Source organism: Ranitomeya variabilis, chromosome 2 (genome assembly GCF_051348905.1).
Source record: "Ranitomeya variabilis isolate aRanVar5 chromosome 2, aRanVar5.hap1, whole genome shotgun sequence".
In the NCBI taxonomy this organism is placed as follows: domain Eukaryota; kingdom Metazoa; phylum Chordata; class Amphibia; order Anura; family Dendrobatidae; genus Ranitomeya; species Ranitomeya variabilis.
The window spans coordinates 688,739,369-689,173,264 of NC_135233.1; the positions used below are offsets into that span (position 1 = coordinate 688,739,369).

The 433,896-nt window shown below is 44.3% G+C and overlaps 1 protein-coding gene across 2 annotated transcripts; it reads right to left on the reverse strand.

The window, feature by feature from the left end:
• Nucleotides 1-4,037: 4,037 nt before the first annotated feature.
• TMEM200A (transmembrane protein 200A) lies at nt 4,038-263,717 on the reverse strand. Of its 2 annotated transcripts, XR_013222479.1 has the most exons (3): nt 263,535-263,717; nt 262,718-263,045; nt 4,038-7,543 (listed from the first exon to the last, which is right to left on the reverse strand). XR_013222479.1 is itself a non-coding variant. In XM_077292829.1 (2 exons), exon 2 carries the CDS (start codon nt 7,525-7,527, stop codon nt 6,070-6,072), a length of 1,458 nt encoding a protein of 485 aa, XP_077148944.1. In that variant the 5' UTR covers nt 7,528-7,543; nt 262,718-262,857; the 3' UTR covers nt 4,044-6,069. The 2 variants fall into 2 exon arrangements, 1 of the variants encoding a protein (XP_077148944.1); XM_077292829.1 differs by lacking the exon at nt 263,535-263,717 and having other exon boundaries at nt 4,044-7,543; nt 262,718-262,857.
• Nucleotides 263,718-433,896: the final 170,179 nt, after the last annotated feature.

A 433,896-nucleotide genomic window follows, 5' to 3' on the forward strand; every position in this document is an offset into this window, starting at 1 on the left:
CTTGTCAGCACAAGGCATGGCACTTCAAAGCATCAGCAGTGTCAGTCTGCACCATGCATGACATGAGCTCACATTAGGTTTCACTCTCCTCCATCTGAATGTTTGCTTTGAAGTGCCAGCTGGCAAGCCCTGTGATATACTTTATAATGATCAGCACATTGCAGCACTTGTAAGCTGAATCGACAGAACTTTAAAGCAGCATCGAAACAGAGAAGAGAGCAAAATCTGATCTTAGCATGCGTGTTCAGACTGCTTTCATTCACCGACACGTAGCCCCACCCCCACCAGTGACATGCCCTGCTTTGTTTGTCCGATTCCAGTCCCAAGATCAGAAGTAGCAGATCCAGTATCAAAACACAATGATATAATTAGTAGAGGAAAACTCCTTATTGGTGTTGATTGTCCAAGAAGTGGGCAGAAGAGATAAATGAATGGATTTTAAAGAAATTAAATTTGCTTAGCGTTTTCCAAAAATGTATTGATTCTAGTGAATTTGAACCTTGAGTGATTTGCATTGCACAAATACAGAAAAATGGCAACTAGCTGAATTCTGAGGACCAGAAAGGTGATAAAAATCAATAAACTGCAATAAATTATTATATTTACTGTTCATTAGCCCTTCACATATCACTCTTGCTGCCACCACTCTTTTTTTATTCTTTTCCCTTCAGAACATTGAGCGGAGGAAGACATTGCTATTATATAATATGCGTCAGATGTGACCATGTGGAGCACAGCGCACATGCATTATGCTCCATGTGACAGCCTATCCAACAACGGCAGCAGTAGCTGTAAAAACTGGAGGCAAAAGAAGGAATAAGACGAGCACATGAAGAGGACTAGGTGAGGTGTGAGGGTGAAAGAGGTATGGAGCGGTATGAGGAGAGGTGTAATAGTATGAGTTTATTATTTTTATTTAACCTCTTGTAGAACGACTTAGTTTGCGCAAATCACATTTCCCCCCTGAATTGAGAAAATCTGTTCTAATGAAATTTAGAAATTTCGGAAGATTCAATAAACTTTGTGGGGCAGTCATTTCAGATTTTTTTTAGCCTGTTCTTGAGAGTTATGATTAGTTTAAAACTTGAAATAAACCTTCTATATTTCCATTCATCAATGCAACTCTTGAATGTGGCCTTTAAAAACGCTATGCTCTTCTTTTTGAGGGTTGATTTGGCGGCTCACTTATTTTTATTTTTTTTCATTGATGATGGCCAAATGACGGCCTTCTACACTTGCATTGACAAATCTTTGGACTACATGTTAAGAGGTTTCTTAAACAGTCACACAATGCAAACTCAACGCTGGAAATCAACCCAATTTTATATACTTACCTTGTCATGAAATAATGAGTTAGGCCACACGGGACATTGAAATATATAAGTCAACTGTCCAATTTCTTTTTTGCTTACAAAAATGTGGGACTATGTGAAGATGATCTGTAATTCTTACTTGGGTTACACAATATTTCTGATAAACCTCTGGAATAAAAGCTTAAATCCACAGTTCAATAACAAATGTTTTGAGGAGTTGGTGTACAGAAGCTAAATTATATAAGTTTGGCACAGTCCAAATATTTCGGAAACTCATTAAATCTGTGAAAATATCCACTGATGTATTGTATGATGATTGAATCCTTATATACAGTATACTTAGAGAAAAATCACAATCTAGATGTAACCCATTTATAAATCATCACAAAGATTGTATTGTATGTATGTTTGACAATCAGGACCATTTTAAATGGATAAAACAATATGAAACATTAAAGTGCATAAAAATTAAGAAAAACATCAGGACCAATAATGAATAAACTGTCCAATAGCTATATACTCTGGCTATTGAGGTCTTTACTGATCAAGTGAAATAAAGTTGTTTTCTTATATTTTAAAGTTATAGTTAATCATAGTGAAAATGGATAGTTGAAACATAGAAGACTAGTTAAGCTAGGTTAACTTGCACATAATTACATTACCACACAACTCATATAATAAACTACTCAGTGAACACTATACAGTTAGTTCTAGTGTTCAAATGTTTTGGGGTTGAATATAGTTTGGAGGGAAAACATGAAGATTTCTAAGCATGCTTTAACAAAATTTTACTATTTAAACATCTATCCTTTTTTACGTAATTCTCAAACCCTGTTGTCACTAATATTGCACTGGCTGTCTCTCATTACACCATAGTCTCATTTATTGTTATTTGTGAAAAAAGTATTGAATGGTGCATGGCTCATCACTTACAACTAGGATGCCTTCACGAGAATCTTACACCAAGCAGAACTCTTGGCATTGAGGTATTATTTGGGGTCTTGGTAACATAAGCTGCAGCTGGTAATCTATGTATACAGCATATGCAAGCATTTACATATTGAATAGTACGTAAAGGCAATGAATACATTGATTTCTGTATATTCAGCATATGGATATCTAATTCTACATGGACAGTGGACACACATTTAAATAACGGATCATAAGTCAACTAGTTCCACAGCCAAGATGTATTTTTGGTGACCATATTTGTACATAAAGTGCGTTACCAAGGGTCAAAAGTACCAATATCAACATCTATAAGTGCACAAATTGTCTTGGTTGCTGGGGGGCCCTATAAATCTACCTAACAAACAACTGCATCTCCAAGAAAAAGCTAATGATGGATGAAACCTATGGCATCAAATATTTAGTGTTGTTGGATTCCCCTGACTTGACCATTTGGTAATGCCTCTAAATTTGAGCTTAATGTGGAGCTTTTGGAGATAATATTCAGAAGATATTTCTTCAGCACCAAGGTTTTTCTTCTCATATTAAAGATTAGACTTAGTTAAACTTTTTTAGTAGAGGTATTTATTGTTAGGCCATCCAAATAACATTTATGCATTTTTCGTTGATAGAGTCTTTTTATATTTTGCTTACACCATTTTCATGGAAGGTTTTTTTTCCTGTTTTTAAATTTTGAGAGATCAGATTTTACCAAAACTTTCAGGTTTTTTTTATATGCTTTTATATTTTAACTTTTAGATATCAAAAAATTGATATCTTAACTTATAAAGAGAAAAAGGAAGGCAGCACGCCATAGACTTTTAAAGTGAAAAAATGTGGATTTTATTCAGACCCACAAGCCCTTGGCTTGAAGAAGAAGGCTCAGTGTGAGCCGAAACGTCGCTATTAGTGTTGAGCGATACCTTCCGATACTGGAAAGTATCGGTATCGGATAGTATCGGCTGATACCTGAAAAATATCGGATATTGCCGATACCGATACCCAATACCTATACAAGTCAATGGGACACAAGTATCGGAAGCTATCCTGGATGGTTCCCAGGGTCTGAAGGAGAGGAAATTCTCCTTCAGGCGCTGGGATCCATATTCATGTGTAAAATAAAGAATAAAAATAAAAAATAGGGATATACTCACCCTCTGACGCGCCCTGGTTGTAACCGCTGCAACCGGCAGCCTCCGTTCCTAAGAATGAGGAGTTTAGGACCTTCGATGACGTCGAAGCTTGTGATTGGTCGCGTGACCGCTCATGTGACCGCTCACGCGACCAATCACAAGCCGCGATGTCATCGCAGGTCCTAAACTCCTCATTCTTAGGAATGGAGGCTGACGCTTACATCGGTACGGTTCAGGGGCCGCCGGAGTGGTGAGTATATCCATATTTTTTATTTTAATTCTTTATTTTTTACATGAATATGGATCCCAGGGCCTGAAGGAGAGTCTCCTCTCCTCCAGACCCTGGGAACCATACACTGGGAACTTCCGATTCCGATTTCCGATATCACAAAAATATTGGAACTCGGTATCGGAATTCCGATACAGCAAATATTGGCCGATACCCGATACTTGCGGTATCAGAATGCTCAACACTAGTCGCTATACCATGTGGGTCTTAATAAAATTCATATTTTTTCACTGTAAAAGACTATGGAGTGCTGCGTTCCTTTTTCTCTTTATCTGGATTGAGGCAAGCATTGGATGCTTTGTTGACGAGGCCTGTGCACCCGCTTATTGATATTGTGCTTTTCCATTTTTTTTTCATATCTTAAATTATAGCTATATCTTAAGTTGAAAGTATTTTAATTGGTCTATCTTTTATATTGGGATATTAGGAAAGAAGATAATGCTATGGATTAGATTTTCATAGTTGATCAGAGTGTACCTGACAATCATGATTTATTATATGATCATTATATTTTGTACACTACACTAATACAAATAAGAATAATTCCTGACAACATGATTTGAAATTTACTTTTCTTTGCAAATGCAGATAGTCAGTCACCAAATATAAACTTTTATAAAAGGGGCATATTAAATTAGAAAATGCTTTTAAAATTCTTCTTTCATGTTTGATGTAAGCTGCTGTGGATAGTCATGATTGCCAGGAATTTTTTAAATCATTATGTATATATTTTTTATGATAAAATGTCTTAAATATGTAAATATAATAATGCCATGTAAAATGGATTTTAAATAAATATATTTGATATTTGACAATACTTTAGTCTTTGTTTTGTCCAGTAGATCAATTTTAGATATTTCTTTCTTGCACTTTATCGAAAGCTAAACACTCTTTACATAGAACAATATCAGCAGCATATGTCAATATATGTTTAAAATACAAAAATGAGATAAATCATCATGAAATTACAATTATCATGTATTATTTCATATCAGGTAAACTTCATGATATCATACTTTTAAATTTGGTTAAAAAAAGGCAAAAAAAACCAGAAATCTTTAAAAATGAGTCCTCTTTTCTAAAGTATCACCAAAAGACTGAATTTTGCAATTTTTACATTTGGATACATGAACCTGAATACATAGCAGCCATAGAAAGTACTAACACATTTTAGACAGTATTCAATAAATTGTATAATTATTTACTGTGTGCCTTTGGTAAGACATTTGTCCATGTACAGTAAGATAAGATGATATTTATAAGATTCCATGGGAACATTTCTTTGGCTTACCCAAACTACTTGAACTTACTCACTTTATTGATTTATATGGTAAAAGATATTTGTAGAAAAAATATATACATCTACGCCAATAGAAAGGCTTGAATGTATGAATAATGATAAAAAAGAACACTTCATATAAATGGATATATACATATAAAAGGATTTGGTAATATTCACAAGCATACTGAACAAAGGGCCAGGGTTTATTGTAGGAATTTCTATTGACCTCATTCCCATATTTATTGTTATTCTGGCAAATAATCAATGGCAAATATCTTAAAAAACTTTCTGTAGATATCTATGTGCCCCAATAGAAAGATCATTATTGACTACTTGGGGAAAAGTTAAAGTGCAAACTTTTTAATGCATGCATCTAAGGCCCATGAAATGTTATTGGGGCTCATAACTGAGGCCTCAATGGGGTGTATTATTTTAGCAAGTAGTTTCTTTTTCGGCTACTGTCAGTGGCTTCCATTTGTAAAAATGAGAAGAAATGTAGGTTCTCAGCATTAGAAAAGGTGTATGAAGTGTTATGTATTAAAATTTTGTTTGACTTCATGCACCCATTTTCTATGCCAAAGTTTTGTAAACATTCTACGTGGGACTTAACCATATAATGTGACAGAGTAATAATTTATGGACTTTCAAAGTGTACCTCCAATTCAATTAATATACCCAATCTTTCATTGGGCATGAGGAATCACAGGATGTGCACTGGTAGACCAAACAGTCTTGATCATGAGTTATCTTAATCAGTATTATCTGGGCACTAAACTCTCAGGACGTTGTATGGTTGCCTCAGCACTTGCAACACCCAACACACACCTTGCGACTCTTCATACCTAATGTTCTATCAGGCAGAAGATTTTACTTCAGAGGGCACTGTATTATATTTCTATTCCCAGAGATTTAATAGCAGAGATTTATTCATACAAATAAATGGTAACATAAGACAACTAAAAGTAATAATAATGATGTCTAGATACTTCAAAGAAAAATGTTGTCCTCAATCTGACAACAACAAAAAAAGTTAAAATATCTTAACGTCTGTAAAAAGTTTCCCAAATTCCATTTTATACAGGAGAAAAAAAGAGCAGTTAAAATTCAAAACCTGGTTTCTGATGTACCTCTTTTAAGATTATTACTCAAGAACTCATCATGTTCAAAACTCAAATTATTGTGTGATCTTGAAATCATAAGAAGTTTCTCCTTGTTGGTGTAGTCCTTTTTTGTTGGTGGTCCTTGGGGTACAATTAACCTATCCATAGGGTCCTCTTTATTCTCAAGTTTCATGTATCCCTTGCTGTTACTACGATCAAGTCTAGGCCAACTTGGGTGTTTTCTTTGTTCTGCTTGAACATTCAGTGTAGAATGACCCCTATCTAAGTCTAAAGATTTGGAATGTGACGATAAAATATGTAAAGATGTGTTAGATCCAAATTGCTTTCTAGCTGCTCCTGGAGATAAAAGTTTTACATTATTAGTTGTTTGAGCTAAAGAATCACACCTTATTGGTTCCATAATAGAGAAACTTCGTGATAAAGGAGAATTAGTGGATTTATAGGGCCGATTTCCATCATCTGGCAGTGGAATAGCCAATGAATCCAATGATACATTTCTAGGTCTGCCACTATTGATTTCTAAGTCTTCAGTTATATTGTTAATATCTGGTTCATCAATGACACAGTTGTTCAATTTTATAACAGGCAGTGTAAAAGCATTAATTGATGATGACACTATAGATTTTGTTTCACATTTTTTGGAGCTAAGGCTTTTGTCTTCTCCGAATCTGTTGGAGTGGCCATGAAGACCAAACACAGAACCTGAGCGTTCCATAAGTAATGGAGGCAGAAGATTTGTAAAGCTTTTACTTTCTCTTGGGCTGCTATCTTCATCCTCAATAGAACTGCAACTTCTGTAGCTTCCAGGAAAGGATGCAATTGTGTTGGCAGCCAGTTTGGATGCACATGGGTTTTCAGAATGACGGTACTCTGTTTCTCCATACAAGCCCGAGTAAGCCCCATTGAGATGCTTTTGTTCTTTAATCCTCATGCTATGAATATCTATGACAGTTGAATATATATCTCTCATATGAATTACTTTAGTCTCTTTGTCTCGATTTTCATGTAGGATAGCATTTGCACAAATAAATATAAATATACCAATACCCATAGTAAAGGGGCCCAGCATTTTCATTTTCTCAGAATGCAGATGCTGTTCAAAAAATCTTACCATCATCCCAGTTTCCTTAAGTATTTGTGTTTTATTAACTTCTAATGTGAGCTCTGGTGTTAAAAATGTCTCCTTTTGAGGCCAGTAGCCAAGCACAGCCATTGCTATTCCTGCTACAGATATTAAGACCCCCAGCATAAGAAAAAAACCAGATGGAGAGTACAGACGAATTTTCCCTCTCACAATTACTACATCAGCTCTTGGGCGACGTCTTACAGGCTTCTTCTCTGGCGGTGGCGAAGTAGGCCGAGACAAAAGATGCTGTGATCTGGCTGAATCTTGCCTCTTTAAGGCTGCCAGTCCTGTTATAACTCCTCCAGTTGCTATCATAGTTCCGTTTTAGGTGCTGAAGAGAGATAGAGATAAAGCAAAGTTTACAAAAGGTGACAATATAGACAGTACACTACCTAATAGATAATCACATAAACAGTTTTTTTCATGCTTGTTAGAAATCATTGTAAACATAGCTTCTTTTATTGATAGCAGATAAAGGGTTGCTCGATGCAGATAACATTTTTGAGGAAAAAATCTCTACAGTTCTTAATGCAGATCCTTTTAGTCAAAGCTAGAAATGTAAGGGACAAGAAGCTGAAGATTTCACTTTATATATGTCTTTGCATCACAGCTTTCCATTACTTTTAAATCCACTTCTTGTTTTGTCTCAAATCACTGTGTGAAAAATAGACACAAAAGACTGCAATTTTCCAAACAAAATACTGTGAGAAACACACTATAGGGGAGTGAAGGAACTGATAGCGATGCTGAGGGCATGCTGTGTTAAGGAAGCAAGGAAAGAAAGGTATGGTGCCCAATACAGCATGTTGCAATCTGTTGAACTTGAATTGTACAGTAAACATTTGGTTGTTGAAGCAAACTGAGTGTCCCTTGATCTACTTACAGCAACTCCTGAAGATGGCGGCCTGGAGATGGTGAAGGTTTGTAGCCTACAAGTGAGTGTGGTCCACCCTTTACATGATAAAATATTGGGACTGGGACATAATTTGCATGTAAAGTGACAGGGTGCTATGGAGCTGCAGCTCGGTACAATGACAACCCATCATCGCCCCACGATCACGTGACAGGGGTGCCGAAGGGAAAGATTTGTGACACGCTTCCGGCTGGTGCGTGTTAGAGCCCACTGTTAGTAATTGACAGCAGGATTCAACAGGTTAACAGAAGCTTGTGGATAAATCATCGATCAAGCCCAGGGAAAGATGTGGGCTCAGCATAAGAGCTTGCGTCAAAGGCAAGGACACGACCTTTAATACAAATATAAATCATGAAGAGGGTTAAAGCTTTTAGCATAAACCATTTCTGTTCATTTCTTGACTCACAAAAGTTTTGAAGTAGCTTAGTAACTAACAAGCAACATCAAATCCATTGGCCAGCTGTAAAGCATATTTTTTTGTCTACAATCTTATAGCATGGACCTCACAGACTATCAAGGCAGCCTTAGTATGGCTCCATACAAAACAGATCCATGATATAGACATATGCATTATGCACCATACCAGGAGGATATTCACCCAGCTGTTTACTATGTAGCAAATACTCAAATCACCGATACGACAAAAAACAGTGAGTTTATTTAATAATTGAACATTTTGGCATTGTGACTCATACTTAGAAAAATGAAAATAAATTATTTTAATTAACTGAATGTATTTTTCTAGATTGAACAGCGGAAATGAATTATGGACCATTAAACATCTATCATGGCATCTTGATGTCTACTACCTGGCTGGCTATTCAATGTGTATTTAAACTTCCCCACTCTTGTCCAAAAATTATGTCAAGGGAAAGAAAAATTATCAATATTAAATTTCAGCGGCTATTTCTTTATATCCAAGATTGAGCAGCACTGAAGGCTCTGACCAAGGTTTGCTGATACAAGTGAAAGCAACTGCCTGGCTGAGGACTGCCTGGTAAGAATTTGCAGTATTATGTGATGCGTGATCAACGTTCCTTTTCATTTGCAATTTGGAATGACCCAACAGGAACCTTAACTAACAACTCCTAAACCTTTACTTTCATTATGCATTAAAATAGTGGGGTATAGCTAAACATTAAACATTCTGTCACTATATTGCCTAAGTGATTTTAATGTAATGTACAGGCGAGTGCCAAATATACTTGTTTCTAGCTATAGTCCCATCCCCTGATGACACCGCATCTGCAGTGAAACATGTTATGGGAATATGTGCTCTAGGAAAAACTGTCCTGTTTGCCCTACAATGTTGACACCCCAGGGTGTCTACATTATATTAGAATTTTTTAGGCAATATAAGGACAGAACGTTTCATGTTTTGTTTTACCTCACTATTTTAATCCATAATAAAAGTTAAGGTTTAGGACTTATTAGTGAAGGTTCCTGTTGGGTCATCCAAAATTGTAAATAATTGTTATATTTAACCGTCCTAAGCCCTTACAAGATCTCCACAATTTGCAAATCAACACAGTTATTTCTCATTTTCTCAGCAGCTCAAATTCAAAACGCAAATGATCGCAGACACCCCCTGCATTCTTGAGAATGGGTTTCAGGAACTCTGAGAACGGGGTTTGCTGAACTGTATTAAATGTAGCACATGCTTGACCTCTCCATTCATTGGCAATGTCACTGTTGGAAATAGTCAAGGACAGCTCTTGTCTTTCTTGCATAGTCCTATAGACAATTATTGAAGTAGAGACTTAACTGCAGCAATTAAGTGTAGTGCAATGAATTATGCCAGAATTTAATATGATGTATACGGAATGCAACTGGCCATCTACCACCTCCACTCTCTAATCAGCATGTCTGTTTATCTATTCTTCCCACAAGTATGTTTGCTACTACTACCCAACTTCCTTAACCTGTGATATTCCTTACTTCAACTGCTTGCACATACCTGGTATGTTTGCCACTGCTACCCAACTTTCCCAACCTATCCTGTATCCTGTACTTCTACTGCTTGTACTTACTTGTAATGTTTTGGAACTGATCACTGCAGTACCCCTCATCACTTTTATTTACTACCAGCTGTTTTAATCTACCTGTGATATATTCTGCACCTGTCTCAGCTTTAATCATTTGATAAAGATGAGCACAGACCCCTCCCCTCTGTTTCACACCTGAATACATTTGTAAGCAAACATACTGGCAAATTAAAGTCTGCATAGACTTTGTCTTCCCTGCATCTTCCAAGTGCAGAATTGAAGTTTACTACATTGATTAGACCAGAACTAAACCAGAAGGGAACTGAAGGTAACTGGATACACAGACAAGTAAACAATGTCTGTCTGATTTCACTCTTACCCCATAGTCCTTCACTTCCTACTAACACCCCCAATCACGACACGTAGTAATGAACTGATCATCTCTCACTTCATCCTCCCCATACATCTCACCACCTCCTCAGTACTGTTTCTCAACATACAATTCTATATCTCCAAACAAGGACAGTCACCACATGCCCTCTCCTGCTCCCACCTACATTTTCTCTGCTCCTCCTCACTGCTGGCGCTATCTCTCCGAATCCTGGTCCTTCTCACCACATCCCCACAGTCACTTCTACCTTCCATCTACAATCTATCACAAATTTCTGCAACCTTCCCAACCTTATACCCATTCAACCAGCCCTCGCTTCCCCATTCTTTCTAACAGGAGCTCTATTAAATGCTCGCTCTGTCTGCAACAAACTTTCACATATTCATGATCTTTTCATTACTAACATACTCTCCTTCCTTGGCATCACAGAAACCTGGCTCACCCCCACCACAGTCTCACCAGCTGCACTGTCCTATGGTGGATTCCATCTTTCTCACACACACTTCCTCAGCAAGAAGCATAATAGACAAGATGCTTTTCTCCTGTACGATAAATGCTCCTTCATCCCAATTTCACAGCCACCCTCCGTTAATCTTTCGTTTGAGGTGCACTTTGTGTGCAACTACTCCCCCTCCAACCTTCAACTGGCTGTCATTTACTGCCCCCCTCCTCACCCTGCCCAGGGCCATCCACCAACTTTTTTTACTACTTCACCCCCTGGCTACTTTATGCTAAAATCCCCACTATCAACATGGGTGACTTCAACAACCCTATTGACACTTCCCACTCAACTGTCTCTAAGCTTCTACTCTTCACTTCTTTATTCTGCCTGGCTTAATGGTCTGCAGCAACAACTCATAAAGATAGCCACACCCTGGACATCATCTCCACTCACCTCTGTTCGTTATCTAACTCATAATGATCTGGAGAATCTTAATGGCAGGTCAATTTTAGCATTTAGCGAACATGGTGAAATACCGTATTTTTCGGACTATAAGACGCACCGGACTATAAGGCGCACCCAGGTTTTAGAGGTGGAAAATAGGGAAAAAAATATTTGAAGCAAAAAAATTTGGTAAAATATTTAATAACATACTATTATATGTGGTGTTATTATATATAATAGTATGTTATTATGTTGGAAGCTGCGGGACCAATGTGGTCTCTGTGAAGTACTATATGAAGATGCTGGAGGGTGAGTATAAGAATGGGGGCACAGGGCTTATATTGAAAGCACCACTCCAGCACTGCAAAATAACACTGGAGTGCTGCTTTAAAATCCCATGGGAGAACTATAACTCCCAGCATGTCCTGCAGATCCTATGACATGCTGGGAGTTATAGTTCACTAAAGGAGTGGCAGAGTGCTTTATTATTTATCTTAATTGTGGCAGCCAGCCTGTAGTGAGGTAAAGCATCCCATGACTGCACACACAGAGCCCTCCCTCTTGTTGCCTTTCCACAGCACAGGTAATGGAAGCCAGCAGATTCTAGTGTTGGAGTCTGAAGGACCTGTGATGATGTCAAGAAGAGGGAGGGCTCTGTGCTGCCATGGGATGCTCCAGCCCGCCCACTTTTGACATCATCACAGGTCCTCCTTGTGCACACTGCACAGCACTCAGCGTCCAGCCCAGGAAGGTACCAGCGATCTCCTCTCCCCCGGACCCTGCTGCTGCTGCCTCCTCCTCCCCCGGACACACGGATCTCCCCAGCTGCTGCAGCAATCAGCGCTGAGTAATCCATGTGTGTCGCTGCTTAAGTGCAGTATTCAGTTGCTGCTCCCGGCTCACCGCTCAGCTGATAGGTGGGCGGGGAGTAGCTAGGGAATATCCACTGCACTTAATCATCCGGACCACATGGTTTCCCTAGCGCTGATTCCCTGGCAGTGGGGACATTTTTCTGCCTCCTGAAGTGGGATAACAGTGCGATCCCACTCGCTGCTGCCCCCCTCCCCACATGCTACATCCCTACCATAAGACGCACCCACACTTTCCTCCCAAATTTGGAGGAAAAAAGTGCGTCTTATGGTCAGAAAAATACGGTAAACCCCAACAACAACTGTGGAATTGCACTTTTCTGCAATTTCACCACACTTGAATTTTTTTCCCCATTTTCCAGTACGTGATATGTTGAAACCAATGGTGTCGTTAAACAGTACAACTTGTCCCTCAAAAAACAAGCCCTCACATGGCCATTTTGACCAAAAAGTAAAAAAAAATTAGTGATCAGGTTAATTCTTTTTTTTTTATATTGTTATGGCTTTATGAAGAAGGGTAGCAAAAAACGAGAACACATTAAGAGGTTAATGGGCTTTTCCTCAAATTTCAATTTATATTCTATGTAAGGTCGGGGATAACTTGCTTATCTCTGGGAACCCTACGATCTTTATCTCGATCCCACTGTTCTGCCACTAATCTGTGAGGGATCTCAGTGGTGAAAAAAAATCTAAACTTTGGTAAAAAAAAAAAAATTGGCATCATTTTTCAACACCTGTAGCATCTCACTTTTTTGTTATTTGTGGCTGGGTTAGGGCTTATTTTTTTAGCTCCAAGCTGGAGACCTCTGGTTGCCATGCCAACCCATCGGTGACCCATGATCATGTGACGGGTCACCAATGGGAGGGATTTCTGGAGCACTTGCCGGAAGTGTGAGTTATATGCTGCTGTCAAGAGATTGACAGCGGCATTTAATGGGTTAACAGCTGGGGTGGATCATGATTCCACCCGTGGCTGTTAAAGCCACATGTTAGCTGGTCAAAATAGCTGACATCGGCTGGGAAAGATATGGGCTCATTGCCAGAGCCCACATCAAAGGGAAGGAGTCCAACCTGGGCATATTATTATGCACAATGTTGGAAAGGGATGAAAGGGGTTCTCAAGTTTGCATGAAAGTGCACTGTTAGGATTCTCCAGTGCTGACAGTGAGACTCAGGAGTTATGAGATGCACATGGCCTCACTCAATTCATCTATTGAGTGAGACCACAAACATCTTGTCAGAATGTGGCTGGCAGTATGCATATCACATACATACAGTCACATGAGAACCCGCTCTCAATGCCAGTGTAAGGAGATGATCATATTGTCCACGTTCCCCTTTGAAGAACAAATATAATTTGATGTCATGGAATGTGAATTGTGTGATGCATTAATGATATTACTAATGTGTGTTGTTTGACAGTAGGGACAGTTAGAGTTAATGTGTGGGACTAGCTTAGAATTGGAGGAGCTAAGCTGAAGGGAAAGAGATAATTTCCTTTCAGAATGGCAGAAAAGGCCCAGTGGACATAAAGAAAAGACCTAAGGTCTAGTGTGAGCTGTGCCACATGACATAGGTGTCCCCAATAAGAGCAAGGAGACAGAGATAGAGAATAGCGAGACTCAGAGGAGAAAAGTAGAAGAGAAGTGACTGAATGAATAGAGATTGGTCATAGGTCAGGACGCATGGCAGTACTGCCTAGAATTTATAACTCAGAGAGGTAACAGGCCGAAATGGGACAGAGTATGTAAGATGAAGTGAGCGCTATGGATGGGAGTTTCATTGCAGAGATAAGAACTGGCCATACTGGCAAAATAGCTCCCCTAACTGAAAAAGGATGTGGAATTTCGGATTGAGCATAGGACTCTTATAAACTGGAATGTACTACTGAGCTGTGTGGTGGTGAAGTGAAGAGGAACAATAAACAACAAATAAAGATAACAACAATAAACAATAAAGATAGAGAATAAGAGAGTAAAGCGGGAGGAAATGAAACTGTGGAAAATGTTCTGTATTGTGACGGAAACATTCAGTAAGTTGTGTACCCGCAATCTGCAGTATATATTCCCTATCAAATTCCTGATAAGTTAAAAGTTAGGGTTGGGGTCCACACACAACCAGGACCCCAACCTTCATGTAACATGCCAGAGAGTAAGAGAAAAGTACCTCACACATGGCTATCTCCCCAGACCATGTTACACCAGAACCGGAGAATCCTGTGTGGACTGTGAACGATGTGAAGATTCACAATTCTACAGTTACTTTCATGCCAAACCTGAATAACCCCTTTAATTACCCTACCTGATGTTCTGATTTATTCACAAGGCCAAACATTTAACCGACACCCTTTAAACCAGAGTATGAGCTATAAATTCAGATTTTGAGGCTAAATACAATGACACATAGTATATATTTATATTCATGTATGCATACCTATGGAATGATGGATGGTGTCAGAATTGATCAGAATGTCTATTCATACAGTGTGCTCAGCACAGTGAGAAGCATGAGGCAAAGCCTTAAACCTGCCAATGTCATTCTTCCAGACTGCCTTTGTTGCTTCACATTCAGCTATACCCAGACAGAAGTTATAAGATATTTTCCTTTATCAATTGTCATTAAGGAATGTGTAAACAACTCATAGTTTTGTTTGGTGAAGCTTAAGAGCATGCTCCATGTCGAGATTGTCACAACCTTCAGTTGCTGGTGCTGGGGACCACACAATAGCAGCTTTCACTTTTTTTACGCTTTAATGTTAGCTATTCCTCAACCCCCGTTGTTATAAGTAAAAGCTCAACAACCAACATTGTCATTCTAGCTACCTGTCTATTCACTTTATTTTACATGTCAGGTAGCAATGAAATATTGATGCTTTATCATCACATGCCAGGAAAAGTGAAAATAAGAAATAAGGTTTGTGATGATTTTCTATCATTGTACTTTTTATGTTCATTTTTCTACTGTGCACATTTAAAATTCCAAATTTGTTAGCCAAGCTATATTTAAGGCACGTTATGTTTCATGCACACAAAAAGCCATGTGCAAATGCAGCGTCACCAAGTCAGGGTCGAATACCAAAAGGTGTATGGGTATTAGGCAGCTGTTCAGTTTGTGATATCTAGATTTTGGATATCTATATGTTGCAGACATGCCAACTGACAGCAGTAAAGTATTCTGGCTGCCTCAGCATTGTATGTTGGACTTGCAGAGAAATTCTCTAGAGTCTATAGATCTTCAAGAATTCTTTAAAGGGAACCTGTCACCCCCAAAATCGAAGGTGAGCTAAGCCCACCAGCATCAGGGGCCACCGATGTATCCTAAAAGATGAGAAAAAGAGGTTAGATTATACTCACCCGGGGGCGGTTCCGGTCTCGGTCCGGTCCGATGGGTGTTGCGATCCGGTCTGGGGCCTCCTATCTTCTTACGATGACATCCTCTTCTTGTATTCATGCTGCGGCTCCGGCGCAGGCGTACTTTGTCTGCCCTGTTGAGGGCAGAACAAAGTACTGCACAGCACAGGCGCCGGGCCTCTCTGACCTTTCCTGGCACCTGTATGTATACAGTATATATAATGTGTGTGTATTGGTGGTAAAAGTTGTGTAATGTGTATATTTGTTTGTGTAATATGAATACATGCGTATGTTTGAGTATGTAATGTGAGCATGTGTAATGGGTATATAGAAAGTTGTATTGGTCGAGAAAAAAACTAGAGTAAAAATATAAAAAAGTTATATCCAACTAAACTAAACCATGGTAAAAAGGCAAAATAATGACTTTTCAGACAGGGCCAAAGTACCCAAGAGCTGGTTTATGCTTTATATCATGTAAATGAAAGCCATTTCAAAAAGATTTTGATCATGGTGACTAGTGTTGAGCGATACTTCCAATACTCAAAGGTATCGGTATCGGATGGTATCGGCCGATATCCAAAAAATATCAGATATCGCCGATACCGATACCCGATACCAATGCAAGTCAATGGGACACAAGTATCGGAAGGTATCTGTTATGATCCGGTGACCTTGGAGCCGCATGAAAACTTTCTCTGGAGTCGGTGGAACCTGTACTGACCGCAAATCCTGAACTAGCACCGCAACTAAAAGTAGCCGTGGGGTGTGCCTAACAAACCCTAGACACCTCGACACAGCCGGAGGACTAAATACCCCTATAGATGGAAATAGGAATGCTATCTTGCCTCAGAGCAGACCCCCAAAGGATAGGCAGCCCCCCACGAATAATGACTGTGAGTAGGAGAAGAATAGACACACGCAGGTAGAAAACAGGATTTAGCAAAAGAGGCCATTCTAGCTAAATAGGAAAGGATAGGACAGATTACTAGGCAGTCAGTATTAAAACCCTTCCAAAAATATCCACAACAGATAATACAAAAAGTTCCACAATCTAACTAAAGACATGGAATGTATATCTGCCACTCCAGAGAATCCAGCAAGACTGAGAAAATGCTGACACAATCTAAGCTGGACAAGAAAACACAAAGAATAGCACTGAATTGTGAAGCACACAGCATGTGTGCCACAGGAAAAAAAAAACAGACACTTATCTTTGCTGATTTGGCAGAATGACAGGAGGAACCAGGCAGAGGTCCAACACCTCCCAACAACAATTGACAACTGGCAAGGACTAATGAATCCTGCACACCTAAATACCCCAGTCAGAACTGCAATCAGCAGACACACCTGACCAGGACTGCAACCCAGGGACAACTGCATTACCACCTACTACCACCGGAGGGAACCCAAAAGCAGAATTCACAACAGGTATCCTGGATGGTTCCCAGGGTCTGAAAGAGAAGAAAATCTCCTTCAGGCCCTGGGATCCATAGTCATGTAAAAAAATAAAGAATTAAAATAAAAAATATGGATATACTCACCCGTCCGGCGGCCCCTGGACCTTACCGATGTAACCGGCAGCCTCCGTTCCTAAGAATGAGGAGTTTAGGACCTTCGATGACATCGCGGCTTGTGATTGGTCACGTGACCGCTCATGTGACCGCTCACGCGACCAATCACAAGCCGCGACGTCATCGCAGGTCCTAAACTCCTCATTCTCAGGAACGGAGGCTGCCAGTTACATCGGTAAGGTCCAGGGGCCGCCGGACGGGTGAGTATATCCATATTTTTTATTTTAATTCTTTATTTTTTACATGAATATGGATCCCAGGGCCTGAAGGAGAGTCTCCTCTCCTCCAGACCCTGGGAACCATACACTGGGAACTTCCGATTCCGATTTCCGATATCACAAAAATATCAGAACTCGGTATCGGAATTCCGATACAGCAAATATCGGCCGATACCCGATACTTGCGGTATCGGAATGCTCAACACTAATGGTGACACATTGATGGTAAAAACAGAAACAATGACCATACACTGGTGAAAAACACTGAAGACATCAATATTATTTTTCAAGTATGGGTTTAAACACAGACGTTTAAAAACAGGCCGGGAAAATCCTTTATCTCACAAAAAGATTCAGTTGCGATCCTGCGATGTAAAGTCTGTATCTCTTTTGCATTTTCCCTGCCCAGGAGCTGTGGTAGGTTCAGACCATGTCCCTGTACGGTCAGACACAGCCATTACACAGTATACAGCAGGGGCACATTTATAAGATTATCTCAGCACAGGAACATTTTATTTAAACACATCCACTTGTGGAAGTTACTATTATTCCAAAACTTATTTATTAAAATTAACTTTTGTTCGTGGGAAAACCCCTTTAAGGATTATAGTTCAATAAGATTACCTTTTTTGATCTTTCATTATACTGATTTAGCCCCTACTCTATTAGGAAATCTCTTAACTCTTTACTTCAGTTGCCTCTTAATCAACTACATTTCTATAATCATACATCCAACAAGCCTGAAAATCTAATAAACGACAACATATTTTTAAATTTAAATGCTGGGCCATTTAGAAAATTATTCAAATTAAAAAAAAGTAAAAGTTATAAGTGAATTTGTATCAATATTTTGTTTTACATTTTTTTATTCAAAGACTTTTACTCTCACATTTAAGATTTACATTCTAATACATCAGTGAGTGATAATACAGAATATTTGGTCATCTGGGACTTATAAGGTCTCATTGCCAGATTAAATTAATTTTGCTATATATTTGTGGAAATAATGCAAGAAAGAAAACTTAATAAACTTAATCCTATTTTGATTTCTACACAAAATATTTACAGATTACTATTTCCTTTGCCAATGCAACATAATGTGCATTTCCAATAACACCTACACAGATTATTTAAGCAGATGTGTTGGTAGCGAGTATGGAAGATTATTTATAAAATACAAGTAGTCATGACTATTTTATTGTATTTTCTATTCTCTAAATGCTAGAGATATACATTATAGCTTTTAATAAAGGGTGCTATTTTCATCTAAATCTTTGAACTGATTGCTAGATTCCTCGTGTTCTGTACTGCATTTCTTCAAAACTAGTATAACAAAGGAACTTGGGATTTCATAAGTCTCAGAATTAATTTAATTATAAAAACAAAAAAATTAGAGCTGGCTTTTGACCTAGACGTCGACTTTATTAAGACAAGGATCTGCAGAAATAAATCATAATCTAAATAGTTACTGTATTATTTTCACCTTTGCAGATAAGAAGAATTATTCAGGAGAGTTCCAAACCTGCAGACCAACACATTAATTTGTTTGTGGATGATGTCTAAAGGCCTGTTTGCACATAACAATTACAGCAAGTAATAAGACAATTTATTAGAAGCTTCAGAGGCATTTTCATCAAAGCAAATATACTAGATATACTGTTTTTTTTTTTTATCAAAAGCAATCCTAGTGTCAAATATATGCACTATCGAACCCAGACAAGTGCGAGAATGTTGTGGGTTGGATTGCAGACAAAGGCTCCAGTATGTTGACAAGCAGCACCACCAAGTCGTCCACATGGTAAAGTCTCAGTAGCCAAGAGGCTGGGCCTCTGAATCTTCAACTTGGTCCTTCTTCTTCTGCCCATCAAGAGTTGCAAGAGACAAATGACCGCAATGCTGTTCACTCCAAGAAATGTTTTACATTCCCTTGTAATTATTCAGGCCTGTCAATGTGCACCAGTAAAGAGGGTCATGAGGAGGTGGAGTGCACTGATGCAGAAACATTTGAGCACCCACGGGCAGGAGAAATCCACATTGGGGAAGGTCAATTCATGTCTGAAGAGGTAGAGGATAATCATGATACACAGTTGCCATCAGGTCAGCCTAAAATTGCAACTCATAAGGAGGATCAGATTGATGAATTGGAAGACTGATCCAACCTGGCACAGTGACACACCTAGGGAGCACAGCAGTCCAGAGAGGGATGGAACTGTAGCATGAAAACGGGCAAGAAAAGTAGTGGTTTGACTAGAGGGAGAAATCAGTCAACTGTTCCACAGAGCCCCCCTACTCTGCTAGATAACAGGCCAAGGGTGCGTTGTTCCCTGTATGGCAGTATTCTGGAAGTCCTTCAGACAAAACAACTGTAATTTGCAGCATCTGCCATACCAAGCTGAGTAGAGGCAAGAAGGCTGCAAACCTGAGCACCACTGGCATGTAGACACAAAAGGACATGGCAGCCAAGCACCTCAGTAGGTGGACAGAATGCCTGGGTACCAAGCCTGTGTCTGAGGGTGAAACCACTGTCCCTTTCCCTGTGTTACGGCCTTCCCAATCTGATGGCCAGGAAGCAGGCGCTCATACCTCCTGCCCATAACCTGCAGTTGCACAGATGCAACACTGAGCAACCATGCCCAGTGCAGTGTTCAGTTGTCCCTGCCCCAAAGTTTCACAGGAAGCAGAAATATCCACCCACCCCCAGGCCCAAAGGCTAAACAGTAAACACCCACATTCCCAGTCACCACTATTTTTCCAGTGTGCCGTCCCCGAGTTACATAAGCACGTGTTACACAATATCAGCTGTGCTCTGGCCAACGCAGTCACAGGGAAAGTCCACCTAACCACAGACATGTGGACAAGTTCTTGTGGACAGGTATGCTACTTTAACCTGATGGCATACTGGGTGAACCTGGTGGAGTCTGGGGTAGAGTCAAAGGCTGGGACATCACACATCTTACCCACACCAAGAATAGCGGGTGCAACTTCCATCAGGGTTTCAGTCTTCTCCTATTCCAGTTCCTATCTTTCCTCCTCATCCTCAGCGGAAATAGCCACCCCATCACTCCCCAGCTTGTAGGTCTGCTGCACTACCTTGGCGAAATGGCAGCACGCTATGCTGAAGCTCATTTGTTTAGGTGATAAAGCTCACAATGCAACAGAGCTGTTGAAAGGGATAAAAGACCTGACTGATCAGTGGCTCTCCCCATTGAACCTCCAACCAGGTCTAGTTGTGTGCGATATTTGGCGAAACGTGGTGGCGGCTTTCAAGCTCGGCAAGCTGGTACACATTCCATGCATGGCTCACGTGCTAAACTTGGTTGTACAGCATTTTTTAAAAACATACCCTGACTTGCCAGACCTACTTTCCACCGTGTCAGCGCCCATTTCCGAAAGTCATCTCAGGCTTTCACTGGCCTGGTTTCACTGCAGCAATGCTTTCATTTGGCTTGTCACCAACTGATTTGTGACCTGTCCACATGCTGGAATTCGACCTTTCATATGTTGGCAAGGCTTAGTGAGCAAAAGAGGACATTATCTGAATTCTAGCTTCTCAATGCCTGCCAGAGTAATACTCAGCCCCCACACATCACGACTGCCGAGTGGGTGTGGATCGCTTACACATGTGAGGTTCTTCAAAACTTTGAGTACAGCACCAAGATGGTGAACGCTGATTATGCTATTATAAGCGTAACCATCCCACTGCTCTATTAAAAAGTTTGCTGCAGAATATCAAAGAGAAGAATAACAACTTATAAGACTAAACACCATGGTAACTCATAATATGACAAAAATCTGTACCATAGGTGAAAAAGGACCAACAAGACCTATCATCAAGATAAGCACATGACACAAGAGGGAAACGATGAAAAATGGTCACACACAATAAATAGAAATGCTATAACCTTTATTAATACCAAACCACAATATTAAAACCAGGTGAGCGGAGGGAAGGTAGTAAAGCACAGAAAGCACTGTTTTGAAGTTAACAGGAAGGGCGCCACCAGAGATAACAGTCCTACAGGCTTATACATTATCAGAGTAAACAAATAAGCAAAAATAGGAAACAAATAGTAAAAAACTAAATAAACCAAAATAATAACTTGATCCTACTGCAGTCAGGGATACCAAGCCAAGTACCAACTGTTTCACATATAAGATAGGTGAGTGCAAGAACCGCTATAATGCTATCCTAATTGAAATCCCATACCTATCAAACCCCCTGATGAAGGTGTGATCGCCGAAACGCGCGTTGGGGTGGAAGCGCGCCTCCAGTACTACAGTCCTCTGTGCGGTGGGTACCTTGCTTTACTAATATCTACTGTGTCGGTTTGATAGGTATGGGATTTCAATTAGGATAGCATTATAGCGGTTCTTGCACTCACCTATCTTATATGTGAAACAGTTGGTACTTGGCTTGGTATCCCTGACTGCAGTAGGATCAAGTTATTATTTTGGTTTATTTAGTTTTTTACTATTTGTTTCCTATTTTTGCTTATTTGTTTACTCTGATAATGTATAAGCCTGTAGGACTGTTATCTCTGGTGGCGCCCTTCCTGTTAACTTCAAAACAGTGCTTTCTGTGCTTTACTACCTTCCCTCCGCTCACCTGGTTTTAATATTGTGGTTTGGTATTAATAAAGGTTATAGCATTTCTATTTATTGTGTGTGACCATTTTTCATCGTTTCCCTCTTGTGTCATGAGAATATCAAAGAGGAAGCTTTGAATGCTGAACAGGTGGCTATGAAGCAAGATTTTACAGTGGCTGATACCACACAGCCCAGCCTTACACAATATTCTCTGGCCACATTGGGTGACGATGAGGAACAGGAGGAGGAAGAGGAAGAACTGGAGTTCTTGGTTTGCACTACAGAGGGGACTCCCAATCCCTGCTTCATGCCCGTCCAGCATGGATGGCCTGAATAGGAGGAGGAGGCAATGCATCATGAGGAGGAGAGGATGGTTAATGTTCATCCTGGTGGGGACACTAAATGTTTGACTCTTTGTAGTCTGCCACACATGGCACAGTTCATATCCAGATGTCATTTCAAGACCCTCGCGTGAAAGACTTTTTGTCCACCATTGAAATGCTGGCTGTCCACCTTTCTTGACCCATGGTACAAGGAGAAATTTCCTTCTATCATGTCAGAAACAGACGTGCCATTTTCAGAGCATGCATGCCATAGGGCCATTGTGGAAGACTTGCTGAAAAGATTACCCTCAGACTACGCTACTGGCAGAGGTACCAGCTCTTTTCACAAACAAGGATTACAGGAGAGGGACACATACACCAGGTGCAACTCAGGGGAGGAATGGCCACTCACTGGGCCATTTTCAAGAAACCGTCCCATCAGCAAGGGATATCTGTTGGTGTAACCATGATGAGGAGGGAGAAGTTGACCAAGATGTTGAAGGAGTACTTAAGTGACCATAACAGTGTCCTTTCTGATTCTTCATTGACCTTTTAACTATTGGTAGCCCAAGCTGCTCACTTGGCCCGACCTCTCCTTGTACGCCTTGAAGGTGCTGCCATGCCTTGATATAAGTGTGTTGTCTGAGTGATTTTTAAGTTCAGCAGTCATAATGGATAGTTGCACATGCCTGTCAATGAAAAATGCAGATAAACTGACTCTTCTAAAATATAACAAGGCCTGGATTTCCTCTGACTTTATAAGCCCTACGGATGACAGCAACCTAATGTAAATGCAGCCCAAATGTTATTTTTTGGAAGTTGTCTTAACCCCTTCACCCCCAAGGGTGGTTTGCACGTTAATGACCGGGCCAATTTTTACAATTCTGACCACTGTCCCTTTATGAGGTTATAACTCTGGAACGCTTCAACGGATCTTGGCGATTCTGACATTGTTTTCTCGTGACATATTGTACTTCATGATAGTGGTAAAATTTCTTTGATATTACCTGCGTTTATTTGCAGAAAAAATGGAAATTTGGCGAAAATTTTGAAAATTTTGCAATTTTCCAACTTTGAATTTTTATGCCCTTAAATCACAGAGATATGTCATGCAAAATACTTAATAAGTAACATTTCCCACATGCCTACTTTACATCAGCACAATTTTGGAACCAACATTTTTTTTTGTTAGGGAGTTATAAGGGTTAAAAGTTGACCAGCAATTTCTCATTTTTACAACACCATTTTTTTTAGGGACCACATCTCATTTGAAGTCATTTTGAGGGGTCTATATGATAGAAAATACCCATGTGTGACACCATTCTAAAAACTGCACCACTCAAGGTGCTCAAAACCATATTCAAGAAGTTTATTAACCCTTCTGGTGCTTCACAGGAATTTTTGGAATGTTTAAATAAAAATGAACATTTAACTTTTTTTCACAAAAAATTTACTTCAGCTCCAATTTGTTTTATTTTACCAAGGGTAACAGGAGAAAATGGACCCCAAAATTTGTTGTACAATTTGTCCTGAGTACGCCGATACCCCATATGTGGGGGTAAACCACTGTTTGGGCGCATGACAGAGCTCGGAAGCGAAGGAGCGCCATTTGACTTTTCAATGCAAAATTGACTGGAATTGAGATGGGACGCCATGTTGCGTTTGGGGAGCCCCTGATGTGCCTAAACATTGAAACCCCCCACAAGTGATACCATTTTGGAAAGTAGACCCCATAAGGAACTTATCTAGAGGTGTGGTGAGCACTTTGACCCACCAAGTACTTCACAGAAGTTTATAATGCAGAACCGTAAAAATAAAAAATCATATTTTTCACAAAAATTATTTTTCGCCCCCAATTTTTTATTTTCCCAAGGGTAAGAGAAGAAATTGGACCCCAAAAGTTGTTGTACAATTTGTCCTGAGTACGCTGATACCCCATATGTGGCGATAAACCACTGTTTGGGCGCATGGGAGAGCTCGGAAGGGAAGTAGCACCGTTTGACTTTTCAATGCAAAATTGACTGGAATTGAGATGGGACGCCATGTTGCGTTTGGGGAGCCCCTGATGTGCCTAAACATTGAAACCCCCCACAAGTGACACCATTTTGGAAAGTAGACCCCCTAAGGAACTTATCTAGAGGTGTGGTGAGCACTTTGACCCACCAAGTACTTCACAGAAGTTTATAATGCAGAACCGTAAAAATAAAAAATCATATTTTTTCACAAAAATTATTTTTCGCCCCCAATTTTTTATTTTCCCAAGGGTAAGAGAAGAAATTGGACCCCAACAGTTGTTGCACAATTTGTCCTGAGTACGCTGATACCCCATATGTGGCGATAAACCACTGTTTGGGCGCATGGGAGAGCTCGGAAGGGAAGTAGCACCGTTTGACTTTTCAATGCAAAATTGACAGGAATTGAGATGGGACGCCATGTTGCGTTTGGAGAGCCACTGATGTGCCTAAACATTGAAACCCCCCACAAGTGACACCATTTTGGAAAGTAGACCCCCTAAGGAACTTATCTAGATGTGTTTTGAGCGCTTTGACCCACCAAGGGCTTCACAGAAGTTAATAATGCAGAGCCGTAAAAATAAAACAAAAATTTTTTCCCACAAAAATTATTTTTTTAGCCCCCAGTTTTGTATTTTCCCGAGGGTAGCAGGAGAAATTGGACCCCAAAATCTGTTGTCCAAGTTGTCCTGAATGCGATGATATACCATATGTGGGGAGAACCACTGTTTGGGCGCATGGGAGGGCTCGGAAAGGAAGGAGCGCCATTTGGAATGCAGACTTAGATGGAATGGTCTGCAGGCGTCACATTGCGTTTGCAGAGCCCCTAATGTACCTAAACAGTAGAAACCCCCCACAAGTGACACCATGTTGGAAAGTAGACCCCCTAAGGAACTTATCTAGATGTGTGATGAGCGCTTTGACCCACCAAGGGCTTCACAGAAGTTTATAATGCAGAGCCGTAAAAATAAAACAAAAATTTTTTCCCACAAAAATTATTTTTCAGCCCCCAGTTTTGTATTTTCCCGAGGGTAACTGGAGAAATTGGACCCCAAAAGTTGTTGTCCAATTTGTCCTGAGTGCGCTGATACCCCATATGTGGGGGGAAACCACCGTTTGGACGCATGGAAGGGCTCGGAAGTGAAGGAGCGCCATTTGGAATGCAGACTTAGATGGAATGGTCTGCAGGCGTCACATTGCGTTTGCAGAGCCCCTAATGTACCTAAACAGTAGAAACCCCCCACAAGTGACACCATGTTGGAAAGTAGACCCCCTAAGGAACTTATCTAGATGTGTGGTGAGCGCTTTGACCCACCAAGGGCTTCACAGAAGTTTATAATGCAGAGCCGTAAAAATAAAACAAAAATTTTTTCCCACAAAAATTATTTTTCAGCCCCCAGTTTTGTATTTTCCCGAGGGTAACAGGAGAAATTGGACCCTAAAAGTTGTTGTCCAATTTGTCCTGAGTGCGCTGATACCCCATATGTGGGGGGAACCACCGTTTGGATGCATGGGAGGGCTCGGAAGGGAAGGAGCGCCATTTGGAATGCAGACTTAGATGGAATGGTCTGCAGGCGTCACATTGCGTTTGCAGAGCCCCTAATGTACCTAAACAGTAGAAGCCCCGCACAAGTGACCCCATTTTGGAAACTAGACCCCCCAAGGAACTTATCTAGATGTGTTGTAAGAACTTTGAACCCCCAAGTGTTTCACTACAGTTTATAACGCAGAGCCGTGAAAATAAAAAATCCTATTTTTTTCCCACAAAAATTATTTTTTAGCCCCCAGTTTTGTATTTTCCTAGGGGTAACAGGAGAAATTGGACCCCAAAGGTTGTTGTTCTATTTGTCCTGAGTACGCTGATACCCCATATGTTGGGGTAAACCCCTGTTTGGGCACACGGGAGAGCTCGGAAGGGAAGGAGCACTGTTTTACTTTTTCAACGCAGAATTGGCTGGAATTGAGATCGGACGCCATGTCGCGTTTGGAGAGCCCCTGATGTGCCGAAACAGTGGAAACCCCCCAATTATAACTGAAACCCTAATCCAAACACACCCCTAACCCTAATCCCAACAGTAACCCTAACCACACCTCTAACCCTGACACACCCCTAACCCTAATCCCAACCCTATTCCCAACCATAAATGTAATCTAAACCCTAACCGTAACTTTAGCCCCAACCCTAACCCTAACTTTAGCCCCAACCCTAACTGTAGCCTTAACCCTAGCCCCAACCCTAGCCCTAACCCTAGCCCTAATGGGAAAATGGAAATAAATACTTTTTTTTTATTTTTCCCTAACTAAGGGGGTGATGAAGGGGGGTTTGATTTACTTTTATAGCGGGTTTTTTAGCGGATTTTTATGATTGGCAGCCGTCACACACTGAAAGACGCTTTTTATTGCAAAAAATATTTTTTGCGTTACCACATTTTGAGAGCTATAAATTTTCCATATTTTGGTCCACAGAGTCATGTGAGGTCTTGTTTTTTGCGGGACGAGTTGACGTTTTTATTGGTAACATTTTTGGGCACGTCACATTTTTTGATCGCTTTTTATTCCGATTTTTGTGAGGCAGAATGACCAAAAACCAGCTATTCATGAATTTCTTTTGGGGGAGGCGTTTATACCGTTCCGCGTTTGGTAAAATTGATAAAGCAGTTTTATTCTTCGGGTCAGTACGATTACAGCGATATCTCATTTATATTATTTTTTTTATGTTTTGGCGCTTTTATACGATAAAAACTATTTTATGGAAAAAATAATTATTTTTGCATCGCTTTATTCTCAGGACTATAACTTTTTTATTTTTCTGCTGATGATGCTGTATTGTGGCTCGTTATTTGCGGGACAAGATGACGCTTTCAGCGGTACCATGGTTATTTATATCTGTCTTTTTGATCGCGTGTTATTCCACTTTTTGTTCGGCGGTATGATAATAAAGCGTTGTTTTTTGCCTCGTTTTTTTTTTTTTCTTACGGTGTTTACTGAAGGGGTTAACGAGTGGGCCAGTTTTATAGGTCGGGTCGTTACGGACGCGGCGATACTAAATATGTGTACTTTTATTGTTTTGTTTTTTTTATATTTAGGTAAAGAAATGTATTTATGGGAATAATATTTTTTTTTTTTTCATTATTTTGGAATATTTTTTTTTACACATTTGGAAATTTTTTTTTTTACTTTTTTACTTTGCCCCAGGGGGGGACAATACAGATCGGTGATCTGCCAGTTTGCATAGCACTCTGACAGCTCACCGATCTGATTGAAGTGCAGGCTGCTTCACAGTGCCTGCTCTGAGCAGGCTTCTGTGAAGCCACCTCCCTCCCTGCAGGACCCGGATCCGCGGCCATCTTGGATCCGGGTCTGGAGCAGGCAGGGAGGGAGGTAAGACCCTCGCAGCAACGCGATCACATCGCGTTGCTGCGGGGGGCTCAGGGAAGCCCGCAGGGAGCCCTCTCCCTGCGCGATGCTTCCCTGCATCGCCGGCACATCGCGATCATGTTTGATCGCGGTGTGCCGGGGGTTAATGTGCCGGGGGCGGTCCGTGACCGCTCCTGGCACATAGTGCCGGATGTCAGCTGCGATATGCAGCTGACACCCGGCCGCGATCGGCCGCGCTCCCCCCGTGAGCGCGGCCGATCGGCTATGACTATCCCGTCAAGGGTCAGATAGGCCCAGGTCACCTCGACGGGATAGTACGTCAAAGGTCACAGAGGGGTTAAAGTCCATGCCTTACCATCCAAACCCATTTTGTTCAGGAAATCACATCCTACTCCTCCTGCTTCTGCAACAAGTTCTTAGCGGTCATATATGTATACCCCACATGGGTAATGTTTTAACTTTTTGGAAACCTTAGTACATTGTGCAATTGTGAAACTTGTACTCCCTATTTCTAGCAATGATAACTACTCTCAATCGCTATGTATTCTATTATTATAATTTTTTTATTGTGTTGCCCTTCTCATGGTCTCTTTAAGCGTGTATCTGGGAGCTGGATGTTGATTTTTGGGTCTGCACTTGGACATTGTGGAACATCAATGTATTAATATGCTTCACACACACTTCTTCCGGTTTCAGCCCTACACAGAATAATAATAATATGAGTAATAAAACATGCTCTATATATATGCTGCTAGTTAAAAAATGTCACCCACACATCCCTTTATAAAGGAAAATTCAACATAATACCTCTGTTAACATAGGCCATATACTGATCATGTACGCAGCACCCCATAGGTGGGCGGAATACCTGAGTAAAAAGTCTGTGTCTTAGGGTGAAACCACTGGCCCTTCCCCTGTGTTACATCCTTGCCAATCTGCTGTCCAGGAACGAGGCGCTGATGCCTCTTGCCCACAACCTGCAGTTGCACAGACACAACAGTCAGCAACCACGTCCAGTTTGTTGTCCCAGCGCAGCTTTCAGTTGTCCCTTGTCAGCATATACTGTATGTCTGTTCCCAAATTGTTAGTTAGATAGAGCATACATACAGTGGGGGAAATAAGTATTTGATCCCTTGCTGAATATGTAAGTTTGTCCACTGACAAAGACAGGAACAGTCTGTAATTTTAAGGGTAGGTTAATTTTAACATTGAGAGATAGAATATCAAAAATAAAATCCAGAAAATCACATTGTATAAGGTACATAAATTTATTTGCATTTTGCAGTGAGAAATAAGTATTTGATTCCCTACCAATCATTAGGAATTCTGGCTCCTACAGACCAGTTAGATGCTCCTAGTCAACTTGTTACCTGCATTAAAGACAGCTGTCTTACATAGTCACCTTTATAAAAGACTCCTGTCTACAGACTCAATTAATCAGTCAGACTCTAACCTCTACAACATGTGCAAGACCAAAGAGCTTTATAAGGATGTCAGGGACAAGATCATAGACCTACACAAAGCTGGAATGGACTACAAAACTATAAGTAAGACGCTAGGTGAGAAGGAGACAACTGTTGGTGCAATAGTATCAAAATGGAAGAAATACAAAATGACTGTCAATTAACATCGATTTGGGGCACCATGCAAAATCTCACCTCATGGGGTATCCTTGTTCATGAGGAAAGTGAGAGATCAGCCTAAAATTACACGGGGGGAACTTGTTGATCTCAAGCCAGCTGGGACCAAAGTCACCAAGAAAACCATTGGTAACACATTACTCCGTGAAGGTTTAATGTCCTGCAGTGCCTGTAAGGTCCCCTTGCTCAAGAAGGCACAAGTGCAGGCCCATCTGAAATTTGCCAATGAACACCTGGATGATTCTGTGAGTTATTTGCAGAAGGTACTGTGGTCAGATGAGACAAAAATTTAGGTCTTTGGCATTAACTCAACTCGCCTTGTTTAGATGAAGAGAAATGCTGCCTATCACCCGAGGAACACCATCCCCACTGTCAAGCATGTTTCTCTGCTAAGGGCACAGTACTACTTTACCGCATCAATGGGAGAATGGATGGAGCCATGTACCATAAAATCCTGAGTGATAACCTCTTTTGTTCCCCCAGAACATTAAAAATGGGTCATGGCTGGGTCTCCAACAGGACAATGACCCAAAACATACAGCCAAGAAAACAAAGGAGTGGCTCAAAAAGAAGAACATTAAGGTCATGGAGTGGCTTAGCCAGTCTCCAGACCTTAATCCCATAGAAAGCTTATGGAAGGAGTTGAAGCTCCGAGTTGCCAAGCGACAGCCTCAAAATCTTTAGAGATGATCTGCAAAGAGGAGCGGACCAAAATTCCTCCTGACGTGCGCAAAACCTCATGATCGACTATAAAAAATGTCTGACTGCTGTGCTTGCCAACAAGGGTTTTGCCACTAAGTATTAAGTCTTGTTTGCCAGAGGGATGAAATACTTATTTCTCACTGCAAAATGCAAAATAAATTATATAATTTATACAGGGCCACCTGAGAGCCCTTCCCAAACTCAGGTTTCATGGCACCTGCTGGCCCTCTGCAAATGTCAAATGAGGGCCGCATAATGACATGGTGGTGGACGTGGTAGTGGCGGGCAAAGCCCAAAATTAAAATAGGCATGTTTTAGCTGGCATTGTAAAGTGATGGGGTATATGTACAGTATTATACTATCTAGCTTTGTAATGAGGGAGGGACTTCCCAAATATAGGAGTGAAATTCCTCACAAATGTTAAAAAAAAAAAACAAATCCAAAACACTCCGTTTGAACATATGTGAAAGGGGAGGTATAATGTTTGCTATTTTTTATTTTTATTTTGCGTTATATACCTGTAATTATGAAGGAAAAAATGTTTCTTAGCATCTTTCCCTTTAAAAAAAAATTAGGTTTGGTAGGTCTTCCTATAAATCCGTAAAACCGGCGCAATAGTTTGACAACATTATTCCCAGATACCATATGTGAGTCAGAAAGGCATGCTGGCTTCTTCTCCATGCTGTTCCCATTTAGTTTTATCTCGTTCCCGTCCATATCAGCTTTTTTCTCATGCCCCCAGATCTGTTTGTTGGTTCAGCAGAAAAATATTCACCGTTCCCATTGATTTGCATTGGATTCGTTGTTCGGCATGAATACACGGATATCAGAAATTATTCGGACCAATTTTCCCGAATCCGAATATTTCACTATTCACTCATCACTAGTCATCAACATTCAATATTACCTGACTTTTGTTTACAAATGTGCCTATGCTTTTTTATAATAACAAACTAGGTACTTTGCTAAATGACTGATCATATGCTGCCCTTATGTGAACAAGTTGCATTAAAGATAACCGTCATTTAAAATTTCAAGCAGTACACATGAAAATAAGTAACTGTAATATATCTTATCAGATAAATCTGTTTCTTTCTCTAGATTCTCAATTCTCAGGTAAAATCAGACTTTCCCATTACTGAGATAGGAGATGGCAGTTGGTTTTTATAAGATTCTATGTATAAGGAAGGGGAGAAGGGAGGAGATCAGCTTAAAAAAAATCAGGTAAAACATATACAGAAACTACCAGGTAGTCCCGTGATTGAGTCACCTTACTCTTAAATATATTGGTTCATATATTCCTTTTCTTGACATTTTACATGCATACATTTATGCATCACTTGGTATGATCATATGGGCATAAAAAGAAAGGTAATGCCAGCTTCACCATTGAAATTTATGAGGATCCTCTGTGCACGGACCCACTGTCACGTGAGACCTAGGCAGGAAAGAGCTAATAACCCGGGCCCCTGCGATTTCCCTCAGACTAGGGAAACCCTGACTGACCCTCTCCCAGAGTTTACACTGATGGTGTGCATGTCTGGGCCTCCACCCTCGCCCTATCTCCTGTTTCAACCCTAGGCTGAAACCACAACCCACCACCCAGTGAAGAGTCCACACTGCAATTCCCACAGTTAGCACAGATAAGGATAACGGAAAAATAAGCACCAAGCCGCAGTCACTCAGGAATACACTATAAATGCAAAGGGCAAAACAAATACAAATATAGGAAGGAGCAAATAAGACAAAGGGAAATACACCACCAGCAACGATACTCCAACTACTAACTCACCACTCCAGACTGAGATAACATGCACAAGACAGAAGCTATAATCGGTGACGCCCAATGTTCAGGAGAACTATTTAAAGGCAGTGGGCCTGGCCCAGCTTCCAATCCGAGCACCAGGTAATTTAACCCTGGACCAGCTAAATAAAATCTAGCCAACGCCAATGAGCGCATAGTGGTCAAAAGCGGAATTACCGCTGTCTGTCGAACGACCTGGTCTGAACAGCGTCCGACATGACAGTACCCCGCCTTCTACGAGGGACCCCAGGGCCCTCACGGCTTATAGGAACCGGCTTGTCCGGATGGCAGCGGTGAAAAAACCTGACCAGCCGATCCGCATGAACGTCCGAGGCTGGTACCCAGGACCTCTCCTCAGGCCCATAACCACGCCAGTGTACCAAGTACTGTAAAGTGCGGCGCACTACCCAAGAGTCAACCACCTTGGAGACTTCAAATTCCAAATTAACATCCACCAAGACTGGAGGTGGCATAGGTGCCGCGTCCACGGAACCCACCACCTTCTTTAAAAGAGACCTGTGGAACACGTTGTGTATCTTATACACCGTAGGAAGCTCCAACTGGTACGCTACTGGGTTAATGACGGCGGTGACCTTAAATGGACCAATAAACTGTGGACCCAATTTAAGGGATGGTATCTTGAGTCTTATGTTTTTTGTGGATAACCACACCCAGTCATCCACACTCAGGTCCGGACCTGGCACACGAATACTGTCAGCCACACGTTTGTACCTAGCACCCACACTCAACAGGCGCTGTTTAACTCTCCTCCAGACTGATGACAATTGTGCTCCTAACTGGTCTTCTTCCGGAACGCCGGAAGAGCCCCTCTGACTCAAAGTACAAAATTGAGGATGTAGCCCGTAAACACAAAAAAAGGAGACTCCCCAGAACACTCCTGGCGGTGATTATTGATGGCAAACTCAGCCAAAGGAAGGAACGTCGACCACTCCTCCTGGTTATCTGAAACAAAGCAGCGTAAGTACTGTTCCAAATTTTGATTCATACGCTCGGTCTGACCATTTGACTGAGGGCGAAACGCCGAAGAATGAGACAACTTGATCCCCAGCCGTGAACAAAATGCTTTCCAAAACTTTGCCACAAACTGAGACCCCCTATCAGAAACGATGTTAGACGGAACCCCATGAAGTCTGACCACTTCTGTTATGACCCCAATGGCAGAGGGTCTCAGGAATAAATACCAAGTCTGCAAACACAAAAAAACAGCTCATAGGGCAGTGGTAACTGGGCTGACCATATATCTAATCCTAGCACCACAAATAGAAGCAGCCGGGGAACGTGCCTACGTTGGTTCTAGACGTCTCGCGCCAGCCGGAGAACTAACTAACCCTAGAAGGGAAAAGAAAGACCTTTCTTGCCTCCAGAGAAAAGACCCCAAAAGTTGGATACAAGCCCCCAACAAATAATAACGGTGAGGTAAGAGGAAAAGACAAACATAAGCATGAGCTAGGAATTTAGCAAAGAGAGGCCCACTAGCTAATAGCAGAATATAGTAAGATGACTTATATGGTCAGCAAAAACCCTATTAAAATATCCACGCTGGATATTCAAGTACCCCTGAACCGACTAACGGCCGGGGGGAGAACACCAGCCCCCTAGAGCTTCCAGCAAGGTCAGAAATCACATTTAGTACAAGCTGGACAAAAATAGGAGCAAAGCAAATAACTGAAAAAACAAAGAAGCAGGACTTAGCTTAATTTTGCAAGAGCCAGGACAGCAGACAGGAGCAACAGAAGGATCTGATTACAACGATGCCAGGCACTGGACTAAGGATCCAGGAAGTTAATATAGCGACACCCCTGGACTAACGACCCAGGTGAGTTCCAAACTGAAGAAAGACAATCCCAGAGTCATACCACTAGTGACCACAAGAGGGAGCCAAAAAGTCAATTCACAACACACTTCCTGCACAAATACCTGAGCCAGAGTCTTAGCGTTAGGCAACGAAGGCAAAGACACAAAGTGCGACATTTTTGAGAACCGATCAACAATCACAAAGATGACCGTGTTCCCAGCTGAGGAGGGCAAGTCAGTGATAAAATCCATGGAGATTTCCATCCATGGCTTACTAGGTACCTCGAGAGGAAGTAGTGTGCCAACAGGACGGGAGCGTGGCGTCTTAGTCCTAGCGCACGTGGTGCAAGCTGACACGTATGAGACTACATCCTGTCGGATCTTGGGCCACCAAAACCAACATGACACCAACTCCAAGGCACCCCTAACCCCTGGATGGCCAGCCAGGACAGCATAATGATGCTCCGCCAAAACCTTTAAGCGGAGATGAAGCGGTACAAATGTTTTGTTAACGGGAAGCTCAAATGGTACCTCCTCCTGGGCCTCGGCAATCTCAGCCTCAACCTCGGTAGTGAGAGCCGAAACCACAACACCCTTTTGGAGGATCGGTACTAGATCTTCCCGAGGCTCTCCCCCCAGGAAACACCTGGACAAAGCATCCGCCTTGGTGTTTTTAGAACCAGGTCTGTAAGTGACCACAAAGTTGAACCACGTGAAAAACAGTGCCCAGCGAGCCTGCCTGGGTGACAGACGCTTGGTAGACTCCAAATAAAGCAAATTCTTATGGTCGGTAATAACAGTAACCTGATGAACCGACCCCTCCAAGAAGTGTCGCCATTCCTCAAAGGCCAATTTGATTGCCAACAACTCTCTGTTGCTGATATCGTAGTTACGTTCGGCGGGCGACAGTTTCTTGGAAAAATAGACGCACGGACGCAAACCGCTCAAGGAGGAGCCTTGTGACAACACCGCCCCCATACCAACCTCAGACGCATCAACTTCTACAACAAAAGGTTTCGATACATCTGGTTGCACCAGAATGGGAGCCGAAACAAACCTGTTTTTAAGAGATTCAAATGCGCACACAGCAGCCTCAGGCCAAACGGAGAAATCAGTACCCTTTTTAGTCATGTCAGTTAGCGGTTTAGCAATGACAGAAAAATCCTTGATAAACTTCCTATAGTAGTTAGAAAACCCAAGGAACCGCTGAAGTGCTTTTAGGTTATCAGACCGTTCCCAATGCAACACCGCTTGCACCTTGGCGGCGTCCATTTTAAAACCAGAAGCAGACACAATATAGCCCAAGAAAGGCAACTCCTGTACCAAAAATACACATTTCTCCAATTTTGCATACAGCTTATTCTCTCTGAGGAGCTGTAACACCTGCCTGACATGATCTAAATGAGTATCACGGTCGCAAGAATATATGAGGATGTCATCTAGGTACACAATAACGAATTTCCCCAAAACATGCTAGAACATATCATTTATGAAATGTTGAAACACTGCAGGTGCGTTTGTCAACCCAAAAGGCATCACCAAATTTTCAAAATGACCCTCAGGGGTATTAAAAGCCGTCTTCCACTCATCACCTTGACGGACTCTTATGAGGTTGTACGCCCCCCTGAGGTCAAGCTTGGTAAACCACTTAGCACCTGCCACCTGGTTGAACAAATCCAGTATCAAGGGCATGGGGTATGGATCACGAACCGTAATCTGGTTCAACTCCCTGAAATCCAGACACGGCCGTAGTCCACCGTCTTTCTTCTTAACGAAGAAGAACCCTGCTGCCACTGGTGAGGACGAAGGCCTGATGTGCCCTTTGCTCAAACTTTCAGCAATGTAATCCTTTAGCGCTTGTCTCTCCGGACCGGAGATGTTAAACATCCTTGCTTTAGGCAACTTGGCCCCTGGTTTAAACGTGATAGAACAGTCATAGGAGCGATGTGGTGGCAACTCTGAACAACCCTTCTCAGAGAACACATCCACAAAATCCAAAAGTGACTCAGGAACGCTTGGAGTCACAGCAGAAACACATGTGGCCAAGCAATTCTCCTGACAGAAATCACTCCACTGAATTATGTCCTGAGTTTTCCAGTCAATAAACGGGTTGTGTGTAGACAACCATGGGAAACCCAGAACCAATTGTGCCGGAAGACTCTTGAGCACCTTACATGTAACCTGCTCGAAATGAAGAACCCCAATGTGGAGTTTAACCTCAGCCACAAACTCAGTTATCTCCCCCTGTGGTAGAGGAGCAGAATTGATGGTGACCACACGGATAGGATGAGGCAGTTTTTCGATCCTAAAACCAGCAATGCGCGCAAACTCCTCATCAATGAGATTTGTGGCAGAACCACTATCCACAAAAACAGTGATTGGCAGTGGTGTTGAGCATTCTGATACCGCAAGTATCGGGTATTGGCCGATACTTGCGGTATCGGAATTCCGATACCGAGTTCTGATATTTTTGTGGTATCGGAAATCGGAATCGGAAGTTCCCAGTGTATGGTTCCCAGGGTCTGGAGGAGAGGAGACTCTCCTTCAGGCCCTGGGATCCATATTCATGTAAAAAATAAAGAATTAAAATAAAAAATAAGGATATATTCACCCGTCCGGTGGCCCCTGGACCTTACCGATTGTAACCGGCAGCCTCCGTTCCTAAGAATGAGGAGTTTAGGACCCTCGATGATGTCGCGGCTTGTGATTGGTCGCGTGCCGCTCATGTGACCGCTCACACGACCAATCACAAGCCGCGATGTCATCGCAGGTCCTAAACTCCTCTGAGCTTAAAAGTTTTTCCGCCGTTACATCTTTCTTTGACAGCAGAGGACAGATATTAATAAAATGACCAGTTTTACCGCAGAAAAAACAGGCTCCCTGCTTCCTGAGTACAGGAGCTCGATTCTTAACATGTGATACCCCTGCGATTTGCATAGGTTCCGTGGGCTCACCTGCAGCAACCTCACGTGAACCTAAACCTTCACCCACAGGCGGCGTCTTATGATCCCCCTGACGCAAACGGCGATCAATGCGGACAACAAGACTCATAGCGGAATCTAGTGAAGCAGGAGTCTCGTACATCAGTAGGGCTTTTTTAACCCTATTAGAAACTCCATGAATAAAGTGACTCCACAGCGCAAACTCATTCCACTGTGTGTCGACCGCCCAGTGGCAAAATTCAGAACAGTAATCCTCTGCAACACGCTCCCCCTGGCGAATAGTGCGTATCTTAGATTCTGCTAGAGCCATTCTGTCAGGCTCATCGTAAATGTTTCCAAGAGAGGAAAAAAAACTCTCCACAGAGTCAAATGCAGCAGAATCAGATGGCAACGAAAACGCCCATGCTTGGAGATCCCCGCTTAATAATGACAACACCAGGCCCACACGCTGAGCCTCATTACCGGAGGAGAAAGGGCGCATACGGAAATACAGTTTGCAAGCTTCACGAAAAGAAACAAATTTACTGCGTTCCCCAGCAAATTTTTCAGGCAAAGGAAACTTAGGCTCAGCAACTTTACCTGTAACTCCGGCTTGCACATTAGACACTGCTAGTCCCTGTTGCTGCACTGCCCCCCTTAACTCAGTGACCTGTAGGATCAGCGCCTCCAACTGGCGGGTTATGGAAATCATGGGATCCATGGAAATAGTGCTGGCCGATTATAATGTCACGGGAGACCTAGGCAGGAAAGAGCTAATAACCCGGGCCCCTGCGATTTCCCTCAGACTAGGGAAACCCTGACTGACCCTCTCCCAGAGTTTACACTGATGGTGTGCATGTCTGGGCCTCCACCCTCGCCCTATCTCCTGTTTCAACCCTAGGCTGAAACCACAACCCACCACCCAGTGAAGAGTCCACACTCCAATTCCCACAGTTAGCACAGACAAGGATAACGGAAAAATAAGCACCACGCCGCAGTCACTCAGGAATACATTATAAATGCAAAGGGCAAAACAAATACAAATATAGGAAGGAGCAAATAAGACAAAGGGAAATACACCACCAGCAACGATACTCCAACTACTAGCTCACCACTCCAGACCGAGATAACATGCACAAGACAGAAGCTATAATCAGCGACGCCCAATGTTCAGGAGAACTATTTAAAGGCAGTGGGCATGGCCCAGCTTCCAATCCGAGCACCAATTAATTTAACCTTGGACCAGCTAAATAAAATCTAGCCGATGCCAATGAGCGCTTAGTGGTCAAAAGCGGAATTACCGCTGTCTGTCGAACGACCTGGTCTGAACAGCGTCCGACATGACACCCATGAGCTGACCACTCGTGTTTCAAATGTAGAAAAAAGTGAAAGGAGTTCCAGCTTCTGGTAAAATATCAAATGTTGCCTTTATTCCATCAAAGTTTAAAAAATCAAAGACAGGATGGTCAACAATCAATGGCTGTTCTTTGTCAAGTATAATTTGGAGACAATATGGCATTTTTCTATTAGCACTGCAAGGTACTGTCATTCATTCATCTACATAATTTGCACTGTTCCTGGCTGTATTATTTGGACACCTTTTACAGTATAGTGCTATTATTTTGACTGTATGCCTACAGTGTGCATAATATGTTAGCAATATTTGGGAGGTATATGGCAACATTATATTAGATATTGAATACAATATCATTTATTTTATTTTCTTACAATCAACCCATTAAAGCAAGCCCATTCACAATTGCATAATAAAACCTTCGAACATGGTGACTATTCAAAGTCATTTTTTTAAATATTTATTATCAGAGAAAGTGTAAGGAATACATATATTGTTCAGGCTATAGTTAAATACACTGAGAAAAGAGACTTGCTCAATAAAATAAACTCTAAAAAGTGACATTAACATGTACAATGTGTATTTTAGTAAAACTATAAAATAGCACAGCAGGGCTTCTGACACAGAAAGCAGAATAATGATTTCCTGTAACACCTACACTCTATATTTCCAGCCTCTAATGAGAATTTCTGCCTTTTGGGAATGCCTGGAAACAAAAAATGTTCTCATTTCATGCTTTTGTGTGATCAATGTATTCAAAATAATAAACCTATTAGTGTGTATTTTCCTATTGCTTGTAGTCACATATGTGCTGCCACCCACACACAAAGAACACTGCTAAATTACCTTTATCATTCTCCTTACCACACATGTGCCCCCCGTCACCCTTTTATATAAAGACTGTATTTTTCGACAAAGAAGCTCTCAAAGTTGAGAAGGAGAAAACCTAAACTGAAGTAACAATTGACACATTACAGAATGTATGTAACATACCCTTTATCATTGATAGTCTAACAAATAATGATTAAAAGCCATGTGAGATAAAATGCTCTTTTCTCCTCTCCAAGTCAGTATGACAGGTGTTGCTAGGTAACTCCGGTTCATTTCCCGTCATACCGGAGCACAAAAGCTTCTTTTCTCAGTCTTCTCCCTCATATATAAATATCAATGCAAGCTCAAGCTATAGTTCCCACTATAATTCACAAAGCCACAGAGAGAAAAGTGAAGAACCAGAGTCATAGAAAAAAATATATTTCCAGTGGTGATAGTAAAATTTAGGTTACTTTATTTCGCTTCATTTTACTTTTTCATATCCTAAGGTCATGGCAGATTGGTCTTTATTGAGAGCCTTAACTATAGAGCAATAAACTGTATTATTAGAGCTGGATATTTTCATTTTAAATATAATGGTTTCCAGAACAAATATAGAATTCTATGATTTAGTTCAGATTTTTTTTAGGTAGACAGTCACCTATTAGATTGATACAATTACCCTTGTAAATGAGAATTTCTATGTTTGTTAGGGTATGTGTCCACGTTCAGGATTGCATCAGGATTTGGTCAGGATATTTCATCAGTATTTGTAAGCCAAAACCAGGAGTGGAACAGTTAGAGGAAAAGTATAATAGAAACATATGCACCACTTCTGTATTTATCACCCACTCCTGGTTTTGGCTTACAAATACTGACTTAAAATCCTGACCAAATCCTGATGCAATCCTGAACGTGGACACATACCCTTAGTCTGTTTCTTTGGTGAATATAAAAGTGTGCATTTGAAATGTAATTTACAGAAAAAGTCTAAAAGGCAAATGACATATATCAAGGAGCAATAAATGATACAGAGAGGGAGCTACTAAAAGGGCCGCCATACAGAAAGTGGGCTACTAAGGGGGCCATGATACACTGTGGGTACTACTAAGGGAGCAATCATACAGAAAGGAGGATACTATAAGGGGTCATTATACAGCATAGAGATTACTAAGGGCGCTATCATACAAAGTGGGGGGCTACTAAAGTGACCATCAAAAATATGGGGCAATCAAGGGGACCTTGACACAGCATGATGACTAATATGGGTTCCATCATACAGAATTTGGGCTACTAAAGCAGTCATGATGCAGGGTGGAGGGCTCTAATGGGGCTATCATACAGAATTGAGGCTACTAAGGGAGCCATAATATAGCATGGGATTACTAAGGGGGCAATCATACAGTATGGGGGCTCCTAAGGGGCCATCATATAATTTGGGCTGCTAAGAGGGTCATAATTCAGAGTGGGGGCTAACTAAGGGAACTATCACCTATTAGACTGATACATTTACCCTTGTAAATGAGAATGTCTATGTTTGCTAGTCTGAGTCTTTGGTCTATATAAAAGGGTGCCTTTGAGATGTTATTTATATAAAGTCTAAAAGTTATCATTTTAATTAATCTAATTTATCGAAGTCTAAATGCCAAATTACAGATATCAAGAAGCAATAAATCATACAGAGTGGGAGCTAATAAAGGGGCCTTCATATAGTGTGAGATCTACTGTGGGGCCATCATACATACTGAAGGCTATTAGGGGAGCTACCATACAAATTGAGGGGCTATAATACAGTGTGAAGCTTGGTGGTAAAAATGTAAATTATTTTTTCTTCATTGCCCAATGGAATAAAAGTTGGTGGCACACCTGTGGTGTCAATATAATCCCTAGATGAATTCATTGAAAGGTTTATTGGCAAAATTGGGTCACTTATGGGGGTTCTGCTGTTCTGGTACATCAGGGGCTCTGTCAATGTAACATGGCAGCTTCAAACAAGTGCAGCAAAATCTGCACTGTAATAAGGTGCTACTTCCATTCTGAGCTTTGTACTGTGCCTCAAAAGTAGTTTTCGACCACATATGGGGTATCGGTGAACTTAAGAGAAATTGCACAACAAACTTTTGGGTCTATTTTCTCCTTTTGGCTTTGTGAAAATACACACGGCTTAACGTTATAAACTTCTGTGAAGCACCTGGAGGTCTAAGGTGCTCAATACACATCTACGTAAGGTCCGAAAGGGGTCAGTTTCCAAACTGGTGTCACTTGTTGGGTGTTTCCACTTTTTAGGAACATCAGGGGCTCTTCAAACACAACATGGCAACCACTAAATATTTCAGCATATTTCACATTCAAAAAGTCAAATGGTGCTCCATCCCTTCCGAGCAATGCCGCGTGCCCAAACAGTAGATTTCCTCCACATATGGGGTATCAGCATGCTCAGGAGAAATTGCACAACATAATGTATGGTCCATTTTCTCGTGTTACTCTTGCAAAAGTAAAAAAAAAATTAGGACTAATGAAAATTTTACAGAAAAATTGATGAATCCATCAGAAATGTAGTAAAATCAGTAAATGTATTTCTTCATTTTTTTAAAAAGGAAAGGGTTGTATCCTATGGTACACCACTTGTAAATAAGTTATAACTTCTTACAGCATTATGCACACATAGCAGCATTCTTCCTACACGTTTCGACTAACGTCTTAATCATGGTGTACCATAGGATACAACCCTTCCGTGCAGGAACAGGTGTGGAATAGCCGATATTCAGGTGAGCTGACTATCTTTTGTTTTTTTAATGAAAATTTTGGTGAAAGAAGAGTAAATGTTTATTTTTTGCGTTCCACATGCCAAAAATTGCTGTGAAGCACCTGAAGGGTTAATAAACTTTTCGAATGTGGTTTTGAGTACCTTGAGGGGTGCAGTTTTTAGAATGGTGTCATTTTGGGGTATTTTCTGGCATATAGGCCGCTCAAAGTAACTTCAAGTGTGAGGTAGTCCCTAAAAAAATAGTTTTGCAAATTTTGCTGTAAAAATTATGTTTCCAAAATTGTGCTGATGTAAAGTAGACATGTGGAAAATGTTATTTATTAACTATTTTGTGCAATATGACTCTCTAATTTAAGTACATAAATATTAAAAGTTTGAAAATTGTGACATTTTCAAAATTTTTGCCAAATTCCCATTTTTTTCTCAAATAAACGCCATATCAAAGAAATTTTACCACTAACAGAAAGTACAATATGTCACAACAAGAACAAAATCTCAGAATCACCAGAATCCGTTGAAGTGTTCCAGAGTTATGACCTCATAAATTGACAGTGATCAGAATTGTAAAAATTGGCCTGGTCAGGAAGGTGAAACCAGGCTTCAGGGCGATGGAGTTAAATATTAGAGAAAGATAACACAAGTAAACACAAAATGCAATTTTTAAATGAACGTCTTTATTATTGAGGGAAAAAGAAATCCAAACTTTTATGGCCCTGTGTGAAAAATTGATTTTCACCCCCATTAAAACACAAATTAACTGCGGTTTATCACATATTTTGGAAGCTGGCTTCAAATTTCCTAGCCACACTCACATCTGATTACTGCTGCACATGTTCACAATCAAGAGATCAATTAAATAGGACCTTCCTGACAAAGTGAAGTAGACCAAAATAGTCTCAAATGCTAGACATCATGCATGATCCAATAATGCATGATTTAAATCATTTTAAAAAAACACATGGGTACCCCTCTATTCTTGACAATTAGTGTGAGGCAGTGAGGGGGATCTTTTATGAGGGTCGTTATGTATCCCCCAAGATGCATATACAAGCGTATTGAGGTCACTAGAGTACATTGCAGTCACAGGCATGGCTGTGGTTACAGTGCAGAAAAAAAGTAAGTGTGGACCTGGTCAAATTATTTGGCCGAGGCAATTTTTAGGAAAAACCCATTAATGGCTTTTATTTTTGGAGTGAACTACAGGATGGTAGTGGGGCAGTTCAATTCCTCCAGCCGGGTCTTACAAGTGGCCCATGGCCACAGATTCCATGTTCAAAAACCTGCAGCAAAGGTTTGGGTGTGTCAGTGTTGGCTTGCAAGCTGCAGGCCAGGTGAAAGAAAGGAAGGAAAGCGAACACCTTGCGCCCCCTCAGCATGACACAATGGTTAAGTCACCCATGGCAACCAGTCTCGGACCCAGACTGTCTTGACACCTCGGCTGCGATCCGGAAGATACCGTTTTGCCTTTTAATTTGTGAGTTTTTGGACATTAAAAGACATTTTGCTTTAAACTTTGCTGGGTCACTGCCTCATTACTGCACAATGTGAACACCGCCACGCTACAACTTGGTGCGAGAATGCGCATGTGTGAACTGGGGCATACGCCAACGCCCGCTGCATGTCAGTTATTAGGTCTGCAATGCTATAGCCAAAGCCTGGTGATAAGATGGAGGAAATATTAAGACAGTTAGGCCTCTCTCAAGTGCAACAGCATTAGTTGAAGGAGTTTCAGCAGCAGCAGATACAGCAACAGCAGCAGACCAACAGTTTGATTCTGCAACAGACTGTGGCTCTGCGAGAGATGTCCTCCCCAGCGAACAAAGTACATTCGGAGGCCCTTTATAAAGTACGGTCAGCCTTGAGGAAGTTGAGCCCTGAGGATGATTTGGAGGCACTCCTCACCATGTTCGAGCTCACTTGCCGATGTCCCAGTGGGCTGAAGTGGTGGCCCCCTTCCTGATGGGAGATGCCCAGAAGGCCTACTTGGACCTCAGTAGGAATGATGTATGTGACTATGAAAAGCTGAGAGGTGAGATCCTTGCTTGACTCGGGGTTAATACTTATGTGCGGGCTCAGCGGGTGTTCCAGTGATCCTCTGCACAGTCTCACCCAGCCAGGTCTCAGGAATATGACTTGCTGCATCTGGTAAAAAAGTCTTCAACCTGAGACCTTTTCCCCTTTCCAGATACTGGAGAGGGTGGTGGTTGACCAATTGGTGAGGGCTGTTCCAGCAGCCATACAGCGCTGGGTGGGGCAAGGGGACCAGGGCGCTATGGACCAGGTGTTTGGACTGATTGAGTGGTATATGGCCACTCAGGACTCTGCTCCACTTCAGCTATCACATCGGGGCCTGCCAGCTAAGGAGCCTGGGAAAAGTTCACAACCCCTTGCTGGAGATGGACAGCCCCAAGTCCATACTGAGAGGGTTTCCCGGGGTGATACCAGGTTCCCCTAAAACGGTCTCCAAGACTAACAGTGCTTTCACTATCAGGTGCTGCCGATGCCATGGGCCTGGACATATTGCTGCCAACTGCCCCTGATGACTGAACCTATGGACTGCAGGTTTACACGTAGGGTCTCAATGTATGCCCAGCCAGTCTGCACCACAATTCCAGGCACTGCAGGCAGCAAACACCAACTGTGCCAGGTACTCATCAATGGGTACCAAATGGAGGCTCTCTTTGACACAGGGAGCCTAGTGACTTTGGTCCATGGGTCACTAGTTGCCAGGGACAACCCCAATGGTCAGAAAGTGGGGGTTGTATGTATACATGAAGACCTCTGAGAATATCTGACAGCAGAGGTTGTTTTTTCCACTCCATGTGGAGATATGAAACATGTGGTAGGAGTGGTGAAGACCCTTCCTTATGTGACTGTATTGGAAAGAGACTTGCCCTTGTTTTGGTCACTGTGGGAGAACCGAGTTAACCCTCCCAGGGTAAATGTAATTTTGGGTGTGAAATACAAAGACCCCGAGTCAGGAATACCTGCCGTAGGGGTGGTCAAACTGGGAACAGAGTGTAAACCCGATAGGTTTCCCCTAGAGGTATTGGCAGGAGAGGTTGAGGAGACTCCTTCGATCCCAGATGGAAATGTCCCCTGGTACATTTGGGACAGCTCAGCTCCAGGTTTTCACCCTGGCCTGGGCATGAGAAAAGGTGGTGGAAATAGATGGGGTCGCTCAGCACCCAGGTGCAGAAAAGTTTTTTCCCCTCATGGCTGTCAACCAACAATTGTTGTATAGGAATAGGTTTGATAAAATCCGAGATGAAGTAGTAGAACAGCTGGTGGTGCCCTAGTCGTACCGTCGGCGGGCCGTGCTAGAGAGGATGCTTAATGGTGAAGAAAACCCAAGAACGTATACTGCAGCCATTCTTTTGGCCCGGGATTTATGTTGAGGTGCAGAGGTATTCTGAGTCATGTCCCGAATGCCAACTTACCACACCCACTGCGAAGTTCTGGAGTCCACTGGTGCCTCTATCATTATAGAAATACTCTTTCACCAGATAGCAATGGATCTGATGGGGCCTATAATGAAATCTGCCCGTGGCCATCAACATATTCTGGTCACAGTGGACTATGCCACGCAGCACCCAGAGGCAATACCACTTCGCTACACGTCAGCAAAACTAATCTCCCGCGAGCTGTTTGTAATGTTTTGTCACCTTGGGCTACCAAAATATATCCTTACAGATCAGGGGAACCCTTTTATGTCCAAGGTGACTGGGGAGCTATGTAAGCTGCTCCAGATTAAACAGCTACGCAGGTCAGTGTACCACCCACAAACTGATGGGTTGATGGAAAGGTTAAATAAGACCCTTTAAGTCCATACACAAAAAGGTTGTCTCCAAGGACGGGAGAGATTTGGTCATATTATGGCCCTATCTGATGTACGCTATCCACAAGGTACCACAGGCTTCTCCCTTTTGAGCTATTTCATGGCAGGCATCTGAGAGGATTGCTGGACATAGCTAAGGAGATGAGGGAGCAGGAGCCAACTCCGCATTGGAGTTTAATCGAGCATGTGGCAAGCATGAAGGATTGGATTACGGCAGTCAGGCACATAGTCAGGACCTTTAAAGAAATGGACCGGGCATTGGCCCTTCTGCCCACCACAGAGAGTAAACTCATGGCCAAGTGGCAAGGGCCATATGAGATACGGGGGAAGGTGGAAGAAGTAAATTATAGAATATACCATCCCAGAATGAGAAAATTGCAACAACTGTACCATGTGAACCTGCTAAAAGCCTGGAAGGACCGGGAATGTTTGGTCATGGAGGCGACTACGGTCATACCATCAGAGAACTCTCTGTCACCGGCCAGAGATGCAGCCGAGGGTGACATTAAGATCAATGATGCCCTCACAAAACAGCAGTGATGGGAGGCTTGGGTTTTGGTACAACGGAATAGCAACCAGTCAACCCCCACATGTACTTATGCTGGCTAACAGATGTAAATCATTCAGCTGCGGCAATAAAAACTAAATCTCCGAGCACTAAAAAATACTCGGAGGACCCCCGAGCATGCTCGAGAAATCTCGAGTAACAAGTATATTCGCTCATCACTAATAATAAAATTAAGATGTTTAAGGAAAAAAACAGTCAATACTCACCTACAGCATGGCTCACCTCTTCTGCTTATTGTCCTCCATGTGGTCCTCGGTACATCTTCATACCACTGATGAGCACTGAAACCTAGGTATGTTCACACTAGGCTGGGCCCAGGATGTCACTGTGCATGCATTCATAAGGTGACATGCTTGTGCAGACCCAATCATGGCCTAGTTCTGGTGGAGAATGCACATTGTATGGTCAAGACATATGTCATGTCATGACATCACAACATCGACGTGAAATTACAGTAAGCATGTACAGTGGCTTGCAAAATTATTCATCCTATCGTCATTATTCTGGTTTTGCTACCCCACAAACTTGAATCTCATTTTTTTTTAGGGTTTGCATTAGTTCATATAAAAAACATGCCTTCAACTCTAAATATTTTTTTTTTTGTGAAGCAAGCAACAAATAGGACAAAACACCTAAAAAACTCTGGGTTTTGACTAGGCCACTCCAAACCATTTGAGCGTTGCTTTAGCAACATGCTTTGGGTTATTGTCTTGTTGGCTGGTGAACCTTTGTCCAGTCTCAAATCACTGACAGACGGAAACAGGTTTTGTTCAAGAATATCCCTGTATTTTTCAGCATCCATCTTCCCCTCAACTCAGACCATTTTTTCCCTTTCTGCTGCCGAAATACATCCCAATAGCATGATGCTGCCACCACAATGCTTCAGTGTGAGCATGTTGTTCTTGGGGTGATGAGCTGTGTTGGTTTGGACCCAGATATGGCATTTACCTTGGTAGCCAAAAAGTTCAATTTTGGTCTCATGCGACCACAGCACCTTCCTATATACTTTTGGTGAGCCTCTCGCATGTTTTTTGGCAAACGCAAAATGAGCCTTACAATCTTTGTGTGTAAGTAAAAGCTTTTTTTTTCTATTCTCCCATAAAGGTTACCTCTATGTACTGTACAACTTATTGTAATCGTATGGACAGATACTCCAGTTCCTGGTTGGGAACTCTGCAGCTCCTTCAGGGTTACCTTTTGTCTCTGTGCTGCCTCTCTGATTAATGCAGTCCTTGTCCAGGATGAGAATTTTAGTGGGCGGCCCTCTCTTGGCAGGTTTGTTGTGATGCCTTGTTCTTTCCAATTGATGATAATGGATTTGATGGTGCTCTAGGGGATCATCAGTGATTGGGTTATTTTTTAATATCCCAACCCAGACTTGTACTTCTCAACAACTTTGTCCCTGACTTATTTGAAGATTTGCTTGGCCTTCATGGCGTTGTTTGGTTAGTTTGTCTCTTTCTTAAACTGATCCTGCCAGCAGGATTTTGCTCAGTAAACTAGAGACACTGTCAGTTTGACGCCGCTATACTGATTAAAATGATACATTGGTTTATGAAATCCATCTTGTGTGACACTTAGATTGCAAACAGGTGGACTTATGAAGGTATTTACTTGCTACAGACATTTTTAGGGGCTTCGTTGTAAAAGGGGTCAATACATGCGCACATGAAAATTTTTCGTTATTTGATCCCATAATTTTAATTTATACCTATATTTTTTCACTTTACTTTACCAACAGAGATTATTTATTGCTAATTAGTGTTGAGCGATACCGTCCGATACTTGAAAGTATCGGTATCGGATAGTATCGGCCGATACCGGCAAAGTATCGGATCTAATCCGATACCGATACCCGATACCAATACAAGTCAATGGGACTCAAGTATGGGACGGTATCCCTGATGGTTCCCAGGGTCTGAAGGAGAGGAAACTCTCCTTCAGGCCCTGGGATCCATATTAATGTGTAAAAGAAAGAATTAAAATAAAAAATATTGCTATACTCACCTCTCCGACGCAGCCTGGACCTCACCGAGGGAACCGGCAGCGTTCTTTGCTTAAAATGCGCGCGTTTACTTCCTTCCGTGACGTCACGGCTTGTGATTGGTCGCGTGCCGCCCATGTGGCCGCGACGCGACCAATCACAGCAAGCCGTGACGTAATTTTCAGGTCCTGAATGCCTAATTCTAGGCATTCAGGATTTTAAAATTACGTTCCGGCTTGTGATTGGTCGCGTCGCGGTCACATGGGCGACGCGACCAATCACAAGCCGTGACGTCACGGGAGGCAGGAAACGCGCGCATTTTAAAATTACTTCACGGCTTGTGATTGGTTGCGTGCCGCCCATGTGACCGTGACGCGACCAATCACAGCAAGCCGTGACGTAATTTCAGGTCCTGAATGCCTAATTCTGCATTCAGGACCTGAAAATTACGTCACGGCTTGCTGTGATTGGTCGCGTCGCGGCCACATGGGCGGCACGCGATTAATCACAAGCCGTGACGTCACGGAAGGAAGTAAACGCGCGCATTTTAAGCAAAGAACGCTGCCGGTTCCCTCGGTGAGGTCCAGGCTGCGTCGGAGAGGTGAGTATAGCAATATTTTTTATTTTAATTCTTTCTTTTACACATTAATGTTGTTTCGATACCGATACCCGACACCACAAAAGTATCGGATCTCGGTATCGGAATTCCGATACCCGCAAGTATCGGCCGATACCCGATACTTGCGGTATCGGAATGCTCAACACTATTGCTAATGCATCACACATAAATCGGATTACAAAAATAGTTTAGTTAAACACAGGTTGTAATGCAACAAAAGCCAAAGGGGGAGTGAATCCTTTTGCAAGCCACTGTGCAAAGACGTACTGAGACTTTTAATAGCCAGTAACTGAGCATGCAGAGCGAAAAACAAAACATCAGTATTCTGGAAAATACAGATTTTTGCCAAATCCAAATAGAATTAAATTCCACTCTAATAAATTCACCCAACTCTAATTGCCATTATTAACCTAGGAAACTCTTTTTGATCATGTAGATACGGATGCCACACAGATGTCACATCGATGGCATATGGACGTAAAGATTGGACACACGGATGGCACACTGATCTAATACAGATGATAATGCAGATGAAAAATCATCTGAATTTTCTTTATCAAAATCAGACAATTTTTCATACGCTAGTCTGATCCTAGTATTAATGAGAGCATTCTTTTAAAGGCAGCCAAAGGAGGACCCAGCTGGAAACAAGTTAATCGAGAAGATTCTCAACTGGGAAATTGTAAAAATGAAAATATCCTTGACCATATTTGCCCTTATTACAAAAAAAAGAAATGTAAGTGTTTTCTTGGGATCACTTCTTCCATGAGTCATTTTAGATTTTCTGCATGACCAGGTGCCTTTCTTGCTTTCGCTTATTTCTTCTTCTCAGAATTGAAAAAGCTGTGAACCCAGAAGATGAATAAGGAAAGCAGCTAGCTAACATATTCTCAGCAGGAACTCTTCTATTGATCAAAAATGAATACATCAACATTTCTACATTCTTCAAATCAATACCACATTATCAATTGGTGATACTGAGGGCTCTATGTACCAAAGCCCCTCAGACAGAAAAGTGTTCCTGTTGCTCATAGCAACCAAAGTACATCTTTCATTCTTCCCGTCCAGCTAAAATTAAAGATGAACTCTCATTGGTTGCGGTGGACAACAAGAAAATTGTATTATCTGAAAAGCGTTTCATATATTGCCCATGTGCAAATGTACTCATTGTGCCAAAAAATAATTGCAGTGCTTAATGGACTAATCAAGTTACTGTATGTCTGGTCAATCAATATGAAGCATCATGCACATGCCACTAACGATTGCAATAAATCAAATACAATGCACAATATATATGAATACACAATCATGTACAAGTGCACAGACTGAAAGAGGAGTCTTTAAATGCATTTCATGTGACGTCATGTAGTACCTCATTAAAGGAATCCTGTCAGCTGATAAATGCTGCCTGACCTATGATCTCAGCCAGGTATGTTTGAAATGCTGCATCGCTTCAGAGAAAAACTAAGAAAAGCTGCCAGTGACTAAGCAGCATGGAGACTACTTGGACAGGCATATTCTCCTTGCCTGCTTTCGTGGTGTGATAGGTCTGTCCCTCTGCACATACTGTATAGCTGTGTGAAAAAGTGTTTGCCCACTTCCTGATTTCCTATTCTTTTGCATGTTTGTCACACCTAAATATTTCAGATCACCAAACAAATTTAAATATTAGACAAAGATAACACAGGTAACCACAAAATTCAGTTTTTAAATGAAGGTCTTTATTATTAATCCCTTTCTGCCATTGGACTTACTATTCCGTCCATGTAAGGTGGGCCCGACTTCCCAAGGACGGAATAGTACGTCCAGCGCGATCGGCCGCACTAAAGGGGGGAGCGCGGCCGATCGTGGCCGGGTGTCATCTGACTATTGCAGCTGACATCCGTCACTATGTGCCAGGAGTGGTCACAGACCGCCCCCGGCACATTAACCCCTGGCACACTGCGATCAAACATGATTGCAGTGTTCTGCCGGTACAGGGAAGCATAGCGCAGGGAGGGGGCTCCCTGCGTGCTTCCCTGAGACGATCGGTACAAGGCGATGTACTCACCTTGTACCGAGCGTCTCCTCCCTGCAGGCCCCGGATCCAAAATGGCCGCGGGGCTGCATCCGGGCTCAGAGCAGGCGCTGAGAAGTCTCCCTGCTGTACATGTCAAGTCGCTGATCTGACACAGTGCACAGCAAAGTGTCAGATCAGCGATCTGTCTCTTTACTGTGATGTCTTCCCCCCTGGGGCAAAGTAAAAAAGTTAAAAAAAATAAAAAAAATTACATGTGTGAAAAAAAAAATAAAAAAATCCTAAATAAATAATAATAATAATAAAAAATATTGTTCCAATACATATATTTCTTTATCTAAATAAATTTAAAAAAACAATAAAAGTACACATATTTAGTATCACCGCGTCCATAACGACCCGACCTATAAAACTGTCCCACTAGTTAACCCCTTCAGTGAACACCGTTAAAAAAAAAAAAACAACGCTGTATTATTATACTGCAGAACAAAAAGTGGAATAACACGCGATCAAAAAGACGGATATAAATAACCATGGTACCACTGAAAACAACATCTTGTCCCGCAAAAAATGAGCCACCATACAGTGTCATCATCGAAAAAATAAAAAAGTTATAGTCCTCAGAATAAAGCGATGCAAAATAATTATTTTTTCTATAAAATAGTTTTTATCGTATAAAAGTGCCAAAAAAATGATTTAAATGAGGTATCACTGTAATCGTACTGACCCGAAGACTAAAACTGCTTTATCCATTTTACCAAATGCGGAACGGTATAAACGTTCCCCCCCCAAAGAAATTCATAAATAGCTGGTCTTTGGTCATTCTGCCTCACAAAATTCGGAATAAAAAGCGATCAAAAAATGTTACGTGCCCAAAAATGTTACCAATAAAAACGTCAACTCGTCCTGCAAAAAACAAGACCTCACATGACTCTGTTGACCAACATATGGAAAAATTATAGCTCTCAAAATGTGGTAACATAAAAAATATTTTGCAATAAAAAGCGTCTTTTACTGTGTGACGGCTGCCAATCATAAAAATCTGCTAAAAAACCTGCAATAAAAGAAAATCAACCCCCCCTCCATCACCCCCTTAGTTAGGGAAAAATTAAAAAAAATTAAAATTTATTTATTTCCATTTTCCCATTAGGGTTAGGGCTAGGGTTAGGGCTAGGGTTAGGGTTAGGGTTGGGGCTAGGGTTAGGGCTACAATTAGGGTTGGGGCTAAAGTTAGGGTTGGGGCTAAAGTTAGGGTTGGGGCTAAAGTTAGGGTTAGGGTTTGGATTACATTTACGGTTGGGAATAAGGTTGGGATTAGGGTTAGGGGTGTGTCAGGGTTAGGAGAGTGGTTAGGCTTACCGTTGAGATAAGGGTTAGCGGTGTGTTTGGATTAGGGTTTCAGTTATAATTGGGTGATTTCCACTGTTTAGGCACATCAGGGGCTCTCCAAATGTGATATGGCATCCGATCTCAATTCCAGCCAATTCTGCGTTGAAAAAGTAAAACAGTGCTCCTTCCCTTCCGAGCTCTCCCGTGTGCCCAAACAGGGGTTTACCCCAACATATGGGGTATCAGCGTACTCAGGACACATTGGACAACAACTTTTGGGGTCCAATTTCTCCTGTTACCCTTGGGAAAATACAAAACTGGGGGCTAAAAAATAATTTTTGTGGGAATTTTTTTTTTTATTATTTTCACGGCTCTGCGTTATAAACTGTAGTGAAACACCTGGGGGTTCAAAGTTCTCACAACACATCTAGAAAAGTTCCTTGGCGGTCTAGTTTCCAATATCAGGTCACTTGTGGGGGGTTTCTACTGTTTAGTTACATCAGGGGCTCTGCAAATGCAATGAAATGCCTGCAGACCAATCCATCTAAGTCTGCATTTCAAATGGCGCTCCTTCCCTTCCGAGCTCTGCCATGCGCACAAACGGTGGTTCCCCCCAAATATTGTGTATCAGCGTACTCAGGACAAATTGGACAACAACGTTTGGGGTTCAATTTTAACTGTTACCCTTGGAAAAATACAAAACTGGGGGCTAAAACATAATTTTTGTGCGAATTTTTTTTTTTTTTTTACGGCTCTACATTATAAACTTCTGTGAAGCACTTGGTGGGTCAAAGTGCTCACCACAGATCTAGATAAGTTCCTTTGGGGGTCTGCTTTCCAAAACGGTGTCACTTGTGGGGGGTTTCAATGTTTAGGCACATCAGTGGCTCTCCAAACGCAACATGGCGTCCCATCTCAATTCCTGTCAATTTTGCATTGAAAAGTCAAATGGCGCTCCTTCCCTTCCGAGCTCTCCCTTGCGCCCAAACTGTGACTTACCCCTTCATATGGGGTATCGGCGTACTCAGGACAAATTGTGTAACAACTTTTGGGGTCCATTTTCTCCTGTTACCCTTGGTAAAATAAAACAAATTGGAGCTGAAGAAAATTTTTTGTGAAAAAAAGTTAAATGTTCATTTTTTTTTAAACATTCCAAAAATTCTAGTGAAACATCTGAAGGGTTAATAAACTTCTTGAATGTGGTTTTGAGCACCTTGAGGGGTGGAATTTTTAGAATGGTGTCACACTTGGCTATTTTTTTTATCATATAGACCCCTCAAAATGACTTCAAATGTGATGTGGTCCCTAAAAAAAATGGTGTTGTAAAAATGAGAAATTGCTGGTCAACTTTTAACCTTTATAACTCCCTAACAAAAAAAAAAATTGGTTCCAAAATTGTGCTGTTGTAAAGTAGACTTGTGGCAAATGTTACTTTTTAAGTATTTTGTGTGACATATCTCTGTGATTTAAGGGCATAAATATTCAAATTTGGAAAATTGTGAAATTTTCAAAATTTTTGCCAAATTTCCATTTTTTTCACAAATAAACGCAGGTAATATCAAAGAAATTTTACAACTATCTTGAAGCCCAATATATCACGAGAAAACAGTGTCAGAATCACTGGGATCCGTTGAAGCATTCCAGAGTTATAACCTCATAAAGGGACAGTGGTCAGAATTGTAAAAATTGGCCCGGTCATTAACGTGCAAACCACCCTTGGGGGTAAAGGGGTTAAGGGAAAAAGAAATCCAAATCTACAGGACCCTTTGTAACAAAGTGATTGTCCCCTAAACTTAATAACCGGTTGGGTCACCCTTAGCAACAATTGCAATCAAGTGTTTGCGATAATTGGCAATGAGTCTTTTGCAACACTGTGGAGGAATTTTGGCCCACTCATATTTGCGCAATTGTTGTAATTTAGCCATATTAGAGGGTTTCCGAGCATGAACCACCTTTTTAAGGTCCTACCACAGCATCTCAATCGTATTATGATCAGGACTTTGACTAGACTAAATTTGGTTTTCTTAAGCCATTCAGAGATAGACTTGCTGAGGTGTTCTGGATAATTGTCCTGCTTAACCCCTTTTCCCCCAAGGATGGTTTGCATGTTAATGACCAGGCCAATTTTTTGCAATTCTGACCACTGTCCCTTTATGAGGCTATAACTCTGGAATGCTTCCATGGATCCCAGTGATTCTGACACTGTTTTCTCATGACATATTGTACATCATGATAATGGTATCATTTCTTTGATATAACTTGCATCTATTTGTGAAAAAACCTGAAATTTGGTGAAAATTTTGAAAATGTAACAATTTTAAAATTTGAATTTTCATGCCCTTAAATCACACTGATATGTCACACAAAATACTTAATAAGTAACATTTCCCACATGTCTACTTTGCATCAGCACAATTTTGGAACTAATTTTTTTTGTTAGGGAGTTATAAGGGTTGCAATTTGACCAGCAATTTTTCATTTTTACAACACCATTTTTTTTAAAGACCATATCACATTTGAAGCCATTTTGAGGGGTTTATATGATAGAAAATAACCAAGTGTTACACCATTCTAAAAACTGCACCCCTCAAGGTGCTCAAAACCATATTCAAGAAGTTTATTAACCCTTCAGGTGCTTCACAGGAATTTTTGGAATGTTTTTAAAAAAAATGAACATTTCACTTTTTTTCACAAAAAAATTATTGCAGATCCAATTTGTTTTATTTTACCAAGGATAACAGGAGAAACTGAACCCCAAAAGTTATTGTGCAATTTGTCCTGAGTATGCCGATACCCCATGTGGGAGGAACCACTGTTTGGGAGCATGGCAGAGCTCGGAAGGGAAGGAGCATCGTTTGACTTTTCAATGCAAAATTGGCTGGAATTGAGATCGGACGCAATGTCGCGTTTGGAGATCCCCTGATTTGCCTAAACAGTGGAAACCCCCACAAGTGACCCCATTTTGGAAACTAAACCACACAAGGAACTTATCTAGATGTGTGGTGAGCACTTTGAACCCCAATTGTTTCACTAAAGTTTATAATGTAGAGCCGAGAAAATAAAAAAAAAATGATTTTTTTCCACAAAAATGTTCTTTTACCTGCAATTTTTTATTTTCCCAAGGGTATCCAAAGAAATTGGACCCCAAAAATTGTTGTGCAATATGTCCTGAGTAGGCTGATACCCCACATAGGGGGAACCACCGTTTGGGTGCATGGCAGAGCTCATAAGGGAAGGAGTGCTGTTTTGGAATGCAGACTTTGATGGAATGGTCTGCGGGCATCATCTTGCGTTTGCAGAGCCCCTGATGTGCCTAGTAGAATTCCCCCATAAGTGACACCATTTTGGAAACTAGACCCTCCAAGAAACTTATCTAGATGTGTTGTGAGAACTTTGAACACCCAAGTGTGTCACTAAGGTTTCTAACGCAGAGCCGTGAAAAAAAAAATCATTTTTTCCCCACAAAAGTGATTTTTTAGCCCCCAAATATTGCTGTGCAATTTGTCCTGAGTACTCCGATACCCCATATGTGGGGGTAAACCACTGTTTAGGCGCACAGCAGTGCTCGGAATGGAAGGAGCATCGTTTGACTTTTTCAACGCAGAATTGGCTGGAATTGAGATCGTACTTCATGTCACGTTTGGAGAGCCCCTGATGTGCCTAAACAGTGGAAACCCCCCAATTCTAACTCTAAGCCTAACCCCAATGCACCCCTAACCCTATTCCCAACCCTAACCATAACCCTAACCACACCTCTAACCCGAACACACCCCTAACCCTAATCCCAACCCTAACCACAACCCTAAGCCCAACACACCCCTAAACCCAAAACACACCCCTAACCATAACCCTAACCACACCCCTAAACCTGACACACCCCTACACCCCACTTTTGCACACACCTTATCTCTAACTTTAGCCCCAACCCTAACCCTAACTTTAGCCCCAACTCTAACCCTAACTTTAGCCCCAACCCTGACCCTAACTCTAATGGGAAAATGGCAATAAATACTTTTTTAATTTTATTATTTTTCCCTAACTAAGGGGGTGATAAAGGGGGGTTTGATTTACTATTCTTAGCAGGTTTTCATGTTTGGCAGCAGGCATTGAGAAGCCACCTCCCTGCAAGACCTGGAAGGACCCCGCGGCCATCTTGGATTTGGGGGTCTGCAGGCAGGGAGAACCTCAGAACAATTCGATCACATTGTGTTGTTCTGAGGGTCTGAGGGAAGCACGCAGGGAGCCCCCTCCGTGCGCGATGCTTCCATATGCCACCGTAATGCTGCGATCTTGTTTGATTGCGGTGTTCCGGGGGTTAAAGTGCCAGGAGCGGTCCGTGACTACTCCCGGCCACGATCAGCCACGCTCCCTCGGGAGCACAGCTGATCGCATTGGACATACTATGCTGTCCAGGGAATTAAGTCCTATGTCACATGGATGGAATAGTACGTCCAATGCCAGAAAGGGGTTAATAACTAAAGTGCACTTCAGCTTGAGCTCACGAACAGATGGCAGAACATTCTCCTTCATGATTTTTTGGCAGACAGCAGAATTCATGGTTCCATTTACCACAGCAAGTATTCCAGGTCCTGAAGCAGCAAAACCATCCCAGACCATCACACTACTAGCACCATGTATTTTACTGTTTACTGGTATGACTTTCCTTCTCTGAAATGCTGTGTTACTGCTATACCAGATGTAATGGGGCATATACCTTTCAATAAGCTAAACTTTAGTTTCGATAGCCAACAGAATATTCTCCTCAAAGTCTTGGGGATCATCAAGATCTTTTCTGGCAAAACTGAGACAAGCCTTTTATGTTATTATTGCTCAGCAGTGGTTTTCGTCTTGGAACTCTGCCATGCCAGAAATTTTTCCCAGTCTCTTTCTTATGGTGGAGTCATGACCACTTACCTTAACTGAGGCAAGTGAGGCCTTCAGTTCTTTGGATGTTATTTTTGGGTCTTTTGTGACCCCTTGGATGAGTCCTTGCTGTGCTCTTGGGGTAATTTTGGTCGGCTGGCCACTCCTGGGAAGGATCAACATTGTTCCATATTTTCACCATATGTAGGTAATGGCACTTACTATGGTTCGCTGTAGTCCTAAAGCTATAGAAATGGCTTTATAACCTTTTCCAGACTGATAGATCTCAATTTTTTTGTTTCTCATTTGCTCCAGAATTTATTTGGATTGTGGCATGATGTTTAGTTTTTGAGGATCTTTTGGTCTACTTCACTTTTTTCAGGCAGGTTCTCTTTAAGTGATTTCTTGATTGAGAACAAGTGTGGCAGTAATCTAGCCTTGGTGTGGCTAGGGAATTTGAATCCAACTTCCCAAAGATGAGATAAACCACAGTTAATTTATGTTTTAAGTAGGGTGCAATCACTTTTCCACACATGGCTTTGTAGGTTTGGATTTATTTTTCCCTTAATAATAAAGACCTTCATTTAAAAGCTTCATGTTGTGTTTACTTGTGTTAGCTTTGTCTAGTATTTACATTTGTTTGGTGCTCTGAAACATTTAAGAATAAAAATTACAATAAAGAATGGGAAATCTGGAAGGGGCAAACACTTTTTTCACACAACTGTAAGTATGGAGAGACCGATCACCCAAGGGGAGTGGGTGGGGAGAACTCATTGGGGATCCATCTGTCTGATTAATCTCCTCTGTGTCTCGGTCCTCGGCCAGCTTTTAAAGCATGTTTTTCTCTGAAATGCTGTAAAACATTGATGGCTGAAATTGTATAACCAGTGTCTAATAAATGCTACCAATGGATTGGCTAGCATGTTTCAGCTCTCAGGTTCCCTTGTATCAGTACTTTCTCCTAGAAGCAACAAAACAATTCTGTATTTATACATCAACAGTTAAAAGGTACATAATCAAATACACTTCTCCTAAGATAATAGTGGCAATGTAACCATAAAAATCAGACACTATATGGTTGATCCTCTGGGATTCATTTTCTTTTGCGCACATAATTTTTACTTGGATAACATTGTATAGTGTGCTGTCAGAGTCCTGTCCAACATGTTTGTATAATCACCGAAATGGACTAGGACTAAAATCAATAATATTTTTATTATATAGCACCAACATATTCCACAGAACTTTTCTGAGTGACTCCAAATAAGACCTCCTGATATTTCCTATACGGGAAAAACCAGTAGCTGTGCTATCCGTGTCCGTGAGTAACATGTGTGTGACATCTGTGTGCCACATCAGTGTGACATGTACCAGCTCCTGGGAAAAACAGTACAGCTTGCACTGTTCCCAGGCGCCAAATGCTGAATGCAGCTCTCATCATTGTCGCCTGGTCTCCCTGCAATCAGAGCAGCCAGGCTAAAAATTATGGGAAATGGAGTACGCACCCATTGTCTGTGTATCATGTGTATTAAATAAATAAATTTGTTAGGTCACCCTTAATTTTCCTAACCAACTGAGGGAAAGTAGACAGCTGGGTGTTGGTGTTAATATTCTGGGAAGGGGTCAATAGCCATAAAGGTTCTCAGCTATCCAGTGTATTAATAACAGATCACAGCTGTTTGCTTAGCCTTTACTGGTTAGTAAAGGGTACCAGCCAAAAAAAATTATGTGGGGTCCCAGCTTTTATTATTAATCAGTAAACACTTAGCAAACAGCTGTGAGCTGTTATTAATACACTGGGAACCTTTATGGCTATTGACCCCTTCCCATAATATTAACATCAGTTCACAGCTGTCAGCTTTCCCTCAGCTGGTTAAAAAAATGATGGGGGGACCCCACGGCATTAAAAAATATATATATATTCATTTAATATGTACTATACACAGACAGTGGGCGCTGACTCCAACTCTCATCATTGTTGCTTGGTCTGCCTGATCGCAGGGATGCCAGGCAACTATGATGAGAGCTGGATTCAGCCCCCGGCATCTGGGAACATTGCTAATTGTACTGCCTTTTCTTAGGTGCCAGTATGTATCACAGTGATGACACATGGATGTCATCTGGATTTTATCAGTGTGCATGTTTGCAGGAAGTATTGCAGACCATGCAGCTGGCAAAAAACGGACATGTCAACGTTTTTTGCACATGGACACGGTCCGTGGAAAAAAAACTGGCATGTAAGTAGACCCATTAATTTCAACTGACGTTTGAAAAAAGCCAAGGTTGTGTACATAATACGTGGCTATTCAGTGTCATATTTGAAAAGGACCTGTTATAAGATGTAAAGTAGACAGTTTTTACTCTTATTTTGTTCCTCCTGCTCCCCAGAGTATTTTTTTTAATTTGCCATATCATTCCAGAGATGGACTTTTATTTTTTTTTAACTAATTTTCATCGTCTTTATCAAGAAGGAGGTGCCCAGAGGATTCTCTGGGAATGTGTCTCTTGACTGAGATGCCTTATTACCCTGTAAGCCACAACCCTTTCATTCATATCTCTAAAACTATGTGGCAAATTAAAAGAAAAAACTGAATATTCAGAGGAATAAAAAAAGAACAAAAACTTTCAATGTTTGACCTGGAGATAAGTATTATTTAAATGTTTGCAATATACAAGGTGTACAAAGGCTTCTCCTTGTGGAGAGTGACATACCAGCTCTGGCTTGTCAAGGTAACGAGGCCTATTCGCCATGCAGTGCTGCTCTGGGAAATTGTATATGCAAATTGCCTCTTCAGAGGGAAAGAGGACTTGAACTCTATATAGCACCACGTGTTGGAAGTAGCGATCCTACAAGTCACAATCAACCCTCTAACGAGTCTTTCAATATGAAAGGATAAAAGCCAAATCAGAATCACAATTTGAAATTCGATCCCAATTTGTTAAAGGGTTGATAGTGACTTGTAGGATCGCTACTTCCAACAGGTGGTGCAATATAATGTTCAAGTCCTCTTTCTCTTAGAAGAGGAAATTTGCATGCAATATACAAGACTTTTTCTATTCAAGACCTTAAGAATAAAAAAAAAGCCAAATATGTCGGTTGAGAAACTATCAACTCTTTTCCATGGATATCCCATAGATTCGTAAAATCCTTCTAACTACTTGAAAACAAAGTCAAAGTTCTTAACACTAATGTGGATTACGTTGGTCACAATTGTGGTCATTTCTCCTATCAGAAGTTCAAAAGTTCTGAAAATCTTCAGGAACCGCTACATCCTTTCGTCACCTTTGAACTTTTGACAGGAGACACAGCTACGGATGTAAATAGAGATAAAAAAAATGCATTTTGTGTAAATTATGCAATAAATTAAAAACATTCAAAACTGGTCAAATATGTTTTCATTACCCCTATAAGAACTGTAGGTTTGATAATGTAGCTTAAGACTTGATGGTCAAAATACTAGCTCAGATAATCTCCAGTATATCCCATTGTTAATATTTCTAATGTCTGCAATTTGTTCTGTGTATTAATTTTATTCTCTCTTGCAGAGAAGGCAGTATTACGTCGCTCCATTTATTAATTTTAATTATAATCTACTCCATGTGTAATCGGCTGAGGACACAATTTTCACTCTGTGAGTTATTCAAAGAGGAATGTGTTAAAAGTGAGATAAAATGTAAATACCTATATTCAGCAAACAGCTGGCATTGACCTACATTCCTTGTATCAGTCGAATGCTAAGCATTAGAGCTTTAGGGGATTGTAGAAATACCAGCCTTCATCATTGGATTAAGTCACACCTCCCACTTGGAGAATGAAGCACTGAGACTGAGATTTAAGGCTATATTCATGTACTTTTTAATTGTACAGTATCTGGTTTGTGATGTTAACTGCCATGTAAGAAGTAAATGAAGGCAGTGACATTTTCATCTGACAAGATAGAAATATGTATTGTAAGAAAAAAAATGCAGCATAGACCCATCGATCCCTAAGCATTAGTGATGAGCGAACATACTCATTACTCGAGATTTCCCGAGCACGCTTGGAGGTCTTCCGAGTATTTTTTAGTGCTCGGAGATTTAGTTTTCTTTGCCCCAGCTGAATGATTTACATCTGTTAGCCAGCATAAGTACATGTGGGGGTTGCCTGGTTGCTATCCTGATGGTTCCCAGGGTCTGAAGGAGAGGAAACTCTCCTTCAGGCCCTGGGATCCATATTAATGTGTAAAATAAAGAATTAAAATAAAAAATATTGATATACTCACCTCTCCGACGCAGCCTTGACCTTACCGCTGTGAACCGGCAGCCTTCTTTGCTTAAAATGAGCGCGTTCAGTACCTTCCATGACGTCACGGCTTCTGATTGGTCGCGTGCCGCTCATGTGACCGCCACGCGACCAATCAGAAGCCGTGACGTCATCCCTCAGGTCCTAAATTCCTAGAAGGGAATTTAGGACCTGAGGGATGACGTCGCGGCTTATGATTGGTCGCGTGGCGGTCACATGAGCGGCACGCGACCAATCAGAAGCCGTGACGTCATAAAAGGTGCTGAACGCGCTCATTTTAAGCAAAGAAGGCTGCCGGTTACTACCAGGGCGCGTCCGAGGGTGAGTATATCCCTATTTTTTATTTTAATTCTTTATTTTTTACATGGATATGGATCCCAGGGCCTGAAGGAGAGTTTCCTCTCCTTCAGACCCTGGGAACCATACACTGGGAACTTCCGATTCCTATTCCCGATACCACAAAAGTATCGGATCTCGATATCGGAATTCCGATACAGCAAATATCGGCCGATACCCGATACTTGTGGTATCGGAATGCTCAACACTAGTCGTGAGTACGCAGATACCCCATATGTGGGGGTAAATCACTGTTTGGGCGCATGGGAGAGCTCGGAAGGGAAAGAGCGCCGTTTGACTTTTCAATGCAAAATTGACAGAAATTGAGATGGGACACCATGTTGCTTTTGGAGAGTCACTGATGTGCCTAAACATTGAAACCCCCCACAAGTGACACCAATTTGGAAAGTAGACCCCCTAAGGAACTCATCTAGATGTGTTGTGAGAACTTTGAACCCCCAAGTGTTTCACTACAGTTTATAACGCAGAGCAGTGAAAATAAAAAATCTTTTTTTTTCACAAAAATTATTTTTTAGTTAATTTATTAGTTTTGCATTTTCCCAAGGGTAACAGGAGAAATTGGACCACAAAAGTTATTGTCCAATGTGTCCTGAGTACGCTGATACCCCATATGTTGGGGTAAACACCTGTTTGGACGCACGGTAGAGTTCAGAAGGGAAGGAGCACTGTTTAACTTTTTCAACGCAGAATTGGCTGGAATTGAGAGCGGATGCCATGTCACGTTTGGAGAGCCCCTGATCTGCATAAACAGTGGAAACCCCCAATTATAACTGAAACCCTAATCCAAACACACCCCTAACCCTAATCCCTACAGTAACTCTAACCACACCCCTAACCCTGACACACCCCTAACCCTAATCCCAACCCTATTCCCAACTGTAAATGTAATCCAAACCCTAACCCAAACTTTAGCCCCAACCCTAACCCTAGCCCTAACCCTAACCCTAGCCCTAACCCTAGCCCTAACCCTAGCCCTAAACCTAACCCTATCCCTAGCACTAATGCTAGCCCTAACCCTAACCCTTGCCCTAACCTAGCCCTAACCCTAGCCCTAACCCTAGCCCTAACTCTAACCCTAGCCCTAACCCTAGCCCTAACCCTAATGGGAAAATGGAAATATTTTTTTTATTTTTTTTATTTTTATCTAACTAAGGAGGTGATGAAGGGGGGTTTGATTTACTATTTATAGCGGGTTTTCTAATGGATTTTTATGAATGGCAGCCGTTACACACTAAGAGATGCTTTTTATTGCAAAAAATATTTTTTGCGTTACCAAATTTTGAGAGCTATAATTTTTCCATATTTTGGTCCACAGAGTCATGTGAAGTCTTGTTTTTTTGCGGGACGAGTTGACGTTTTTATTGGTAACATTTTCAGGCACGTGACATTTTTTGATCGATTTTTATTCTAATTTTTGTGAGGCAGAATGACCAAAAACCAGCTATTCATGAATTTATTTGGGGGGGGGTCGTTTATACCATTCCGCGTTTGGTAAAATGGATAAAGCAGTTTTATTCTTCGGGTCAGTACGATTACAGCGATACCTCATTTAGATTTTTTTATGTTTTGGCGCTTTTATATGATAAAAACTATTTTATAGAAAAAATAATTATTTTTGCATCACTTTATTCTGGGGACTATAACTTTTTTATAATTTCACTGATGATGCTGTATGGTGGCTCATTTTTTCGGGACAAGATGACGTTTTCAATGGTACCATGGTTATTTATATCTGTCTTTTTGATCGCGTGCTATTCCACTTTTTGTTCGGCGGTATGATAAAAAAGCGTTGTTTTTTGCCTCTTTTTTATGGTGTTCACTGAAGGGGTTAACTAGTGGGACAGTTTTATAGGTTGGGTCGTTACAGACGCGGCGATACTAAATATGTGTACTTTTATTTTATTTTTTTATTTAGATAAAGAAATGTATTTATGGGAACAATATATATATATATATATATTTTTTTTTATGAATTTTTTACATTTTTTTTTACACATCTGAATATTTTTTTTTACACGATAACAATGCCCCGGGGGAGAGGGGGGGCATCATGTTAAAGTGTAAGATCGCTGATCTGACACTTTGCAGATCACTGTGTCAGATCAGCTATCTGACTTATAGTGCTGCAGGCTTACCAGCGCCTGCACTGAGCAGGCGCTTGGTAAGACACCTCCCTGCAGGACCTGGATGCAGCCCCACGGCCATTTTGGATCCGGGGCCTGTAGGGAGAAGAAGGTAGGAGACCCTCGGAGCAATGCAATCACATTGCGTTGCTCCGGGGGTCTCAGGGAAGCCCGCAGGGAGCCCCCTCCCTGTGCGATGCTTCCTTATACCGCCGGAACACTGCAATCATGTTTGATCGCAGTGTGCCGGGGGTTAATGTGCCGGGGGCGGTCCGTGACACATAGTGCTGGATGTCAGATGCGATAGGCAGCTGACACCTGGCCGCGATCAGCCGCGCTCCCCCTGTGAGCACGGCCGATCGCTATGATGTACTATCCTATCGGTGGTCATACGGGCCCACCCCACCTCGACGGGATAGTACGTCTAATGTCAGAAAGGTGTTAAAGGGATTCTGTCACTAAAATGTTGCTAACCCATCTGAGAGTAGCATGATCTGGGGACAGATACACTGATTCCAGTAATGCATCACTTACCAGGGAGCTTTTTGTAGATTTCACTGCTTTATATGCTGCAGATCTACAAGCTCTATTTATCTCCAGCCACACTACCAATTAACAGATTTCTGTGTACAGTGTACAGAGACAGAAAGCTGCCAATAAATGATGTGAACAGTGATATACAAAACAAATGAATATGGAGAACTATGTGACAGCAGGTTTACTAGTACACTAGTAATAATTTCCTGCTGAGTTTAACAAAAGTACAGCAAACACATAGTAAGTCACAAATTACTTCCCCTACATCATGCTGTCATCAAATTTCTTTGCAAGAACCTGGTAACATATTCTCTATAATGCACTATAAAGCAGAAACAAGTCAGTACAATATCTTTCAACCAACCCCCCAAAAAGAAATAAAAATGTGAAATGAATGTCAGGCAGTGTGCTTGTTTGCCACAAGTGTCTTTGCTTTAGCAATTATTTTTCAGAAGGAGGGAATAATTGTTTTTTTTCACAATACAAAAAAATTCTATAAATTGTGACTTTCTACTCACAAAGGGTGCATGTCATAACTAAGTAATTTTCTTTTTGCATATGTGTCAGAGTACATGCACAGCACACAGGGTCATTATCTGGCAAATTCTGCCATGAACCATCCTTCAAAAGTGCTAAAAAATGGCAAAAGGAATGAACATTCACATAACATTGCTAAAACAACATGATATGCATATGTTCATTTATAAACATCAGGCTTTGAAATCCGTGAAGCAGCTAAAGACGTGTGTGGTCAAATCTTCTGGCAGCTTCTGCTTGGAACCCATCACTTTCTTAAATATGGAATAAAAAAATGTCAGCGGTAAAACAAGCTCAAATGATGTCCAAAAGCAGGGTAGAAAAGATGCTTTGAGGAAAACACCATTCCAAAGGCATAGCTCAGGGAGAGGGAGGCAAAGATCTGAGTGGACCCCTAACCGGTAACCCTGATTACAACTCAGGTGGGGCACTCTAGTCATGGGTATAGGGGCACCTCAGCAGATGGCCGCATTGTAACTTAAAAACTGGACAAGACTCCAAAGAGGGGACCAGAAAGAAAAAGAGAATTAGAAGAGGGGGAGGTAAAATATTACTCATGTAAAGAAGAAAGTTTTCCCACTGGTACAACTTCTCTTTATTTTTCTCTTTATTTTATTTTCTGTCTTTGGGGGAAGCCTTGTTGTTTAGACTGAGTACACGTTCAGGGGCCTACACCTATTTGTTAACATTTATACGCACATACTGGCTGTTTGTATTTTCTTCTACTTGGCTTTTTATCATATACAAGTATATTCATCCTCAACTTTGTGGGACATATTTTTTAAATAAAAACTTATATAATTGGGGTTTCATGCTTGCCACCCTGGATTTACAATATGAGATTATAGGACCCTCACCCTGGCTACAGGACTATGTCACCTGGTGTGTGTGTGTGTGTGCGTGTGTGTATACGACTGCCAAACCGTCCAGGCATTTACCGATCCTCAAAATAGTAGCAAAAAAATGAAGGTAGCAAGCCATTTAGACAAAATGAAAAAATAACAATTCGGTTCTCCTGTTTAAAGATTCTCTGTAGAACCGAAACTTCGAGGAGCCCCAATGGGCTATTAAAACACTATGTTTTTCATTATGTCAATGGTGTGCTGCCTTCATTTTTTTGCTACTACATGTGTATACATATCTATATATATAATTGTCTAAGGGTTTTTCTGTCTGTCTGTCTGTCTGTCTGTCTATCTGTCCTGGAAATCCCGTGTCTCTGATTCAATCAGCGACGGGCACAGCATGGCGATGATGATGTCATAAAGGTCGCCTCGACCAATCAGCGACAGGCACAGTCTGCCGCGAATTCGCCTCGACCAATCAGCGACGGGCACAGTATCGACGTAGATGTCATAATGGTTGCCATGGCAACGATGATGTCATAAAGGTTGCCTCGACCAATCAGCGACGGGCACAGTCTGCTGCGAATTCTGGAATCATCATTGTCCATATACTACGGGGACATGCATATTCTAGAATACCCGATGCGTTAGAATCGGGCCACAGTCTAGTATATATATAATTGTCTAAGGGTTTTTCTGTCTGTCTGTCTGTCTGTCTGTCCTGGAAATCCAGCGTCTCTGATTCAATCAGCGACGGGCACAGCATGGCGACAATGATGTCATAAAGGTTGCCTCGACCAATCAGCGACGGACACAGTCTGCCGCGAATTCGCCTCGACCAATCAGCGACAGGCACAGTATCGACGTAGATGTCATAATGGTTGCCATGGCGATGATGATGTCATAAAGGTTGCCTCGACCAATCAGCGACGGGCACAGTCTGCCGCGAATTCGCCTCGACCAATCAGCGACGGGCACAGTATCGACGTAGATGTCATAATGGTTGCCATGGCGACGATGATGTCATAAAGGTTGCCTCGACCAATCAGCGACGGGCACAGTCTGCCGCGAATTCTGGAATCATCATTGTCCATATACTACGGGGACATGCATATTCTAGAATACCCGATGCATTAGAATCGGGCCACAGTCTAGTATATATATATAGATATATATATACAGTATATATATTATATACTGTGTATGTATATACTATATATATATACATACACAGTATATACATGAAGAGGTAAAGATACATATTGTAATCTGTGCTGTCCTGTAGCCAGCGTAACGTCTATCAGTGCAGTGCATGATACTGACTACTCTGTCATGAGGCATGATGAGATTTATGGCAGCTGCATTGAAGTTTTTTACAGATCGGGTGATGCTCGGGCAATTTGAATGGACAGATACACCGATCTGTTTAAAAGTTCAAGCAGCTGCCATAAATCTTGTTAAACCCGGTCCCGTACCTTTGTGGGGTCCCCGGCGGGACTCCCGCTCTGTGCCGGCCATGCGCCATCCTGCTGCAGCTTCCTCCCTTCCTTCTGCTTCCTGGCGTGTGGCCAGCAGGTCCTTGGGTAGAGTGCTTAAGTCAAGCGCGTGCTCCCAGGTCTCTTAAAGAGACAGCTCACATTTTTCAAAAAGTACGTCTGACCAATGGTGTGTTAGTGATTACTATTTCTAGCCCCTCTGCCATAGAGAGAGTGCCGGAGCATCATGTATCCTCTGTTGATAGCTTCTGGTTTCAGCTAGTGTGTGCTTAGCTTCTGCAGTGTTTGCCAGTACTCCGCTTACAATGCTTGTCTCCGCAGACTATCATCCGCCTGCTACCCGGCTATCCTGGACGACGTCTGTTCTGTCTATGCCTGTTCTGTCATGTCCTGCCAATCAGCCATCCGTACTTCTGGACAACAACAGTACCACCGGTGTCAGCTCCTACCTGAATGCCCAGAATCCACCGGTCAGCTCCACGGCATCTGATATCTCTGTTTTCCATTTGTCCAGCTGAGACAGCTGCCACGTGTCTGGGGTCTAATTGGAGGTAGCAGAGAGACTACCTCAGCACAGGTCGTTTGACTTTCCGATTGACCTACTCCCCAAAATGTCTCCTCCTCGAGGGCGAATCTATCCTCTTTCTCAAGCAAAGACCCAGGCCATGTCTGACTACATCCAGGAGAACCTGGCCAGAGGATTTATCCAGAAGTCATCTTCGCCGGCAGGGGCAGGATTCTTCTTCGTGAAGAAAAAAGACAGATCTCTACAGCCCTGTATCGATTACAGGGGGCTGAACCAGATCACAGTAAAGAACAGAAACCTGTTACCTCTTATTGCAGAATTCTTTGATCATCTCAGAGGGGCCAAGATCTTCACTAAACTGGATCTCAGAGGGGCCGACAACCTGATTCGCATACGTAAAGGAGATGAGTGGAAAATAGCTTTTAACACCCAGGATGGACACTATGAATACCTGGTAATGCCGTTTGGCCTAAGGAATGCACCCACAGTTTTCCAGGAATTCATAAATTACATTTTCAGAGATCTGCTTTATTCTTGTGTTATTGTTTACCTGGATGATATCCTGATCTTCTCAGCAAACTTAGCCTCACATCGGAGGCAAGTATATCAAGCATTTCAAAGACTTAGAGAGAACAGACTTTATGCCAAATTTGAAAAATGCCTCTTTGAACAATCCTCTCTGCCTTTCCTCAGTTATATAGTTTGGTCCACAGGGTTGAAGATGTATCCGGAGAAGGTGTCCGCCGTCCTTAAGTGGACTCGCCCATCCGGGCTGAAAGCCATTCAATGGTTCCTGGGATTCGCCAACTACTCCATGGGAGATCGAGAATCGTTGGCAATAAAGTTGGCTCTGCAAGAGTGGCGACACCTCCTCGAGTGAGGAGTCCATCAGGTTGTCATCTTCACAGATCATAAAAACCTTGCTTATCTCTCATCCCTTGGCATCACAGACTTGGCCCTATCCTGGATCTTGTCATACCTAACTGACTGGACATCCAGCGTCTCCCACTCACACACCACCTCCTCACCTCACCCCCTATCTGTCGGAGTCCCGCAAGGTTCAGTTCTTGGGCCCCTGCTCTTCTCCATCTACACTTTTGGCCTGGGACAGCTCATAAAATATCACGGCTTTCTGTATCAATTCTATGCTGACGACACACAGATTTACATTTCTGGACCAGATATCACCACCCTACTAACCAGAATCCCTCAATGTCTGTCTGCTATTTCATCCTTCTCCACTAGATTTCTAAAACTTAACATGGACAAAACAGAACTCATCGTATTTCCCCCATTTCCCGCGACCCCCCCAACGAACCTATCCATTACAGTAAATGGCTGCTCACTCTCCCCAGTCCCACAAGCTCGCTGTCTTGGGGTTATCCTTGACACTGGTCTCCTTCAAACCACATATCCAAGCCCTTTCCACTTCCTGCTGCCTTCAACTCAAAAATATTTCATGGATCCGTATATTCCTAAACCAAGAATCTGCAAAAACGCTAGTCCATGCCCTCAACATCTCCCGCCTCGACTACTGTAACTTACTGCTCTGTGGCCTCCCCCTAACACACTCGCACTCCTACAATCTATTCTAAACTCTGCTGCCCTACAAATTCACCTGTTCCCCCGCTATTCCCCGGCCTCTCCCCTCTGTCAATCCCTTCACTGGCTCCCCATTACCCAGAGACTCCAGTACAAAAGCCTAACCATGACATACAAAGCCATCCACAACCTGTCTCCTCCATACATCTGTGAACTCGTCTCCCGGTACTTTCCTGCATGCAACCTCCGATCCTCACAAGATCTCCTTCTCTACTCCTCTCTTATCTCCTCTTCACACAATCGCATACAAGATTTCTCTCGCGCATCACCCCTACTCTGGAACGCTCTACCACAACACATCAGACTCTCGCCTACCATCAAAACCTTCAAAAAGAACCTGAAGACCCACCTCTTCCGACAAGCCTACAACCTGTAGTAACCACCGATCGACCAAACCGCTGCATGACCAGCTCTACCCTCACCTCCTGTATCCTGACCCATCCCTTTTAGATTGTGAGCCATCGTGGGCAGGGTCCTCTCTCCTCCTGTATCAGTTGCGACTTGTATTGTTCAAGATTATTGTACTTGTTTTTATTATGTATACTCCTCCTCACATGTAAAGTGCCATGGAATAAATGGCGCTAAAATAATAAATAATAATATTAATCTGCTTAGAGGCTGATTCCCTATCAGTTCCGCTGGGCCTTGTTTTTTGCCCAATTTAATTTTGTCCTTCATTTTCATCCAGCTGACAATGTTAAAGCCGGCGCACTCTCTAGAAAGCTCCTGCCTCCTGATTCTGAGGAAGAACCACAGCACATAATCGAGCCATCCAGGTTGGTGCCCATAGCCTCAGTTAATCTTGCTCTGATTCCCTCGAGGAAGACTCTCGTGCCCACTTCGGACCGGAGTTGTGTCCTCCGGTGAGGTCACTCTTCCAAATTGGCTGGTCACGCGGGTCAGAAAAAGACTCTGCAACCCATTTCTCGTTACTACTGGTGGCCCCCATGGGCAAAGATATCCTGGAATATGTCGCAGCCTGTCCTTCATGTGCCCACAACAAGATTGCTAAACATCTGCCCTCTGTGCAGCTATTACCTCTTTCTATTCCTTCTGCTCCCTGGCAGCACATCGCGATGGACTTCATTACAGACCTTCCCATCTCTTCCGGCTATTTCGTCATCTGGGTAGTGGTGGATCGCTTCTCAAAGATGGCCCACTTCATTCTGTTACCCGGTCTTCCGGATGCCCCTGAGCTCACTGACCATTTCATACAGCACATCTTCCCTCTTCATGAGTTTCCTCTCCACATTGTGTCTAACAGGGGCGTCCAGTTCACCTCCAAGTTGTGGAGAGGGGTTTGTAAATTAGTGAAAGCAGAACTGGACTTTTATTCTGCATAACACCCTCAATCCAATGGACAAGTAGAGAGGACCAATCAAATATTGACAGGATTCCTGTTGCACTTCGTCTATGCGCATCATGATGACTGGGTCAAATTGCTGCCTTGGGCAGAATTCTCATATAACAATCAAGTAAGTGAATCCTCAGGAAGGTCTCCCTTTCAGATTGTGCTTGAACTCCAACCCGGGATCCCTCTTCCCATCTCTGGGTCTTCTGGCATTCCTGTAGCTGACACCTTTACATTGGAATTCTTGAAAGTGTGGAGCAACACCAGGGTCACTTTGGAAAAATCCTCTCAACATATGAAGAGGCATACGGACAAAATACGCCTGGATGCTCCAATATTTCGGCCCGACGATAAGGTGTGGGTCTCCTCCAGGTATGTCCATCTGAAGCTGCCCTCCTACAAACTGGGTCCCCGCTTTATTTGTCCTTTTAAAGTCTTCAAACAGATCAATTCAGTCTCATATAAATTGAAATTGCCTGCTTCTTTATGTGTGTCTAACTCTTTCCATGTTTCCCTCCTTAAAACCAGTAGTTTTGAGCTCCTTCTTTAAAGACCCAGGTTCTACCCCTGATCACATCAGTGAGGATGATGTCTTTGGGGTAGAAAGTATCTTGGCCACTAAGAAAGTAAGGGGTAAGACCTATTATTTGGTGGATTGGAGGGGCTTTGGTCCCAAGGAGAGGTCATGAGAGACTAAAGAGAATATTAAGGCCCCTCTTCTATTGAAAAGATTCTATGCAACTTGAAAAAGAGGGGGTGTAAAGAGGGGGATACTGTTACACCCGGTCCTGTAACTTTGGGGGTCCCCGGCAGGACTCCCACTCTGTGCCTACCCCGCGCCATCCTGCTGCAGCCCCTGCTTCCTCCCTTCCTCCTGCTTCCTGGCGCGTGGCAAGCAGGTCCTCGGGTAGAGTGCTTAACATCCAGTCCAATGCCACAATGATTAAAGGTAAGCTTAGAGAAAAAAGGGCACAAAATTTCAGATAAAGAACGTATCGCTAACCATTACGCATTGGCATGGGGGTGGACCAGTTATGCTTTGGGGTTGTGTTGCAGCCAATGGCATGGAGAACATTTCACGGATAGATAGAAGAATGGATTTAATTACATTTTTACAAATTATTGATGTAAACATAACACCATCTTTAAAAAAAGTTGAAGAGAGGATTTCTTCTACAAATTGATTATAATCCTAACGATACATCAAAAAATAGACTACCTCAAAAGCCGCAAACTGAAGGTTTTACAATGGTCCTCACAGTCCCCTGATCTGAACATCTTTCAAAATCTCTGGCTAGACCTCAAAATAGCAGTGCAGGCAAGATGACCCAGGAATCTCACCAAACTGGAAAAATTTTCCAAGGAAGAATGAATTAAAATCCCTCAAACAAGAACTGAAAGACTCTTGGCTGGCTACAGAAAGCGCTTACAAGCTGTGATCCTTTCAAAATGGGTTGCTACTAGGTACAAACCATGCAGGGTGCCAAAACTTTTGCATCAGCCCATTTTCTTTTTTGTAATTTTTAAAGACAAAAATGTTTTTTTTTGCGCCTAAAATACAAAGGAAATGTATAATCTTTGCCACTATATGTACCTGATTAAATTTTTGGCATGACACCACTCATCAAATATACAGCTCTGGCAAAAATTAACAGACCACTGCAAAATGTTCAGTTTGTCTAATTTTTTCTCTTTATAGGTATATTTTTGAGCAAAATGCAAATTGCTATTTTATTCTATAACCTTCTGACATGTCTCCGAATTTTCAATCAATAAATTTTGTATTTTTTTTCTGACAAAGAAAAATGGTCAAAAATAAAAAAAACAAAACAAAATACTTTCAGACCTCAAATAATGCAAAGAAAACAAGTTCATAATCATTTAGAAGCAACAATACTAATGTTTTAACTCAGGAAAAGTTTAGAAATCAATATTTTGTGGAATAACCATGATTTTTAATCACAGCTTTCATGCGTCTTGGCATGCTTTCCACCAGTCTTTCACACTGCTTCTGGCGCAAATATTTAAGCAAGTTCTTCTTTGTTTTATGGCTTGTGACTATCCATCATCCTCTTGATTAAATTCCAGAGGTTTTCAATGGGGTTCAGGTCTGGAGATTGGGCTGCCCATGATGGGGTTTTGATGCGGTGGTCTCTTAATTTTAGCCAGGGTTGTAATTTGCTAAATTCATATATTTTCATGTCTTTTCTAATACTTTGATGCACTGTAAACATACGCAGCGAATATTCTTACTTGAAGAGCATCCATTCCATTTTCTTTGCTTGACAATAGATCAATTATCCTGTTTTATTATATACTGCAATCCAACAAGTACCTAAGCAATAAATAATAATGTACAGGTAACTTGTCATTACATTTGATTGACATGAACAATAGGCTTACTGGTGATTGTTTAGCACTTGAGATTAGAGAGTTCTTGTTGCACCCACTGCTGAAGTCATATCCAATCAATACTGCTAAGTAAATATATGAAAAAATATGGCAAGCAGACAGTGCACTGAATCAGCAATTCTGATGGTTTATTCATTTTATAGTTAATAATAATGCTTTAATGGTCTTCTGGCACAAATGTCATGTAAAATAGACTGACATGTTTGTCATTCCCTGTATGGTTTATAGATTTTGTAAAAAAAAAAAAAAAATAAAGATATTGCTGCTATGACTCAGTCTTCAATTACAACGTTTACAATAATTACCACGCAAAACGTTAAACTATTCAGACACATGTACATGTGATTGCTATGTTTTATCAAATTATGAAAAGGCTTCTGTAGATGTAACCTTGAACTGAAATGAAAAGATGCTTTGTTATCACATTTCTAAATCTGTATCTCTGATGATCGGCTCTTTTTATGCAGCGTTTACACAAAGTGAAAAGTGAAAAATCGCTCAACCGTTGCCGTCAGTTAAATGTGTGTCGAAACATTACCGCACTGTTTTCTTAGACAAAAAATGGTAAAAATGTCACTATAAGAAAGTATGGATTTAAAAGTAAACTAAAAAAATAATCATTGTTACAACTATGGACAGGTTAATCAAGGCTCACATTTTGTGTGCTAGTCTTGATGAAGGGAGTGCTGATGTAAGATGACTCAAATTAATTAAGAGGTGTGTGGTGCGTAATGAATTTGGCATATCTTTCAGCTGAATGTGCCAGTGTAAGAATGCACACGTTAGGGACTGCGGTACATTTCTAACAGAATTTACGTTGCTTTTATAGTATAAAGTATGATGAATTTGTTAGCTACACTCGGCCATGTTTCTTTTCCGCTAAACCTCGAATATTTTTTAAAAATTTGGCAGAGCTGGCCAGGGCAGGTGCTATGGAGTAACAGTGGCAAAAGTTGTGCTAGGGAGTAACAGTGGCTCACATGTTGCTCCCTGTGTATGAATGGGTTTGCTCCAGATCCTTCGGTTTCCTCAAACTCTCCAAAAAAGTCATACAGATCGTGGATCTAGATTCTTAGCCTCAATGGGGACAGCGATGATGACATCTGTAAAGCGCTGTGGAATTAATGGCGCTATACAGGTGAGTATAATAAATAAACATTTATTGTAATTGAGAGGCACAGTCATTTTTTTCTTTCTTTATTCTATTTTTCTATTTTTATTTTACAAATTTGCTTGAGCTGAGGAAACATTTTGCACCGTATCAAACTGTTTTAAGTGAAAATTCTGGCGAAAACTGTTTGATGAATTGGCCCAAAAGTTTAATAGCTACAAGGTACAGTAACAGAAAAAAGAAAAATTGGAGGCAGCACACCAAAAGAGTTTAAAAAAGTTGATTATTTATTTTTAAGCCCTTTGTGGCGATATTTCGGTTACAATATATGTAAAATTTAATCCCTATGTATTTTTACTGAAATGTTGCCATAATGGGCTCATAAATCAACTTCAGTATGCTACCTCTAGCTTTTGTTTTTTATCTGGATGGTTTGGTGTATACCAGGGAGGCTCTGCACCCTCATATCTTAAAGGAGATGCTCTTTATTTCTAAGCACAAAGTACAGTCAGCATGCCGCAAAAAGCACAGAAAAGCTATAGCAAAGAGAAAATAAAACCCCTTTCAGGTGCTGCTAATATCCACGGACAGGAGATACTAGTGATCCAAAGTCAATTCCCTAGTGCTTCATTAGCTATCATCATAACACATGCGGAGACCCTATCCCTTATTCGATTGTCATCACTAGAGTTGAGCGACTTTCATTTTTTTAAGATCGAGTCGGGTTTTGTGAAACCCGATTTTGACCAGAGTCGAGTCGAGTGCAGTCGGCCGATTATCGCTAAAAGTCGGGGATCGACCGAAACACGAAACCCAATGCAAGTCAATGGGGAAGCATAGTCGGCAGTGAGTGGAGGCCAGGAAAACACCTACAGTGCCCATTTTAATGCCAAAAACATCCATTCTTGTTTCTGAAGCTTGTCAATCTTAATTAACTTTATAATAATAGTTGGGCATAGGGAATTGGGGGTCATTTGGCAAAAGTTGTGGGGGGAGTAGGGCCGGCTCAAGTTTTTCGTGGGCCCAGGAAATGCGGACTACGTCACGGCGGTGTTGCAGGGAAAGGTAAGTATTTCAACGTTGCAAGTGCTGTGATCCTGAGCAAGCAGGGGGAGCCCACTCGTTCGCATTGGCACTGGCACAGGGCCCCTCAAAGTACAGCGATGTGTGTTTGCATGGCGGGGGCGCCTCCCACCAGCAGCGACACTTTTGCGTACTCTGAGGGGCCCTGTGCCAGTGACGTCGCCAACGAGTATGCCCCCCCACCTGATGAAGGAACCTGCACTTTCATCTGCACCTTCCTCTCTGTCCCTGTGTAAGGTGGTATAACATGCGGGAAGGGGAACTGTTATGACCCCAATGGCGAGGGTCTCAGAGGAACGTGGAAGTCTGCAGAATACAAAAATCCAGCTCATAGGGCAGTGGTAACTGGGTTGACCATATATCTACTCCTAACGCCAACACTAGAAGTAGCCGGGGATCATTCCTACGTTGATTCTAGATGACACGCGCCAGCCGGAGAATCTAGCTACCCCTAGTAGAGGAAAACAAAGACCTTTCTTGCCTCCAGAGAAGGGGACCCCAAAGCTGGATAGAAGCCCCCCACAAATAATGACGGTGAGGTAAGAGGAAATGACAAACACAGAAATGAACCAGGTTTAGCACAGAGAGGCCCGCTTACTGATAGCAGAATAAAGAAAGGTAACTTATATGGTCAACAAAAACCCTATCAAAATCCACACTGGAAATTCAAGAACCCCCGAACCGTCTAACGGTCCGGGGGGAGAACACCAGCCCCCTAGAGCTTCCAGCAAAGGTCAGGATATAGATTAGGAACAAGCTGGACAAAAATACAAAACAAAACAAATAGCAAAAAGCAAAAGGCAGACTTAGCTGAAATAACTGGAACCAGGATCAGTAGACAAGAGCACAGCAGACTAGCTCTGATAACTACGTTGCCAGGCATTGAACTGAAGGTCCAGGGAGCTTATATAGCAACACCCCTAACTAACGACCCAGGTGCGGATAAAAGGAATGACAGAAAAACCAGAGTCAAAAAACTAGTAACCACTAGAGGGAGCAAAAAGCAAATTCACAACAGTACCCCCCCCTTAGTGAGGGGTCACCGAACCCTCACCACGACCACCAGGGCGATCAGGATGAGCGGCATGAAAGGCACGAACTAAATCGGCCGCATGAACATCAGAGGCGACCACCCAGGAATTATCCTCCTGACCATAGCCCTTCCACTTGACCAGGTACTGAAGCCTCCGCCTGGAGAGGCGAGAATCCAAGATCTTCTCCACCACGTACTCCAACTCGCCCTCAACCAACACCGGAGCAGGAGGCTCAGCAGAAGGAACTACAGGCACAATGTACCGCCGCAACAAGGACCTATGAAATACATTGTGAATAGCAAACGACACAGGAAGATCCAGACGAAAAGATACAGGATTAAGGATTTCCAATATCTTGTAAGGCCCAATAAAACGAGGTTTAAATTTGGGAGAGGAGACCTTCATAGGAACAAAGTGGGAAGAAAGCCATACCAAATCCCCAACGCGTAGTCGGGGACCCACACCGCGGCGGCGGTTGGCAAAGCGCTGAGCCTTCTCCTGTGACAACTTCAAGTTGTCCACCACATGATTCCAGATCTGTCGCAACCTATCCACCACAGAATCCACCCCAGGACAGTCAGAAGGCTCCACATGACCCGAAGAAAAGCGAGGATGGAAACCGGAGTTGCAGAAAAAAGGCGAAACCAAGGTGGCGGAACTAGCCCGATTATTAAGGGCAAACTCAGCCAACGGCAAGAATGTCACCCAATCGTCCTGATCAGCAGAGACAAAACACCTCAAATAAGCCTCCAAAGTCTGATTGGTTCGCTCCGTCTGTCCATTAGTCTGAGGATGGAAAGCAGACGAAAACGACAAATCAATGCCCATCCTACTACAAAAGGATCGCCAGAACCTGGAAACGAACTGGGATCCTCCGTCTGACACAATATTCTCAGGGATGCCGTGCAAACGAACCACGTTCTGGAAAAACACAGGAACCAGATCGGAAGAGGAAGGCAGCTTAGGCAAAGGAACCAAATGGACCATCTTGGAGAAGCGATCACATATCACCCAGATAACGGACATGCCCTGAGATAGCGGAAGATCAGAAATGAAATCCATGGAGATATGTGTCCAAGGTCTCTTCGGGACAGGCAAGGGCAAGAGCAAACCGCTGGCACGAGAACAGCAAGGCTTAGCTCGAGCACAAGTCCCACAGGACTGCACAAATGACCGCACATCCCTTGACAAGGAAGGCCACCAAAAGGACCTGGCCACCAGATCTCTGGTGCCAAAAATTCCCGGGTGACCTGCCAACACCGAGGAATGAACCTCGGAAATGACTCTGCTGGTCCACTTATCCGGAACAAACAGTCTGTCAGGTGGACAAGACTCAGGCCTATCAGCCTGAAATCTCTGCAACACACGTCGCAGATCCGGAGAAATAGCTGACAAGATAACTCCATCTTTAAGAATACCAACAGGATCAGCGACTCCAGGAGCATCAGGCACAAAGCTCCTAGAAAGAGCATCGGCCTTCACATTCTTTGAACCTGGTAAATACGAGACAACAAAATCAAAGCGGGAGAAAAACAATGACCAGCGGGCCTGTCTCGGATTAAGGCGTTTAGCAGACTCGAGATACATCAGATTTTTGTGATCAGTCAAGACCACCACACGATGCTTAGCACCCTCGAGCCAATGACGCCACTCCTCAAATGCCCATTTCATGGCCAACAACTCCCGATTGCCCACATCATAATTTCGCTCGGCAGGCGAAAACTTCCTAGAGAAAAAGGCACAAGGTTTCATAACAGAGCAACCAGGGCCTCTCTGCGACAAAACGGCCCCTGCCCCAATCTCCGAAGCATCCACCTCAACCTGAAAGGGAAGTGAGACGTCAGGCTGGCACAAAACAGGCGCCGAGGTAAACCGGCGTTTCAACTCCTGGAAAGCCTCCACGGCAGCAGGAGCCCAGTTAGCTACATCGGAGCCCTTCTTGGTCATATCCGTCAAAGGTTTCACAATGCTAGAAAAATTAGCGATAAAACGACGGTAGAAGTTAGCGAAGCCCAAGAACTTCTGAAGACTCTTAACTGACGAGGGCTGAGTCCAATCAAGAATAGCTCGGACCTTGACTGGGTCCATCTCCACAGCAGAAGGGGAAAAAATGAACCCCAAAAAGGGAACCTTCTGTACACCAAAGAGACACTTTGAGCCCTTGACAAACAAAGAATTTTCACGCAAAATTTTAAAGACCAACCTGACCTGCTCCACATGCGAATCCCAATTATCAGAAAAAACCAAAATATCATCCAGATAAACAATCAAAAATTTATCCAGATACTTCCGGAAAATGTCATGCATAAAGGACTGAAAAACTGAAGGCGCATTGGAGAGCCCAAAAGGCATCACCAAGTACTCAAAATGACCTTCGGGCGTATTGAATGCGGTTTTCCATTCATCACCTTGCTTAATGCGCACAAGGTTGTACGCACCACGAAGGTCTATCTTGGTGAACCACTTGGCACCCTTAATCCGGGCAAACAAGTCAGACAACAGCGGTAAAGGATACTGAAATTTGACAGTGATCTTATTTAAAAGCCGATAATCAATACAAGGTCTCAAAGATCCGTCCTTTTTTGCCACAAAAAAGAATCCCGCACCAAGAGGGGAGGAAGACGGACGAATATGTCCTTTCTCCAGAGACTCCTTGATATATGAACGCATAGCGGTATGTTCAGGTACCGACAGATTAAACAGTCTTCCCTTAGGAAATTTACTGCCTGGGATCAAATCTATAGCACAGTCACAGTCCCTATGAGGAGGCAGTGCACTGGACTCAGACTCACTGAAGACATCCTGATAATCAGACAAATACTCCGGAACTTCCGAAGGCGTAGAAGAAGCAATAGACACAGGCAGGGAATCCCCATGAATACCACGACAGCCCCAACTTGAGACTGACATAGCCTTCCAGTCCAGGACTGGATTATGGGTCTGTAACCATGGCAGCCCTAAAACAACCAAATCATGCATTTTATGTAAAACCAGGAAACGTATCACCTCGCGGTGTTCAGGAGTCATGCACATGGTAACCTGTGTCCAATACTGCGGTTTATTTGCTGCCAATGGTGTAGCATCAATACCCCTAAGAGGAATAGGATTTTCTAATGGTTCAAGAGTAAAACCACAGCGCTTAGCAAATGAGAGATCCATGAGACTCAGGGCAGCACCTGAATCTACAAATGCCATGACAGGATAAGATGACAGTGAGCAAATCAAAGTTACAGACAGAATAAATTTAGGTTGCAAATTACCAACGGTGACAGGACTAACAACCTTAGCTATACGTTTAGAGCATGCTGAGATAACATGTGTAGAATCACCACAGTAGTAGCACAAGCCATTCCGGCGTCTATGAATTTTCCGCTCATTTCTAGTCAGGATTCTATCACATTGCATTAAATCAGGTGTCTGTTCAGACAACACCATGAGGGAATTTGCGGTTTTTCTATCACATTGCACCGAATTAGGTGTCTGTTCAGACAACTCCATGAGGGAATTTGCGGTTTTGCGCTCCCGCAACCGCCGGTCAATTTGAATAGCCAGTGCCATAGTATCATTCAGACCTGTGGGAATGGGAAAACCCACCATAACATTCTTAATGGCTTCAGAAAGGCCATTTCTAAAATTAGCGGCCAGTGCACACTCGTTTCAATGTGTCAGCACGGACCATTTCCGAAATTTTTGGCAATACACTTCAGCCTCGTCCTGCCCCTGAGACATAGCCAGCAAGGCCTTTTCTGCCTGAATCTCAAGATTGGGTTCCTCATAAAGTAAACCGAGCGCCAGAAAAAACGCATCAAGATCAGCCAATGCCGGATCTCCTGGCGCCAGCGAAAAAGCCCAATCCTGAGGGTCGCCCCGTAAGAACGAAATAACAATTTTTACTTGCTGAGCAGAATCTCCAGATGAACAGGGTCTCAGGGACAAAAACAATTTACAATTATTCACGAAATTCCTAAACTTAAACCTGTCTCCGGAAAACAGTTCAGGAATCGGTATTTTAGGTTCTGACCTAGGATTTCTGATAACATAGTCTTGTATGCCCTGCACACGAGTAGCCAGCTGGTCCACACTTGTAATCAAGGTCTGGACATTCATGTCTGCAGCAAGCATAGCCACTCTGAGGTAAAGGGGAAGAAGAAAAAAAAAACTCAGAATCTTCTTTCTTATAATCCCTCTTCTGCAATGCATTAAACATTTAATACTGGCCTGGCAAACTGTTATGACCCCAATGGCGAGGGTCTCAGAGGAACGTGGAAGTCTGCAGAATACAAAAATCCAGCTCATAGGGCAGTGGTAACTGGGTTGACCATATATCTACTCCTAACGCCAACACTAGAAGTAGCCGGGGATCATTCCTACGTTGATTCTAGATGACACGCGCCAGCCGGAGAATCTAGCTACCCCTAGTAGAGGAAAACAAAGACCTTTCTTGCCTCCAGAGAAGGGGACCCCAAAGCTGGATAGAAGCCCCCCACAAATAATGACGGTGAGGTAAGAGGAAATGACAAACACAGAAATGAACCAGGTTTAGCACAGAGAGGCCCGCTTACTGATAGCAGAATAAAGAAAGGTAACTTATATGGTCAACAAAAACCCTATCAAAATCCACACTGGAAATTCAAGAACCCCCGAACCGTCTAACGGTCCGGGGGGAGAACACCAGCCCCCTAGAGCTTCCAGCAAAGGTCAGGATATAGATTAGGAACAAGCTGGACAAAAATACAAAACAAAACAAATAGCAAAAAGCAAAAGGCAGACTTAGCTGAAATAACTGGAACCAGGATCAGTAGACAAGAGCACAGCAGACTAGCTCTGATAACTACGTTGCCAGGCATTGAACTGAAGGTCCAGGGAGCTTATATAGCAACACCCCTAACTAACGACCCAGGTGCGGATAAAAGGAATGACAGAAAAACCAGAGTCAAAAAACTAGTAACCACTAGAGGGAGCAAAAAGCAAATTCACAACAGGGAACCTTACTTTCAGCAGGGTCAGATTCTGGCTGTGTAGAGTATAAGGGGAATGTAGTGGTCTAGGTCAATGTACCAGCAGACTCATCTAGCAGTGGCTGGGCAATGGGCAGGATGAGGAGGAAACAGATATAGGGCCAAAGAATAAAGTAGGCTAAATGCAGTTCAAAATTGGTAACAGGACTAAACAGGCGGCATTGCTTTGTTCAGTGGAGTAGCAAACCCAAGAGCAGCAGACACTGTTTCAAGGGCATAACCACACTAGTAGGCCAAATGCAGTTTAATATCTGATAGTATAGGGCGAAAGCCAGAATGTGGAAGCTCAGCTTTGTTCAGTTGAGGACAACACCAGGCAGGGGCAGACAGACACCTTTAGTAGGCCGGAACAGCCAATTGCATTTTTAAAAATGGTAATTTGGAACTGAAGGTTGAAGCTCAGCTTTATTCAGTTGAGGACAACACCAGGCAGGGGCAGACAGACACCTTTAGTAGGCCGGAACAGCCAATGGCATTTTTAAAAATGGTAATTTGGAACTGAAGGTTGAAGCTCAGCTTTATTCAGTTGAGGACAACACCAGGCAGGGGCAGACAGACACCGTTAGTAGGCCAGAACAGCCAATGGCATTTTTAGAAATGGTAATTTGGAACAGAAGGTTGAAGCTCAGCTTTATTCAGTTGAGGACAACACCAGGCAGGGGCAGACAGACACCTTTAGTAGGCCGGAACAGCCAATTTTAAAAAAAAACAGCAGTTAGTAAGAGGCAGAAGGTAGAAGCTCAGCTTTATTCAGTTGAGGACAACACCAGGCAGGGGCAGACAGACACCTTTAGTAGGCCGGAACAGCCAATTGCATTTTTAAAAATGGTAATTTGGAACAGAAGGTTGAAGCTCAGCTTTATTCAGTTGAGGACAACACCAGGCAGGGGCAGACAGACACCTTTAGTAGGCCGGAACAGCCAATGGCATTTTTAAAAATGGTAATTTGGAACTGAAGGTTGAAGCTCAGCTTTATTCAGTTGAGGACAACACCAGGCAGGGGCAGACAGACACCTTTAGTAGGCCGGAACAGCCAATTTTTTAAAAAAACAGCAGTTAGTAAGAGGCAGAAGGTAGAAGCTCAGCTTTATTCAGTTGAGGACAACCCCAGGCAGGGGCAGACAGACACCTTTAGTAGGCCGGAACAGCCAATTGCATTTTTAAAAATGGTAATTTGGAACAGAAGGTTGAAGCTCAGCTTTATTCAGTTGAGGACAACACCAGGCAGGGGCAGACAGACACCTTTAGTAGGCCGGAACAGCCAATGGCATTTTTAAAAATGGTAATTTGGAACTGAAGGTTGAAGCTCAGCTTTATTCAGTTGAGGACAACACCAGGCAGGGGCAGACAGACACCGTTAGTAGGCCGGAACAGCCAATGGCATTTTTAGAAATGGTAATTTGGAACAGAAGGTTGAAGCTCAGCTTTATTCAGTTGAGGACAACACCAGGCAGGGGCAGACAGACACCTTTAGTAGGCCGGAACAGCCAATTTTTTAAAAAAACAGCAGTTAGTAAGAGGCAGAAGGTAGAAGCTCAGCTTTATTCAGTTGAGGACAACACCAGGCAGGGGCAGACAGACACCTTTAGTAGGCCGGAACAGCCAATTGCATTTTTAAAAATGGTAATTTGGAACAGAAGGTTGAAGCTCAGCTTTATTCAGTTGAGGACAACACCAGGCAGGGGCAGACAGACACCTTTAGTAGGCCGGAACAGCCAATTGCATTTTTAAAAATGGTAATTTGGAACAGAAGGTTGAAGCTCAGCTTTATTCAGTTGAGGACAACACCAGGCAGGGGCAGACAGACACCTTTAGTAGGCCGGAACAGCCAATGGCATTTTTAAAAATGGTAATTTGGAACTGAAGGTTGAAGCTCAGCTTTATTCAGTTGAGGACAACACCAGGCAGGGGCAGACAGACACCGTTAGTAGGCCGGAACAGCCAATGGCATTTTTAGAAATGGTAATTTGGAACAGAAGGTTGAAGCTCAGCTTTATTCAGTTGAGGACAGCACCAGGCAGGGGCAGACAGACACCTTTAGTAGGCCGGAACAGCCAATTTTTTAAAAAAACAGCACTTAGTAAGAGGCAGAAGGTAGAAGCTCAGCTTTATTCAGTTGAGGACAACACCAGGCAGGGGCAGACAGACACCTTTAGTAGGCCGGAACAGCCAATTGCATTTTTAAAAATGGTAATTTGGAACAGAAGGTTGAAGCTCAGCTTTATTCAGTTGAGGACAACACCAGGCAGGGGCAGACAGACACCTTTAGTAGGCCGGAACAGCCAATGGCATTTTTAAAAATGGTAATTTGGAACTGAAGGTTGAAGCTCAGCTTTATTCAGTTGAGGACAACACCAGGCAGGGGCAGACAGACACCTTTAGTAGGCCGGAACAGCCAATTTTTTTAAAAAAACAGCAGTTAGTAAGAGGCAGAAGGTAGAAGCTCAGCTTTATTCAGTTGAGGACAACACCAGGCAGGGGCAGACAGACACCTTTAGTAGGCCGGAACAGCCAATTTTTTAAAAAAACAGCAGTTAGTAAGAGGCAGAAGGTAGAAGCTCAGCTTTATTCAGTTGAGGACAACACCAGGCAGGGGCAGACAGACACCTTTAGTAGGCCGGAACAGCCAATTGCATTTTTAAAAATGGTAATTTGGAACAGAAGGTTGAAGCTCAGCTTTATTCAGTTGAGGACAACACCAGGCAGGGGCAGACAGACACCTTTAGTAGGCCGGAACAGCCAATGGCATTTTTAAAAATGGTAATTTGGAACTGAAGGTTGAAGCTCAGCTTTATTCAGTTGAGGACAACACCAGGCAGGGGCAGACAGACACCGTTAGTAGGCCGGAACAGCCAATGGCATTTTTAGAAATGGTAATTTGGAACAGAAGGTTGAAGCTCAGCTTTATTCAGTTGAGGACAACACCAGGCAGGGGCAGACAGACACCTTTAGTAGGCCGGAACAGCCAATTTTTTAAAAAAACAGCAGTTAGTAAGAGGCAGAAGGTAGAAGCTCAGCTTTATTCAGTTGAGGACAACACCAGGCAGGGGCAGACAGACACCTTTAGTAGGCCGGAACAGCCAATTGCATTTTTAAAAATGGTAATTTGGAACAGAAGGTTGAAGCTCAGCTTTATTCAGTTGAGGACAACACCAGGCAGGGGCAGACAGACACCTTTAGTAGGCCGGAACAGCCAATGGCATTTTTAAAAATGGTAATTTGGAACTGAAGGTTGAAGCTCAGCTTTATTCAGTTGAGGACAACACCAGGCAGGGGCAGACAGACACCTTTAGTAGGCCGGAACAGCCAATTTTTTAAAAAAACAGCAGTTAGTAAGAGGCAGAAGGTAGAAGCTCAGCTTTATTCAGTTGAGGACAACACCAGGCAGGGGCAGACAGACACCTTTAGTAGGCCGGAACAGCCAATTGCATTTTTAAAAATGGTAATTTGGAACAGAAGGTTGAAGCTCAGCTTTATTCAGTTGAGGACAACACCAGGCAGGGGCAGACAGACACCTTTAGTAGGCCGGAACAGCCAATTGCATTTTTAAAAATGGTAATTTGGAACAGAAGGTTGAAGCTCAGCTTTATTCAGTTGAGGACAACACCAGGCAGGGGCAGACAGACACCTTTAGTAGGCCGGAACAGCCAATTGCATTTTTAAAAATGGTAATTTGGAACAGAAGGTTGAAGCTCAGCTTTATTCAGTTGAGGACAACACCAGGCAGGGGCAGACAGACACCTTTAGTAGGCCGGAACAGCCAATGGCATTTTTAAAAATGGTAATTTGGAACTGAAGGTTGAAGCTCAGCTTTATTCAGTTGAGGACAACACCAGGCAGGGGCAGACAGACACCGTTAGTAGGCCGGAACAGCCAATGGCATTTTTAGAAATGGTAATTTGGAACAGAAGGTTGAAGCTCAGCTTTATTCAGTTGAGGACAACACCAGGCAGGGGCAGACAGACACCTTTAGTAGGCCGGAACAGCCAATTTTTTAAAAAAACAGCAGTTAGTAAGAGGCAGAAGGTAGAAGCTCAGCTTTATTCAGTTGAGGACAACACCAGGCAGGGGCAGACAGACACCTTTAGTAGGCCGGAACAGCCAATTGCATTTTTAAAAATGGTAATTTGGAACAGAAGGTTGAAGCTCAGCTTTATTCAGTTGAGGACAACACCAGGCAGGGGCAGACAGACACCTTTAGTAGGCCGGAACAGCCAATGGCATTTTTAAAAATGGTAATTTGGAACTGAAGGTTGAAGCTCAGCTTTATTCAGTTGAGGACAACACCAGGCAGGGGCAGACAGACACCTTTAGTAGGCCGGAACAGCCAATTTTTTAAAAAAACAGCAGTTAGTAAGAGGCAGAAGGTAGAAGCTCAGCTTTATTCAGTTGAGGACAACACCAGGCAGGGGCAGACAGACACCTTTAGTAGGCCGGAACAGCCAATTGCATTTTTAAAAATGGTAATTTGGAACAGAAGGTTGAAGCTCAGCTTTATTCAGTTGAGGACAACACCAGGCAGGGGCAGACAGACACCTTTAGTAGGCTGGAACAGCCAATGGCATTTTTAAAAATGGTAATTTGGAACTGAAGGTTGAAGCTCAGCTTTATTCAGTTGAGGACAACACCAGGCAGGGGCAGACAGACACCGTTAGTAGGCCGGAACAGCCAATGGCATTTTTAGAAATGGTAATTTGGAACAGAAGGTTGAAGCTGAGCTTTATTCAGTTGAGGACAACACCAGGCAGGGGCAGACAGACACCTTTAGTAGGCCGGAACAGCCAATTTTTTAAAAAAACAGCAGTTAGTAAGAGGCAGAAGGTAGAAGCTCAGCTTTATTCAGTTGAGGACAACACCAGGCAGGGGCAGACAGACACCTTTAGTAGGCCGGAACAGCCAATTGCATTTTTAAAAATGGTAATTTGGAACAGAAGGTTGAAGCTCAGCTTTATTCAGTTGAGGACAACACCAGGCAGGGGCAGACAGACACCTTTAGTAGGCCGGAACAGCCAATGGCATTTTTAAAAATGGTAATTTGGAACTGAAGGTTGAAGCTCAGCTTTATTCAGTTGAGGACAACACCAGGCAGGGGCAGACAGACACCTTTAGTAGGCCGGAACAGCCAATTTTTTAAAAAAACAGCAGTTAGTAATAGGCAGAAGGTAGAAGCTCAGCTTTATTCAGTTGAGGACAACACCAGGCAGGGGCAGACAGACACCTTTAGTAGGCCGGAACAGCCAATTGCATTTTTAAAAATGGTAATTTGGAACAGAAGGTTGAAGCTCAGCTTTATTCAGTTGAGGACAACACCAGGCAGGGGCAGACAGACACCTTTAGTAGGCCGGAACAGCCAATTGCATTTTTAAAAAAGGTAATTTGGAACTGAAGGTTGAAGCTCAGCTTTATTCAGTTGAGGACAACACCAGGCAGGGGCAGACATTCACCTTTAGTAGGCCGGAACAGCCAATTGCATTTTTAAAAATGGTAATTTTGAACTGAAGGTTGAAGCTCAGCTTTATTCAGTTGAGGACAACACCAGGCAGGGGCAGACATTCACCTTTAGTAGGCCGGAACAGCCAATTGCATTTTTAAAAATGGTAATTTGGAACAGAAGGTTGAAGCTCAGCTTTATTCAGTTGAGGACAACACCAGGCAGGGGCAGACAGACACCTTTAGTAGGCCGGAACAGCCAATGGCATTTTTAAAAATGGTAATTTGGAACTGAAGGTTGAAGCTCAGCTTTATTCAGTTGAGGACAACACCAGGCAGGGGCAGACAGACACCTTTAGTAGGCCGGAACAGCCAATGGCATTTTTAAAAATGGTAATTTGGAACTGAAGGTTGAAGCTCAGCTTTATTCAGTTGAGGACAACACCAGGCAGGGGCAGACAGACACCTTTAGTAGGCCGGAACAGCCAATTTTAAAAAAAAACAGCAGTTAGTAAGAGGCAGAAGGTAGAAGCTCAGCTTTATTCAGTTGAGGACAACACCAGGCAGGGGCAGACAGACACCTTTAGTAGGCCGGAACAGCCAATTGCATTTTTAAAAATGGTAATTTGGAACAGAAGGTTGAAGCTCAGCTTTATTCAGTTGAGGACAACACCAGGCAGGGGCAGACAGACACCTTTAGTAGGCCGGAACAGCCAATTGCATTTTTAAAAATGGTAATTTGGAACTGAAGGTTGAAGCTCAGCTTTATTCAGTTGAGGACAACACCAGGCAGGGGCAGACAGACACCTTTAGTAGGCCGGAACAGCCAATTGTGTTGTGAAATTGGATTTTCGGCTCCCCCGGTGGCCACTGGTGGAATTGAACTGGTGTGCATCATCCCCTCTGTTCACCTGTTCCCATCAGGATGTGGGATTCGCTATTTAGCCTTGCTCCTCTGTCACTTCCATGCCGGTCAACATTGTAATCAGAAGCCTTTCTGTGCATGTTCCTGCTGCTAGACAACTTCCAGCTAAGTTGGACTTTAGTCCTTGTTTGTTTTTGCATTTTGTTCCAGTTCACAGCTGTAGTTTCGTTTCTGTGTCTGGAAAGCTCTTGTGATCTGAAATTGCCACTCTGATGTTATGAGTAGTGTTGAGCGATACTTTCCGATATCGGAAAGTATCGGTATCGGAAAGTATCGGCCGATACCGTCAAAATATCGGATCCAATCCGATACCGATACCCGATCCCAATGCAAGTCAATGGGACGAAAATATCGGAATTAAAATAAACCCTTTATAAACTTGTAGGTTCATTCTACATGAAGGAAAACAACTAAGAATAATGTAGGATGTATTGGGGGACGTGGCGGAGATATTAAAGGGACAGAGGTTTAGCCCAATGTAATAGAATAGCAGGATTTTTAATTTTTTTTTATGAAGTTCGGCGTTAGAAAGAATTTGACTATGTTTTTTTTTTTTTTTTTATGTCAGATATTGATGTTTCACTACTTCCACGCCCTTCACCTTCTTTTTTACTTCTCCCACGCTTTCTTCTTAATTATCCTCATCATCAGCTTCTTTGACATCAACTTCTTCACCTTATTCATCTTCTTCTTCATCTTCTACCTATTATTTTTTGGGTTACATTGTTCATATTCTTTTTATTTTACTATTATCTTCATCATATTCAACTTCTTCATCATATTCTTATTTGTGACAGGCATTCCCGTAGTTGTTATCTATAAAAGTTTGAAGATTACACCTTCCGTTCTGCCTGTCACAAACCAGTTACATTTGTCCGCGTTCAGTTTGGCCTGCAGCATCAGGCTTTATCCAGGGGCACCACGAGGAGGAACGGACTCACCCCCATACACTGCTTAGTCTTCTTCTGCTTATAATTTACATAATATTTTTTTGCTCTGATATTTTGTGTTATGCTTAATGTCCTTCTGCTCTTTGTTCTGCAGCCTCTTGTTCTTCTGCTTCTCGGTCTTCCAGGTCGTCGTCGTCTCCAGGGTCGTCGTCTCCGGGGTCGTCGTCATCGGGGTGGTCTCCGGGGTCGTCGTCATCGGGGTGGTCTTCAGGGTCATCGTCTCCAGGGTCGTCGTCATCACGGTGGTTGTCGTCTCTGGTGTCGTCGTCATCTTAGGGGTGTTCTTCCGGGTCATCGTGTTTAGTCTCTTGAACTTGGAAATGTAGCAGAAGGTACAAGAAGGCTGAGAAAATGCCGAGAACCAGCTGATGGAACTGGAACTCGGATGGCTACCCGAAGGTCCAAGAGCCAATGGAACTACCGAGGACCAGCTGACGTTACTGGAACCCGGTTACTAAGCAGGAGGTACCCGTGCCTGAAAGCACTACCAAGGACCACCTGACGTTGGTGGAACTCGGATACCCAGAGGGAGGCACCTAAGCCAAAGGCTCTGCCCGGAACCAGCTGACGGTACTGGAACCAGGATGGGGAGCAGAAGGTACAAGAGCAAAAGACACTGCCGAGAACCAGCTGACGGTGCTGGAACCCGGATGGGTAGCCGAAGGTCCAAGAGCCAATGGAACTACCGAGGACCAGCTGACGTTACTGGAACCCGGTTACTAAGCAGGAGGTACCCGTGCCTGAAAGCACTACCAAGGACCACCTGACGTTGGTGGAACTCGGATACCCAGAGGGAGGCACCTAAGCCAAAGGCTCTGCCCGGAACCAGCTGACGGTACTGGAACCAGGATGGGGAGCAGAAGGTACAAGAGCAAGTGTCTGCGTGGCTTTTGCAGGACACGTTGCCGGCTGCACAGCAGGGGAACAGCTGGCGGTGCTGGACCCCACTGACACATTGGCGAGGTGTTTGGCTCTGTGCAGCCAGCACTTCCGGACAGCAACGAGCGGTGTTGTAGCCCGGGCTCTGCAGGGGGAGCAGAGTGTAGGCCGAAGCCTACTTGAACCAATTTCAAAGGTAACCTTTAACCCCCCCTCAGGGGTTAGAAAGTAGAAGAGCCACAGCTTATGCAGCAGTAGTGCTGCACAAGTCAAAGGTTGCTCTTTTAATTTCGCTCCTTGCACACGCTGAATGAAACACGTATAACATTTAGCCCTTTATACAGTCAAACTGTGTAATGGAGGCGAGAGTTCCCTTTGTAATGAGACGCAGCACAGGTGTCAAGAATCCCACCTTGGTGCTGGGTGCAGCCTCCCGAGCGTTGTTATTTGCTGTACAGGAGTCTGCGCTGTCGTGTTATCCCCTGGCCTAGCGCCGTTAGCGCTGCCCATGTTCTGGCATCATGTAATGTCGGCCGGTGCGGTTCGCGATGACCATGAATCCCAGCCCCGCAGTGTCTTAACATTGTTAAAACACTGCGGGGCTGGGATTCAGGGCCTGGCGCAGCACATATGTTCGCCTCTCACACTCGGGTCCTTACACCCGCTTCAGACTGTGCGGCGTCATCTGATCCCTTATCGCATGCCACGGCCATGAAGCCGCACAGTCCGAAGAAGGCGGAAGGAGAGGAGGGACAGGCGAACTGATGCACTGATCCTGCCCATCAATCACACCCTCGCAGTCCCAATAATTAAGACACCGAGGGGCGTTGTGTGGGTCAGGGCGGCCGCAGAGGCGCAGCCAGCCAAACAATGATGCCAGAAGACGGGCAGCGCTACCAAGGGGGTTGCAGCGTGTCATTACAAAGGAAAGTCACACCACCGGGACGGTTAAATGGTCACACAGAGGACACATTGCAGACGTGTTTTCAGTTCCACATGTGCGAGGAGAATACGTTTCTGAGCCACCTTGCACACATGCAGCATTACCGCTGTACAAGGTGGCTGGATAACGTAAAAACGCCTGGGGGAGGGGGGACAGGTTCCCTTCAATTTCAGTTCTTGTGTCTGCGTGGCTTTTGCAGGACACGTTGCCGGCTGCACAGCAGGGGAACAGCTGGCGGTGCTGGACCCCACTGACACATTGGCTGGTGTTTTTCTCTGTGCAGCTAGCACATCTGGGCAAAAACTGGCGGTGTGTTAGAGCCCAGGGACAGCAGGAGGAGGAGCAGGAGGAGGAGGAGCAGGGGGAGGGGAGTGTAGGCCGAAGCCTGCACAGGCGGCAGCTTTGGGTGTGTTGTGTCTGCGTGGCTTTTGCAGGACACGTTGCCGGCTACACAGCAGGGGAACAGCTGGCGGTGCTGGACCCCACTGACACATTGGCGAGGTGTTTGGCTCTGTGCAGCCAGCACTTCCGGACAGCAACTAGCGTTGTTGGAGCCCGGGCTCTGCAGGTGGAGCAGAGTGTAGGCCGAAGCCTAATTGAACCGATTTCAAAAGTCACCTTTAACCCCCCCTCAGGGGTTACAAAGTAGAAGAGCCACAGCTTATGCAGCAGCAGTGCTGCGCAAGTCAAAGGTTGCTCTTGTAATTTTTCTCCTTGCACACGCTGAATGGAACACGTATAACATTTAGCCCTTTATACAGTCAAACTGTGTAATGGAGGCGAGAGTTCCCTTTGTAATGAGACGCAGCACAGGTGTCAAGAATCCCACCTTGGTGCTGGGTGCAGCCTCCCGAGCGTTGTTATTTGCTGTACAGGAGTCTGCGCTGTCGTGTTATCCCCTGGCCTAGCGCCGTTAGCGCTGCCCATCTTCTGGCATCATGTAATGTCGGCCGGTGCGGTTCGCGATGACCATGAATCCCAGCCCCGCAGTGTCTTAACATTGTTAAAACACTGCGGGGCTGGGATTCAGGGCCTGGCGCAGCACATATGTTCGCCTCTCACACTCGGGTCCTTACACCCGCTTCAGACTGTGCGGCGTCATCTGATCCCTTATCGCATGCCACGGCCATGAAGCCGCACAGTCCGAAGAAGGCGGAAGGAGAGGAGGGACAGGCGAACTGATGCACTGATCCTGCCCATCAATCACACCCTCGCAGTCCCAATAATTAAGACACCGAGGGGCGTTGTGTGGGTCAGGGCGGCCGCAGAGGCGCAGCCAGCCAAACAATGATGCCAGAAGACGGGCAGCGCTACCAAGGGGGTTGCAGCGTGTCATTACAAAGGAAAGTCACACCACCGGGACGGTTAAATGGTCACACAGAGGACACATTTTAGACGTGTTTTCAGTTCCACATGTGCGAGGAGAATACGTTTCTGAGCCACCTTGCACACATGCAGCATTACCGCTGTACAAGGTGGCTGGATAACGTAAAAACGCCTGGGGGAGGGGGGACAGGTTCCCTTCAATTTCAGTTCTTGTGTCTGCGTGGCTTTTGCAGGACACGTTGCCGGCTGCACAGCAGGGGAACAGCTGGCGGTGCTGGACCCCACTGACACATTGGCTGGTGTTTTTCTCTGTGCAGCTAGCACATCTGGGCCCCAACTGGCGGTGTGTTAGAGCCCAGGGACAGCAGGAGGAGGAGCAGGAGGAGGAGGAGCAGGGGGAGGGGAGTGTAGGCCGAAGCCTGCACTGGCGGCAGCTTTGGGTGTGTTGTGTCTGCGTGGCTTTTGCAGGACACGTTGCCGGCTGCACAGCAGGGGAACAGCTGGCGGTGCTGGACCCCACTGACACATTGGCGAGGTGTTTGGCTCTGTGCAGCCAGCACTTCCGGACAGCAACGAGCGGTGTTGTAGCCCGGGCTCTGCAGGGGGAGCAGAGTGTAGGCCGAAGCCTACTTGAACCAATTTCAAAGGTAACCTTTAACCCCCCCTCAGGGGTTAGAAAGTAGAAGAGCCACAGCTTATGCAGCAGTAGTGCTGCACAAGTCAAAGGTTGCTCTTTTAATTTCGCTCCTTGCACACGCTGAATGAAACACGTATAACATTTAGCCCTTTATACAGTCAAACTGTGTAATGGAGGCGAGAGTTCCCTTTGTAATGAGACGCAGCACAGGTGTCAAGAATCCCACCTTGGTGCTGGGTGCAGCCTCCCGAGCGTTGTTATTTGCTGTACAGGAGTCTGCGCTGTCGTGTTATCCCCTGGCCTAGCGCCGTTAGCGCTGCCCATCTTCTGGCATCATGTAATGTCGGCCGGTGCGGTTCGCGATGACCATGAATCCCAGCCCCGCAGTGTCTTAACATTGTTAAAACACTGCGGGGCTGGGATTCAGGGCCTGGCGCAGCACATATGTTCGCCTCTCACACTCGGGTCCTTACACCCGCTTCAGACTGTGCGGCGTCATCTGATCCCTTATCGCATGCCACGGCCATGAAGCCGCACAGTCCGAAGAAGGCGGAAGGAGAGGAGGGACAGGCGAACTGATGCACTGATCCTGCCCATCAATCACACCCTCGCAGTCCCAATAAATAAGACAACGAGGGGCGTTGTGTGGGTCAGGGCGGCCGCAGAGGCGCAGGCAGCCAAACAATGATGCCAGAAGACGGGCAGCGCTACCAAGGGGGTTGCAGCGTGTCATTACAAAGGAAAGTCACACCACCGGGACGGTTAAATGGTCACACAGAGGACACATTGCAGACGTGTTTTCAGTTCCACATGTGCGAGGAGAATACGTTTCTGAGCCACCTTGCACACATGCAGCATTACCGCTGTACAAGGTGGCTGGATAACGTAAAAACGCCTGGGGGAGGGGGGACAGGTTCCCTTCAATTTCAGTTCTTGTGTCTGCGTGGCTTTTGCAGGACACGTTGCCGGCTGCACAGCAGGGGAACAGCTGGCGGTGCTGGACCCCACTGACACATTGGCTGGTGTTTTTCTCTGTGCAGCTAGCACATCTGGGCCCCAACTGGCGGTGTGTTAGAGCCCAGGGACAGCAGGAGGAGGAGCAGGAGGAGGAGGAGCAGGGGGAGGGGAGTGTAGGCCGAAGCCTGCACTGGCGGCAGCTTTGGGTGTGTTGTGTCTGCGTGGCTTTTGCAGGACACGTTGCCGGCTACACAGCAGGGGAACAGCTGGCGGTGCTGGACCCCCCTGACACATTGGCGAGGTGTTTGGCTCTGTGCAGCCAGCACTTCCGGACAGCAACTAGCGTTGTTGGAGCCCGGGCTCTGCAGGTGGAGCAGAGTGTAGGCCGAAGCCTAATTGAACCGATTTCAAAAGTCACCTTTAACCCCCCCTCAGGGGTTAGAAAGTAGAAGAGCCACAGCTTATGCAGCAGTAGTGCTGCACAAGTCAAAGGTTGCTCTTTTAATTTCGCTCCTTGCACACGCTGAATGAAACACGTATAACATTTAGCCCTTTATACAGTCAAACTGTGTAATGGAGGCGAGAGTTCCCTTTGTAATGAGACGCAGCACAGGTGTCAAGAATCCCACCTTGGTGCTGGGTGCAGCCTCCCGAGCGTTGTTATTTGCTGTACAGGAGTCTGCGCTGTCGTGTTATCCCCTGGCCTAGCGCCGTTAGCGCTGCCCATCTTCTGGCATCATGTAATGTCGGCCGGTGCGGTTCGCGATGACCATGAATCCCAGCCCCGCAGTGTCTTAACATTGTTAAAACACTGCGGGGCTGGGATTCAGGGCCTGGCGCAGCACATATGTTCGCCTCTCACACTCGGGTCCTTACACCCGCTTCAGACTGTGCGGCGTCATCTGATCCCTTATCGCATGCCACGGCCATGAAGCCGCACAGTCCGAAGAAGGCGGAAGGAGAGGAGGGACAGGCGAACTGATGCACTGATCCTGCCCATCAATCACACCCTCGCAGTCCCAATAAATAAGACACCGAGGGGCGTTGTGTGGGTCAGGGCGGCCGCAGAAGCGCAGCCAGCCAAACAATGATGCCAGAAGACGGGCAGCGTTACCAAGGAGCTTGTTGCGTGTGTCAATACAAAGTCAAATCACACCTGAGGGACGTTTTAATGGTCACAGAGGACACATTTTAGACGTGTTCACTTCAACATGGGCAAGGAGAATAAGTTTCTGAGCCACCTTGCACACATGCAGCATTACTGCTGTTCAAGGTAGCTGTAAAACATAGAAACACCTGGGGGAGGGGGGACAGGTTCCCTTCAATTTCAGTTCTTGTGTCTGCGTGGCGGTCGCAGGACACGTTGCCGGCTACACAGCAGGGGAACAGCTGGCGGTGCTGGACCCCACTGACACATTGGCTGGTGTTTTTCTCTGTGCAGCTAGCACATCTGGGCAAAAACTGGCGGTGTTAGAGCCCAGGGTCAGCAGGAGGAGCAGGGGGAGCGGAGTGTAGGCCGAAGCCTGCACTCGAGCAAGTTGAAAGGAAACCTTTAACCCCCCCCCCCCCCCAGGCGTTTGTAGCTGAAAGAGCCATTGTGTACAGCACTAATGCTGGAAAAGGTAAACTTAGCTCTTTTAATTATGGTCCTTGTACATGCGGAACCTAACATTTATGAAATGTGTCCCCACACAGCGTTAAACCGTCCGGTAGGTGGAACTTTCCTTTGTCGTGTGACGCAGCACAGCCATCATTTTTACCCCCTTGTCGCCGTTCGCCCCCTCCTCAGCGTTGTTTGAATCTGTCCCGGAGCCTGCGCTGTTAGGTTAGCCCATGGCTATGCACACATGTTGCGCTGCCCGTCTTCTGACCTCATTTGGTGTCAGGCTGGCTGCGCCTGTGCGGGTGCGTTGGCCGAGATCCCGCCTCGCAGTGTCGTCTCATGTAATCCCACCGCGGGCCTGTGATCCGTGCCCGTGCGCAGTGCATATCCTCTCCTCTCACTCCCCTCCCTACGGCTTTTTCAGACTGTGCGGTGTCACGGCCGTGGCATGCTATTAGGGACCAGCTGACATCGCACAGTCTGAAGAAGCCGTAGGGAGGGGAGTGAGAGGAGAGGATATGCACTGCGCACAGGCACGGATCACAGGCCCGCGGTGGGATTACATTAGACGACACTGCGAGGCGGGATCTCGGCCAGCGCACCCGCACAGGCGCAGCCAGCCTGACACCAAATGAGGTCAGAAGACGGGCAGCGCAACATGTGTGCATGGCCAAGGGCTAACCTAACAGCGCAGGCTCCGGGACAGATTCAAACAACGCTGAGGAGGGGGCGCACGGCGCCAAGGGGGTAAAAATGATGGCTGTGCTGCGTCACACGACAAAGGAAAGTTCCACCTACCGGACGGTGTAACGCTGTGTGGGGACACATTTCATAAGTGTTTGGTTCAGCATGTGCAAGGAGCATCACGAAAAGAGGCACTTTTTCCCTTTGCATCATCATTACTGCTGCACAAGGTGGCTCCTTCAGTAACAAACGCCTGGGGGGGGGGGGGGGGGTCAGGTTCCCTTACATTTAACTTGTTGTGTCTGCGTGGCGGTCGCAGTACACGTTGCCGTATACACAGCAGGGGAACAGCTGGCGGTGCTGAACCCCACTAACACATTGGCGAGGTGTTTGGCTCTGTGCGTACAGCACTTCTGGACGGCAACTAGCGGTGTTGGAGCCCAGGGACACGTGGAGGAGGAGGAGGTTGGAGGAGGTAGGAGGAGGTAGGAGGGATTGCCACACACACAGCAGGGGAACAGCTGACGTTACTGAACCCCAATAACAGAGGAGGGACTGTTGACTGTGCGTACAGCACTTCTGGACGGCAACTGGCGGTGTTGGAGCCCAGGGACAGGTGGAGGAGGAGGAGGTTGGAGGAGGTAGGAGGGATTGCCACACACACAGCAGGGGAACAGCTGACGTTACTGAACCCCAATAACAGAGGAGCGACTGTTGACTGTGCGTACAGCACTTCTGGACGGCAACTGGCGGTGTTGGAGCCCAGGGACAGGTGGAGGAGGAGGAGGTTGGAGGAGGTAGGAGGAGGTAGGAGGGATTGCCACACACACAGCAGGGGAACAGCTGACGTTACTGAACCCCAATAACAGAGGAGGGACTGTTGACTGTGCGTACAGCACTTCTGGACGGCAACTGGCGGTGTTGGAGCCCAGGGACAGGTGGAGGAGGAGGAGGTAGGAGGAGGTAGGAGGGATTGCCACACACACAGCAGGGGAACAGCTGACGTTACTGAACCCCAATAACAGAGGAGGGACTGTTGACTGTGCGTACAGCACTTCTGGACGGCAACTGGCGGTGTTGGAGCCCAGGGACAGGTGGAGGAGGAGGAGGTTGGAGGAGGTAGGAGGGATTGCCACACACACAGCAGGGGAACAGCTGACGTTACTGAACCCCAATAACAGAGGAGCGACTGTTGACTGTGCGTACAGCACTTCTGGACGGCAACTGGCGGTGTTGGAGCCCAGGGACAGGTGGAGGAGGAGGAGGTTGGAGGAGGTAGGAGGAGGTAGGAGGGATTGCCACACACACAGCAGGGGAACAGCTGACGTTACTGAACCCCAATAACAGAGGAGGGACTGTTGACTGTGCGTACAGCACTTCTGGACGGCAACTGGCGGTGTTGGAGCCCAGGGACAGGTGGAGGAGGAGGAGGTTGGAGGAGGTAGGAGGGATTGCCACACACACAGCAGGGGAACAGCTGACGTTACTGAACCCCAATAACAGAGGAGCGACTGTTGACTGTGCGTACAGCACTTCTGGACGGCAACTGGCGGTGTTGGAGCCCAGGGACAGGTGGAGGAGGAGGAGGTTGGAGGAGGTAGGAGGAGGTAGGAGGGATTGCCACACACACAGCAGGGGAACAGCTGACGTTACTGAACCCCAATAACAGAGGAGGGACTGTTGACTGTGCGTACAGCACTTCTGGACGGCAACTGGCGGTGTTGGAGCCCAGGGACAGGTGGAGGAGGAGGAGGTAGGAGGAGGTAGGAGGGATTGCCACACACACAGCAGGGGAACAGCTGACGTTACTGAACCCCAATAACAGAGGAGGGACTGTTGACTGTGCGTACAGCACTTCTGGACGGCAACTGGCGGTGTTGGAGCCCAGGGACAGGTGGAGGAGGAGGAGGTTGGAGGAGGTAGGAGGGATTGCCACACACACAGCAGGGGAACAGCTGACGTTACTGAACCCCAATAACAGAGGAGGGACTGTTGACTGTGCGTACAGCACTTCTGGACGGCAACTGGCGGTGTTGGAGCCCAGGGACAGGTGGAGGAGGAGGAGGTTGGAGGAGGTAGGAGGGATTGCCACACACACAGCAGGGGAACAGCTGACGTTACTGAACCCCAATAACAGAGGAGGGACTGTTGACTGTGCGTACAGCACTTCTGGACGGCAACTGGCGGTGTTGGAGCCCAGGGACAGGTGGAGGAGGAGGAGGTTGGAGGAGGTAGGAGGAGGTAGGAGGGATTGCCACACACACAGCAGGGGAACAGCTGACGTTACTGAACCCCAATAACAGAGGAGGGACTGTTGACTGTGCGTACAGCACTTCTGGACGGCAACTGGCGGTGTTGGAGCCCAGGGACAGGTGGAGGAGGAGGAGGTTGGAGGAGGTAGGAGGAGGTAGGAGGGATTGCCACACACACAGCAGGGGAACAGCTGACGTTACTGAACCCCAATAACAGAGGAGGGACTGTTGACTGTGCGTACAGCACTTCTGGACGGCAACTGGCGGTGTTGGAGCCCAGGGACAGGTGGAGGAGGAGGAGGTTGGAGGAGGTAGGAGGAGGTAGGAGGGATTGCCACACACACAGCAGGGGAACAGCTGACGTTACTGAACCCCAATAACAGAGGAGGGACTGTTGACTGTGCGTACAGCACTTCTGGACGGCAACTGGCGGTGTTGGAGCCCAGGGACAGGTGGAGGAGGAGGAGGTTGGAGGAGGTAGGAGGAGGTAGGAGGGATTGCCACACACACAGCAGGGGAACAGCTGACGTTACTGAACCCCAATAACAGAGGAGCGACTGTTGGGACTGTGCGTACAGCACTACCAGGCAACAACTAGCGGTGTTGGAGCCCAGGGACAGGTGGAAAAGCAGAGGAACACAATGTAGGCCGAAAATAGAACAAATAACGCAGCACTCACCGGCACCGTGGTCAGCAGTCTTCTTTATTGCAACATGAGAAAATGTACAGCTTCACGGCACGGGGGAGTCTCCAAGGTGAGGAGTGTGAGAGGCGGCACTCCTCACCTTGGAGACTCCCCCGTGCCGTGAAGCTGTACATTTTCTCATGTTGCAATAAAGAAGACTGCTGACCACGGTGCCGGTGAGTGCTGCGTTATTTGTTCTATTTTCCTGCTATTGAAGACTGTTTTATCTTAACGCTAGCACCTCCAGGATTTACGTCTGGGGTTAAACCGTCATACACCCTTTGTATCCTCTGTCGGGAGTTGTGCCATTTTTTTCTTTTTTTTCTTTCTTTTCGGATTTACAATGTAGGCCGAAGCCTGAGAAAGTCGAAAGGGAACCTTTAACCCCCCCCCAAGGCGTTTGTAGCTGAAAGAGCCAGCTTGTGCAGCACAAAAGATGCAAAAGGAAAAGGTGGCTCTTTTCATCATGCTCCTTGCAAACACAGAACTAAACACTTATAAAATGTGTCCCCTGCAACCGTAAAACCGTCCCGGAGGTGGGACTTTCCTTCGTAATGTGACGCAGCCCAGCCGTCATTCCTACCCCCCCGGCGCCGCGCACCGGCTCCTCAGCGTTGTTTTATTCCGTCCAGGAGCCTGCGCTGTTATGTTATCCCGTGGCCAGGCACACTTAGCGCTGCCCGTCTTCTGGCATCATTTGGTGTCTGGATGGCTGTGCCTGTGCGGCCGCGCTGGCAGAGAGCCCGCCTCGCAGTGTCTTCTGATTTAATCCCACTGGGGGCCTGGGATCCATGGACATGCGCAGTGCATATCTGAACCTCCACCTCTCACTCATCTCCCTATGGCTTCTTCAGACTGTGCGGTGTCACGGCCGTGGCATGCTGTTAGGGACCAGCTGACACCGAACAGTCTGAAGAAGCCATAGGGAAATGAGTGAGAGGTGGAGGTTCAGATATGCACTGCGCATGTCCATGGATCCCAGGCCCCCAGTGGGATTAAATCAGAAGACACTGCGAGGCGGGCTCTCTGCCAGCGCGGCCGCACAGGCACAGCCATCCAGACACCAAATGATGCCAGAAGACGGGCAGCGCTAAGTGTGCCTGGCCACGGGATAACATAACAGCGCAGGCTCCTGGACGGAATAAAACAACGCTGAGGAGCCGGTGCGCGGCGCCGGGGGGGTAGGAATGACGGCTGGGCTGCGTCACATTACGAAGGAAAGTCCCACCTCCGGGACGGTTTTACGGTATCAGTGGACACATTTTATAAGTGTTAAGTTCTGCGTGTGCAAGGAGCTAAACAAAAATAGCTACCTTTTCCTTGGGCAGCATTACTGCTGCACAAGGTGGCTCTTTCAGTAACAAACGCCTTGGGGGGGGGGGGACAGATTCCCTTACATTTCAGTTGTTGTGTCAGCGTGGCGGTCGCATGACACATTGCCGGCTACACAGCTGGGGATCAGCTGACGTTACTGAAACCCAATAACACTGGGTCGTATGTTTTGACTGTGCAGACGGCACGTCTGAGCCTCAACTGGCGGTGTTGGAGCCCAGGAATTTAAGTTCAGGTGGTAGAAAGATGAACACAACAGGAGACCTGGATAACGTATACAGTGACCTAATTATTCAATCAGGAGGAGGAGTGGCAAATTCCGGCGAGATCCAGGCCTTGTTCATTTTCAGGAAAGTAAGCCGGTCAACGTTATCGGAGGATAGTCGCATGCGACGGTCAGTTAGTACACCACCTGCAGCACTAAAGACACGTTCCGATAATACACTGGCCGCAGGGCAAGACAGCACCTCCAATGCATACTGGCTTAGCTCTGGCCATGTATCCAGCTTTGAGACCCAAAACTTGAAAGGGGAAGAGCCGTCTGGGAGTACAGCAAGAGGGCAAGACATGTAGTCTGTCACCATCTGACGGAACCGTTGCCTCCTGCTGACTGGAGCCGTCTGTGATGGTGTAGACTTTTGTGGCGGGCACAGAAAACTGTGCCACAGTTCGGCCATACTGGTCTTGCCTTGGGCAGAGGCACTGCTTCTGCTCCCTCTTTGTGCAGAGCCTCCACCACGGCCTGGACGCACTGAGCTGCTTTGGAATGCACTAGCAGCACTTCTCTCAGTTGGAATGGAGAAGATGATGGAATTGACCAGTGTGTCTTGGTACTCCCGCATTTTTCGCTCCCGGTTCAACGGTGTGATGAGGCTTTCTACGTTGTCCCGGTAGCGAGGATCGAGGAGGGTGAACACCCAATAATCAGACATGTTGAGAATGTGGGCGATGCGGCGGTCGTTTCTCAGGCACTGCAGCATGTAATCCACCATGTGCTGCAGACTGCCAACTGCCCAAGAAACGCTGTCCCCTGCTGGAGGCGTGATCTCTGCCCGCTCGTCATCACCCCACCCTCGCTGTACACACTGAGTACTGGACAATTGTGTAACTCCCTCCTCTGGACGGATGTCTTCCTCCTCCATTGACTCCTCCTCATCCTCCTCACAAACGGTCCCCTGCCTACGCGTTTGTGAGGAACCACGTAGCGCTGACTGTCCAGAAGATGATGGAAATGGTGAATCCTCATCCTCCACCTCTTCCACAACATCATCCCTTAGCGCTTGCAGTGATTTTTCAAGCAGGCAGATAAGGGGGACAGTCATGCTGACTAGTGCATCATCTGCACTCGCCATCCGCGTGGAATAATCAAAGGGACGCAAAACCTGGCAGACGTCATTCATAGTGGCCCACTCTGTGGTTGTGAAGTCTGTACGGCGCTGACTGCGACTTTTTTGCGCCTGAAGCAGCTGGTACTCCATTACAGCTTGCTGCTGCTCACACAACCGCTCCAACATATGTAACGTGGAATTCCACCTGGTAGGTAGGTCACATATGATGCGATGTTCCGGCAGGCGGTGTCGGCGCTGCAGAGCCGCAATGCGCGCTTTTGCCGTGCTGGAACGCCGCAAGTGAGCACACTCTAGGCGGACCTTGTGCAGCAGTGCATCAAGATCCGGATAGTCCCTCAAAAAGCTCTGCACGACCAAATTGAGCACATGTGCCAGACATGGGATGTGAGTGAGGTTGTCGAGGCCCAGAGCTGCCACCAGATTTCGGCCATTATCACACACTACCATGCCTGGCTGGAGATTCGCTGGCACAAACCACACATCGCTCTCCTGCTTGATGGCATTCCAGAGCTCCTGCGCTGTGTGGCTACGATTCCCCAAGAAAATTAATTTCAAGACGGCCTGTTGACGTTTGGCCACGGCTGTGCTCATGTCGGTCGTAACAGGTACACGTTCATCACGGGTCCATGTGGAGGTGGACTGTGACGGCTCCTGCAGCGATGATTCTGAGGAACTGGTGTAAGAGGAGGAGTCAATGCGTACAGAATGGATTCCTGCAATCCTTGGAGTGGGCAGGACACGTCCTGCGCCACTCGCACGGTCTGTACCCGGCTCAACGACATTAACCCAATGGGCAGTGAGGGAAAGGTATCGCCCCTGTCCATGTTGACTGGTCCACGCATCGGTGGTGAGGTGGACCTTGCTACTGACGGCGTTCAGTAGCGCGTGTTTTATGTGTCCCTCCACATGCTTCTGCAGGGCAGGGACGGCTTGCCTGCTGAAGTAAAAGCGGCTGGGCACATTGTACTGTGGGACTGCCAATGACATCAAGTCACGGAAGCTGTCAGTCTCCACCAGCCTGAATGACAGCATTTCCAGTGACAGAAGTTTGGCAATGCCTGCAGTCAGAGCCTGTGCTCGTGGGTGGTTTGACGAGAAAGGCCGCCTTTTCTCCCATGCCTGTACTACCGATGGCTGTAGACTGGGCTGGGAGTGTGTGGATGACTGGGAAAGTGGCGCTGCGGGTGGAATTACAGCGGGTCTCTGGACAACAGGGGCAGAGGTTCTTCCACGGCGATCCTGGGAGGACGCCGAACCAGCTGCGTGTGAGGTAGAGGAAGAGGCAACACGAGCTGAAGAGGTGGTAGCTGCCGCTGTTGGTTGGCCTACCTCTTCAGTGTGTTTTTCTAACTCCGCCGGGTGCCTGTTGCGCACATGTTTCCACATGTTGGAGGTATTGAGGTTGCTGACATTTTTCCCTCTTTTGACTTTTTGATGACACACGTTGCATCTGACATAGCAAATGTCATCTGCAACTGTGTCAAAAAAGGACCAGGCACTGCAAGTCTTGGGAGCGCCCTTTTTGGCTTTTGGAAGAGACATGCTCCTAACGGGTGCCAAAGCGGAGGCTGCAGGATCCGCAGTCTTCCCCCTCCCTCTCCCTCTTTGGGCCGTACGGGGAATCTCTTCCTCAGAGCTGCTCCCACCACCTTCCTGTCCCTCACGCCAAGATGGGTCGAGGACCTCATCATCTACACTACCCTCTGCCCCCAACTGCTCCTCCTGGGTAGTCTCAGCAGCAGAGCACGCACCAGTAAGTGGCACCTGAGTGTCATCATCAGCTGATGCGGCCTGCGATGTGGTGACCGGAGCCACTGGCCCACCCGCCTCTTCAGAGGAAGACAGAAAAAGCTGTTGGGCATCACTGCACCCTGCCTCTTCTTCCATTTCTCCAATGCTGCTTGGCTGGCCCCCTGTTTCCAAGCCAAGAGATTCAGAGAACAGAAGTAGAGACGGCTCCTGTCCTGGGCTCTCTGTCTGCCTGGGCAATTTGGCAGGTGGTGAAGAGACAGATGGCTGCTCTCCAGTGCTCTGTGTCTGAGAGGATGTGGCACTAATGGAAGTTGATGCATTAGCTGCCATCCATCCGACAACAGCTTCAATTTGTTCTTCACGCAGCAGCGGTGTACGGCGCTCGGACACAAAGCTTCGCATGAACGACTGTTGCCTGGTGAAAGTGGGTGCTGATGAGTCACCGGTGCCCGCAGCAGGCACAGAATCCCCACGTCCCCTCCCTGCTCCGCGCCCACGCCCACGCCCACGTGCCTTACTCACTGCCTTCTTCATCTTGGTTGACTGATAAAGATAAGCAGAAAAGTACTAACGGATTTGTGTGCTTATTCCTGAGCAACTCCTCCTAACAGGTATAAGAAGCACTAATTATCTAAAGTGTGGACTAGACTTTAATATGAGCTAATGTGGCCTACAGAAATGTAAAGTGGTGTAACTGGTGTGTTTGGTGAACTTTATTATTTATTTATTTTTTGGGGGCTGAACTGACAACAGATAGAGCTGCAATCACACGGAGACCGTGCAGACAGACGTAAACGGCGCTACAAGGCCCAAAAACCCTCCTCTACTTTATCCTATGTAGTGTTTTTCCACAAATTAGCTGGAGACGGGTGGAAAGACACTAATAGGATTTTTTTGAATAAATTAGCAGCAGACTACACTATTTGGAAAAAAAAGAAAATTGATTTGGCGGTATGACGCAGTGAAAAACCCTGAGCTGGAGACAACCAGGCTATAGCTGCTCACAGATTACAGGGCGAGCTGCAGTCACACGGAGACCGTGCAGACAGCCGTAAACGGCGCTGCAAGGCCCAAAAACCCTCCTCTACTTTATCCTATGTAGTGTTTTTCCACAAATTAGCTGGAGACGGGTGGAAAGACACTAATAGGATTTTTTTAAATTAATTAGCAGCAGACTACACTACTTTGAAAAAAAAGAAAATTGATTTGGCAGTATGACGCAGTGAAAAACCCTGAGCTGGAGACAACCAGGCTATAGCTGCTCACAGATTACAGGGCGAGCTGCAGTCACACGGAGACCGTGCAGACAGCCGTAAACGGCGCTGCAAGGCCCAAAAACCCTCCTCTACTTTATCCTATGTAGTGTTTTTCCACAAATTAGCTGGAGACGGGTGGAAAGACACTAATAGGATTTTTTTAAATTAATTAGCAGCAGACTACACTACTTTGAAAAAAAAGAAAATTGATTTGGCGGTATGACGCAGTGAAAAACCCTGAGCTGGAGACAACCAGGCTACAGCTGCTCACAGATTACAGGGCGAGCTGCAGTCACACGGAGACCGTGCAGACAGCCGTAAACGGCGCTGCAAGGCCCAAAAACCCTCCTCTACTTTATCCTATGTAGTGTTTTTCCACAAATTAGCTGTAGACGGGTGGAAAGACACTAATAGGATTTTTTAAAATTAATTAGCAGCAGACTACACTACTTTGAAAAAAAAGAAAATTGATTTGGCGGTATGACGCAGTGAAAAACCCTGAGCTGGAGACAACCAGGCTACGGCTGCTCACAGACTACAGGGCGAGCTGCAGTCACACGGAGACCGTGCAGACAGCCGTAAACGGCGCTGCAAGGCCCAAAAACCCTCCTCTACTTTATCCTATGTAGTGTTTTTCCACAAATTAGCTGGAGACGGGTGGAAAGACACTAATAGGATTTTTTTGAATAAATTAGCAGCAGACTACACTACTTGGGAAAAAAAAAAAAAAAGGAACAGTATGAGGCAATGAACCACCCTCCCTGAACTGAATACAACCAACTATGGATGGCCTATGTGGCTGCACTCAGACTGGAGACTGGGCTGCACTCACACACACACACACACAGACCCTGCAGATCGCTGTGAAAACAGCGCTACAAGGCAAAAGCAAGGTGAATAGTAGGTGAACACAGCGGTTGCTAAATTAGCCTTTGGAAAGCACAAAGAAGCAAATCGCTATCTCTAAACTGTCCCTCAGTCAGCAAACAGCGTCCTGTCACTAACTGAATTCACAGCAGAGTGATCGCAAAATGGTGCCAGCGACTTTTAAACTGCATCATGACATCATTACACCAGCCAATCACAGCCTTGCCAGTAGTTTCATGCCCTCCATGCTAAACAGGATGTGCCCACACTTGGAATCAATCTCATTGGCTGAATTTCTGCTTTTTGAATCTTAGAACTTCCGATTCCGGTATCCGATACGCGGCAAGTATCGGAATCCCGGTATCGGAATTCCGATACCGCAAGTATCGGCCGATACCCGATACTTGCGGTATCGGAATGCTCAACACTAGTTATGAGTTAATACTAGAGTCTTAAAGTAATTTCAGGATGGTATTTTGATAGGGTTTTCAGCTGACCATGAAAGTGTCCTTTCTGTCTTCCTGCTATCTAGTAAGCGGACCTCAATTTTGCTAAACCTATTTTCATACTACGTTTGTTATTTCATCTAAAATCACCGCCAATATATGTGGGGGCCTCTGTCTGCCTTTCGGGGAAATTTCTCTAGAGGTGAGCCAGGACTATATTTTCCTCTGCCAGGATTCGTTAGTCCTCCGGCCGGCGCTGGGCGTCTAGGGATAAAACGCAGGCTACGCTACCCGGCTACTGTTAGTTGTGCGGCAGGTTTAGTTCATGGTCAGTTTAGTTTCCATCCTTCCAAGAGCTAGTTCTTATGTTCGCTGGGCTATGTTCTCTTGCCATTGAGAACCATAACAGTTTGACCGGCCTCAAAAGGGTTAAATTAATTGACAGAGAAAGGAGAGAAAAGAGAAGTCTGTTGAAGATTTTTTTTTTCTTCTCTTCAGTTCTGAGTGTGCTTGTAATTGAATCTCTTGCAAGTCTGCCTATATTGCAGCCTTCCTCTCTCTCTCTCCTTCTAATCCTGGAATGGCTCTGTGTTCACCTGTTTAAAATGGATTTTCAGAGTTTAGCTGCAGGTTTGAATAATCTCACCACGAAAGTTCAAAATTTACAAGATTTTGTTGTTCAGGTTCCTATATCTGAACCTAGAATTCCTTTGCCTGAATTTTTCTCGGGGAATAGATCTTGCTTTCAAAATTTCAAAAATAATTGCAAGTTGTTTTTGTCCCTGAAATCTCGCTCTGCTGGAGATTCTGCTCAGCAGGTCAGGATTGTGATTTCCTTGCTCCGGGGCGACCCTCAGGATTGGGCTTTTGCATTGGCTCCAGGGGATCCTGCGTTGCTCAATGTGGATGCGTTTTTTCTGGCCTTGGGGTTGCTTTATGAGGAACCCCAGTTAGAACTTCAGGCGGAAAAGGCCTTGATGTCCCTATCTCAGGGGCAAGACGAAGCTGAAATATACTGCCAGAAATTTCGTAAATGGGCTGTGCTTACTCAGTGGAATGAGTGCGCCCTGGCGGCGAATTTCAGAGAGGGTCTCTCTGACGCCATTAAGGATGTTATGGTGGGGTTCCCTGTGCCTGCGGGTCTGAATGAGTCCATGACAATGGCTATCCAGATCGATAGGCGTCTGCGGGAGCGCAAACCTGTGCACCATTTGGCGGTGTCTACTGAGAAGACGCCAGAGAATATGCAATGTGATAGAATTCTGTCCAGAAGTGAACGGCAGAATTTTAGACGGAAAAATGGGTTGTGCTTCTATTGCGGTGATTCAACTCATGTTATATCAGCATGCTCTAAGCGTACTAAGAAGCTTGATAAGTCTGTTTCAATTGGCACTTTACAGTCTAAGTTTATTCTATCTGTGACCCTGATTTGTTCTTTATCATCTATTACCGCGGATGCCTATGTCGACTCTGGCGCCGCTTTGAGTCTTATGGATTGGTCCTTTGCCAAACGCTGTGGGTATGATTTGGAGCCTCTTGAAACTCCTATACCCCTGAAGGGGATTGACTCCACCCCATTGGCTAGCAATAAACCACAATACTGGACACAAGTAACTATGCGGATTAATCCGGATCATCAGGAGATTATTCGCTTTCTTGTGCTGTATAACCTACATGATGTGTTGGTGCTTGGATTGCCATGGCTGCAATCTCATAACCCAGTCCTTGACTGGAAAGCTATGTCTGTGTTAAGCTGGGGATGTAAGGGGACGCATGGGGACGTACCTTTGGTTTCCATTTCATCATCTATTCCCTCTGAGATTCCTGAATTCTTGACTGAATATCGTGACGTTTTTGAAGAACCTAAGCTTGGTTCATTACCTCCGCACCGGGAGTGCGATTGTGCTATAGATTTGATTCCGGGTAGTAAATACCCTAAGGGTCGTTTATTTAATCTGTCTGTGCCTGAACATGCTGCTATGCGAGAATATATAAAGGAGTCCTTGGAAAAGGGACATATTCGTCCTTCGTCATCTCCCTTAGGAGCCGGTTTCTTCTTTGTGGCTAAGAAAGATGGCTCTTTGAGACCGTGTATTGATTATCGGCTTTTAAATAAAATCACGGTTAAATATCAATATCCGTTGCCACTGCTGACTGATTTGTTTGCTCGCATAAAGGGGGCCAAGTGGTTCTCTAAGATAGATCCACATTGCAAGCACATGCAGCAGATCTGTGCTATTTTCCACTGTGTTGTATAGTTAGTATTAGGAACAGACTGTGGGATTAGGGTGAAATAGAGAGGGTTTCATCCACTATCAAAATATACAAATCAGCTATTTTTAGTGGGAGATATTAGGTAGTACCAGCATATACAAAACCATTTTTTGGAGCTACATAATATTCCTGTATAGCAGCCTATATTTTTTCTGCCATGTGTGTGGCAGACTACAAAGAATCAAATGTTCAGGGTCCTCACCAGGAAAAACATTAACCATCCTCTCCTCCACATGAGGCATAGCCTCCACCTACTCCTCCTCCTCTTTAGGCCATCCATGCAGGACAGGCATGAAATTGGGATTGGAATTCCTCTCTCTAGTGCAGACCAAAAACTCCTGTTCCTCCTCATCCACCACCTCCTCCTTCTGTTCCTAGTCATCACCCAATGTGGTCTGAGAATACAATGTGAGGCTGGGTTGTGTGGTATCAGCCACTGTAGAATCTTGCTCCATAGCCACCTACTCGACATTAAAAGCTTCCTCTTTGAGATTCCGCATCAAACATTTTAACCCCTTCATGACCCAGCCTATTTTGGCCTTAATGACCTTGCCGTTTTTTGCAATTCTGACCAGTGTCCCTTTATGATGTAATAACTCGGGAACACTTCAACAGATCCTAGCGATTCTGAGATTGTTTTTTCGTGACATATTGGGCTTCATGCTAGTGGTAAATTTAGGTCGATAATTTCTGCGTTTATTTGTGAAAAAAATTGAAATTTGGCGAAAATTTTGAAAATTTTGCAATTTTCACATTTTGAATTTTTATTCTGTTTAACCAGAGAGTTATGTGACACAAAATAGTTAATAAATAACATTTCCCACATGTCTACTTTACATCAGCACAATTTTGGAAACAACATTTTTTTTTGCTAGGAAGTTATAAGGGTTAAAATTTGACCAGTGATTTCTCATTTTTACAACAAAATTTACAAAACCATTTTTTTTAGGGACCACCTCACATTTGAAGTCAATTTGAGGGTTCTATATGGCTGAAAATACCCACAAGTGACACCATTCTAAAAACTGCACCCCTCAAGGTGCTCAAAACCACATTCAAGAAGTTTATTAACCCTTCAGGTGTTTCACAGCAGCAGAAGCAACATGGAAGGAAAAAATGAACATTTAACTTTTTAGTCACAAAAATGATATTTTAGCAACAATTTTTTTATTTTCCCAAGGGTAAAAGGAGAAACTGGACCACGAAAATTGTTGTCCAATTTGTTCTGAGTACGCTGATACCTCATATGTGGGGGTAAACCACTGTTTGGGCGCACGGCAGAACTCGGAAGGGAAGGAGCGCCATTTGACTTTTTGAATGAAAAATTGGCTCCAATCTTTAGCGGACACCATGTCGCGTTTGGAGAGCCCCCGTGTGCCTAAACATTGGAGCTCCCCCACAAGTGACCCCATTTTGGAAACTAGACGCCCCAAGGAACTTATCTAGATGCATAGTGAGCACTTTAAACCCCCAGGTGCTTCACAAATTGATCCGTAAAAATGAAAAAGTACTTTTTTTTCACAAAAAAATTATTTTAGCCTCAATTTTTTAATTTTCACATGGGCAACAGGATAAAATGGATCCTAAAATTTGTTGGGCAATTTCTCCTGAGTACACTGATACCTCACATGTGGGGGTAAACCACTGTTTGGGCACAAGGTAAGGCTCGGAAGGGAAGGAGCGCCATTTGACTTTTTGAATGAAAAATTATCTCCATCGTTAGCGGACACCATGTCGCGTTTGGAGAGCCCCTGTGTGCCTAAACATTGGAGCTTCCCCACAAATGACCCCATTTTGGAAAGGAGACCCCCCAAGGATCTTATCTAGATGCATAGTGAGCACTTTGAACCCTCAGGTGCTTCACAAATTGATCCGTAAAAATGAAAAAGTACTTTTTTTTCACAAAAAAATTATTTTAGCCTCAATTTTTTAATTTTCACATGGGCGACAGGATAAAATGGATCCTAAAATTTGTTGGGCAATTTCTCCTGAGTACGCCGATACCTCATATGTGGGGGTAAACCACTGTTTGGGTGCACGGCAGGGCTTGGAAGGGAAGGCGCGCCATTTGACTTTTTGAATGGAAAATTAGCTCCAATCGTTAGCGGACACCATGTCGCGTTTGGAGAGCCCCTGTGTGCCTAAACATTGGAGCTTCCCCATAAGTGCCCCCATTTTGGAAACTAGACCTCCCAAGGAACTAATCTAGATGTGTGGTGAGCACTTTGAACCCCCAAGTGCTTCACAGAAGTTTTTAGAGCCATGAAAATAAAAAAAAAAAATTATTTTCTCAAAAAATTTTTTTTAGCCCTGAATTTTTTATTTTCCAAAGGGTATCAGGGGAAATTTGACCCCAATAGTTGTTGTCCAGTTTCTCCTGAGTACGCTGATACCCCATATGTGGGGGTAAACCACTGTTTGGGCACACATCGGGGTTCGGAAGGGAAGTAGTGACGTTTTGAAATGCAGACTTTGATGGAATGCTCTGCGGGCGTCACATTGCGTTTGCAGAGCCCCTAATGTGCCTAAACAGTAGAAACCCCCCACAAGTGACCCCATTTTGGAAACTAGACCCCAAAAGGAACTTATCTAGATGTGTGGTGAGCACTTTGAACCCCTAAGTGCTTCACAGAAGTTTATAACGCAGAGCCGTGAAAATAATAAATACGTTTTCTTTCCTCAAAAAAAATTTTTTTAGTCCTGATTTTTTTATTTTCCCAAGGGTAACAGGAGAAATTTGACCCCAAGAGTTGTTGTCCAGTTTCTCCTGAGTATGCTGATACCCCATATGTGGGGGTAAACCACTGTTTGGGCACACGTCGGGGTTCGGAAGGGAAGTAGTGACGTTTTGAAATGCAGACTTTGATGGAATGCTCTGCGGGCGTCACATTGCATTTGCAGAGCCCCTGATGTGCCTAAACAGTAGAAACCCCCCACAAGTGACCCCATTTTGGAAACTAGACCCCCAAAGGAACTTATCTAGATGTGTGGTGAGCACTTTGAACCCCTAAGTGCTTCACAGAAGTTTATAACGCAGAGCCGTGAAAATAAAAAAGCATTTTTCTTTCCTCAAAAATAATTTTTTAGCCCGCAATTTTTTATTTTCCCAAGGGTTACAGGAGAAATTGGACCCCAAAAGTTGTTGATCAGTTTCTCCTGAGTACGCTGATACCCCATATGTGGGGGTAAACCACTGTTTGGGCACACGTCGGGGCTCGGAAGGGAGAGAGCACCATTTTACTTTTTCAACGCAAGATTGGCTGGAATCAATGGTGGCGCCGTGTTGCGTTTGGAGACCCCCTGATGTGCCTAAAAAGTGGAAACCCCTCAATTCTAACTCCAACACTAACCCCAACACACCCCTAACTCTAATCCCAACCCTAACCACAACCCTAACCCCAACACACCCCTAACCCTATTCTTACCCCTAATTCCAACCCTAACCCTAAGGCTATGTGCTCACGTTGCGGATTTGTGTGGATTTTTCCGCAGTTTTTGAAAAATCTGCAGGTAAAATGCACTGCGCTTTACCTGCTGATTTACCGCGGATTTCCAGTGTTTTTTGTGTGGCGCCCATGAAGAAGACGGCCGGACACCGGGAGGGACATCGGTGCTAGGTAAGTATGGGGGGGTGGGATTGGAACACGGGGGGGGGATCGGAGGACCTGGGGAGCGGACAGGAGGACCGGGGGAGCCGACAGGAGGGAGGAGGGGAGCGGAACGGAGATCGGGGCAAAAAGGATGACTGGGGAGGTGATCGGTGGGGTGGGGTGGGGGCAGATCAGGGTCTCCAGCCACGGCAGATGCTATTGCAGCATCGGCCATGGCTGGATTGTAATATTTCACCATTTTCATAGGTGAAATATTACAAATCGCTCTGATTGGCAGTTTCACTTTCAACAGCCAATCAGAGCGATCGTAGCCACGGGGGGATGAAGCCACCCCCCCTGGGCTGAAGTACCACTCCCCCTGTCTCTGCAGATCGGGTAAAATGGGAGTTAACCCCTTCACCCGATCTGCAGGGACGCGATCATTCTGTGACACAGCATATGCGTCACAGGTCGGATTGGCACCGACTTTCATGACGCATACGCTGTGTCACAGGTCGGGAAGGGGTTAATAGACAGAGCAGCGAGATGGTTATGCTGATAATAGTGTCATTAGCGTTCACTATCTTGGTTCAGTACTCAAAGTTTTGAAGAAGAGTGGCATCTGGGAATTGAGTACTATGGGGCTGCCACCACCAAGAGGTCACGTAAAGACTCAGTTCGCACAAGTCAAAACGGCAACATTTCCAGGGCTAGCAATCTGGCAATGTGGGTGTTTAGCATTTTGGCCTGTGGGTGGATGGATATTTCTTCTTTCTGTTAAACATTTGGGGCAGGGAGAACTGAATGCTGCGCTGGGACAACGAACAGGATGTGGTTGCTGAATGTTGTCTCTGTGCAACTGCAGGTTGTGGGCATGAGGCATCAGCGCCTGCTTCATGGACAGCTGATTGGGAAGTCTGTCACACAGGGGAAGGGGCAGTGGTTTTACCTTCAGACACAGGTTTGGTACCCAGGCATTCTGCCCACCTTCTGGGGTGCTTGGCTGCCATGTGCTTTTGCATGCTGGTGATGATCAAGTTGGCAGTGTTCTTGCCTCTTCTTAGCTTGGTTTTGCAGATGTTGAAAATTAGTTGTTTTGTCTGAAGGAATTTCTGAAAAAAACTGCCATACGGGGAACAATGCACACTTGGCCTGTTATCTAGCTGAGTAGGGTGCTCTGTCGAACAGTTGACTGAGTTCTCCCTCTCGTCAAACCTCTACCTCTTCTTGCCTGTTTTTGTGCTATGGATCCATCCCTCTCTGCACTGGTGTGCATGCTGGGCATGCCACCATGCAAAGGTTGGATCAGTAGCCTCATCATCAATCACGTCATCTTCCAGTTGCGATTTTAGGCTGACCAGATGGTAACTGTGCGTCATGATTATCCTCCACCTCTTCAGATATTAATTGACCTTCCCCGACGTGGCTTTTTCCTGGCCATGGGTGCTCAAATGTTTGAGCATCATTGCACTCCACCTCCTCATGACCCTCTTTAATGATGCACTTTCAGAGGCCTGACAAATTACAAGGGAACATAAACAGTTCCTGGTGGCCAGCGTTGGGGTCATATGTCTCCTTGAACTCTTGATGATGGGAGAAAGGAGGACCAGGTTGAGGATTCAGAGGCCCAGCCTCTTGGCTACTGAGACTGGACAATGTGGAAGACTTCATGGTGCTGCTTGTCAACACACTGGAGCCTTTGTCTGCCATCCAAACAACAACATTCTTGAACTTGTCTGGGTTCATCAGTCGTGTAGCGCACTGACCAAATTTGTACAGGAAGCTAGACCGAGATCCAGTCATCTTCTGATCTGTAACATGGCCTTGGTGGGCACCATCACATCAACATCCCTTAACATCACCCTTTCTCTGACTGCTTTATACTTATGAAAAAATAATTTTCTGGCTTTATTTTTCACAAGTACCGTCACAGAGTTGTTATGTTCAAATTCAATATCTAGCAATGTGTGGCAATTTTTTTTAAGATATCAGCTTTATTACACACAGCAACAGCAGACTCACAAAAATTAGAGGTAAATAGTCACGTTTGTGTATCTCAGCAGCTTTGCACCAGTCACACAACTGCTAGATAAAGATACGCTATTTATTAAACCAACAGAAAATTATGTTTTTTTTTATATACCTCTTGTAATGATTGCAGAGTGTATTGTGATGTCCCCTTCACGGCGTCTTTCAGCTAATCTCATAGAGCACCCTTGGGTAATTTTTAGAAAATTTTGTACATTGTGCAATGGTCGAATTTCTACTCTCAATTTCTACCTCTTGTAATAACTGCTAAATGTATTGTGAGGTCCCCATCACGGCCTCTTCCAACGTGTATGATTCAGACCCCTTGGAATAATTTTTGGAAACCTTTGCACATTGTGCATAGGTCAAATTTCTTCTCTCAATCTCTATATATTCTATTATTACAATTTTATTATTGTGTTGCCTTCTCACGGTCTCTTTAAGTGTGCATATGGTAGCCTAATGTTGATTTTTGAGGCTGCACTTGGACATTTTGGAACATGAATGCATTAATAGGCTGCAAACAATTCTTCAGGTTTCAGCCTTACACAGAATAATAGGAGTAATGAAACATGCTCTATATATATGCTGCTAGTACGAAAATCTTACCCACATATCCCTTTATAAAGGGAAATTTGACATAATACCTCTGTAAGCACATGCCATATATTGCTCATATACTGAGCACCCCTCTTTGAACTGGCATTGTAAAGGGATGGGGAATATGCATTCCACTATCTAGCTAACAATTTGGAATGAGGGAGGGACCTCCCAAATGTAGGGGTGAGAGCCCTCACAAATGTTAAAGGAAAAACTAAAGCCAAAACGCTCCGTGTGAACATATGCTAAAGGGGAGGTATAATTTTTGTTATTATTTTATTTTTATTTTGCATTATATACATGCAATTATGAGGGAAATAATGTTTCTTAGCATTTTTCCCTTTAAAAAAAATGTTGGTTTGGTTTGATAGGTCTTTTTAAAAATCTGTAAAACCGGTGCAATAGTCTGACAACATTATTCCCAGATACCATATGTGAGTCAGAAAGGCATGCAGGCATCTTCTCCATGCTGCTCCCATTTAGTTTTAGCCCTTTCCCTTCCATTTCCGCTTTTTTCTCATGCCCTTAGACCTGTTTGTTGGTTCCAGCAGAAAAATATTTGGCTTTCTCATAGACTTGCATTGGATTCGTTATTCGGTACGAATACCCAGATATTTGAAATTATATGTGCCGATTTTCCCGAATTCGAATATTTTACTATTCGCTCATCATTAATAATGACTCATCTATTGCCTGTACATAGTATTCTATTTTAATGCTGTACTACTGTTGAGAACCCTACCCCGCACATGACAAATATAAAAAATATGAAACTGCAGCAAAAAAAGATATAATTTTGTAAAAGCTTCTTAAAAAAGTCATTGCTATTTTACTTTCCAAACAACAAAACAGCTGCTCATCCCAAAATAGGGAAAACGGTTTGCTAAAAGCCATTGCTATTTCACAGTGGCCATAATGCCATTACGCAATGTGCAAGAAATGTTACAACTTTTGCAACAAAAATGTTATTGCTGAAAAAAAATGTTTGAAGATGAAACCAAACCAAAAGTTTGTTTTGGCTAATTTTTGTGGCCCTTTCTGTGGTGAAAAATAAATGAAATTGTCTAAAATGTGCTAAATATGCTTTTTGGGATCTGGAGTGGTATTTCCTACTGCTTCTTCAATGATCATACTGTTCGGACCCTGGTTCTTCCACATTACTTATTTACTTTATGAACAAATACCAAAAATGTTGCTACTCCACAAAAAGGGATTAATTATTAATCAAAGACGTTGAATTTATTCATCTGAGACCTCAGTGTGTCATGTATATCTTTTTAGTTAAAGGGCAATTGTAGGCTTTGCAATACTGTCACTTCGCGGGCCTTCCTAAAACATGATATATACATAGGTATATTGAAAATTTTGTATCACTATAAAGGTGCAAATGCAAATTAGCTCCCCTATAGAAGGAAGAACGCTATTTCTCTAATATCCTCAATTGGATGTAGCTTCCCAGTAAGTCAAAGTCTGATCCTATAACAAATCCCTCCCAATACAGATAAGGAAACTCCAAATAATGTTAACAAACCTTTAGATTGTTAGGAATTGTAGTGGTGGAAAATTATTTTAATAAACTGGTGATCATTTATATTACTTACTAATTTGAAAGAACATGTGTTGCATAATAAGCCTGCTCACTTTTACAGTGCTGTCAGCCTTTTTGTCTAAACACATATGTCCCTGAACTGTTTCTAAAGGGAATCCTACAAGAAATCAAGCTGTGCACCTAGCTGAAGCATATCATCACATTTCAATTATTAATTACAGCATACAGGAAAGAAATAAATCTTGGTACCGAAGATTCTCGAAATCTCGAAAGCTTGCAATTTGTTACCATCTTTTCAGTTAGCCATTAAAAGGTATCAACCACTGAGGACTCTCAATTCTAAATATTTTTCTAATTACAGCATAACATTTTGTAGTCAGATTATCCAAGGCTCTATTCGTATATGTTACATTTTTAGAATTTTGAAAGGATCAATTGCAGAAAACGCATATCTTTTATGACCTAATAAGATCTATTGGGCTCTACTGTGGCTCAGTCAAGAAGACTGCTATCTTGAAGTTCTAAGGCGCCAGATTATACTCTGTCCAAGCATGACATCTGCATAAATGTGTGTTTTCGATGTGTAGTTGGGTCTTCATTGGGTATTCAAGGTTTCTCCAACAAAATTTATTGATAGGAAAATTCATTTCTTTTGAAATAGACCCTAGTCTGTATACTTGTGCATTGGACTGTGAGCCTTATTGAGGGCTGTACAGTACAGTGAAGTGGAATATGCTGAGCAGAAAAAGCTGGAAAAATAAAGAATAATAAATCAATATGACAGGTTAAGTATAACCTATTGGTTCCACTATCTAAATTTAATACTATGATAAATTTGTTCTGATTTAGTCATATTTCCATTACTAGTATTTGCCATTTTTTAAGTGGAACCAACATTTTACATATTACTACTTCTAGACTGCATATACATTTAAAATGTTCGGGGGTTCTGCATATTACTCTGCAATGATGTTCAAAAACATCATTGCACTGTAAGAAGTTTCACAATGTCCTGTAGGTGAAGGAGTTCGCAAATCTCTTTAATGACCTTATAGGGACATAATGTGTGAAATAAATATATAGCAGGTGAAAGAAATATTGAACAAGTCACCAATTTTCTTAGTAAATAAATCTCTAAAGGTGCTATTGACATAATTTTCTCACCAGATGTCAGTAAATACCCATCCCTTTCACACACAGAAAGAAATCAACCCATAGCTGTCCATAAATTAAGTTATTTGTAATAATGAGAAATAACATGGGCAAAAATATTGAACAAATGAAGAGAGAGATGAGCCGAAAGCCATGGAAAGTCATGACACTAGCTGAAATCTATCAGTAATTATCCTGCCACTTGGTGAAAAATAATATCAGCTGGTTCAACCGATAGACTAAAAAAGATGTCTCATTACCAAGATGCCACAAAAGAAACATAACCATTGAGCTGTCTCAAGAACTTTGCAACCTTATTGATCCAAAACATACCAATGGCACTGATTGCAGAAGAATTTCTAAACTACTGAAGGTTCCAGTGAGCACTGTTCAGAGCCATAATTCAGAAGTGGGATTAATATTATTTCACCAAAAAATGGCCATGACTAGGTGCTCCAAGCAGGATTTCAGGCATAGGAGTGAAAAAAAATTATCAAAAGAGTTGTCCAATAGCCAAGGACCTCTTGTGGAGCGCCACAGAAAGACCTGGAATCCGTAAGTACAATTGTTTCAAAGAAAACTGTAAGTAATGCACTCAACCTCTATGGCCTAAATGCACGTTCACCATGCAAGACTTCATTGGTGAACAAAAAGCATGTTCAATTGCTTTTCAAGTTGACTCAACAACGTTTAGACAAACCTGTGAAATACTGGGGGAATATAGTCTAGTCAGATGAGACCGTAATTGAACTATTTGGATGCCTTAATACACACCATGTTTGGAGACCAAAAGGAAATGCATATAACCCCCAAAAACCCATATCAACAGTCAAGTTTGGAGGTGGGAACATCCTGGTTTGGGACTGTTTTCAGCATACAACACTGGCAAACGTCATATATTTGAAGGAAAGCTGAATGGACAAATGTACTTAATAAAAATCTGTTGCCATCTACCAGGATGATGAGGGTGGTCATTTCAGCAAGATAATAACACCTTTAGAAATATGTTTACTTAGAAAATTGGTGACATGTTCAATACTTATTTCACCCACTGTATATGACTAAATCAATAAATAATAAAATAAACATGAAAAATAATTTTTAAATAAGCCACTACCAATCAAAATCGCTGTGCTAGCCCTGTCCCCATAAAAACAACAAAACATGTGTCTAATATTAAAAAATAATTATTATGCAGCTGGGAACAAAAGTAAAAATGTATTTTAGTGGTCCTTTTCAGTCATAAAAATGATTTATAATATGTGAAAAACACACATATTTCTATTTTTGGAAGAAAAAACAGTAAATGAAAATTACAAAAAAAAATTAGGTGCAGAAGAGGAAGATATGGGAGCTGTCGAAGTGACTCTCAAATTTTGACCAAATGAGGCTGAGTCCAATTGATAAACAGAGGTTGGTGCCCATTCCGCTGATGAGGACAGCTGTAACAAAGAGGAAGGAGGAATGAAGGCGGTACTCCAACCTGGTGAATCAAATATCAATAAACTTTATTTAAGGAATGTCAGTCATAATTAAACATGAAAAAACAGCTGACGCGCTCCAGGCACATTAACTGTGCCCTGAGTCATAGGATACATACAACAGAATAGGTCTTGTGGGACAGAGGTTATAATAATACTTATATTCAATGTTATTAACATGTCAGAGTTCTTCCACAAACAGCACCCCCCTGTCCCCATGATGTGTATGTGGTACTCCACCTCAGCCCTGTTCAAGTCAATATAGCTGAAAAGCAGCAGGTATAACCCAAAAACACTTCAATATGCAGGAAAGCAGAGATTTTTTTCTAATTTTGTACAATCCCTACATGCAGCAAAGGGCTGCCAGCTATATCGGGAATCATGTGGTGTTCTCATCTTGTACATATTTGGCATGGGAATTGAGAAAAATGTATAGCAGGTGCAGAGCTGACAAATGAGACCATGACGTATGCTGCTGTCAACCAAGAGAAGAAACAGTACCTCATTCTCCAGACTGACGTGACTTCCATTGTTGAGATCCGCATATACTATCCATTGTCTAATATACGGTGAGCATGGCATAAATGTACAGGATCAGAATACCCCATGAAGGGGAAGTTCAATTGTAATGGATTGTGGAAGGATGTGCAGAATCCACACCACATATTCGGAGGTGTTAAATAGTACAACACCTGTGTGGGGAGGTCATTTTATTGCAGAAAAAAAATGTGAAGAAAAATGAAATTAATTTTATTTGTTTTAAAAATGGCCTTCTGTTCTCATTCACGCTCTGGGTAAAAAAATCAGTCAGATGGGGGCACCAAAGGGCAGTTTTGCACGGGGCACCATTCCAGCTAAGGCCAATCCTGGAAAAGACTAAGATATACGTTTGCCGATTCTCTTTCGCAGGCCACCATACTCATTGAATAGGAATCTGTGTCAAATAATTTTCTTGCTCCTGTGTATAATATCCAAGTTTAATATACAGGTGCTTCTCACAAAATTAGAATATCATCAAAAAGTTAATTTATTTCAGTTCTTCAATACAAAAAGAGAAACTCATATATTATATAGTGTTATTACAAACAGAGTGATCTATTTCAACTGTTTATTTCTGTTAATGTTGATGATTATGGCATAAAGCCAATGAAAACCCAAAAGTCATTATCTGAGAAAAATAGAAAAATTTGCAAAAAACACCTGCAAAGGATTCCTAAGAGTTTAAAAAAGACAGCTAACTTGACAAAGGTCCAGAGGGCAGTCATTGACACACTCCACAAGGAGGTCAAAATGTCATTGATAAAGAAGCTGGCTGTTCACAGAGTACTGTATCAAAGCATAGTAATGGAAAGTTGAGTGGAAGGAAAAAGTGTGGTAGAAAAAGATGCACAAGCAACCGGGATAACCGCAGCTTTGAAAGGATTGTTAAGAAAAGGCCATTCAAAAATTTGGGGGCGATTCACAAGGAGTGGACTGCTGCTGGAGTCATTGCTTCAAGAGCCACCACACACAGAGGTATCCAGGACATGGGCTACAAGTGTCGCATTCCTTGTGTAAAGCCACTTGTGACCAATAGACTCAACAGACAACACCAGAAGCGCCTTACCTCGACTTAAGAGGAAAAGAACTGGACTGTTGCTCAGTGGTCCAAGGTGTTTTTTTCAGATGAAAGTAAATTTTGCATTTCATGTGGAAATCAAGGTCTCAGAGTCTGGTTTGGGGAGCCATGATATCTGCTGGTGTAGGTCCACTGTGTTTTATCAAGACCAAAATCAGCGCAGCCGTCTACCAGGAAATTTTAGAGCCCTTGAAGCTTCCCTCTGCCGACAAGCTTTTTGGAGATGAAAATGTTATTCTCCAGCAGATCTTGGCACCTGTCACACTGCCAAAAGTTCCAATACCTGGTTTAAAAACAACAGTATCACTGTGATTGATTGGCCAGCAAAATCACCTGAAGTTAACCCCATAGAGAATCTATGGGGTATTTTCAAGAGGAAGATGAGAGACACCAGACCCATCAATGCAGACGAGCTGAATTCTACTATGAAAGCAACCTGGGCTTCCATAACACCTCAGCAGTGCCACAGGCTGATCACCTCAATGCCATGGTGCATTGATGCAGTAATTGATGCAAAAGGAGCCCTGACCAAGTATTGAGTGCATTCACTGAACATACATTTCAGTAGGCCAACATTTCGGATTTTAAAATCATTTTTCAAGCTGGTGCTACAAAGTATTGTAATTTACTGAGATAATGACTTTTGGGTTTTCATTGACTGTAAGCTATAATCATCAACATTAACAGAAATATACACTTGAAATCACTCAGTTTATGATGACTCTGTATAATATATAATTTTCACTTTTTTATTGAAGAACTGAAACAATTTATTATTACTATTATTATCGTAGTGTCGTAGTGCCATTTATTCCACGGTGCTTAACATGTGAAAAGGGGTATACATAATAAAAAACAGTAAAGTAATCTTAAACAATACAAGTCACGACTGGTACAGGAGGAGAGAGGATCCTGCCTTCGAGGGCTCACAATCTATAAGGGATAGGTGAGGATACAGTAGGCGAGGGTAGAGCTGGTCGTGCAGTGGCTTGGTCGATCGGTGGTCACTGCAGGTTGTAGGCTTCTCAGAAGAGGTAGGTCTTCAGGTTATTTTTGAAGGTTTTGATGGTAGGTGAGAGTCTGATGTTGTGGTAGAGAGTTCCAGAGTAGGGGTGATGTGCAGGAGAAATCTTGCATGCGATTGTGGGAAGAAGATATAAGAGGGGAGTAGAGAAGGAGATCTTGTGAGGATCGGAGGTTTCTTGTAGGTAAGTACCGGGAGATGAGGTCATAGATGTATGGAGGACACAGGTTGTGGTTGGCTTTGTATGCCATTTAACTTTTTGATATTTTAATTATGTGAGAAACACCTTATATACAAATTTTATATATATTTAGAACATGTTTAAATATGACTATAAGAGATTTCAAAATCATTGCATTCTTGTTTACTATTATATTTTACACAGTATTTAAACTTTTGGGGAATTGGGGTTATAGTTTTTGACAGGTGAAAACTGAAAAGACTTACTGTTGTTGATTATGAATAGAAACAAATAAAAGTTTAGAGAACATGGGCACAACACTGAAACAGATGACAGAGTTCTACAGTCAAAATGAAATCAATAGTCGCTGCATAAATCATTTCCTTCAGTACTCACCTGTCATAATGCAGAAATGAGAAAGTCACATACTAAAGAAAATCCAGTGTACTCAAATCACAGTAGTAACCTGTCACAAGGAAGGATATATTCAGATACATTTTTGATTGAAACACCTCTATAGTAGCTAAAAAGCTCATCTACTGAAATATTGTAAAACGCGGTAGTGATTAAGTAGAGGTCAATCACAATAATAGAGTAGAGGAGGGAAAAAAATATTCTCAGTTCAGGGATCAGTACTATCAAGTATATAAAAGTCAATACAAGACCCTTAACGGACAATCAGGAACATGATATACAGTGCCTTGCGAAAGTATTCGCCCCCCTGGAACCTTTCAACCTTTTCCCACATATCATGCTTCAAACATAAAGATATCAAATGTAAATTTTTGGTGAAGAATCAACAACAAGTGGAACACAATTGTGGAGTTGATCGAAATTTATTGGTTATTTTAAATTTTTGTGAAAATTCAAAAACTGAAAAGTGGGACATGCAATATTATTCGGCCCCTTTAACTTAATACTTTGCGCCACCTTTTGCTGCGATTACAGCTGCAAGTCACTTCGCGTATGTCTCTATCAGTTTTGTACATTGAGAGACTGAAATTCTTGCCCATTCTTCCTTGGCAAACAGCTCAAGCTCAGTGAGATTTGATGGAGATCGCTTGTGAACAGCAGTTTTCAGCTCTTTCCACAGATTCTCGATTGGATTGAGGTCTGGACTTTGACTTGGCCATTCTAACACCTGGAGACATTTATTTGTGAACCATTCATTGTAGATTTTGCTTTATGTCTGGGATCATTGTCTTGTTGGAAGACAAATCTCCGTCCCAGTCTCAGGTCTTTTGCAGACTCCCATATAAAACACAATATTTTAATAGATACTTGTTAAAAAACACCTTTCCCAGTGCATATAATATAGAACATAAGTTATAATCAAAACCTGTCAAATCCCTATGCTTGCCTGCTATCCCTACCTAACAGTGGAGGTTGGCACCCTAGGGTACGCTTATTTGGCGCCCCCACTCAGCGGCGGCTGTCCCAGACTAGCCCTAATGAGTCCTATAAATACTATAGGTGGGAAAACAAGAAGAAAAAAAGAGATGAAGGGATAGTACTTATCAATTAAAGAACAACACAGGTTATTGTTTAACCCCTTCACCCCCAAGGGTGGTTTGCACGTTATGGACCGGGCCAATTTTTACAATTCTGACCACTGTCCATTTATGAGGTTATAACTCTGGAACGCTTCAACGGATCCTGGTGAATCTGACAATGTTTTCTCGTGACATATTGTACTTCATGATAGTGGTAAAATTTCTTTGATATTACCTGGGTTTATTTGTGAAAAAAACGGAAATTTGGCGAAAATTTTGAAAATTTTGCAATTTTCCAACTTTGAATTTTTATGCAATTAAATCACAGTGATATGTCACACAAAATACTTAATAAGCAACATTTCCCACATGTCTACTTTACATCAGCACAATTTTGGAACCAAATTTTTTTTTTGTTAGGGAGTTATAAGGGTTAAAATTTGACCAGCAATTTTCACAACACCATTTTTTTTTAGGGACCACATCTCATTTGAAGTCATTTTGAGGGGTCTATATGATAGAAAATACCAAAGTGTGACACCATTCTAAAAATTGCACCCCTCAAGGTGCTCAAAACCACATTCAAGAAGTTTATTAACCCTTAAGGTGTTTCACAGGAATTTTTGGAATGTTTAAATAAAAATGAGCATTTAACTTTTTTTTCACACAAAATTTACTTCAGCTCCAATTTGTTTTATTTTACCAAGGGTAACAGGAGAAAATGGACCCCAAAAGATGTTGTACAATTTGTCCTGAGTACGTCGATACCCCATATGTGGGGGTAAACCACTGTTTGGGCGCATGACAGAGCTCAGAAGCAAAGGAGCGCCATTTGACTTTTCAATGCAAAATTGACTGGAATTGAGATGGGACGCTGTTGTGAATTTGCTTTTTGCTCCCTCTAGTGGTTACTAGTTTTTTGACTCTGGTTTTTCTGTCATTCCTTTTATCCGCACCTGGGTCGTTAGTTAGGGGTGTTGCTATATAAGCTCCCTGGACCTTCAGTTCAATGCCTGGCAACGTAGTTATCAGAGCTAGTCTGCTGTGCTCTTGTCTACTGATCCTGGTTCCAGTTATATCAGCTAAGTCTGCCTTTTGCTTTTTGCTATTTGTTTTGGTTTTGTATTTTTGTCCAGCTTGTTCCAAATCTATATCCTGACCTTTGCTGGAAGCTCTAGGGGGCTGGTGTTCTCCCCCCGGACCGTTAGACGGTTCGGGGGTTCTTGAATTTCCAGTGTGGATTTTGATAGGGTTTTTGTTGACCATATAAGTTACCTTTCTTTATTCTGCTATCAGTAAGCGGGCCTCTCTGTGCTAAACCTGGTTCATTTCTGTGTTTGTCATTTCCTCTTACCTCACCGTCATTATTTGTGGGGGGCTTCTATCCAGCTTTGGGGTCCCCTTCTCTGGAGGCAAGAAAGGTCTTTGTTTTCCTCTACTAGGGGTAGCTAGATTCTCCGGCTGGCGCGTGTCATCTAGAATCAACGTAGGAATGATCCCCGGCTACTTCTAGTGTTGGCGTTAGGAGTAGATATATGGTCAACCCAGTTACCACTGCCCTATGAGCTGGATTTTTGTATTCTGCAGACTTCCACGTTCCTCTGAGACCCTCGCCATTGGGGTCATAACAGTACGCCATGTTGCGTTTGGAGAGCCCCTGATATGCCTAAACATTGAAACCCCCCACAAGTGACACCATTTTGGAAAGTAGACCCCCTAAGGAGCTTATCTAGAGGTGTGTTGAGCACTTTGACTCACCAAGTGCATCACAGAAGTTTATAATGCAGAACCGTAAAAATAAAAAATCATATTTTTTCACAAAAATGATCTTTTTGCCCCCAATTTTTTATTTTCCCAAGGGTAAGAGAAGAAATTGGACCCCAAAAGTTGTTGTACAATTTGTCCTGAGTACGCTGATACCCCATATGTGGGGGTAAACCACTGTTTGGGCGCATGGGAGAGCTCGGAAGGGAAGGAGCGCCGTTTGACTTTTCACTGCAAAATTTACAGGAATTGAGAATGGACGCCAAGTTGCGTTTGGAGAGCCACTGATGTGCCTAAACATTGAAACCCCCCCACAAGTGACACCATTTTGGAAAGTAGACCCCTAAGGAACTTATCTAGAGGTGCAGTGAGCACTTTGACCCACCAACTGCTTCACAGAAGTTTATAATGCAGAGCCGTAAAAATAAAACAAACATTTTTTTCCCACAAAAACTATTTTTTAGCCCCCAGTTTTGTATTTTCCTGAGGGTAACAGGAGAAATTGGACCCCAAAAGTTGTTGTCCAATTTGTCCTGAGTAGGCTGATACCCCATATGTGGGGGGGAACCACTGTTTGGGAGCATGGGAGGGCTCGGAAGGGATGGAGCGCCATTTTGAATGCAGACTTAGATGGAATGGTCTGCAGGCATCACATTGCGTTTGCAGAGCCCTAATGTACCTAAGCAGTAAAAAAAACCACAAGTGGCACCATTGTGGAAAGTAGACCCCATAAGCAACTCATCTAGATGTGTTGTGAGAGTTTTGAACCCTCAAGTGTTTCACTACAGTTTAAAACGCATAGCCGTGAAAATAATAATAAAAAAGTTTCCCCCCAAAATTATTTTTTAGCCCCCAGTTTTGTATTTTCCCAAGGGTAACAGGAGAAATTGGACCCCAAAAGTTGTTGTCCAATTTGTCTTGAGTGTTATGACCCCAATGGCGAGGGTCTCAGAGGAACAAGTAAGTCTGCGAAGTACAAAAATCCAGCTCATAGGGCAGTGGTAACTGGGTTGACCATATTTCTACTCCTAACGCCAACACTAGAAGTAGCCGGGGAACATGCCTACGTTGGTCGCTAGATGTCTCGCGCCAGCCGGAGGACTAACTACCCCTAGAAGAGGAAAACAAAGACCTCTCTTGCCTCCAGAGAATAGACCCCAAAAGTTGGATACAAGCCCCCCACAAATAATAACGGTGAGGTAAGAGGAAATGACAAACACAGAGATGAACTAGGTTTAGCAAAGAGAGGCCCACTTACTAATAGCAGAATGTAGTAAGATAACTTATATGGTCAACAAAAACCCTATCAAAAATCCACACTGGAAATTCAAGAACCCCCGAACCGTCTAACGGCCCGGGGGGAGAACTCCAGCCTCCCTAGAGCTTCCAGCAAGGTTATGATACAGATTATGTACAAGCTGGACAAAAATGCAAACAAAAACAAATAGCAAAAAGCAAGAAAGCAGACTTAGCTTAATCTAGCAGGAACCAGGATCAGTAGACAAGAGCACAACAGCTCGGATTACAACGTTGCCAGGCATTGAACTGAAGGTCCAGGGAGCTTATATAGCAACACCCCTGACCTATCGACCCAGGTGAGCATACAAGGGATGGCAGACATTCCCAGAGTCAAATCACTAGTAACCACTAGAGGGAGCCAAAAAGGTAAATTCACAACAGTACCCCCCCCTTAGTGAGGGGTCACCGAACCCTCACCAAGACCACCAGGGCGATCAGGATGAGCGGTGTGAAAGGCACGAACCAAATCGGCCGCATGCACATCAGAGGCGACCACCCAGGAATTATCCTCCTGACCATAGCCCTTCCACTTGACCAAGTACTGAAGCCTCCGCCTGGAGAGACGAGAATCCAAGATCTTCTGCACCACGTACTCCAACTCGCCCTCAACCAACACCGGAGCAGGAGGCTCAGCAGAAGGGACCACAGGCACAATGTACCGCCGCAACAAGGACCTATGAAATACGTTGTGAATGGCAACCGACACCGGAAGATCCAGGCGAAAGGATACAGGATTAAGGATTTCCAATATCTTGTAAGGACCAATGAAGCGAGGCTTAAATTTGGGAGAGGAGACCTTCATAGGAACAAATCGAGAAGACAGCCATACCAAATCCCCAACGCGAAGTCGGGGACCCACACCGCGGCGGCGGTTGGCAAAACGCTGAGCCTTCTCCTGTGACAACTTCAAGTTGTCCACCACATGACTCCAGATCCGCTGCAACCTATCCACCACAGAATCCACCCCAGGACAGTCAGAAGGCTCCACATGTCCCGAGGAAAAACGAGGATGGAAACCAGAGTTGCAGAAAAATGGCGAAACCAAGGTGGCGGAACTAGCCCGATTATTAAGGGCAAATTCAGCCAACGGCAAGAAGGTCACCCAATCATCCTGATCAGAAGAGACAAAACACCTCAAATAAGCCTCCAGAGTCTGATTAGTTCGCTCCGTTTGTCCGTTAGTCTGGGGATGAAAAGCGGACGAAAACGACAAATCAATGCCCATCCTACCACAAAAGGATCGCCAGAACCTAGAAACAAACTGGGATCCTCTGTCCGACACAATATTCTCAGGAATGCCGTGCAAACGAACCACGTTCTGGAAGAACACAGGAACCAGATCAGAAGAGGAGGGCAGCTTAGGCAAAGGAACCAAATGGATCATCTTGGAGAAACGATCACATATCACCCAGATGACAGACATGCCCTGAGACACCGGAAGATCAGAAATGAAATCCATAGAGATGTGTGTCCAAGGTCTCTTCGGGACAGGCAAGGGCAAGAGCAACCCGCTGGCACGAGAACAGCAAGGCTTAGCTCGAGCACAAGTTCCACAGGACTGCACAAATGACCGCACATCCCTTGACAAGGAAGGCCACCAAAAGGACCTGGCCACCAGATCTCTGGTGCCAAAAATTCCCGGGTGCCCTGCCAACACTGAGGAATGAACCTCGGAAATGACTCTGCTGGTCCATTTAGCAGGCACAAACAATCTGTCAGATGGACAAGAGTCAGGCCTACCAGCCTGAAATCTCTGCAACACACGTCGCAGATCCGGAGAAATAGCTGACAAGATAACTCCTTCCTTAAGAATACCCACAGGTTCAGCGACTCCAGGAGCATCAGGCACAAAGCTCCTAGACAGAGCATCGGCCTTCACATTCTTAGAACCTGGTAAATACGAGACCACAAAGTCAAAACGGGAGAAAAACAATGACCAGCGGGCCTGTCTAGGATTCAGGCATTTAGCAGACTCGAGATACATCAGATTTTTGTGATCAGTCAAGACCACCACACGATGCTTAGCACCCTCGAGCCAATGATGCCACTCCTCAAATGCCCACTTCATGGCCAACAACTCCCGATTGCCCACATCATAATTTCGCTCTGCCGGCGAAAACTTCCTGGAGAAAAAGGCACAAGGTCTCATAGTAGAGCAACCAGGGCCTCTCTGCGACAAAACGGCCCCTGCCCCAATCTCCGAAGCATCCACCTCCACCTGAAAGGGAAGTGAGGTGTCAGGTTGGCACAAAACAGGCGCCGAAGTAAACGGGCGTTTCAACTCCTGGAAAGCCTCCACGGCAGCAGGAGCCCAGTTAGCTACATCAGAGCCTTTCTTGGTCATATCCGTCAATGGTTTAACAACGCTAGAAAAATTAGCGATAAAACGACGGTAGAAGTTAGCAAAACCCAAGAACTTCTGAAGACTCTTAACTGACGAGGGTTGAGTCCAATCATGAATAGCTCGGACCTTGACTGGGTCCATCTCCACAGCAGAAGGGGAAAAAATGAACCTCAAAAAGGGAACCCTCTGTACACCAAAGAGACACTTTGAGCCTTTAACAAACAAAGAATTTTCACGCAAAATCTTAAAAACCATCCTGACCTGCTCCACATGCGAGTCCCAATCATCAGAAAAAAACAGAATATCATCCAGATAAACAATCAAAAATTTATCCAGATACTTCCGGAAAATGTCATGCATGAAGGACTGAAAAACTGAAGGTGCATTAGAGAGCCCAAATGGCATCACCAAGTACTCAAAATGACCTTCGGGCGTATTGAATGCGGTTTTCCATTCATCGCCTTGCTTAATGCGCACAAGGTTGTACGCACCACGAAGGTCTATCTTGGTGAACCACTTGGCACCTTTAATCCGGGCAAACAAGTCTGACAACAGCGGCAAAGGATACTGAAATTTGACAGTGATCTTGTTTAAAAGCCGATAGTCAATACAAGGCCTCAAAGATCCGTCCTTTTTGGCCACAAAAAAGAATCCCGCACCAAGAGGGGAAGAAGAAGGACGGATATGCCCCTTCTCAAGAGACTCCTTGATATATGAACGCATCGCGGTATGTTCAGGTACCGACAAATTAAACAGTCTCCCCTTAGGAAACTTACTGCCAGGAATCAAATCTATTGCACAGTCACATTCCCTATGAGGAGGCAGTGCACTGGACTTAGACTCGCTGAAGACATCCTGATAATCAGACAAATACGCCGGAACTTCCGAAGGCGTAGAAGAAGCAATAGACAAGGGCAGGGAATCTCCATGAATTCCATGGCAGCCCCAACTTGACACCGACATTGCCTTCCAGTCCAAGACTGGATTATGGGTCTGTAACCATGGCAAACCCAAAACAACCAAATCATGCATCTTATGCAGAACAAGAAAACGTATCACCTCCCGATGTTCGGGAGTCATGCACATGGTAACCTGTGTCCAAAACTGCGGTTTATTTTTTGCCAAAGGCGTAGCATCAATACCCCTAAGAGGGATAGGATTTTCCAATGGCTCCAGAACAAAACCGCAGCGCTTGGCAAATGACAGATCCATCAGACTCAGGGCAGCACCTGAGTCTACAAACGCCATGACAGGATACGATGACAGTGAGCAAATCAAAGTTACAGATAGAATAAATTTAGGTTGCAAATTACCAATGGCGACAGGACTAACAACCCTAGTAAGACGTTTAGAGCATGCTGAGATAACATGTGTAGAATCACCACAGTAGTAACACAAGCCATTCTGGCGTCTATGAATTTTCCGCTCATTTCTAGTCAGGATTCTATCACATTGCATTAAATCAGGTGCCTGTTCAGACAACACCATGAGGGAATTTGCGGTTTTGCGTTCCCGCAACCGCCGGTCGATTTGAATTGCCAGGGCCATGGAATCATTCAGACCTGTGGGAATGGGAAAACCCACCATCACATTCTTAATGGCTTCAGAAAGGCCATTTCTGAAATTTGCAGCCAATGCACACTCGTTCCACTGGGTCAGCACGGACCATTTCCGAAATTTTTGGCAATACACTTCAGCCTCGTCCTGGCCCTGAGACATAGCCAGCAAAGCTTTTTCTGCCTGAATCTCAAGATTGGGTTCCTCATAAAGCAAACCGAGCGCCAGAAAAAACGCATCAATATCAGCCAATGCCGGATCTCCTGGCGCCAGCGAGAAGGCCCAATCCTGAGGGTCGCCCCGTAAAAAAGAAATAACAATTTTCACTTGCTGAGCGGAGTCTCCAGATGAACAGGGTCTCAGGGACAAAAACAATTTACAATTATTCCTGAAATTTCTAAATTTAAATCGGTCTCCGGAAAACAGTTCAGGAATCGGTATCTTAGGTTCTGACATAGGATTTCTGATAACATAATCTTGTATGCCCTGCACACGAGCAGTAAGCTGGTCCACACCTGTAATCAAGGTCTGGACATTCATGTCTGCAGCAAACACAAGCCACTCAGAGGTAAAGGGGAAAATAAAAAAAAATGAGAAAGAGAAAAAAAACCTCAGAATTTTCTTTCTTATAATCCCGCTTCTGCAATGCATTTAACATTTAATACTGGCCTGGCAAACTGTTATGACCCCAATGGCGAGGGTCTCAGAGGAACAAGTAAGTCTGCGAAGTACAAAAATCCAGCTCATAGGGCAGTGGTAACTGGGTTGACCATATTTCTACTCCTAACGCCAACACTAGAAGTAGCCGGGGAACATGCCTACGTTGGTCGCTAGATGTCTCGCGCCAGCTGGAGGACTAACTATCCCTAGAAGAGGAAAACAAAGACCTCTCTTGCCTCCAGAGAATAGACCCCAAAAGTTGGATACAAGCCCCCCACAAATAATAACGGTGAGGTAAGAGGAAATGACAAACACAGAGATGAACTAGGTTTAGCAAAGAGAGGCCCACTTACTAATAGCAGAATGTAGTAAGATAACTTATATGGTCAACAAAAACCCTATCAAAAATCCACACTGGAAATTCAAGAACCCCCGAACCGTCTAATGGCCCGGGGGGAGAACTCCAGCCTCCCTAGAGCTTCCAGCAAGGTTAGGATACAGATTATGTACAAGCTGGACAAAAATGCAAACAAAAACAAATAGCAAAAAGCAAGAAAGCAGACTTAGCTTAATCTAGCAGGAACCAGGATCAGTAGACAAGAGCACAACAGATAGCTCGGATTACAACGTTGCCAGGCATTGAACTGAAGGTCCAGGGAGCTTATATAGCAACACCCCTGACCTAACGACCCAGGTGAGCATACAAGGGATGGCAGACATTCCCAGAGTCAAATCACTAGTAACCACTAGAGGGAGCCAAAAAGGTAAATTCACAACACTTGAGTACGCTGATACCCCATATGTGGAGGGGAACCACCGTTTGGGCGCATGGGAGGGCTCGGAAGGGAAGGAGCGCCCTTTGGAATGCAGACTTAGATGGAATGGTTTGCAGGCGTCACATTGCGTTTGCAGAGGCCCTAATGTACCTAAACAGTAGAAACCCCCCAGAAGTGACACCATTTTGGAAAGTAGACCCCCTAAGGAACTCATCTAGGTGTGTTGTGAGAGCTTTGAACCCTCAATTGTTTCACTACAGTTTATAACGCAGAGCCATGCAAATAAAAAATATTTTTTTTTCCACAAAAATTATTTTTTAGCCCCCAGTTTTGTATTTTCCCAAGGGTAACAGGAGAAATTGGACCCCAAAGGTTGTTCTCCAATGTGTTCCGAGTACGCTGATACCCCATATGTTGGGGTAAACCCCTGTTTGGGCACACGGGAGAGCTCGGAAGGGTAGGAGCACTGTTTTACTTTTTCAACGCAGAATTGGCTGAAATTGAGATCGGATGCCATGTCGCGTTTGGAGAGCCCCTGATGTGCCTAAACAGTGGAAACCCCCCAATTATAACTGAAACCCTAATCCAAACACACCCCTAACCCTAATCCCAATGGTTACCCTAACCACACCTCTAACCCAGACACACCCCTAACCCTAATCCCAACCCTATTCCCAACCGTAGATGTAATCCAAACCCTAACCCTAACTTTAGCCCCAACCCTAACCCTAACTTTAGCCCCAACCCTAACTGTAGCCTTAACCCTAACCCTAGCCCTAACCCTAGCCCCAACACTAACCCTAGCCCCAACCTAACCCTAGCCCCAACCCTAGCCTCAACCCTAACCCTAGCCCCAACCCTATCCCTAACCCTAGCCATAACCCTAGCCCCAACCCTAACTCTAACCCTAACCCTAACCCTAGCCCTAACCCTAACCCTAGCCGTAACCCTAGCCCTAACCCTAATGGTAAAATGGAAATAAATACATTTTTTTATTTTTTTTATTTTTCCCTAACTAAGGGGGTGATGAAGGGGGGTTTGATTTACTTTTATAGCGGGTTTTTTAGCGGATTTTTATGATTGGCAGCTGTCACACACTGAAAGAAGCTTTTTATTGCAAAAAATATTTTTGGCGTTACCACATTTTGAGAGCTATAATTTTTCCATATTTGAGTCCACAGAGTCATGTGAGGTCTGTTTTTTGCGGAACGAGTTGACGTTTTTATTGGTATCATGCTTGGGCACGGGAGATTTTTTGATCGCTTTTTCTTCCGATTTTTGTGAGGCAGAATGACCAAAAACCAGCTATTCATGAATTTCTTTTGGGGGAGGTGTTTATACTGTTCCGCATTTGGTAAAATTGATAAAGCAGTTTTATTCTTCGGGTCAGTACGATTACAGCGATACCTCATTTCTATCATTTTTTTATGTTTTGGCGCTTTTATACGATAAAAACTATTTTATAGAAAAAATAATTATTTTGGCATCGCTTTATTCTGAGGACTATAACTTTTTTAGTTTTTCGCTGATGATGCTATATGGTGGCTCGTTTTTTGCGGGACAAGATGACGTTTGCAGCGGTACCATGGTTATTTATATCTGTCTTTTTGATCGCGTGTTATTCTACTTTTTGTTTGGCGGTATGAGAATAAAGCGTTGTTTTAGCCTCAGTTTTTTTTTATTTTTTTTACGGTGTTCACTGAAGGGGTTAACTAGTGATATAGTTTTATAGGTGGGGTCGTTACGGACGCGGCGATACTAAATATGTGTACTTTTATTGTTTGATTTTTTTTTTATTTAGATAAAGGAATGTATTTATGGGAATAATATATTTTTTTTTTATTTATTTAGGAATTTTTTTTTCTTTTTTTTTACACATGTGGAAATTTTTTTTTTACTTTTTTACTTTGTCCCAGGGGGGGACATTACAGATCGGTGATCTGACAGTGTGCACAGCACTCTGTCAGATCACCGATCTCACTTACAGCCGTGCAGGCTTACAAGCACCTGCACGGCACCCGGAAGTAATCCCTGCAGGACCCAGACGCTCCTGGCACATAGTGCCGGATGTCAGCTGCGATAGGCAGCTGACACCCGGCCGCGATCAGCCGCGCTCCCCCCGTGAGCGTGGCCGATCGTGCTGGACGTACTATTCCGTCCTTGGGAATTAGGGCCCACCCCACATGGACGGAAGAGTACATCCAATGGCAGAAAGGGGTTAAAAAAGGACAACCTCATACCTGTTAGGTAGGGATTAGTGATGAGCGAATATTCTCGTTACTCAAGATTTCCCGAGCACGCTCGGGTGTCCAAGTATTTTTTAGTGCTCGGAGATTTTTCATTGCCGCAGCTGAATGATTTACATCTCTTAGCCAGCTTGATTACATGTGGGGATTCCCTAGCAACCAGTCAACCCGCACATGTACTTATGCTGGCTAACAGATGTAAATCATTCAGCTGTGGTGATGAAAACTAAATCTCCGAGCATTAAAAAATACTCGGCGGACACCTGAGCGTGCTCGGGAAATTTCGAGTAACGAGTATACTCGCTCATCTCTAGTAGGGATAGCAGGCAAGCATAGGGATTTGACAGGTTATGATTATAACTTATGTTCTATATTATCTGCACTGGGAAAGGTGTTTTTAACAAGTGTCTAATAAAATATTGTGTTTTTATATGGGAATATATGTTTCACATTTTAAGGTTTTTTCCCTGGTCCTTAAGACCTTTTATTTTTGGCTTTTGCAGACTCCAACAGGTTTTCTTCAAGAATGGTCCTGTATTTGACTCCATCCATCTTCCCATCAATTTTAACCATCTTCCTTGTCCCTGTGGAAAAAAAGCAGGTCCAAATCATGATGCTGCCACCACCATGTTTCACAATGGGGATGGTGTGTTCAGGGTGATGAGCTGTGTTGCCTTTACACTAAACATATCGTTTGGCATTGTTGCCAAAAAGTTCGATTTTGGTGTCATTTGACCAGAGCTGCTTCTTCCACATGTTTGACGTGTCTCCCAGATGGCTTGTTGCAAACTTTAAAAGACACTTTTTAAGGATATCTTTGAAAAATGGCTTTCTTCTTGTCACTCTTCCATAAAGGCCAGATTTGTGCAGTGTACGACTGATTGTTGTCCTATAAACAGACTGTCACACCTCAGCTGTAGATCTCTGCAGTTCACTGAGAGTGATCATGGGCCTCTTGGCTGCATCGCTGATCAGTCTTCTCCTTGTTTGAGATGAAAGTTTACTGTAGAGGGACAGCCGGGTCTTGGCAGATTTGCAGTGGTATGATGCTCCTTCCATTTCAATGTGATCTCTTACACAGTGCACCTTGGGATGTTAAAAGTTTTGAAAATCATTTTGTATCCAAATCTGGTTTTAAACTTCTCCACAACAGTATCACAGACCTGCCTGTTGTGTTCCTTGGTCTCCATGATGCTCTCTGTGCTTCAAACAGAACCCTGAGACTATCACAGAGCACATGCATTTATACGTAGATGTGATTACACACAGGTGGATTATATTTATCACCATTAGGCATTTAGGACAACATTGGATCATTCAGAGATCCACAATGAATTTCTGGAGTGAGTTTGCTGCACTGAAAGTAAAGGGGCCGAATAATATTGCACACCCCACTTTTCAGTTTTTGAATTTCCACAAAAATTTAAAATAACCAATACATTTTCTTCAACTTCACAATTGTGTTCCACTTGTTGTTGATTATTCACCAAAATTTTACATTTGGTATCTTTATGTTTGAAGCATGATGTGTGGGAAAAGGTTGAAAAGTTCCAGGAGCCGGAATACTTTTGCAAGGCACTGTATATATCTAATATATAAAGCTGAATGTGTGTGTGTGTGTATGTATGTATGTCCGGGATTGGCATCTGAACCGTCGCAGCTACAGCCACAAAATTTTGCACAGTCACACGTCTGGACCCCGAGAGCGTCATAGGCTATGTTGTGAGGTGAAATTTTAACCCCGCGCTTTCCAATTCACCAAACAATTTTGCCCCTATCGACATAATGGGGAAAAAGTGAAAGGAAAAGTGTTGGAGGCGTCGCAGCTACAGGCACAAAATTTTGCACAGTCACACGTCTGGACCCTGAGAGCATCAAAGCTATGTTGTGAGGTGAAATTTTAACCCCGCGCTTTCCAATTCACCAAACAATTTTGCCCCTATCTACATAATGGGGAAAAAATGAAAGGAAAAGTGTTGGAGGCAAATTAACAGCTGCCAGATGTGAACAAGGGGGACTTAAAGAATGACAGCGATGGCGCCAAAGAGTATATACTGTACAGTTGCTAAGGTGGGGCCCCAACATGGGATAATCACCACACCACCACGGGGATATGAACACACACACAAAATGCGCCACATACTACCACGTGCTCGAACACATATACCACCCTCAGCGCACATTTCACCACACATACACCAACCTCGCCACATAAAAGTAGAAACACAAAAGTCGCCGCTCAAAACTCGCCACGCGCAAAACTCTCCACATGCAAAACTCGCCACACGTGCAAAACTCACCTCATGGAAAACTCGCCACACGCAAAACTTGCACACGCAGAAAAATTGCCACACGCAGAAAAATTGCCACATGCACAAAAGTTGCAACACATGCAAAAGTTGCCTCACACAAAACTTGCACATACTCAAAAGGCACCACACATAAAACTCGCCACGCGCAAAACTCGCCATGCGCAAAACTTGCTGCACACAACGCTAACCTGTCACATGCAACTCGACACACAAAAAGTTGCTACACGCATGTCGCCACACAAAACTCATCTCACAAAAGTCCCTACATGCATGTCGCCACACGCAACTCAACACACACAACTTGACACACGAAACTCGCCCTAAAACACACACAAGTCTGGTATTATCCTTCAAAAATAAAAATCTGATTAATAAGCAGACAAACTACAAGAGCAACAAATGTACCATATAGGAATCCGGCAGCTGTCAGTCACATGACCAGTCTATTATGTGTATGTGTGAGCTAATATATACTGCCAGGGGGTGGGCTTACTGTTGGCTGGGGATTTATCAGGCTGCCATTTTAGCTTACAAATACTGAGGTAAAAATACTGACCAAATAACGTGTGAACGAGGTCTAATACAGGAGGAGATGACATACAGATATATACTATATACAGGAGGAGATGACACACAGGTATATACTATTTACAGGGGAGATGACACACAGGTATATACTATATACAGGAGGAGATGACACACAGATATATACTATATACAGGAGAGATGACACACAGGTATATACTATATAGAGGAGGAGATGACATACAGGTACATACTACATACAGGACGAGATGACATACAGGTATATACTATATACAGGAGGAGATGACACACAGGTATATACTATATACAGGAGCAGATTACCTACAGGTATATAGTATATACAGGAGGAGATGACATACAGGTATATGCTATGTATAGGAGGAGATGACATACAGGTATATACTATATACAGGAGGAGATGACACACAGATATATACTATATATAGGCGAGATGACACACAGGTATATACTATATACAGGAGATTACATACAGGTATATCTAATATATAAAGCTGAATGTGTGTATGTATGTATGTGTGTATGTCCGGGATTGGCATCTGCACCGTCGCAGCTACAGCCACAAAATTTTGCACAGTCACACGTCTGGACCCCGAGAGCGTCATAGGCTATGTTGTGAGGTGAAATTTTAACCCCGCGCGTTCCAATTCACCAAACAATTTTGCCCCTATCTACATAATGGGGAAAAAGTGAAGGGAAAAGTGTTGGAGGAAAATTGACAGCTGCCAGATGTGAACAATGAGGACTTAAAGAATGAGAGCGATGGCGCCAAAGGGTATATACCGTACAGTTGCTAAGGTGGGGCCCCGACATGGGATACTCACCACACACGGGGATATGAACACAAACACAAAATCCGCCACACACTACCACGTGCTTGAACACATATACGACCCTCAGCACACATTTCACCACACACACACCAACCTCGCCACATAAAAGTCGAAACACAAAAGTCACCACTCAAAACTCGCAACGCGCAAAACTCGCTACATGCAAAACTCGCCATATGCAAAACTAGGCTCACGCAAAACTCGCCACACGTGCAAAACTCACCTCATGGAAAACTCACCTCATGCAAAACTTGCACACACAGAAAAATTGCCACATGTACAAAAGTTGCACCACATGCAAAAGTTGCCTCACACAAAACTTGCACATACTCAAAACGCACCACACATAAAACTCGCCACGCGCAAAACTCGCCATGCACAAATCTTGCTGCACACAACTTGCTACACTAACCTGTCACATGCAACTCGACACACAAAATGTTGCTACACGCATGTCGCTACACAAAACTCATCTCACAAAAGTCGCTACATGCATGTCGCCACACGCAACTCAACACACACAACTTGACACATGAAACTCGCCCTAAAACACACACAAGTCTGGTATTATCCTTCAAAAATAAAAATCTGATTAATAAGCAGACAAACTACAAGAGCAACAAATGTACCATATAGGAAATACGGCAGCTGTCAGTCACATGACCAGTCTATTATGTGTATGTGTGAGCTAATATATACTGCCAGGGGGTGGGCTTCCTGTTGGCTGGGGATTTATCAGGCTGCCAATAGCAACCAATCACAGCTCAGCTTCTATTTTGCTACAGTTAATTAACCTGAGCTCTGATTGGTTAATATAGGCAACAAAGACATTCTCAGTATAACAAAGCTAATATATGTTGTGAAATGCTTCTATTAGCTTAGTTTTTGCCTTTTAATAATTACATTTCTATCTATTTGTTTTGTGGTTTTTGTGTGCAGAATACATTTTTGTTAACACATTCTATTTTGCTAACAGCAGTCATTAACCCGGGCGAAGCCGGGTAGTACAGCTAGTATATATATATATATGTATAGTAGCAAAGTCACTGGCAAAGTCCTGGAGGGGAGATCCATTTCACTCAGGCTATTAGCTTCAGTGAATTTTGGTTTGGGGTTTAAATAGTCAGCGTCCTGGGGCATTCAGTGTTCAGTGTGTCTGGAGAGGCTAATTCCAGAGAAGTCTTGGTGTTTGTGCTAACCTGAACCGTGTGTTTTGCCAAACCCTGCTACCACAAGGATTGTGCTTTTTGTTACCACTTTGTTTGTGTTACTATTTTTGCCCAAAGGGCCGTGTTTATTTTTACTTCACCATGGTTTATGCTGTACATGTAATAATCCAGTGAAGATCTTAAAGAGACAGTGTTCCCGTGTCTACCTCCGTGTACAGCTGATTGAGCCGATCTACCACAATATACATACCATGTATTCATACAGTATAATAACATACTGGTGTTTTGTTTTTGAGGGGGGCATATACCATATATGTATATATTCTGTATATGTACTTACTTATGCTATGCATTTGAGCTGGTCATACTGTATATTTTTGTTGACTCTAGCTGGTCCACTGTGACCCAGACATCTGAACAAGCTAGTAAAGGATGGGAAGTCCCATATCCAAAAATTGACCTGCAGTCCAAAGCAAACTTTTTGTGCAAATGAAGAAAATCCAGGTCCACGAACCATGAATATTTTATTCACGCAAAGTGCTCAAAAAACATACAGAGTCAGCAGCACATCTTACATGATATGCGGCATCAGTGTGTTTCAAGTGACTATACACTCTAAACACATCAAAATCCTCAATAAACTACCTTAAAAGCTGCAATCTGAAAGATTTACAACGGCCCTCACAGTCCCTGCGCATCATTGAAAATTTGTAGCTAGACCTCAAAATAGCAGTGCATGCATGATGCCCTCCCTCTCTCTTTCATCTGTAGAATGTAAGCTCTTATAGTCAGAGGAGTCCTCTCTTTCTTTCTCCTGTTGTATGTAAGCTCTTATGGTCAGTGGGGTCCTCTCTCTCACCTCAAAAGTGTAAACTCTTATGGTCAACATGGTTTCCTCTCTAGATCTCCTCCACCACATGTGTATTTTCACAGCAATTACAAGTTTTAAAGTATTGAGCTTTGCGCAAATTGATTTGGTCGCTAATAGTGTTGAGCGATACCGTCCGATACTTGAAAGTATCGGTATCGGAAAGTATCGGCCGATACCGGCAAAGTATCGGATCCAATCCGATACCGATACCCGATACCAATACAAGTCAATGGGACTCAAGTATCGGACGGTATCCCTGATGGTTCCCAGGGTCTGAAGGAGAGGAGACTCTCCTTCAGGCCCTGGGATCCATATTAATGTGTAAAAGAAAGAATTAAAATAAAAAATATTGCTATACTCACCTCTCCGACGCAGCCTGGACCTCACGGAGGGAACCGGCAGCGTTCTTTGCTTAAAATTCGCGCGTTTACTTCCTTCCGTGAAGTCCCGGCTTGTGATTGGTCGCGTGCCGCCCATGTGGCCGCGACGCGACCAATCACAGCAAGCCGTGACGTAATTACAGGTCCTTCAGGATTTTAAAATTATGTTCTGGCTTGTGATTGGTCGCGTCGCGGTCACATGGGCGACGCGACCAATCACAAGCCGTGACGTCATGGGAGGCAGGACACGCGCGCATTTTAAAATGCGCGCGTGTCCTGCCTCCCGTGACGTCACGGCTTGTGATTGGTGGATTTTGTGCAGATTTACTGCGGATTTTGTGTGGATTTCAGGCCTTTTTACCCCTGCGGATTTCTATAATGGAATGGGTACAAAAACGCTGCAGATCCGCACAAATAAGTGACATGTTACTTCTTTTAATCCGCAGCGTTTTCCGTGCGGAATTTTCTGCACCATTAGCACAGCATTTTTTTTCCATTGATTTACATTGTACTGTAAATAACTTGAGGATCTGCACCACAAAAAACGCTGCAGATCCGCAGTAAATCCGCAATGTGTGCACACAGCCTTACTAGTTGTATACTCCAAAAATCTGGTCTTTATGGAAAAGTGGCAAGAAGAAAGCCATTTTTGAAAGCAAACCACAAGAAGTCCTGTTTGCAGTTTTCAAAAAGTCATTTAGGGGACACAGCTAAAATGTGGAAGAAAGTACTCTTGTCAGATGAGACCCAAGTAGAATTTTTTGAGCAAAATGCAAAAAGCTATGTGTGGTATAAAACTATCATGTATGGAGCAAAACATAGGCTAATCTTGGAGGAAAACCTGTTAGAGGCTGTAAAAGACTTGAGACTGAGGTGCAGGTTAACATCTTCCAGTGGGACAACAATCCTAAACATACTGCAACAACTAAAATGCAATTATTAAGATCAAAGCAAATTCATGCGTGTGAATGGCTAAGTCACAGTCCAGACCTAAATCCTATTGACAATCTATTGCAAGACGTAAAGATTGATGTTCACAGATGTACTGCATCCAATCTCACTGTTGAGCTAGAGCTTGTCTGCAAAGAAGTATGGCCAACAATTTCTGCCTGTAAATGTGCAAAGCTGGTAGAGACATACCCCAAAAGAATTGCTCCAGTAATTAATTTTCAGACTTATATTTTAAAACTAATTATAAAATCATGTATGACTTCCTTTACACTTCATAAATACTTTCTACTTTGTGTTGGTATATCACATAAAATCCCAATAAAATACATTTAAGTTTGTGGGAATGACGTGAAAAAATGTGGAAAAATTCAGAAGGTTTGAATACTTTTTCAAGGCACTGTACATCTACATATTCATCAAACTATGGTCATAACACTAAATATTTGTAATAGATTTTCTCATAGATTGTTTGCTAAGTTACATTTTAAAATCGCTATATTGATTTTTAGGTCAATGTGCATCACCTCATCACTCTAACTATTCCCTGTTATCTTTTCCTAAACTGTTCTCACAATCTGGTCCCGTTTATGACCTGTTTCCATATCCTCCATTGACTCAATAGCAAGTTGTATCTGCTCTTATACAGATCCTGGCTGGCAACTGGTTCATGCAGCGCTAGTTTAATGTCCTTCTTATTTATTATATTGATGGCTGGATCTTACACGACATACACTTGATTTTTACGTTTAGTGTTACCCCTATTTCCTCATAGAGTGTAAGCTTGCGAGCAGCAGGGCCCACACTTCTCTTGGTATGTGTTGAATTATGTGTTACTTTGTAATGTCTTTATTGTCTGTACATGTCCCCTCTGAATTGGAAAGTGTTGTGGAATATGTCGGAACTCTAGATAAAAAAAAATATTATTATTAATATCAGAGCTTGGCGTCACGTAGATGCCAAATTTTAGAAATGACAAAAGTTTTTAAAGTCAGTCGACTATCCTAAAAAGAAATGTCTCAGGTGTTTAGCAATAACGTATGGTGGTATAGTGCATAGTCAGACGGTACTTTAAATATGAGAATGGTGATTTTATACAGTGTTCTAAGTGAAAGGAGCACATTCTCGTTGGCTCTGTTAATAGATTTTGAAGAATTTATAGATTTGAGCAATATCTCAGCTGGCCTTTGGTCTGCAAGGCTACATAATTAAATAGAGTGCATTCGGGAGGTTTTAGGAATAGAATGACAATATCTGTGTATCTACAATATGGTACCCATCTCATGTTCTAATGTAGAAACAAACAAGGACTACATCTTAGATGTCACCGTGTCTTCCACCATATGTCATTTCTGAAGCAGTAATACATTTGCTAAAATAGAAGAAAGGAATAGTGAGTCATTCCCATCTACTAACTAATGAAAAACAACAATGACAAGAGAACATTCTGTTTTATTTGACATTACAGAAGGTTTTAACTCCTATTTGGCCATGTTTAAATGAAAATCATTATGAGTTTGAAATAAAATATTTAAAGGTGATGTCTGCTTAAAGGGAACCTGTCAGCAGGATTGTGCACAGTAACCTACAAACAGTGTCAGGTTGGCGCCGTTAAACTGATTAAAATGATTCCTTGGTTGATGAAATTCATCTTGTGGTTGTTGTGTAATCTTTATTTTCAGCTTTCAGTTAATGATAACTTTGGGGCGGCCTGTGGGGGCGGGGTTCATGTGGTGCCCTGATTAGCTATTCATCTGTTTGGGCTTCTGACAAGTCACTGACCCGCCCCCTAGTTTACATAATGAACATATGTACATACTGCAAAAAAAAATAATCCTGCTGCAAGCAGGCGACAGCCGTGACACCTACGCTGCAGCATAATCACATGTGCTTGATGTTTTCCTGAGAGGTATAAGGAAAAAAAAGCATTTTAAAATGGCACCTGCGCAGTTGCAGTTATTGGTGTATATAGAGATGATTTGATAGCTGCTACTGAGCAGGCGGTGCCATCTTTCTACAGAAAAGAAAAAGTTCCTCTTCCAAGATGGCGCTGCCGACGCCTGCGCAATAGCAGCTCTCGGCCATCTCCACCGGCGACACCATCTTGGAGAAGGAATTTTTTCTCTAGAAAGATGGCGCTGCAGCGCTTGCGCAGTAGCAGCTATCTGTTCACCGTTATCTGCTACTGCCTAGGCAAGGCTGGTGTCATTGTTAAACGGATTATTATTTTTTTAGGAATATCAGGTGAACAGAACATACCGTATATACTCGAGTATAAGCCGACCCGAGTATAAGCCGACCCCCCTAATTTTGCCACAAAAAACTGGGAAAACTTATTGACTCGAGTATAAGCCTAGGGTGGAAAATGCAGCAGGTACCGGTGAATTTCAAAATGAAAAATAGATACTCCATACCGTTCATTATGGCCCCATAGATGCTCCACATAAAGCTGTGCCACATATAATGCTCTGCACCGTTCATTATGGCCCCATAGATGCTCCACATAAAGCTGTGCCATATATACAATGCTCTGCACCATTGCCCCATAGATGCTCCACATAAAGCTGTGCCATATATACAATGCTCTGCACCGTTGCCCCATAGCTGTGCCATATAGTGCTCTGCACCGTTGCCCCATAGCTGTGCCATATAGTGCTCTGCACCGTTGCCCCATAGCTGTGCCATATATATAATGCTCTGCCCCGTTGCCCCATAGCTGTGCCATATAGTGCTCTGCACCGTTGCCCCATAGCTGTGCCATATAGTGCTCTGCACCGTTGCCCCATAGCTGTGCCATATATATAATGCTCTGCACCGTTATTGCCCCATAGCTTTGCCATATAGTGCTCTGCACCATTGCCCCATAGCTGTGCCATATAATGCTCTGCACTGTCCATTATTGCCCCATAGCTGTGCCATATATATAGTGCTCTGCACCGTTGCCCCATAGCTGTGCCATATAGTGCTCTGCACCGTTGCCCCATAGCTGTGCCATATAGTGCTCTGCACCGTCCATTATTGCCCCATAGCTGTGCCATATAATGCTCTGCAACGTTGCCCCATAGCTGTGCCATATAGTGCTCTGCACCGTCCATTATTGCCCCATAGCTGTGCCATATAATGCTCTGCACCGTTGCCCCATAGCTGTGCCATATAGTGCTCTGCACCGTCCATTATTGCCCCATAGCTGTGCTGCTGCTGCAATAAAAATAATAAAACACATACTCACTTCTCTTGCTTGCAGCTCCTCGGCGCCATCTTCCCGGCGTCTCTCCGCACTGACTGATCAGGCAGAGGGCGGCGCGCACACTATATGCGTCATCGCGCCCTCTGACCTGCACAGTCAGTGCGGAGAGACGCCGGGAAGACAGAGCGGCGCCCGGCGGGTGGAACGAGGACAGGTGAATATGACATACTTACCTGCTCCCGGCGTCCCACTCCTTCCCCCAGACAGCTGTTCTTTGGTGCCGCAGCCTCTTCCTCTATCAGCGGTCACCGGCACCGTCATTAGAGAAATGAATTATGCGGCTCCGCCCCTATGGGAGGTGGAGCAGCCTATTCATTTCTCTAATGAGCGGTCCCACGTGACCGCTGAACAGGGGAAGAGCTGCAGCACCTGGAGACCGTGGGACGGGCAGGGGGAGCGACAGGAACGCCGGGACTAGGTGAGTATATGACAGTCCTCACCCGCCGACCCCACCACCGATCATGACTCGAGTATAAGCCGAGAGAGGCACTTTCAGCCCAAAAATTTGGGCTGAAAATCTCGGCTTATACTCGAGTATATACGGTAAACCAATTATAAACACAGTACACATGTCGCTGGCAGTAGGGTTTTTTCCCCCAAGATATATATATATATATATATTATATTCATTATGTAAAGCAAAGGGGCAGATCACTGAGGGGTGAGAGACCTGTCAGCAGGGCCCTAGGCAAAAGTTTAAAGTGGGGCCCCAAATGCTAACATTGTAAAATCACACAAACATTTAGGTTACATTACATGAGCAGGATGCGGATACAGTTGGTGTAGGGGCCTGGAGCCAGTGCTCACACTGTGGCCCCCAGATTTAGGGGCATTAACACTGCAGATAGCACAGTGATAACTCTCTGAGTACAGAAAATGTAGTGGATGTCACCTGCAGTCCTATGTAACACCACAGATAGCCATAGCGTTTCAGAGTAAGACTATGTTCACATGCAGCATTTTTTTCAATAGCCAAAACCTTTTCTATTGGCAGTAAAAATGAAATCACCTGTTTTTGAGCTTGTTTTGTGGTGTTCTTCACACTTTTTTCAGCTTTTTTTGGAGTGAGGATGCTTGCTTTGTCTGCAGTATGCTTAAGGCCATGTTCACATGTTGAGTGTTTGGTCAGTATTTCACATCAGTATGTGTAAGCCAAAACCAGGAGGGTGAGAAATCCAGAAGTGGTGACTAGGGTTGAGCGAAACGGATCGTTCATTTTCAAAAGTCGCCGACTTTTGGCAAAGTCGGGTTTCGTGAAACCCGACCCGACTCCAGCGTGGGATCGGCCACGTGGTCGGCGATCTTGGCGCCAAAGTCGCGTTTTATATGACGCCTTCCCCGCCATTTTTTCAGCCAATTAAGGAGTGTGGGCAGCGTGATGACATAGGTTCCGGCCTGGTTTCTGCGGCGTCATAGAGTCATATTACCGTTTGGGCTGCAGTGATTTCCGCAGTCAAACACAGCATATGCTTTGCACGGAGGGGAAAAGAGAGAGAGAGAGAAAGAGAGAGAGAGAGAGAGAGAGAGAGAGAGATATTGTAAATGTAAAAAATAATCCACATTGACTTGCATTGGGTTTCGTGTTCCGGTCCGGAACCCGACTTTACAGTAGAATCGGCCGATTTCACGCGATCCGACTTTCGAGAAGGTCGGGTTTCACAAAACCCAACTTGATCCTAAAAAAGCAAAAGTCGCTCAACCCTAGTGGTGACGGGTTTCTCATTGTTCCACTGCTGAAAAATGCCGCTGCAATATCTGCAGCTTTTTTATTCTTTCATTGCTTTCTACGGGTGAAAACACACTGAAAGAAGTGACATGCTGCAGATTTAAAAAGCACTACAGTTCTGAAATTCAGTCAGAAAAAAAACAAGCGCCTGCAGGAGATTTCGGAAAACTATGTTTTACAGGCACTTTGAAGAGCAGCTTTTCGCCATGTTCATATGCAGAATTTTTGCAGCTTTTTCTTCTGCAAATAAGAAGTTTACAGCATTTTACAGCACAAGCAAAAACTGAGATTTTCAGAAATCTCCTGCACACCCTTTTATTTTCCTCTGACTGAATTTCACTACTGCAGCCTTTTTTAAATCTGCAGCATGTCACTTCTTTCAGCAATTTTTTTCACCGTAGAAAGCAATGAAAAAGTTTAAAAAATGCTACAAATGTTGCAACGTTGTTTTTCGCTGCGTTTTTGGTGAATAAAACTAACTTTATTAAACATGTACTGTAGACAAAATGCATACTGTAAAAAACAAACAGCAAAAGCTCTAAGGGTGTGTGCACACAATCAGTAAAACACTGCGGGTCGGCTGCTGTGTACTTGTGCAGCGTCCAACCCCCAGCGGCCAGATGTTACAGTATAGTGGATGGGATTTCAAGAATTTCCATCTCTACTATGCATGCACTGACGCCTGCACCTCACCCACAGAGACGGACATGCAGCGCATCTCTCCAGACCGCAGCATGTCAATTTATCTTGCATAGATGCGAGTCTCTGCAAGAGAAATCTCACCCGTGCAATTTATAGGACGCGGTGATTCCACACGGTTCAATGAACACATGCGGAGTCACCTGCGTTCAAAAGCCGGCAGCACTTTGGACGCAGCACATGTCCGCTGCATCCAAATTTCCCTCTGCACATACCCTAAAAAATGTTTTTTTTAAATCAGTGTTTTACTGCCAAGAGAGCAGGCTTTGGCTGCAAAAAATGCACCAAAAACGCTGATTCATATGCACACCTGTACTATATGTGTATGGTTTACCCTTATTATTTCATGTGGGAATTCATTTATTTCTATATAATAAATACCCTGATTCAGCAGACAATATTCCTGTCTTGTGTCATCCGGACAGTAGTGACAGGAGGTCGCACTGTCAGATTACAAGCAGTGATTTAGTGACTGTCGTCAGAGCCCATGCTGATCCCTGCTGTATGAGACTGTGAAACCTGATCCTATAGCAATCATCACAGAGCTCCGGGACCACAGCCAAGGGGGGTTGGGAGAGACACTCCGGAACTACAGAGCAATGCACAGCATTATTAACTGCTGTACACCCTTTGGGCACATCATGAAGGGGCTGAAAAAGCAGGGGGCCACCTTTGTAGGTGGGGGCCACAGACGTCTGCCTGGTCTGCCTGTCCCAAACGCCGGCCCTGCCTATCAGAATCCATACTGATAAATACTTAATCAGAGCACAACATGAAGACCCCCACAGGCCGCCACTGGAGCACGAGAATATCGTTAGCTCAAAACTGAAAATAAAGATTAAACAACAACCACAAGAGGGATTTCATCAACCAAGGTATCATTGTAATTAATCAGTATAACGGCACCGACCTGACAGTGCCTGTAGGTTATTGTGAACAATCCTGCTGACAGGATCCCATTAATCTTTCATTCCAGAAATGTGTTGGGATATGATTTTGTTGCACTAATACATAAACATTGCATGTTTTTCTTTGTTTTCCTATTGCAGGTTCTTCTTCACTTTTCAGTGTAGCCTTCCTCCTGTATGCAAAAGGCAGTTGATGGAAGGACAAATAACCAGATCTGTCCATCATGCTACCACAATTAAAAAAACAACATTACCATGTGCAGTATTTTTTAATTAGAAAAGGCTGATGGACAGGTCTGTAAAACATGTATTAGTAAGTGGAACAAAATCATGCTCCCAACATACTTGTGAAAATACAGATAAAATAGACAGCACCTTTTCATCTGAGTTAATATGTGGTCTTTTTTGTCACAGTACTTAAAAAAAAAACTAGTATTTTACTGTTATAAATAATGAATTAAATTTATTAGCAAAACAGATGTCAATTTTACTACATTGTTTTTCTTTCTCTTATTTCTACATTCAAGAGATTAAAATAGTTCTCCTTAAACAGGAGCTAAGCTTATAGATGAGCTTGCAGAACCTTCATTTGCTGATATACTGATAACTGATGCAGCATATATCACTTGTAGTTGATTCTGATATTACAACACGATAGTATGATTTGTACCACTGATGTATAGAATGTTTTTCTTTATACTCCATAAAAATCATAATAACTTTTGGAATTAAAAAAATATATATAAACCAGAGTTAGATGAAAGTTAACCATAGCTAGATCAAAGTTAATAAATAGGATGTTTGCCCATCCTTTATTGGCAATAAGAGATGAGTGGATTGATCTCATAGGATCAAGTTTGAGTTTTGAGTCAATAATGTTCAGGGAGCGCCGATGGGTGGAGCAAAGATGCGCAGCCGGTTTGCGCAAGATAAATGCCGCTGTCAGAGATTAACAGCAGTATTTAAAGGGAAGGTGCCATAAAAAAAATTTTTTTTACAGCAATTGTAAAAATGTAAAGAATTAATGTTTAAATTTTCTTAAAAAATATTTTCATTTGTTTATAATTTAGTAAAATATGAAAAATAATTTGAAAAGTTTTGGAATTTCCACTTTTAAACACTTGGGGGAGCAGCTGCTGAAATTTCAGAAAAACCTAGTGTACAACTAGCTCACATTACTGCACTGCAGTAATTATGGGCGGAGTCTGCTGACGTGTGTGATGTCACTCCCCTCCTGAGTGTTTGCTAAGGGATAAGAGGATGATATTCAGGAACCCAGTGAGCAGCCATTTTGTTGGTGACTGCAGAGTAAGGCTGCCGTCACACTAGCAGTATTTGGTCAGTATTTTACCTCAGTATTTGTAAGCCAATACCAGGAGTGGAACAATTAGAGAAGTATAATAGAAACATATGCACCACTTCTGCATTTATCACCCACTCCTGGTTTTGGCTTACAGATACTGAGGTAAAATACTGACCAAATAATGAATGTGTGACGGCAGCCTTATACTGACAAGTAGACAGTCACCGAGGAAGGCAGACAGCAAGGATTCTGGGAGATATGTGGTGGAGGGAGCAGGGTGACAGCAGCACAGAGTATTTCAGGAGAGCAGTGTGTTGGTCTATGGAGGGGCCCCCTGTTCAGTGCGCGGAGCAGCCAGGGATTGTATGTACATAGAGCGCTGTCTTTTATACACATGGATGGACCGTCTGCTCCACAGAAATCCAGGAAACATTTCTGTGGATTGATGGCCTGTTCTGATCCAGACTTTGCATGCAGACCCCATTCCCCTCCTCAGATCCTGTCTTCTCCATCCTGTCCTGGCGATGTGTGAAAGCGAGACGACAGGCGCAGTCCGGGGTGATGCTGGGAAGGAAATGTAGCCTTATAGTAACGATAAAAATGAGACCCCTCTCTTCAGCAGCCTGACCAGCCCTGACTGCACCTAACTGAGGGTCATGCTGCCCCCTCTATTACCCCAGACCCACGTGCAGGTGCTCAGCCAGAACCACCATAGAATGGGTCCGCTTTCTGAAGATAATACTGCCATAGAGTTCTCACAATACCGCCATAGTGTTCTCACATAATGCCACCATATAGATCACACATAATACCGCCATATACATCACGCACAATACTATCAAATAGATCACACAATACTGTCATACAGTTCTCACATACCACCATATAGATCACAAATAATACCGCCATATAATTCTCACCTAGTACTTCCACATAGATCACACATAATCCCACAATATAGTTCTCATATACCACCGTCATATAGTTTTTACATCATTCCACAACACTGATCAAACATAATATTGCCATATAGATCTCATATAATACCGTCACATAGATCACACAATACTTGGCGGCATAATGTGTGATATTATATATATATATTATAATATCCTGGCATAATGTGTGGTCTTTATGGGAGTATTATGTGATATATATATATATATATATATATATATATATATATATATATATATATATATATATATAGCGGCATTATACGTGATCCATATGGTATTGTGCTGTTCTGGGGAGGTGAGAGACGTATGGTGGAAGGAGCAGGGTGACAGGAGCACAGTATTTCAGGAGAGCAGTGTACTGGTCTGTGGGTGGGAGGGTGTGCTCACACTCACGCGCTCCCAACTGTACTTGCAGCCTTTACTGGCTATTAAAATGGGGGACACCCCCCAAAAAAAGACGTGGGGCCCCTATAATTAATAACCATCAAATATTATGCAGACAGCTGCGGGCTGACATTAATAGCCTAGGAAGGGGCCATGGATACTGTCCCCCCCCCCAGGCTAAAAACATCAGCTCTCAGCCGCCTTTTACATGCGCCTTTTCTGGCGCTTTGCCTGGCAATTTCCACTTGCCCTGTAGCGGTAGCAAGTGGGGTTCATATTTGTGGGGTTAATGTCACCTTCATATTGTCCGGTGACATCAAGCCCACGGCTTAGTAATGGAGAGGCGTCTATAAGGCACTCATCCATTACTAATCCTATAGTTGTATTGTAAATAAAGACTCGGCCAGAATAAAGTCCTTTATTAATCTTTTTTAAACCATACCGAACGCATAATCCTCGACTCCCTCATCTCCCACAACAAAAATAATAAACCACATTGAGGAAAGACACGCGGGGGGGGAGAGGAGTGCATAGGAGAGGATTAGATACTGACTGCTGAGCCGTGTATCTAATCCTGTCCTGTGTGATACCGACGGCTGAGCCGTGTATCTAATCCTGTCCTGTGTGATACCGACTGCTGAGCCGTGTATCTAATCCTGTCCTGTGTGATACCGACTGCTGAGCCGTGTATCTAATCCTGTCCTGTGTGATACTGACTGCTGAGGACACAGTACACGGGACAGGATTAGCTACCCAGGACAGAGGTAGCAGTGGTAGGTGTATACAGAGGCAGGCAGTGGTATACAGAGGCAGGCAGTGGTATACAGAGGCAGGCAGTGGTATACAGAGGCAGGCAGTGGTATACAGAGGCAGGCAGGTAGCAGTGGTATACAGAGGCAGGCAGGTAGCAGTGGTATACAGAGGCAGGCAGTGGTATACAGAGGCAGGCAGTGGTATACAGAGGCAGGCAGTGGTATACAGAGGCAGGTAGCAGTGGTATACAGAGGCAGGTAGCAGTGGTATACAGAGGCAGGTAGCAGTGGTATACAGAGGCAGGTAGCAGTGGTATACAGAGGCAGGTAGCAGTGGTATACAGAGGCAGGTAGCAGTGGTATACAGAGGCAGGCAGTGGTATACAGAGGCAGGCAATGGTATACAGAGGCAGGCAGGTAGCAGTGGTATACAGAGGCAGGCAGTGGTATACAGAGGCAGGCAGTGGTATACAGAGGCAGGCAGTGGTATACAGAGGCAGGCAGGCAGTGGTATACAGAGGCAGGCAGGCAGTGGTATACAGAGGCAGGCAGTGGTATACAGAGGCAGGCAGTGGTATACAGAGGCAGGCAGTGGTATACAGAGGCAGGCAGTGGTATACAGAGGCAGGCAGGTAGCAGTGGTATACAGAGGCAGGCAGGTAGCAGTGGTATACAGAGGCAGGCAGGTAGCAGTGGTATACAGAGGCAGGCAGGTAGCAGTGGTATACAGAGGCAGGCAGGTAGCAGTGGTATACAGAGGCAGGCAGGTAGCAGTGGTATACAGAGGCAGGCAGGTAGCAGTGGTATACAGAGGCAGGCAGTGCTAGGTGCTATATAGGGGCTGGTAGCAGTGGTAGATGCATAAGAAAATAAAAACGCTGTACTTACCTTCTTTCCTCTACCAGGAAGTGCTGAGTCATGTTCAGGGCAGAGCAGTGTGACGATCTCCCTGCTGTGCTCTGAACAGGTCGGCAGTGATTGCAGCCTGTAATGTAATACTAAGTACAGGCTGCAATCACAGCTCCTCGCTGCAGATACTTACCCTGGACCCTCGGCAGCAGCTTCTCCCAGCAGCAGCTTCTGCCATCGCACGCACTGAGCTGTGTGTGCGATGGCAGAGGGAAATAAACAAAATGGCCGCGATCTCCTCTCACAGCTGTGACGTGGCAGCTCAGTGGGCATGGCCAAGTAACAGCTGAGAGGCAGGAGATGCGGTCGGAGTCCGACTGTTGGCTCCTATGTACATGGCTGCCGTAAGTGAGGTGTGCAAGTGTCGTGCCCAGACACTTACACCCACACTAATGAAAATGGCGGCCTCCAGTGGTGAATGTAAAAGTGAATAAATAAAAAAGTATGAAAGAGGTACATTTACTTTTGTATTAAAAATAATTGATTGTATAATCAATAATTATTAATACAAAAACTAAAATCACGGCACCCTCCCTTTAAGTCGTTAGCAGCAGGTGGATTGCATTTCCACCCACGTCTGTTATGGTCACATGGCATCTAACCAGATAAGCTGCCATGTGACGGAAAAAGTACGGGCTCAGAACTAGAGCCCGCACCAAGAGGGGGAGGTGACCTATGACGGATATATATGTCACAGGTCGTTAATGGGTTAATCAACAACCACAAGATGGATTTCTTCACACCAGCGTAACAGCGCCACCATGACAATGACTGTTTATATAGCAAAATCCTAATGACAGGTTCACTTTAAAGAATATCTGTCATCAGATTATTTAATACAAAACTGCATACATTAATGTAATATTAATCTCCGCCCACGTTGCCTGACTGACGTCTCCTCAGTGTCACTCTTCCCTGCTGCAGCAGATATTTAACACTGCTCAGTTAAATCTGCAGATATCAGACAGGCTGTGAAATTAAATCCACAAGTGCTTTCCATCTGTAGCTGGAATCTGTAAATGCTTTTTAATATCTAGATCATGCAGAACTTCTGACCTGTATTTTCAATGTAAGTACAGCAGTCTTGTTAAACCTAAAATAACTACTTCTTAAAACTCCAGTTTGTATTATGAAATCTGATGATAGATCCAATTGTAGGAAACACAGCAGTAAAAATAAATAGTGTATTTCAAAACTTTCCCAAATTCTGCACCTCCCTACATACATCTGGTACCCCACAACTTCTATAGCTACAATAAATTAAAGCACAGTGTTCTTTCTTCAATATACTAACCTTATGCAAATGCAGAGATTAGTTCTGTCTCTGACTTTAGTACTTTGAAATACCTACAATGACTTTCTCATGTGTAATTACCAAGCAATCGCTCAAGTGGAATAGCCACCACCACTGCAGAGAGGAATTCATTAACAGCTCCTGTAAAAGGGTCAGACCCCTTTATAATACAGTGTGAATGAGAGCTATGTTACACAGCTGCAAGTGCATCTTTAGCCTGTCGGCAAAGATTGTTACAGGATGATATTGCAGCCAAATGAATAATTTATACAAAATGATGGGTTTACAGAACTAGAAAAAGTAGCAATTCTTCGCCTTCAAAGAAGTGGACATCCTCCTGCGGATATGATGGCCAGGCTGGTGCATTCTGTTCTGACCACCACGTAGATATCATATGTCCAGAAGAAATACATATAAAAAAGAAAAGATTGTCCTCTGAGGTTAATGGTTCAATGGAGAGATATCTGCAGGTTTGGAGTCCTTGGATTTTGTATATGGACTTTCAGGATTTTCAATCCCTCTTTTCTAAGCCATAAGGAAGATAGATTGAACAATGCAGGTTAGACGGACGTCATTATAGGGGTGTAAGTTGCCCCCTTTTATATCAGACTTCATGGTTCCTCCCCCTCGTCTCATTCTTTCCTTTCGTGTTTATACCATTATTACTTGGAGTGACCTAGCTCCTCTTGTTTGGGTCGCTCTTTTTCAGCAGATACTTCATATGTATCGCCATTCCTACATCCGCCATGGATTTATTTTTCTTTTCAGATTTTGTTGGACTTAATTGAAAATGACTTTTGGCCTGAAAGTTCTATTATTTCTGGACTTGTTGGCTACAGGTCTTGATATACAGTTGTAAATGAGATTTCTTTTAGTACTCAGTAATTGTTATGTTGCTGAATCCTTTGTTACTTGATTGTTCTGAAATTCTTTTAATTAAAAACAAGATTAAACATTAAAAAGAAAAGGTAGTTCAACTACTGCAACTAACATTTTTCAGCAACTTGTTCCGCGAAATATTAAAATAAATTATTAATCCTGTCTACTACCTCCCGGCTTGTAACATTTCACTGTATAATGTCCTAATGTACCAGAACTATATTTAATTTATACAAAAATAGTTTAAAAGCAGAACATTGGCCTGGATATGCTTAGCATGATTTTCCCTGGATTATCTTTTGACATTTTCAATATTGAAATATTTCTGGCAATAAAACACATTACGGTCTGCATTATCTTAAACTATATCTGTCTGGTTTTACCACATAGCAGAGCTACAGTTTACTGCAAACATTAGGAGCAGAACATCAGAACATGAGAGTTAACTTTACCATATGCACATGACAGAAGGAGTTAGTATATGCAAAAGGCAGTGACCTCACTTGGACTCATCCAGCTGCTTCCTGAGACAGCTCATCATACTTTGCTCATTATCAGCCATGGAGAAAGTTTTAAGCATTGTGATTTTATTAAATCATCTGAAAATAATTAAATTCATATTTTATAACTCTTAAAAGCAACATGTATCTTCTATAAAATTATGGAAGTCATTACTTAAGGATCCTGGTTTTCAGTACAGAGTAGCTGGCAAAGGTCCTAGAGACAGCTTACCAGTAGTGGGAAAATCAGCCTTCACATTTTCTAAAAATCTCATTCAGTAATGATTGAGAGGAAGATACATTAATACAGCATTACAGTGTTCCAAATTTTCTTACTTTTATATTTACAACATGCTCTACTACAGATATACTCCAACTCTCTAAAGTGTCACAGACAAGTTTGGACATTGTGACATTCTGCTCACTTTCTGAATCAAAAGATTTATATTCTAATCTTGATCCAAGAAGTATTGTTTCTCCTTGTGGAGAGTGGAGTGACATGTTAAGCATGTCGAGGTGAGGAGACTTAAAGCTGCAATGTTCCTCTGGGAATTATTCAAATTGTCTCTTCAGAGAGGAAGAGGACTAGAACTCTAGTGCCATCTATTGGAAGTAGCAATCCTAACAGTCAATGTCGACCCTTTATTGAGCCTTGTCACATGACTAGTGTTGAGCGATACCGTCCGATACTTGAAAGTATCGGTATCGGAAAGTATCGGCCGATACCAGCAAAGTATCGGATCTAATCCGATACCGATACCCGATACCAATACAAGTCAATGGGACTCAAGTATCGGACGGTATCCCTGATGGTTCCCAGGGTCTGAAGGAGAGGAAACTCTCCTTCAGGCCCTGGGATCCATATTAATGTGTAAAATAAAGAATTAAAATAAAAAATATTGCTATACTCACTTCTCCGACGCAGTCTGGACCTCACCGAGGGAACCGGCAGCGTTCTTTGCTTAAAATGCGTGCGTTTACTTCCTTCCGTGACGTCACGGCTTGTGATTGGTCGCGTGCCGCCCATGTGGCCGCGACGCGACCAATCACAGCAAGCCGTGACGTAATTTTCAGGTCCTCAATGCCTAATTCTAGGCATTCAGGATTTTAAAATAACGTTCCGGCTTGTGATTGGTCGCGTCGCGGTCACATGGGCGACGTGACCAATCACAAGCCGTGACGTCACGGGAGGCAGGAAACGCGCGCATTTTAAAATTACGTCACGGCTTGTGATTGGTTGCGTGCAGCCCATGTGACCGCGACGCGACCAATCACAGCAAGCCATGACGTAATTTTCAGGTCCTGAATGCAGAATTAGGCCTCCCGTGACGTCACGGCTTGTGATTGGTCGCGTCACCCATGTGACCGCGACGCGACCAATCACAAGCCGGAACGTAATTTTAATTAGAATTAGGCATTGAGGACCTGAAAATTACGTCACGGCTTGCTGTGATTGGTCGCGTCGCGGCCACATGGGCGGCACGCGACCAATCACAAGCCGTGACGTCACGGAAGGAAGTAAATGCGCGCATTTTAAGCAAAGAACGCTGCCGGTTCCCTCGGTGAGGTCCAGGCTGCGTCGGAGAGGTGAGTATAGCAATATTTTTTATTTTAATTCTTTATTTTACACATTAATGTTGTTTCGATACCGATACCCGATACCACAAAAGTATCGGATCTCGGTATCGGAATTCCGATACCCGCAAGTATCGGCCGATACCCGATACTTGCGGTATCGGAATGCTCAACACTACACATGACTTAGGATAAGAGCCCAACTAGATCTCAATTTGCAGTCAAGTGAGGGATCTGATTTGCCTAGCAATACTATGAGCAGCTTTCAATAAAAATTTGCTTGGTCTTCCAGAACTTATCTTGATCTCCACTGTTCCTGCCATTTCTTAATTACATTTCGAACAAAGGAAAGGGCAACTTGAAAATGCTTTACTACCTTCTCATAGCCTTCTCCTGATTTGTTGGCCTCCACCATTTTCATTTTCAGAGTGCTAGGCAGCTAGTTACAAGAACCCATGGCTGCTGTTTACGGCACAAGGTTAGAGAAAGTTGTTTTTTATAAAGCTAGGAAAGTTGTACTGCCTGGCTTTACTTAACGATGATAGTGAACAAGTCATAACCCTAATAGGCTGACTAAGGTCTGAAACCTTGGTCAAAGTTATCTGAACACACAAATTTCCAAGGGGAGCAAACTTTTCCATCGGCCCATTTTCCTTTTGTAATTTTAAAAATGTAAAAGATAAAAATATATATTTTTTTGCCTAAAATACAAAGGAAATGTGTCATCTTTAACTTCAACTTGCTTAACTGTTCACAATAACAGATTTTGAAGGAGGGGTGCCCAACCTTTTGCATGCCACTGTAAAAGGCATCAAGGCATGGACATTGAACTGAGCAAAAGGACACAATCAGAGCATGCAATAGGGAAGGAGCAATAGCATGCAATAGGGAAGGAGTTACATTTTATACAATATAATTGTAGTCAACTAAATCAATTGACACATACAAAATTTGCTGTCTAAATATTAACTCTTTATTACTTTCTTATCAGTGATCTTCATAACATGCATTAATATGTTTGTAATCAATATAAAAAGTACTGTGATGCAGCGGTAGGACCATACACAGTGAAACGGCAGTGACCCAAACAAGTTCAAACAAAATGTTCCTTTATTGTGTTACTTCACACAGTCTATACATTATACGGCTTCTTCATACAGACCGTTAGTAATACATGGCTATATGATGCAGTCAATAAACAGGCCGAACTTCCATCTGTCCAGATTCCCTGGGTGACCACACGCCGGTATCAAGTCTCTGTACTCACTCAGTGCATTGCACTCTTTATCCTCCGGATTACAGCTGGGTAAACACAAGACAGCCCAAGACACAGGGAGTCAGTCTCTTTGGTTCCTTCTGCCTCTGTGCTGCTCCACACAGAGAGAGTTATGCAGACAACTGCACTGTCTGCTTCCAAGCGCAACACTGACACACCTCCCCCTCTACTCCAGGGCTTTTAATCAGTCACTGCTTCACTATTCTAATTACAGCCACACCTGTGTCTGCAGTACTCTCTCATGACCTCACTACACTTTCATGCACATTCTGGAGAGCACATACAGCGCCCCCTAGCTGTAACAGGGGTCACTGCCTCACAGTACATAATCAATTCACACACTATACAGAGGATCAAAAATGTTTCTAATGATTGAAGAAAATAATTTGCAAGAGTAATTAAAAAATGGACTTCCATACCCATGTCTATATATACATAAGGACATAAACTTGTAGATTGTGAGCCCTCACGGGCAGGGTCCTCTCTCCTGTACCAGCTGTGACTTGTATTGTTCAAGATTATTGTACTTGTTTTCATTATGTATTCCCCTCCTCACATGTAAAGCGCCATGGAATAAATGGCACTATAATAATAAATAATAATAATAATAATAAAGTCAAAAATAGTTTACAAACAATAATGTCTATGGATATATCTGGACAGTTAGGCCCAGAAATTTTTGGACAGTAAAACAAGTTGTGGCATTTTAGCTGTTTACCAAAACAAATTTAAGATACAGTTTGTAACGGGGTCTACCGTGCTGGAGTACCTCTTTCAGTACCACCCCGTGTTTCAGGAGGTCCACTCTGCTTTGGCTGGAGTCTGAATGAAGGACGCTGGCTGGAATTGCTTGGTTAAATGGACGCATATAAAAGATTACTGCTTCTCCACGTATTTCCAGTGTGACAACGCTTTACTCACAGGACACAGAATATATCACACAGACACAGAGGGCAGGCCAATTGAAAAATGGCAGGCCAGACATACATTACAATAGCCGGAGGTGGCCGGAGCCTGCCGATATTTACTGTGGGAATTACAAAGGTGGGGGAGGTCAGAAGGGGGATATCTTGTCCCCTCTGCCCAGGGGCGCAGCCTGTGGGCTGATGCATTAGGGACATGCATCTCACATGGAACCTATTATACATACATATAACTGCACAACATATTCTGGGTACTGGGGGGTTCTGTAACACGGCTCCCCTTTTCAGCAACGCGATCGGCATACACAGTCTGATCCTTAACAGATCGGTTTGGGGATGACCGAAGTTTATGGGGTTGGTACAAGTTCTGTTTGTCGACTTAGTCCATCGGCGTTACCGTTTTGTTTGCCGGGTTTGTAGTGGATGGTGAAGTCCAGAGGTTGTAGGGCTAAACTCCACCGCAGTAATCTGGCGTTGTCTCTGGAGACCCGATTAAGCCAGACTAGGGGATTATGGTCCATTTGGAGGGAAAACTGTCGTCCATACAAATATGGTTGCAACTTTTTGAGTGCCCATACTACCACCAGGCACTCCTTCTCGATGGCCGCATAGCTTACTTCACGGGGCAGTAGTTTCTGACTCAGGTAAGCTACCCAGTGTTCTTGGCCATCCGGCCCGACTTGGCTCAGTACTGCCCCCAATCCAAACACAGAAGCATCTGTGTGAACAAGGAAACGTTTAGTTGGATCGGGTGCGGCCAATACAGGGGTATTGGTGAGGGCGTCCTTTAGCTGGCGGAAGGCTTCCTCACACTCTGGGGTCCAGGTTACCTGGCGGGGTTGGTTCAGATCAGTGAGGGGCTTAGCTACACTGCTGTAATTGGGAATGAATTTCCTGTAATACCCTGCTGTCCCTAGAAACCCCATGACCTGGGTTTTAGTGTGTGGGGTGGGCCATTTGGCTATGGCCTCAATCTTGGCTGGTTCGGGTCACTTTTCCCACTTCCCACCCAATGCCCTAAATACTGAACCTCTGCTTTGCCCACGTGACACTTGTTTGGGTTCAGGGTGATTCCGGCCTTGTGGATCCTGTCCAATACTGTCTCTAGGTGGTTTAGATGCTCTTCCCATGTCACACTGTAGATGGCGATGTCATCCAGGTAGGCACAAGCATAGTCCTGGAGATCATCCAGAAGCTGGTCAGCCAACCTCTGGAAGGTCGCCGGGGCATTCTTCATCCTGAATGGCATAACTCGAAACTGGAATAAGCCGAGCGGGGTGACAAATGCCGACTTCGGAATAGCATCAGGACTAAGGGAAATCTGCCAGTAGCCTTTGCATAGATCGATGGTGGTCAAATACTTTGCCCCGCCAGCCGGTCTAACAACTCATCCACACGCGGCATGGGATACGCATCCGTCACCGTTTTCTTATTGAGCTTACGATAGTCTACACAAAACCGTGTAGTCCCATCCTTCTTGGGCACTAACACTATGGGGGATGCCCAGGGACTATCTGACTCTTCAATGACCCCTAAACGCAACATCTCTTGTATCTCTTGTCGCATCCCTTCTTGTACAGACTCAGGGACGCAGAAGGGGGGTTGTCGCAGGGGGGTCTGTTCCTGGGTCTCAACCTTGTGTTGTGCCAGGCGAGTGTACCCTGGTCTCCCTGAAAACATCCTCTGTCACTGCCTCAACAACGCCTCCGCCTGCTGTCTATCCCGGGGACCTAGGTCTTCACCCAAGTGTACCTGGTCCCATGTTTTGGACTGAGTCCTTTCCCCTAAGACATCAGACAAGGGAAGTCTGGCTAAATCCTCTGCTTCAGGTGCACAGATGGCCACTACCTCTTCAGGGCGCTCCCGGTAGGGCTTCAGCATATGGGGTCGTCACAATCAGCGACATTATAGGTAGTGTCGGCTATTTTCCCCACTACCTGGTAGGGCCTCTGCCATGCAGCTTGGAAACTTGTTCTGCCTAGTGGGCTCTAACACCAGGACCTTCTGTCCTATTTCCAAGGTGCGTTCTCTGGCCCTATGATCGTACCATACGCACTGGCGCCGCTGGGCCACCTGCATGTTCCCACATACAGCCTGGGTCAGCTCCTGTAGGCGGTCCCAGAATTCCAGCACATAGGGTACAATATGTACCCCTTCTATGATGCCCTCCCCTTTCCAGTGTTCTAGCACTAAGTCTAGGGGTCCCCTTACCTGCCTCCCGTATACCAGCTCGAATGGGGAGAACCCTGTGGATTCTTGGGGCACCTCCCAATAGCCAAACTGGAGGTGTGGTAAGGATTTCTCCCAGTCCCTGTAGGTCCTGGTAAAAGTCCCAATGAGTTGTTTTAACGTCCCGTTAAAGTGTTCACACAAGCCATTGGTTTGCGGGTGGTACGGGGTGCTTTTAATGGACTTTACACCGCACAGCTTCCACAGTTTGCATGGAAGCAGGGACTCCTCTACCGGATCACAGAGCAGCACCACACAGGGACGAGCCCCACTATAAAACGACAGCTGGTAGTTCCCAAGAAGTATAGGCATGGGCTTAAGGTGCAGACTCAACTCTCAACTTTAAGTTGAGGGTATTCACATCCTAATTGAAGTAAGGGTTTAAGAATTACAGCTCTTTAATATGTACAGTAGCTGACTATTTTTAAAGGCACCAAAAGTAATTAGGCAATTATATCAAAACATCTTTGATGGGCTGTATGGGCTATTTACTCATTAATCCATCATTGTTTAAGCAGGTAAAAGGTCTGGAGCCTATTCCTGTCGTGGCAATTGCATTTGGAAGCTGTTGATGGGAACCCACAACATGTGGTCAAAGGAGCTCTCAATGGAAGAGAAATAGACCATTAGGACTAAAAAACAAGAAGAAATCCACCAGACAGAAAACAGAAATGTAATTAGAGGACAAATCAACACTTGGGCACAATCTGCAAAAAAAGTGCATTGATGACCCTGGGAAGTCAGAAAGGCTGGACCCACAGAAGACAAGAGTGGTGGATAATTGCAGAAATCTTTCCATAGTGAAGAAAAAATTCTTCACCGCATCCACCCAAGTGAATGAAGTAGATGTTTTAGTAACAAAGTCTATCATATAGGGAAGACTTCATGAGCGCAAATACAGAGGGTTGACTACAATGTGCAGACCATTAGTCAGCTTTAAAACTATAAAAGCAGATTAGACTCTGCCAAAAAACATCTAACAATGCCATTCCAGTTGTGGAAAAGCATGGTTGAGGCAATGTAATGGCATTAGCATGCATGGCTTCCAATAGCACTGAGTCACTAGTTTTTATTGATTATTTGACTGAAATCAGAAGCAGTTGGAAGAATTCTGAAGTGTAGAGGGCTATACTTTCTGCTTAGATTCAATAAAGTTGCAGCATGGTTGATTGGAAAGCGCTTCATAGTCCATTGAGCCAAAACATACTGCAAAAGCAACCCAGTAGTTTTTTAAGGCAAAGACAAGGAATATTCTGCAATGGCCGAGTCAATCACCAGATCTCAACCCCATTGAGCATGCATTTCACATGCTTAAGACAAAACGTAAGGCAGAAAGACCCACAAAGAAGCAACTGAAGTCAGATGCAAAGGCCTGGCGAAGTACCACAAAGGAGGAAACCCATCATCTGGTGATTTCCATGGCTGACTTCAGGCAGTCATTGCCTGCAAAGAATTATCTACAAAGAAATAAAAAAATGAGCATTTTATTTATGGTAAAGTTTATTTGCCCCATTACTTTTGAGCCCCGGAAAAGAGGAGGCTTTGTAAAAAAATAGTTGCAATTTCTAATCATTATACAGGATATTTTTGTTCAACTCCTTTAACTAAACTTGAAAGTCTACACTTCAACTACATCTGTTATTTAATTTTAAATAAAAAATATTGCCATGCAGAGCCCAAATCACAAAGATTCAGTCACTGCTCAGATATTTCTGAACCTAACTGTATTCTAAGAAAATTATGTTGAAATAATGTATCACGTGGCTTTTTCAAATATGCATGTTTCTCCATTATAAGAATTTTAAGACACACATACTTGGAACCTGGACCAATTTCCTTGTCTGGCACCATTTTCCTAACAAATGTGGCATTGTTTTGTTAATATAGAGCAGTGGAACAACAATAAAAAGTTTTTTTCTTTTACAAAGTATGTTGAGTCAACTAAAAACAAATGTGCTACTTATAAATTAAGTGGGATAAGTTTAGACTGCAAAGGAGAGCTGCTAGGAGGAATTCGAGACTAGTTATTCTGAGTAACAAGAGAAAGACAGCTGCTGTTAGGACAAATACAGCAGAAAAAGAGACAGAGATTATAGGGTAGTTTACAATGACAAATCGTTCACAGATCATGGCTGGAACATTATGTTCAAGTTAAACGTGAGGGCTTCAGACTCTTGTAACTGTATTAATGTAAGAATCTTTGATAAGAAAATGCAGGTTTGTGAATTTTTTAAAATTACACATTTGTGGACAGAATCTCCCCCAAAAATAAAGTTTTCTTTCAAATAATGCAAATGTCATTCATAATCTCCTTTCCCACCTAGCAGACATTTACTAACACTATGGCTGTACAGTATTGTCCCAGTTTAGTGACAAAAACTGAACCCATTTCATGAACAGCTAGTGTAATCAGTAAAATATAGTTGAGACCATGCTGAAGCAGCCATAATCACAGTTAACTCTAATCTAAGCTGTGTAATCCCTTAAATGCTGGGGACAAACTGAGTGGTGTCTGAGTGATTGGACAGAAAGAGGGAATTCCCATTATCAAACTCCCCGCTCCCTTGTGAGGTAATGATGGGGTGCCAATGGGCAGCTATAGCAGTTCACATATAGTGTCCAGTTCTCATGATCATCTTAATTTTCCAGTTCTAGTAATTCAGCTCCACCTACATAGTCTATGTGCCCACGATCATGATATAGCAGGGTTTTTGGCGTAGCATATTTTTGCTGCATCCAAAATGCTGTTTTAATCACACAGAGGTAAATCCGCATCTGTTCATTGAACTATGCAGATTTACTGCATCTAATGAATGGCTATAGGTGAGACTAAAGGCCCCGTCTCACTAAGCGATTTACCAACGATCACGACCAGCGATACGACCTGGCCGTGATCGTTGGTAAGTCGCTGTGTGGTCGCTGGGGAGCTGTCACACAGACCGCTCTCCAGCGACCAACGATCAGGGGAACGACTTCGGCATCGTTGAAACTGTCTTCAACGATGCCGAAGTCCCCCTGCAGCACCCGGGTAACCAGGGTAAACATCGGGTTACTAAGCGCAGGGCCGCGCTTAGTAACCCGATGTTTACCCTGGTTACCAAAAAAAACAAACAGTACATACTCGCCTTTCGGTGTCCAGGTCCCTTGCCGTCTGCTTCCTGCTCTGACTGAGCCGCCGTACAGTGAGAGCAGAGCGCAGCGGTGACGTCACTGCTGTGCTCTCACTTCTCACTGTACGGTCGGCAGTCAGTCAGAGCAGGAAGCAGACGGCAAGGGACCTGACGGACATCAGAAGGCGAGTATGTACTGTTTGTTTTTTTTTACGTTTACGCTGGTAACCAGGGTAAACATCGGGTTACTAAGTGCGGCCCTGCGCTTAGTAACCCGATGTTTACCCTGGTTACCAGTGAAGACATCGCTGGATCGGTGTCACACACACCGATTCAGCGATGTCAGCGGGGCCTCAACGACCAAAAAAAGGTCCAGGCCATTCCGACACGACCAGCGATCTCACAGCAGGGGCCTGATCGCTGGTACGTGTCACACATAGCGAGATCGCTACTGAGGTCGCTGTTGCGTCACAAAACTTGTGACTCAGCAGCGATCTCGCTAGCGATCTCGCTATGTGAGACGGGGCCTTAAGCAGCGGGTGCTAGATAATTGACATGCTGTACAATGCAGAAGATTGCATCAGCCACTGAAGGCTGCGTAACTGCACAGGCTTCCTTAAAATGACTTTCAGCTATTGCATCACATGGTGTAGTGCAGCCAATCACAAGAGATTATCATAGCCTTTATAAAAGCCTAGGAAGGGAATGAGGCAGTCATTTTAATGAGTAGAACAGTATTTCAGAGCTCAGCAATATAGATATAAAGAGAAAACTCTGAAATATCGGCATCTAGTGCCCTGATGTATGTGTTGGCTTTTTAGAAACTTACATTCTACATACCTAATATTTCTCAGCATGTTTGGATAGAGGTTGAATTTTGCTACAAAAAAATTATATATATATACATTTATACAGTTGCTCTCATAAGTTTACATACTCCAGCATAATTTTTGCTTTCTTGGCCTTTTTTTAGAGAATACGAATGATAACACCAAGACTTTTTCTCCACTCATGGTTAGTGGTTTGTTGTGAATTCTGCTCTTGGGCTCCCTCCGGTGGTTGTTGGTGGTAGTGCAGTTGTCTTGGGGTTGTAATCCGGGCAGGTGTGTCTGCTGATTGCAGATCTATTAGGTATTTAGGTGTGCAGGATCCATGAGTCCATGCCAGTTGTCCATTGTACTTGGAGGGATTGCATCTCTCTCTGGCTCCTCATGCCCTGCTGCCAATTCATCTAAGATAAGTGTCAGGTTTTTTTTTTGTCTCTGTGCACACATGCAGTATGCTTTGCAATTCAGTGCAATTCATTGTGTTTCTGTCCAGCTTAGACTTTGTTTGGATTTTTCAGTCATGCTGGATTCTCAGGAGATGCAGATTTACTTTCTATGTCTTTAGTTAGATGTAGAACATTTGTATTATCTGCTGTGGATATTTTTAGGATTTTAATACTGACCGCTTAGAATTCTGTCCTATCCTTTTCTATTTAGCTAGAAGTGCATCTTTTGCTAAATCCTGTTTTTCTGCCTGCGTGTGTTTTTCCTCTTATACTCACAGTCAATATTTGTGGGGGGCTGCCTATCCTTTGGGGTTCTGCTCTAAGGCAAGATAGAATTCCCATTTCTATCTATAGGGGTATTTAGTCCTCCGGCTGTGTCGAGGTGTCTAGGACGTGTTAGGTACATCCCACTGCTACTTCTAGTTGCGGTGTTAGTTTAGGGTTTGCGGTCAGTACAGGTACCACCTACTCCTGAGAAAGTCTCTCATGCGGCTCCAAGGTCACCGGATCATAACAGTACAACTGGCCAACAATGAGTTAAATGCATTTTAGAAGAAAGGAAGAGCCATTTTTTTTCTGTAGCCTGCTTTGTCTTTTCTTCCCTCTTTTCCTCTGGGTGACTGAGGAGTCTTGTGCTAGCATGGATGTTCAGGGATTAGTTTCTCTTATAGACCAGCTTGCTGCTAAGGTACAGGGTATTTCGGATTATATTGTTCAGACTCCACTTTTAGAACCTAGGATTCCTACTCCTGATTTGTTTTTTGGGGACAGGTCCAAATTTTTGAGTTTTAAAAACAATTGTAAACTGTTTTTTGCTCTGAAGCCTCGTTCCTCTGGTGATCCTATTCAGCAGGTTAAAATTGTCATCTCCCTGCTGCGTGGCGACTCTCAAGATTGGGCATTTTCCCTGGAATCTGGGAATCCAGCCTTGCTTAATGTAGATGCCTTTTTTCAGGCTCTAGGATTATTATATGATGAACCAAATTCTGTGGATCAAGCGGGGAAGACCTTGTTGGCCCTGTCTCAGGGTCAAGAAGCGGCAGAATTGTATTGTCAGAAATTTAGAAAATGGTCTGTGCTGACTAAATGGAATGGGGATGCTTTGGCGGCAATTTTAAGAAAGGGTCTTTCTGAATCTGTTAAAGATGTGATGGTGGGGTTTCCCACGCCTGTTGGTCTGAGTGATTCTATGTCTCTGGCCATTCAGATTGATCGGCGCTTGCGGGAGCGCAGAACTGTGCGCGCTGTGGCGTTGTCCTCAGAGCAGATGCCTGAGCCTATGCAGTGTGATAGGATTCTGTCTAGAACGGAACAACAAGGATTCAGACATCAGAATAGGTTGTGTTTTTATTGTGGCAATGCTTCTCATGTCATTTCAGTCTGCCCAAAGCGTACAAAGAGAATCGCTAGTTTAGTTACCATCGGAACTGTACAACCTAAATTTCTGTTATCTGTGACCTTGATCTGCTCATTTTCGTCATTTTCTGTCATGGCGTTTGTGGATTCAGACGCCGCTTTGAACTTAATGGACTTTGAATTTGCCAGGCATTGTGGTTTCCCCTTGCAGTCTTTGCAGAACCCTATTCCTTTAAGGGGCATTGATGCTACACCTTTGGCTAAAAATAAACCCCTGTTTTGGACACAGGTGACCATGTGCATGGCGCCAGCCCATCAGGATGATTGTCATTTTCTGGTATTGCATAATTTGCAAGATGCTATTGTGCCGGGTTTTCCATGGTTGCAGATACATAATCCTGTGTTGGATTGGAAGTCTATGTCTGTGACTAGTTGGGGTTGTCAGAGGGTTCATAATGACGTTCCTGTGATGTCAATCTCCTCTTCCTCCTCTTCTGAAGTTCCACAGTTTTTGTCTGATTTTCAGGATGTATTCGATGAGCTCAAGTCCAGTTCCCTTCCACCGCATAGGGACTGTGATTGTGCTATTGACTTGATTCCTGGCTGTAAGTTTCCTAAGGGCCGACTTTTCAATCTGTCTGTGCCGGGACATACCGCCATGTGGAGTTATGTTAAGGAGTATTTGGAGAAAGGGCATATTCGGCCATCTTCTTCACCGTTGGGAGCGGGATTTTTTTTTGTTGCTAAGAAGGATGGCTCCTTGAGACCCTGTATTGATTATTGCCTCTTGAATAAGATCACGGTCAAGTTTCAATACCCTTTACCTTTGCTTTCCGATTTGTTTGCCAGGATTAAGGGGGCTAGTTGGTTTACTAAAATTGACCTTCGGGGGGCATATAATCTTGTTCGTATTAAGCAGGGTGACGAATGGAAAACTGCGTTTAATACGCCCGAAGGCCATTTTGAATACCTTGTGATGCCATTCGGGCTCTCTAATGCTCCATCTGTTTTTCAGTCCTTCATGCATGATATCTTCCGGAATTATCTTGATAAATTCATAATTGTATATTTGGATGACATCTTAATTTTTTCCGATGATTGGGAGTCTCATGTGAAACAGGTCAGGATGGTATTTCAGATCCTTCGTGATAATACTTTGTTTGTGAAGGGGTCTAAGTGTCTCTTTGGAGTGCAGAAGGTTTCTTTTTTGGGCTTTATTTTTTCTCCCTCATCTATAGAGATGGATCCAGTTAAGGTTCAGGCCATTCATGATTGGATTCAACCCACATCTGTGAAGAGCCTTCAGAAATTTTTGGGCTTTGCTAATTTTTATCGCCGTTTCATTGCTAACTTCTCCAGTGTGGTTAAACCCCTGACCGATTTGACGAAGAAAGGCGCTGATGTAACGAATTGGTCCCCTGTGGCTGTCTCTGCCTTTCAGGAGCTTAAACGCTGATTTACTTCTGCCCCGGTGTTGCGTCAGCCAGATGTTTCTCTTCCGTTTCAGGTTGAGGTTGACGCTTCTGAGATTGGGGCAGGGGCCGTTTTGTCTCAGAGGAATTCTGATGGTTCCTTGATGAAACCGTGTGCCTTCTTTTCCCGTAAGTTTTCACCTGCTGAACGCAATTATAATGTCGGCAATCAGGAGTTGTTGGCTATGAAGTGGGCGTTTGAGGAATGGCGACATTGGCTTGAGGGAGCCAAGCACCGTATTGTTGTCTTGACCGATCATAAAAATCTGATTTACCTCGAATCTGCCAAGCGGCTGAATCCTAGACAGGCTCGATGGTCCCTGTTTTTCTCCCGATTTGATTTTGTGGTCTCGTATCTTCCGGGTTCTAAGAATGTTAAGGCTGATGCCCTCTCTAGGAGTTTTTTGCCGGATTCTCCTGAGGTATTGGAGTCGGTCGGCATTCTGAAGGAAGGGGTGGTCCTTTCTGCCATTTCCCCTGATTTGCGACAGGTTCTGCGGGAATTTCAGGCTGACAAACCTGACCGCTGTCCTGTGGGGAAACTGTTTGTTCCTGATAGATGGACTAGTAGAGTGATTTCTGATATTCACTGTTCTGTGTTGGCTGGTCATCCTGGTATTTTTGGTACCAGAGATTTGGTTGGTAGGTCCTTTTGGTGGCCTTCTTTGTCGCGTGATGTGCATTCTTTTGTGCAGTCCTGTGGGACTTGTGCGCGGGCCAAGCCTTGTTGTTCCCGTGCTAGTGGGTTGCTTTTGCCTTTGCCGGTCCCTGAGAGGCCCTGGACGCATATTTCTATGGATTTTATTTCAGATCTTCCGGTTTCCCAGAGGATGTCGGTTATCTGGGTGGTTTGTGACCGGTTTTCTAAGATGGTTCATTTGGTGCCTTTGCCTAAATTGCCTTCCTCTTCTGATTTGGTTCCGTTGTTTTTTCAGCATGTGGTTCGTTTGCATGGTATTCCGGAGAACATTGTGTCCGACAGAGGTTCCCAGTTTGTTTCTAGGTTTTGGCGGGCCTTTTGTGCTAGGCTGGGCATTGATTTGTCTTTTTCTTCCGCATTTCATCCTCAGACAAATGGCCAGACCGAGCGAACTAATCAGACTTTGGAGACTTATTTGAGATGCTTTGTGTCTGCTGATCAGAATGATTGGGTGGCTTTCTTGCCATTGGCCGAGTTTGCCCTTAATAATCGGGCTAGTTCGGCTACCTTGGTTTCGCCCTTCTTTTGTAATTTTGGTTTTCATCCTCGTTTTTCTTCGGGGCAAGTTGAACCTTCTGATTGTCCTGGTGTGGATTCTGTGGTTGACAGGTTGCAGCAGATTTGGGCTCATGTGGTGGACAATTTGGTGTTGTCTCAGGAAGAGGCTCAGCGTTTTGCTAACCGTCGTCTGTGTGTTGGTTCCCGGCTTCGGGTTGGGGATTTGGTCTGGTTGTCTTCCCGTCATGTTCCTATGAAGGTTTCTTCCCCTAAGTTTAAGCCTCGGTTTATTGGTCCTTATAGGATTTCTGAGATTATCAATCCGGTGTCTTTTCGTTTGGCCCTTCCGGCCTCTTTTGCCATCCATAATGTTTTCCATAGATCTTTATTGCGGAAATATGTGGTGCCCGTTGTTCCCTCGGTTGATCCTCCTGCTCCTGTGTTGGTTGATGGGGAGTTGGAGTATGTGGTTGAGAAGATTTTGGATTCTCGCTTTTTGAGGCGGAGGCTTCAGTACCTTGTCAAATGGAAGGGTTATAGCCAGGAGGATAATTCTTGGGTCTTTGCCTCTGATGTCCATGCTGCTGATTTGGTCCATGCCTTTCATCTGGCTCGTCCTGATCGGCCTAGGGGCTCTGGTGAGGGTTCGGTGACCCCTCTTCAAGGGGGGGGTACTGTTGTGAATTCTGCTCTTGGGCTCCCTCCGGTGGTTGTTGGTGGTAGTGCAGTTGTCTTGGGGTTGTAATCCGGGCAGGTGTTTCTGCTGATTGCAGATTAGGTATTTAGGTGTGCAGGATCCATGTGTCCATGCCAGTTGTCCATTGTACTTGGAGGTATTGCATCTCTCTCTGGCTCCTCATGCCCTGCTGCCAATTCATCTAAGATAAGTGTCTGGTTTTTTTTGTCTCTGTGCACACATGCAGTGTGCTTTGCAATTCAGTGCAATTCATTGTGTTTCTGTCCAGCTTAGACTTTGTTTGGATTTTTCAGTCATGCTGGATTCTCAGGAGATGCAGATTTACTTTCTATGTCTTTAGTTAGATGTAGAATATTTGTATTATCTGCTGTGGATATTTTTAGGATTGTAATACTGACCGCTTAGAATTCTATCCTATCCTTTTCTATTTAGCTAGAAGTGCCTCTTTTGCTAAATCCTGTTTTTCTGCCTGCGTGTGTCTTTCCTCTTATACTCACAGTCAATATTTGTGGGGGGCTGCCTATCCTTTGGGGTTCTGCTCTGAGGCAAGATAGAATTCCCATTTCCATCTATAGGGGTATTTAGTCCTCCGGCTGTGTCGAGGTGTCTAGGACGTGTTAGGTACATCCCACGGCTACTTCTAGTTGCAGTGTTAGTTTAGGGTTTGCGGTCAGTACAGGTACCACCTACTCCTGAGAAAGTCTCTCATGCGGCTCCAAGGTCACCGGAACATAACAGTGGTTGGGTGAATGTTATCATCCTAGTGGCAAGGATCGCAAGTAGGACTAGCTAAGTAACTAAACAGACTACAAACTCTGGGGAAGTGGTAACTGAATTGACCGCAACCTGATCCTATCCGCAAACAACTATAGGTAGCCGTGGAACGTAACCTGAAAATCCTAGACGTCTCTTCACGGCCTGAGAAACTGACTATTCCTAGAGGGAACGAAAGTCCTCACTTGCCTCAGTGAAATGACCTCAAAGATATAGAATAGCCCCCCACAAATATTAACGGTGAGTTAAGGGGAAAGCACAAACGCAGAGATGAAATTAGATTTAGCAAATGAGGCCCGCTAACACTAGAAAGCAGAAAATAGAAAGGGAACTGTGCGGTCAATTAAAAACCCTATTCAAAATATCCACGCAGAGATTGCTCGAGCCCCCGCACCAACTAACGGTGCGGGGGAAGCAACTCTGTACCCCAGAGCAAACCAGCAGCAAGAAATCACATATTAGCAAGCTGGACTAAACTCATCATACACAGAAATCATATTGCAGACTGATGAGCAAAAAATAATTAAACAGAACTTAGCTTCTCCTGAAGAGACTGAAACCGAAGATAATCAGGAGTAATCAGAATAGCACTGAATACATTGACAGCCGGCAACCAGTGGAAGTGAAACAGAGCTAAATAGGAAACTCCCAAGTGAATAACGAGGCAGCTGATCAGCCACAGACCCGCAGGATAACAAACAAAGCCACCAGGGGGAGCCCAAAACAAAAGTCACACAATACCACCTGTGACCACAAGAGGGAGCCTGAAAACAGAGTTCACAACAGTACCCCCCCTTGAGGAGGGGTCACCGAACCCTCATCAAAACCCCAGGGCGATCAGGGTGAGCCACATGGAAGGCACGAACCAAATCGGCTGCATGAACATCAGAGGCGACAACCCAGGAATTATCCTCCTGACCATAGCCCTTCCATTTAACCAAATACTGAAGCCTCCGTCTAGAAATACGAGAATCCAAGATCTTCTCCACCACGTATTCCAATTCTCCTTCAACCAGCACAGGTGCAGGAGGCTCAACCGGAGGACCCACATGCACCACATACCTCCGCAACAACGACCGATGAAACACATTATGAATAGCAAACGATGCTGGGAGGTCCAAACGAAATGACACAGGGTTAAGGACTTCCAAAATCTTATAAGGACCGATAAACCGAGGCTTGAACTTAGGAGAGGAGACCTTCATAGGAACAAAGTGAGAAGATAACCACACCAAGTCCCCAACGCGAAGTCGGGGACCCACACAGCGACGGCGGTTGGCAAAGCGCTGAGCCTTCTCTTGTGACAGCTTCAAATTGTCCACAACATGATTCCAAATCTGATGCAACCTATCCACCACAACATCCACTCCAGGACAGTCAGAAGGCTCCACCTGACCCGAGGAAAAATGAGGATGAAACCCCGAATTACAAAAAAAAGGAGAAACCAAAGTAGCAGAACTAGCCCGATTATTAAGGGCAAACTCGGCCAATGGCAAAAAAGTCACCCAGTCGTCCTGATCAGCAGAAACAAAACATCTCAAATAGGTTTCCAAGGTCTGATTAGTTCGCTCGGTTTGGCCATTCGTCTGAGGATGGAAGGCCGACGAAAAAGACAAATCAATGCCCATCTTAGCGCAAAAGGTCCGCCAAAATCTAGACACTAACTGGGATCCTCTGTCAGAAACAATATTTTCAGGGATCCCATGCAAACGAACCACGTTTTGAAAAAACAGCGGAACCAACTCGGAGGAGGAAGGCAACTTAGGCAAGGGCACCAAATGGACCATCTTAGAAAAACGATCACACACCACCCAGATGACAGACATTCTCTGAGAGACAGGGAGATCCGAAATAAAATCCATGGAAATGTGCGTCCAAGGCCTCTTCGGGACAGGCAAAGGTAACAGCAAACCACTGGCACGAGAACAGCAAGGCGTAGCCCGAGCACAAATTCCACAAGACTGCACAAAGGAACGCACATCCCGCGACAAGGAAGGCCACCAAAAGGACCTGGCCACCAAATCTCTGGTACCAAATATTCCAGGATGGCCCGCCAACACCAAAGAATGAACCTCGGAAATAACTCTGCTGGTCCATCTATCCGGGACAAACAGTCTCTCCGGTGGACAACGGTCAGGTCTATCTGCCTGAAACTCCTGCAGCACTCGTCGCAAATCTGGGGAGATGGCAGACAAAATCACCCCTTCTCTGAGAATACCAGCCGGCTCTGAATCTCCAGGAGAGTCAGGCACAAAACTCCTAGAAAGAGCATCAGCCTTTACATTCTTCGAACCAGGCAGGTACGAGACCACGAAATCAAAACGAGAGAAAAACAACGACCAACGAGCCTGTCTAGGATTCAGCAGCTTGGCCGACTCGAGATAAATCAGATTCTTGTGATCAGTCAAGACCACCACACAATGCTTAGCTCCCTCGAGCCAATGTCGCCACTCCTCAAATGCCCACTTCATAGCCAACAACTCCTGATTACCGACATCATAATTCCGCTCGGCAGGCGAAAACTTTCTTGAAAAGAAAGCACATGGCTTCATCACAGAGCCATCAGCGCTTCTCTGCGACAAAACAGCCCCCGCTCCAATCTCGGAAGCATCAACCTCGACCTGGAAAGGAAGAGAGACATCTGGCTGACATAAGACCGGAGCCGAAGAAAACCGGCGCTTCAGCTCCCGAAAGGCCTCCACAGCCGCAGGAGACCAGTTAGTAACATCAGAACCTTTCTTGGTCAAATCCGTCAAAGGCTTAACAACACCAGAAAAATTAGCGATGAAGCGACGTTAAAAATTAGCAAAACCCAAGAACTTCTGAAGACTCTTAACAGATGTAGGCTGCGTCCAGTCATGAATAGCCTGAACCTTGACTGGGTCCATCTCAATAGTAGAAGGAGAAAAAATGAAACCCAAAAAAGAAACCTTCTGGACTCCAAAAAGACATTTTGAGCCCTTCACAAATAAAGCATTGGCACGCAGGACCTGAAACACCATCCTGACCTGCTTAACATGGGACTCCCAATCATCAGAAAAAAAACAGAATATCATCCAGATACACAATCATAAATTTATCCAGATATTCGCGGAAGATGTCGTGCATAAAAGACTGAAAGACAGAAGGAGCGTTAGAAAGTCCAAAAGGCATCACCAAGTACTCAAAATGGCCTTCGGGCGTATTAAATGCAGTTTTCCATTCATCACCCTGTTTAATACGCACAAGGTTATACGCACCACGAAGATCTATCTTGGTGAACCAACTAGACACCTTAATGCGAGCAAACAGATCAGATAACAATGGCAAAGGATACTGAAATTTGACCGTGATCTTATTTAGAAGGCGATAATCAATACAAGGTCTCAGAGAACCATCCTTCTTAGCCACAAAAAAGAACCCCGCACCAAGAGGGGAGGAGGAGGGGTGAATAAGTCCTTTCTCCAAAGACTCCTTTATATAACTCCGCATGGCAGCATGCTCCGGCACTGACAAATTGAAAAGTCGTCCCTTAGGAAACTTACTACCAGGAATCAAATTTATAGCACAATCACAATCCCTATGAGGAGGTAGAGAACTGAGTTTGGGCTCATCAAATACATCCTGGTAGTCTGACAAAAACGCAGGGATCTCAGAAGGAGTGGATGAAGCAATTGACACCACAGGAGCGTCGCCATGAATTCCCTGACAACCTCAACTTGACACAGACATTGCTTTCCAATCCAGGACTGGATTATGAGTCTGCAACCATGGCAGACCCAACACGACAACATCATGCAAATTATGCAGTACAAGAAAGCGAATCACCTCCTGATGAACAGGAGTCATGCACATGGTCACTTGTGTCCAGTACTGAGGTTTATTCGTAGCCACTGGCGTAGCATCAATTCCCCTTAGTGGAATAGGGAATTTCAAAGGCTCCAAAACAAAACCACAGCGCCTGGCAAATGACAAGTCCATCAGACTCAGGGCAGCACCTGAATCTACAAAAGCCATAACCGGGTAAGATGACAGGGAACAAATCAGGGTAACAGACAAAATGAACTTAGGCTGTAAAGTACCAATGGTGACAGATTTATCAACCTTTTTTTTGCGCTTAGAGCATGCTGAGATAACATGAGCTGAGTCACCACAGTAAAAGCACAACCCATTTTGCCGTCTATAATTTTGCCGTTCACTTCTGGTCAGAATTCTATCACATTGCATAGACTCAGGTGTCTGTTCAGAAGACACCGCCAAATGGTGTGCAGGTTTGCGCTCCCACAAACGCCGATCAACCTGAATGGCCAAAGTCATTGACTCATTCAGACCTGCAGGCATAGGGAACCCCACCATGACATTCTTAATGGCCTCAGAAAGACCTTTTCTGAAATTTGCAGCCAGGGCACACTCATTCCACTGAGTAAGCACCGACCATTTCCGAAATTTCTGGCAGTACACCTCTGCTTCATCTTGCCCCTGAGAGAGGGCCAACAACGCTTTTTCAGCCTGGTTCTCAAGATTAGGTTCCTCATAGAGCAATCCAAGGGCCAAAAAAAACGCATCAACACTGAGCAATGCAGGATCCCCTGGCGCCAATGCGAAGGCCCAATCTTGAGGGTCACCACGCAAGAAAGAAATTATAATTTTAACTTGCTGAACGGAATCACCAGAGGAACGAGGTTTCAAAGAAAGAAACAATTTACAATTGCTCTTAAAATTCAGGAACCTAGATCTATCTCCAGAAAACAACTCCGGAATAGGTATTCTAGGCTCTGACATAGGACTGTGAACAACAAAATCCTGAATACTTTGTACCCTTGCAGCAAGATGATCTACACTGGAGGCCAAACTCTGAATATCCATATCAGCAGCTGAGTTCAGAGCCACACCAAGATTAAGAGGAGGAGAGAAGCTAGACACACAGCAGCTAGACACACGGCAAAAAAAAAAAAATTCCTCAAGGCTTCTTTTCTCCTGCTTCTGCCATGCAATTAACACTTTACTGGCCGGCTGTACTGTTATGATCCTAGTGGCAAGGATCGCAAGTAGGACTAGCTAAGTAACTAAACAGACTACAAACTCTGGGGAAGTGGTAACTGAATTGACCGCAACCTGATCCTATCCGCAAACAACTATAGGTAGCCGTGGAACGTAACCTGAAAATCCTAGACGTCTCTTCACGGCCTGAGAAACTGACTATTCCTAGAGGGAACGAAAGTCCTCACTTGCCTCAGTGAAATGACCCCAAAGATATAGAATAGCCCCCCACAAATATTAACGGTGAGTTAAGGGGAAAACACAAACGCAGAGATGAAATTAGATTTAGCAAATGAGGCCCGCTAACACTAGAAAGCAGAAAATAGAAAGGGAACTGTGCGGTCAATTAAAAACCCTATTCAAAATATCCACGCAGAGATTGCTCGAGCCCCCGCACCAACTAACGGTGCGGGGGAAGCAACTCTGTACCCCAGAGCAAACCAGCAGCAAGAAATCACATATTAGCAAGCTGGACTAAACTCATCATACACAGAAATCATATTGCAGACTGATGAGCAAAAAATAATTAAACAGAACTTAGCTTCTCCTGAAGAGACTGAAACCGAAGATAATCAGGAGTAATCAGAATAGCACTGAATACATTGACAGCCGGCAACAAGTGGAAGTGAAACAGAGCTAAATAGGAAACTCCCAAGTGAATAACGAGGCAGCTGATCAGCCACAGACCCGCAGGATAACAAACAAAGCCACCAGGGGGAGCCCAAAACAAAAGTCACACAATACCACCTGTGACCACAAGAGGGAGCCTGAAAACAGAGTTCACAACAGGTGAAGCCATTTATTGTCAAACTACTGTGTTTTCTCTTTTTAAATCATAATGACAACCAAAAACATCCAAATAACCTTGATCAAACGTTCACATACCCTGGTGATTTTGGCCTGATAACATGCACAGAAGTTGACACCAATTGGTTTAAATGGCTACTAAAGGTAACATCCTCACCTGTGACCTGTTTGCTTGCAATCAGTGTTTGTGCATAAAAGCTGAGAAAGTTTCTGGGATCCAGACAGACTCTTGCATCTTTCATCCAGCCACTGATGTTTCTGGACTGTGAGTTATGGGGAAAGCAAAAGAATTGACAAGGGATCGAAGTTAAAGGTAGTTGAACTGTATATATATGTATGTATGTATGTACAGCGGGGCAAAAAAGTATTTAGTCAGTCAGCAATAGTGCAAGTTCCACCACTTAAAAAGATGAGAGGCGTCTGTAATTTACATCATAGGTAGACCTCAACTATGGGAGACAAACTGAGAAAAAAAAATCCAGAAAATCACATTGTCTGTTTTTTTATCATTTTATTTGCATATTATGGTGGAAAATAAGTATTTGGTCAGAAACAAACAATCAAGATTTCTGGCTCTCACAGACCTGTAACTTCTTCTTTAAGAGTCTCCTCTTTCCTCCACTCATTACCTGTAGTAATGGCACCTGTTTAAACTTGTTATCAAGTCTCCCATAGTTGAGGTCTACCTATGATGTAAATTACAGACGCCTCTCATCTTTTTAAGTGGTGAAACTTGCACTATTGCTGACTGACTAAATACTTTTTTGCCCCACTGTATGTGTGTATGTCCGGGATTGGCATCTGCACCGTCGCAGCTACAGCCACAACATTTTGCACAGTCACACGTCTGGACCCCGAGAGCGTCACAGGCTATGTTGTGAGGCGAAATTTTAACCCCACATGTTCCAATTCACCAAACAATTTAGCCCCTATCTACATAATGGGGAAAAAGTGAAAGGAAAAGTGTTGGAGGCAAATTGACAGCTGCCAGATGTGAACAAGGGGGACTTAAAAAATGAGAGTGATGGCGCCAAAGAGTATATACCGTACAGTTGCTAAGGTGGGTCCCCGACATGGGATACTCACCACACACGGTGATATGAACACACACACAAAATGTGCCACACACTACCACGTGCTTGAACACATATACCACCCTCAGCACACATTTCACCACACATACACCAACCTCACCACTAGTGTTGAGCATTCCGATACCGCAAGTATCGGGTATCGGCCGATATTTGCTGTATCGGAATTCCGATACCGAGATCCGATACTTTTGTGGTATCGGGTATCGGTATCGAAACAACATTAATGTGTAAAAGAAAGAATTAAAATAAAAAAATATTGCTATACTCACCTCTCCGACGCAGCCTGGACCTCACTGAGGGAACCGGCAGCGTTCTTTGCTTAAAATGCGCACGTTTCCTTCCTTCCGTGACGTCACGGCTTGTGATTGGTCGCGTGCCGCCCATGTGGCCGCGACGCGACCAATCACAGCAAGCCGTGACGTAATTTTCAGGTCCTTCTAGGCATTCAGTATTTTAAAATTACGTTCCGGCTTTGTGATTGGTCGCGTCGCGGTCACATGGGCGACGCGACCAATCACAAGCTGTGACGTCACAGGAGGCAGGAAACGCGCGCATTTTTAAAATTACGTCACGGCTTGTGATTGGTCGCGTCGCCCATGTGGCCGCGACGCAACCAATCACAGCAAGCCGTGACGTAATTTCAGGTCCTTCAGGATTTTAAAATTACGTTCTGGCTTATGATTGGTCGCGTCGCAGTCACATGGGCGACGCGACCAATCACAAGCATTGACGTCACGGGAGGCTGGACACGCGCGCATTTTAAAATGCGCGCGTGTCCAGCCTCCCGTGACGTCACGGCTTGTGATTGGTCGCGTGCCGCCCATGTGGCCGCGACGCGACCAATCACAGCAAGCCGTGACGTAATTTTCAGGTCCTTCTAGGCATTCAGTATTTTAAAATTACGTTCCGGCTTTGTGATTGGTCGCGTCGCGGTCACATGGGCGACGCGACCAATCACAAGCTGTGACGTCACAGGAGGCAGGAAACGCGCGCATTTTTAAAATTACGTCACGGCTTGTGATTGGTCGCGTCGCCCATGTGGCCGCGACGCAACCAATCACAGCAAGCCGTGACGTAATTTCAGGTCCTTCAGGATTTTAAAATTACGTTCTGGCTTATGATTGGTCGCGTCGCAGTCACATGGGCGACGCGACCAATCACAAGCATTGACGTCACGGGAGGCTGGACACGCGCGCATTTTAAAATGCGCGCGTGTCCAGCCTCCCGTGACGTCACGGCTTGTGATTGGTCGCGTCGCGTCGCGACCAATCATAAGCCAGAACGTAATTTTAAAATCCTGAAGGACCTAAAATTACGTCACGGCTTGCTGTGATTGGTTAAGTCGCGGCCACATGGGCGACGCGACCAATCACAAGCTGGGACGTCACGAGAGGCAGGACACGCGCGCATTTTAAAATGCGCGCGTGTCCAGCCTCCCATGACGTCACGGCTTGTGATTGGTCGCGTCGCCCATGTGACCGCAACGCGACCAGTCACAAGCCAGAACGTAATTTTAAAATCCTGAAGGACCTGAAATTACGTCATGGCTTGCTGTGATTGGTCGCGTCGCGGCCACATGGGCGGCACGCGACCAATCACAAGCCGGGACTTCACGTAAGGAAGTAAACGCGCGAATTTTAAGCAAAGAATGCTGCCGGTTCCCTCGGTGAGGTGAGTATAGCAATATTTTTTATTTTAATTCTTTCTTTTACACATTAATATGGATCCCAGGGCCTGAAGGAGAGTTTCCTCTCCTTCAGACCCTGGGAACCATCAGGGATACCGTCCGATACTTGAGTCCCATTGACTTGTATTGGTATCGGGTATCGGATTGGATCCGATACTTTGCCGGTATCGGCCGATACTTTCCGATACCGATACTTTCAAGTATCGGACGGTATCGCTCAACACTACTCACCACATAAAAGTCGAAACACAAAAGTCGGCACTCAAAACTCACCATGCACAAAACTCACCACATGCAAAACTATGCTCACGCAAAACTTGCCACACGTGCAAAACTTACCTCATGGAAAACTCGCCACACGCAAAACTGGCACACATAGAAAAATTGTGATATGCACAAAAGTTAAAAACACATGCAAAAGTTGCCTCACACAAAACTTGCACATACTCAAAACGCACCACACATAAAACTCGTCATGCGCAAAACTCGCCATGCGCAAAACTTGCTGCACACAACTTGCTACACGAACCTGTCACATGCAACTGGACACACAAACAGTTGCTACACGCATGTCGCCACACAAAACTTATCTCACAAAAGTCGCTACATGCATGTTGCCACACACAACTCAACACACACAACTTGACTCATGAAACTCGCCCTAAAACACACACAAGTCTGGTATTATCCTTCAAAAATAGAAATCTGATTAATAAGCAAACTACAAGACAAACAAATGTACCATATAGGAAATACGGCAGCTGTCAGTCACATGACCTGTCTATTATGTGTATGTGTGAGCTAATATATACTGCCGGGGGGGGGCTTCCTGTTGGCTGGGGATTTATCAGGCTGCCAATAGCAACCAACCACAGCTTAGCTTCTATTTTGCTACAGTTAATTAATCTGAGCTCTGATTGGTTAATATAGGCAACAAAGGACATTTTCAGTATAACAAAGCTTGTGTGAGGTAATAGCCTGTCAGTTAGGCCGGTTTCACACGTCAGTGGCTCCGGTACGTGTAGTGACAGCTTTCTCACGTACCGGAGACACTGACTCACGTAGCCACATTAAAATCAATGTGTCTCTGCACATGTCAGTGTGTTTTCATGGACCGTGTGTCCTTTTGAAAAACACGGAGACATGTCAGTGTTCGTGGGAGTGCATGGATCACACGGACCCATTAAAGTCAATGGGTCCGTGTGAAACACGTACCGCACACGGATGCTGTCCATGTGCCGTCCGTGTGCCATGCAGGAGACAGTGCTACAGTAAGCGCTGTCCCCCCAGATTGTGGTGTTGAAGTCGGAATTCATTCCTTCCCTTCAGCAGCGTTCGCTGGAGAGAAGAAATGAAAAATGTTTGTTTTTTTATTTTTTGTGTGTTTGAAATAAAGATCCCGGTCACCGCCCGCCTCCCACCCCCTGTGCGCCCTGGAAATCAAATACTCACCCGGCTCCCTCGATGCTTCCTCTCAGCGCCGCAGCTTCTTTCTGTATGAGCGGTCACGTGGTACCGCTCATTACAGTGATGAATATGCGGCTCCACCTCCCATAGGGGAGCCCGCATCAAAGCCGGGACATGTCAGCTGTTTTGTACAGCTGACATGTGCCCGCAATAGTTGCGGGTGAAATCGCGATTCACCTGCCGCTATTAAATAGTTAAATGCCGCTGACAGCGGCATTTAACTGGCGCTTCCGGCCGGGCGGCCGGAAATGAGCGCATCGCCAACCCCCTTCACATGATCGGGGGTCAGCGATGCTTCTGCATTGTAACCATAGAGGTCCTTGAGACCTCTATGGTTACTGATGCTGGCCTGCTGTGAGCGCCACCCTGGGGTCGGCGCTCATAGTACACCTGCATTTCTGCTGCATAGCAGCGATCTGATGATCGCTGCTATGTAGCAGAGCCGATCGCGTTGTGCCAGCTTCTAGCCTCCTATGGAGGCTATTGAAACATGGCAAAAGTAAAAAAAGTTAAAAAAAGTTAAAAAAATAAAAAAAATATAAAAGTTTAAATCACCCCCTTTCGCCCCGTTTAAAATAAATCAATTAAAAAAAAATCAAACCTACACATATTTGGTATCACCGTGTTCAGAATCGCCCGATCTATCAATAAAAAAAGGATTAACCTGATCGCTAAACGGCGTAGCGAGAAAAAAATTTGAAACGCCAGAATTAAGTTTTTTTGTTGCCGCGACATTGCATTAAAATGCAATAATGGGCGATCAAAAAAAGTATCTGCACCAAAATGCTATCATTAAAAACGCCAGCTCGGCACGCAAAAAATAAGCCCTCAACCGACCCAAGATCATGAAAAATGGAGATGCTACAGGTATCGGAATATGGCACAATTTTTTTTTTTTTAGCAAAGTTTGGAATTTTTTTTCACCACTTAGATAAAAGAGAACCTAGACATGTTTAGTGTCTGTGAACTCGTAATGACCTGGAGAATCATAATGACAGGTCAGTTTTAGCATTTAGTGAACCTACTAAAAAGCCAATCAAAAAACAAGTGTGGGATTGCACTTTTTTTTGCAATTTCACCACACTTGGAATTTTTTTCCCGTTTTCTAGTACACGACATGCTAAAACCAATGATGTCGTTCAAAAGTACAACTTGTTTCGCAAAAAATAAGCCCTCACATGGCCATACTGAGAGGAAAAAAAAAGTTATGGCTCTGGGAAGAAGGGGAGCAAAAAATAAACACGGAAAAATGGAAAATCCCAAGGTCATGAAGGGGTTGATAATACAGTGGCAGGGCATGTTAATAAACTCACCACTCAAGTCATCTAGTCTGAGCCATCCTCTTATACATAAATATATAAATTATCCTAACATTTCCCGTATTCTGAAATACTATTTTATATGACATAGCTGACCATGACGTCCATTGTCGGGAAAGGGTTAGTACATCGATTTTGATGAGTAGAGCTGAGTTATTCAATTCAAAGTGAATGAAATTCACTTTGAATTTAAAAAAATAAACAGTTTCATTCACTAGAATCTGAACTTTTTATTTAATTTGGTCAAATCCAGCTGACAAACTCCTTTTAGGTCCAGATTTAAAAAAAATGTATATTCACTTGCCCTTCATATAGCCCGTACACGATTCTCTGCATGACTACTGCAGCTCCTTCTAGTCCATTCTTCCTTCTTTGCAGTGCTCCTCGACATCATGCAATGTCATGAGCACTGTGAAGATGGAATACTGGTCCAAACACAAAGGACAAGGTGGGGAGATGGGTGAATGGGCATGTAATGGCCAGTTCCAGGTGAGTACATAGATACTTCTAAAACACTAGTTTTATTTTTCTCTGGGTTCAGAACATAAGTGTGAACATATTAACTGTCTGATTAACATCAAATTAATTTGATGACACTCAAATTTCCTAACTGAACTTTTGCAAAATTGTGGAATTTGAACATTGTCATACAGTATTTGTTCCTATGTATTGATTACCTATTTTGAGGATAAGTTTTCAATATCAAATCAGTGGGGCACTGACACCTGGCATCCTCATTGATCAGCTGCTATGATGTATGGGCCCCTGAGCTTTGGTCACACTATTTAGTGCAGCAAAACTGCAGGTCAGCTCCTAATATTTGAAGTACATTATTTTCAATATCAATATAGTAGAAAATCCTTTAAAGTTATTCTTTAAAGAAGAACAGACTTTTACTACTTAGATTATGTGCCCACGATCCGGAAGTGGCAGCGCTTTGGAAGCAGTGTATTTTCCCTGGGTCCAAAACGCTGTGTTCTATTGAACGCAGGTAATCCACATGTGTTCAGTGAACCATGCGGATTTACCACATTCAATAGCTTTCTATTGATTAAAATTCTGTTGTGGAGGGAGACTAGCGCCTCCACAAGAGAAATTGACATGTTGCGGTCCTAAAAGAAGAGCCGCATGTCACCATCCACGGGTGATCCGCAGGGCACATATATGCATAGTGGACATGAGATTCTTAGAAATCCCATCCACTATGCTGTAACATCTGGCTGCTGCGGGTTTGGCGCTGCCTAAACAGGCAGAGTCAAAACCCCAGCAATTTTATATCGTGGGCACGTAATCTTAATGTTTTTGCATTGGTTGAGTAGTTTGGAAACTGTATTTTTGTAAAAAGAAAAAGTGTGGCACACAGTTTAGCTGTCTGTATTCATTGTGGAAAAAGTTTGGGTCAAGATCATAGCTGTTAACCAGAGATCATTTAAAATGAGTAGAAAAAATATGATAGTTTTCTAAGCAAAACCTAACTATGCAAATGATTCTAGTACATGGACATAAAATATGAAAACTGAAAAAATGACAGCAAATGCAAGGACCATACATGCTGATACTCATTTGGTAAGCAATAGAAAATAAGTCAACATATAAAGTGTAAGAAACAAATTACGGTATATTTTATATACAAAATGTAATTACTCAAAATATTACAGTGCCTTGCGAAAGTATTCGGCTCCCTGGAACATTTCAACCTTTTCCCACATATCATGCTTCAAACATAAAGATACCAAATGTAAATTTTTGGTGAAGAATCAACAACAAGTGGAACACAATTGTGAAGTTGAATGAAATTTATTGGTTATTTTAAATTTTTGTGGAAAAAAAATTGTGTTCCACTTGTTGTTGATTCTTCACCAAAAATTTACATTTGGTATCTTTATGTTTGAAGCATATGTGGGAAAAAGTTAAAAAGTTCTAGGGAGCCGAATACTTTCGCAAGGCACTGTATAAATTGAATTATAAATGATTTGTGGAAGTAATTATCATTCTACTGATACTTGCACAGGTATATATATTTCCAGGGTGCCAAACTGGCCTTCCTTCCGTTCAAACACAATTTATATTGATGTAAAAAAAGTATTTACCAACGAAAAATAGTAATGAAACCTCATGTTCCGTGAAAGCTTTTTCAGCCCTTTATTTAGTTATCAACTTTGCTGCATGAATACATGATACGTAATAAAGTCCTCATTGTGCTGTGGCAAGTGTCACCAAGAGTGATTACTATTCATTCAATACAAATGGGTATGCAGCTTTTATTTTGCTTACTTTAATTAGTATTTTACAGAAACCAGCCACGTTGGAAATTGGGTGTACAGCAGCAGTGTATCAGACATCCTTGTAAAGGAGCATCCTTTATTTGAAGCTTGATATCAATGAATAATTCACCTGCAGGTATTTGAAAGGAGTCAGGAGGATCTTTGAATAGATATGACTTTATGTATGAGATAAACCACCAGAGGAATAAAATAAACACAAATGCAGCGATGCATAAGATAGCAATGAGGTCTCTGAACAGTAAAATGTGCAAACTAACAAGACACACATGTACTCATGTCATAGAAACGTACGGGTGGCATCCTGTGAACTTTATGATCTCATTTAATTAAACATGTGCTTCTAGAAATCTGGAACAGTTAGCAGTGTGATATCACAGGCAGGAGCGTAAAGACAACAGTTTCAGCGATCGCTACTGTAACAGAGCCTGACGGGTGAGGGGCCCGCCGACGCAACCCCCTTACTTCAGCTGGATGTGAGTCCTCGGATTTACATGCAGCAGACGTGTATTGCATAGTGATGAGCGAATATACTCGTTACTCGAGATTTCCCGAGCACGCTCGGGTGACCTCCGAGTATTTTTTAGTGCTCGGAGATTTAGTTTTCATCACCTCAGATGAATGATTTACATCTCTTAGTCAGCTTGATTACATGTGGGGATTCCCTAGAAACCAGGTAACCCCCACATGTACTTATGCTGGCTAACAGATGTAAATCATTCAGCTGAGGTGATGAAAACTAAATCTCCGAGCACTAAAAAATACTCGGAGGTCACCCGAGCGTGCTCGGGAAATCTCGAGTAACGAGTATATTCGCTCATCACTAGTATTGCAGCATACAGACCCTTCAGGTCAGTGCACCACAATATACGCTGCCAGATAATCAGAAGCCAGAAGATGATGTTGGTGTGCATGTGACCAAGGACGGATGCATAGAAGTGATGTCATGCGCTCCCGTCGCATATGGAAACAATCTGCTGTCTTCAAAATTGGGTACCACGCACCGTGGTAGTGCTGGGTAGGTGAGTGGGAGCGTTTGTTGTTTTTTTTCTCTGGGCTATATACCAGGATGGATGCCATATACCAGAATAAGGCCCAGGATGAGAGCAATAAACCAAGATGAGGGCCACATACCAGGATAGGGACATATACCAGGATGAAGACCATATACCAGGATGGGAGGCATATACCAGGATGAAGGACTTGTAACAGGATGACGGCCATATACCAGAATGGGGACATATACCAGGATGAGGCCCAGTATGAGGGCCATACACCAGGATGGGGCAATAAACCAGGATGAGGTCCAGAATTAAGGCCATATACCAGGATAGGGGTCATATATCAAAGTAGTGGCCATATAGGAGATTGGGGACACATACCAAGATGAGGCTCAGAATGAGGGCCATATATCAGGATGGTTACATATACCAGGATGAGGGCCACATACCAGGATGAGGGCCATATACAAGGATGGGGAGATATACCAGGATAGAGTACGTATACTCGGATTGGGGATGTATACCTGGAAGGGGACATACAGCAGGATAGGGCCCAGGATGAGGGCCCCATGGATGGGGCCCAGACTGAGGGCCATATACCAGGATGAGGCCCAGGAATAAGGACCGTATACCGGGATGAGGGCCATATACTAGGATTGGGACATATACCAGGATGGGGACATATATACCAGGTAGGAAACATGTACCAGGATGAGGACCATAAACCAGGATGAGAGCAATACACAAGGATGGTGACATATATCAGGATGGGGAACATATATCAAGATGAATGCCATATACCAGAATGGGGCCAAGGATGAAGGTTGTATACCAGGATGGGGACAAATATCAGGAATAGGCCCAGGATAAGGGTCATATACTAGGATGGGGACATATACCAGGATGGGACCAAGGATAAGGGCCATATACCAGAATGGGGGTATTTACTAGGATGAGGGCCATATACCAAGATGGGGGACATATACAGCATGGGGACATTTTTCCAGGATGGAGACAAATACGATGATTGGGGCCATATACTATGATAAGGGGCATTTACCAGAATGGGGTGAAATGTACCAGGATGGGGAACATGTGTAAGGATGGAGAACATGCACCAGGATGAGGGGACATGTACCAGGATGGGGGACATATACCAGGTTTGGGGACATGTACCAGGATGGGGACATGTAACAGTATGGTGGCTATATACCAGGATGGGGCCACATACCAGGGTGGGGGCCATATACTAGAATGGGGGGCATATACCAGTATGAGGGCCTTATACTAGGATGGGTGCCATTTACCTGGATGGGGACATATACCAAGATAGGGGCCATATACCAGGATGGAGACATACACCAGGATGGGGAACATATACCAGGATGGGCTGTGCATTATTCTATATGGAGGACTATGGGCTGTGCATTATACTACATGGATGACTATGGGCTGTGCACTATACTGCATGGAGGGCTACAGTAGGCACATTATACTGTAAGGAGGATTATGAAGGGTGCATTATATTATTTGGATGACTATGGAGAGTATATTATACTATATGGAAGACTATGAGGGGTGCATTATACTCTAGGGAGAACTATGCGGGGTGCATTATATTATATGGAGGACTATGAGGGTTGCACTATACTTCTGCTATGATGCCCCATGACTTCTATGTTCACCTCTGGTCAGTAAAATGTTTTTCTTTTTTTCTATACATTAAGGAACAGTGGTAGAACTGGGGATATATACCAGGATAGGGGATATATGCCAGGATGTATACAGTTGGGAAAATAAGTATTTGATACACTGCCAATTTTGCAAGTTTTCCCACCTACAAAGAATAGAGAGGTCTGTAATTTTTATCATAGGTATACTTCAATTATGAGAGACGTGATAAAAAAACAAAGAACGTAGAATCATACTGTATGATTTTTAATCCCTTAGTGACAATTTTGACCTTAACGCCCAAGCCAAATTTTACAATTCTGACCAGTGTCACTTTATGTGGTTATAACTCTGGAACATTTCAACGTATCCTACTGATTCTGAAATAGTTTTTTGTGACATATTGTACTTCACGGTAGTGGTAAAATTTCTTTTATAAGACTATTTTAGGGATCACATCACATTTAAAGTGACTTTGGGGGTCTTTATGAGTGAAAATACCCCAAAGTAACACCATTCTAAAACCTGCACCCCTCAAGGTGCTCAAAACGATATTCAAGAAGTTTATTAACCCTTCAGTTGCATCACAGGAACTGAAGCAATGTGGAAGGAAAAAATGAACATTTTATTTTTTTTCGCAAAATAATTACTTTAGACCCAATTTTTTTTATTTTTAAAAGGGTAACAAAGGAAACTGGACCACAAAATTATTTGTGCAATTTTTCCTGACCACAACGATACCCCACTTGTGGGGGAAAGTTACTGTTTAGGCGCATAGCAGATGTCAAAAGTAAAGGAGCACCATTTGAATTTTTGAATGTAAAATATGCTGGAATAATTAGCGAATGCCGTGTCGTCTTTGGGCAGCCTCTGATGTGCCTAAACAGTAGAAAACACCCCAATAGTGAAAGTGATGTCATGTTGAAAACTACACCCCTCAAGGATTTTATCCAGGGGCATAGTGAGAATTTCGAACCCACAGGTACGACACAGAATTTGATAACATTAGGTGTCATATTGAATACATCGCCATTAGTGTTGAGTGCAAGTGCTCGCTACTCCAGCTTGCATCGGGTGCTCGGGTATGCACCGAGTATCGCTGGTCACATGATCGAGTTCCCATCCCACATGTTTTGTGGCTGTTAGACACCCAAAAATAAACATGCTGGGATCCGCGATATTCTGTGCATGCCCGAGCACTCGATGCAAACTTGACTAGCAAGCACTTGGCGGAGGTATCAAGGGGACTCAGGGACATAGTTTTCTCTCCTCTATCATGTGTATCATGTCAGAAAAGATACAGAAATCATTGTAACAGTAGGCACACTTTTGTTTTTATGATCGCCGTTATTCACTTAATAACGGCAATCATGTGATCGGGGACCAAAAGATCCGGCCCTGGTCATGTTCTCCAGGATCTCAGCTACCCCCAGTAGAGGAGACCCTGGAGAGTTTCCAACTAAAGGGGGTGCTACAGCCTTATTCCCGATTGCTGTTTTGAAACAGCCATAAGGGAATAACACCCCATAGTGGCCGCCGTTTTAATGCTTATCGGTGGTCTTTAAGGGGTTAAACATTTAAATTGCATTTAATTACATGAAATAAGTATTTGATCACCTAATATCCACCAAGAATTCTGGCTCTCGCAAACCTGTTAGTTTTTCTTTAAGAAGCTCTGCTCTTTGCACACAGGGTGCAGAATTGTGCTCAGCAAACTACAGACATTGTCAGGTTGGCAATGTTATACTGATTAAAATAATACCTTGGTTGATGAAATCTGTCTTGTTGTTTAATATTTATTTGTAGGTTTCAATTAATGAGATTCTCGTGCTTCGGGGCGGCCTTTGAGGGGATCTATATGTGTTGCTCTGCTTACATATTCATCCTTATGGCTTATGATAGGTTACTGATTCCTCGGTGACCTACCCCCTATTTTACATACTGCACAAAATATAGTTCTTTTTTTCTCTCTAGCAAAATGGCACCGCCGGCAGTGCCTGTGCAGTTGCATCTATCAGATCATGATAGATGCTACTGCACAGGCGGCGGCCGCCGGTGCCATTTTGATTAAGATTTGTTTTTCCAACAAAACTATATGGCTAAATATAATGAAAGCAAGTATATTATCCATCATATCATGCTACAGCAGAGGCGCCATTCACGCAGCCTGCCAGCACATGTCCAGACCCAATTGAAGTACGCCACTGACCATCTGGATGATTCTGTAGAGGCACTGGAGATGGTCATATGGTCAGATGGAGTGAGTCTTCCAGCATGACAATGGCCCAAAACAGCCAGGGCTACTAAGGAGTGGCTCTATAATAAGCATTTCAAGATCCTGGCCTAGCCAGTCTCCAGACCTGAACTCAATACAACAGTTTTGGAAGTAGCTGAAACTCAATGTTGTCCAGTGACATCCCCGAAACCTCAAAGATCTGGAGAAGATCTGAATGGAGGAGAAGGCCAAAATCACTGCTGCGTGTATTCATACTTGGTCGAGATCTACAGGAAACGCCTGACCTCTGCAATTGCAAACAAAGGTTTCTATACCAAATCTTAAGTTACTATTTATACTCATGTATAAGCCAAATTTTTCAGCACAATTTTTTGTGCTGAAAATTCCCCCCTCGGCTTATACATAAGTCATTGTCCAAGAAGCAGGTGGGGGAGGGGGAGCAGCGGAGCAGCTTGTCACAGGAGGCAGGAGCAAGTGGGAAGAGCCGGGTAAAGCACCAGAATTGGCACATCTAATAGATGCGCCTTTTCTGGGCAGCTGCAGGCTGCTTTTTTTAGGCTGGGGTGGTCAATATCCATGGCCCCTTACCAGCCTGAGAATACCAGCCCCCAGCTGTCTGCTTTAGCAAGGCTGGTTGTCAAAAATGCAGGGACCCCAGCCGTTTTTTTTAATTATTTATTTAAATAATTTTTTAAAAAAGCATTTTTTTGATAACCAACCATGCTGAAGCTGACAGCTGAGGGTTGCAGCCCAACTGTGAGTTTTGCCTGGCTGGTTATCAAAAATACAGGGGGACCCACGCCGTTTTTTAAAAAAAAAATATTTATTTACAGTGCAGGAGCGACAGATAAATGCTCCTATCCACCGCTCCTACTCTCACTGTTGTTAGCGGCTGCAGGTGTCAGATGATGGGAGCAGTAGTCCCATCAACTGACACCAGTGACTGGAGGTAAACTTTATACATCTGATCACAGCTGAGCGCTCACGTTGTCTTTTGACAGCTTGGGAACTGCAGCTCTCTGACCGTCAGTGATGATTTCACCACTGATCAGAAGCAGTGTTTGCCGCGCTGTCATGCACATGACAGCGTGACAAATACCCGGTGTTCGGTTCCCCCATTCGGGTTTGGGTCAAGGTCCAGGTACTGTTCTGGTACCCTAGAACCCGAACTTTTTGTAACTGTTCGGCCGAACCTGCCGGACCCCGAACATCCAGGAGTCCTCTCATCCCTAATCTTGGATATTGCAACCTTTTCATCCACTGTACTATAAGGTATCATTGACAATTTAGTATGGAAAAGGATCCTTTCCAGGAAGTATAAATGTCTGCTGAAGAAAGTATGGTAATCACCTCTATTAAACACAATGTGATGTGTCCTACTTTTTCTTGTATAGGCCATTTTTATGTTACTCCCTCACCACAATAGGAGCAGGCTGCAAGGAGATTTTTTCTAGGTAAGTTATAGAGCTATTTAAAAACAAAGCATAAAGCCAGTAGTGTGTCTTTGTCATAACATTTTATTTTAAATTGTTCATTGTTAAAGCATATCTAAAAAATGGACATGAAACTACAATGATATATGTAAATATCTACAGAAATCTCAAATCAAGGTGAAATATGAACACTGCAAAATGATGGATAAGGTGCAATCAGATAAATTGTTCACAGATGATACTGAATCAATTAATCCCTTAAAGTAAGTATTCTTATCTAGGACATGTTTTGGAATAACTACAGGAAAGATCTATGCTTGCTAGATATGAGCAGATCTTTTGCATCTTGATTTCCCTGCCTTTGCCAAATTTTCACAAAAAAATTGACTAATGGAAAATTAATTTGAGCAAATCTCAACACTGGAAAACTTTTAATTGGTCAGAAAATATATGTGGGGAAAGGAGAGAGAGAGAAAGAACACTGCTGATCATAAGAGCTTACCCTTTACAGGAGAGAGAGAGGACGTTGCTCACCATAAGAGCATACACTCTACAGGAGAGAGCAGACTCCAATGACAAAAAGAGCTTACACTTTAAAGAAGAGAAAGAGAGAAGTCACCGCTGATCATAAAAGATTACACTGAGAAGAGAGAACCCTGCTAACGATAACAGCTACACTTTACAGCAGATAGACTAAGGCCGGGGTCCCACTATAGTCTCACATTCGATGTGTGTGTATGCCAGTGTAGCGCCCCAGAGTCCTGGTCGTTGCAGTAATGTCGCTCTTCCACCAAAGGGAGTGATGTTACGTCTGATGGCACTAAAGGAGTTCACCTGACCAGGTATCACAGTCACACACTACACTTCACACTCCATTCCACCAGGGGGAGCAAAGGTTCTATGTACTAGGCCACTCCTCATACACGGGTAAAACTGGTGGGTTGGAAGGGAAGTGAGGCAGAACGCTACTGGGCTTGACCCAGGGAAGACTTGTCAGGCAGACAGGGGGAGAAGGAGGAACATCTGAGCTGCAGACAGAGGTCCCTGTCAGGGGTGGGATCCTGGCAGAGACAGAGCACGAGATAGAACGTTACGGAGCTGCGCCTGCACTACATTGCGGCAGCATCCTAAGAAAGGACACGAAGCGAAGTATATTGTGGAGAGTGAGCAACGAGATCACAGCACAAGGAGATAACACTGGGATGAGGGTCTTCCCCGAGATTGGCGGCCTCCTTCTGAGGCACGTAGCCGGTGGCCAGAACACCGAGGGAGTAATTGGCTCTACGCATTACTTTGAACTACGGCAGGACAGTTAATTCCAAGTTGGCTGCCCAACCTTAATATCTAATGACGACAACGGAGGCAAATTGTGGGAGAGTGGCGTCTCTAGAGTCCCTATAAAATAGCTCCAGGCCTACCCCATCATACGAGTCATCCTATCCATACCATCTGTGGGACGGAGAGAGAATATCAGAAATATACACGACAGTTGTGACGACTATCCCGTGGTGCTCAGCAGGGAAGTACTACAACACACAGGCGCTAGTAGGAAGGCTACTGATTTCCACCTGCAAAGGGAACTCTGGATGTGCCTTCGGACCGGCCGGATTCAGCCAGCCCTGTTAGCAGTGCTCTGGATTGTGGACACTGAAGTCTACAGTAAAAGGTAAAGAGACTGCAACCTTGTGTCCTCATTATTTACTGCGACTTACACCATCATCATCTACCTTACTGGGAAGCCCTGGCGACATACTTCACCTGTGGGAAGATATACCATCTAGCTGCCATAACATCACCCCAGCAGACCCCTAAGCAGCGTCGGTCATCCTGACCGAATACCACAGGTGGCATCACGAACACCGTACAATCGACAAACTACACCTTTAATTGGGCGCCCCTTAGCAGGGCCACGGACCGGGTCGGGCCACCGTGACATCCCCAGAACCGAGACCGAGGGACCCGGTACCGAGTACCCCACTGCCCTGCGCCTGGGGGCGATCCACCACAAATGTCTGTGATGAGACAACCCCAAGAAGAAGAGAGAAAATACTGAAACTTTCAAACATGAGCATCTATACTGGTATAGTAAAGTGATTTATCGTCATCATATTATACTGTTATTTTTCTATTTATAATGTTGTTCTGTATATAATTAAATTAGATGTTAAAACGATTACATTTTTATATACAGCTACACTGTACAAAAGCACGAGGGTAAATGTTTTCAGAAATACGTGATTAGAGGAAATGCCATTAGAACTGATTTGTCTGCTACGTTATATGGGTTAGTGTCTTGATTAATTGGGTTAATGCACTTTCTATATTAAACTGAAAATGAAATAATCTCTTGCTGTCCTTTGTGTACTGTCACCTTGCTCTTTCCTTCACCTGCTGTCTCACAAAATAGTCAGAATTTTTGGCTCAGTATTTTCTGACCAATATTAGAACAATCCTTTAAAGTCACTTTTTATCCATTAAAAAAAGGCATTTGTATGTTTACAAAGCATGCTTCTGATTTGCAGTGCTGCTGTGATCAATTATATTAAAGAGAACCTTTCACAACTTTGAGTAAAATATTTTTTTTCTTCTGTTTTCAAATACTCCTCCCTGTTTTGGAAATATTAGCTTTTAAAGTTTAGGTTATAATTTATGATATGCTCAACTGGGTGTTACTAAAGATTCTTCTCTGAGGGCGTGTACTTTGTCCCCTGTATGACATTGAACAATCATAAGCAGGCGGCACCATGCAGGAAAAGGCCGAGCTGACAGAGCTGTGAGAGGAGAGCTGCAGATGCAGATATTTTGGTAATGACACTCGGCTCTTCTATCTTCTCCCTACCCCAATATTAACTGCCAGAGACCAGTGATGAGAGAGAGCAGAATGTGCTCCTTTTTTCCCTTGAAAAGTACACGCAAAGTACAGAGTCGGTTGAGCTTATCATAAATTATAACTTTAATTTTGCAAGCTATCGGAGCTGAGAAATAAAAAAAAAAACTGTTTTATTCAGCTCTGAATATGATTTAGTCAGTTGAACATACTCAAACTGGTGAAAGCTCATCTTTAAGATAATTTATAGAGGACTCACCAGATCTCCTAACTTATCTGTTTTAGCAAGAAATTGTGTTCTTTATAAAATAACAATATTAAAACATTATTTCTTAAAGCTTTTCATTGTTTCATTTTTCTGTCATCCATACTAGATTTTCTAAATAAATGGTAATTAGATGTTACTAGTTGGGGTGTGACCCTAGATACTCTGACCAATCAGTGCTGTGAGTATCGGACACATTCCTTTCATGAGAGGAATGGTGATTTCAAATTGATAATTTATTATAAATTTAAGAAAAGCATAAAAGGGGAACAGCACAATTCAGAGTTGTATCAAAATATGCTCCAAAATTATTTCAATGTGAATCTAAGTGTTTACTATTACAGACATGTAAAAAACCTGCCAGTATTATGACTCTGGACAGGATGGTGCAGCCTCCATCCTGGTCAGCTCAGGGTTAATTTTAGTCCGCCTCTCTTTGGTTCGGGGGCGGCTATTTAATGTTGGCAGTTCATGGATTGTGTGTCGGTGATGCTTCTGTATACTCGGCTTGTGGTTGCTGACCGAGGTTTACTCGTCCGTAAACTTTGTGCCTCTGTGCTTGTGTGCCTTCCTGTGTATGACTCGGTTCTGTCCCGACTTCTGCCTTTGCATTCTGCTTTGTACTATTCTGTCTCTCCCAGTAATCAGACCTCATGGCTTGTCCCTGTTTGCTCTTTGTCTTATCCCTAGGTACTTAGCTCCCTGCTGGCTTTGACCCTCAGCTATCCTTGACTATGTTTTTTGTCTGTGCCCTGCACTCTGTGTGTTCTGTGTCTTCCCTGCATTCATGTGTGGTGGCTCCACCCTCTGGTCATGTAACTGCTCAGTGCCAGGTCCTGCTCACTGCATTAGTTTAAGTTCCTTTAGCTTGGCGTGCTTTGTTTCTGCACTCCCTACATTTATTCACGTGTCCCCCAGTCAGTGCCCCCTAGGCAGTGCCAGTGACACCTAGGATGTCACAGCATTATCACCGACCTATAAAATTTTCGGGGGGGTTTTGTGTATTTGTTATGGACCCGCTGCATGCTCTGATGGATCAGGTATCTAACCTGACTAAGATGATGCATAATCTATCAGTTGAGCAAAGGGCGTTGGTTGTCTCTCACCAACAGGTACAGAGGGAGTTGGCAGATACAGTTAATGCTGTTCGGGGTGCCTCTTCCTCATCTGGCAATGGAGAAGGTACCGTGTCTGATTTTTCCTTATCCTCTCTTGAACCCACTATTAAACTTCTGGATATCTTTTCTGGGGATGAGAAAAAACTCTGGGTATTTAAAGAGAAATGTAAACTACTTTTTTCTCTGCGCCCTCAGTCCTCGGGTGATGAGAGTCAAAGGGTAGGGACAGTCATTTCCCTGTGGCGTGAGGGGCCGCAATCCTGAGCTTTTTCCCTATCTCCTTCCTCCCCTGAGCAAATGTCTGTGGATCGGTTCTTCCAGGCCTTGGGTCTTATATACGATGAACCTGGTTGTGTGAGACTGGCAGAGGACACGGTTATGAATCTTACCCAGGGAAAGCGCTCAGCTGAGTGATACTGTTCCGAGTACAGGCGATGGGCATCCGAGGTTTCCTGGAACTACTCGGCACTCAGGGGGCTATTCTGGTGGGGTCTTTCTGAGCATTTAAAGGATGCCTTGGCAATGCACACTCCACCCGACTCTCTGGAAGAGGCCATGACCCAGGCCATCCGAGTGGACCGCAGGCATAGAGAGAGAGTGTTGTTGTGCAACGAGATGCTCCTCTGTTGCCAGTGAAGTCAGAGCCTTCGTTGTCAGTTGAGCACATGGAAGTGGGGGCTGTTTCCATGAAGGAAAAGGAGAGGAGGCGCCGCAGAGAGGAAAAACTCTGCTTCTATTGTGGAGAGCCAGATCATTGGATAAAGGACTGTCCCTCCTTCCCCCCGGATTCCAAGGTCTCAGGAAATAACTAGGTCAGGGTAACTGCCGAGGAGGTTTGTTGTGAATTCCGTTCTCAGGCTCCCTCCTGTGGTCATGAGTGGTATTGTGTGAGTTCTGTTCTTGGGCTCCCTCTGGTGGCCTTTAGTGCTTACTGCGGGTCTGTAGCTGGAATCCAGCTGCCTCGTTTTCTGCTAGTCTGGCTTCTATTTAACTCCACCTGGACCTTCACTTTTTGCCTGCTGTCGTTGTATTCAGTATTGGTTCTGATCTCTCTGGACTTTCCTTGTGACCTGTCTCCTCCTGAGAAGCTAAGTCTTGCTAGTTCATGTTTGCTCACTATTTCCTTGAAAATGTTTCTCTGTATATGATGAGTTCTGTCCAGCTTGCTTATATGTAATATTTTCGCTTGCTGGAAGTTCTGGGGTGCAGAGTTGCGCCCCTCACATTGTGAGTCGGTGTGGGGGTTCTTGTAATCTCTGCGTGGATTATTTTTGATAGCATTTTATACTGACCGCACAGATCCCTTGCTGTCTTCTTACTATTTAGTGTTAGCGGGCCTCATTTGCTAAAAACCTGTTTTCATTTCTACGTTTGTGTTTTCCCCTTAACTCACCGTTATTATTTGTGGGGGGCTGTCTAAAACTTTGGGGTGATTTCTCTGAGGCAAGTGAGGCTTGCTTTCTCTCTAGGGGTAGCTAGTTTCTCAGGCTGTGAAGAGGCGTCTAGGATTTTAGGTAACGCTCCACGGCTGCCTATAGTGTGTATTGATAGAATCAGGGTTGCGGTCAGTATAGCTCCCACATCCCCAGAGCTTGTCCTAAGGATTTCTGTTACTTAGCAGGTCAGTTTGCGATCCTTGCCACCAGGATCATAACAGTACAGCAGGCCATAAAAGAGTTAATGCATCGCAAAAGAGGGATAAGAGAGATCCTGAGTTCATTTTTTTTTCCTCTGCTGTGTGTCTAGCCTCTCTCCTCCCCTTAATCTCTGGGTGGTTCAGAATTCAGCTGCAGACATGGACATTCTGTCCTCTAGTCTGGATCATCTCACTGCAAGGGTACAAGGTATCCAGGATTATGTAGTTCACAGTCCTATGTCAGAGCCTAAAATACCAATTCCTGAGTTATTCTCTGGAGATAGATCTAGGTTTTTGAATTTCAAAAATAATTGTAAATTATTCCTTTCTCTGAGACCTCGTTCCTCTGGTGACCCTGTTCAGCAAGTTAAAATTATTATTTCTTTGTTACGTGGTGACCCTCAAGATTGGGCGTTCTCTCTGCCGCCAGGAGATCCTGCATTGCTAAATGTGGATGCGTTTTTTCTGGCGCTTGGATTGCTTTATGAGGAGCCTAATCTAATAGACCAGGCAGAAAAGGTTTTGCTGGCTCTCTCTCAGGGTCTGGATGAAGCGGAGGTTTACTGTCAGAAGTTTAGGAAATGGTCTGTGCTCACTCAGTGGAATGAGTGTGCCCTGGCAGCAATTTTCAGAAAAGGTCTTTCTGAAGCCGTTAACGATGTTATGGTGGGGTTCCCCACGCCTGCGGGTCTGAATGAGTCTATGTCGTTGGCCATTCAGATTGATCGACGTTTGCGGGAGCGCAAACCTGTGCACCATCTGGCGGTATTTTCTGAGCAGAAGCCTGAGGCTATGCAATGTGACAGGATTCTGACCAGAATTGAACGGCAGAATCACAGACGTCAGAATGGGTTGTGCTTTTACTGTGGTGATTCTACTCATGTTATCTCCGATTGTTCTAAGCGCACAAATAGGTTCACTAAATCTGTCACCATTGGTACTGTACAGCCCAAATTCATTTTGTCTGTTACTTTGATTTGCTCCCTGTCCTCCTACTCAGTTATGGCTTTTGTGGATTCAGGTGCTGCCCTGAACTTGATGGATTTGTCATTTGCCAGGCGCTGTGGTTTTATCTTGGAGCCTTTGCAATTTTCTATTCCACTAAAGGGAATTGATGCTACGCCATTGGCCAAGAATAAGCCTCAGTACTGGACTCAAGTGACTATGTGCATGACTCCTGCACATCAGGAGGTGATTCGTTTTCTTGTGTTACATAATTTGCATGACGTTGTCGTGTTGGTTCTGCCATGGCTGCAGGCTCATAATCCAGTCCTGGATTGGAAAGCAATGTCTGTGTCAAGTTGGGGTTGCCAGGGGATTCATGGCGATGCTCCTTTGGTGTCAATTGCTGCTTCTACTCCTTCTGAAGTCCCTGAATTTCTGTCGGACTACCAGGATATATTTGATGAGCCCAAATCCAGTGCCCTACCTCCTCATAGGGATTGTGATTGTGCTATAAATTTGATTCCTGGTAGTAAGTTCCCTAAGGGACGACTTTTCAATTTATCTGTACCAGAACATACGGAGTTATATAAAGGAGTCTCTGGAGAAGGGGCATATTTGCCCGTCCTCGTCCCCTTTGGGTGCGGGGTTCTTTTTTTGTGGCCAAGAAGGATGGCTCTCTGAGACCTTGTATAGATTATCGCCTTCTAAATAACATCACGGTCAAATTTCAGTATCCTTTGCCATTGCTGTCTGATCTGTTTGCTCGGATTAAGGGGGCTAGTTGGTTCACCAAGATAGATCTTCGAGGAGCGTATAATCTTGTGCGTATAAAACAGGGCGATGAATGGAAAACGGCATTTAATACGCCTGAAGGCCATTTTGAGTACTTGGTGATGCCTTTTGGGCTCTCTAATGCACCTTCTGTGTTTCAGTCCTTCATGCACGACATCTTCCGAGAGTATCTGGATAGATTTATGATTGTGTACCTGGATGATATTTTGGTATTTTCTGACGATTGGGAATCCCATGTGAAGCAGGTCAGGATGGTATTTCAGGTCCTGCGTGCCAATGCCTTATTTGTGAAGGGCTCTAAATGTCTCTTCGGAGTCCAGAAGGTTTCCTTTTTGGGCTTTATTTTTTCTCCTTCCACTACTGATATGGATCCAGTTAAGGTCCAGGCTATTTATGATTGGACTCAACCTACATCAGTGAAGAGTCTTCAGAAGTTCTTGGGCTTTGCTAATTTTTACCGTTGCTTCATCACTAATTTCTCTAGTGTGGTTCTGCATCGCAGAAGCGGGATTAAAAAGAAGTTCTGAGTTTTGTTTTTTTTTGTTGCTGCAGTTTGCCTAGCTTCTTCCATCCCCTTTTTCTCTGAGTGGCTGGAACTCTGCTGCAGATATGAATGTCCAGACTCTGACTTCTAGTGTGGATCAGCTTGCTGCTAGGGTGCAAAGCATTCAGGATTTTGTTATCCATAGCCCTATGTCTGAACCAAAAATACCTATTCCTGAGCCGTTTTTTGGAGATAGATCTAAGTTCCTGAATTTTAGGAATAATTGCAAATTGTTTCTGTCTCTGAAACCTCGTTCCTCTGGTGATTCCGCTCAGCAAGTTAAGATTGTTATTTCCTTCTTGCACGGCGACCCTCAAGATTGGGCCTTCTCTCTGGCGCCAGGAGATCCTGCATTGGTGAATGTTGATGCGTTTTTCCTGGCACTTGGTTTGCTTTATGAGGAGCCTAATCTTGAAAATCAGGCTGAAAAGATGTTGCTGGCTATCTCTCAGGGTCAGGACGAAGCTGAGGTATATTGTCAAAAATTTCGGAAATGGTCCGTGCTTACTCAATGGAATGAGTGTGCACTGGCCGCAAATTTCAGAAATGGTCTTTCTGAAGCCATTAAAGATGTGATGGTGGGGTTTCCTATCCCTACAGGTCTGAATGATTCAATGGCTCTGGCCATTCAAATTGATCGACGTTTGCTGGAGCGCAAATCTGTTAATCCTTTGGTGGTGCTGTCTGAACGGTCACCTGATTCTATGCAATGTGACAGAATTTTGACCAGAGCCGAGCGACAAAATCATAGACGTCAAAATGGGTTGTGTTTCTACTGTGGTGATTCAACACATGTTATCTCAGCATGCTCTAAACGCTTAAAAAAAATTGATAATCCTGTCGCCATTGGTACTTTTCAGCCTAAGTTTATTTTGTCAGTGACTTTAATTTGTTCATTATCTTCTTACTCAGTTATGGCTTTTGTGGATTCTGGTGCTGCTTTAAGTCTGATGGATTTGTCGTTTGCCAAGCGCTGCGGTTTTGTCCTGGAGCCTTTGGAAAATCCTATTCCTCTTAGAGGAATTGATTCTACGCCATTGGCAGAGAATAAACCTCAGTATTGGACGCAAGTGACCATGTGCATGACTCCTGTACACCAGGAGGTGATTCGTTTTCTGGTACTGCATAAAATGCATGATGTTGTCGTTTTGGGTCTGCCATGGTTACAGGCCCATAATCCAGTTTTAGATTGGAAAGCTATGACTGTGTCTAGTTGGGGGTGTCAGGGGATTCATGGCGATTCTCCATTGGTGTCTATTGCTTCTTCTACTCCTTCTGAGATCCCTGAGTTTTTGTCAGACTTTCAGGATGTATTTAATGAGGCCAGGTCCAGTGCCCTTCCTCCTCATAGGGACTGTGATTGTGCTATAGATTTGATTCCTGGTAGTAAGTTTCCTAAGGGACGACTCTTTAATTTATCTGTGCCAGAGCATGCCGCGATGCGGAGTTATATAAAGGAGTCTTTGGAGAAGGGACATATTCGCCCATCCTCTTCTCCTCTTGGTGCAGGATTCTTTTTTGTGGGCAAGAAAGACGGGTCTTTGAGACCTTGTATAGATTATCGTCTTCTGAATAAGATCACGGTTAAATTTCAGTATCCTTTGCCATTGTTGTCTGATTTGTTTGCTCGGATTAAGGGATCCAGTTGGTTCACCAAGATAGATCTTCGTGGTGCGTATAACCTTGTGTGCATAAAGCAGGGAGATGAATGGAAAATGGCATTTAATACGCCCGAGGGTCATTTTGAGTACCTGGTGATGCCTTTTGGATTATCGAATGCCCCTTCTGTGTTTCAGTCCTTCATGCATGACATCTTCCGGAAATATCTGGATAAATTTATGATTATTTATCTGGATGATATTTTGGTTTTTTCTGATGATTGGGAGTCCCATGTGAACCAGGTCAGGATGGTGTTTCAGGTTCTGCAGGAGAATGCTCTATTTGTGAAGGGCTCAAAATGTATCTTTGGGGTACAGAAGGTTTCTTTTTTGGGTTTTATTTTTTCCCCTTCTACTGTGGAGATGGACCCAGTCAAGGTTCGTGCCATTCATGACTGGACTCAGCCCATGTCTGTTAAGAGCCTGCAGACGTTCTTGGGCTTTGCTAATTTTTACCGTCGGTTTATCGCTAATTTTTCCAGCGTGGTTAAACCTTTGACGGATATGACCAAGAAGGGTTCTGATGTTGCTAATTGGTCTCCTGCGGCCGTGGAGGCCTTTCGGGAGCTGAAGCGTCGGTTTACTTCAGCGCCAGTCTTGTGCCAGCCGGATGTCTCTCTTCCCTTCCAGGTTGAAGTTGATGCTTCTGAGATTGGTGCAGGGGCTGTTTTGTCGCAAAAAAGTTCTGATGGCTCCGTGATGAAGCCATGCACCTTCTTTTCAACAAAATTTTCGCCTGCTGAGCGGAACTATGATGTTGGTAATCGGGAGTTGTTGGCTATGAAGTGGGCATTTGAGGAGTGGCGACATTGGCTCGAGGGAGCTAGACATCGTGTGGTGGTCTTGACTGATCATAAAAATCTGATTTACCTCGAGTCTGCCAAGCGCCTGAATCCTAGACAGGCTCGTTGGTCGTTGTTTTTCTCCCGTTTTGACATTGTGGTCTCGTACCTGCCTGGTTCGAAGAACGTGAAGGCTGATGCACTTTCTAGGAGTTTTGTGCCTGACTCTCCGGGAGTCTCGGAGCCGGCTGGTATTCTCAGAGAGGGAGTGATTTTGTCTGCCATTTCCCCAGATTTGCGACGAGTGCTGCAGAAATTTCAGGCTGATAGGCCTGATCGTTGCCCACCAGAGAGACTGTTTGTCCCTGACAGATGGACCAGCAGAGTTATTTCTGAGGTTCATTCTTCAGTGTTGGCGGGACATCCTGGGATTTTCGGTACCAGAGATTTGGTGGCTAGGTCCTTTTGGTGGCCTTCCTTGTCGCGGGATGTGCGTTCTTTTGTGCAGTCCTGTGGGATTTGTGCTCGGGCTAAGCCTTGCTGTTCTCGTGCCAGCGGGTTGCTTTTGCCCTTGCCTATCCCGAAGAGGCCTTGGACGCACATTTCCATGGATTTCATTTCGGATCTTCCGGTATCTCGGAAGATGTCTGTCATCTGGGTGGTGTGCGATCGTTTTTCTAAAATGGTCCATTTGGTGCCCTTGCCTAAGTTGCCTTCCTCCTCTGATTTGGTTCCTTTGTTCTTTCAGAATGTGGTTCGTTTGTGCGGCATCCCTGAGAATATTGTGTCTGACAGAGGATCCCAGTTTGTGTCCAGATTCTGGCGATCCTTTTGTGCTAAGATGGGTATTGATTTGTCTTTTTCGTCGGCTTTTCATCCTCAGACTAATGGCCAGACCGAGCGAACTAATCAGACGTTGGAGACTTATTTGAGATGTTTTGTTTCTGCTGATCAGGACGACTGGGTTACCTTTTTGCCACTGGCCGAGTTTGCCCTTAATAATCGGGCTAGCTCTGCCACTTTGGTTTCACCCTTTTTCTGCAACTCTGGTTTTCATCCTCGTTTCTCCTCGGGCCAGGTTGAACCTTCTGACTGTCCTGGGGTTGATTCTGTGGTGGATAGGTTGCAGCGGATTTGGAACCATGTGGTGGACAATTTGAAATTGTCACAAGACAAGGCCCAGCGTTTTGCCAACCGCCGCCGCGGTGTGGGTCCCCGACTTCGTGTTGGGGATTTGGTTTGGTTGTCTTCTCGGCATGTTCCTTTGAAAGTCTCCTCTCCTAAGTTCAAGCCTCGCTTTATCGGTCCTTATAAGATTTTGGAAATCCTTAACCCGGTGTCTTTTCGCTTGGACCTTCCAGCGTCATTTGCTATTCATAATGTGTTCCATAGGTCCTTGTTGCGGCAGTACGTGGTGCCTATGGTTCCTGCTGTTGAGCCTCCTGCCCCGGTTTTGGTTGAGGGCGAGTTGGAGTACGTGGTGGAGAAGATTCTGGATTCTCGTATCTCTAGACGGAAACTCCAGTATTTAGTTAAGTGGAAAGGCTATGGTCAGGAGGATAATTCCTGGGTTGTCGCCTCTGATGTTCATGCGGCTGATTTGGTTCATGCCTTTCACGCTGCTCATCCTGATCGCCCTGGGGGTCTTGGTGAGGGTTCGGTGACCCCTCCTCAAGGGGGGGTACTGTTGTGAACTGTGTTTCTGGGCTCCCTCTGGTGGTCACTAACGGTATTGTGTTAGGCATGTCTTGTTGCAGGCCTGAGCTCCAGCTGTGTCATTAAGCAGCAGGTGTTCCCTATTTAAGTCTCCTCCGGACTCAGTCTCTTGCCTGGCATCGTTGTATCCAGACCTATATGGTCTCCTCCGGATTCCTTTCAGTCTGTCTCATGCAAGAAAAGCTAAGTCCGTTTTGTATAATTTGGATCGTTTGCATTTTTCAGTGTCTTTGTCCAGCTTGCTTAATATTTGATTTTCTGGCTCACTGGAAGCTCTAGGGGGCTGATATTCTCCCTCCGCACCGTCAGTCGGTGTGGGGGTTCTTGAATGTTCAGCGTGGATGTTTTTGTAGGGTTTTCTGCTGACCGCATAGTCCACTATCTATTTTCTGTCTATCTAGACTAGTGGGCCTCACTTTGCTGAATCTAGTTCATCTCTACGTTTGTGTTTTCCTCTTGCCTCACCGTTATTATTTGTTGGGGGCTTTCTATATCTTTGGGGTTCAATTTCTCTGGAGGCAAGTGAGGTCTTATTTTCCCTCTAGGGGTACCAACGTAGGCACGTTCACCGGCTGCTTCTAGTTGTGTGTGTTAGGATCAGGTATGCGGTTAGCCCAGTTTCCACCTCCCTAGAGCAGTATTTATGTTTTTGCTATCTTGCCGGAATATCAGAGGTCCTCTACCACTGGGATCATAACACGCCTATAGTGTGTTTTGATAGAATCAGGGTTGCGGTCAGTATAGCTCCCACATCCCCAGAGCTTGTCCTAAGGATTTCTGTTACTTAGCAGGTCAGTTTGCGATCCTTGCCACCAGGATCATAACAGAGGTTATCCAGATCCACAGGTACTTTTTTCCTCAGCCTTCAAACTACCGTTAAAGGTGAAAGTAGGTGTGAACAATTGTTTTTTTCCCTCTTCTGCTTTTGTGGATTGCGGGTTTTTAGTGAACTTGATTGACTCGAGGTTGGTGGCCCACTGTGAGATAGTGACAGTCAGGTTGGACAAACCCGTTAACGTGGTGGCTATTGACTCAACCCCATTCACCAAGGATGGGATCTGCTCTCTTACTAAGTAGTTCATCCTTAAGGTGGGGTCTGTTCATTTGGAGCATATAGCCTGTTTTATTCTGAACAACCTTCCTGCTGGTTTGGTTTTGGGGTTTTCTTGGCTGCAAAGTCATAATCCAGTCATTGACTGGGAGACCAGGGAGATTGTTAAATGGGGATCCAACTGTGAAATCAAATGTCAGAATTCTGTGTATTTGTCGTCCATCGGTCTGGAGGGTATTCTGGAGTACCTTAAGGACTTTGAGGACGTGTTCTCCGAAAGTCAAGCAGAGTGGTTACCACCGCACCGCCATTTTGATTGTGCCATTGACCTGATTCCTGGGGCTAAATTGCCCAAATCCCGATTGTTTAACCTTTCTGGTCCCAAGCGGGTCGCCATGAAGGAGTACATATCTGAGACTCTCCACAAGGGGCATATTCGCCCCTCTGTGTCTCCTGTTGCTGCAGGGATTTTTTTTGGAAAAAAAGACGATGATCTCCGCCCATGCCTTGACTTTCGGGAACTAAATAAGATTACTGTAAGAAACACAGCCACACCCACTCTTTCCTGATTTGTGTAACCAATTGTCCGGGGCCAAATGGTTTTCAAAACTTGACTTGCGGAGGGCATATAACCGCATCCGGGTGTGGGAGAGGGATGAGTAGAAGACTGCGCTTCTCACCTCAGAGGGGCTGTTTGAAAATGTAGTTAGCCTTTTGGTTTGACCCTGCAGTTTTCCAAAACTTCATTAATCATGTGTTCTCAGATTTTATTGTGTGGTTTGTGGTGATATACTTGGATGACATTCTTGTTTATTCACTTGACAAGCAGTCACATATTGGTCACAATCGGGCAGTTCTTCAGAGACTCGAGGAGAACAAACTTTTCGCTAAGCTAGAGAAATGCTCCTTTTTTGCCCAGGAACTGCCTTTCTTGGGGTTCATTATCTCTAGTGAGGGGTTTCGTATGGTTCCCAAAAAAGGTGCAGACCATTGTAGAATGGGATCAACCCCGGGACTGGAAGGGAAGGGCCTTCAGTGCTTCTAGGGATTTGCTAATTACTACCGGAGGTTTATTAAAGGGTTCTCTCAGGTGGTCAAGCCCCTCACTTACTTGACACAGAAGGGGGCTGATGTTAAGAACTGGTCTGCCTCAGCGGTAGCAGCATTTCTCACTCTCAAAAGATGCTTTATGACTGCCCTAGTTCTAGTTCAACCTGATCCATCTGAACCCTTTGTGGTGGAGATTGACGCCTCAGAGGTGGGGGTGGTGTCCCAGTGGCCCACCACTTTGACCAATGTGAGACTACGTGCCTTTTTTTCCAGGAAGTTTTCCCTCATGGAGAGAAATTATGTCGTGGGTAGTGTTGAGCATTCCAATACCGCAAGTATCGGGTATCGGCCGATACTTGCGGTATCGGAATTCCGATACCGGGATTCCGATACTTGCCGTGTATCGGATACCGGAATCGGAAGTTCCCAGATTCAAAATGCAGAAATTCAGCCAATGAGAATGATTTCAAGTGTGGGCACATCCTGTTCAGCATGGAGGGCATGAAACTACTGGCATGGCTGTGATTGGCTGCTGAAATTATGTCATGATGCAGTTTAAAAGTCGCTTGCGCCATTTTGCGATCACTCTGCTGTGAATTCAGTTAGTGACAGGACGCTGTTTGCTGACTGAGGGCCAGTTTAGAGATAGCGATTTGCTTCTTTGTGCTTTCCAAAGGCTAATTTAGCAACCGCTGTGTTCACCTACTATTCACCTTGCTTTTGCCTTGTAGCGCTGTTTTCACAGCGATCTGCAAGGTCTGTGTGTGTGTGTGTGTGAGTGCAGCCCACTCTCTAGTCTGAGTGCAGCCACATAGGCCATCCATAGCTGGTTGTATTCAGTTCAGGGAGGGTGGTTCATTGCCTCATACTGTCCTTTTTTTTTTTTTTTCCAAGTAGTGTAGTCTGCTGCTAATTTATTCAAAAAAATCCTATTAGTGTCTTTCCACCCGTCTCCAGCTAATTTGTGGAAAAACACTAGATAGGATAACGTAGAGGAGGGTTTTTGGGCCTTGCAGCGCCGTTTACGGCTGTCTGCACGGTCTCCGTGTGACTGCAGCTCGCCCTGTAGTCTGTGAGCAGCCATAGCCTGGTTGTCTCCAGCTCAGGGTTGTTCACTGCGTCATACCGCCAAATCAATTTTCATTTTGTTTTAAGTAGTGCAGGCTGCTGCACATTTTTTCAAAAAATTCCTATTAGTGTCTTTCCACCCGTCTCCAGCTAATTTGTGGAAAAACACTAGATAGGATAACGTAGAGGAGGGTTTTTGGGCCTTGCAGCGCCGTTTACGGCTGTCTGCACGGTCTCCGTGTGACTGCAGCTCTATCCGTTGTCAGTTCAGCCCCCAAAAAATAAATAAATAATAAAGTTCACCAAACACACCAGTTACACCACTTTACATTTGTGTAGGCCACATTAGCTCATATTAAAGTCTAGTCCACACTTTAGAAAATTAGTGTTTCTTATACCTGTTAGGAGGAGTTGTTCAGGAATAAGCACACAAAGCCGTTAGTACTTTTCTGCTTATCTTTATCAGTCAACCAAGATGAAGAAGGCAGTGAGTAAGGCACGTGGGCGTGGGCGCGGAGCAGGGAGGGGACGTGGGGATTCTGTGCCTGCTGCGGGCACCGGTGACTCATCAGCACCCACTTTCACCAGGCAACAGTCGTTCATGCGCAGCTTTGTGTCAGAGCGCCGTACACCGCTGCTGCGTGAAGAACAAATTGAAGCCGTTGTCGGATGGATGGCAGCTAATGCATCAACTTCAATTAGTGCCACATCCTCTCAGACACAGAGCACTGGAGAGCAGCCATCTGTCTCTTCACCACCTGCCAAATTGCCCAGGCAGACAGAGAGCCCAGGGCAGGAGCCGTCTCTACTTCTGTTCTCTGAATCTCTTGGCTTGGAAACAGGGGGCCAGCCAAGCAGCATTGGAGAAATGGAAGAAGAGGCAGGGTGCAGTGATGCCCAACAGTGTTTTCTCTCTTCCTCTGAAGAGGCGGGTGGGCCAGTGGCTCCGGTCACCACATCGCAGGCCGCATCAGCTGATGATGACACTCAGGTGCCACTTACTGGTGCGTGCTCTGCTGCTGAGACTACCCAGGAGGAGCAGTTGGGGGCAGAGGGTAGTGTAGATGATGAGGTCCTTGACCCATCTTGGCGTGAGGGACAGGAAGGTGGTGGGAGCAGCTCTGAGGAAGAGATTCCCCGTACGGCCCAAAGAGGGAGAGGGAGGGGGAAGACTGCGGATCCTGCAGCCTCCGCTTTGGCACCCATTAGGAGCATGTCTCTTCCAAAAGCCAAAAAGGGCGCTCCCAAGACTTGCAGTGCCTGGTCCTTTTTTGACACAGTTGCAGATGACATTTGCTATGTCAGATGCAAGGTGTGTCATCAAAAAGTCAAAAGAGGTCGAAATGTCAGCAACCTCAATACCTCCAACATGTGGAAACATGTGCGCACCAGGCACCCGGCGGAGTTAGAAAAACACACTGAAGAGCTAGGCCAACCAACAGCGGCAGCTACCACCTCTTCAGCTCGTGTTGCCTCTTCCTCCAGCTCACACGCAGCTGGTTCGGCTTCCTCCCAGGATCGCCGTGGAAGAACCTCTGGCCCTGTTGTCCAGAGACCCGCTGTAATTCCACCCGCAGCACCACTTTCCCAGTCATCCACACACTCCCAGCCCAGTCTACAGCCATCGGTAGTACAGGCATGGGAGAAAAGGCGGCCTTTCTCGTCAAACCACCCACGAGCACAGGCTCTGACTGCAGGCATTGCCAAACTTCTGTCACTGGAAATGCTGTCATTCAGGCTGGTGGAGACTGACAGCTTCCGTGACTTGATGTCATTGGCAGTCCCACAGTACAATGTGCCCAGCCGCTTTTACTTCAGCAGGCAAGCCGTCCCTGCCCTGCACAAGCATGTGGAGGGACACATAAAACACGCGCTACTGAACGCCGTCAGTAGCAAGGTCCACCTCACCACCGATGCGTGGACCAGTCAACATGGACAGGGGCGATACCTTTCCCTCACTGCCCATTGGGTTAATGTCGTTGAGCCGGGTACAGACCGTGCGAGTGGCGCAGGACGTGTCCTGCCCACTCCAAGGATTTCAGGAATCCATTCTGTACGCATTGACTCCTCCTCTTACACCAGTTCCTCAGAATCATCGCTGCAGGAGCCGTCACAGTCCACCTCCACATGGACCCGTGATGAACGTGTACCTGTTACGACCGACATGAGCACAGCCGTGGCCAAACGTCAACAGGCCGTCTTGAAATTAATTTTTTGGGGGAATCGTAGCCACACAGCGCAGGAGCTCTGGAATGCCATCAAGCAGGAGAGCGATGTGTGGTTTGTGCCAGCGAATCTCCAGCCAGTCATGGTAGTGTGTGATAATGGCCGAAATCTGGTGGCAGCTCTGGGCCTCGGCAACCTCACTCACATCCCATGTCTGGCACATGTGCTCAATTTGGTCGTGCAGAGCTTTTTGAGGGACTATCCGGATCTTGATGCACTGCTGCACAAGGTCCGCCTAGAATGTGCTCACTTGCGGCGTTCCAGCACGGCAAAAGCGCGCATTGCGGCTCTGCAGCGTCGACACCGCCTGCCGGAACATCGCATCATATGTGACCTACCTACCAGGTGGAATTCCACGTTACATATGTTGGAGCGGTTGTGTGAGCAGCAGCAAGCTGTAATGGAGTACCAGCTGCTTCAGGCGCAAAGAAGTCGCAGTCAGCGCCGTACAGACTTCACAACCACAGAGTGGGCCACTATGAATGACGTCTGCCAGGTTTTGCGTCCCTTTGATTATTCCACGCGGATGGCGAGTGCAGATGATGCACTAGTCAGCATGACTGTCCCCCTTATCTGCCTTCTTGAAAAATCACTGCAAGCGCTAAGGGATGATGTTGTGGAAGAGGTGGAGGATGAGGATTTACCATTTCCATCATCTTCTGGACAGTCAGCGCCACGTGGTTCCTCACAAACGCGTAGGCAGGGGACAGTTTGTGAGGAGGATGAGGAGGAGTCAATGGAGGAGGAAGACATCCGTCCAGAGGAGGGAGTTACACAATTGTCCAGTACTCAGTGTGTACAGCGAGGGTGGGGTGATGACGAGCGGGCAGAGATCACGCCTCCAGCAGGGGACAGCGTTTCTTGGGCAGTTGGCAGTCTGCAGCACATGGTGGATTACATGCTGCAGTGCCTGAGAAACGACCGCCGCATCGCCCACATTCTCAACATGTCTGATTATTGGGTGTTCACCCTCCTCGATCCTCGCTACTGGGACAACGTAGAAAGCCTCATCACACCGTTGAACCGGGAGCGAAAAATGCGGGAGTACCAAGACACACTGGTCAATTCCATCATCTTCTCCATTCCAACTGAGAGAAGTGCTGCTAGTGCATTCCAAAGCAGCTCAGTGCGTCCAGGCAGTGGTGGAGGCTCTGCACAAAGAGGGAGCAGAAGCAGTGCCTCTGCCCAAGGCAAGACCAGTATGGCCCAACTGTGGCACAGTTTTCTGTGCCCGCCACAAAAGTCTACACCATCACAGACGGCTCCAGTCAGCAGGAGGCAACGGTTCCGTCAGATGGTGACAGACTACATGTCTTGCCCTCTTGCTGTACTCCCAGACGGCTCTTCCCCTTTCAAGTTTTGGGTCTCAAAGCTGGATACATGGCCAGAGCTAAGCCAGTATGCATTGGAGGTGCTGGCTTGCCCTGCGGCCAGTGTATTATCGGAACGTGTCTTTAGTGCTGCAGGTGGTGTACTAACTGACCGTCGCATGCGACTATCCTCCGATAACGTTGACCGGCTTACTTTCCTGAAAATGAACAAGGCCTGGATCTCGCAGGAATTTGCCACTCCTCTTCCTGATTAAATAATTAGGTGACTGTCTACAGTATCCAGGTTTCCTGTTGTGTTCATCTTTCTACCACCTGAACTGTAATTCCTGGGCTCCAACACCGCCAGTTGAGGCTCAGAAGTGTCGTCTGCACAGTCAAAACATACGACCCAGTGTTATTGGGTTTCAGTAACGTCAGCTGATCCCCAGCTGTGTAGCCGGCAATGTGTCCTGCGACCGCCACGCTGACACAACAACTGAAATGTAAGGGAATCTGTCCCCCCCCCCCAAGGCGTTTGTTACTGAAAGAGCCACCTTGTGCAGCAGTAATGCTGCACAAGGAAAAGGTAGCTATTTTTGTTTAGCTCCTTGCACACGCAGAACTTAACACTTATAAAATGTGTCCACTGATACCGTAAAACCGTCCCGGAGGTGGGACTTTCCTTCGTAATATGACGCAGCACAGCCGTCATTCCTACCCCCTTGGCGCCGTGCCCCGGCTCCTCAGCGTTGTTTGATTCCGTCCCGGAGCCTGCGCTGTTATGTTATCCCGTGACCAGGCACACTTAGTGCTGCCCGTCTTCTGGCATCATTTGGTGTCAGGATGGCTGCGCCTGTGCGGCCGTGCTGGCCGAGAGCCCGCCTCGCAGTGTCTTCTGATTTAATCCCACTGGGGGCCTGGGATCCATGGACATGCGCAGCGCATATCTGAACCTCCACCTCTCACTCATCTCCCTATGGCTTCTTCAGACTGTTCGGTGTCAGCTGGTCCCTAATAGCATGCCACGGCCGTGACACCGCACAGTCTTAAGAAGCCGTAGGGAGGGGAGTGAGAGGCGAGGATATGCACTGCGCATGGCCATGGATCCCAGGCCCCCAGTGGGATTAAATCAGAAGACACTGCGAGGCGGGCTCTCGGCCAGCGCGGCCGCACAGGCGCAGACAGCCTGACACCAAATGATGTCAGAAGATGGGCAGCGCTAAGTGTGCCTGGCCACGGGATAACATAACAGCGCAGGCTCCGGGACGGAATCAAACAACGCTGAGGAGCCGGGGCACGGCGCCGGGGGGGTAGGAATGACGGCTGTGCTGCGTCATATTACGAAGGAAAGTCCCACCTCCGGGACGGTTTCACGGTTTCAGGGGACACATTTTATAAGTGTTTAGTTCTGTGTTTGCAAGGAGCATGATGAAAAGAGCCACCTTTTCCTTTTGCATCTTTTGTGCTGCACAAGCTGGCTCTTTCAGCTACAAACGCCTTGGGGGGGGTTAAAGGTTCCCTTTCGACTTTCTCAGGCTTCGGCCTACATTGTGTTCCTCTGCTTTTCCACCTGTCCCTGGGCTCCAACACCGCCAGTTGCCGTCCAGAAGTGCTGTACGCACAGTCCCAACAGTCGCTCCTCTGTTATTGGGGTTCAGTAACGTCAGCTGTTCCCCTGCTGTGTGTGTGGCAATCCCTCCTACCTCCTCCTACCTCCTCCTCCTCCACCTGTCCCTGGGCTCCAACACCGCCAGTTGCCGTCCAGAAGTGCTGTACGCACAGTCAACAGTCCCTCCTCTGTTATTGGGGTTCAGTAACGTCAGCTGTTCCCCAGCTGTGTGTGTGGAAATCCCTCCTACCTCCTCCTACCTCCTCCTCCTCCACCTGTCCCTGGGCTCCAACACCGCCAGTTGCCATCCAGAAGTGCTGTACGCACAGTCAACAGTCCCTCCTCTGTTATTGGGGTTCAGTAACGTCAGCTGTTCCCCTGCTGTGTGTGGGAATCCCTCCTACCTCCTCCTACCTCCTCCTCCTCCACCTGTCCCTGGGCTCCAACACCGCCAGTTGCCGTCCAGAAGTGCTGTACGCACAGTCAACAGTCCCTCCTCTGTTATTGGGGTTCAGTAACGTCAGCTGTTCCCCTGCTGTGTGTGTGGCAATCCCTCCTACCTCCTCCTACCTCCTCCTCCTCCACCTGTCCCTGGGCTCCAACACCGCCAGTTGCCGTCCAGAAGTGCTGTACGCACAGTCAACAGTCCCTCCTTTGTTATTGGGGTTCAGTATCGTCAGCTGTTCCCCAGCTGTGTGTGTGGCAATCCCTCCTACCTCCTCCTACCTCCTCCTCCTCCACCTGTCCCTGGGCTCCAACACCGCCAGTTGCCGTCCAGAAGTGCTGTACGCACAGTCAACAGTCCCTCCTCTGTTATTGGGGTTCAATAACGTCAGCTGTTCCCCTGCTGTGTGTGTGGCAATCCCTCCTACCTCCTCCTACCTCCTCCTCCTCCACCTGTCCCTGGGCTCCAACACCGCCAGTTGCCGTCCAGAAGTGCTGTACGCACAGTCAACAGTCCCTCCTCTGTTATTGGGGTTCAGTAACGTCAGCTGTTCCCCAGCTGTGTGTGTGGCAATCCCTCCTACCTCCTCCTACCTCCTCCTCCTCCACCTGTCCCTGGGCTCCAACACCGCCAGTTGCCGTCCAGAAGTGCTGTACGCACAGAGCCAAACACCTCGCCAATGTGTTAGTGGGGTTCAGAACCGCCAGCTGTTCCCCTGCTGTGTATACGGCAACGTGTACTGCGACCGCCACGCAGGCACAACAAGTTAAATTTAAGGGAACCTGTCCCCCCCCCCCCAGGCGTTTGTTACTGAAGGAGCCACCTTGTGCAGCAGTAATGATGCAAAGGGAAAAAGTGCCTCTTTTCGTGGTGCTCCTTGCACATGCTGAACCTAACACTTATGAAATGTGTCCCCTCACAGCGTTAAACCGTCCGGTAGGTGGAACTTTCCTTTGTCGTGTGACGCAGCACAGCCATCATTTTTACCCCCTTGGCACCGTGCGCCACCTCCTCAGCGTTGTTTGAATCTGTCCCGGAGCCTGCGCTGTTAGGTTAGCCCTAGGCCATGCACACATTTTGCGCTGCCCGTCTTCTGACATCATTTGGTGTCAGGCTGGCTGCGCCTGTGCGGCTGCGCTGGCCGAGATCCCGCCTCGCACTGTCGTCTAATGTAATCCCACCGCGGGCCTGGGATCCGTGGCCATGCGCAGTGCATATCCTCGCCTCTCACTCCCCTCCCTACGGCTTCTTCAGACTGTGCGGTGTCAGCTGATCCCTAATAGCATGCCACGGCCGTGACCAGGGTTGAGCGACTTTCATTTTTTTAAGATCGAGTCTGGTTTTGTGAAACCCGATTTAGTCCAGAGTCGAGTCGAGTGAAGTCGGCCGATTATCGCTCAAAGTCGGGGATCGACCGAAACACGAAACCCAATGCAAGTCAATGGGGAAGCATAGCCGGCAGTGAGTGGAGGCCAGGAAAACACCTACAGTGCACATTTTACTGCCAAAAACATCCATTCTTGTTTTCTGAAGCTTGTCAATCTTAATTAACTTTATAATAATAGTTGGGCACTGGAAATTGGGGGTCATTTGGCAAAAGTTGTGGGGGTAGGGCTGGTTCAAGGTTTTAGTGGGCCCAGGAAACATGGACTACGTCATGGCGGTGGAGCAGGGAGAGGTAAGTATTTCAACGTTGCAAGTGCTGTGATCCTGAGCAAGCAGGGGGGGCCCACTCGTTCGCATTGGCACTGGCACTGGCACAGGGCCCCTCAAAGTACGGCGGTGTGTTTGCATGGCGGGGGCGCCTCCCACCAGCAGCGACACTTTTGCGTACTCTGAGTGGCCCTGTGCCAGTGACGTCGCCAACGAGTATGCCCCCCCACCTGATGAAGGAACCTGCACTTTCATCTGCACCTTCCTCTTTGTCCCTGTGTAAGGTGGTATAATATGCGGGAAGGGGAACCTTACTTTCAGCAGGGTCAGATTCTGGCTGTGTAGAGTACAAGGGGAATGTAGTGGTCTAGGTCAATGTACCAGCAGACTCATCTAGCAGTGGCTGGGCAATGGGCAGGATGATGAGGAAACAGATATAGGGCCAAAGAATAAAGTAGGCTAAATGCAGATCAAAATTGGTAACAGGACTAAACAGGCGGCATTGCTTTGTTCAGTGGAGTAGCAAACCCAAGAGCAGCAGACACTGTTTCAAGGGCCTAACCACACTAGTAGGCCAAATGCAGTTTAATATCTGATAGTATAGGCCGAAAGCCAGAATGTGGAAGCTCAGCTTTGTTCAGTTGAGGACAACACCAGGGAGGGGCAGACACCGTTAGTAGGCCCTAACCACCATTTTGTTTTTTAAAAAACACTTAATGAGAGCCAGAAGGTTGAAGCTCAGCTTTATTCAGTTGAGGGCAACACCAGGGAGGGGCAGACACCGTTAGTAGGCCGGAACCACCATTTTGTTTTTTAAAAAACACTTAATGAGAGCCAGAAGGTTGAAGCTCAGCTTTATTCAGTTGAGGGCAACACCAGGCAGGGGCAGACACCGTTAGTAGGCCGGAACCAGCAATGTGTTTAAAAACAGCAGTTAATCAGAGCCGGAAGGTAGAAGCTCAGCTTTATTCAGTTGAGGGCAACACCAGGGAGGGGCAGAAGCCGTTAGTAGGCCCTAACCACCATTTTGTTTTTTAAAAAACACTTAATGAGAGCCAGAAGGTTGAAGCTCAGCTTTATTCAGTTGAGGGCAACACCAGGCAGGGGCAGACACCGTTAGTAGGCCGGAACCAGCAATGTGTTTAAAAACAGCAGTTAATCAGAGCCGGAAGGTTGAAGCTCAGCTTTATTCAGTTGAGGGCAACACCAGGGAGGGGCAGACACCGTTAGTAGGCCGGAACCAGCAATGTGTTTAAAAACAGCAGTTAATCAGAGCCGGAAGGTAGAAGCTCAGCTTTATTCAGTTGAGGGCAACACCAGGGAGGGGCAGACACCGTTAGTAGGCCGGAACCAGCAATGTGTTTAAAAACAGCAGTTAATCAGAGCCGGAAGGTAGAAGCTCAGCTTTATTCAGTTGAGGGCAACACCAGGGAGGGGCAGACACCGTTAGTAGGCCGGAACCAGCAATGTGTTTAAAAACAGCAGTTAATCAGAGCCGGAAGGTAGAAGCTCAGCTTTATTCAGTTGAGGGCAACACCAGGGAGGGGCAGAAGCCGTTAGTAGGCCCTAACCACCATTTTGTTTTTTAAAAAACACTTAATGAGAGCCAGAAGGTTGAAGCTCAGCTTTATTCAGTTGAGGGCAACACCAGGCAGGGGCAGACACCGTTAGTAGGCCGGAACCAGCAATGTGTTTAAAAACAGCAGTTAATCAGAGCCGGAAGGTAGAAGCAAAGCTTTATTCAGTTGAGGGCAACACCAGGCAGGGGCAGACACCGTTAGTAGGCCGGAACCACCATTTTGTTTTTTAAAAAACACTTAATGAGAGCCAGAAGGTTGAAGCTCAGCTTTATTCAGTTGAGGGCAACACCAGGCAGGGGCAGACACCGTTAGTAGGCCGGAACCAGCAATGTGTTTAAAAACAGCAGTTAATCAGAGCCGGAAGGTAGAAGCTCAGCTTTATTCAGTTGAGGGCAACACCAGGCAGGGGCAGACACCGTTAGTAGGCCGGAACCACCATTTTGTTTTTTAAAAAACACTTAATGAGAGCCAGAAGGTTGAAGCTCAGCTTTATTCAGTTGAGGGCAACACCAGGCAGGGGCAGACACCGTTAGTAGGCCGGAACCAGCAATGTGTTTAAAAACAGCAGTTAATCAGAGCCGGAAGGTAGAAGCTCAGCTTTATTCAGTTGAGGGCAACACCAGGGAGGGGCAGAAGCCGTTAGTAGGCCCTAACCACCATTTTGTTTTTTAAAAAACACTTAATGAGAGCCAGAAGGTTGAAGCTCAGCTTTATTCAGTTGAGGGCAACACCAGGCAGGGGCAGACACCGTTAGTAGGCCGGAACCAGCAATGTGTTTAAAAACAGCAGTTAATCAGAGCCGGAAGGTTGAAGCTCAGCTTTATTCATTTGAGGGCAACACCAGGGAGGGGCAGACACCGTTAGTAGGCCGGAACCAGCAATGTGTTTAAAAACAGCAGTTAATCAGAGCCGGAAGGTAGAAGCTCAGCTTTATTCAGTTGAGGGCAACACCAGGGAGGGGCAGAAGCCGTTAGTAGGCCCTAACCACCATTTTGTTTTTTAAAAAACACTTAATGAGAGCCAGAAGGTTGAAGCTCAGCTTTATTCAGTTGAGGGCAACACCAGGCAGGGGCAGACACCGTTAGTAGGCCGGAACCAGCAATGTGTTTAAAAACAGCAGTTAATCAGAGCCGGAAGGTAGAAGCTCAGCTTTATTCAGTTGAGGGCAACACCAGGGAGGGGCAGAAGCCGTTAGTAGGCCCTAACCACCATTTTGTTTTTTAAAAAACACTTAATGAGAGCCAGAAGGTTGAAGCTCAGCTTTATTCAGTTGAGGGCAACACCAGGCAGGGGCAGACACCGTTAGTAGGCCGGAACCAGCAATGTGTTTAAAAACAGCAGTTAATCAGAGCCGGAAGGTTGAAGCTCAGCTTTATTCAGTTGAGGGCAACACCAGGGAGGGGCAGACACCGTTAGTAGGCCGGAACCAGCAATGTGTTTAAAAACAGCAGTTAATCAGAGCCAGAAGGTAGAAGCTCAGCTTTATTCAGTTGAGGGCAACACCAGGGAGGGGCAGAAGCCGTTAGTAGGCCCTAACCACCATTTTGTTTTTTAAAAAACACTTAGTGAGAGCCAGAAGGTTGAAGCTCAGCTTTATTCAGTTGAGGGCAACACCAGGCAGGGGCAGACACCGTTAGTAGGCCGGAACCAGCAATGTGTTTAAAAACAGCAGTTAATCAGAGCCGGAAGGTAGAAGCTCAGCTTTATTCAGTTGAGGGCAACACCAGGGAGGGGCAGACACCGTTAGTAGGCCAGAACCAGCAATGTGTTTAAAAACAGCAGTTAATCAGAGCCGGAAGGTAGAAGCTCAGCTTTATTCAGTTGAGGGCAACACCAGGGAGGGGCAGACACCGTTAGTAGGCCGGAACCAGCAATGTGTTTAAAAACAGCAGTTAATCAGAGCCAGAAGGTAGAAGCTCAGCTTTATTCAGTTGAGGGCAACACCAGGGAGGGGCAGAAGCCGTTAGTAGGCCCTAACCACCATTTTGTTTTTTAAAAAACACTTAGTGAGAGCCAGAAGGTTGAAGCTCAGCTTTATTCAGTTGAGGGCAACACCAGGCAGGGGCAGACACCGTTAGTAGGCCGGAACCAGCAATGTGTTTAAAAACAGCAGTTAATCAGAGCCGGAAGGTAGAAGCTCAGCTTTATTCAGTTGAGGGCAACACCAGGGAGGGGCAGACACCGTTAGTAGGCCGGAACCAGCAATGTGTTTAAAAACAGCAGTTAATCAGAGCCGGAAGGTAGAAGCTCAGCTTTATTCAGTTGAGGGCAACACCAGGGAGGGGCAGACACCGTTAGTAGGCCGGAACCAGCAATGTGTTTAAAAACAGCAGTTAATCAGAGCCGGAAGGTAGAAGCTCAGCTTTATTCAGTTGAGGGCAACACCAGGGAGGGGCAGACACCGTTAGTAGGCCGGAACCAGCAATGTGTTTAAAAACAGCAGTTAATCAGAACCAGAAGGTTGAAGCTCAGCTTTATTCAGTTGAGGGCAACATCAGGCAGGGGCAGACACCGTTAGTAGGCCGGAACCAGCAATGTGTTTAAAAACAGCAGTTAATCAGAGCCGGAAGGTAGAAGCTCAGCTTTATTCAGTTGAGGGCAACACCAGGGAGGGGCAGACACCGTTAGTAGGCCGGAACCAGCAATGTGTTTAAAAACAGCAGTTAATCAGAGCCAGAAGGTTGAAGCTCAGCTTTATTCAGTTGAGGGCAACACCAGGGAGGGGCAGACACTGTTAGTAGGCCGGAACCAGCAATGTGTTTAAAAACAGCAGTTAATCAGAGCCGGAAGGTAGAAGCTCAGCTTTATTCAGTTGAGGGCAACACCAGGGAGGGGCAGAAGCCGTTAGTAGGCCCTAACCACCATTTTGTTTTTTAAAAAACACTTAATGAGAGCCAGAAGGTTGAAGCTCAGCTTTATTCAGTTGAGGGCAACACCAGGCAGGGGCAGACACCGTTAGTAGGCCGGAACCAGCAATGTGTTTAAAAACAGCAGTTAATCAGAGCCGGAAGGTTGAAGCTCAGCTTTATTCAGTTGAGGGCAACACCAGGCAGGGGCAGACACCGTTAGTAGGCCGGAACCACCATTTTGTTTTTTAAAAAACACTTAATGAGAGCCAGAAGGTTGAAGCTCAGCTTTATTCAGTTGAGGGCAACACCAGGCAGGGGCAGACACCGTTAGTAGGCAGGAACCAGCAATGTGTTTAAAAACAGCAGTTAATCAGAGCCGGAAGGTTGAAGCTCAGCTTTATTCAGTTGAGGGCAACACCAGGCAGGGGCAGACACCGTTAGTAGGCCGGAACCAGCAATGTGTTTAAAAACAGCAGTTAATCAGAGCCGGAAGGTAGAAGCTCAGCTTTATTCAGTTGAGGGCAACACCAGGGAGGGGCAGAAGCCGTTAGTAGGCCCTAACCACCATTTTGTTTTTTAAAAAACACTTAATGAGAGCCAGAAGGTAGAAGCTCAGCTTTATTCAGTTGAGGACAACTTGAATTAGGGACTGCATACAGACTTAGCAGGCTGTCCCCTGTGTGGACCATGCATCCAATACATTAACCCATTGAGCCACAAAGGACACGTAACCTTCCGTGGCCATGCCTACAGGTCCATGTGTCTGTTGTCAGGTGTACCTTTGTCAGTGTAGGCCTATTGGAAGGAGGGACCGCAGACAGGCTTCGAAGGCCTAACACAATAAAATTGGCTGGCTGTAGGCACTTTAAAATTGGTTTGGTTCAAGGGGTACACGGGCAGCAGTGGTCTGGTCAGTGGAGGCCTAGTGGAAGGAGGGACCGCAGACAGGCTTCGAAGGCCTAAAATAACAAACAATAGGCTCATGGCAGTTTTACAGCGGTTACATGGATACACGGGCAGGCAGCTTGGTGGTGAGTGGAGGAGTATTTAAAGTAGGGACCGCAGACAGGCTATCAAAGGCCTAAAATAACAAACAATAGGCTCATGGCAGTTTTACAGCGGTTACATGGATACACGGGCAGGCAGCTTGGTGGTGAGTGGAGGAGTATTTAAAGTAGGGACCGCAGACAGGCTATCAAAGGCCTAAAATAACAAACAATAGGCTCATGGCAGTTTTACAGCGGTTACATGGATACACGGGCAGGCAGCTTGGTGGTGAGTGGAGGAGTATTTAAAGTAGGGACCGCAGACAGGCTATCAAAGGCCTAAAATAACAAACAATAGGCTCATGGCAGTTTTACAGCGGTTACATGGATACACGGGCAGGCAGCTTGGTGGTGAGTGGAGGAGTATTTAAAGTAGGGACCGCAGACAGGCTATCAAAGGCCTAAAATAACAAACAATAGGCTCATGGCAGTTTTACAGCGGTTACATGGATACACGGGCAGGCAGCTTGGTGGTGAGTGGAGGAGTATTTAAAGTAGGGACCGCAGACAGGCTATCAAAGGCCTAAAATAACAAACAATAGGCTCATGGCAGTTTTACAGCGGTTACATGGATACACGGGCAGGCAGCTTGGTGGTGAGTGGAGGAGTATTTAAAGTAGGGACCGCAGACAGGCTATCAAAGGCCTAAAATAACAAACAATAGGCTCATGGCAGTTTTACAGCGGTTACATGGATACACGGGCAGGCAGCTTGGTGGTGAGTGGAGGAGTATTTAAAGTAGGGACCGCAGACAGGCTATCAAAGGCCTAAAATAACAAACAATAGGCTCATGGCAGTTTTACAGCGGTTACATGGATACACGGGCAGGCAGCTTGGTGGTGAGTGGAGGAGTATTTAAAGTAGGGACCGCAGACAGGCTATCAAAGGCCTAAAATAACAAACAATAGGCTCATGGCAGTTTTACAGTGGTTACATGGATACACGGGCAGGCAGCTTGGTGGTGAGTGGAGGAGTATTTAAAGTAGGGACCGCAGACAGGCTATCAAAGGCCTAAAATAACAAACAATAGGCTCATGGCAGTTTTACAGCGGTTACATGGATACACGGGCAGGCAGCTTGGTGGTGAGTGGAGGAGTATTTAAAGTAGGGACCGCAGACAGGCTATCAAAGGCCTAAAATAACAAACAATAGGCTCATGGCAGCTTTACAGCGGTTACATGGATACACAGGCAGCTTGGTGGTGAGTGGAGGAGTAGTGCAAGGAGTGTCTGTCCCAGTACTCCCAAAATATAAATAGATGTTAATGTCTCGCAAAACAACCAAAACAAAAAAAAAGGTGGCATACTTAGGTACAGGGGTGGGCTCATCTACTGAGTTTCTGACATTGTAATTTGGCAGTAACTATTTAATGGTGCCAATATAGGACACAGACACAGACTACTTTAAGTTGCATCATAGATGTCTACAAATTTGTATTGTCAGTGCCAGACATTGAATGATGTCAGCGAATAGACTAAAGATTGGTGGAGCTGTGCGACATAATTTTGCACGTGGTAGAGCACATTTTGAGCTGGGGTAGGGGGGAACTCTCTTGAGGCCGGCGGGACCGCCCCAGGGCCCCTCATGTTACAACGGTGTGTCTGACGTTGGGTGCGCACCACCACCGCCAGAGACACTACATTGTACTATGAGGGACCCAGTAGCAATGCCGTCAACCAAAAGCGAGCACACCCACCTCTTCAGACAAACAGCAGTCTCACGGGTGCTTGCGCCAAGTCGCGATACCACGGCCCCGTGTGGGGAGTTTTGCCATTTAGGGAGGTGTAAACATGTCGTATGCTGTACAATCAGCTGCAGCAAATTAGACATTAGAAAAGTAATTCACAGGCAAGAGCTTTTCATAGGAAAGCTAGGTGTCGGCCGGGCAAGGTGGGGCAAAAGATTTCGAAATCCAGTTGTGGTTCATTTTAATGAATGTTAGATCGTCAACATTTTGGGTAGCCAGACGAGTCCTTTTTTCGGTTAATATTGAACCTGCAGCACTGAATACTCTTTCTGATAGGACACTTGCTGCCGGGCAAGCAAGCTCCTGCAATGCATATTCTGCCAATTCTGGCCAGGTGTCTAATTTGGAGGCCCAGTAATCAAATGGGAATGACGGTTGAGGGAGAACATCGATAAGGGATGAAAAATAGTTAGTAACCATACTGGACAAATGTTGTCTCCTGTCACTTTCAATTGATGCAGCAGTACCTGTCCTGTCTGCGGTCATAGCAAAATCACTCCACAACCTGGTCAGAAAACCCCTCTGTCCAACGCCACTTCTGATGTGTGCACCCCTAACACTCCTAGTCTGCTGCCCCCTGGAGCTCGTGTGAGAACGATCACGTGCGCTGTGTGCTGGGAATGCCTGAAGCAAACGGTCAACAAGAGTTGATTGTTTGGTTGCTAATATTAGTTCCAAGTTCTCATGTGGCATAATATTTTGCAATTTGCCTTTATAGCGTGGATTGTTGTGAATTTGGATTCTGGGCTCCCCCGGTGGCTACTGGTGGAATTGAACTTGTGACATCATCTTCCCTGTTCACCTGTTCTGATTAGATCTGGGTGTCGCTATATAACCTGGCTTCTCTGTTAGATGCTTGCCGGTCAACAATGTTATCAGAAGCCTCTCTGTGCTTGTTCCTGCTCCCAGACATCTACTAGATAAGTTGGACATTCGTCCATGTTTTGTTTTTGTATTTTGGTTCCAGTTCACAGCTGCAGTTTCGTTACTGTGTCTGGAAAGCTCTTGTTGATCAGGAATTGCCACTCTGGTATTATGAGTTAATGCCAGAGTCCTAAAGTAATTTCTGGATGTGTTTTGTTAGGGTTTTCTACTGACCATGAAAGTATGCTTTCTGTCTTCTGCTATCTAGAAAGCGGACCTCAAATTTGCTAAAACTATTTTCCTGCTGCGTTTGTTGTTTCATCTCATATCACCGCCAATATATGTGGGGGGCTTCTGTCTCCTTTTGGGCATTTCTCTAGAGGTGAGTCAGGTCTTATATTTCCCTCTGCTAGCATTATTTAGTTCTCCGGCCGGCGCTGGGCATATAGGGATAAAAAGTAGGACATGCTACCTGGCTACTTCTAGATGATGCGGTAGGTTTAGTTCATGGTCAGTACAGTTACATCTTCCAAGAGCTTGTTCCTATAGAGGCTTATGCTAGTTCTCTGGCCATGGAGATCATGACAGTTTGACCGGCCCACTAAAGGGTTAAAATCCTTGGCTGAGAAAGGAGAGAAATAAGAAGTCTGCTGAGAGTTTTTTTTTTTTTTTTTTTTTTTCCTCTGTGCTCTTAATTGGATCTCTTGCCAGTCTGTCTATGCTGCAGTCTTTCTTTTTTTTCTCTCTCCTTATAATCTTTGAATGGCTTTGTGTTCACCTGTTAATAATGGATCTTCAGAGTGTAACTGCAGGTTTGAATAATCTCACCACGAAAGTACAAAATTTGCAAGATTTTATTATTCATGCTCCGGTATCTGAGCCGAGAATTCCTTTGCCGGAATTCTTCTCAGGGAATAGATCTAGCTTTCAGAATTTTAGAAATAATTGTAAGCTATTTTTGTCCCTGAAATCTCGTTCTGCTGGAGACTCTGCACAGCAGGTTGGGATTGTGATTTCCTTGCTCCGCGGCGACCCTCAAGACTGGGCTTTTGCATTGGCACCAGGGGATCCTGCGTTGCGCAATGTGGATGCGTTTTTTTTGGCCTTGGGCTTGCTGTATGAGGAACCTCATTTGGAACTTCAGGCAGAAAAAACTTTGATGTCCCTATCGCAGGGGCAAGATGAAGCTGAAATTTACTGCCAAAGATTCCGTAAATGGTCTGTGCTTACTCAGTGGAATGAGTGTGCCTTGGCGGCTACTTTCAGAGAGGGTCTCTCTGATGCCATTAAGGATGTTATGGTGGGGTTCCCTGTGCCTGCGGGTCTGAATGAGTCCATGACAATGGCCATTCAGATCGATAGGCGTCTGCGGGAGCGCAAACCTGTGCACCATCTGGCGGTGTCCACTGAGAAGACGCCAGAAAGCATGCAGTGTGATAGAATTCTGTCCAGAAGCGAGCGGCAGAATTTTAGACGGAAAAATGGGTTGTGTTTCTATTGTGGGGATTCTACTCATGTTATATCAGCATGCTCTAAGCGTACTAAAAAGCTTGATAAATCCGTTTCCATTGGCACTTTACAGTCTAAATTTATTTTGTCTGTGACCCTGATTTGCTCTTTGTCATCTATTACTACTGACGCCTATATCGACTCTGGCGCCGCTTTGAGTCTTATGGATTGGTCCTTTGCCAATCGTTGTGGGTATGATTTAGAGCCTTTGGAAACTCTTATTCCTCTGAAGGGGATTGACTCCACCCCATTGGCTAATAATAAACCACAATACTGGACACAAGTAACTATGCGTGTTAATCCGGATCACCAGGAGATTATTCGTTTTCTGGTGCTGTATAATCTACATGATGATTTGGTGCTAGGATTGCCATGGCTGCAGTCTCACAACCCAGTCCTTGACTGGAGAGCTATGTCTGTGTTGAGCTGGGGATGTAAGGGGACTCATGGGGACGTACCTTTGGTGTCCATTTCATCATCTATTCCCTCTGAAATCCCTGAGTTCCTGTCTGATTATCGTGACGTCTTTGAAGAACCCAAGCTGGGTTCACTACCTCCGCACCGTGAGTGCGATTGTGCTATAGATTTAATTCCGGGTAGTAAATACCCAAAGGGTCGTTTATTTAATCTGTCTGTGCCTGAACATACTGCTATGCGAGAATATATAAAGGAGTCCTTGGAAAAGGGACATATTCGTCCATCGTCATCTCCCTTAGGAGCCGGTTTTTTCTTTGTGTCAAAAAAAGACGGCTCTTTGAGACCATGTATTGATTATCGGCTTTTGAATAAAATCACGGTTAAATATCAATACCCATTGCCGTTGCTGACTGATTTGTTTGCTCGCATAAAGGGGGCCAAGTGGTTCTCTAAGATTGATCTCCGTGGGGCGTATAATTTGGTGCGGATCAGGCAGGGGGATGAGTGGAAAACCGCATTTAATACGCCCGAGGGCCACTTTGAGTATTTGGTGATGCCTTTTGGTCTTTCTAATGCCCCTTCAGTCTTCCAGTCCTTTATGCATGATATTTTCCGCGATTTTTTGGATAAATTTATGATAGTGTATCTGGATGATATTCTGATTTTTTCGGATGACTGGGACTCTCATGTCCGGCAAGTTAAGAGGGTTTTTCAGGTTTTGCGGTCTAATTCTCTGTGTGTCAAGGGTTCTAAGTGCGTTTTTGGGGTTCAGAGAATTTCCTTTTTGGGATATATTTTTTCTCCCTCTTCCATTGAGATGGATCCTGTCAAGGTTCAAGCTATTTGTGATTGGACGCAGCCCTCTTCTCTTAAAAGTCTTCAGAAATTTTTGGGCTTTGCCAACTTTTATCGTCGATTTATTTCTGGTTTTTCGGATGTCGTTAAGCCATTGACCGATTTGACTAGACAGGGTGCTGATGTTGCTAATTGGTCCCCTGATGCTGTGGAGGCCTTTCAGGAGCTTAAGCGCCGTTTTTCTTCTGCCCCTGTGTTGCGTCAGCCTGATGTGACTCTTCCTTTTCAGGTTGAGGTCGACGCTTCTGAGATCGGAGCTGGGGCAGTGTTGTCGCAGAAAAGTTTTGACTGCGCCGTGATGAGGCCTTGTGCCTTCTTTTCCCGTAAATTTTCGCCCGCTGAGCGGAATTATGATGTTGGGAATCGGGAGCTTTTGGCCATGAAGTGGGCGTTTGAGGAGTGGCGCCATTGGCTCGAGGGGGCCAGACATCAGGTGGTGGTATTGACTGACCACAAAAATTTGATTTATCTTGAGACCGCCAGGCGCCTGAATCCTAGACAGGCGCGCTGGTCATTATTTTTTTCTCGGTTTAATTTTGTGGTATCGTACCTACCAGGTTCTAAGAATGTTAAGGCGGATGCCCTTTCTAGGAGTTTTGAGCCTGATTCACCTGGCAACTCTGACCCCACAGGTATTCTTAAGGAGGGAGTTATCTTGTCAGCTGTTTCTCCAGACCTGCGGCGGGCCTTGCAGGAGTTTCAGGCGGATAGACCGGATCGTTGTCCGCCTGATAGGCTGTTTGTTCCTGATGATTGGACCAGTAAAGTCATCTCTGAGGTGCATTCTTCTGCGTTGGCAGGTCATCCTGGAATTTTTGGTACCAGGGATTTGGTGGCAAGATCCTTCTGGTGGCCTTCCCTGTCACGAGATGTGCGAGGCTTTGTGCAGTCTTGTGACGTTTGTGCTCGGGCCAAGCCTTGTTGTTCTCGGGCTAGTGGATTATTGTTGCCCTTGCCTATTCCTAAGAGGCCTTGGACACACATCTCGATGGATTTTATTTCAGATCTGCCTGTTTCTCAGAAGATGTCTGTCATCTGGGTGGTGTGTGACCGTTTTTCTAAGATGGTTCATTTGGTTCCCCTGCCCAAATTGCCTTCTTCTTCCGAGTTGGTGCCCCTGTTTTTTCAAAATGTTGTTCGTTTGCATGGTATTCCTGAGAATATCGTTTCTGACAGAGTAACCCAATTTGTGTCTAGATTTTGGCGGGCATTTTGTGCTAGGATGGGCATAGATTTGTCTTTTTCGTCTGCTTTTCACCCTCAGACTAATGGCCAGACCGAGCGGACTAATCAGACCCTGGAGACATATCTGAGGTGTTTTGTGTCTGCTGACCAGGATGATTGGGTTGCTTTTTTGCCATTGGCGGAGTTCGCCCTCAATAATCGGGCCAGCTCTGCCACCTTGGTTTCCCCGTTTTTCTGTAATTCGGGGTTCCATCCTCGATTTTCCTCCGGTCAGATGGAATTCTCGGATTGTCCTGGAGTGGATGCGGTGGTGGAGAGATTGCATCATATCTGGGGGCAGGTGATGGACAATTTAAAGTTGTCCCAGGAGAAGACTCAGCTTTTTGCCAACCGTCACCGTCGTGTTGGTCCTCGGCTTTGTGTTGGAGATTTGGTGTGGTTGTCTTCTCGTTTTGTCCCTATGAGGGTCTCATCTCCTAAGTTTAAGCCTCGGTTCATCGGTCCGTATAAAATATTGGAGATTCTTAACCCTGTTTCCTTCCGTTTGGACCTCCCTGCATCCTTTTCTATTCATAACGTTTTTCATCGGTCGTTATTGCGCAGGTATGAGGCACCGGTTGTGCCTTCCGTTGAGCCTCCTGCTCCGGTGTTGGTTGAGGGTGAGTTGGAGTACGTTGTGGAAAAAATCCTAGACTCCCGTGTTTCCAGACGGAGACTCCAGTATCTGGTCAAGTGGAAGGGATACGGCCAGGAGGATAATTCTTGGGTCACTGCATCTGATGTTCATGCCTCTGATCTGGTTCGTGCCTTTCATAGGGCCCATCCTGATCGCCCTGGTGGTTCTGGTGAGGGTTCGGTGCCCCCTCCTTGAGGGGGGGGTACTGTTGTGAATTTGGATTCTGGGCTCCCCCGGTGGCTACTGGTGGAATTGAACTTGTGACATCATCTTCCCTGTTCACCTGTTCTGATTAGATCTGGGTGTCGCTATATAACCTGGCTTCTCTGTTAGATGCTTGCCGGTCAACAATGTTATCAGAAGCCTCTCTGTGCTTGTTCCTGCTCCCAGACATCTACTAGATAAGTTGGACATTCGTCCATGTTTTGTTTTTGTATTTTGGTTCCAGTTCACAGCTGCAGTTTCGTTACTGTGTCTGGAAAGCTCTTGTTGATCAGGAATTGCCACTCTGGTATTATGAGTTAATGCCAGAGTCCTAAAGTAATTTCTGGATGTGTTTTGTTAGGGTTTTCTACTGACCATGAAAGTATGCTTTCTGTCTTCTGCTATCTAGAAAGCGGACCTCAAATTTGCTAAAACTATTTTCCTGCTGCGTTTGTTGTTTCATCTCATATCACCGCCAATATATGTGGGGGGCTTCTGTCTCCTTTTGGGCATTTCTCTAGAGGTGAGTCAGGTCTTATATTTCCCTCTGCTAGCATTATTTAGTTCTCCGGCCGGCGCTGGGCATATAGGGATAAAAAGTAGGACATGCTACCTGGCTACTTCTAGATGATGCGGTAGGTTTAGTTCATGGTCAGTACAGTTACATCTTCCAAGAGCTTGTTCCTATAGAGGCTTATGCTAGTTCTCTGGCCATGGAGATCATGACAGTGGATCAAGGAGGCAGGCCAACCAGTAATCGTCATCGTTCATCATTTTCGTAATGCGTGTGTCCCTTTTTAGGATACGTAAGGCATAATCCGCCATGTGGGCCAAAGTTCCAGTTGTCAAATCTCCGGTTGTGATTGGTTGAGGGGCAGTTGCAGGCAAATCTACGTCACTTGTGTCCCTCAAAAAACCAGAACCCGGCCGTGACACGCAACCAATTTCCTGTGCCCCCGGGAAAGGTTCGGCATTAAAAATATACTCATCCCCATCATCCTCCTCGTCCTCCACCTCCTCTTCGCCCGCTACCTCGTCCTGTACACTGCCCTGACCAGACAATGGCTGACTGTCATCAAGGCTTTCCTCTTCCTCTGGTGCAGACGCCTGCTCCTTTATGTGCGTCAAACTTTGCATCAGCAGACGCATTAGGGGGATGCTCATGCTTATTACGGCGTTGTCTGCACTAACCAGCCGTGTGCATTCCTCAAAACACTGAAGGACTTGACACATGTCTTGTATCTTAGACCACTGCACACCTGACAACTCCATGTCTGCCATCCTACTGCCTGCCCGTGTATCCTCCCACAAATAAATAACAGCACGCCTCTGTTCGCACAGTCTCTGAAGCATGTGCAGTGTTGAGTTCCACCTTGTTGCAACGTCTATGATTAGGCGATGCTGGGGAAGGTTCAAAGACCGCTGATAGGTCTGCATATGGCTGGCGTGTACAGGCGAACATCGGATATGTGAGCAAAGTGCACGCACTTTGAGGAGCAGGTCGGAGAACCCAGGATAAGTTTTCAATAAGCACTGCACCACCAGGTTTAAGGTGTGAGCCAGGCAAGGAATGTGTTTCAGTTGGGAAAGGGAGATGGCAGCCATGAAATTCCTTCCGTTATCACTCACTACCTTGCCTGCCTCAAGATCTACTGTGCCCAGCCACGACTGCGTTTCTTGTTGCAAGAACTCGGACAGAACTTCCGCGGTGTGTCTGTTGTCGCCCAAACACTTCATAGCCAATACAGCCTGCTGACGCTTGGCAGTAGCTGGCCCATAATGGGACTACTGGTGTGCAACAGTGTCATCTGCCGATGGAGTGGTTGGCAGACTGCGTTCTGTGGAAGAGCTGTAGCTTCTGCAGGAGGACGAGGAGGAGGAGGAGGAGGGGGTGCGAACGCCTACAGCCAACTGTTTCCTAGACCGTGGGCTAGGCACAACTGTCCCTAAATTGATGTCGCCTGTGGACCCTGCATCCACCACATTCACCCAGTGTGCCGTGATGGACACATAACGTCCCTGGCCATGCCTACTGGTCCATGCATCTGTAGTCAGGTGCACCTTTGTACTCACAGATTGCCTGAGTGCATGGACGATGCGCTGTTTAACATGCTGGTGCAGGGCTGGGATGGCTTTTCTGGAAAAAAAGTGTCGACTGGGTAGCTCGTATCGTGGTTCAGCGTACTCCATCAGGGCTTTGAAAGCTTCGCTTTCAACTAACCGGTAGGGCATCATCTCTAACGAGATTAGTCTAGCTATGTGGGCGTTAAAACCCTGTGTACGCAGATGCGAGGATAAGTACTTCCTTTTTCTAACCAGAGTCTCATGTAGGGTGAGCTGGACTGGAGAGCTGGAGATCGCGGAACTTTCGGGTGTGCCGGTGTACATGGCAGACTGAGAGACGGTTGGAGACGGTATTGTTTCCGCCGGTGCCCTAGATGCAATATTTCCTCCTACAAAACTGGTGGTTCCCTGACCCTGACTGCTTTTGGCTGGCAAAGAAACCTGCACAGATACTGCCGGTGGTGCGGAAAATGGTGGCCTTACAGTGACGGAAGGGATGTTGCGTTGCTGACTAGCTTCATTGGCCGAGGGTGCTACAACCTTAAGGGACGTTTGGTAGTTAGTCCAGGCTTGAAAATGCATGGTGGTTAAGTGTCTATGCATGCAACTAGTATTTAGACTTTTCAGATTCTGACCTCTGCTTAAGCTAGTTGAACATTTTTGACAGATGACTTTGCGCTGATCAGTTGGATGTTGTTTAAAAAAATGCCAGACTGCACTCTTCCTAGACTCGGATCCCTTTTCAGGGATTGCAGACTGAGCTTTAACCGGATGGCCACGCTGTCCTCCAACAGGTTTTGGCTTTGACACGCGTTTTGGGCCAGATACGGGCCCGGCAGATGGAACCTGTTGCGATGTTGATGCCTGCTGCGGCCCCTCCTCCACCTCCGCTTCTGAACTACTGCCGCCTGCACCCTGTTCCCCCAATGGCTGCCAATCGGGGTCAATAACTGGGTCATCTATTACCTCCTCTTCGAGCTCGTGTGCAACTTCGTCTGTGTCACTGTGTCGGTCGGTGGTATAGCGTTCGTGGCGGGGCAACATAGTCTCATCAGGGTCTGATTGTGGATCTGTACCCTGAGAGGGCAATGTGGTGGTCTGAGTCAAAGGAGCAGCATAGTACTCTGGCTGTGGCTGTGCATCAGTGCACTCCATGTCAGAATCTACTTGTAATGGGCATGGCCTGTTAAATGTTTCACTTTCTAAGCCAGGGACGGTATGTGTAAAGAGCTCCATGGAGTGACCCGTTGTGTCGCCTGCTGCATCCTTCTCTCTTGTTGTAGTTTCTGCTGAGGAGGACAAGGAAGCGACTTGTCCCTGACCGTGAACATCCACAAGCGACGCGCTGCTTTTACATTTACCAGTTTCGGAAGAGGAGGCAAAAGAGCTAGAGGCTGAGTCTGCAATGTAAGCCAAAACTTGCTGTTGCTGCTCCGCCTTTAAAAGCGGTTTTCCTACTCCCAGAAAAGAGAGCGTTCGAGGCCTTGTGTAGCCTGACGACGAAACTGGCTCCACAGCTCCAGACTTAGGTGGAATATTTTTATCCCCACGACCACCTGATGCTCCACTACCACTACCATCATTACCAGCTGACAATGAACGCCCACGACGACCTCTTGCACCAGACTTCCTCATTGTTTTAAAATCTTAACCAAAGTAACTTTATTTGTTGCTGTCAAACAACTTACACGGTGAGCTATAACTTCAGTATGATTTCAATATCCCTTAACAGGTTGGTGAGACCACAAGGAAAATCAGGCACAATGTTACACACTCTGTTTTCTGTGGCACAAAATCACAGAGATGACACACACGCAGGACTGTCACTCAAGCACTAATGTCAATATTAATCTCCCACCTAATTTATTTATTTTTTTTTCTCAGGGAGACTTTAGAAACCAAATAATATTAAAAAAACCAAAAAAATAAAAAGCCTTTCTATGGCCCACTGAATGAGAGAGAGAGGTGGCACACCCAGGAGTCAAGACTGGCACACAAGCTGAAAGGGCAATATTACTCTCCCACTGTTTTTTTTATGTATTTTTTGTTTTTTAAGGGAGACTTTAGAAACCAAATAATATTAAAAAAAAACAAAAAAATAAATAGCCTTTCTATGGCCCACTGAATGAGAGAGAGAGGTGGCACACCCAGGAGTCAAGACTGGCACACAAGCTGAAAGGGCAATATTACTCTCCCACTGTTTTTTTATGTATTTTTTGTTTTTTTAGGGAGACTTTAGAAACCAAATAATATTAAAAAAAAAACAAAAAAAAAAAAAGGCTTTCTATGGCCCACAATTAGAGAGAGAGAGGTGGCACACCCAGGAGTCAAGACTGGCGCACAAGCTGAAAGGGCAATATTACTCTCCCACTGTTTTTTTAAGTTTTTTTTTTTTTATTTTCAGGGAGACTTTAGAAACCAAATAATATTAAAAAAACCAAAAAAATAAATAGCCTTTCTATGGCCCACTGAATGAGAGAGAGAGGTGGCACACCCAGGAGTCAAGACTGGCGCACAAGCTGAAAGGGCAATATTACTCTCCCACTGTTTTTTTAAGTTTTTTATTTTTTATTTTCAGGGAGACTTTAGAAACCAAATAATATTAAAAAAACCAAAAAAATAAATAGCCTTTCTATGGCCCACTGAATGAGAGAGAGAGGTGGCACACCCAGGAGTCAAGACTGGCGCACAAGCTGAAAGGGCAATATTACTCTCCCACTGTTTTTTTAAGTTTTTTTTTTTTTATTTTCAGGGAGACTTTAGAAACCAAATAATATTAAAAAAACCAAAAAAATAAATAGCCTTTCTATGGCCCACTGAATGAGAGAGAGAGGTGGCACACCCAGGAGTCAAGACTGGCGCACAAGCTGAAAGGGCAATATTACTCTCCCACTGTTTTTTTAAGTTTTTTTTTTTTTATTTTCAGGGAGACTTTAGAAACCAAATAATATTAAAAAAACCAAAAAAATAAATAGCCTTTCTATGGCCCACTGAATGAGAGAGAGAGGTGGCACACCCAGGAGTCAAGACTGGCACACAAGCTGAAAGGGCAATATTACTCTCCCACTGTTTTTTTATGTATTTTTTGTTTTTTTAGGGAGACTTTAGAAACCAAATAATATTAAAAAAAAAACAAAAAAAAAAAGGCTTTCTATGGCCCACAATTAGAGAGAGAGAGGTGGCACACCCAGGAGTCAAGACTGGCGCACAAGCTGAAAGGGCAATATTACTCTCCCACTGTTTTTTTAAGTTTTTTTTTTTTATTTTCAGGGAGACTTTAGAAACCAAATAATATTAAAAAAACCAAAAAAATAAATAGCCTTTCTATGGCCCACTGAATGAGAGAGAGAGGTGGCACACCCAGGAGTCAAGACTGGCACACAAGCTGAAAGGGCAATATTACTCTCCCACTGTTTTTTTATGTATTTTTTGTTTTTTAAGGGAGACTTTAGAAACCAAATAATATTAAAAAAAAAACAAACAAAAAAAGGCTTTCTATGGCCCACAATTAGAGAGAGAGGTGGCACACCCAGGAGTCAAGACTGGCACACAAGCTGAAAGGGCAATATTACTCTCCCACTGTTTTTTTAAGTTTTTTTTTTTTTATTTTCAGGGAGACTTTAGAAACCAAATAATATTAAAAAAACCAAAAAAATAAATAGCCTTTCTATGGCCCACTGAATGAGAGAGAGAGAGGTGGCACACCCAGGAGTCAAGACTGGCACACAAGCTGAAAGGGCAATATTACTCTCCCACTGTTTTTTTAAGTTTTTTTTTTTTTATTTTCAGGGAGACTTTAGAAACCAAATAATATTAAAAAAACCAAAAAAATAAATAGCCTTTCTATGGCCCACTGAATGAGAGAGAGAGGTGGCACACCCAGGAGTCAAGACTGGCGCACAAGCTGAAAGGGCAATATTACTCTCCCACTGTTTTTTTAAGTTTTTTTTTTTTTATTTTCAGGGAGACTTTAGAAACCAAATAATATTAAAAAAAACAAAAAAATAAATAGCCTTTCTATGGCCCACTGAATGAGAGAGAGAGGTGGCACACCCAGGAGTCAAGACTGGCGCACAAGCTGAAAGGGCAATATTACTCTCCCACTGTTTTTTTAAGTTTTTTTTTTTTTATTTTCAGGGAGACTTTAGAAACCAAATAATATTAAAAAAACCAAAAAAATAAATAGCCTTTCTATGGCCCACTGAATGAGAGAGAGAGGTGGCACACCCAGGAGTCAAGACTGGCGCACAAGCTGAAAGGGCAATATTACTCTCCCACTGTTTTTTTAAGTTTTTTTTTTTTTATTTTCAGGGAGACTTTAGAAACCAAATAATATTAAAAAAACCAAAAAAATAAATAGCCTTTCTATGGCCCACTGAATGAGAGAGAGAGGTGGCACACCCAGGAGTCAAGACTGGCACACAAGCTGAAAGGGCAATATTACTCTCCCACTGTTTTTTTATGTATTTTTTGTTTTTTAAGGGAGACTTTAGAAACCAAATAATATTTAAAAAAAAACAAAAAAAAAAAAGGCTTTCTATGGCCCACAATTAGAGAGAGAGAGGTGGCACACCCAGGAGTCAAGACTGGCGCACAAGCTGAAAGGGCAATATTACTCTCCCACTGTTTTTTTAAGTTTTTTATTTTTTATTTTCAGGGAGACATTAGAAACCAAATAATATTAAAAAAAACAAAAAAATAAATAGCCTTTCTATGGCCCACTGAATGAGAGAGAGAGGTGGCACACCCAGGAGTCAAGACTGGCACACAAGCTGAAAGGGCAATATTACTCTCCCACTGTTTTTTTATGTATTTTTTGTTTTTTAAGGGAGACTTTAGAAACCAAATAATATTAAAAAAAAAACAAAAAAAAAAGGCTTTCTATGGCCCACAATTAGAGAGAGAGGTGGCACACCCAGGAGTCAAGACTGGCACACAAGCTGAAAGGGCAATATTACTCTCCCACTGTTTTTTTATTTATTTTTTTTTTTTCAGGGAGACTTTAGAAACCAGATAATAAGAAAAAAAAAAAATAAATAAATAGGCTTTCTATAGCCCACTGAATAAGAGATAGCACACACAGCAGTGGCACACAAGCCCTGACTGAGGCCAATATTTTTCTACCACTGATTGATGTAGTGTTTTTGTGTTGAGGTAGAATTTAGAACACAAATCACGGAAAAAATAAATAGGCTTTCTATGGCCCACTCAGTGAGAGATGGCACACACAGGGATGGCACTGTAGCAGAAATGCCAATCTTAATCTCCCACAAAAAAAAAAAAAAAAAAAAAAAAAAAACAGGGACTGTCCTACAATTACTATCTCCCTGCAGTAATCTAAGCCAGGTATGGCAGGCAGCAATAGGAGTGGACTGATGCACAAATTAAATAAAAAGTGTGGACAAACAAAAAAGATAGCTGTGCAGAAAGGAACAAGAGGATATGTGCTTTGAAAAAAGCAGTTGGTTTCCACAGTGGCGTACACACAGCAATACAGCTATCACGGAGCCTTCTAGGGCAGCCCAATGAGCTACAGCGCTGAGGAAAAAAAAAAAAATAGCTTCCACTGTTCCTGCACACCGAAGGTGGTGTTGGACAGTGGAAATCGCTACAGCACAAGCGGTTTGGTGGTTAGTGGACCCTGCCTAACGCTATCCCTGCTTCTGACGAAGCGGCAGCAACCTCTCCCTAAGCTCAGATCAGCAGCAGTAAGATGGCGGTCGGCGGGAACGCCCCTTTATAGCCCCTGTGACGCCGCAGACAGCAAGCCAATCACTGCAATGCCCTTCTCTAAGATGGTGGGGACCAGGATCTATGTCATCACGCTGCCCACACTCTGCGTTCACCTTCATTGGCTGAGAAATGGCGCTTTTCGCGTCATTGAAACGCGACTTTGGCGCGAAAGTCGCGTACCGCATGGCCGACAAGCACAGGGGTCGGATCGGGTTTCATGAGACGCCGACTTAGCCAAAAGTCGGTGACTTTTGAAAATGATCGACCCGTTTCGCTCAACCCTAGCCGTGACACCGCACAGTCTGAAGAAGCCGTAGGGAGGGGAGTGAGAGGCGAGGATATGCACTGCGCATGGCCATGGATCCCAGACCCGCGGTGGGATTACATTAGACGACACTGCGAGGCGGGATCTCGGCCAGCGCACCCGCACAGGTGCAGCCAGCCTGACACCAAATGATGTCAGAAGACGGGCAGCGCAAAATGTGTGCATGGCCAAGGGCTAACCTAACAGCGCAGACTCCGGGACAGATTCAAACAACGCTGAGGAGGCGGCGCACAGCGCCAAGGGGGTAAAAATGATGGCTGTGCTGCGTCACACGACAAAGGAAAGTTCCACCTACCGGACGGTTTAACGCTGTGAGGGGACACATTTCATAAGTGTTAGGTTCAGCATGTGCAAGGACCATAATTAAAAGAGCTAAGTTTACCTTTTCCAGCATTAGTGCTGTACACAATGGCTCTTTCAGCTACAAACGCCTGGGGGGGGGGGGGTTAAAGGTTTCCTTTCAACTTGCTCCGGTGCAGGCTTCGGCCTACACTCCGCTCCCCCTGCTCCTCCTGCTGACCCTGGGCTCTAACACCGCCAGTTTTGGCCCAGATGTGCTAGCTGCACAGAGAAAAACACCAGCCAATGTGTCAGTGGGGTTCAGCACCGCCAGCTGTTCCCCTGCTGTGTAGCCGGCAACGTGTCCTGCGACCGCCACGCAGACACAAGAACTGAAATTGAAGGGAACCTGTCCCCCCTCCCCCAGGTGTTTCTATGTTTTACAGCCACCTTGTACAGCAGTAAAGCTGCATGTGTGCAAGGTGGCTCAGAAACGTATTCTCCTTGCACTCGTGGAACTGAACACGTCTAAAATGTGTCCTCTGTGACCATTAAAACGTCCCTCAGGTGTGATTTTCCTTTGTATTGACACGCAACAAGCTCCTTGGTAACGCTGCCCGTCTTCTGGCATCATTGTTTGGCTGGGTGCGCCTCTGCGGCCGCCTTGCCCCACACAACGCCCCTCGGTGTCTTATTTATTTTGACTGCGAGGGTGTGATTGACGGGCATGAACGGTGCATCTCTTCGCCTGTCCCTCATCTCCTTCCGCCTTCTTCAGACTGTGCGGCTTCATGGCCGTGGCATGCGATAAGGGATCAGCTGACGCCGCACAGTCTGAAGCGGGTGTAAGGACCCGAGTGTGAGAGGCGAACATATGTGCTGCGCCAGGCCATGAATCCCAGCCCCGCAGTGTTTTAACAATGTTAAGACACTGCGGGGCTGGGATTCATGGTCATCGCGAACCGCACCGGCCGACATTAAATGATGTCAGAAGATGGGCAGCGCTAACAGCGCTAGGCCAGGGGATAACACGACAGCGCAGACTCCTGTACAGCAAATAACAACGCTCAGGAGGCTGCACCCAGCACCAAGGTGGGATTCTTGACATCTGTGCTGCGTCTCATTACAAAGGGAACTCGCGCCTCCAACACAGTTTGACTGTATAAAGGGCTAAATGTTATACGTGTTTCATTCAGCGTGTGCAAGGAGCAAAATTAAAAGAGCAACCTTTGACTTGTGCAGCACTACTGCTGCATAAGCTGTGGCTCTTCTACTTTGTAACCCCTGAGGGGGGGTTAAAGGTTACCTTTGAAATTGGTTCAAGTAGGCTTCGGCCTACACTCTGCTCCCCCTGCAGAGCCCGGGCTCTAACACCGCCAGTTGGGGCCCGGTACTGCTAGCTGCACAGAGAAAAACACCAGCCAATGTGTCAGTGGGGTTCAGCACCGCCAGCTGTTCCCCTGCTGTGCAGCCGGCATCGTGTCCTGCAAAAGCCACGCAGACACAAGAACTGAAATTGAAGGGAACCTGTCCCCCCTCCCCCAGGCGTTTGTACGTTTTTAAGGCCACCTTGTACAGCGGTAATGCTGCATGTGTGCAAGGTGGCTCATAAACGTATTCTCCTCGCACATGTGGAACTGAAAACACGTCTAAAATGTGTCCTCTGTGTGACCATTTAACCGTCCCGGTGGTGTGACTTTCCTTTGTAATGACACGCTGCAACCCCCTTGGTAGCGCTGCCCGTCTTCTGGCATCATTGTTTGGCTGCCTGCGCCTCTGCGGCCGCCCTGACCCACACAACGCCCCTCGGTGTCTTATTTCTTGGGACTGCGAGGGTGTGATTGATGGGCATGAGCAGTGCATCACTTCGCCTGTCCCTCATCTCCTTCCGCCTTCTTCAGACTGTGCGGCTTCATGGCTGTGGCATGCGATAAGGGATCAGCTGACGCCGCACAGTCTGAAGCGGGTGTAAGGACCCGAGTGTGAGAGGTGAACATATGTGCTGCGCCAGGCCATGAATCCCAGCCCCGCAGTGTTTTAACAATGTTAAGACACTGCGGGGCTGGGATTCATGGTCATCGCGAACCGCACCGGCCGACATTAAATGATGTCAGAAGATGGGCAGCGCTAACAGCGCTAGGCCAGGGGATAACACGACAGCGCAGACTCCTGTACAGCAAATAACAACGCTCAGGAGGCTGCACCCAGCACCAAGGTGGGATTCTTGACATCTGTGCTGCGTCTCATTACAAAGGGAACTCGCGCCTCCAACACAGTTTGACTGTATAAAGGGCTAAATGTTATACGTGTTTCATTCAGCGTGTGCAAGGAGCAAAATTAAAAGAGCAACCTTTGACTTGTGCAGCACTACTGCTGCATAAGCTGTGGCTCTTCTACTTTGTAACCCCTGAGGGGGGGTTAAAGGTTACCTTTGAAATTGGTTCAAGTAGGCTTCGGCCTACACTCTGCTCCCCCTGCAGAGCCCGGCTCCAACACCGCCAGTTGGGGCCCGGTACTGCTAGCTGCACAGAGCCAAACACCAGCCAATGTGTCAGTGGGGTTCAGCACCGCCAGCTGTTCCCCTGCTGTGCAGCCGGCAACGTGTCCTGCAACTGCCACGCAGGCACAACAGACCCAAAGCTGCCGCCAGTGCAGGCTTCGGCCTACACTCTGCTCCATCTCCTCCTCCTGCTGACCCCGGGCTCTAACACCGCCAGTTGGGGCCCGGTACTGCTAGCTGCACAGAGAAAAACACCAGCCAATGTGTCAGTGGGGTTCAGCACCGCCAGCTGTTCCCCTGCTGTGCAGCCGGCATCGTGTCCTGCAAAAGCCACGCAGACACTTGCTCTTGTACCTTCTACTCCCCATCCTGGTTCCAGTACCGTCAGCTGGTTCCGGGCAGAGCCTTTGGCTTAGGTGCCTCCCTCTGGGTATCCGAGTTCCACCAACGTCAGGTGGTCCTTGGTAGTGCTTTCAGGCACGGGTACCTCCTGCTTAGTAACCGGGTTCCAGTAACGTCAGCTGGTCCTCGGTAGTTCCATTGGCTCTTGGACCTTCGGCTACCCATCCGGGTTTCAGCACCGTCAGCTGGTTCTCGGCAGTGTCTTTTGCTCTTGTACCTTCTGCTCCCCATCCTGGTTCCAGTACCGTCAGCTGGTTCCGGGCAGAGCCTTTGGCTTAGGTGCCTCCCTCTGGGTATCCGAGTTCCACCAACGTCAGGTGGTCCTTGGTAGTGCTTTCAGGCACGGGTACCTCCTGCTTAGTAACCGGGTTCCAGTAACGTCAGCTGGTCCTCGGTAGTTCCATTGGCTCTTGGACCTTCGGGTAGCCATCCGAGTTCCAGTTCCATCAGCTGGTTCTCGGCATTTTCTCAGCCTTCTTGTACCTTCTGCTACATTTCCAAGTTCAAGAGACTAAACACGATGACCCGGAAGACCACCCCTAAGATGACGACGACACCAGAGACGACAACCACCGTGATGACGACGACCCTGGAGACGATGACCCTGAAGACCACCCCGATGACGACGACCCCGGAGACGACGACCCTGAAGACCACCCCGATGACGACGACCCCGGAGACGACAACCCTGGAGACGACGACGACCTGGAAGACCGAGAAGCAGAAGAACAAGAGGCTGCAGAACAAAGAGCAGAAGAACATTAAGCATAACACTAAATATCAGAGCAAAAAATATTATCTAAATTATAAGCAGAAGAAGACTAAGCAGTGTATGGGGGTGAGTCCGTTCCTCCTCGTGGTGCCCCTGGATAAAGCCTGATGCTGCAGGCCAAACTGAACGCGGACAAATGTAACTGTTTTGTGACAGGCAGAACGGAAGGTGTAATCTTCAAACTTTTATAGATAACAACTACGGGAATGCCTGACACAAATAAGAATATGATGAAGAAGTAGAATATGATGAAGATAATAGTAAAATAAAAAGAATATGAACAATGTAACCCAAAAAATAATAGGTAGAAGATGAAGAAGAAGATGAATAAGGTGAAGAAGTTGATGTCAAAGAAGCTGATGATGAGGATAATGAAGAAGAAAGTGTGGGAGAAGTAAAAAAGAAGGTGAAGGGCGTGGAAGTAGTGAAACATCAATATCTGACAAAATAAAAAAAAAATTAACATAGTCAAAATCTTTCTAACGCCGAACGTCATAAAAAAAAAAAAAAATCCTGCTATTCTATTAGATTGGGCTAAACCTCTGTGCCTTTAATGTCTCCGCCACGTCCCCCAATACAGCCTACATTATTCTTAGTTGTTTTCCTTCATGTAGAATTAACCTACAAGTTTATAAAGGGTTTATTTTAATTCCGATATTTTCGTCCCATTGACTTGCATTGGGATCGGGTATCGGTATCGGATTAGATCCGATATTTTGACGGTATCGGCCGATACTTTCCGATATCGGTACTTTCCGATATCGGAAGGTATCGCTCAACACTAGTCGTGGGTAATCGGGAACTTCTTGTGGTTAAGTTGGCCTTTGGGGAATGGAGGCATTTTTTGGAGGGGGAGGCTCATCCCATTACTATAATTACGGACCACAAGAATCTGGTGCATATTGAGTCTGCTAAAAGGCTGACCCCCAGGCAAGCCAGATGGTCACTTTTTGTTCCAGTTCTCAATTCCCAGAAAAGGAATGTTTACAGAGCACAATGTTACATCAAATTCATCTGCACAATCAATTTTCTGTTCTTATTTTCAGAGGCCCTTTGAAAAATGAAAGCAAACCTCTTCAATTTTTCCTCTGCACAATTTCCAATAGATTTTCTTCTGTATACTGTATTATATTGTAAGATCACGCTACGTATAAATCAATGCTTTTCCCAAAGAGGCTAAAGACTGCACCTCCTGTTTACATAGAAATGTGTGTGTATATGCACATCTATATATATGTATATACACTCTTTAACCTTGAAAATCATTCACCAAGAAGGAAAAGTTGTGGAAATCGAGAAATCACAGAATGGATACACAACATGTTACTGATATCTAAATGATGAAAAAATGAAAACGACATTTTCAAAACATCTCAATGTAATCAGTACGGAGTATTAGTGCCACGAACAGCAATACATGCACTTACATGCCTTGATATGCTATTGATAATGTTATCAGTCGTTACTACAGCAATGTTCTGCCAATCTAAAGGCATGTGGGCACACAGATCATATCATCATGATCCACTGATGACTGCTTTGTAATTGCCAACTAATGACATTCTAGATGTTTTTGATGGGAGACAAATCTGGAGACGATGTGGGCAATGGTAGCACATTGAGGCCACATAGACTGCTCAAAGTAGAATGAGCAATCAATAGTATGACCTGGTCCAGCTCATGTCTAATAAGTGATAGGTAAAGAGATAGATTCACAAATTGTTTTGAAATGATGCCACATGGGCTAATTAAAATTCAACTTTTTTACTTTTGTATTTTTGGAGTGCTGGCTCCTTTTATTACTTATAAAACTACAACTAGATCATTGTTTTGTAGGACTTGCACCCTCCATTTTTTATTTTAGTGCTGTTCTACTATTTTACATATCGATAGATACATGGTATTGTGCAAACGTTTTAATCAGGTGTTGAAAAAATGCTATAAAGAATGCTTTCAAAAATTAAAGTATTAGTCTGTCATCTCTACGACAACTGGTCCCTTGCACCTGCCAGTGCTCATCTCTATGGCAGCCGGTCCTGCTGCACATGCCAGTGCGCATGTCTAAGTCAGCAGGTTCCCCTGTGCCTGCCAGTGCTAATGTCTACATCAGCTGGTCCTGCTACACCTGCCAGTGCTCCTCTCTACGTCAGCCGGTCCCGTAGCATCTGCCATTGCTCATCTCTATTCCAGCCAGTCCAGTTGTACCTGCCAGTGCTTATTTCTACGTCAGCCGGACCCTCTGCACCTGCCAGTTCTCTTCTCTATGTTACCCGATCCAGTTGCACCTGCTGGTTCTCTTCCCTACGTCAACCGTTCCAGTTGCACTTGCAAGTGCTCATCTCTCTGTCAGATGGTTCCATCTGTATCTGTGGGTTCTCCTGTTTTTCGGCACCTGCCTACATTCACTGTATTTTCCTTCTGGTCATCCCAGCTATCCATCCCTAGGGGGTCAGCAGTTGTCTACCCAAGGTCAGTCCTGATGTAGCACCTGGTCCATCTCCTTGGTCTCTCCTCAGATCAGGGTATCGTATGCTGCTGTGTATCTGAGTAGGTGAAGCTCCTAGTTACACCCCTCCAGGCTTTCTTTTGGCCACAACACAGTGGTTCCATCACCCAGACCGTCACAATACATATTAGATTATTTTTTAGATTAACGTGTTTTGGGTTGAGTCATGAATTCATTAATTTATTATTTATTGACCACATGATCTTATTTTCTATTATACTCCTATATGTCTGAACATGTGTTTGATATTTTCTTGGCACACATATATGTATGTTTTTTAACATGATGGAATACACTTTTTAAACATGTCTAATACATATTTTATTTTTATACTAGCGTGGTACCTTTCTTTGTAGGATTTAGAAGAAATTTGGAGCCAACCAGATACCTCCCACATGCAAATGCATGATGGATAATTATTTGCCTTTACTTCTCAGGATTGAGTACATAAAGAAATGGCCTACGTGAGGACCATGGATGCAATGGTTGGCCAAGAAAACTTAATGCAGAATATGATAGAACATGATGCTAGCTTCTCTTGAAAATTGGAAGATGTACAGAATTGCCATCAGCTCAGAACTTGCAACAACTAGTGGAATCTAGAAACGCACATCTAATGTTCAGAGCAGTGTCACCAGAAGTGGCCTTTTTCAGATGATTTACAGGCAAAAACCATACATTTGGCATGGAATCAAAGCCAGGTGCACAAAAATATAGGAGCTGGGGTGTAGAAAAAAGGCAGTAGGTGATCTGGATCGATGAATCAACAGTTTGGTTGTTGAAGATCAGTAAAATAATAAGTGTCTTCAGACAACAGTGAAACATGGTGACGTTCCTTATAAGTTTTGAGCTGCATTTCAACAACTGTATTTGAGGATTTGGTCAGGATAAATGGTGTAATTAATGCTAAGAAACACAGGCAGATACTTTTCCATGCAATTCCATCATGGAGGGGTCTGACTGACTCCAAATTTACTTTGCAGCAGGATAATCACCCCAAACACACAGCCAATATAATTTACAACTAACTTAAACAAAAAGATCAAGGATTCCTGGAAGTGATGATATGGGCCCCACAAAGCTCTGATTGCAACATGTTCAAGTCTGTCTGGCATTACATGAAGAGACAGAAGGATTTGCCCAAGACTACATTCAGACAAGATCTGTGGTTAGTTCTCAAAGATGTTTGGAACAACCTTCCTGCTGAGTTAATTCAAAAACTGTGTGGCTAGAAGAATACTGTGTGCCTAGAAGAACTGATGTTGAAATATTTATTTGATTTAGATTTCCTTTTGTTCATTCACTTTGCACTTTGTTCATTGATAAACAAAAAACTATTAACACTTCTATTTTTGAAAGCATTCTGTTTGCCCTGATACAGCTCTCTTTGCCAATGGCACTCGGTCTTGATGCCATAATGTCATTACCCAATGTGTAGCAGTGTAATTAATTTATCAGCCTAGAACAGAGTCTGATTTTAATAACAGAATTTGGTTTGAGGTCTGAAATTTAGTTGGGGTCTAAATCGTTGACTAATTTTTTTTTTTGCTATAAAGGTTCCAACTATATTTAGTGGTCTGGGGTTTAAAATTATTGCGGAGGGCTAAATATATTTTGCCAATACCTTTTATTAAGGGAATGACTAAAAAGGAATGACCCTGTTAATAGCTTTCCCGGGTTGACATCTTGGCTTACAGCAGCCAATAACATATTAGTTAAGAACGCCTATAATCAAACCCATCATAAAATCAATATAGCAAGTTTTTTAAAAATCGAATAGAACACATCATACATAATAGTAATGTTTTTTTTATATATAACTGATTTTTTTTTTTTCGCCAACACATCCTCTACTTTGATAACAGCAAATAAATTAGAAGGTTGCTAATCTAAGGCTCTATGAATTTAAAGCCAAATATCATTTTATTACATATTAAGACAAATAAATGGAAATTTGAAATATGCAGCAATTAAGAAAAAAATGAATAAATTAAAGTTAAACTGAGATTAAAAGATTTATAAATGTGTTTTATGCAACCACCTGCAAGAGTATGCTGATTATGATCTAAGCGAGATTACATAATAAATCAAAAGACATAAAAAAAAACATTTTAGCGAACAGCTCAAAAAGCAGAAAAATGTGTGTCTAGTAATATTTTTATCCCATTGCAATGCTACTAATAGCATAATACAATTAGCATACAAAAAATGTAACATTTTACTTACAGGGGATTTTCAGAATTTATGCATGTATTTTAGTTTGCCTATTACTTGAAAACCAAATAAATTACAATTGTACTTGGTGTAAAATTTTGATTTTGTATGGTGCAACCTGTGAGCCCCAAATTCTTGTTGTGTTGCAGCTGTGACGACATAAGAATGTGATTGAGGCAGCTAATCATTGCCATATGGTTGACATGAGCATAAACTGAATGTAATCGTGCAAGTATGCATGAAGCGAAGAGCAGTTTAGAAAACCATATCAATAGTAAACTAAGTACTCTGGAATTTCTTCTGGTCCCCTATTTTAGGAATACTAAAACATACTTCATATCCTGAAAACCAATTTTAAAACTTTTAATCATTGAACACTCTACATGGGAGGTTGTGATTATGCCACTTCTTTTGGATTTGACTGGAAGCAGCAGATTCTAAAATATTGGGAAACAACAGTTAGTTGTTCTACTTTCCCATCCAGTTACCCTTCCTATAGCTTTATCAGCTTCACTAAAAGGGATATCCACAAGAATGTATCAATCTACTAATGTAACCATGCAGGTGGCTACAAAACAAACAACACATACTCCATCTAAGTGACTGCAGCAAATTTTGGCTGAGTTGGCAAACAGTGTTGCCAATGTTTCTTTCTGCTCAATTTTAATGTGACTAATGCATCACTGTTGATTGGTCGCAGGGGTCACCTGACCTACTTACTGGAAAAAGCCAGGAAAAATGTGGGGGACACAATACAGAGTACAAAGGAGCTCCACTCATCTGAAATGTGAATATGTGTTATTTGTCATGTTGCCACCACATAAGTACAGGGTGGGCCATTTATATGGTTACACCTAAATAAAATGGGAATGGTTGGTGATATCACCTTCCTGTTTGTGGCACAATAGTATACTGGAGGGGGGAATTTTTCAATATGGGTGGTGACCATGGTGGCTATTTTGAAGTCAGACATTTTGGATCCAACTTTATCTTTTTCAATGGGAAGAGGGTCATGTGATTCACCAAACTTATTGATAATTTCACAAGAAAAACAATGGAGTGCTTGGTTTTAACATAACTTTATTCTTTCATGAGTTATTTACAAGTTTCTCTTTGTTTACAGCCATTGACATGTTGCAGAGGTTAATACGTGAGGAGCGGATAGAAATTGTGTTTATGTCTGTGAACGCAGTACCCAGGTCATTGCAGCAGATTTCAATGCAAGACACCTTATGCAAGAAAACTGTCACCATTCCCATTTCATTTAGGTGTATCCATATAAATGGCCCACCCAAAAAGTTTGCCTCATCACTGAACATACTGTTTTGTGTAAACCGAGGTTCCTTTTCCAATTTTTGTTTTCCCCATTCTGCAAATTCAGCGTGCCGATCTTAGTCACCAACCAGTCCCATTTCATTTAGGTACAGTATAGACCAAAAGTTTGGACACACCTTCTCATTTAAAGATTTTTCTGTATTTTCATGACTATGAAAATTCTAAATACACACTGAAGGCATCAAAACTATGAATTAACACGTGTGGAATTATATACTTAACCAAAAAGTGTGAAATGACTGAAAATATGTCTTATACTACAGGTTCTTCAAAGTAGCCACCTTTTGCTTTGATGACTGCTTTGCACACAATTGGCATTCTCTTGATGAGCTTCAAGAGGTAGTCACCGGAAATGGTCTTCCAACAATCTTGAAGGAGTTCCCAGAGGTGCTTAGCACTTGTTGGCCCTTTTGCCTTCACTCTGCAGTCTAGCTCACCCCAAACCATCTTGATTAGGTTCAGGTCTGGTGACTGTGGAGGCCAGGTCATCTGATGTAGGGATTTATTCAAAATTGAAGGCATACTGAACCAGCATGGCTACCACAGCATCTTGCAGCGGCATGCTATTCCATCCGGTTAGCGTTTAGTTGGACCATCATTTATTTTTCAACAAGACAATGACCCCAAACACACCTCCAGGCTGTCTAAGGGCTATTTGACCAAGGAGAATGATGGGGTGCTACATCAGATGAGCTGGCCTCCACAGTCACCAGACCTGAACCTAATTAAGATGGTTTGGGGTGAGCTGGACTGCAGAGTGAAGGCAAAAGGGCTAACAAGTGCTAGGCACCTCTGGGAACTCCTTCAAGATTGTTGGAAGACCATTTCCGGTGACTACCTCTTGAAGCTCAACAAGAGAATGCCAAGAGTGTGCAAAGCAGTCATCAAAGCAAGAGGTGGCTACTTTGAAGAACCTTGAATATAAGACATATTTTCAGTTGTTTCACACTTTTTTTGTTAAGTATATAATTCCACATGTGTTAATTCATAGTTTTGATGCCTTCAGTGTGAATTTACAATTTTCATAGTCATGAAAATACAGAAAAATCTTTAAATGAGAAGGTGTGTCCAAACTTTTGGTCTGTACTGTATATCCATATAAATGGCCCACACTGTACATTAATAAATTGTAGTGGAGAACCCTTTTAAGACAGTGTAGAATTTTAACAGATATTTTTTCACAGTCCATTACAGAATATTATGCATAAGCCTAAAGTTCAAAAGTAATTTAACTTTTATTTTATAATTAAAGAGCTATTTTCAAGTATCATGTGCAAATTGTGGAGATCTTGTAAAGGCTTGGGAAGGTTAGATATAACAGTTATTTACAATTTGGGATGACCCTACAGAAACCCTCACAAACAAGTCCTAAAACTTAACTTTCATTATGGATAAAAATAGTTAGGTAAAACTAAACATGAAATGTTCTATCCCTATATTGCCTAAACAATTCTAATATAATGTAGAGGTGATTGCCAAACATCACTTAGTGACACTCTGGGGTGTCAACATTATATAGCAAACTGGACAGGTTTTTCTAGACCACATGCCCCCCCCCCCCAATGTGAAACACGTTGGGAGACACATATGCTCTAGGAAAAACTGTTCTGTTTGCCCAAGAATGTTAAGTGATATTTAGCAATCGCCACTACATTATATTAGAATTGTTTAGGCAATATAGGGACAGAACGTTTCATGTCTAGTTTTACCCTATTTTAATCCATAATAAAAGTTAAGTTTTAGGACTTGATAGTAATGGTTCCTGTTGAGGCATCCCAAATTCTCAAGTACTCTCTTGAGCAACTCACAGGTCTGCATTCTCCCTACTTTCTGGTTGCAGGGGCGCAGGCCATCTTCTTTCCGTAACAGTTTTGGTCAGTTTCCTTTTGCTACAGTCATTGTTCTAAAGTGTACACTGTCATGACAATATTTGCATATAGAAATAACAGGTAATTTGAACAAGCACACAGCTCAGGGAAGTGAGAGCAATGATTAGAAGAACTTCTTTGAAAACTGACAATGCTGGGGATTGTGAACAAACAGGACTGATAAAAGTAGCTCAGTCAGGAGCTGAGAGGGATTTAGAAATGAACAAATAACTGCTTTATAGAAATCAATGGGCTGAAAAGAGCTAAATGGGCACTTAATATTTAACCCCTCTCCTGGACTGTAACTACTGCACATACTCAGCTAGGTTTTAGTGGTTGGTCTTCTTGCAGTCAAGCTGTACATTAGCTAAGATAAAAGTTTTAACAAGAGCAAAATGAAAGTAGATAGAAAAAGCAAACGTGCCTATTTTACTGCTGTCTATACACATTTAATCACATGACAGAACCCCTTTAAGGGATTAATTATTTATATTCTGAGATTTAAGATCAAAGGGCTTTTCCAGGATTTTACATTCATGATTTATCTTTATTGGCTAATGCAGTGAAGGAAAAGTGTTCAAGCAAGCGCAGATTATTTTTGTTTTGTAAGAAGGGTCTTTTCCCTGTGATAAAAATAATATATGTTCACCTATGATAAAGAATAGTCCAGCAATTAGGAATATCCAATATCTAAACTACTATATTTGTCTTCTTCAGTTTCCACAGCTTAATATTCCTAAGTAGTGTTGAGCATTCCGATACCGCAAGTATCGGGTATCGGCCGATACTTGCGGGTATCGGAATTCCGATACCGAGATCCGATACTTTTGTGGTATCGGGTATCGGTATCGAAACAACATTAATGTGTAAAAGAAAGAATTAAAATAAAAAATATTGCTATACTCACCTCTCCGACGCAGCCTGCACCTTACCGAGGGAATCGGCAGCGTTCTTTGCTTAAAATTTGCGCTTTTCCTTCCTTCCGTGACGTCATGGCTTCTGATTGGTCGCGTGCCGCCCATGTGGCCGCGACACAACCAATCACAGCAAGCCGTGACGTAATTTTAGGTCCTTCAGTATTTTAAAATTACGTTCCGGCGTTGTGATTGGTCGCGTCGCGGTCACATGGGCGACGCGACCAATCAGAAGCCGTGACGTCACGGAAGGAAGGAAAAGCGCGAATTTTAAGCAAACAACGCTGCCGGTTCCCTCGGTAAGTAGCAGGCTGCGTCGGAGAGGTGAGTATAGCAATATTTTTTATTTTAATTCTTTATTTTACACATTAATATGGTTCCCAGGGCCTGAAGGAGAGTTTCCTCTCCTTCAGACTCTGGGAACCATCAGGGATACCGTCCGATACATGAGTCCCATTGACTTGTACTGGTATCGGGTATCGGTATCGGATTAGATCCGATACTTTGCCGGTATCGGCCGATACTTTCCGATACCGATACTTTCAAGTATCGGACGGTATCGCTCAACACTATTCCTAAGTAATAATCTAGGAAAATCTGCAGTATTATCCACCACTCAATGTCACCATATTTGTATATAAATTCCTGATTGGCAATTGTTTAAGACTAGAGCTTAGTTAATTTAAAAAAGGTATAAATATTTAGATTCAGCTATAATACTTTTTGGCTGTCATTCAAAAAAAACATGTGCCTTCAAAAGTCAGCATCTGCAAAGTGACAAATACTTCCATCTGGCAATGCAAAGTGTGGGCTTTATATTTTTATCTTAGGTTACACAACTAAATATAAATGTAAAATTTGGAAATTGTCTGGATTAGTTATTTATTTAGTCCTACATTGAGATTTATGAAGAAACAGAAGAATGGGTATAACATTTTACAGGAAAGAATAACACAGTTTGAGACTGCTATTCTTTTGTGTTAAAAGACTGTAAAGAACTCGTTCTGGAATTGTTGTGCTTCTATGTTCTTCTAAAATAGCATGATCTCTTTCAGGTGGAGGCCACTGCAAGTGAATATCAATTAGAGTATTTCAAGTCAAGGGTGTTCGCAATGGGGAAGGTGTCGGGGAAGGGATACTGTTCCTTTACAGCACTTTCAATTTTATTCAGAAAGATATGATGGAGAAGTAAGAAAATAGGTGTAAAGTGCAGTTTTCACAAAACTGAGTCCTGCCAAATATTTGTAATTATCGTATTGAACCTTACCCCCTTAGCTATGAAAAAAATCAGTGTATGACCCTGTTCCAAGAAATTCCATAGCAGCAACACTTTTGCTAAAATAAAATGGCATGCAATGAAATATGCCAAAATTTCTTTTTAATAAAAACTATTAATCAAACAGCTAAAAACGATTTCTGTATGCCTTATTAAGATAGTCTCATACCTGTATATTGGTTCCAAATTGCTCAAATATTTCATAGAGCTATTATATGAATGTGTGCAAGCCAATTTTTAGGGAAATATCTAAAGTGTGCCTGTTTTAGAACTTAGAATTTCAGAAATACAGACCTCAAATATTTAACATGTTTCAAGTTAGAAAACTGGGATGGAAGAACTTGATTGTTTCTGTAGTTTAAAATATGTATGGAATCTTTCAAGAAAGTTGTAAATGGGGTGAAGTGAAATGTCATGATCACGTCCTGGACAATACAGCTTTCGAGTTCAAGTTTGAGTGGTCAGTTTCTTTTTTGTTTAATGGTTTTATGAGAAGTGCTGCTGTTATTCTGTTTTGTTAAGAATAGCTGCCATTGGAAAGGTAATTGGACTGATCAGGAAAATAAGGGACAAAGGTTACTTCTAAATCACCTGAATTGGAGCATAAGATAACAGCTGGAATGCATATTTTTTATTATTCTCATTTACCAAAATATTGCAAAGATTTTTACATTTTAATTCTCTCCTTTGAATTATATGCTTTTATAATTGCCCACAGCTTTTCCAGGAAAACACACAAAACATCTGGACCTAACACTCTCTCATCTACATGACCTTTAGATCTGCTTGTAGCAATTTATGAGCAAAAAACACTGTAAAATCTGACATACACAAAGACATTAATGATGCTAAGGAAGAAGAATAAAAGTTCAGCTGCAAACAAACTGTCATGTGTAAAAAGAGGCTAACAATTGGCAACAATGAAGCGGCAGATGACCATGGGGGCATATGAATGGTTAACTGCAGAATGTTAAACTGTATAATGTCATATAAGTCAACTAGGCAATGCATGGTATAGCATATTTTTCAGACTGTAAGAAGCACGTTTATCCAAAAAACCTAAGGGAAATGGCCGCGGGAGGCTGCGCATGCACAGACTGCGATCTCAGCCTAGCCGAGGTCTCAATCTGCGCAAGTACCGCCTCCAGCAGCCATTTCCCTGAAGTTTGTGGGGGAGGGAAATTGCTTCTTATAGTCAGAAAAATATGGCCCATGGCTTCAGGAAAATGGAAAGTAATACACTCCGTTCTGCCTCACCGCCTACACCAGGCCTGCAGCATCACACTCTGGGGAACACCCTTCTCCCAGCCAGGACCTGCAGCACTGCTCCACTTCTGCTGCCGCCAACTTCCTGAGGAAAAAACATGCCTTCTGTGACCCCACTCTACTGCCATCGGCCCCCAGGTAAAATACCTTAAATTTGGACTGTAAGACGGACCCCATCTTATTAAAAAAAAAATCTTTTTTTCCTATTTTCCTCCCAAAATTTTGTGGTGGGTTGTATGGTCTGGTGCGTCCTATAGTCTGAAAAATATGGTATCTTCACTCTTTGTTAAGCTGAATCATAGGTCAAACATTGTAGAATTAGCCAATAGTTTATAAAGAAAAAGAGTTTATCATCCTGTTGAAACTGAAATAATGCCATCAGCCTTTTGATTTCAATAGCTATTGATTTCAATATAGTGGTGCTACAGGTAAACTTAAGATACACTGCTGTGATTCCAACTCACAAATGCATTGTTAAAAGTGGATAATCCCTTTAAATATATAAAAAGTGCTTAACGTAAGCTATATCTTACAAATACACTTCACAGGAGAGCGTTTTTGTGGCAGCACGTGACCAGTGCTTTGTGTGAAGGGGCTACTGACTATTCATTATAATAATGGAATCCGCCCCCTTCTCTGTCTATGCATCGACCGTGACAGAAAAAAGGAAGTACCGTATATACTCGAATATAAGCCGAGATTTACAGCCCATTTCTGGGGGCTGAAAGTCCCCCTCTCGGCTTATACTCGTCATACCCAGGGGTCAGCAAGGGAGGGGGAGCGGGGGCTGTCTAATAATACTCACCTGCTCCTGGCGCGGTCCCTGCAGGTCCCTGTTTCCCCAGCGCCGCAGCTTCTTCCTGTACTGAGCGGTCACATGGTACCACTCATTACAGTAATGAATATGCAGCTCCACCTCCCATAGGGGTGGAGCCACATATTCATTACTGTAATGAGCGGTAACGGTGACCGCTCAATACAGGAAGAAGCTGTGGCGCCGGGGAACCAGGGACCTGCAGGGACCACGCCAGGAGCAGGTGAGTATAATGGGGAGGGGGAGCGCTGTGCGATAGTCATCTTTCCTCATTCTGGTGCCGCTCTGTCTTCAGCGTCTTCTGCCGTGACGCTCAGGTCAAAGGGCGCAGTGACGTGGTTAGTAGTGTTGAGCGATACCATCCGATACTTGAAAGTATCGGTATCGGAAAGTATCGGCCGATACCGGCAAAGTATCGGATCTAATCCGATACCGATACCCGATACCAATACAAGTCAATGGGACACCAAGTATCGGACGGTATCCTGTATGGTTCCCAGGGTCTGAAGGAGAGGAAACTCTCCTTCAGGCCCTGGGATCCATATCAATGTGTAAAAGAAAGAATTAAAATAAAAAATAGGGATATACTCACCCTCCGACGCAGCCTGGACTTTTCCGCCATAACCGGGAGCCGTTGTACCTAAGAATGCGCGCTTGAAGGGCCTTAGATGACGTCACGGCGCTCTGATTGGTCCGTATCGGTCGCGTGACCGCTACGCGACCAATCACAAAGCAGTGACGTCACCTAAGGTCTTTCAAGCGCTTGAAAGACCTTAGGTGACGTCACTGCTTTGTGATTGGTCGCGTAGCGGTCACGCGACCGCTACGGACCAATCAGAGCGCCGTGATGTCATCTAAGGCCCTTCAAGCGCGCATTTTTAGGTACAACGGCTCCCGGTTACGACGGTAAAGTCCAGGCTGCGTCGGAGAGGTGAGTATATCCCTATTTTTTATTTTAATTCTTTCTTTTACACATTGATATTAATCCCGATACCGATTCCCGATACCACAAAAGTATCGGATCTCGGTATCGGAATTCCGATACCCGCAAGTATCGGCCGATACCCGATACTTGCGGTATCGGAATGCTCAACACTAGTGGTTAGTTCGCGCCCTCTGCCTGAACGTCAGTGCAAAAGATGCTGAAGATGGCGAGGCACCGGAACGAGGAAAGGTGAATATAGCAAGTACCAGGGGCCTGAGCGACGAGAGGTGAGTATGTGATTTTTTTTAATCACAGCAACAGCAAATGAGGCAAGTGTCTGTATGGAGCATCTTATGGGGCCATAATTAACGTTTGTGCAGCACTGTATCAGGTAAGTGTCTATATGGAGCATCTTATGGGGCCATAATTAATAATAATAATAATAATAATAATTTTATTTATATAGCGCCAACATATTCCTCAGCGCTTTACAACTTATAGAGGGGACTTGTACAGACAGACATTACAGCATAACAGAAATCACAGTTCAAAACAGATACAAGGAGGAATGAGGGCCCTGCTCGCAAGCTTACAAACTATGAGGAAAAGGGGAGACACGAGAGGTGGATGGTAACAATTGCTTTAGTTATTTGGACCAGCCATAGTGTAAGGCTCGGGTGTTCATGTAAAGCTGCATGAACCAGTTAACAGCCTAAGTATGTAGCAGTACAGACACAGAGTGCTATTAACTGCATAAAGTGTATGAGAACATGATGCGAGGAACCTGATTATGTTTTTTTTAAAATTTTTATTTATTTATTTATTTATTTATTTATTTTTTTTATTTTTTTTTATTAGGCCACACAGGGATAGTTAGGTTAATGCGTTGAGGCGGTAGGCCAGTCTGAACAAATGCGTTTTTAGGGCACGCTTAAAACTGTGGGGATTGGGGATTAATCGTATTAACCTAGGTAGTGCATTCCAAAGAATCGGCGCAGCATGTGTAAAGTCTTGGAGACGGGAATGGGAGGTTCTGATTATTGAGGATGCTAACCTGAGGTCATTAGCGGAGCGCAGGGCACGGGTAGGGTGGTAGACTGAGACCAGAGAGGAGATGTTGGGTGGTGCTGAGCCATGGAGTGCTTTGTGGATGAGGGTAGTAGTTTTGTACTGGATTCTGGAGTGGATGGGTAGCCAGTGTAATGACTGGCACAAGGTAGAGGCATCGGTGTAACGGTTGGTGAGGAATATGATCCTGGCAGCAGCATTCAGGACAGATTGGAGCGGGGAGAGTTTGGTAAGAGGGAGGCCGATTAGTAGAGAGTTACAATAGTCCAGATGAGAATGAATAAGTGAGACAGTAAGAGTTTTTGCAGAGTCGAAAGTAAGAAAAGGGCGAATTCTTTTGTTTGTGCAGCATTATATGGGGCAAGTGTCTATATGGAGCATCTTATGGGGCCATAATTAACATTTTGTGCAGCACTGTATGGGGCAAGTGTCTATATGGAGCATCTTATGGGGCCATAATTAACGTTTGTGCAGCACTGTATGGGGCAAGTATCTATATGGTGTATTTAATGGGGCCATAATTAACGTTTGTGCAGCATTATATGGGGCAAGTGTCTATATGGAACATCTTATGGGGCCATAATTAACGTTTTGTGCAGCACTGTATGGGGCAAGTGTCTATATGGAGCATCTTATGGGGCCATAATTAACGTTTGTGCAGCACTGTATGGGGCAAGTGTCTATATGGAGCATGATATGGGGCCATAATTAACGTTTGTGCAGCATTATATGGGGCAAATGTGTCTATGGAACATCTCATGGGGCCATTATTAACCTTTATGCAGCATTATATGGGGCATATTTTATTATGGAGCATCTTATGGGACCCATCATAAACTTTATGGAGCATTATATGGGGCTCTTGATTCAATATCAATATTCAAAAACAAAATGCAGGTAGATTGGGCACCCCTAGCTGCTGGAAACACAAAACAGGATCTGTGCCTATCCTGGGAAGGAAATATATACTACATTGTCACAAGATGACAGGGTGAAACCGCGCTCAGGGGTGAATACTGCTCGGTGATGGGCGGCAAGTTGCCGCCTGTTGCGGCGTCGGTGGGGAGTTCGGGAGCAGGAGGGAGAGTAGCAGCTTGCGCGATACCTGGGAGCCCCGGCCGAAGGCATCCCCGGTAACCGCAAGGAAAAAGATGGCTGCTAGCGCCGGCTCGCAGGTGCCTACACTAATGAAGAAGGCCGAGCATCCCCGAAACACGCTGGCCAGCCGCCCCCCACCGGCCCCAACTCCCCACCGACGCCGCAACAGGCGATACAGCGGTCGCCGGTTCGGGCATTCCTTTGGGCTCCGCAGTGGAACCACAAGTGCAGCTATACATTTGGTAAGCACCATTCTGTATTACAGTTTTTATGCATACACACACATGCATTCTTGACGTTATTCCTAATAATCATTTAACAGCAGTCGTGCAGGGTATATAGTTGCAGTTGTGGCTGTGGTGACCCCCCGAACCTAGATATCAGCAACTTGCCACCCATCACCACGCAGTATTCACCCCTGAGCGCGGTTTCACCCTGTCATCTTGTGACAATTTAGTAAATATTCAAAAACACTTAACCTACTGATGTCTCAATTCATTTTACTTTTATTGGTATCTATTTTTACTTTTGACATTTACCGGTAGCTGCTGCATTTCCCACCCTAGGCTTATACTCGAGTCATTAAGTTTTCCCAGTTTTTTGTGGCAAAATTAGGGGGGTCGGCTTATACTCGGGTCAGCTTATACTCGAGTATATACGGTAAGTTAAAAGAAGATCTATCAAAGGGTTCCAATTAGCCAGTTTTTGCTACTATTTTATTCCCTCTGCTCCCTTGAGTAATCCAGTTTTACTTAATGGACCATATGGTTTCAGACATATGGAGTGTCCAAAAGGCAAAACCCATAAAAATTAGCACCAAATAAAAATGTCCATATATCTAGAACTGTGTAACGGATTTAGAAAATACAAAAAACTGACTTCTCAAGGGACAAGTTTTACAATAAAACAAGAACAAAAACTGTCCACTTTTGATGTGATGACCGTTCCTCCTTAACTTTTTAAATATGCAATCATCCCCCATGCCTCTTCCTATGCAGCATTGGTCGAGTGCCAACAGATTAAACCATCTTATGTGCTAAGCACAGGAGTAGTGATGAAGCTGCTGAACCCAGGAGCAGAATAAATAGCACAAAGCATCTTACACAATTAATGTATTTTTAAGTTGGTCATATTTTAGATTACAGAAAGTGTTTTTTTGTTGCTTTTTGTGGCTCATATCCTATGCCAATCTGCAAGCGGCATGCAAACGGAGTCATTTTTTGTGGCTTTGATTAAAAAGTAAAAAAGAACATAACAACGGCAAGCTGTCTAACATGAAACACAAGCATAATGAGCATTAATATATTCATCATCAAAAAGGTGGCACACAGAGTCTCTAATATGCTTGCACAAATATCCTGAATCCATTGTCACAATGCCACCACTTTCTGTGTCCTAGAGCAACCTGCACATGACAGCTCAGTCATCCTATGGATAGCAGGGGAGTGTCAGGCAGTCATTGCTGTGAGTGACAGCTCAGCAGGGGTATGTTAGGCTACCAGTGTTGCATTTGGGTTTCCTCCAGGTGTTTTCCTTTCTAGATAATTGCCAGGCTATTTATCTAGCTGGCAATGATTGGTCATTTCCAATTGTAGCTTCAGATTGATGGTGTGATTACTCTGTGCTCTGTATTCTGATCTTTTATTGCCGGACCTTGGATTTGCCTTTTGACTTCCCATTCGTAGAACTCCTTTTGCCTTTGACATATCCTGACCTTGACTACCAGACCCCGGACTTTGCGCTTGACTATCTTTCTGTCTTATTCCTTTGTCATTGACATACTTTCCTAAACATAGACCCCTTGACCGCTCTGCATCACGACTAGTCTATGAGTAGTGACTAGCGTCACAATTAGGCTCTGATTTACACACGAGTTTTCCCTATTCACTACATGATGTTCCTTTAATAAGGTAGTGCAATCATTCCATTGTTAATGGTTTAAAATAAAAGTTTTATTTTAGTTTAGGGTCTTCAGTTAGATGACCTCTAGTTGTCTTTGACAATTTGTGGTTAACAATACTATACTCGTGTGTGAAAGTCATCATATTTCTTCAAAAATAAAAGCAAAAATAAATTGCACAATGCTTTAAAGAGGCACAGTATTAGAAAAAAAAGTTTACTTTTTTAGTATTGCAAGGCATCCATATTTTAGTGAACTGGACCAGGCACATCCTGGGCACTGACTATGATCAAAAGTGGCACTGTTTCAAAGCAAAAGGCAAAACTGCTTTTAAGTCCTGGACAACTTCTTTAATAAAGCCATTCAAACCATAATCATGTTTTTACAAATGCAAAGCATTTCAGATCCAGAGAAATATAATTTCTGAGGGGAAAAATGTGTGTTACATCAAAGATCAAGTGTTTCACTGACTTATCAAGAAGTGTTTAGGTATTGGTACTTCTGAATCCATGCTTCTTGAATAAAAGATAAGAAGTATTCATTCAAAGCACCACTCGATAATCTGGCCTCAAGGCTTGAAAGGAATTGTAGAACTTGACTACAGTTAACAAGCACTTGTGTTTCCGAGTTTTCCTAAATGCTCTGGATATCGGACTTATGGTGAATAGGAGAGGAGGATGCCCCTTGCTCACATACACTGTGCTGCTTTTAGTTATATGGTTCCTATTAAATCACAGATTTACTGGTTAACAAAACTGTTCTTTTCAACCGTCGCCACAAAATTAAATTGATTTAGTGACAAAAATAGCACAGCCCTACTTTCCGAACCATCAAATATCACCTAGATACTGCTGCTATGTACCATGCAGTGGGCTGTCTACCAAATTACACAGCAATCACGTAATTTGTCATTTAAATAAATGAATGACAATTAAATTCAGCTATTTAAAATGAAAATGCTACAGACAGCTGTGTCGAAAACTCTATCTTCAGATGTATAATAGATTTCAATGCTGAGCAGTGCTTTTTATGTACATGAATACTAAATGCTAGCAGAGCACTATTGACTGCCTTTATATATGCATATATGTGGTCCTTAAAGGAGTTTACCATGTATAATTATTTTAGGCTAATGTGCTTCCCCTATGTGAAACTAACCACAGAGCTATTACTCACCTTCCCCCTCTCCAGTTAAATCTTGTCTCTGCTGCCATCTTTGTGGATAAGCTGCAGCGGTGATATCACAACAATAGTGTCTTTGACCACTGCAGCCAAACATTGAGCTTGGAGGCTCATGTCATCTACATCGGCATCATTACTGTACCCAGTGATTAGCTGCACGTCAACAAAGATAGTAATAGCTGCGGAGAGGCACTACTGGAGAGGGGGAACATAACAGCTCAGTTTATTACTTTCATCAAGAGGAAGCCCATCAGCATACAATAATTATACACAGAACGCTCCTTTAACGTTTTGAGTGTGGAGCAACAATCTTCAGTCTCCATTTTGAACCCAAGTTCCAACATTCACTGAGAGCGCCAGTGGTGTCTCTGTGCTGTCCATGGTGCTCACAATTAGCACTGCTTGATCACGTCACCTAGCGTACTAGCTGTTAGCACAGGATAGCACAAAGTGTCTACTGGCCACCGATAACAACATGATTCACCCGGCTCTGCTGCTTACCGGGCTGCTGCATCACATCATCTGTGAAAGGGACCCCGCTCACGCCATACCGCTCACTGCGCCTCCTCATCTCCGCACCTCTGCCGCCGCACCTCTGCCACCACCACCACACCTCTGCGGGTAAGCCTGCATTACGACTATTAGACGCACCCTCCATTTCCCCCCCTTTTTTAGGGGGGAAAAAGTGAGTCTTGTAGTCCGAAAAATACGGTATATAATTCCACATGTGTTAATTCATAGTTTTGATGCCTTCATAGTCATGAAAATACAGAAAAATCTTTAAATGAGAAGGTGTGTCCAAACTTTTGGTCTGTACTGTACATGCATATGCTTGAGGACAGGGTGTGTTTAAATATCCTCTCTCATTGTCGAAATATTCTCATTTAAGCATTCAATTTAAAGGACTTTTTTACACCCACAATTTTTTCAGTGTTTTTTAATACGCCATTAATGTCAAGTGTTTTTCAAAGTCTTTTATTCTAAGTTTTTTTTTATGGCATTATTTATTTTACTATATTTGTAACATTTGTTTCTCAAGTCCTCTGAATCTATATGAAAACCACTAAAAACGCCATACCTGAAGCATGCTATATGTACAAACACCACAATCCCCCAAAACCGCCAAAAGGCTAAAAAATAAAAATTATGAATACAGTACTTAGACCTCTTTAAAAATTTCTTTTTGACTTTAGAGCAGCATTTGGCCACAATGTTTTTGACATAAAAAAGCTGTTAAAATGGCAAAAAAATACTGCAAAAAAGTAGAGAAAATGTATCTGTAAAAATGAAACCTAAAGTAATCTCAAATGTACTGTTCCTAAATTTGAAGTTCTGTAGATCAGTAGGGTACATGTAGACCAGGGGTTTTCTTACCATGGCTTAGCACATGAGGATGAGCCATGCACTGGAAGCTCAACACTGGCAAATAGACACTGTGGCTCTACAGTGAGGAGCGGCAGTCACTATATGCCAATGTACTGTATGATATTTCATTGGGAGCTGCATGTTGAATACATATTTCTACAATACAGCACATTTTTTTTATGTCGGTTACCTACTAAAAGACAATAGGTGCAAAGGTAGAAAATGATCCTGATACATCTCCCTTTTCAATTTCATTCAACTAAAAGTTTGTACTGTATGGATCAGTAATTTGGCTACTGGCATAAGGCCTGTATCCTCTGCATTGTACTGGATTTCCAGGCAATCTCAGCAAAGTTCACATCATTGCTTTCTGGAGGTGGCATAACTGTAAGGCTTGTAGAAGAGCGGAAGAAGTGCAACAGGCCACCCTCATTACTTTCCCCTATAAAGACAGCACTCCGATTCAAGGAAAGTACGAGCTCTCCCCTCAGAGGTTGTCTTGTCTTAAACTACAAGTCTGCAGTTACTCTATGTCTCTATGTGCCAGTGTCGGGAGCAGGCGGTCATGTGACCACAAGTATGCAATTTGCAAACTACCAGCCACATTCAGACTAGACTGTATCTGGCATCATTGAATACACTTGCATTGAGCAAGGCCACGCCAATCTAATCCATATATGACCGCATAAATGCAAATCACATATTTGCAACCATACACTTGCTGCTCCTGGCACCAGCACCGGGGAATTCTTACAGTGTGCAGTGCGCGCAATGTGAGAATTCACATAAAGTGACTGCAGATTGTGTAGCTTAAGGGTATGTGCGCACGTTGCGGATTTTACTGCAGATCTGCAGCGGATTGACCTCTGCGGATTCGCAGCAGTTTTCCATGAGTGTACAGTAACCTATGGAAAACAAAATCCGCAGTGCACATGCACATTCCGCAGCGGTTTACACCTGCTCCATAATAGGAATCCACAGGTGTGAAACCGCAGGTGGAATCCACACAAAATCCGCAAAAAAAAAAGCGGTAAATCTGCGGTAATTCCGCAGGAAATCCACAGTGAGGTTAACCTGCGGATTTACCAAAATCAGTCCGGAACAGTCCACTGAGTTATCCGCAGCGTGTGCACATGCCCTAAGAGTAGCTTAAAACAGGACAAATCCTTTAAGTATAAGACAGAGCACTGATGACGCTCTCTGTCCAATCATACAGGGAACCATTGGGACAAACAGTTCTGTCCCCTCTCTGCACTCTTTAATATAATCAATGAAGGGAGGAAATAGGAAGCTGAAGAAGAAATGTTTAGGTGTTTCGCTGTGGAGTGGGAAGAAGTCTGTGTGGAAGGATAATAGTCTATGTGAAGGGAGCGTGGAAGAGGGACAGTTTCTGAGATGGAGGCATAAAGTTTAGTGTTTCAGAGGGGACTGTGTAGTAGGGGAGGTTATGGGGAAAAAAATTGTTTGTGAAAGAGTTAACAAGCCTGGGGGCAGCAGATTGAGGTGTGAATATAGGAGCAGTATGTGAGAGGGGGCTTTGGAGTGAAGTATGTGGGAGAACCATTGGACGGGCAGGAATGTAAGTTCTAATCTTTGCCTTACTGATGATACAAAGTCAATGCTGGGGTCTGAGTGAGTAACACACTAACACCCAGAATGCCCTTTATCTGCCCTAGATTACAAGGGATGCTGACATTAACCACTTCACTGCCAAAGGTCATTATTGTTACTGTCACTTATTTTGATAAGAAACAAATAGAATATTATGAATACCATGTAAAACAAAAAAATATAAATATAATATATATACATATATACATGACTTGCCCTTCATTGGTACCTGACCGCTCACTATGTATATCCTATTATCAGTACAAAGTCATGTTGTAAAGTGATGAAGATCAAATAACAAAAAATTAACATAATTAACAATTACTGTCCAAAGCGGTAACTTAGGTTGGGTTAGTAACTCGCTTACCTGTATGCTTAGTGGATGGAGAAATGTATCACCTGGGTCTAGTTTAAAGGCCCCGTCTCACTAAGCGATTTACCAACGATCACGACCAGCGATACGACCTGGCCGTGATCGTTGGTAAGTCGCTGTGTGGTCGCTGGGGAGCTGTCACACAGACCGCTCTCTCCAGCGACCAACGATCAGGGGAACGACTTCGGCATCGTTGAAACTGTCTTCAACGATGCCGAAGTCCCCCTGCAGCACCCGGGTAACCAGGGTAAACATCGGGTTACTAAGCGCAGGGCCGCGCTTAGTAACCCGATGTTTACCCTGGTTACCAAAAAAAACAAACACTACATACTCGCCTTTCGGTGTCCAGGTCCCTTGCCGACTGCTTCCTGCTCTGACTGAGCCGCCGTACTGTGAGAGCAGAGCGCAGCGGTGACGTCACTGCTGTGCTCTCACTTCTCACTGTACGGCCGGCAGTCAGTGAGAGCAGGAAGCAGACGGCCAGGGACCTGGACACCGAAAGGCGAGTATGTACTGTTTTTTTTTTTTTACATTTACGCTGGTAACCAGGGTAAACATCGGGTTACTAAGCACGGCCCTGCGCTTAGTAACCCGATGTTTACCCTGGTTACCAGTGAAGACATCGCTGGATCGGTGTCACACACACCGATTCAGCGATGTCAGCGGGGCCTCAACGACCAAAAAAAGGTCCAGGCCATTCCGACACGACCAGCGATCTCACAGCAGGGGCCTGATCGCTGGTACGTGTCACACATAGCGAGATCGCTACTGAGGTCGCTGTTGCGTCACAAAACTAGTGACTCAGCAGCGATCTCGCTAGCGATCTCGCTATGTGAGACGGGGCCTTTAGTCTGGGATTCACTTGATATATATGGCAATTACGTCATAAGAAGGTGCACATTGTATTTTAAATTAACGTTATAATAATGTTAACATAACAGCAAGATAACTCCGGAAATAAAATACTGGGAGGCCGCCAGTCTCCAAACTCTCAGAAGTGATTTCCTGTATGCTCTGAAAGGTCCACCAGAGACAGTGTGGGAAAGTTCCCTCCAAGTGTTACAGGTTAGAGGATGAGATTCAGAAATATGCACAATATTCCTACAAAGTATATGCTATGGATAAGATATATCTATATATAATCTATAATTGGTATAGAACTGTTAGAAGGTGCCAGTGTACCTCCTGTAGGCCATTTCAGTGATTCAAAGATGAGCAGTTTCATCTCCAGTAAATAACCGTGCCATCATCATACATCATTCAGTATCATATAGTAATTCCTGTGTTGCCCGGGGATCCGCTCTTTCTTCTCTTCTCTTATAACAATTGCATTATTGTAATACTGGCAGCATTGAACCTTGATTTTATACAGATAAGTATTCGACACGGCTAAAAATAAGCACAAAATGTCTACGACCTAACTTGTTAGGCTACTTTCACACTAGCATCGGGCTCGGCCCGTCGCAGTACGTCGGGCCGACGTTCCCGACGCTAGCGTTGTCTCCGCCGCACAACGGGGGCAGCGGATGCATTTTTCCAGCGCATCCGCTGCCCCATTGTGAGGTGCGGGGAGGTGGGGGCGGAGTTCCAGCCGCGCATGCGCGGTCGGAAAAAGCGGACCGTCGTGAGCAAAAAATGTTACATATAACGTTTTTTGCTCCCGACGGTCCGCCACTGCACGACGCATCCGTCGCACGACGGGTTCGACGTGTGGCAATCCGTCACAATGCGTCGCTTCATGTTAATCAATGGTGAAAAAACGCATCCTGCAAACACTGTTGCAGGATGCGTTTTTTCGGCAAAACGACACATTGTGACGGAATGCAGTTAACGCTAGTGTGAAAGTAGCCTTAGTGATGCACTTCAAATGTAACTCCTGCCTAAAATATACAAAGGGAAACACCACAGGACACAGTTCTGCTATAAGAATGGTGATTACCCCTCGATTGAGTACCCAATAAATCATATACTGACAGCCTGCCAATGTTCTGTCACTAGGAGATAACCCATACATTAATACATACACACTATCAGCGTAACCTTCCTGCCCCAGATAATGAATTGTTGGCGTCTGTGGTCAGAAACCTGTACTGTACAATTCTCTTAATACACCACCACACACATTTCCAGTGGTCTATACTTAGCACATTATTATTTCATGCCATTATACCTGCTAGAACCACTAATGGGTTTGAAGGCAGTGAATTACTCATTTACATCTGGAATAACAGGCACACAACATATACAGTGCGACTTGTCACACTATGTACAATTACGCTGTTTTATTGTAGTTATGTTTATCCACCTCAGTATTCCTCATATTCCTTTAGATACATAGGTGATGGGTGGATAAATAGATAAATAGACAGATAGATAGATAGATAGATAGATAGATAGATAGATAGATAGATAGATAGATAGATAGATAGATAGATATGGGATAGATAGATAGATAGATATGGATAGATAAATAGATAGTTAGATAAATAGATAGGTAGATATTAGATAAATAGATAGATAAATAGATAGATAGATAGATATTAGATAAATAGATCTATAGATAGATAGATAGATAGATAGATAGATAGATAGATAGATAGATAGATAGATAGACGATAGATAGATAATAGATAGATAGATATGGATAGATAAATAGATAGTTAGATAGATAGGTAGATATTAGATAGATATTAGATAAATAGATAGATAGATAGATAGATAGATAGATAGATAGATAGATAGATAAATAGATAGATATTAGATAAATAGATCTATAGATAGATAGATACGATAGATAGATAGATAGATAGATAGATAGATAGATAGATAGATAGATAGATAGATAGATAGATATGGGGTAGATAGATAGATAGATAGATAGATAGATAGATAGATAGATATGGATAGATAAATAGATAGATAAATAGATGGGTAGATAATAGAAAGATATTAGATAAATAGATAGATAGATAAATAGATAGACAGATATTAGATAAATAGATCTATAGATAGATACGATAGATAGATAGATAGATAGATAGATAGATAGATAGATAGATATGGGGTAGATAGATAGATAGATAGATAGATAGATAGATAGATAGATAGATAGATAGATATGGATAGATAAATAGATAGTTAGATAAATAGATAGGTAGATAATAGATAGATATTAGATAAATAGATAGATAGATATTAGATAAATAGATCTATAGATATATAGATACAGTAGATAGATAGATCTATAGATAGATAGATAGATAGATAGATAGATAGATAGATAGATAGATAGATATGGGGTAGATAGATAGATAGATAGATAGATAGATAGATATGGATAGATAAATAGATAGTTAGATAAATAGATAGGTAGATAATAGATAGATATTAGATAAATAGATCTATAGATATATAGATACAGTAGATAGATAGATAGATAGATAGATAGATAGATAGATAGATAGATAGATACTTAGACAGATACTAAAGATTGAAAGAGAGATCATTTGCAGCCAGGGTAATCCATTGTACATGTGCATAGCAGGCCCCAGTGACAATTCCTACTGGGAATAGGGTGGAAAATACATTGAACTGAGCTGACCTCCTGCTCACGTATTTCTGTATACACCTCTCCATCTCATGACATGCTCAGCTAACTAGCCTTTTTCACTTGTAATTGAATATGTGAGCACATAATAATCCTGACAAGCTGCCTCTTCTGTTTTCTGGAGATATGGTGCAGCATTTAATTAGCTTGTCATCTAATGACAGATGGCCGTGTCCCCTGACCTCCCAGTCTGGGGCATTCGTCTCACCTGAACAGAGTGACAAAGCACCCTTCCCTCAGCTTGTCCTCTCTGGCCTCATGGAGGTGGGAGGCAGGATGGTGACTTCCTCGGCTGAGACCAGACATGTGTTTCCAGCAGGCGTAGAATCCAGCAAGTAGTTGCCAAGGATGAGCCTTCTGACTGTGCTCTCAGCTGGGACGCATCTTTGTGGAACATGCATTCTCCATCATCCAGTAGTCACCTTTACAAGTGCAGATCTTTGAGTTGACAACCATCCAGATGTATCTTCCTCACAAGGGTTAACAAGAGGAGCCTGCTGTGCATATGATCGTCTCCAGAAAAAAGGAGTGTGTTCCTTAGGGACAGAAAACAGGAAATCAGATCTAAATAAAGAGATTCCGACAAGCAATGCCACTTTCTTCTGAGTTCTCTATAAGCTGGATGCTAGAACACATGTATTCAGCCTCAGAGATCACAACTTTGTGTAGAGCAGCATCCAATATTCATACAGAACAGTGACCCCAATTATGTGCAGAATTCATGAAGGCAAACACATGAAGGATGGGAGTGACTAGAGGGATATACTGATACCCCCCATCCTCCATCAATGGAAGTTTTACATAAACAAAGTTGAGTGATTGTGCCCATTTCTGTGAACACATGCCAAGGTGGAGACATGTATCTAGCATGAAGTATGATGTAGGAATGACACATGATCCCAACTATATATTACTATGGAAGCCTACAGAGATGTGCTACCTCATGTAACAAGTGAAACCATGGGTTTGTTCTTTAACTTTACTCTTTAATACCTGGTCCCATTCCCAAAGTGTCCCCAACTCACCTTAGCTGTTGCTGTGGCTCACTCCCCTAAGCATGTGCAGCTCGCAGCTGTCCTTCCTGTCTGCTGCAGGTGGAGATGGAGAGGACCTTCCCATCCATGGGTCCCCCTGTTGTACAGTTTGCAGCTTTCCTCTCCCTGCTGCTCATCCCTGCTACTGATCATTGCTCTGCTATCACTGGGAAGAGTGAGGGGGTGGGGAGGGACCGATAGGAGGAGCAGCAGTAGAGGAGGGGGCAGCTGGCACCCACACCAAGATAAAACAAAGATGTGCTGCTCTATTTCCTAGAAATGGGAAAAGAACCACTATGTGACATATGATGATATATAACTAAGCTTCAGGGACGGTGGTCACTAGTCCATGTAATGAATAGAGGGGCCAGAGAAATGTCATGACATTGACAAGCTGAAGACTTGGCCAGATTCATTAACATGGGCACTTCAAGGGTTAATGTAAATAAATATAGTTCTATTTAAATATTTATCGTTGAATACAAACAACTGTGATACAACTGCTCTTGTTTTTCTAATAGTGTTTGTGTTGTAAGGACACTAGTTACGCTTTCTTTGCCTACAGGGGAATACATACCCCGTAAAGATCCTTAATTAATGCTTTAATGATACCTGTTGCCAAGGTAACCAATATAGATATGGAACCTGTGTGATGCACTTATGTGTGTTGTGGAAATGTACATTACACATCTGCATAGATAACGCAGAGTATGAATGTATCTGATGTGATCGGAGTAAATTCACATCTGGCAGATGTGCCGCAGACGTTTATGAGACTGCAGGGATCTATGGGCTTAATGCACTTTCAGATGCATAAAAGGGAATTTACAGAATGTGGTTTAACCTTCAGGTGATGATATAGGGAATAAAATATGTCCATATTAAGTAATATGATTTTGTGAACTTTTACTGATCAAAGCTGATTGTTTCGGTGATATGTGTAGGACGATATATTGATGACCGATTTTAGGCATAGGTCACCAATATGTAAGTCTTCCGATCTTAAAAAGTGATGGCATTTTAATTATGATTAATGGGACTTCGAGCTCTGGGACTCCCCCGATTCTGAGCATAAAGGGTCCCTGTCACCAGGGTACTTCTGCGTCCTCTCCTAAGCTTTCCCATCACTTCTTGGTGGTGCAGGACATCTGAAAATGATCCATTAAAAAGAATCAAATGTATCCAACTTATTTGTGGTCTTTAATGGTAAACCTGAAGATTCTAATTCTGCGTCAATAATTATGGACAAAATCATTTATGAGAATATGTGTGACATTTAGTAGTCCCTCAGCTGGTTCTAAACCATCTAAACTAAATATTGGATGATTGATGCTTTTCAACCCCAGATTTCTATGTCGCCTTATATTGATGTATGTGCCATATTGTTTGTAAATCAATAACTAATCTAAGAATGTAGTGATGATGTGCTGATTACTGGGAAAGTCTATCTCTGACATTACAGAGCAAGCAGAAAAGCACACTATGTCAAAAAACTTCCTGACATTACATTATACAATATCATGAAATTCACTTGCAAAATGCATTTGAGTTGTAATTAAGTGATGAAATAAATATTATAAGTTAAATTTAGGAATAGCAAAATCATTTACTTATCTATTTGGGACGATAAGTAAAACTAGTTACATATACAGATTTATACAGGCTTATAAAGTGAGATGTGAGCATCTAACAGGTGATGCTGGCTGACACTCTTTTTAGGAAGTTTTGCAAAATTCCACACTGCCATCTGGTGGTTAGTTAATAAAAAAATACGCTTCATTAATTGGTCAATATAAATTTGGATTTACAGGACTAAAGAGGAAAAAAACTGTGCTTGTAGATAACAAGAAGCAACCAGTGAGATCAGTTTATTTAACCTGCTCTAGAAAAATACAATTGTGGTATTATTCGTTGCTATTGTCAACCACTCTGCTTATTGTTCACACTAGTTAGTACATGGTTACATTGGTTGAAAAAATGGAACACAGGTCCATCAAGATTCACCTTTCCCAATAAATTATATGGTATCTATCACTTGATTATTTACAACTAGAGATGAGCGAACTTGATAGGAAAACGTTCGCCAATCTCAAATTCGGCGCGAACGTAGCACATTCAGATTCGTGTTCCGTTTCACAAGCATTTTACTCAAAGTTGTCAAAATTCGGTCACAGCTCAGTAAATCTCTGCGTTTCCACTAATGCTTTTGTTACTACTTTGGATAGGATAGCGGTGCTGTATGATGAGCGGGGGGGGGGGAGTGTTTGATGAGGGGAGGGAGTGTGGAGAGGTTAGAGGAGTGGCACGCTCTTTTTGGTTTTCCCCTTAACTTTATGTGTGTTGATTCTGGCAACCAACAGGGCACAGAAACCATCCACAACGTCGTGACATAAGGTCTTCTGTGATTGGCTGCCAGAATCACATGTCCCTGGCCATTTATAAATGCACATCTTCTTTTGCTGGCATCATTTTCTCAGCGGCACTGTGCAGAGAGGTTGCTCCTGATAGCGCTGCAAGTGAAGTTTTTCAGTTAGCTAGATAGGATCTTGTCCTGTGTGAAATTAATCTTCCAGCTTCTAACTACACTGTGCAAAAACTGTTTGGCAGTCTCCAGGGGCCCAAATAGCTTCTCCAAATCGTTTGTGATAAAACTGTGTTTCAGAGACAAATCAGAAGACCAGATTTACACTTAACAATTTTTAGGCCTAAAATTAAAATTTGGGTGCAGCAAGGAGGCCCAATTAGCTAATCCAGATTATTTGCGATTAAACTGTTTCAGAGACAAATCAGAAGGCCAGGTTTAAATGTGAAAGTCGTTACACCTAATATTGGGGTGCAAGTCAGAAGGCTCAGTTGGCTTCTCCAAATCGTTTGTGATAAAACTGTGTTTTAGTGGCAAATCAAAAGGCTGGATTTCGTCTTAAAAATCATTAGGCCTAATAATGGGGTGCAGCGAGGAGGCCCAATTAGCTAATCCAAATCATTTTGTCACTGAAACACAGTTTTATCACAATCAGATGGCCAGATTTCCACTTAAAATTTGTTAGGCCTAATATTGGTGTGCAGTGAGGAGGCCCAAAGCGCTAATCCAAATCGTTTGTAATAAAACACTATTGCACGGAGAAATCAGGAGGACACATTTACTCTTAAAATTCGTTAGATATAAGAATGTTGCTCAGGCACACTAAATAAATAGTAATTGTTCATTTTGTGACTGGTGACTGACAGCTTTGGGCCTAAGTTTGTGAAACAACAGGTTATAAGAGGGGAAGGGTACATACAACATGAGTAGGAAAAAGCAAGGTCATGGTGGAAAGGGGAATAGGCTTGGTGTTCAACATACATGTGGGTTAGGTGTTAATGTTAAAGAAAGCTCAACTGAACAAACACTGCCTCGTCCTATCCAAAGACCACTGACAATCTGTTACAGGATGGGCTACATCTTCAAACTGTTGGCTATTGAAATGTTGCCTTTCCCCTTGGGGGTAGAGATGGTTTCCAAAAGTTGATGTCCATTGCAGTCCCCTAGTACCAGTTGCCCAGTCACTATTAGAAAGTTGTGCCAGCGCTACACCAGCATGTCACAGACAACATCACCCATTCCCTGCTAAAATCTATGTCTGCCAGGATGCATTTCACCACTGACATCTGGACAAGAAAACATGGGCAGGGGCGTTACATATCGCTGACTGGGAACTGGGTGACTCTGGTGGCAGTGGGGGCAGTTGGTCTAGGGGCTGATCCACAAGTCTTGGAATCCCCAAGGCATGCGGGACAATCCTCTGCATCTAACACTTTCTCCACTGCTTCTGCATCCTCCACCTATGCCTTAAACCTCTTCCTTAATCAGAAATGCTTTCCAACAGTGGAGATAGAAACCCACCCACTTCCGCACTGTGCTGCCAGGGCTTACCGCAATCAGGCAGTACTTAAATTAATATGCCTTGGAAATCGCAGTCACACAGCTCAAGAGATGTGGACAGCTATCCATGCCGAGTTTGAGCAATGGTTGTTTCCACTAAACCTGGAGCCAGGGAAGGCCGTGTGCAATAACAGTGCAAACCTGGTGACGGCCCTACTCTGGGCAATCTCACATATGTGCCTTGCATGGCTCACGACTTCAACCTGGTGGTACAGCAATTTCTCCGCCACTATCCCAGCTTGGATGCGCTGCTGCAGAAGGCCTTCTGGTTAAACAGTTGTTATATAATATTCCAACACAGTGGAATCCCACTCTGCGCATGTTGCAGCAACTGTAGCAGCAGCGATGAGCCCTGGTGCAGTATGTCCTTTTGCATAGCCTGGGCCAACGCAGTATGGCCGTGGTGCAAATTTTGCTTGCAGAGTGGGAACAGATGAAGGACCTCTGCAATCTTCTGCACAGTTTTGAAATAAATGGCTACTAAGATGTTAGCGCTGACGATTCCGTCATCAGCATTACTATTCCAGGCATCTACATGCTGGAGCACACTTTAAATAGCCCGTGTGAGGAGGTGGTGGTCCCACAGGAAGAGGTAAAAGCAAAGAGGATGCGGAAGGGACAACAAAGGTGGATGCCATGTTAGTGTGAATTACAGTGATCAAAGAGGGCTCATGATACCAGACAAACTGTTAGTGAAGTTGCAGGAGCCAAGATCAAATTGAGGAGGATGAGGAGGAAGAGGTGATGGATGGCCAACAGTCAGGAGATAAAGAGGATAATGATCCCTTCTCTGTTGTGCGTGGTTTGCAGGCTGGGACGGAGGAAGCAACCTTGAGTGTGATCCCACCATCAACACTCCATGGACTTTGACCTCATGGAAGTGCCCGAAACATGAGTGCCTTCTTGCTTCACTATCTTCAACATGATGCCCATATTCTTAGGGTTATAGATAGTACTGACTACTGGGTTGGCACTGAGTGGCACTCTGTTTGATCTACGGTACAAGAGACCAGACAGGTCTGCACTTATTTTCACTCAAATACCTGTATTACTATCCTTATATTTTTTTTCTACCAATAGTACTCTATGAAACTGATGTTTGTGCCATTTGAATATGGCTGGGAGATAAAAAAAAATTGGAACTGTTGCATGAGGTATCAGGGTTCCCAGCAAAGAAGGTTTACACCACTCCCCTAACCAATATGTGTTCATTGAAACTTCAATTTAAAGCTATACAGTGGATACAGACAGTATTCATACCCCTTTAAATTTTTCACTCTTTGTTTCATTGCAGCCATTTGGTAAATTCAAAAAGTTCATTTTTTCTCATTCATGTACACTCTGCACTCCATCTTGACTTCCGCTGGATGGAAAACACGTACAGAGGAACGGTTTTTCTGTCCGGCGAAAAGACGCACAGAAGTAAGATGCGCCAATTCCGGCACTTAGCCCCTCTCTTCCCACTCCCATGTAGTGGTGGGATATGGGGTAATAAGGGGTTAATGTCACCTTCCTATTGTAAGGTGACATTAAGCCGGGTTAACAATGGAGAGGCGTCAATAAGAAGCCTATCCATTATTAATCCTACAGTAGTGAAAGAGTTAAAAATAAAGAAAGAAAGAAACAGCCAGAAAAAAGTATTTTAATATTATTAATTTCACCATACTTAACATACTTCAGCGCCTGCAAAAAACGTAAAATAATAAACCGTATACTCCCTATCCAACGCAGTCCAATTAATAGCGAGTGTCCCATGACGATCTCCCCTATAGAACAGTGACATCGGGTTATGTCACTGCTCTATAGGACCCTCAGTGACACACTGACAGGAGACAATTGCTCCTGCAGTGCATCACTGAAAGGTTACCTTAGTTTTCTGGTCTCACTTTATGGCAAAAGCTGCGTGGGAACTTTCTCACACAGCAATGCCAAAAGTGAGACTAGGGACTATTTTTTTACAGTGGCGGAGGAATACAGTGTGGAAGGATACCTTCCTCCCGTCATTGTATTCCTGGAGCCCCTGGAGAGCGGTCGCATCAGCTGATGCTGCTGTTCTCCACGGGAGATCGTGGATTTCTGCGGGTCAGGGAGTATATTGTTTGTTTGTTATTTTAATATTTTTTACAGATGACACTGGCTTCGGGGAACAAAGTGACAAGTGATGGTGAGTATGTACTGTATGTTATATGTACTGTATGTCTATAAGTATGTATTGTATGTAATGTATACAGTAAATGTATTGTATGTATTATCTATGTAGTATGTATGTAGCATGTTGTATGTATGTAGTACGTTGTATGTATGTTGTATGTATGTAGTATGTATGTAGTATGTATGTATGCATGTATGTAGTATGTATGTAGTAGGTATGTAGTATGTATGTAGTATGTATGCATGTTGTATGTATGTAGTATGTATGTATGTATGTAGTATGTATGTTGTATGGATGTAGTATGGATGTACTATGTATTCAGTACGTTATATGTATGTATGTATGTATGTTGTATGTATGTAGTATGTTGTATGCATGTAGTATGTATGTTGTATGCATGTTGTATGTAGTATGTATGTAGTATGTATGTTGTATGTATGTAGTATTTATGTAGTATGTTGTATGTAGTATGTATGTTTGTGGTTTGTTTTTTTTACATTCAACACATTAGCCGGATGATGGGACTACTACTGTCCCATCATTGGCTAATGTGTCACTGCCATTGTAGCTGGCATAGCCCAATGGGACTTGTAGTCCCATCGGACGTTGCCTGCACACAGACACAAAGACCCCCAAGAGGCCCGCACAGACCCCCGGCAGGCCCACACAGACCCCCGAGAGGCCCGTACAGACCCCTGGCAGGCCCGCACAGACCCCATAGAGACCCGTACAGGCCCCGGCAGGCCCACACAGACCCCGAAAGGCCCATACAGACCCCCAGCTGGCCCACACAGACCCCCGAGAGGCCCGTACAGGCCCCAGCAGGCCTACACAGACCCCCGAGAGGCCGTACAGGCCCCGGCAGGCCCGCACAGACCCCCGAGAGGTCCGTACAGACCCCCGAGAGGCCTGTACAGACCCCACCCGCACACACAGATATGCACAGTCTCCACCCACGCATGGCCCACACTCTTCCCCCCTCCCAAACTGGATGTACAAGGAAATAAAGGGTTTATTTTCATTCCGATATTTGTGTCCCATTGACTTGCATTGGTTTCCGGTATTGGAATCGGCGATACCCGATATTTTTGGGGTATCGGTCCGATCCAATCCGATCCGATATTTCCCGATATCGGAAGGTATCGCTCAACACTAGGCATGAGCCTTCTTGGGAATGATGCAACAAGTTTTTCTCACCTGGATTTGGGGATCACCTGCCATTCTTTTTTGCAGATCCTCTTCAGTTCGATGGTGAACCTTGGTGGACAGCCATTTTCAGGTCTCTCCAGAGATGTTCAATTGGGTTTAGGTCAGGGCTCTGGCTGGGTCAGTCAAGAATGATCACAGAGTTCTGAAGCCACTCCTTTGTTATTTTAGCAGTGTGATTAGGGTCATTGTCTTGTTGGAAAGTGAACCTTTGGCCAAGTCTGAGGTCCAGAGTACTCTGGAAGAGGTTTTCATCCAGGATATCTCTGTACTTGTCCGAATTCATGCTTCCTTAGAATGATAACCAGTCATCCTGTCCCTGCAGCTGAAAAACACCCCATAGCATGATGCTGCCGCCACCATGTTTCACTGTTGAAATTGTATTGGACAGGTGATGAGCAGTGCCTGTTTTTTCCACACATAGCGCTTAAAATTATCACCACGAAGGTCTATCATTGTCTCATCAGACCAGAGAATCTTATTTTTCATAGTCTGGGAGTCCTTCATGTGTTTTTTAGCAAACTATATGCGGGCTTTCATATGTCTTGCACTGAGAGGCTTCTGTCGGACCACTCTGCCATAAGGGCCGACTGGTGGAGGGCTGCAGTGATAGTTGACTTTGTGGAGCTTTATCCCATCTCCCTACTGCATCTCTGGAGCTCAGTAACTGTGATCTTGGGGTTCTTTTTTTTACCTCTCTCACCAAGGCTCTACTCCCAAGATTGAATAGTCTAGGTAAACTTCTGGTGGTCCCAAATTTCTTCCATTTAAGGATTATGGAGGTCACTGTGCTCTCAGGAACCTTGAGTAATGCAGAAATTATGTTTTTAACCTTGGCCAGATCTGTGCCTTTCCACACTTCTGCCCCTGACCTCTTTGCTCAGTTCCTTTGACTTCATAATTCTCATTTGGTCTGACATGCACTGTGAGCTGTGAGGTCTTATATAGACAGGTGTGTGCCTTTCCAAATCAAGTCCTATCAGTTTAATTAAACACAGCTGGACTCCAATGAAGGAGTAGAACCATATCAAGGAGGATCACAAGGAAATGGACAGCATGTGACTTAAATATGAGTGTCTGAGCAAAGGGTCTGAATACTTATGACCATGTGATATTTCAGGTTTTGTTTTTTATTAAATTTGCAAAAATGTCTACATTTCTTTATTTTATTTTTCAGTCAATATGGGGTGCAGAGTGTACATTAATGAGAAAAAATGAACTTTTTTGAATTTACCAAATGCCTGCAATGAAACAAAGAATGGAAATTTTAAAAGGGTCTGAATACTTTCTGTACCCACTGTGTATGCCATTAATGCTTAAAATGTTTTCCATCACAAAAAATACACAATCATAGGGTTAAAAGATTATCCGACTGTATATGAGAAGGAAGTGATTGAGCTCGAGCTGAACAGCAAGGGTCTTGGATTGGAGATTCTTTTAATCCTCAAAAAAGCAAAGAAACTGATATCTTACTGTGGTCTATAAACAAACCACCTTAAAGTTAACTTGATGTCATCCAAAAGATATGTTCTGTTCTAAATGTAAAATGATATATGAAAGGACTTTAACACCAAAAACTATTTTATGGCATGTGAAACCAATGTGATCGGTGGCAGTCTAGCAAGTGGGAACCATTTGGTCTCACAAACAATAAGTTCCTATTTATCCTCTTAATTATGATCAAAACATTTTCAGATGAAAAACACTACATGATATTGTGCAATGTTCAACTACACATGGCTTCATGAATTCTACGCTGGGACTTATTGTTCTAATGTTAAAGAGCCATTCTATTCCAGAGTGGTGGCTTACAGTAAGGATAAGATGGGTATCCATGACAACACTAATCATTTCTAAATGTTTCAAGAAAACTGCTGTGGAAAGAAATGATATTCAGTAAGTGAAGTGAAGTGAAAAACATGGCTGGATACGTCATATTAGTAAAGCTACGAAGGGGTAAAAAATAAATTTTGTCAGCCACCAATTGTGCAAGTTCTCCCACTTAAGAAGATAATAATAATCTTTATTTTTATATAGTGCTAACATATTCCGCAGCATTTTACAGTTTGCACACATTATCATCGCTGTCCTCGATGAAGCTCACAATCTAAGTTCCTTATCAGTATGTCTTTGGAATGTGGGAGGAAACCGGAGTACCCAGAGGAAACCCATGCAAACATGGGGAGAACATACAAACTCCTTGCAGATGTTGTCCTTGGTTAGATTTTGAACCCAGGACCCCAGCGCTGCAATGCTGTCCACTGAGCCACTGTGCTGCCGAAAAAGATGAGAGAGGTCTGTAATTTACAGTGCCTTACGAAAGTATTCGGCCCCCTGGAACTTTTCAACCTTTTCCATGCTTCAAACATAAATATACCAAATGTAAATTGTTGGTGAAGAATCAAGAACAAGTGGAACACAATTGTGAAGTTGAACAAAATTTATTGGTTAATTAAAATTTTTGTGGAAATTCAAAAACTGAAAAGTGGGGCGTGCAATATTATTCGGCCCATCTAACTTAATACTTTGCTGGGCCACCTTTTGCTGCGATTACAGCTGAAAGTCACTAGGGGTATTGGTGATTCTTTACCAAAAATTTACATTTGGTATCTTTATGTTTGAAGCATGATATGTGGGAAAAGGTTGAGGTTCCAGGGGGCTGAATACTTTTGCAAGGCACTGTACATCATAGGTAGACCACAACTATGAGAGTCAAAATGAGAAAACAAGTACAGAAAATCACCTTGTCTGATTTGGCAAGATTTCTTTTGCATATTTTTCAAATTATGGTGGAAAATAAGTATTTGGTCATTAACAAAAGTTCATCTCAATATTTTGTTATAAATCCTTTGCTGACTATGACAGTGGTCAAACATTTTCTGTAAGTCTTCACAAGTTTGGCACACACTGTTGTATATTGACCCATTCATCCATGCAAATCTCCTCTAGAGCAGTGATGTTTTGGGCCTGTCACTGGGCAACACGGACTTTCAACTCCCTCTAGAGGTTTTCTGTGGGGTTGAGATCTGGAGACTGGCTAGGCCACTCCAGGACCTTCATATGCTTCTTACAAAGCCACTCCTTCGGTGCCCTGGCAGTGTGCTTTGGATCATTATCATGCTTAAAGACCCATCCACATTTCATCTTCAATGGCTTCGCTGAGAAGGAGGTTTGCACTCAAAATATCACAATACATGGCCCCATTCATTCTTTCATGTACTCGGATCAGTCGTCCTGGTCCCTTCGCAGAGGAACAGCCCCAAAACATGATTTGCCACCCCTTGCTTCACAGTAGGTATGGGTTTTTTTGGATGTAACTCAGCATTCTGACTCCTCCAAACACGATGAGTTTTGTTTCTACAAAACTTTGGTTTCATCAGACTATATGACATTCACTTAATACTATTCTGGATATCCAAATGCTATCTAGCAAACTTCAGATGGGTCCAGACATGTGCTGGCTTAAGCAGGGGGACACATCTGGCACTGCAGGATCTGAGTCCCTGGCAGCATAGTGTGTTACTGATGGTAGCCTTTGTTATGGTGGTCCCAGCTCCATGTTTTTCACTAGGTCCCACCATGTGGTTCTGGCAATTTTGCTTTCCATTCTTGTGATCATTTGACACCACGGGGTGAGATCTTGCGTGGAGCCCCAGATCGAGGGAGATTATCAGTGGTCTTCCATTTTCCTATTATTGCTCCCACAGTTGATTTCATCACATCAAGCTGCTTGCCTATTGCCGATTCAGTCTTCCCAGTCTGGTGTAGGGCTACAATTTTGATTCTGGTGTCCTTCAACAGCTCTTTGGTCTTCACCATAGTGGAGTTTTGAGTGTGACTGTTTGAGGTTGTGGACAGATGTCTTTTATACTGATAACAAGTTCAAACAGGTGTCATTACTACAGGTAATGAGTGGAGGACAGAGTAGCCTCTTAAAGAAGAAGTTACATGTCTGAGAGAGCCAGAAATCTTGCATATTTTTCAGGTGACCAAATACTTATTTTCCATCATATTTTTCAAAATATATCTTGCCAAATCAGACAAGGTGATTTTTTGTATTTGTTTTCTAATTTTGGCTCTAATAGTTGTGTTCTACCTATGATGTCAATTACAGGCCTCTCTCATCTTTTTAAGTGGGAGAACTTGCACAATTGGTAATAAAAATGTATAACGTGGCACAACTTTATCTGTTGGTTCTCAAGTAGGGTCTCAGACCTTTAGACTTAACTGACTAAAACTTGGCACACAAGTGTAAGAAAATCGATCAATTTAATATGGTCCAAAAAGTGGTACAACTCCACATAACCCAGTACAAATAATGTAGACGTTTTGGTCATACAACACCGACCTTCATCAGTGTGCCGACTGCTTCATTATTCATATGTGTAGGTTATAAGAAAATAATGGCCGGGTAGCATCCTGGAGCTTATAAGTCTAGGAGTCAGAGTGATGCCTATGAAATAGGCCGTTGTAATAAGTCGGTGTATAATAGGACCTCTTATCAGACGTAGTATCCATGCTGCGATTTTTTTCTCAGTCTGATTTCAGCTGAGAAAAAAAATCACAGATGAGCTGTAACTCATTGAATAACATTGGTCAGAATACAATCCGATTTTTTCTCGGATTGCACTCATCCGCAAATGAGTATGAGTCCTTACCCTAAACCTCAGAGTGAGATGCGCATCTTCAATCTTGCCAATGCAATTGGATTACAGGTGATTCTCCACTAATCAAACTTTTTGGGAAAAATTTGCCAGAGCTGGAGAATTTGAATGTAAAATAATTTGATCATCTGTAGTAGTAGTCCTTTTAGATGGCTTTGTGCCTCTCCGATCCCAGTATGTGACATTGTTAGAGTCGTTGACAGGAACTGCAGACACCAGAAGGCTGCTCGGGGTATTGATTGGGTTCTGTCAAGGTAGTTTGCACTTTGACTGATGTGAGGAAAGGCACGTTGTTGTTACCGTAATCTGTGTACAAACTTTTTTTCATATAATGCTGTCAGCACTATTGTTACCATAAAGAAATGCAACTCGTAGAGTAATATCATGGCAATAATGATATTAAAACCAAAATGATTATACATTTGTATAGAATTATCCACAATAATGTGACAGCCATGTAATATTCGTTAATTTGTACCACTGTGAAAACAGATGTGCAGACTTGTTTTCCCAACAAAAATGACCACAAGAAAATCGCTCATGGAACTGGGCACTACGGAATGTTTTGCTACTATATGAGCAACAGGAAACAAAAAAAATAAATACTAAGCAACGAATTGAAGAAAAAACATTTGGAAACATTGGGTAAAATCAAAAGAAACATTTCTCAGAAAATAATGTGAATTCCACTTTTTCCCCTGAAATATCTCTATAAATGCATACAGTATGTAAAAGGAAGCAAACAGTAAAAATTAGGGATGTCACTTAAAATTAAATTAAACTAATATATATTACCGGTAGTGTGGGGATGCAATGTTTATAAGGGTAACTAAGCAACAATAGATATTGCTAAGGAAACAAGACTTGTATGTATGCATTCTTTGGATGTGAATATATAGACAACATTTACAATGCTGCTGCAAATGATCAACTTTATCATTTACACTGATAAACATATGTTAAGGCCAAACAATTTACAGTAACTACTTTGAATTCAAAATTAGAAAATGTAATTCAATATAGTAATATCATATAGTTCAATGGGACTACCAGCATCATGCTTATATTCCTATGATGCTGTTAGTTTGGGTCATAAGACCTGTGGTTGGGCCAGGATTTGCAGCAGATGAGAAAATACGGGTGCTATTTGGTTGTGTGAATTAGCCCTATAGACAAGCAGCTGAGAGGGTTAATGACACCAATATATGGGTCCAGGTTTGTTAGGAATCATTAGATGAGCACTAGTCATTCCAACCCTCCAATTCAGGATGTGTAGATGTTTTAAAGGGCAGCTGAGCTGTTCATTCCTTGTCTGGAAGTAGAGGTGCAAACACCTCTAGTATTTGGGTCTAGCTATGAAAGGTGGAGGACCTGTGTAAGTTGCTTAGACAAGAGGCGAAATTTTAGACTTTGAATGTTGCGCACCTGAACTGCTCTGTTTCTAATACTGCTGCATGGACTTTTGTTATTACTAAGTTGCTGTATTGACAAGAAAGTGTATGCTGTGTGAATGCTACCTAATGCATTATGCCTACCAGAGCGAGTGAATCCCACCAGCCCCTAAATTAAATTTATACTGGGAAACTGTTCTAAAAATGCAGAGCAAGGACTACAATAAGATGCACATGTGCTTCATGCATAACTGATTGATGATTTTGGTGCAAATTCAGCATACAACTCAAGTGAAGTGTTATATTTATTATATGTCAAGATCCACTTCTGCCATGTGGCAAGGTGAACATCTCACCTCAAGAATCTACCAGGGGTGATTCTCAGGGTGGTTACATTTTGCCGGAGAGAAGGGCTGGTCTGACCGCTAGCTGCATTAGACTTCAACACTAGGGTGGAGCGAAACGGATCGGACAAATTCAAAAATCGCCGACTTTCGGCAAAGATGGTTTTCATAAAACCCGACCCGATCATAGTGTGGGATCGGCCATGAGGTCAGCGATCTGCGTGCAAAAGTCACGTTTCGTATGACGCTTTTAGCGCCATTTTTCAGTCAATGAAGGAGGACGCAGAGTGTGGGCAACGTGATGACATAGGTCTCGGTCCCCACCATCTTAGAGAAGGGCATGACAGTGATTGGCTTGCTTTCTGCGGCGTCACAGGGGCTATAAAGGGGCGTGCACGCCAACCGCCATCTTACTTCTGCCGATCTTAGCATAGGGAGAGGTTGCTGCAGCTTCATCAGAAGAAGGGATATAGTTAGAGAGGGAAGATTAACCCCCAAACCGCTTGTGCTGTAGCGATTTCCACTGTCCAACACCACTTTTTTTTGCAGGGACAGTGGAGGCTAGATTTTTGTGCATCAGCTCTGTAGCTTATAAGGCTCCCTGATAGCTGAGTTGCTGTTTGTACGCCGCTGTGCAAACCAACTGCTTTTTTCAAAGCAAAAATCCTGTTGCTCCTTTCTGCACAGATATCTTGTTTATTTGTCCACACTTTTGTGTGCAGCAGTCCCTTTTATTGCTGCCATACTTGTCCTGAGATCATTGTAGGGAGATTGAAATTGTACTACAGTCCTTGTATTTTTTCATATATCTTCCAGCCACTTTCTGCCATTTACATTGTGTTGTGTTATACACTGGACCTGAGTTTTGGTTCAGTCTCCCCCCCAAAAAAAGTGAGATTCAAATTCTCACAAAGTGGATATACTACAGTCCTGTTAGTTTGCCGTGTATCAGCCAGCCACTTTCTGCCACTTACATTGTGTTGTGTTATACACTGGGCCTGAGTTTGGGTTCAGTCTCCCCCCAAAAAAGTGAGATTCAAATTCTCACAAAGTGGATATACCTCAGTCCTGTTAGTTTGTCGTGTATCAGCCAGCCACGTTCTGCCACTTACATTGTGTTGTTTTATGCACAGGGCCTGAGTTTTGGTTCAGTCTCCCAAAAAAAAGGGAGATTTAAATTCTCAACAAGTTTATATACACCTTCTACCTTGTTTTACAGTACCATATAACGGTTGTTATTTTGGTTAGATTTTCCAAAAAATGAGGAAGTCCTCGCAGTGTACTGAGCCAGAATCTGACCCTGATGAGACTATGGTGCCCCGTCCCAAACGCTATAGCACCTTACATGGTAACACAGAGGAAGGTGCACATGACATTGAAGAGGAGGTGATAGATGACCCAGTTGTTGACCCAGATTGGCAGCCATTGGGGGAAGAGGGTGCTGCTGCCAGTAGCTCAGAAGCAGAAGAGGATGATCCGCAGCAGCCATCTACATCGCAACAGCTGTCATCTGGCAGGCCCGTATCAGGCCAAAAACGTGTGTCAAAAACAAAAACAGTTTTAGGACAGCGTGGCCCTCCGGTGAAATTAGCAAAGTGTGCAATGCCTGAAAAGGTATTCCATAGTAGGAAGAGTGTAGTGTGGCAATTTTTTAACCAAGATCCGAATGATCAGTCAAAAGTTATCTGTAAGAAATGCTCAAAGACCTATAGCAGAGGGAAGAATCTACAAAATTTAAATACAATGTGCATGCTTAGACATTTAACCAGCATGCACTTGCAAGCCTGGACTAACTACCAAACGTCACGTACCGTTGGTGCACCTGCTCAGAATGAAGGTAGTCAGCAATGCTACATTGCTTCCCTCACTGTAAGCCCACCGGTTAGGACATCATCAGCAGCAAATGTGGAGGTATCGTCGCAAGGCCAAAGCAGTCAGGGAATCACAAGGTTTTTGGTAGGAAACACTGTATGTAGGCCAACATCAAGAATACCATCACCAACCCTCTCTCAATCCGCCATGTCCACCACCACCACCGCTAGTTCCACCATATGCAGCTCTCCAGTCCAGCTCACCCTACAAGAGACTCTCGTTAGGAAAAGAAAGTACTCATCCTCTCATCCGCGTACACAGGGTTTGAACACCCACATTGCTATACTAATCTCGTTAGAGATGATGCCCTACCGGTTGGTTGAACGCAAAGCTTTCAAAGACCTGATGGCCTACACAGTACCACGCTATGACCTACCATGTCAGCACTTCTTTGCGAGAAAAGCCATCCCAGCCCTCCACCAGCATGTCAAAGAACGCATTGTCCATGCACTGAGGCAATCAGTCATTGGAAAGGTGCACCTCACAACAGATGCATGGACCAGTAGGCATGGCCAGGGACGTTACGTGTCCATCACGGTGCACTGGGTTAATGTGGTGGATGCAGGGTCCACAGGGGACAGCCATAGTGGGACAGTTCTGCCTAGCCCACGGTCTAGGAAACAGTTGGCTGTAGGCATTCGCCACCCCTCCTCCTCCAGAAGCGAAAGCTCATCCACAGAGCGCAGTTGCACGACCACTCCATGCGCAGCTGCCAGTGTTGCACACGAGGTGTCCCATTATGAAACAGCTAGTGGTAAGCGTCAGCAGGCTGTGTTACAAATGAAGTGTTTGGGCGACAACAGACACACCGCGGAAGTACTGGCCGAGTACTTGCAGCAACAAACTCAGTCATGGCTGGGCAGTGTACATCTTGAGGCAGGCAAGGTAGTCAGAGATAACGGAAGGAATTTTATGGCTGCCATAGCCCTTTCAGAAATGAAACACATACCTTGCCTGGCTCACATCTTGAACCTGGTGGTGCAGTGCATCCTCAAAAATTATTTGGAGTTAACAGCCCTGCTCCTGAAGGTGCGAAGACTTTGCTCGCACATCCGCCGGTCGCTCGTACACTCCAGCCGTATACTGAACCATCAGCGATCGCTGAATCTTCCCCAGCACCGCCTAATAATCGACGTTGCAACAAGGTGGAACTCCACACTGCACATGGTTCAGAGGCTGTGCGAACAGAGGCGTGCTGTAATTAATTTGTGGGAGGATACACATACACGGGCAGGCACTTGGATGGCAGACATGGAGTTGTCAGGTGTGCAGTGGTCAAAGCTACAAGACCTCTGTCAAGTCCTTCAGTGTTTTGAGGAATGCACACGGCTGGTAAGTGCAGACGACGCCATCATAAGCATGAGCTTCCTACTAATGCGTCTGCTGATGCAAAGTTTGACGCACATTAAGGAGCAGGCGTCTGCAGCCGAGGAGGAGGGAAGCCTTGATGACAGTCAGCCATTGTCTGCTCAGGGAACTCTCCTGGACGAGGTGGCGGATGAAGAGGAGGAGGATGATGGGGATGAATATTTATGGGTGGAGGATGCTTCTCAGGGGGCAACAGAAACTGGTGGCGTTGCAAGGTCAGGTACAGGGTTTTTGCAGGACACAAGTGATGTTGATTTGCAAGAAAGTGCTCCTCAACCCAGCACAAGCTGTCAATTGACACCTGGAACATTGGCCCACATGGCTGAGTATGCCTTGCGTATCCTAAAAAGGGACCCCCGCATTATCAAAATGATGACCGATGACGATTACTGGTTGGCCTGCCTCCTGGATCCACGATAATAAGGAAAATTACAAAATATCATGCCACATGAGATCCTTGAGCAAATATTTACTACCAAACAAGCAACTCTTGTAGACCGTGTGGTTCAGGCATTCCCAGCACACAGCAGCGGTGATGGTTCTCACACGAGCCATAGGGGGCAGCATGGCAGAGGTGTTAGAGGTGCACAAATCCGAAGTGGCCATTGGACAGAGGGGTTTTATGACCAGGTTGTGGAGTGATTTCGCAATGACCGCTGACACGACAGGTACTGCTGCATCAATTCAAAGTGACAGGAGACAGCATTTGTCCAGAATGGTTACGAACTACTTTTCCTCCCTTATCGATGTTCTCCCTCACAGGTCATTCCCCTTTGATTACTGGGCATCTAAAATAGACACCTGGCCTGAATTGGCAGAATATGCATTACAGAAGCTCGCTTGCCCTGCTGCTAGTGTGCTATCAGAAAGAGTCTTCAGTGCTGCTGGTTCAATACTGACCGAAAAAAGGACACATCTGGCTACCCAAAATGTTGATAATCTATCCTTCATTAAAATGAACCAATCATGGATTTCAAATTATTTAGCCCCACCTTCCCCTGCTGACACGTAGCTTGCCTGAAAAATGTCTTGCTTTTTGCCTCCTCTTACTGACTTCTCCAATTCCTCCATTTGCAGCTGCTGAATGTCCTCCATAGGCCATTTTTATACCTCCCTAAATGGGCTGACTCCCCCCACAGGGCCATGGTCACCACCTGGCGCAAGCACCCGTGCGAGTGCCGTTTGCCTGGACAGGTGGGTGGGCCCACTCTTGGGTGACGGCACTGGCACAGGGTCCCTCATAATACTCTCTGACGGTGGTGGTGCACAACCAATGTCAGACACACCGTCGTAATATGAGGGGCCCTGTGCCAGTACCGCCGCCCACGAGAGAGTGTTTCCCCCAGCTCGAACAGTGCTCTACCACTTGCAATACTTACCTCTCCCTGCTCCACCACTGTGTAGTCTGTGCTGTTAAATCCTTCAATGGCACTGTAAATACAAATTTGTTGAAATGATAGATGATAGTTAAAATATACAGGGGCCCTGGCCTCCATTTAGACCAGTTAATACTTTGCGCCTACTACCACTGTCTGCTACTCAGCAGAGGAGCCCACCCCTGTACCTAGCTGTGCCACCTGTTTATTTATGAACAATTTTTTGGCAGACAGTTAGCCCACTTTATTGTTTGGGCCTACTAACTGTGTCTGCCACTCATTACAGTTTTCCTCCACTGAACAAAGCAATGCCGCCTGTTTAGTCCTGTTACCACATTTGAACTGCATTTAGCCTACTTTATTTTTTCGGCCTACTAACTGTGTCTGCCACTCATTACAGTTTTCCTCCACTGAACAAAGCAATGCCGCCTGTTTAGTCCTGTTACCACATTTGAACTGCATTTAGCCTACTTTATTTTTTGGGCCTACTAACTGTGTCTGCCACTCATTACAGTTTTCCTCCACTGAACAAAGCAATGCCGCCTGTTTAGTCCTGTTACCACATTTGAACTGCATTTAGCCTATTTTATTTTTTGGGCCTACTAACTGTGTCTGCCACTAATTACAGTTTTCCTCCACTGAGCAAAGCAATGCCGCCTGTTTAGTCCTGTTACCACATTTGAACTGCATTCAGCCCACTTTATTATTTGGGCCTACTAACTGTGTCTGCCACTCATTACAGTTTTTCTCCACTGAACAAAGCAATGCCGCCTGTTTAGTCCTGTTACCACATTTGAACTGCATTTAGCCCACTTTATTATTTCGGCCTACTAACTATGTGTCCTCCTCATCCTGCCCATTGCCCAGCCACTGCTAGATGAGTCTGCTGGTACATTGACCCAGACCACTACATTCCCCTTGCACTCTAACAGCCAGAATCAGACCCTGCTGAAAGTCAGGTTCCCCTTCCCGCATACTATACCACCTTACACGGGGACAAAGAGGAAGGTGCAGATGAAAGTGCAGGTTCCTTCATCAGGTAGGGGGGGCATACTCGTTGGCGACGTCATTGGCACAGGGCCCCTCATAGTACGCAAAAGTGTCTCTGCCAGTGGGAGGCGCCACCCGCCGTCAAACACACCGCCATACTATGAGGGGCCCTGTGCCAGTACCAACAAGTGGGCCCCCCCTGCTTGCTTAGGATAACAGCACTTGCAAAGTTGAAATACTTACCTCTCCCTGCTCCACCGCTGTGACGTATTCCGCGTTTCCTGGGCCCACGAAAATCTTGAGCCAGCCCTACCCCCCCACAACTTTTGCCAAATGACCCCAAGTTTTCAATGCCTAACTATTATTATAAAGTAAATTAAGATTGACAAGCTTAAGTAATAAAAATTTATGTTTTTGGCATTAAAATGGGCACTGTAGGTGTTTTCCTGTCCTCCACTCACGGCCGACTTTGATTCCCCATTGACTTGCGTTGGGTTTTGTGTTGCAGTCGGCCCCCGACTTTTCGCAATAATCGGCCGATTTCACCTGACCCGACTTTTGACAAAGTCGGGTTTCGCGAAACCTGACTCGATCCGAAAAAAGTAAAAGTCGCTCAACTCTATTCAAGACTTTTAACAGTATTGATGTCTACCACTCATTCTGGCTGCACACATGATACTTTCGGGCTATAGCTTGCAGGGGATTTCAGGTGGTGCAATGAAGTCAGTGGGACAAGCGAAGATGGGCAACAGGATTAGGTGAGTATAACTTTTTTGTAAATATGCATCAAGGTGCAGTGGCTTTATTTGAAGGATGGTAGTGTGGAGGCTATCATCCTGTGAACAGGGGGCTATGGAACCATTATACTGTATATATGGAGCTGTGGGGGACACTGTACCATGCAGTATATTGGGGGCTATGTGTGTATTATCCTGAGTATAGGGAGTTGTAGGAGACATACTGTACAGTGGGTGCGAAAAGTATTCAAACCCCTATAAATTTTTAATCCTTTGTTTCATTGCAGCCATTTGGTAAATTCAAAAAAGTTCATTTTTTTCTCAATAATGTACACTCTGCAACCCATCTTAACTAAAAAAAAACAGAAATGGAGAAATTTTTGCATATTTATTAAAAAAGAAAAACTGAAATATCACATGGTCATAAGTATTCAGACCCTTTGCTCAGATACTCATATTTAAGTCACATGCTGTCCATTTCCTTGTGATCCTCCTTGAGATGGTTCTACTCCTTCATTGGAGTCCAGCTGTGTTTAATTAAACTGATAGGACTTGATTTGGAAAGGCACACACCTGTCTATATAAGACCTCTCAGCTCACAGTGCATGTTAGACCAAATTGAGAATCATGAGGTCAAAGGAACTGGCCAAGAAGCTCAGAGACAGAATTGTGGCAAGGCACAGATTTGGCCAAGGTTACAAAAGAATTTCTGCAGTACTCAAGGTTCCTAAGAGCACAGTGGCCCCCATAATCCTTAAAGGGAAGAAGTTTGGGACCACTAGAAGTCTTCCTAGACCTGGCTGTCCAGCCAAACAGAACAATCATGGGAGAAGAGCCTTGGTGAGAGAGGTAAAGAAGAACCCCAAGATCACCATGGCTGAGCTCCAGAGATGCAGTAGGGAGATGGGAGAAAGTTCCACAAAGTCAACTATCACTGCAGCCATCACCAGTCAGGCCTTTATGGCGGAGTGGCCCGACGGACGCCTCTCCTCAGTGCAAGATGTAATAATAATAATAATCTTTATTTATATAGCGCCAACATATTCCGCAGCGCTTTACAGTTTAACAGTTTCAAACACAACAGTCATATGTAACAACGTTAACAATACAATAATTAAAGCAAAATAAGACGTCCCTGCTCATGAGAGCTTACAATCTACAATGAGATGGGGGAGATACAAAGTACAGTTGTGTATTTACAATGATGTTTTTACAATGATGGTCCAGCCATCTTCAGGGGGTGGGGCATAGATGGAAGTAGTGAATGGGCTACACACACACACAAATATAAAATTACTTTGATTAGTGAACGTGATAGGTCGCTCGGAACAAATGTGTTTTTAGAGAGTGTCTAAAACTATGCAAATTGTGGATGGTCCTAATATCTTGGGTTAGAGCATTCCAGAGGATTGGCGCAGCACGGGAGAAGTCTTTGAGTCGGGAGTGGGAGGTACGGATTAGTGCAGAGGTTAGTCGAAAGTCGTTTTCAGAGCACAGCGGTTGGTTAGGCCAATGGACCGAAATGAGGGAGGAGATGTAAGGGGGTGCCGCAATGTGGAGAGCTTTGTGGGTGAGAACAAGTACTTTGAATTGGATTCTATAATGAATGGGCAGCCAGTGTAACCACTGGCGAAAAGCAGACATGTCTGAATACCGATTAGCTAGATGGACAACCCTGGCTGCTGCATTAAGGATAGACTGGAGAGGGGAAACTTGAGTAAAGGGGAGGCCAATAATAGAACATTACAGTAATCCAGGCAGGAGTGGATAAAGGCGACAGTGAGGGTTTTTGTTGTTTCCATGGTGAGAAAAGGGCAGATTCTAGAGATGTTCTTTAGGTGTAAGCGGCATGATCGGGCAAGAGATTGTATATGGGATGTGAAGGAGAGATCATAGTCAAACATAACAGACAGCTTGCCTGCTGCCGGGGTGTTATTATGGTGCCACACATGGAGAGGGAAATGTTAGATTTAGGGAGGTCAGTAGATGGCGGGAGCAGAAGAAGTTCAGTTTTGGAGAGGTTGAGTTTCAGATAGAGAGCCGACATGATGTTGAATACTGCGGACAAACAGTCACTGGCATTCTGTAGTACAGCAGGGGTAAGGTCAGGGGATGATGTGTATAATTGTGTGTCATTAGCATAAAGATGGTACTGCAAGCCAAATCTGCTGATGGTCTGTCCAATTGGGGCCGTGTAGAGGGAGAAGAGAATGGGGCCAAGGACTGAGCCATGATATACCCCAACAATGAGAGGAAGAGATGAAGTGGAGCCAGCAAACAGCACACTGAAGGAGCAGTCAGAAAGATAGGAAGAAAACCAGGAGAGAGCAGTGTCCTTAATGCCTAGTAACTGGAGCCTAGAGAGTAGGAAAGGTTGGTTAACAGTGTCGAAAGGTTGAGAAGAATGAGCAGAGAGTGGTCACTGTTACATTTTGCTGTCAGAAGGTCATTGGTCACCTTGATGAGTGCAGTTTTTGTCAAATGTAGGGGGCGGAAACCGGACTGTGAAGGGTCTAGTGGAGTGGAGAATGAGTGGAGAGGTAACGGGTAAGGCGGGAGTAGATCAGGCACTCCAAGAGTTTAGAGATGTAGGGGAGATTGGAGACTGGTCTGCAGTTGTTTGTGCAGGATGGGTCGAGGGCGGGTTTCTTTAGTAATGGAGTAATGATAGAGTGTTTGAAGCCTTCAAATTGAAGGTGGAGGGGAAAATGCCAGAGGAGAGGGAGAGATTAAAGATTGTAGTTAGGTGAGTTGTGACGACTGGAGAGAGAGACTGGAGGAGATGAAAAGGAATGGGATCGGTAGTGCATGTAGTCGGACGAGAAGAAGAGAGGAGCTTGGAGACTTCTTCTGTGATGGGATCGAATGGGGAGAGTGAGACAGGGGAAATGCAGGGAGGGATGTGTAGTGTGAATATAAAAATGGCTATTTTTAGTCCATATTGAAATATACAGAACGCATACAGACGATTGCAGAGCAGCATTTCTTGTCATACATTTACAGACAGACAATGCTCATAGTGACACAATCTTGAGAGCTGTTTACTTATTGTCTGAAGCCCTTGTACCTCACAAACTGTTTTAAGTTTCTGTTTGTTATTGTAAAACATTAAGGTTTATTTAACCTCTGTCTGTGGTGGTTTTATCTAACCCTTGTGGGTTTTTATGTATCTATGGGTTTATGGCCCATTGTCTGATGATTACATGGTGTCTCAGTTTCATCCCACCTTGAAAGCTGGCCAGTTGAAGGGCAGGATGAAACCAGAGTTACACATAGTGCAAATCACTATATAAGGCCAGAGAAACATGACTAAGACAGAAGCATAAACTGGTGTACCTGTACTTACATGTGTACAGTGTTGAGATACCTGCATAATTGGGGACGCCCGAGCAGTGTTGTGAATTTTCCAGGGTTTCTCTGTCTTGGTGTTGCTTCTCTGATTTTCCAGACGGATGATGTTTAAAAGCCCCTTGGTGATGGATGATGTGAGCATATGTACTTAATCATTATATGAATTTAATCCTTATATGTACTTTGTATCTTAAAATATACAAATGTTTATGCAATCATACTATTCAATCATATTATTCGTGAGGTTGAGAGCTGTAAGAGGCCAAGAGAAGTGGTTAGTGATAGAAGTTGGGATGCTGATGTGGATGTGGGACTGTTAATGGGGATGTTAAAGTCTCCCAGTAAAAGGGTTGGTAGGTCTGAGGACATGAAGTGCGGCAGCCAGGCATAGAAATGGTCCAGGAAGTGGGTGAGCCTGGGGGCTGGTATATGACCGCTACTCTGAGGGAGAGGGGACAAAAGAGCCTGATGGTGTGGACCTCAAAAGAAGGGAATGAGAGTGATGGAACTGGGGGGGATGACCTGGAAAGTGCATTTTGGGGACAGGAGTAAGCCGACTCCACCACCATGTCTGTTTGTGGGTCTCGGAGAAGGTGAAAATTGTAAGCCACCATGGGAAATGGCAGCAGGAGAGACAGTGTCAGAATCCTGAATCCAGGTTTCAAGAGGGCCAACAGATTAAGAGAGTTTTTCAGAAAATAATTGTGTAGGAAAGGAAGCATGTTACATACAGACCATGGATTCTAAAGGGCACAATTAAAAGAAGGAGATGAAGAAGTGGAACTAATATTAGTAAGATTAGTAGGGTTTTGATGTGAGGTAGGGAAGATGTTGAGGTTGGGGGATGGTGGACCAGGGTTGGGGTCAGGGACAGTCTTATCAGGGTAAGTGGAGGGCGAGCCAGAGTAAGCTTTTATTGTGTTGTCCTCCACCCTTGAATTATGTCCAAGAATCCGGTTCAATTTAATTTTTGTATCTTGCTTTTTGAGTCTTCATTTTTTATTTGATTGTTGCTGTTTTTTGGGGGCTCTTGATGAGGAGCAGGTTGATATCTACTAAGAACATCACCTCATCGGGTTCATCTTCTATACCCCATTTTTCTTTCCAATCATCACGGCACTATTTTTTTGGGTAATTTGTTAATGACTGGCTGCACTCCATACCTATATAGGGAATACTAGGGTGCATCTAGGGTTAGCCGTCGGTGAGCGGGGGCACCATTTTGCGTACAAGCTGGGGTGCCAACCTCCGCTGGCAGGAAAGGTTTGAAAGGGTCTGGTAGGGCCATTTAGGGGTATACTGTATATTGAAGAGCATCAAATCAATGTGTTTGCAGGCCTTGGGCCTTTGTGCATTTTTGTCTTTTTATATGATTCATTAAAGATTAAAAGTTTTAGGTATTAGTATATGCTAGTCTTATCTTCGGGATGCTTTGCTTTGGGGATGCTAGCGTGCAACCCCACATGCATGCACCCCGTAAGGATGTTTCTAAATTTATAGACCACAATCCAGGCTCAGGAGAGATGGATTGTGGGAACTGGTTGGGGATAATTTGGCAGCTGGGGCCAGCACACCAGGGGGTGGTTAGATGATCAAAGACATTGGGCCTGGCTACATCTATATGCTATAGCACATTCCACCAGATAACATCTACACTGATCCCAGTCATGGATATGCAACAGTGAGTAATAAGTATAAGGCACCAAATGAATTATACCAATTATACCAATGAATTAGCGTGCACATTAAAATATGTTTCTAGATGGTAAAGCGGCAGATGACAGACAGCATACAGCAAGCAGAGGGAATTTGTACCATTAGAATATATTGCAGGAGATGAGACAGCAATCAGAGGTGGGAAGTTGTACCATTGGAATATATTGCAGGAGATGAGACAGCAATCAGAGGTGGGAAGTTGTACCATTAGAGTATATTGCAGGAGATGAGACAGCAATAATAGGTGGGAAGTTGTACCATTAGAATATATTGCAGGAGATGAGACAGCAATCAGACGTGGGAAGTAGTGTTGAGTGATACCTTCCGATATGCAAAGGTATCGGATTGGATCGGCCGATATCCAAAAAATATCGGATATTGCCGATTCCGATACCCGATACCAATGCATATCAATGGGACACAAAATATCGGAATGGTTCCCAGGGTCTGAAGGAGAGGAAACTCTCCTTCAGGCCCTGGGATCCATATTCATGTATAAAATAAAGAATAAAAATAAAAAATATTGATATACTCACCCCTCCGACGGCCCCGGTTCTCACCGGTCCAAGCGTCTGCCTCCTGTTGTGAATTTGGATTCTGGGCTCCCCCGGTGGCTACTGGTGGAATTGAACTGGTGTCTTCATCTTCTCTGTTCACCTGTTCCCATCAAGATGTGGGAGTCGCTATATAACCTTGCTGCTCTGTTAGTTGCTTGCCGGTCAACAATGTTATCAGAAGCCTCTCTGTGCTTGTTCCTGCTCCTAGACAACTACTAGATAAGTTGGACTCTTGTCCATGTTTGTTTTTGCATTTTTGTTCCAGTTCACAGCTGTAGTTTCGTTACTGTGTCTGGAAAGCTCTTGTGAACAGGAATTGCCACTCTGGTGTTATGAGTTAATGCCAGAGTTTTAAAGTAATTTCTGGATGGTGTTTTGATAGGGTTTTTAGCTGACCATGAAAGTGTCCTTTCTGTCTTCTGCTATGTAGTAAGTGGACCTCAAATTTGCTAAACCTATTTTCATACTACGTTTGTTATTTCATCTTGATTCACCGCCAATACATGTGGGGGGCCTCTGTCTCCTTTCGGGGTATTTCTCTAGAGGTGAGCTAGGACTAATATTTTCCTCTGCTAGCTTTATTTAGTCCTCCGGCTGGTGCTGGGCATCTAGAATCAACGTAGGCATGCTACCCGGCCACTGCTAGTTGTGCGTTAGGTTTAGTTCATGGTCAGCTCAGTTTCCATCTTCCAAGAGCTAGTTCCTATATATGCTGATGCTATGATCTCTTGCCATTGAGATCATGATAGTTTGACCGGCCCACTAAAGGGTTAAAATCCTTGGCTGAGAAAGGAGAGAAATAAGTAGTCTGCTGAAATTTTTTTTTTTTTTTTTCTCTCCTTTGAATGGCTCTGTGTTCACCTGTTTGCAATGGATCTTCAGAGTGTAACTGCAGGTTTGAATAATCTCGCCACGAAGGTACAAAATTTGCAAGATTTTGTTTGTCATGCACCTGTATCTGAGCCGAGAATTCCTTTGCCGGAATTTTTCTCGGGGAATAGATCTGGGTTTCAGAATTTTCGAAATAATTGCAAATTATTTTTGTCCCTGAAATCTCGCTCTGCCGGAGATCCTGCACAGCAGGTCAGGATTGTGATTTCCTTGCTCCGGGGCGACCCTCAAGACTGGGCTTTTTCATTGACACCAGGGGATCCTGCGTTGCTCAATGTGGATGCGTTTTTTCTGGCCTTGGGGTTGCTTTATGACGAACCTCATTTGGAGCTTCAGGCAGAAAAAACTTTGATGTCCCTATCTCAGGGGCAAGATGAAGCGGAAATTTACTGCCAAAGATTCCGTAAATGGTCTGTGCTTACTCAGTGGAATGAGTGCGCCCTGGCGGCGACTTTCAGAGAGGGTCTCTCTGATGCCATTAAGGATGTTATGGTGGGGTTCCCTGTGCCTGCGGGTCTGAATGAGTCCATGAGAATGGCTATTCAGATCGATAGGCGTTTGCGGGAGCGCAAACCAGTGCACCATCTGGCGGTGTCCACTGAGAAATCGCCAGAGAGTATGCAGTGTGATAGAATTCTGTCCCGAAGCGAGCGGCAGAATTTTAGACGGAAAAATGGGTTGTGTTTCTATTGTGGTGATTCTACTCATGTTATATCAGCATGCTCTAAGCGCACTAAAAAGCTTGGTAAATCTGTTTCCATTTGCACCTTACCGTCTAAGTTTATTCTATCTGTGACCCTGATTTGCTCTTTGTCATCTATTACCACGGACGCCTATGTCGACTCTGGCGCCGCTTTGAGTCTTATGGATTGGTCCTTTGCCAAACGCTGTGGGTATGATTTAGAGCCTTTGGAGACTCCTATTCCTCTGAAGGGGATTGACTCCACCCCATTGGCTAATAATAAACCACAATACTGGACACAAGTAACTATGCGTATTAATCCGGATCACCAGGAGATTATTCGCTTTCTGGTGCTGTATAATCTACATGATGATTTGGTGCTAGGATTGCCTTGGCTGCAATCTCACAACCCAGTCCTCGACTGGAAAGCTATGTCTGTGTTGAGCTGGGGATGTAAGGGGGCTCATGGGGATGTACCTGTGGTTTCCATTTCATCATCTATTCCCTCTGAAATTCCTGAGTTCCTGTCTGACTATCGTGACGTCTTTGAAGAATCCAAGCTTGATTCGTTACCTCCGCACCGAGAGTGCGATTGTGCCATAGATTTAATCCCGGGTAGTAAATACCCAAAGGGTCGTTTATTTAATCTGTCTGTGCCTGAACATGCTGCTATGCGTGAATATATAAAGGAGTCCTTGGAAAAGGGACATATTCGTCCATCGTCATCTCCCTTAGGAGCCGGTTTTTTCTTCGTGTCAAAAAAAGACGGCTCTTTGAGACCATGTATTGATTATCGGCTTTTGAATAAAATCACTGTTAAATATCAATACCCATTGCCGTTGCTGACTGATTTGTTTGCTCGCATAAAGGGGGCCAAGTGGTTCTCTAAGATTGACCTTCGTGGGGCGTATAATTTGGTGCGAATCAGGCAGGGGGATGAGTGGAAAACCGCATTTAATACGCCCGAGGGCCACTTTGAGTATTTAGTGATGCCTTTTGGTCTTTCAAATGCTCCGTCAGTTTTCCAGTCCTTTATGCATGATATTTTTCGCGATTATTTGGATAAATTTATGATTGTGTATCTGGATGATATTCTGATTTTTTCGGATGACTGGGACTCTCATGTCCAGCAAGTCAGGAGGGTTTTTCAGGTTTTGCGGTCTAATTCTTTGTGTGTGAAGGGTTCTAAGTGTGTTTTTGGGGTACAGAGGATTTCCTTTTTGGGATATATTTTTTCCCCCTCTTCCATTGAAATGGATCCTGTCAAGGTTCAAGCTATTTGTGATTGGACGCAGCCCTCTTCTCTTAAGAGTCTTCAGAAATTTTTGGGCTTTGCTAACTTTTATCGTCGATTTATTGCTGGTTTTTCGGATATTGCTAAGCCATTGACCGATTTGACTAAGAAGGGTGCTGATGTTGCTGATTGGTCCCCTGATGCTGTGGAGGCCTTTCGGGAGCTTAAGCGCCGTTTTTCCTCTGCCCCTGTGTTGCGTCAGCCTGATGTTGCTCTACCTTTTCAGGTTGAGGTCAACGCTTCTGAGATCGGAGCTGGGGCAGTGTTGTCGCAGAAAAGTTCTGACTGCTCCGTGATGAGGCCTTGTGCCTTCTTTTCCCGTAAATTTTCGCCCGCTGAGCGGAATTATGATGTTGGGAATCGGGAGCTTTTGGCCATGAAGTGGGCTTTTGAGGAGTGGCGCCATTGGCTTGAGGGGGCCAGACATCAGGTGGTGGTATTGACTGACCACAAAAATTTGGTTTATCTTGAGACTGCCAGGCGCCTGAATCCTAGACAGGCGCGCTGGTCATTATTTTTCTCTCGGTTTAATTTTGTGGTGTCATACCTACCGGGTTCTAAGAATGTTAAGGCGGATGCCCTTTCTAGGAGTTTTGAGCCTGACTCGCCTGGTAACTCTGAGCCCACAGGTATCCTTAAGGATGGAGTGGTATTGTCAGCCGTTTCTCCAGACCTGCGGCGGGCCTTGCAGGAGTTTCAGGCGGATAGACCTGATCGTTGCCCACCTGATAAACTGTTTGTTCCTGATGATTGGACCAGTAGAGTCATCTCTGAGGTTCATTCTTCTGCGTTGGCAGGTCATCCTGGCATTTTTGGTACCAGGGATTTGGTGGCAAGGTCCTTCTCGTGGCCTTCCCTGTCACGAGATGTGCGAGGCTTTGTGCAGTCTTGTGACGTTTGTGCTCGGGCCAAGCCTTGTTGTTCTCGGGCTAGTGGATTGTTGTTGCCCTTGCCTATTCCTAAGAGGCCTTGGACGCACATCTCGATGGATTTTATTTCAGATCTGCCTGTTTCTCAGAAGATGTCTGTCATCTGGGTGGTGTGTGACCGTTTCTCTAAGATGGTCCATTTGGTTCCTCTGCCCAAGTTGCCTTCTTCTTCCGAGTTGGTTCCTCTGTTTTTTCAAAATGTTGTTCGTTTGCATGGTATTCCTGAGAATATCGTTTCTGACAGAGGGACCCAATTCGTGTCTAGATTTTGGCGGGCATTCTGTGCTAGGATGGGCATAGATTTATCTTTTTCGTCCGCTTTCCATCCTCAGACGAATGGCCAGACTGAGCGGATTAATCAGACCCTGGAGACATATCTGAGGTGTTTTGTGTCTGCTGACCAGGATGATTGGGTTGCTTTTTTGCCATTGGCGGAGTTCGCTCTCAATAATCGGGCCAGCTCTGCCACTTTGGTGTCCCCGTTTTTCTGTAATTCGGGGTTTCATCCTCGATTTTCCTCTGGTCATGTGGAATCTTCGGATTGTCCTGGAGTGGATGCTGTGGTGGAGAGATTGCATCAGATCTGGGGGCAGGTGGTGGACAATTTGAGGTTGTCCCAGGAGAAGACTCAGCTTTTTGCTAACCGCCGTCGTCGTGTTGGTCCTCGTCTTCATGTTGGGGACTTGGTGTGGTTGTCTTCTCGTTTTGTCCCTATGAGGGTTTCTTCTCCTAAGTTTAAGCCTCGGTTCATCGGCCCGTATAAGATATTGGAGATTCTTAACCCTGTTTCCTTCCGTTTGGACCTCCCTGCATCCTTTTCTATTCATAACGTTTTTCATCGGTCATTATTGCGCAGGTATGAGGTACCGGTTGTGCCTTCCGTTGAGCCTCCTGCTCCGGTGTTGGTTGAGGGTGAGTTGGAGTACGTTGTGGAGAAAATCTTAGACTCTCGTGTTTCCAGACGGAGACTCCAGTATCTGGTCAAGTGGAAGGGATACGGCCAGGAGGATAATTCTTGGGTGAATGCATCTGATGTTCATGCCTCTGATCTGGTTCGTGCCTTTCATAGGGCCCATCCTGATCGCCCTGGTGGTTCGGGTGAGGGTTCGGTGCCCCCTCCTTGAGGGGGGGGTACTGTTGTGAATTTGGATTCTGGGCTCCCCCGGTGGCTACTGGTGGAATTGAACTGGTGTCTTCATCTTCTCTGTTCACCTGTTCCCATCAAGATGTGGGAGTCGCTATATAACCTTGCTGCTCTGTTAGTTGCTTGCCGGTCAACAATGTTATCAGAAGCCTCTCTGTGCTTGTTCCTGCTCCTAGACAACTACTAGATAAGTTGGACTCTTGTCCATGTTTGTTTTTGCATTTTTGTTCCAGTTCACAGCTGTAGTTTCGTTACTGTGTCTGGAAAGCTCTTGTGAACAGGAATTGCCACTCTGGTGTTATGAGTTAATGCCAGAGTTTTAAAGTAATTTCTGGATGGTGTTTTGATAGGGTTTTTAGCTGACCATGAAAGTGTCCTTTCTGTCTTCTGCTATGTAGTAAGTGGACCTCAAATTTGCTAAACCTATTTTCATACTACGTTTGTTATTTCATCTTGATTCACCGCCAATACATGTGGGGGGCCTCTGTCTCCTTTCGGGGTATTTCTCTAGAGGTGAGCTAGGACTAATATTTTCCTCTGCTAGCTTTATTTAGTCCTCCGGCTGGTGCTGGGCATCTAGAATCAACGTAGGCATGCTACCCGGCCACTGCTAGTTGTGCGTTAGGTTTAGTTCATGGTCAGCTCAGTTTCCATCTTCCAAGAGCTAGTTCCTATATATGCTGATGCTATGATCTCTTGCCATTGAGATCATGACAGCCTCCGTTCCTAAGAATGCAGAGTGAAGGACCTTCGATGACGTCGCGGCTTGTGATTGGTCGCGTGACCGCTCATGTGACCGCTCACACGACCAATCACAAGCCGCAACGTCATCGAAGGTCCTTCACTCCCTGCATTCTTAGGAACGGAGGCACCGCTAAGAGCCAGGGTCCACCGGAGGGGTGAGTATATCAATATTTTTTATTTTTATTATTTATTTTTTACATTAATATGGATCCCAGAGCCTGAAGGAGAGTCTCCTCTCCTCCAGACCCTGGGAACCATACGCACCGCACACTTCTGATTCCGATTTCCGATATCGCAAAAATATCGGAACTCGGTATCGGAATTCCGATACAGCAAATATCGGCCGATACCCGATACTTGCAGTATCGGAATGCGCAACACTAGTGGGAAGTTGTACCATTAGAATGTATTGCAGGAGATGAGACAGCAATCAGAGGTGGAAGTTGTACCTTTGTAAAGAGAGAAGATGGATGTTAGTTCTTTGCCATTGAATAACTGCTTTATCCTGATGCTTATCTTCGGGATGCTTTGCTACCGGGATGCTCGCGTGCACTCCCACATATGAAAGCCTGCATAGAGTTTGCTAAAAAACACATGAAGAACTCCCAGACTATGAGAAATAAAATTCTCTGGTCTGATGAGACGAAGATAGACCATTTTGGTGACAATTCTAAGATGTATGTGTGGAAAAAACCAGGCACTGCTCATCACCTGCCCAATACAATTCCAACAGTGAAACATGGTGGTGGCAGCATCATGCTATGGGGGAGGTTTTCAGCTGCAGGGACAGAACGACTGGTTGTCATTGAAGGAAACATGAATGTGGGCAAGTACAGAGATATCCTGGTTGAAAACCTTTTCCAGAGTGCTCTGGACCTCAGACTTGGCCGAAGGTTCACTTTCCAACAAGACAATGACCCTAATCACACAGCTAAAATGACAAAGGAGTGGCTTCAGAACAACTCTGTGACCATTCTTGACTGACCCAGCCAGAGCCCTAACCTAAATCCAATTGACCATCTCTAGAGAGCCCTGAAAATGGCTGTCCACCAACGTTCACCATCCAACCTGACAGAACTGGAGAGAATCTGCAAGGAAGAATGGCAGAGGATCCCCAAATCCAGGTGTGAAAAACTTGTCGCATCATTCCCAAGAAGTTTCTAGCTGTACTAGCTCAAAAGGGTGCTTCTGCTCAATACTGAGCAAAGGGTCCGAATACTTATGACCATGTGATATTTCAATTTATCTTTTTTAATAAATTTGCAAAAATTTCTACATTTCTGTTTTTATTAGTCAAGATGGGGTGCAGAGTGTACATTAATGAGAAAAAAAATAAATTTTTTCAATTTACCAAATGACTCCAATGAAACAAAGAGTGAAAAATTTAAAGGGGTCTGTTAGGGCTAGCGGAACGCACCGAGTAAATATAGAGGTTTTATTATAATTGATTAGTGTTGAGCGATACCGTCCGATACTTGAAAGTATCGGTATCGGAAAGTATCGGCCGATACCGGCAAAGTATCGGATCTAATCCGATACCGATACCCGATACCAATACAAGTCAATGGGACTCAAGTATCGGACGGTATTCCTGATGGTTCCCAGGGTCTGAAGGAGAGGAAACTCTCCTTCAGGCCCTGGGAACCATATTAATGTGTAAAATAAAGAATTAAAATAAAAAATATTGCTATACTCACCTCACCGAGGGAACCGGCAGCGTAGTTTGCTTAAAATGCGCGCTTTTCCTTCCTTCCGTGACGTCACGGCTTCTGATTGGTCACGTGCCGCCCATGTGGCCGCGACGCGACCAATCACAGGAACGTAATTTTAAAATACTGAATGCCTAGAAGGACCTGAAAATTACGTCACGGCTTGCTGTGATTGGTCGCGTCGCGGCCACATGGGCGACGCGACCAATCACAAGCCGTGACGTCACGGGAGGCAGGAGACGCGCGCATTTTAAAATGCGCGCGTCTCCTGCCTCCCGTGATGTCACGGCTTGTGATTGGTCGCGTCGCCCATGTGGCCACAACGCAACCAATCACAGCAAGCCGTGACGTAATTTCAGGTCCTTCAGGATTTTAAAATTACGTTCTGGCTTGTGATTGGTCGCGTCGCGGTCACATGGGCGACGCGACCAATCACAAGCCGTGACGTCACGGGAGGCAGGAGACGCGCGCATTTTAAAATGCGCGCGTCTCCTGCCTCCCGTGACGTCACGGCTTGTGATTGGTCGCGTCGCCCATGTGACCGCGACGTGACCAATCACAAAGCCGGGACGTAATTTTAAAATACTGAATGCCTAGAAGGACCTGAAATTACGTCACGGCTTGCTGTGATTGGTCGCGTCGCGGCCACATGGGCGGCACGCGACCAATCAGAAGCTGTGACGTCACGGAAGGAAGGAAAAGCGCGCATTTTAAGCAAACAACGCTGCCGGTTCCCTCGGTGAGGTCCAGGCTGCGTCGGAGAGGTGAGTATAGCAATATTTTTTATTTTAATTCTTTCTTTTACACATTAATGTTGTTTCGATACCGATACCCGATACCACAAAAGTATCGGATCTCGGTATCGGAATTCCGATACAGCAAATATCGGCCGATACCCGATACTTGCGGTATCGGAATGCTCAACACTATAATTGATGCGTTCGCAGCCCGGGGTCAACCATGCAGGAGAACCTGCTGCTAGCAAACGGCGGAACTATGTGGCCGTATGAGCTAACTCTGTTACTTCACAGAGTAGCCGAAACTCAAAGCACTGCGCCCTGTTAGACTTCACAGTGGCACAGGCTAACTACCCAACTGAGAGCAGTCAGTGGTCATGCATGCAAACAAAACTCCTCGCCAGAGGTGCCAGCATTCTAGGGGCTTATTTGAGCCAGGTCCCTGAATACATTCACACAAAATCTCCTCGCCGGAGGTGCCAGCATTCTAGGGGCTTATTTCAGCCGGGTCCCTGAACACAAACTCACATGACCACACTGGCGCAAAGTACATAACATAGAACAATACTGGCGCATGGCCATGCGAGTGTTAAATAGTTGCAGCACGTACAGGACCTTCCTAGAAGGACCAATGAGAGGCTGCCACAGAGCGTGAGCACCTACAGGACCTTCCTGAAGGACCAATGGCCTTAGCTGCAGTATCTGATCATGTGACCCTCGATCTCCACTGAGAGATCTTACTCTGGGTATGCTCAGAATGAGAAAAGCAGGACTTAGTCCCAGAAGCGTCTGCTCGCTGCTGCCCAGCACTGACTTCAATGGCAGAAGCAGGAAAAGCAGCAGTAACTCTTTGTACAGTGTCAGACTGAGCGAGTCTCTGGGACCGACGTCTCTGCTGAGCAGGCTCTACTGCGGTAGAAAAAGAATGGGAGACCGCAGCGGAGATGGCCCGAGATTCCCCCTGTGCAGAGGCGGGAACTCGACCCCTAAGAGGGTCTGAATACTTTCTGTACCCACTGTATGTGATATGGTGTTTGATAGGAACTGTTAATTTGTGATTGATGTGGTGCAGGTGTGAAGTTTTTCCAAGAGTGGGTGGTGGGGCTCTGGAAGGTTCGAGGGGGGTGGAGGTGAAGCTGGGGGTGCCTGGGCGGAGTCTCAAAAGGGCCCAAAAATGTTGCCAGTATGAGGCCCTGAAATTCCTAGTGGCAGCCCTGCACCTAACAATAAACATATCACAATGTAAAATAGCCAAGTATGTTGTATAAAATTTATGGCCACTTAATTAAATGGCAGAATAGAATGACAGTAGTACTAAATACATAAGAGTGTAGACCAGACATACCAAACCACCTCTCATCACTCCAATGCCGTTTTGCTACTGCTTAACTAGGGAGCATGCAGAGAAAGATGACTGGTGGCGATGGTTGGCAGGTGGCAAAGGTCATATTGTAACCTGTGGGCCATTCTTCCAGTCCCTTAGCTGTCTCGGTCCGCGAGCTGGACTAGAACAGCCAGAGGGACAGATATGGATCATGGGCTGCAGTTTGCCCACATCTAGTCTTTTCAATGATTGGCAGCTGTGCAGAAATATTTAGTAATATTACGATTTTAAGATTTTACTAATTTTCACATTGCTCCAAGAGAACATTTTTTATTAATTTTCCCTTTTTCAAGCCATTAGATATGCTATTATGTAGCTGTTTTTCAGTTTGCATTCAGTTTTCATTCTGTCCTGCTACATTTTGAGGCCAGATTCACATGTCCAGGTTACTTGGGCCACTTATTAAATCGTGATTTCCAGAACCCAAACACATGAAGTCACCCTAAGTGCAGATTCACAAGAGTGAATAATCAAATCGTTCAGAGTTTCATCCAGAATTTTTTTCTCACTAGTTATCAGAGTACAGTTCCATATACAATCCGTTTTTTCACAACAGCTATTATATCATTCACAACACCATTTACCGTTTCCTATGCTACAGAATTTTAATGTTCCTGTAAAAATTGGTTGCTATACTGTGACTCCATATCACACCCAATTTTTTTTTGTGCATCCAAACATAAACTTAAATGGATGCGACTCATCTGATTTATGGTAGAAACTAGCACATGCTGAAATTTTTGTCACATGCAGACTGTGCAAAAAATTTGCTCATCTGCACTGCCCCATTGAATAACATTGATCTGAGTGCTGTCCATTTTTTTCACAGACAGCACTCGGAATGAAAATCTGGTCGTGTGAATGAGCCTAACTGTAGCAAGGATGATTTTTCAGTTTTCTTCAAACAGAATAATGCCCTTTGCACTCCTTTATTAAAAGAAATAAAATCTGTCTAGCTGAAACAAATAACCAAGGACAAGCTGTCTCTGTGTTTTATTGGTTCTGCAGGGAGAATACATGGCACTGAGAATACAAACAAGTTCCTTAATATAACATTGTGGTGATTCTCTTAGTCCCTTTTAACATGTCTAGTAGTGAGTTCCAGTTTTTATATTTTTTTATAACCAAAATAGGTATAAAAAAATCCAGTACAGGATTCATTCACTTCAATGATGGCAATGTCCTAAAATCTATTATGTTTTACTGTAAGGCTGTGTTTCAACTATGTGTTTTTGACACTGCATCAAAAATGCAGCATCTTACATTTTCAGCTAAGTGTATGACATTTATACATTTATACATGCTTTTTTTTCCTTGATGTAAACTGACCTGTGGTGCATGTTTCAAATTTGCAAAATGTCAATTTATCTTGCTGGTACTTGGAGTTTTGCGCCTGGATTTTCCCCAAAGACTTGCTTTAAATGCGGAACATTTGCAAGTAAAAAATGCACATACAGGTACTTCTCACAAAATTATAATAGCATCAAAAAGTTAATTTCAGTTCTTCAATACATAAAGTGAAATTCATATATTAGATAGAGTCATTACAAACAAAGTGATCTATTTCAAGTGTTTAGTTCTGTTAATGCTGATGATTATGGCTTACAGCCAATGAAAACCCAAAAGTCATTATCTCAGTAAATTAGAATACTTTAGAACACCAGCTTGAAAAATGATCTTAAAATCTGAAATGTTGGCCTACTGAAATGTATGTTCAGTAAATGCACTCAATACTTGGCATCAAGGCAGCATGGCATGGAGGCGATCAGCCTGTGGCATTGCTGAGGTGTTATGGAAGCCCAGGTTGCTTTGATAGCAGCCTTCAGCTCATCTGCATTGTTGGGTCTGGTGTCTCATCTTCCTCTTGACAATACACCATAGATTCTCTATTGGGTTAAAGTCAGATGAGTTTGCTGGCCTATCAAGCACAGTGAGACTGTTGTTATTAAACCAGGTATTGGTACTGTTGGCAGTGTGGACAGGTGCCAAGTCCTGCTGGTAAATGAAATTTTCATCTCCAAAAAGCTTGTCAGCAGAGGGAAGCATGAAATGCTCTAAAATTTCCTGATTGACTGCTGAGCTGATTTTGGTCTCGATAAAACACAGTGGAACTACACCAGCAGATGACATGGCTCCCCAAACCATCACTGATTGTGGAAACTTTTGTGATTTTATTTTTTAAAAGTTGGCACCATCAAATAGTATTTATATCAACTAATGGGATCACTAAAATGCATGTGAAATATAGTATACCAAAAACATTAAAGAGGAAACATACAAGCACAAAATATAGGATCACCACAAAAATTATTTTTAGGAAAAAATGCAAAATATTTTATTTCCACACCAAGAACACTACACACAATTAAAAACAACTGAAAACATTCCAAAAAATGGAGCATACACGGTTAATCCAATGTTACAATACAGTATTCAATAGTAATATACATATAAATACAACTCCTAGCTATACATAAATTTGCACCAAGCCTATAGGCTATTAATATGTTGTGATCTTAAATATATTAAATCTATAGGGCTAGTAGGGCAACGGGACTAAATGGGATAAATGTAAATAATACACTACAGATAAGATGCATTTGTTTCCTTGTAGTATGGATTTCACAGGTTTGAGCCTTATTATACTGCATGTGTACATAGCTGGACAAAGGTAAACAGGTAGAGATCCAACAAAAGATATGCACAATACTTCACCCTAAAGGTACCGTCACATTAAGGCTGGGGTCACACTTGGCGTAAGACAATACGCCACGTATTATACGTCCGTACTACGGCCGTAATACGGAGAAATGTTCCCAAAATATTGATCCGTAGTCAGGGTGTGTCAGCGTATTTTGCGCATGGCATCCTCCGTATGTAATCCGTATGGCATCCGTACTGCGAGATTTTCGCGCAGGCTTGCAAAACCGACATCTAATGGATATATATATCCATATATATATATATTCTGTATTTATATTTCATTCTGCGCGATATCTGTGAAAAGCCGGTAATTCAATTGCCGGCTTTTCATTTCTCCTGCACAAACCCGACAGGATATGAGACATGGTTTACATACAGTAAACCATCTCATATCCCCTTTTTTTTGCATATTCCACACTACTAATGTTAGTAGTGTGTATGTGCAAAATTTCAGCGCTGTAGCTGCTGAAATAAAGGGTTAAATGGCGGAAAAAATTGGCGTGGGCTCCCGCGCAATTTTCTCCGCCAGAGTGGTAAAGCCAGTGACTGACGGCAGATATTAATAGCCAGGAGAGGGTCCATGGTTATTGCCCCCCCTGGCTACAAACATCTGCCCCCAGCCACCCCAGAAAAGGTACATCTGGAAGATGCGCCTATTCTGGCACTTGGCCACTCTCTTCCCACTCCCTGTAGCGGTGGGATATGGGGTAATGAAGGGTTAATGCCACCTTGCTATTGTAAGGTGACATTAAGCCAGATTAATAATGGAGAGGTGTCAATTATGACACCTATCCATTATTAATCCAATTGTTTGAAAGGGTTAAAAAACACACACACACATGATTAAAAAGTATTTTAATGAAATAAACACAGCGGTTGTTGTAATAATTTATTGCTCTCTCAATCCATTTCCAGGCCCTCGCTTGGCAAAATAATAAACGCACAAGATACATACCTTCTGATGTCCGATCACGTCCAACGAGGTAATCCATCTGAAGGGGTTAACTAATATTACAGGCACGAGCTGCGATAAACCACTCGCTCGTGCCTGTAATCCCCCGGGTGCTGAAAGGAAAGCTGGATCTGTACTTACATTGAGTCGCGGTGATGCGCCCCTGCTGGATGTTCTCATGAACTGCAGCCTGGGAACTTTTTCCCACGCTCCAGGTCATATGAGGACATCCACCAGGGGGCGCATCACCGCGACTGAAGGAAATGTAGGTCAATGATCTACATTTCATTCATTCGCCGGGGAATTACAGGCACGAGCGAGTGGTTTATCGCAGCTCGTGCCTGTAAAATAATTAACCCCTTCAGATGGATTACATCGTGGGAAGTGATCTGACATCAGAAGGTATGTATCTTGTGCGTTTATTATTTTGCCAAGCGAGGGCCTGGAAATGGATTGAGAGAACAATAAATTATTAAAACAACCGCTGTGTTTATTTCATTAAAATACTTTTAAATCATGTGTGTGTGTGTGTGTGTGTTTTAACCCTTTCAGACAATTGGATTAATAATGGATAGGTGACATAATTGATGCTTCTCCATTATTAATCTGGCTTAATGTCACCTTACAATAGCAAGGTGGCATTAACCCTTCATTACCCCATATCCCACCGCTACAGGGAGTGGGAAGAGAGTGGCCAAGTGCCAGAATAGGCGCATCTTCCAGATGTACCTTTTCTGGGGTGGCTGGGGGCAGATGTTTGTAGCCACGGGGGGGCAATAACCATGGACCCTCTCCTGGCTATTAATATCTGCCGTCAGTCACTGGCTTTACCACTCTGGCGGAGAAAATTGCGCGGGAGCCCACGCCAATTTTTTCCGCCATTTAACCCTTTATTTCAGCAGCTACAGCGCTGAAATTTTGCACATACACACTACTAACATTAGTAGTGAGGAATATGCAAAAAAAAGGGGATATGAGATGGTTTACTGTATGTAAACCATGTCTCATATCCTGTCGGGTTTGTGCAGGAGAAATGAAAAGCCGGCAATTGAATTACCGACTTTTCACTAACACCGCTGCGTATTTCTCGCAGGTCACACTGCAGGTCTGTGTGGAATCCGTATTTTTCTCGCCCCCATAGACTTTCATTGGCGATTTTTTTGCGCAATACGCTGACAAACGCAGCATGCTGCGATTTTGTACGGCCGTAGAAAGCCGTATAATACTGAACCGTAATATACGGCTAATAGGAGCAGCCCCATTGAGAATAATTGTGCCGTATGTTATGCGAGTTTTACGGACGTAGCTTCTGCGCTCTTACGTCTGTAAAACTCGCATGTGTGACCCCGGCCTAAGCGACGCTGCAGCGATATCGACAATGATGCCGATCGCTGCAGCGTCGCTGTGTGGTCGCTGGAGAGCTGTCACACAGACAGCTCTCCAGCGACCAACGATGCCGAAGTCCCCGGGTAACCAGGGTAAACATCGGGTTACTAAGCGCAGGGCCGCGCTTAGTAACTCGATGTTACCCTGGTTACCAGTGTAAATGTAAAAAAAAAAAAACTCTACATACTTACATTGCCGTGTCTGTCGCGTCCCTCGCCTTCAGCTTCCCTGCACTGTGTAAGCGCCGGCCCTAAGCACAGCGGTGACGTCACCGCTGTGCTTTGTTTTACGGCCGGCACTGACACAGTCAGTGCAGGAAGCTCTGAGCAGCAGCGCGGACGCCGGGGGACGTGACAGACATCAGAGGGTGAGTATGTAGTGTTTTTTTTTTTACTTTTACAATGGTAACCAGGGTAAATATCGGGTTACTAAGCGCGGCCCTGTGCTTAGTAACCCGATATTTACCCTGGTTACCATTGTAAAACATTGCTGGCATCGTTGCTTTTGCTGTCAAACACGACGATATACGCCGATCTGATGACCAAATAAAGTTCTGGACTTTCAGCAACGACCAGCGATATCACAGTGGGATCCAGATCGCTGCTGCGTGTCAAACACAACAATATCGCTATCCAGGACGCTGCAACGTCACGGATCGTTTTCGTTCTCGTTGCAAAGTCGTTCAGTGTGAAGCTACCTTAACAGTCCACTATCGTCGCCCCCTGGCCCCATAAGCAGTGGTGCAGCCAGGTAGAAGAAAGAGGGACCCACGCGTTCCGACACTCAGGGTGTCTTATTCAAGGTGAGTGTACCCGACGTGGGACAGTTCGCCTATTTATGGGTGTCTTAATCAAGTTTTTAATCTTACCAGCTGAGAGGCGGTTGCGGCAGGCATCGCTAGCGTGTTGGAAGATGCCCCGGAATTAAAACTAAGAGATCATAACCATTAGTGCACTTGTGCGTAGCCCGCGCTTCACAAGTCATATTGCGCTTGCGCGGTAAATGCTCAGTGCTTCATCTTAAGCGCGCTTGCGTATTGGATAGATCAGGTGCGCTTGCGCAATGGATACTCCGAACATAATCTCAAATGCGCTTGCGCTTTGCATGTATCAAGTACGTTTGCGCAGTGAAAGCTCCCAGCTCCATCTCTAATGCACTTGCTCATTGCATACAGCAAGGAGTAATAGAGTGGGTGGAGTAATTTGTTCAAATCGTCTTGCGCAGTGGTTACTTGTAGGGTTGAGCGACTTTCATTTTTTTAAGTTCGAGTTGGGTTTTGCGAAACCCGACTTTGTCCAAAGTCGAGTCGAGTGAAGTCGGACGATTATCGCGAAAAGTCGGGGATCGACCGAAACATGAAACCCAATGCAAGTCAATGGGGAAGCATAGTCGGCAGTGAGTAAAGCCAGGAAAACACATACAGTGCCCATTTTAATGCCAAAAACATCCATTCTTGTTTCTGAAGCTTGTCAATCTTAATTAACTTTATAATAATAGTTGGGCAATGGAAATTGGGGGTCATTTGGCAAAAGTTGTGGGGGGTAGGGCTGGTTCAAGGTTTTAGTGGGCCCAGGAAACGTGGACTATGTCACGGCGGTGGAGCAGTGAGAGGTAAGTATTTCAACTTTGCAAGTGCCGTGATCCTGAGCAAGCAGGGAGGCCCACTCGTTCGCATTGGCACTGGCACAGGGCCCCTCAAAGTACGGTGGTGTGTTTGCACGGCGGGGGCGCCTCCCACCGGCAGCGACACTTTTGCGTACTCTGAGGGGCCCTGTGCCTGTGATGTCGCCAACGAGTATGCTCCCCTACCTGTTGAAGAAACCTGCACTTTCATCTGCACCTTCTTCTTTGTCCCTGTGTAAGGTGGTATAGTATGCGGGAAGGGGAACCTGACTTTCAGCAGGGTCAGATTGTGGCTGTGTAGCGTGCAAGGGGAATGTAGTGGTCTGGGTCAAAGTACCACAAGACTCATCTAGCACCGGCTGGGCAATGGGCAGGATGAGGCGGAAACACTGATATAGGCCCAAATAATAAAGTGAGTAAAATGCAGGTCAAAATTGGTAACAGGACTAACCAGGTGGCATTGCTTAGTTCAGTGGAGTAGAAAACCCAGGAGCGGCAGACAGACACCATTAGTAGGGCCGAACCACACTAGTAGGCCCTATGCAGTTTAATATTACAAATGAAGGCCGAAAGCCTGAAGATTAAAGGTCATGAAAATAACACAGGACAACACCAAGGTGAGGCACACACCGTTACTAGGCCCAACCAAAGTAGTAGGCCAACTGCAGTTTAATTATTTAAAAGTGTAAGCCGAAAGCCTGAACATTGAAGTTCGGGACAATAAAACAGGAGAAAACCCAGTAGCGTCAGACACCGTTTTAAGGGCCCAACCACACATTTTAAAAACAACTACTTAACGAGAGCGTTAAGATTGAAGCTCAGCTTTATACAGTGGAGGACAACACCATGGAGCAGCACACACCGTTAGTAGGCACCAACCACCAATTTTTAAAAACAACTACTTAATGAGAGCCTGAAGGTTGAAGCTCAGATTTATACAGTGGAGGAAAACACCAGGGAGCGGCACACACCGTTAGTAGACCCCAACCACCAATTTTTACCAACAAATACTTAATGAGAGCCAGAAGGTTGAAGCTCAGACAAGGCAACCTGGAGGAGAACACCAAGGAGGAGGAGAACACCAAGGAGGAGGAGAACACCGTTACTAGGCCCCAACCCAAGTAGTATGGCAACTGTAGTGTTACATTTAAAAATACTTAATGAGAGCCTGAAGGTTGAAGCTCAGACAAGGAAACCTGGAGGAGAACACCAAGGAGGAGGAGAACACCGTTACTAGGCCCCAACCCAAGTAGTATGGCAACTGTAGTGTTACATTTAAAAATACTTAATGAGAGCCTGAAGGTTGAAGCTCAGACAAGGAAACCTGGAGGAGAACACCAAGGAGGAGGAGAACATCAAGGAGGAGGAGAACACTGTTACTAGGCCCCAACCCAAGTAGTATGGCAACTGTAGTGTTACATTTAAAAATACTTAATGAGAGCCTGAAGGTTGAAGCTCAGACAAGGAAACCTGGAGGAGAACACCAAGGAGGAGGAGAACACCGTTACTAGGCCCCAACCCAAGTAGTATGGCAACTGTAGTGTTACATTTAAAATTACTTAATGAGAGCCTGAAGGTTGAAGCTCAGACAAGGAAACCTGGAGGAGAACACCAAGGAGGAGGAGAACACCAAGGAGGAGGAGAACACCGTTACTAGGCCCCAACCCAAGTAGTATGGCAACTGTAGTGTTACATTTAAAAATACTTAATGAGAGCCTGAAGGTTGAAGCTCAGACAAGGAAACCTGGAGGAGAACACCAAGGAGGACGAGAACACCAAGGAGGAGGAGAACACCGTTACTAGGCCCCAACCCAAGTAGTATGGCAACTGTAGTGTTACATTTAAAAATACTTAATGAGAGCCTGAAGGTTGAAGTTCAGACAAGGAAACCTGGAGGAGAACACCAAGGAGGAGGAGAACACCAAGGAGGAGGAGAACATCGTTACTAGGCCCCAACCCAAGTAGTATGGCAACTGTAGTGTTACATTTAAAAATACTTAATGAGAGCCTGAAGGTTGAAGCTCAGACAAGGAAACCTGGAGGAGAACACCAAGGAGGAGGAGAACACCGTTACTAGGCCCCAACCCAAGTAGTATGGCAACTGTAGTGTTACATTTAAAAATACTTAATGAGAGCCTGAAGGTTGAAGCTCAGACAAGGAAACCTGGAGGAGAACACCAAGGAGGAGGAGAACACCAAGGAGGAGGAGAACACCGTTACTAGGCCCCAACCCAAGTAGTATGGCAACTGTAGTGTTACATTTAAAAATACTTAATGAGAGCCTGAAGGTTGAAGCTCAGACAAGGAAACCTGGAGGAGAACACCAAGGAGGAGGAGAACACCGTTACTAGGCCCCAACCCAAGTAGTATGGCAACTGTAGTGTTACATTTAAAAATACTTAATGAGAGCCTGAAGGTTGAAGCTCAGACAAGGAAACCTGGAGGAGAACACCAAGGAGGAGGAGAACACCAAGGAGGAGGAGAACACCGTTACTAGGCCCCAACCCAAGTAGTATGGCAACTGTAGTGTTACATTTAAAAATTCTTAATGAGAGCCTGAAGGTTGAAGCTCAGACAAGGAAACCTGGAGGAGAACACCAAGGAGGAGGAGAACACCGTTACTAGGCCCCAACCCAAGTAGTATGGCAACTGTAGTGTTACATTTAAAAATTACTTAATGAGAGCCTGAAGGTTGAAGCTCAGACAAGGAAACCTGGAGGAGAACACCAAGGAGGAGAACACCCAGGAGGAGGAGAACACCCAGGAGCAGCAGACATCACTAGTAGGCCCCAACCAAACTAGTAGCCCAAATGCAGTTTCCTATTTTTTAAAAAAGCCCAAAAACCTGAATTGAGGACAATTTTAATTAGGGACTGCATCCACCACATTAACCCATTGCGCCGTAATGGACACGTAACCTTCCATGGCCATGCCTACAGGTCCATGCGTCTGTTGTCAGGTGCACCTTTGTACTCACAGATTGCCAGAGTGCATGGATAATGCGGTCTTTTACATGCTGGTGGAGGGTTGGGATGGCTTTTCTCGCAAAAGAAGTGTCGACTGGTTAGCTTGTAGCGTGGTACAGCGTAGTCCATCATGGCTTTATTAATATTAAATAAAATATATAAATAGGCTCTATGAACTTTTAAATAGGTTCCAGGGGTACACGGGCAGCATTGGTGTGGTCAGCGGAGGACTATTGGAAGGAGGGACCGCAGACAGACTTACTAGGCCTAAAATAATAAAATAGGCTCAATCCAGTTTTAAATAGGTTACATGGGTACACAGGCAGCATTGGTGTGGTCAGCGGAGGACTATTGGAAGGAGGGACCGCAGACAGACTTACTAGGCCTAAAATAATAAAATAGGCTCAATCCCATTTTAAATAGGTTACATGGGTACACAGGCAGCATTGGTGTGTTCAGCGGAGGACGATTGCAAGGAGGGACCGCAGACAGACTTACTAGGCCTAAAATAATAAAATAGGCTCAATCCAGTTTTAAATAGGTTACATGGGTACACAGGCAGCATTGGTGTGGTCAGCGGAGGACTATTGGAAGGAGGTACCGCAGACAGACTTACTAGGCCTAAAATAATAAAATATCCTCAATGCAGTTTTAAATAGGTTACATGGGTACACAGGCAGCATTGGTGTGGTCAGCGGAAGACGATTGCGAGGAGGGACCGCAGACAGGCTTACTGGGCCTAAAATAAATAAAAATAGGCTCTATGCAGTTTAAAATAGGTTACATGGGTACACAGGCAGCATTGGTGTGGTCAGTGGAGGACGATTGCAAGGAGGGACCGCAGACAGACTTACTAGGCCTAAAATAATAAAATAGGCTCAATGCAGTTTTAAATAGGTTACATGGGTACACAGGCAGCATTGGTGTGGTCAGCGGAGGACGACTGCAAGGAGTGTCTGACACAGTTAATACTCCCAAAAAATAAATAGAATTAGGAATTTAGGACCTGAGAATTACGTCACGGCTTGTGATTGGTCGCGTGGCGGTCACATGGGCAGCCGCGACCAATCAGAAGCCGTGACGTCATGGAAGGCCCTGAACACGCTCATTTTAAGCAAAGAAGGCTGCCGGTTACCAGCGGCGATGTCCAGGGGCCTCCGGAGAGGTGAGTATATGAATATTTTTTATTTTAATTCTTTATTTTACACTTAAATGTGGATTCCGATACCGATTTCCGATATCGCAAACATATCGGAACTTGGTATCGGAATTCCGATACCAGATTCAGAAGATCGCCGACCTCATGGCCGACCCCACACAGGGGTCGGGTCGGGTTTCATGAAACCCGACTTTGCCAAAAGTCGGCGACTTCTGAAAATGGCCTTCCTTTTTGTTTCGCTCAACCCTAATTGTTGGAGCTGTGAGAGATAATTTTGCACGTGGTAGAGCACAGTTTGAGCTGGGGGGGAAACTCTCCTGTGGCCGGCGGTACAGGCCCAGGGCCCCTCATGTTACAACGGTGTGTCTGACGTTGGTTGAGCGCCACCACTGCCAGAGACACTTTACTGTACTATGAGGGACCCAGTGGCAGTGCCGTCGACCAAAAGCGGGCACACCCACCTCTTCAGACAAACGGCACTCTTAACGGGTGCTTGCGCCAAGTGGTGAGACCACGGCCCCGTGGGGGGAGTTTTCCCATTTTGGGAGGTGTAAACAAGTCATATGCTGGACAAACAGCTGCTGCAAATTAAGAGATTGGAACACTCAGTAAGACCAGTCCACAAGCAAGACCTTTTTATAGGAAAGCTAGGTGTCAGCCGGGAAAGGTGGGGCAAAATAATTTGAAATCCAGGACTGGTTCATTTTAATGAAGGTTAGATCATCATCATTTTGGGTAGCCAGACGAGTCCTTTTTTCCGTTAATATTGATCCAGCAGCACTGAATACTCTTTCTGATAGAACACTAGCTGCTGGGCAAGCAAGCTCCTGCAATGCATATTCTGCCAATTCAGGCCAGGTGTCTAATTTGGATGCCCAGTAATCAAATGGGAATGACGGTTGAGGGAGAACATCGATAAGGGATGAAAAATAGTTAGTAACCATACTGGACAAATGTTGTCTCCTGTCACTTTGAATACATGCTGCATGACCTGTCCTGTCTGCGGTCATTGCGAAATCACTCCACAACCTGGTCAGAAAACCCCTCTGTCCAACGCGACTTCTTTGTGCACCTCTAACACCTCTACCCTGTAGCCCCCTGCAGCTCGTATGAGAACCATCGACGGCGCTGTGTGCTGGGAATGCCTGAATCAAACGGTCTACAAGAGTTGCATGTTTGGTTGCTAATATTTGTTTGAGGTTCTCATGTGGCATAATATTTTGCAATTTGCCTTTATAGCGAGGATCAAGGAGGCAGGCCAACCAGTAATCATCATCGGTCATCATTTTAATAATGCGTGGGTCCCTTTTGAGGATACATAAGGCATAATCCGCCATGTGGGCCAAAGTTCCAGTTGTCAAATCTGCTGTTGTGCTGGTTTGAGGGGCAGTCACAGGCAAATCTACGTCACTTGTCTCCCTCAAAAACCCTGTACCCGGCCTTGCCACGCCACCAATTTCCATTGGCCCCGGAGAAGCTTCCTCATTTAAAAAATACTCATCCCCATCATCCTCCTCAGCCTCCTCCTCTTCGCTCGCTACCTCGTCCTGTAGACTGCCCTGACCAGACAATGGCTGACTGTCATCAAGGCTTTCCTCTTCCTCGGCTGCAGACGCCTGCTCCTTTATGTGCGTCAAACTTTGCATCAGCAGACGCATTAGGGGTATGCTCATGCTTATTACGGCGTTGTCTGCACTAACCAGTCGTGTGCATTCCTCAAAACACTGAAGGACTTGACACAGGTCTTGTACCTTCAACCACTGCACACCTGACAACTCCATGTCTGCCATCCAACTGCCTACCCGTGTATGTGTATCCTCCCACAAATACATAACAGCACACCTCTGTTTGCACAGTCTCTGAAGCATGTGCAGTGTTGAGTTCCACCTTGTTGCAACATCGATGATTAAGCGATGCTGGGGAAGGTTCAAAGACCGCTGATAGTTCTGCATACGGCTGGAGTGTACGGGCGAACGGCGGATATGCGAGCAAAGTCTGCGCTGCTGTGAATTCCGTTCTCGGCTCCCTCCTGTGGTCGTGAATGGTACTTTGGTGAGTTCTGTTCTTGGACACCCTCTGGTGGCTTTGAGTGGAACTGCTGATCTTTGAGGTTGGCTTTCTCAGCTGCCCTCGCTTATTGCTTCTGCTGACTTCCCTATTTAACTTTGCCCAGGTCATTAGTTCATGCCAGCTGTCAATGTCTCAGTACTGGTTCAGATCTCTCTTGGATTTCTCAGTTGACATATCTACTCCAGCAGAAGCTAAGTCCCTGCTAATTCATTTGCTGTTTATTGGTTTTTGAATATATTTCTCAGTACATGCTATGTTTCTAGTCCAGCTTGCTATTATGATATTTCCTTGCTAGCTGGAAGCTCTGGGGGTGCAGAGCTGCACCTCCACACCGTGAGTCGGTGTGGAGGTCTTTTTGCACACTCTGCGTGGTTTTTGTAGTTTTTTATACTGACCGCATAGTTCCCTTTCCTATCCTCTGTCTATCTAGAGAAGATTCGGCCTCCTTTGCTAAAATCTGTTTCATTCCTGTGTTTGTTACTTCCCTCTTAACTCACAGTCAATATTTGTGGGGGGCTACTGTTATGACCCCAATGGCAGAGGGTCTCAGAATTTATAACCAAGTCTGCAAACACAAAAAAACAGCTCATAGGGCAGTGGTAACTAGGCTGACCGTATACCTGAACCTAGCACAACAATTAGCAGCAGCCGGGGAACGTACCTACGTTGGTTCTAGACGTCTCGCGCCAGCCGGAGAACTAACTAACCCTAGAAGGGAAAAGATAGACCTTTCTTGCCTCCAGAGAAAAGACCCCAAAAGTTGGATACAAGCCCCCAACAAATAATAACGGTGAAGTAAGAAGAAAAGACAAACGCAAGGATGAACTAGGTTTTTTAGCAAAGAGAGGCCCACTGACTAATAGCAGAATATAGGAAGATGACTTATACGGTCAGCAAAAACCCTATCAAAATTTCCACGCTGAATATTCAAGAACCCCCGAACCGTCTATCGGCACGGGGGGAGAATATCAGCCCCCTAGAGCTTCCAGCTATATCAGGAATCACATTTGGTACAAGCTGGACAGAAATAAGAGAAAATGCAAATAACCAAAAAATAAGGAAGCAGGACTTAGCTTATTTTGCAAGAACCAGGACCAGCAGACAGGAGCAACAGAAAGGAACTGATTACAACGATGCCAGGCACCAGACTGAAAATCCAGGAAGCTTAAATAGCAACACCCCTGGACTAACGAGCCAGGTGGGTACCAAGCTAGAGAAAGAAGCTCAAAGTGTCATGTCGCTAGTGACCACAAGAGGGAGCCAAAAAGTCCAATTCACAACAGTACCCCCCCCTTAAGGAGGGGTCACCGAACCCTCACCAAGACCACCAGGATGATCAGGATGAGCAGCGTGAAAGGCACGAACTAAATCGGCCGCATGAACATCAGAGGCGACCACCCAGGAATTATCCTCCTGACCATAGCCCTTCCACTTGACCAGATACTGAAGCCTCCGTCTGGAGAGACGAGAATCCAAGATCTTCTCCACCACGTACTCCAACTCGCCCTCAACCAACACCGGAGCAGGAGGCTCAACAGAAGGAACCACAGGCACAACGTAGCGCCGCAACAAAGACCTATGGAACACGTTGTGAATGGCAAACGACACCGGAAGATCCAAGCGAAAGGACACTGGATTAAGGATTTCCAAAATCTTATAAGGACCGATGAAGCGAGGCTTAAATTTAGGAGAGGAGACCTTCATAGGAACAAACCGAGAAGACAGCCACACCAAATCCCCAACACGAAGTCGGGGACCCACACCGCGGCGGCGGTTGGCAAAACGCTGAGCCTTCTCCTGTGACAACTTTAGGTTGTCCACCACATGATTCCAAATCCGCTGCAACCTATCCACCACAGAATCTACCCCAGGACAGTCAGAGGGCTCAACATGTCCCGAGGAAAAACGAGGATGAAAACCAGAGTTGCTGACACTTCATGGCCAACATCATAGTTCCGCTCAGCAGGTGAAAACTTCCTAGAAAAAAAAGCACATGGTCTCATTACAGAGCAACCAGGGCCTCTCTGCGACAAAACGGCCCCTGCCCCGATCTCAGAAGCATCCACTTCAACCTGAAAGGGAAGTGAGACATCAGGCTGGCACAAAACAGGCGCCGAAGTAAACCGGCGCTTCAGCTCTTGGAAAGCTTCCACGGCTGCAGGAGCCCAGTTAGCAACATCAGAACCTTTCTTGGTCATATCCGTCAAAGGTTTAACAAGGCTAGAAAAGTTAGCGATAAAACGACGGTAGAAGTTAGCAATACCCAAGAACTTCTGAAGACTCTTAACTGACGTGGGTTGAGTCCAATCATGAATAGCTCGGACCTTGACTGGGTCCATCTCCACCGCAGAAGGGGAAAAAATAAAACCCAAAAAGGGAACCTTCTGTACTCCAAAGAGACACTTTGAGCCCTTAACGAACAAAGCATTCTCACGCAAAACCTGAAACACCGTCCTGACCTGCTTAACATGGGAGTCCCAATCATCAGAAAAAAACAGAATATCATCCAGATAAACAATCATAAATTTATCCAGATACTTCCGGAAGATATCATGCATAAAGGACTGAAAAACTGAAGGAGCATTAGAGAGCCCAAAAGGCATCACCAAGTACTCAAAATGACCTTCGGGCGTATTAAATGCAGTTTTCCATTCATCTCCTTGCTTAATGCGCACAAGGTTGTACGCACCATGAAGATCTATCTTGGTGAACCACTTGGCACCCTTAATCCAGGCAAACAAGTCTGACAACAGAGGCAAAGGATACTGAAATTTAACAGTGATTTTATTCAGAAGCCGATAGTCTATACAAGGTCTCAAAGATCCGTCCTTCTTGGCCACAAAAAAAGAATCCCGCACCAAGAGGGGAAGAGGATGGACGGATATGCCCCTTCTCCAGAGACTCCTTGATATACGAACGCATTGCGGTATGCTCAGGTACAGACAGATTAAATAATCTTCCCTTAGGAAATTTACTACCTGGAATCAAATCTATAGCGCAGTCACAATCCCTATGAGGAGGAAGAGCACTGGACCTGGACTCGCTGAAAACATCCTGATAATCAGACAAATACTCAGGAACTTCCGAAGGACTAGAGGAAGCAATAGACACCGGCGGGGAATCACCATGAATTCCCTGACAGCCCCAACTTGACACTGACATTGCCTTCCAATCCAAAACTGGATTATGGGTCTGTAGCCATGGCAGACCCAAAACGACCAAATCATGCATTTTATGCAGAACAAGAAAACGAATCACCTCCCGATGTTCAGGAGTCATGCACATGGTTACCTGTGTCCAAAACTGCGGCTTATTTTCCGCCAATGGCGTAGCATCAATACCTCTAAGAGGGATAGGATTTACCAACGGCTCAAGTACAAAACCACAGCGCTTGGCAAATGACAGATCCATAAGACTCAGGGCAGCACCTGAATCCACAAACGCCATAGCAGGGTAGGAAGACAATGAGCAAATTTAAGTCACAGACAAAATAAATTTAGGTTGCAGATTACCAATGGCGACAGGACTAACAACCCTTGTTAGGCGTTTAGAGCATGCTGATATAACATGTGTAGAATCACCACAGTAAAAACACAACCCATTCAGACGTCTATGATTTTTCCGTTCATTTCTAGTCTGAATTCTACCACATTGCATTAAATCAGGTGTTTGTTCAGACAACACCACCAGAGGATTAGCGGCTTTGCGCTCCCGCAAATGCCGGTCAATCTGAATAGCCAGCGCCATGGAATCATTTAGACTTGTAGGAATGGAGAAACCCACCCCTGGACTAACGAGCCAGGTGAGTACCAAGCTAGAGAAAGAAGCTCAAAGTGTCATGTCGCTAGTGACCACAAGAGGGAGCCAAAAAGTCCAATTCACAACAGTACCCCCCCCTTAAGGAGGGGTCACCGAACCCTCACCAAGACCACCAGGACGATCAGGATGAGCAGCGTGAAAGGCACGAACTAAATCGGCCACATGAACATCAGAGGCGACCACCCAGGAATTATCCTCCTGACCATAGCCCTTCCACTTGACCAGATACTGAAGCCTCCGTCTGGAGAGACGAGAATCCAAGATCTTCTCCACCACGTACTCCAACTCGCCCTCAACCAACACCGGAGCAGGAGGCTCAACAGAAGGAACCACAGGCACAACGTAGCGCCGCAACAAAGACCTATGGAACACGTTGTGAATGGCAAACGACACCGGAAGATCCAAGCGAAAGGACACTGGATTAAGGATTTCCAAAATCTTATAAGGACCGATGAAGCGAGGCTTAAATTTAGGAGAGGAGACCTTCATAGGAACAAACCGAGAAGACAGCCACACCAAATCCCCAACACGAAGTCGGGGACCCACACCGCGGCGGCGGTTGGCAAAACGCTGAGCCTTCTCCTGTGACAACTTTAGGTTGTCCACCACATGATTCCAAATCCGCTGCAACCTATCCACCACAGAATCTACCCCAGGACAGTCAGAGGGCTCAACATGTCCCGAGGAAAAACGAGGATGAAAACCAGAGTTGCAGAAAAATGGCGAAACCAAAGTAGCGGAACTAGCCCGATTATTAAGGGCAAACTCAGCCAATGGCAAGAAGGTCACCCAATCATCCTGATCTGCAGAAACAAAACACCTCAAATAAGCCTCTAGAGTCTGATTTGTTCGCTCCGTTTGGCCATTAGTCTGAGGATGAAAGGCAGACGAAAATGACAAATCAATGCCCATCTTAGCACAAAACGATCGCCAGAACCTGGAAACAAACTGGGATCCTCTGTCAGACACGATATTCTCAGGAATGCCGTGCAAGCGAACCACATTCTGAAAGAATAAAGGAACCAGATCGGAAGAGGAAGGCAGCTTAGGCAAGGACACCAAATGGACCATCTTGGAAAAGCGATCACATACCACCCAGATGACAGACATGCCCTGAGACACCGGAAGATCTGAAATGAAATCCATGGAAATGTGTGTCCAATGCCTCTTCGGGACAGGTAAAGGCAAGAGCAACCCGCTGGCACGAGAACAGCAAGGCTTAGCTCGAGCACAAGTCCCACAGGACTGCACAAATGACCGCACATCCCGTGACAAGGAAGGCCACCAAAAGGACCTAGCCACCAAATGACTGGTGGCCTAACAGAGGTGCAGTGAATAACGAGGACACCAGGTTACAGTCTCTTTACCTTTACTGAAGGCTTCAGTGTCCACAGTCCAGGGTACGGACCACAGGGTAGGCAGAGTCCGGCTGGTCTGAAGGCAAATCCAGAGTCCCCTTATCCAGGTGGAATTCAGTAGCCTTCCTCTAGCACCTGGGTGTTATAGTACATCCCTGCTGAGCTTCTCGGTAAGGTCCTCACAACTATTGGAGATGTTAAGTGTCTTTCTCTCTGTCCCCCTGATGGATAGGATAGGACAAAACCCGTATGACTGGTGGCCTGAGGCTTTTAAAAAAAAAAAAAAAAAAAACTCAGAATTTCCTTTCTTATTATCCCACTTCTGCAATGCATTAAACATTCACCTTTGGCCTGGCATACTGTTATGACCCCAATGGCAGAGGGTCTCAGAATTTATAACCAAGTCTGCAAACACAAAAAACCAGCACATAGGGCAGTGGTAACTAGGCTGACCGTATACCTGAACCTAGCACAACAATTAGCAGCAGCCAGGGAACGTACCTACGTTGGTTCTAGACGTCTCGCGCCAGCCGGAGAACTAACTAACCCTAGAAGGGAAAAGATAGACCTTTCTTGCCTCCAGAGAAAAGACCCCAAAAGTTGGATACAAGCCCCCAACAAATAATAACGGTGAGGTAAGAAGAAAAGACAAACGCAAGGATGAACTAGGTTTTTTAGCAAAGAGAGGCCCACTGACTAATAGCAGAATATAGGAAGATGACTTATACGGTCAGCAAAAACCCTATCAAAATTTCCACGCTGAATATTCAAGAACCCCTGAACCGTCTAACGGCACGGGGGGGAGAATATCAGCCCCCTAGAGCTTCCAGCTATATCAGGAATCACATTTGGTACAAGCTGGACACAAATAAGAGCAAATGCAAATAACCAAAAAATAAGGAAGCAGGACTTAGCTTATTTTGCAAGAACCAGGACCAGCAGACAGGAGCAACAGAAAGGAACCGATTACAACGATGCCAGGCACCAGACTGAAAATCCAGGAAGCTTAAATAGCAACACCCCTGGACTAACGAGCCAGGTGGGTACCAAGCTAGAGAAAGAAGCTCAAAGTGTCATGTCGCTAGTGACCACAAGAGGGAGCCAAAAAGTCCAATTCACAACAGGCTACCTTTACTTTGGGGAATTTCTCTGAGGCAAGGTAGGCTGCTTTTTCTATCTTTAGGGGTAGTTAGCTCTTAGGCTGTGTAGAGGCGTCTAGGGAGAGTTAGGCACGCTCCACGGCTATTTCTAGTGTTTGTGATAGGATTAGGATTGCGGTCAGTAGAGTTTCCACCTCCTCAGAGCTTGTCCCAGGTTTTCTGTTTTAACCATCAGGTCATTTCGGGTGCTCCTAACCACCAGGTCCATAACAGTACAGCTGGCCTAAACAAAGTGTTAATGCATCTCAAAAGAGGGATAAGAGAAGTTCTGAGTCAATTTTTTTTTCTTTGCAGCTTGTTTTGTCTTTCTTTTCCCCTTAACCTCTGGGTGGTTCAGGACTCAGGTGTAGATATGGATATTCAAGGTTTGTCCTCTTGTGTGGATCAACTCACTGCAAGGGTACAAAGGATTCAAGATTATGTAGTTCAGAATCCGATGTTAGAGCCTAGAATTCCAATTCCTGATTTGTTTTCTGGGGATAGATCTAAATTTTTGAATTTCAAAAATAATTGCAGACTGTTTCTTGCTCTGAAACCCCGCTCCTCTGGTGACCCTATTCAGCAAGTAAAGATTATTTTTTCTTTGTTGCGTGGCGACTAGTGTTGAGCATTCCGATACCGTAAGTATCGGGTATCGGCCGATACTTGCGGGTATCGGAATTCCGATACCGAGATCCAATACTTTTGTGGTATCGGGTATCGGTATCGAAACAACATTAATGTGTAAAAGAAAGAATTAAAATAAAAAATATTGCTATACTCACCTCTCCGACCCAGCCTGGACCTCACCGAGGGAACCGGCAGCGTTCTTTGCTTAAAATGCTCGCGTTTACTTCCTTCCGTGACGTCACGGCTTGTGATTGGTCGCGTGCCGCCCATGTGGCCACGACGCGACCAATCACAGCAAGCCGTGACGTAATTTTCAGGTCCTGAATGCCTAATTCTAGGCATTCAGGATTTTAAAATTACGTTCCGGCTTGTGATTGGTCGCGTCGCGGTCACATGGGCGACGCGACCAATCACAAGCCGTGACGTCACGGGAGGGAGAAAACGCGCGCATTTTAAAATTACGTCACGGCTTGTGATTGGTTGCGTGCCGCCCATGTGACCGCGACGCGACCAATCACAGCAAGCCGTGACGTAATTTTCAGGTCCTGAATGCAGAATTAGGCATTCAGGACCTGAAATTACGTCACAGCTTGCTGTGATTGGTCGCGTCGCGGTCACATGGGCAGCACGCAACCAATCACAAGCCGTGACATAATTTTAAAATGCGCGCGTTTCCTGCCTCCCGTGACGTCACGGCTTGTGATTGGTCGCGTCGCCCATGTGACCGCGACGCGACCAATCACAAGCTGGAACGTAATTTTAAAATCCTGAATGCCTAGAATTAGGCATTCAGGACCTGAAAATTACGTCACGGCTTGCTGTGATTGGTCGCGTCGTGGCCACATGGGCGGCACGCGACCAATCACAAGCCGTGACGTCACAGAAGGAAGTAAACGCGCGCATTTTAAGCAAAGAACGCTGCCGGTTCCCTCGGTGAGGTCCAGGCTGCGTCAGAGAGGTGAGAATAGCAATATTTTTTATTTTAATTCTTTCCTTTACACATTAATATGGATCCCAGGGCCTGAAGGAGAGTTTCCTCTCCTTCAGACCCTGGGAACCATCAGGGATACCGTCCGATACTTGAGTCCCATTGACTTGTATTGGTATCGGGTATCGGTATCGGATTAGATCCGATACTTTGCCGGTATCGGCCGATACTTTCCGATACCGATACTTTCAAGTATCGGACGGTATCGCTCAACACTAGTGGCGACCCGCAAGACTGGGCATTCTCCCTTGAGCCAGGAAATCCTGCATTGCTTAATGTAGATGCATTTTTTCTAGCGCTTGGATTGCTTTATGACAAACCAAATTCTGTGGATCAGGCAGAAAAGATCTTGCTGACTCTATGTCAGGGTCAGGATGAAGCAGAAGTATATTGCCAGAAGTTTAGAAAGTGGTCTGTGCTTACACAATGGAATGAGTGTGCCCTGGCAGCAATTTTCAGAAAGGGTCTTTCTGAAGCCCTTAAAGATGTTATGGTGGGGTTCCCCACGCCTGCTGGTCTGAATGAATCAATGTCTTTGGCCATTCAGATAGATCGGCGTTTGTGCGAGCGCAAAGTTGTGCACCATTTGGCGGTGTCCTCCGAGCAGAGGCCTGAGCCTATGCAATGTGATAGGACTTTGACCAGAGCTGAACGGCAAGAGCACAGACGTCAGAATGGGCTGTGTTTTTACTGTGGTGACTCCTCTCATGCTATCTCTGATTGTCCTAAGCGCACTAAGAGGTTCGCTAGGTCTGTCACCATTAGTACTGTGCAGCCTAAATTTCTGTTATCTGTTACTCTGATTTGCTCATTGTCGTCCTACTCTGTTATGGCATTTGTGGATTCGGGCGCTGCCCTGAACTTGATGGACTTGGAGTTTGCCAGGCGCTGTGGTTTTTCCTTGGAGCCTTTGCAGAATCCTATTCCCTTAAGGGGGATTGATGCTACGCCATTGGCCAAGAATAAACCTCAGTACTGGACTCAGCTGACCATGTACATGGCTCCAGCACATCAGGAAAATATTCGCTTTTTGGTGTTGCATAATTTGCATGATGTTGTCGTGTTGGGTTTGCCATGGTTATAGGTTCATAATCCAGTACTGGATTGGAAATCAATGTCTGTGTCTAGTTGGGGTTGTCAAGGGATACATAGTGATGTTCCTTTGATGTCAATTTCTTCTTCCACTCCTTCTGAAGTCCCTGAGTTTTTGTCGGATTACCAGGATGTATTTGATGAGCCCAAGTCCAGTGCCCTACCTCCTCATAGGGACTGTGATTGCGCTATTAATTTAATTCCTGGTAGTAAGTTCCCTAAGGGCCGACTGTTCAATTTATCTGTGCCAGAACATGCCGCTATGGGGAGTTATGTAAAGGAGTCCTTGGAGAAAGGGCATATTCGCCCGTCTTCGTCACCATTGGGAGCAGGGTTCTTTTTTGTGGCCAAGAAGGATGGCTCTCTGGGACCCTGTATAGATTACCGCCTTCTCAATAAAATCACGGTCAAATTTCAGTACCCTTTGCCTCTGCTGTCTGATTTGTTTGCTCGGATTAAGGGGGCTAGTTGGTTTACCAAGATTGACCTTCGAGGGGCGTATAATCTTGTGCGTATTAAACAGGGCGATGAATGGAAAACAGCATTTAATACGCCCGAGGGCCATTTTGAGTACCTGGTGATGCCATTCGGGCTTTCTAATGCTCCATCTGTGTTTCAGTCCTTTATGCACGATATCTTCCGGAAGTATCTGGATAGGTTCATGATTGTATATTTGGATGATATTTTGGTCTTTTCGGATGATTGGGAGTCTCATGTGAAGCAGGTCAGGATGGTATTTCAGGTCCTTCGTGCTAATGCGTTGTTTGTGAAGGGGTCTAAATGCCTCTTTGGAGTTCAGAAGGTTTCCTTTTTGGGCTTCATTTTTTCCCCTTCTACTATCGAGATGGGCCCTGTTAAAGTTCAGGCCATTTATGATTGGACTCAACCTACATCTGTTAATAGTCTTCAGAAGTTCCTGGGCTTTGCTAATTTTTACCGTCGCTTCATCGCTAATTTTTCTAGTGTGGTTAAGCCTTTGACTGATTTGACGAAGAAAGGTGCTGATGTGGTGAATTGGTCCCCTGCGGCCGTTGAGGCTTTTCAGGAGCTTAAACGTCGTTTTACTTCGGCCCCTGTGTTGCGTCAGTCAGATGTTTTGCTCCCTTTTCAGGTCGAGGTTGATGCTTCTGAGATTGGGGCAGGGGCTGTTTTGTCTCAGAGAAGTTCTGATGGCTCTTTGATGAAGCCATGTGCTTTCTTTTCTAGAAAGTTTTCGCCTGCTGAGCGTAATTATGATGTCGGCAATCGGGAGTTGTTGGCTATGAAGTGGGCATTCGAGGAGTGGCGACATTGGCTTGAGGGAGCCAAACATCGCGTGGTGGCCCTGACTGATCACAAGAATCTGACTTACCTCGAGTCCGCCAAGCGGTTGAATCCTAGACAGGCTCGATGGTCACTGTTTTTCTCCCGTTTCGATTTTGTGGTCTCATACCTTCCGGGATCTAAGAATGTGAAGGCTGATGCCCTTTCTAGGAGTTTTTTGCCTGATTCTCCGGGAGTCCCTGAGCTGGATGGTATTCTCAAAGAGGGGGTGATTCTGTCTGCCATCTCCCCTGATTTGCGGCGGGTGCTGCAGGAGTTTCAGGCTGATAGACCTGACCGCTGTCCAGTGGAGAAACTGTTTGTCCCTGATAGATGGACTAGTAGGGTTATTTCTGAGGTTCATTGTTCAGTATTGGCTGGTCATCCTGGGATTTTTGGTACCAGAGATTTGGTTGCTAGGTCCTTTTGGGGGCCTTCCTTGTCACGGGATGTGCGTTCTTTTGTGCAGTCCTGTGGGACTTGTGCTCGGGCCAAACCTTGCTGTTCTCGTGCCAGTGGGTTGCTTTTGCCTTTACCTGTCCCGAAGAGGCCCTGGACGCATATTTCCATGGATTTTATTTCTGATCTTCCTGTCTCTCAAAGGATGTCTGTCATCTGGGTGGTTTGTGATCGGTTTTCTAAGATGGTCCATTTGGTACCCTTGCCTAAATTGCCTTCCTCCTCTGATTTGGTTTCATTATTTTTTCAGCATGTGGTTCGTTTGCATGGCATTCCGGAGAACATTGTGTCGGACAGAGGTTCCCAGTTTGTTTCTAGGTTTTGGCGGTCCTTTTGTGCTAAGATGGGCATTGATTTGTCTTTTTCTTCAGCGTTCCATCCTCAGACAAATGGCCAAACCGAACAAACCAATCAGACCTTGGAAACCTATCTGAGATGCTTTGTTTCTGCTGATCAGGATGATTGGGTGACCTTCTTGCCATTGGCTGAGTTCGCCCTTAATAATCGGGCTAGTTCTGCTACTTTGGTTTCGCCTTTTTTTTGTAATTCTGGTTTTCATCCTCGTTTTTCTTCAGGGCAGGTTGAGCCTTCTGACTGTCCTGGTGTGGATTCTGTGGTGGACAGGTTGCAGCAGATTTGGACTCATGTGGTGGACAATTTGACGTTGTCTCAGGAGAAGGCGCAACGTTTTGCTAACCGCCGTCGCTGTGTTGGTCCCCGACTTCGTGTTGGGGATTTGGTTTGGTTGTCTTCTCGTTATGTTCCTATGAAGGTTTCTTCTCCTAAGTTCAAGCCTCGTTTCATTGGTCCTTATAAGATTCCTGAAGTTATCAATCCTGTGTCGTTTCGTTTGGCCCTTGCAGCTTCTTTTGCCATCCATAATGTGTTCCATAGGTCGTTGTTGCGGAGATATGTGGCGCCTATGGTTCCCTCCGTTGATCCTCCTGCTCCGGTGTTGGTTGAGGGGGAGTTGGAGTATGTGGTGGAGAAGATTTTGGATTCTCGTATTTCGAGACGGAAGCTTCAGTACCTGGTTAAATGGAAGGGCTATGGTCAGGAGGATAATTCCTGGGTTGTTGCCTCCGATGTCCATGCTGCCGATTTGGTTCATGCCTTTCATTTGGCTCGTCCTCATCGGCCTGGGGGCTCTGGTGAGGGTTCGGTGACCCCTCCTCAAGGGGGGGTACTGTTGTGAATTCCGTTCTCGGGCTCCCTCCTGTGGTCGTGAATGGTACTTTGGTGAGTTCTGTTCTTGGACACCCTCTGGTGGCTTTGAGTGGAACTGCTGATCTTTGAGATTGGCTTTCTCAGCTGCCCTTGCTTATTGCTTCTGCTGACTTCCCTATTTAACTTTGCCCAGGTCGTTAGTTCATGCCAGCTGTCAATGTCTCAGTACTGGTTCAGATCTCTCTTGGACTTCTTTTTTTGAATATATTTCTCAGTACATGCTATGTTTCTAGTCCAGCTTGCTATTATGATATTTCCTTGCTAGCTGGAAGCTCTGGGGGTGCAGAGCTGCACCTCCACACCGTGAGTCGGTGTGGAGGTCTTTTTGCACACTCTGCGTGGTTTTTGTAGTTTTTTATACTGACCGCATAGTTCCCTTTCCTATCCTCTGTCTATCTAGAGAAGATTCGGCCTCCTTTGCTAAAATCTGTTTCATTCCTGTGTTTGTTACTTCCCTCTTAACTCACAGTCAATATTTGTGGGGGGCTACCTTTACTTTGGGGAATTTCTCTGAGGCAAGGTAGGCTGCTTTTTCTATCTTTAGGGGTAGTTAGCTCTTAGGCTGTGTAGAGGCGTCTAGGGAGAGTTAGGCACGCTTCACGGCTATTTCTAGTGTTTGTGATAGGATTAGGATTGCGGTCAGTAGAGTTTCCACCTCCTCAGAGCTTGTCCCAGGTTTTCTGTTTTAACCATCAGGTCATTTCGGGTGCTCCTAACCACCAGGTCCATAACACTGCCCACTTTGAGGAGCAGGTCGGGTAACCCCGGATAACTTTTCAGGAAGCACTGCACCATCAGGTTTAATGTGTGAGCCAGGCAAGGAATGTGTTTCAGTTGGGAAAGGGCTTTGGCAGCCATGAAATTCCTTCCGTTATCACTCACTACCTTGCCTGCCTCAAGATGTACAGTGCCCAGCCATGACTGAGTTTCTGTCTGCAAGAACTCGGAAAGAACTTCCGCGGTGTGTCTGTTGTCACCCAAACACTTCATTGCCAATACAGCCTGTTGACGCTTGCCACTAGCTGTCCCATAATGGGACACCTGGTGTGCAACAGTGGCAGCTGTGGATGGACTGGTTGTGCGACTGCGGTCTGTGGACAAGCTCTCACTTCTGCAGGAGGACGAGGAGGAGGAGGAGGGGGGGCGAATGCCTACAGCCAACTGTTTCCTAGACCGTGGGCTAGGCAGAACTGTCCCAATATTGTTGTCCCCTGTGGACCCTGCATCCACCACATTCACCCAGTGTGCCGTGATGGACACGTAACATCCCTGGCCATGCCTACTGGTCCATGCATCTGTTGTCAGGTGCACCTTTGTAGTCACAGATTGCCTGAGTGCATGGACGATGCGCTCTTTAACATGGTGGTGGAGGGCTGGGATGGCTTTTCTGGAAAAGAAGTGTCGACTGGGTAGCTCGTAGCGTGGTACAGCGTAGTCCATCAGGGCTTTGAAAGCTTCACTTTCAACTAACCGGTAGGGCATCATCTCTAACGAGATTACTCTAGCAATGTGGGCGTTCAAACCCTGTGTACGTGGATGCGAGGATGAGTACTTCCTTTTTCTAACGAGAGTCTCATGTAGGGTGAGCTGGACTGGAGAGCTGGAGATCGTGGAACTAACGGGGGTGCCGGTGGACATGGCAGACTGAGAGAGGGTTGGAGACGGTATTCTTGCCGGTGCCCTACATGCAGTGTTTCCTACTACGAACCTGGTGATTCCCTGACTGCTTTGCCCTAGCGACGAAACCTGCACAGATACTGCAGGTGGTGTGGGAAATGGTGGGCTTACAGTGCCGGAAGGGATGTAGCGTTGCTGACTAGCTTCATTCGCCGAGGGTGCTACAACCTAAGGGACGTTTGGTAGTTAGTCCAGGCTTGCAAATGCATGGTTGTTAAATGTCTATGCATGCAACTTGTATTTAGACTTTTTAGATTATGACCTCTGCTTAAGCTAGTTGAACATTTTATACAGATTACTTTGCGCTGATCATTTGGATGTTGTTTAAAAAAATGCCAGACTGCACACTTTCTACTATGGGATACCTTTTCAGGCATTGCAGACTGAGCTTCTTTAACCGGATGGCCACGCTGTCCTACAACTGGTTTTGCCTTTGCCACGCATTTTTGGCCAGATACGGGCACGGCAGATGGAACCTGTTGCTTTGTTGATGCCTGCTGCGTCTCCTCCTCCTCCGCTTCAGAACTACTGCTGCCTGCACCCTTTTCCCCCAATGGCTGCCAATCGGGGTCAACAACTGGGTCATCAATGACCTCCTCTTCTATCTCGTGTGCAACTTCGTCTGTAAGCAGGTGGGATAGCGTTCGTGACGGGGCACCATAGTCTCAGCTGGGTTTGATTCTGACTCAGTACACTGCGAGGGCAATGTTCTGGTCTGAGTCAAAGGAACAGCATAGTAATCTGGCTGTGGCTGTGCATCTGTGCACTCCATGTCCTATGCAAATTCTACTGGGCATGGCCTGTTAACTGTTTCACTTTGTAACCCAGGAACGGTATGTGTAAAGAGCTCCATGGAGTAACACGTTGTGTCGCCAGACGCATCCTTCTCTGTTGTTCTTGCTGAAGAAGACAAGGAAGCGGCTTCTCCCTGACCATGAACATCCACTAAGGACGCGCTGCTTTTACATTTACCAGTTCCAGAAGAGGAGGCAAAAGAGCTAGAGGCTGAGTCAGCAAGGAAAGCCAAAACTTTTTCTTGCTGCTCCGGCTTTAAAAGCGGTTTTCCTACTCCCAGAAAAGGGAGTGTTCGAGGCCTTGTGTAGCCAGACGACGAACCTGGCTCAACAACTCGAGACTTAGGTGCTGTATTGCTTTTACCATGACCACCTGATGCTCCACCACCACTACCATCATTACCAGCTGACAATGACCGCCCACGGCCACGACCTCTTCCACCAGACTTCCTCATTGTTTGCAAAACGTAACCAAAGTAACGGTATTTGTTACTGTAAAAAAACTTATAAGGTGAACTCAAACTTCTATAGGATTTATATATACCTTTAGGTGGCTGAAACTGAAAGGAAAATCAGGCCCAATGTTACACACTCGGTTTTCTGGGCCCCAATAATTTGAGACAGATGGCACACACAGGACCGGCACTCAAGCAGAAATGCCAATCTTAATCTCCCACTATTTATTTGTTTTCAAGAAGAATTAAAAAAAAAAAAAAAATTCCCAGTATGACACACTAGGTTTTCTGTGCCCCAATAATTTGAGACAGATGGCACACACAGGACCGGCACTCAAGCTGAAATGCCAATCTTAATCTCCCACTATTTTTTTTTCCAGGGAGAATTTGAAAAAAAAAAAAAAATTTCCCAGTATGACACACTAGGTTTTCTGTGCCCCAATAATTTGAGACAGATGGCACACACAATACCGGCACTCAAGCTGAAATGCCAATCTTAATCTCCCACTATTTTTTTTTTCCAGGGAGAATTTGAAAAAAAAAAAAAAAAATCCCAGTATGACACACTAGGTTTTCTGTGGCCCAATAATTTGAGACAGATGGCACACACAGTACCGGCACTCAAGCTGAAATGCCAAACAAAATCTCCCACTATTTTTTTTTTTTTTTCAGGGAGAATTAAAAAAAAAAAAAAAAAAGGGACTGTCCTGCAATTACTATCTCCCTGCAGTAATCTCAGCAAGGTATGGCAGGCAGCAATAACAAGGAGTGGACAGCTGCACAAAAAAAACAAAAGTGTGGACAAACAAACAAGATAGCTGTGCAGAAAGGAAGGAACAACAGGATTTGTGCTTTGAAAAAAGCAGTTGGTTTGCACAGCGGCGTACACACAGCAATACAGTTATCAGGGAGCCTTCTAGGGCAGCCCAATGAGCTACAGCGCTGAGGAAAAAAAATGTAGCTTCCACTGTCCCTGCAAACAAAAGGTGGTGTTGGACAGTGGGAATCGCTACAGCACAAGCGGTTTGGGGTTTATGTACCCTGCCTAACGCTCTCCCTGCTTCTGAAGAAGCGGCAGCAACCTCTCCCTACGCTCAGATCAGCAGCAGTAAGATGGCGGTCAGCAGGAACGCCCCTTTATAGCCCCTGTGACGCCGCAGAAAGCAAGCCAATCACTGCAATGCCCTTCTCTAAGATGGTGGGGACTGAGATCTATGTCATCACGCTGCCTACACTCTGCGTCCACCTTCATTGGCTGAGAAATGGCACTTTTAGCGTCATTGAAACGCGACTTTGGCGCGAAAGTCGCGTACCGCATGGCCGACCCCACACGGGGATCGGGTCGGGTTTCATGAGACGCCGACTTTGCCAAAAGTCGGCGACTTATGAAAATGACCGATCCGTTTCGCTCAACCCTAGTTACTTGTTTGTATTTACATATTCCATGCAAGTGAGCATGGTATAGGGAAAGTAGTGCCAACAATTTGGCATGCTAGCGCATGCCACATCTCAAATGGTCTTATACATAATTGCAATCCATGCACAGAAATTACCCCAACTTTTTTATTTTATTCCTGATCATTTGTGCATATATAACTACCTGGCTGCACGGTATATCATGTGATTTAAGCGGTCCAATTTTTCCAAGATATTTTTGATAAGCACAAAGTTAAATAGAGATTATATAGAACAAAGGGCTGATATATTAAGATACAGGCTGATACATATGGATCTCATTGTTAAGTATTAATATATACATTCCCATAGTTTATAAACAGACAAATTCCTTAGTAATGCTAACAATATAGATAGATATATTAAGATACAGGCTGATACATATGGATCTCATTGTTAAGTATTAATATATACATTCCCATAGTTTATAAATAGACAAATTCCTTAGTAATGCTAACAATATAGATAATAGATTGATCCCCATCTACAGCCTACTATATAGTGCAAGTAGGTTCCCCCATCATCATCTGGTTAGGATCAATAAAACCACTTTTACAACCACTTTTAGAACTTATTCAATACACGCCAAATACGACATATGATATTTGGGCGAAAAAAAAAATTCTTTAAGTTTTTTGATATGATATTATGATAGTTGGTAAATATTATGATGGTTTTTATGCATGGAATTTCTCAAGGTTCATACTACAAGCCATCAGGCTCAGAGGCTTCAGATCCATCGATGTTTATGATTAAATGACTATAGTTGCTGCAAGGAAAAAAGGGGGAAAAAAAGGAGAAAAAATATATTATATATATATATATATATATATTATATATGTACATATAGATGAGAACAAAACACACAACAAAACAAATCAAGACAAAACAAAACAAAAACAAAACCTGAAACAAACACAAAAATAAAAATATGTGAAAATATGAAGAACAGACAAAGTAAAAGGAAACAAAATGGGTTCTAAAAGTGGTTGTAAAAGTGGTTTTATTGGTCCTAACCACATGATGATGAGGGAAACCTACTTGTACTATATAGTAGGCTGTAGATGGGGATCAATCTATTATCTATATTGTTAGCATTACTAAGGAATTTGTCTATTTATAAACTATGGGAATGTATATATTAATACTTAACAATGAGATCCATATGTATCAGCCTGTATCTTAATATATCAGCCCTTTGTTCTATTTAATCTCTATTTAACTTTATGCTTATCAAAAATATCTTGGAAAAATTGGACCGCTTAAATCACATGATATACCGTGCAGCCAGGTAGTTATATATGCGCAAATGATCAGGAATAAAATTAAAAAGTTGGGGTAATTTCTATGCATGGATTGCAATTATGTATAAGACCATTTGAGATGTGGCATGCGCTAGCATGCCAAATTGTTGGCACTACTTTCCCTATACCATGCTCACTTGCATGAAATATGTAAATACATACAAGTAACCACTGCGCAAGACAATTTGAACGGATTACTCCAACCACTCTATTACTCCTTGCTGTATGCAATGAGCAAGTGCATTAGAGATAGAGTTGGGAGCTTTCACTGTGCAAGCGTACTTGATACATGCAAAGAAAAAGAGCAATTGAGACTATGTTCAGAGTATCCACTGCGCAAGCGCACCTGATCTATCCAATACGCAAGCGCGCTTAAGATGAAGCACTGAGCATTTACCACGCAAGCGCAATATGACTTGTGAAGCGCGGGCTATGCACAAGTGCACTAATGGTTATGACCTCTTAGTTTTAATTCTGGGGCATCTTCCAACACGCTAGCAATGCCTGCCGCAACCGCCTCTCAGCTGGTAAGATTAAAAACTTGATTAAGACACCCATAAATAGGCGAACTGCCCCACATTGGGTACACTCACCTTGAAAAAGACACCCTGAGTGTCGGAACGCGTGGGTCCCTCTTTCTTCTACCTGGCTGCACCACTGCTCATGGGGCCAGGGGGCGACGATAGAGGACTGTTAGGGTACTGTCACACTATACGATTTACCAACGATCACGACCAGCGATACGACCTGGCCGTGATCGTTGGTAAGTGGTTGTGTGGTCGCTGGGGAGCTGTCACACAGTCAGCTCTCCAGCGACCAATGATGCCGAAGGCCCCGCGTAACCAGGGTAAACATCGGGTTACTAAGCGCAGGGCCGCGCTTAGTAACCCGATGTTTACCGTGGTTACCAGCGTAAAAGTAAAAAAAAAAAAACCGTACATACTTACATTCCGGTGTCTGTCCCCCGGCGTTCTGCTTCTCTCCACTGTGTCTGCGCCAGCCGGAAAGCACAGCGGTGATGTCACTGCGTCACCGCTGTGCTCACTTTCCGGCCGGCCGGCGCTCACAGTGCAGAGAAGCAGAACGCCGGGGGACAGACACCGGAATGTAAGTATGTACGGTTTGTTTTTTTTTACTTTTACGCTGGTAACCATGGTAAACATCGGGTTACTAAGCGCGGCCCTGCGCTTAGTAACCCGATGTTTACCCTGGTTACAAGCGAACACATCGCTGGATCGCTGTCACACACAACGATCCAGCGATGACAGCAGGAGATCCAGCGACGAAAGAAAGTTCCAAACAATCTGCTACGACGTACGATTCTCAGCAGGGTCCCTGATCGCTGCTGCGTGTCAGACACTGCGATATCGTATGGATATCGCTGGAACGTCACGGATCGTACCGTCGTAGCGATCAAAAGTGCCACTGTGTGACAGTACCCTTAGGGTGAAGTATTGTGCATATCTTTTGTTGGAGCTCTACCTGTTTACCTTTGTCCAGCTATGTACACATGCAGCTCAAACCTGTGAAATCCATACTACAAGGAAACAAATGCATCTTATCTGTAGTGTATTATTTACATTTATCCCCTTTAGTCCTGTTGCCCTACTAGCCCTAAAGATTTAATATATTTAAGATCACAAGACATTAATAGCCTATAGGCTTGGTGCAAATTTATGTATAGCCAGGAGTTGTATTTATATGTATATTACTATTGAATACTGTATTGTAACATTGGATTAACCATGTATGCTCCATTTTTTGGAATGTTTTTAGTTGTTTTTAATTGTGTGTAGTGTTCTTGTTGTGGAAATAAAATATTTTGCATTTTTTCTTAAAAATAATTTTTGTGGTGATCCTATATTTTGTGCATGTATGTTTCCTCTTTAATGTTTTTGATTGTGGAAACTTCACACTAGACCTCAAGCAGCTTGGATTGTGTGCCTCTCCACTCTTCCTCCAGACTCTGGGACCTCGATTTCCAAATGAAATGCAAAATTTACTTCCATCTGAAAACACCTTGGACCACTGAGCAACAGTCCAGTTTTTTCTCCTTTGCCCAGGTAAGACGATTCTGGCATTGTCTGCTGGTTAGGAGTGGCTTGACACAAGGAATGTGATACTTGTAACCGATGTCATGGATACATCTGTGTGTGGTGGCTCTTGAAGCAGTGACTCAAACAGCTGTCCACTCCTTGTGAATCTCTTCAAAATGTTTGAATGGCCTTTTCTTCAAGGTTGCGGTTATCCTAGTTGCTTGTGCAACTTTTTCTACCACACTTTTTCCTTTCACTCAACTTTCCATTACTATGCTTGAATACAGCACTCTGTGAACAGCCAGCTTCTTTAGCAATGACCTTTGTGGATTACACTCGTTGTAGAGTCGTGATTGTGGAGCCTACTGAAACAGACTAAGGGGCCTTTCTAAACTCTTTGGGAGCATTTGCAGGTGTTTTTTGTTAATTATTCTAATTTACTGAGATAATGACGTTTGGGTTTTCATTGGCTGTAGACCATAATCACCAACATTAACAGAAATAAACACTTGAAATAGATCACTCTGTAATAACTCTATAAAATATATGAGTTTCACTTTTTGCATTGAAGAACTGAAATACATTAACTTTTTGTTTATATTTTAGTTTTGTGAGAAGCACTTGCATGCTTTTAATGCATTTACATAGCAGAAATGCATCAAAAGCAATTGTAATACTCGCATGAATATAACTATAACGTGTTTTCAAAGTCAAATACCAGGAAATATAAAAAACAAAGCAGCTTTACATAAAAATAGACATACCAACAAGAGACAAGAAAAGCAACGTAAAAAAACACAAATAATACAATTTACTTAAAAAATGCAGAAATGCTAGCTGAAGGCTACATTACTACAATGAGCTTTTGGTGAGTTTTTGATATTGCAGATTTTCTGCATCATTTCTTCAACTATCAAGTAAATTGGGTTACTTTTCTTTTTTTCAATGCGTTTTTAAGTGTGTTTTTAACATACATTTGTATCGAATTTTTGACGCTGCATTTTTTATCTCTTGTTGGTGGGTCATGTTTTAACCCCTTAATCCCGTATGATGTACTATCCCGTCGAGGTGACCTGGGACTTAATTCCCAGTGACGGGATAGTACATCAGATGCAATCGGCCGCGCTCACGGGGGGAGCGCGGCCGATCGCGGCCGGGTGTCAGCTGACTATCGCAGCTGACATCTGACACTATGTGCCAGGAGCGGCCATGGACCGCTCCTGGCATATTAACCCCCGAAACACTGCGATCAAGCATGATGGCAGCATTCCGGGGGCATAGGGAAGCATTGCGCAGGGAGGGGGCTCCCTGCGTGCTTCCCTGAAACCCTCGGTACAAGGCGATACGCTCACCTTGTACCGAGTGTCTCCTCCCTGGAGGGCCCTGGATCCAAAATGGCCATGGGGCTACTTCCTGCAGGGAGGTGGCTTACAAGCGCCTGCTCAGAGCAGGTGCTGGTAAGCCTGCAGCCCTGCTTGTCAGATCGCTGATCTGACACAGTGCTGTGCAAAGTGTTAGATCAACGATCTGACCCTATAGTGTGATGTCCCCCCCAGGACAACGTTATAAAGTAAAAAAAAAATATTTAGATGTGTAAAAAAAGTAATAAAATAAAATTAAAAAAATTCCTAAATAAAAAAAATATTGTTCCCGTAAATACATTTCTTTATCTAAATAATAAAAAAATAAAAGTACACATATTTAGTATCGCCGCATCCGTACTGACCCCACCTATTAAATTGTCCCACTAGTTAACCCCTTCAGTGAATGCTGTAAAAAAAAAAAAGCGAGGCAAAGAACAACGCTTTATTATCGTACCGCCGAGCAAAAAGTGGAATAACACGCAATCAAAAAGACAGATATACATAAGCATGGTACCGCTGAAAACGTCATCTTGTGCCCCAAAAAGCAAGCTGCCATACAGCATCATCAGTGAAAAATAAAAAAGTTACAGTCCTCAGAATAAAGCGATGCAAAAATAATTATTTTTTCTATAAAATAGCTTTTATCGTATAAAAGAGCCAAAACATAAAAAAAACAATATACATAAGGTATCGCTGTAATCATTTTGACCCAAAGACTAAAACTGCTTTATCAATTTTACTAAACGTGGAACAGTATAAACGCCCCCCCCAAAAGAAATTCATGAATAGCTGGTTTTTGGTCATTCTGCCTCACAAAAATCGAAATAAAAAGCAATCAAAAAATGTCATGTGCCCGAATATGATACCAATAAAAACATCTACTCGTCCTGGAAAAAACAAGACCTAACATGACTTTGTGGACCAAAATATGGAAAAATTATAGCTCTCAAAATGTGGAGACGCAAAAACTATTTTTTGCACTGAACAGCGTCTTTTAGTGTGTGACAGCTGCCAATCATAAAAATCCGCTAAAATAGCCGCTATAAAAGTAAATCAAACCCCCCTTCATCACCCCCTTAGTTAGGTAAAAATAATAAAATAAAAAAAAATTATTTATTTCCATTTTCCCATTATGGTTAGGGTTAGGGCTAGGGTTAGGGCTAGGGCTAGAGCTAGGGCTAGGGTTAGGGTAAGAGCTAGGGTTAGGGCTAGGGTTAGGGCTAGGGTTAGGGTTAGGGCTAAGGTTAGGGTTGGGGCTAGGGTTAGGGCTAGGGTTTCGGTTGGGGCTATGGTAAGGGCAACAGTTAGGGTTGGGGCTAAAGTTAGGGCTGGGGCTAAAGTTAGGGTTAGGGTTGGGGTTAAAGTTAGGGTTAGGGCTGCAGTTAGGGTTGGGCTAAAGTTAAGGTAAGTGTTGGGGCTAAAGTTAGGGTTAGGGTTGGGGCTAAAGTTAGGGTTAGGGTTGGGGCTAAAGTTAGGGTTAGGGCTACAGTTAGGGTAGGGGCTAAAGTTCGGGTTTGGATTACAATTACAGTTGGGATTAGGGTTAGGGGTGTGTCAGGGTTAGGGGTGTGGTTAGGGTTATTATTATTATTTATTTATATAGCACCATTAATTCCATGGTGCTGCACATTTCAAGGAGTTACATCAAAATACAAATATCACTTACAGTAAACAAAACTAACAATGACAGACTAGTACAGAGGGAAGAGGACCCTGCCCTTGCGGGTGTACATTCTACAGGATTATGGGGAATGAGACAGTAGGTCGAGGGTTGCAGTAGCTCCAATGGTGTTGAGGTGGCTGTATGGTCTTTACAGGCTGTAAGCTTCTTTGAAGAGGTGGGTTTTCAGGTTTCTTTTGAAGGATCCAAAAGTAGTGGATAACCGGACATGTTGGGGCACTGAATTCCAGAGGATGGGTGATATTTGGGAGAAGTTTTGGAGGGGATTGGGTGAGGAGCGATTAAGAGTGGAGGAGAGGAGGAGGTCTTGGGAGGACCGGAGATTACGTGAGGGAAGATATTGAGAGATTAGTGTGGAAATATACGGAGGAGAAAGGTTATGAATGGCTTTGTAGGTCAGTGTTAGTAATTTAAACTGGAAATTGAGAGCCTGTGAAGGGATTTGCAAAGAGGGGAAGCAGGAGTCTAGCAAGGAGAGAGATTAACTAGTCTGGCAGCAGAGTTAAGGATGGACTGGACGGGTGCAAGAGTGTTAGAAGGTAGGCCACAGAGGAGTATGTTGCAGTAGTCGAGACGGGAGATGATTAGGGCATGCACAAGCATTTTGGTAGAGTGTGGGTTGAGGAAAGCATGGATTCTGTAAATATTTTTGAGCTGGAGGTGACAGGAGGTGGCGAGAGCTTGGATGTGTGGTTTGAAGGAAAGGGCAGAGTTAAGGGTTAGTCCAAGGCAGTGGATTTTGGGGACAGGGGAAAGTGTGATTTCATTTATTTTGATAGATCAGGTAGGGAAGATATGCGTGATGGAGGAAAGATAATGAGTTCAGATTTGTCCACATTGAGCTTGAGGAAGCGAGAGGAGAAGAACGAGAATATGTCTGATAGACACTCTGGGAGAGCAGAGAGGTGACATCTGGGCCAGAAAGATAGATCTGAGTGTCATCGGCATATAGATGCTACTGAAAGCCATAGGACCTTATGAGTTGTCCCAGGCCGAGTGTATAGATTGAGAAGAGTAAGGGTCCTAGGACAGAGCCTTGAGGGACTCCAACAGAGAGGGGGCGAGATGAAGAGGTAGTATTGGAGTAGGAAATGCTAAATGTGCGGTTGGCAAGGTATGAAGAGATCCAAGATAGGGCAAGGTCTTTGACCCCAAAGAAAGAGAGGATCTGTAGTAGGAGGTAGTGGTCAACTGTGTCAAAGGCAGAGGACAGGTCTAGGAGGAGGAATATAGAGAATTGTCTGTTAGATTTGGCTGTAAGTAAGTCATTAGTAATTTTTGTCAGGGCAGTCTCAGTGGAATGGTGGGGACGGATTCCATATTGTAAGTTGTCGAAGAGAGAGTTAGATGCAAAGTGAGAGGAAAGTTCAGCATGGACATGCTGCTCAAGGAGTTTGGAAGTAAATGGGAGCAAAGATATGGGGCGATAGCTGGACATAGCGCTTGGGTCAAGGGATGGCTTTTTGAGGATAGGTGTGATTGTGGCATGTTTGAAGGCAGAGGGGAAGGTGTTGTGAATTTGGATTTTGGGCTCCCCCGGTGGCCGCTTGTGGAATTGGACTTGTCATCCTCTTTCCTGTTTCACCTGATTCCATCAGTAGTGGGTGTCGCTATTTAAGCTCATTTCTCTGGTGGTTTCTTGCCGGTCAACAATGTTATCTGATGCCTCTCAGTGCTTGTTCCTGCTTCTGACAACTACTAGATAAGTTGGACTTTTGTCCATGTTTTGTTTTGCCTATTTGTTCCAGTTCACAGCTGAAGTTTTGTTACTGTGTCTGGAAAGCTCTCGTGGATCAGGGATTGCTACTCTGGCGTTATGAGTTAATGCCAGAGTTTAAGGTAATCTCTGGATGGTGTTTTGTTAGTGTTTTTCTGCTGACCATGAAAGTATACTATCTGTCTTCTGCTATCTAGTAAGCGGACCTCAAATTTGCTAAGACTATTTTCCTGCTGCGTTTGTTGTTTCATCTGAACTCACCGTCATTATATGTGGGGGGCTACTGTCTTCTTTGGAATATTTCTCTAGAGGTGAGCCAGGTCTTATATTTCCCTCTGCTAGCTATTTAGGTCTTAGGCCAGAGCTGGGCATCTAGCGATAAATAGGAAATGCTACCTGGCTATTTCTAGTTGCGCGGCAGGCTTAGTTCATGGTCAGTATAGTTCCATCTTCCGAGAGCTTGTCCCTCTATAGGCTTGCTATGATCTCTGCCTGCAGAGATCATGACAGTTTGACCGGCCTATAAAGTGTTAAAGACCGCATTTAATACGCCCGAGGGCCACTTTGAGTATTTGGTCATGCCTTTTGGTCTTTCTAATGCCCCTTCAGTTTTCCAGTCTTTTATGCATGATATTTTCCGCGATTTTCTGGATAAATTTATGATAATATATCTGGATGATATTCTGATTTTTTCTGATGACTGGGACTCTCATGTCCAGCAGGTCAGGAGAGTTTTTCAGGTTCTGCGATCTAATTCTTTATGTGTGAAGGGGTCTAAGTGCGTTTTTGGGGTCCAGAAAATTTCCTTTTTGGGGTATATTTTTTCTCCCTCTTCCATTGAGATGGATCCCGTCAAGGTGCAAGCTATTTGTGACTGGACTCAGCCCTCCTCTCTTAAGGGTCTTCAGAGATTTTTGGGCTTTGCCAACTTTTACCGCCGATTTATTGCTGGTTTTTCGGATGTCGTTAAACCACTGACTGATTTGACCAGACAAGGCGCTGATGTTGCTAATTGGTCCCCTCATGCTGTAGAGGCCTTTCAGGAGCTTAAGCGCCGTTTTGCCTCTGCCCCTGTGTTGCGTCAGCCTGATGTGAATCTGCCTTTTCAGGTTGAGGTTGACGCTTCGGAGATCGGAGCTGGGGCAGTGTTGTCGCAGAAAGGTTCCGACTGCTCCGTCATTAGGCCTTGTGCCTTCTTTTCTCGCAAATTTTCGCCCGCAGAGCGGAATTATGATGTTGGGAATCGGGAGCTTTTGGCCATGAAGTGGGCGTTTGAGGAGTGGCGCCATTGGCTCGAGGGGGCTAGGCATCAGGTGGTGGTATTGACTGACCACAAAAATTTGATTTATCTTGAGACTGCCAGACGCCTGAATCCTAGACAGGCGCGCTGGTCTTTATTTTTTTCTCGCTTTAATTTTGTGGTGTCATACCTACCGGGTTCTAAGAATGTTAAGGCAGATGCCCTTTCTAGGAGTTTTGACCCGGACTCTCCTGGTAATTCTGAACCCACAGGTATCCTTAGGGAGGGAGTAATTTTGTCGGCCGTTTCTCCTGATCTGCGGCGGTCCTTGCAAGAGTTTCAGGCGGATAGACCGGATCGTTGTCCGCCTGATAGACTGTTTGTTCCGGATGATTGGACCAGCAGAGTCATCTCTGAGGTACATTCTTCTGCATTGGCAGGTCATCCCGGAATTTTTGGTACCAGGGATTTGGTGGCAAGATCCTTCTGGTGGCCTTCTCTGTCACGAGATGTGCGAGTCTTTGTGCAGTCATGTGACGTTTGTGCTCGGGCCAAGTCTTGTAGTTCTCGGGCTAGCGGACTGCTGTTGCCCTTGCCTATTCCTAAGAGGCCTTGGACACACATCTCGATGGATTTTATTTCAGATCTGCCTGTTTCCCAGAAGATGTCTGTCATCTGGGTGGTCTGTGACCGTTTCTCTAAAATGGTCCATTTGGTTCCTCTGCCCAAGTTGCCTTCTTCTTCTGAGTTGGTTCCTCTGTTTTTTCAGAATGTTGTCCGATTGCACGGTATTCCTGAGAATATTGTTTCTGACAGAGGTACCCAATTTGTGTCTAGATTTTGGCGGGCATTCTGTGCTAGGATGGGCATAGATTTGTCTTTTTCATCTGCTTTTCACCCTCAGACTAATGGCCAGACCGAGCGGACTAATCAGACCCTTGAGACATATCTGAGGTGTTTTGTCTCTGCTGACCAGGATGATTGGGTTGCTTTTTTGCCATTGGCAGAGTTCGCCCTCAATAATCGGGCCAGTTCTTCCACCTTGGTGTCCCCGTTTTTCTGTAATTCGGGGTTTCACCCTCGATTTTCCTCCGGTCAGGTGGAATCCTCGGATTGTCCTGGAGTGGATGCGGTGGTGGAGAGATTGCATCACATCTGGGGGCAGGTTATGGACAATTTGAAGTTGTCCCAGGAGAAGACTCAGCGTTTTGCCAACCGTCATCGTCGTGTTGGTTCTCGGCTTTGTGTTGGAGATTTAGTGTGGTTGTCTTCTCGTTTTGTCCCTATGAGGGTCTCTTCTCCTAAGTTTAAACCTCGGTTCATCGGCCCTTATAGAATATTGGAGATTCTTAATCCTGTTTCTTTCCGTTTGGACCTCCCTGCGTCCTTTTCCATTCATAACGTTTTTCATCGGTCGTTATTGCGCAGGTATGAGGTACCTGTTGTACCTTCAGTTGAGCCTCCTGCTCCGGTGTTGGTTGAGGGTGAGTTGGAGTACGTTGTGGAGAAAATTTTGGACTCTCGTGTTTCCAGACGGAAACTCCAGTATCTGGTCAACTGGAAGGGTTACGGCCAGGAGGATAATTCTTGGGTCAATGCATCTGATGTTCATGCTTCTGATCTTGTTCGTGCCTTCCATAGGGCTCATCCTGGTCGCCCTGGTGGATCTGGTGAGGGTTCGGTGCCCCCTCCTTGAGGGGGGGGTACTGTTGTGAATTTGGATTTTGGGCTCCCCCGGTGGCCGCTTGTGGAATTGGACTTGTCATCCTCTTTCCTGTTTCACCTGATTCCATCAGTAGTGGGTGTCGCTATTTAAGCTCATTTCTCTGGTGGTTTCTTGCCGGTCAACAATGTTATCTGATGCCTCTCAGTGCTTGTTCCTGCTTCTGACAACTACTAGATAAGTTGGACTTTTGTCCATGTTTTGTTTTGCCTATTTGTTCCAGTTCACAGCTGAAGTTTTGTTACTGTGTCTGGAAAGCTCTCGTGGATCAGGGATTGCTACTCTGGCGTTATGAGTTAATGCCAGAGTTTAAGGTAATCTCTGGATGGTGTTTTGTTAGTGTTTTTCTGCTGACCATGAAAGTATACTATCTGTCTTCTGCTATCTAGTAAGCGGACCTCAAATTTGCTAAGACTATTTTCCTGCTGCGTTTGTTGTTTCATCTGAACTCACCGTCATTATATGTGGGGGGCTACTGTCTTCTTTGGAATATTTCTCTAGAGGTGAGCCAGGTCTTATATTTCCCTCTGCTAGCTATTTAGGTCTTAGGCCAGAGCTGGGCATCTAGCGATAAATAGGAAATGCTACCTGGCTATTTCTAGTTGCGCGGCAGGCTTAGTTCATGGTCAGTATAGTTCCATCTTCCGAGAGCTTGTCCCTCTATAGGCTTGCTATGATCTCTGCCTGCAGAGATCATGACAGGAAGGTACTAGAAGTTAGTGATAGGTTGAAGGGTTATGGTTGGGATTAGGTTTAGGGGTGTGTTGGCGTTAGGGGTGTGGTTAGGGTTGGAATTAGGGATAGGAGTGTGTTGGGGTTAGGGGTGTGGTTGGGGTTAGGGGTGTGGTTGGGATTAGGGGTGTGCTTGGGTAAGGGTTTCAGTAAGAATTGGGGGTTTCCACTGTTTAGGCACATCAGGGCTCTCCGAATGCGACATGGCATCTGATCTCAATTCAAGCCAATTCTGCGTTGAAAAAGTAAAACAGTGCTCCTTCCCTTCCCTTCCGAGCTCTCTCGTGTGCCCAAACAGGGGTTTACCCCAACATATGGGGATTCAGCATACTCAGGACAAATTGGACAACAACTTTTGGGGCCAATTTCTCTTGTTACCCTTGGGAAATTAAAAATTTGGGGGGCTAAAAAGCATTTTTGTTGGAAAAAAATGATTTTTTATTGTCATGGCTCTGCGTTATAAACTGTAGTGAAACACTTGGGGGTTCAAAGTTCTCACAACATATCTAGATAAGTTCCTTGGGGGTCTAGTTTCCAATATGGGGTCACTTGTGGGGGGTTTCTACTATTTAGGTACATTAGGGGCTCTCCAAGCACAACATGGTGTCCAATCTCAATTCCAGTCAATTTTGCATTGAAAAGTCAAATGTCGCTCCTTCCCTTCCGAGTTCTGCCATGTGCCCAAACAGTGGTTTACCCCCACATATGGGGTATCAGCAGGACAAATTGTACAACAACTTTTGGGGTCCATTTTCTCCTGTTGCCCTTGGTAAAATAAAACAAATTGGAGGTGAAGAAAATTTTTTGTGAAAAAAAGTTAAATGTTAATTTTTTTTAAACATTCCAAATATTGCTATGAAACACCTGAAGGGTTAATAAACTTCTTGAATGCAGTTTTGAGCACATTGAGGGGTGCAGGCTTTAGAATGGTGTCACACTTGGTTATTTTCTATCATATAGATAATGCAAAATGACTTCAAATGTGATGTGGTCCCTAAAAAAAATGGTGTTGTAAAAATGAGAAATTGCTGGTCAAGTTTTAACCATTATAACTCCCTAATAGTGTTGAGCGATACCGTCCGATACTTGAAAGTATCGGTATCGGAAAGTATCGGCCGATACCGGCAAAGTATCGGATCCAATCCGATACCGATACCCGATACCAATACAAGTCAATGGGACTCAAGTATCGGACGGTATTCCTGATGGTTCCCAGGGTCTGAAGGAGAGGAAACTCTCCTTCAGGCCCTGGGAACCATATTAATGTGTAAAATGAAGAATTAAAATAAAAAATATTGCTATACTCACCTCTCCGAGGGAACCGGCAGCGTTGTTTGCTTAAAATTCGCGCTTTTCTTTCCTTACGTGAAGTCCCGGCTTGTGATTGGTTGCGTGCCGCCCATGTGACCGCAACACAACCAATCACAGCAAGCCGTGACGTAATTTCAGGTCATTCAGTATTTTAAAATTACGCTCCGGCTTTGTGATTGGTTGCGTCGCAGTCACATGGGCGACGCAACCAATCACAGCAAGCCGTGACGTAATTTCAGGTCCTTAAGGATTTTAAAATTACGTCCCGGCTTTGTGATTGGATGCGTCGCAGTCACATGGGCGACGCAACCAATCACAAGCCGTGACGTCACGGGAGGCTGGACACGCGCGCATTTTAAAATCACAAGCCGGGAAGCCATTTTAAAATGCGCGCGTGTCCAGCCTCCCGGCTTGTGATTGGTTGACAGCGACGCAACCAATCACAAGCCGGGACGTCACGGCTTGTGATTGGTTGCGTCGTCCATGTGACTGCGACGCAACCAATCACAAAGCCGGGACGTAATTTTAAAATACTGAATGACCTGAAATTACGTCACGGCTTGCTGTGATTGGTTGCGTCGCCCATGTGACTGCGACGCAACCAATCACATAGCCGGAGCGTAATTTTAAAATACTGAATGACCTGAAATTACGTCACGGCTTGCTGTGATTGGTTGCGTTGCGGTCACATGGGCGGCACGCAACCAATCACAAGCCGGGACTTCACGTAAGGAAAGAAAAGCGCGAATTTTAAACAAAGAACGCTGCCGCTTCCCTCGGTAAGGTGCAGGCTGCGTCGGAGAGGTGAGTATAGCAATATTTTTTATTTTAATTCTCTCTTTTACACATTTTTACATTAATGTTGTTTCGATACCGATACCCGATACCACAAAAGTATCGGATCTCGGTATCGGAATTCCGATACCCGCAAGTATCGGCCGATACCCGATACTTGCGGTATCGGAATGCTCAACACTACTCCCTAACAAAGAAAAAATTTTGGTTCCAAAATGGTGCTGATGAAACGTAGACATGTGGGAAATGTTACTTATTAAGTATTTTGTGTGACATATCTCTGTGATTTAAAGAAGTTGTCCACTACAATAACCTTTTTTTTTTTTCCATAAATCTTGCTATTATGTGCCACTGAAAACATCCATTGTCTTTATTTTAGCAATATTACCTTTTATCATGCTGTAGCAGCACATTTTCAGTGCTGGATTCAGCTCTCATGGGGTTAATCGACAACTTCCTTTCTCCTGAGTTATTGTGCTCTAATACTACAAGTTCCATGATGCATTGCACTGCCACTAAGCACGAACCTACCACACCCACTCCAAAACACACCCCAACCCCTCCCTCCTCTCCCCCCTCTAGCTTCAAAAAGATTTGTGATGTCATTTCTGTCCAACCTCCTCTTTTACATCTGTCCAACCCACACTCCATTACACACAGATAGATGGATAGATGGATAGATAGATATGGGATAGATAGACAGACAGATAGATAGATAGATAGATAGATAGATAGATAGATAGATAGATAGATAGATAGATAGATAGATAGATACATACAGATATATCTATGTCTATTTCCATACATATGTCCATATCCATGTTTCTAAACCCCTTCACCCCTGGAGCTTTTTTGTTTTCGTTTAGCGCTCCCCTTCTTTGCAGAGCCATAACTGTTCCGCCAATGTGGCCATGTGAGGGCTTATCTTTTGCGGAACAAGTTCTACTTTTGAACGACACCATTGGTTTTACTATGTCGTGTAACAGAAAATGTGCAAAATAAGGCAAAGTGCAATGAAATTGCAAAAAAAGTGCAATCCGACGCTTGTTTTTTGCTTGGCTTTTTTGCCAGGTTCACTAAATGCTAAGGCTGTGTGCACACATTGTGGATTTGATTGCAGATCCGCAGGGTTTTTTGCTGCACAGTATTGCATCAAATCCGCAGTGTAGTGTACAACCAATGTAAGTCTATGGGAGCCGCAGACTTGTTGTGCACATGCTGCGGAAAAAGCCGCACCGAAACGCAGCTTTTTTTTTTTCTGCAGCATGTCATTTCTTTTGTGCCAAACTGCAGCATTTCTGCACCCATAGACTTTTATGGAGTCGGGCACATCCGCAGCAAAACCGCAGATGTAAAAAAGATCTGCAGTTTAGATGCGGATGTGGGTCTGAGAAACGCTGCAGTTCGGGAGGAGGGAAGTGTGTGGGCGGCAGGGCTGGACTGGGACTAAAATTCAGCCCTGGCATTTGAAGTTACACAGGCCCACTTGTCACATGGTGACTGTATAATATCTTTGTACACTTGTAGGCAGGGCCGGTTTTAGGCAAAGTGGGGCCCTACGCCTAGGCAAAGTTTAAAATGGGGCCCAAAATGCTAACATATTGCACATCACACAAAAGTGTTTTGGTTGTATTTACATGCGCTGATCTCAGGACGCTAAATGAGTTTGATCGACAATACTGAAGTTGTTCAACACTTGTTTCCCAGCCTCTTTCCACCGTCTGAGAAAGAATGATGGGACAGAACGATCACTAATAGATCACTAACAGATCACCATACAGTATCATGTTATCAGCAGCAAATCTACAGTTTACAGCGGCGATGTGCTGCTGAGAACAAGGATTTTTGTTCCGGCAAAAACAATCTGAATATGCAGCATTTTACTTGTTTAGTAAAATACACTCCATAGTCCTCCATATATTCTAATGTGCACCACAGTCCTCCATATAGTATAATACACTCCCTATAGTCCTCCATATATTATAATACACTGCTCAGTCTTCCATATAGCATAATACACTCCTCATAGTGCTCCATATAGTATAATGCACCGCCATAGTCATCCATGCAGTACATTTCACATCCCATAGTATAATGCACCCCATAGTCCTTCATATAGTATAACATATTCCCCATAGTCCTCGATACAGTATAATGCAGCCCACATATAGTATAATGTAGCCACCACCCTACAGAATATAATGCGGCAACCACAGAGTATAATGCAGCCACCCCACAGTATAATGCAACCACCCCACAGAGTATAATGCAGCCACCCCACAGAGTATAATGCAGCCACCCCACAGAGTATAATGTAACCCCATAGAATATAATAAAGCCCACCTCCCCATAATATATAATGTAGCCCCCCATAGAATATAATGCAGCCCCCCATAGTATATAACACAACCTCCCCCATGGTATATAACCCAACCTCCCCCATAGAATATAATATACCCCCACAATAGTATATACCACAGCCACATAGTACATAACATGGCCTCCCCATAGAAGATAATATACTCCCCATAGTATATAGCAAAGCCCACATAGTATATAGCACAGCCCGCATAGTAGATAGCACAGCCCACACAGTAGTATATACAGCACAGCCCACTCAGTAGTATATACAGCACAGCCCACACAGTAGTATATACAGCACAGCCTGTTATGATCCTTAGTGGCTGAGGATCACGAATAGACCAGCAAGTGAATAAACTAAGGACAAGCTCTAGGGAGATGGTAACTGGACTGATCGCAAATCTGAACCTATCAGACACAACTAGAGGTAGCCGGTGAACGTGCCTAAAAAATTCCTAGACGTCTCGAGCCAGCCTGAGGAACTAGCTACCCCTAAAGAGAAAGAAAGACCTCGCTTGCCTCCAGAGAAATAATCCCCAAAGATATAGAAGCCCCCAACAAATATTAACGGTGAAGTAAGAAGAAGGCACATACGTAGGGATGAAATCAGATTCAGCAAAAGAGGCCCACTAGTACTAGAAAGCAGAAAATAGCGCAGGGGTCTATGCGATCAATAAAAAACCCTTACAAAATATCCATCCTGAGATTTCAATAACCCACGCACCAACTAATGGTGTGTGGGGAGAAACTCAGTCCACTAGAGCATCCAGCAAGCGAGGGAATCACATTTTAGCAAGCTGGACAAGAAAACATGATAAACACTGCTGATCAAAAAATGAGCAAACAAAACTTAGCTTGTCCTGGATGGACTGGGAGCGAGGTAGTCAGAAGGAATCTGAGTAGCACTGATTACATCGACAGCCGGCAACAAGTGGAAGTAAAACAGAGCTATATAGGAACCTCCCAGAGGATAACGAACCAGCTGATAGCCAGAGACCAGCAGGATAACAAACAAAGCCACCAGGGGGAGCCCAAAGCAAAAGTCACACCATACCACCAGTGACCACAAGAGGGAGCCTGAAAACAGAGTTCACGACAACAGCCCACACAGTAGTATATCCAGCACAGCCCGCACAGTGGTATATACAGCACAGCCCGCACAGTGGTATATCCAGCACAGCCCGCACAGTGGTATATCCAGCACAGCACACAGTGGTATATACAGCACAGCCCGCACAGTGGTATATCCAGCACAGCCCGCATCTCTCCTCCTCCACCCCCCCCCCCCCCCCCGAGAATGTCCCCACAGTCCGGTAAAAAAAAAAAAAAACACTCCTCACCTTTCCTCTTGCCCGCGTTGCTTCCTGCTCCTGTCTCGCCGGCAGCAGTCTGTCCGGGACACAGCAGGTGCGCGATGATATGACGTCATCGTGCACCCGCAGTGTCAGAGGCAGAGCGGGGAATGATGGGAGAGGGAGCGTCTGTAGACGCTCTCTCCTCCATCATTGCATTCAACTGTACCGGCGTCATAGACGCCAGTATAGTTGAATGCGACGGCAGGGGGGTGAGTCGGCGGCGGCAGGGAGCGGAGGATCGAGCGGCCCACGACTGGCACCGGCACTTCTGGCATTTGCAGAAGTGCCTGATGGCCAGTCCGGCCCTGGTGGGAGGAATGTGGGCAGTGACGGTGTGCGTGTATGTATGTGCTGGGTCTGCGGGCTGTTCGGATGTGTGCGGCGCTGTGCGGGACTGATCAGGTGTGTGCGGGGTCTGCGGGCTGTTAGGATGTTTCTGGGAAACTGTATGGATGTGTGTGGCGCTGTTCGGGACTGTTCGGGTGTGTGCGGGGATCATCCAATGGTACTACAAGTACGCAGCATCCAATCTGCAGCTATTTCGGATGTAATCCTGACAGTGGACACGCACCCCACACTATCAATACATCTATCAATAGATATATCTATCCACATATATCTATAGATAGATATAGGAATAGATAGATGTATGCTTCTATAGATCTATCTATATGTAGCTCTGTCTATCCATTTCATCTATCATCTATATGTCTATCTATCTGTGTGTAATTGAGTGTGGGTTGAACAAATGTAAAAGAGGAGGTTGGACAGAAATGACATCACGCAATAATGTTCAATAATACATCTTTAGCTTTCAAAAACGCATACAGAAACGCACAAAAAACAAAACGCATACAAAAACGCACAAAAAACACGCAAAAACCGCACCAAAAATTTTTAAAAAAGCATCAAAAGCGCGCAAAAACTGCACCAAAAACTGCATCATAACCGCACCCAAAACTGCATCAAAACCGCACCAAATACTGCATCAAATCTTCACCAAAAACTGCATAAAAAAGCATCAAAAACCTGAATCAAAACCACGCAAAAAACACACCAAATACTGCAGCAAAAAATTAATCAAAACCGCGCAAAAACCACACCAAAAACCGCACCAAGAACAGCATCAAAACCACACAAAAAAGCCTCATCAAAACCGTGCAAAAACATGAAAAAAACGTGAAAAAAAATGCATCCAAAACGCAGCTGCGTTCTCTGCAAGGAGATGCAGACTTTGTGCAGACAATTCTGCACCCAAATCTGCAACGTGTGCATACAGCATAAAACTGACCTGCCATTATGATTCTCCAGGTCATTACGAGTTCATAGACACCAAACACGTCTAGGTTATTTTTTATCTAAGTGGTAAAAAAAATTTCAAAACCTTGCTAAAAAGAAATAAAATAATGGCGCCATTTTCTGATACCTGTAGCGTCTATATGTTCTGAGATATTGGGTCGGGTGAGGGCTAATTTTTTGCGTGCCGAGCTGACGTTTTTAATGATACTACTTTTGTGCAGATACGTTCTTTTGATCGCCCATTATTGCATTTTAATGCAATGTCGCGGAGACCAAAAAAACATAATTTTGGCTTTTGTTTTTTTTTTCTCGCTATGCCGTTTAGCGATCAAGTACATTTTTTATTTTTGTATTGAAAACAGCTGACATGTTGCAACTTTGAAGTGGGCTCACCGCGAAGCCCACCTCAAAGTGGGGGATACTGCCAGCTGACGTACTATTCCGTCAGCTGGCAGAAAGGGGTTAATAAACACTATGGTTATGTAATTTTAAAAAAAAAACGGCGTGGGCTCCCGCACAATTTTCTGCACCAGAGGGGGAAAGCCGACGGCCGGGGGCCAATATTTGTAGCCTGCTATGAATATCAGCCCACAGCTGTCTGCATAGCCTTTACTGGCTATTAAAATAGGGGGACCCCCCCCAAAAAAAAATGACGTGGGGTCCCCCTATATTTTATAGCCAGAAAGGCTACGCAGACAGCTGCCGGCTGATATTCATAGCCTAGAGAGGGGCCATGGATATTGGTCCCCCCCGGCTACAAATACCAGTCCGCAGCCGCCCCGGAAATGGCGCATCTGTAAGATGCGCCAATTCCGGCACTTAGCCCCTCTCTTCCCACTCCCATGTAGCGGTGGGATATGGGGTAATAAGGGGTTAGTGTCACCTTGCTATTGTAAGGTGACATTAAGCCGGGTTAATAACGGAGAGGGGTCAATAAGACGCCTATCCATTACTAATCCAATATTAATAAAGGGTTAATAAAACACACACACATTAGGAAAAAAGTATTTTATTATTCTTCATTTAACCATACTTACCATACTTCAGCGCCTGCAAAAAACGTAAAATAATAAACTGTATACTACCTGTCCGCCGTAGTCCAATTAATAACGAGTGTCCCACGACGATCTCCCCTATAGAACAGTGACATCGGGTGATGTCACTGCTCTATAGGACCCTCAGTGACACACTGACAGGAGACAATGGCTCCTGCAGTGCATCACTGAGGTTACTAAGGTTCAAAGTCTTACTTTATGGCAAAAAGCTGTGTGGGAAAATTTCTCAACAGCAATGCCATAAAGTGAGACTAGGGACTATTTTCTCACAGGGGCGTAGGAATACATTGTGGGGAATACATTGTGGAAGGATACCTTCCTCCCCTCATTGTGTTCCTGGGGCCCCTGGAGAGTGGTTGCATTATCTGATGCTGCTGCTCTCCACGGGAGATCGTCGAGGGACACTCGTTTTAATTGGATTTCTGCGGATCAGGGAGTATAGTGTTTGTTTATTATTTTAATATTTTTTACAGATGACAATGGCTTCGGGGATCAAAGTGACAAGTAATGGTGAGTATGTACTCTATGTTATATGTACTATATGTCTATATGTATGTTGTATGTCTGTACTGTATGTCTGTACTGTATGTATGTACTGTATGCGGCATGTCGCATGTTGTCGCATGCTGCATGTTGTCGCATGGCGCATGTTGTCGCATGTCGTCGCATGGTGCATGTCGCCGCATGGTGAGTGTCGTTGCATGGTGCATGTCGTCGCATGCTGCATGTTGCATGTTGGCGCATGGCGCATGTCGTTGCATGGTGCATGTCATTGCATGGCGCATGTTGTCGCATGGCGCATGTCGCATGTTGTCGCATGGCACATGTCGTCGCATGCTGCATGTCGCATGTTGTCGCATGTCGTTGCATGTCGCTTGTTGTCGCATGGCGCATGTTGTCGCATGGCGCATGTCGTCGCATGGTGCATGTCGTCGCATGCTGCATGTCGCATGTTGTCGCATGGTGCATGTCGTCGCATGGCGCATGTCGTCGCATTGCGCATGTCATCGCATGGCGCATGTCGCATGTTGTTGCATGGCGTTGCATGGCGCATGTCGTCGCATGCTGCATGGCGCATGTCGTCGCATGGCGCATGTCGTCACATGCTGCATGTCGCATGTTGTCACATGGCACATGTCGTCGCATGGTGCATGTCATCGCATGCTGCATGTCGCATGTTGTCGCATGTCGTCGCATGGCGCATGTCATCGCATGGCACATGCTGCATGTCGCATGTTGTCGCATGTCGTCGCATGGCGCATGTCATTGCATGGCGCATGTCGCCGCATGGTGAGTGTCGTCGCATGATGTGTGTTGTATGTATGTATGTACGTACGTACTGTATATGTATATGTGTATTTTTTTTTTTTTTTTATTACATTCAACACATTAGCCGGATGATGGGACTACTACTGTCCCATCATTGGCTAATGTGTCACTCACTGCCACTGTAGCAGGCAGAGCCCGATGGGACTTGTTGTCCCATCGGACGATGCCTGCAGACACACACACACACCCCCCACCCCCCAGCACATACCGGCGCCGGTCCGCACAGCGCGGGGACCGCACAGCGCCGGCGCCTGGGACCGCATGGCGCCGGGGACCGCACAGCACCGGTGCCCAGGACCGCACGGCGCCAGCGCCCAGGACCGCACGGCGCCGGGGACCGCACAGCACCAGCGCCCGGGACCGCACATCCCTGCCTAGCCCCGCCCGCCCCCAGCACAGCCCCGCAGTCAGCCTCAGCCCCGCCCACAGCCCAGTCACTCTTTATGAGTGACTGCTGTCTGTGGAGCTTGGGGACACGCCTGCTACTGACGTCACGTCAATTTCCAGAGTCTGGAAATTGAAGTGACGTTGGCAGAAATGAGCGGCGGCTGAAGCCTGGGGGTCACGTGACCCGGACTCAGCCACCAGCATAGCGCCGCTCACAGGCGAAAACAGCTAAAGAAGGTATTTACACAAATCATCAGGGGCCCCGGGGGGATACATTGGGGGGTTAATTGAAAGTAGTGGACAACCCCTTTAAGGGCATAAAAATTCAAAGTTGGAAAACTTTCCATTTTTTTAACAAATAAACGCAGGTAATATCGAATAAATTTTACCACTATCATGAAGTACAATATGTCATGAGAAAACTTTGTCAGAATCATCAGGATCCGTTGAAACATTCCAGAGTTATAATCTCATAAAGGGACAGTGGTCAGAATTGTAAAAATTGGCCCGGTCATTAACGTGCAAACCACCCTTGGGGCTTAAGGGGTTAAATAAAGCTGCTTTGCTTTTTATATTTCCCATTTTTTTCAACAAAATTTGCAGAACAAAATAAATAAAAATGTAAAGTGACTTAAAGGGGCCACTATGTCAGACAGCCCAACAAAGGTATAACATATTAAACCCTGCACCCTGCAAAATATTCAATATCACATTTATGAAGTTTTTAACCCTTCAGTTGCTTCATGGGGAATAATGCAAATTGAAATGAAAAAATTGCATTTTTTCAACTAAAATTATGCTTTAGCTTCAATTTTTTCACTGGCTGAAATTAGTGAAAGTGCACTCAGAAATATGGTAAGCAATTTCTACTGAATTCAGTCATACCTCAGATTCAGTCAGATTCCACTGTTATTTGTGCACACACATGGCATGGAAGCACTGAAGGGATGGTGCATTATTTGAAATTATGACATTTGTCACCTGGATGATAACACTGCGTGCAATGACCTCTGATGCCTTTTTGAGACGGAGGAACCTCCTTGGAGGGAAGACAGTGGAGAGAATCAACGCAACAGCCAAATGATAAAAGAAAAGGCACAGAGGACCAAAGTATGCAAGGATGGTAGAATACATTAGCGGCGAGGTCAGTAATATTACTTTTCTTAAACCTACAGTAGGGAAAATAAGCATTTGATACATTGATGATTTTGCAAGTTTTTCTACCTACAAAGAATGGTGAGGTCTGTAATTTTTAAGTTCACTTCACCTGTGAGAGACAAAATCTTAAAATAATATCCAGAATCCAGAGTTGTCTAAGGACACCATGAACAAAATTGTAGTTCTAGACAAGGCTGTGATGGGCTACAGGACAAAAGGCAAGCAGCTTGGTGAAAAAGCAACAACTGTTGACACAATTATTAGAAAATGAAAGAAACACAAGATGAATGTCAATCTTCCTCGGTCTGGAACAATATGTAAGATCTCGACTCGTGTGGTAAGGATGATTCTGGGAAAGGTCAACAATCTGCCCATAACTACACTGGAGGACCTGTTCAATGACCTGAAGAGAGCTGGGTCCACAGTCTCAAACATTAACGTCATGCAGTAAAATCCTGCAGGGATACACAAGGCCCCCTTCTCATGCCAGACCCATTCACAGTTTGCCAATGACCATTTGGCTGATCCAGAGGAGGCATCAGAGAAGGTTATGTGGTCACATGGAGCCAAAATAGAACTTTTTGGTGTCAACTCCACTCACCACATTTGTAGGAAGAATAAGGATGATTATAACCCCAAGAAAACCATTACAACCATGAAGCATGGTGGGGGAAACATCATACTTTGAGGGTTTTTTTGTGCAAGGGGACAGGACAACTGCACCATATTGAAGGGATTATGTATTGGGTCATATATCACATGATTTTGACCAATATCCTCCTTCCCTCAGTAAGAGCATTGAGCATGGGTCCTGAAACATACAGCCAGGGCAACAAAGGAGGGGCTTGGAAAGAAGCACTTCAAGGTTCTGGAGCAGCCTAACCAGTCTCCAGACCTGAACCTAATAGAAAGTGTTTGGAAGAAGCTAAAACTCAATGTTGCCCAGCAACAGACCAAAACCTGAAAGATCTGGAGAAGAGCTATATGGAAGAGTGGGCCAAAATCCCTGCTGCAAAACATTTAGGAGGCTAAGAGAAGGAAGGCTCCCTCCCCATTGAGATTGATGCCCTCGCGAGGTCATCAAGAGGGCCAATCATTGCCAAGACAAACTGAGGTCGTCATGATGACCTCCAGGTCTGCAAGCTTCGGCGGCCTTGTAAGACCATGCTCAGAGCATGGTCTAAGAGTCTTATGTCAGTGCAGTGCTAACAGGTATAATGTATTGCAGTGCTCGCACATTGCAATGCACTATACCAGCACTCAGAGTAATAATGTCAAGCTGCTGCAATGCAGATAGGTGTAAGCTCCACTAGATGGCTATAGAGTGGAAGAAGGGCTGCACCTAGACAAAGCAGGCCTGTTGTGCAGCAGCGAGGCTACCATTGGGTGGCAGCAGAAAAGTCAAACAAGCCGGGTAGATACAGTCAGTAGCGCAGTACCAAAGGAATAGACAAAACACAGAGTTAGAGACAAGCCAAAAGGTCAGTAACAGTCAGGAGCGGATAAGCCAAAGACAGAAGGCAGAAACAGGTCAGGATAAAAGCCAAATCAAAACCAGGGAGTCAACATGTAAAAGGTAGTGTTGAGCATTCCGATACCGCAAGTATCGGGTATCGGCCGATACTTGTGGGTATCGGAATTCCGATACCGAGATCCGATACTTTTGTGGTATCGGGAATCGGTATCGGGATTAATATCAATGTGTAAAAGAAAGAATTAAAATAAAAAATAGGGATATACTCACCTCTCCGACGCAGCCTGGACTTTACCGCCGTAACCGGGAGCCGTTGTACCTAAAAATGCGCGCTTGAAGGGCCTTAGATGACGTCACGGCGCTCTGATTGGTCCGTAGTGGTCGCGTGACCGCTACGCGACCAATCACAAAGCAGTGACGTCACCTAAGGTCTTTCAAGCGCTTGAAAGACCTTAGGTGACGTCACTGCTTTGTGATTGGTTGCGTAGCGGTCACGCGACCGCTACGCGACCAATCAGAAGCTGCGGACGTCTTCTAAGGTATTTCAAGCGCTTGAAAGACCTTAGGTGACGTCACTGCTTTGTGATTGGTCGCGTAGCGGTCACGCGACCGCTACGGACCAATCAGAGCGCCGTGACGTCATCTATGGCCCTTCAAGCGCGCATTCTTAGGTACAACGGCTCCCGGTTACGGCGGTAAAGTCCAGGCTGCGTCGGAGAGGTGAGTATATCCCTATTTTTTATTTTAATTCTTTCTTTTACACATTGATATGGATCCCAGGGCCTGAAGGAGAGTTTCCTCTCCTTCAGACCCTGGGAACCATACAGGATACCGTCTGATACTTGGTGTCCCATTGACTTGTATTGGTATCGGGTATCGGTATCGGATTAGATCCGATACTTTGCCGGTATCAACACTAGTAAAAGGGAAACACTGAGTCAAGACGGGGATTGGGGAAAACAGAGACACGGGTTCAGGCAGCTAATGCAGTAGGAGAAGTCAGGATATACCAGAGTCAGCTACACACGCAATAGGCAGAACTATAACTAACACCGCCTGCAGGAAGCAACAGAGATAAATAGCAAAACCTGAAACCAGACTGAGGCTGAGAAAAGTTAACCCGTGACATGATCAGACCGGGAAAAGGGGAGACAAGACTCAAAACCCGGTCTGGATCATGACAAATAAAAGATAAAGTCCCGGAGAAAAAGTTAAAAAAAGTTTTAACCCCTTTCTGACATGACGTACTATCCTGTGAAGGTAGTATGGGCCCGTATGACCACCGACGAGATAGTACATCATCACCGATCGGGGCCAGGAGTCAGTTGACTATCACAGCTGACACCCGGCACTATGTGCCAGGAGCGATCACTGACCGCTCCTGGCACATTAACCCCCGGAACACTGCGATCAAACATGATCGCAGTGTTCTGGCGGCATAGTGAAGCTCCCTGCGTGCTTCCCTGAGACCCTCGGAGCAACACGATGTGGAAAAAAAAAATCCTAAATAAAGAAAAATATATATATATTGTTCCAATAAATACATTTCTTTATCTAAATAAAAAAACAATAAAAGTACACATATTTAGTATTTTCGCATCCGTAATGACCTGACCTATAAAACTGTCCCACTAGTTAACCCCTTCAGTGAACACCGTAAAAAAAGCGAGGCAAAAAACAACACTTTATTATTTAATATACAGCCGAACAATATGTGGAATAGCACGTGATCAAAAAGAGGGATATAAAAAAAACATGGTACCACTGAAAACGTCATCTTGTCCCACAAAAAACGAGTCGCGATACAGCGTAATCAGCGAAAAATAAAAAAGTTATAGTCCTCAGAATAAAGCGATGCAAAAATAATAATTTTTTATATAAAATAATTTTTATCTTATAAAAGCGGCAAAACATAAAAAAAAAAATGAGGACCCAAACAATAAAACTGCTTTATCAATTTTACCGAACGTGGAACGGTATAAATGCCCCCCCCCCCCAACAAGAAATAAATGAATTGCTGGTTTTTGGTCATTCTGCCTTACAAAAGTCGGAATAAAAAGCGATCAAAAAATGTCACATGACCGAAAACGGTACTAATAAAAATGTCAACTCGTCCTGCAAAAAACAAGACCTCACATTCCTCTGTGGACCAAAATATGGAAAAATAATAGCTCTCAAAATATGGAGACACAAAAACAATTTTTTGCAATAAAAAGCGTCTTTTAGTGTGTGACAGTTGCCAATCATGAAAATCCGCTAAAAAACCCTCTATAAATAGTAAATCAAACCCCCCTTCATCACCCCCTTATTTAGGTAAAAATAATAAAATAAAAAAAGTTTATTTATTTCCATTTTCCCATTAGGGTTAGGGTTAGGGTTGAGCTAAAGTTAGGGTTAGGGTTGGGGCTAAAGATAGGGTTAGGGATAAAGTTAGGGTTAGGGTTGGGGCTAAAGTTAGGGATAGGGCTAAAGTTAGGTATGGGGCTAAAGATAGGGATAGGGTTTGGATTATATTACCAGTTGGGATTAGGATTAGGGGTGTGTCAGTTTAGGGGTGTGGTTAGGGTCATGGTTGGAATTAGGGTTAGAAGTGTGTTGGAGTTAGGGGTGTGGTTAGGGTTGGGATTAGGGTTAGGGGTGTGTTGGGGTTAGGGGTATGGTTGGGATTAGGGTTAGGGGCGTGTTCGGGTTAGCGGTGTGGTTAGGGTTATGGTTAGGGTTGGGATTAGGGTTAAGGGTGTGTTTGGGTTAGGGTTTCAGTTAGAATTGGGGGGTTTTCACTGTTTAGGCACATCAGGGGCTCTCCAAACGCGACATGGCGTCCGATCTCAATTCCAGCCAATTTTGCATTGAAAAGTCAAACGGCGCTCCTTCCCTTCTGAGCTCTGTCATGCGTCCAAATAGTGGTTTATCCCCACATTTGAGGTATCAACGTTCTCAGGACAAATTGCACAACAACCTTTGGGGTCCAATTTCTTCTGTTACCCTTGGGAAAATAAAAAATTGGGGGCGAAAATATAATTTTTGTGAAAAAATATGATTTTTTATTTTTACAGCTCTACATTATAAACTTCTGTGAAGCACTTGGTGGGTCAAAGTGCTCACCATACATGTAGATAAGTTCCTTAGGGGGTCTACTTTCCAAAATTGTGTCACTTGTTGGGGGTGTTAATGTTGAGGCACATCAGAGGCTCTCCAAATGCGACATGGCATCCTATCTCAATTCCAGTCAATTTTGCAATGAAAAGTCAAATGACGCTCCTTCCCTTCCGAGCTCTGCCATGCGCCCAAACAGTGGTTTACCCCCACAAATGGGGTATCGGCATACACAGAACAAATTGTACAACAAATTTTGTGGTCCAATTTCTCCTGTTACCCTTGGTAAAATAAAAGAAATTGGAGCTGAAGTAAATTTTTTGTGAAGAAAAGTTAAATGTTAATTTTTTTTAAACATTCCAAAAATTCCTGTGAAACACCTGAAGGGTTAATAAAGTTCTTGAATGTGGTTTTGAGCACCTTGAGCAGTGCAGTTTTTAAAATGATGTCACACTTGGGTATTTTCTATCATATAGACCCCTCAAAGTGACTTCAAATGTGATGTGGTCCCTAAAAAAAATGGTGTTGTAAAAATGAGAATTTGCTGGTCAACTTTTAACCCTTATAACTCCCTAACAAAAAAAATGTTGGTTCCAAAATTGTGCTGATGTAAAGTAGACATGTGGGAAATGTTACTTATTAAGTACTTTGTGTGATATATCTCTGTGATTTAAGGGCATAAAAATTCAAATTTTGAAAATTGCGAAATTTTAAAAATTTTTGCCAAATTTCCTTTTTTTTCACAAATAAACGCAGGTAATATCAAGGAAATTTTACCACTCTCATGAAGTACAATATGTCACGAGAAAACTTTGTCAGAATCATCAGGATTCATGGAAGCGTTCCAGAGTTATTACTAGGGTTGAGCGACTTTTACTTTTTTGGGATCGAGTCGGGTTTCGCGAATCCCGACTTTGTGAAAAGTCGGGTCGGGTGAAATCGGCCGATTATTGCGTAAAGTCGGGGGCCACCGAAACACGAAACCCAATGCAAGTCAATGGGGAATCAAAGTTGGCAGAGAGTGGAGGACAGGAAAACACCTACAGTGCCCATTTTAATGCCAAAAACATCAATTCTTATTACTGAAACTTGTCAATCTTAATTTACTTTATAATAATAGTTAGGCATTGAAAACTGGGGGTCATTTGGCTAAAGTTGTGGGGGGGGTATGGCTGGCTCAAGTTTTTTGTGGGCCCAGAAAATGCAGAATACGTCACGGAGGTGGAGCAGGGAGAGGTAAGTATTTCAACTTTGCAAGTGCTGTGATCCTGAGCAAGCAGGGGGGCCCACTCATTCGCATTGGCACTGGCACAGGGCCCCTCAAAGTACGGCGGTGTTTTTGACGGCGGTGGCACCTCCCACCGGCAGAGACACTTTTGTGTACTATGAGGGGCCCTGTGCCAATGACGTCGCCAACGAGTATGCCCCCCCACCTGATGAAGGAACCTGCGCTTTCATCTGCACCTTCCTCTTTGTCCCCGTGTAAGGTGGTATAGTATGCGGGAAGGGGAACCTGACTTTCAGCAGGGTCACATTCTAGCTGTGTAGAGTGCAAGGGGAATGTAGTGGTCTGGGTCAATGTACCAGCAGACTCATCTAGCAGTGGCTGGGCAATGGGCAGGATGAGGAGGAAACACAGATCTAGGCCCAAATAATAAAGTGGGGTAAATGCAGTTCAAAATTGGTAACAGGACTAACCAGGCGGCATTGATTTGTTCAGTGGAGGACAACTGTAATGAGAGGCTGACACAGTGAGTAGGCCCAAATAAGTAGGCTAAATGCAGTTCAAAACAGGTAAAAGGACTAAACAGGCGGCATAGCTTTGAGCAGTGGAGGACAACTGTAATGGGAGGCAGACACAGTTAGTAGGCCCAAATAAATAGGCTAAATGCAGTTCAAAACAGGTAAAAGGACTAAACAGGCGGCATAGCTTTGTGCAGTGGAGGACAACTGTAATGGGAGGTAGACACAGTTAGTAGGCCCAAATAAGTAGACTAAATGCAGTTCAAAACAAGTAAAAGGACTAAACAGGTGGCATAGCTTTGTGCAGTGGAGGACAACTGTAATGGGAGGCAGACATAGTTAGTACGCCCAAATAAATAGGCTAAATGCAGTTCAAAACTGGTAAAATGACTAAACAGGCGACATAGCTTTGTGCAGTGGAGGACAACTGTAATGGGAGGCAGACACAGTTAGTAGGCCCAAATAAATTGGCTAAATGCAGTTCAAAACTGGAAAAAGGACTAAACAGGCGGCATAGCTATGTGCAGTGGAGGACAACTGTAATGGGAGGCAGACACAGTTAGTAGGCCCAAATAAGAAGGCTAAATGCAGTTCAAAACTGGTAAAAGGACTAAACAGGCGGCATAGCTTTGTGCAGTGAAGGACAACTGTTATGGGAGGCAGACACAGTTAGTAGGCCCAAATAAGTAGGCTAAATGCAGTTCAAAACTGGTAAAAGGACTAAACAGGTGGCATAGCTTTGTGCAGTGGAGGACAACTGTAATGGGAGGCAGACACAGTTAGTAGGCCCAAATAAATAGGCTAAATGCAGTTCAAAACTGGTAAAAGGACTAAACAGGCGGCATAGCTTTGTGCAGTGGAGGACAACTGTAATGGGAGGCAGAGACAGTTAGTAGGCCTAAATAAGTAGGCTAAATGCAGTTCAAAACTGGTAAAAGTACTAAACAGGCGGCATAGCTTTGTGCAGTGGAGGACAACTGTAATGGGAGACAGACACAGTTAGTAGGCCCAAATAATTAAGTAGGATAAATGCAGTTCAAAATTGGTAAAAGGACTAAACAGGCGGCATAGCTTTGTGCAGTGGAGGACAACTGTAATGGGAGGCAGACACAGTTAGTAGGCCCAAATAAGGAAGCTAAATACAGTTCAAAACTGGTAAAAGGACTAAACAGGCGGCACACCTTTGTGCAGTGGAGGACAACTGTTATGGGAGGCAGACACAGTTAGTAGGCCCAAATAAGTAGGCTAAATGCAGTTCAAAACTGGTAAAAGGACTAAACAGGTGGCATAGCTTTGTGCAGTGGAGGACAACTGTAATGGGAGGCAGACACAGTTAGTAGGCCCAAATAAATAGGCTAAATGCAGTTCAAAACTGGTAAAAGGACTAAACAGGCGGCATAGCTTTGTGCAGTGGAGGACAACTGTAATGGGAGGCAGAGACAGTTAGTAGGCCTAAATAAGTAGGCTAAATGCAGTTCAAAACTGGTAAAAGTACTAAACAGGCGACATAGCTTTGTGCAGTGGAGGACAACTGTAATGGGAGACAGACACAGTTAGTAGGCCCAAATAATTAAGTAGGATAAATGCAGTTCAAAATTGGTAAAAGGACTAAACAGGCGGCATAGCTTTGTGCAGTGGAGGACAACTGTAATGGGAGGCAGACACAGTTAGTAGGCCCAAATAAGGAAGCTAAATACAGTTCAAAACTGGTAAAAGGACTAAACAGGCGGCACACCTTTGTGCAGTGGAGGACAACGGTAATGGGAGGCAGACACAGTTAGTAGGCCCAAATAAATAGGCTAAATGCAGTTCAAAACAGGTAAAAGGACTAAACAGGCGGCATAGCTTTGTGCAGTGGAGGACAACTGTAATGGGAGGTAGACACAGTTAGTAGGCCCAAATAAGTAGACTAAATGCAGTTCAAAACAGGTAAAAGGACTAAACAGGCGGCATAGCTTTGAGCAGTGGAGGACAACTGTAATGGGAGGCAGACACAGTTAGTAGGCCCAAATAAATAGGCTAAATGCAGTTCAAAACTGGAAAAAGGACTAAACAGGCGGCATAGCTTTGTGCAGTGGAGGACAACTTTAATGGGAGGCAGACATAGTTAGTACGCCCAAATAAATAGGCTAAATGCAGTTCAAAACTGGTAAAAGGACTAAACAGGCGACATAGCTTTGTGCAGTGGAGGACAACTGTAATGGGAGGCAGACACAGTTAGTAGGCCCAAATAAATTGGCTAAATGCAGTTCAAAACTGGAAAAAGGACTAAACAGGCGGCATAGCTATGTGCAGTGGAGGACAACTGTAATGGGAGGCAGACACAGTTAGTAGGCCGAAATAAGAAGGCTAAATGCAGTTCAAAACTGGTAAAAGGACTAAACAGGCGGCATAGCTTTGTGCAGTGAAGGACAACTGTAATGGGAGGCAGACACAGTCAGTAGGCCCAAATAAGTAGGCTAAATGCAGTTCAAAACTGGTAAAAGGACTAAACAGGTGGCATAGCTTTGTGCAGTGGAGGACAACTGTAATGGGAGGCAGACACAGTTAGTAGGCCCAAATAAATAGGCTAAATGCAGTTCAAAACTGGTAAAAGGACTAAACAGGCGGCATAGCTTTGTGCAGTGGAGGACAACTGTAATGGGAGGCAGAGACAGTTAGTAGGCCTAAATAAGTAGGCTAAATGCAGTTCAAAACTGGTAAAAGTACTAAACAGGCGGCATAGCTTTGTGCAGTGGAGGACAACTGTAATGGGAGACAGACACAGTTAGTAGGCCCAAATAATTAAGTAGGATAAATGCAGTTCAAAATTGGTAAAAGGACTAAACAGGCGGCATAGCTTTGTGCAGTGGAGGACAACTGTAATGGGAGGCAGACACAGTTAGTAGGCCCAAATAAGGAAGCTAAATACAGTTCAAAACTGGTAAAAGGACTAAACAGGCGGCACAGCTTTGTGCAGTGGAGGACAACTGTAATGGGAGGCAGACACAGTTAGTAGGCTCAAATAAGTAGGCTAAATGCAGTTCAAAACTGATAAAAGGACTAAACAGGTGGCATAGCTTTGTGCAGTGGAGGACAACGGTAATGGGAGGCAGAGACAGTTAGTAGGCCCAAATAAGTAGGCTAAATTCAGTTCAAAACTGGTAAAAGTACTAAACAGGCGGCATAGCTTTGTGCAGTGGAGGACAACTGTAATGGGAGACAGACACAGTTAGTAGGCCCAAATAATTAAGTAGGATAAATGCAGTTCAAAATTGGTAAAAGGACTAAACAGGCGGCATAGCTTTGTTCAGTGGAGGACAACTGTAATGGGAGGCAGACACGGTTAGTAGGCCCAAATAAGTAGGCTAAATGCAGTTCAAAACTGGTAAAAGGACTAAACAGGCGGCATAGCTTTGTGCAGTGGAGGACAACTGTAATGGGAGGCAGACACAGTTAGTAGGCCCAAATAAGTAGGCTAAATGCAGTTCAAAACTGGTAAAAGGACTAAACAGGCGGCATAGCTTTGTGCAGTGGAGGACAACTGTAATGGGAGGCTGACACAGTTAGTAGGCCCAAACAAGTAGGCTAAATGCAGTTCAATTCTGGTTAAAGGACTAAACAGGCGGCATAGCTTTGTGCAGTGGAGGACAACTGTAATGGGAAGCAGACACAGTTAGTAGGCCCAAATAAGTAGGCTAAATGCAGTTCAAAACTGGTAAAAGGACTAAACAGGCGGCATAGCTTTGTGCAGTGGAGGACAACTGTAATGGGAGGCAGACACAGTTAGTAGGCCCAAATAAGTAGGCTAAATGCAGTTCAAAACTGGTAAAAGGACTAAACAGGTGGCATAGCTTAGTGCAGTGGAGAACAACTGTAATGGGAGGCAGACACAGTTAGTAGGCCCAAATAAGTAGGCTAAATGCAGTTCAAAACTGGTAAAAGGACTAAACAGGCGGCATAGCTTTGTGCAGTGGAGGACAACTGTAATAGGAGGCAGACACAGTTAGTAGGCCCAAATGAGTAGGCTAAATGCAGTTCAAAACTGGTAAAAGGACTAAACAGGCGGCATAGCTTTGTTCAGCAGAGGACAACTGTAATGAGAGGCTGACACACTTAGTAGGCCCAAAAAAGTAAGTAGGCTAAATGCAGTTCAAAATTGGTAAAAGGAATAACCAGGCGGCATTGCTTGGTTCAGCAGAGGACAATTGTAAGGAGTGGCTAACACAGTGAGTAGGCCCAAATAATTAAGTAGGCTAAAAGCAGTTCAAAATTAGTAACAGGACTAAACTGGCGGCGTTGCTTGGTTCAGCGGAGGACAATTGTAAGGAGTGGCTGACACAGTGAGTAGGCCCTAATAATTAAGTAGGCTAAAAGCAGTTCAAAATTGGTAACAGGAATAAACTGGCGGCGTTGCTTGGTTCAGCGGAGGACAATTGTAAGGAATGGCTGACACAGTGAGTAGGCCCTAATAATAAAGTAGGCTAAATGTCTGCCAACATTTTTTTCAGAAAGAACCAGGTGGCATAGCTAGGTACAGGGATGGGCTCCTCTGCTCAGTAGCAGACAGTGGTAGTAGGAGCAAAGTTTTAACTGGTCTAAATGGAGGCCAGGGCCCCTGTATATTTTAACTATCATCTATCATTTCAACAAATTTGTATTGGCAGTGCCATTGAAGGATTTAACAGCACAGACAACAGAGTGGTGGAGCAGGGAGTGGTATTGAACCAGCTGCACTGAAGACTCTTTCGGTTAGCACACTAGCAGCAGGGCAAGCGAGCTCCTGTAATGCTGTAATGCATATTCTGCCAATTCAGGCCAGGTTTCTATTTTAGATGCCCAGTAATCAAAGGGGAATGACCTGTGAGGGAGAACATCGATAAGGGCGGAATAGTAGTTTGTAACCATACTGGGCAAATGCTGTCTCCTGTCACTTTGAATCGATGCAGCAGTATCTGTCGTGTCAGCGGTCATTGCGAAATCACTCCACAACCTGGTCATAAAACCCCTCTGTCCAACGCCACTTCGGATTTGTGCACCTCTAACACCTCTGCCATGTTGCCCACTACGCCTCGTGTTAGAACCATCACCGCAACGGTCTACAAGAGTTGCTTGTTTGGTAGCCAATATTTGCTCAAGGTTCTCATGTGGCATGATATTTTGTAATTTTCCTTTATATCATGGATCCAGGAGGCAGGCCAACCAGTAATCGTCATCGGTCATCATTTTGATAATGCGGGGGTCCCTTTTTAGGATACGCAAGGCATACTCAGCCATGTGGGCCAATGTTCCAGGTGTCAATTCATTGCTTGTGCTGGGTTGAGGAGCACTTTCTTGCAAATCAACATCACTTGTATCCCGCAAAAACCCTGTACCTGACCTTGCAACTCCACTAGTTTCTATTGCCCCCTGAGAAGCATTCTCCTCACATAAATATTTATCCCCATCATCTTTCTCCTCCTCTTCATCCACCACCTTGTCCAGGAGAGTTCCCTGAGCAGACAATGGCTGACTGTCATCAAGGCTTCCCTCATCCTCGGCTGCAGACGCCTGCTCCTTAATGTGCATCAAACTTTGCATCAGAAGACGCATTAGTGGCATGCTCATGCTTATGATGGCGTCGTCTGCACTTACCAGCCGTGTGCATTCCTCAAAACAATGAAGGACTTGACAGAGGTCTTGTAGCTTCGACCACTGCACACCAGACAACTCCATGTCTGTCATCCAAGTGCCTGCCCGTGTATGTGTATCCTCCCACAAATAGATTACAGCACACCTCTGTTCGCACAGCCTCTGAAGCATGTGCTGTGTGGAGTTCCACCTTGTTGCAATGTTGATTATTAGGCGGTGCTGGGCAAGATTCAGCGATCGCTGATGGTTCTGCATACTGCTGGAGTGTACGGACGACCGGCGGATGTGCGAGCAAAGTCTTCACACCTTGAGGAGCAGGGCTGGTAACCCCAGATAATTTTTCAGGAAGCACTGCACCACCAGGTTCAAGGTGTGAGCCAGGCAAGGTATGTGTTTCAGTTGTGAAAGGGCTATGGCAGCCATAAAATTCCTTCCGTTATCACTGACTACCTTGCCTGCCTCAAGATGTACACTGCCCAGCCATGACTGAGTTTCTTGCTGCAAGTACTCTGCCAGTACTTCTGCGGTGTGTCTTTTGTCGCCAAAAAACACTTCATTTGCAACACACCCAGCTGACGCTTAACACTAGCTGTTCGATAATGGGATACCTCGTGTGCAACACTAGAAGCTGGTAATGGAGTGGTCGTGCGACTGCGCTCTGTGGAAGAGCTTGCGCTTCGGCTGGAAGAGGAGGAGGAGGAGGAGGGGTGGCAAACGCCTACAGCCAACTGTTTCCTAGACCGTGGGCTAGGCAGAACTGTCCCACTATGGCTGTCCCCTGTGGACCACCCTGCATCCACCACATTAACCCAGTACGCCGTGATGGACACATAACATCCCTGGCCATGCCTACTGGTCCATGCATCTGTTGTGAGATGCACATTTTCACTGACTGATTGCCTCAGTGCATGGACAATGCGGTCTTTGACATGCTGGTGGAGGGCTGGGATGGCTGTTCTCGCAAAGAAGTGCCGACTGGGTAGGTAATAGCGTGGTACTGCGTAGGCCATCAGGTCTTTGAAAGCTTCGCTTTCAACCAACCGGTAGGGCATCATCTCTAATGAGATTAGTCTAGCAATGAGGCCATTCAAACCCTGTGTACGCGGATGAGAGGATGAATACTTTCTTGTCCTAACGAGAGTCTCTTGTAGGGTGAGCTGGACTGCAGAGCTGCATATGGTGGAACAAGCGGTGGTGGTGGTGGACATGGCGGATTGAGAGAGGGTTGGTGATGGTATTCTTGATGTTGACCTACATACAGTGTTTCCTACCAAAAACCTTGTGACTCGCTGACTGCCTTGGCCTTTTGACGATACCTCCACATTTGCTGCTGGTGGTGTCCTAACTGGTGGGCTTACAGTGAGGGAAGCAATGTAGCATTGCTGACTACCTTCATTCTGAGCAGGTGCACCAACGGTACGGGACGTTTGGTAGTTAGTCCAGGCTTGCATGTGCATGCTGGTTAAATGTCTACGCATGCACGTTGTATTTAAATTTTGGGGATTCTTCCCTCTGCTAAAGGTCTTTGAGCATTTATTACAGATAACTTTGCACTGATCATTCGGATCTTGGTTAAAAAATTGCCACACTACACTATTCCTACTATGGAATACCTTTTCAGGAATTGCACGCTGTGCTACTTTCACCGGATGGCCACGCTGTGCTAAAACTGTTTTTTTGGTAGACAAACGTTTTTGGCCTGAGATGGGCCTGCCAGATGAAAGCTGTTGCGATGTAGATGGCTGCTGCGGATTATCCTCCTTCGCTTCTGAGCTACTGTCAGCGGCACCCTCTTCCCCCAATGGCTGCCAATCTGGGTCAACAACTGGGTCATCTATCACCTCCTCTTCAATGTCACGTGCACCTTTCTCTGTGTCACCGTGTAAGGTGCTATAGCGTTCGGGACGGGGCACCATAGTCTCATCAGGGTCAGTTTCTGGCTCAGTACACTGCGAGGGCAATGTAGTGATCTGAGTCAATGGAACAGCATAATAATCTAGCTGTGGCTGTGCATCAGTGCACTCCATGTCCGATTCATCTTGTAATGGGCTGTTAGCAATTTCCCTTTCTAACCCAGGCACATTATGTGTAAAGAGCTCCATGGAGTAACCTGTTGTGTCGCCTGACGCATCCTTCTCTGTTGGTTTGGGTGAAGGACACAAGGAAGTGACCGGGAGCATCCACTGAAGACTCGCTGCTTTTAAATTTGGAACTTTCTGAAGAGGAGGCGAAAGAGCTAGAGGCTGAGTCAGCAAGGAAAGCCAAAACTTTTTCCTGCTGCTCCGGCTTTAAAAGCGGTTTTCCTACTCCCAGATAATTGAGCCTTTGAGGCCTTGTGTAGCCAGACGATGACGCTGGCTCAACACCTCCAGCCTTAGCTGCTATTTTGCTTTTCCCACTACCACCAGATGCTCCACCACCATCACTAACAGCTGGAATTGACCGCTCGCGCCCAAAGACGCTAATGTGAACGTAGCCTAACAGAAGTGAGGTATATCCACTTTCTGACAATTTGAATCTCCCTTTTTGGGGGGGAGACAGCACCACAACTCAGGTCCAGTGTGTAACACAACGCAATGTAAGTGGCAGCAAGTGGCTGGAAGATATCTGAAAAAATCCAAGGACTGTAGTACAATTTCAATCTCCCTACAATGATCTCAGGACAAGTATGGCAGCAACAAAAAGGACTGCTGCACACAAAAGTGTGGAGAAATAAACAAGATAACTGCAGAAAGGAGCAACAGGATTTTTGCTTTAAAAAAAGCAGTTGGTTTGCACAGCAGCGGTGCAAACAGTAATGCAGATATCAGGGAGCCTTATAAGGCAGCCTAATAAGCTACAGAGCTGATGCACAAAGATATAGCCTCCACTGTCCCTGCAAAACAAAGGTGGTGTTGGACAGTGGAAATCACTACAGCACAAGCGGTTTGGGGGTTAATCTTCCCTCCCTAACTATAGCCCTTCTTCTGACGAAGCTGCAGCAATCTCTCCCTATGCTAAGATCGGCAGATGTAAGATGAAGATGGCGGTCGGCGTGCACGCCCTTTTATACCCCCCTGTGACGCCACAGAAAGCAAGTCAATCACTGTCATGCCCTTCTCTAAGATGGTGGGGACCGAGACCTATGTCATCACGCTGCCCACACTCTGCGTTCTCCTTCATTGGCTGAGAAATGGCGCTGAACGCATCATACAAAACTCAACTTTGGCGCGAAGATCGCCGACCGCATGGCCGATCCCACACTAGGATTAGGTCGGGTTTCACGAAACCCGACTTTGCCGAAAGTCGGCGATTTTTTAATGTGTCCGATCTGTTTTGCTCAACCCTAGTTATTACCTCATAAAGGGACAGTGGTCAGAATTGAAAAATTTGTCCCGGTCATTAACGTGCAAACCACCCTTGGGGGTAAAGGGGTTAAAAAATTGTAAAAATATTTTTTTAAAAATCAGAAATATAATAAAGCTTGTTGAAATCCTGCAGTCCAGCCAATCAACAAGCTTTTAAACTGTGGGCAGTTTCGGAGCCATCACAGCCATGTTAAATTATGTACTTTGCCAAAAACCGCTGTGTGTACTCTGCAATCCATATCTGTATAATTAATGTGCCAAAAGCAGCTGTTTGTACTCTGCAACCTCGCCTGTGGGAGTAATGTGCCTTTATTCCTGTGTGTATACTCTTCAACCCCGTATGTGGGAGTACTGTGCCTTTGAATTGCTGTGTATACTCTATAACCTCGATTGTGGGAGTACTGTTCCTTAAGCCGCTATGTTTTTTAGTAGTGTTGTAAATTAATAATTTGTATCACCCGTCTAGCTGCCATTTGTTGGCCAAATAAATAATTTTTCTGGACTGTTGTGTGTTTTCTAGTTGTTTGGGAAATAAATGATTGGCATCAGCAATCTTACTGCCATTTCAAGGCCAAGGAAATAATCTTTCTGGACCAGTGTGTGGTTTCTAGTACTGTTACAAATAAATAATTGGCATAAAAAATCTCATTGGAATTCATAGGCCAAAGAAAATATTTTTCTGTACTGGTATATGTTTTCTAGTAGTGTGCAAAATAAAAAAATTTGTATCAACCGTCTCGTTGCCATTTCTAGGTCAAACAAATAATTCTTGACCTGCGCATTTCTTGTAGTTTTGCAAATAAATAATTGGCATCAGCCATCTTGTTGCCATTTGTAGGGGAAAGAAATATTTTTTTTGGACCACTGTGCGTTTTCTAGTAGCCTGGGAAATGAAAAATTGGCATCTGTCATCTCATTGCCATTTGTAGGCTAAATAAATAATTTTTCTGGACTGTTGTGTGTTTTCTAGTTGTTTGGGAAATAAATGATTGGCATCAGCAATCTTACTGCCATTTCAAGGCCAAGGAAATAATCTTTCTGGACCAGTGTGTGGTTTCTAGTACTGTTACAAATAAATAATTGGCATAAAAAATCTCATTGGAATTCATAGGCCAAAGAAAATATTTTTCTGTACTGGTATATGTTTTCTAGTAGTGTGCAAAATAAAAAAATTTGTATCAACCGTCTCGTTGCCATTTCTAGGTCAAACAAATAATTCTTGACCTGCGCATTTCTTGTAGTTTTGCAAATAAATAATTGGCATCAACCATCTTGTTGCCATTTGTAGGCCTAAGAAATTATTTTTCTTGATTGCTTTATAGCAGTCTGAGAAATAAAAAATTGTTGCAATTTGTAGGCCAAAGAAATAAATTTCTGGACCTCTATGTTTTTTATTAGCATTGCAAATAAATAATTGGCATCAGCAATCTCGTTGCCATTTGTAGGCCATTGAAATAATTTTCTGGACTGCTGTGTTTTCTAGTAGTGTTGCAAATAAATAATTGTCATCAGCCATCTTGTTTCCATTCGTTCGCCAAAAAAATACATTTTTTGGAATGTTGTGTGTTTTCTAGAACACTGGAAAATAAATAATTGATAACAGCGATCTTGTTGCCGTTTGCAGGCTAAAGAAACAATTTTTCTGGATTGCTGTGCATTTTCTAATAGTGTTGCAAAAAAAATAAATCTTCTCTTCTGCCATCTTTTTGCAAGTAGTCTGAAGAAAAACTACTTTAAAAAATGAGAACATCAAATGTGGTAAGTGGATGTGGCCGTGGTGTTATTGTAGCTTCTGATAGTGGTGGTGTATCTGCTGCAGAGAGAGGACGTGATTGTTCTGTACCTACTACGTGCCTAAATACAAAACCTCTCCTCTGGTTCAAGCAGGTGACAGGACTTTATGAGTCCTTTCGTAGGCCGGAATACTGCTGTACAAATGATGAGGCCACAAGATGTTGAAAAGCTGTCAGTTTGGATGGCTGAGAGTGGCTCCAGTTCTCTAGCATTATCTTCCACCTTGTCAGCTGCAGAAATTGCACAGTTGGCACCCGAGGACCATGGTCATCTGACTTCCACCTCACCCCCTGCAAATCAGTCAAGAAGTATGAGCCCCAAGTCATGCAGCAGTCTCTTCTGCTTTTTGATGACTCCACTGGCTGGGTTTCCTTGGACTATCCACCTGGTCCTGCCCCAGAAGAGGAAAAGACTGAGTGCACTGTTGCCCAACCACATATTATGTTACAGGATGTGTATTTGGGAGGGCTAATGCAAATGGTCAGTGGACCACCGCAGCACATATACAGGATGATGAAACTCAATTCCCAACTGCAGCATCATTCTGCAGTGTGCAGGCCAAAAATGAGGGCAGGGTTGAGTAGTCAGAGGAAAATGATGCTGGGGATGATGGTGTCCTAGACTCCACACGCAGTGGAGGTTATCCTAGTGACATGCGCAGTATGGTGGAAGAGGAAGTAACCACACTGCCCTATCAGCCCAGCAATAGAGGGAGCATGATGCAAAGGCACAGCTGGTGGCTCAGAACCAGTATGTCAGCTGCTACTGCTCACTGGGCCTCTGAAATTAACACATCAAAGACAACTCCAAAGAGCTCTTTGGCATGGAATTTTTTCAAGGAATGTGCTGACAAGCAACATGTGGTTTGCACCCTGTGCCATCAGACCCTGTAACAAAGCATACATTTTCTGAACCTGAACACCATCTGCATGATGAGGCATCTGAATCCCAAGCACAAGATGTAGTGGAGTACACACCTTAAGAAGCATGACAGATCTGAGCCTTCTCTTGCTCCCTCTTTTGCTGCAATCTCTGCCTCTTCCTCCCGGACATGATCAACAGGGCCAGCTGCATCACCGCAAATGGAAAATGTGACAGCACCACCGAGCATTTCCAAACCATCCTATGGAAGTGTTCAGCTTTCCATCAACAAAATCCTCAAGACAAAGAGGAGATACCCCTAGCCACAAATGAACCATGGGCCTGAATAACAACATTTCCAAATTACTGGCCTTTGAAATGCTGCCATTCTGTCTGGTGGAGACAGTTTTAAAAACTGATGGCAGAGGCTATCCCGCACTATGTTGTATCCAGTCGCCACTACTTCTTCAGGTGGGCCATCCCTGCCCTGCACACATGTTGTGTACCAAATCAGATGTGAACTGCGCAACGCCATGAGTGGCAAGGTCCACATAACCACTGATATTTTGTCCAGTAATCATGCTGCTGTGCCTATGCAATGACTGCCAAGTTGCCCGTTTTGTCACCAGTGCAGATTTCTGGATGGCCACACTGCTAGTCTCCCGCTACAAGGACAGCATACCATCATTACTTCTGTCACTTGAACGGGAGTGCAAAATGCATGAAAACAAGCAAATGCTGGTAGAAAAACTACTGATGGCTTTCTCATCAGACAGCCGATTCTCAGTGGAAGAAAAAGACAGAGGCAGTGGAGGAGGTCATCAACACAGCTGAAGCACTGTCAACACCTCAGAAAGCAAGGTTAGCATGGCCAAAATGTGGCAAAACTTTATGAACACACAAAGGTCTGTATTAGCCGTAGCCAGTGTTACAACAACATGTTGGAAGAGTACCTGTCCACACATCTCTACATGCTACCTGATGGGTCTGCCGAATTTAACATCTGGGTCCCCTTTATGCCTTGGAGGTGCTGGCTTGTGCTGCGGCAGGTGTACTATCGGAACGTGTGTTCACAGCAGGCGCTGTGATCATAGGCAGGTGCATCTACCTGTCCACTTCAAAAGTGGTGAAGCTAACATTCCTTAAATGAACAAGGCGTTGATCCCACAGCACTTGTCCTACCATTAAATGACTAGTCAACTATACCAGCCACATACATCCAATATAGAACTCTATTTGCCATTAGTTTAATTTGGGTGCCTCCTCCCCAAATAAAAAAACTGTGTTGGCTATTTCATCCTCTGCCTCTTTCACCTACACTACCACCTCCTCCTCCTCCTCATCCTCTTCATCCAGTTGGATCTCCACCTCCAGGTTGTAGCTTGGTAGTTGATTTTGGGTTCATTCTATGTTTTTTAAGTGAGTTCCCTAAAATAACAAAGGGAAAAAAAACACAAAAAAGACAGTGTTGCATTATTCCTCTCCTGTCTCTTCCAACTATATTGCTATGTCCACCTCCTCCTCCACTTGGACCTAGAGGTAGATTGCTAGTTCTAGTTTAGTTAATTCTAGGCTGTTTTAAGTCAGTTCCAAAATAAAAAAAATCGAAAAAAAACAAAACAGTGAAAAAAAACAAAAAAACAACACATACACACATATATATATATATATATATATATATATATATATATATATATATATATATATATATATATATATATATATATACACACACACACTACCATTCAAAAGTTTAGGGTCACCCAGACAATTTTGTGTTTTCCATTAAAACTCATACTTTTATTAATCAAATGAGTTGCCAAATGAATTGAAAATCTAGTCCAGATATTGACAAGGTTCGAAAAAAAGATTTTTATTTGAAATATTAATATTCTCCTTCAAACTTTGCTTTCGTCAAAGAATGCTCCCTTTGCAGCAATTACAGCATTGCAAACCTTTGGCATTCTAGCAGTTAATTTGCTGAGGTAATCTGAAGAAATGTCACCCCATGCTTCTGCAGCGCCCCAGAGTCCTGGTCGTTGCAGTACTGATGCTCCGCCGCTAAGGGGGGCTATGGTACGTCTGATGGCACTGAAGGAGTTCACCTGACCAGGTATCACAGACACCAATGCACTTCACAGTCTGGCCTCCAGGGGGAGCTAAGGGTGCTATGTATTAGGCCACTCCTCACAATCTGGTAAAACTGGGGGTTGGATAGGAAGTTAGTCAGAAGCTGACTGGGTTGGAACCAGGCAACATCCTGTGGCAGAGGGTGTTGCAGGGGAAGATTCAGGGGGGTCCCTGTCAGGGGTGGGATCCTGACAGAGACCTAGTGAACAGAGAGAACGTTACGGGACCGCGCCTGCACTTGATCGCGGCGGTACCCTAAGAAAGGACAAGAAGCGAGGTTTATTGTGCTGAGTGAGAAACGAGATCAACGCAACAAGGAGAAATACCAGTAGGAGTCGTGCTGTAAGACGAGGCAACATCCTACCGAGGCACGCAGCCGGTGGCCGGAACGCCGAGGAAGTATAGAGCTCCAGGCCTAACTTCAAACCTACAGCAGGACAGTCAGTTATAGGCGGGCTGTCTCACCCAAAACACCTAAGAAGACATAGGGGGCAACAACAGGAGAGGGGCGACACTAGGGTCCAGGAAGAGCTCCGAGCCTACCCGTCATACGGGTGCGTCCTAGCCATATCATCTGGGGGACGAAGAAGAACATCATAATCGAGTTGTGAGGGAACTTCAGAAACAGACACAACAGTTGTGGGGACTATCCCGTAAGCACAGCAGGGGAGGACCACAACGCACAAGCGCTAGAAGGTAGGCACAAATTTCCACCTGCAAAGGGAACTCTGGAGGTGCCATCAGACCGGCCGGACTTGCGCAGCCCGGTTAACCGTATTCCGGACTGAGGATCCTGAAGCCTTCAGTAAAGAGATAAAGAGACTGCAACCTGGTGTCCTCGTTATTTACTGCGACCTGCACCGCACCATAACATCATCACCACCCACACCTTTCATTGGGCGCCCCTCAGCAGGATCACGGACCGGGTCTAGCCACCGTGACAACCCCAGGAGTAGAGACTCAGAGGCCCGGTACCGGGTACCCCTCGGCCCTGCGGCAGTGGGGGCGCTACACTTCCAGAAGCCCCTCCCACAAATTGGTTTGGCTTGATGGGCACTTTTTGCGTATCATACGATCAAGCTTCTCCCACAACAGCTCAATGGCGTTGAGACCTGGTGACTAGTGTTGAGCATTCCGATACCGCAAGTATCGGGTATCGGCCGATACTTGCGGGTATCGGAATTCCGATACCGAGATCCGATACTTTTGTGATATCGGGAATCTGTATCGGGATTAATATCAATGTGTAAAATAAAGAATTAAAATAAAAAATAGGGATATACTCACCTCTCCGACGCAGCCTGCACCTTGCCGAGGGAACCGGCAGCCTTCTTTGCTTAAAATGCGCGCGTTTACTGCCTTCCGTGACGTCACGGCTTCTGATTGGTCGCGTGCCGCCCATGTGACTGCGACGCGACCAATCACAACAAGCCGTGACATAATTTCAGGTCCTGAATGCCTAATTCTAGGCATTCAGGATTTGAAAATTACGTCACGGCTTGTGATTGGTCGCGTGCCGCCCATGTGACCGCGACGCGACCAATCACAACAAGCCGTGACGTAATTTTCAGGTCCTGAATGCCTAATTCTAGGCATTCAGGATTTGAAAATTACATCACGGCTTGTGATTGGTCGCGTGCCGCCCATGTGACCGCGACGCGACCAATCACAACAAGCCGTGACGTAATTTCAGGTCCTGAATGCCTAATTCTAGGCATTCAGGATTTGAAAATTACGTCACGGCTTGTGATTGGTCGCGTGCCGCCCATGTGACCGCGACGCGACCAATCACAAGCCGTGACGTAATTTTCAGGTCCTGAATGCCTAATTCTAGGCATTCAGGACCTGAAAATTACGTCACGGCTTGTTGTGATTGGTCGCGTCGCGGTCACATGGGCGGCACGCGACCAATCAGAAGCCGTGATGTCACGGAAGGCAGTAAACGCGCGCATTTTAAGCAAAGAACGCTGCCGATTCCCTCGGTAAGGTGCAGGCTGCGTCGGAGAGGTGAGTATATCAATATTTTTTATTTTAATTCTTTATTTTACACATTAATATGGATCCCAGGGCCTGAAGGAGAGTTTCCTCTCCTTCAGACCCTGGGAACCATCAGGGATACCGTCCGATACTTGAGTCCCATTGACTTGTATTGGTATCGGGTATCGGTATCGGATTAGATCCGATACTTTGCCGGTATCGGCCGATACTTTCCGATACCGATACTCTCAAGTATCGGACGGTATCGCTCAACACTACTGGTGACTGCGCTGGCCACTCCATTACAGATAGAATACCAGCTGCCTGCTTCTTCCCTTAACAGTTCTTGCATAATTTGGAGGTGTGCTTTGGGTCATTGTCCTCTTGTAGGATGAAATTGGCACCAATCAAGCGCTGTCCATAGGGTATGGCATGGCATTGCAAAATGGAGTGATAGCCTTCCTTATTCAACATCCCTTTTACCTTGTACAAATCTCCCACTTTACCAGCACTAAAGCAACCCCAGACCATCACATTACCTCCACAATGCTTGACAGATGGCGTCAGACACTCTTCCAGCATCTCTTCAGTTCTGCTTCTCACAAGTGTTCTTCTGTGTGATCCAAATAACTCAAACTTGGATTCGTCTGTCCATAACACTTTTTTCCAATCTTCCTCTGTCCAATGTCTATTTTCTTTTGCCCATATTAATCTTTTCTTTTTATTAGCCAGTCTCAGATATGGCTTTTTCTTTGCCACTCTGCCCAGAAGGCCACCATCCTGGAGTTGCCTCTTCACTGTAGATGTTGACACTGGAGTTTTGCGTGTACTTTTTAATGAAGCTGCCAGTTGAGGACCTTTGAGGCGTCGATTTCTCAAACTACAGACTCTAATGTACTTGTCTTGTTGCTCAGTTGTGCAAAGGGGCCTCCCACTTGTCTTTCTACTCTGGTTAGAGCCTGTTTGTGCTCTCCTCTAAAGGGAGTAGTGCACACTGTTGTAGGAAATCTTCAGTTTCTTGGCAATTTCTCGCATGGAATAACCTTCATTTCTAAGAACAAGAATAGACTATAGAGTTTCACATGAAAGTTCTTTTTTTCTGGCCATTTTGAGAGTTTAATGGAAACAACAAATGTAATGCTACAGATTCCAAACTAGCTCAAAGGAAGGTCAGGTTTATAGGTTCTGTAATCAGCCAAACTGTTTTCAGCTGTGCTAACATACTTGCACAAGGGTTTTCAATGGTATCATCCATTAGCCTTCTTACACAGTTAGCTGTCATGATTCTCAATGGCGAGAGAACATAGCCCAGCATATATGAGAACTAGCTCTTGGAAGATGGAAACTATACTGACCATGAACTAAACCTGCCGCACAACTAGAAGTGGCCGGGTAGCATGCCTACGTTTTTTTATCCCTAGATGCCCAGCGCCAGCCGGAGAACTACCTAATCCTAGCAGAGGAAAAGACAGTCCTGGCTCACCTCTAGAGAAATTTTCCCAAAAGGCAGACAGAGGCCCCCACATATATTGGCGGTGATTTTAGATGAAATGACAAACGTAGTATGAAAATAGGTTTAGCAAAATCGAGGTCCGCTTACTAGATAGCATGAAGACAGAAAGGGCACTTTCATGGTCAGCAGAAAACCCTATCAAAACACCATCCAGAAATTACTTTAAGACTCTAGCATTAACTCATAACACCAGAGTGGCAATTTCCGCTCACAAGAGCTTTCCAGACACAGTAACGAAACAGCAGCTGTGAACAGGAACAAAATGCAAAAACACACAAGGACAAAAGTCCAACTTAGCTGGGAGTTGTCTAGTAGCAGGAACATGCACAGAAAGGCTACTGATTACATTGTTGACCGGCATGAAACTGACAGAGGAGCAAGGTTATATAGCGACTCCCACATCCTGATAGGAGCAGGTGAACAGAGGGGATGATGCACACAAGTTAAATTCCACAAGTGGCCACCGGGGGAGCCCAGAATCCAATTTCACAACAGTACCCCCCCCTCAAGGAGGGGGCACCGAACCCTCACCAGAACCACCAGGGCGATCAGGATGAGCCCTATGAAAGGCACGGACAAGATCGGAGGCATGAACATCAGAGGCAGTGACCCAAGAATTATCCTCCTGACCGTATCCCTTCCATTTGACCAGATACTGGAGTTTCCGTCTGGAAACACGAGAGTCCAAGATCTTTTCCAAGGACTCCTTTATATATTCTCGCATAGCAGCGTGTTCAGGCACAGAAAGATTAAATAAACGACCCTTAGGGTATTTACTACCCGGGATCAAGTCTATGGCACAATCGCACTCCCGGTGCGGAGGTAGTGAACCAACCTTGGGTTCTTCAAAAACGTCACGAAAGTCAGACAAGAATTCAGGAATCTCAGAGGGAATAGATGATGAAATGGAAACCAAAGGTACGTCCCCATGAGTTCCTTTACATCCCCAGCTTAACACAGACATAGCTCTCCAGTCGAGGACTGGGTTATGAGATTGCAGCCATGGCAATCCCAGCACCAAAACATCATGTAGATTATACAGCACCAGAAAGCGAATAACCTCCTGGTGATCCGGATTAACACGCATAGTCACTTGTGTCCAGTATTGTGGTTTATTACTAGCCAATGGGGTGGAGTCAATCCCTTTCAGAGGTATCGGAGCCTCCAATGGCTCCAAATCATACCCACAGCGTTTGACAAAGGACCAATCCATAAGACTCAAAGCAGCGCCAGAGTCGACATAGGCGTCCGCGGTAATAGATGACAAAGAACAAATCAGGGTCACAGATAGAATAAACTTAGACTGTAAAGTGCTAATTGAAACAGACTTGTCAGGCTTCTTAGTACGCTTAAAGCATGCTGATATAACATGAGTTGAATCACCACAATAGAAGCACAACCCATTTTTTCGTCTAAAATTCTGCCGCTCGCTTCTGGACAGAATTCTATCACATTGCATATTTTCTGGCGTTTTCTCAGTAGACACCGCCAAATGGTGCACAGGTTTGCGCTCCCGCAGACGCCTATCGATCTGAATAGCCATCGTCATGGACTCATTCAGACTCGCAGGCACAGGGAACCCCACCATAACATCCTTAATGGCATCAGAGAGACCTTCTCTGAAAATCGCCGCCAGGGCGCACTCATTCCACTGAGTAAGCACAGACCATTTGCGGAATTTTTGGCAGTATATTTCAGCTTCATCTTGCCCCTGAGACAAGGACATCAAGGCCTTTTCCGCCTGAAGCTCTAAATGAGGTTCCTCATAAAGCAACCCCAAGGCCAGAAAAAACGCATCCACATTGAGCAACGCAGGATCCCCTGGTGCCAATGCAAAAGCCCAGTCTTGAGGGTCGCCCCGGAGCAAGGAAATTACAATCCTGACCTGCTGTGCAGGGTCTCCGGCAGAGCGAGACTTCAGGGACAAAAACAATTTGCAATTATTTTTAAAATTTTGAAAGTGAGATCTATTCCCCGAGAAGAATTCAGGCAAAGGAATTCTAGGCTCAGACATAGGTGCATGAACAACAAAATCTTGCAAATTTTGTACCTTTGTGGCGAGATTATTCAAACCTGTAGCTACACTCTGAAGATCCATTTGAAACAGGTGAACACAGAGCCATTCAAGGATTAGAAGGAGAGGAAGAGAGGAAGGCTGCAGTATAGGCAGACTAGCAAGTGATTCAATTAAGAGCACACTCAGAACTAGAGGGAAAAAAAAAAAAATTGTAGCAGACTTCTTTTTTCTCTCCTTTCTCAGCCAGTAATTTAACCCTTTTTTGGGCCGGTCAAACTGTCATGATTCTCAATGGCGAGAGAACATAGCCCAGCATATATGAGAACTAGCTCTTGGAAGATGGAAACTATACTGACCATGAACTAAACCTGCCGCACAACTAGAAGTGGCCGGGTAGCATGCCTATGTTTTTTTATCCCTAGATGCCCAGCGCCAGCCGGAGAACTACCTAATCCTAGCAGAGGAAAAGACAGTCCTGGCTCACCTCTAGAGAAATTTTCCCAAAAGGCAGACAGAGGCCCCCACATATATTGGCGGTGATTTTAGATGAAATGACAAACGTAGTATGAAAATAGGTTTAGCAAAATCGAGGTCCGCTTACTAGATAGCATGAAGACAGAAAGGGCACTTTCATGGTCAGCAGAAAACCCTATCAAAACACCATCCAGAAATTACTTTAAGACTCTAGCATTAACTCATAACACCAGAGTGGCAATTTCCGCTCACAAGAGCTTTCCAGACACAGTAACGAAACAGCAGCTGTGAACAGGAACAAAATGCAAAAACACACAAGGACAAAAGTCCAACTTAGCTGGGAGTTGTCTAGTAGCAGGAACATGCACAGAAAGGCTACTGATTACATTGTTGACCGGCATGAAACTGACAGAGGAGCAAGGTTATATAGCGACTCCCACATCCTGATAGGAGCAGGTGAACAGAGGGGATGATGCACACAAGTTAAATTCCACAAGTGGCCACCGGGGGAGCCCAGAATCCAATTTCACAACAGTTAGCAAACACAAAGTACCATAAGAACACTGTAGTAATGGTTGTTGGAAATGGGCCTCTATACACCTATGAAGATATTGCATCACAAACCAGACGTTTGCAGCTAGAATAGTCATTTACCACATTTACAATGTATAGAGTGTATTTCTGAATCATTTAATGTTAGCTTCATTGGAAAAAAACTGTGCTTTTCTTTTAAAAATAAGGACATTTCTAAGTGACCCTAAACTTTTGAACGGTAGTGAATATATATATATATATATATATGTATATATACATTTATTTAAAGAAATAACAGTGTTGGAAAACTCCTTCTTTGCCTCTTCCACCTACCCCACCATGTCCACTTCGACCTCTTCCTGATAGTTCAAGATTATTTTTTTTATTTCTGCTCTGCATAGGGACATCATACAGCTGTAGTGAGGGACAGTATTAGATTTTTTTATGTGCAGTGTTCCAAAAACACTCTTTGTGTACTCTGCACCACTGTCTGTGATAGAACTGTGCATACCCAAAAGTTTTTCTATTCTGCAACCGTGTCAGTGGGACTCATGTGTATCTAAACAAAATGTTCTACTCCTATGCACACGTCTTTCATAGTACTGTGCATCAAAACAAATGTTTTTACTATTATGTTCCCATGTACAGTGGGTACGGAAAGTATGCAGACCCCTTTAAATTTTTCACTCTTTCATTTCAGCATTTGATAAATTCAAAAAAAGTTCATTTTTTCTCATTAATGTACACTCTGCACCCCATCTTGACTGCAAAAAGCAGAAATGTAGAAATTTTTTGCAAATTTATTAAAATAAAAAACAGAAATATCACATGGTCATAAGTATTCAGACCCTTTGCTCAGACACTCATATTTAAGTCACATGCTGTCCATTTCCCTATGATCCTCTTTGAGATGATTCTACTTCTTCATTGGAGTCCAGCTGTGTTTAACTAAACTGATAGGATTTTATTTGGAAAGGCACACATCTGTCTACATAAGACCTCACAGCTCACAGTACATGTCAGACCAAATGATAATCATGAGGTCAAAGGAACTGGCCAAGGAGCTCTGAGACGGAATTATGGCAAGGCACAGATCTGGCCAAGGTTACAAAAGAATTTCTGCAGTACTCAAAGTTCCTAAAAGTACAGTGACCTCCACAATACTTAAATGGAAGAAGTTTGAGACCACCAGAAGTCTTCCTTGACCTGGCTGTCCAGCCAAACTGAGCAATCGTGGGAGAAGAGCCTTGGAGAGAGAGGTAAAGAAGAACCCCAAGATCACTGTGGCTGAGCTCCAGAGATGCAGTAAGGAGATGGGAGAAAGTTCCACAAAGTCAACTATCACTGCAGCCCTTCACGAGTCGGGCCTTTATGGCAGAGTGGCCCGACAGAAGCATCTCCTCAGTGCAAGACTTATGAAAGCCCACATAGAGTTTGCTAAAAAAAACACATGAAGGACTCGCAGACTATGAGAAATAAGATTCTCTGGTCTGATGAGACAGATATACCATTTTGGTGATAATTCTAAGCGGTATGTGTGGAGAAAACCAGGCACTGCTCATCACCTGCCCTGTGAAGCACCTGTAGGGTTAATACATGTATTAAATGTGGTTTTGAGCACTCTGAGGAGTACAGTTTTTAAATTGGTGTCCCTTTTTCAAATATATCCAACTAATGCCAATCAAAAGTACAAAAGAAAAATCCAGAAGTGGCATTGAAAGACTAATGAAATACTACACTGTATCTCATATTGCACATATTTCTTTCAGTGTCCTTACTTTCACACTGTTATTATTAGAGTTCCTTTGACATTAGCTCATTGTATTTAATGTAAAATAAATATGCATTTCCACCTCATTTGCTCATTGGAAAGATCAATTAATGAATTATTTTGACCAATAATTTATGTGACTCACAGGCTGCACGGAGAATGCCAGTGTGGGTGGAAGCGAAATTTCTAAAGTGCACAATAACATGGCAAATGGACATTAATGAAACATACCATTATATTGAAATACTTACAGGAAATGTTACTGGTATGAAGATAACTACAAAATAAAACACCCACTACTTGAAGAATATGAAAACACTCATTTTAGTACATACCGGTTTGCTGGCAGGAATAAAATGAATAACAAGTTTCTATACAAGTCTAGGTTCATTGTGGGGTCATGACACTTTGTTAAAATGCTATTCTTATTTTTTTGACAAAATACTAATTTAGCATATATAATAGAGATCAGAAAACTCAAAAACAAACCATTGTTTTAATTTTTATTTCACATATCTATAGTAAACATGCAAATAAGCAACTTTGTAATATATCTTATCAGAGAAATTTGCTTCTTTCTCAACCTGGATTAATCTTTAACTCGCAATTCATGGGTATAAAATCAGCTTCAGTGAAGGCAGATTTTTCCTTACTGAGAGAAGAGATAACAGTTGATGTTTATAATATTCTATGGAGAGGGATGACCTACAGGAAGACATGGACATACTGCTGCAAATTACATAAAATGTTATGAGCACCAACTGTCACCTCCTATCTCAGAATTGGGACAATCTGTATTCACTGAAGAAAGGTTTAACCCATGAATCGAGAATTTCAACCTCTTAGTGACAGAGTCAATGTTGTACTTAATGACTAAGCCAATTTTTACAATTCTGACCACTGTCACTTTATGAGGTACTCTGGAATGCTTCAACGGATCCCACTGATTCTCAGATTGCTTTTTCCTAACTTGTTGTACTTCATGTTAGTCGTAAAATTTCTTCGATGTGACTTGCGTATATTTCTGATTTTTTATTTTTTTTGTGCCCTTAAATCAGAGAGCCATATCACACAAAATAGTTAATAAATAACATTAACCACATGTCTACTTACATCAGCACAATTTTGGAAACCTTTTTTTTTTAGTACGTTATAAGGGTTAAAAGTTGACAAGCAAATTCTCATTCTTCACCAAAATTTACGAAACCATTTTTTTTTTGAAGGGACCACTTCACATTTGAAATGAGTTTGGGGGGTCAATATAGCAGAACATACCCAAAAGTGACACCATTCTAAAAAACTGCACCCCTTAAGGTGCGCAAAACCACAAGAAGTTTATCAACCCTTCAGGTGCTTCACAAGAACTAAAGCAATGTGGAAGGAAAAAATGAACATTTTACTTTTTTCACAAAAAAATTACTTTGGAACCAAACTTTTTTATTTTCACATGGGTATCAGGAGAAAATGAACCACAATATTGGTTGTGCAATTTCTCCTGAGTACGCTGATACTCCGTATGTGGGGGAAAGCCACCGTTTGGGTGCATGGCAGTGTTCAGAAGCGAGGGAGCACCGTTTGACATTTTGAATGCAAAATTGGCTGGAATCAATGGCGGGCGCCATGTCACGTTTGGAAACCCCACAATTCTAACTCCAGCCCTAACCCCAACCCTAACCCCAACATATCCCTAACCCTAATCCAAATGCTAACCATAACCCTAACCACAACCGTAATCCCAACACCACTCTAACCCCAACACCACAACCCTAACCCCAACACAATCCTAACCCCAACACAACCTTAATCCCAGCCCTAGCCCCAACCCTAACCATAGCCCTAACCCTAGCCCTAACCCTAATTGTAGCCCCAACTCTAACCCTAGCCCAACCCTAGCCCAAACCTAACCCTAGCTCTAACCCTAGCCCCAACCCTAACCATAGCCCAACTCTAACCCTAGCTCTAACCCCAAACCAAACCCTAAACCCAACACTAACCCTAGCCCCAACTTTAAACCTAGCTCTTACCCCAACCCTAACCTTAACCCTAGTCCCAACCCTAACCCTAATGGAAAAATGGAAAAAAATAATAAAGAAAAATTATTTTATTATTTCTACCTAACTAAGGGGGTGATAAAGGGGGGTTTGAGTTACTATTTTTTATTTTCTGAGATTAGTTGTGATATTGCTGTGAAGTGCCCTGGGATTATAGGAGACATATGTTGAATTAATTAACTTGGTACTGTTTCTATAACAGTTTGTCTATGGGAATATGGATTTCAAAGCCAATTAACAGACTTGGTGGTCAAAAGCAGATATTTTTAAGCAAAGTACCGTTCACGTTTTGCAAGATGCCAATACAGCCTGCAGAGAACTCTTGTATAAATACAACAATGCCCTGCACAAAAAAATGAAGATTTGGTGGTATTGAGCCTCATTGGAGAGCTATTTGAGTAAGAAAATTATTCCAAGAGGTCTTAGGGTACAGTTGTACCCCACATTTGACTTGAATAGTTATGAATTGATAACAAAATGGATGGATACCGCCTCTAATTGCTCTTTGGATTTCAGTAAGATGATAATTGAGCATAATACAGGGTGTTTGAACAAGGAATATTGACAAGGAATTGGATTCTATCCATAAATCATTGCAGACCAACATGACTAAAGAACCTTTAGAAGCCTGGCTTAATGAATTGGGAAAGGATGTGGATAAATGAGAGGAGGATGTCAGTCAGGGAAAACTCAAAAAATTTGTACAGGATAACAAGGACTATGAAACGTGTAGGGTCTATCGGTGGCAACAGAAAAAGATAGAATCTTTAATCCAACAAACAGGAACGGATAAATCGGATACTTCAAGCATATCTGGAGGTGAGGGTGGCAGGTCCACTACTGAATCAGGCTATGGTCGTGACTCGTGACTTTCATCTGAGAAGTGGAGGTAGACAGAAATATGCAGTATATATTTCATAAACCCCAGGGACAGAGAAAATCGAAAGATACAATGAAGGTAATTAATCTGTCTAAACATGTGTTGACCCATTCACAAATGCAATTGTTGGAAAGAGGCCTTACTTTTTCCCATTCCTCCCATTTAGACCCCTTTATTGCGATAAAGGATTTAAACTTGATTGCAAGAAAAATTGTATTGAAAAAGTTACATTTTAAACCAGGAGATATTGATCCCACTTTTACGGCCACAGCGGAAGATAGGGAGGTGATTGATATTTTTGAATCCTTGGAGGCTGAACAACAGGAGGTCAGTACTATCCCACCTTGCTTGCTTTCTAGATCTAAAAACTTTCCATCTCTTAGCCTATATCCAGCAGTAGAGGTCTTTACGCGGTTGGTAAGTAATGACATCCAGGTTTTGGCACAATCCCAGAGATATAGGGATAATTTATCCAGGGAGGAGCATGATGCTCTTGAGGATCTGAAGGGATGGGATGACATTGTGTATAAGCCGGCAGATAAAGGAGGGAATCTGGTAGTATGGCCCATAGAAATGTACGAAAGACAGGCCCAAAAACTACTTAGGGATGATACATGTTTCAAAAAGTTGGGTTTTAACCCGATTCCCTCATTTCAACAGGAATTAATTGTGATTTTGGAGAGAACGTTTAATGATGGTCTTATTACTAGTGTTGAGCGATACCTTCCGATACTTGAAAGTATCGGTATCGGATAGTATCGGCCGATACCCGAAAAATATCAGATATCGCCGATACCGATACTCGATACCAATACAAGTCAATGGGACACAAGTATCGGAAGGTATCCTGGATGGTTCCCAGGGTCTGAAGGAGAGGAAACTCTTCTTCAGGCCCTGGGATCCATATTCATGTAAAAAATAAAGAATTAAAATAAAAAATATGGATATACTCACCCCTCCGGAGGCCCCTGGACCTTACCGATGTAACCGGCAGCCTCCGTTCCTAAGAATGAAGAGTTTAGGACCTTCGATGACGTCGCGGCTTGTGATTGGTCGCGTGACCGCTCATGTGACCGGTCACGCGACCAATCACAAGCCGCGACGTCATCGCAGGTCCTAAACTCCTCATTCTTAGGAACGGAGGCTGCCGGTTACATCGGTAAGGTCCAGGGGCCTCCGGAGGGGTGAGTATATCCCTATTTTTTATTTTAATTCTTTATTTTTTACATGAATATGGATCCCAGGGCCTGAAGGAGAGTCTCCTCTCCTCCAGACCCTGGGAACCATACACTGGGAACTTCCGATTCTGATTTCCGATATCACAAAAATATCGGAACTCGGTATCGGAATTCCGATACCGCAAATATCGGCCGATACCCGATACTTGTGGTATCGGAATGCTCAACACGACTTATTACTAAAACCTTTTTTGACCGCATTCGTGACTACCAACCCAAACTAGCAACATTCAACTTAATTCCTAAGGTACATATGAATGCTCTGGACCCCCCTGGGTGACCTAATGTGGCCGGCAATAGGGGGCCTATGCGAGATAATTGCAGATGTGGTTGACTATTTCCTAAAACCAATTGTTTCCACTCTCCCTTCCTTTATTAGGGATACTACTCAAGCCCTACAGCGTATTGAGCAGCTACAATTAGAGGAAAATCAAATTTTGGTTACAGCTGACATTGAAGCCCTCTATACCTCTATCAGACACAGTGACAGGCTGGCAGCCACAGCATGGTTGCTGCGCTCTAGTAATGTTGAAAGCCGGCTGGCAGATCTCATTTTGACTTTACTGGAATTAGTTTTGAAGCACAATATCTTCATTTTTGACAATAATATCTATCTCCAACTCCAAGGTACAGCTATGGGGGCCTCTTGTGCCCCCTCGTACGCTAAGTTATTTTTGGGAGCCTGGGAGAGGGATATATTCTTAGGGGATAGCATTGAAGGAATGGGGCAGGTCCAGAGTTGGATGAGGAATATTGACGACGTGATGTTCGTCTGGGAGGGTACAGAAGAAAGCTTGGAAACATAAATGAGAAAGCTTAATGATAATGAGATTAATGTGAGACTCACCTTTAAATCTGGCAGGAGTTTGGAGTTCCTTGATATTTGGGTGGAAACCGCAAGTGATGGATCCATTCATACCGACATGTTCAGGAAGCCAACTGCGACTAATTCTTATCTGCATGCTGACTCTTCACACCCAGCCAGCACGATTCGGGGCATCCCTATAGGTCATTTCCTACGTGTCAAACGAATATGTTCTGATGCTACAACTTCTGAGAGACAATGTGAGGAACTGACTAGGAGATTTGAAGATAGGGGTTATAGCCGGAGGATGATTAGGAGAGGATATAGAAGGGCCGTGGCCACTACTAGAAATGAACTATTGTAGCGTAACAAGGTCAAAGACAAGGGGGACAATAAACAGGTTTGCTTTATATCCACCTTTAATGGACAATGGAACAACTTAAAGGATTTGATTAAGCGACACAGGAATGTCCTATTAATGGACCCAGTTTTGAAGCAAGTACTACCTCTGTCCCCACAATGTGTGGCTCGCCGCTCTGCCAACGTTAAGGATTTATTGGTGCATAGTCACTATGACCCCAAATGCTCTTCCAGCAATAGACAGTTATCCCCAGGTTTCTTTCCTTGTGGCTTATGTAAAGCCTGTTTGAGCTTGGATAAATCAAAGAAATTCTGTAACGCTGATGGGACACGCCTATATGACATCCCTAAGCACCTCACATGTGCCTCCAAAGGAACAATATACTACGCTACCTGCCCTTGTGGGAAAATATATGTTGGCCTTACCACCAGAGAATTAAAATTTAGGGTAAGAGAACACGTGTTGGATATTGAGAAGGCTTCAACTATTGAGAATGACACTCTTTTGAAAACGCTACCATGTCACTTTAAGAAACATCACAAATACAACTCTCGGGGTCTACGGATCAAAGCCATCGATCAATTGGATTTGGGGGCTAGAGGTGGTGACGTCAGTAAAGCCTTGGCACAATTGGAGTGTAGCTGGATTTTTCGTTTAGGTACTATGAGCCCGGCAGGGTTGAATGAAATTTGAATGAAAACATGGATTTCTCTGCATTTCTGTGATTGGCGTCTTTTTAGGGGGTTGAGGGGTGTTACTGTTCTTTATTTTATTTTATGTAACTTTCATGTATTGTTTATTCTCATCTTTTAACTGTTAATTCCGTGTTTTAGTAAATGAGTGGTCTTCCTGTTTACCGGTTTTCCTGTGGATATGAATTTCGGGTCTTATTTATCATATGAGGTGTACAGTGGCTTCGGTGATTTTTGTAAAGAAGAAAAGAGCAAGAAGAATTTTGAAGATTATTTAATCTACATTGTTCTTTATTAATATCTAGTGTACTTCATCTAGGGGTGGATGTATGCCTGTTATATAGAGTGTCATCTTCATGGGGGTGGGATTTCAGTGTTTTGTTATATGTTAGATTTCACATTGTATACATATTTATTCATATAATTATATTGTAGGTAGGATATACTCTAAATAATTGATTATTACCATGGTATAGAGGAATATTAATATATGTATTGTTTGTATTGGTTCTATCATTCATGTATTTGGGTCTATATGTATGTATTTTTATATATACTGTATGTATACCCTTTTATTGGTGAATTGAGAATTATGGGTAGGATTTGTATGGGTAACATGGCACTATGCACTTTTTCACCTTTTAGCTAATTTAACAGGAGCAAATATATGTTGTAACAAGTGATTATGAGGCATTTGCACATTTTCTTGTACACAATAAAGATACACCACCATGGGTAATCACTTATTCTATTCATTATTTAAGCACGCTGGGCTTTAATATATTGAGGCACGCTTACATTTATTAAAATTAATATTAAGTTATAATGTGCACATAATATGAAATAGCACTTTTTAAACACAATAAAAGGGCACAACGTAATATTTTTGAGTTTTTATTGAAGGTACCGTCCCCACGGCTCACACATCTTCTTTCACCGGTTTTCCCTGTATCCCTTCTCTTTCCTACGGCTATCTGGTGAGTGCGCATGCGCTGTGATCCTGCCCTCGATCACGTCTTGCTACGCTCTTACACTGACATGCATAGCTTTGGCTTGCGTGTCATTGAGCATTGGCAGGAAGCGCGTCATAGAGAGGGGCGGAGTCACACGCGATGCGCCGCTATTACCAATATGCTCAGTAATCACCACTCCTTTATAAGCACAGTTGCCCCTCACCTCGGCACGCCCTGGAAGAAGCCCCGGAAGAAGCAGGAGGCAAAACGCGCGTCAGGGTGAGGGGACACCATAAGCACAAGGTAATATATTCGCTTACTGCATTATATGATATCATGTTTCCACACTTGTCCACCAAAGGTGGTTGTTCGGATCACAGATGTTTTGATCAGCATTTTTGCTAGAGTAAATAGAGGCCACTGCGTCGTATAATATTACCTTTTCTTAGGTTACTATAGTATTGTCTGGGCATTGAATGTTGGCCATATTATGTGACCATTTGATGCAAAACTGCCCTGCTGTGGATCTTACTGTTTGGAATTAGGTCCAGATTGATTTGTTATGTTTTTGTGGCCATTTTCTGAATGAAGTAGAGCTATTTTCTAGTATTAACTATATATCTTATAGAGTGTATATATCCTTGTATTGAGGTGTCCCCTACGGTATTCTTTGCTTTTTTATCATGTTATTTTTAATATTTATTAATAAATATTGGTTTTAATTGTTATTTGGGATCTCTTCTTCTTCTCACGTATAATTATGTGAGATTAGTTGTGAGATTTTTTTATTTTGATCACTGTGATAGGGTCTATCACAGTGATCAAAATGAACCGATAGGTAAAATCTCCTATTGTTGCCGGATGCTGGCCGACTCATTTCGGCGGGCGCATGGCATATAGTATGTGCCCGCCATTTTCTTTCCGAAGAAGATGCTGAGGGCCTTGGAACAGAGCTGGAGGGACCGGGGGAGCTCGGGGACCCAATTTCTCTCTCCTCTGGTATGCTAGATCATATCAGAGGAGAGAGAAATAAATTGGAATTCTGACTTTTTTGTGGTCGCTGTTATTCAGTGAATAATGGCAACTGCAACAGTGGGGACGGTAAAAACCAACCCGAGTCATGTTTTCTGGAGTTTCAGCTACCCCCAGTAGCCGAGACCCTGGAGATTTTCTGAAGGTGGGGGGCACTATACCCTTATTTCTCAGTGCCATTAAGGGGTTAAGAACTAATAGTCAGTCCAGAAGGCCAAACTTTTTAAGAACTCCAAACTGACCCAAACTTGACCCCAGACCCCGAACCCCATATAAGTCAATGAGGACATGAACTTCAATGCTTTAAAATAGTCGTAGTAAGGGATAGGGGGCTGTAAAATTAAGCAAAATGGGGGTAAGAGCAGGATAATTGCCCTGCAAACAAATTTGGATAGGAAAATGACTAGTGATAAGCGAGTGTACTCATTGCTCAGAGAATGTGTTTATGTACTGTGTTGGGTGTAGAACCCGAACATGTTGACATACCTGCCATGGGGTCGCCAAATTAAGGTCAGAGTGTAATCCCGATAGGTTCCCCCTAGAGGTATTGGCAGGAGAAATTGAAAATGTTGTTTTGGGCGGGGATGTCACAGGATCATACGGATGCCCTATCTCGTGCCCATACGGGGTAACAAGTGTTCAACCCCACAAGTATGAACATGGGAAAGATATATGAGGCAGTGACTCCTGTTACAGCTAGGGTACACTGTTTGTACTCCCCAGAATACTCACAGAGGCGTATGAAGGCCATGGGTGTGCATGGCAGTCACAGGTGTAGCTGTGATTGCAATGTGAGGTAGTGACTTGTGTCACAGGTAGGGGTCGCTGTGTGTTCTCCTCAGGTTATGCATGGAGACGGATGAAGTCCATAGGTGTGCATGGCAGTAACGGATTTCCGGTCCAGGTTTTCCATGTGGCTGAAGTCTACAGGTTTGTGTGCTAAAAACCCTGCAGTAAGGGGTATGGGTGCATCACGTGTAAGGTGTAACATCAGTGTCAGTCTGATGTGTGCTGATGTGCAGAGCAGAGGCCTGCAGAGCACTGGCTGAGTGCATGGAGGCACCGGCCAGCGGAGCCAACACCCAGGGCAGCTGAAAAGCCTGGCACCCGCAGCTTATACAGCAATACAAGTCATCCATGGTAACTTGTCTCGGATCTGGATGTCCTGTGCCCAAAAGAGTCGGATGTGGACAGTCCTGTGCCTGGAGGTGTACCAGAGGTGGATGTCCTGTGCCTGAAAGAGTCGGATGTGGAGAGTCCTGTGCCCAGAGGTGGATGTCCTGTGCCCGACAGAGGACTGGCATGTGTAATGATTGTAAACAGGTGGATATGGTGCCCGGCTGCTATCCGGAAGATATCCTGGGCTGTGTACGGCTGTGTGAGTAAAGAGACTGTGATACAGTGATGCAGGACACCCACGGGAACTAGTCAGAGGAGGGCTGGCGTGTGTAGTGTCAGCAATAGTGTTGAGCATTCCGATACCGCAAGTATCGGGTATCGGCCGATACTTGCGGTATCGGAATTCCGATACCGAGATCCGATACTTTTGTGGTATCGGGAATCGGTATCGGATCCATATTACTGTGTAAAATAAAGAATTAAAATAAAAAATATTGATATACTCACCTCTCCGGAGGCCCCTGGACATCACCGCTGGTAACCGGCAGCCCTCTTTGCTTAAAATGAGCGTGTTTAGGGCCTTTCATGACGTCACGGCTTCTGATTGGTCGCGTGCCGCTCATGTGACCGCCACGTGACCAATCACAAGCCGTGATGTCATTCTCAGGCCCTAAACTCCTCATTCTAGGAATTTAGGACCTGAGAATGACGTCGCAGCTTGTGATTGGTCACGTGACGGTCACATGAGCGGCACGCGACCAATCAGAAGCCGTGACGTCATGGAAGGCCCTAAACGCGCTCATTTTAAGCAAAGAAGGCTGCCGGTTACCAGCGGTGATGTCCAGGGGCCTCCGGAGAGGTGAGTATATCAATATTTTTTATTTTAATTCTTTATTTTACACAGTAATATGCATCCCAGGGCCTGAAGGAGAGTTTCCTCTCCTTCAGACCCTGGGAACCATCAGGATACCTTCCGATACTTGTGTCCCATTGACTTGTATTGGTATCGGGTATCGGTATCGGCAATATCCAATACTTTTCGGGTATCGGCCGATACTATCCGATACCGATACTTTCAAGTATCCGACGGTATCGCTCAACACTAGTCAGCAACATATGAGGCTGTGTTTGAAGACTGTAATATGGCGTGTGGTCGCCCCATGGATACTGAACAAGGAGAGGTCCAGCGTGTTTAGGGACTGCAATCTAAAAGCCATATGATATGTAGTGATATGAACTGGTGTGAATTGAACACTGATAATATACACTGTAGTTATATTCACTGAAGTTATATACATTTGTTTGGACTGGAACCTTTTCTTTGTGAAGATAACACATTAAAGAGACTTTTGTGTTTGAACTTTGTGAGTCACTGCCTCTTCACTGCATACGATGTTACCGGTGCATCACAATACATATCATTTTTATTGAACATCCAATGAAAAAGAAAAAGTGGCACTCGCCAAGCGATGTATTAAAAATCCTTTATTCTTCCATGTATTGGAGTAAGGACATGCCTTTAGGGCAGCAGGTAAAACGAGAGGGTGCGGGGAGTGAACCAGACGACGGCCGTTTCGCGCACTATGCGCTTTAACGGGTCCAGGTATATAATTTTCCAGCAGGAGAACAGTGTGAGCAGATGAAAAATGAAAAAATCACTTAGTGTCAAAATAAAAGCTGGATAGTTCCTAGTGAGAAGTTAGGTATACAAATAGAGATTACATTTTTTATTTTATGATACTGCTCCTGCTGGTTAGTAAACTAGCGATCTCGACGGGTTTCTCCCCACAGTTTCGGGTTCATCAGGAGATCATTGATGGCAACGTGAATTGGCGAATGTCCAGCAGATGAGGTGGCTACCATTCTCATCTACCTAAATTACACCTACTTCAGTGTGAGACTATACTGTCTCCCTGCCCTTTGTCACATTCTATCCATTTGGTACTCTGTACTTATTTTGCACACTTGCACTGTCCCTACACTAAGCAGAGCAGAAATAAAAATAAGAATCTTGATCCAGGCAGAAAAGGCCCAAGTGGAGGAGAAGGTGGATTTGGCAGTATGGTGGGAAGAAGTAGGGTAGCACGTTGGCTCAGTGGTTAGCACTGTGGCCTTGCAGCACTGGGATCTTAGGTTCAAATCCAACTAAGTGTTAGTTTGTTCTCCCCGTGTTTGCGTGGGTTTCCTCTGGTTACTCCAGTTAACTCCCATACTCCAAAGACATACTGATTGCATCTTCAGCACCTGACGCCTGCGAACAGCATAAATTGTACTGCTTTTACCAGGCGCCGGTACATGTCATACTGATGACACATGGATGTCATCAGTCCATGCTGCTGTTAAAATATGGACATGTCAGTGTGTTTCTCTCACAGAAACACAGTCCATAGAGATACATTGACATGTGCGCAGACCCATTCATTTGAATGTGTCTACCTGTGTAAGTGTCTCCAGTATGTGTGAAAACTGTCACCGCACATACCAAAGACACTGATGTGTGAAGGAGGCCTTGTATAGGGCCATTAATTCCAAAGTGCAGGTGCGCGAGAGAGACAAGCTGCCAACTAGTTTCGAGGGGTAACTCCCCTCTTCGTCAGGGCTAGGGCGAGTTACCCCTCGAAACAAGTTGGCAGCTTGTCTCTCTCGCGCACCCGTCCCTGCTTTCTGTGACGTCACACTAGCTCCGCCCCTATTTCGGCACGCATCCTCAGCATTGCTTCCGGCCGGGGCATGCTAGGCGCTGGTACCTTCTTACCACTCACTGGGACGTTACCGTCCAGGAACCTCGGCCTCAGGCACTGACCGCACCACAGTCCGCTGAAGCTATTTTAAGCGATACAAACAGCACAACCTCGCCATCTTCCCCGCATGTGGTTTTCTAACCAGGATGTGGTGAATGCCGGGTGATTCTTATTGATACTGCTGCAATTGTTGTGGTTAGCAATAACCCAATTGTTTTAAGGTACTGCTGACATTTTTTACTCTATTTATTTATTAGCATTCAATTTGTCACACCGTGGAAAGAGAAATGCTCAATTACATATAGGAATACTCCGGATGCAGCCTACATAGTCTTATATAAAGAGAGTAAGTGTATTCCACTAATACTTATGATAACACATCTATACGGTCCAAATATTATACTGTTTTTTTTTGTTTTTTTTGCATATTCTACCCTCCAGCATTGGTTTATCACACCAAGAAACACTTAAACCTCGTATAGGAACGCTTCAGGTGCAGCCTATAAAACCTCACATGAGGAGTAAGTGCATTTAATTGATATCCTTGATAACCTATTTGTACGGCCCAAATAATATACCGATCTCCTGTATACTTTACCTTTCAGTAAAATCGCTGTAACCAGGTGCAACCCTTTATCCATAAGGATTCTCATACAACACACAAACAGCCATAATAGAAGTAAGTATATTGATATTTCAGCCTTAGTTTTAGCGCAGTGGTTTGCAATATTATTATTTAGGTGTTAATTTTTCTAACAGAGTCCTGCACAGAACCTGTTTCTAACCACGTGCAGCTTCCCAGGCCCCCACCTTATCTTTTCAGGTGATTAAGCGCCAGTGTATATACATTTTTTTCTAAAATTTAAAAAATGTATTTATTTCTATTTTCCGGTAAGGATTAGGGCTAAAGTTAGAGTTGGGGCTACAGTTACGGTTATGGATAAAGTTAGGGTTAGGGTTGGGGCTAAAGTTAGGGATAGGGTTGGGGCTAAAGTTAAGGTTAGGGTTGGGGCTAAAGTTAGGGTTAGGGTTTGAATTACATTTACGGTTGGGATTAGGGTTGGGATTAGGGTTAGCGGTGTTTCAAGGTTAGGGGTGTGGTAAGGGTTAGGGTTGGGATTAGGGTTAGGGGTGTGTTGGAGTTAGGGTTGTGGTTAAGGTTGGGATTAGGGTTAGGGGAGTGTTGGGGTTAAGGGTGTGTTGGGGTTAGGGGTGTGGTTAGAGTTATGGTTAAGGTTGGGATTAGGGTTAAGGGTGTGTTTGGATTATGGTTAGAGTTAGAATTGGGGGTTTCCACTGATTAGGCACATCAGGGACTCTCCAAACTCGACATGGAAATTAAAAATATACAGAACACCCACAACTATCCTAAAAATTATTATATATATATATATATTTATATTTTCAATATTACATACATCTAGATAAGACAGAGGGATGTGAATGTGTACTGTAAGAGACTAGTAGTGTTGAGCATTCCGATACCGCAAGTATCGGGTATCGGCCGATACTTGCCGTATCGGAATTCCGATACCGAGATCCTATACTTTTGTTGTATCGGGAATCGGTATCGGGATCGATATAATGTGTAAAATAAAGAATTAAAATAAAAAATATTGATATACTCACCTCTCCGATGCAGCCTGCACCTTACCGAGGGAACCGGCAGCCTTCTCTGCTTAAAATGCGCGCGTTTACTGCCTTCCGTGACGTCCGGCTTCTTATTGGTCGCGTGCCACCCATGTGACCACGACGCGACCAATCACAAGCCGTGACGTAATTCTCAGGTCGTAAAGCCTAATTCTAGGCATTTAGGACCTGAAAATTACGTCACGGCTTGTGATTGGTCGCGTCGCGGTCACATGGGCGGCACGCGACCAATCAGAAGCCGTGACTTCACGGAAGGCATTAAACGCGCGCATTTTAAGCAAAGAAGGCTGCCGGTTCCCTCGGTAAGGTGCAGGCTGCATCGGAGAGGGTGAGTATATCAATATTTTTTATTTTAGTTCTTTATTTTACACATTGATATGGATCCCAGGGCCTGAAGGAGAGTTTCCTCTCCTTCAGACCCTGGGAACCATCAGGGATACCGTCCGATACTTGAGTCCCATTGACTTGTATTGGTATCGGGTATCGGTATCGGATTAGATCCGATACTTTGCCGGTATCGGCCGATACTTTCCGATACCGATACTTTCAAGTATCGGACGGTATCGCTCAACACTAGAGACTAGTGGAATCCACTATACAAGTACGGGTTTAGCCAAAGCAAATATAGAACATGAATACCACCAAAAAGCGTACAGGCAAGATAGGATTAAAAATATGCCTTTATTAAATAGATGTGGCAGAGGGTTACACAATATAAATATTAAAATTACAAAAGTGCACAAGAACGGGAATATGAAAAACCTATGAATCATATGGTTCTAATCATTAGCAGCAACCATTAGAAGATAACAGCAATGCACCTCACTGTGCAAAAAATAAGAAATAAAAAAATATATAATTAACTAAAGTGAATAGTGTGCATATTGAATAATATACAATAGTAAATTATCAAAAGTGCAACATAGTGCATAGGTATAAATAGCATCAGCTAAGATCAACTACTGACCGAGATATAAAGTGAACCTAAAGTACAAAAATCCAGATCATAGTGGTGTAGTATACCAGAGGGGCATGCTGAATAAAATAAAGGTTGTGCAATGATAATAAGATTTTATCTCAGCAATATATATATATATATATATATATATATATATATATATATATATGTATAAGATATGCCGAAAAGAGGATATATTAGATATAGGTATACTTCACATAACACGTATACACTGCACTAATGGTGATGGAAGTATTATGGCGATATATATACGAGAAATTATACCTGAAGGGTCTGCTGAGTCCCATGCCTGTGCATCACCATTAGTGCAGTGTATACGTATTATGTGAAGTATACCTATATCTAATATATCCTCTTTTCGGCATATCTTATACGTATATATATATATATATATATATATATATATATATATATATATATATATATATATATCTGAGATAAAATCTTATTATCATTGCACAACCTTCATTTTATTCAGCATGCCCCTCTGGTATACTACACCACTATGATCTGGATTTTTTGCACTTTAGGTTCACTTTATATCTCGGTCAGTAGTTGATCTTAGCTGATGCTATTTACACCTATGCACTATGTTGCGCTTTTGATAATTTACTATTGTATACTATTCAATTTGCACACTATTCACTTTAATTAATTATATATTTTTTTATTTCTTATTTTTTGCACAGTGAGGTGCATTGCTGATATCTTGTAATGGTTGCTGCTAATGATTAGAACCATATGATTCATAGGTTTTTCATATTCCCGTTCTTGTGCACTTTTGTAATTTTAATATTTATATTGTGTAACCCTCTGCCACATCTATTTAATAAAGGCATATTTTTAATCCTATCTTGCCTGTACGCTTTTTGGTGGTATTCATGTTCTGTATTTGCTTTGGCTAAACCCAAACTCGACATGGAATGGAGTCCGATCTCAATTCCAGCCAATTCTGCTTTGAAAAAGTAAAACACTGCTCCTTCCCTTCCAAGCTATCCCGTACGCCCAAACAGGGGTTTACCCCAACATATGGGGTATCAACATACTCAGGACAAATTGGACAACAACATCTGGGGTCCAATTTATTTTGTCACCGTTGGGAAAATAAAAATTTGGGGGCTAAAAAATCATTTTTGTGGGATAAAAAATATTTTTTTATTTTCACGGCTCTGCGTTATAAACTGTAGTGAAACACTTGGGGGTTCAAAGAGTATTCCAATCTGCTCGACCCGAGCAACGAGCACAACAAATTGCCCAACAACGTTTCTGGTCCAATTTCTTCTGTTACCCTTGTAAAAATAAAAATTTGGAAGCGAAAATATCATTTTTGTGGAAAAAATATGATTTTTTATTTTCACGGCTCTACTTTATAAACTTCTGTGAAGCACTTGGAGGATCAAAGTGCTCACCACACATCTAAATAAGTTCCTTGGGGGGTCTAGTTTCCAATATGGGGTCACTTATGGGGGGTTTCTACTGTTCAGGTACATCAGGGGCTCTGCAAACGCAACGTGACGCCCAGAGACCATTCCATCTAAGTCTGCATTCCAAACGGCGCTCATTCCCTTCCGACCTCTGCCATGCATCCAAACGGTGGTTCCCCCCTACATATGGGGTATCAGCATACTCAGAACAAATGGGACAACAACTTTTGGGGTCCAATTTCTCCTGTTACCCTTGGTAAAATACAAAACTGGAGGCTAAAATTTCATTTTTGTGGAAAGAAAAGATTTTTTATTTTCACGGCCCTGCATTATAAACTGTAGTGAAACACTTGGAGGTTCAAAGTTCTCAGAACACATCTAGATAAGTTCCTTAGGGGGTCTACTTTCCAAAATGGTGTCACTTGTGGGGGTTTCTACTGTTTAGGTGCATCAGGGGCTCTCCAAACACGACATGGCATCCTATCTCAATTCCAGTCAATTTTGCATTGAAAAGTCAAACGGCACTCCTTCCCTTCCGAGCTCTGCCATGCACCCAAACAGTGGTTTACCCCCACATATGGGGTATCAGCGTACTCAGAACAAATTGCACAACAACTTTTGGGGTCCAATTTCTTCTGTTACCCTTGGAAAAATAAAAAATTGGGGGGGCAAAAATATGATTTTTGTGAAAAAATATGATTTTTGTTTTTGCAGTTCTACATTATAAACGTCTGTGAAGCACTTGGTGGGTCAAAGTGCTCACCACACATCTAGATAAGTTCCTTAGGGAGTCTACTTTCCAAAATGGTGTTACTTGTGGGGGTTTCACTGTTTAGGCACATTAGGGGCTCTCCAAACGCGACATGGCGTCCTATCTCAATTCCAGTCAATTTGGCATTGAAAAGTCAAACGGCACTTCTTCACATCCGAGCTCTGCCATGCACCCAAACAGTGGTTCCCCTCCACATATGGGGTATCAGTGTACTCGGTCAAATTGTACAATTACCTTTGGATCTGAAGTAAATTTTTTGTGAAAAAAATGTTAAATGTTCATTTTTTTTAAACATTCCAAATATTCCAGTGAAACACCTGAAGGGTTAAAAAACTTTTTGAATGTGGTTTTGAGCACCATGAGGGGTGCAGTTTTTAGAATGGTGTCACACTTGGGTATTTTTTATCATATAGACCCCTCAAAGTGACTTCAAATGTGATGTGGTCCCCAAAAAAAAATGGTGTTGTAAAAATGAGAAATTGCTGGTCAACTTTTAACCCTTATAACTCCCTAACCCAAAAAAAATTTAGTTCCAAAATTGTGCTGATGTAAAGTAGACATGTGGGAAATGTTCCTTATTAAGTATTTTGTGTGACATATCTCTGTGAGTTAAGGGCATGAAAATTCAAAGTTGGAAAATTGTGAAATTTACATTATTTTCACAAATAAACGCAAGTAATGTCGAGGAAATTTTACCACTAACATGAAGTATAATATGTCACGAGAAAACAAAGTCAGAATCATCAGGATCTATGCAAGCGTTCCAGAGTTATAACCTCATAAAGGGACAGTGGTCAGAATTGTAAAAATTGGCCCGGCCATTAAAATGCAAACCACCCTTGGGGGTTAAAGGGTTAAGCTACAACCTGAGGTCAGAGGTCCAACTGAACGAGGATGTGGACGTTGCGGTAAAGGAGGAAGAGGCAGAGGAGGTAGACAACCCTTTTTTGCTTTTTTTGTGGGAGGGAGAAGAAACAAAAATGAAACAAATGGCAAATAGAGTTGAATACTGGCTGTTATAGTTGTCTAGTCATCCAAAGGTATGGACAAGTCCTGTGGGATCCACACTTGGTTCATGTCAAAGAATGTTTGCTTCCCCCACATTGGATGTGGCAGGCTGATGCGCATGTCTGTGATGACACCCCATGTTGTGCAAAACACACGTTCTGACAGTACACTTGCCACAGAAAATTCCAGCACCTCCAAAAAATATAGGGCAAGCTAGCCATGTGTCCAATTTGGAGACCAAGAAGTTATATGGGGCTGACCCATCAGTTAGTATATTGAGACGTGTTAACAGGTACTCTCCCACCATGTTGTGTAGTGGAGGAAAGACCACTGAACATTAATCCAGACTCCCTTTTTCCTATATCTTTCCACTTCCTTCTTTCTCCCGGAGGATGTCCCCTATTGAATTTTTTCCTCGAAAAGGAAGATCATCTCTGCTCCCCTGAGAACCTGGGAAAGCCCTTTTTTCTGCCATCCCCTTTCTCCAAGATGTCATCCAGCTTTTTCCAGAATAAAAACTGTCAATCACACGGTAAGGAACATAGCTTGTTCTTTGATTGCAGATCTTCTTGACAGACTTTGAGCCATAAGGCCACGTTTGATAGACTTGCAGACCTTTCTGCCAGTCTCATAGAGTCAGCAGATGTATCCGCCAGGAATTGTGCAGCTCCATGCAATAGACACATGTCTGACAGGATTCTGTCTCTTGACACCTTTGACTTTAGCTCCTCCTCCATCTTCTGTAGCCAAATCATTTGGGAACGTGCTGTGCAAGTTCCAGTGATCACTGGTTTCAGTCCTCTCGCTGCTGCTTCCCATGTGTGTCTTAGGTAAGTGTCCATCTTTTTATCTAATGGGTCCCTGAATACTCCTGAATAGTGTTGAGCGATACCGTCCGATATTCGAAAGTATCGGTATCGGATTGGATCGGCCGATACCAGCAAAATATCGGATCTCGCCGATACCGATACCCGATACCAATACAAGTCAATGGGACACAAATATCGGAAGGTATCCTGGATGGTTCCCAGGGTCTGAAGGAGAGGAGCGGACCCTGGACCTTAGCGATGTAACCGGCAGCCTCCGTTCCTAAAAATGCAGTGAGTGTAGGACCTGCGATGATGTCGCGGCTTGTGATTGGTAGCGTGAGCGGTCACATGAGCGGTCACATGACCAATCACAAGCCGCGACGTCATCGAAGGTCCTTCACTCTGCATTCTTAGGAACGGGGGCTGCCGGTTACATCGCTAAGGTCCAGGGTCCGCCGGAGGGGTGAGTATATCCATATTTTTTATTTTTATTCTTTATTTTTTACGTGAATATGGATCCCAGGGCCTGAAGGAGAGTCTCCTCTCCTCCAGACCCTGGGAACCATACACTGGGAACTTCCGATTCCGATTTCCGATATCACAAAAATATCGGAACTCAGTATCGGAATTCCGATACAGCAAATATCGGCCGATACCCGATACTTGCGGTATCGGAATGCTCAACACTACTCCTGAATCTTCCAAGGGAAGCACTAACCTCTTAGATGACCTAGATACTGTGCCATCGATTCTAGGGACCTTGTCCCACAACTCTGCATCCTTCTCTTCAAAGAAATATCTCCTTTTTGAAAATGAGGGCAGGACACCAGATTTCTCTGGCCTCTTCCACTCTCTATTAATGAGGGCCTGAACCTATCCATTGACTAGAAAGGTGCATTTTTTCTTTTCCTCTTCTTTACAATAGCTTTCTTAGGCCTCTCCTAATGATTTACACAATCAATAATGGGCCCATTAACAACATGATGACATTCAAGGAGCTCACTCATCACCAGTTTTCATTCAAGGGTGCTGGATTCGTAGGCTGAGGTGAGACACATAATGTATCCTCTCTGGATGCTGTGGAGTCCTGGGATGCTCTGTTCCTCTGGCTGGGATGGCTGCTGCTCCTGCCACTTGAAAGGCTGCCTCTCTTAAGTCCACGCTGATGGTGACCTGTTTGCTGTATTTGCTGCTGAAGCTGAGTTGTTGCTGCTGCTAAAGATTGATTCCATGTTCACCAGGTGCGATGATCTGGCCTCAGCAGCCACCTGCTCCGCTGCTTGCTCTTAAGAAGGGTAACCAGTGCCATCTTGTGGGGCCTCCCTTCTGGTTCTGATGGTAGCCCTCCCCCGCAAAAACTGGCCATGCACACTGTCCTGTTCCAATCCCAGCCGGCGTCGCGTAGGGTGCCGCCATCTTGTTTCTGGCACCCCTCCGTGACGTCACTTGGGCACACCCCACCCTCTGCACCTGTGACGTTGGTGGTGCTCACCGGAAGATGCCCCGGCTGCTCTACCATGCTGAGACCAGCTGGGAGCCGGCCCGAGTAGCGCAGCAGGGGGAGGGCAGTGCGGCAGACCAAGCAGGGCAGAGCTGACTGTGCCGCCCGCTCCCGCTCATGCACAGAGCCCCAGGGGGCCTGTGGATAGTGCTTCCAGCCACATGAAGGCTTGTGCCACAGTTACAAAACCTGTTTTTCCAATGCTGTGATGGACCTGGGACCTTTTCCTTTCATCCATTACAGGTTACTGTCCAATTTCATCAAGGGAATCCCATCTAGGACAGGAACCCAACTGAAGTGGGGGAGAGGCACTCCCCTTTTATTTCAGTAGGTTCCTGTCCTGGCTGGGCGGATCCCTCCCTCAGCTGTCATGGGTGAAGGGAAAAAATTATTTATTTGGCCTAGAAATGGCAACAATACGCTGATGTCAATTTATTTATTTGTCAGACTTGTAGAAAACACAAACAGGTACAGAAAAATTATTTCTTTAGCATAGACTTGGCAACCAGATGGCTGATGCCAATTATTTATTTGGAACAGTACTAGAAAACACACACTGTTCCAGATAAATTATTTATTTGGCCTGCTATCAGCAATAAGATGGCTGATGCCAATTATGTATTTTCCAGACTACTAGAAAACACACGCCAGTCCAGGAAAATTGTTTTGTAGGCCTAGAAATGGCAACAAAATGGCTGATGCTATTTATTTATCTGCAACAGTACTAAAAAACACACACTGGTCCAGAAAAATTATTTCTTTGGCCTGCTAATAGCAGCGAGACAACTGATGCCAACTATTTAGTTCCCAGACTACTGGAAAATACACGCCAGTCCAGAAAAATCATTTTTTTGGTCTAGCAATAGCAAAGAGATGGCTGATACCAACTATTTATTTCCCAGACAACTGGGTAACATACACCGGGTACAGAAAAACTATTTTTTGGCCTTCTAATCGCAACGAGATGGATGATGCCAATTATATATATCCAAGACTACTAGAAAACACATACGGGTCCTGAAAAAATATTTCTGTAGCCTAGAAATGGCAACGAGATGGCTGATGCCAATTATTTATTTCCAACACTACTAGAAAACACACACTGTTCCAGAGAAATTATTTATTTGGCCTAATAATGGCAACAAAATGACTGAAACCAATTATTTATTTCCAAGACAAGCAAAAAACACACACCAGTCCAGAAAAAATATATGTTTGGCCTAGAAATGACAACAAAATGGCTGATGCCAATTATTTATTGCCCACACTACTAAAAAACACACTGATCCATAAAAAATATTTATTTGTCTTAGAAATGGCAAGAGATGGCTGATATCAATTATTTATTTGCAACAGTACTTTTAAAATGCATAGGTCAAGAATTATTGTTTGACCTAGAAACTTCAACAAGACAGCTGATAACAATTATTTATTTCCCAGACTACTAGAAAACCGGTCCAGAAAAATAATTTCTTTGGCCTAGAAATTCCAACGAGATGGCAATTATTTATTTGCAACAGTACTGAAAACCACACATCGCTTGGCATGGCTGTGTTGACTCCTTAAGTGCCCACAGTCAAAAACTTTGCTGATTGGCTTTTCTGCAGCCTTTTAACAAACTTTATTAGACTGGCGAACCCGAACAGGAAATCGGACATACAGTAAAAAGTCTGTGTTACAGGACTGTTACCAAACACTAGGTGTAAGGTACGGACTCCAAACTTTACTGTTTGGGTTCGCTCATCCCTATTATTGAGTTCTGAAAAAAATATGTAAAATATCGGTTGCTCTTTAAATTCCAATGATTATATCTTTTAAAGATAAAAGACCCACATCTTTTTTTGATGATTTTGTATCAACTATTAATAATAATAATAATAATAATAATAATTTTTATTTATATAGCACCAACATATTCCGCAGCACTTTACAATTAGCGGGGACATGTACAGACAATAAATTCAATAAAAGTTAAGACAATTTAAACAGTGACATTAAGAGTGAGGTCCCTGCTCGCAAGCTTACAATCTACAAGGAAATGCGGGGGACACAATAGGTGAAAAGTGCTTGTTATTTCAGGTCTGGCAATTATAATAAATAGGGATTTTCATATAAAGCTGCATGATCCGGTCATCAGCCCGTGTGTTTAAGTGCAATAGTCAAGTATCAAGTGCAGTTATGTGCATGGAGGGTGTGGAGACAGATGAATAGTAGGGTGCAGATTCAGAGTAATATTTGGAAGGAGGGAACAGGGCAAAGTTAGTTTACTGAGTAGTTGATGTGGTAGGCTTGTTTGAAGAGATGGGTTTTTAGAGCTTTGAATAGGTCGGGGCTAGGTATCAGTCTGATCGTCTGGGGAAGTGCATTCCAGAGAGCTGGCGCAGCACGAGAGAAGTCTTGGAGACGGAGGTGTGAGGTTTGGATTATGGGGGATGTTAGTCTTAGGTCATTTGTAGAACGGAGGGCACGTGTAGGGCGATAGACAGAGATGAGAGAGGAGATATAAAGCGGTGCAGAACTGTGGAGAGTTTTGTGGGTGAGAGAGATGAGTTTATACTGGACCCTGTAGCGAATGGGTAGCCAGTAGGGTTGAGCGAAACGGGTCGATCATTTTCAAAAGTCGCCGACTTTTGGCTAAGTCGGCGTCTCATGAAACCCGATCCGACCCCTGTGCTTGTCGGCCATGCGGTACGCGACTTTCGCGCCAAAGTCGCGTTTCAATGACGCGAAAAGCGCCATTTCTCAGCCAATGAAGGTGAACGCAGAGTGTGGGCAGCGTGATGACATAGATCCTGGTCCCCACCATCTTAGAGAAGGGCATTGCAGTGATTGGCTTGCTGTCTGCGGCGTCACAGGGGCTATAAAGGGGCGTTCCCGCCGACCGCCATCTTACTGCTGCTGATCTGAGCTTAGGGAGAGGTTGCTGCCGCTTCGTCAGAAGCAGGGAGAGCGTTAGGCAGGGTCCACTAACCACCAAACCGCTTGTGCTGCAGCGATTTCCACTGTCCAACACCACCTTCGGTGTGCAGGGACTGTGGAAGCTATTTTTTTTTTTTTTCCCCTCAGCGCTGTAGCTCATTGGGCTGCCCTAGAAGGCTCCGTGATAGCTGTATTGCTGTGTGTACGCCACTGTGGAAACCAACTGCTTTTTTCAAAGCACATATCCTCTTGTTCCTTCCTTTCTGCACAGCTATCTTTTTTGTTTGTCCACACTTTTTATTTAATTTGTGCATCAGTCCACTCCTATTGCTGCCTGCCATACCTGGCTTAGATTACTGCAGGGAGATAGTAATTGTAGGACAGTCCCTGTTTTTTTTTTGTTTTTTTTGTGGGAGATTAAGATTGGCATTTCTGCTACAGTGCCATCCCTGTGTGTGCCATCTCTCACTGAGTGGGCCATAGAAAGCCTATTTATTTTTTCCGTGATTTGTGTTCTAAATTCTACCTCAACACAAAAACACTACATCAATCAGTGGGAGAAAAATATTGGCCTCAGTCAGGGCTTGTGTGCCACTGCTGTGTGTGCTATCTCTCATTCAGTGGGCTATAGAAAGCCTATTTATTTATTTTTTTTTTTTAATATTATTTGGTTTCTAAAGTCTCCCTGAAAAAAAAAAAAATACCTAAAAAAACAGTGGGAGAGTAATATTGCCCTTTCAGCTTGTGTGCCAGTCTTGACTCCTGGGTGTGCCACCTCTCTCTAATTGTGGGCCATAGAAAGCCTATTTATTTTTTCCGTGATTTGTGTTCTAAATTCTACCTCAACACAAAAACACTACATCAATCAGTGGGAGAAAAATATTGGCCTCAGTCAGGGCTTGTGTGCCACTGCTGTGTGTGCTATCTCTCATTCAGTGGGCTATAGAAAGCCTATTTATTTTTATTTTTTTTTTAATATTATTTGGTTTCTAAAGTCTCCCTGAAAAAAAAAAAATACCTAAAAAAACAGTGGGAGAGTAATATTGCCCTTTCAGCTTGTGTGCCAGTCTTGACTCCTGGGTGTGCCACCTCTCTCTCTCATTCAGTGGGCCATAGAAAGGCTATTTTTTTTTTTGGTTTTTTTAATATTATTTGGTTTCTAAAGTCTCCCTGAAAAAAAAAAAAAACATAAAAAAACAGTGGGAGAGTAATATTGCCCTTTCAGCTTGTGTGCCAGTCTTGACTCCTGGGTGTGCCACCTCTCTCTCTCATGCAGTGGGCCATAGAAAGGCTATTTTTTTTTTTGGCTTTTTTAATATTATTTGGTTTCTAAAGTCTCCCTTAAAAAAAAAAAAAAAACATAAAAAAACAGTGGGAGAGTAATATTGCCCTTTCAGCTTGTGTGCCAGTCTTGACTCCTGGGTGTGCCACCTCTCTCCCTCTCATTCAGTGGGCCATAGAAAGCCTATTTATTTTTTTTTTTAAATATTATTGGGTTTCTAAAGTCTCCCTTAAAAAAAAAAATACATAAAAAAACAGTGGGAGAGTAATATTGCCCTTTCAGCTTGTGTGCCAGTCTTGACTCCTGGGTGTGCCACCTCTCTCTCTCATTCAGTGGGCCATAGAAAGGCTATTTTTTTTTTTGGTTTTTTTAATATTATTTGGTTTCTAAAGTCTCCCTGAAAAAAAAAAAAAAAAACATAAAAAAACAGTGGGAGAGTAATATTGCCCTTTCAGCTTGTGTGCCAGTCTTGACTCCTGGGTGTGCCACCTCTCTCCCTCTCATTCAGTGGGCCATAGAAAGCCTATTTATTTTTTTTTTAAATATTATTGGGTTTCTAAAGTCTCCCTTAAAAAACAAAAAATACATAAAAAAACAGTGGGAGAGTAATATTGCCCTTTCAGCTTGTGTGCCAGTCTTGACTCCTGGGTGTGCCACCTCTCTCTCATTCAGTGGGCCATAAAAAAGCATTTTTTTTTTTTTCCTTGATTTGTGTTCTAAAATCTACCTCAACACAAAAACACTACATCAATCAGTGGGAGAAAAATATTGGCCTCAGTCAGGGCTTGTGTGCCACTGCTGTGTGTGCTATCTCTCATTCAGTGGGCTATAGAAAGACTATTTATTTATTTATTTATTTTAATATTATTTGGTTTCTAAAGTCTCCCTGAAAAAAAAAAAAATACCTAAAAAAACAGTGGGAGAGTAATATTGCCCTTTCAGCTTGTGTGCCAGTCTTGACTCCTGGGTGTGCCACCTCTCTCTAATTGTGGGCCATAGAAAGCCTATTTATTATTTCCGTGATTTGTGTTCTAAATTCTACCTCAACACAAAAACACTACATCAATCAGTGGGAGAAAAATATTGGCCTCAGTCAGGGCTTGTGTGCCACTGCTGTGTGTGCTATCTCTCATTCAGTGGGCTATAGAAAGCCTATTTATTTTTATTTTTTTTTTAATATTATTTGGTTTCTAAAGTCTCCCTGAAAAAAAAAAAAAAACCTAAAAAAACAGTGGGAGAGTAATATTGCCCTTTCAGCTTGTGTGCCAGTCTTGACTCCTGGGTGTGCCACCTCTCTCCCTCTCATTCAGTGGGCCATAGAAAGCCTATTTATTTTTTTTTTTAAATATTATTGGGTTTCTAAAGTCTCCCTTAAAAAACAAAAAATACATAAAAAAACAGTGGGAGAGTAATATTGCCCTTTCAGCTTGTGTGCCAGTCTTGACTCCTGGGTGTGCCACCTCTCTCTCATTCAGTGGGCCATAAAAAAGCATTTTTTTTTTTTTTCCTTGATTTGTGTTCTAAAATCTACCTCAACACAAAAACACTACATCAATCAGTGGGAGAAAAATATTGGCCTCAGTCAGGGCTTGTGTGCCACTGCTGTGTGTGCTATCTCTCATTCAGTGGGCTATAGAAAGACTATTTATTTATTTATTTATTTTCTTATTATTTGGTTTCTAAAGTCTCCCTGAAAAAAAAAAAAAAACATAAAAAAACAGTGGGAGAGTAATATTGCCCTTTCAGCTTGTGTGCCAGTCTTGACTCCTGGGTGTGCCACCTCTCTCCCTCTCATTCAGTGGGCCATAGAAAGCCTATTTTTTTTTTTTTAAATATTATTGGGTTTCTAAAGTCTCCCTTAAAAAACAAAAAATACATAAAAAAACAGTGGGAGAGTAATATTGCCCTTTCAGCTTGTGTGCCAGTCTTGACTCCTGGGTGTGCCACCTCTCTCTCTCATTCAGTGGGCCATAGAAAGGCTATTTTTTTTTTTGGGTTTTTTTAATATTATTTGGTTTCTAAAGTCTCCCTGAAAAAAAAAAAAAAACATAAAAAAACAGTGGGAGAGTAATATTGCCCTTTCAGCTTGTGTGCCAGTCTTGACTCCTGGGTGTGCCACCTCTCTCCCTCTCATTCAGTGGGCCATAGAAAGCCTATTTATTTTTTTTTTTAAATATTATTGGGTTTCTAAAGTCTCCCTTAAAAAAAAAAAAAACATAAAAAAACAGTGGGAGAGTAATATTGCCCTTTCAGCTTGTGTGCCAGTCTTGACTCCTGGGTGTGCCAGCTCTCTCCCTCTCATTCAGTGGGCCATAGAAAGCCTATTTATTTTTTTTTTTAAATATTATTGGGTTTCTAAAGTCTCCCTTAAAAAACAAAAAATACATAAAAAAACAGTGGGAGAGTAATATTGCCCTTTCAGCTTGTGTGCCAGTCTTGACTCCTGGGTGTGCCACCTCTCTCTCATTCAGTGGGCCATAGAAAGCATTTTTTTTTTTTTCCTTGATTTGTGTTCTAAAATCTACCTCAACACAAAAACACTACATCAATCAGTGGGAGAAAAATATTGGCCTCAGTCAGGGCTTGTGTGCCACTGCTGTGTGTGCTATCTCTCATTCAGTGGGCTATAGAAAGACTATTTATTTATTTATTTATTTTCTTATTATTTGGTTTCTAAAGTCTCCCTGAAAAAAAAAAAAAAAACATAAAAAAACAGTGGGAGAGTAATATTGCCCTTTCAGCTTGTGTGCCAGTCTTGACTCCTGGGTGTGCCACCTCTCTCCCTCTCATTCAGTGGGCCATAGAAAGCCTATTTATTTTTTTTTTAAAAATATTATTGGGTTTCTAAAGTCTCCCTTAAAAAACAAAAAATACATAAAAAAGCAGTGGGAGAGTAATATTGCCCTTTCAGCTTGTGTGCCAGTCTTGACTCCTGGGTGTGCCACCTCTCTCTCTCATTCAGTGGGCCATAGAAAGGCTATTTTTTTTTTTGGTTTTTTTAATATTATTTGGTTTCTAAAGTCTCCCTGAAAAAAAAAAAAAAAACATAAAAAAACAGTGGGAGAGTAATATTGCCCTTTCAGCTTGTGTGCCAGTCTTGACTCCTGGGTGTGCCACCTCTCTCCCTCTCATTCAGTGGGCCATAGAAAGCCTATTTATTTTTTTTTTTAAATATTATTGGGTTTCTAAAGTCTCCCTTAAAAAAAAAAAAAACATAAAAAAACAGTGGGAGAGTAATATTGCCCTTTCAGCTTGTGTGCCAGTCTTGACTCCTGGGTGTGCCACCTCTCTCCCTCTCATTCAGTGGGCCATAGAAAGCCTATTTATTTTTTTTTTAAAATATTATTGGGTTTCTAAAGTCTCCCTTAAAAAACAAAAAATACATAAAAAAACAGTGGGAGAGTAATATTGCCCTTTCAGCTTGTGTGCCAGTCTTGACTCCTGGGTGTGCCACCTCTCTCTCATTCAGTGGGCCATAGAAAGCATTTTTTTTTTTTTCCTTGATTTGTGTTCTAAAATCTACCTCAACACAAAAACACTACATCAATCAGTGGGAGAAAAATATTGGCCTCAGTCAGGGCTTGTGTGCCACTGCTGTGTGTGCTATCTCTCATTCAGTGGGCTATAGAAAGCCTATTTATTTATTTTTTTTCTTATTATTTGGTTTCTAAAGTCTCCCTGAAAAAAAAAAAAAAAACATAAAAAAACAGTGGGAGAGTAATATTGCCCTTTCAGCTTGTGTGCCAGTCTTGACTCCTGGGTGTGCCACCTCTCTCTCTCATTCAGTGGGCCATAGAAAGGCTATTTTTTTTTTTGGTTTTTTTAATATTATTTGGTTTCTAAAGTCTCCCTGAAATAAAAAAAAAACTTAAAAAAACAGTGGGAGAGTAATATTGCCCTTTCAGCTTGTGCGCCAGTCTTGACTCCTGGGTGTGCCACCTCTCTCTCTCTAATTGTGGGCCATAGAAAGCCTTTTTTTTTTTTTTTTTTTTAATATTATTTGGTTTCTAAAGTCTCCCTGAGAAAAAAAAAAAAATAAATTAGGTGGGAGATTAATATTGACATTAGTGCTTGAGTGACAGTCCTGCGTGTGTGTCATCTCTGTGATTTTGTGCCACAGAAAACAGAGTGTGTACCATTGTGCCTGATTTTCCTTGTGGTCTCACCAACCTGTTAAGGGATATTGAAATCATACTGAAGTTATAGCTCACCGTGTAAGTTGTTTGACAGCAACAAATAAAGTTACTTTGGTTAAGATTTTAAAACAATGAGGAAGTCTGGTGCAAGAGGTCGCCGTGGGCGTTCATTGTCAGCTGGTAATGATGGTAGTGGTAGTGGAGCATCAGGTGGTCGTGGGGATAAAAATATTCCACCTAAGTCTGGAGCTGTGGAGCCAGTTTCGTCGTCAGGCTACACAAGGCCTCGAACGCTCTCTTTTCTGGGAGTAGGAAAACCGCTTTTAAAGGCGGAGCAGCAACAGCAAGTTTTGGCTTACATTGCAGACTCAGCCTCTAGCTCTTTTGCCTCCTCTTCCGAAACTGGTAAATGTAAAAGCAGCGCGTCGCTTGTGGATGTTCACGGTCAGGGCCAAGTCGCTTCCTTGTCCTCCTCAGCAAAAACTACAACAAGAGAGAAGGATGCAGCAGGCGACACAACGGGTTACTCCATGGAGCTCTTTACACATACCGTCCCTGGCTTACAAAGTGAAACACTTAACAGGCCATGCCCATTACAAGTATATTCTGACATGGAGTGCACTGATGCACAGCCACAGCCAGAGTACTATGCTGCTCCTTTGACTCAGACCACCACATTGCCCTCTCAGGGTACAGATCCACAATCAGACCCTGATGAGACTATGTTGCCCCGCCACGAACGCTATACCACCGACCGACACAGTGACACAGACGAAGTTGCACACGAGCTCGAAGAGGAGGTAATAGATGACCCAGTTATTGACCCCGATTGGCAGCCATTGGGGGAACAGGGTGCAGGCGGCAGTAGTTCAGAAGCGGAGGTGGAGGAGGGGCCGCAGCAGGCATCAACATCGCAACAGGTTCCATCTGCCGGGCCCGTATCTGGCCCAAAACGCGTGTCAAAGCCAAAACCTGTTGGAGCACAGCGTTGCCATCCGGTTAAAGCTCAGTCTGCAATCCCTGAAAAGGGATCCGAGTCTAGGAAGAGTGCAGTCTGGCATTTTTTTAAACAACATCCAACTGATCAGCGCAAAGTCATCTGTCAAAAATGTTCAACTAGCTTAAGCAGAGGTCAGAATCTGAAAAGTCTAAATACTAGTTGCATGCATAGACACTTAACCACCATGCATTTTCAAGCCTGGACTAACTACCAAACGTCCCTCAAGGTTGTAGCACCCTCGGCCAATGAAGCTAGTCAGCAACGCAACATCCCTTCCGTCACTGTAAGGCCACCATTTTCCGCACCACCGGCAGTATCTGTGCAGGTTTCTTTGCCAGCCAAAAGCAGTCAGGGTCAGGGAATCACCAGTTTTGTAGGAGGAAATATTGCATCTAGGGCACCGGCGGAAACAATACCGTCTCCAACCGTCTCTCAGTCTGCCATGTACACCGGCACACCCGAAAGTTCCACGATCTCCAGCTCTCCAGTCCAGCTCACCCTACATGAGACTCTGGTTAGAAAAAGGAAGTACTTATCCTCGCATCCGCGTACACAGTGTTTTAACGCCCACATAGCTAGACTAATCTCGTTAGAGATGATGCCCTACCGGTTAGTTGAAAGCGAAGCTTTCAAAGCCCTGATGGAGTACGCTGAACCACGATACGAGCTACCCAGTCGACACTTTTTTTCCAGAAAAGCCATCCCAGCCCTGCACCAGCATGTTAAACAGCGCATCGTCCATGCACTCAGGCAATCTGTGAGTACAAAGGTGCACCTGACTACAGATGCATGGACCAGTAGCCATGGCCAGGGACGTTATGTGTCCATCACGGCACACTGGGTGAATGTGGTGGATGCAGGGTCCACAGGCGACATCAATTTAGGGACAGTTGTGCCTAGCCCACGGTCTAGGAAACAGTTGGCTGTAGGCGTTCGCACCCCCTCCTCCTCCTCCTCCTCGTCCTCCTGCAGAAGCTACAGCTCTTCCACAGAACGCAGTCTGCCAACCACTCCATCGGCAGATGACACTGTTGCACACCAGTTGTCCCATTATGGGCCAGCTACTGCCAAGCGTCAGCAGGCTGTATTGGCTATGAAGTGCTTGGGCGACAACAGACACACCGCGGAAGTTCTGTCCGAGTTCTTGCAACAAGAAACGCAGTCGTGGCTGAGCACAGTAGATCTTGAGGCAGGCAAGGTAGTGAGTGATAACGGAAGGAATTTCATGGCTGCCATCTCCCTTTCCCAACTGAAACACATTCCTTGCCTGGCTCACACCTTAAACCTGGTGGTGCAGTGCTTATTGAAAACTTATCCTGGGTTCTCCGACCTGCTCCTCAAAGTGCGTGCACTTTGCTCACATATCCGACGTTCGCCTGTACACGCCAGCCGTATGCAGACCTATCAGCGGTCTTTGAACCTTCCCCAGCATCGCCTAATCATAGACGTTGCAACAAGGTGGAACTCAACACTGCACATGCTTCAGAGACTGTGCGAACAGAGGCGTGCTGTTATTTATTTGTGGGAGGATACACGGGCAGGCAGTAGGATGGCAGACATGGAGTTGTCAGGTGTGCAGTGGTCTAAGATACAAGACATGTGTCAAGTCCTTCAGTGTTTTGAGGAATGCACACGGCTGGTTAGTGCAGACAACGCCGTAATAAGCATGAGCATCCCCCTAATGCGTCTGCTGATGCAAAGTTTGACGCACATAAAGGAGCAGGCGTCTGCACCAGAGGAAGAGGAAAGCCTTGATGACAGTCAGCCATTGTCTGGTCAGGGCAGTGTACAGGACGAGGTAGCAGGCGAAGAGGAGGTGGAGGACGAGGAGGATGATGGGGATGAGTATATTTTTAATGCCGAACCTTTCCCGGGGGCACAGGAAATTGGTTGCGTGTCACGGCCGGGTTCTGGTTTTTTGAGGGACACAAGTGACGTAGATTTGCCTGCAACTGCCCCTCAACCAATCACAACCGGAGATTTGACAACTGGAACTTTGGCCCACATGGCGGATTATGCCTTACGTATCCTAAAAAGGGACACACGCATTACGAAAATGATGAACGATGACGATTACTGGTTGGCCTGCCTCCTTGATCCACGCTATAAAGGCAAATTGCAAAATATTATGCCACATGAGAACTTGGAACTAATATTAGCAACCAAACAATCAACTCTTGTTGACCGTTTGCTTCAGGCATTCCCAGCACACAGCGCATGTGATCGTTCTCATACGAGCTCCAGGGGGCAGCAGACTAGGAGTGTTAGGGGTGCACACATCAGAAGTGGCGTTGGACAGAGGGGTTTTCTGACCAGGTTGTGGAGTGATTTTGCTATGACCGCAGACAGGACAGGTACTGCTGCATCAATTGAAAGTGACAGGAGACAACATTTGTCCAGTATGGTTACTAACTATTTTTCATCCCTTATCGATGTTCTCCCTCAACCGTCATTCCCATTTGATTACTGGGCCTCCAAATTAGACACCTGGCCAGAATTGGCAGAATATGCATTGCAGGAGCTTGCTTGCCCGGCAGCAAGTGTCCTATCAGAAAGAGTATTCAGTGCTGCAGGTTCAATATTAACCGAAAAAAGGACTCGTCTGGCTACCCAAAATGTTGACGATCTAACATTCATTAAAATGAACCACAACTGGACTTCGAAATCTTTTGCCCCACCTTGCCCGGCCGACACCTAGCTTTCCTATGAAAAGCTCTTGCCTGTGAATTACTTTTCTAATGTCTAATTTGCTGCAGCTGATTGTACAGCATACGACATGTTTACACCTCCCTAAATGGCAAAACTCCCCACACGGGGCCGTGGTATCGCGACTTGGCGCAAGCACCCGTGAGACTGCTGTTTGTCTGAAGAGGTGGGTGTGCTCGCTTTTGGTTGACGGCATTGCTACTGGGTCCCTCATAGTACAATGTAGTGTCTCTGGCGGTGGTGGTGCGCACCCAACGTCAGACACACCGTTGTAACATGAGGGGCCCTGGGGCGGTCCCGCCGGCCTCAAGAGAGTTCCCCCCTACCCCAGCTCAAAATGTGCTCTACCACGTGCAAAATTATGTCGCACAGCTCCACCAATCTTTAGTCTATTCGCTGACATCATTCAATGTCTGGCACTGACAATACAAATTTGTAGACATCTATGATGCAACTTAAAGTAGTCTGTGTCTGTGTCCTATATTGGCACCATTAAATAGTTACTGCCAAATTACTATGTCAGAAACTCAGCAGATGAGCCCACCCCTGTACCTAAGTATGCCACCTTTTTTTTTGTTTTGGTTGTTTTGCGAGACATTAACATCTATTTATATTTTGGGAGTACTGGGACAGACACTCCTTGCACTACTCCTCCACTCACCACCAAGCTGCCCGTGTATCCATGTAACCGCTGTAAAACTGCCATGAGCCTATTGTTTGTTATTTTAGGCCTTTGAAGCCTGTCTGCGGTCCCTCCTTCCACTAGTCCTCCACTGACCAGACCACTGCTGCCCGTGTACCCCTGGAACCAATTATAAAGTGCCTACAGCCAGCCCATTTTTTTTATGTTAGGCCTTTGAAGCCTGTCTGCGGTCCCTCCTTCCACTAGTCCTCCACTGGCCAGACCACTGCTGCCCGTGTACCCCTGGAACCAATTATAAAGTGCCTGCAGCCAGCCCATTTTTTTATGTTAGGCCTTTGAAGCCTGTCTGCGGTCCCTCCTTCCACTAGTCCTCCACTGACCAGACCACTGCTGCCCGTGTACCCCTGGAACCAATTATAAAGTGCCTACAGCCAGCCCATTTTTTTATGTTAGGCCTTTGAAGCCTGTCTGCGGTCCCTCCTTCCACTAGTCCTCCACTGGCCAGACCACTGCTGCCCGTGTACCCCTGGAACCAATTATAAAGTGCCTACAGCCAGCCCATTTTTTTATGTTAGGCCTTTGAAGCCTGTCTGCGGTCCCTCCTTCCACTAGTCCTCCACTGGCCAGACCACTGCTGCCCGTGTACCCCTGGAACCAATTATAAAGTGCCTACAGCCAGCCCATTTTTTTATGTTAGGCCTTTGAAGCCTGTCTGCGGTCCCTCCTTCCACTAGTCCTCCACTGACCAGACCACTGCTGCCCGTGTACCCCTGGAACCAATTATAAAGTGCCTACAGCCAGCCCATTTTTTTATGTTAGGCCTTTGAAGCCTGTCTGCGGTCCCTCCTTCCACTAGTCCTCCACTGGCCAGACCACTGCTGCCCGTGTACCCCTGGAACCAATTATAAAGTGCCTACAGCCAGCCCATTTTTTTATGTTAGGCCTTTGAAGCCTGTCTGCGGTCCCTCCTTCCACTAGTCCTCCACTGGCCAGACCACTGCTGCCCGTGTACCCCTGGAACCAATTATAAAGTGCCTACAGCCAGCCCATTTTTTTATGTTAGGCCTTTGAAGCCTGTCTGCGGTCCCTCCTTCCACTAGTCCTCCACTGACCAGACCACTGCTGCCCGTGTACCCCTGGAACCAATTATAAAGTGCCTACAGCCAGCCCATTTTTTTATGTTAGGCCTTTGAAGCCTGTCTGCGGTCCCTCCTTCCACTAGTCCTCCACTGGCCAGACCACTGCTGCCCGTGTACCCCTGGAACCAATTATAAAGTGCCTACAGCCAGCCCATTTTTTTATGTTAGGCCTTTGAAGCCTGTCTGCGGTCCCTCCTTCCACTAGTCCTCCACTGACCAGACCACTGCTGCCCGTGTACCCCTGGAACCAATTATAAAGTGCCTACAGCCAGCCCATTTTTTTATGTTAGGCCTTTGAAGCCTGTCTGCGGTCCCTCCTTCCACTAGTCCTCCACTGGCCAGACCACTGCTGCCCGTGTACCCCTGGAACCAATTATAAAGTGCCTACAGCCAGCCCATTTTTTTATGTTAGGCCTTTGAAGCCTGTCTGCGGTCCCTCCTTCCACTAGTCCTCCACTGACCAGACCACTGCTGCCCGTGTACCCCTGGAACCAATTATAAAGTGCCTACAGCCAGCCCATTTTTTTATGTTAGGCCTTTGAAGCCTGTCTGCGGTCCCTCCTTCCACTAGTCCTCCACTGGCCAGACCACTGCTGCCCGTGTACCCCTGGAACCAATTATAAAGTGCCTACAGCCAGCCCATTTTTTTATGTTAGGCCTTTGAAGCCTGTCTGCGGTCCCTCCTTCCACTAGTCCTCCACTGACCAGACCACTGCTGCCCGTGTACCCCTGGAACCAATTATAAAGTGCCTACAGCCAGCCCATTTTTTTATGTTAGGCCTTTGAAGCCTGTCTGCGGTCCCTCCTTCCACTAGTCCTCCACTGGCCAGACCACTGCTGCCCGTGTACCCCTGGAACCAATTATAAAGTGCCTACAGCCAGCCCATTTTTTTATGTTAGGCCTTTGAAGCCTGTCTGCGGTCCCTCCTTCCACTAGTCCTCCACTGACCAGACCACTGCTGCCCGTGTACCCCTGGAACCAATTATAAAGTGCCTACAGCCAGCCCATTTTTTTATGTTAGGCCTTTGAAGCCTGTCTGCGGTCCCTCCTTCCACTAGTCCTCCACTGGCCAGACCACTGCTGCCCGTGTACCCCTGGAACCAATTATAAAGTGCCTACAGCCAGCCCATTTTTTTATGTTAGGCCTTTGAAGCCTGTCTGCGGTCCCTCCTTCCACTAGTCCTCCACTGGCCAGACCACTGCTGCCCGTGTACCCCTGGAACCAATTATAAAGTGCCTACAGCCAGCCCATTTTCTTATGTTAGGCCTTTGAAGCCTGTCTGCGGTCCCTACTTTAAATACTCCTCCACTCACCACCAAGCTGCCTGCCCGTGTATCCATGTAACCGCTGTAAAACTGCCATGAGCCTATTGTTTGTTATGTTAGGCCTTTGATAGCCTGTCTGCGGTCCCTACTTTAAATACTCCTCCACTCACCACCAAGCTGCCTGCCCGTCTATCCATGTAACCGCTGTAAAACTGCCATGAGCCTATTGTTTGTTATGTTAGGCCTTTGATAGCCTGTCTGCGGTCCTTACTTTAATTACTCCTCCACTCACCACCTAGCTGCCTGTGTATCCATGTAACCGATGTAAAACTGCCATGACTGCCTACTGTTTGTTATTTTAGGCCTTTGATAGCCTGTCTGCGGCCCCTACTTGCAATACTCCTCCACTGACCACAATGCTGCCTGGAGTGCCTGCCTGTGTATCCATGTAACCGATGTAAAACTGCCATGACTGCCTACTGTTTGTTATTTTAGGCCTTTGATAGCCTGTCTGCGGCCCCTACTTGCAATACTCCTCCACTGACCACAATGCTGCCTGGAGTGCCTGCCTGTGTATCCATGTAACCGATGTAAAACTGCCATGACTGCCTACTGTTTGTTATTTTAGGCCTTTGATAGCCTGTCTGCGGCCCCTACTTGCAATACTCCTCCACTGACCACAATGCTGCCTGGAGTGCCTGCCTGTGTATCCATGTAACCGATGTAAAACTGCCATGAGTGCCTACTGTTTGGTATTTTAGGCCTTTGATAGCCTGTCTGCAGCCCCTACTTGCAATACTCCTCCACTGACCACACCAATGCTGCCCGTGTACCCCTGGAACCTATTTAAAAGTTCATAGAGCCTAGTTATATATTTTATTTACTATTAATAAGGCCATGATGGACTACGCTGTACCACGCTACAAGCTAACCAGTCGACACTTCTTTTGCGAGAAAAGCCATCCCAACCCTCCACCAGCATGTAGAAGACCGCATTGTCCATGCACTCTGGCAATCTGTGAGTACAAAGGTGCACCTGACAACAGACGCATGGACCTGTAGGCATGGCCACGGAAGATTACGTGTCCATTACGGCGCAATGGGTTAATGTGGTGGATGCATGGTCCACAGGGGACAGCCTACTAAGTCTGTCTGCAGTCCCTAATTCAAATTGTCCTCCACTGTCTAAATTGGAGCTTCCACCTTCTGGCTTTCGGCCTATAGTATCAGAAATTAAACTGCATTTGGCCTTCAACTTTGGTTAGGGCCTACTAACGGCTTCTGCCCCTCCCTGGTGTTGCCCTCAACTAAATAAAGCTGAGCTTCAACCTTCTGCTCCAAATTACCATTTTAAAAAATGCAATAGGCTTTTCCGGCCTACTAAAGGTGTCTGTCTGTGTGCCCCTGCCTGGTGTTGTCCTCAACTAAATAAAGCTGAGCTTCAACCTTCTGCTCCAAATTACCATTTTAAAAAATGCAATAGGCTTTTCCGGCCTACTAAAGGTGTCTGTCTGTGTGCCCCTGCCTGGTGTTGCCCTCAACTAAATAAAGCTGAGCTTCAACCTTCCGGCTCTCATTAAGTGGTTTTTTAAAAAAAAAATGGTGGTTAGGGCCTACTAACGGCTTCTGCCCCTCCCTGGTGTTGCCCTCAACTAAATAAAGCTGAGCTTCAACCTTCTGCTCCAAATTACCATTTTAAAAAATGCAATAGGCTTTTCCGGCCTACTAAAGGTGTCTGTCTGTGTGCCCCTGCCTGGTGTTGTCCTCAACTAAATAAAGCTGAGCTTCAACCTTCTGCTCCAAATTACCATTTTAAAAAATGCAATAGGCTTTTCCGGCCTACTAAAGGTGTCTGTCTGTGTGCCCCTGCCTGGTGTTGTCCTCAACTAAATAAAGCTGAGCTTCAACCTTCTGCTCCAAATTACCATTTTAAAAAATGCAATAGGCTTTTCCGGCCTACTAAAGGTGTCTGTCTGTGTTCCCCTGCCTGGTGTTGTCCTCAACTAAATAAAGCTGAGCTTCAACCTTCTGCTCCAAATTACCATTTTAAAAAATGCAATAGGCTTTTCCGGCCTACTAAAGGTGTCTGTCTGTGTGCCCCTGCCTGGTGTTGCCCTCAACTAAATAAAGCTGAGCTTCAACCTTCTGCTCCAAATTACCATTTTAAAAAATGCAATAGGCTTTTCCGGCCTACTAAAGGTGTCTGTCTGTGTGCCCCTGCTGTTGTGAATTTGGATTCTGGGCTCCCCCGGTGGCCGCTTGTGGAATTGGACTTGTCATCCTCTTTCCTGTTTCACCTGATTCCATCAGTAGTGGGTGTCGCTATTTAAGCTCATTTCTCTGGTGGTTTCTTGCCGGTCAACAATGTTATCTGATGCCTCTCAGTGCTTGTTCCTGCTTCTAGACAACTACTGATAAGTTGGACTTTTGTCCATGTTTTGTTTGCCTATTTGTTCCAGTTCGCAGCTGAAGTTTTGTTACTGTGTCTGGAAAGCTCTCGTCGATCAGGGATTGCTACTCTGGCGTTATGAGTTAATGCCAGAGTTTAAGGTAATCTCTGGATGGTGTTTTGTTAGTATTTTTCTGCTGACCATGAAAGTATACTATCTGTCTTCTGCTATCTAGTAAGCGGACCTCAAATTTGCTAAGACTATTTTCCTGCTGCGTTTGTTGTTTCATCTGAACTCACCGTCATTATATGTGGGGGGCTACTGTCTTCTTTGGAATATTTCTCTAGAGGTGAGCCAGGTCTTATATTTCCCTCTGCTAGCTATTTAGGTCTTAGGCCAGAGCTGGGCATCTAGCGATAAATAGGAAATGCTACCTGGCTATTTCTAGTTGCGCGGCAGGCTTAGTTCATGGTCAGTATAGTTCCATCTTCCGAGAGCTTGTTCCTCTATAGGCTTGCTATGATCTCTGCCTGCAGAGATCATGACAGTTTGACCGGCCAATAAAGTGTTAAAGACCCAGGTTGAGAAAGGAGAGTTATAAGAAGTCTGCTGGAATTTTTTTTTTTTTTTTTTTTCCTCCAGTCTGCCTTGCTGCAGTCTTTTTTCTCTCTCTCCTCCTAATCTCTGTATGCGCTGTGTGCACCTGACAATAATGGATCTCCAGAGTGTAACTGCGGGTTTGAATAATCTCATCACGAAAGTACAAAATTTACAAGATTTTGTGGTACATGCTCCGGTATCTGAGCCGAGAATTCCTTTGCCGGAGTTCTTCACAGGGAATAGAGATAGCTTCCAGAATTTCCGAAATAATTGTAAGCTTTATTTGTCCCTGAAGTCTCGTTCAGCTGGAGACCCTGCTCAGCAGGTTAGGATTGTGATTTCCTTGCTCAGGGGTGACCCTCAAGATTGGGCCTTCTCATTGCCAGCAGGGGATCCTGCGTTACGCGATGTGGATGCGTTTTTTCTGGCCTTGGGCTTGCTTTATGAGGAACCTCATTTGGAACTTCAGGCAGAAAAAACTTTGATGGCACTATCTCAGGGGCAAGACGAAGCTGAAGTTTTCTGCCAAAAATTCCGTAAATGGTCTGTGCTTACTCAGTGGAATGAGTGCGCCTTGGCGGCAACTTTCAGAGAAGGTCTCTCTGATGCCGTTAAGGATGTTATGGTGGGGTTCCCTTTGCCTGCAGGTCTGAATGAGTCCATGACAATGGCTATTCAGATTGATAGGCGTCTGCGGGAGCGCAAACCGATGCACCATCTGGCGGTGTCTATGGAAAAGACGCCAGAAAGTATGCAGTGTGATAGAATTCTGTCCAGGAGCGAGCGACAGAATTTTAGACGGAAGAATGGATTGTGTTTCTATTGTGGGGATTCTACTCATGTTATATCGGCATGCTCTAGGCGTACAAAGAAGCTTGATAAGTCTGTTTCCATTGGCACTATTCAGTCTAAGTTTATTTTGTCTGTAACCCTGATTTGCTCTTTGTCATCCATTGCCACGGACGCCTATGTTGACTCTGGCGCCGCTCTGAGTCTTATGGATTGGTCCTTTGCCAATCGTTGTGGTTTTGATTTAGAGCCTTTGGAGACTCTTATTCCTCTGAAGGGGATTGACTCCACCCCATTGGCTAATAATAAACCACAATACTGGACACAAGTAACCATGCGTATCAATCCGGATCACCAGGAGATTATTCGTTTCCTGGTGCTGTATAATTTACATGACGATTTGGTACTGGGATTGCCATGGTTGCAGTCTCACAACCCAGTCTTGGACTGGAGAGCTATGTCTGTGTTGAGCTGGGGATGTAAGGGTATTCATGGGGACGTACCTTTGGTTTCTATTTCGTCGTCCATTCCCTCTGAAGTCCCTGAGTTCCTCTCTGATTATCAAGACGTCTTTGACGAACCCAAGCTTGGGTCGTTACCTCCGCACCGTGAGTGCGATTGTGCCATAGATTTGATACCGGGTTGTAAATATCCAAAGGGTCGTTTGTTTAATTTGTCTGTGCCGGAACATGCTGCTATGCGGGAATATATAAAGGAGTCTTTGGAAAAGGGACTTATTCGTCCATCTTCTTCTCCCTTGGGAGCTGGGTTTTTCTTTGTCTCAAAAAAAGACGGCTCTTTGAGACCATGTATTGATTATCGGCTTCTGAATAAGATCACTGTTAAGTATCAATACTCATTGCCATTGCTTACTGATTTGTTTGCTCGTATAGAGGGTGCTAAGTGGTTCTCTAAAATTGATCTTCGTGGGGCGTATAATTTGGTGCGGATCAGGCAGGGGGATGAGTGGAAGACCGCATTTAATACGCCCGAGGGCCACTTTGAGTATTTGGTCATGCCTTTTGGTCTTTCTAATGCCCCTTCAGTTTTCCAGTCTTTTATGCATGATATTTTCCGCGATTTTCTGGATAAATTTATGATAATATATCTGGATAATATTCTGATTTTTTCTGATGACTGGGACTCTCATGTCCAGCAGGTCAGGAGAGTTTTTCAGGTTCTGCGGTCTAATTCTTTATGTGTGAAGGGGTCTAAGTGCGTTTTTGGGGTCCAGAAAATTTCCTTTTTGGGGTACATTTTTTCTCCCTCTTCCATTGAGATGGATCCCGTCAAGGTGCAAGCTATTTGTGACTGGACTCAGCCCTCCTCTCTTAAGGGTCTTCAGAGATTTTTGGGCTTTGCCAACTTTTACCGCCGATTTATTGCTGGTTTTTCGGATGTCGTTAAACCACTGACTGATTTGACCAGACAAGGCGCTGATGTTGCTAATTGGTCCCCTCATGCTGTAGAGGCCTTTCAGGAGCTTAAGCGCCGTTTTGCCTCTGCCCCTGTGTTGCGTCAGCCTGATGTGAATCTGCCTTTTCAGGTTGAGGTTGACGCTTCGGAGATCGGAGCTGGGGCAGTGTTGTCGCAGAAAGGTTCCGACTGCTCCGTCATTAGGCCTTGTGCCTTCTTTTCTCGCAAATTTTCGCCCGCAGAGCGGAATTATGATGTTGGGAATCGGGAGCTTTTGGCCATGAAGTGGGCGTTTGAGGAGTGGCGCCATTGGCTCGAGGGGGCTAGGCATCAGGTGGTGGTATTGACTGACCACAAAAATTTGATTTATCTTGAGACTGCCAGACGCCTGAACCCTAGACAGGCGCGCTGGTCTTTATTTTTTTTCTCGCTTTAATTTTGTGGTGTCATACCTACCGGGTTCTAAGAATGTTAAGGCAGATGCCCTTTCTAGGAGTTTTGACCCGGACTCTCCTGGTAATTCTGAACCCACAGGTATCCTTAGGGAGGGAGTAATTTTGTCGGCCGTTTCTCCTGATCTGCGGCGGTCCTTGCAAGAGTTTCAGGCGGATAGACCGGATCGTTGTCCGCCTGATAGACTGTTTGTTCCGGATGATTGGACCAGCAGAGTCATCTCTGAGGTACATTCTTCTGCATTGGCAGGTCATCCCGGAATTTTTGGTACCAGGGATTTGGTGGCAAGATCCTTCTGGTGGCCTTCTCTGTCACGAGATGTGCGAGTCTTTGTGCAGTCATGTGACGTTTGTGCTCGGGCCAAGTCTTGTAGTTCTCGGGCTAGCGGACTGCTGTTGCCCTTGCCTATTCCTAAGAGGCCTTGGACACACATCTCGATGGATTTTATTTCAGATCTGCCTGTTTCCCAGAAGATGTCTGTCATCTGGGTGGTCTGTGACCGTTTCTCTAAAATGGTCCATTTGGTTCCTCTGCCCAAGTTGCCTTCTTCTTCTGAGTTGGTTCCTCTGTTTTTTCAGAATGTTGTTCGATTGCACGGTATTCCTGAGAATATTGTTTCTGACAGAGGTACCCAATTTGTGTCTAGATTTTGGCGGGCATTCTGTGCTAGGATGGGCATAGATTTGTCTTTTTCATCTGCTTTTCACCCTCAGACTAATGGCCAGACCGAGCGGACTAATCAGACCCTTGAGACATATCTGAGGTGTTTTGTCTCTGCTGACCAGGATGATTGGGTTGCTTTTTTGCCATTGGCAGAGTTTGCCCTCAATAATCGGGCCAGTTCTTCCACCTTGGTGTCCCCGTTTTTCTGTAATTCGGGGTTTCACCCTCGATTTTCCTCCGGTCAGGTGGAATCCTCGGATTGTCCTGGAGTGGATGCGGTGGTGGAGAGATTGCATCACATCTGGGGGCAGGTTATGGACAATTTGAAGTTGTCCCAGGAGAAGACTCAGCGTTTTGCCAACCGTCATCGTCGTGTTGGTTCTCGGCTTTGTGTTGGAGATTTAGTGTGGTTGTCTTCTCGTTTTGTCCCTATGAGGGTCTCTTCTCCTAAGTTTAAACCTCGGTTCATCGGCCCTTATAGAATATTGGAGATTCTTAATCCTGTTTCTTTCCGTTTGGACCTCCCTGCGTCCTTTTCCATTCATAACGTTTTTCATCGGTCGTTATTGCGCAGGTATGAGGTACCTGTTGTACCTTCTGTTGAGCCTCCTGCTCCGGTGTTGGTTGAGGGTGAGTTGGAGTACGTTGTGGAGAAAATTTTGGACTCTCGTGTTTCCAGACGGAAACTCCAGTATCTGGTCAACTGGGAGGGTTACGGCCAGGAGGATAATTCTTGGGTCAATGCATCTGATGTTCATGCTTCTGATCTTGTTCGTGCCTTCCATAGGGCTCATCCTGGTCGCCCTGGTGGATCTGGTGAGGGTTCGGTGCCCCCTCCTTGAGGGGGGGGTACTGTTGTGAATTTGGATTCTGGGCTCCCCCGGTGGCCGCTTGTGGAATTGGACTTGTCATCCTCTTTCCTGTTTCACCTGATTCCATCAGTAGTGGGTGTCGCTATTTAAGCTCATTTCTCTGGTGGTTTCTTGCCGGTCAACAATGTTATCTGATGCCTCTCAGTGCTTGTTCCTGCTTCTAGACAACTACTGATAAGTTGGACTTTTGTCCATGTTTTGTTTGCCTATTTGTTCCAGTTCGCAGCTGAAGTTTTGTTACTGTGTCTGGAAAGCTCTCGTCGATCAGGGATTGCTACTCTGGCGTTATGAGTTAATGCCAGAGTTTAAGGTAATCTCTGGATGGTGTTTTGTTAGTATTTTTCTGCTGACCATGAAAGTATACTATCTGTCTTCTGCTATCTAGTAAGCGGACCTCAAATTTGCTAAGACTATTTTCCTGCTGCGTTTGTTGTTTCATCTGAACTCACCGTCATTATATGTGGGGGGCTACTGTCTTCTTTGGAATATTTCTCTAGAGGTGAGCCAGGTCTTATATTTCCCTCTGCTAGCTATTTAGGTCTTAGGCCAGAGCTGGGCATCTAGCGATAAATAGGAAATGCTACCTGGCTATTTCTAGTTGCGCGGCAGGCTTAGTTCATGGTCAGTATAGTTCCATCTTCCGAGAGCTTGTTCCTCTATAGGCTTGCTATGATCTCTGCCTGCAGAGATCATGACACCCTGCCTGGTGTTGTCCTCAACTAAATAAAGCTGAGCTTCAACCTTCCGGCTCTCATTAAGTGGTTTTTAAAAAAAAAAATGGTGGTTAGGGCCTACTAACGGCTTCTGCCCCTCCCTGGTGTTGCCCTCAACTAAATAAAGCTGAGCTTCAACCTTCTGCTCCAAATTACCATTTTAAAAAATGCAATAGGCTTTTCCGGCCTACTAAAGGTGTCTGTCTGTGTGCCCCTGCCTGGTGTTGTCCTCAACTAAATAAAGCTGAGCTTCAACCTTCTGCTCCAAATTACCATTTTAAAAAATGCAATAGGCTTTTCCGGCCTACTAAAGGTGTCTGTCTGTGTTCCCCTGCCTGGTGTTGTCCTCAACTAAATAAAGCTGAGCTTCAACCTTCTGCTCCAAATTACCATTTTAAAAAATGCAATAGGCTTTTCCGGCCTACTAAAGGTGTCTGTCTGTGTGCCCCTGCCTGGTGTTGCCCTCAACTAAATAAAGCTGAGCTTCAACCTTCTGCTCCAAATTACCATTTTAAAAAATGCAATAGGCTTTTCCGGCCTACTAAAGGTGTCTGTCTGTGTGCCCCTGCCTGGTGTTGTCCTCAACTAAATAAAGCTGAGCTTCAACCTTCTGCTCCAAATTACCATTTTAAAAAATGCAATAGGCTTTTCCGGCCTACTAAAGGTGTCTGTCTGTGTGCCCCTGCCTGGTGTTGCCCTCAACTAAATAAAGCTGAGCTTCAACCTTCCGGCTCTCATTAAGTGGTTTTTTAAAAAAAAAATGGTGGTTAGGGCCTACTAACGGCTTCTGCCCCTCCCTGGTGTTGCCCTCAACTAAATAAAGCTGAGCTTCAACCTTCTGCTCCAAATTACCATTTTAAAAAATGCAATAGGCTTTTCCGGCCTACTAAAGGTGTCTGTCTGTGTGCCCCTGCCTGGTGTTGTCCTCAACTAAATAAAGCTGAGCTTCAACCTTCTGCTCCAAATTACCATTTTAAAAAATGCAATAGGCTTTTCCGGCCTACTAAAGGTGTCTGTCTGTGTGCCCCTGCCTGGTGTTGTCCTCAACTAAATAAAGCTGAGCTTCAACCTTCTGCTCCAAATTACCATTTTAAAAAATGCAATAGGCTTTTCCGGCCTACTAAAGGTGTCTGTCTGTGTGCCCCTGCCTGGTGTTGCCCTCAACTAAATAAAGCTGAGCTTCAACCTTCTGCTCCAAATTACCATTTTAAAAAATGCAATAGGCTTTTCCGGCCTACTAAAGGTGTCTGTCTGTGTGCCCCTGCCTGGTGTTGCCCTCAACTAAATAAAGCTGAGCTTCAACCTTCCGGCTCTCATTAAGTGGTTTTTAAAAAAAAAAATGGTGGTTAGGGCCTACTAACGGCTTCTGCCCCTCCCTGGTGTTGCCCTCAACTAAATAAAGCTGAGCTTCAACCTTCTGCTCCAAATTACCATTTTAAAAAATGCAATAGGCTTTTCCGGCCTACTAAAGGTGTCTGTCTGTGTGCCCCTGCCTGGTGTTGTCCTCAACTAAATAAAGCTGAGCTTCAACCTTCTGCTCCAAATTACCATTTTAAAAAATGCAATAGGCTTTTCCGGCCTACTAAAGGTGTCTGTCTGTGTTCCCCTGCCTGGTGTTGTCCTCAACTAAATAAAGCTGAGCTTCAACCTTCTGCTCCAAATTACCATTTTAAAAAATGCAATAGGCTTTTCCGGCCTACTAAAGGTGTCTGTCTGTGTGCCCCTGCCTGGTGTTGTCCTCAACTAAATAAAGCTGAGCTTCAACCTTCCGGCTCTCATTAAGTGGTTTTTAAAAAAAAAAATGGTGGTTAGGGCCTACTAACGGCTTCTGCCCCTCCCTGGTGTTGCCCTCAACTAAATAAAGCTTAGCTTCAACCTTCTGCTCCAAATTACCATTTTAAAAAATGCAATAGGCTTTTCCGGCCTACTAAAGGTGTCTGTCTGTGTGCCCCTGCCTGGTGTTGTCCTCAACTAAATAAAGCTGAGCTTCAACCTTCTGCTCCAAATTACCATTTTAAAAAATGCAATAGGCTTTTCCGGCCTACTAAAGGTGTCTGTCTGTGTGCCCCTGCCTGGTGTTGTCCTCAACTAAATAAAGCTGAGCTTCAACCTTCTGCTCCAAATTACCATTTTAAAAAATGCAATAGGCTTTTCCGGCCTACTAAAGGTGTCTGCCCCTCCCTGGTGTTGTCCTCAACTGAACAAAGCTGAGCTTCCACATTCTGGCTTTCGCCCTATACTATCAGATATTAAACTGCATTTGGCCTACTAGTGTGGTTAGGCCCTTGAAACAGTGTCTGCTGCTCTTGGGTTTGCTACTCCACTGAACAAAGCAATGCCGCCTGTTTAGTCCTGTTACCAATTTTGAACTGCATTTAGCCTACTTTATTCTTTGGCCCTATATCTGTTTCCTCCTCATCCTGCCCATTGCCCAGCCACTGCTAAATGAGTCTGCTGGTACATTGACCTAGACCACTACATTCCCCTTGTACTCTACACAGCCAGAATCTGACCCTGCTGAAAGTAAGGTTCCCCTTCCCGCATGTTATACCACCTTACACAGGGACAAAGAGGAAGGTGCAGATGAAAGTGCAGGTTCCTTCATCAGGTGGGGGGGCATACTCGTTGGCGACGTCACTGGCACAGGGCCCCTCAGAGTATGCAAAAGTGTCGCTGCTGGTGGGAGGCGCCCCCGCCATGCAAACACACCGCCGTACTTTGAGGGGCCCTGTGCCAGTGCCAATGCGAACGAGTGGGCCCCCCCCTGCTTGCTCAGGATCACAGCACTTGCAACGTTTAAATACTTACCTTTCCCTGCAACACCGCCGTGACGTAGTCCGCATTTCCTGGGCCCACGAAAAACTTGAGCCAGCCCTACTCCCCCCACAACTTTCCCCCAATTCCCTATGCCCAACTATTATTATACAGTTAATTAAGATTGGCAAGCTTCAGAAACAAGAATGGATGTTTTTGGCATTAAAATGGGCACTGTAGGTGTTTTCCTGGCCTCCACTCACTGCCGACTATGCTTCCCCATTGACTTGCATTGGGTTTCGTGTTTCGGTCGATCCCCGACTTTTAGCGATAATCGGCCGACTGCACTCGACTCGACTCTGGACAAAATCGGGTTTCCCAAAACCCTACTCGATCTTAAAAAAATGAAAGTCGCTCAACCCTAGTAGCCAGTGTAATGACTGGCACAAGATGGAGGCATCGGTGAAGCGGCTGGACAGAAATATGACCCTGGCTGCCGCATTCAAGATGAATTGGAGAGGAGAAAGTTTGGTAAGAGGGAGACCGATCAGAAGAGAGTTGCAGTAGTCCAGATGGGAATGAATAAGAACGACAGTAAGAGTCTTACTTTTTTACTATGCAATACTACTTTATTTTATATATGAGCCTTAATGTGCCTATTTTCAGTTATTCCACTCTGCAATTTCTTTTTTTGAATGTTTGATAGGTCGATCCAGATGTCAACAGAATGATCCTGGCAGTGGAATTGACATGGGGACAAATGTTGCAGAACTTTGAACCATTTCCATTTCAATGCATTTAGAGAATTCTATTAGGGGTCTTGAACGGTTACAATAGAATAGATCAGTAATTTTCTATTCTTCAAATGTTGGAATGTACTATGTAATTGCATTATTGTTATTGTTTACATGTTCCCAAGGTAACTGGGAAATTGTGCTGACATCCTAATATTGACAGCTTGCTGTCATCATGTTGCTATAGCAGTGATGACGCTTGCAAATGACGCTGGTAAATGTCAATTTATGTGGAGCTCCTATATTTAAATGAACCTAATGCATGTGTTTTACATATTAGCTGCATGTATTTGTGCATTTATATTATTTTCATATATTTGAAGTAATGTAACTGCTGTGCTGATGTTTCTGCAGGTATTATTACATTATTTTATATTTCATTACATTCTAGATTTCACACTTTGTAGTTTTCAGCTTGACCTCAAATAAAGAGGTTATCTAATATATTAGTATTTGTGGCTTAATCTTATGGCAGACCCTCATTGTTTGATAAGAGGGGACCGATCTTCCATGCATCATTTATTTGCATTGGCACATTGGATTATAGGTACAATTAGCCTGGTAATGTTGCTTTTACTGTTCACTAGAATAATCAATGTCAAAGAACCTAGATAACCTCTTTTATTTAGATGGTGCTATAAATTACTTAACCTATGTACTTAATAAGGACATAATTTCTTTGCTTAACTCCTGAACAATAATTTCTAAAAAAAAAAAGAAAGAAACACAACCACTCTGATTGCCGTTGGTCTATATTCAGACAGATGCAAAACCAAACAAAGTAGCATAATCTATATTACCAATCTAAAGTCTGGACACACCTGGTTTTCCTTCTTCTTATTCGAATATACACATGTAGATTCAGGCTGAAAGCCACAAAACAGAGGAATACACATGGAAACAAGAAGTAAAGAAGCACATGTGTAATGAATCATTATATGTGTTAAGCTTTGAAGTACCTCACTTGTAATTTGATGGCAGCGTTACATATTTTTGTCATTATCTCAAGAAATGTTATCAGATAGTTGTCTGGAGTAGGTGTGCCTCAAGATTTCATTTGTGCAATAATCTACCTTGAGGTGTGTTTTACAAAGACAGTATTTGTACACAATGTGCTGGAAAAGTTTCGGGCATCAAACAAGGGGAGGCGACCTAAAGTAAAGGGGTTAAAATGTAAAAAATGACAATATATTTGTTTTGACTAAAATGCAAGGGAGATGTGTCATATTTAACTTTAAGCTTTTCATAGATCATTTTATCTTCAACTTACTTAACTGTTCACAATAACAGTAACTTTGACCAGGGGTGCCCAAGCTTTTACATTAACAAGCCACTTGTAGCGTTTCCCTAACTTCGGGTCTTGGGGGACACTTGCTTTGCACGGGAATAACGCATACAGGCACGATATCTCACACAAATTAAGTCCATTCCGGTTTATTAAAGCATCATAAACCGCACCGTAAGCCAGGTTACACACAGTCTGTTACTTTAACACGTGTGGCTTTACAAAACATTCGGTAGTCACGTCTTTTCTCTCCATTGCAGTTCATTACATGCATCAACGGAACATATTAAACTCCGACAGTCTGTTCCAATGGCAGATTCGTCTCTGCCGTATATCACAGGTTTTTTTCCCATACCAGGGGTTACCTCTCAGGAGCTCCGGCTCCACACACTGACTCCTGCCAGTGCTGGTTCACAGGGAAACTGCCTCACTGGGATCACCGTCCTTGTGACCAGGGCACCTCGGATAGTCCAGACCCACAGTAGGAACTGTAGCTTCCCCAACATAGAAACCGTCTCAGGCTCTGTAGATGCAGCCTTTCCATGCGCTTCCAGGAAGTCCAATCTCAGGCACTTCCAACACACAGGCCATCAGTCCATGATCTTACCAAGTGCTTACAGGACTCCAGTCCATCGGAGGACAATCCAACACTCTGACCATTCCAGGATTCACACTCTTACCAGGTGCTTGCAGGACTCCAGTCCATAGCAGGACAATCCAACACCCTCGAGCATTCAGTCCATAGCCTCAGCAGTGCTTCCAGGACTACAGCCCACTTCAGAACAATCCAACACTGACCGTCTACTAGGTCCACGGTCTCAGGTGCTTGCAGGACTTCTCCAATGCCAGGAGACTACAACCCTGACAGTCCAGGACCTTGCACATGGAACAAACGGGTCCATACACAGGAACCATGTGACCCACACCCTGGTCACATTACATATCTGTAACCACTCCCCTGGGTGGGAGTGTGGGTGTGTGTCGCTAGTTTGACCCTCCCATCTCTCATAAGTACCCCTGCCAGTCTCCCATTAGCATTACACAATTACTTGTGGGACTACAGGTCCCAGCACACCAACTTAACTTCAGACTGACAGCGCAGAGTGTCCTCCTCTGCAACACACACACCGGACATTTACACTCCTGCCGGACTTTGTCTCATCACATTTATGCCTCCAAGCGCATCTTGAAGCGCACACACAGCGCCCCCTGGCTGTAACGTGGGTCACTGCACCACACACTGTACATGCATACATCACCAGCCCAACATCAGAATATGAATAAAACACAAGAACCACCTTAAATACATGAATACAGCACCAGAACATTCATCTGTACATGAATGTATCAACAGTGCAAATATCAGTAAATGCATACATCACAAGAACATCATCAGTACATGAATATAGCATTAAAACCATCATCAGTACTAGAATACATCTCAATAAAAAGCATTCATACACGAATAGAGCACAAATGCCATCATTAGTAAATGAATACAGCACCAAACCATCATAAGTTAATGAATGCATCACCAGAACCATCATCAGTATATGAATACATTGGCATAACCATCATAAGTACAGTGGGGAGAAAAAGTATTTAGTCAGCGACCAATTTTGCAAGTTCTCCCACTTAAAAAGATGAGAGCGGCCTGTAATTGACACAGGGGCGTAGCTAGAGCTTTTGCCGCCCGGGGCTGTTCCCGAGTTTGGCGCCCCCCCAGTTCAATACCCACAAAGGTTACCAAAAATAGTCAGGACATTTATAGGATATTTATCTATTATCCATGTATATATCCACACATTTAAAATATCTATCTACACATTTATCACGTATCTATCACATAAATATATCTACTAGCTCTATCTGCACATTCTGCTAACTTCACTCGTGGATAAAACACGCAGTATACAGTAATTCCTTACTTTGGGATCGATCTTCTTAAAGCTGAGATCTTCTTCATCCACCTCGAAGTAGATCTCCGTGGTGGTGATGGACAGGGTGCCCTTAGCCACCACAATGGGTGCAATGAGCTGGGCAGGGGTGCTCAACACCACAGGACCTGTAACAGAGACACACATCAAGGCTCACATTTCATCTACTATTTCTTCCATTTCCCCACACATTTCGGTGTTATTTCTCCATGTCAGTAATATCCCTGTTAGTCACTACCGATGTTCTGCAGCAGCCCAGGCAGCGGAGCGTTCAGCCCTTGCAGTGACCATGGTGCGGCGGCCGGCGACATGCACGCTGGGAGTCTGGACTGAGGTCAGCTGCCAGCCTCAGATTCAGGGCCGGACTGGGACTAAAATTTAGCCCTGGCATTTGAAGTTACACAGGCCCACTTGTCACATGGTGACTTTATAATATCTTTGTACACTTGTAGGCAGAGCCGGTTTTAGGCAAAGTGGGGCCCTACGCCTAGGCAAAGTTTAAAATGGGGCCCAAAATGCTAACATATTGCACATCACACAAAAGCATTTCAGTTGTATTTACAAGCGCTGAGTTCAGGCCGCTAAATGAGTTTGATCGACAATACTGAAGTTGTTCAACGCTTGTTTCCCGGCCTCTTTCCACCGTCTGAGAAAGAATGATGGGACAGAACGATCACTAACAGATCACCATACAGTATCATGTTATCAGCAGCACATCTACAGTTTACAGCGGCGATGTGCTGCTGAGAACAATGATTTTTGTTCCGGCAAAAACAATCTGAATATGCAGCATTTTACTTGTTTAGTAAAATACACCCCATAGTCCTCCATATATTATAATGTGCTCCACAGTCCTCCATATAGTATAATCCACTCCCTATAGTCCTCCATATATTAAAATACACTGCTCAGTCCTCCACATAGTATAATACACTCCACATAGTCCTCCACATAGCATAATACACTCCTCATAGTGCTCCATATAGTATAATGCACCGCCATAGTCATCCATGTAGTACAATTCACTTCCCATTGTATAATGCGCCCCATAGTTCTTCATATAACATAACGTATTCCCCATAGTCCTCGATATAGTATAATGTAGCCACCACCCTACAGAATATAATGCGGCAACCACAGAGTATAATGCAGCCACCCCACAGAGTATAATGCAGCCACCTCACAGAGTATAATGTAACCCCATAGAATATAATACAGCCCACCTCCCCATAATATATAATGTAGCCCCCCATAGAATATAATGCAGCCCCCCATAGTATATAACACAACCTCCCCCATAGTATATAACCCAACCTCCCCCATAGAATATAATATACCCCCACAATAGTATATACCACAGCCACATAGTACATAACATGGCCTCCCCATAGAAGATAATATACTCCCCATAGTATATAGCAAAGCCCGCATAGTATATAGGACAGCCCGCATAGTAGATAACACAGCCCACACAGCAGTATACAGCACAGGCCACACAGTAGTATATACAGCACAGCCCACACAGTAGTATATACAGCACAGCCCACAAAATAGTATATACAGCACAGCCCGCAGAGTAGTATATACAGCACAGCCCGCACAGTGGTATATACAGCACAGCCCGCACAGTAGTATATCCAGCACAGCCCGCACAGTGGTATATCTAGCACAGTAGTATATACAGCACAGCCCGCACAGTGGTATATCTAGCACAGCCCGCACAGTGCTATATCCAGCACAGCCCGCACAGTGGTATATCCAGCACAGCCCACACAGTGGTATATACAGCACAGCCCGCACAGTGCTATATACAGCACAGCCCACACAGTGCTATATACAGCACAGCCCGCACAGTGGTATATACAGCACAGCCCGCACAGTGGTATATACAGCACAGCCCGCACAGTAGTATATACAGCACAGCCCGCACAGTAGTATATACAGCACAGCCCGCACAGTGGTATATACAGCACAGCCCACACAGTGGTATATCCAGCACAGCCCGCACAGTGGTATATCCAGCACAGCCCGCACAGTGGTATATCCAGCACAGCCCGCACAGTGGTATATACAGCACAGCCCGCACAGTAGTATATCCAGCACAGCCCGCAGAGTGGTATATCCAGCACAGTAGTATATACAGCACAGCCCGCACTGTGGTATATCCAGCACAGCCCACACAGTGGTATATCCAGCACAGTGGTATATACAGCACAGCCCGCACAGTGGTATATCCAGCACAGCCCACACAGTGGTATATACAGCACAGCCCGCACTGTGCTATATACAGCACAGCCCGCACAGTGCTATATACAGCACAGCCTGCACAGTGCTATATACAGCACAGCCCGCACAGTGGTATATACAGCACAGCCCGCACAGTAGTATATACAGCACAGCCCGCATCTCTCCTCCTCCTCCCCCCCGAGAATGTCCCCACAGTCCAGTAAAAAAAAAAAAAAAAAAACACTCTCCTCACCTTTCCTCTTGCCCGCGTTGCTTCCTGCTCTGGTCTCAGCGGCTGCAGTCTGCCCGGGACACAGCAGGTGCACGATGATATGACGTCATCGCGCACCCGCAGTGTCAGAGGCAGAGCGGGGAATTATGGGAGAGGGACCATCTGTAGACGCTCTCTCCTCCATCATTGCATTCAACTGTACCGGCGTCATGCCAGTATAGTTGAATGCGGCGGCAGGGGGGTGAGTCGGCGGCAGCGGGGGGAGGCGGATCGAGCGGCCCACGACTGGCACTGGCCCTTCTGGCATTTGCCAGAAGTGCCCGACGGCCAGTCCGGCCCTGCTCAGATTGGCTGGCGGCTGTTAACTATTGACGTGCGGGCGCGGGCCCGCACGTCAATAGCGTTAAACAGCTGCAGCCTGCAGCGCCGGCCGCGGTCCGGTGACATTGTGCCGCCTGGGGCGGCCCGCCCCCCCCGCACCCCCTTCCTACGCCACTGAATTGACATAATAGGTAGACCACAACTATAAGAGTCAAAATGAGAAAACAAATCCAGAGAATTACCTTGTGTGATTTGGCAAGATTTATTTTGCAAATTATTGTCGAAAATTAGTATTTGATCATTTACAAAAGTTCATCTCAATATTTTGTTATATATCCTTTGTTGGCAATGACAAAGGTCAAATGTTTTTAGTAAGTCTTCACAAGGTTGGCACACACTGTTGGTGGTATGTTGGCCCATTCCTCCATGCAGATCTCTTCTAGAGCAGTGATGGTTTGGGCCTGTCACTGGGCAATATGGACTTTAAATTCTCTCCAAAGGTTTTCTATGAAGTTGAGATCTGGAGACTGGCTGGGCTACTCCAGGACCTTCATAAGCTTCTTAAAAGCCACTCCTTCGTTGCCCTGGTGGTATGCTTGGGATCATTATCATGCTGAAAGACCCCTACGTGTTTCATCTTCAATGTCCTTGCTGATGGAAGGAGGTTTGCACTCAAAATCTCACGATACATGGCCCCATTCATTCTTTCATGTACACGGATCAGTCTTCCTGGTCCCTTTGCAGAGAAACAGCCCCAAAGCATGATGTTGTAACCCCCATGCTTCACAGTAGGTATGGTGTTCTTTGGATGCAACTCAGCATTCTTTCTCTTCCAAACTTGATGAGTTTTGCTGCTACCAAACAGTTCTACTTTGGTTTCATCAGATCATATAACATTCTCCCAGTACTCTTCTGGATAATCCAAATGCTCTCTAAAGCTTAAGCATGGGGACACGTTTGCTTCACATCTTCTATGCTGTGAAGATACGAGATGTGCAGCAACTGAAACAATGGATACTGGAAGCCTGTGCTGGCATTTCTTCTGTGGTGTTGCTATCAGTGTGTCAAGAGTGGGAGAAGAGGGTTGCATTGACAATCCAACACAATGGCAGCACTTTGAATACATTTTATAAGTGGTCATAAACTTGTAAATAACTCATGAAATAATAAAGATACATTAATACCAATCACACCATTGTTTTTCTTGTGAAATTCTCAATTAGTTTAATGTGTCACATGACCCTCTTCCCATTGAAAAAAATAAAGTTGGTTCCAAAATGGCCGACTTGAAAATAGCTGCCATGGTCACCACCCATCTTGAAAAGTTTTCCCCCTCCCATATACTAGTGTGCCACAAACAGGACGTTGATATAACTGGCCTAAAGATAAATGGATGATGAAAATAAAATTGTTCTCATTGGGCACAAGGGTCGTAGACAGTCCGTCAGAGCAGAGGTGTCAAACTGCATTCCTCGAGGGCCGCCAACAGGTCATGTTTTCAGGATTTCCTTAGCATTCCACAAGGTGCTGGAATCATTCTGTGCAGGTCATTAAATTATCACCTGTGCAATACAAGGAAATCCTGAAAACATGACCTGTTGGCGGCCTTCGAGGAATGCAGTTTGACACCTCTGCGTCAGACGACCCCCAAACTCTACATTCAAGCCACGGTACATTCTAAAGACAGTGAAGCATGGTGGTGCAAGCATCATGATAGGGCGTGTTCCTCTTACTATTGTGCCGGACCTATTTTCCGCATACCAGGGATCATGGACCAGTTTGCATATATTAAAATACTTGAAGAGGTCATATTGCCTTACGCTGAAGAGGATATGCTCTTTAAATGGATGTTTCAACAAGAGAACAACCCTAAACACACCAGTAAACAATCAAAATTGAGGTTATTGAGTGGCCAGCCCAATACCCGTACTTAGATTTGATAGAACACTTGTGGGGTGTCATTAAAAATGACGTGTCTGAGGCAAAGCCAACAAATGCAAAAATATTGTGCGAAGTAGTCAAATCATCGTTGCTTAGAATAACAGTTGACAGGTGCCAGAAGTTGGTTGACTCTATGCAACATAGATCTGAAGAAGTTCTAAAAAATTGTTTGTATACAACTAAATATTGGGTTAGTGAATCAAAAGAATGCTAGATTGTCATAAAGATAGTACATTTTGTGAGTTTTTAAAGACAAAC

Bases quoted from the DNA above. Each gene is read 5' to 3' on its own strand.
- TMEM200A (XM_077292829.1), bottom strand. From the start codon at position 7,527: ATGATAGCAACTGGAGGAGTTATAACAGGACTGGCAGCCTTAAAGAGG.